Below are 559,108 nucleotides of genomic sequence, written 5' to 3' on the forward strand. Positions count from 1 at the left end.
AGTAAGAACCTGCTTGTGAGGCTGAGTATGTCAGAATAGGCAATCATTACAGGTGTGCTTCCTGGCTGGACTACCTCACCAGGCTGACACCAATCCACTCAAACTGCCCAGTTCGTTAGCTCACAGACCAGGTTCATACATTACGCTAAGCTGCAGTGGGCACTGTTAAATTTGGGCTTAGCATCTGTGAACTAAATCTGCTGTTCTTCAACAAACTCATGAAGCAAACCATGGCTTAATGCAGTGTGTGAACTTGGACCCAGGGTCAGGAAGGGCCTTCAAGGCCAACACATCCACCTTCTCCTCAGACCAGGAATTCAGAGGCAAGCACCCCCGAGGGACAGATGACCAGCCCCTGCTTGACTGCGTCCAGCCCCAGGGAGCCCACCGCCCCTCTGCAGCCCGTTGGCAAATTGCGGTTCCTTGACATTCTCTGGAATCTGCCGCCTGCTACCCTGAGACCATTACTTGGAGTCCTGCGTTCACGGTCAGTAGAGAGTGCCAAATACCTTTGTGATCCAATTGTTACCACCATAACTATGCAGCTCCAGAGAGAGAGAGAGGCCGAGATTGATTCTCAACCGCTCGCTGTTTTTTATGCCGTGTATTTGCTCGAAGGTAGGCGTGGAAAGGGTACGGAGGATGAAGCCTCCCTCAAGGCAATAAAGAAAAGGGCTTGTTCTGGAAGATTTCAGCTTAGGCAGCAGGTGGGAAAACGCCCGGGTGAAGACTGCTAACGCTGCCACAAAAGGTGGTCCTAAGAACAAGCAATTGTTCCCACATGAAATGGCGCTGGAAGGGGAAGGTGCCAGGAAGCATGAGAAAAGTACCTGGCTGAGGCTGGCCAGACCTTGCTGCGAGCGATCAGGGAGGGTGGGAGCCCACTCGGAACGGGTCCCACGCTCTCGATTCTTGTGAAACTCCCCCAGGCCAGGAAGGGGGGCTGAGGTGGGAAGAGACGCTCCGGCGGACGAGGGCCTGAGCGGAGCTTTCTCTTCGAAAGGCAACTGATGAAAGTTGCATGTCTGCATCCACGCGGCCCGTCTCTGGGTAACGAAGATCAAGTAGCACCAAATGCCCCACAGAGATGCTTCTTCATAAGCCGCTGCGTGGCCACAGCTTTGCAGGTATCTGAAGAGCACTGCTGCATCTCCTGCTGGATTGGGGCAGTGGATAAGCCCCAGCCAGCGAATAAAATGAACCGATTTCCCCTTGGCCTACAAAGGCCATGGAGGTGCTCAGCCCCAAGATCTTGCAGGGCTTTGTTTCAAATCCCGCCACCTCCTTCACTGTCCTTCCTCCCCTGAGCCTCCATCCTCAGAGTGCAGTGACCAAAACAGGGTGGAGCAGCCCCCTCACAAGAAGGGCCCCCACAACTGGGCTCTGGAACAGAGGTGGGGCAGGGAGGGAGGAAGCAAGGCAGGGGAGCCAAATCACGCCTGGCATAGGGGCGCAGAGGGGGTTTCTCCTCCTCACCCTGTAGGAACTTGGAGTCATCCATGGAAGCCAAAAGTGGGGGGGAGGGGAGAGAGCTGGATCAAAGGATTCTCTCTCCGCACAGCTCAACAGAGGCATTCACCACCAGCAGTTGTGAGACTGGCAGCCAGCTAGAGGGTTTAAAGGCGGGGGGGGGGGGGGTGGAGGGGTTCATGGAGGACTGGGGCTGTTTTCCACCTCCTGAATCCCAGGCAACAGCGACAGCCCTCAATCCATGGTTTCTGGGAGGGGGCAGAAGGTCTCCCTCGCCCTCCAATCAAGGCTCACAGGCTCCCCAGATGCCTGCAGCTGACCACTGAGGGACCAGCGGCTGGAGAAGATGGGCAAGGGCCTGATCCGGCCCCAGAACTCAGATAGGATCCAAGGAGATGTGAATGGGGACCCTCCAGGAAGAAGGCTTTCCTTCCTTCAGTGGGGAAAATTTAATAGGGGCAGGGGAGGACGTGCCTTGGGCCCCACAAGCATGGGGCCTGCTCAGTTCTCCCTGGCTGCCCAGCCCTTGCCCTGCACCTTCGACAAGTGGGACTCAGCAGGGCAGGGTTGGTGGACCAGGCAGCCTCTAGAGCGGTGTTTCTCAACTTTGGCAGCTTTTAAGGTATGTGGACTTCAACTCCCAGAATTTGGGGGATTCTGGGAGTTGAAGTCTGAGGAATTCTGGGAGTTGAAGTCCATGCATCTTAAAGTTCCCAAGCTTGAAAAACATTGGTCTAGATGCAGCCAGAGCAACAGAGGAGCCTGCACCGACCCACCCAACCCCACCAGCACTGGGCAACAGCCCTCCACCAGCCCTCCACCCCCCAGCTCTCAGCCACATCATGCCAGCAGCAAGGACCCCACCTCGCCCAATTCCTTCCGAGGAATTTATTCTGATTACAAAAAGAAGTCAAGAAAATACATCAGCCAAAAAAGACGGCACCTGTCCCCTTTTCACAGCACCCAAGTAAAGATGGGCTTTCTGTCCCTGTCCATCCAGAGGAGGGGACAGAGAGAAGCTCCCCCACCCCCCCAGCAGTCTTCTTCCCCTGCATCTCGGGACCGCTGGGCCTGAGCCAGCCATGCTGCTCTCCGCGTCTCCTTCCTCCAGGTGGTTCCAGGTGGGCAACTGCTGGCAAGAGGCCCCAGGCAGCAGAAGACAGCTTGGGGGGGCAGGGGGCAACAGCAACTGGTCTTGGCCAGTCCCCCTGCCGGAAGCCACTTCCCTCCTCCTGCTACTGGTGCCCCACGGAAGGGCTTCACGGGCTCAGAAAGTGAGAAAAAGGGGCAGGCACTGAAAGTTTGGGCATGGGCAGCAGGCCCCTCTGAGTCACCACAAGCTCCCCGCTGAGGGGACAGAGAAAGGAGGCCTCCATGATCTTCCTCCCCGCTCAGCTCGGTCTGCTGGGGAAGCCCAGGAGGTCCTCTTCCGCCCGGAAGGTTCTCGTCTCCAGCAAAAGTTCAAGTGACTGGTAAAACCCAGACTATGCGAGCCAGCTCAGCATCCTTTCTACCAAGCGTCCACGAGCAGTGGCAGAAGGGCAGGGGCGGTCTCGGGGCAGCTTTTGGGGGGGAACAAAGCCCCCAGAAGGCAGAGTCCAGGCTGCAGGTGAGGAAGCTGGCCAACCATGGCCGGAGGCCCCGCTCGCTCCCGGCACAGAAGTGGCCCCGCCGGCTTCGACACCCTGCCCCAGGCCCAGGGCTCATGGCGTGTGTCATGCCCGCTGCCCTTGGTCTTCCGGGGACGCCCAAGGGGTTGTCTGGAGTCTGGGCATCCCTCCCTCCCCACCCTGCCGGACCAGCCCAGGCCTTCATTTTCTGGACTCCCTTTCCAGTTCCGGTCCTCCGTTGCCCAACCTGCAGACGAAAGAGAGGGAGCTGGGGTGGGGAGGAACTCAGGGTAAGGGCAGCATCCTGGGGACTCTTGGGCCCTGCCACCCACAGCTGAAGTGGATCTGGGTGATGACCACAGGGGGCGGTCGGCCTCCTTTCAAATGAATTTCAGCCGAGCCCAGTGTGAGGGGACAAAGCGGGCTTCCCCAGTGTCCGCCCACCCAGCCACAGGGCGAATGGCCCTGACCTCCGCAGGACCGCTGGCCTATTTACCTGGTGAGCCGCTGCTGGATTCACACGTCCCGAAGGAGCTGGAGGGAGAAGGAGGCAAGGTCAGAAGACAGCCAGGGGCTTCGGGCGGTGTGTCCTCAGGACCAAGCTCCCTGGACATGCAGAGGAGAGCCAACACCTGCCTGGGCCTTTGGGAAAAGCCACCCGGGGCCCCAGCCCAGCCAGGCCTCAGCAGCTGGGAGGGGAGGGGAGGGAAAGAGGAAGGAAGGAGGGAAAGAGAGAGGGAGGGGAGGGGAGAGAAAGAGGGAGGGAGGGAGGGGAGGGAAAGAGGGAGGGAGGGAGGGGAAGGGAGGGAGGGAGGGAGGGGAGGGGAGGGAAAGGGGGGAGGGGGGAGGAAGGGGAGAGCATCAGGCTCACCGTCAAGGGGTCAGCTGCAAAAGCAGCCACACTGTTCCGCATCTCGTTCTCGCTGCCTCGCAGGGGAATCAGCGAGACGTTACCCAGCCGGGAGCCTGGCTGGGTCTGGAGCGCCCGGATCTTGGAGGACTCCGAAGGCCAGATGTTGCCTCCGTGCTGGGGAAGGCGAGGGAAGAGAGAGGTTAAGAGCAACGCACCCTTCTTCCTGGGGCAGCACAAGCCGTCAGTGGCACAAAGAGCGAGCCCCTCCGTCGTGGCCACCATCCGCCCCTCCTTGGCAGGGCCGACCTCTCGGCCCCAGCCAGGCCAGGCACGGGACTACAGGCAGCTGGGGTTGTGGGGCAGGGGTACAGAACTTTATGTGACCCAGGGCCACACTCCAAAACTGGGCAGGGCCGTAACCAAAGGGGGCGTGACTGGGAGGGGGGCTTCAAGGATGTAATGGCTCCCATACGCCACACTGCCCCTTGAAGACCCCCAACCCAATGCAAAGAAATGGACAATGGGGGAGCCACTCATGGCGTTGATGGGCTGAAGGCCACAAAAGCCCCCTGCTGGGGTTGCCTTAGGGAGGGTGCCAATAGACCATGGGCCCACTCTGAGGGGCAAAAGGGAAGGAAGTTCCTAGCCCTCATGGCCGTGAAGCTCAAATGCCTGGGACATTTCTCAAAAACTGCAGAAGCTCGGGAAAAGGTTCCTGCACTCCGGCAGAGCTTCTTGCTTCCAAACAGCGAGTGGGCGATGCATTTTGCAACGCAAGGGACTGTGGCAATACAGGTAGTCCTCGCTTAATGACCATGCATTTAGTGAAAGTTTGGACTTATGACAGTGTTGAAAAACCAACTTGTGACGGTCCTCATGCTTACAACTGTCACAGCATCCTGCGGTCACATGATCGCCATTTTCGACATTCCCAGCCAGCTTCCAGCAAGCAAAATCAATGGGGAACCATGTGATTCATTGAACCACCATGTGGCACACTTAATGACCACTGTGATTTGCTTAACAACCACCACAAAAAAGGTCATAAAATCAGGTCAGATTTGTTTAATGACCACTTTGCTTAGCAACTGAAATTCCAGTCCCAACTGTGGTTAAGCAAGGACTACCTGTATGCCACACCGCATCACCAAAGCAGGTCCTTTCTGCTGGCTCAAAGCTGCCCAACCCCAAACAGGGGGCCCAGGCTTGCAGCCAAGTCCAGAGGAGGAACCTCACACGCTGACCCCCGGGATGCAGACGTGGGGAGACCAAGGGAAGAGACACTTCCTGGAACGCCCCCCCTCCCCGCCAGGCTGATGCTGCCCTGCCTTACCTGCACAGACAGGAAGGTAGCAAACCATGCCCGCATGTCCATCTGGGTGTCGCAGCAGAGGTACCTGCCAGAGGAGGGAGAGGAGTGAGGCGGACAAGGGACCCCCCCACATCCTGCCCTGCCAAAAGGGTGCTGGTGCAGGAACTGCCAGGCCTGAGAACAGTCAGCCCTGCTGCCTCGCTGGACGCTGCGTCGTGTTAGCTGACTAGCAGCAAGGAGGTTGCAAACAAGGCCACACATCACATTTGCCTGCCTGATCAAGGAGGTTGCAGGCTGCCAGCCAGACTCCAGGCGTCCACTGGGTCCAGCTTTACTGTGCATGGGGTGGGGGGAAGGGGGTTTGGGGAAGGAAGGTGGAAACCCCACGCTGATCACAGGGGGACCTGTGCACATCGGATGGGAAGAGGTTCAGCTGGAACCAGCCTTCCTTAAGCTGTCCTGGCCAGGTGGGGGGGACTCCAGTCCCCATCAGTCAGGAAGCACAAAGCCTCACTGGCTGTGCACAATGGAAACTGCAGTCCAACATGCCTAGCCGGTACAAACGCCTGCACAGCTGGTCTAAAGGGATGAGCAAGTCGTGTTTCCCAAATCTGAAATTGTTGGAATGGGCTGAGGAGAGAGGCCAGGCGGGGCTGAGCCCCATTAATTTTCAGCAGGAAACCATCTTCCCTCCTGGCTTTCCCTGGGCTGTTAGGCGTGGGACGGGACAGGTGTAAAACGAAGAACCCTCCCGCCAGCTGCCAGCCCCAGGGCCCTTACCACTGCTGTTTCTCCTGCTTCTCGTTCTCAAAGAAGACGGTGAAGCCCCAGCTGCCAGACAGAAACAAGGAGACACGGTGGGTCTGTGTGGGTGTGCGCGAAAATTCCCAAACCGTCTCCACGGGCCCAACCTGCTTCCCGGTGCCCCCTTCGACGGCCTGCCAGGAGGCCCAGAGAGAAAGCGAGTCGCCCTTCCTGGCCACTGTTGCATGGGGCACGGGGGGAGCAGCTACCACCACCCGCAAGGGGGTAGTTCATGCAACAGGTTGAAGAGGCAGTGGGGCAGAAGAGGCTTCCATGCAATCCCCCAAGCGTGGCAGGAGGCCAGGAACATGCCCAAACCATGCCAGCCAGGAAGCTGCCCAAGATCTGAGTCTTGTAAAGAGCAGCCAGCCAGCCGGAGACCTGGCTGGGGAGAGAGACTGTCTGTCCTGGGTTAAGGTCTGACGCAGGACAGCCCATCCTGTGCACAACTGGGGCTGGCCCCCCATCCCTGCCTGGCAAATCGAGGTCTCCTTTTCCACCGCAGCCCAGACCCGTGTCCAGGTCATCAGCCGTCACAGTTTGTGTCTGCAGCCAAAGGGGACCCCTTCTCCAGCCACCCGTCCTGGGCCTTTACAGGAAGGCAGTCTTGCACTTTGGGGTGGGGTGGGGGGCATCCCTTGCTGGTGGACATGGAGCAATGCTGCCCCCTGCTGGCCCAAAGCAGGTATGGCTGCATTTGGTCTTTCCTCCACTGACCACACAGGCTGCAAGATGGCAGGCCTTCCTTTCAAGTGGTGCCTCCTCCACTGGGGGAGGGGGCCATCTTCTTGGCTCCCACTCTGCCCCAGCGCTGCTCTACCCAAGGGGCAAGCCTCCAAAGGTGGACGTGGACACACCAGCCCCTGAGCTTTGCTGGCAAAGGGTGGGGCCCAGGAAGCCGCTCTGGCATTCCTGCCTGCAGGTGCCACGGGCACCCTGTGGCAAAGAACATAACCCCATGGATGTGACTGGGGAGCTTGGGGGCTGGGGGGAGGTCTCCACTCCAGGAGCCCAGGAAGAACACTGGAGGCAGATCTGCAGGGGGCTTGAGCACTTTCCGGCATTTCAGGGCATTTGGACCAGCCTTCCCCTGGCATCCTGCATCTCCTCTGGGGGTCCATATATCACTCAAAGGAGCAAATGGGGGAGAAACCATCTCAGGGCTGTAAGAAAAGCCAGCTGGGGGACTGCAGGAAGACAAGAGCCAAGCAAAGCCCGTTGTTTCTCCACGCTGGTGCCCTCCCAGCTGCAGAGAATTTGGGAGGTTTCAGTCCCATCGTGTCTGGAAGCACTGAGCTTCTGTTTCACCAGCTGAGGAACAGCAGACGTTGCCTTGCCCAGAGCGTGGTGCCAGCCCATCACAGCTGGCCCATCAAAGAGGCTGCCCACGGTGGCTCTGCCAGATATGCTTCTCTGGATTGGCTGTCTTCCCACCAGCAATGCGATCCTGGCATCAGGTCTGCTGGAGCACTTCTGCCATGCCCAGGTTGGTATGTGCTACCAGCAATGCTTTGAGGCATGTGATCCTTCTCCTTCTCCTTCATTCATTCATTCATTCATTCATTCATTCATTGTATGCTGCCTGATTCCCAAATGTTTCCTTCCAGTTAGGAATTCTCCCCAGAACAAAACATGGCAAAAGGGGCACGTGCCAGGCAGTGACTCCTTCTCCTTCTGCCATGTTCTGCCAGGATGAGCTACAGGTGCCCCCGGATGCACCATCTGTGGCTCTCCAGCACCCCAAGATCACAGCAACAAAGTTTGGTGGTATAATGGCCCATTTTCAGCAGTAAAATTCAAATAGTTTACTTCTGCAAAATGTAAGGGAGGAAATGGAAGCTGGGAGGAAGCCAAGTGCCCCCACCACCACTGAACCTCTGAAAAACAGCACAAAACTGATCTGCTGAAGTTGGATTCCTTAGCCGGGGGGCTTCTTAAGGGGGGGGGAATGGGGAGAATGGAAGAGGGATGCTTCCAAGAGGCCATGCTGCTTTCTTTCCCAAAATTTAGCTCAAAAAGGCACACACACACACACACACACACACACACACACACGCCCCTGAAGTACTGCTCATGGCTTCCTGCAGCTTTTCGGGGGGCTGGGAGGGGGGGTGCCCTGAGAGTGTGGTCCTAAAATTCAAGATGGGTGATGATGATGGTTGCAACACACCTCAGAAACCAGCAGAGCTTCAACTGCACCTTGGTTTTCAGAATGACGCTCTGCAAAGACTCCTTGTCGGGAAAGTGAGTGGCTCACCTTTGCAGGGCCGCTCTAAGGCTTGTCCAAAAGACAGGTATCTGCCCACTTACCATGTCGGCGGACGGACTTTCTTTTTAATTCCCATGTAGATCTTTAGGTTCTTCACCAGCCACTCTTTTTCCGGTTTATGGCTCTGCGCAACAGGAGGAGGACCGAGTGAGCACAAAAGGGGAGCCCCCCTGCAGAGCCAGCGAAGAAGGGCCAGCTCAAGTCCCCACAAGCTGAGAAAGGCGCCATGCCCGATACCAGGGTGGCCGTCCCATCCGAACCCACGCCTGCCACCAAGGGGGACAGAGGCGGCCTCGCTCAGACCCCCAGCCAAACGCCAACAGAGGGAAACTGTGCTTCCCAGCCATCCGCTCACGCTTAATACCCACAAAAAGGTACGCAACAGGGGGTGGATTCTGAACCAAGCCAAGTGCCAGGGAAATGGGGCAGCATGGCATTGGTTTGGGGGCAGAACCACGCGAGAAAGCATAGGAAGAGAACGTACCCGGACTTCTTTGTAAAGGCGGAGATTCTGGGTGTTGAGGATGAAGTACCGGTCGTGGAAGCCGGTGCTCAGCCCCACCCCGAGCACGTTCTTCTCCTCCCTGAATTTCATCATGCCGTGCTTGCTGTCGCCCACCTTGCTGGCTGGGGGGGGACAGAAGGATGGGCACAGAGAAGGCGTTGTGCCATTTCAGGGCATCTGGGGCGGGGCGGGGAGGGGGGGCAGGAGCAAGGGCCAGAGGAGACGCGGCTGAGCAGACGCACGTCTGGCAAAGCAAGGGAGAAGCGTCTTTTGGGATGGCCCCGTTACGCGCCCATCCTGTTCCTCCCCAGGAACAAAACCCAGAGCCGAAATTGGTCTGCTCCAGCAACAGGAAAATGCAGCAATCAAGGTCCACGTGCAGGATAGCAAGAAGTGGGGCAGCCCCTCTGCCTCCCAACGTTTGAAGGTACACTGCTCCTACACCCAGAAGTTCCACCAGGCGGACAGACCTCTCTTCCTAAGCCCCAATCGTCCCCATATGTGACCCCCCCAAAGCCACTGTCACCAACCGCTCTTGTGGCGGTGCCAGTCACTGCCGGGAGGGGGGGGGCTTTTTCTCCCCAGCCCTGAAACTGCTCGCCAAGTGCCCTCCCTGGACGGTCCCAAGCCGCGCAGAAAGCTGCTCCTGTGCCAGGGCGACGGGGTGAGCTCCATGGCTGGGTGGGGACGGGTCCCCGAGCCGCTGCTCCCCGGCCGAACCGGCCCCCGAGACGAGGGTCTGCGGGGCCTGCTCCTGCTGCTCACGACTCACCCAAATATAGCAGCATGCTCTCCATCGAGAGCTGCTTCTTCACCACCAGGTAACTCTCCCTTCCCAGGGTGTGCAAGATGGGGAGGACCTTCTCGCTGTAGTGCAAGGGGCGCTCTGCACGAGAAAGCACAAGGGAGACCCCAGACGCATGGAGGGAGCGCCAGGCTGGACCAAAGCCTGGGGAGCTGGGTCTGGGACAGGCTCCCGAGCAGGACTTGCAGTGCCCGGCAGCCTTCCTGCCCCGGACTCTGATCACGTTTTTCCACCTGCCGCTGCAGAGTTTCGCCAAGGTCACCCCTGGGGTTCTCTACACCTGGACTGTCCTCTCCAGCCCTGGATGGGAGTCCAGGATCCCTCCACCTAGTGTGGAGGAAGTCTGACCACCCACTACCCCGTCAGGGTTCCTTCCCTTCCCTTCCCTTTCCCCCTCCCTCCTTCCTCACTTCCTCACTTTCTTTTCTTTCTCCCTCCCCTCCCCTCCCCTCCCCTCCACTGGGTCTGCATGCCACTCCGATGGCCGCCGATCCCAAGAAGCTTCCTGGCCCTCCGGCCACCGACCTGCCTCTTCCCGCTCGCTGACTTCAAAGCAGCTCCAGAAGTCCTTCTCCTTCGTGGCGATTTTCCTCCGTTCCAGGATGGTGAAGGTCAGCTCCTCCGCCGTCATTGTGGCGGGAATCTGGGGGGAGAGGAGGCCGCGCGGAGGATGAGGCTCATCCACGGGGCACCTCAGAGGAGGCAGGACCCAAACTTTAGGGACAGGATTGCCAATCATGCATCACCATCCGCCCCCCCCCCTTGGAGAAACAGACATGTCCGAAAGAGAGGGAAGCGGGCTCTCCCTTCTCACTCCCCAGTGCCTGGTGCAACGGGGCTCCACCGGCCATTTCCACCTTCAGCTGGGCTTAACCTCAGTGGGCACCATTTCCAGATGCCCTTGCCTCTGCCGCCACTCTTCTCCCTCCGGGCACCCCGGCTTGAGGAAGAATTCCTCCGGAGCGTTTAGGTAGGTCCTACCCAAAGGAACTGCCCTGAGAGGTGCTAGGCTCTTTTCCCTCGCTTTGTACAGGCCTTGGAAAAGAGCACGTCTGGGACCGAGGACGGCTCTTCCCTTCACAGGCGGTCACCCAGAAGAAGGCTTTGACCTCACGGAAGCCCAGCCCGCAGCCTCCCAAACTCTAGTCCTGTTGCGCAACCGGGCTGAAGTGATTTGTCCTTCCACAGATCTACGGATTACCACGTAGAATTGCAGGTGCCGCTTTTCTCCCCCTTGGCCTTGCCCCATAAACTGGGGGGGAAGACTTTCAGTCCACGTGGAAACAGGCAGTGGCAACTAAAATCGCGTCCCTGGGCTTCTCTCCAGCTGTCCCACTCAGCGTGGGGCAGGATCAGGCGAAATTACTCATTCAACAGCGTGTAGCAGACACAGAGCGCCAGCTGGGCTTAGCCGGTCCCCAGTCTGCATTGCCGGTGAATCCAGCAGGTATCCTGCCTCCCCTATGGCATAAGTCGAGGCACCCAACCCTTGGAGGGCTTCACCCTGGCACGATGCCACACCCTCCCTGCAGCGGGCCCTGAGGCCGATACAGGAAGCCCCCTCACCTGCAGAGACAATGCCCCTGCGACGCCAGTCACACGGAAACCACAGACCACGTGCCCCTCCAGGGCTGGCATTGCAGAGACGCTCATACCAGCCTCGTCCCACCATTACTGTCTGAACACCCCGGGCACTCAGGACAACGTTACGCCTCCCTGCTGCTGTCAGGTGCCAACCCTGCTACAGCATAGGTTGCCAGGTTCTGCGCAGCCGCGCTTCAAATTCGCCAGAGGACAACCGGTGCCATAAACCAAATGTAATGAGCATCTCGTGCGCCACACTAGTGTTCTGTCCTGGCAGATACATGAACCTTTATGCTCCACTGTGCCCATCTAATGCTCCTAGCCCTCCCTTTAGACTTTTTTTCCTTTTCTTTTAGACTTCTGAGAGATATAGATGTGCGTGCGTGTGTGTGTATAAAATATATATATTAAAATCTTTTATATTAGATTTTAACGTGTTTTCTAGGCTTTTAACTGACTGCACCCCACCCTCCTCATGCTGATCTTGGACTGTAATAAAGATTTGATTTGATTTGGGGTTGCCACTTCCAAAGGGAAGGAAGAGGAAGGGAGAAATTGCAGAGCTGGAAGAGGTGAAGAAGAATCCAATGGTTCAATGCCTTCCATTTTGGGTACACCGGCTGGGACTTCTGGGAAGTGTAGTCCCAACCCGTTTGATTGCAAGGGGCTGGGGAAGACCAGGCAGCCTTCAAGGGCTGGTCCAAAATGCAGGCAGCTCAGTTCTGCTTCTCTGCGGAGAGCCACACCGTCAGCACGGTCTCCACAAATCTGGATTACAGGTAATCCTCACTTAACAATCACGATTGGGAACGGAATTTCAGTTGCTAAGCAAAGCAGTCATTAAGTGACTCCAATCCAATTTCACTTTTTTTGCGGCTGTCATTAAGCAAATCACCATGGGCGTTAAGAGAACCATGTGGTTGTTAAGTGAATCACACAGTTCCCCATCGATTTTGCTTGCCAGAAGCCGGCCAGGAACGCCAAAACAGCAATCACGTAATCACGGGACTCTGCAATGCTCATTATGTAAACTGGTTATCAAGAGCCCAGACTGTGATCATGTGACCGCAAGGACGCTTTAACAGTCATAACTGTGAGGACCGGTTGTAAGTCATCTTTTTCAGCACTGTCGTAAGTCTGAACTGTCACTAAACGAATGGTGGTCAAGCGAGGATTACCTGCACTGATATGCAGCCTGACCCCTTTCCCCCGGCCTGTCCTGTCTCCCCCAGCCAAGCCCTCCACCCCATTCATCCCCCAGTCCCATCACTGGCCACGCAGGACCCCCTGCCAGCCCCCACTTCCCACCCCGGACACCCAATTCTGCTCCGTCTGGATTGGGCAGCCTCACCTTCACGTGCTGCTCTGCGTCCATCTTCTTCTCCTCCAGGTACACCGTGCAGATGAAGTCACCAGCTTGCTGGAGAGGGGGAAAAAACACGGAGAAGGACCAAAACTAGTTTGAAAAAGCAGCTCTCTCCTGGGGGTGGGGAGCTTCGAGAGAAATCTCCAGACCGAAGCCAGGCTGGAATCAGCACAGAGCTAAGCTGGAGGTGCTGTTAGAACCATTCTTGCAGCTGCATTTTTTTTTTTAATTACATGAAGGACAGTTCAACCCAGGCTTGTTTCAAAATAGAACCTCCATGTTCAAGAGGACACTGCAACTGGTCATAAATGCAAGCTGGTTGTCAAGTGTCCAAATTGCAATCATGTGACCATAGGGGTGGTACAACGGTTGTAAGTGCGAGTATAGGTCATAAAGCACTTTTTCCGTTGTAACTTTGAATCGTCGTTAAACAAATGGTCGTAAGTCAAGGACTACCTCTAACCACAGCCTAATCAAAGACTATTGGCTGCAATTATGCTCAGTCTTCCTAGCATTTCACTGCAGTTGAGGATGACCATGGCCACAGAGTCCTGCAGCAGTCTGCATCTACTATACAACTGTGCATTTCCTCCTGAGCAATCAAATCCTTTTGGGATCTGCTCAAAGTGATGGGCTCTGAGAGCTCTCTCCAGCTGCTTGGACCCTGAATTATGTTGGGCCTTCAGCCCATCCACATTCAGACAACCAGCCGTCACACCCCTGCCTGGCCTGTTATCTCTGACAACTCATCTGACCCAGTTCTCTGACACAAAGGGTGCATTCACAGAACATGATTAACCCAGTTACTGATTAACCCATGTTCTGTGTTTGTACAACACCCCAAATAATTTTCAACAGCCCAAACAAGTTCGGCACTAAACCAGCTTGATGCTTTCGAAGGCACCTGCCAGGTTGCTGCCTGCGCTGGTTAAATGGGTTGTTTGAACACAGCCACAGAAGCGCAACAAGAGTACGGCCGTGACACAGCCACACACACCTCGGGGGACGCAAGCAGCCAACCCACCTGCGTCCCACTGGAGGAGCCCGCAATGCGCATCTTCAGGATGGCCCGGATCTCCTCTTGCTGCTTCCTCATCTCTTCCTCGTCCACCTGCCAGGGAGAGGAGGAGGGGAAGAAAGAACGAGAAGGGATCAAGCTGGCCCACCAACTCATGCCAGAGCACCCACTAGTCAAGCATGGGAAGGTGGATCCACCCAGGATTTCCTTCAGCCCAAGACATTCGGAGCACAACTCCTTTCTGACAAAGTAAAAGACAATTATGTCCCCCTTCCTACCTCCATCACCCATGGTCAACAAACTTCTTGAGATCCAAGAGGACCTTCCCCAACCTGAGGCCCTCCAGATGGGTTGGACCACAAGACCATCCCACCAACCAAAGGCCACCTGGCTGGGGTGGCTGGGCCACGTAGTCCAGTACGGGTGGAGGGCCCCCGGGTTAGGAAGGCCAGCAAGGTGAGACCCTGCTGTGACACGCTTCAGACGGGGGAATGGCCGGGGGGTTGAGAACGGACCTTGGAAGAGCCCAGCTGCTGGTGGGACCACGTGGCCCCAAGATCCAACCTTCCCCACTTCTTACATCTGGGTACTGCAGTGGCGTTTACTCGTAAGTCATACAAAACCCTTGGACGTTTATAAGAGCACGTGGACGCTGCAGGCTGGTCTGCCGAGGCCCGGCCCAGCATCAGCTGAGCAAGGGCATCCGGAAAGCCCACAAACAGGAAGGGGGAACTGAACCCCTTCGCTCGAAGACTATGTCCCCAGAGAAGAAGTTCTGCTTGTAAGGGACAGGAATTAGAAGACCCCTTTAAAACACACACCAGCTGCGGAGCTCTGCCCCCCATCCTGTCCTTCAGAGTCTTGGGCTCTGCCTTCTAACCTTGCCCTATGCAAAGCCTTAGGGATATTGGCATGCCGAGCCTGGGCAGAGCGTTCTTCCATTTCCCCCAGCTCTCCGCCGCAAGGGGCAAAGTCAGTGGCCCCTTCGGCAGCCTTCCCCACCCCCCACCCCCACCCCCCAGCAGGGTCCCTGAGGGCGATGTCATACTGACATGACCCTGCACGTGGCACAATCACATTACTTGCCCAAGCAAAAGTGCAAGGGTGCCCGGTTTGGTACCCACAGACAAGCATCCGTCCCCTCGGGGCCCCTGGTTGGAGGCAGCCTCCTGCAGCTCTGATTCTGCGGGGCCGTTAAGCAGAGGCCCGATCCAGGGATGCCCACCGGCTGCCGCCCCGCCTCGTCCCTCTCTTGGCCAGACTTACACTGAAGATCTCCATGTAGCATCTGATTAGATCTTCCACCACTTGCCCAGCCTTGTAGTCCTTGCCGTCCGTCTGGAAGAGTGTTGGCCCAAAGACAATGGCCAGGTTGTGGGTGGTCATCTGGTTCTCGTCAGAAAAGCACTGGATGCTGCAGGGGAGCCAACACGCAGCTGTGGAACATGGGCCCCATCCTTCTGCCTGCCCAAGGAAGGGCCTACGGAGAAGGTGCGGGAAGGAGGACACCACTCCCCTCATCCCAGACACAGAACCAATACCAAGGATGGTTGTAAGGACGGGTCTGTTCAGCCTAAAGAAGAGAAGGCTGAGGGAGGCAGGATAGCAGTCTTCCAATCCTTGAAGGGCTGTCCCAGGGAAGAGGACATGGGTTTATTATGCAAGTGCCCAAGGGTAGGACAAGAACCAACAGGTGAAAGCTTTATAGAAGGAGATCCAAACTCGAAATAAGGAGGAATTTTCAAGAGCTACGAAGCAGTGGCCTTCCTCCTGAATTTGTGAGCACTCCATCAGGAGGTTTCCAAGAAAATATTGGACAGCCATTTGTCCAGGATGGTCTGAGGATTCCTGCCCTAGACAGGGGTTGGAGTAGAAGACCGCTAGGGCCTTCCAGCTCTGGGATTCCCGCCCTCTGAGCCCCAGAGGCAGGAGCCAAGCAGCGAACATCAAGGGCTGTCCAGCCCTTGCCACCCAGGAGAGACTGACTCTGCAGCTGCCCACCCCACGCAACCACTAACCGGTAGAGATGGTTGATCAGTGCCTTCACTGTGGCTTTGTTGACGGCCGGGAGGCTGCTGAGGAGCCTACGATAGCGGCTGATCCTTTCGGTGGTGTCCTCCAGGGCTGCCAGGGCAAGAGAAGCACAAGGCAGTGAACAAGGGGGCCACATCAAATGGCGTTGTAAGGTTCCTCCCACAGAGATACATTTTTGGAGCCCACCTTCTCACAAAAGGCCACTTGGTCCTGGATCAGAAGTGCCCAGCACTTCCAGGCATGGGACCGGCTCTCCCCTGCTAAAGCAGGACGGCCGAGATGCCAAGGTGGACTGCTGCAGCTGTAATGACGGATGGAGACTGGATGCCCACCTTCATCCCGTGCGAAGGGGTTCCTTCCACAAAGGAACAGGGAGCAGGATGCCAGAGCCTTGCTAAAGATCAGTGAACTCTGTGGGCCCTCTCCTTGCTGGGAAGGAACACCAGGGCAGGGTCTTTAGCAGCGCTGGGCATAAAGTCTGAATTTTTCTGAAAATTCTGAATTTTTCAGTTGCAGGATGCTGAACAGTAAACCAGCAGGTGGCGCAAGGGGGACCTGGACATGACCATGTTTCACGCCAGGCTCCTGCACTTTTCAGATGCGACACCACCGTTTTCAAGGAAGGCATTTCTGAATGCTTTCACAAGGGTGGGTGGGTGAGGAAAGTCTGCTTACTCAGATCCTCCTAACCAAATCTGCCAGGAATGGAACCAGGGGTCACCCAGCGGCCATTCTACAAGCAGAACAGGAGACCTAACAGGATGAGACCACCTTATTTTTTAAGGGAACCCAGAGTTCTAGCATGGAGCAGATCCTTTCCAAAATCTTGCGATAAATGCATGTTTGAATTGCAAAGGGAGCTGGAGGCTGGGGAACCCACCCCACCACCCACCGCCCTGGCCAAGGCAGTAACCAAAATGATAGCTTCCTGCATAAATGGTTTTGCTTGAACAATCTAGGGCACGGTTTCTCAACCTGGGCAATTGGGCAAAGCTCCCTTCTGCTGCAGGCATGGTTGTCTGAACGGGAGCTGAAGTCCACACATCTTAAAATTGCCAGGGTTCTAGGGCAGTGTTTTTCAAACTTGGCAACTTTTTAAAGTTGTATGAGATGCAACGGGGGAGAGGTGATCTGCGGAGTCCTTGGTGCTCTCTGAGCCTGGTTGTTGGCTGGCAGACCTTTCATGACCTGACTAGGTAACATCTTCAGTGTGCACTGCAAGGTCTGCCAGCCAACAACCAGGCTCAGAGAGCACCAAGGACTCCACAGGTCAACCCTGAGCTCCAGAGATTCTCTTCTGCTGGAATGTGATGATCCTTGTACTCATCAGCTTAGCCTTTCAAGGAAAAGAGGGCTCAGCGGCGCATGATGTCAACGTGCAAGAAGGCTGAGGAGGCCAAAAGCTCGAACTGTGAGGGATCTGGAATTGCCACTCCACACGCACCCCCTTTACCCGGGACTTTCAGCCAGGCCTTGGCACAGTCTTTGGTGAAGAGCCCATCTTCAATCTCCCGGAAGAACCGCTTGAGGGCGTTGGCAACATCATCCACCTGGTGATCTTCCTCTTTGAGCCGGACCTTGCGGGCATCTTTCCGGAGCATTTCCAGCAGGCTGGTGGTCTTGGAGTTCTGCCCGCTCTTCCGATAGATGCCTTGCGAGGTCAGTCCTGGGAAGGGGGGAGAGGAGGGGATGAAGACCTTGGAAAAGGCTGAGCGAGAGAGCTGAACGGGGTCCACCCTCATGGGAAAAAACCAGGAGCCAGAAAGCTGAGAAACAGGAATAGCTGAGTTAGATGGATTCTCTCTTTCTACCCCAGACTTGTTCGTAAGAAAAGGAAGGCCCACTCAGGTCTAAAGGAGAAGGCTGCCCTTCCCGTATTACAGCACTCTGCACAATTCCTGAAAATCTACTCAAACTTTTCTAAAAAGCCCAGCTGACACATGCGGAAGGATTCATGTCTTTCCTCGGCTTAGCACTTTCAGATTGCAGGTCAGGCCACCACAAATGTGCCCTGCCCATCATACCCCTTGCCTGCAGCAATGTAGCTGGTCAGGGTTCGGCCTGGGCACGGGGCATTTTTGTGGAACAGCGCCAAAGCCTGCAGCATTCGACTCCTGGAATTAAACCTGTTTAATGCTGCTCCGTGCACAGACAGGGACCTCACTTCGAAAAAAGCCTTCTTCCGCACATGGTCAGGAATGTATCTAGGAGCAAGGGGCCCGACCGTCCCGTCCTGCTGCAGAGCAAGCCCTTCCGGCTTCAGCAGAGGGCATTCAAATGAGTAACTGGGGCTGCTCCCCCTCCTTCCATCACGCAGAGGCCGGGAAGCGGACTGAGGTGAGCTGCTCAGGAGGCCGGAATTCTTACGAGTTGCAAATCATCATCGGGTGCAAACCGCTGGGCGGCCCCCTCCCTCTCTCCCGAGGCGGGCCACCCCCTGCTTACCGCACTGTGTGATGTAATCAATGCACCTGTCCACGATGATGGGAATATCCATCTCGGTGAGCTGCTGCTCCGACAAGGTGTCTCCGGAGCTGCCGGCTGCTTTCTGGATGGCCCCGAACCAAGCCAGAAAGTCCAGCCGTCTCTCGCCTTGGATGTACAGGGTCCTGGAAGAAGGAAGCAGGACGTGCCAACGTGGGTTGGGCTGGGTTTGGGACACACGGGACCCTCCCTGCTCCTTCCCCAAGGTTTTCTCCTTGCCTTCCCCTTCCACAGAGCTAAGGAGAGGAAGAGCCCACCCCCATTTGCAAGGCTGGAGAAGTAATTTCCCCCCCCCCGCATCTGTGGTCCCTCTCCTAGCAGCCTTCATCAGCCCCCACCCAGTGCAAAAACTAAAGCCCCTCCTGCTCCAGTCCAGCTTGGAATCCTGGCGAGGTCATACTCCTACAGCGGGAAGGGTCCTCAAAGGTCTTCTAGTGCAACCCGCTGCCCAAAGCAAGAATCCTCCTACCGTCCTCAGCTCGCCATTCTACGGACACATGCCTGTGATAACCTTTCCGGCAGTATTACGAAAGCGCTTTGTACTACGTTACAATATGCTTTGCCACTGCCTTCCTTCACTACCCATCTGGCACTCTGCAGCTGGGTTTTGGCCATGGGATTTTGTGGAGAGGCCCAAGAAAGGGGGGGGTGCATTTGCAGGAAACGGTCATTTCTCTAGGGCTGGGTTCCTCAACCTTGGGAACTCTAAGCTGTGCGGACTTCAACTCCCAGAATTCCCCAGCCAGCTCTGGGGAATTCTGGGAGTTGAAGTCTGCACAGCTTAGAGTTCCCAAGGTTGAGGAACCCTGCTCTGGGGAGAGACTTCCACCGTCATTTAATCTTCAATTCTCTGTATACAGAGAGGCAGCCTGGAAACATTTGAAAAAAGTAAATGAAACTTGTAAAGGGACAGGAAAGGCAAAATTAAACCCTGGAGATAGGGTTAAGGAAAGAGGAAGACTTCTTTCCTTTTGTTTTTTTAAGGAAACTTCTTGTGGCCTCCATGTGGCCTCTACTGCCCCTGAAAACATCTTACCTTCTCCGTTCTACCAGGACGAGGACATCATTTTCGAGAGCTGCAGGGCAAATGTAAGCATTAACTGAGAGCGGGACCTCTGAACATCAGTGTTTAGAGCGCAAGGACCCACACAGATCTACTCAGATGCAGATCCCATCGAGTTCAATGGGACTTATTCCCAGCTCTGTTTATAGCAGCCTCCAATTCTGGGTCTCCCGGATGGTTTTGACTACAACGTCCATCCTCCCCAGGCAGAGAGGCAATGGCCCTATTGCTTGGGGAGGACTGGAATTGCAATCTAGCCCATCTGGAAGGGGTCAAGCTGGGGAAGACAGAGGTCCACAGCTGCCGTCACAACTGCAGTCCCGTCAACTCGCATAAGTGGATTAATTGGTTGCGGGGGGGTTAATCCAGGGCCAAAGAGCGACAGGCAGATTTGTACTGGCACCTTAGTGTCAAAGAACATAGGAAGGACAGATTCGGCAACCACGCTTTGGGTTCCCAAACGCTTCTTTGGAATCCCAGAAAGGGAATGGCATCCACGCCGTGACAACTCCTAAATTCGCGTTATGGGTGTGACTGCACGTCATTCAGCAGAGCAGCGGCGGGGCATGCCCGAACCACCCAACGAGGGGGACCGCCCGCCCACCAGGCCATCGGGGGGGCTGTCCACCAAGGAGCCAGTCCGTCAGTGACCTCCACATGGTTTGATGGACTGGCGGTCCCGCTGGCGAAGCTGTGGACTTTGGCAGGGTCAGGGGTCCTGGCTGAGTGGAAATACTGGTCTCAAAATTTGGGATTTGGGCCTGTTTGCCCACTCTGTCTCGGATCGGTTAAGGTGCCTGTGACCCCACACATCTGCCCTTGGGAGAGAAGGCAGACCGGCCGGGCTGATGGTGTTATACGGGTGTGGACGAGAGAGTGAGAGAGGGGATCCCTAGAGGGAGTGGGGATCTGCACCCAAGGACCCTGCAGGAGCAAGCAGGATCAGTCAGGGAGATCTGGGCAGCGGACCGGCTGTTGCAAAGGACCGAAGCTGCAGTTGGAAAGGACAGACCAGGAGTCAGCGAGGAAAAGCATTCCAAGAAGCACAAAAGAGTTATTTTCTTCCTCTTGTCTAGACTGAGCATGAAAGTACTTTTAAGCTGCAGTGAATTAACGCAGCAAAACGGTGACACCTTTGTAAGTAAGGGAGTGAGCAGGTGAGTTCAGAAACTGTAAAAAACTCCAAGTAGAATATAGAGGTTGTCCTCGACTTACGACCACAATTGAGACCAGAACTTCCGTTCACAGCAGTTGTTAAGTGAGTCACGCCCAATTTTACAACCTTTTTTGCTGTGGTCACTAAGCGAATCACCATGGTTTTTAAGCAAATCCGGCTTCCCTCTTTGACTTTGCTTGTTGGGAGCCAGCTGGGAAGGTTGCAAATGGTGATCACGTGACCCCGGGACATCGCAAGTGTTGTAAATACACGCTGGTAGCCAAGCACCCGAATTTTGATCACACGACTGCAGGGATGCTGCGACAGTCATAAGTGCGAGCACCAGTCATAAGTCACTTCCGCCCCCCAGCACGACCGAATCAAAAGCCTTCTCGGGCAAGGGGAGCGAGACCTGGGCCCGGCAGCGGAGAGGCAGCAGCCCACCCTGCCGGACGCCCCCGCTCCCAACCCCCGCCGGGCGTCCCCGCAGAGCCGGGGCTCTCCCAGCAGCAGAGGCAGCCTGCCCAGGGGTGGGGCGGGGTGGGAGTCCGGTCCGGGGTCCCAGGCTGCTGCCGGAGAGCTTCCTACTCACAGAGCTCCTGCAGCTTCCGCAGCTGGATGGCCTCCTCCTTCTCGCTGCCCTCCAGGAAGGCGTAGAGGGTGGACTGCCCCAGGGCGAACCAGCCCTGCTTGGCCCGCTCCAGGCTCAGGCCGTCCTTGTAGCGCAGCCGCCCCAGCCGCTCAAACTCCTGGTTCAGCAGACCTTCAGCGGCAGGGGGGATGAAGGACTGCGGGGAGACAGCAGGGCTTGGTCCGGAGGGGCCTCCCAGGAAGCAGGAGGCAGCGGGAGGCTGCTTCCCACAGGGAGCCCCTCCTGGGGCGACCTGCCGCCTGGCTCCCCACCAGCTCTGCATGCTGCCCCCTTTCTCCTGCTTTGTAAAGGGAACCACCCCTTCCCTTCTCCTTCCTTTCTTTCTCTCTCCCCTTCCCTTTCCCTTTTTCCCTTCCCTTCTCCCTCCTTTCTTTCTCTCTCCCTTTCCCTTTTTCCCTTCCCTTCTCCCTCCTTTCTTTCTCTCTCGCTTTCCCTTTTTCCCTTTTTCCCTTCCCTTCTCCTTCCTTTCTTTCTCTCTCCCCTTCCCTTTCCCTTTCCCTTTTTCCCTTCCCTTCTCCCTCCTTTCTTTCTCTCTCGCTTTCCCTTTCCCTTTTCCCTTCCCTTCTCCTTCCTTTCTTTCTCTCTCCCCTTCCCTTTCCCTTTCCCTTTTTCCCTTCCCTTCTCCCTCCTTTCTTTCTCTCTCGCTTTCCCTTTTTCCCTTTTCCCCCCCTCCCCTTCCCTTCTTCCCTTCCCTCCTTCACCCATTCACTAATTTTGCTTTCCCTCCCCAGCATCCCCTGCTTCCATCTCTCCTTCCACCCCCCAACCCACCAGATCCCCACCTCCTCTTTTGCATCACTGCCTTCCTCCCGGTTCTCAAGGATCTGGCCCCAGCTTGCTCTTTCCCGCTTCCAACCATCTACAGCATGCTTCCCTGTGCCCAACAGGGAGTTAGCCCCACTGGCCCAGGGATGCCAGAGGTCCTGCTCCATGTATTTAGGGGACCCCAGCTAAGGGCAGCCACTGTATGGTTAACTCAACTTGAAGGCACTCAGGATCTCTTTCCTGCAAAGTCTAGCCACCTGGTCCTGGCCAAAAAATAGGCTGAACTTTGATTGCACTCTTGTGGCTGCCGTCTCAAGGTTTCTGACCCTACTCTGGTGTCTGGTGTCCTCCAAACCAGGAGCCAGACCTTGGGGGAGGGGGGCATCCCTTCTAAACTCCAAAGGAAATCAAATTTGGTGAGCCCCTCCCCATCTCTTTCCAACCGCAGGGGTTCCCCAAAGAGGGCATTCGCTCACCTTTGCAAGGCATTTGACCCACTCCCTGATGGCCTTGGGGTTGTCCAGGCCAAAGAGGTAGAGTCTCTCCGTCTCGGTGTACATCTCAAAAGTGTTTGCAAACCTGGAGGGAGATACAGGAAGAGTCAGGAAGGAGAAGACCAAGGCAAGGGTGAGAACTAGTTCCTGGGCAGAGATGGGGTGCCCAACACGGCACAGGTCAAGGGGCAGCCGTGCTGGTCAAAGCATCCCAACGGTGAGGTCAAAAGTTCCCTTAGCAAGGGAAGGAACCCTCCCTGGCTTCTGACCTCCAGCCCCGGCCCTCAGCTTTCCTCCAGAGCAAGCCATCCCCAAGGGCCAGGAGTGGGGGGAGCAGCCATGGGCCCCAATGGGCTGCCTCTCCTTCTCCTGCTCTGCCTGGGCCTGCCATCCTAAGTCTGCTCCATCTCCAAAGTCCATTCCGATTGAGGGCCTAGCTTCCTACTTCCACTCTGAATTGGCTTTGCAATGTGATGTTGCTAAATTCAACTTTGCATCTTCAGGAAGGCTTGGCTGAAATTCTGGGACCCTGTTTTCATGGGGGGGGGGAGCTTTCAGGGGCCAAACCTGCACTTTACCCATCTGTCCCTTTTAACAAGAAAATCAGCACCCTAGTTTCGGAGGACTGTTTTTTCTCACCGGGCAAGAGGTGCTGCAAGACTTGCCAAGGGCTCAGGCGCCCTTTTTGCCCTCCAAAACAAACAGGCACTCAAGAGCATTGGTCCTGCCCACTCACCTCCTCCTCTTCGGACAACCCCATGAGTTTCCCTTTCTTTCATTGGTCATGCAACACCCAAACCCTTTTCTATTCAAATAGCAAAGAAAGCAGCCCACTTCCCGGTCACAAGGCCGCCTGCTTACCCGTGTGTGTCCGGCGGGTTCATTGCAAGACACACAATTTCCTGCATCCTGATCTCTCCGTTGGGGACGGTGTTGGTGTTGCTTTCGTAGTAGCTGAAGATGCCCTCGTGCAACTGGCACCAGCGGCGGCTGAATTCTGAACAGCAAAAATCAACAGGGAACAGTGAAGGAGTAGGCAGGGCCAAGGTAGTGCGGAGAGAGATTGAGCATTTGCCTCTGGGATAAACTTTGGCGCCACAGAAGGAATGGCCTCTTTTTAAATTAAGCTAAAATGTCTATGAGTTTCTGGACTTGGAAAGGAGCTTCTTTTGCAGATGTTTTCAGGGGAGCACAAAGTATTGACCCAGGAGAACACAGACCTTGACAGCAGTAGGTCTGCTCCATCTCCAAAGCCCATTCCGATCGAGGGCCAAGCTTCCTCCCTTCATTCTGAACTGGCTTTGCAACATGATGTTGCTAAATTCAACTTTGCACTCACGACAAATGGGGCAGTTGGAGGAACAGATGCAACATGCTTCTCAGTTGACTGGGATCCCTCTCCTACGCAATCAAGGTAGGCAAAGGCATGTTTTAGGAAGGGAGGGAGGGAGAGAGGGAGGGAGGGAGATGGCCCCAGAAAGTAAATGGGAGAACGTGAATCAAGAAGGTGAATGGCAGACATAGGGGAACCTTCAGGGAACATTTCCCTTCAAAATATTTTCAAGAACATCCCACATAGCCTTTGTTCCAAATCCTCCTGCTAGCTAACTCAGAATATGGTTGTCAACTTGTGGTGGGGAATCTCTATGGTGCCGACCTCTGCAGCATTTCCTGCAATGAGCTAAAGGCCCTGATCTGGACTCTCAGACCGGCTGGAGATTTAGTAAAATGCAGGAGACCAGAATTCTCGGTGATCTTCCATCTCAGTTGCCTGGGGAGCTCTCATGGGAAAGAATTAAACGTTGTGCCCATCCGACATTTCTTCCCATGCCACCTGTTTGACCAACCCCCCCCCCCACAACACCCCCCCCCCACTTCTTCTCTTTCTTCTAGTTCCCTGTTGCAGGCATCCACGTGCATGACTGACACCATGTTTCTTAGCCCGTCCTGCAGTCTCTCAACACCCCACTTCTGGGAACCAAGTTGGAGTGTGGAAGCCCTGGGGGTTTTACGTCTTCTCCTTCACTTCATTTAAGTTACCCTGGGTTTTGTTCATGCAGACATCCCCCCCAGGCCTAGAAAAGCCCCTGCCTCCACACACACACACACACACACACGCACACACACACACACCAAGTGCTTCGCCTCACCTTCCCGGGATTTCCGTTCGTGAACCAGCTTGGCCATGGACGGGGCCTTGTACAAGAAGCCATTGTGAGCGACGGAGGGCAAGATGACCGAATAGCACTTCTCCGAATTGGTGCCAGCGTCCAGCTGAGGGGTCTCTGAAAACACGGGAGACAGGCAAGAGTGGCACATGGACGTCACGCAGGGGCTGATGCTCCGGAAGACAGGGCCAGCTCTTTCAGAAAGGAGCCTATCGCATCTCAGACCATAAGCTGCCCAGGGAAAGGTGGGTGGAGCCAGGACAAAAGCTAAATTGGGTTTAGTTTAACTTAAATGGAGTGAAATAACCACAAATGGAGCGACTCCTCAGTTGTTTTGCAGTTGGTGGTCTAGAAATTGATAAATACAGGTAGTCCTTGACTTATGACCACAATTGGGACTGGAATTTCCATCCTTAATTCGCTGCGGTCATAAGTCGAGTCACTACATGACCAGACCCAATTTTACGACCATTTTTACGGCAGTCGTTAAGCGAATCACCACAGTCTTTAAGTGAATCCAGCTTCCCCAATGGGCGTTTTTTGCCAGAAAATGGAAAAAAACATTGCAAAACGTGATCACATGACTGCAGGATGCTGCAACCGGTCGTAAATGCGAGCCGGTTGCCAAGTGTCCAAAATGCAATCACGTGATCGCGGGGGGGGGGGGGGCGACACTTTGTGACACTCCGAAGTGCTTTACAGGCCGTGAAGCACCCCTTCCAAGGCCATTGTAACTTCTGACCCTTGTAAAACAAGTGGTTGTAAGTCGAGGACTACCTGTAAATAACCGGCAGTGATCTCCCCCTTCCAACACTTAAAAAATACAATTTGGTGCCAACTGGAACTTCAGTGTTTGGGGTGAAGGTCTATGTGACCACCGAAAAAAAGGCAGGGAAACGGCCTGGGAATACCATAACCAGTAGAACAAGTCCAAAATCTTTGACTATGTTGGTTTAGAGTCTTTTTCCTTGCCTGTTTGATGAAAAAAGGACTAACTCCGATGCTGACAAACTGCACACGTCCGCCACCCATTGCCACAAGTCAGTCGCATCTTTCTCCTTTTGGTATTGTACGATAATTCTTTTAGCCAACCCCTTTGCCTGAAAAGTTCATGATGTCTTGATAGATACCAAGCACTGGGGACAGAGCCAGGAAGAAGATGCGTGTCCTTAACATACACCAGAATTACGTTAGCTATCCCTCCAGTGCCAGCCCCCGAGACAACAACAACGGGCCAGGATCAAGCCCATTGATTAATGGTCCAGCTCCTGAGTCCTATCTCCAACACCGGCACGGTTGCAGCCAAGCCTCATTAGAAACTCTCGAGGCATCCGAAGCACATAAAGCATTTCTTAAAATCGCATTAGCCTCAATTTAAGAATACGAGACATTAGTTTCCCGTTCTTTAATGCAGCCCTCAGTTGGTTCACCAGGGTAGAGCCTTCAAGGCTGTAATTCAAAGGGTCATGTACTGTACGTAACTAACGCCAATTTCATCCACCTCGCGGAATGACAGGCTCCTGGACAGGAGCGTCCAGGACATTTAACTGCTGTGGAAAACCAGAAGCAAGGCTTGGATCCGGGCAAAATGAACCAAGTAAGACGTGGTTACGGAATATTCCCCCAGAATCTCTCCAAGCTGAAGCAGACCCGCTTTCTAATTCTGCAAAAGCTATTTATTTGAAATTTGCAATAAGGTAAACGATCGTCATCAGAAAACGGTCAGTAACTAAACAAGCCAGGAAGCCACTGAATTCAGGAAACAAGGTGATGCCCTCAAAACCAAAACAAACAAAAAAAGGAGAAAAAATAAATTAAAAAACACCATATAAAAAAGGCAACGCCCACCTACAGCAACAACCTAATGTTCTTCGACATCGCCCCCAACTTAAAAGGGGACATGCTAACTCAGGTTTTAAGGATCGCCTGAAGATGGACAAGGTGGGGCTGGACAAATCTCCCGCGTCAACCCCCTGCTTCCACCCAGAAAAGATTTCCATCACGAACGCAGTTGCAAAGCCAGAGGTCCAAGCTTGGCTTCCTCTAGTCCAATCCCCACTCCAGAGCGACCCCCACGGGCTAGAATCTGGTCCCCAGATGCCTTCTGGCCCAGGCACATTTTAAAACAGAAAGCACATCCCACTCTAAAATCCGCACGTTAAATTTTTTTACTTCGTGCATCCCATTAAGCCGTCTTCTTTGATCACAGTTTACTGAACACACTACAACCGGCTGGGTTCACACACAAATGTTCAAGCCACAAACCATGATTTGCACTAATGAACGACATCACGGCTTAGGACAACGTCTGAGCCTGCCTTTTGAGTGGAGCAAAAGATGGAGCCAGGCAAAATCTGGCCTGGGGGGGAAGGTCTCATCTGGACCCCCCACTGTTGTTCAACAGGCAAGAGAGTAACAGGCCCTGCCACAGAAACATGGAGTGGGAGAGCGTACATAAAACTAGTAGCCTAACTAAGGTTCTTAGAACCACTTACTGGCTGAGTTTATACCATATACTAAAACCAGGTTAATAAAGATAACTGACCTGTGGAATTCACTGCTACAAGATGTGATGATAAACTATTACTTCGGAGGGCTTTCAAAGGGGATGGGATACATTCACGGAGGACAGGTGCACTTGAGGATTACCAGTCTTGAAAACTCCGCATTATCTCCTCATTCAATGCTAGTTTAGTGGCCAAAGAACACAGGCAAAAGAGAAGCATATCTTTCATGCCTTGCTTCTGAGCATCCCAGAGGCATCTGGGGGACCACTGTGACATAACAAAATGCTGGAGCAAGATGGGCCTCGGGATAATCCAGCAGGGCTGTCCTGGAGAGGTGGTGATGGCCCCAAACTCAGATGTCTTTCAAAGGGGCCTGGAGAAATCCACAGAGGACAAGTCTGTGGAGGGCTATTACAGTACCCTCGAAGACTCCATGTGACCTCTGAGCTGGGGTCAGCATGTCTCCAAATGCCAATTGCAGGGGATCAGAGGTGGAAGGAAGCACGGCCCCCTCCCCTTCTTGTGAACATCAGATGATTCAGATGGATGAGATGCAGATGGCAGGTGGCTTCCCAGTCCACTAACAAGGCTGTTCCTGCTTTTATATCTTGCTAAGGCTGGGCAGCCAAATTAAACAACCATAAGGGCTGGAGGGAGGGGAGGGGAGACAATGAAAACCAGATGTTTGCTAACAAAATACCCCTCCAAGTTTTGCTCATTCAAAGGCATGTCTGGCTTTTCAGTCAGCCTGTCTCTCTCTCTGATCAAGGGTTGCTGGCCCTCTGTTGGCAAGGCAGAGTTTGGCCACTCGGTCCTTCAGCTATCTCCAAAAATAAAAGGGGTGGGGGGATTTTGATCAGGCTCAGGGGACAGGGGTTGGTCTCATGCAGGATCTGAGGCCAGCTAGGAAGGATCAACCCAGGAGTTCACCAGCTTCTCAATGGATCACAATTCCTGCTTCCGACATGAAAGTAGATTTGTGAACAGAGAAGCTAAGAAGCTGGGGGGCGCTCTTATTTGGGGGGGGGGGTCTGCTTCATAAGGAGCCCAGGCCCTTCCTTGCCACACTCTTGCACAAAGTACAAGACTTCCGGGTGGAACATATTCCTTGCCAGGCTGACAAAGCTTAAGGAACAGCTGTTAGTGACTCACGAAACACCCAACTATTACTGCTGGAAATCTCTCCTAAAATGCTGGGAAACGCCTACGCACTCTGAATTCTCTCCTTTCCCCATTTCTGTTGTCAGATTCAGGCTGGAAAAGAGAGAAGGAGTTGCTTCTCAGAATGAAGAGATAACGCTGCCCTCACGTCAAGCTGGACCCCAGGCACAGAGACGGGATTTCCCACTGCCTTTTTCTGGCAGGATTTTTCAACTTCGCCGTCTGGTCTGCAGCCCTAGGATCTTGTGGTGGTCTCCCATCCCACTATTAAGCAGGGTCAAGCTGCTTCCCCATCAGCCAAAGTCAGATAAAAATTGTCAAGAAATATGAAAGTCTCCCTTGCCCAGCTCAGCTCCTGGGGCTGCGTGGACAGTTTTTGACCCAGCACTTGCCGTTCCAGATCTGCTGCTTCTCTTGGGGACACACACACAGGAGCAGATCAGCAACATCAATGTCCTTGGGCACATTCCTGCGTGTGCATCTAAACTGCTGGGGCCAGTAAAGTCACTCCTGGATTTCCAGGCTGTTTCAACAGCACCTGTTTTGATGTTCGCCCTTCACATCTTTTGCACTTACAAGCTGGTGCCCCCCAATCATTCCCCCCCATGCACCTGCCCCCTTGATTCACTGCTTAGAAAAGCTGGGGGCCACCTTCTCCAGACCCCCTGCCTGTCCCACAACAGGCGGACAGCCAGAGCGCAAACGCATCGCTTTCCCCAGCTTCAGCTGGTCCCCTCCCTTCCGGGGAGCCCAGAGAGGGGACGGCTGATCAAAGCAACCCCCTTGGGGAGCAGAACTGCCAAAGGAACCGAGGCACAAGCTTCCGCAGGAACAGCCCACCTCCTCAGCAATCACAAAGGAAAGAGCAGGGAGGCGTCTGAGCACAGAGCAAAACAAGAGCTGGCGTCAAGCGTTGCGTTGTGGCGCGGCTGAGAGGCTGAGCTTCCAGTTCAAGGACATTGAAGGCCCCTGCCTGTCTCTCTCAGCTGCCCTCTTCACCATGCGGCCCAATCTGGCAGTGATCGTAACACTGGTTTGCCCAACAGGGCTGTTAGGTGGATTACAGGTAGTCCTCGACTTACGACCATTCATTTAGTGACCATTCAAAGTTACGACAGCGCTGAAAAAAAGTGACTTGCGACAGGTCCTCACACTTATGGCCATCGCAGTGTCCCTGCGGTCATGTGATCAAAATTCAGGTGCTTGGCTACCGGCTTGCACTTAGTTGCAATGTTCTGGGTCACGTGATCACCATTTACAACCTTCCCAGCCTGCTTCTAACAAGCAAAGTCAATGGGGGAAGCCAGATTCACTTAACAACTGTAGTGATTCGTTTAACAGCCATGGCAAAAAAAGGTCCTAAAATCGAGCATGACTCACTTAACTGCCTCGCTTAACAACAGAAGTTCCAGTCCCAATTGTGGTCATAAGTTGAGGACTACCTGTATGTCATCAAGGACGTCAGTGATTCTAAGCATTCCAGAATGGTGCAAAGCAGCCCCAGGCCCCTCCAGCTGAAAGACACAGAACCCCAAAGCATGAAAGGGGGAACAGCAATTGGATCGCCTCTCCCCAAGGCCCCAGACTATTCCCACCTACATGCAGATTCTGCCGATGTGAATGGTGGGAAGCTCTTGCCATGGCTGGGTGGAGCTGATAGAAGGATAGATTCCGCTGCTGAGCGTGATTATTTTTGTTTTTAAAAGGTTATTGATGGTTTTTATATGTCTGTATATTGGCTTTTTTAACCTGTTTTTATTGGATTGGTGTTTTACCTGTTGCGAGCCACCCAGAGTCGCTTGGATGAGATGGGTGGCCATACGAATTGAAATAATAATAATAATAACAATAATAATAATAATAATAATAATACGACACCCTAGGTTCTTGGGAAGAACTCGATGCAAATGAAGGCCAACAGCAGCTGAAGAACTGGCAGCTATGATTTCACTTTGTTGTATATAATAATAATTACTATTATTATTCATAATATTATTATTAAGCACAGAAGATTTGAGACTTGCTCTGTTCTTTTCCCTCCTCCCTGCCCCCCTATTCTGCTAAGAGAAAGCCTTGGAAAGACCATCCAACAGAGAGCAAATCGCTCCTTGACCACGGAAAAGCTCACCGTTGGGTACCCCACCTTCCCACCCCCTTCTGGGGCCAAAGAGGCCATCCAGAGCTCCAGAACGCCCCAGCCAGGTTTGATCATCGGCTGCAACATCTGGGCTCCAGCATTCCAGGACGCGGAGTCTTTGCCGGCCCTGCAGCTGGAGAGCCCCTGGTGGGCGGAGGAGGGCTTTTCCCCCCTCCTCCCTTCAGCCCCCCCTGCCTTTCGGTTTGCATGCCCCCCCATCCCCGGTGTCCCTTACCTGAGGTCCTGTTGTGCAGCAGGAACTCCATCTGCAGCTTCTGGCCGGCCTGTTCCGCCAAGGCCAAAGGGGAGGGGTAATTGGGGTCCCCGGAATAGCAATTCACTTCGGCCCCGCAGAAGAGGAGGGAGAGTGTCTCGGCCAGGTCGCTCGTGGTCACCGCCGTGCACAGGGCCTGTGGGGAGCCGTGGGGAGAGGTGCAGGTGTGGGGGAAGGAAGAGAGCAGAATCAGACTGGGAAAGGCGGGAGATCCGGAGACACACGCCTGAGATGCGAGGGAAGGGGGCACGCACATCTGAGCCCAGCATCCATGCAAGCTGAGCAAAACGGGACCGGGCAGCGCCAGGGGAGAGGCCCAGGAGCTTGGGTGAAGCCAGGCGCTGGAGGAGACCCGGCGGACGGAGACACAGCGGCTCCTGGATGGGCGTCCGGTGTCTCTGCAGCGGCCAAGCCCCGGCCAGAAGAGCAGAGGGTGGGGATCTGCGTTCTGTGCTAGACCACAGAAGAGCCAAAGGGAGAGAGAGGATCTTGCCAGGCCGGTCCCAGCATTTTGGCTCTGCTGGAACGCAGATGCTCACAGCAACGGGGGGGGGGGGGGGGCGCTCCCTCCCCCAACTGTGCCTGGAGTCCTGCAGGAGGAGGAAAGCACAGAGCAAAAGCATCTGGCTGCAGCCGCCTTCGCCCTCCGGACCAGAGGCTGCTGTTCGGGAGGGTCCGGTGAGGTACCCGCTGGAGGGGGACACGCAGCCGGTGGAATTCTGCCCTTCTGGCCCGGCTCCTGCTGGGCCTGCCCCGGGACACCCCAGTGGCAAAGCAGCGTCCGTCCGCCCGCCGCAAGCAAGCCCCCTCTTCTCGCCCCTTCTGCAGCTCCGGTCCTCCCACCAAGACGGGGGCAGACGTTGTGCATCGCAAGCTCCCTATCGCTTTCCAAGTTCTTGTTGCTCTGCATATCCTCAGCAAATCCCTCCCACATTCAAGCTTCTAGTCCTCACGTTTGCGGCTGCTTTCTCTGCCACTGCAGCCTCCTCCCTCACCTGGCCATTTTGGCCCTTCCTAACAGCCTCTGGTCCCCCAGGGCTGCTGGACCCTCCCCACCCCTCTCAGGGCTCTGCTCCCCAGGGGAACGTTCCCCTGCTTGGGGCTCCAAATTCAATCTTTCAGCTGGGACCTTCCTGAAAATTGCCAGGTTTGGTCCACTAACCTGACCGGTTCCCTATTTGAACCTCAAAAATCCTCTTCTAAGCCAAAGATATTGACGCCTGTCTGCGATTTCCCCCTTTCGGAGTGGCTGGAAGGGAATCGCAGGAGTTTAACCCACTGCGTACGGAGGAACCGGGTTAAGGAGGAGGGGGGAGAACGCCCACCATTCCGGTTGATTGAACTGCGGGGGGGTGGGGCGTGTTTGGTTACAGTGGGTTAATATTTACTAACACCAATCCAAGTCATTTTTGGAATGGTTTTTGGAATGCTGAACAAAGGCTCTCCCATCTGGGGCCGGCCCATGTTCAAAAATGGGATTTTCTTCCAATTTCCTGCTAAACTGGTTTTGTCAACAAAAAAGGTGGAGTAAGAATTTGAGAAAAGGATGTTTTCACTCTGCAAGGGCCCAGGGGAGAAATTTCTTCTGCCCACCCCCTTCAGCCGTGCCTTGCTTCCTCTTTCGCTAAGAGAAGCATAAGGCCTCCCTCGTTTATGGAAATCCATTTTTAACAACCAGGTGACGAGAATTTCTGGCCAGATAAACCAAAACCCTAAAAAGCTTCCTTAGGCCATAATTTTATGCTCTTTCTTTTAAAATCTTCTTCCTCTGTTAACTTTCCAAACAGCAAGCTCTGATTTCCAATTGTCAAGTTTACTTCTTTATTACTATTTAAGTTTTTAAAAAAGCCTTAACAGCTTACTTACCTTTTACTTACCTACTTCCATCAGAAGAAAAACAAAAAAGATCGCTCTGCAGTTCCTAACTGTAGTTTTGCCCTTCCTAATTATTGCGGATGTTCTCAGTTCTTTAGAGAATCTTGATGGAGCAAGAGACACTCTTTGCCTCCTATTCAATTTTGGGGATGTAGCAGATGGACCACCCCTACTTTTTCTCTCTCTCTTTTCCACCATCCTATGGCCAGGTGGGCAACCCATAAGGGTCAGAGCAGAGCTGCAAAATGAGTAGCCCACCAGCATCCTTCTGGGGCAGTAAACAGAGTTAAACATTTGGGGGAAAAGAGATGTTTTAAGCTTGCAGATGCTCCTTCCTTACAGCAGAGTTCCTCAACCTTGGCAACTCTAAGCTGTGCGGACTTCAACTCCCAGAATTCCCCAGGCTGGGGAATTCTGGGAGTTGAAGTCCGCACAGCTTAGAGTTGTCAAGGTTGAGGAACCCTGCCTTACAGAATGGCCCCTTGGCACCTTTGGGGCACAGCCATCCAGGTGCCCTACAAAGCCTGAGCGGGCCCTGGGTTCAAGTGCATATTGGATCCTTAATAGCATTCCCAGCTTAGTACCTTCTAAAGCAGTGTTTTTCAAACTTGACAAGTGTAAGATGTGTGGACTTCAACTCCCACAATTCTGCCTGGGGAATTCTGGGAGTTGAAGTCCACACATCTTACACTTGTCAATATGCTCAAAGGTGGAAGCGTTTGTGGACACAAACTTGAATTGAAGGTTCTGCTGAGAACGCTCCAGCCAACGGTGTCCCCATGCAGAAAAGCCATATTCTAGGGGTGGAGAAATATTGGGGGGCCACTTCTGTTTCTAAAACATTTTATTCTTTGGTCTTGTGGTGGCAAAATGGTTGTGGGGCGGAGCTGAAATTGTCAGCCACTTTCCAGCAAACTTGGGGGAGGCAGTTAACGCAAAATAGGAATATTACATCAAGTCAAGGCTCAACAGAGGCCTTTGCACCCCATCTTCCAGAATCCATGCTACTGCCCCAAAAAGGGTATTTTGCTGTAGAATTCTTTTGGCATGATCTTGGAGGCCAATGAAGGATTCAAAAATGTCACAGGTTTTCTGTTTTTTCTCTAGGCCAGCTAGATTATTATGCTGTTTTAAGCCTCCAGGTTTCAAAGAAAGATTTGCAGACTTTTTAGTGGAAAAACCTTGCCAAGAAAACTGCGGGGACTTGTCCAGGCAGTCGCCAGGAGTCAAGACTGACTTGAAGATGCCAAATCTCTCCCCCTCTCAGATAATGGCTTGCTTTCTTTACAGGTAGTCCTTGCTTAACGACGGTTCGTTTAACGACGGTCCAAAGTTATGATAGCCTCGGAAAAAGTGCTTTATGACCTGTACTTACATTTACGACTGTCACAAACGGTTGCACCACCCCCACAGTCACGTGATCACAATTTGGGCACTTGGCAGCTGGCTCACATTTACAACCAGTTGCCAAGGGTCCTGCAGTCACGTGATTGCGATTTGCAACCTTTTTTGCCAGTTTCCAGCAAAAAACGTCCATTGGGGAAGCAGGATTTGTTTAAAAACCCATGATTAGCTTCGCAACCATCATAAAAATGGTTGTATAATTGGGTCTGGTCAGGTGGTGATTCACTTAATGACCACACTGCTTAACAACCAATTTTCAGGTCCCTATTGTGGTTGTTAAGTGAGGATTACCCATACAGGCAACTATTTAAGCTAGAGACCCAAGGGAAAAACACTCTGTGCATGTTTAGAGGCCTTAAGCCAAGGCAAAAGGCCAATCCGTTTCAACCAATGGAGGCAAAATTATCGAGCTGGCTCTATCTATGCCACGGCTCTGCTTGAGACAACCTTTTGCCACTCCCCCGGGGCCCCAAACCAAACCCGACCGGCTTGCGCGCAGAGGCCCGGGCAGGCGGGCTGCAGCCCAGGGGCCATCCATCCACCAACCTTGTTGAGCTCATCCTGATTGCCAAAAAGCGGGTGGTACCGGCGGTATTTGCCCTCCTTGTATTTGGCCACCAGGAAATGCCGCCGCTCCTGGCTCTCGCTCAGGGGGTCGATGGCTTCACTGGGGGGAACGTTGGCAGCCCAGAACTGGTTGGCCACCGCGTTGCCGATCCGGAGGAAGAGCTGGGAAGGCAAGAAGGACAGCCCTGCTGAGACCGACCGAGGACAGAGCCCCATTTCCCCCCCAAGGCCATCCGACTGCCCGGCTCCTCATTCCTCGAGATTCAGATTCCAACCCAAAGCCCAAACCTATTCCTCTCTGTTAAGACAAACTGCAGGTAGTCCTCACTTAACAAGCACAATTGGGACTGGAATTTTGGTTGCTAAGCAAAGCAGTCGTTAAGTGAATCTGACCAATTTTACAACCTTTTTTGGGCAGTCATTACGCGAATCACCGCAGGCATTAAGCAAACCACATGATCATTAAGTTAATCACATGGTCCCCCATTGCTTTTGCTTGCCAGAAGCTGGCCAGGAAGGTCGAAAATGGAGATCACATGACCCCTGGACGCTGCAATGGTCATAAATGCAAACCAGTTGACAAGCACCCAAATTGTGATCACGTGACTGCGTGGATGCTGTGATGGTCGTAAATGTGAGGACCGGTCATGGTCAATTTTTTCAGCACCATCTTAAGTCTGAACCATCACTAAACAAATGGTTGTTAAGCGAGGACTACCTGTAGCCTCAACATACTAATGTTTTGGGGACCCAACATTCCTGCAGCACAATCTGCTTCCCCCCACCTGGGCTGGGCTGCAAGTTCCAACTTCCCAGCAAGGGCTCTGCATCAAAGCCTCGCCCCCTCCCTGCCTCTGGTCCACCAACTGCAGGCTGCAACGGTTCTCATCTTTGGAAACACTTTCCTGGAACAAGCTCTCCCGTCCTCTTCCAGGGTGTCTCTGAGTCAGGAGCACCTCCCATCCCCTTGCTAGCCAAGTCCAACCCTGCTTAGCTTTTTGAGATCGGCCAAGGTTGGCTCACGCCTGCCTCTTCACTTCGGAACCCGACTTGCCTCCCCCTTGGCACCCTGCAAAAACGTCGGGATATTTGCAAGCTTTAAACAGGCCTTCCCAACGTGCTGCCCTCAGCTCAGCTGGGAAGCACCTCACATTCCCATTCCTGAAGCTGCCCTTCCCCACGGAGGGTTGGGTTAAGACTGAGGATTGTTGTCTGATTACGATTCAAACTGAATTTCTGGAAATGAGAATCAGTCGCAGATTCTGAAGAGAGCCAGTTCGGTGCAGTGGTGAAGGCACCGGGCTAGAAGACCGGAGACCGAGAGTTCTAGTCCTGCCTTGGGCGCTAAGCCGGCTGGGTGACCTTGGGCCAGTCCCTCCCTCTCAGCCCCAGGAAGGAGGCAAGGGCAAACTACTTCCAAAAAACCTTGCCGAGAAAACTGCAGGGATTTGTCCAGGCAGTCTCTGAGAATCAGACACAATTGAATGAATAAACAAAAAAAAGGTTCTGAAGGGGCCTAAAATTCCAGGTGAGTAAGTAAATGACAGGAGTGTCACATCCAGTGACATCCACAAGGGGCGGGGGGAGGCCAAAATCAGCAAGAGGACAGACAGAACGCTGCCGTGCAAGCCCGACCTCTTTGGCCCACGGGAGACATGCTGAAAAGGGTTTGCACTGCATCATTCCATCAGCTATCTGGTCAGTTTTGGCCTCCCCGCCCCCACTGCCACAGGCACCCCTGCCCACATTCCTGCCACCAAGCAGCTGCCAAATTCCGGAACTGTAGCAGAACCAGGAAAATCCAGGCCCTGAAGGTTGCCTCTCCAAAAGCGTAATGGGCTGTGAGAATACAGGCAGTCCTTGCTTAACGACCATTTCTTTAACAACAGTCTGAAGTTACAATGGCCTTGGGAAAAGTGCAAGCAAAGCTAATTTCATAAAAGAAAACTGAGCAAGGGATAAACAAAAGCAGGCCCACGGGGTCGGGGAGAGGAAGCGGATGACGAGGAGCAGAGGAGGGTGTGGCAGTGAAACCTGGAAGCTGATGACAGAGGTCTAACTCGGGGGGCGGGGAGCGCAAGCCAGCTCTGGCTTCCTGGCTGAGAACTTTGGCATTATCTCCCTGGCAGATGTTCACAAACCGGACTTGAAAGCAAGAGAAAGGGCCATGGCTCAGCGGAGAGCTGATCCCGCCAGGCGGTGGAACTTGCCCAAAGGTCTCTGCGTTTCGGCTGCAGCCAGGCAAGGCAGGCCAGCCCTGCAGCCACCCGGAGGAATTGCTCATCTGTACCCCACTCAAGGACTGCTTTGCCGCCCTGGCCTGGGTGTGCCAAGCCCCCCGGAATCCTGCCAAGTGGGCTGGAAACCCAAAACCTCCCCACAGAGGCTGGGAAAAGGTCTCTCCTGGGCACGTGGTGAGAGGCGATGGTCCTCCCTTTCCCTTAGCCTCAGTCCCGGATGCAAAATGGGAATAAAAATATCACGCCTGCCTGCCTGCCTGCCTCCCAAGATAATGCACAGGAATATTTGACCATGCTCTGCATGCCTGCCAGGGCTACTACAGCCACAAGAATGGATCCTAATGCCAGAAGTACATATGGGACCTGATTGGCTTAAAGGCAGTTCACAGCATGATATCTGCATAAAAATATGCATAGTTAAAAAGGAACAGTTGGCATAAATCCAGAGCTGCCTGTTGTGAACTTAAGTGACACGGGCAGCCAATCAAATCAAATCAAATCAAATCAAATAATAGGATTCTCCTTTCAACTCAACAGGCGTTACCCAAGAATGGAGGCAGGGGCTAATGGGAGTTGTAATCCAACCCCCCTCCTTGGAGAAAGCAGAACCAGCAGGACCCCCATGGCAGGGGTGACACATTCATAAAGGGAGGGGGCAGCGTCTTGATTTCTGCCCATGGAAAGCCCTCCTCCCCCACCCCAGCTCACCATCTACAATTGCATGGCTCCATGTTTTTCATTTAAGGCAGGAAAATTAATTATTAAAATAGAATCATGAGTGATTTCAATGGACCGCATTCCTCTTTTCAGAGCCTTTAATGCAAGAGGCCTTGAGAAGCAGCCCAGTGACTGCAAGGCTTCCTTCGAGTCCAGCTTGGCTCCTAGGCAAGCGAGCCCACCCCTGCTTAGCTCTGTTGAGCAGCCAGCCACCTGCTGAAGCCAGAAGTGCAAGGTTGCACACCAGGGAATGTGCATTTCAAAGAGGGCCTTTGATGCCAGAAGAGCAAAGAACAAAGGAATCCTCTGCCTTCCGCACCACCAGGAACAGCCGGCTCTTTGCTGACCGACTGAGCCTATGTCTGCACATCTGGCACTTCCTGGACTGGCCAAAACTTTCAGAAACCTCACCAGCCCAGTCTTAAAGGCTCCCCCCCCGCCCCCCGGATCCATTGGCTGACGCCAGCTGCTATTTCCATCAATCCTGCTGTTTTTCAGAGCAGCCGTTTTGGGAAAATGCTGCCCCCACGCGGCGGCTTTGGTCCATGGCAGGGAATAAAAGCAGCCCCATTTCTCAAAGAAACGGAGACCGCAGTTTGCAGAGACAGGAAGCTGCAGGAAAGCGATAGCTGCCCCGTGAGAAGCCAGCCAGCAACCTCTTATGCCAAGCCAAGTCGAGGGGATTAAGAGGGGAAGGAAAATGAGGAATAAAAGCAAGTTTGGGTCCAAACAGTGGCAGGGTATTTCCCCCACTAATGTTCCATGGGACTCTAGAAACACTTCCTGCAGTCACTGCCACCATTTTCACAATCTTACTTGGGTCCTGGTCAACCCTGCAGAGAACTGCAGATTAATGCCAAGAGCTTGGCTGCCAACAGCAGCTTCTCCAGGCTACGCCTTGCCTCTGTCTAACCCCTTCTTGCCTCTGCAGCTTTCAGGACAGGCAGGGTCAAGGTCTTAGACACAGCCACCCACTGCATCTGGCTTTTCCCAGAAGCCCCCTTGCCACAAGGAAGAACATCTGTCCGGGGCACCGGAGAGAAGACCACCCTGCACATTGCTCATCACCAGTACCTCAATCAGCTCCTCCGTCCAGACTTTCTTGTCCATCTTGAGGCTCCGCACTTTGGTGACGCTGGGTCCCAGCCCTCGATGTTCCCCTAGGTTGGGAGGGGGGAGGAAAGAAACCTGGTCACAGGGGGAGAGGGCAGGAATGTGTCGGGCAGACTGGGTTCCCCCTTAACAAGCTTGCATTCCTCTTTTCACACTGGCTAGATCAGTGTTTCTCAACCTCGGCGACTTTCAGATGTGTGGACTTCAACTCCCAGAATTCCCCAGCCAGCATGGCTGGCTGGGGAATTCTGGGAGTTGAAGTCCACACATCTGAAAGTCGCCGAGGTTGAGAAACACTGGGCTAGATTTTCACAGGGAGCTTAGCCCTAGCTTGATTGGAAACCCCACATTGCAAGAAACAAACTGGCATGTGAGGCAGCCTAGCTAAAAAGATGGGCTAACTACAACTCCCATCAAACTTTCAGAAGGTCCGGGAATCCCTGGAGGAGAAAGATGGGTACTGTACTTTAAGAGTTGAAGGAGGCGGCCAGGTGTATTCAACCCAATAAGATGATCTTTCTGCTGCAGGGTTTCTGGATCTCAGTAGTTTAAGATGGGTGGACTTCAACTCCCAGAAATCTGGGTGTTGAAGTCCACCCATCTTAAAGTTCCTGAGGTTGAGAAACACTGTTTTACCTGATTAATTAATGTGGAATACAAGATTAGGGTGCCTTAGACAAGGCTGGACCAACAGGGTACTCCTGGCAGATGCTGAAAAATTCAACTTGTCCCTCTTTCTTGATAATCTTGGCCCCCGCCAAGGTGGCTTCGCCCGTCCTTCCATCCACCTGGTGCCCCTACCTGCACAGCGCTTGCAGATGACCACGCAGAGGTTGATGGAGCCCCAGTCTGGCTTGGGGGCCCTGCAGTCGGCGCAGAAGCAGTTGTCCTCCACGGCCCAGATCCTCTCGGCCACCTCAAAGTGGGAGAGGGCCTCGGCGACAGACTGCTGCATCGCTTCTACCCACTCCTCTTTCTCCTGGTCGGATTCAGCGACAAAGCTGGAAGGGAGGAGGGGAAGCAGGAAGGATGGCTGAGGGGAGGGGACAAGGAGGGGCTTTCCCGGCGAGATCATGCCGAGGACTGGGCGGACAGGTTTCAGAAGGCCCGTGAGTCCTTCTCACCATGAGGGGCAGAGAGACAAAGGCAGGAGTATAAGAGCTAAATTATATCAGCAAAGAAAATTCATAAGCTTCCCTTCCCAGCAAGCCATATATCCATGACAGCGGAGTTCCACCTCCTCTGCAGGCCCTGGGCCCCCCGAAGTAGTGAAGGGCGGCCATTTGTGGGCCAGCAAAAGGATGCCAGGCACTGACTCAGGGCAACCTAAGACCCTGCATGGCTTCTAGTGGGCAGGACACCCTGGTCCCCACCCTCGTTGCCCTGAGGAGAGGACTCGTCTCTTGGCCAAGCTTTTGTTCTCCATGGTTGAGCTGTGTGGGGGTCCACTTCGACTCACAGCTCCTGGTGTGCCAGTTACACCCTTTCCTGGACTGGAAGCTACTTATGCCCAGGTCACCTCTCAACAGCAAGGGCACCGCCTTATTTTATCGTGACAGCATGCATGTCACACCATTCTTCCCCATTCAAGATGGGTGTGCAACTCGGGGCCCATCCTGGAACCCTTGATCAGGAGGCAGCTGTGGCCAGGAGGGTCTTTGCACAGATACACTTAGTGTGCCAGCCGCTGCCTTTCCTGGACCGGGAGACCCGTCAGACAGCCACTCACGCCCAGGTCACCCACAAATGCAGCACTGTTACACGCTCCACGCGGGCTGCCCTTGACGTCCACTCAGAAGCAACGGCTGGTCCAGAATGCAGTAGGGTGGGCAGGGATGGGCGTGCCTCGATATGCTGATGTGACCGCGTGACCTCCGTGGGCCACACCGGTTGCCAGCTGGATTCCGGGTACAGTTCGAGGTTCTGGCTGCCACCTCTGCAGCCCTTCACGGCATCGGGCCCAGCTCCCTGAGAGACCCCCCCGTCTCCGGGACCCACTGGTTAGGCAGCGTCACCTTGTGGGACCCAGGAAGCATGCCTTCGTCAGGAAGCGTGCCCCTGCTCCCTGGGATGATACCCTCCCAGGCCCTGGGGCAGAGTGAAGGCCGAGCCCCTGCCGGGTGGGGTTTCTCTGGCATACGTTGTTTCGAGGGCCTTCGTCATTCTTTTTTCTGGTTTGCCTTTTTTATTTTTAATTGTAAGCCACCCAGGGTCATTGGGAGTGGGGTGCCCTATAAATTGCTTGAATATTTATTTATTTAATTTTTATCCCACTTTTATTATTTTTATAAATAACTCAAGGCGGCAAACACATCTAATACTCCTTCCTCCTCCTCTTTTCCCCACAACAACAGCCCTGTAAGGTGGGTTGGGCTGAGACAGAGGGATGGGCCCGAAGTCACCCAGCTGGCTTCCGTGCCTGAGGCAGGACTAGAACTCATGGTCTCCTGGTTTCTAGCCCAGCGCCTTAACCACTAGACCAAACTGGCTCTCATAATCATATTTATTCATAAATACAATAAAAAAATCTATATATATTTATGAATAAATAAATATTTGTGCCCTAATTATCTGGGTTTTAAAATATACTTTATATTTTTATGTGTGCACATTGTTCTAAGTCGCTCTATTTTGCTTTTGAACAACAACAAAAAAGCGATTCAACCAGGAGGAAAAATGTAAATTTGTTAGGAAGGAAGATTCAAGGAGCATCCTCAGCAGGGCGTGGAGGATGCCAAGTGACGTCCGAAGTCCACCACGCAAATGATGCAAATGGCCTAGCTGCAAGTGAACCAAGGGTGCCGCCTGCCTCATAGCGTGGCATTATTTTTACATCAGCACAGCTTGCAGGGGGCATCGCTTGGCCAGGATTTTCCGCACTTAACAGGTGTAAGTGGGAGGGAACTTAGTGGCCCTTCGCCTTTGCCATTCCGACTTGGGTCAAGCCTATTCAAGGGTTTCCTAGCTCAGTCGAGTTTGGGGGACCATGAAAGCCTCGGGGGTTCCTGCCCACCCCAGACTTGGGGAATGGGGACCATTTGGAGCCGAAAGTCTGGAGGGAGAACCTCAACAGAGCAGGTTTTTATTCTTGCTTCGGTCTTTTTTACGTGAAGCTGGATAAAGCACTGTGCCAGGAATTATCCTACGTTGACTACTTAAATAATAATAAACAAGCACATTGGAGGTAGCGGAGGAAGAGAAGGAAAGGAAAAGAGGAAGAAAAGAGGAAATCACAGGACTCCTCTGGCCACGGAGGCAGAAGACCCTGACTACACCCCACAGCAAGCGGGGCGTGAGACCCAAAGGCCGAGGAGAGAGAAGCGGCACCACCTGTTGCGTGGGGCTCCTGGCCCGCACACCCAAGCGGGGAGCCAGGCGGTTCGCCAGATTGCCCAGGACCAAGCACAGAAAGCCTCCTGGATCTGCCCGTGCGCTACCTGAAGATCCGGTAGGGTGTCGTCAGATCAAAGCACCGTCTGTCCACATCCTTCACGTTCCCCACGTTCATCTCGATGTAGGTGATCCCGATCCCCAGCCGGAACTCCTGCACCAAGGCACCAGCGTTACAACAGAGAAGCAGGTAGGAGGGAGAAGCGAACGCAGGTGTGCAAAGCGCGCCACACGGTCTCTAAAACACACATCTTAAGTCTGAGTGCAGAACAGCTCCCTGGCCCCCGAGACCAACCGCTCGGATGGTTTCAGGAGTTCCAAACACCATTTCAACTTCAAAGCACTTCCAATCCAATGGAACCAAACAGCTGCAGGTAGTCCTCGCTTAACAACCACAATTGGACCGGAATTTCAGTTGCTAAGCAAAGCGGTCATTAAGCGAATCCGACCCAATTTTATGACCTTTTTTGCCGCAGTCGTTAAGCGAATCACCATGGGTGCTAAGTGAACCACATGGCTGTTAAGCGGTTCCCCGCTGAGTTTGCTTGCCAGAAGTGGGAAGGTCGAAAATGGTGATCTAAGATGCTGTGACTGTCTTAAATGCAAACCGGTTGCCAAGTGCCCAAATCGTGATCATGTGACTGTGGGGACAGTGCAATGGTCAGTGTGAGGACCAGTTGTAAGTCAGTTTTTCAGCACCGTCATAAGTCCAAACCGTCACTAAACAAATGGTTAAGTGAGGACTGCCTGTAGTTTCAAACACAAAAGAGCAGTTTCAAGCTCAAACCGCAGCATTATGAATGCAAATGGTTTGCATCGGAAATATTCTGCACGCCCCCAGAAGGGGTCCTGTAGGTCATCTAGTCCAACCCCAACCTAGCTGCACACAATTTCTTTTTTGCAGGACAATCCACGTTGGCCAGCAGACGCACCTCTGCATTCTTGTAGAGGAAAACCTTCTCCCCAGCCACAACCACATACAGCTTGCTTTTAAAGCCCCGCAGCTCCAGGAGGCCACCCTTGTCCACGGAGTCAAAACTGCCGCCGGCCAGCTGGAAACGGGATGCTCTGTGCGAGCGCTTGGACTTCTTTTCATCCGCCGTCTTCTGCACAGCCTTCATCCACTCGTTGCGTTCAGCTGCAAGAGAGAAGGCGGGGGGGGGGGTCAGGGGGCCTCCAGGCAGAATATTTAGGGTGAGACCCCAAAGCAAAGGCTCAGATGAATCTCGGAGTATACCGGCCCAATCTGCAAAGCGGAATTTTACAGATTTCAAGGGGAGGACCCCACGTACGGGATGCAGAACAGGAATTCTTTGGGGGGGGATTTAGGGCAGGCCCCCACTCTCCTGGCCTCCAGAAGGGGGTTAAGACCTGGTTGTGCCACCTTGCTTGGGGCGGGAGGGGGGGAAGCCACTCTCGGGGGTGGTTGGCACCCTGATGGGGCCAATAATAACATTGTTATTCCCCATCTTGAATTTTATATTTTATATTTTGCACTTTATATATATTTGTAGGTATATTTGTATTATTTTACTTTAACAATATGCTGCTTGTAAACCGCCCAGAGTCGTTATTACGAGATGGGCAGTAAAGAAACATGACAAATAAATAAATGAATAAATAAATACTTAGTCAATAATAATCTCTTTGCAGCCTAAAGTAGTACAGACCCCCATGTAACCGCCCCCCGGCTTTTTTTTTCTAAATTAGGCCTCATTCCCATATAAAAGCTGAGGAGGCTGAGTTTCCAAAAATCAGCCACACTTGCAGTGGCCACAATGCAAAGCCAGACATCCCCCATTTCGCCCCCTCCCTCACCAGCTCTGGTAATCCTTGGCTCTTTTTTCCCCCCTGCACCCTGCCTCCCTCCGCGGCCTGGCTGGACCAGGCTGACCCAGAGCATAAGTCCTTCCAAGGAGCTGCAACACAATTTCCAAAGGAACAGGAAATAACAGGGAGGTACAAATCATTACATGCGCCGAACAGCTACCACGCATCGAGAGCAAAATGCATGTGTTTGGTCTGAGCCTGGGGACAGAACCTGTCTGTTCTTTTGAGCAAAAATGTTTTGGGGAGAGCAGGAAACAGGCAAAGCCACCAGCAGCTTCAACAAGTTGCAGACAAGTGTGCCTTTGTGCCTTTGCACATTCTGAAGCATCTCTTCTGAAGTGGACCCGAAGCATCAGGCAGCCTGATTCCGTAAGTTGGAAGAACCATTAAAAAAAGTGATACGGTGAATAAGGAGTTTGGACCACCAAGAACGGATTTGAAAACAGTCTGAATATAGTCTCGTAACTGGTGTTTGCCTTTCTGAGCAAATCAGAATAAGGCCAAAACATTTTGGTCAGTGATCCACAGGATGCCGGTGAAAATAATAGGAATCCATTTTCAGAGGAAATCAGAACTGTACTTATTAGGGTTTCTAGGAGAAGAACTGAGTAAAAAGCAAAGTGTCTTATTGCTCTACACGATTGCTGTGGAAAGGGTTATTATATGTGCCGAAATGGAAAAATTAAAAAGCTCCAAATCTTGAAGACTGGATATTTAAAGTTCTGGACTTGGCAGAGATGGCAGAACTGACATGTCTAATGAGAGAGAAATCCACAGAGGCTTTTATTAAAGACTGGAGTCCATTTATGGACTATATGATAGAAGTAGAGAAAACAGCTTGATAATAAAGAGATTAAATAACGGGAGAAAACAGAAACGTTGAACAGTGATTACCACTGAATAAGACATGGTTAATGGATCCGTGAGGAAAGTGAAGGGCGGAAGTGGGCTATATGTTTTTTAAGCTAGATGTTTAGATTTGTATTTGCAGGTTTATGTTTGTGTATATGTTTATGAATTGTGGGTTTTTTTTAAGTTCGTTTATGTGTAGAATTTTAATAAAGTTTATATTAAATAGCACAGAGATTCTCAGTGCTCATATCCAGTTAAGCAACTCCATTCTTTAATGGCCGTAATTCTTTAATTGTATTTTATTCTTATACTATACTTACCAACTGCTGTAATTGACAAGGACTCCCAACAGGGTAGAACAATAAAAAACAGTAAAAGCAGATTTGAAACTAAAGGAATAACTCCAATTAAAACCTGTAATACCAGAAAACATGTGGGGGCAGCTCAGCATTCCCCTAACGTCCTCCAGAACAACTCTGTTCTGGCCAATTTCAAGGTGGCTCTTAGAGTGGGCACTGGCCGGGCCTCAGGGGGACGGGCTCTGCAATGGAAGAACATTTGAGCTCCCTTCATCTCCCATTGAAGGGGGGGGTACTAACAGTTTTTGCCCGGGACCAAATGGGGTGACACTTGACTTACGACAGGAAGTGCTTGACTTACGACTGTTCGTTTAACAACGATCCAAAGTTACAACGGCCTTGGAATGGGTGCTTCAGAGCGTCACAAAATGTTGCACCCCCCCATGATCACATGATCACATTTCAGGCACTTAGCAACCAGCTCATATTTACAACCAGTTGCAACGTCCTGTGGTCACGTGATCGCATTTTGAGATTTTTTTGCCATTTTCTGGCAAAAAATGTCATTGGGGAAGCTGGATTCGTTTAATGACCTGTGATTTGCTTAACAACCATCATAAAAAGGTCATAAAATCTAAAGGTCTATCTTGTGGTGACTCGACTTACAACCGCAATGACTTATGATGGAAATTCCGGTCCCAGTTGTGGTTGTAAGTCAAGCACCACCTGTATGCAGAGCAGGTTGGAAAAGGCTAGGGATATCTAGAGGTCAAGCATTATAAAACCAGTGCTTTGAATTGCCCCTTGGACCCTACTGGCAACCAACGCAGAGTCCACAATTGATCGATGGGCCATCACGTTGGCGTCAACTCCTAGTGACCACGTAGATTTTCTCCAGGACAATCTGGCCCCAACTTGGCCCCCCATGGAGCACCCATCCCCACTATAATTGAGACCATAGAGCCTACAACAGCAGCAGAATGGCTGTGGTGACTCTCGTTCACCAAGTCATGGGCTGAGGCATTTGAGGCCAATCGTGGCTTCCTCTAGCACTGCAGAATTCCAGCTGAGTGGTGGTAAGAGCAGAAGTCACTGTTGCCAGGGCTTCCCACTCCAGATACAGCCATAACTGTCGATGCACTAGCCAACCTGGGGACAGGCCTCCACGGGTCTATCTGGAAGTAGCTGTGAGTCCAGGAAGGCACACAAGTGGCAGATCTGCTCCTTCAAGGACTTATGCTAAGCCAGGATTACAACCAGACCTGGCAGAGAACCCCTCTGAACAAGATCGGAATTCTGTCTTGATCGGGTTCAACTTCAATCCAGCCCAGTCCCAACAGCCTCCAGGCACCAGGCCAAGACCTCCACAGCATCTCCTGCTCAGCCCAAGGTAGAGATGGAAAGCTGCATGTTATCAGCATATTGACAGTGAAAGAAAGAGAATATGCTTTCTATCAGCATATTGATGGTACCTCATCCCAAACTGACAGATTACCTCTCCCAGCAGTTTCAGGTGGATGCTGAGGAGTGCTGAGAGGGAATCGCACGCTAGGACACTCCAAGAGAGTTCCCACTGGGCCGACTTCTCCTCACCCTCCACCCAGCAGGGGTGCCAGGCTCCAGGTTCCATGGTTTAATGATGGAACCATCTCACGGGGCCCCGGAAACAAGCCTTCTCCTGGCCATCCCTGCCTTTTGTCTACAGTCTGCATGGCTGTGACCTCGAAGGAGGATCTGAAGACCTCCTTGGTCTAACCCTAACCCTGGGGTAGGGGACTTCTGAGACTGACTGAGCTTTTGTAAAGGTGTTCTTGACATTACTGATCTGTTCACTCCTTTTTATTATTTCTTTCCATTAGGTTTCCATCTCACCTTTAACTTTTACCATTTAAGGCAGCACACGTAATGCACTCTCCTGGGCTGGGGGAAGAGGACTGGCCCAGGATTAGTATCCATTGATTTCCTGGGCACTAAGTAGCCCAGCACCCAAACCACTGCAGCAATGGATCTATGCTGTTCATATGTGGCCCGGAGTCACTACAGCAACTGGGGCAGCCAATCAATGGATTTAATTAATTAATTAATTAATTAAACTCGGCCTGCGGGCACGCCAATGGCCCTTACTCCACCTGAGCCCCAATCCCACAGCTGCAAGAAGACCATCAACACGTCTCCTGCTTCTCCCACCGGAAGAAGCCAGACCACAGAGTTGACCTGGAGTGGGCAGACGTGGATATTTACCGTCACTCTCCGCCCGGAAAGCAAACGTCCGGTTGTTGGTGACAACTTCAAACTTCTGGTCCCCGATGCTGTCCACCCGGGAGATGGAGGCTACTGGGATGAAACGTTTGGAGTAAACGTCCTGCAACGCAGAGGAGAGAGGGGCAAAGGATGGGGCAACACAGAGATGCTGGTTCTGCCCCCCATTTCTCCAAGCTAGGCCAGAAGAGGAGACACTGCCCGATGCCAGATCAGACCACTGGCCGCTCTACCTCTGGGGCAACCTTTTGGAGCCTCAAGGCCACCCCCAGCACCTACTGCTTGGCCCAAAGACCATATCAGCCAAGTGAAATTGCAAGGAAGGCTGTGATTTTCACCTCTTCTCCTTTTGAGAACCTGTTTTCCAGACCATACTGTGGTCTGTGTGTTTGGCCCACCACGTCGCTGATTCTCAGCATTTACGCCCCAGAATTCCACCGGCATATTCAGTGGTTCAGGGGCCGCACCCAGGACCTGGAATGGATAATGGCCTGCTTCTGATTTAGCCCAATATTGTCTGGTAGCAGGTCTTCCATCAGGAGAGATCCAATCTCCCCCTGGGACTTCTGTGCACTTTTTCCAGGAGAAGCAGTGTGCCCCCTCAGCTGCAAGTATGTGGGCTGGGTTCACACAGCCTGAGTTTAAACTGGCTGCCTTTACAGAACGGGAAATCCCCAAATGAATAAACTCTATTTTGGCTTGACAAGAGAGCCTGGTTTATGTACAGAATATGTCAAAATAAGCTAGACTTACTTTTCCTTAGTCTTCTGTGCTGTATGAAGACCCTCATTCAGTTGCAAAATATGGGGCGAGCAACATACGTATTTATTGGTTAGCCTAATAATCTGCCATTCCTGTCCAACGGGACAGGTGTAGCATTCTCTCCTCCGACATATCAGCAACAAATCCATGCAAGGTAGGACGGGCTAAAAGGTTATCCCACGTTTGAGATAGCCACTGAATCTCCCTGGCTAAGAGTGGACTTGAAAGCAGCTTCCCCTGCTCATAAGTTTGGCTCATTGGGCAGAGGGTGGGAAGGAAGGAGAAGAAGGAGGAGGAGAAGGAGGAGGAGAAGGAGAAGGAGAAGGAGAAGGAGAAGGAGAAGGAGAAGGAGAAGGAGAAGGAGAAGGAGGGAGGGAGGGAAGGAAGGGAGGGAGAGGAGGGAGGGAGAGGAGGGAGGGAGAGGAGGGAGGGAGAGGGGAGGGAGTCAGGAAGGAAGGAAGGAAGGAAGGAAGGAAGGGGAAGGGGAAGGAGAGAGAGAGAGAGAGAGGAGAAGGAGAAGGAGAAGGAGAAGGAGAAGGAGAAGGAGAAGGAGAAGGAGAAGGAGAAGGAGAAGGAGAAGGAGAAGGAGGAGGAAAGAAAAAGAGAAAGAAAGAAAGGAGAGAAGGGAGAGAGGGAAGGGAGAGGAGGGAGAGGGAAGGAAGGGAGTCTGGAGGAGGAAGAAAAGAAGGAAGGAGAAGGAGAAGGAGAAGGAGAAGAAGGAGAAGGAGAAAGAAAGAAAGGAGAGAAGGAGGGAGAGAGGGAAGGAAGGGAGAGGAGGGAGGAAGGAAGGAAGGAGAGAAGGAGGAGAAGGAGAAGGAGGAAAGAGAAAGAGAAAGAGAAAGAGAAAGAGAAAGAGAAAGAGAAAGAAAGGAGAGAAGGAGGGAGAGAGGGAGGGAGGGAGGAAGGAAAGAAGGAGAGAAGGAGAAGGAGAAGGAGAAAGAAAGAAAAAGAGAAAGAGAAAGAGAAAGAAAGGAGAGAAGGAGGGAGAGAGGGAGGGAGGGAGGGAAGGAGGAAGGAAGGAAGGAGAGAAGGAGGAGAAGGAGAAGAAGGAGAAAGAGAAAGAGAAAGAGAGGAGAGAAGGAGGGAGAGAGGGAAGGAAGGGAGAGGAGGGAGAGGGAAGGGAGGGAGTCTGGAGGAGGAAGGAAAGAAGGAAGGAGGAGAAGGAGAAGGAGAAGGAGAAAGAAAGGAGAGAAGGAGGGAGAGAGGGAAGGAAGGGAGAGGAGGGAGAGGGAAGGGAGGGAGTCTGGAGGAGGAAGGAAAGAAGGAAGGAGAAGGAGAAGGAGAAGGAGAGGAGAGAAGGAGGGAGAGAGGGAAGGAAGGGAGAGGAGGGAGGGGGAGGGAGCCTGGAGGAGGACGGACAGGAAGAGGGCCCTGCAGCCCTCCCCATCTGGAGCTTTCTTCCCAGCTCACCTTCTCACTATCAAAGTACTGGAGGAAGTCACCGTCCAACTTCACCCAACGCTTCTGGTAGATGTAGGACCTGCAGCCAGGAAACAAGGTTAGCTGCAAACCCTGGAGAACCCACGGGGCAGGATGGTTCTCCCTGCCTGGAAGAGCAGCTGGAGTTCACGTTTCCTCCGCCCGCCCACCCGGCAGGCAGGCAGGGAGGAATGCCAGCTCTGCCCTCAGAGGGCCACGGTCCTTGGGACGAAGGGACAACGGGAACATTGGGCTGGAGGTGGAGAAGAAGGCCTGCTCACCCTTGTGGGGGGTTCTTGTCCAGCCATCCTGCTTTGACGACGGGGGAGATCGGAGAGGAGGACCCTGCCTTGTGCATGCTGCTGTCCCCATGGAGGCCCGACAGGGTGCCAAAGGGCACAGCGCTGGTGGGATAGGAGGAGTTCAGCCCGTCATCCCAGTGGCTGCTGTGGAGGGAGGGGAGGGGAGGGGAGAAAACAGGGCACAGTCGCCGTCAGCAAGGGCTTTGAAACGAAACGGAGCGCCCAATCCCTGCCCAAGGGGGCAGGCTGGGGGTCTACGCAAGCAGCCCAAAGCTGACCCACCAACTGCAAGTCTTCCCTGGAGCCGAACAGAATGGAGAATTAAGAACACTCCAACACCGGCAGAGAGATCTTGTTTTCTGGCAGAACTAATTTAAGCCAGTCTGGCCTGGTGGTTAAAGTGCCGGGCTAGAGACCAGGAAGCTGTGAGTTCTAGTCCTGCCTTGGGCATGAAAGCCGGCTGGGTGGCCTTGGGCCAGTCGCTCTCTCTCAGCCCAACCCACCTCCCAGGGTTGTTGTTGTGGGGAAAAGAGGAGGAGGAAGGAGCATTAGGCATGTTCACACCTTGAGTTATTTATAAAAATAATAAAGGTGGGATAAAATTAAATTTAAATAAATAAATAATAAACTTAATGCCAGGACTCTTAACTGCATTGGCAATTCTTGTCTCTTAGTCCATTTTTTTTTTAATTTAGACCAGTGTTTTTCAAACTTGGTCGCTTTAAGATGTGTGGACTTCAACTCCCAGAATTCCCCAGCCAGCTGGGAGTTGAAGTCCACACATCTTAAAGCAGCCAAGTTTGAAAAACAGATTTAGACTGCGTGGGCTCCAATGGCAGGGGGGCTCATGCAGGTGAAAACCAGGAAAGCAAAACGCAGAGGATTCCTTCTGTGCAGATCCCACTGCAGATTGTCCTGAACTTGAGCTGGCTGTTTGCCCCACTCACTCAGTTGCAGGGAATCTCCACAGTAAGGGGGCAGGGGGCCTTGCTGACCTCCAGATGCCAAACTACAGTGCCCAGGGGTTCATCAAGATCGGAGAGCTGCATCTTCTCCACTCCTGCATTGCACTTCCTGCTAAATCCTTTCAAAAACTTTTTATTACTGAATTTTTACACTCCCAGCCATCCTCATACTAAACCCATCAGCTTTCCTTCAAAATCCAGCTCAGCCCCTGCTCACTTCGGGGCACCTCTGATAAAGAGAAGCCCTGGAGGTTTCGGGAAGGTGTGGAGGACGTGACTCTTTGGCAAACATAAAAGCAAAGGAGCGGTAAATCGACCACATTCCTAAAAGTCAACAGAGCAGCAAAGGAGGTTGTTTCTACAAAAAATCCTGGAATTGATGTAAGGGAGAGTAGCTGGGCTGGGGATGCTGGGAGCTGTAGTCCACAACCGGGGGTCTGTGGTTTGGATGATGATGGTGACTTTTCCCAATCTTTCTCATTCAAAGAGGGGGGGAGAGAGAGAGATGCCCAGCTTTATTCCTTTAGCTCAGTTCCAAAGGCAGAACGCTCCCCAGGACCACCTCATTCCAGGGAGGAACCAGCAGTTTTTAGAGATCGGTGGGCGGGGAAGGACCACATCCAGGACATCACATATTGCTTCGGATTCAGAATAGGAACTTCTGGGAAACTACTGGACCACCCTGGTATGGCGGAATTGGCACGGTATGACTTAAAAAAGGACACTGTATTCATTCTTGAAACAGGCAGTTTTGCACATCCTATCAAAGCATTCTGCGGACTTGGAAAGAGTGTGGAGTATCCCTGACTCTCGAGAGGGCGCAACACTGCCTCCTAAGGCATCTGATAAAGTGTTTTAGGAAACATACAGAACGCACCACCTTGTGTTTCTTCCGTATCACTGTTTTACCCAAAGAAATAATGGCTGAACGCTAGTCAGCCTCTCTATCATGCAGCCAAAGGTCTTCAGGAAGGATGGTTTCCCCACTAGATGCATTTCTGCTTTGATGGCTAGAACTAGGACTCAGAACGAGTGTTTTTGGTTTACTGGGCAAAGCAACCACCCTTTGCCTAAAAGAAGCAGGCTTTCCTTTATCCTCTGCGTTCCACCAAGCTGAAGGCAGAGCCCAAGAACCAAGGAGGGCCTGCCTGACAACATCCAAGCAGGAAGCTCTCCCCACACAAAGGCAGCAAGCAGATGGTGTGACTCTCACTTGGTGGCTGATTCCTCTTTGAAATAATCTTCAATCAGCTCGTCTTCACTGAACAGGCTGTTGAGCCGGACTGAGCGCCGTGTCCCTGGTGTGGCCTCCTGCAGATGGAAGAGCACAGAACGGGCTGGATTTTAAAAGCCTGAGACCATCGCCCTATGCCAGACATGGGGCTGGCCCTGCCCCAGAACCAAGTTCTTGCAAAGGAAATCTAGGTCTCACAAAGACATACAAGTAGGCACCACCTCAACTCAGAGCCCTTCATCCATGCTGAGCCACAGCTGGTTCCCTGCCCACTGGCCTGCTGGCTGGGAAGTGTGTGTTAGCAGATGCTGGGAAAGCCTTTAGCCCAGGAGAGGTCAAAAAAGTCACACACCAAGCATTTCTATAAAAATAATTTATTTACAGAAAGCAAAACAAAAGCAAAACATACTTAAAGGACTTAGCTCCCCTTTTGAAGCAAGCCTTGCTTGGCTACATGGCCGGCAGAGAAAAAAGAGGAAGTAAGAAACAAGTCCAGGCAGATTTTCTTCCCCCAGGCTATTTTGCATGAAGCACGTGAAAGGAGACAATCAAATATAACCTCTTCACCCCGCCAAAATGATGAGGTACAATAGCAGTCTTAATCGTTAGTAGGAAAACCTCAACAGTGTGGGCTTTGTAGTCTGATCTATCTGGAGGGCTGCAGCTTGGGAAGAGCTTTCTCTGAAACGGGACTTTCTCACAGCCCACATGCACCCTCCCTGTCCCATGGATCCCCATTTTGATGCCACAGCATCATCTCCAAGCAAGGCTGTGAAGTGAAGCCCCAGGCCCATGCTCCAAGGCTCTTACCCTGAGATAGACCGTGCCCCACAAATCAGATTCTCCCAAGCATCAAAACCTGGAAGGGGTGGTCTCACTCAGCAAGGAGCTACCTCCAAAGCTTGACCGTTCTGGTCATGTTCTCTGGAGCTGAGGGCCTTGCTCTCATGGCCTCATCACCACCCAGCTAGATGTCTGCAATGAGGGTTCCTCAAAGAACGTGGCTCATTGGTTGGCTGGTGCTAGTCGCTGCACTCGTATTACACCTACTCTGCAAACAGTAACAAAACTCCTCCAGGCCCAGATAGCTTGAGCCCTGAGAACCAGCCACTTCAACCAGCGTGAACCCATCTGAGAAGATCCTCCTGAGAGAAGCTCAGCTTTATGAGGGGAGAGGGGCTGAAGCCAAGAAATGCTGTTTTTCAGTCATGACGTTTACCCCAGAACGTCTACAGGAATGAGACTGGGCCCCTTAGCGAGGGCCACCCAGAATGTAGTGAAGACTGAATTCTACTTGGGGGTCTTTGAGGAATGACTACGCACCACCTGGAATGGGGCTTTATTATCCATTTATTTCTGTTTTTATTTATTATGTACCATCAAATGGGTGTCAACTCTTAGGGACCACAAGGATGGATTTTCTCCATGATCTGTCCCCAACCTGGTCCTTCAGGTCTTCCAACGACGACCCCATCGCTACTGTAACTGAGACCTTCCCCCTTGCTGCTGTCGTCCTCTTCTTCTCTTTCCTTCCACCTTTCCCAGCAGCAGAGCCTTCTCCAGAGAGTCTTCACATCATGTGTCTGAAGTAAGATAATTTGAGCGTGGTCATTCATGCCTCAAGCGAGAACTCTGGGTTGACTTGTGTGATGATTGATCCATTTGTTTGCTTTCTTGCCTGTCCATGGTCTTCCCAGGAGTCTTCTCCAACACCACAGATCAAAGGCATCAATACTCTTCCTGTCTTCCTTCTTCAAAGTCCAACTTTTGCTTCCATGGAGTGTCACAGGGAATACCATGACTTGCAGAATTCTAATCCCTTTTTGCTATTATGTTTATTATGTTTATTATGTTTATTATTATTATATAATAGTATAATTATATTATTATTATTAATTTATTATATTATTATGTTTTGTAATTCATGATTTTGTTTATGAAATTCTGCTGTGTTATGTTATCATTGGGATTAAGGCTATCTTACTTAGTGGGAATGTTTTTTAGTATTTCACGTTGTTGTAAGTGGCTGGGATTCAGCAGCATACAAATGGAGTACATAAATAAAAATAATACGCCAGACTGTAAAGGTAAGGATAAGGCAGGGGGAGGCTGCTGCGTGTTTAAGCAAGAATTGGTACAAGCTGGACATCCTCTTTGTCTGCTCTTGGACCACCAGTGTCCACGACAGATAACTCCACCCTGTACTCTGGGCTGCACATTCTCGAAGACTCTGTTGCCTGGAGGAGGGAGAAACCAGCCAGGGCCCCCTACACTCCATTTGACACCCAGACACTGTGCTTCTCTTCTTACAAATCAAGGGTGTAGAAGCAATTCCAAAAACAGCCCCTGAATAGAAGACCCTTTCTCTGACACTCTCTTTTCAGAGAAGGACGTTTGCGGACTTTCCCATCCCATCACACGTTTGGGTCTCCTGAATGGATCAGAAGGCCCTTATCTGCTGGGATTTGCCCTCAGCACAGCTGGCCAGGCAAAATCTGGGCCAAAGTATTTTCTAAATACAGGTAATCCTCACTTAACAACCACAATGGGGACTGGAATTTCAGTCGCTAAGGGATGCGGTCATTAAGCAAATCCAACCTGATTTTATGACCATTTTTGTGGCGGTCGTTAAGCGAATCATGCAATTCCCCATTGATTTTGCTTGCCGGAAGCTGGCTGGGAAGGTCGAAAATGGCGATCACGTGACCGCAGGACGCTGCAATGGCCATAAGTGTGAGGATCAGTAGTAAGTCAGTTTTTCAGCATCGTCATTCCGAGCCATCGCTAAACTCCCAGACCAAACTGTCGCTAAACAAATGGTCATTAAGCAAGGGCTACCTGTCTATACTGTACATCACATCTTCAGGAGGTTGTAACATTGGGGCACAGAGATTAGAGACAGCAACGGAGAGATATGCAGGAGGTCTGAGGCTCCCCACGGAGATCTGGTGAATATCCACATTGCTTATGCTTTGGTCTACCATAACTTGCTTTACGCTGTGGCAAGTAACGAAAGCCACTCCCTTCAGGAAGTCTTTGACAACCAATCATTTGCATTTTAACCAATTATGCTAATTAAATCTGCATGCATTGGCATGGAAGTAAAACCAAAGTTCTGAAGGAAATGCAAATTTTCTTTTGGAACGAATCTCAAGATTTCCTTTTACTGAATTGCTTCACTATCTCAGCAGCCCTGTAAAACAGCACCAGGGCAATGCAAGTCAGTGGAAAAGAGGAAATGTCTCCTTCCTTCCGATACTGGCACTGGCAGCGCCTGGCAAATCACATCACCCTCTGCAGGAATGCCCCAACGAAAAGGCAGCGCAGCTCCTTTTCCTGAGCTCTATCCCAGGCAGCTTCTAGTGCTCAGCACAACAGGATGTTGCAGAAAGCAGACCCTTCTATTTATAGTAGTAGGAACCACCTCTGTGGCCTTTCTCAGAAGCCACTCAGCAGTTTCCCCTCAGGCCACGTTAGCAGAAAGAGAGAAACCTGCCTGCTCCCCATGGCTGGAAGAATTTACTGCAGAGATCTCAAACTTGAGGAGAGTCTGCGGCCCCGTGGATGGGGTCGCAGGAAGAAGCCACAGGGAGCATCCGTTGCGTTGCTGAGTAGGGAGGGCATGGGGGGCCACACTTCCAGTCTCTTCCGCAACAGCAAGGAAAAAGGGCTGGGATCTGCTGGACTGGATCCCCTCCTCCCCCAGCACTAGCTGGGGACGCCAGAGGCGCTGAACCACGGACTTTCTGCATCCCCAATTCTCCCCTGTGCAGGGCGGTTCAAGCAAGCCGCCAAAGGTTTCAAAAGCATCTGACAGCAAAGACCAGAAGCAGAAGAAAATAAAAAACGCAGGAGATCTTAAGGAAAACGATCCTGCAAACAGGAGAGCCGCAGCAGCCTTCTCCCTTCTCTTTGGGGCATTTTCTCCTAAATCCGTCGCTTGGAAGCAAGTCGCACCTCTTTGAATGGGTGCCCTCTTGGTATCAGGACTGGCTGGCTGATGGCGGTAGGTCTGCGGAGGGCAGAGGGGCTCGGGAGAGGGTCCTGGCCAATGCTGGGAGCACTGCCCACGGACCCCAAGCTGGCCGATATGGGGGCTGCGGGGCAGGAGGGGCAAAGTGGGCCTCCCTCTCCTTTGCCAAGGCACAGACAGGCATTTTGCCAGAGACTTACAGACACACCTTGTCAGTCATTTCGTCCATAAAAGTTTCTCTCTCCTCCTCCAGTGGGGGGTCTTCATAATCGGAATCATCTGAGGGCAAGAAAGCAAAATCTCCATGAACGTTGGCAAGAGACTTCCATCAAGTTGGACCTCCAGGCCCTTCTCTGACTAGCAAAGCCCCCCCACCCCCCCGCCCCAGCTCTGTTTCCAGAGTTCCTGCCAAGGGGAAACCTTGGATCATGGGACTCACACCCCTCGGCTGCCCTGAGCAAGAGCTGATGGTTCAAAGGGATCCGAGGAAGGTAAGAAGGGGCTGGCCAGAGACGCCTGATTAATTGCAAGAACGATCATCCAACGATAGGACCCTTTAATCCGGTGGATTTCAATGGATCGTGTTGGTTGAAGACTGGTGCTTGCACTGGTCACCTTTGAGCGTGACAACACACCAATCTGCTTTTCTCGTTAATTTGGTGGGTTTGCTTGGTACACACACAGCAGCCAGGCTGGTCTCCAGTAAAACTCAGCATCCACACCACACCGACGCTAAGAGCTTTTCGCTGGCAGCCACCAGTTCCTGGGGAACGTGCAAAGTGTTGGGTATCACCTTCAAAACGCTCACAGCTCGATTCCAAGCTTCTTGAGAGAACGCCCCTTTCGTGTCATTTCTCCCCCCCCCCACCCCCCGCCCCCAGTTCTGCTCACTGAGAGCATCTGCAGCAGCACCGCTTGGGATGAGCAAGATTCTGGGGGGGGTGGGGGGGTGGACTTCCCTGCAACCATCCCCTTTCTTGGGAAGGCACGCCGTGCTGTGGTGAGGGGTTGGACCCCTTTGTCAGACTTCAGAAAGAACACATTTCATGGCTGAGCAGTTTAATTTATTCTGAGTATTTTTGGTTTGGGCTGGGTTTCAAGGGAAAAAAACCCCAATTCAAGCAAGAAAACAATGTTAGAGCTCCACAGAAGGGTTGCCAATTGTTTCTCGGCACAGTTTAAGGCCTCTGACCTTCCTTTCAGAGCCACAGAGGGTCTCAACCCCTCCTGCTTTTGAAAAGGGAGGCCAGGCCGCTTCTCTCCCACCAGGCTGGAACGAACCTTGAGAGGTCTGTCTGATAATCCCAACTACGGATCACTCTCACCCACAGGAGATTAGCCCAAGGCACCCCCGCATCTTCCCTCCTCATGCATGGCATCCGCTCTTCAGTCCCATCTTCCCACTTACGGTTGCCAACCTTCTAAAAAGCTTCCCTTAGCATCATCTGCGGCAGGGACAGATCTGAATTTTCCACATTATGTATTTTATACACGGGTCAACTGAATGGCCGTAGAGCAGAAGTCCGCATGAGGCGTCAAAACCTCTTGAGCTGGCCTTCATGCCTGACGTGATTCCTGAGCAGTAGCCACCACCATGTCCAGTAGCGCTGAGTTCCAGAGGTTATACCTTGTATAAAAGGAAGGGCCCCCCCTCCCTTAGAACTGCAGTGTATCTTCTTCCTCAAAACTCTCCTGTGCAGATGTTAAAGTTCTTCTGTATATCTAAATATCTGCTGGATTTTCAGCAGAATGGTTGTTCGTTTGTTCCATTCATATCCCCCCACAATCTAACTGACTCTCAGTGGTATACAAATGGAATATAGGTAGTCCTCGTTCAGCAACCACAACTGGGACTGGCAACTCAGTTGTTAACTGAAGCAGTTACGAAGTGAAACCGTGATTGTGCTTATGATTTCACTTTAGCTTTCCTTTGCTTTACAGACCTGCAAAGGTCGTAAATGTGAGGATTGGTTGCAAAGTTACTTTTTCATCGCTGTTGTAACTGCAAATGGTTGCTAAACACGGCAGTCGCTAAACAAGGACTACTAGTACACACATATTTCTATAATAAATACATGTTTTATATGTAGACTTTCCAGTCTGGAATGTTCCTCTCCAATCCTTGTATAAAATGGAATTTATGCAGAGTATGAGATTTTATATTTGGTGGCAAACCAATAGTAAAAAATTCCAGAAAGTTTCATATTCCAAATCTGTAGAACTGGGATTGGGCAAATTAAAAAAAAAAAAGGAAATATTCGCTTCAGCTCTATTTGGGCCTTAAAATCTTTAGTGTTGCACCAGGTGGAGACTTACCAAACTCTGGATGCAAAAGAAGAGGTGGCTTTGGAGGGATCTCAGGGCCACTATTCTGTTCTGGTAACTTGGGTCGTGGAAAAACGGTGGGGGGTATGACGTGCAGGTCCTCAGATTCTGGAGGTTTCTCTTTTGCAGGAGAACTGGAAAGAGAAAGCAGAGTTGTCAACCAAGACAATAGGGTAGCAAGAAAAGAAGAAGAAAAAAACACCACTTTCTAGAACCTATAGGCCACCTAACTCAGCCTGGTTAGGGAGAACATTGCTATGGGACAAACTTTGAATGACAGTAGATTTAACCAGTTGTGGGCACTGCCCAAAGGAGCCGTGGATTTGAACTGCTGTGGACGTGCAGTTTTGCATTCTCAGAGAAACAGGTCATGGCAGTGAGGCCCATTGATGACTGTCAGCCAAGGGAGGCAAATTGAACCACCACAGTCAGAAGCAGGGTAGTGCTAAACACGTTGCTTTGGGGGAAACTACAGGGGTGCCCCATACCTTTCCTGTTGGCTTAAAAGCTTCCCAGAGGGCCTAATTCAGCAGCCAAATTCAACCTGGCACAGGTTGGGAATGGGACGGGATATAAGCCACTTTAAACTTCTACTGGAGGATCCTTCTCCACTGTCAAGTTGAAGGGCCCTTTGCCCCTCTTTGAGTTGGCATAAAACTTCACTGGCATGAAGTTTGGCTGTCCCCACTGCCAATCTTCCACCTGCCTCCATTCTCCATCACACCAGTCTCCAACTTCCCATAGTTAACATATTTTACACCCCCTAAGGCTGCCTTTAGATGGTGTTAGAAGAAGCGGGCAACCGTTATCTTCGCACCAAAATAGCTAAGGGGTGTCTTAAGCCTGTCTCATCCTCATCTCACTCAAGATGAAGGCCACATCCCAGGGACACAACAGAAGACAGAGGTTTCCGGGGCATGTCTGTGCCCTGGTTAGGCAGGAGTGGGGAAAGACCCATCAACAACTTCAATGCCTTAATAAGAGGAGCTTTCAAGGAGCAAGCAAGCATGAATGAATGGGGAAAAGTTCACTGAGAGGTAAAGCCAGGGGAAAATAATGCCAAACTTCTGAAAGAGAAGTTGGCACCTAGATCAAGTATGCGCGCACACACACTGCCCTGATGCTTTCAACAGGGTCCTACCCATGGCAGAGAATCTCCCTGCCAGCAAACATTCCCTCCTTTCTCACATCTCAGGTTATGTACAGCCAGAACGATCAGCAAAATTTGGCCTTTTTTCCCAAGCCATTTCCTCACTTCCACTTCCTTGTAGCCTCAGTGACTTAGGCAACCCACTCATTCTCCAGATTTGCCTACACTCAGGAAGTCCTCGTGGGGCAACAGGAAGCAAACAGGGGTTTCCCCGTGCAGCATCAAATTGTTTGTTAGGAAATATAGGCGACAAATCCTCCTGCTAAAATGAGGGTACAGAGAAGGCGGGGAGGGGGGCTAACTTAATTCTGGACCGAACCCTCCTCTTGACCGCAATTCCACGCTCATCTCCCTCTGCAGCCCACACCCCATTTTTGCTTGCGAGATGGCAAAAGCAGGGCTAAATTCAAATCTTCCTGCAGGTTAATTTTTAGAGGAGGTTTTGCTGTGGCTGAAACTTGTGACTGGGCATTGTTAAAATGTAATGAATGAGTAAGCAAGTGAGGGAATTAGTTCTTATAAGTCCAGGTTTTACACAGGATGTGACGACAGAGTATCAGAAAACACGTGAGATTCATTTGGGACACCACAAAATAAAGAGCATCAGCCAAATTTCAGAGTCCTTTTTTCCTGTTCAGCTGCTTTCTACAGCCGAATTTTTTTTCCTGATTGAACCTCTAACCCCGTAGCCAGCTCAGGCAGGGATGTATATGCAAAACCGGTTTTCTGCTGCAGCCTTTCACGTGTTTTCCAGGACAGCCTGTAATCTGAACCATTCACAACCGAAACCCTTTGCCACCACGAAGCCCGTTTCTTATGCGTGGCTCTGAACCCCCGTTTTCCGTTTCATCCTCTTCAACGCATCACCTGCCGTGTGGACGGAAACAAGACCGTGATTGTAAAAGGGCGAAGGAGAATCCAGCTTGGAAAGCGATTCTCCCCCACACAATGCATCCTTCCAAAGCACCGAATCCCCAATCTGCTCCCTACAGACGCTTGGGATTCTAACCCCCAGCATCCTCAGCCACTAAAAAGAATATAATTGGAAACAAAAGGGATTGCAACCGTTCCTGGCACCGACTCTTTAGAAAACCAGGGACTGCAGACATAGACGCCCCCCCCCATGTGGATCTGGGCTCCATGAACCCCTCACTCAGCAGGGAAAGAGGGAGGGGGGAATCAGAAACCAGCAGGCATGCCTGGGCTCGGTTCCAAATTGCAAGGCGGTGGGAGCTTTACTTTCACATCTGCACCCTTCCTGACAACTGTTCTGGTCACCCGGAGGTTCGTGAGCACGGTGGCAGGTGAAGGCAGGCAAACCCACATGGCCAGAGCTCAAATTCTCTCTGGGTCGGGATGACCTCACAGCATGTTCTCCGCCACGCCTCTACAGAAACCAACTCCTTCCATCATCCCTCCTGTGCCACGGAACCAAGGACTCCTGCCCAGCGTGCGGTGGGATGCCCAGGCCCAAAGCCCCGGCTTGTTCCTTGGCACACCGGTTGGAGACCTGGTCAACCCATGTCCACTTTCAGGGTCCCTCCAGCATGGCTCACTGCTGCTGCTGCTGCTGCTGGAAAGGTATCCACGGAACATCCCCTGCTGCGCAGGCCACAGCGAGGCGAACACCTGGCTCTGGGTGGCGCATCGCACACACACACACACACACACAGACATTTCCTTTGGTCTGTTCTGAAACTGCTAAAGACAAATGGGCCAGAGTGAAAACTGAACGAAGGAAAGCAAAGAGAAAGCGAAAAAGAGAAGTGGAAAAGGAAAGGAAGTGAGCAATAAACAGCCAGGGTGTTTATTCATCCCAGGCGCACCTAGGGCAGCCTCTCTCCCCATCCAGACAGCGACGTCTCCTGAGGAGGGTCCTGAGGAAGGGAGCCAAACTCTACGATTAAAGTCCCTGAGAAGGTTTCTGAGTGGCCTCAGGGGTGTGAGAAGTGTCCACTTTATCCAGGGTCAAGGAACGCTCTACATCAGTGTTTCTCAACCTCAGCAACTTTAAGAGGTGTGGACTCCAACTCCCAGAATTCCCCATGCTGGCTGGGGAATTCTGGGAGTTGGAGTCCACACCTCTTAAAGTTGCTGAGGTTGAGAAACACTGCTCTACATCCTTGGCTTCACTCTCAAAAATCCCTGTTCACGCCTTGATAAGACCAAGAGAAGAGCAGAAGTGGAGGAGAGCCCACATTCACCTACATCACCCTTCTGGAGAGCCAGAAGTTGAGAGCTTCCCCTTCCAAGCAAAAGGCATTTGTTCCATTTCCGGGTGTATCGCTGGGGTAAAACTATGCCTGTGCCCTCTTCCGTCTTATATGAGAAGACTGTGGTTAAAATTTAAAAGAGGGGGTGTGGAAAAGGAACACCTGAACATTTATAGAATCAGTAAAACAGTCGCAAACCTCTTGACTGAATTCCATGGAACTTTCTCTTCCTGGTCCCTCTGCTGACAAAAAGGTAAATTCGAACGGGGAAAAGCAACAGCCATCAGCAGTCCCTGTTGCAAATCAGCATTTGATTTCCAGTGTTCTTTAAGGATTATTTTGGCTTCTGCCGCAGCAGCCAAAAAGGTTTCTTGAGTCTTAATAACTGTGGCAATGCAGTCCCAATTCTCCTTCAAGCCACTAATAAGCAGATGGGACACCCTGGAAGTGAAGCATCCAGAGGACAGATCCTGACCAGCAATTTAGGGGGTGATTAATGTCACTGGTTATTGCTAAATGTTTGATTTACGACTGGGGATCCAGGCACCAAAAGTGACTTTGGCTCTCTGGGACCTTGGAAATGCTTTTTACTTCCACCTGCAATTCTGGATTTCCTGCTTTAGTGATCAGTTGCAACAACAGAAGCAACCAATAACACCTCAAGTGGAGGGTCTCCGGGGTCCCTGGGAGCTCCCAGAGGAGAACTGGCCCTTCTGGACCTTTTCTTAGCCCTCATTGCTGTAGGTAAAAACAGTGTGCTGACCTTGGGAATTAGCAACGCAGTGGGGGTGAAACCTTTGATCGTGGTTGAGACTCACTGATGACATTGTCATCATCCAGACCATGGAAAAGAACCCTTCACCAAATTCCATCACAGCTCAGCAGCTTCCACCCCATCATCAACCTATGCTTGGAGATATCTGCAGAACCAGTTCCCTCCCTTGATGCCATGACACAGCCTCGTAACGGACACACATTATATCCGAAGCCTGCTACTCACCATGCGTACCTCCAGCTTCCTCCAGCGCACGCCATCAAATCTACCATCTATAGCCAAGCTCTACGCTACAGCTTCATTTGTTCTGACCCACTTGACAGGAATGCTCAACAGATGGAATTGAAGCAGGAATTCAGGAGACCGAATCCCTCTTCGAGTGAGATCAATAAATGAATCAATAGAGCCAGATCAATTGCCAGGAAGGGCCCATTAAACGGCAGGTGACAGAAGCAGAACAACAGAAGACCTCTGGCTGTCACCTGCAGCTCTCAGCTCAAACCATTAAAAGACATCATTAATAAGCCACAGCCCACAGCCGACACTGAGACTGTATTTTCTCTCAGGCACTGTGTGGCAGGCCCAGACATGCACACAGACAACCGTTAACCTGAAGCAATTTCTCACAAGCAACAAGAAACAACAGGACAATGATGCGAACATGGCAACCAACAAACTCAGATGTCTACTTTGCCCCCACATCTATACCGACAGCACCACCACAGCCCCCAAGAACTTCTCACACAGGCTTAGATGCTCTTCCTCTACGGTGACAGCAACACCCTCCTGGATTCCATGTAGGACAAACGGGACAACTTTGCGCAAAAAAAATGAATGGACCTAAGTTTGACATCAGGGTTCAAAAGAAGGGCAAAGTAAGACCAGAGCATTATTGCAGACCTCCAAGTAATCACTTTGGGATAAAGAAACTTCAGCAGCACCTTTGCACGAGAGACAGCTGAACTCACATAGAGTACATCAAAAGGTCCCAGGCCATCTCAGAAGGCCTGAACAAACACAATGTTTTTTTTTAACACATCACAATTAAACTGATAACGTACCTGCAAACTGTCTCACGTCTGCATCGGCATAACCCACCTCTCTTCCCCTTCCTCCCCCCCCCCCTTTGTCCGAATGTAATTCCTAGTCAGTCTAGCCACGCTACGCACCTGGTGCAGGCTGATGCCTTTTGTGAGTCTGAGAAGGCGCTGGGAGACGTGTCTCATGTTGCATGTGCCTATGTGTCTCACCTCGACCACCTTGTCTGGGATCAGAAGCGAAGCAGGAAGGCCCAGGCAACCCTCGTCTGAACTTGGCCATGAAAACCTCATAGATATGTCCAAAGTCAACAGTCAAGCTGCTGAGGCCACCACAGAAGACACAGCTACACGTGGGTTTCTAAGGCAGGGTTTCTCAACCCTGGCAACTTCAAGCCGTGCGTGGACTTCCACGTGGCTGGCTGGGGAATTCTGGGTGTTGAAGTCCACACAGCTTCGAGTTGCCAAGGTTGAGAAGCCCTGCTCTAAGGCTTGGACCTTTTGTTCACAGAAACAGCAGCACTGGGAGGCAACCTTTTCAAATCATTTTAAAAGCCACAAATTTGGTATATATGTACCTCCAGATCCCTTGAAATGCCTGGACAGGTTTTTTACTCCTTGTCTAAAACAGAGGTGCTGTTGCTAAGCCCACCCATCCCAAAAGAACCCTACTGTTGCACAGGATTGTTCTCCCCCACCTTAAATTTCCTCCACTTGGAAACAACCCTTGATCATAGAATTTGGGGGCTGGGAACTTCTTTTTGCTTGGAAAATGCAAAGTCTGTTTACAAGTCCTGCCCCATAAACATCTGCCTTGCAAGACACCCAGCTTGCAACCCCTGGGCTGCCCCACGGCAGAGAGGGTCAAAACTGGGGGCGTCTAAGCTAAATCCTCCCTTGTTTCTCGAGGCAAGATGAAAAGATTCAGCCTCTCCACCCTAATTAGAGTGTCTGGGGAAGCTCTAAATATAGGTCTCACCAGGGGCAAGAGAGAAGCCACAAGCTGGTGGGACGGAGCAGCTGGGGAAAATCCTGTTTCTGCTGGGCAGGACAAGAGAGTCCTTGTTTTTCATCGGCTTGGCACCGAAAAAGGGCTGACTCCTTCACAGGATGGGCTTCCAGCAGACTTTTCCAACATGGAGTCCTCCGGAGATATGACCCCCACCATTCACACCTTGCAGGTTTACGGAGAATTCTGGGAATTGTAGTTCCACTACATGTTGGGGAGGCTGCCTCATAGCTCCACGGTAAAACTCATAGAAGGATGTGCCTGAGAAAGCTTTGCATGTAAAAGATCCCAATTCCTTGTCCCAGGAGGAAAGTTTGAGGCTGATAAATGGAAAATCCAGCAGCTGGCTGGATTTCTCAGAGATCTTTTAGCAACACACATAAGCTTCTGGCCCGTGGGGCAATACAGGAACCAGGATTGGTCAAAAAAGCAAGCTGATGTCCCGAACATTTTGCTTTAATCAAAGAGAAGCAAAGCTAGAGGAAACGATAATCAGTATCTCTTTCCCACAAGACTGATTGGGAAGCAAGTTGACCCTTTTGGCAGCATTCTGCAAGATGGAGTCTTCCACATCTATGGAAACCATGAGAAAGTAGGACCAGAGTGCAGTCACAGAATGTTAAGAGTCGGAAGGGATCTTAGAACATCCAGACTGGTGTTTCCCAACCTCGGCAACTGTAAGATGGGTGGACTTCAACTCCAGAATTCCCCAGCCGGCATGTAATCAGCGCCTTCATCTTTAAGCCATTGCAGGTCTCCTGGCTGGTTCACTGCTACAGGGAGAAGCATTCTGTGGAGGTTCGTCTCTTGCGTATGTCCAACCCTAAATCAAGGTTTAGCTCAGAGGCCATCTAGTGAAATGTGTCCATCTGGTCACCAAGAGCCAGGAGAGGCTGAGCAAACACAACAGACCCAGGCCAAGGAAACACAACAGCTGTGTTCACACAACACTTATGCAAATAAGCCTTGTCATGTCTAATGGCCTGGTTCACACCACACTACGACAAACAGCTGTGTTCCCACACCATTAGAACACATTGCTTGTACTTGAGTTGTCAGTTCCTATCTGGACCAAAATATGCAGGGAACTCTACCCTACTCTGCCCCCTCCCCATGTGTTGGGAACAGAACTCCCAGAATTCCCCAGATAGTACTGCTAGGAATTGTGGGAGTTGCAGTCTCAACGCATCTAGGACAGGGTTCCTCAACCGTGGCAACTTAAAGATGTGCGGACTTCAACTCCCAGAATTCCCCAGCCACTGCCTTAGAAACTCACATGTGGCACATGCAACATGCTGGCTGGAGAATTCTGGGAGTTGAAGTCCGCACATCTTCAAGTTGCCAAGGCTGAGAAACACTGATCTAGGAGGAAGGGGAGGACACAGCCAAAAAACTCTGCTGGACAGGCCACCAAACTCTCTCCTCCTGTTCTTAGCCAGGTCTCTTCCAAAGGGCTGGGAAGGGGCTGCTCTGTTAGAAGCAGCTCTGCTAATTAAAAGCTGCTTAGAATTATCCAGCCTCTCTCCACACGAGACTCATTCCTACGACAGGCACCACTGTGCAGAGGCCGGAATGATGGTGGACGTCCCTGACATTTTGCCCACACCAGCCTGGTGCCCACTGATCCCCTCCCTGGTCTAGGAGAAAAAGGAGATCAGCTTTCCTTGGGTGGCACTTTTCGATCATTAATGCTATTTCCAGCCTCCGGGGACCACAGGGTGCAAAGGTGCAGGGTCCTCACAGCAGCAGGAGGGCCCGAAATGTCCACCCTCTTTTTCTTCTCATTTTTTTGCACTTAAAAAAAAAATCACATAGCTTCGTGAAAAATGCTGGAGTTTAATGTTACTCTTTTTTTCTTTTTAAGCAGGCCACCAAATCTCTATGATTTGCATGCGCACGTGTGCACGTGCGCACACACACACACACACACACCATTTTTGGAGCTCCAGTGCACTGCCAGGCTGGCTGAGAAGGGCAGGAGCTGGTCAGGGCATCAGGGGCATTGGCTGAGGGAGGCAGAGCCAGAATCGCCTTGCCAAGTGAAAGCTCTGCTTCTCCAACCAGGAGCAGGTTTTGCTTCTCTCCAATTTAAAAATTATCCATATTACTAAATTAGGTTAAAACATCCAGCATGTCAGGAGCCTTCCAAAAATGTGCCCCTCCGAAGTCCTGATCCGACCCATAAGCTGACAGTTGCTCAACCCTCAGGCAAATCCTCAGACTGAGACACCTGAATTACAGTCCTGCATCTTAGTGTAAACGGAGCTGCCTTTTTTACCTAGCATGTAACCAACACACATGAATTTTGAGACTGCAGCACAAAGGAGGCCGTTTCAGCTTCGTCCAAGTGCAGGAACCCAACTGAAAGCAAGGAAAAAAGCTCAGATTCCAACTAGGAAGGTATCCTCAGCAAAATCCTATCTGATGAAGAGTCCGTGAACTGTGGCGTCCTTGGTGCTCTCCGAGCTTGGATGCTGGCTTGCAGACGGTCTTCTGGTGCACTGAAGACGTTCCCTGGTCGGGCAGCGAAACGTCTGCAAGCCACCAGCCAGGCTCAGAGAGACCCAAGGACGCCACCATTCAGCCCTGAGCTCCAGAGATCCTCTTCTGTTGCTAGCCCGTGAATCTCCAGAAAGTTCCCTTTCCTCTTGCAACCTCCAACTGCCAAGCGTGTTCCCAAAGGACCGCGGGAAGGTTTTAAAAGCCTTTGGGTCGGAGGAGGGAAGACAAAAGACTTGAAAGCAGAGCCAGGCAGTTCAAAAAAACAGACAATGGGGAAGAACCCAGCTGAAACAAAAGGACACTTCGCCCACCATTCGTTCATCCATCCGCTGACCTTCCCCATTCCCCTCCTTCAGCAGCTTCTCCTGCAAATCTACCCCCTTCAAAACAGTGAAGCTTTTTCAGTTACCTGGGAAAAGGCGGGGGGAGGCAAGCAGCCACATTCACCGGGCAGGCCAGCCGCTTCCCCACGGTGGGCAGGGCCAGGGCAAGGAGCAGACCCCCTCTGGAACCAGCTGCCCCCTCCCAGTTTGCTCTCGGCGGTGTCCTCCAGGCCAAAAACAGAAAGCCCGCACATCTGGGGTGGGAGGGAGCAGAAAGGGGGCCAGCCAGGAGAGCTTCTCCAGGGACACCGCTGCTGGGTGACGAAGGCGCATGCGCGCTGCTCTCTTTCTCTGGCGCTCCTGGGCACTTCCTGGTTCAAGGCTTCCTGAAAAGAGCTCAGCTGAACTGTGAAAGGGGTAAAAAGGGAAGCTGAAGTCTCTTCCCTTCCCTGCTAAGCTTTGTTTTGTTTCGGGGTGGGGGGGCAGGGGTTGCAAAGCCTTGGGAGGAAGGACTAGCCGACAGCCAGGTGCAACCAGGGAAGGCGTGGCCGAATCTAAGCAACTGGAACATTAATGAAGGTTTTCGCCTGCAGTTCCCATAATAAAGGGTTTAAAACACAGCTGGCTGGGGAATTCTGGGGGTTGAAGTCTGCACATCTTAAAGCGGCTGAGGTTGAGAAACACTGGTTTGGGGACTGAATTCCCCTTGTGTCAAAATGAAACTCATCTTGAGAAGGGCGAGAACAGTAGCAAGCCAAGAAACAAGATTTTCCTCCAACGCAGGGCAGCTCTGAGTGGGACCAGGCCAGACCCTCCAGGCCGGCATTTGGCGGCCGATCCGCAGCCTGGGGAAGCTCACAAGCAGGGCAGAAGACCCACCGACCCTTTCCCCCCAAAACCACCACCACGGCTCTGCAGCAGCGGCTCTTAAGGGACCCTGCCTGGGGTGCCAGAGGTGGTCCACGGCACCGTCACAGCTGGCAGCCTCCCACCACTGCTTTGCCTTTGGAGGCCCACCAGAAGTGGTGGCCAGGCCCGCTGGTGGGAGCATCGTCAATGGAGGAGCCCAAATTCTGACAATTCTGAGTCAGGGAGGAGTCACCTCTCTGGCCCGTGCAAGACCGAACCCGGGCCTCTCGGCTGCCTGCAGTGCTGCTAAGGGGGGCGGTGCTGACTCATGGGGCAGGTGTCTGATTTTAACCAACCGTGCAGTGTCTGCTCTCCTCTACCACCAATGGGGAGAAAGGGGCAATACTTTTATTAGGTACAGGTAGCCCTCAACTTACAACTGTTCGTTTAGTGACCGTTCGAAGGTACGACGGCACTGGGAAAAGTGACTTGCGACCGGTCCTCGCACTAATGGCCAACCCAACATTCCCACAGTCACATGACCAAAACTCAAGCATTTGGCAGTCAGCATGTATTTACGATGGTTGCAGCATCCCAGGGTCACGTGATCACCATTTGCAACCTTCCCAGCCGGCTCCCAGCAAGCAAAATCAAGGGGGAACCACGTGATTCGCTTAATGGCCGCTGCAAAATATATTGTAAAATTAGATGCGGTCTCATGCCTCACTCAACGACCACACCGCTTAACAACAAATTTTCCAGTCCTTATTGCGGTCATAAGTCAAAAACTACCTGTATTACATTTCTATTCTGCCTTCCCACCATCCGCAATGCTTAAGCCACTAAACTAGAAAAAGCAGCTAATTTAGAACAAGCATTCAAACTCCTGAGCAAAGGCCACCAGTTGAAATGGAATAACCACATCTATCAGGCGGACTCCAAATTCAGCAAAACGGTTTCTGCAAATGAACAGCAACGTTCAAGTTGGCTTGGCCTCCCTTGGCAGGGAGTTCCACAGGCCCAGGTCCCAGAATCCTGGAATTGTTGAGTGGGAAGGGATCCCAAAGGCCATCTAGTCCAACTCTTCAAAAAACAAGCTCTGCGGGAGAACTGGCTGCCTCCCTGGCTCAGACACACACAAATTCAGGAGCTGCAGGGAGTCATAACGTGCTTGGCTGAGGTTGAGCTCAACACATTCTGTGAACCCACAGATTGTGGTTCATTAACTACAGCTTACTGTTAAGTGGAAACCTCGTTAACTATGGTTCCTTCAACAACCCTGGTTAAGCAAACCAGGACTTGTGAACTGGGACAATCTCCCAGCAGAGGAGACGGCCTTCATTGTTGCTATGGGAGAGGAGGCAGCAATGAGCAAGAGGTCAAGAATGGCATGGGGGGGTGTGGGGGCTGCAATTCTCCTCCCCTGCATCTCTCCCTGTGAGAAGCTCAGACACGCCTCCAGGTCAGCATTTCTGAAGACACAACACGGTTGTTTCATGCCAGATTTTCTCTGTGTGGTTTATGTCCTACCACTATGTTTACTGTTCCCGGGTCTGAAAAGATAATAAAACGGGCCAGTAAAAAATAAAATAATAAAATAAAATAAAATAAAATAATAAAACCACTGCATGTCACTTAATCTATGGCCTGACACCCCTCCTTGGCTCTGCCTGCCCCCCCTCCCCTCAGTCCTTTGCCCCAAAGACCCAAACCTTATTCCGGGCAAAAGTTCATCCCCTTCTTATATTTCAGAAGATTATTAAAACCTTCCTATTCCTCATGACATACCTTTAGAGAGAGAGGTTAAAATATAATTGCACTTACAACTGCTGTGAAGAATATCGGAAGCCACCGCTTTACACCTTTATATCTTGTTCTCTTTTTTCCTATTTTCTTCTCTTATTGCACTTTTAGCTTTTTCTATTATTTCTTCCTCTTTTCTACTATTTCTATGCTACCTTAGTTTGTAGTTGTTGTTCTTACTATTGTTCTTAAAACTTTTAAATATAGAGATAGAGATAGAGAAATATATAAAAACCTTCCTATTCCTCATGCTTTTAGCAAAGTTTGATAGCTTGAGAGGGCATCCCAATTGGATCTTTTTCTTAGTATGGGTTCTGTTCCTGTTCCTTGCCCCCTGAATCATATTCCAGGGACAGTTCACAAATACAGTAAACTCTCAGTTAACCGGAATTCAAGCAACCGGCACAAAAGTCTGTATCTCTCTGCTGCCATCTAGTGGGCATTAGGGTTTAATAGTAGTAACTCTCAAGCAACCAGAAACGACATTTATCCACCATCTGCCAATCCCCAGGGGTGCCGGTTAACTGAGAGTCTACTGAATTGTGATTCAGCAGACTCAGCTCTCAACACCCCCTAATAGTACAGCCAGATATCAAAGATGAGATAAACACCCCCCAATTATGTAGCTTTTATTGGACTATCATTCATCCCACAATCCCCGCAAAGCTTCTCCAAATTTGGTCCCAGGCAGGATTCATTACTTATTCATCAGCTTATATTTACTGCCCCAGTCTGAAAGACTCCGGGTGGTACGTACACAACATGGAAAAACTTTAAAAATCCAAATAAGCCGAGTCCTACAGCGTAAAGGTGGCTTGCCAACAGAAACACCCGGGGGCAAAGATTCACTGAAGCAAAACAGATTTTAGCATCTTGGGAAACGTCAAGAGCAATGTTTCTCAACCTTGGCAATTCGAAGTTGTGTGGACCTCAACTCCCAGAATTCCCCAGCCAGAATTCCCCAGCATGCTGGCTGGGGAATTCTGGGAGTTGAAGTCCACACACCTTCAAGTTGCCAAGGTTGAGGAACACTGGTCAAGAGGATGCAGCCAAATCATGAAAGACACTCTTTGACGGTTCGCATCTGTGAAGTGGAGCTGCCTAAAGCTCAGTGACAACAGCCAGGCAGCTGGTAGCCAGAGCAGGACACCTGCCCGCCCACCTGTCCTCTACTCAAACATTTCCAGCATCAAAGCCAAATCCATTCCTTCCTTCGTATCTCGTTATGTATTTTACGTGACCGATTGAGTATGAGCCACCGTCAAGAAGGGGCCGACTCTCAGCAACCACACAGAGAGATGTCCCCCGTGATGATCTGTCCCTCACCTGGTCCTTCACGTATGCATCCTACCTACTCCAGCTTATTTGCCACTCTGTCCAATAAGGGTAAAAGCAGCTGCCAAGGAAAAAATGCAACATAAATTTAAGCAGCCCACGGAACAGCCACAACACGGAAACCCACAGAAGGAGGGTCCCCTCTCGTCCCCCGTCTGTTTCCAAGGCTCTCCGGAAAAGCCTTAATAGCTTTCCATTAATGGCTTTACAGATGGATGGACGGATGGATGCATGCATGCATGGTGGGAGCCAAGGATTTCTTAACAGGGTTTCTGTAATTATATTATTACGCATTTTCTGCTGTTCACTGCCGACTCTTGTTGTTTTATGGATTCTGTAGCCTTTCGTTTTAGAACGGATTAACATGGCATTATCTTCATTTTTATCAAGAAGCTGTAATGTGATTGGGGGCTGCAAATTAAAAGGAGGGATATAAAATGAAATGGAATGGAATGAAATTACTCCTGAAGACTCCGTGGAAACATCCATGTAATTTTCTTGGCAGCAGAACAAAAAGGCGTTGTTCTTCCTTTCTTCCGGCATTTTTTTAAGTTCACAGTCTAGCCGGTCGTACTGGGATCTCCTGGTGGTCTCCCATCCAAGTACTATCAAAGTCCACCCTTGCTTAGCTTCCAGACAAAGTTGGCCAGGTGACATGGCCTGGGCAGGCATTCATCTTTCTAAAGGTTAAACATCATTCGCCGACACTTATCAAGCACTGCCAATTATTGGGGACACAGCAGTCTAAAGGACTAGGCCACAATTGGGTGATGTCCCTAGTTCAAATCCCACTTTAGCCCAGAAGTTTGCTGGCGGATTTTGAGTCACTGGCCATCATCTCTCAGTGTGGCCTACCTCACAGGGCTGTTTTAAGACAAAAAGGGAGGGGGATAGTCTTACACAGTGCCTTGGCTTCCTGGAAAGACAGATGGGCAGAGGAGCAAATCCAATGTATTTAACTAATAACATTTAAAAAAAAACCAGGCATAACAGCTGAATATTCAGGATTCCCAATCAGAGAGGAGATGCCACAGAAGCCATTTAATTCCACCTCCACCCACTACGTCAGTGTTTCCTAACCTTGGCCCCGTTAAGATGTGTGGACTTCAACTCCCAGAATTCCCCAGCGAGCCATGCTGGGAGTTGAAGTCCACACATCTTAACGGGGCCAAGGATGGGAAATGCTGCTCTAGGTGTCTGGTTTGCAGACAATTCACAACTTTGTGGAAGAGAATGCATGTTCCTTGAGGGTGGGTGGGTAAGACGCCTGCATTGCCACCCCCGTCAGGACAATGCCCAGAGCCCCGCCCAACTTTTCTGCATTCCTTGGGGCATCTGGCCGTGACAAAAAAGCACAGCCAATCCATTTCAGCAGCCACAGCTCTTTCTGATCTTTGTAAATAGAAGAGAAGGTGTGTAGCTCAGGGTTGAACTGTTTACATTCCATTCAAAAGAGACAACAAAAAAGCTAAGAAGGAAAGAAAAAGACCAAAACACGTCCTCGCCAGCAGCCAGCACCAGTTAAGCGAGGATTAACACCAGACAAACCATCAAACAGAAATAATACAGGTAGTCCTCTCTTAACAACCATTTGTTTAGTGATGGTCCAGACTTACGACAGTGCTGTAAAAACTGACTTGTGACCGGTCCTTGCACTTACAACCATCGCCACCTCCTGCAGTCACGTGATCATCATTTTCTACCTTCCCAGCCAGCTTCCAGCAAGCAAAATCAATGGGGAACTCCATGATTCACTTAACAACCACATGCTTCGTTTAACGACTGCAATGATTTGCTTAATGGCCACCACAAACAAGGTCATAAAACCAGGTAGGTTTCACTTAATGACCACTTTGCTTAGCAACCAAAATTCTGGTCCCAATTGTGGTTGTTAAGCGAGGACTACCTGTACCCAAATCAAGGAACCACCACGGAGAAAACCACACCCCACCAACACTGGCAGGGCAAGCTGCTGTATATAAGCAGGGAGCAAACGCCACACTCACCAGCACTGGTGATTTTATTTATTTATCTATTTGTTTTTCTATCCCGCCTTTATTATTGTTATAAATAACTCAAGGCGGGGAACATGCCTAACACTCCTTCCTCCTCCTCTTTTCCCCACAACCGCCACCCTGTGAGGTGGGTTGCGCTAAGCGAAGAGAGCGCGACTGGCCCACGGGCACCCAACCGGCTTTCGTGCCCAAGGCGGCACCAGTCTGCCAGCAAACAGCCAAGCTCAGAGCGCACCAAGGACCCCCCCGTCGTTGTCAAGGCAGCCCTCTCCGCTTTGGGGCAGCAGAACACGGTGCGCCATGCACGACTCCCCAGGCGCAACTGCGGACAGTCTCAAGGCCCCCACAGTGGGGCACAATCGCAGAAGCCAGAACCAGGCCCACGCCACTCAGCAAGAACCAGGAGTCAAGTGTGGAAATCTTGGAATCTCTGGCCCTTCCTGAAGGCGGAGTCGCTCCAAGCGCTTTGAATCACTTCTTTCGGCAACCCAGGCTGAGCTGCCGCCGATGAGGTGCACCATAACCAACTCCCCCGTTTTCCCCCAGTCGCTCAGACAGACGCCCTCCAGGCGGAGCCGGAAAGGGCCCTGGAGAGCAGGGGGCCCGGGCCCGACTCTGGCAAGGGGGTGACCGTGCCTAAAACCCCAGCAGAGGCCAGATGGTGAGTGGCGGCACCCTGGACCACTCCCTCCCTCTGAATCTTACCAGGAGCAACGACGCAATCACAGGGGCTGGAGGGACGGGGGGACAGGGGGGCACCCCAGCTCGTAAGCCCGTATTTGGGGTGATGCTGCCGCCCAGTCCTGAAGAGGCCGAGGTGCACCCCGTCATCCGATGACAGCCAGAGATGCTACGGAGCTCCGGAGGAATAAGAATTTTTCCACGCTGGCCCCGGTGAACAGGGAGGCCAATGCGGGGATCCCTGGTTGCCATGGAAAATGTCCCTAACTGCAGAGGGTAAGGAAGATGACCCTGAGGGAGACACGCAAGATCTGCTACTAGGTCAACGAGGGTAAAACTATTTTAATTCCCCAACAGACAGACAGCATTCAGAAGCGGCTACAACAGACATGTCCCTAATTCACAGACGTTTAAGGCGGAGGCACAGCACAGTCCGACTTGCACAATCCTGTTACGGGTAGTCCACCACTTATGACCATTCGTTCAGCGACCATTCAAAGTTACGACAGCACTGAAAAAAGTTACTTGTGACTGGTCCTCACAGTTACAACCTTTCCAACGTCCCTGCAGTGATGTGATCAAAATTCAGGTGCTTGGCATGTATTTGTGACAGCTGCAGCATCCCAGGGTCACATGATCACCGTTCGCGACCTTCCCAGCCAGCTTCCAAACAGCGAAGTCAATGGGGGAAGCCAGATTTGCTTGACAACGGCAGTGATTCGCTTGAAGACCATGACAAAAAGGTCGTAAAATTGGGTGTGACTCACTTAATGACCGCTTAGTGATGGAAGTTTCGGTCCCAATTGTTGTCATAAGTCAAGGACCATCTGTATTAAAGCCAATCTGAATAAAAGTAGTTTTAGCCTTCCTGTGGGTGGATTTCTTGGTTTGGTCTTCTTAGTGGGACTGACACTAATTCACTGGCACCCATAAGGGTAGACCTATCATCCCCAGCCTGATGCCCTCTAGACTTGATGAATTACCATTCCCCCACTCTCTACATTCGCCAGAAAGGTGTTTCCTTCGCCTTTCTTACATTTGCACGATAATCTCACTAGATTCTCTCTAAAGCACGCATGGAAAACACGTTCCTTTTTATTTCACTCTTGAGCAGACTCATGAATACAGCCTGCGTTTTGGTGTTACATCATGACATGCCAGCAGGTGGCAGCACCTGCCTGATTCTATCTGGGCTTGGAAGCTAAGCAGGGACAGGGCCGGTTAGAACTTGGATGGGAGATATAAGGAATACCAAGCTATAGGTGGAGTTGGGAAACCATCCCAGAAGAATGCCACATGCCATACACCAAAATCTGTATTTATCCTACTATCAGACCCAGATCTGTAATAAATCATCTCCCTATTCCTGGTGTTTGTTTGGTGATGTGCCACCAAGTCAGTGTGACACTTAGTGACCACAGAAATAGATTTTCTCCAGGAGGATCCGTCCCCAGCCTGGCCCTTCAGGCCTCCCAGCAGTGCCCGCACCGCCACTGTGACTGAGTCCCTCCCCCTTGCTGCTGGTCGCCCTCTTCTTCCCTTCCACCTTTCCTAGCCTTATGGACTACTCAAGACAGCTGGATCTCTGCATCACGTGTCCGAAATAGGATAATTTGAGCCTGGTCACTTGTGCCTTGAGTGAGAACTCTGGATTTATTTGTTCGATAAAACCTTAAAAAATGCTCCCTGCTTATTTCACTCACAACCCCTTCCAAAATAAGATGCAAAAGTCTGGAACTCAGCTCCTGGCAACTTCAGGGTCATGTTCATGTCATTTTCTGCTTTCTTTTGGGATGTGTTTCTGACTTTGCCTCCAAGCCGCCATCCCTGGGATCCCCTGGTGGTCTCCCATCCAAGTGCTGGCTTGGATTGCCCCTGCTTAGCATTCCAGGATGAGTTCCTTCCATCCTGAACAATGAAGCCAACTACTTTTTTATGCCTTCTACGGCTCTGCTAAAATCACTGGACAGTCAGAGGAGGAAATCCGGGAGTTGTAATCCCAACCCACTGGAACGGTGCCAACGGGGGGAGTGAACGGACAGGCATCCCCCCCCGCCCCATTCACTCACTCTGTGCACCTCAGCCACAACGACAGCCAAGTCCCAGACACGAAACAAACGCCTCCGTGCGAGCATTTGTGCAACAGCCAGGAGTGGGGGATGGGGGATGGAGGGGACCCCCACCCATCCCATCACTAAAAAAAGATGGGCAACTCAACCACCCAGTCCTCAAGATGAAGGGGCCGGAGAGACAGTTGAAAGAAGGGGGCCTCTGGCCCCCCCGAGCCCCGAAACGAAAGCTCAGATGGTCCACAAAACAAGCCATGTCTACACTGAATCAGGGATTGTCGGAGGAGAGGGACGTTAGCCCGTGGCAGGAAAAAAAGCAGGAGGCGGCTGGTGGCCCTTTTTCCGACGAACCAAATTTATTCAAAGGCATCAGCTTTCGTGAGCTACAGATCCCTTCATCCGATGCATGGAGGGGCTAAACTGATGGAGGATTTAAATAGGGATGGCGGGGGGGGGGGAAGATAGGCTGGCTAGGCAGACGCAGGATCCACGTAAGACAGATTCTAAGCACCTTATTCCTTAACAACTGTACGGTATCCAAAACCTATTGTGTATGTTCAGGCCTTCTGAGATGGCCTGGAACCTTCGGAGATATGTGAGTTCAGCACTCAGGAAGGGTGCCTGATTCAAGGCACCACTGTTGGGGTAGGCGGGCATCCAGAACCACGTTCATCCAGAACCCTTCGTCCAGATGCCACTGTTTGATGGTAACAAGAGTTGCTCGTTGAGGCTAGAAGATCTCTGAGACCTAAGTCAGGGTTCATGGTCTGCAGTTTCCGATTCTCTGCCCACGCGCGGTGATTGGTGCCGATCTTCCCTTTTTATGCATCCTGACCCACGTTACCGCGGAGCTCTTCCAGAGAGGACAAGGCAGGAAACCATCCGTTCTGCAACGTGACTTCTCCTTTGCACCGTTTGAGGGAGACTACATGAAGCACGCAGGGCTGTGGAAGCCCTGGAGGACCGTTCCGCATTTTCTCTCCTCATCTTTAATAAAGCTTAATTTACAATTAAGGCTTGTTCTATTGTTTTGACTCCCACAGTGGGGGCAGCTTTCCCCCCAGCCCAAGCCTCCAGCACATACTCCAGTTGCAAGAGGGGGCACCATGGTTTTTAGTTCCTTTTTATCATGCTGGGATTTCTGTGGTCTGTTGGGGCAGGTTGTGGGATCTTCTGTCCCACTCAAGGGATTAAGGACAAGTGTACTCCCTTCACTGTCTGGCACTACAAAGCCCCTGTGCCAAGGCAGGCAGGCAGGCAGGCAGGGGATGTAAACACCAGAGGACTTCAGGGAGAGGGTGGAGACCCTTCACCTCGCACCCTACAGGCCCAGCCCTGGCCATTACAGCGAGAAGGTACGAAGCCACCCTTCACCTGGAGAGGTGAACGTAGCTGGAGATCCAGGTCAAAGGAGGATGTGTTTGTCCTCCAATGGATTCCTAGTGATTTGGAGATACTGGAAAATGCAGAGTTCAGCTCAGGTGCTCAACTGGGCAAACAAAGATTTCCCCACGGCCCACAGTGCTCGCCCTGGGAAGATGGGCCATTCCTCCAAAGCAAAGCAGGACCGAGGGCTGCTCCATCGAGCCAACTTCCACCAGGACAGCCCGATTCACAAAGGATCACAAGAACCTTTCCCCACAGCCCAAAAGGGTTGGCTTCCATTGTGAAGCATGTTGAGACATGAGACCCTCGGGGGGCTCCAGTGGAAAAGGGTCTTTGGCAAATTCTCTAGGAAATTCCAAGGCCAGAGCAACCTCCCTTGGGAAGTCCAGGTGGGACTAAAGGGCTGGACCAGGAGGAGATGACTCAGACCGAAGGTGATGAAACCAGGTGCTCCACCAGCTCTGATCTTACTCCAGCTAAAATCACCCCCTCCTTCACTCCCAGGAATCACACCTGGACTTGGCTACGAATCCAAGCAGACATTGAAGAATCCTTCCATCTTCCCATCTTCTCCTTACCCCAAAGAGAGATGAAACCTATCTAAGGAACCCACCTCTCCTCCACTCTATGCCTAGGGCCATCTAACAGCCTTTGCAGCCTGTTTTCATTTTTTCATATCACTGCCAAACATTTCCAAAAGGCTTAACTATTGGACAGCCAGCTGAACGCCAGCTGAATGAGCTTGCTCCCCAGCCTAGCCCTTTGCCCAGACCTCAGTTAGTTGCAAATTGGAGACCATAAAAGACCTGATCTGCACCTTGATCTCCCTTCCGTCTTGCACTGAGATGTCCACAGCCCACATCACCAGGAACGCCTAACACAAGATCTCCCCACCTGTTCACAAGGTGTACAGTGGTGCAGCAGAAAATTGCACACAGAACTCGGGCTTGGGAGAGTAAAGCTGCCCTCCCTCACCTCCGAACCCTTCCAGAATTTTTCACAACATAATAAAGAGTACATTACTTATTTGTTATTTTATTAGATTTAAAGAAAGCCCGACTCCAAGCAACTCTGGACGATTAATATTATTAAAAAATGGAGCGATAAAACAGAGAGACGGATGATATGCGTCCAATGGGGAAAAAAATAAGCCCTTCAGAACAACACAGCATCTTACAGGGGCTCACCAGCGACACTCCCCCAGAACAGCCACGTTTTCAGTGCCTACTAAAATATCCTCCCAAGCCACGAAGTTCCGTCCTACCATCTGCACGATACGCCACACCATTACTTAGGTTTAGAATTTCTTAAAATAGTATTTTATTTTGATTTATTTTAGGGTTTTTATTCTTAATTATTTTTAGATCCTCTCATACTTATTCCTTTTCTGATATTTACTGTTGTTACTAGATATGTTGATTGCATCCGTCCTTAGGGCTGTAATAAACTTGATTTGATTTGTGCCTCTTAGAACAACATCAAGGTGGGATCCATGTGGATCGCAATCAACGTGGTCAACCTCCTATTAGACACGAAACAGGCCATGTTCCCCGTCTTATCCAGGCAACTGAGGAGTTCCAAAAAAGACCAGGGCAGGAGGACTGCCAGCTTCATGACAAGCCCTGAAATGCCGCTCAAAGGACCAAAACTGCCTGCCGCTCTTTTCTGATAGGCCTTGAAACTCATTTGCAAAATTCACAAAGCTAAACCAAAGCTCTTCAGCAAAGGATCGTTACCTTGTCGTGGTGCTGGAGCTTGAGCACCTCAGTGATGCCATGAGCTAAACCGTGAAGGGCCACCCAAGGCGGGAAGGTCGTGACAGAGAGGTCAGACTAAATGCGATCCCTGGGGAAGGTAATGGCAACCCACCCCAGTATTCTTGCCATGAAAACTAAATGGATCAGCACAACCAGAGATATGTCGGTATACCATCGGAAGATGAGACCCCCAGGCCGGAAGATGGTCAAAATGCTACTGGGGAGGAACAGAGGATGAGCTCAACTAGCCCCAGACGTGATGACGCAGCTAGCTCAAAGCCGAAAGGACGGCTAGCGGCCGACGGTGCTGGTGGTGAACGGCAAATCCGATGTTCGAAGGATCAACACACCATTGGAACCTGGAATGTAAGATCTATGAGCCAGGGCAAACTGGATGTGGCTATTGGTGAGATGTCAAGATTAAAGATAGACATTTTGGACGTCAGTGAACTGAAATGGACTGGAATGGGCCACTTCACATCAAATGACCACCAGATCTACTACTGTGGACAAGAGGACCACAGAAGAAATGGAGTAGCCTTCGTAATTTAATAGTCAAGTGGCTAAAGCAGTGCTTGGATACAACCCAAAAAACGATAGAATGATCTCAATTCGAATTCAGGGCAAGCCATCTAACATCACAGTGATCCAAATATACGCCCCAACCACAGATGCTGAAGAAGCTGAAGTAGAGCAGTTCTATGAGGATCTGCAGCACCTACTGGACAACACGCCTAAAAGAGATGTTATTTTCATCACGGGAGACTGGAATGCTAAGTTGGGCAGTCAAATGACACCTGGAATTACAGTTAAGCATGGCCTGGGAGGACAAAACGAAGCAGGACATAGGCTGGTAGAATTTTGCCAAGACAACTCACTCTGCATAACAAACACTCTCTTCCAGCAACCTAAGAGGCGGCTTTATACATGGACTTCACCAGATGGACAACACCGAAACCAGATTGACTACATCCTTTGCAGCCGAAGGTGGCGGACATCTATACAGTCGGTAAAAACAAGACCTGGAGCTGACTGTAGTTCCGATCACGAACTTCTTCTTGCACAATTTAGGATCAGACTCAAGAGATTAGGGAAGACCCACAGATCAGCTAGATATGAGCTCACTGATATTCCTAAGGAATATGCAGTGGAGGTGAAGAACAGATTTAAGGGACTGGACTTAGTAGGTAGGGTCCCAGAAGAACTATGGACAGAAGTCCGCAACATTGTTCAAGAGGCGGCAACAAAATACATCCCAAAGAAAGAGAAAACCAAGAAGGCAAAATGGCTGTCTGCTGAGACACTAGAAGTAGCCCAAGAAAGAAGGAAAGCAAAAGGCAACAGTGATAGGGGGAGATATGCCCAATTAAATGCAAAATTCCAGAGGTTAGCCAGAAGAGATAAGGAATTATTTTTAAACAAGCAATGCACAGAAGTGGAAGAAGACAATAGAATAGGAAGGACAAGAGACCTCTTCCAGAAAATTAGAAACATCGGAGGTAAATTCCAGGCCAAAATGGGTATGATCAAAAACAAAGATGGCAAGGACCTAACAGAAGAAGAAGAGATCAAGAAAAGGTGGCAAGGATATACAGAAGACCTGTATAGGAAGGATAACAATATCGGGGATAGCTTTGACGGTGTGGTCAGTGAGCTAGAGCCAGACATCCTGAAGAGTGAGGTTGAGTGGGCCTTAAGAAGCATTGCTAATAACAAGGCAGCAGGAGATGACGGCATCCCAGCTGAACTGTTCGAAATCTTGCAAGATGATGCTGTCAAGGTAATGCATGCTATATGCCAGCAAATTTGGAAAACACAAGAATGGCCATCAGATTGGAAAAAATCAACTTATATCCCCATACCAAAAAAGGGAAACACTAAAGAATGTTCAAACTATTGAACAGTGGCACTCATTTCACATGCCAGTAAGGTAATGTTCAAGGTCCTGCAAGGTAGACTTCAGCAATTCATGGAGCGAGAATTGCCAGATGTACAAGCTGGGTTTAGAAAAGGCAGAGGAACTAGGGACCAAATTGCCAATATCCGCTGGATAATGGAAAAAGCCGGGGAGTTTCAGAAAAACATCTATTTCTGTTTTATTGACTATTCTAAAACCTTTGACTGTGTGGACCATAACAAATTGTGGCAAGTTCTTAGCGGTATGGGGATACCAAGTCATCTTGTCTGCCTCCTGAAGAATCTGTATAACGACCAAGTAGCAACAGTAAGAACAGACCACGGAACAACGGACTGGTTTAAGATTGGGAAAGGAGTACGGCAGGGCTGTCTACTCTCACCCTACCTATTCAACTTGTACGCAGAACACATCATGCAACATGCTGGGCTTGAGGAATCCAAGGCTGGAGTTAAAATCACTGGAAGAAACATTAAGAATCTCAGATATGCAGATGATACCACTTGGATGGCTGAAAGCGAAGAGGAACTGAGGAGCCTTATGATGAAGGTGAAAGAAGAAAGTGCAAACGCTGGCTTGCAGCCAAACCTCAAAAAAAAAAACAAGATTATGGCAACCAGCTTGATTGATAACTGGCAAATAGAGGGAGAAAACATAGAAGCAGTGAAAGACTTTGTATTTCTAGGTGCAAAGATTACTGCAGATGCTGACTGCAGTCAGGAAATCAGAAGACGCTTAATCCTTGGAAGAAGAGCAATGACCAATCTCGATAAAATAGTTAAGAGCAGAGACATCACACTGACAACAAAGGTCCGCATAGGTAAAGCAATGGTGTTCCCCGTAGTAACATATGGCTGCGAGAGCTGGACCATAAGGAAGGCTGAGCAAAGGAAGGTAGATGCTTTTGAACTGTGGTGTTGGAGGAAAACTCTGAGAGTGCCTTGGACTGCAAGAAGATCAAACCAGTCCATCCTCCAGGAAATAAAGCCAGACTGCTCACTTGATGGAACAATCTTAAAGGCAAAACTGAGGTACTTTGGCCACATAATGAGAAGACAGGACACCCTGGAGAAGGTGCTGATGCTGGGGAGAGTGGAGGGCAAAAGGAAGAGGGGCCAACCAAGGGCAAGGTGGGTGGATGACATTCTGGAGGTGACGGACTCGTCCCTGGGGGAGCTGGGGGTGTCGACGACCGACAGGAAGCTCTGGCGTGGGCTGGTCCGTGAAGCCACGAAGAGTCGGAAGCGACTGGACGAATAAACAACAACAAACCACAGCTGCCGCCACCCTCCCTGCCTTTCAGTTGGTGGTATCAGGCTCCACGCAGCTGGGTAAGAGCAAGGAAGCAGGAATTACAGGAATTTCAGGAAGGCCTCATCTCCTTAAGGCCTGCCCTGGGGCGGGCGCAGCATCGGAACCCGCAGGAGGAATTTCCAGCCCCTTTATGGGGGTCTCCTGAACGCTGAGCCTCTCGGGGGGCCTCGAAACGCTTCTTCCCGGCTTCCTCCCCACCCGGGCCGAGCTGCCATTTGTGAGGTCGGCTGGCAACAGACTCGACTCCCGCCCCTCGATCGGATCATTGTTATCCACTCTCCCTTCCTTCCCTTCTCCAGCTTCCCCAGAATCTCTTGCAGGAAGCTCTGGAAAGCTGTCTTAAACCAGTGCTTCCCAAACCTGGGCAAATTTCTCAAAATCAGGTGAAAGTGGTTGCTCTTTGGGGAACAACTCACGAGCCCATTGCCCAATCACAACAGGGACGTTTAAACCGACTTAAAGCGCTTCACCTACGTTGGTTAAAAAGGACTTTCGGAGAAGCGGCTTTGGGTAATGAAGGAAAAGGTTTGGGAAGCGCTGTTTAAAAGCCCTCCTTGGCTTCCTCCCTCAAAGCCCCCCCACTGGTCTGAAGTCCCAAGAGAGCATTTTTCCTCTCCCTTGTTAAGGACGTGGCAGACGCCTCCTGCAGGAAAAAGGGAAGTCACCTCCTTTTTGGCACTTGTGATCGGCTGCAGCACGGCAGCAGGTCCCCCAGCTGCTGAGGCGAGCCCCCTGGCCAGATGCTCCCCACTGACTGCCCTGTGCTGCTGTCCTGGGGCAGCTGAAAGGTCTCAGCGGCACCACTGTGTCCGAAGCCAGAAGGCAGGCAGGCAAACCACTCTTCGGCCAGTGCTCCTGCGCCCTCTGTGCACTTCTGGCGCACCGTCCTGAAAAGCTCTGAATCACCCAGAGCCCCTTCTTGCCATACAAGCTGCTTTTTTGGCCTCTGACTTCAAGGTCCTGCCCTTTTTCCTCACAAGGGCTGGCCGACCTTTCCCCCATCCTGTTACTACAACACAAGAAGGCGCATTCGTTCCAGAGAACAAGGAACTTCTGCAAATACTTCAGGCCGAGGAAAAGGGGGGTTTGCAAAGCTTGCCGTTGTGACAGCCGGGGTGGATCGAAGGTCAGGCCAAGGAGGAATAAGGAGCCAGAAGGACTGGCTGACGCACTTAGGTGACAAGTGACCGCCTCTTTTACCGGAAGAAGTCCAGGCACGGTCCAGACCGGCTACGGAAACCGTCGCAGAGGACATGGCTGGAGATCTCTCCTGGGGTCCCTGGATTCACTGCACCAGCTATGGAAGGCGCAGGCATCCTTCCAGGGCTCAGGGGCACCAACGCCATCACCCCCAGTCAGCATGGCGAATGGGATTGTGGGAGTCGAGGCCCTAAGCCCCTGGAAGCCCTGCCTCCGGGCGAGGCTGCCCGTCTTCAGCTGCCAGGCCAGGGCTCGCCAGCGCCCACAACATTCCCCAACCAGCCGCCCTCCGATCGTGCGGGGGGAGGATGGGGACGGCAAGGCTGCAGAGGGCGATTCGTCCCTCCCCAGCTTTCTTCCCCAAGACCGCAAGAGAACAATCATCCACAACTCCGCACAACAGCTGCACAGACAAGTTGCAAGTAAAAACCGTGGCATCTAGAAGATAAGCACAGACCTTGTGAACCACCTTGCACTGTACTACAATAATCAAGGTGTCACCTTTCTTTTTCTCACCTTCCGTGAGAAACCAAAGCCTATCTTGGGTGAATTCTTGTTGCTTAGAGACGTGAGGGGGAAGAGTCTCTCGTGGCACATGCGCCACGCACACTCCCACATTCCCACCGCTGCATCCCACGGGCATTTGGGCCCCTCTGCAAGCATCTGGCTTACCTCAGAGCTCCTTTTGGGTGTGCGACTCGGGGGGGCAAGGTGGGTGGGCGCACAGGAACTGGCGGGGCCTTCTGGGCAGAGGGCTTGCTTTCCAGCTGGTGGCGCTTGGCAGGCAGAGGGGGCAGGGGGGGGTTGGCCCCCTCCTCCGGAAAGGTGGGGCTGAGTCTCTTGCCAGCCGGCTGCGGAGAAGGGCAACGCAGAGCGAAAGGCGGATCCAGGCCAAAGTCCCCAGGAAGCTCTGGGAGAGAAGAGGAGAACTTCACCGGCGGGTGGCAGCTTGTCCTCGGAGGGATGGGGGGTGGAACAAGGGCAGGGCTGGCAGAGACTTCCAACTCCCTGTCTGGGGGGGACTCCTGGCCGCTTGGCACTGCCAAGTCACACCCAGCCTCCTGCTGTGACCCGGAAGCGGCTGCCCCCGAGCAAGAACGGAAGATGTTGCGCTTCATGGGGATCGGCCTCCTCGGGGGCAGCCGGGGGCCTTCCGTGGCGGACGGAGACTCCGCGAAGGCCTTCGCCAGCCCCAAGAGGATGCGCTTGCGATGGCCTGGCAGCAGGACCCCGAGGCGGGTAAGACCCTCGTCGGTCAGGCGCTGGCAATCCAGGAGCTGCCTCAGCTCGTTCTGCTCAAAGATCTTGACGTACTGGTCCAGGTGGAGACCTTGGAGCCACTCAGCCACAGGAACAGAAGGCCCTTCTGCCATGGCTCTGGAGGGGCTCGGGGACTTCCTGGCGAGCGGGTCAGACCATTCCTCTCACCTCTGCTGGCTCCCAGGGTCCACGGGGTCAGCCGTGCCTGCGGAAGGAAGCACAGCACTCTCATCAGTGGCCAAGCCTTGCACCGCCAACCCCGAAGGGCAGAACCCTAACAAAACCTAAACCCTCCAGGATCAGCTAAAGCAAGTTTTAAAACAGTCACATTCCGTTCTTTTAGAAAATAACCACAGAAAAATGCAACTAAAATCTGAGCAGAATATCGTATGGTTAAAGCTGAAAGAGGACCAAGCTTACCCATCGAGGACCTCCCTGAACATTAGCCACTAAAGTCAACATGGCTGGTTTAATTTGGGATTGGGCCACCATGGAGAAGGTCCTAAGCCTCTGGAAGTCCCTTAAGATAGACCTGAGTCTTGCTCCCTTTATGCTACAACTTAAGCATTATATGCATAATACAGCCAACAGTGTGGCCCCTCTTGACTTCTATCCCCCACTGTTAGTAAGGAAAATGACTCCCATACTTGAACGTGTGAATGATGAAGCTATTATCCCAGGTAGGCCTTAAAAGAGCATTGATATCACTAACGACGTATTGAAAAGAACACAGACTGGTTATTAATTTTCAACGAAGTGATGATGTCTGCAAACAGAACTAAGAAGTGTAACCGGAGAATAGAAGGTGACACGAAAGGTCAGGCTGATCATTACAAATACCCAGAAGCGGCATTCTGCCATACGGAGATCTGGAAATCTCATGGAACACCCAGTGCAAACAGCATCTAAATCCACTGCCCACAAACAAGAGATTTTGCTTTTGAAGAAACAGAGAGTTCATTTCAGCAGGTCTCAAGGTTTTGAAGACCAAATCTTTGGCCCAAATTCAACATTCACATTAGTTGGAATACACCACAAGCAGGAGGCGCCTGTAACAATCCAAATGAAACTTCTGAAGGTGATGCTCACCGCTCTCAAAAACGGTACATGGGAGAGAGTTTGGAAGAGCCTAATTATTGACTTCAGCAGCCTGTCAGATCCCTCCGATCAAAAGGTTCCCAGAACCCCTTATCGGAGCAGCTTCGATCACTGCCTTATCACTGGGTCAGACTCTCTGTCTCCGGATGGGAGGGGGCGTTGGGACGGAGTGTGAACTGCATTATTACGGCTACAGATTTATGGTGGTTCACGTCAAGGCCAGTCAGTAGAGATACACCAGCAACACCACCTGGATGGGAAGGGGGGTGGCATACTTCCGTGGGAAAGGAGGGCAATGAAGGGAATGTAGTTTCAAATGTATGTTTTAGTGGGAATTCTCCATTCGCACCTTAACTTCATTTCGCTTCATTAAAACAGTTTAAGGACCCAGGTCTCCTGACTGTCATTGTGGGAATGCTTGAATGAGCCAGGGCTGACAAAGCCGTTCTTTCCCTTGAGACTAAGCTCATCAGTTCTAACAGATGAATATTTATTTATTTGAATTTATGAGCCACCCAGTCCAGTGGACTCCAACGGGTCACCAGTCTGCTTGGGAGACAGAGGCAGTGAAGAGTCTCCACACATTAAGCCACAAAGGATGGCAGACGTGGAACACCACAATGAAATTTGCAGGATATCCAGGAATATGAAGCGGCAACCTGTGCATTATTTCCCATCACCACCCCTCCCCAAGCTCCACAAACAATTTTCCGAATTCTTCCTTCGGTAACTTGGGGGCACGGATGCCTTGAGATTCCTCCGTATAGGCAACAGACCTGGGCTACCATTATCCCAGGAAATCCTTAAACTGAGTGAGGTTGAAATGATTCAGTCTATATCGTTCCATGAAACTCTCTGCAAAGACCTCCACACGATGCTCACAGTAAGGAAATGCCCAGGGCCATCCAACGGGTCTTATGCCGAACTTCTCTTTCCGTATACAAATCAGCAGCTTGCAAAGTCTGGCGGGGCTGCTGTGAGAATCCGCCAACAGATAAGACAAATGCTTGTGTTGGTTTTTATTTTATGTTTTAACTGCATCTGATCGGCCACATAAATGGGGGGAGAAATGGAATAGGCCAGGAGCGAGCCACATTATGCCATTTGTACCGGCCGAGCCAAGCGACAAAGTAATTCTGACGCGAACAGCATTTCTGTTTCTCCGTTTCTGAAGCCCCAAGCAGAAATCTCAGAGGCCAGGTACATGGATGTCACCGCCGGGACATTCCATTATCGTTCAGAGGTGGCTTATTGTGCAAATTATTGTGGGTACCACGCCTTGACTCCTTTTATGGATACCGTGCCTTGACCCCTTTGACTCTGGAGTCAGGCCTCAGGGTTTCACGTTGCGGTCCCTTTGAACCCGAGTTAGGACTCCGGTTCTCCCAGCGAACCCAGCAACCCCTCCGCCCCAGATGACGCTCAGCCGCTTTTCTGCGCAGATGAAGCCGTCTCGGCCGGTCTGCACAGAACTGAACGCTAAGCCTGGAGAATTCAGGCAGAGAGCAACGGGCAAAGGACCCAGCCCAGGGAGGGGGGACTTGATGACCTCTCAGGTCCCTCCCAACTCTGGAATTCTGACTCTGTGGAAGTCTACCAAGGCCGGATCTCTCTCCTGAGAATTCTGGGAGTTGAAGTCCACAGGGCTTGAAGTGGCCAAGGTTGAGAGACCCTGCTCTAGCCCCCCCCTGCCCCCAGCCCTGTTTTCGCAAGAGGACCCTGCAACATTTCCAAGGAAGAATGCCATGGATTCTTCTGAGTGCCATCTCCTCTGTCTGGTGACGTGGTGCCTTCAGTGCCCATCATCCCCAGCCGCGCAGGCTATTTTAGCCCGGCTGACATCCAGCCCGTCGAAAGAGCCGATATTAGGGAAGGCCCACAAGTTTTTGAAAGGAAAAGGCATTTCTCGCCTCGCCAGCGTGACCTTTCGATGTGAAACTGTTTTATGCACAAAGCAACTTTCTTTTTTAGTTTTGTTGTTTACAAAGAGGAACAGCTCGAAATATCAGCCCGCCCGTCACCAAAATGGGAATGAGGGTTGAGAAGCAAGCCTGCGTATTTTACAGGGCCGGATAGATCCCAGTTTGATCTTGCCCCTGGAGACCGCTTTCCAGCCCTTTTCACTGCAAAGTTAAGTTTTCCTAAGATTTCTCAGGAACCCGGCTTCCTGGGATCCAGGGCAGAATGCACATCCCAGGAAGTGCTGCTCAAGTCCAGCCGCAAAATGGCCAGCTTCCAGCAACATTTTTTTTTCCAAAATTAAAAGTGGGAGTGGGAGCAGGAAGCCTTGAGAAGTGAAAACACTTCTGTTCCCAGCCTTAATGCCACCCAGCCACACCCCGAAATTCCCAAAAGGCTCAGACAAAATTGCACAGCCAAACTTTGGCTATTTGGCCCTAAAAACCAGCAGCACGATTTACTAATTTTTCAGAAGAGATTAAGAGGCGTCTGCCTCCCCATTCCCCTGCTGGCCTTGAAATCTCCCCATACAGGTAGCCCTCATTTAACGACCACGATAGGGACCGGAAGATTGGTTAAGTGGTGTGGTTGTTAAGCGAGTCACCACGTGACCAGACCTGATTTTACAACCATTTTTACGAGTTGTTAAACAAATCATGGGTCATTAAGCGAAACCAGCTTCCCCAATGGATTTTTTTTGCCAGAAACCGGCAAAAAAGGTCGCAAATAGTGATCACGTGACTGCAGGATGCTGCAGCTGTTCATAAATGCAAGCTGGCTGCCAAGTGCCCAAATTGCGATCACCTGACCACAGGGGTGGTGCAACAGTTTGCAATGGTCATGTGAGTACAGGTTGTGAAGCACTTTTTCCAAGGCTGTTGTAACTTCGGACCATCGTTAAATGGTTGTTAAGCGAGGACTTCCTGTATTTTTAAAAAAATCATCCAACGAATTTCAGCCCCGCCCCACACAGGGGAGGAGAGCTGCCCAGCCCTGCCCTGCCTGACCTTGGCTCCCTCTCTCCTTCCATTGTAGGATGAGCACATCAGACCTTTTGCTGGGCACCTGCTGCTCAGCGGCTCTCAGCTCTCCCCCTGGCCATCTTTGCCATCCTTCTTCCAGATGTGCCCAGCGACTTCAGCCTCTCTTCATAGGGTTAGTTCCCTTTGCCCCATCACCCTCACCACCCTTCTTTGTTCCTCCCACAGCATCACAGAACTACAGAACTGAGGTGATCCCGGAGGTCACAGGATCCAACCACCTGCTCAGGTCAGGATCTAACACAGCATCTCCGATGGGTGATCCTCTGTTTGCTTCTGTTCAAAGTCCTCCAGCAAAGGAGAACCCACCACATCAAGTGGCAGCCTGTTCCGCTGGAGGGCAGCTTACACAATCAGACAGCTCCTCCTAATCTTCAGCCTGAACCTCCTGCCTTATTGTTTTCATTCACTGGTTCTGGTCCTAACTTCTGGGGCAACAGAGAATACAGGTAGTCCTTGCTTAACGACCACAATTGAGACCAGAATTTTGGTTGCTAAGCAAAGCAGTCATTAAGCGAATCTGACCCGATTTTACAACCTTTTGGGGCGGTCATTAAGCAAATCACCACAGGCATTAACAAACCACATAGTCGTTAAGCGAATCACATGGTTCCCCATTGATTTTGCTTCCCAGAAGCCAGCCAGGAAGGTCAAAAATGACAATCATGTGACCACGGGATGCTGCGACGGTCATAAATGCAAACTGGTTGCCAAGCGCCCAAATCATGATCACGTGACTGTGGGAACGCTGTGATGGCCGTAAGTGTGAGAACCGGTTGTAAGTCAGTTTTTTCAGCACCATCTTAAGTCTGAACCGTCACTAAACAAACGGCTGTTAAGTGAGGACTATCTGTAAGTCCACTCCTCCTCCTGCATGAGATCACCAAAGCAGTTTGAAGACTGTATGCTTATCTCCCCTCCCTCATCTCCTTTGTAGACTAAGCATCCCAGACCTTTCCCCTGTTCCTCCCAGGGCTTGGTTTCCAGACCCTTCCCCATCCTGGGAGCCCCCCTCCAAAGCATCACTCTCCTTTTTGAACCACAGGGCCCAGAACTGGACTTTGCAGGGCCCCGAGTGGGGCAGGGCAGAGGTGAGCAATTCTTTCCCGTGATCTGGACTCGGTACTTCTGTTCAGGCACCCCAAGACAGCAGTTGCTTTTTAAAAACTTTTTGCTACCTCATGCTTAAATTGTGGTTGACGAGGACACCCCAATCCCTTTCATACTACCACCAAGCCGGGTCCCCCATCCTTCCAGCTTCTCTGACTCTTTTCCAAAGGGTGGTGCCCAAAAGCTTCCTCTGGAAATACAGATAACCCCTGAAGCTGCAGAGTTGCTTGGCAGCATGCTACCCTCCCATGTATTCATTAAGGACACCCTGGCACCCTTGGGTCCCATGCTGGGGCCCCAAACAGGTCAAAATTAGAAAAACGGATGGCACCATCTGGCCAGATAAAAGGCTGCCTTTTCCTCCGCATTTTTGCTGAATGCAGGATAAAAATAGCATAACTGAACTTATTTTAGTTTCCTGGAACACTCACATTTCAAGATGTCATCCTAGCACGTGGTCACCTACTCTTTCCCAACGCTGAAGCCTTCTCCTTTGACCCGCTCTGTCATGCTCCACAAATTCCACCGGTCTCAGCATTGCTAGTTGATCCGCCGTGGTAGTCAGAGTGTTGACTGCTACGTGTTGTCACTTTCCGTTCAATATGCCATAAGTGAACTTAAGGACTTCCCTTTTTCTCAGCCTAATCTATCTCATGCTATTGCTCTGAGGATAAAAGGGTCTGTGGGTGCACCATTTCTAAAAGGCTAGTTCGATCAACAGCGCCACCACCAATTAACTCCATGCCCTTAAATTTCATTTTTACATGTACGTCAGCAATTGCATTCCATTACTGCGATAGCTGTGGTTCTCCTGGGGGATTTTTCCTCTGGAGGAGGAGAAGCACACAACTTGGAAGATGCCTGCAGATTTACAATTTTCAAAAGAACAGAGTGCTGGGATACTGATGATTGAGTTTGTATGCTGCTGAATCTATTAAACGGCGTACTGTTGCTGGGCTGTGAAGAAGCAAAGAGGAAGGGTGTTGATGCCTCTCCATTGGTGTTGGAGAAGACTCCTGGGAAGGCCGTGGACAGCCAAGGAAACAAGCCAATGGATCATTGAGCACATCAGCCCAGAGTTGTGTCACTCAGGACACAAATGGCAGGCTCAATTTATCCTATTTTGGACGCATGATGCGAAGACCCAGCTCTCTGGAGAAGGCTCTGATGCTGGGAAGGGTGGAAGGAAGGAGGAGAAGAGGGCAACCAGCAGCAAGGGGGACGGACTCAGTCACAGTGGCGATGGGGGCACCGTTGGGAGACCAGGTTGGGGACAGAACATCCTGGAAAAGGTCTATCCATGCAGTCTCCAATTAATGGGACATCTAATCTCTATCTAGTTATCTATCTATCTATCTATCTATCTATCTATCTATCTATCTATCTATCTATCTAGTTTAAACACATAATACAAAGACCCAGGTTTCTGGAGAAGGCTCTGAAAGGTGGCAGGAAAGAGAAGAGGAGGACGGCCAGCAGCAAGGGGGATGGGCTTGGTTATGGGGGCAATGAGGGCACCGTTGGAAGACCTGAAGGACCAGGTTGGGGACAGATGGTCATGGAGAGCCAGTTCGGTCTAGTGGTTAAGGTGCTGGGCTAGAAACCAGGAGGCTGTGAGTTCTAGTCCCACCTAAGGCATGAAAGCTGGCTGGGTGACCTTGGGCCAGTCCCTCTCTCTCTCTCTCAGCCCAGCTCACCTCACAGGGTTGTTGTTGTGGGGGAAATAGGAGGAGGAAGGAGTATTAGGTATGTTCGCCACCTTGAGTTATTTATAAAAATAATAGTAATAAAGGCAGGATAAAAATAAAATTAAAATAAAATAAAAATTATGTGGTTGTTAAGAGTCAAGAACAAAATGTTGCATAATCAGTCACATACTATTGCAAGGAATACAGCAGCTGACCTGAATGAACAGGATGAAACTCCCCCTCCCCTGAATCCTAAAATGAATATAAGCTCAGAGACACCCCATGTACTTCCCACAGAGGTCTCACTGAACCCGAGATGCTTACACCAGCACAGGGACTCCTCCCTCAATGATCACGATTGAGACTGGAATTTTGGTCGCTAAGCAATGCAGTTGTTAAGCAAATCCGACCTGATTTTACAACCATTTTTGCGGCAGTTGTTAAGTGAATCATACTGTCGTTAAGAGAGCCATGTGGTCATTAAGTGAATCATACGGCTCCCCATTGGTTTTGCTTGCCAGAATATGGCTGCAAAGGTCGAAAATGGTGGTCACGTGACCGTGGAATGCTGCAATGGTCATAAATGCAAACTGTTTGCCAAGTGTCTGAATCATGATCACATGACCAGGGGGATGCTGTGATGGTTGTAAGGGTGAGGACCAGTCGTAAGTCAGGTTTAGCATCATCGTAAGTCTGAACAATCACTAAACAAATGGTTGTTAAGCGAGGACTACCTACAGTAACTAGAGATTCCTCCACAGTGCTCACCCCTGTGTCAAGAAGAGAGCGGGCATAACATTCAATATTATCTAAGGACTGCTTTTCCAGCACTGCAGAGTGATGCGCCAGCCCAGTTGTTCAGCCCCCACCTCCCCCCTCGCTTTACCATCAACCGATTCTTTCATCCTCTCTTGCAACTCTGTCTGCCATACATATCCCCAAGTGGATACAGCTCTTTGGCGTGGAGATCGGCTTTGCTTCACCAAACTGTGAAAACAGCTCTCTTTCCATGTTTTAAAAACATAATTGAACTCCTTCTTGGAAGGGCTTCATTGCCAGTTTTAGACGATGAAACAAGCGAATTATTTTAGTTCATTCATGCAGCCTGATGGTCGTGTGCAGCCGTGGTTTATTCAGCAGCCTGGGCCACCTAGCAAGCCACACCTTCCCCCGGGTGGGCAGCATCTGGAGGACTGGGGGCTGCAACTGACCTCCTGACCTTCCAGGTGGCTTCGGCCGGCCGGCCAGCCAGGGAGCCTGGGCTCAATTTTCAGGATTTGGGGTGGGGGGTGGGGATCAGGATGGGAATGGAAAGAGGAGGCCTCTGGGAGACCAACCACTCCCGTCTCCACCTATACAAGTCCTTCCCCAAAATCCCACTAAAATTTAGTCATTGGCCACTGAATTTAAATCGCAGCTAAGCCACAACCCAACCCCACATGATTTGTGAATCCCATCACTGTGCAAACACACACACACTCACATGCATGTGAGGGGCAGCTGTTTGGAGAAAAGAGCCAGCAGAGAAAGAAGACAGACCCAAATGCCAGGGCTTTCCATTTTCGGAAAAGCCTGGTGAAGAGCAATGGCTGAGTGGGCAGGGAGAAACCTCCTTTCTTCCTTTCTCCCATTTCAAACCTCACCCATGAACCCAGTGGCTCGCACCTCCGGCTGCTGCAGGTAGGCTGGCCCCTCTCTTCCTTGTAGCGGCTTGCAGGCCCCCCGGCCACCCACAGCCTTGGGAGGAAGGCAGGAAGCCCAGGTGGGGCTGGAGCCGTGCCAGGCTGAGCTGAGCCCCAGCCCACTGCCTGTGGCCTTTGCCCTCACCAGTGCCACCCGACCCTTGGCCCTGAGGCACCTCCACATGACTCACGTTGACAACGCGCCCTTCTTTTCCGCTTCTCCGGTGACTTCCAAGATTTGCCAAGCCCACAACGGTCTTGCTCATGTTGTGGAAGTGTAATGTTTTCAAAGTCAGCATCTGGTCACACGACCCAAGGTTCACCGCTCGCGTTGCACAGCAAGAGAGGAAGCATTAGCTCGGACATCCGTTTCTACTGCAACCAGGGCTCAAATGCCCTGGATGTGACTCATGCACAAAGCACCGTCCCACACAGGGTGTCTGCAGAGGAGGGCAAAAAAGTCAAGATAGTGGTTTCAACTGCACCATCACCACCTTGAACTTTTTGACACCCCCCCCCCAGTCCCTTGTAGGTCTACAGGTAGTCCTTGCTTACCAACCACAACTTGGACCAGAATTTTGGTTGCTAAGCAAAGCGGTCATTAAGTGAATCCCACCCAATTTTATGACCTTTTTGCAGTGGCCATTAAGCGAATCACCATGGGCGTTAAGAAAACCACACGGGCGTCAAGCGAATCACATTGTTTTTGCTTGCCAGAAGCCAGCTGGGAAGGTTGAAAATGGCAATCACATGACCATGGGACATTGCAACAGTCATAAATGTGAATCAGCTGCCAAGGGCCCAAACCGTGACCATGTGACCGTGGGGATGCCGCAATGGTCCTAAGTGTGAGAACTGGTCATAAGTCGTTTTTTGTTAAGTGAGGACCGCCTGTACTCAGAAGCACATACCATGCAGTTTAACAGGTGAAGCGCGGCTATGATTTCAGCCATCAGGCACTTGTTGGCAATGGTCAAATCAGCTGCCCTCTAACCCTTTTTGACCTCCCACCGTTGCAATGAATGTTCCAGCAAAACCTTGCCTTCGTAGACTCATTGGGGAAGGGGTGTCCCTTCTTCACAAAAATCCATCGAATCAAAGGTTACGTCCTTGCAGCAATTCTCATAATGGCCCCATCGCACAAAGGATGAAGAATGCCTCATTTCCATAAACATGCCATTACACAAAAGTCGTAAATCACACCTGCGTCCAGTCCATTCCACTGAGGGATCTCTTAGGTGGCCTGAGACGTACTGAAACATCAGTACGGGCTCCCTAGCAGGTGCAAGTTTTTCAATGTCTGCATAACAATCAGTCACCGCACTAAAGGACCTATTGAGAAGATTTTAGGCAAGTTCCCCAGTTATGAGTTTGCAATGCCCAGCACATCTAGAGGGCATCACGCTTAAGAAGTGTGCAGCTGGGTTGGTACTAGGCCACTGCTTGCTTTAACCATGATTTGTTGACTAAGCCACACTGGATGGATTCACAGATCATGCTCAGCCACGAGCATAGTTTACGAACCGCAAGGGCCTGGTTTGCACAACTTGCTAAGCCAGAACGAACCACATTAGGCTTATCCAATGGGGGACCCAGAACAGTAACAGAATGAATCCTAGACTGTAAGGGCTGGAAGGAACCCTAGAGATCATCTAGTCCAACCCCCGGCCAGTGCCAGAATTCCCTAAGAGACATCATTAAAGCCAGACGCAACCTACCAGCTATAGCTAAACTTCTCCCATCCTTGGGGAATGTTTCCAGGACTCGTCACCTGATTAGAAAACTCACATTATGATGGTGTTCGGTGTTCGGTTCACAATGGTCTAAGGATGGAGTCCAGTGCTTTGACTTCATTAGAAGCAGCAGCAGCTGAATTTTGCTAAGCAGCAAACATAAAAAATCCTTGGTGGGGGGCAGTCAAATTTAATGTCCCTGACTTCTCAGGGATAGGATTATGGGTAAGTGGAGTAAGCTGGGATGTCCACAGCCAGCCAGCCATACATACATGCATATACAGGAAGGCCTTTTCAGTTGTGATTGATGGGATGCCCTCCCACCATTGACCCTGGAGGTTTTCCTGCACCAAGTGAAGGCGTTTAGCGCAATTTAGAGGGATATCCTATTTCACTGGGATTTTACTGCTCTTTTTATGATAGAAAAAGACCATTTAAAAAAAAATCTATTTTATGGGCTAGCCAAGAATCAACACCGGCTTCGTGGCATACCATCCTCATTATTTTATGCTGGATGATTGTTTTATGCTGTATCTTTTAATAAACCTTTTTTGTCACAGAGAGCAGTGTTTCTCAACCTCAGCGACTTTAAGCTCAGTGGACCTCAACTCCCAGAATTCTGCTGGCTGGCTGGGGAATTCTGGGAGTTGAGGTCCACCCAGTTTAAAGTCGCTGAGGTTGAGAAACAGTGCCTAGAGAACGGAAGCTTAGGCAATTAACTGTCAGACAACTTCAGATGCAAGAATGGAAGAAAATACAATTATGCAATAAAGAAACAACGCAAATGATTATGCCTTGGTTCTTAAGCATCCAAAATGTTTTGGTAAGGAGTAAAGCTCAGGTGTACTTTTTTTTAAGACGAAAAGGCTTACCAATTCTGCAGAAAGGGGCTTTTTAGCAGGCACAGCAGGTGTTGCCAAGCAGAAGAAAATACCGCCCCCCCCCCCGCAGCTGCTGCAAATACCAAAGGGTGGCTGTTCTCAAGGCCATTTACATTCCATGGGGCACAAGGGTCAGGAGGAATTTCGGACTTCCTTCTGTCTGCTTTGAACGGAGAGCAGTGTTTATGCCCAGCCACTAATCTGCACCAGAAATCTTGCAAAACACTTGCCTACCCAAGATTGGGTAATAGTTTTTGTAAGCGGCTTCAAGAAAGAAGCTGTAAGAATGTCCAAGGAAGGAGGGCCTCGGAGGCAAAAGAGGATAAAAGGCAGTGAATCAACAGGTCGGGTTACAAGGAGGGAACAGATGCAAGTTGAGGCTGAAAGCGGGGGACAGAGGGGGTCTCAGCAACAGTGCCCTCAATTTAGGCTCCCTGGACCGCATCCACCACCTTAGGTCAAAGAGCAGCTTCTGTCCACGGCCTGAGCGGTCAATCTGGCTCGCGGGGCAGACGTCAGGCCCCCTCTTCCCCCCATCCCCTGGCACGAAAACCTGGGCTCCCTGATGATCCGTTGTCCCCTTGGCCCACAGGAAGCCACTTGGCAAGAAAGCCTTTGCTCGACTTGCTGAAGGTGTTCTAAAAATATTGCACCTAAACATGAAGAGAAAGCTTGCAGTCAAATTCTTGAGCCTCTCATTTCCTACGCATCTGTTAAAAATATTGCACCTAAACATGAAGAGAAAGCTTGCAGTCAAATTCTTGAGCCTCTCTCAAGAAGCTGCATTTCCTGCGCATCTCTTACACCAGCCTTTGCCAACTTGGCACCCTCCGAGGCCACTGGGACTGCAACACCCACAATCCCCAGGCAGCAGGGCCCAAGACTGACCAGGAAGGTTTGGACCTGCAGCGCCGTGAAGATTCGCAGGCTGCAAAATGGTCAACAACACTGGAGATTAAACCATGAAACAGCCCGGTCTAAACCAGACTAAACCAAGGGCTGAAGAAAGTTTATTGCTTCTAATACTGGTGGCTTTTGCTTTTATGTTGTTTCTTTTCTCACTGGTGCAAACACCTTAATGAGATTTAACACTGTGCTGGCATGCAAGGTAGCATATTAAAGAGAGCTGATCAAGCTTAATTTGTTTATATGTAGGTCAATCAACCATCCTCTGCTATAATGCATTCAGTTTCTGGTTGTTTTTTATTTTGCCAGATGTCTGTCTCATTTTAGCCAAACCTCCCTCCCTGCAGATGCCACCTTCCAGATGTGCTAACACTCCCCTCCCAAGCAGCCAGATTGCAGAGAACGCCAGGAGTGAAAGCATCTGGAGGGCACCCGGTTGAGGAAGGGAAAACTTTTAGGATTGCACTTGGCACCGGAGACTTGAGAAGGCCCCAGCCATTTTTCGTGTGGGAACCACTTGCCTGCTGGTGAGCCAACCAAGTAAAAGGGAGACTCGTGTCTTGATCTTCAGAAATCAGAATTTATACTGTATGATGTGCCTAGAACTTGAAGCATGCAGAACCTGCAAGCTGTCCTTGAAAAACTGTTTATATTCTTCTTTTAAACTGGAAGACCCAGTTTAAACTCAATACTGTAACTCAATATTGTACTAAGAGTGGTTAAGGAATTCCTGTATTCAGTTCTTTGGCTTCACGAAGCCCATTAAATGCCCTTCTGAAAATGAAAAAAAGAAAAAGGGATACTACAGAAGGATCAGAGAGGAAGAGGTGAATTCCAGAGTTTGCATAGCAACCGCACACCTCAGTGGGGCTGAAACTCTGGGATGCTGCAACCCCTTAAAAATTATAAACAAATCTATGTGAACCCACCAATCTACCCACCCCGAGCAAAAGTAATGATTTCATTGCTGCTGGGGTGGGCAAGAAATAAAGTTACTACTGACCTGTAAAACTTCAGTGCTCATCTAAAAACCCCAGGAGTTCTCAAACTTTGCAGTACCACTGCTGCCCAGGGTGAGCTTGGGCAGGCAAAAAGGGGAGCAGAATCAGAGGGAATTTTTATGGCACTTTGTGTGCCGGCCTGGCTGGGTTTTAAAAAACACGTGAGCCCGCTCCAGCCGCTCACAATTCCCCAGGAGGTCCTGATCCACCATTTGAGAAGCCCCAGAGTCCATCAGGAATCACCAGCCATCTCTGGTTCTTGACTGCAACAAGACCAGCATATTGAAAAGGCAAAGCTGAAGGCCTGTAAGACTTCACAGGGGAGCAACACCACCTCCTGAGTTGTGTATTCTTACGCGAGGTTTGGTGATAGGGAAGACACCTCTGGGGAAGCCTGCCAGGCCCCAGGCCCTGTGGGCATCAAGCTGCTGACCTGTATGGGAAGGATGCAGCCCTGTCATTTTTTAACAAAGTGGTGCTCCGCTGCTCAGCGTTTCAGTGACTTCTCCTAAGCCTGAGAGTAAGCCCAGTGTGGGGTCCTGCCTTTGTGCACACCCAGAGGCGTTATTTCTCCTTCCCCCTGGAATGAATTCTGGCACTGAAGTTCCTCAGACACGGAGATGATCTTGGAGGAACTATGCAATGAATGTTACAAATCCGTGCTTTAAGCCCAGGAAATGAACGAAAGGTTAGGAAGAAATTCAAACTGGCTCCGTTTTAGCTCCCTGGGATAAGAGGCAGGGAAGGGGGAAGACAGGCTTCCAAGCCTCTGTTACAATACCCTGTAATGGGGTGTCTCAAGCTGTGCAGACTTCGACTCCCAGAATTCCCCCAGCACAGCTTAAAGCTGCCGAGATTGAGAAACACGGCCCCGTGACGAGAAAGGAGGGTTCCAGTCATTCTTGACCTGGCCCATCTCGAAGTGCTGCCAAAATTAAACCCAGCTGGGGACAGGGACGCACCGAACTCTGCTGTCCCCCGTCTCCAGGGTAGTTGCCTTTTCTAGCCTTTGCTCCACAATGCAAACAAGAGGGAGGTGGGGAGGGTGCCTTTCCTATGCCACATCGTGCCCCCCATCAGACCTGAAGGCCCGTCCTTAAGAGCTGCACCCCATCGGTCCAGTCCAGGGAGGGCCAAGCCCCCTCCACAGGAAAAGGCACCAGCACCACCCCGCAGTTCCCTTGGCAGAGGACTTAGAATCACAGAATCCGAGGGTTGGGAGGGACCCTGGAGGTCTTCTGGTCCAACCCCTGCCCAAGCCCAAGGCAGGAGTCCTCATACCATCTCAGACAAACGGTTGTCCAATCTTTTCCTGAAAACCTCCAGCGATGGAGCACCCTCAGCTCCAGGAGGCCAGCCGTTCCACCGCTTAGTAGCCCTCTCTGTCGGGAAATTCCTCCTTGCTTCCAGGTCGGACCTCCCTCTGAGGAGCTTCTGCCCACGGCTTCTTGTCCCACCCTCGGGTAACTTCTTGTGCCTTTTACCAGCTGCCCCACCGGCAGAGATCCAACAGGACTAGAGTCTCCCCCAAGAGGCTCAGGGAATTTCAGTTGGCCAACCGTGTCGCCATTTAATGGAAGCAACCCTAAAAAAAAAACCTGCCGTTGCTCTGCATGCGTTCACTTCCTGAGGTATACATGCACACACATGCTAATTTAAAAGCGGGGACAACAGCAAAAAAAGACTTTTTAAGTGGCTGGGGGGATTTGGGGCCCAGCTTCCTGCCTGGTGGGTATTGCTGCCAAGGCCACATAGGGTTAAAAGCACCTTTCCCAGCTTGGCACCGAAGTCCTAGGCTGCGTGCCACACAAAGCCATAGTGCCAATGGTTTGCCACACTGAACCAGCCTGGTCAATTGTGGGTTATTCAATAAACCATGCTTAAACCATGGCTTAGTGAATAGGTGAAGTCAGAGGGTGGGATTAGGAGTCCACATTTGGTCAGGAATCTCCCCAGGGAAATTTGACCCTTAGCTTCCTCGTCTTCCTTAGGTTCCAGCCCACCCTCAGCCCCAGAGGATTGGTGGTTTTGGGGAAAAGGCAATACAAGGAGTCCTCATTTAGCGACCACAACAGGACTGGCAACTTGGTCATTAAGTGAAGTGGTCGCTAAGTGAAACCACGACTGCACTTAACTTCAGCTTTCCTTTGCTTTATAGACCTGTGAAGGTTGTAAATGTGAGGATTGGTCGTAAAGGTACTTCTCCATCACCGTCCTAACTGCAAACAGTTGCTAAACGAAGCAGTCACTAAATGTGGACTCCCTCTGCTAAGCATATAGCCTCGACTTCCTGGTGAGATAGAAATCTAACACACACATGATAAAAAGAAACGCCAGGAAGATTTAGCCTGGCTCATTTGTACCAGCCAACAGGGTCTCCCAAAGGGGCACAAAACTATCTTTATTTGGGGGCAAAAGGAGACGTCAAAATGAACCGCAGCCTACTCAACCTGTTTCTCCATCAACCTATTCATTTAATGTCATTTAAGGTCATTATATCCCTGCCAACAGGGAGCTCAAGCGTTGGCTGCATCGTGTCTCATATTCTGATGTGTTCCTTTTTGTCACTTTGTTTTTTATTTATATTTAATCGGCTTTTGTATAACGTTTTAACGGTTAGTTTTCTTGTATGCCGCCCAGAGTCACCTTGTGTGAGATGGGCAGCCATATCAAGTCAACGTCAAATAAATAAATAAACAAATAAATAAATAAATATCTGCCCCTTGCCTTAAAGTAGAAAACATGGGATAAAAAATATTTTCAATAAAGAAAACACTAAATAATTCCCAGGGTTCGGTGGACATTCTTGCATTGTTCCCAGCCACTACAAGCAAGCAAGATGCCTTCTTTCTGCAATAGCTGGCAACCCATGGCTGGCACGCAGGAGGTCCCAGAAGGGTGAAAGGCACCAACCAATAGCCCTCCAAGCATTGAGAGCAGTGTGTCTCGACCTTGGCAAGTTTAAGATGAGTGGACTTCAACTCCCAGAATTCCCCAGCCAGCCAAGCTGGCTGGGGAATTCTGGGAGTTGAAGTCCACTCATCTTAAACTTGCCAAGGTCGAGACACACTGCTCTAGAGGCAGCTTCCAAACTACCAAATTTATGACTACAATCAATCTTCCAAGACACCCAAAGGCTCCTGGCTGTTGAAAATAGGCAGCATGAATTTTGCCACAGAGATCCATAAAACGCCCATCGCGTCCCACCCTCTCCTCTGCTAATCCCTAACTTATGATGTGATTCTCACACCCCTTCCAGGGGGCACAACCTGTTGACGCCGAAGCACGGCAGGGCAGAAGAGACATTTCTGCCCCCCGCTGTCAGAGCAACCAGACCCAGGTGCACGGAGGCCAAAAACGAAGGGGGGTTTCCCAGCCCGACATCACTTCTGCATCTTCACCCAATATGGGCAATCAGCAAAGATGCCCGGCCCCACCCTGGGATTGACAAACATTGGGGTTTGCCCATGAATAGACGCTTTTAAGCAATTCTCTGGGTTCAAATCTGCAGCGTGAGAACACAGTTTTTCAGAAAACTCCCGCGTTGCTCCCTTGAAAGTTTTGCATCAGCCTCTCCCAGACTGGACGGGGAACTTCAGCTCCAGAGTCCCAAGTGCTGAAAGAGTTAAGGCAAAACAGCCAACTTTGCTCAATGTATCTGCAACTAACCAAGGGAGGCCTTTCAAAGGAGGGGGAGAGATTAAGAAATCATGATTCCCTTTCCTTTACAAAAGGTGAAACTGAGCTCCAGAAGGGGAAGTGTTCTAGCATCCCATCAAGGACAAATCCAATGACCCATCGAAGGGTCCTCCCAAATTCCTTGTGTCTTCCGTACGCATCGCTCTGCCTTCTCTCTGCAGCCCAAGCCAGCATCTAATTCCTTTTTCCTATCGACAGCATCCTTCTCCACCCATAAGGTTTCGCTCTCTGATTGAAACATCACTCAGAAAAGGACTAGATCAGACAGGACTACTAACCCCCCACCCCCACACCTCAAATAAAGAAATAAAGCAGAAGCTTTCTGCTGAGCCCCTTGCAGGCACGAAGATTAGTGACAGGGCCATGGGAAGTATTTGCAAGCCGAAATCGGTTTTGTAAGCGTTGAAGACCCAAGTGACTTTGCATCGGAGTTTTGCACAAACCAGGTCCAGCAGTCTAGGGAAGTGAAAGGTGTTTAAAGATGCCATGCAGCAGCCAGGCAAGAAATCTGAAGCGGCAGAAAGCAAAACAACACCTCTGTAATTAGACACGAAGAGGAAAAACTCACAATTCTGTGAGAATCAATTGCCAAACTTAAAAACCGGGAAAAGCATCCAAAATCACCGAGGGGAAGTGGGGGGGTCTCTTGGTCTCACAGACCAAACTAAGATATACTGGAGACGTCATCCAGCCCAGGTTCAGGAGGACAATCCGTCATGCAACCCAGAAGCTAGTTCAGAAATTCCTGCTGAGATGAACCAAGGAATCTCAAGGCCAAGGACACCCATTCCTGCAATAAGGCTTCTCACCTGAAGGGTGGAAAGTGCTCCATTAAACCTGCTCGGAAGTTGTAAAGCCCCAGAACACGGCTTGTGACTTTGGGTCCTGCTTTCCAGCTTTTGAAAAACTCCTACTTCTCATCCATTCAGCGTTTTATTTTCAGGATTAGTCGAATCTGAATCCCCCGAGGCCAATCCATTGAACGGAAGTGGCTAAAAGTCCCCCTCCTTGAACCCATTAAAAAAAAACCAACCCAAATATACTACAAAAATCTGTTCCGTACCAAAGGGGGGGGAAAAAAGGTGAAAAGTTGGGGCACCCACCTCTCAACGCTGTGTCCTGCCTCTGCAACTCAGCAATCCTCAAGCCTGCTGTTGCGTGTCCTGCTTTCTCAAGGGCGCCGAATAGCAGCAAGTCCTCGGAAGGATTTTCTGCTTGCAAGACCTCTAATTGCTGAAACCACAGATGAGGAACTGAGCTAGAGAGAACCACCCTGAAACCCCTGCAGAGAGTGTTTTGCTGTTTATAGAGGGACGGTCAGGCGTCACAACCGCCACTCACGGCCCCTGAATCACAGGAAGACCAGGCCCATTGGGTCCGTGCGGGTTAAGCGGGCTGCGGAAATAAGAGACGCTCGAGGAGCTGAAAACGTCACTTCCAAGGAACCGGCATGAATCCCTAACCCAGGAGTTCCCTTTGGCCCTAGTTGGCCATCTGAGCTGGATCCAGTGGGACGTCCTTCTGCACGAGTCTGTGTGGAAGGGACGGGAATGGAGGCAGAGGTCAGCCACACCTTCCCTCAACACGGCCCGGAGTCGTCCTTTGAGTGAGATGGGTGGTGGCTAAATTTGAAATGTAAATAAATAAAATAAATTTTAAAACTCCCCTTCGTTTCAATGGGGCCAGGGCTGGTGCCTTCCCAGCTGAACGCCCCCCACACTCAGCTACTTCTCTCTCTGCCTCTTCACACCTTCAAGCAGCCCAGACTGAGGATGATGGGAACCGGACTCTAAACATCTGGAAGGCACCTGCTTGGGGAAGGCTATTATGGGGCCCTCCCATGTGCATGTGTGGCCTTGCGCAATAACAGCATCACCCAACTACAGGAAACTCAGCTCAACCCAGGTGCCATTTCTGAGATTCCACCCAGCCTACCCTCACAGCCAAAATGTCTACAGCCTTTTTTTAAAGGGAAGCAGAGGCTCCAAGGAAGCCACAGAGATCCAGGGTAAAGCAGGAAGATGCTGGCTGGGGAATTCTGGGAGTTGAAGTCCACCCATCTTCCAATGGCCGAGGTTGAGAAACTCTGAGCTGGAGACTTGCTGTTCTTAAGCATCTACAGAGAGCCCTTCCTGCAAGCGACTGACACCCAAGGCTTAATGCACCATGGACAAAGGGAGACTATTTAAGCCTGACGAGTCTCAGTACAGACAAAACTGGTGGCATAGTGCCTCCTACTGGACCATAACAATTAGGACATCCGTAAGATGAAAACACAGGGAAGTACCTGCAGAGAGAGCACCCTACTCAGGGACCTCTCAGAAGATAGAAAAAAGCCAGGCATGGGGGACAGGGAGCCGGAGGAGCCAAGTGTTGGCACAAAGCTCTTTTCCTCATGGCAGCAGTTTATGGAGAAAGGATCTGGGTGTCTTTGGGGAGCACAAGCTGAATTTGAGCCAATAGTGTGATGCCGCTGCAAAAAAAGCCAATGTGATCCTACGCAGCATCAGCAGACATACAGTGTAACAGTTAAGAGAAAGGCCTGGGAGGGACACAATTTAAATTAGACGGTGCCAGCTAGATCTTCAGTCCCCCGCAATGCTTCTCTGTAGCCCCAGAAATAGCACCATTTAACTAGAATTGGACTGCAGCAAAGTTGCCTCTGTCCCTCTTGAGTTCCCCCCTCCATCTTGAGTGCGGAGAACGTTTCCCTTCATGGTGCCAATTGCAAAAGGCCTTCCTAGATTGGTGCCAAATGGTCCTGCGGAAGCTGATGACAGCCCAGAGCTCCAAAGCCTGCAATTTCCTCTGATAATCATTACTTGTTTATTTCAAGTATTTATTTTCTGCTGATCTCGGCTATTCAAATGCTAATAAAGGCAGTTTGCCAGCCCAGCAGAAAACTAAAGAAACCATTCAAAGCTGTGCCAAAATAGCAACACCTCAAATGCTTCCTTGGCCTTCCCCTGGGTATCTTCAGTGGTCCCCAGGCAGCACCCCATTCCAGTCCCATGCGATGCCTCCCTGTGACCTTCACCCCTCCGGCCTTTCACATCCTTTAATGACCCCCTCATCCTTCTCCTGGGGTGCCACGTGCTCCTACTTCCTTCTCCACAACTCCCTGCAATGCCCCTTATCTTGCCAACCCTCTGAACATGCCCACAGGCAACTCCAGAGGTTCATCCTTCCCCAGTAATTTCACAAGCAGGAGGAAGGTGCACTTGGGCACATACCAAGTGCCTTGACTTTACCCTTAGGGAGGTGCAGCTGTGGTCCACGGCATATATTTAGAATTAAGAAGCAGAGGTGAGAGTTTCGACAAGAAGCAGTCCAGTGTGTTTCCTGAAGCACAAACCAGAGTTTTGCAGCCGCTTAAAGGCCTCGCACCAGGCTGGGGAAAAGGCTCTATGAAGGACCCGCCACCAAACGTGGCAGCCATCCACACACAGTTCACTTCGAGCAACTGTCATCCCGTCTGTCCTCCTACCTGGATTTCCAGACTTCCACCCCAAAAGACCCTTGGCAACCTGTGAGCATCAAACACACTCGGTCCCCATCCGAAGGCTCTTCCCGTGGGCAGATGGCCCCTCCACCTTTAGGGTGTCTTTGTCCTTCCGCAAACTGCTGTGCACACCTCCCTCTTGGGAGCAGGCCCAGCCGCCGTGACGGCCTTGAGGCCATCCCTCAGACCACATCTGGCATTTGCTCCCGAGGAGGCACAAAGGAGGGAGCGGCCCTTCAGCGCTGCCCTGCTGGGCTCTTTGGAGGAGCTGCAGACCAGCTTCTCAGCCAACGGTGCAAAGGGTCACAGGGAGCAGCAGAGACCGGGGGTCCAAAGGGTGGGGCTTTGATCACACAAGTGATCAAGAAGCTATCCCTTTTGGCTTTTTTGACACACCCACCCTGTGGACAGCCCTGAGCAGGAGCATGCTAAATCTCAGCCAAAGCAGCTCAGAAGTTCTCCTCCAGTCCTGAGCAGATCTCTAAAATACGTCTTCCAGCACACTCTCTCTTTAGTTTTTCCCCAATTTTAAAAAATCTTTTAGTTCTCTTTCAATTGGTTGTTCATTTTAGCCCAGTTTTTCTCAACCTTGGCCGCTTGAAGATGTGTGGACTTCAACTCCCAGAATTCCCCAGCCTAAGTATGAATAGATTTATGCTTAAAACATGTATTTAAAAAAGCAGATCTTTTTCTAAGCAGTTACTCATCAGCCCCCATTCTCATTCATTCTTTGGCCTCTGCATGGCCCAGCCAGTTTTTCTGTATTAGTTCATCTCATTCCATCCATCCATCCATGTCACCAAACTGAATATTCCTCCCACCCCACCCTGGATCACATAACTTCACAGTATTTCACAAATCTACTGAAGTATAAGATGCAACTACTACCATTTTATAGACTCCTCCTTTTACAAACACCTACAGAAGTCTCAGTGACACCAATTCACACTTTCCAAGACAGATTTTAGCCACTTCATTCATAATTAAACCTACATGGGAAAACAAGTCTGTCAGTTACACTTTAACCTAGAAATCATTTATGGAGTCCAATTCTGCACATGGCTTGCTGCCACATCTGGGTTCTATTAAAATAAGAATTCTAAACTCTTTAATTATGATTATTTTTATTATATGGATCCCTTAATCTAAAATTTGATTTGTGTTAAAGATGTTAAACCACCATGAAATATTTTATATATTTTATATACATATATTTTATAAATTATATTTATCCAGGTTGATGTATATAATTACAAAAATGAGCTGTTCCTTCCAATGGAATAGCTTGTGTTTTCTTTAAATTTTATCTTATATTACTCTGTATTTCTGCGTAGCTTTCTTTCTCCTCTTACTTTCTCTTTTAAAATAATAAACCTAACCCTTCGCTTCCCTGCGTGTATTCATCAGCTTCATTTCACAAGAACACCTTTCCATAACAGAACAGGGGGACCACGGCAGCGACGCAGGTCCATGAGCAAAGCTGCTCATCAAGAGTATTCTGGGGTTCTTCCTGTGTACCTGGGCATAGGGGGTCACCTTAAGCCAATTTATAAATGGGTCAGAGGAGCAAAATTTTCAGAAAGGGCGGCGAGTCCTCTTTATTCCAGGACAAAGCATTCTGTTCTGAGTGCCAGCAATATAAATCACGCTAAATCTGACCTGAAGTTGATTAATCTTCTGAGATGTTTGCAGGTATTCTTGGTTGCAACAGGAGGCCCAAACTTCTGCAGGATCCTCATCTCCTTCTAGTAAATGGGCCCCAAGCTTCAAAGGCTACCTTAACAGCCAAGAGCTCCTCATTCCAAACGTCTGGTGGGATGAACTCTCCTGAGTAATAGGCACAGAGAAGCAAGGTCTGTATTTTCGCTGCACCATGCAGAAAAATAGACCTGACTGTGACATTAGAAGCATCAATGGTCAAGCACAGTCAGGATGCTGGAGCAGAGGCTGGGTGGAAAAAGCCACCTCGTTTTTTTAAAGCTTTCTGGACTGGGGCATCACGTAAGAATGGCGTACCTTTCCAGAACAGGTTGTTTAAAGGAGCTAGTAAGTTTGGTAAAGTTTGGGATGAAAATGGGGATTGCAAAACCCATTAATTTCTGCACGTCTTTGACTCCCTTTGGAGATTGCCAAGACAGGACAGCTTCTACTCGGGCAGAGTCCACCTACATCCCTTTCACAAAGATGCAAACTCACATTTTTTAAGATCTGAGGCATTGCAGGATGTGGTTTTCACGTTCCTGAAGGGAGGATGAATAAATCAGGATCTCGATTAAGTAGATGGTGACATGTCAAAAATCCCCAAAATTATTTATTTAAAAAGTACTTAAATACGGCGGAAGCGTTGCAGAACCCAAACAGCATTACCAGATACTCAAAATAGCCACACCAGCTGTGAAAAACAATCTTCCCCTTTGGATCTGTACCAGTTTATAGGCCTCCCTGAAATCCAGTTTTCTAAAAGCCAAACCTCCTTCAGATACTCCAGAAGTTCTAAGATCAGGGGCCGGGACTACCAGTTTCAGACCATGATGCGGTTGAGGCCCAATTGCTGTTGCAAAGCCTCAATTCTCCTGGCTTTTCCTTGAGAAACAGCACAGGAGCACTGCAGCTGAAGCACGAACAACCCTTTTTTGAGTTTTTTTCCCGTGAAATCTTGCAGGGTTGCATCTTCAGGTTCTGAGAGTGGGCAGATCTGCCCCCCTCAGATCTTAGCTCAAAGGGATCAACAGAGCAGTTAGAGGGAGGGGGATAGCCAATCAGCTTTCAGTTCAGCAAAAATGTTGCTGAGGTCCACAACAATTTGCCCGAAAGGTGGATAATGCTCTCATTTTCTACTTTTGCTGCTAGAACCTCAAGAGATATGTCTCGTAAGTGCCTCTCACACCTGGATTAGTTGAAATGTACAATTCCTTTCAACCAGATGGTCTTAGGATTATGGTCACAGAGCCATGCAACGCCCAGAAATTGAGGGGCAGAGGTCAGGCAAAATTCTCATTGCTCTACACACCTCTATGCTCCATCACTATCGCGGGTCAGTAGCCATGGCCACCGGTTCAGAGGCAGGAGTCTCCCATGGATTGCTCCCATGAAAGAGGGAGGAGGCCGAACAGCTTGCCTCAGAATATCAGGTCCACGGAACTAACGGTAGCTCCAGAATGACCACGGCCTGGGCTTACAGAGCTGGGCGACCAGGGATCTGAACCTTTGCAGGGAGTTCAAGTTCTGGGTAGGCCCTACAGCTGAGGTTGGGACTGTCTCAAGGAATGCGGAGATGACCTTGGAGAAGGAATGGATGAACCGTTAAGGGAGGTGTAATGAGAACTCAGCCCTGGGAAAGTCTGAGAAAGAAACTCAAAATAATCCTGCCTTTCTTCTGTTCGGCATAAGGTGGAATAGAAATAAACTTGCAGACTCTTATGATACCCTTCAACCATAAAGTCGCATTCGTGGATTCCTTGCAGGGTCTGCTTCCTGAGCTGGCCTAGCTCGGAGGGCTGACAAGCTAGGAGTGCAGCCATCGTTCCCGTGTCTGAGAGCCCCTCTAGACAGGGGAAAGCATGGGGGAGTATGATATTGTTGTGGCAACCCAGGGTCTTGCGTGCATTTGGGCTCCTGCATGCATTTGGTCTTCTCTCCCAGAGATAAACTAAGTCTGCTTCCACCTATTTGCATGGGCTCTACGGGGGGGGGGGGGCAGTGGTCTATGTTGACTCTGCAAATTTAGGCCGCTTTTTCTGCCCTCTGTTTTGGCCTCCTTCTGCCTGCATTACCCACCCTGTGCCCTCGCCCCACCCCCCAAAAATCACAGCCCAGGTCTGCCTGCCAACCCATCCAGCAGAGAGAGAACCGCCCCCTTTCCCCTCCTTTCAGACCCACCTTTGTTCATGCCATCCCAGACACACACATTTTTGCCTATCACAAATTAGTGCTCAGAAAGGCCCCCATTTCTCTATATTCAGTTCCCCTTGCTTGTCCCAAGGGGGAAAAGGGGGGGGGAGTCTTCAGTACAGATATCCACCACCAGCATTCAGACAGCCCTGTGGGTATTTTAGGACACCTTTCATAGTCAAGTTTTTCTAATTCCCACCTACCCCCCATCCAAGTTTCACACGGGGAAGGGCAATGCCGGCCCCCCCAGCCCATTCCAGCGTCCCTTCTTTTTCCACCCCGTAAGATACAAGTGGCATCGTGTCAACTAAATAATTCTCCTTTTCTGTCTGCCCCATTTACTTCTTGGCACCCAGCCTCCCAGAGAATTCCCACAGTAAATTGCCACTGATGATGCTGATCCTTCTGCAGAGGGAATCGCGTGTCCCAGACAGGGGCACCAATCCTACATGTTGACTTCTGCCTTCTTCCTGAGAAACTACTTTTCTAGGTGCAGGGAGATGTTTCTGAGGGAGACAACTTTCAAAAACTGCACTCTTCTCTCCTCAGCAAGAGCTTGAGACAAAGTGGATCAGGGGCCTTTTCTCTCTCTCTCCCGCCCTCCCCCTCCCTCTTTCATCCCAACCAGGGCTGTTTTTCTGCAGAACCAACAAAGATAAGCTCTGCATGGCAGCTGCTGGGCTGGAAATTTTATTTATTGCAGAGATTCAGAGTCTGGACTTCCTTCTTTCACCTTAAACTCACATCCTGGAGTCTGAGTTGAAAGGGAAAGACTGCCAGGACTGCTCAGCAGGCCTCCCCGCAAACTTCAGTTTATGCTTCCCTATCACAGTTTCTTTGACAGCCAAGGGGCGTGCCAGGCTTTCCTGGCAGGTCAACGGTGCCAGGGCCCGGCTCCCTGCAGGGAGATGGATGCCGCTCCTCACACAAGGGAAGAACGTGGAGGCCCCAGGGTGGGCAGCGATCACGGACCCTGAAGCTCGGGACCAATTGCACAAACTCTCTCCCTTGAAAAACACCAGAAAAATGGAGCTCCTTTGCCTGCAAGGTTTTTTTCCCTTATGGATTCCTTGAACAGAGGGAGCCCTGGTTTGCTCTGCATACTTAATAGTTGGTTTTTCCAGAACAGCACACACCGCAGGTTTTCTGCAGATGTTTCTTCCTTGCAGAAAATGTCTGTCTAAACAACTTATAGAGCTGCCCATATCGTAACCACCACCCCAGGAGGTGCACAACACAGTATAAAACAACAGAACACTCCCCCACCAACCAAGAATAAAATCACTAAAAGCTTTGTAAGAACTCACGGTACCCCAGGGCCGCTCTCTCCTGTATACCCGCACACCCCCTTGCTGGGCTCCGGCCTCACCCTACCCAATGCTTGGGGAAGAGCCCCCTCTTCGAGGCCTTCCTGGAGGCTAAGAGGGTGGGGGTCTGCCGGATTCTGGGGGAAGGGGGTTCACGGGGCGGGGCAGCTACAGAGAAGGCACCCTTCCGAGGTCCCACTAGAGGTCAACAGTGAAGGGAAGGGGCAGGAGTGTGTCCACCCATCTGACCTGGTGGGACAGGCAGATGCCATCAGGGAGAGGTGGATCTGCAAGTGCCCTGGTCCTGTGCCATTTCGGGCTTTATCTCTTTGACTTATTGGCCACCCAGCTCCAGTGGACTCCAGTGGTAACAGCACCTTTAAATTCACGGGACTCGCACCTGCCATTTGAATGGACACCTTCGCGTGCCTTGCTCTTTGCTATAAATATCCCACGGCCTGGGGTGGTGGTGGTTAGGAATTCCCTGGCTTGGGGCCCCTTCTCTTCCAGGCGCTGCAGAGTGCAGCCTTCTAGCTTCCTCTGAACCGGCCCTGGCCAGCACGCTCAGAAAAAGCTGCTTTGGCGCTTCCTGTCTTCAAGGAACCAACCTCCACTCTTGGCATCCAGAGGCACTTGCTTCGTTCGCTGGCTGCCTTCGCACAACACGCCTAACCCAGATAACGAACCTAGGCCCGTTTCCTAGGTTTGCAGAATGCAACGATCCATCAGCTAGCCAGGCTGGATTTGCACAACCCCCCCCCCCCACCAAGTCTAGCATGTTTGGTAATTGCAGCTGCTTGACTTTCATTGGCCTGGTTAAACGTTTGTAGGAACACAGCCGTGGGAAGCAGAAGGGTGCCACATTTATTTCTGGGGATGGTTCCCTCCTAACTCTTTGGAGAGTGGGAGAAAGCAGGCTCCCCCACCATCCCCAGCCAGCACACCCAAGGTGCTGAGAAGCGTGGCTTGCTGCAGCAGAGAAGAGCAGGCAAGACTCACCAGCGTCCTGCTGAAATCAGGTCACGAGACATTCTGCAGGCCACCGAAGCAGAACTGGGTGGCACCTGCCTGCCACGCACAGTGGTCTGTGCTGAGGGTGGGGGGAGAAGAGGGAAATCCAACTCAGAAGCAGGACTTCATTGCAGCCAAGCCGGCTGGCCAGAAACTGAATGGAAACCGGTTGAGGGCGCTCTTCTACGGAGACCCCCAGGCCTTTGGGGCTGGCAGGCACATCTGGAATTCTAAGGAAATGCTGTGGGGGCTCTCACAAAATGGCTGCCAAGAGGAGCTATCCAGTGACAGAGCGCCAACTGGCCCGAATGCTACCTACCACCACCTCCAGCTTGACCTCGGCCCCTTTCAGGTGGAAAGCACTGAGTGGAGTGGTGGGGGGGTGGTCTTATGGGCTACATCAGGTTAGCAGAGCTGGGGGGGGACTAGTAAAAACTCAGATGGGGCAGAGACCCAACGACAGCCCAGGGAACCATCTTCCCCCTCTGCACAGGGCCAGGGAAATAACCCCAAACGTGCCCCTCAGCTCAAGGCTGCTAATGTAATCTTCATGCTTCTGGCACCCACCTGTGGAATGGACTACATCTTCCATCATCCTCAGCCAGCAGTCACCGCCACCCATGCCAGCTGAAAGGTTATGGGAGGTGTGACCCAGGAGATCCAGAGGGCAGTAGAGGAGGGAGGGGGGATACTCCCGCGATTCTCCCACTGAACCGGCCTGCCCAACTAAATGGCTTCCGCTATTCAATGCCGGCAATCGTGGCTTTCCCGGAGCGAAAAAAGGTCAGGAATGGAGCAAAGCCGGATGAGAAAGAGGCTCTATTCTACGGTCCTCCCTTTCTGGCAAGGGGAACAGGCTCCCATTCTTCCGGAGTCATAAAAGAACAGGCCAGCACGGCCACGGAGAGAGAAGCAGCAAGCCCCAAACTCTGCTAGAGGGAAATGTGGTCTAGGGGTCCTTTCAACGGGCCCATACAGAAAACCACCTCCCGCGTGAAGGACGGCCAGCCAAGGCCCCCCGAGCCCAGGGCCGTCTCCTGGCCTTCACGAGGTGCCCCCGGGCGAGGTGACCCTCGCCTTTGGGTCCAGGGACCTGCAGAGGACTGAGGGGTGGAGAGGGGTGGAGAGGGGTGGGGGGCCCAGCTTGACCTCCGTTTTCACCTTCTCACCTGACTGGAAGAGAGAAGGGAGCCTGGAGCCTCAGCATTCGGTCCAACTCGGCTTCCCAACTCCGGGTGGCCGCAAAGTCGCCGGAGAGAGACTGGTGGGCCGACCTTGACCGCAAGGGGATGGGGGACCCATTCTTCTTGGGCACAAAGAGCCTTTCTTCCCCTCTGGGCTGGAGGGGGGAAGCCAGGGGCTGCCTCCTCTCCCAAAGCTATTTTCCAACAGCAAGGAGAAACGCCAGAATCTTGCACTGCTTTAGAAACGGCACCCATCTGACCGGCAGGGGCCTCTAGTTTTCGAAAGCCACGACCGATCTCTGCAAGGCTTTGCAATTGTTTCAGGAGAGCACCATTGTCAGTACAGTGCTCCAGACCCAGGCAGACATCACCCACCAGCAAAAGGAACTGGAACCAACTTCCCTCCCTGCACAGGGCCAAGCCACCTCTGGCAGAGGCCTCTGTTTCCAGCCTGGTCTCGAAAAGTTTGCATTTCGTCCCAGGTATGCAGAAGGCAAACTCAGGAGGGAGATTTTACAAAGGTATCCTGGGCTGACTTTTTCAGCTGTGAGGGAAGGTAGAGGGCACTCCTCAGTTGGGGGCCTGGTGAGAGTCCATGACCAGCATCTTCTGCTTTGCCAGGGGGTCAGTACTAAATAAATAATAAACAAACAAACAGGCCACAGCATGGATCCTGGGATCAGTGGAGGGAGCTCAGCGTCTGCTGCAGGGGTCCACTCCAGCAGCCTTTGCAACTTTGGCATCCTGGCTCCCTTGGGCACCACCCTTGCCAAGGTGTTGATACACCGGCCCCCGAGGCACTCAGGGATGGTGCCAGCCCAGCGCGTCAAAAGGAAGTGGCACCCCCATCCCGCCACATAATTCTGCTCTGGATTCAGCCAGCAGGCCTCTTTGGAAACGCCGAAGGGAATCCAGAAAAGAAAGCGGAAAATCTGAACTCCTGATCGTTCCACATCTGGGGCGGGGAGGGAGATGACAGCCGAACTGTTCCCTGTTGTGAGATTGATTGATTAGTCACATTTCTACACCGCCCAACTGCAGAATGACTCTGGGCAGCCTGACAAGACTGAAACACAATTGAACAACCTGTGAAGGGCAGATTTTACTCTTACCACCAAAGGGCAGAAGCAGCTTTTACAAGCCGAGATGTGTCACTTCCGGTCCAGAAGGGGCATCTGGAGAGCCTCCGTCTCGCTGCCTCCCTTTTAAAGACCAGAGAGAACACTGACCCTTCTGACTGCAAAAACAGCTCTGAAGGGCAGGGTCTGCGTTGGGGACCCCGGGGTACTCTAGAAAGGCAAATGGACAAACGACGGGTACCAAGAAATGGGGGGGGGGGTGCAGGCAGAGGCTAAATGACCACCAAAATCAACAGAAGCACTCCAAGGATGCTGCCCATGGATTGCCCTAACCATCTCAAGGCACCAACCAGTCTTTTCTTCAGCTCAAAGCGGAGGGAGACCCAGCCACTTTCTCCATCCTGCAAATTCCCATCAGCTGCCCGTTTTGTGCCTGCACACACTTGCCCAAGCCTGTTTTTCCTGCCCAGGCGTCCTTCCAGCAGGCCGGACTATACTTCTCATCACTGCCTTTGCTTGGGGAAGGTGCAGCCTGACGCTACCAGAGGAAGGCATCTGAGGAAGCGCAGAGGTCACACTTAGGATCTCAGGGGTGCAAAAGACACACGGTGCACAGGTAGGAGGCAAAGCAGAGGGGGAAGGAAGCGGGGTGAGACAGTGCTGGGGTCTGGGGACACCCCGGAGGCTGCCTTTCCTGGCCCTGACACCTGTGTGGGCTGACCCCATGTTTTTCAACGGGGGAGGGCAGGGTTTACCTGGCAGGCAGCCCAGCAGCCCGGCTAAGGGCCCTGGGGAAAAGCCCTTCCGCGGCAAAAGGTGGGGGAGCGACGGGGCGGGAAGCCGGGAAGCACGGGAAGCGGGCGGGGGGCTTCTGCGCAGCGGCGCCTCCTGGAAACAGCAGCCTCGGCCGGGTTTTCCGCGCGACCCGTCCGGGTTTAAAGCGGGGGGGTGGAGGTGGCCCCCGGGCCCCACACCCGTTCCGCCCTGCGCGCCCGCCTCCCGCCGAAGCCCGCCCGCAGCGGCCCCTCCGGGGAAAGCCGGGCGCCCCGGCCGGAGCCTCAGCAGGTGAGCCCTCCCCGGCGCGGGCACGGAGGGCGTCCGCCCGCTTCCCCTCCCGCCCCTGCTTACATCCAGCCGCCTCGCGGGGCTTCCAGCCGAGCCGGGCGCGCCGCCCCGTCGGGGCCTCCCCGCGTGGCTGCGCTGCGCTGCGCGGGGCCGCTGCCGAGGCCGGGCGGGCCGGGGGCGTCTCCTGGCCGGCGGGCGGGAAGGGGCGGTTCGCTGAGCCGCGGGCGGGCGGGGCGCTCGAGCCACCCGGGGGGGCGGTCGCTGGCTGCTTCGCGGGGCGGCAGGGCTCCGGAGCGCGCCGCCGCCTCCCCCGGAGCAGCCGGAGCCCGCCCGCCGGCCCGGAGGGGAGCGGCGGAGGCGCCAGCCGTCGCGCCGGGGACGGACGGCGGGAGCCCCGCCTTCGGCCGCCGGCCCACGGGGCCGGGCGAGGCTGCGCCGGCTGCGGGTGGGCACCCTCCGGGGCGGCGGGGCCTCCAGGTCCGGCTTCTCGGCCCCTGCCCCCCCGCCGTCCCCTCCCCGCCGGACTCCCATCCCGCCTTCCGCCGACGCGCGGTGGATAATGGGGTTTGTAATCCCCTGCCGCGTCCCCGCCCGAGTGGGACGGCCTTCCCGAGCCCGCCGCCGCTGCGCTTGCAAAGCGGGCAGGCGTTCAGACGAGCAGCCGCCGCCAGACGGGATGCACTGCGCTCGCAGGGCACGCGACGGCCCGGGCGGCAGCGCTGGCCCCCTCGCCTGGGTTTGCGGGGCAGACCACCCTTCCGCGAACCCGGTTCCCACGGCAGGTTAATGACTCAGCGTGACCGTCGCTCTCGGCAATACACGCGATAGGGAAAGTGTTTTCCGGGACCTGCAGAGCAGGCCTGATAAAGAGAGAGTCCGTCGGGGCGGTTCTTGCTGGCTTGCCTTCCTGCTTCAAATCCAGGATCCCCGCAAGAGAGGGAGGGGTACTGAAGCAGCGCTGCCCCCCTTGGGGCTGCTACCTGCCTTAACCAGGGACCTGGTTCACATCCCAGGTGGCAGCAAAGGGGCCCCTCCGATCTGGAGGCCCTGCCACTTTAACACCAGGTCATTCCCTGGTAAAACATCTATTAGCAAGGATTTAACCTGGATGAAAATGCTGACCTGGCATGTATCACAGAGCCCTTGGGGGGAAAGGGAATGAGGCAGTCTCTTCCGGCTTTGTCCCCTGGGTGCTCTGTAGTCCTCTGCAAGGCTGGAGGGCAGGAAGGTGGCCTTGCCGTGGTCCAGGGGAACTCCATCTCACAGATCAGAAGCCCCACTCAACCACCTGCTGCAGCGTTTGGGTGACGGGGAAACTGTTAGGGCCCCATCCACCCATTTTGCACCGCTGCCTCTCTTTCTGAGCTAGCCGAGGTCATCCTTGGCCTGGCACTGGACCACCCTTGATTTCTTGCCTCGGTGGATTTGAGACCGTCCAGTCAGGAGTGGCTCAGGGTCTCCTGTCGTGGACCTGTCCCAGCCGGGAGATGGCCCCATGCACACAGCAGGACATATGCTGGATCTGGAATGCGCTGCAGCGGGTGCTGGAGTTCTGAACATGGAGGAACTTTCCGTAACTCCACCTAAGCAGGGAACACTGTTCTGTTTCGGACTGGCAGCTGTGGGGGTGGAGGAAAGGACAACCTGGTCAGACCTGGGCTCCTGATGGATCCTGATGATTCTGACTTTCTCAAGGAATTCCTTGCTTTCTGGGCATCTTCCTACCTCTTGCAGAGCCAGTGGACCCCTGGGTTTACCAGGGGGCTGAAAGTGATGAGGCAGATGCCAAGGAGGAGTGGCGGGGATCTCACAGTGCACCAGATCAAAGACAGTGTCACGTCCACCATTCCGGTGTCGCTACATCATAACGGTTCGCTTGCCATGGTGCTGATACGTGTACTGGCTGGGAGGGTGCTGCTGGGAACCTTGTACAGTAAACGGGCTGGATTGTGCCAGGGAGGAATGTGTTTCGGCTATCTCTGAAATGTCAAGGTCTTTTTGCCCGTTGATCAGCGGAGCTCGTTAGGAGCACCTGGGTATGTGGGGAGGGCTGCTTGTGAGGGAGGGGGTGGGGTGAGGTTTGCAAAGACGCTATTTAGTTTGAGTTTAGGCGCGCTTTCCTCATTCTCAGCTTTTTACCTGTTTGCACTCTTTTCTAAATAAACCACGATCCTGAATCAAGATTCTGAGTCTGGGAGTTTTATTGGAATTCAGGCAATCATCACAGACAGAGCGGGACCTGTTGAACTAACGAGTGGCAGCGATAGAGCTAGGCGGGCTTTCTTCTGCTGTGTCCACACGGAGACGGTCAGGCTGTCTGGCAGCTCCTCCGCTGAGAGGCTGAGGAGGAGCAGCAGCCAGAGCCTGCAGGTGGGCAGGCTTCATTGTCCTGGGAAGTCAGCTGGATTTGCCTAAATTGGGACACCAGCACTGGGGCAGTGTCATCTTGGTGACCACTTCTCAGGCTCGTGTGGATCTTTTTTCAGCTGCTAGACCTCACCGATCAGGGTATGGGGAAGGATAAGGTCCACTGCTTGCTGGCTCGACCTTTGCCCTTCCTGGCTTATTGAATCATCTGGGACAAATTGATCCGATACAAGAGGTAAACTATCTCCGTGCTTAAAGGAGGCATTTACTGAAAAGCCTTTTTTGACTTGGAAGATCTTCCTTGGTGTCGGCCATTCTCAAATATTCCATTCTTGGAAAAATGATTGAGAAACTCGGCCTCGCAGCCCCATATGCATCGGCGTGGAACTGATTTTCTGGACCCTTTTTAACTGCGGTTTTGTCCACAATATTTCATTTATTTATATGGCCACTCACCTCACTTCTATGAGGCTGGGCAGCTAACAGTAAATTGAAGCTGCAACAATGAAACAGACAAAAATCATGAGATCATTAAGACAAAGGAGCTGAGGTCCTCAAAGGTCCTCTCATCCAGCAGCCAAACTGTTGGGTTCCCCTACTGTCCTATTGCTGAGGGAATCGTATTTTCTAAACCTCGTGCCAACAAGATCCGGACCATCTGATTCTTAGCGGGACAGTGTTCCATGGGGCAGGCACTCTGACAGAGAAGGCATCTCTCCTGGATCCGACTGTACGACCCTGCTTCAGGGAAGGGCCATGGCTCATGCTGGTGGAGCTGGTGGAACAAGCAGGAAAAAAAATTAGGCGATCCTGTAAGTAGCCTGGCCCTGGGCTGTGTAGGACTTTTTCAGTGACAGCCAGCACTGAGAATTGCACCCAGAATGCAACTGGAAGCCAGTGCAGCTCAGAGAGAAGAGGAGGTACGCGGGCACACCGTGGAATGCTCCAAACCACCTGCGCCACTGGATTCTGGAGCAGATGCAGCTTCTGAATGCTCTTCCAGGAGAGCCTCACACAGAGCACGTTGCAGTGGTCCAACCAGGAGGTGACTAAGGCATAAATGATTGGGAGCACAGCCTCCCGATCCAGGAATGGATGCAGTTGGCACACAAGTTGGATTTGTGTGAAGGCCTTCCTAGCTACAGTTGTCACCTGCTTGAATAGGAGCCATGGGTCCAAGAGAGCCCCCAAATTTCACACCAACTCTGCCTGTGGGAGTGCTACCCCATAAAGGTGGAAAATCTCTGGATTCAAGAGGCCTCCAAGCCTATAAGTGCTCAGTCCTGCTAGGGTTGACTCGCAACCTATTCTTCCCCACAACCTCCAAACACTGGGATAGAACCTCAGTGGCATCACTTGGTCACCCAGGACAGAGATACTGATGATACTTCATGCCATGCCACCAAATGATCTTGCCCAGCAGAGTCATGTAAATGTTGTAAAGGAGTGGGGTGAGAATATAGCCCTGGGTCACCCTGCAAAGGAGGGTCCTAAGGCTAGACTGTTCCCCATCACCACCATGTACAGCCAATCTTGAGGAAAGGAGGTTGCCCCCCACTCCAAATCTCCTAAGCCAGTCCAGAAGAAAAATATGATTGGTAGTAGTGAAAGCTGCTGAGAGATCAAGGAGGGCCAGGATGGATGCACCATCCCATCCTGGTCCCACCAGACATCACAAGTGCAACAGTGCCGTCTCGGTACTATAACCAGGCCTAAAACCTGACTGAAAAGGGTCCAAATAATCTATTTCTTCCAGAGTCCTCTGGGGTTGCAAGCTGACCAACATCTCAACAACCTTCCCTAGAAAGGGGAGGTTGGAGACCAGATGAAAATTGTCTAAATCTGTTGGATCCAGTGATGGCTTCTTGAGGAAGGAATGGACCACTGCTTCCTTCAGAGTTGGTGGAACTACCCCCTTCCTACCTCAGCATTCACCACTGCATGGATCCAACCACATGTCATCTCCCAGGAACCCTTGACAAACTGGGGGAGCATGGATGTACAACCCAAGTAGGTGCACCTACAACACCAAGGACCTGTCCACTTCTTCAGAACCAGCCACACCAGTCCCTCCACATCCCCATCAAAACCTTCCAAGTCCCAAGTCTGTCTATGTAATGGCTTGCGGGATAATAAGTACACAAAATTTGGAGCAGCAGTAGAACCAGCAAAAGAAGCTTAGATTTTTAGCTTAGAGTCCTGTCACCAGAAGAGCCAGGCAAGATGGATGAAACAAGCAAAACGGCCACTACTCCATACAGTCTGTCTCAGGTGGCCTCAGGACACAAGTTGGGTCATGCAACCCCTGACCTGCTTCAGCTGCTGCTGCTGCTCCATGCCAGATCCTGGGCATCCATATCTTCCTGCACCCCACGGTCCAACTTCATTGGACTGCAGCTCAGAAGAGACCCCCGCAACCAGTCCAGGACAAAGACCTTCCCACAATTGCCAGCCTTGCTGCCGGGGCCACAAACGAGTCTACCACTGAATCCATAACAGCTGAGGGTGGTGCTTTATATGCAGAACCCTGTGCTGCCCAACAGCTGATCAGTGGTGCTGCTGTAGCCCCTGCCCTGCCACTCACTCCACCCAAACCGTATGATTTTTGAGCAAACATATCTGGGAGTGAGCAACTTAACTGCCCTAAATACGGGGGCTGCATTGGGGCACTGATGCCCAGATGGGTCCGTGGTAGACTGAACAGGTGAGATGGAGAACGGGGCTCTTCTGGCTTCAGGAGGCCTTGCGCTAATGGATATTTCTGGGTACAAGAATTCCTTCTTTTGTAAATTGTGCCCGAGAACAAGGGAGGTTTCTGCTTGTGCGCTCAGCTCATTTCTGCCGTTTTCCCTGCTGTTCTGTTTCTTGCCTTTTGCGTTGGTCCAGGTGGATCTCCTGTTTTTTAAGGAAGGAGAGGCCGTAGGAGGGCAGGGTAGCGATAACTTTGTAATAAAGGATCTTTTCAAAAGCTGCTTCAAAAGCCAGGGAGATACTGCAACTGACTGCAGGAGCCAGATGAAGACTTTTTAATTTGCACAGGCATTTCCCCGATAGGTCTGGAATGGGTCCATGTTTTTAAGCCCAGCTATAAAGCACAAAATGTTTTTAATTGCCGTGTTTAAAGGCAACCACCTAGCCTGAAATGAATTGGCCGTTTGGATATTATATTTTTTGAATGGTGCATGCCTTTGAATAAGAGTTTGGGTTGTCTTTTTTGAACTTTAAATAAATCTATTTCTTTACTCTTTGGGGTTAAAAAAGGCATTTTACTATTAGCACATGTCTCGCCATGAGGCTTAGACTCCAGGTTTATCCGTCACATCAAGGCATACTTTCAATTCAGCCGTAGGTTGGCCTTAAGAAAGGCAGACGACGAAACCAGCATCTAATTTCTTGTGAGTGCCTCATGGATAACCTTGCAGGCAGGTTTTTGTTTCTGTTCTTATGCATCGTCATCCAGAATATCCGCTTCTTTGAAATTCACTGAATTCATTTCGGTAAAGCAAGTTGCAAACTAAATTCACAGCTCAGGGTAAAAGTGTCTGCCATTAAATGTTGACAAACATTGCACCTGTTGTCAAGGAACTGAAACTGGGTTTGCTAAAAGGAAGTGTCTTGTCCAGGACCTTACTGCAAATTCTTGTGGGTGGAAAGCAGAGATGGTGGAGAGAGAAAAGGAAGGGAGGAAGCACATGGCACAGACAGAAGGCAGCCGAGGAGGAGAGGCAGTAGGAATGCCTTTCCCAGCCAGATGTCTTCCAGAGGTAGTGGATAACCATTGTGACCACCTTTGGGGTGGGGGGGAATCAACTTGGCCAGAGATAATGGCACTGATCATCAAGGCAGGGGCCACCAGGTAGAGGAAGGCTGCGTTACCAGCTGGCGGGCCGGAAGGAAAACGGAAAGGCTGGCCGTCAGGGCCGTGACGTTTTAAAAAGGGCCTACCAGCAAATAAACCGGACTTTCTGAACCCTTTGCCCCTGGAGGAACCCTTGAAATATTTTCCAGGCCTCGGGGAACCCCTGCACATTCGGGCTCAAATAAAGGCCAGAAATTACACAATTATTCATTTCATGGGTAGCCCTGTGTGTGCGCGCACGCGTGTGTGTGTGTATTGTGTGTGTGTGTGTGTGTGTGTAGCTTTGTTGTAAACCGCCCAGAGTCGCTCTCTTGGGGGGAGATGGGCGGTGGCGAAATTTGATAAATAAATAAATATGCATTAACAGTGTTCTTAAACTGAAAATAAAGAATGAAATGTGCCTCTCTAATGTGAACTTGCCCGAATTTGAAATAATTTTTTATAATAAATTGTGATCTCCCAGGGAACCCCTAGGGACCTCTCGCGGAACCCGAGGGTGCCACGGAACCCTGGTTGAGGAACCCTAGAATAAACCCTCACACAGATTGGCATCTTGAACTCATAGAAAGAGGGTAGTGGAGGCCAGGGAACTTTCTGGCCAGGGAATCAAGAAGATCTAGCAAGGTAGAAGGGGTCGTGAGCTAGAGAAGGAGGGACTTGTCAGACTCCGATCAAAGATTCCCAGAACCCCCTTATCGGAGCATCTTCCATCCTTCTCTTATCAGTGTGAGCAGACTTTGGGTCTCCAGATGGGAGGGGGCGCTGGATCGGAGTGCGAACTGAATTGTTATGGCTAGGGGCTTATTGCATCGGCTACCCCAAGGCCATGCAAGCAGGAAACATCAGAGGAGCCACCTGGAATGGGAAGGGGGGTGGCGTGCTTTAGTGGGAAGAGGGGCAGAGGGCAATTTAGAGAATGTAGTTTTAAATGTAGGTTTGAGCAGGGACGGGGCATTGGCAGCTTTCTTCTTGTGCTGGTCATTTCGCTTCATTAAAACAGTAAAAAGAGCCCGGTCTCCTGATTGTCATTGAATGAATGCTTGAATGTGCCAGTGCTTACAGGAATATCAAGGCGAATCAGGCAGAAAACAGTGCCCTAATGGAGGAACTACCAAGGAGAAAACCACACCCCACCAACACTGGCAGGGCAGGCTGCTGTATATAAGCAGGGAGCAAACCCTAGTCGGGCAATGAAACGTCTGCAAGAAAATGACCAAGCTCAGAGCGCATCAAGGACTCCACAGCTCAACCCTGAGCTCCAGAGATTCTCTTCTATTGGAAGAAGGGAATAATGTTGTGCTTTTATATCAGTTTAGGTTTCAATCTTTCATTTTGGCTTTAATTCTTTGCAGAGTACCCAGGCAACCTTGTTTCTTGCAAGACGTATAAACTGTGTGCAAAGGAATGGCTGCCCTGTCTCCAGGGTGAGTCCTAACCAAGACAGCAGAAGGATGACTCAGTTGCAGCTGCCCCCAGAGGTATGAGTCACTGGGAGGCAACCACCCATCGCTCCCTCGCTTGCTCTCGGCCTGGTCTCCACTGCAGCCACGGTCCGCAGTGGCTGCGCACAGCCTGGGGTCAAGATAGCTTGCCACTGAGTCACCGTCCCTCTGCCTAGGCAGGGAGGTGGTGGATGGGGCGGGAAACAGAGTTACAAGTTTATATATTACTACGCAGGGGAGGCATTGCAAGCACATTGATTTGCTATAAGGCTTGCGTGGGAGTTAAAACTGGAAGACTGGTTTAGGAGCGGGGGCCTCTCTTGGATTTCCAGCTCTGCGGCTTTGCACACCTGTCCAGGGGTGAGGGAGGGGCTTCCCAGAAACTGGTTCCAGATGCTCCGGTAACCGGATGAGAGCGATGAATTGGCTCGTTGTCTCAAGGAATAGAGCGACCGAGGCTCATTCTTTCCGCACACTTTTCCATGCACGAGGACGTCCAAGCCTTATATCAGGGGCAAGGAGGAGATATTTCACTGGCATGTCTGCCAAGTCGGGGTGTACGTACCATTTGATTCAGATTCTCTGTACTGTACATCCTGGATGCACACACTGCTTGGCCTCCAGTCTTCTCTAGCTCCAAGGTGTGTTTTTTTAATTGCATATAATGCTTGAAACTGTTGCGGCAACAGTATTGGAATACTTCTGGTAGCGGCACCCTGGTTTGCCACGACTAGCAATACTTTTAAATACTTAAAGATACTCGTAAGGGACAGTTTAAAATGTTGCAGGATCAGACTACGCCTGTTGAGGTTATTTCTGTGCTTATATTTCAGATTTCCAGGTGGCCTAATTCCAACAACTCTGGCAGCATAAAGTATAAAAACAAGTTGAAACTCCCCCAAAGCATCATCTGGAGGGAGTGCCAGCCAATTCTCTCCCTGCCCAGAGAGAGAGTGGAGCAGACCGAAGCCCCGTTGCCACCCTAGCCCTGGGGAAGGACCAGTTTTTCACCTCCTTCTAAGTGGGCGAGGTGTGAATTTATGGGGGCCTGCTCCAGAGGGCGGTTGTTGCGACAGAGGCGGCCTGGGTCCGCTGAATGATATTGATGGCTTAGCTGGCGGAACCAGAAGCGGGGCCCCCTTGGCCAGGTCTTCCAGGGCGGGCAGAAGCCAGGGGGAGAGGTGGTGCCAGCCTGCCCGCCTGCCCTGTTCTTTCCCCAAATTCTCCACCCCATTTCCCCACCACTCCCCCCAAATAAAGACCAGCCTTTCACTGCCAGCGAGCACAGCTTTCTGCCGCCCCACCCACCCCTAACACGCATGCAGGGACCCACCGTTTCACCAGCTTGCTGCTCACTCAAGAAAGAGCTGGAAAACGAGTGTGCCGCTGACACACTGACACGTGGGTCCTGCCAGACTGAGGCACTGTGCTCCTCTCTGAAGGCCTGATAATGGCCTTTTAAGGGCTTCTTCCCCAGGCCCCATGTTCTCACACCCTAGCTGGAAAACTGCCGCCATCAAAGGAGACGGCAGAGGACGCTGTTTCACAACCTCCGCAGTGTCTGCGCTTTGAATTGGGCCAGAAGTCTTTGGCTAGAAATCTGCATTCTTGGATGCAGGAATTACTTACTTACTGGACTGCATAAACCAGTTTCTCAACCTTGGGAACCTTAAGATGGGCGGACTTCACCTCCCAGAATTCCATGGCCAGCATGCTGGTTCCACACGTTGATGGATTTTCCTATAGGTTTTGCATTAGTTTGTCACTGCTGAGACATCCTTCCCATCTGCAACGTCCATACATAACGAGGTGCCAACTCCCCCCATTCCCAACTTTTAGGATGGGAAAGGTGGATATACTTCTTACTGGTTATCTGGGACACTCCATCTACAAGGCACGGCTTATTGTCTGCTTTTGCACAGACCGTGGTTGGGGCCTAGCCATCTTGCAAAGGGCTCACACTGAAAGAGGAGCCCAAGGGGAATCCTGCACAGAGAGTGGCTTGTTGAGCACTTGCACAGCCTAAAAATGATTTGAGGTGGGAGTGGGATGTCAGAAAACATTCATGGAAGAAAGACAATTCATGAATACTGGTCTCTTTGGGAAGATGGAATCCCCAGCACCAGAGGCAAAGCCCTGGACAGCACGGCCGGTGCCTGGCCTTCGCTCTCGCCTTGCGGCTCAATTCTTTTAGGCCACCCACTCGGATCCGGTCCTGGTTGTGGGTTTTGTGTGCCTGACCTCCCAGGACAGCATCTTCTGTCCACCTCTTTGCGAGCAGGACACGCCAAGAATTTGAACTCCTTTTATTTTGAAACAAATGGCTCCAGTAACAAGATATGAAATTCCCCCCCTTTTTTTTGCCCCCCTGGAAATGCAAATGGGGTTTTAGGGAAACAAACCCCTGAAAGCTACAGTAACAACCCCACAATTTAAGGCCAGTCACATCTCAGCCGAGAAAGATCTTTTCTTGCTTCACTAGCCTTTCAGACTAGGAGGGGGGCACAGAGAGAGAGAGAGAGAAAGGGGGGGCCCATGGAAAGCATCACCCCACATCTCCCGCTGCTAAGACTCCACCAGGCAGTGGCTCCCCCACCAGGCAAGGCTTTCCCCAGCACAGAAAGCATGCTAATAACCCTGGAAACAACGAGGGAAGGTGGAGAGGCCCCTTGGTCGCGCCCGGCGGCCCCTCCGGCTGGGGGGGCCCAAGACCATCTGGCAGGGAAGGGGCCCCCTTGCTTTGCAGGCAGCTCGTCCAGAGAAGCCCCCTCCCCCAGAGCTCAATTTAATGGGGGGCAGGAGGAGCAGAGCAGGGAGCGCGCCTCGTTCAGCGGCAACCAATTTGGGGTGGGAATGTTATTCTGCAGCCGGGGGTGGCACGCCTGGAAGCAGCACGGGCTGGGGGCACGTTCTGCTGGGTCAGGACCACAAGAACCGCTTGCCTCCCTCTCTTGCGCTTCAGCTGCCGGTTGGCCCAGAGCCCCCAGAGATCAATTACTGCTGCTGCGGCAGGAGCCAGCCTGGAGATGTCCGCAGAGGGTGGGTTTGCCTCCTCCCTATGTACTCGAGCACGCACAGAAGGCCCTTGGCTCCTTCGTGCCCCCAGTCCTCATCACTCTCACCTGCGGCCCAGCTGAAACTGACTGGGTCACAGCAGGGAGCGGATTACTGCAGGAGCAGGCAGAAGGTCTGCCCTGCCCTCCAAGCTCCCCCCTTAGGAGGTCTCTGCTGGTGGGCCTTCCCAGCACAAGGAAGCGAGGCAAAACTCGCAGCAGCTGGGCAGAACACAGCCAGATGCTTGCAGACTCCTTCCCTGCCAATGAAGCCCCACAGCCTACAGGTAGTCCTCACTTAATGACCACAATAGGGAGCGGAATATTGGTTAAGCGATGTGGTCAGTAAGTGAGTCACCACGTGACCAGACCCAATTTTATGACCATTTTATGATGGTCATTAAGCGAATCATGGGTCGTTAAGTGAATCCAGGATGTTTTTTTACTGGAAACCAGCAAAAAAGGTTGCAAATTGCAATCACGTGACTGCAGGACCCTGCAACTGGTCATAAATGCAAGCCGCTTGCCAAGTGCCCAAACTGCAATCACGTGACCACAGGGGTGGTGCGACGGTTTGCAATGGTCATAAGTGCGAGTACAGGTCATAAAGCACTTTTTCCAAGGCCGTCATAATTTCAGACCGTTGCTAAACGGATGTATGTTAAGCAAGGAGTACCTGTAGAGGTTTGGACTTCAGACGTCTCCTTCAATAGGCACATAGAATTTCATGCCTGCCTTTGTAACGTGGGAAAGCAAGCCAACCGGCCGCGCTGGAATCACGCCTGCGGTTTGCAGTGACCCTGCCCTACAGCCGGTGCTTTCCATGAGACCAGAGGTACCCACCGGGCACAGTCAAAAAGACGGTAGCCGTGCTAGTGTGATCAAAGCTCCGGTTGTTTTTTGGGCATGTTGCGTGTGTGATGCCCATGAAAGACAGGCAGAGCTCTGGCAGCACCGTCATGACTGCCATCTTGACCCTCCCCCGAAGACACCCCTGCATAAGCCAGCAAGTTGTTGCGGGGGAGGCCTCTGCCTGATCATGCCCCACAGACACACACACCCAGGCGCCCTGCTGCCAGGGTGCCAAGCGATTTGCACGGGTGACTCTCCCTGCCAAGGGCGTCCTCGACCCCCTCAGGGAGTAGCAGATGCCTTCATGGGGAGAAGAGCCCTCCTTCCTCCGGATCATCTGCCACCCTGCAAAGCTTTGATTTGCAGGGCTTGATTCGATTGGGGAGGGGAGGGGACCCACCGAGGGATCCTGGCTCTGCCTCCCCCTGGCGGTGAAAGGAAGTCAGGGCTGCAGGAAGAGTTCCTGCCAGAGAAGCGAAGAGCCGGGGGCGTCTGGGCCGCCTGTCATGGAAAGTGAAGCGGGAGCTGCCAAAGTGACTTCGAACGTGGCACCTTCCTCCGAAAACTCCCTCACTGCGTCATCCCACCCCCGCCAGGCCAGAACTAACTGACCAGTGATGGAGAATCCTGTCCTGGGAGGGAAGCCCGCCCAGCCGCCCAGCCGCCCCCGCTCTTCCCCAAACACGCCAGTGACACGGCCAAGAAGCAGCCCGGGTGGCAGGGGCGTCAGGGAGGGCAGGCGGCACAGGCCCCGGCCAGCAGCCCTCCCTCAGTTGACGCTGTCCTCGTCGCTGCCCTCGCCCCGCTCTTCCCTGGTCTCGGGAAGACTGCTCTCGTCGATGTTCTCCAGGGAGTCGGCGTGCTGGATGGAGAGGTCCGAGAGCGCCAGGCTGGCCAGGCAGTTCTGCTCGGGGTACAGCCAGGGCTTGAAATGGGGGTTGTGCTTCTGCTTCCAGTCGGGATACTTCATGCACGCCTTGTACATCTTCTTCATGGCCTGCAGCAGCAGCAGCAGCAGGAGGAGGAGAAACAGAGTTAGCTGAGGGAGAGGGAGGAGGAGGAGAGGAAGAGGAGAAGGGGAGGAAGAGGAAAAAGAGAGGAGGAGGAGAAGAAACAAAAGAGGAGGGAGATAAACAAAGCCAAGGGAGAGGAAGGAGGAGGAGGAGGAGGAAAGGAAGAGGAGGAAGAAAAGAAGAAGAAACAAAAGAGGAGGAGGAGGAGGAGGAGGTCTTTGCCCAGCAAAGGGAGGGGGGATTCAGAAGGGTCCTCAGCTTCACAAGCCACTTCCTCCAGGGAGGCCTTCAGAAGTGGAGGCACAGCCACTCAGTCCCAAGGACCAGCTTTTCTGGGTAGAAGCTGCCTGGAAGCCTCCTCAGTTGAGGAAGTCAGCAAAACCTTTTCCTCTCAGGCAATATCTTAACATTCTCGCCCCTAAAAAGAAGCAAGCCGGGCAAGCTACAGGAGCCTTCCTCTGGGCCGAGGGCTGCCTAGCAAGCTGACCAGCCCGTGGGGCATCCCCAGGAGAAGTCCAAGCCTGCTAAACCTGCAGCACCACCCGGGAGCATCCTCCTCAATGCCAGAGGGAGCCAAAGACGTTTTGAACCAGGCTTCCAGGTTCTAAGGAAGGTCGCTTGGTTTAAAATCTCTTCGGCTTCCTCTGGCATTGAAAAGGATGCTCCCGGGTGGCGCCCGGGTTTTTCTTCCTACGCCTTCCACATGCTTGGGGGCGTTGCATCCCTGCTGCGTCCAAGAGGAGGGTAGCACGTCTGATCCCGTGAAAGAGTCCCTGCCCCCCACACTGAAGAGGCCCCCTCCCCACCATCTCTGAACCCACAGGGAGTAGAGTCCCCCTCTCCCTGGGCCCCCCCAAGATTTAAAATTCTCTGCGAGTCTGGAGGCCACGTTCTTGGTCCTCTGAACTGGCCAAACCAGCTTACACATCTCCTTTCCAGCCCAACCAGCTCACGGCCAGTGCTTGTCTTTCAGGAGAAATACAAAAACCACTTCGGAAACAGACCCCTGTTGCTGGGGAACAAAGCCACCCTTGAAACCGAAATGCTTTCCGCCTCTGGAAAGCTGATACACTTCAGGCCAGCCGCAAAGGTAGCCTCACTCTTTGTCTGAGCTGCTTGTGCGGCTCGGCCGTTTTTCTAATTAAAGGGGGTATCATTGCATCTGCTGACGCGGTTCCTTTCCATCGCCATCGAGAGTGGAACGTGTCACGGGATCTCTCAGCAACAGAGCTCATTAATCGCGGGATGGAAAACGAACATTATACGGCAATGGAGCTGATCCAAGAGCGCCAGCTGAGACAGGCACCTTCGTTAATCTCTGCCGCTCTTGATCCTGGAGGACGCTGGACAAAACGCTTCTGCGCAACCCAGGAATACAACAACCCCTCTTACTCAGAAGCAATTGGCAAACTTACTCCCTTTCAAGGCCATTTCTCTGCAGGCTTTACTTTACAGGTAGTCCTCACTTAACAACCATTAGGTTAATGATGGTTCAGACTTACGGCGGTGCTGGAAAGAAACCGACTTACAACCGGTCCTCATGCTTACAACCGTCACAGCATCCCCCAGTCATGTGATCACAATTTGGGCACTTGGCAATCAGTTTGCATTTATGACCATCACAGCGTCCCATGGTCATGTGATCACCATTTTTGACCTTCCTGGATGGCTTCTGGCAAGCACAGTCAATGGGGAACTGTGTGATTCGCTTAACAACCACCTGGTTTGCTTAATGCCTGCAGTGATTTGGTTAATGACAGCTGCAAAAAAGGTCGTAAAATCGAGTTGGATTTGCTTAATGATTGCTTTGCTTAGCAACCAAAATTCTGGTCTCAACTGTGGTCATTAAGTGAGGATTACCTGTACCAAAACAAACTAATTGGCAGGATATACAGATATACAGTCTTAGTCTTGTACTGTAACATCAAAATTAACTACTATATAAATAATAGCGGGAAGAGCTTGGAAAATTCTATCAGGAACTGAATAATTTTGGTCAAAAGTTGACCAAGAGTGCTCAAAAATCATCTCCCAGCTGTTGAAAAAAATAATAATAAATTCAAGTGGGGACCAAAAACAATCCATTCCTGTAAATCAGGTGTAGATTTTTCCTTCCATAAAGTTGTATAATGTTACATTCTAGCAGTGTTTCTCAAACTTGACAACATTAAGATGTCTGGACTTCAACCCCCAGAATTCCCTTCAACTCCCAGAATTCCCTTCAACCCCCCGAATTCTGGGAGGGGAATTCTGGGAATTGAAGTCCAGACACCTTAACACTGCCAAGGCTGAGAAACACTGCATTGCAGGGGTGTATAATCATTAATTTGGACATCCCATGCATGAGAAATGTAACACTTTGACAGACTGAAAATGTGGGGATAGGAGCAACAAAAACATATGCAACCTTGATAAGCAACAAGCAGTCTAAAATTATGCTATCTCCTGTCAATTTCATTCCCCAAACAGGACGAGTCCAGATCATGTGAGTTTATATTCTAAGTTCAGATCTGCATCTCTGACAGCAAGGTGATTGCAACCGAGCTTTACTAAACATTCTTTGAAGAGTCTCATATACTTGAAATAATTTTTTTGTTCCACTAACCTCATTTTAAGATCAAAGCAACCTCCAGCAGTATAGGAGCAGAGGACATGCAAACTCTTCATTCCATATGGGGTGTAAATAATTAAAGTCCATTTCACCACTGCCAAGTCTTAATTGGTTCCTCCAAAATACCTAACCCAGTGTTTCTCAACCTCGGCCACCTGAAGATGCGTGGACTTCAACTCCCAGAATTCCCCAGTCCACACATCTTCAAGTGGCCGAGGTTCAGAAACGCTGGTCTAACCTCGGTATTCTTTCGGAAGCTAAGACCAATTTCTCGTATGAACAAGTACCAGGTTACCAAGGTTACCAGAGATACAACCTTTTTAAGTCTACAAAAGTTTTAAAACAGCTTCTTTAGAACTGAGGCGATCCAAAATTGTACGAGATGCCCAGTTTATCCAGAAAATGGACTGACTCACTATTTTCAACCTTGGATATTCCATAAAGAAAGCTCTGAATGGATAAAACAGAAAAAATTATCTGTAACCGTAACCTTTTCATATTTGTCTTCTATCTTTCAGTTCAAACCTTGAAAATGATGCTTGCCCAAACAAGGATTTTGACATTTGTCAAGATTTCAGTCCTAGAATAACTTGAGTCCAATTGAGTTTAATTCCGTACGCTGCCCAGAGTCACTGTTTGTGAGTTGGGCAGCCATATAAATGTATTAAATAAATAAATTTAAAAAAAAAAAAACTTCAACAGTTCCTTATTTCAGCCAGTAACCACTTATAAGCCTAACCACGTGGAGAATTAAATCCACTCTAATTTACAAAATTAAAATCTTATGGGACGTTCCAGACAATGAAATGCATTTACTATCCGAAGAATTGCTTAAATACTATGGTAAAATAAAAATCGGAGTATTTTTTCAAAATTTAAATCAACTCTGAAGTTAAATTTATCTTAACCTCACAATCTCATCCCAGAAACCCAAAAGAATGTTATATAGGTTTATTTCTAAACGTATATACTCTCCATTCCAATAGCTCTGGGTGGCTTACCAGAATGAATATAACGCATACAATTCTAAAACCATTTAAAATTTAGAACCATAGTTAAAAAGGAATGCTAAAACCGCTAAAACACTAACAGTCTTTAAGGCCTGGGTAAACAAATAGGATTAAGTCCTCTCCTCAGTTGTGATTAGGAGCCTTCCGCAGCATGAAAGACGTTGGAGTAGAAAAAGCAGAGGTCCCAAAGAAGGTCACTGAAGACCTAACACAGTAGGGTGGGCTCTGCAAGGGTAGATGGTCATGCAGATAATCTGGTCCCAATTCCTGGCTAGGTTTCTAAACCTCCTTTCACCTGTATCCAACAGGACAAATTCAGATTAACCAGCTGAAAAAACTTCCCAGGAATCTTTATATCAAGATGAAGAAAAGAATGAAGAAAAGAAAAGAAGCCAACATTCCCACGTTCTACCCAGAATCGTTGCCATGCCTCAAAGTCCCAAGGCTGGATTTATTATTTATTTGTGTGTTGGACTTACACACCCACCCATCTTAAGAAACACAACTCTTGGGTGGCTCACAACAACACTAGAAGCCAAAAAAGCATTAAAACCAAAATCTGGTGCCTTGACCATCCTTCTCCGAGGCATGCAGCGAAACCATCCAGGGGCTCCAACCTCATCCTGCCCCAATGCTTGTGGGAAGCACTGAGGCCTTCTGGAAGGCAAGGAGGGTGAAGGTGTGCCAGATCCCGGGGGAAAGGGTGTTCCACAGGGCAGAGGCTGCCATGGAGAAGATGCATTTCCTAGGTCCCTTGAGATGGCAACATTTAAGGGAAAGGACCTGGAGCGTGCCCACCCATCTGACCTGGTGGAATGGGCAGATCCCTCCAGGAGAGGCAGCCCTGCAAAAATAACCTGGTCCCGTGCCATTTAGGGCTCGAAAGGTGATAACCACCTCCTTGAACTGCACCCAGTAGCCAAACATTGTGCGTGGGGAAAAGCCCAGCGGATAACCTGTTGAATTGTATGGATCTTACACAAAGATCAAGGTGGTTGTTCTTTAAAATGGAACAAAGGAGGAGCAGCACAGGGGGTATCTGCCGTGTGGGTGTGCCCGGTCAAAAAAAGAAAGATGGCATGATGGTGGCTGCCATCTTGGCTTTTTTGACTCCTCTGGATGCCTGGGCTTTGCCCTTTTCCATCTTTCCTTGCAATCTGCAGTCTTTCCTTGTAGCCAAGGACATGGAGGTAGAACAAGAAAATGCTTAATTAGAAATTACAGACCACAAAAGCCTAAACGTGGGAATGTACAAGAGCAGACTATGCACAATTATGACACGTGCTCCAAGTGCCACTCGATCATCTCAGAATTAAGATGCTGGAATCCTCACCAGTCTTCTCTTCCGTAGCCCCTTTTTCTGCATTAAGCATTTTCTACATCACTGACCTTCCTTGGCGCAACTGAACTGATGCATAACGAGAGAGGCTTATTGTCTCTCGGTCCAGTTATTCAAAAGGATTGCTTTTTCTTTCCTTCCTAGCATTTTTCCTGCAGGTCCCACGGGGCCAATTGGAGAAAAAAAGGCTAAGGCTGCCCAGCTCTGTGCAAAAAGGATGCAGAAGGGCAGAGGGACCCTCTCCATGCCTTGTTAAGCACCTTCAGAGAAAGCAGAGAAAGACCTTGGATGTTAGAGATCCAGCCAGCCCTTCCCGGCTGCTGCTTCTCAGATGCAAATCCCACGTAAATTGATGCAGCAAAAGTGAGATTCCAGGGATATTATTTTGCCCTGAAGGACCTTACCAGCCCTCCATAGCTCAGTAATGTATTAATTCAGTACTTCAGTAAATCAGTTATATAATCTCCATGATTCCCCACCTATTCAGAGTCAAGTCATCTGGTTGCAGTGTGTCTTTCTACATCTTTCTTCAGCTCCAGAGTCGCCGGCCACCACCTCTTTCTCTTGTTGCCAGAGGGCCAGGAGAGTTGATGGTGGAACTTTCTTTGGCGCCCACAAATAGGTTGGCAAAACGAAACCTAATTATGCTTTTCTGGTTCCAACAGTAGCAATTAGTGGGCTTTAAACCACAATCAGGATGTAAATACTGCTGGGGGTGCTGAAGAAAGAGGATACCCATCTGCGCCGTCTTTTCTTTCTTTTCTTTTTTTAAAAGACTTTATTAAAGTTTCAAAGTATAGATAAAATACAACACATGGAAAAGGTTGAAAAAAAGACTGAAAGAAAAAAGACAAACTGAAAAGTGCAGAAATAGAAAGAAATATAGAAGGAATGGCTTCCAACCTTCTCCAGCACAGATACAAATACATAAAGGATTAACTCTTACCCTAAGTCCAACTATAATAAAGATTATTTCTATAAACTAGATATCCATCTGCACCGTCCTGACATGAAGCCCCCATCCTTCCATCGGATGGAAGGATACGTGTGCTAAGTGCGGGGAAGAACTGGATCAGCTACCCTGGGTCATGCGAATCCCAGTCCCAGTGAAATGCTATTTATTCCTAAATAGCAACTGCCGAGAAGACAGCCCTCATGGCAAGGGACCACTGCTGGAAGAAACACACAGGCCAGAAATAAATGGCCAGGAGGCCAAGATTCCCCAAGGACTACCGTCCCCAGGGTTCTCCTGTCAACCTGAGGAGGTCCTCCTCTAGGTGCCCCGGGCCAGGACAAGCAGCAGCTGCAAGAGACAGCTGTACAATGCCCTTCCTGGATAGACCCGCCTGGTGCCCACACTGACGTCATTTCAGTATTGAGCTAAGCCATCCTTCTTCTCCTAGGAACATGTCTAGTGTGCATCTTTATTTTAACTCCTGAACTAGATAGTCTGATTTTATATTATATTAACATTGTGGAGTCCTTGGTGCTCCCTGGCCCTTGTTGTTTTCTTGCAGACGTTTCATTGGGCCTTTTCTTTTCGCCCTGAAGATGTTGCCTAGTCTGGCAATGAAACATCTGCCAGAAAACAACCAGGCCCAGAGAGCACCAGGGACTCCACCGTTCAACCGAGCTACAAATATTCGCTATGCTTGGCATACTAACATTTTCTATTATTTTCCTTGTGTTTAATGCTTTAAGTTTGTTTGTTTGTTTGTTTATTTAAATCATTTCTAGAGTCACAGAAATGACTTTGGGAGGCATACAAAGATTAAAACCATCGTAACAGTACAAACTCATGACAGCCCAGTTAAATAACAACCCCCACGACAGAACAACATCACCAACAGTGATTGCCTAACTGCTGGCTCCCAAGTTTGAAGGAACAGCTGGTCTTCAGAGCCTTATGGGGCCCTCTGGGTCTCTGGAGGATGCCATTCCACAGAGCAGGCACTGCCACTGAGGAGGCACAAGGGCAGGGTCCCACAAGATGGCATTGTCCATGGTGTGGAGCCTGCTAGACCCGGTGGGGCAGGCAGAAACAATGGGGGACATGTGGTCCCGCAAATAAGTGATTTTAATCTGCCTAGAGAACTCCTATTACTGAATGATTTGAAACAGAATAAACAATGAATAATGATAAAGATGACTTTGGGGCATTTTCCTACCCATGCGGTTCTGAAGGCCTTTGGAAAGGATTTCCCTGCCAAAGCACATTCTCCACCCATTACCAGCAGCAGATAACGAACCTCCAGCTCGTCCTGGCCACCAAGTAATGGTGAAACAAGGTGGCACAGGTGGCTGGAGAAAGAAGAGAAAAAGAGATCCCAGCTTACCTTTGGAGCCAGGAACTGAGAAGACTTATTCACCACCCACTTTGGCAAAGAACCTGCAATAGGGAAAAATCAAGGTAATTGTGGCATGGCCCTCACACCGCAGAGCACACCGTTCAAGATGATGCGCGAAATGGAAATGCAAGAGGAAATCTGCACCTGGGGATTTTGTGCATGCACACATACACCCCCACCTTTCAACACCTGAGTCACCCAACCCAGATCGTAACATTCAAGAAAAAAGCTTTGCTCAACCACTTCCGAGCTACTGCAGGATGGTTTGCACTTGGCCAGCTAAAAAAATTAAGATATTATCTCATTTCATTCTTCCACTGTGACTGCCCTAGAAACTCCTTGGGGGATGTGGGGATCTCTCTCAACCTACCCCCAGGGGAAAAATGAGAGAAGGGGGGCTACGTACACCATCTTGAGCTCCTGGAGGAAAGGTGGGGCAGAAATTTAAACTTATTAAATAATATAACAAGGGACTAAGCAAAAGGGGATTTTTCTGGTTGGCCAACTCTCCAAGGAAGTTGACCTCTCCTCCTTTTCATTCCCCCAAATCATCTGAATTCTGCAACCATAAATGCAACATTTGCAGGTATTTTGTCTCGTGTTTCTCTACAATTTTACCAACTGCAGCAGAATTCCATATTTTTGTTTAAATGTTTTAGGCCAGTGTTTCTCAAACTTGGCAACTTTAAGATGGGTGGACTTCAACTCCCAGAATTCTTAAAGTTGCTGAGTTTGAGAAACACTGTAGACAATAAAGAAGAAAATGTTTGTTTGAATGGATAATTCTTTTTTATACACTCTGTTCTTCCTCTCCTTTGAGAAAATGTTTGGGGCATGACTTGCCAGCGCCTACAGCTCAGATTACAAGCCAACCCCGAGACACCCAGGAGACACTGGTCAGTTCAACCACCCGCGTGTGCTGATTCTATTAATGACACCCACTGTTTGGGCAAGACATCAACCCCAACGATTGTTAGTGCTGCTGCAGAAGAAGTGCCAGATGAGTTTGGAAGCCTCAGAAGTTATGAACATTGCGAGAGAGTGATTCTGTATCGGCCTCGACCGGAGCGTAGTGGACATATTAACAGCTATCTATTTATACAACTGGAAATGCACTGCGTGTATTAAAAATACAGATGTTTCCCTTGCAGGAATGAGTCAAGTCAGTTGGCATCATGGATTACGAACGTTTGCCCCAGCAGCAACAAGGGAAGAAGGGATCTGCAGAAGCAGAGCCCAAAGCAGGCGCCTTTGACAGAATGTGCGTAATGGCTTCCTTCATGGGGGGGGGGCAAAACCTCACCTTTGGGGTCTACCTGAGCTAGGTAGATGAGGCTGCAGTTCTTGGCTCCTTTGCCCTGGATTAGGTAGCCCGTCTGGATGGAGATGGCCCTCACCATGTCTTTCCTTGGGGGGTATTTCTAAAAAGAGGCAAGTAGAAACTGTTCACCGGAGAGAGCAAAATCTGGCACGCTGGTCCTCACATTATTTATTTATTTGCCATTAATATTCAATGCTTTTTTTTTGTCGTTTCTAAAAGCAACAGTACCTGTGGAAACAATCTAAAGTCAAACAGCATAACCGTTAAGGCAGTCACGGTAAGAATGGCACTTTTCAAAAGAAAGGAAAACAGGAACATCAAACTTCTTAAAAGCTGAAGTTGGCTAATCTCAGCTTCGCTATGATTTTCCACTCGGGGCAGGAGAAATGGGCTGAAATTTGCCCTCCCAGGTCCCCCAACTTTTCTTCCTTTGCCAATATTTTTGTAGTGTGTTCTCAGGGGCCTGAATGTTGATTTTGGGTTTCTCTCGGGGATGATTTGGTGCTGATTTCCCCAACGGAAGAATCTGATTGCTGTGCAGTCTCTGCCTGCTTCGCCTCTTTCCTTTGCTTGGGAGCCTCCTGGAAAAAGCCCCCAGGTGGGCGGGCAGCTGATGCTGTCTTGTCCAGGGGGTTGAACAGAAGCTGGGGAAGCCACAAGAGAGGACTAGACCATAGTCACGCAGTTACTAAACAAGTAAATCTGAATGTACTTCCGCCCTCTCCCCCTTTGTCTTTGTGTGAACTAGGGAGGGGCCTGTCTGAGACGTTTTCTCGAGTTACTTTCTCAGCCGGGGCTCAAGCCCCTCTTATCTGACTGTTGCCTTGTTGCGGCCCTTCCTCCTGTCCTTCAAGGCCATTCCCTCTGCCTTCTCCAGGTTTTTCCCAGGTTTTCCCTAAACCAGGGTTGGGGCAGAAGCAACACATCCAGAAACAGAGTGGGTGTCCAGACAGGAAGCCAAAAACATGAACAACAACACTACCCTTATTGCAGTGTTGCACTTAGAGAACCTTGCAAGCCTGGCAGTGCTTCCCCCCCACTTGCCTTTACTTTCCAGAGAACCAGGGAGGGTCCCTTCCGGGAGGCTTCCCTCGCCCCCACGCCTTCTGGGCACCGAGACATCTCCTGCCCGACCATCGCCTGGCTTCCTCCGGTCTCCAAGGTGATTCCCATTACAGCAAAGCTTCAGTAGCACGGTTGTGGCACCATCTTGATTTTTCTGACCTCCCCGAGACAGCCCAGCAAATGCCCTGGCCCCCCTCCCCAGCCCCGCTCCCCCCAGGAAGCCCGGTTACCTACGGGATGCTTGACGGAATAATTCATGATGATGAAGTCGCTGCCCATTGGCAGCCACGAACGCAGCGTGATGACATCACGGTTCTTTAAGGGTTTCGGGCACTTCCCTGCCGGAGAGGGGAGAAGACAAGAGGGCTCAGCAGGGGGGATTTTAATGATTCCACCAGCAGGAAAAGGCTAGGGGGAAGGGACCTGGGGATCAGGACCCTCCCTGAGCCAGGAATAAAGGCTGGTGCTCATTTGAGAGAGGTTAATTCTTCTACAGGTAGTCCTCGACTTACGACCACGATTGGGACCGGAATTTCCATTGTAAGCTGTTGCAGTTGTAAGTTGAGTCACCATGTGCCTGAACCTGATTTTATGACCATTTTTACAGCAGTCCTTAAGCAAATCCAGCTTCCCCAATGGGCACTTTTTGCCGTAAAATGGCAAAAAACGTCACAAAACACAATCACGTGACCACGGGACACTGCAACTGGTCATAAATGCAAGCCGGTTGCCAAGCGCCCAAAATACGATCATGTGACCACAGGGGGGGTGCGACATTTTGGGATGCTCAGAAGTGCTTTACAGGCTATAAAGCTTCCATTCTGAGGCTGTCGTAACTTCGGACCATCATTAAATGAACAGTCGTAAGTCGAGGACTATGTGTACCTTCAAAGAAATTAACATACTATAAACAAAGAAACACCTGAGCTGACCAGCAAGCAGACCAAGGATGCTTTAGGTGAGGGAGGCTCCAGTGTCCTAACAGCCAGGAACCACGCTGAGACAAGGAACAGGTCTCTAGTGTTTTATTGCTGCTACATAACAGGAAATCCTAACAAACTGAAGAAGCGTGGGAAAACCCAGACATATAAACCCGAAAGACTAAGGCAGGCCCGATCTGTGTCTCTTTGAATGGCCGCCTAATTCCTCAGTGCTACGCATGCGCTTTACAGCCTGGATGGGAGCCCCCTGCTCGCCATCCTCACTCATGACATCCAGTGCAAGTTAACAGCAGCAGATTTGGAGGACCACTGAATGAACGAGGTCCTGAAGAAGTGGCAGCATCTTGCAGAGCTCAGTTGAGCTCAAAAAACTAAGCAGGGTCTTGGAGAGGAAGCCACCCAGAGATGATAGCGGGGAGGCTAACCTGGGGAGTCAGAACAAATATATCTATCCCAGAAGCTGCTCATGGCAAACCACTTCCAGGATGTTTCCAGGAAAACACCACGGGGCTGTCCGTGAAGTCACCAAGAGCCACACTCAACGTAAGGAAGACGTTACCGCTGAAAAGTCCTGGGGGGGGGGCACTGAGAGCTCCCGGTTGGGGTTTTAGAGATAGGATCTCATTGGGGTTTCTAATTAATCAATTGTATAAAAGGTTGGTCTCTTTATTTAGTGCCCCCACCCCACCCAGGACTTTCCCTGGGTTGGAAATGGATCAAGGATTCTCCCCCATCACACTGCAACCGAAATGCTTTACTCATTTTAATTGTAAGTCTATATCATCTTACGGAATGATATTTTTAGTTGATTTCAAGGCTTGCAGCTTTAAATTAAAATGCAAAAAGATGACCAGACGCCCCAGGGTGAGTCCCCACTGCTGGGGCCTCCTCTGGGGATTATCTTGGCCAGCCGCCCCCCCGCCCCAGTTTCTCACAGGCATAGTATCCCACATCTGCGTTGACAGTCAGCTTGCCGATGTCAAAGGTCTCAATGACATTCGTATCCCATTTTTTCCTGTATTCGATATCATGAAGCACATCGTACAGCATTTCCGCGGAGATATCTTTGCAATCCATTCTGCACTGGAGAGAAACAGGAAATCAGAAACCCAGTAATCTCAATTTTCAATTACCTGCCCAAAGCACTGTACCCCGAGGAGCTTGAGAAAAACTCCCCCTTTTTGATTAAGCACATTGGTCAACTGTCAAACTCCTATTTCATGAATGGCAACCTGCCAAACGATTTAATTATGTGCTCTTAACCTAATTACTAATTAAACTAATTAAAATAACCCTGTGTCCCAAAAACTCTGCAAAATAACCTCCTTTCAAAGACACCACAGAAGGAAGGAAGGAAGGAAGGAAGGAAGGAAGGAAGGAAGGAAGGAAGGAAGGAAGGAAGGAAGGAAGGAAGGAAGGAAGGAAGGGCTTATATGCAAATTCTGAGATTTTTTTAATGCTAAAAATGCTTTAGGAAAATATGCATTAGTATCTTCACCTTACAGCGCAACCCTCCATCTAGAAGAAAGCCCCACTGAATCCAGTAGAATTTATTGCTAGATAAGTGAATATAAAATTTCAGTTTTAATCATTACATCTACAGATAACTACAAGAATATGTTTGTGTTTTCTCAGCTAGAATAAATATCAGTGTTAAGCCAAGGAGATTAAAGAATTCAACTTGATGCTAATAATATTTACATCTTGTTTGCTATAATTACTTTATAGGTCAATGTCATTTTTCACAATAACAAATTACCCTGTTGTTCCATTTCCTCCATTCTTACAAAAGTTACCCATAATTGCCTAGGCCTATTCATTTATTCTTCCATTCCTCTGTTTCTTTTTCCCTTCAGTGCCTTTGTGTAGCCCAAATTCACTCTTTGGCTTAATCTATACAAAATAAAAAGCTTTAATGTGGTTTGATCTGGTCTTAGGACAGCTTTTTCCAATGTCTTGGATTACTGTTCCCCATCATCCCCAGCTGTTGACCACAAATTCCTGGGCGTTGTGGGCCAGCTCCTCCAAGAGGCATGAGGAAAAGAAAGGCTAGGCTGGAGCTTCATCCTGCTCGCGTGTCCCAGCAGAAAATGCTCAGCATCACACCTGAAGCTATGCAGACCTGGAAATGTTATGCCACACCTCTGGGGATGGTGGGAGTTACAGTTCAACCAAGACATCTGGAACATCAGGCTGAGCAAGGCAGGATGTTAGTCCTGCCCCTTGACGTCCATCCTCCTCTGCCCTGGCACGCTAAGGAAGGACGCTAAGGAACCAGGGAGAGGGCAGAGAAGAGCAACGAAGATGGTGAGGGGCTTGGAGTCCCCATCCTATGAGGAAGGGTGGAAGGAAGGGGGTCTGTTTAGCCTAGAGAAGAGAAGGCCGAGGGGAGACAGGATAGCAGACTCCCAGGGCGTGAAGCGATGTCCCAGGGAAGAGGCGTGGAGCATGATCATTAAGGAAAAGGGGGAAGGAGATAATCTTTCAGGAATTAAACCAAGCACCCAAGGACACCCACACCCATGATCCCATCAACACCTGAAAGGAGGGACGTCAGAGGAGTGAAGATAAGGAGCACATGGTGCCCCGGAGAACTCAACCGTTGCAGGAAGACAAAGAGGACACCGGGGAAAACGCCCACGCAGCCATCAAGGATCCCATCAAGAGGGATCGGGGCATTGAGGGGTGGGGAAGCCCGGGGCAATACAGGAGGGTATAAAAGGGGCACCCCCACCTACCTACCCCGTTCCCGTTTTTCGTTCTGTCAGCTATCATTCCAATAAACCAGAAATCCTTAATACCCATTAAGTGAGTCTGTGTCTTATTGCGAAGCGAGGCTGGCCCTGACATAAAAACGGGAACCCCAAAAAATTTTTTTTTCCACCTGGTACCTATCCAACTCGTTTGTGAGGGACCCAGCCAGGCATGGAGAACCAGGAACCGAGGAGGCGCAACCCTTCGGCGCCGGGCGACGAAGCCCCGCTCTCGCAGGGCGGGATGCAGCTGAGGTCCGGGCGATGCAACGCCCCGGTAAGTATGGGACCCAGCTGGGGGGAAGCAGCGGGGGAGGGACCCACCCCGGCGCCCCGGAGCCCGCGAGGCACCGGGGGCGAGACGGGGGGACCCCCTCCAAACCTACAGGCAACCCCGACGGAGGCGCGAGACGAACCGCCACCCTGGGCGCTCGAAGGCGAGGGCGCGCCTGGCACCGCGGCGGGATCGAGGGACGACCCGTCCTCTACCACGGCCAACGGCGAGGGCGAGCGGAGCGGCGAAAACCCCGGCGGGACGCCAGGGATGGCGGAGAGGCTCGGCGCGTTGGAGGAAGGGATGCAGGCGGTGCGGCAGATGCTCCAACAGCTGACGGTGGCACAGGGACCCCGCGACGGAGGAGGCGCAGAGGCAACCCCGGTCGAAAGGCGGCAGGGCGAGTGGGACGGCGGCGACGGCGGCACCCGACCCAAGGAGCCCAACCGACGACCTGAGGCGCACCGGGAGGCGAGGCGGGGTGGAGACCCAGCGGACGGCGGCGACCACGGCGGGACCCGACCCCAGGAGGCCATACAACGAGCGGAGGCGCGCCCGGACGTGAGACGGCGGGACAACCTCGGCGGCGGCGGCGTCCGGCCCCAGGAGCCCACCCCACGACGGGAGATACGCCAGGCTGAGAGGCGGAGGGACGACCAAGCGGGCGGCAACGGCGACGGCGGAGCCTGGATCCAGGAGCCCGACCGAGGGAGAACCCCCCGCCCTCCCCCCCGAGCGACGGGACGAGTACCTTGCGAGGAGACCCAGAGAGAGGCACCAATGCCGCAAGAGAACCGGAGACACCCCGACCCGCAGCAGCTCCGGCAAAACCCGAGGCACGACGCAGAGGGGGCCAGGAGCCAGACCAGGACACCCGCCAAAGACTTTGGCATAAAGTTCGATGGGGACCCCTCGAAACTTTCCTTCTTTTTAACTAACGCGAGGTACTACCTCGAAGAATGGGGTCCCTGCTTCAGAACTGAGCGGGGCAAAATCAATGCCCTGGCTATAAAACTAAAAGGGCGGGCCGCCGATTGGTACGTCCAATTGTGCCAATCCGGCGCCCGGGCGCTGCAGGACAGCACTGAATTCCTGCAGGCACTAGAAAGGCACTTCAGGGACCCCCTGGAGCAAGAAAAGGCAAAAAGGGCGCTAGAGACACTTAGACAAAGCCCGCGCTCCGTGGCTGAGTATGCCATGGAGTTCCAAGCCCTAGCCGGAAAAGTAGACACGTGGTCTCAATCGACATTGATTGAGAAGTTCAAACATGGACTCAATTTAAACGTCCTCCGGTGGGCACTTGGCCGCGACAACCCCAGCTCCCTCACGGGGTGGATCCAGCTGGCAGCGGAAGCGGAGAACGCCCACGACACGTTCCTCCACGCAAGGAGGGAAACGCAACAGATGGCGACAGCGAGACCCCCACGCACCAGCGCAAGGCAGGTGAGGGCGAGACCCCAACCCTGGAGGGAGGAACGGGACAGACGCTTCGCAAAAGGGCAATGTTTTACGTGCGGCAGGGAAGACCACAAAGCAGCCGCATGCCCCAAAGCGACGCCCAGAGAGAGCCCAAGGAGGGCACAAACAGCACCAACCCCAGCGCCGAGAAAGCGACCAGCAGCAAAGGGGGAGTACCGACGCAGACACGACCCCTACAGTTCGGAGGGGGAGGACAGCAACCCAGAAGAGGCGGCGGGAAACGACAACCACCTGGCCTAAGGGGCGCCGAAGGACAGGTGGAGAACACTGACAGGCGCTTCGACAAAGGGGTGAGTGAGGAATGCCCCACCCTCTACGTCCGTGTCACCCTCACCCATCGAAATAAAACCGAAAAGGTCTGGGCACTCATTGATTCAGGTTGCTCCAAAAGCCTCATGCACCCTGACCTAGCAGCCGCCCTCGACCTCCGCTGCTATCCACTTCAGCACCATTTGGTGTTCTCGCAGCTAGATGGATCTGCAGCGGGAGGGGGCCCGGTCACCCAATACACCGGAAAAACCGCGCTACGGCTCGGCAGCCACGAGGAAAAATTGGCTTTCATCGTGGCACCGGTGGGGCAACCCCGACTCATACTGGGGATCCCATGGCTCGTGCAGCAAAACCCAGTCATCAATTGGAGAACCAGAGAGATTAAGTTTGCTGACGGGTGCTACCAAGCACCGTCAGGGGACAAGGTTCCCCGAGCAGCCATGGGGGGGGCGACGACGACTGCAGAACACACAGAGACAGCTCTGCCAGAGGGACTGCCAACCAAATACGGGGAGTTCGCCGATGTTTTCGGTGAGAAAGAGGCGGACAAACTCCCCCCCCACAGAAAGACGGACTGTACCATTGAACTGGTCCCGGGGGTACCCCTACCCAAACCAAAAATATATGCTATGACCCAGCGAGAGCTAGCTACGTTAAGGGACTTCATAGACAAAAATCTGGCGAGAGGTTTCATTGAGCCAGCGAACTCTCCAGTGGGAGCGCCAGTCCTCTTTCGCGAGAAAAAGGATGGGACATTGCGGCTCTGTACAGACTACCGCGGGTTAAACGCAGCAAGCATTTCAAATAAATACCCCTTACCCTTAATAAAGGACATTTTGTCCCACTTGGTGAAGGGTAAGGTATTCTCCAAACTGGACATAAGGGAAGCCTACTACCGCATACGGATAAGGGAGGGGGATGAGTGGAAGACTGCTTTCAATTGCCCATTGGGGGCGTTTCAATATAAAGTACTCCCTTTCGGATTGGCGGGGGCACCGGGGGTATTCATGCAGTTAATTAATGAGGTCCTGCGTGACCACCTTTTTAAGGGGGTTTTGGTTTATCTGGATGATGTATTGATCTACACAGAAACAGAACGTGAGCACGAACGCTTGGTAAAGGACGTGCTCAAGAAACTTCGCAAGGCAGAGCTGTTTATAAAGCTCTCCAAGTGCGAGTTTCACAAAAAACAAATTGACTACCTAGGGTATAGGATTTCTGCTAAAGGGATAGAAATGGACCCCAGCAAGGTCCAAGCCATCCTGGCGTGGGAACGCCCACGCACAAGGAGACAGCTGCAAAGCCTCCTGGGATTCACTAATTTCTACAGGGGGTTCACGCCCAGGCTGGCAGAGACTATATTGCCCCTAACTAACCTGCTAAAAACTAAGGGCTTGGGGGACACGCGCAAATCGAGGAACCCGGGGGCGCTACTGAATTGGACAGCTGACTGTCAAACGGCTTTCGAGAGACTGAAAACCCTTTTCACAGCTGAGCCAGTGCTACAGCACCCCGACCCCACCAAGCCTTTTGTGGTGCAAGCAGATGCCTCCGATTTCGCCATCGGAGCCATCCTGCTCCAAAAGGACTCCGACAACCACCTAAAGCCCTGCGCCTACCTTTCCCGCAAATTCTCCGAGACGGAGCGGAGATGGCACGTATGGGAAAAGGAGGCGTTTGCAGTAAAAACAGCCTTGGAAACGTGGCGACACCTGCTGGAGGGGGCCTCCTGCCCTTTCGAGGTGTGGACGGACCACAAGAACCTGGAGGCACTCAGCACGCCAAAACGGCTCAGCCCGAAGCAGGTGCGATGGGCTCAGTTTTTCAGCCGGTTTAATTTCACGCTGAAATTCATACCGGGCAAGAAAAACTTCTTGGCAGACGCCCTCTCCCGACGACCACAAGACGACACGCAAGCCTCCGACATCGTAGGAACAGTATGGACCGAGAAACAGCTCGGCTGCCCAGCTGTCACGCGGAGCCAGACAAGGAATCAGCGCACGCCAGCACGAACGGCGGGGAGCGATCGGAGGGGACGCTCAATTTCACCGAACTGGCAACAAAGACTCACACAAGCACTACAGCAAGATACATGGTTGCAGAATAACCAACAACATGTATCTTTCAAAGACAATCTCGCCTGGAAGGAGAAAGCTTTGTACGTGCCCGAATCACTGCGGGGAGAAATTTTACACAGAGCACACGATGACAAATCTGCAGGGCATTTTGGGTTTGTAAAAACCCTCCACCTAACAAGGAGGCAATTTTGGTGGCCAAATCTTAGAAAGGACGTAAAAGACTACGTAAGCAACTGCCCCATATGTGCTACCACCAAACGTAAAGGAGGGAAACCCCACGGGCTGTTACAGGCGGTAGCCAGCCCCTCCCGGCCATGGGAAGAAATTTCCATGGATTTCATTGTGGACCTCCCACCCAGCCAAAGAAAAACTGTGATATGGGTGGTAAAAGACTATTTTTCGAAACAGGCACACTTCATCCCGTGCGCGACTATCCCCTCCGCACAACAGCTGGCACGTTTATTCCTAACACACATATACAGGATTCACGGCGCCCCCTACAGGTTGGTGACCGACAGAGGCACACAATTCACGTCAAAGTTTTGGCGGGAATTTTTAAAACTAATCGGAACCAAGCAAGCACTGTCCACTGCGTGGCATCCAAACACGGACGGATCAACAGAGATCCTTAACTCAACACTTGAACAGTTCCTAAGGGCATTCATAAATTATCAACAGGACAACTGGGTAGACCTACTACCTTTTGCAGAGGTGGCCTATAATAACGCAGTACACCAGAGTACTGGCCACACCCCTTTTAAGGTGGTCTATGGAAGAGATTTTGTACCGATACCAGAATTGCCGCAACCTGAAACCCTGCCCTGCTCACCAGACGATTGGGCGGCACAGCTGGCAACAACCTGGCCAGTCATCCAGACGGCTTTAGCAGACGCACAAACAACGTACAAAAAATATGCGGACAACCACAGGGCGGAGGCACCGAACTACAAAGTGGGAGATAGGGTCTACCTCTCCACTAAGTTCATAAAGACCTCACAACCATCGAAGAAATTGGCACCGAAATTCATTGGACCTTTTAAAATCATACAGGTAATCAACCCAGTTACGTTCAAACTGGAACTGCCTTACAATTTGAGACGGGTCCACCCAGTGTTTCATTGTGCACTACTGAAACCAACGAGCACATCCAAATGGCATGCGGAAGAACCTCCACCCCCACCCATAATGATAGACAATCAACAACATTTTGAAGTGAAAGAAATACTGGACTCAAGAAAACAAAGAGGAACACTACAATACCTCGTGAGATGGAAACATTTCTCACATCCAGAGTGGGTCCAGGCACGACACGTCATGGCTAGACACCTAACAAGACAGTTCCATGAGGCATACCCAGAGAAACCAGCACCATAGAACATCTTTGGGGGGGCAGTATGTCATGACCTCGTTGCAAGGCACAAAGAGCCTCACAACGTGGAGCATGATCATTAAGGAAAAGGGGGAAGGAGATAATCTTTCAGGAATTAAACCAAGCACCCAAGGACACCCACACCCATGATCCCATCAACACCTGAAAGGAGGGACGTCAGAGGAGTGAAGATAAGGAGCACATGGTGCCCCGGAGAACTCAACCGTTGCAGGAAGACAAAGAGGACACCGGGGAAAACGCCCACGCAGCCATCAAGGATCCCATCAAGAGGGATCGGGGCATTGAGGGGTGGGGAAGCCCGGGGCAATACAGGAGGGTATAAAAGGGGCACCCCCACCTACCTACCCCGTTCCCGTTTTTCGTTCTGTCAGCTATCATTCCAATAAACCAGAAATCCTTAATACCCATTAAGTGAGTCTGTGTCTTATTGCGAAGCGAGGCTGGCCCTGACAGGGGGTCTGTTTAGCCTAGAGAAGAGAAGGCCGAGGGGAGACAGGATAGCAGACTCCCAGGGCGTGAAGCGATGTCCCAGGGAAGAGGGTCTGGATTTGTTCTCCAGAGTGCCCGAGGGTAGGACAAGAACCAACCAGCCGAAGCTTTGCAGGGGAGACCCAAACTTGAAATGAGGAGGAATTTCCTGACTCTGGGAGCTACAGCAGTGGAAATAGTCTGCCTCCTCCCTCATCACTGGAGGTTTTCAAGAAAAGATGGGACAGCCATTTTTCTGGAATGGTTGGAGGATTCCTGACCTGGGCAAGGGGTGGACTAGAAGACCTCCAAGGTCCCTTCCAAGCTTTTGATTCTATGTGTTGATGACTGTTTAACTGGAAACACTCAGGGCTGAACATGAGCCTTAGTGCATACTAAGAGCTTGTTCTATTTCTGAGCAACGACCCGGCTTACGGGTCTAAAAGCTGGCTCTGGAAAGGGACTTGTCCTAAGTACCAGAATTTACTGCCCCTTCACTACATGCTTGCTCCAACATCTGGGACCTCAGCCAGTACCCGCAGCATCCTCCCCTCACTCTGCCTTCCCTTTCTCAGTTATGCTGCCGCCGTCATTTGCTGTGAATTTGCCACAGTAAGAGAAAATGCCAGCTCAGCAGCCACAGAGATTAAAGTCTAATTTGAGGAAAGACCTGGCAAGCCCCACCACAGCTGTTGGGCAGGACTGCCCTTCCTCACCCTCCCCAGCTGTCCCTGGGCCCTCCCTGCTCCCTGGTCCTGCAAGCAGGGGATTGCAGCAAGAACACGCCGTGTCCCTACATGATCTCGGCTGTGGGCATCCCACCTCAGAACATTAAACCTAAAACTCAGCCTTCCCCATCCTTCATCCCCAGCCTGCTCACCCAAAGGCTGTGGAAGGATGATGCATGCCAAGGGCAGCCATCTTGGAAATGCCTTGGAGGTCTCCAGAAGGGGGTGTTGTTGTTGTTAGTTGCCACTGAGTCATTTACAACTCATGGCAACCCTACGTATAACAACAAAATGCTGTTCGGTCTTGGGCCATATGCCTGACTGTTCCAATGTTTGCATCAACAACTTCAAAAAATGACTGTCATGAAGGGCCTGGTTAAACAGCAGCCACCAATGGAGATGGTGGCCAACGGCGTAGATGGTTTCAAGAGGGATGGGGCAAATTCTTGGAGAATGTGGCTATTCATCGCTTCTGGTCTTGATGGCCACCAACAACCTCCAGAATCTTTGAGGACCATCTCCTGAGTATGGAGCATGGAAGGAGGCCCCAAGCCCTGCGAGGGCCAGGCAGATCCTTGGACTGATGCAGCAGCTAGTTCAGTGTTTCTCAACGTCAGCAACTTTAAGTTGTGTGGACTTCAACTCCCAGAATTCCCCAGCCAGCATGGCTGGATAGGGAATTGTGGGCGTTGAAGTCCACACATCTAAAAGTTATATTAACGTCCACACATTGCTTACTAGGCAGCCGTGTATATTATTTTGTATTTTAATTGTTTTAATTGTAATTGTTTTAACTGTTTTCTAGTTCTATTGTTGTAAGCCTCCCAGAGTCACTTGCTGAGATGGGCGGCTATAGAAATCGAATGAATGAATGAATGAATGAATGAATGAATGAATGAATGAATGAATGAATGAATAAATCTTGAAGTTGCTGCTGTTGAGAAACACTGATCTAGACTGTTCCTTTGTTCTGGAATCTGCAGAGTTCTTATTCTGCGTATTGCCCAACTCTCTACCACATACGTGTGTGTGTGTGTCTGTCTGTACACGTGGGCAGGCACACACCAGTTCCTTGTACAATTAGCAGACCGGCATGTGACAGCCTTGCTTTCACGGCAAAGTGGGGCTCAGGATTCATTTCCAAGCTCTCTCATTATTAATCAAGCTATCATCAATGCTGGCTCTCAGCCAGGCCACTAAATATTTCATTTGCCCCCATGAAGTCATTCTTCCCCGCCACCCTGCCAGCCGAGCGCATGCCGAACAAAGGCAGAAGGGTCCCTACTCAACAGAAAGGTCGGGACCCTGACACCTGACGCCCACCCTGAGACCTGCGGCAGCCGCGAGCTTCCTCTGCAGAGCGTCAGGTGGGGAGGAACGCACAACCGAGCCCTTGGCCACCAGCCCGGGCCTTTTGTCGGCGGCCGTATTGCATAACCCTGCCGTGGGGCCAGTTTCAAAGGCTCGGGCTGGTTTTTCCAGTCTCGCTCCAGGTGGTGGATGACACCGGAGATGCTTCTCACAAATGAGGGAGTCACCCTGAGAAGGGGAGTGGGGGGCCACCAGAGCAGAGATGTTAAGGAAGGAAGACTTCAGAGCAGCCCGAGCAGGACTTGTGGCCTCGATGGTGAGAGCATGGTGCCCTCTGGAGATGCCCCTGCCCCAGTGCAGGCCAACCCTGGCCCTCACCCCCATGCATTCAACCCTCCTACTCACTGGTCCAAATATCACTCTAAGGCAGTGTTTCTCGACCTTGGCAACTTTAAGATGTGTGGACTTCAGCTCCCAGAATTCCCCAGCCAAACACTGCTTTAAGCTGCAGCCTTCAAGCAAAACAGGAGCAAGACACCCCCCCTCGCCCCACCTGCAGGATCCCTCCTGGACCAGCAGGAGCCCAGGAGCCCAACCGTCGGCTGAGGCCAGCAGGGCCCTGAATGTGCGGCTTTGGCTCCCATCTCTTGCTTGGCACCACGAGGAGAGTGTGTGTGTGTGTGTGTGTGTGTGTGTTTCTGGGTCTACCTGTTGCGAGTCTAGGTGTCAGGGAGTGAAAAGATAAAGCCCAAGGTTCAGCAAGCAAGTTTGCCTAACAAGCAGCACCAGCAAAGCAGCCGCAGGAGATGCAGAGAGAAGTCACACTTTCTGGCAGAGGAAATGGAGCAGAGGGGAGGAGGAGGCCTTTAGAGCGGAATTTCTCAACCTTGGCCATTTTAAGATGCGTGGACTTCAACTCCCAGGATTCCCCAGCCAGCCAGCCGAGAACCTCAAAAGCCCCATCAGCGGAGAGCACAAAGTAGTTCCCTGAAGAAGTTGTTCCAGGGTGCGACCTAGGCACAGCGGGATCAGCGGGATCACTCGTGAAGTCAGGCTGCAGGGATGAGCTCTGGGTTAGGTGGCACCACTTGCGGACTGTGCGTTCCCGCCGCACACTCAGCCAGGCTGCTCACCGGCCCAGCAGCTGCATCTACACAACCCAGCACCCAGGTTAGGTTTTCGGGCTTAGCGTGTCGTGCAACCGGATCCCATTCGATTCACCCATGGTCCGAAATACCGGTCAAAGCTGGGCCCTTCCCGGCAGGGCAATGTCACACATGCCGTGGCATCATTAAGCTGAGGACGCAAACTGTGCGGTTTGTGTTATTTGCACAGTGAGATCATGCCTCGGGTGACACTGCTGTGGCTTCCACCCACAGGCTACGTGTGCAAAAGCAGAAAATGGAGCAATTCAGGGAAAAGAAAAATTTTCTACTCATTAGTCGAGGGACTTTTAATTAGCAGAAACCACTCTCTCCCTTGCTCTGATTCTCTTCCACATGTGTGGGGCACTCCCATGCACACACACACACGCCACGTGTCCAGGGACTCCCACCCTGCCTGCCTTTCTGGGGGCCTCTCCAAGGACGGACCGGCGTGGATTCCTCCCCCTGCGTGGGCACACTTGAAGCCGCCCTCGGCTGCTCTCTCCCTGCTAGGCCGCTGAGTGAGCAGAACACAGTTCCATCGATTTCCATTTTGCGCTTTGATCTCGCTCGCCAAGACCTCCTTTCGCTCCGGCCATTCCCTCGGTGAGCTGCGCCAGAGGCCGTGCGAGCAGCAGCTCCATTTTCTGGCTGGCTCCTGGAATTCACGCGCCTTGGGTTTCGCGCCATGCAGGCAGGTCAGAGATGCATCTCCACCCCCCACGGATTGCCCAGTGGCTCTCTGGGGAACAGGCATCAGCTTGGCTTCCCGGGGAGACAGGAAGCAGCTGACCGACTCCTCAAAAGCACAGATTTCTCACCTTCGGCAGCAGCCCATTGCTCTCTGGAGTTGTGACTAAGCTCACCTAACACTTGCGCTCTAAATAGACATCGAGACAGCGGGAGGGATGTTGAGACGCCGAGTCTCACCCCCCCCGCCAACATGGCTACATTGGGGGGGTGACTAACTCCTCTTGTCACTGAACCTGCATTTAGCTGCCTAAATTACACACACCTCACATGAGCAAAGTCTTCTTAAGATCTTATGAAAATTGGAGCCATGCCCAGAGAGAGAGAGAGGTCAAGCGGATCACGGGGGGAGCAAGAGGCTGTGAGGAGGAGGTTTGCTCCTGCTTGACGGTGGCAGCCGGGCCTTGGGCTGCGTGGGTCCTGCCCAAAGGTGGGACGCATTAAAGATGAGGGCGTGTCCGACCCCACCCACCCCGATTCTTCTGAAGAACAAGCAGCTCCTGCTAAGAACAGGGCTTGGGGAAACAGCGTGGCTGTGCGGAGGGAGGGGCGAGGCAAGGGTGCCCGTTGCCCCCACACCTGCTCAGGGCCTACGGCAACGGCAGGAAAGGCAGGAGCAGAACAAGCAACGGTCAAAATGCCGGCAGTTTGAGACGCAGGGGTGACACCCCTTAGCTGACAGTAAGGGAGGCCTTGAGCTCCGCACGGAAGTACAAGTGGAACTGGAGCGAGCTGCCTCCATACGAACTAAGCGGGCAAAGTTAGCGTCAACACGCCTGCTGGGCCAGCTCGTAGCTGAGGCAAAGAAGCGAAAGTGCTGGACAGCTTCGTTGTTTTCTCGCACTCAAGAACAGATAATGAACCGTGTGCCGAAGGAGTAAAGAGGGGATTGATCCCAGGGATCAATGAAGGGTTTAGGGGAGGAGGGAGGGAGGGAGGAAGAGGAAAAGGAGAAGAAAGGGGATGAAGAAAGAAGGAAGGGGGGAGGAGGAGGAGGAGGAGGAGGAGGAGGAGGAGGAGGAGATTTCAGTGCCAACGAAGACCAGAATAGTTAAAGCAACTGTTTTCCGCATGGTTATGTCACCTTAAGAGCAAGATCCCTTTGAATTATGCCTCTGGTAGAGCCATCAAGAGTCCTGAGGACTGCAAGAAGAACGAAATCCACCCTGGACCAACTAAAGGTTGGCTGCCTCTTGAGCAGCAGAACACCAAGCACAAGCCCAGAGAGTCTGGGCCCGTGACGTGAGTGGATGATGGAGTATAAAGAGCACGGCGCTCAACAAGGTTGGGAGACGCAGAAGGAGGAGGGGAAGTAATGCAGGGCATTGGAGAGATTATAGGAAGGTTCTCGGCAGAGCCCCAGTGGGCTACTGGGAGCCAAACAAGCTGGCTAGAGTTTCTCCGTGCAGTCGCCAGGAGGCCAGCCCGACTTGATGGTGCCTAACTAACTTCTTTACACATTTCTCCTTCAGTACTGATTGAGGATAATAAAGGCAGAGCACACCCTGCATTTGTGAAAAGCACTTTTCCTTGCCATTATCAGAAGCCTTGCCAGGTGAAGGAGGTGAGCGACTCATCTGCTGGGGGAGTCACCTTGCCCCCATCTCTGATGCCACCTGCACTTACTCCAAGTGGCCAAAAGGAAGCTGTGTTTCCTGAACCCAAGGTTCCTCAACCTTGGCCTCTTGAAGATGTGTGGACTTCAACTCTCAGCATTCCCCAGCCAGCATGGCTGGCTGAGGAATGCTGGGAGTTGAAGTCCACACATCTTCAAGGGGCCAAGGTTGAGGAACACAACCCCTGGATCTATCCTGAGATCATTTCCTGCCTCGCTCTGTTATGGGTACAAGGAGAATTCACACCACATCAGGAAGACTGGCTTTTCTTGGACTTTCTCTGGATTCTGTTTTGACAAGTTCACTATGCCACCTACTGTACGTAAGGAATGTTCCTGTGCTCTTTGGTCTGCTCCACATTGTATGCCAAAACTACAGTGGACAGCAATGGGCATGGTCGACACGTCCCCTTGCCCTTCCAAGCAGGTCTTCACAGAGAGGTGCCAACCACCAGCTCTTCCGCAGGGCCACGATAAGCACAATGTACAGGTCCTCACTTAATGACCACAATTGGGACCCAAATTTCAGTTGCTAAGCGAAGTGGTCATTAAGCAAATCCAACCTGATTTTACAACCTTTTTTGCGACAGTCATTAAGCAAATCACCATGGGCATTAAGTGAACCACATGGTCATTAAGTGAATCATGTGGTTTCCCCATTGATTTTGCTTGTCAGAAGCCGGCCAGGAAGGCTGAAAACAGCAATCTCATGACCACGGGACACTGCGACGGTCATAAATGCAAACTGGCTGCTAAGCACCCAAATCATGATCATGTGACTGCGGAGACACTGCAATGGTCGTTAAGTGTGAGGACTGCTTGTGCGTTGGTTTTTTCAGCACCGTTGTAAGTCTGAACTGTCACTAAAGGAATGGTTGTTAAGTGAGGACTACCTGTATGTAGTCACTCTGGGCTCGCATGAAGCCCCTTGGAATTATTATCATAAAGGCTTGGAGAAGGGGTGAAATGAAATTATTGATGGCCATAAAAAAGCCACTATCTTACAATTCTGGAGCAGCAAAGAACGTTTTTTCCAGCCTACCAGCCAGCTTCATATCAACTCTCTTAAAACGCACGCTGTCTAAATAAACCTCTTCCCCCCTGCAGATAATCCTAAGTGATTTTGGAGCCCTGCCTAAGCAGAGTTATCCCCACCCTCCCACCTACCCCATACTTCCAAACCGCCCAGTGTCCTTGGACCTGGGGGGGGGGCTCCGCCGCGCTCACCCCCTTCCCAAAGTCAGTCAGAAAGATCTTGCTGGCGCTCAGCAACTTAAGGAACGAAGAGACCCCCTGTCCTCCCCGTTCTCTGTCCCCTTCCCGACAGGCAACTCCCCTTCCGAAGCCACAGCTAAACCGGCTTCCAGGAAGCACTGTAGGGAACGGGGACCAGACTCAAGCGCGCCTCCTTGCACGAGGCCACGCTGGAGGAAAGTCGGGCATATGGCCGTGGTAGCCAACTCAGCGAAGCTTTCACTCTCCAAACCCATCGTGGGTCACAGGGCAGAATTAAAGGGCCATTTTTAGCTTCTGACGTAACACCCCGGACTCCTGACTGCACTTCAGTGCAATTATGAGGCTTTGGATTGAAATGGGAGCCAGCTGACGCCTCCCAATCCCACAGAGAGGCGGTATCTGGAACAAGAGGAAGCCACAGACCCAGGGATGTGTAGGGAGAACTGGCCGCTGTGGGCAAGGGATTCGGGTAGAGACCCCTTCCAGCCCCTTCCACCTCAAACTCACAACACCCTTTCCTGCACAAGCAAAACTCCATAAAGCGATGGAGTTGAAATGCCTTCACAATTCTCCAGAACTTTTCAGCCAAGCAAATACTGAGTTCCAAAAGGGGAGGAGGCCGACAGTATATTAAGTACTATTGAACCACGATTAGCATTTCAGTTCCATTATTATACACCTCAAAGCAGCCGATGACAGAAGAATTAAAAATACAGGATTGCAAGCAAGGTTCAAAACAACCCCAAAATAGCAATTGTTGAAAAGTTGGCCACATTTTAGACAACAGTGCCCAAAAGCAGCTCCAGGAGGCTCCTGGCACATTTCAGGGGACATGTGCGCGGTGATAACTTGGGAAGAATTCCAAGCACATTCATCAGAGAAGAGAAGCAGTGGTGCAGTTAACTAATTTGGGACTCGGCCCTCATCGTCTTATAGCCACGTGCCTCTTTCTCCACAAAGAAGTGAAGTTTCCCATTTCCCCTCACTTAAAACAGGACCATGTCATTTTTTTTGGCCATCATCTGTGCTTTGTCCCTGCCTTCCCCTGGGATGTTTTTCAACTTCCTTTTCCAGCCTAGAGCACTGGGACTTCCAGGTGGTCTCCCATCCAAGGACTAACTGGGTCTGGCTTATTTATTCTAAATCAGCTAAGACTGGCTAGGTGCTGTTGACCTCTTTCCCAATGACTTCCAAATATGGCCCACCCCCTTCTGCATTTGGAGACCCTGGGCTCCCCCAGGGACGGCCACAGCGTGGCAGAGTTGTGCAGTCTTAATTAGGATAGAACACTTTCCCCCAACCTAGCCAGATGCAACCTGATGTAATAGTATGTGAGAAAGACCTTGGGAGAGGGGCCAAGAGATGCTGCCTCGGGATCGGCCAGATAAGAGAGGGCTGAGCCCGCAGCTGCATAATGGGCGGAGAAAGAGGCTCAGGAGGGACCCTCCCTGGTTCCTCGGGCTGTAAAGGAGACGGGGTGTGTGTGTGTGAGAGATTTGTACTGCAAGTTCCCGTTAATGTAGCCTTACAATAAAGTTCAGTTGGCTCATCTGGTTGCATTTCCTGTCTGGCCCACCTGGGAAGGCTGACACCTGGGAAGGGTGGACACTGTTGCTGCTAGATCTGCAGATGCGGGGAGGGGCTGAGGCGAGGCTGGCAGGCCCCATCCCTCCAGCTGCACAGACTTTCCTGAAAGAAAGAGAGAAGAGGGGCCCTCCTGGCCCAGGGTGGCTTGGCTCCCCTGCAGGTGCTGATCGCAGGCCAAGCAGAGTGTCCCGTGCACGGCCGAGAGCAGAAGCTCGGAAGAGGAACCCCGCCCTTTCTTTGCAACGTGGGGGATGCCTCTTCAGGGATGCCTCTTCTCCACAGCCCTTTGGGACACCCATCTTCAGAAAAGCCCCCTTTGGAGCCAACAGCCCACCAAAATGGACAACCGGGGCTTTCCAGCTGGCTTGGTAGGCACAGACAGCCGGGAAGACGTCCTTCTGTGCTGCCGAAAGGGAAGGGGGGCACTGCCACAGAGCCCTCGGGCAGCTCCGAATTCCAGGAGGAAAGGCGGATCATTGCTTGAACAAGCAAGAATCATTCTAACAGCTTCCTCCAATTCTGCTCACAGAAATCAGGCCAAAAGCAGGACATCCTGGCCGTGCCCATGTGGGTGTGGCCTGCCTGTGGGCCACACCCCCTTTGCATCATTCTCCCACTCATTTGCATCCTTGCCCTATCCAAGAATGCCAGGTGCAGCCTCCGGGCATCCAGAGCCAGTTCAGGTTTTGATTAGATAGAAGCAGGGCCAGTTCACAGAAGGCTGGAATCCAAGACATAATAAAATGGAAGGGTTCTTTGAGGTCATCCAGTCCAACCCCGTCAGCACAGGAGTCCCCTAAGCCACCCAGCCCCCCTTTGAAAGCCTCCAGGGAGGCGGTTCTGCCCTGGTTTTGCAGATGCAACAGAAGCCAGCTCTGCAGGAGCACTAAAAGAGGCCGCAGCTGTCCCCAGGAATCCTCCCAGCTGACCAAATGCCACGGTGAGATGGGCCAGGAGGCGGATGGGCCGGGCCAGCCCGACCACTGAGCAAACTCAGCAAATGGCTCCCCCCCTAGTGACGGAGGACAGGGGTCCTGCTGCCGACTCTCGAGGAGGACCTTCTGTTTCGTCACAACTTCGCCACACCAGGTCAAAAACCACCACAAAAAGGGCTCAGGATTGCAGCAGCATCAGGCTAAGTGGGCCAAGCGGAGCCTGATGGTGGATAGAGTTCTCTCAAAGCTTGGCAAGCAGGCCAGAGGGGTGCCCAACCCCACCCCCTCGGAACAGCACCCACTTGGGCCACTGCTTTCATGCTTCAGAGAGGCAACAACGTTGGCACCTCAAGCAGATCTCGGCACAGGTAACTGCAGCTCGCCTCCCAAGCCAGAAGGCTGCAGAAACAGCACCTCTGCTCTGCTTGAGAAAAGATGTAAAACCCATCACGACTCTTCTTCTCTTTCCCCTAAAAAAAATAGAGGACCCCCAGCGCTGAGAGGGTGGTTTCTGACTCTTTCCTTTTAAGATCCTTTCTTTCTCCACCAGGGTTGCGTGGCACCCTGGGGTTCCGCGAGAGGTCCCTAGGGTTCCCTGGGAGATCACGCTTTATTTAAAACATTATTTCAAATTCAGGCAACTTCACATTCAAGAGGCAAGTTTCATTCTTTAGTTTAAGAACACTGTTCCTGCATCTGTACAGGCCCACCCATGAAACAAATAAAATAGTTTTGTAACGTCTGGGCTATGTCTGGGCCTGAATGGGCAGGGGTTCCCTGAGGCCTGAGAAACATTTCAGGGGTTCCTCCAGGGTCAAAAGGTTGAGCAAGGCTGTTCAGCTGCTTCCTTCCGGGAGTTCAGGGTAAGATACAAAGAGTACCAGCGCTTGAGAAGGGGGGCAAAGAGGGAGTCAGAGGATTTCTCTCCCTGCTGTGATTCCAGGGCCATCTGCGCAGCGAAGGAAGCTGGCAGAGACTGCACCATTTGGGCTCCATTTCCCCCTTTAAAATAAAAGTAATAGCAACAACAGTCACCAGCAGCCCTCCAATCCTGCAAATATTGACTTGGAAGTGTGTCAAAACCTCCCCAGGATGATCCCCAGAGGAGGAGGCAGATCTGAGTTGGATCAGGGACAGGTTCCTGCAGGAGACCATCCCAGCCTTTGCAGACCGCCCTTCCCTGCTGCTGCAGAAGCAAAAGCCATTATGCAAACGGGGCAATTAGACAAATTGATTTGAAGGCACCTCAGCCCTAGGGCTGGCCAAGGAACCTGCTTCTCAGGAGATACTCCAAAGCTCTTTCTTTTTTCTTTCTTTTATTTGAACGCCACAAGTCTGTGGGGCAGGATAGACTGACAGATAGCGACTGGTCTATGACTATCTAAGGAGCTTCCCCTAAGTAAATCCCTGAGACCAGTTTGCACCAGTCTGGGCTGGTGGACCAAGCAGGATCTCAGCAGGCTTTCTTCTGCATCCATCCCGTTGGCCTGCGTGGAACCCAGTGCAATGCCCTCAGAGGGAGAGGTCCCCCTGAATGCATGGGATATAACTCTGTCCCATCCTGTTTGGGCTCAAAGTCTTGGGAAAAGACATGGGAGGTCCAAGCCAGGATCCTACCCCTCTTTGGGATCTGGAATCCTAACCCTAACCCTGCAACCAGCATCCTCTGTGGACCAAGGGTCCACGTTGTCTTCTGAACCAAAGGGTCTCCGGCACACCCCTGTCCTGGGAAGAGCAGGCAAGCAGGTGCCCAGCCCCACAGCACCTGGGCAGGGGGCCCCATCCTATGGATTGGCCTCCTCCCTCAAGGTGGCAAAGGAAGCAGCTGAGCAGGAAGAACCCTTCTGCACATCAGGCTCAGCTGCAGAAGAGCATTTTTAAACTCTTCATGCTTCAAGAGCTAAGCCAAGCTTGGGGGAGCAAGCCAAAAGGAGGTTCGGCACAGCTCAGCACCTCCTCGCCTTAAGGAAGACCCAATGAAGCTCCAAGGCTTCCTCTCTCAGAAGGCTGCAGTGCTTGGCACAGTTAGGATTTGCACGCATTCAGTGTCTCCAGGCCGCCCAGGACGCTGGCCACCCAAAATAAGAGCTCAAGACCATCACTCCAATACAAACAATCAATGCTTTGATTGCCCATCAAAGGAGACCATGGTCTGTCTGTAACTCTGATGCAGGAAACTTCCCCTGGGAAACCACGTCAGCTCCTATCCAACATGGCTGGTCATGATGTCTGGGAAATCAGAGAGCTGAAGGCTTCTTAAGCTATTAAGCTGGGGATGGCAGATGCACCCTGATTATACCACGTTAGGGGACCCTCCGTTTCTTTCAAGCGCAGTGTCCTTCACAAAATACTTGCAGATCGGAGACCAGCCCATTCACGAGAGAGATGGACACGGCCTGTTGCTGAGCACCCAGCAACCATCAGGGAGTCGTGGCGAGGATGCTCTGCCGCTTCTCCTCTGGCCCATCCCCTGAGATGCTCCCTGTTCCCCCAGCTTCTTCCAATCATCAGCCTCCCCCCACTTGGGGAGAAAAAGTTATTTTGCAAGACAAGAGAATCTTAGAGGCAGCATTTTGCTCTGCAGCTTCCTAGCCCTTAGAATTAAAAAAAACAAACATCCTTTGACGTCAAGGTGCCAGGCTGGGTCTCCAGTGAGTCCCCGAGTTTCTGGTTTCTCTTATACATGCTCCCAGCTCAGAAGAGACCCCTGCACCCTGCAAAGATACCATCAGCAGTCCAGAAACTTTTACTACAGATATCCAAAGGACGTGAGGCTCTGCTCAGGTCTGAATATTCAGCCTTCTCCTTGGAAACCGGTTTGCAATGGAGAGGAAACGTCATCGACTCAATGCGCTGCAAACTGCGACACACGGCCAGAGCAGGGTTTCCCCCACAGGGAAAACCTCCACACCGAAGCCATTCACAAGTCTGGAAAAACAAGAAAAGGGTCACGCGAGTCACGGTGCAGAGGAGAAACTGGGGAACCGGTCCTGAGCACCATGACATGACGTGGCACTTCTTGGTGCATGACAGGAATGTGTTCAGGAACCACCCACCTTCAGCTTTCCTCCTGGGACGGGAAGGCAATAAATTGTGAAAAGGGCCCGTCAAATGGAACTGTGGGAGGAGGGCTGTGCTAGTCCAGGGTAGGTCTAACCGTCCGGAGGAATCTGGTAGCCCCAGTTCTGACTTAACCGTCTTCTTAAAAGGCAGGCGCTCTCGTGACTTCCCTTCTGCCTAAGAGTCTTCAGGGCCGGGGAAGCCGTGAGATTTTCCCTGAACCTTCTTTGGGCCGGGCCAAAGGGGGCCCGTTCTTTCTCCTGCTGGTTTCCAAAGCCGGCTGCTCCACAGGACCGTGCAAAGGGTTCAACAGCCCTCCTGCATTCCCTTCTCCAAAATCCAGCCAGGCTTACGCTGAGCACTTGTCAAACCAGGCAGCCTCATCCCTGACGCGCTCTGCACTGGCTTTGCGTGGTCATTTGTTCGGAGGGGTGAATGTGTTAGACAGGCAACCCAACAGGCTGAAACATACACGTCCCTTCAGCCACAGAAGCTTTCCAATGACTTTGGGCCAGTCGCTCTCTCTTTCCACCTAACTACCTCACAGGGTTGTTGTTGCTGGGGGGAATGGGAGGTTAAAGTACTATATACAGGTAGTCCTCAACGTACAACCATTGATTTAACGACCGTTTGAAGTTATGATGGCGCTGAAAAAAAGTTACTTACGACCAGTCCTCACACTTACAACGGTTGCAGCATCCCACAGTGATCGCCATTTGCGACCTTCCAAGCCATCTTCCCACAAGCAAAGTCAGTGAGGAAGCTGGCAGGAAAGGTCACAAGTCACAGTCACGTGATGTCTCGCTTAATGACCGTGGCAAAACAAGTTGTAAAATTGGGTGCAGTCATGTGATGCCTCACTTAACAACCACACCACTTAATGATGAATTTTCTGGTCCCTATTGTGGCGTAAGTCAAGGACTACCTGTATTCCATCTTGAGCACCTGGAGAAAAGGCAGGATAGAAATCTCACCAAGAAATAAATCGCTTGCATGCCGCTGCTCTGTCAATCTCTGGGTTGCTCACAGCAGCAAACATTAAAGAATAAAAACGATAAAAACTCAAACTGTCCAACCACATGGTCATCGAGATGTCGAAGCATACAACAAGCACCCCAGGGACAAATGCTGTCCACCTGCCCCCCAAACGACTAGGAAAGCTGGGGTCTCCACCTCCATCAGCAGATTCCACAAGGTTGCAGCAGCTCTGCAGTGGGGCTGCCTCCCCCACTGTCTGGGAAGGAGGACTCCAACAGACCTCCCCACCGATCACCTGGGTTCTCCTTGGAGACAGGGGTCCCATAAAGCCCAGGAGCTGAGCCATGGGGGGCCACCCAGGAGATCACCAGCACCCCAAATGCACGCAGAAACCGGCCAGCAGCCAAGACAGATCCTGCAAGATGGGCCGGGCTCTGCGGAACCCAGGCCGGCCGACACACACCAGCGCAGCCGCTGTCTTTGGGGCCAATGGGGGGTTCCAGGTAGTCTCCAAATAAAACGCTTCAGAGGAAGACGGTGGCCTGCCCTTGTTTTAAGCGGTGATGATTTGTATTCTAGACAGCAGCCGTGCACACCGCGTTCCCCACACGAGACACAGAAAGGGAAAATGATCAACTAATGAGGAGTTTGAAAAGCTCCCAGCCCTTAGCATTGCAAGAACAGCAATGGAAAAAACCAAAACCAACTGACTGTAAAGAGAAGGGTTATTTCGCAGCCTACATGGGTGATTCGCTCCTTCTGCTTTGATAGCCACCCACCCAGGGAATTTCTCAGATTAATCCAATGTCAGTCGGGGATCCTTAGCAGGCTGTGATCCTCCATCAGAAGCCCACCCTGAGGAACCTCTCGACCGTCACAGCTTGTCCAAGAAGGCGGTTTTGCTTTATGGCTGAACCGAAATCCTTCTTCTAAGTGCAAAGCCTGGCTGGAAAAAACATGCATCTCAGCTATCTAGCAGCACCACTGTGGCACATCATTAGCTTAATTGATTTTCAATGGAGCTGCGTGCTGAGATCAAAATGAGACACTTGCTTACAGATGTGCAGGTATCTGCGTGGACATTAACCTTACGGTGCTCAGAATGTCTTTCTCTCTGCTTATGACTCTGCCAACTGGGCATTCATCCAGCTCTGTTCGGGCTGCAAGTTCTGGTTGGAAACGGTCCTTCACGACCCCTGCAGAAGGACATTTCCCAGGCTGGAGAAGGCCACCCAAGGACGTGTTTGGGACTGCCACCGCGATCAGCCGGCCAGTTTCATAGATCTACAACAGGGAAGGCCATTGGGCTAATGGGCATTCAGGGCCTAGCAAAGCTGAGAGGTCACTTCATAACGTTAACTCATGCCAGAGCTTCCATCTGAAGCACGCCCCTTGCGGTCAGCGTATCATCAGACCCCGATTTTTAAAGATATGCATACTGTACTGAATTCTATCCCAACGGATTGGAATTTCACAGGTTCAGAACAAAGATGGGTTTTTCCTGCTGTGACAATAGCAGAAAGAATAACCCTTAGCGGATGGGAAATACTGTAATTCCAGATATAAAGGATTTCAGAGATGTGTTTGAGAAAATGTTTGAGAAAATTATATATTCTAGCCATCAGAAGCTGCCACATTATCTCTGCCTTTGGAAAGAATTCTTGGACAGGCTTGGTTAACACCGAATGCTTAGTTTTCCCTTTTAAAGGCTTACAGAATGAGGTGCACGGGATATAATTGTAATTACGGGGGGGCGGGGGAGTTATGCATTTACCTGTTTCGTAATTTTTTTCTCTTGTTTTGTGTATGGTGAATTGTTCATTTTTATGTTATGCCTGTCTCTTTGAAAATGGATTAATAAAAACTATTTGGTGACTTAAAGAAAAAAGAAACAACCATATCATCACACTCCAGAACTAACTTCTTGGCAAAACAGTTAAAGTTTTCAAACAACTCCACCCCCCCACCACCTCCAGCTTCATCAAGAATATACTAAGGAGGAAATAGATTGGGTGGAGTAGTCACTTTTCAATACACACACACACACACCCTCTTTTGTCAGGTCCTTCTATTTTTTCATTTTGTCCTTCCCGCTTCTAAAATTCCCAGTGATCCCCACTTGGTATTCATGTTCTTTCATCAGCCAATTTTTCCCCCAGATCTTTCCACCTCCGAGATCATCTTCCCAAACCCTTCCCCACCATATTCTTGGAGCGATAAGCCCAAGAAAACCATTTCATTAGCAATGGAGTACACTTAATACATTGAACCAGGATTCACAACAGAGAGCGGCGGGCTCCCACAATTCACACAAAGCCAGAACTGAACTAACAACCTTAATTGCTCAGCGTAACAGAAGAACCGGGGCCAGAGAGGAATTCACGCTGAACGGTGTTTGACTCTGGCTTGACTTGTTTGTTGCAGATAAATTCCTGCATTTTGTTCTCATGCTGAAATGGGGGGGGGGAGTGGGAAGGGTCCTTGAAGTGCCAAAAGGGGGACAAGCAGTCCCAGGCTGCCCTGGGAGAGATGCATGTTTGGGCCAAAAGAGGGTCCTGTGGGTGCTGCTTGAAGCCGGGACGTTATCCGGGTGCCCGATAACCGGATTCAGCCCCAACAGTCCTCTGCTTTAAAGAAAGGCGAGATGTCGTGCCCTGAACCCAGGACTCCGGCGTGCCTGTCCCGGGCCAGCCCAAGCTGAAAGGGCTGTTCCTTCTCTTTGCCGTCAACTAAATCTCCTCTGCCTGCACCCCCACCCCCCCACCCCCACAGGGAAAAGCAGGCTGGGTGCGTAAGCTGGCACAGCAGGGAAAAACAAGCTGTTAATTCCACACCGTGGGGAAAAAGAGGCCGGTTTCCCCATGAAAAGCCACTTTCCTTTTCCAGCCACCTCCCAGTTTACAGCAACCGCAAACTTTAGCAGTGCCGTATCATCCAGCAACAGTACAAAGAAGCCACGCTGGGGAAGCAGGACCGGTTGAATGTCTGCCTGCTGGAGGATATTCTGTGGGAGAAAATCTTGAGAAGAAACAGGGCACTTTGACCCAACAGCAATGGAGACATTCCAGCAACTGCTGTTATGTATGGATAAGTTCAGGGTCAGCCAAATCTGATTTGCTTCTAATAATTACCGGTAGTTCCTAATGGCTGCATTTACACAACTAACCAAATCAAGGCTAACCAAAGCTAAGACTAACCAAGCTGAGCATGTTGTGTGAATGAAGCTTCTAGACCTTCCCCTAACTCAGAGGAACATGTGAACCAGCCAGCGTGTTTGGGGGTCCTGCTGCCTTTGCAGTGAGTGGGACACCAGACGGCTGCCCTAAAGTCCTGCTTTGCTGGTACCACACAGAGATAGAGTATTCCAGGTCTGGAACTCTTGGACAGGAGATCACCTCCCAACATCCATATGGAAACGTTTCCTAAAAGTCAAAAGGGAACGCTGTGAAAAACACAGCTTTGTACAATAGTGCAAATGGGTTTCATACTTATTTATTTTCTATCCTGCCTTTATTATTTTTATAAATAACTCAAGGCTGCAAACATACCTAATACTCCTTCCTCCTCCTATTTTCCCCACAACAGCTACCCTGTGAGGTGGGCTGGGCTGAGCGGGAGGGACTGGCCCAAGGGCACCCAGCCGGCTTTTGTGCCTAAGGCGGGACTAGAACTCTCAAACCACGCCTGATTGGCTCTTGGGCTGAGAGAGAGGGACTGGCCCAAGGGCACCCAGCCAGCTTTTGTGCCTAAGGCGGGACTAGAACTCTCCTGCCACGTCTGATTGGCTCTTGCACTGAGAGAGAGGGACTGGCCCAAGGGCACCCAGCCAGCTCTCATGCCTAAGGCGGGACTAGAACTCTCCTACCACGCCTGATTGGCTCTTGGGCTGAGCGGGAGGGGCTGGCCCAAGGGCACCCAGCCGGCTTTCGTGCCTCAGGCGGGACTAGAACTCTCCTACCACGCCTGATTGGCTCTTGGGCTGAGCGGGAGGGACTGGCCCAAGGGCACCCAGCCGGCTTTCAGGACTCTGGCAGGACTAGAACTCACAGCCTCCTGGTTTCTAGCCCGGTGCCTTAACCACTAGACCAAACTGGCTCTCTGCTTCAGTGTTATTCAGTGTTCAGTGGCTGGGGACAAACCGGGTACTTAGTGCTTCATGGTGGGGGGGTGCAGTCCAATTCAGAAACATGGCAATCACAGCTGACAGGTGTTCACTAAGTGCAAACTTCTTTTTATTTTTTGTATATGTATATGTAGTTGTTCTGCGCTGGTTCACCTCCTTCCTCCAGGGCCGGTCCCAGTCGGTGGTGATAGGAGAGGAGAGATCCAGCCCTCGACCCCTCCTTTGTGGGGTGCCGCAGGGCTCGCTTCTCTCCCCTCTCCTTTTTAACATCTACATGAAACCACTGGGCGAGATCATCCGTCCCCTTGGGGTGAGGTATCATCAGTATGCTGATGATACCCAATTATACATCTCTATCCCGGGTGAGGCAAGTGATGCCGTGACTGCCCTTTCTCGGTGCCTGGGGGCTTTGGGGGCCTGGATGGGGAACAACAGGCTTCAACTGAACCCTGGTAAGACGGAGTGGCTGTGGGTTGATGGGGCTTCATCTTCTGGGAAACTGTCATCCTTAGTTCTGGATGGGGTGGTGCTGCTCCAGACAGACTCAGCGCGTAATCTGGGGGTTCTCCTGGACTCACGACTCCTGCTCGAAGAGCAGGTGGCAGTCGTGGCCAGGAGGGCCTTTGCGCAACTTCAGGTTGTGCGCCAGTTACGCCCGTTCCTGGATCATGAAGCCCTCCGAACAGTCACTCATGCCCTGGTTATCTCCTATATAGACTACTGCAATGCACCCTACATGGGGCTACCCCTGAAGAGTATCCAGAAGCTTCAGCTGGTCCAAAATGCAGCCATGCAGGCTATTTTTGGTGCACCTAGGTGGGCACATATAACACCGTTGCTGCGCGAGCTGCACTGGGTGCCAGTTTGCTTCCGGGTCCAATTCAAGGTGTTGGTTATCACCTTTAAAGCCCTACATGGCACGGGGCCAGGTTACCCGAGGGACCGTCTCATCCCCATTACATCGGCCCGCCCCACCCGATCATCCAGAGAGGGCATGTTACGGACCCCGTCCATAAGAGAATTTCATCTGACGGGGTCCAGGAAGCGGGCCTTCTCTGTGGTGGCCCCCGCTCTCTGGAATGTCTTGCCCCTGGAGGTGAGGCAGGCCCCTTCTCTCCTGACCTTCCGGAAGGCCCTGAAGACGTGGTTTTGCCGTCTCGCCTGGGGTGGGAAAGGGAATAACCATTCTTGGGGATGGCTCGCACCCTAGAGTCCCTCCCACCAGCCTGGATTTTACATTTCTCTTGGATTTTATTTATTTATTGGGTTTTATTATAATGGTTTTATGTGATTTTAATGTTTATGTTTTATGGGGAATTTTATTGTAAACCGCCCAGAGTCCCTCTTCTGGGGGAGATGGGCGGTGGCTAAATATGAGTAATAATAATAATAATAATATGTACAGTATATGTATAGGTAAGCCAGTCTGGTGTAGTGGTCAAGGCGCTGGGCTAGAAACAGGGAAACTACGAGTTCTAGTCCTGCCTGATGCACAAAGCCAGCTGGGAGACCTTGGGCCAGTCACCTTCTCTCAGCCCTGGGAAGCAGGCAATGCCAACCACTTCTGAAAAACCTTGCAGAGAAAACTGCAGGGGCTTGTCCAGGCAGTCTCCGAGAACCAGATACGATGGAGCAAATTAAAAAAAAAATTTAACCCAAATGCTGATGTTGCTGTATCCCCAACCATAAACCACGCCAGCTGCCAAAGGAAAGACAGTTTATTGTTGGCCATTCGGCCTCCACCTATAATTTAAGCCCAGCTAGAGATGCTGAGGAGATAACCCTGAAAACCTTCATCAGCTCTCACACCTGTAGCATAAACTGCCGATAAAACCATAAAAACACACCTCATCTGTTAGCAGGTCTATGAATGAAGAGGAAAAGCTCAAGGCAGATTGATCCGGAGGGAGGGCACAGGACAGGATGAGCTGCGTTACAACTCTTTCCCAGATGTCCTATTCAGGAACTCGAGGTCCTTTGGCCTCCAATGTCTCTCCCCTGCACTCCTGGTTTTCACGTTAATGACTCAAGACTGACTCACCTGCTCAGCAGCTCCATCTCAGTGTTTTTTCCTATCTTCACTTTACAGTGCTTTGGAAACGGGGCTCAAAATGGGAGAACCGTCCAACAACAGAGCTTGTAAAGCAAGACTAATTTAGAGCTGAGGCCCCACCTCTCTTTACACCAGTGTTTCTCAACCCTGGCTGCTTTAAGATGCGTGGACTTCAACTCCCAGAATTCCCCAGAGTTGAAGTCCACGCATCTTAAAGCGGCCAGGGTTGAGAAACACTGCTTTACACCAATGGGTCTTACTCGGGGGAAAAATGGAAAACAGAAAACTACAGGCAAGAAGCCCTTCCTGATGTCACAGAAACAGTCCAGCTGCCCTGTTGCAAATATACTTCACTTCGCTGCTTTAAATTAATTAATGGGAATAAGCATCTACAACAACCCCCTGCAGATAAGATTTCTGGAGGCCAGCAATGCCTCTTAACTGGGCCAGAACAACGTGCTAGATGTCCCAGAGTTGTCAACACACCCACCTGTGCCTGACCTGCTTTGCACAAGAGCTCCATCTCCGTAGGTTTCCCAAACGAAGGCCCGCCACCCCAACATTGCTTAAAAGTTTATTTCTGTGCTATGAAAAGATTTAGCTGCAGATTAACCCGCTGTTGAAAAGGCAAAAGGACATCCCCCCCCCCCCGGTTTGGCTAACAACTTTAGGTTCACCATCCACATGTTAAAACCAGGCCAAACAAATCCATTGCTTTTCACAGATGGTTTTAGCCCGAGTTGTGTATGGATGCATGGAAAAAAAATGCCACCAGGCCTTCGATCCTCCTGCTCTGAGACGGATTCCTGGAGGCAAAAGCTGATCCTGGCCCTCCAAAGCTCCAGGCCATTCATGGGGAAGGAGAAAGCTGGGAAGATGGATTGTTTCACATTATCTTTTGATGTGATTAAGGAAGGAGGGTCCTTGCTAGAAAGCTAAGATGCCTGATATGGAAAGAGAGAAATGGCACAGGGAATGTGGGGAGGGGAGAGGGCAATAAGGCCCCAAACATCTTCATGCTTCGGTAAGAGAAAACCTCCCGGTCACGTCCCACGAACAGATTTCATTCTGGGCAACGATGTGACACGCGAGCATGCAATTCTGTTCCGTTTGGTTTACTTTAGCTTTGCTGTGCTTTTCTGAGCCTTGCAAACAGATCTAAATCCAAAAACAACAATCCAGTAAGGTTTGAGCCAAGAGACGTGTTAACGGTAATCGGATGGGTGGATTGTACTTGTGGTGCCCTAGAAGCAAAGTTCTTCGGTGGCTTGCAGGCCAATTCAAAGTGTAAAACAGAAGATAAAGGATGAAAATCACAGTGAAAAGCAGTAATACTAGAGGCAGAGGCCAAACCTCCCTGGGAAAGCAGGCTGGCCTTCAACAAAAGACCTTCATGTAAGCCAGGCAAGCTCCTTTGGGAAGGCCGTACGACTGAAGGGGTCCTTCCTCCCTGGCGAGCCCCACCTGCCTGGCCTCCCTGGGTGGCTGTGGCCCTTGCTCCCCAAACAGATAACTGGGGAGGATCTGATCCTTTGGGTAACTTGGTCCCAAATCCCTCAGAGCTACAAAGGTGAAAAGCAGGCCTTTGAACAGATCCCTGAGAGGGCATAGTCTCATCCCACCAGCCATGCTTCACGGACCATTTAGCCATCTGAGCTGGACAAGCCAAAATTTACACACCTTTCACAATGCGGTGCGATGACACTGTTGCTGCAAAATTTCAGGTAGGGCAGTAGGTGGTGCCTCCCCCTCCCCCCCTGCACCCACAGCCTCTTGTGCCTTTTGGGACCAGGACGCAGCCAACAGGACCTCCGGGTTCCTTGTCTGATCCTCCCTCTGCATCCCACCCCACACCAGGGATCACCAGTTAGTAAAACAGACCGACTCCCCGCCAGCAGGATTCCCATCTCAGCCTGGCCCAGTCTCAGCCCATGTCCTCCATCCGGCCCAAGACCTCCCGGATCACACCGGCCTGCCCCCTAATCACAATTGCCTCCCTTAAGGCACAGCTGAAGGAGAAAGGTGGCACTGACACCCAGTCAGAGAAAGGGCCGGTTGCCCATCCTGTGGGCATGAGCCAACGAAGCACAGCATCTGCCACTGGCGGGGGGTGGGCCTGGGTCCTGCAGCTCTCTGAAACTTCAAGGCAGTGTTTTTCAACCTTGGCCACTTTTAGATGTTGCTGGCATTGCTGGCCGGGGAATTCTGGGAGTTGGTGTCCACGCATCTGAAAGTAGCCAAGGTTGAGGAACGCTGCTTCAGGGAGCGGGTCAATGGCCCAGTTGTTGAAACAAACTCACGTCTGGCACAACCACAACTCTCTCAAAGGCCAAAACCGGGGCGTGCTGCAAAGGCTGGGTTTGCGTTACAGGCCAAACTTGGCTAAAAAGGGGTTGGATAGTTTGTGGCCGGCCATGCTGTGAGAATCCAACAGTCGGCTGAGTGCGGGACGTGAGGCAGGCCATTGCATTAAGCACAGTACAGTTTTCTGTGTGGGCCCTGCATGAGACGAAAACCAAGCTATCTGGTTAACCTAGTTTTATGGTGACATGGGTGATGTGTGTCCAAGGATTGAACTTCCACAATTGTCCCGGTCAGTTTCCATCCAAGAAGGAATCCTGAGGAAACCATCACACTTGTACCAACCAGGTTCTGGCTCAAATTGTCTTTTCCCAGCCCATGTGCAAACACACACACACACACACACACACACATCCCATATCTGCTATCTTTGGAAGCTGCTCAGGGCAATTATGATATTGAATCTGGCCTTCAAAGAAGATGAATTATTATGGATTTTAATCTGGCAAGTTCTTTCTCTTGCAGTCCAACAACATCATCTGCAGAGGCCTCCAGAGAGCCATCCTACCCAGAGGCTTCTGGGGCTCGGGGTGCCCTGAAAATCCAGAAGGCCACCCCAAGCACAAATACCGCCTTGCCCGCTTCCTCATCCTGTCACAGAGGCCCCAGCCAGCTGACCCCAGGGCCCTCCCATGCCGCCTAGGCTGCCTCCGAAGGGCACCTCCGGTGTCCTCTGCCCAGAATCCTCAGGGTCTGCGCAACGCAGAAGGCGCAGGGAGAGTCAGAGGGGAGAGGGGGTTTGATCCCACTCAGGCGCTCTGCTCCAGGGCCAGCAGACCCAGTTGCCCACCGGTGGCTGCTTCACCAACCTGCTCCCTTACAAACTAGCACTGCATTTGCCAGCTCAGCCCGGTCGGCCTGAAGCTTCCCCGGCAAACGAGCAGCTTGCTCGGGCGGGTCAGTGCCTGGTGCCAACCCAGGGAAGGGGCCGAGGCAGGGCAGGTTACCTGCTGGCGGGGAGGGGGCCGGGGCCGGGGCTGGGGCAGGCTCGAGGAGGCCTCGCTTACCTTGATCTTGTGCAGCGACTTCTCTGCCTCCAGCATCTGAATCCAGACGGCGATCCCGGATCTGTTGTACTTCAGGTGCCAGCCCACTTCCGAGTTGCACTCCGCTCGGAAGTGGTCGAAATCGCGGTCGTCCGGGATCTGCACGCTCTCCCGCGCGGACATGCCGCCGCCGCCGCCGCCGCCGCCGCTCGCGGGAGCCCCCGGCCCGAGGGACCGAGCGCGCCCGCTGCGCCGGGGAGGCGGGGGCGGGTTCCGCGCCCGGGCGAGGCGGCGGCAGGAGGGCAGGAGGGCTCGGCTCGGCTGGGCGAGGGCTCGGGCGAGGCGGGCAGCCGGAGCCGAGCGGAGCCGGGCGCCCCGGGATGCGCGTCTGGGCGCTCTCGCCGAGTTGGGCGCGACTGGCGGGGAGGCGGGCGGGGCTGGCGGAGCGCGGCGTGGCTTTGGCGGCCGGCCAAGCAGGACAGGTGAGTCACCGGCGGGCGGGCGGGCCGGCGGGCGGGCGCAGGTGAGCCGCGGCCCCCCTCCGCCGCCGCCGCCGCCGCCGCCGCCCCCGCCCTCGGGCTGCTCCGCGCTTCTGCCCCGCCCGCTCCCCGGCCAGCAGCGAGCGCGGCTGCGGGTCGTGGCGGGCCGCCCCTCCGCGAAGTTCGCTCCTGCCCGCGGCGGCGCCTCCTCCGGGCTGCGGGGCCGGGGCGGCGCGCGCTGCTCCCGGGGAGGAGGCCCCCGGGGAAGAGCTGCAGGCCGGCGGGCGGGCGGGCGAGCTCCGCTCCGTCGCCGCTGCGCCTCCTTCCCGGGATGCGGCCGGGCGGCGGGGGAGCAGCGGCAAGCCGGCGCCCCCTCCTGCCTCCCCTGGCGCCGGCGGTGTCTGCTGGGTCCTACCTTCCCTCTCCGGGGCAGCGGCCTTCCCCAAGCCGGCGCCCGTGCGGCTGGAGCGGGCGGGGGAACGGGGCGCGCCGCCGGGTCGGGCCGGGCGGGGCCGGGATGCTTGCTGCGTAACGGGCTGCCGGGCCACACGCCCATCCTCCACAGCCCGGGAAGAAGGGGCGCGCGGCCACCTGGGCTTTCCCACTGGCAGAGAGGGCGCTCTGCGGGCAGGGTTCAGACAATACGCCAAGCTGCGTTCATGTTAAACTGGGTTGTTTGATGGCTTCCTGTGGGCTTGTCTCCAGTTGCCCAGAAAATAATCCCAGCGGCTTGTTCCCTGCTGTAGTCATTTATTTGCAAAACATGCGCGTGCCCCCTCGTTTTAGTTGTTTATCGACAAATTTACACCCACCCACCCCGCTCTGGCAGGTAAATACATTGGGCAACAGTGGTTAACCTCAGTCCAAACTGCATCAAATAAAGCAATAAAGCAATAAATAATGATAAAATCGTACTTATCATCCACACCTGCCATTTCAGAAAAGTGTGGAAGAATTAGGAGGACGTGTTGCCTTTTCTCTTCATGCCACAGTGGGAAGCATTTAGGAAGGCGAGCATTTTGTATTTTGCTTTTATTATGTTTGTTTTTAATTGTATTTTTCGTTGTCGTTTTATACTGGTTTTGTATGGTTTGCCACCCAGAGTTCTTTGCATAAGATGGGCGGCCATACCAATTTTCAATCAATCAGTCCAACTCTTGCCTTACGTTCCTCTTAGGCAGAAAACGGTGGAGCAAGATGGAGAACCTGCTCTCCCAAACCGTTCCAGCCTTGCCTCTGTCCCATCCCAGCGGTGTGGTTACGCTGGCAGGTTCCTCGGTGGTAAACTTCAATGCAGTCGCGTTTGAGGGTTTTCTGGCATGAACAGAGCTGGCATAACCTTCCCGGGGATTAGATCTGGATGAGGACTTGGCCATCTCAGACCACTGAGCTGGTGGTCCTCCATCCATTCTCTTGCTTCTAAGTTTGGAATTGTCCTTTTGCCGTGTGACCCGCTTTGACTTCAACTCACAGAAAGGTGGACTGATGCTCTCTGGCTAAATCCCGATGCAAAGCAGAACTCCGCTCCCTTCCACGGCATCAAGTCATCCAGGCCCTAAGGCAGCAGAGCGTCCCCAAAGCCTGATGCTGCCACCTCCATGCTTGAGAACTGTGCAATAAAGTCCTCGGCTTCTTCAGACAGAATTACAGCCACACAGACTAAATGTTCCTCTGCAGACTCGTCAGACCATAGAAGATTCCTCCAGAAATGCTTCCTGGCGAACTTCAGAGGAGCATCAGTGTTCTTCTGTGTGAACCATGGCTTCTCTCTGGCTGCTCCTCACCCACAGCCCATCACATGTTGCGTGACTCTCTGTATGAAATATGCACCAAAACGGTGTGCAGTTTCTTCACGGAAACCTTTGAAGCTGAAAACCTCCATCTTCCCAGCGTCTTCATCCCTGGGACCAGCGTGAAGCTTGGATGACCTTCGGAAGCAGAGCCCATGCAGAAGTTCAGAAGCTCTGAAATACTTTTTAGCAGAACAGGGAATCAAGGCAGCTCATAAGCAGATCAAGCAAAGGGAGGCGTGGAAGGAAAAAGCCATTCCTGGATGGGGGCTGGCCCAGACTTCTAAAGGCAAAGGGATTCATCGTGGCATGAATGTAGGTTGCAGCCGTTGACCTCCTGTGGTCCGGAAAAGCAGATAGATGTCACTGGACATCCACTGGTCTTGATGAGGCTCTTTCTGCTGTGCAAGGGATACGTGGCCAACCTGCTGGAATAAATAACATGGCAGCTGCTGGAATATTTGCCCAGGGAAAACAAGCAGGCCTCCTTGTAGGAGAGGAAAGAGGAAGAGAAACCAGCCAGTCAGGAGAGTCTACTAAACCTTGTTCGCCTCGGTTGAGCAAGAAAGGAGGGCATTTCCTTCCTCCTGGTAAAATGTGCAGCGGAGCCCTGACCCCGGCTTTGATCCCGGGGCTTTGTGGACAACAAGGACCAAAGTGACTCAGCAGAGGGCCAGCAGATAGCAAACAAGGAAGAAGCGTTCCCAACTGACGTTGCCCACTGCGGTCCTGCTGCATCAGAGCTCTCCGTGTGAGTCTGTCTGTGCATTATTACAAGCTTTGCAGCTGGAGCATGAATGCATGTCTCCTGCAAGTTGTGAGAATGGCAGGCAGCCAAAGACAACATGGCAGAAGTTCGGATCTTACCAAAAAGGGTAGGAAGGACTTAGAAGTGAGTTGTTTCCTCCATGCACACACACGGCCATCCTATTCTTGCCTTTTTCTTTTAAGCCTTCAGTTTGGCTTAGATCAGTGTTTCTCAACCTTGGCCATTTTAAGATGTGTGGACCAACTCCCAGAATTCCCCAGCCAGCTGTGCTGGCTGGGGAATTCTGGGAGATGAAGTCCACACATCTTAAAATGGCCAAGGTTGAGAAACACTGGCTTAGATGTTTGGACATTCAGGACGCTCTTTGAACTAGGTCACACAGTGCCCTAAACCAGGATTATTTATTTATTTAAAAATTAACTATGACTTACTGAATAACCATGATTGTCTGGACTTGGACAACCTGCTAAGCCATAAACCATGAGTTAGGCAGCACAGTAGCCGCGCCCACACAATATGGTCAGTCACGCTAGACATGCTTTGTATGTTGCGCAATCAGAGCCCGTTATGGGCTACTTGCAAACAGGTCTGCTCCCTTCCAAGGTGATGGGCAGAAGAGGCCTCTGGTGGTGGTACTTTTTATACTCTGCCAATCTTCGGGAGTCCTAAAGTTGATTCTTTTTTATGTAACAACAGAGAGGAATATTCAAAGGTGTCAGGAAGTGGGATGCAGAATATTGGCCCTGAATTCTGAAAAAGCAGCTCCTGAGAGGATCTTGGAAAGTGACTGTGGTGAAAACATCCCAGAGAGGTGGTTGACTCTGCGGGGCTGGGCAGTGTCATGTCAAGGATGCTGTAATTGGATTTCTGCACTAAGCAAGGGGTTGGGCTAGATGACCTCAGTATATTCTAGGATTCTAGAGTGTTTGTACTTATAGGTAGTCCTCGCTTAACAACCATTCATCTAGTGATGGCTCAGACTTACGATGGTGCTGAAATAACGACTTGCAACCGGTCCTCACACTTACGACCATCACAGCGGCCCCACGGTCATGTGATCACAATTTGGGCACTTGGCAACTGGTTCACATTTATGACCATTGCAGCATCCCATAATCACATGATCACCATTTTCAACCTTCCTGGCCAGCTTCTGGCAAGCGAAATCAGTGGGGAACCACGTGATTCGCTTAATGACCATGTAGTTTGCTTAATGCCTGCAGTGATTCACTTAACAGCCACCTCAAAAAAGATCATAAAATCGGGTTGGATTTGCTTAATGACCACTTTGCTTAGCAACTGAAATTCCAGTCCCCATTGTGGTCGTTAAGCAAGGACAACCTGTATATTTTTCTGTTCAAAGAAAAAAAATCTGTTTTTTTCCACTGTTTTGGGTGCGTTCAGACACATGGGAAGAGGTTGAGAAAAAAGCAGTGAGAATGATCCAGTGACTAGAAATGTAAGCCTTGAGGGGAGACAAGACGGTGGTCGTAGCCTGGGATTCAGACCCAAGTCAAGCTTAACGTGAGGACGTTTAACCTCTTCCCCTCCACGGACACAGAGATCCAGGGGCCCCCAGTGCCGATGCTGAGATTCCCAGGCAGCGTCCGTTCCACTCCTGCAGTCGGATCCTCTTGGCACCCAGGGGCGGGGAGGCCCTCCTGCACCCACTTGCTGTGGTGTGGGCTTGCGAGCGGCCCTGGGCCCCGGGCACCTGGTCCTGGCAACACAGACCCTTGACTCTGGTGGCAGACATTACCTGGGAGGAGTGGGGGGAGGCAGGATTAGTCTTGCCCTGGTTCAGGGGTGTGCCTTTCAGCTGCAGATAAATCCTGCCTAAAGGATTTAGAGGGATGTTTTGCAGAATTTACAGAAGATCATAAGGGGCGGCAGCAAGCTTAATCTTGTGCAGTACAAACAAGGAGGTTTTATAGTGCCTTAAAGGCCAACTCATTAATTCAGCACTTGCCCAGAAATCTGGGGAATCACAATCAGGGTACCCTTACTCTTCATTTTTATCATGCATTACTTTCGGGTGTTTTTCTGAGAACTCTCCCTGCATCTTCCATGCCTCCAAAGTCGATGTTACGTACTGGAATTGCTTTGGTTTCTTGGCAACGCTGTCTGGGGAATTCTGGGAGCTGAAGTCCACACATTTCAAGGTTGCCGAGGTTCAGCAACACTGCTCCAGGGAAATGCGTGCCAAAAATGGCCTGAATGCGATGCAGCCAATTGTCATGGTCCTGTTTGGACTAAATATACCACCGTTTATTTCCATAGAAAACCAGGTTCAGGGGAACAGCCAGGATGCCACTGGCGGACCCCCCTCCACTCTTATTTTATTTTATTTTATTTTATTTATGTGTTTTTAGTCCAATTATATATATTTTAGCATGTTTTATTGCAAACTGTCCAGGGAGCTTCAACTACTGGGTGCTTTACTGTTTTTAATAAATGAATATAGGTGAGGGAACCATCCGTGAGGACCACCGAAGGCAGGCAGTAAGGTACAGCAAGCAGGGCTGCCTCCTGCAGGGGGTGGAGGTGGGATGTTCAGTTTCCCCCTCCTAATTTTGGGGTGGGGTTAAACCTGTGTCAAGTCTACTTTAGACATCGATCCAGCGGTATGTTCGCAGCCTCCTCCTTGGCCGTTGCTCTGTTCCGCCAAGCTGACAGGCCTCCCATCTTGCTTTCCGTGGAGATGTGAGAAAGGGGGAATAGCGATGTTGTTTTTGCAAGGCCTACAATAGAACATGACTTGCTTTCTCAGTAACTTGCTAACTGAAGCTTGCTTTCTAGTAGCTAGAATTGCTTGACCGTATATTAAGGATGTGGAATATGTGGTCAAGGGAACGGAAGATAATATCTCTATGCTGACAGGTGTTAAGGAAAGAAGCTGCCTAACTGGTGCTGAAAATATGCTCAACACCAGTTCTAGCGAACTTTGTGATCAGACACGACCCCGACCCACTTGCTCCAAGGGGGCTAGCGGCCTTAAGAGGAAAAGAATAAATAGGGGACCGGGGGAGGTAAAAAGTGAGGAATGGGAGATATAGACAAAGGCGGGACTTCCTGCAAACTCTAAGGCGTCTCGGATAGGCTGTGAACTCCCAAGTACCTGTCCAGTGGGGAACAGGAGGAGGGATTCCACCAGCCGGGGGTAGGGAATAAAACTGCATGCTTTGTGTGAAGGGGTGCGCCTAGTTTGGCTGGGCACCCGTCCTTGCAAGAACGTTAATAAAACCTTTTTGCTGTTTCTCAAGACTTTGTCAAATTTGTTCCGTGAGGGACTTTTCCCACAGAGAGAAACCATGAAGTCGAGGGAAACCCCTTGCAGGTCTGTGTTGGGTTTCTCCAGGGAGGGGGAGAAGAACCCTAGATCAGAAGAGAGCCTAAATTCAGAGCAACAAACAAGATCGTTTCCATATAGGGAAAAAATGGCCTAGAATTAGCAGGCAAAGTTTGACGTCCGTTTCTGGGGAGGCTCGAGAGGGCAGCCGGCTGGCGATCCCGAGCTTCTCCTTAGCCTGGCCGGTGTCTGCAGCCTGGTGCGGAGGAGACATTCAAGTGAGCCATGGAGCGCCGTTGGAAGCCATGGAGGAAAGTCACAGGTTGGACCTTGGAAAGGAACCCGGGATCCCGAGCTGGGCAGGCCTATCTCCCACAGGCCGGCTAGGGAGCGCCAGCTGGCCTGCAAGACTGCGGGAGCCCCCGCCATGGACCCAGATGCCTCTTCTGGGTGCAGGAGGCGACGAGGCCAAGCTCCAGGGCTGATTTCTGTGGTGGACACTTAACAGAGGCTATGGACTCCTGAGCATATGCAGAGAGCCTTTGCCCCTCTGCACCAACTGTTGGGCTCAGTGTCCTGGAATCTGCATGCTCGTTCTTGGGATGCCCAAGGAGGATTTCATTTCGGGAATGTGCTTTGGAATCCCTTCAGAAAGCAAACTTCTGGCCCAGCTTGGTCTCCCAGGTCTCCAGCATCTCCTTCCTCCTGTGCGCTTCCTGATGGAGTAAGGTAGGAAGCCACTGACATCCCAGATGTTGCTAAACTACAACTCCCAGCAGCCCCAGTTGGTACAGCTGCAGCAAGGCATGCTGGGAGCTGTGGTTCGGGAAGCATTGGCAGGCGGGTGGTGAAAGGCAGACCAGGAGGGGCCTGCAGAAGGAACCCTGCTGGAGGAAAGGCTGCCCCACACAGGCAGTGACTCTTGGGGGGCTGCGGTGGGGAGCCTCAGCATCTCTTTGCAGCCGTGCCCAGGAGCAAGGACTGGCCCTACGGCTGCACTGGCTGGTGCTCTACTCCCGAGCAAGACGGGGGCTAGATTCGAGGGAGATGCCCTCCACTGGGGGACAGCAGCTATCCAGGATGGGGAGGGGGGTTTTCTGGCCTGAAGGCCTTCTGGGTCCTTGGCCAGGGACCCTCTGCTTGGGGGCTGGCAGAGGGGAAGGGGGAGCGAGTTGCAGAGGCCGGGCATGTCTAGGGGCCCAAGGGGGGTCCCACAGCAGCTTCTTTGCCGGGCACCATGCACCAGCTGCACCAACCAGGCCCATCCCTCCCTGCCAATATTTGTTTCCCTGGTGGGGAGCGTGGGGGGGAGGAGGAGGAGAAACACTGTCTGGATGGCAACCTGCCCCTGCAAACACAAGCAGATGGGAAGAAATAAACAGAGAGCCTGCAGGGATGAGTCATGCTGGGGCGGAAGCCGGCACTCCGGCAGAGCAAAGGTGCCAAGCACATGTCTGCCTGCGTGCGTGCGTGTGTGCGTGGCTGCCGAGTGCTGTGCACACATGTGCAACACCCTTCGCCCGCTGTTCACAAGGCTCTTGCTGGACTGCAAAGGCATCTGCTTTAGGGAACGCTTTGCACAACGGCTGTTTTCATACTGAGACGGCTTGGGGGCAAAGGCGGATTTGAACTACCACATCGCTGTTTCGAGCTCTCTCCCCACCCGACACCTCTCCAGACGAGCAGGGCTGGCTGGGCATGATGGGAGTTGGAGGCCCAAACATCTGGAGGTCTGGAGGTTCCGAAAGTTCACTGCATCAGAGCAGCCCTCCCCTTGAGGCAGTATCCCAGGGGGCTTCCTGCCAGTGAGGGGGCTGGCCACCTCCCTCATCCTTCATACCAGTGTTTCTCCGCCTTGGCCACTTTGAGATGGGTGGACTTCAACTTCTTGCTGGCTGGGGAATTCTGGGAGTTGAAGTCCACCCATCTTCAAGTGGCCATAGTGGAGAAACACTGTTCCATACAGTTGAAGAAATTGCAAATCACTTCCTGGACCCAAAAACCCTTTTTTGCTCTCGGGGCTTGTTCTTGGTGGTCTCTTGTTACCCCCTGCAGTTATCCCAATTAAATGAAGCTTCTTCCCCCAGCCAAGCCCTCCCCCCTTCCTTGAGAGCAACTGGGATGGGTGCAGCAGTGAGTCACCGTCAGCCACCGGGAGCCATGCAGAAAAAGGGGGGCGCAGTAAGAGGAGGGGTGTGCACAATGTCCTGGTGCTGCTTTCCGCCTCATAAATCTGAGATTTTGCAATCTCAAATTCAAAATGGAGCCGTTAAAAATGAAACGGGGGAAGCAGGGACGTGGAGAGAAGACGCCGTTTGAGGGAGCCTCTTGCTCTCCGGTCTCGGCTCATCCAGAGCAGAGGTCAGGCAGAGTCGGTGTGCGGTGGGTCCCCTGGGTCAAACAAGGCCATCTATCAGGACCCGCGAGGTGCACCTTTTCCGTCATGGCACAGCTGTGAGATCCCCCCAGAGATCCACATGGCTCCCACCCTGACCATGTTCTGAAAGGGCGTAAGAACTTGGCGTTTCTCCCAGGCCTGGGGTAGGGGAGGTGTTGGACCCTGGCTGGTTGGTGTGCGGTTTATCCAAACGCATGCGTTCTTCTCCTATTCTTTTGTTCTTTTTTAAGTGTAAACTACCCAGAGTCATTTTAAGATATGTTATTTTCAGCCTTGGCACCTAGAATTGTAGTGGGCAATAGGAGTGATACATTGTTTGTTTGTTTGTTTGTTTGTTTGTTTGTTTATTCATTCATTCATTCATTCATTCTTCAAATTTCTAACATCGCCCATCTCTCCCAAAAAGGGGACTCTGGGCGGTTTACAATACAATCAGAATTAAAACATATAAATTACAATATAAATAGACCAATAATAATAAATAGATATAAAATCCAAGCGGTGAAGATCTCACTGGTTGGGGAGAGATCTATGATACTAGCCACCCCCAGGAAGAGCTGTTGCCCCTCCCACCCCAAGTGCGGCGGCAGAACCAGGTCTCCAAACTCTTCCAGAAGGCCGGAAGTGAAGGGGCCTGCCTCATCTCCGGGGGCAGAATGTTCCAGAGGGCGGGGGCCACTGCAGAGAAGGCCCGCCTCCTGGACCCCGCCAGACAGAATTCTCTTACTGACGGGGTCCTTAGCACGCCCTCTCTGCATGACCAGGTGGGACGGGTCGATGTGATGGGGAAGAGGCGGTCCCTCAGGTAGCCTGGTCCCGTGCCATGTACGGCTTTAAAGGTGATAACCAACACCTTGAATTGGACCCGGAAGCAAACCGGCACCCAGTGCAGCTCGCGCAGGAGTGGTGTCACATGTGCTGATCTTGGGGTACCAATAACTGCCCACGCGGCCGCATTCTGGACCAGTTGAAGCTTCTGAATACTCTTCAAGGGTAGCCACATGTAGAGTGCATTGCAATAGTCTACATTAGTCCCAAAGGCTCCCCAGAGCAGTCTTCTCAGCTCCAGGGCACTCTTGGACTACAACTCCCATCTTCCCCAGGCTGCAGGGCCATTGACTGGGGATGAGGGAAGCAGCTGTCCAACTTCTCTGGAGGGCAGCAGAACTGAGAGAGCTGCCCGGCATTCCAGGCTTTGTCAGGCCGGATGATCAATTGTGGTGGGCACAACAGTAGAAACTGACCTACTGACCTTCCCAGTTGTCCAGCTTGCAAGGCCAGACGGTGAGCAGCTGAAGGAGGGTGCAGCGCCTCACTGGCCTGCTGCAAGGGAGAGCCACACAAGGACCAGCACCCCCAAGGGGAGCAAAGGGCAGGTGATGATGTGGGGCAAACAAGCTGGGCTTGGACCCTGATTGCCAGCAGAGGAACCCAGCAGGGTTTGTGATCCTCCCTCGATCCCTCCCTCCCCTCTCCCTCCTCCCTCCCTCCCTCCCTTCTCTCCTTCCATCCTCCCTCCCTCCTTCCTCTCTTTCTCTCCTTCCTTCCTCCCTCCCTCCTTCCTCCCTCCCTCCTTCCTCTCTTTCTCTCCTCCCTCCCTCCCTCACTCTTTCTCTCCTTCTCCCTCCTTCCATCCCCATAGAGGGATTTTTGGACCATCTTCGCACGCTCAGGATGTTGCCCTGATGTAGTTACCCTTTCCATCTGAGGGCTCTCCTGGCCGGGTGAGTTGGGCTGCCCTTGGAGTGCCACCTTCTCAGGGGGAAAAGGGACAGGCAAATGAACCTCGTTGGAGCTCATCGTCCCTGTTCACCCAGTCAGGGGAAGGCTGGCACTTACTCGAGTCCTGTGCCCATGCACGGCAGACTGGAGCAGGAGGGTCTCCCGGGCCCTCCCCTGGGAGGGAGGGAAGGGGAGCTGCGGGGTGGTGGTGGTGCGGGAGAAGAGCAGGTGGCATTTGGCTGGCAAGCTCTACAGGGAAGGTGGGGCTTTCCCTCCCTGGCAATGCTTGCCTGCCCTGGGAAGGTGCTTTGAAAACCAGGGGGGAAATGCTCGGTAGAAGGTGTGGGAAATGGCCTTGGAGGACAGGAGGGAGAGCCGCTACCAAGGCAACGGTCAGATAAGAGGGGCTTGAGCCCAGGCCGAGAAAGTAACGTGAGAAAATGTCTCGGACAGGCCCCTCCTTCATTCACACACAGAGGAAAGGGGAAGCACGTTCAGACCTGCAAGATTCTCTTGACCTGCTTTACGATAAAAGTAGTCCTGAGCTGCCTGGCATTGGTTTCCGAGTCTGGTCCACCTTGCAGAGCTGACCTGTTCGCACTGCCATAATTAATCTGAAGTTGCAGGGCCAGTTCGGAAGAATTAAAGCCGTTGTCAATCAGGCAGGCCAGCCAATCTACCCCATGACCCCATCCTCCTTCCTGCCCCGGTTCGCTTTCATCCGTGTTGGGCATTGCCCAGATGAGTCAGCCCTGCAAGGAGGTTCCCCTGAAATCAGGGCAACTGCCGACGCCCTCTCCCCTTTCCCACAGAGGCTCGTGGTGCTGCTCTGTGAATTTCGCTGGCTTCCCAGGCCTGCTGCCACCAGCACCACCAGGAGCAGGGTGCTTCAAATGAACTTTGCCCCTCATTAGCATGTCAGTCTGTCTGTCTATTTCTATTTTAATTTGCATCTGCAAGAAAGCCGGAAGAAATACAAGAAGATTATATTTAAACCCCAGTTAGATGCAAGTAGTCACACAGTGCTGGAGCTTATGCCAACAGACCTTTCCATGGGTAGTTAACTATAATGTCCATCATACCACAGCCAGCAATCTGGGTTTGCAAACCACATGATGCTAAAATCTGGTGAGCTTCTGATCCAGCGTGTTGTGTGAACACAGCCCAAAAGAAACAAAATGGAGGTGTGGTGAAGCAGGGATGAAGAATGTGAAAGGCCATGTCCTCTGTTCAGAACTCGCCCCTCCAACGTTCTGTGGAGCTGACATGTGATTTCGGTGGCTTGACTTGGGTTTTGTAAACCTGGCCAACTCTGGCTGAGTCAGCAATCAATCAGTAAAGCCAAGTGTGTGTACCTCTTCCCGAGGTGAAAGCCTCAGGGGCCTTTTGGTGATATACCAGGAGCCAGGATAAAAACTACATTTTATGTCACATAATTTAAATGCAGATAGCAAATACTGCTTATGTTACAACTGTGCAAAGGATTTTAAAAAGGCATTTGGCAGGATGCATACGGCAACACAGTAGCCCTCTGTGGATCATTAAAGCAGCTGCCTCTTTTGCAAAGCTCAGGCAGCTGTTTCCCACAAGCAGAGGTATACACAGCCAGCTGCTTGCTTCCCTGGCCATCCCAGGGGAAAGACTGCTCATTACATGTGAAGACAACCAGGGACCTCTTTCAAAGCAATTGCATGAGCCTTGCAAAAGAGGCAGCTGCTTTAACGATCCAGAGAAAGGTCCTTTGTCCTTACTCCCATTTACTACAAAATATCTCCAATGGGCAGTTTCAAATCAGTGTGGAATAAAGCCCCAACACCCATCAACCCAGTTCCGTGATTGAGCATGTACATGTTGTCAAAATACAGAAGTAAAAACTACAATGGAAAAATGGATGGCGAAGTTAATGGAATTGGCCAAGATGGCGAAATTTACTACTTCGATTAAAGAAAAGACTTCGTCTAGCTACATGTTTCTACTTGGAAACCTCTTTTGGACTTTTTGCTTGAAACTGAAAGAAATGAAACTTTAATTTTGGGATTTGATGGTTAGAACTGTTTATGAGTATAGAAATATTGTGTACGATTGTTAATTTTAGAGGAAGGGGATAATGTATTTTGTATTTGTACCAAAAAAAGTCAGAAGCTATTCTTTTTCTATTTTTTTTCCTCTTTTCTGCACTCTTAATTTTGCTCTTTTTCTGATCTTTTCTTCTTAATTCTTTTTTTCTGTTTCTTTATATTTTATACCTTGTTGAAAATAAAGTTTGTAGTAAAAACAATACAGAAGTAAAGACAAACAGGACAAAAGTAACAAATCCCAACAATTAGGCGGTCCACTCCAAAGCACCTCCCCAAAGCCCACCTGAATAAGCGTCTAGGAAATCCAGTGATGAAGGGGATAAGGGAACCTCTGAAGACTGTTGCTGCACAACACCAGGGCCATTGGAGGAGCAACCCCAGGCCTACGTCCCCCTTTCTCAGGGCCCTTGAGACCCCCACACCCAGAAGCACCACAGGCTTCCCATGAGCATTGCCCGAAACTGCTCCTTAGGTAGGAGTAGAACCCCCACAAAATGGTTCCTCGAACCCTCATCTGTTCTAGCTGGAAGTGCTGCCTCCCTCGTCCTGCCAGCATCACCGCCGCCATCTCCCCCATCTCAGGAAGGATGAAAGCCCTTCCGTCTGGACTTCCAACATCCTGAAGGAGTGAGTCCCTTCTCCCCTACAGATCTACCTGGTCCTTAGATCATCTCGGGAGCCCATCCGCCAGGTCCCCCGACCAAATAGGGCGAGGGGGCCTCTACTGGGGGAGGGCACCCCATTGACAGAACGCCCCCCCTCCCTGCATTAGCATCATCGTGGCACCAAGTGAAGACCTTCCTATCTTCCCAGGCTTTTTCACTGGCTTTTACTTGTATTTTAATTTGTACGGTTTTAGATCTGAATGCTGCTGCCTCGTTGGTGTGGTGTCTTTATTCTGCACTTTATTTCGTTTTACTGTACACGTTTCTTATTCACGTTGCATTTCTTAGTGTGCTTTATTGTAAGCTGCCCAGAGGGCTTCAGCAGTTGGGCGGTTTAAAAATTGTAATGAATAATTAAAAATAAATCCATAAGCACGATTCTCATCGTGTAAAGTAGCCCTTTAAGGACACCCAGTGGCCACTTTTCCACAACAGGCTTAACTCGCTCCTGGATTAACTCCTTTTCTGGGGAGGGTGCAGAAGGCTGTGGATGATAAACAAAGCAATCTGGGTGGGCTCGCACAAGCCACTATCCCCACACACTCACACAGACACACCCAGCTGAGCGCATTCTGCTAATGCATCTCCCTGGTTGTGCGTGGTGCCAGGGTGGCACCAGCTCACAGCTGGAAGGGTTAAGGTGGACTGGGCTAGCTCTCTGCTATTACCTCCTTTCCCACAACCAAACGCAGGGGCACCCGAGAAGCAGAAGCCCCCATCCAGCCAACAGTGGCTTCCCCGCGGTCCGCATCCCCGTCTCCACTCGGGGCTCGAACTCGCGGAGTTCGGAGCGCCGCCGCGCTGCTCCGGAGCGGCCGCCACTATCCACCCCCTACTCGACTACGTTTCCCGTCTGGCGGTGACGCCAATAAAGCGCCTCTTTGTTTACGCATGCGCTCCCGCAAATCCACGGGAGTCGTAGTTTCCCATCGCCGGACGCCGCAGAGGAGGGAGAGGTGGACCAGCCCGAGGACTACAGCTCCCATGAGCGCCTTCTCGCGTCTCCTGGCGTAGCGCACGTCCCCTTCGCAGCGGCGCCCTCGGTCCCGCCATCTTGGTTTCCCGGGTGATTGTAGGAGCTGGCCGGCAGTGGCCTGCCCGGAGAGGACCGAGATGCTGGCCTGCCTGATGAGCAGGCCCGTGCCGCCCGGTCTCACGCGACTCCTGGGGGCCACAACGAGGCGCCCGTTCGCGGTACGCGGGGCCTCGGCGCGGGAGTTGGGCCGCCGAGAAGACGCGGCCCGCTCGGTCGAGCGCGAGGAGCTGCACTTCCCCGCAGACGCCGCTAGAGGTCGCCCGGTGCCCGCCTTGCCATCCCAGGCCGCGGAGGAGAGAGGGGCCAAGCTGCAGCGGCGGCCCGTGGCCCCCAGGGGGCGCGCGCTGGCCGGCGGCGAGCTGGACTGGCAGGGGCGCAGGGGGGGCCCGGAGCCCTGTGCGGCCTCGGGGGGGCCCGGCCTGGCCCCCGAAGGCTGCTGGCTGCCCAGGCTCCGTCCCCCGGAAGAGGAGCCCCCCGCGGACCGCCAGCAGGCGCCCCCGCTGGCCAAAGCGTCCAGCAGGCTGCGCCTGTGGCCCAACCCGGAGCACGCGGGCCGCCACCGGCGCAGGGAGAGCCACGGCCGCCGGTTCAGGATGCCCGCCTTCTCCGCCACCGCCGTCGCGGCTGCCGGGCTGGCCCTGTGCTACAGCAGGGGCCACATGTCGAAAGGTGACTAGGGCGCCGCCTCGCCCCCCAGACGCTCGGCCCATCGGGCTGAAGGGTGCACGGGGGGGAAGGGGGGGAGGCCGGGGGGAAGGGGTGCCCCCACGCCCTCTCAGGGCCTGGGCCCAGGCAGCCCCTGTGGCCGTGCCGGGGCAGCTGCCCCCTTCTGCAGAGGCATCGCAGGGTCACTCTGGCTTTGACCCCAGAGCCAGAGCCACCCTGCGATGCTTCTGCAGAAGGCGGCAGCTGCCCCGGCAGGGCCACAGGGGCTGCCTGGACCTTAGAGGCCCTGCCCTCAACCCCAAGATTCCGCCTCCTCTCCTGGAATTCTGCCAGGCGATACTTGGGCATAGATCCTCTCCTCCGGGAGAGGAGCAAATTTTATTTCATTTATTGATTAAACAGATTTATTAGGCCGCCCAACTTACACGTGGTGACTCCAGAATCCTTCTGAAATTGGACTTCAGCTCCCGCATCTCTTGCCAGTAGATTTCCTGCATTTCCGTCCAGAGAGTTCCAGGATGGCGGGATATTAGAGTTTTTGGAGGGTTTGTGGGTTAGGGCTGGGAGGAACAGAGGTGTGTGTGTGTTTCAAGGAGTAGGAGGAATTGCTCCTGAGTGTGAGTAACTATGGATCCTTCAAACCAGGGAGAGACATGGAGGCTGCTCTCTTCAGAGTAGGACCCAGCGGCCCCATAAAGTGCGAAAATGATACCGCAAAGTCTTCTTTCTCTCAAGCTTGACTCCCAGTGACCTTGTGGATATTTTCATGAACTTTTGGTTCATTGTTGTCTTCTTCAAGAACATTGTTTTCACTTTTCAGACTAGGCAGCAGCTTTGGGATTTCTTGCTGGTCTCCTTTCCAAACCCGACTTTGCTTAATGTTTTGAGATAACCAAGATTGGTTACATGTTGCCACCCGCTTTCTCGAACACATTTATGATGTTTTCTTTGGAAAAGTATAGAAGTGGTTCAAATATTTTCCTTTGCAGTTTAAGCTACAACCCCAGCATTTCCTGGTAGTCTCCCATTCAAGCCCCAAGCAGTAAGGATTATGCCTTGCTTTGGGAATAAGTCAGAAAAAAGCACTTGGCAGCATGCATGAGTACAGCTGTAGTATCATCTACAGCTCTTTGAAGCAGCCGCATCTTTTCCTGATACTGCATAGGTGTCCTCATCTCCCTGTCACGAGATCAGGGGAAAGACACAGCTGCTTTTAAAAACAGCACGCGTCCTCATCCTCTGAAGCACTGCACAGCACTACTGACCAGGTCTGATCCTGCTTAGCTTCTTGAGGTCAGCCAAGGTTGACTAGGGGCAGCCGCAGGCAGGGCAGCGCCACTGCCAGTTCTTTTCCAGCTCTTTATTTTCCTCTTTCCTCAGTTTTTGCCCACTTTCACGGTCAAAGGCCTCTGCATCACTTCATCTTCTTTCAGGTGGTGGTTGGGAAAGAATTTGGAATGCTGCTGCCTGTAAGGGGCCACAGTATTGGGTGGATATAATACTGTACATTTCCGAGCACTTGACCTGAAAACACACAGAAGTTGCGTATCACTGGGGAAGTTATCACAGTAGGCACGCTTCAGGAGGCTTGGCCAGAGATTCCCAAATTTTAGTGTGTGCGCTCAGTGTATTTTTCCAGATTAAAACTGGAGACTTCCTTACCCTTACAAGTGACTAGACAGTAATGCTTTTTTGACTGGCTCTGAAAAACAGGCAGGCACTGCCTTGCAAGTTGGGGTTGATAACACCGTTCATCCTTCTCGCTGCTGGCGTTCTGTCCTAACCCCGGCTCCTCAGCCACAGCGTGTCTTAATTCTCCTTCTCAGCACTGAGATGTTGGAGCCCATGAGGCAAAATCAGAAATACTTAGTTCTTCTCTTGATAGGTACTCACTCCCCTCTCGCGGCATGCAGCAGGCTGCATTTGGGGATAGTACAAGCCACACTGGGAAAAGTAAAACTGACCTTGATCTTCTCTTGTGTTCCTATTCTCCGCCCCGTTCTAAACAGTTGCTAGACAGTCCTTTACTGTTAACAGTGGCAGTAAAGTTGTCAGGGGTTCAGATGTGCTGCTTCTCTGGGAGGCGGGTGTCCTTGTAAAGACTGCTTTCAAATCGTTCTCGTGGCTTCAGCAGCCTGTGACCAGCCACGTGCAGATTTAGAAGCAGTGACGTAATATTGTCTTTCATGGCCCTTAAGGCGCCCAGTTCCTCACCCCGTCCCCAACTGGTGGCTCTTAGTCAGGCCTTCTCTTTCCCAAGGTTCCCTTAAGGAGGCAGCAGCACCAGGCCTTTTCTCCTCCAGACGGGAATCTGCCTTCCTTGGCTTTGGTGTGCCAATCTCTTCCTCACTCCATCCAAATTCCGACTAGCCTGGGTAGGCTGCCTCTGCCTCTCTCTGCACCCAAGGGAGCAGCAGAACTCTTAGGCCTTGCGCACTGAAGCCATCTTGCTCCTGGGTTGTCCCAAGGGTATGTTTTACAAGTCAAAGGAGGGCTGTCTCCCCAAAATAGCCATCGGCAAACAGTGACTGGGGATGGTGTCTGCCCTTCAGACAGCTGCTGGGGCCAGATCTTAGCAAGACCGCTCACAAAAGGTTCTACTTCTAAACCGCCGTGGCATGTTGCCACCAAACAGGCAAAGCGGTTAAGGTGTGGGATCTCTGTGGTGCGTTCTTGAGGAGACAATTTGTAAATAACCGGATGGGCCGTTCTAGGAGGCCCACAAGCCAATGTTTCTGGGCTTCAAACACGCCTTCCCCAGCTGAGGAGCTGGAATTGCAGCTTCTAACGTCCCCAGCCTGCAGGATCGTTGCCCAGGCGGGTGGGTGGGAGGGACTGAGGAGTCTCCTTTGCAGCACATCTGAAGGTTGGCTGTAAAGCAGGACTCCTGTCTGTTTGGCCAGGGCTGATACGTTATTGCTATAGTTTCCCAAACTGTGAAAGAAAGAAAAAACTGTTGTGAGATATATGGCTTTTGCCTTTTGACCATACCTGCGGCTAAGCGTGAGCGCCAGTTTGGTAGAGTGGTTAGAAACTGGGCTAGAAACCAGGAGGTGGTTAGTTCTAGTCCTGCCTTAGGCAGGAAGCCAGACGTTTGCATCACCCTGCGAATCCTCCATTCCCAAAATCTTATCCTGGGGAAGGCCATATTTTAGTTTTGTTTGGCAAAACAACCAATCAGTTAACTTTGAAAACAAACTGAAAAGAAGCATTTCCATTTCTTTTTCATGAATGCCGCATGGGGAGTGGGAGAAGAAGCTGCTAAACTAAGAACATTAGCAGGGGTCTTGTCTCCAAGGCCCCACTTGTTTGTTTTATTTGTTTTTTATAAGCCATACTTCAGGATAAGAATCCCTGGGCGGTATATGCATCAAAATAATAATCTTTTGCCTCCTGGTATTCAGCAGGTATATTTAAAGACGAACAGTGCTTGTTCTGTTGATTAACTGCTGGAGGAGACTTGCAATTTTGTCTTTCTGGGCGCACCAGTTGATTCAAGGTTGGGGGCTGGGGGAGGTGCCAGCCATTTTACCCCAAGTCGGCTGGGTGCAGCATCCCTTTTGTGGCTGTGGTACAGACTCAGCCCCTCTGATGGGCAGAGAGGGCTCTCGGGACCCAGGATTGCAGTAGGCAGGACCGCCAGCTCATCCTCTGCCTTAGGAGGATTTCAGCACAGATTCGCCTCCTGCTCCTCACGATTCCTTGTCTCTCTCTTTTTCAGAAGAGTCCCTGCTGGAAGCTGTGCGACTCAACAGTATTCCTGAAGTGGAAAGGTGAGACAGCGCTGAGGTGTTTGGTGAGCAGGATGCCCAGCAGAGCAGAGCCTCTCTGGGAACTGCTGCCAGCTCTGCGCACCTCTCTTGCTGGTGCTGAACGTTGATTATGGGGCTCCTGCTTTCCCCTGAAACGTGTGGCTGGGCTCACTTGCTAGAGATATGCAGAGCTGATGGAAAATGTGACAGTCTGAGTTTGCTTTACTTTGGATGCATCGATGGGGCATCCCAGTGCCCAGATGGAGAAACACTTCTGCCCAGCGGATCTTTAGCTGTCCTTTTCTCCCACATTGCCCGTTTCTTCCTCATATGTGGCTCCTTCTGGTTCCTTTGCTCTGGCTTGTCCTGTGGCACTGCCGTGATGTGCCTGGGTCATTTTGGGAGAGGAGTTCACAGGGGCCCACGCTGCATGGAATGTGTTTTCATTTTTTGCCTGCATGTGACCATTTGACAGGTCCTGTGATTCAGTTCCTAGCAGCCTATGCACTGATGTGGCATCCCATGGCCAGGCAGAGAAAGGCTTCTGCCCAGCAGATCTTTACCTCCTGTGCTCTGCAGAGAATGCACCTGTATTTTCCTCCAGTGTGTCATAGTTTAAAAGAAGCGTTTCAGCCCTGCACTTGTGCCTGAGCCTGATTTTCTGCCATGGAGCTTCTTTAGACCTGGACGCCTTGATTTTGCTTAGTTACTCCCAGGTGGGGAGAAGGACGCTTCATGCGTGTCCACGTTTGCACGGCGGTTTCTCTGCTTCCCTGACTGCAGTTCCTTCTGTTGCCAGCTGAGTCCTGGCCTCAGAGTGTCCAGAGCCAGGCCAGCATTGCGTCCGTAGCTGGAGTAGGCAGGAAGCAGCAGCCCCCCCCCGCGTCTTACACCGTCTCCTTTTTTTTATTTTAAGGAGATTCCGTGTGGTCCTAGAGAAAATCTGTCTATGTAGTCGCAAAGAGTTGACACCCACTTGATGGCGGCGGCTGCTGCTGCTGCTCCTCCTCCTCCTCCTCCTCCTCCTCATGGTCCTTGCTGTACTGAGAATTTCCCGGCAAGTCAGGGCTGAGATCTTTGCCAGCAGGCTGTACAGGTAGTCCTCAACTTTGTTTAACGACGGTTCAAAGTTAAAACAGCCTTGGGAAAAGTGCTTTGTGACCTGTACTTGCACTTAGGACCGCCGTATCAGCCCTGCAGTCATGTGATCGCACTTCGGGTGTTTGGCAACTGGCTTGCATTCAGGACTAGTCGCAGCATCCTGCGGTCATGTGATCATGATTTGTGACCTTTTCTGCCAGTTTCTGGCAAAAAACGTCCATTGGGGAAGCTGGATTTGCTTAACAACCATCGTAAAAGTGGTTGTAGAATCAGGCCCGGTCACGTGGTCACTCAACTTATGACCGCAATGGCTTACAACGGAAATTGCAGTCCCAATTATGGTTGTAAGTGGAGAACTACCTTTATATTACTCCCAAAACTGGTAGGATCTAACTTGGTGATTTTCAACCTTGGCAATTTAAAGATGTGTGGCTTTCAACTCCCAGAATTCCCCAGCCAGCAGGGGTGGATTTCAGCCGCCAGAATTTCCTAGCCAGCATGCTAGCTGGGGAATTCTGGAGGTTTTTTTGTTTTTTTTAAATTAGCAAATTAATATAGCCACCCATCTCACAAAATGTGACTCTGGGTGGCATACAATACATAAAAACAATAAACATAATAAAGCCCTAAGAAAAATACTGGAAAAAAAGATAAAACACTCAAGATTATGGCAGAGAGAACCACCACTTAACGTCACGCAACCATCTTGCCAGCTCCCCATGGGACCCCCAAGGTGGATGGAAAAAGCACGTCTTGAGGGCTTTCCGGAAGGTGAGCAGGGAGGGGGCCAGTCTCACCTTGGGGGGAACGATGTTTCATAGGGCAGAGGCCGCAGCAGAGAAGGCACACTGCCTGGGTCTTGCCAGATGGAGCTCCTTTGGGGACGGGGCCCGCAGCATGTCCCCCCTGCGCGACAAGTCCACACATCTTAAAGTTGCCAAAGTTGAAAAACACCGATCTGACTTTGGCTGGTCCCATTGCACGATTGGAAGCTGGTGGCAAACCCTTATGCGTCCACATAGGCAAACGCCTCAGTGCTCTGCCAAGAACAGCCTTTGCGCTCTTGTGTCCGTCGCTCATCCACCAGCTGTTTCCCCTTCGTTTTCTGTGCCTCTTGGGAAATAGGCCCTTGTGCCCCGCAAAGCCCGGCCTCCATCAGGGCTGCTGAGAGACAGCAAGCTGGCCCTCGGCAGTAATGGCAGGATGGCGCAAATGGATGCCAGCCCAGGTCTCTTCCCTCCCACCACTGGCTGTGCTCAACTTTCCTGGATGACCTTGGGTGGACATGGAAAAAATTGGAGACAGTGAGGAGACAGTGAATTATTCTGAGACAGCATTGTTAAAGAATTGAATGAAACTTCTTGGAGAGATGGCTTATTGGATTAGGTGTGATTTTTTTCTCTCCTCTTGGACACCGACCCCATCAGCTGGAGGGAGTGCCTGATGCCTTGTTGTTCTTTCCAGGCCTGAAATGATGCTGGTGCCACCTGAGACTTGAAAATACACCCCAGACCTCTACAGTGGTGCTTAAAAGTTTGTGAACCCTTTTGAATGTTCAATATTTCTGCATAACTATGAGCTAAAACATGATCTGTTCCCCACACAAGTCCTAAAACTAGATAAAAAGAACCCGATTAAACAAATGAGTCGAAAATATTATATTTGTTCATTTACTTAATTCAAAAGGGTTCACAAACTTTTATGCAGCACAGTAACGCGTGACTTGCTGATTTGTTACCCGCTGTCCCATGTTCCCTCACAAGCATGGCTCCTCTGGTGCTTGGAAAAAAGCCTGTTTGGTATTTCTAGCAACATGAAAATGGGCGTGTTTTGACACTGTCAATTTTATCTAAGAAACCCAGATTTAATTTTATTAGCCTCTGTAAAAGCTGTCTTAGCATTGGCGCTCAGGAGAATAATGGGATGTGAAATACAGAGGCTCGGCTTAGTGGTCCTGGAGGTGCTGGCACGAGGCCAGCCCCAATGGTGGCTTGATGAGACACATGCCATGTTCTTGCAGACGCACTGCAGGGAGTTTTGCAGAGGCATCCTCGGCCAGCCTGGCTGTTAAACAGCAACCTATCGGAAGAAGCAGGGTGTATCTGCCTGCCCAGAACAGAGGCTTTGTTATGGCCCAAAGTTCAAGTTTCCAGCTCCCTCTTCCTTCACCTGCCAGGAGGGTGAAGCGGTTGGCTTGCAGCACTGAGCACAAAATCAAACATGCCCTTTGGGCTTCAGCTACCCGGAGTCACTCAGCCAGAACTCTGAATAGAAGCTCCATATGTCTTGGGCTGGGGGCAGGCGGGGGTGGGGAGCACGGGGCCTGTGTTGCAAGAGGAGATGCCCAGGGAGGTCTCGGGGTCATCCGCCTTTGCTGGGTTGGGGGTGGGCTGCTTAGAAGCAGAAACGGGTCCTGGCAGCTCCGCCAGGACGTGGCCACAGTGGAGGGCCTTTGGTCCAGACTGGTGCTGGTGCAGGTGGGGGAATGGCTAGATTCTTCGTGGTTTAGCCTGTTGTGTGAACCTTCCCCTTTCGGTTACTTTATTGCACAAGCTTAAAAACTGGCAAAATTCAGTCATCAGGTCAAGTGCGATGTACAAATGTGGCCGGTGTTCCTTGTGTGGCTGCGCTGTTAATCCGTACAAAGGCATTGTGATCATCTCTTTCTTAAGAATCCTAGCATGGAATTTATCTTTTTAAAAATAATGCTGCCCCCCACTGTATCCCTGTTATTTTGCTCACCAGCATCTCTTGAGAGTCTCTTTTTCTAGAAGACACCCCCAGTTCAGAGCTTACCGGGGGGGGTGTTGAATGAGAGAAGTGCATCCTGTAATCACTCCGGGCAGGCCCCTGCACCCTGCCTGCTTCCTCTGCTGCCCCACTCAGCCCTTCATCAGCCCTCTTGGGCTTCTCTGAGGCTTCCCTGATTTTCGCCTGTCATCAGTCACAGGGCATACGTGAAACAAGCTGTGGTTTAATGTAGTTCTGCTTCATTTACGAGCAGCTTGCCATTCTGTTTGAGCATTATCTGTCTGGGATTTTTATCATTTGCTTAGCGTTAGCCAGCATTCACGTGAAAACACTGGGTTGGAGGAAGCAGCTTTGCAGGAGTGAAGGGTTTGCAGTCAGAAAATCGGCTTGCTGCTTTCCAGGCTGGGCGGCCTGAGATCCTCCAGGTGCTGCTTGCTCCCTCTGAGGTGCACTCTCAGCCCTGCCAGTTGGGGCTGATGGGAAATTAAGTTCAGTTACATCAGCAAGGCTGAGCCAGAAAGATTTTCAAACACGTCCGCTTGTTCCCTCAGAGGAATTCATCCAGCGGCTGAGCATTTGTGCAAGTAGAATACAAATTCAGTCTTCCTGCAAGTTTGCAATGTCTTTTGTTGCGTTAAAGAAGTTCCTAAACGGCAGTAGATGCTAACCAAGTCATTAACTGGATGTCTGTAGCTGGATGTTCTTGAGGTGTTTGGGGAGTGCGGTTCATAGGATTTGCAGACAACTCGGGCAGTTTTAGCTGGCAATTCGGTTATCCTCGTTCATTTGGGGGGGTGCCAAGTTGCGGAAAGCTGGGCTGGAGTTTGTCCAGAATATGTGGGAAGGTGCCTCTTCAGAAGCGATTCTGCCAAATTCCTTGGGCATTATTTAGTTAAAATGTGGATAAACATCCGTGAAGGTTGGTCAGAGAATTTTATTTAATTAGCAATAAAATGCCCTTGCTGGTAAATACGTTTGGTTGTCTAGGAGCTGAGCAGTGGCCATCACTTTATTGATTTGTTGTGATTCAATCAGACAGGGAATATATTGATGATGATCATGAGTCCCCCAAACATAAAGTTCAGCCATTTCACGGAGCTGCTAAGTTGCTCGGCATCAGCGTGCTAATTTTTTAAAAACGCCTTTAATTGAACCATCAGCACACATTACGCTGCTCACTGGTGCTGTAGTTTTTCAGTTCATCTTTTTAGAGCAGGGTTTCTCAAGCAGGGTTCCGCGAGCGGTCCCTAGGGGTTCCCTGGGAGATCACGATTTATTTAAAAAATTGTTTCAAATTCAGGCAACTTCACATTCAAGGGGTAAGTTTATTCTTTGTTTTTCGTTCAAGAACGCTGTTCATGCATCTACACAGGCCTGCCCATGAAAAAAAGTACAATAATTTTGTAACTGCTGACCTGTATTGGAGCCTGAATTTGCTAGGGGTTCCCCGAGGCCTGTGAAATATTTCAGGGGTTCCTCCGGGGTCAAAAGGTTGAGAAAGGCTGTTCTAGAGAGCCTGAAGCTGTAATGAATAGCCATGATAAAGCAACCTTCCCCAACCTGCTGCCCTCCAGAAAAGTTGGACTTTGGCTCCCATGAACATGCTAGTTGACCTGTAGGAACCCCCAGAGAGCAGCCAGTTGAGAATGTATTGCTGGGTGAGCACCCCCAAGTTGGTGTGCTCTTAGCGACTAGTGGGTAGATTCTGTTCAAGATGATCTGACCTCAACCTGGCCTTTTAAGAATCTCAGTGGTGCATTTCTTGCTGTTGTGACGGAAGCCCTTGGTTGTCCTTGTCCTCTTTTTCTGTCAACTTTTCCAAGAAGGTCGAGGGACATTGCCGTAAAACCCAATTGTCCCTATCTCAGCTTTGGCTGTCCCAGACTGGGGTGCCTCTTCCTTCCACATTTTGCTATCTTTTTAGGTTTAGTTGGCTGCCATAAGCGATTTGCTGGCTGGGGGAACTTTTTGGCATGCTAGCAACTGGTTTATTCACTTAGGATAGACAAGTTTGAAAAGAATAAACCATACCAGGTCCCATTCTGTAGTTCTTAGGATTATGCGAAACATTTAGACTTCTAAGCCTGTCAGGCTCAAAAATGGGCTCTTCCGCCCTACCAGAAATGATTCAACCATTCCAGAAATACTCTGTTTGAAAAGGCCCTGTTCTGAATTTAAAATAGCTATTTCATTCTCAAAATGGTGGTGTTACCAGCTCAGCCCTGCTCAGAGAACTTGGAACAAGGTTGGAATCCTTCCATTATGTTGGACCGGCCCCTTTCAGGCTTAGAACATTTTGAATTCAAAAATGTTTTCACACTGTTTATTTCCATTAACTGCTTTTCTCAGTAGCTCAGTTCAAGCAGTTCGTGGGAATAGGAACACGGGAACTATCCTTATAAATCTTAGGGCACCCATTAGGTTTTGTTAGTAATCTTGCAACGTGTCCTTCCTGGAAAAAGTATGTCCAGTTACTTTTAGGGTCTCAGATTCACCCGTAGATAACCTGAAAGTTGCAGTCTGTGGCGGGTGGAAGGCACAGAGTGAATATACGGATGAAAAGTCTGGGTAATAAAGCCTAAAATGGGGTGGGGGTTAGGGTTTGTTTGCAGGAATTCCCAGGATCAGTCCCTAGCATTTTGGTTCTCAAGGCCAGGAAGACCTCACTGGACTAGTTGAATCAGTCCGTGATAAATGCAGCCCTATAATACTAGGCAGTTGCCTGAGCAAGGCGTTTGAACAAGGTGTCCTGCAGCATGTGAATGCATGAAGAAAGCACCTTTTGGCACACCATTAAGGCAGCTCCACCTTTTCTGTGGCAGCTACTTCAAAAACCATCTCCCGTGCATGCACACTCATAGCGGCTTTGCTCTGCGTTCTTTCCAGCCGTGGCGGGCGTGCACAGGCAGACACTCACAGTCTCAGGAGCCACTCTGAAAGCCGTGGGAGCTTTGCAAGAGGTGCAGCTGCTTTAACAATTGGAAGAGAAGTGTCCTAACAGCCAGGAACCACGCTGAGACAAGGAACTGGTCTCTAATGCTTTATTGCTAGTACATAACAGGAATCCTAACAAACTGAAGAAGCGTGGGAAAAACCCAGACATCTAAAACCCAAAGGTTAAGGCGGTCCTGATCTGTGTCTCTTTGAATGGCTGCCCAATTCCTCAGTGCTACGCATGCGCTTTACAGCCTGGATGGGAGCCCCCTGCTCGCCATCCTCACTCATGACAAGAAGTTCCACTTCCTCCACACTGTAGCCCAGCCTTTCTCAACCTTCTGACCCCGGAGGAACCCTTGAAGTATTCTTCAGGCCTCGGGGAACCCCTGCCCGTTCAGGCTCAAATAGAGGCCAGACGTTACAAAACTATTCTGTTCGTTTCACAGGTAGGCCAGTGTAGATGCATCGACAGTGTTCCTAGACAGAAAATAAAGGATGAAACTTACCTCTTTAATGTGAAGTGGCCGGAATTTGAAATAGTTTTTCAAATAAATCGTGATCTCCCAGGGAACCCTTAGGGACCTCTCGCAGAACCCGAGGGTGCCACGGAGCCCTGGCTGAGAAACCTTGGAGTAGCACCTCATTCGAGTGCTTTGCAGAGCCCTGTTTGGTAGCTTTTTTTTTGTTTTGAAGGTGCTTTTTCCAACTTGGGTGGGAGCTATAGTTTTCTAGCTTTTTCCAGCCATCTCAAAAATCTACTTTGGCCTTGGATTATGCTGCTTCTGGAATTGCACATCCCTGTACACGCAGCACACTTAACTGGATCAGGGGGGCTTCTGTGTCATGCAAACACTTAACCAAATTATTTAAGCCCCACAACTAATTCGGGGGGCGGGGTTAAGGTTAGGGTTGGCTGTAAAGAGTTCCAGGCTCATCAGGCCCAAACCGATCCCCCCAGTCTGCTGGGGAGTCATAGGAAAAGAAAGGAATGGGTGAATAAAACCCCTGACTCTGCAAGAGTACTGGTTCCAATCTCACCACTCCTGATTATTTTCCTTACTTGTTCTGTCTTGATCAAAGGCAGGAAGTTAAAGCTTCCGGTATCCTTTTGCCACAGCTGGGAGGGCCGAGGACACGGCCAGTGCGCGTCTGACTCGGTTATCCCTGATTGGACCTGCCAGCAGATGGAGTGGGGGGAGTTGACGGGGGAGAGAAGCTGGGTCAGCCTGGTGACACCACAGAGTGGTCTGGATCCCCAAATGGCTGAAGAGGTTTCTGTGCTTGGCGCTCAAGGCTCAGATAAGTAATTGGACCGAGTTGTGGGTTATAGCTTTGGGTCCAGCCTGATCCCGTCCTGGAAGGGCCGTGACTGGGGAAGCAGCTGGAGCAGCAGATAGACATTCCTAGCTTTTGTGGCCATCTGGCTTCTGGAGTACCCAGGATGTGCCTTGCAGAGCTACCCAGAACAGGCCACCTTCCTCTTTCAAGATCCAAAGCTGCCTTCCAGCAGCGCCTGTACCTAACCACAGTTCAATCTCTATTTATTGCCCTTCAGTCCACCTATTCCTGCCTTCAGACACTGGTGCAGCCCCTGCCCTGGCTCTCATGGGAGAGGGCGAGAGGGTGGAATTACAGATCCCCCCCCCCCCGTGGCTTGGTTCTCTGGCATCGTTCCTCTTCTGCAGGAGTGAGGAAGGCATCCGTTTGCATTGTGAGCTGCCCAGAGTTACTTGCTTAGGACGGGTGGCCATATAAATGTCCCAAATAAATTGGTTCTCCAGTGTTCTGGTTGTGTTGCAAAAGCTAGAATAGGTGCTCCCCGGTTGGGGGAAGGAGAAACGCAGCGGGCCGTTGACATAATTGTCCCTGAGTGCCCTCTGTGGCACAGTGGAAACCAGGGTTCTCCCTGGCACTCTGGGGCTCCAGGCGACGCAACACACTGGGAGATGGCTAGAACACAAGAGATGCCAGACTTAGCCCAGAACCTGGTAGAAAGATAGGAATCCACACTGCTTTGCCTATTGAGCGATGCGGTTTTTATTTCTGTTTTCCTTCCCTAGGTCCCAACCTTCTACTGTAATTAAATAATCCTTTGGAAAAATACTGTTTTAATATATAGCGGCATCTCATCCGAGATACCAGCGGGTCCTTTCCCAGCAACCCGCCATCCCATTCCCAAGGGGAGAAGAGGAAGAACCTGCTTTGCACCCCAACCAAGCTGACCCCTTGGGCTCTCCATACTGCTGCAATTCCCGCAGAACAGCCCCGCAACAGCAATCTTCTATCAGGGGGCTGTTCTGCGGGAATTGCAGCAGTATGGAGAGCCCAAGGGGTCAGCTTGGTCGGGGTGCAAAGCAGGTTCTTCCTCTTCTCCCCTTGGGAATGGGATGGCGGGGGCTTGAGATGAAACACTGTTAAAAGGAGGAAGCTGGCAAAGCAGGAACTCAGGAAGGTTTCTTTTGGAGGACCTCGGTATAGTGAGATGTGGCTGTGGGATTGCCAGTAGGTGTGGGGCGGGGGGAGGACTGTGCTGTATGTCAGCAGTCCTTCCCCTCTCTCAATCTGTACACATCTTCTCTGTATCTCTTCATTATATGGCGCTGCACTGCAAAGCTAAATTTTGCAAGCCGGAAAAAAAAAATGAAAACTTGCTCCTTTGGTAAGCTTTATGGAAGGGAGAGAAATGTGTTTATGAATAATTTCGAACAGAAGATGCTTTCAAAATATTTCAAGGCCCCTCATTGAAATATTAAGCATCCTGTTTATAAGAGCAATGAAGTTGCTAGTTTTCACATTTTGTATATTCCAAATGTGATTTATTTTTTGTGATATTATTATTCAGATTCATTTTGTTTACATCTTCGTAATGATAAGAAATAAAACAAATGTTTTTAAAACAAAAGCAAAAAGAGCTTTTTTTTTTACACCAGAATACATGCTGAAGCTTTGAGAGTGAGAGAGCAGGGCCGCAACTGGGGGGGGGCAAGCGGGGCATGTGCCCCGGGCACTGTGCTACGGGGCCGCCAAAATGACAAAATAATATATTTTTGCTCCTCACTAACCCATGGGACTTCAGCAAAGGATCGTTACCTTGTCGTGGTGCTGGAGATTGAGCACCTCAATGATGCCATGAGCTAAACCGTGAAGGGCCACCCAAGACGGGAAGGTCATGACAGAGAGGTCAGACTAAATGCGATCCCTGGGGAAGGTAATGGCAACCCACCCCAGTATTCTTGCCGTGAAAACTAAATGGATCAGTAGGTAAAGGTAAAGGTTTCCCTTGACGTAAAGTCCAGTCGCGTCCGACTCTAGGGGGCGGTGCTCATCTCCGTTTCTAAGCCTTGGAGCCGGCGTTGTCCATAGGACACTTCCGGGTCATGTGGCCAGCATGACTCACGGAACGCCGTTACCTTCCCGCCGAAGCGGTACCAATTAATCTACTCACATTTGCATGTAAATGGATCAGTACAACCAGAGATATGTCGGTATACCATCGGAAGATGAGACCCCCAGGTCGGAAGATGGTCAAAATGCTACTGGGGAGGAACAGAGGATGAGCTCAACTAGCCCCAGACGTGATGACGCAGCTAGCTCAAAGCCGAAAGGACGGCTAGCGGCCGACGGTGCTGGTGGTGAACGGCGAATCCGATGTTCTAAGGATCAACACACCATCGGAACCTGGAATGTAAGATCTATGAGCCAGGGCAAATTGGATGTGGTTATTGGTGAGATGTCAAGATTAAAGATAGACATTCTGGGCGTCAGTGAACTGAAATGGACTGGAATGGGCCACTTCACATCAAATGACCACCAGATCTACTACTGTGGACAAGAGGACCACAGAAGAAATGGAGTAGCCTTCATAATTAATAGTAAAGTGGCTAAAGCAGTGCTTGGATACAACCCAAAAAATGATAGAATGATCTCAATTCGAATTCAGGGCAAGCCATCTAACATCACAGTGATCCAAATATACGCCCCAACCACAAATGCTGAAGAAGCTGAAGTAGAGCAGTTCTATGAGGATCTGCAGCACCTACTGGACAACACGCCTAAAAGAGATGTTATTTTCATCACAGGAGACTGGAATGCTAAGGTGGGCAGTCAAATGACACCTCGAATTACAGGTAAGTATGGCCTGGGAGAACAAAACGAAGCAGGACACAGGCTGATAGAATTTTGCCAAGACAATTCACTCTGCATAACAAACACTCTCTTCCAACAACCTAAGAGACGGCTTTATACATGGACTTCACCAGATGGACAACACCGAAATCAGATTGATTACATCCTTTGCAGCCAAAGGTGGCGGACATCTGTACAGTCGGTAAAAACAAGGCCTGGAGCTGACTGTAGTTCAGATCACGAACTTCTTCTTGCACAATTTAGGATCAGACTAAAGAGATTAGGGAAGACCCACAGATCAGCTAGATATGAGCTCACTAATATTCCTAAGGAATATGCAGTGGAGGTGAAGAATAGATTTAAGGGACTGGACTTAGTAGATAGGGTCCCGGAAGAACTCTGGACAGAAGTTGGCAGCATTGTTCAGGAGGCGGCAACAAAATACATCCCAAAGAAAGAGAAAACCAAGAAGGCAAAATGGCTGTCTGCTGAGACACTAGAAGTAGCCCAAGAAAGAAGGAAAGCAAAAGGCAACAGTGATAGGGGGAGATATGCCCAATTAAATGCAAAATTCCAGAGGTTAGCCAGAAGAGATAAGGAATTATTTTTAAACAAGCAATGCGCGGAAGTGGAAGAAGACAATAGAATAGGAAGGACAAGCGACCTCTTCCAGAAAATTAGAAACATCGGAGGTAAATTCCAGGCAAAAATGGGTATGATCAAAAACAAAGATGGCAAGGACCTAACAGAAGAAGAAGAGATCAAGAAAAGGTGGCAAGAATATACAGAAGACCTGTATAGGAAGGATAACAATATCGGGGATAGCTTTGACAGTGTGGTCGGTGAGCTAGAGCCAGACATCCTGAAGAGTGAGGTTGAGTGGGCCTTAAGAAGCATTGCTAATAACAAGGCAACAGGAGACGACGGCATCCCAGCTGAACTGTTCAAAATCTTGCAAGATGATGCTGTCAAGGTAATGCGTGCTATATGCCAGCAAATTTGGAAAACACAAGAATGGCCATCAGACTGGAAAAAATCAACTTATATCCCCATACCAAAAAAGGGAAACACTAAAGAATGTTCAAACTATCGAACAGTGGCACTCATTTCACATGCCAGTAAGGTAATGCTCAAGATCCTGCAAGGTAGACTTCAGCAGTTCATGGAGCGAGAATTGCCAGACGTACAAGCTGGGTTTAGAAAAGGCAGAGGAACTAGAGACCAAATTGCCAATATCCGCTGGATAATGGAAAAAGCCAGGGAGTTTCAGAAAAACATCTATTTCTGTTTTATTGACTATTCTAAAGCCTTTGACTGTGTGGACCATAACAAATTGTGGCAAGTTCTTAGCGGTATGGGGATACCAAATCATCTTGTATGCCTCCTGAAGAATCTGTATAACGACCAAGTAGCAACAGTAAAAACAGACCATGGAACAACAGACTGGTTTAAGATTGGGAAAGGAGTACGGCAGGGCTGTCTACTCTCACCCTACCTATTCAACTTGTACGCAGAGCACATCATGCGACATGCTGGGCTTGAGGAATCCAAGGCTGGAGTTAAATCGCTGGAGGAAACATTAACAATCTCAGATATGCAGATGATACCACTTTGATGGCTGAAAGTGAAGAGGAACTGAGGAGCCTTATGATGAAGGTGAAAGAAGAAAGTGCAAAAGCTGGTTTGCAGCTAAACCTCAAAAAAACCAAGATTATGGCAACCAGCTTGATTGATAACTGGCAAATAGAGGGAGAAAATGTAGAAGCAGTGAAAGACTTTGTATTCCTAGGTGCAAAGATTACTGCAGATGCTGACTGCAGTCAGGAAATCAGAAGACGCTTAATCCTTGGAAGAAGAGCAATGACCAATCTCGATAAAATAGTTAAGAGCAGAGACATCACACTGACAACAAAGGTCCGCATAGTTAAAGCAATGGTGTTCCCCGTAGTGACATATGGCTGCGAGAGCTGGACCATAAGGAAGGCTGAGCGAAGGAAGATCGATGCTTTTGAACTGTGGTGTTGGAGGAAAATTCTGAGAGTGCCTTGGACTGCAAGAAGATCCAACCAGTCCATCCTCCAGGAAATAAAGCCAGACTGCTCACTTGAGGGAATGATATTAAAGGCAAAACTGAAATACTTTGGCCACATCATGAGAAGACAGGACACCCTGGAGAAGAAGATGATGCTGGGGAGAGTGGAGGGCAGAAGGAAGAGGGGCCGACCAAGGGCAAGGTGGATGGATGATATTCTGGAGGTGACGGACTCGTCCCTGGGGGAGCTGGGGGTGTTGACGACCGACAGGAAGCTCTGGCGTGGGCTGGTCCATGAAGTCACGAAGAGTCTGAAGCGACTAAACGAATAAACAACAACAAACCCATGGGAGGAGCATAGAATCCATGTTTGCCCCGGGTGACATAGACTCTAGTTGTGATCCTGTGTAAGAGTGTTGCAAATGCATAGCATAAGATTAAACTCAAACGATTATTTTTGAATTAAGCATTGTTAAAATTATCTAATGCACAAGAATTGCTGTTATAGTAGCACATGAGTGAAATACATGCTGAGAATTTGTGTTAGTTCTTTTACACTGCCTATGTGCAAGTATAGAAATTTATAGAAATCATATATAGCGATTCAGACATAAAGGTATTGACCCAGCCCAGACACACTGATTTCAGGAAACCCCTGGAAATAGGGTGGAAATCTGTTAAAAATAAAGATATGGTTGCTTTCTTGAAATAAGTATTTCCATAAGACCTAGGAAGTTGAAACATGGTGCACCTGGAGCTTAAAACTCTCTTTCATTTGGACATGGCTAGAAGGGACGCATAGTTGATGGTGGGAACTTGGGTTATCCACTCCCATTTCCCTGAGAGTCTGGCCAAGAGGAAGCCAGGTTGAAGACAAGAGATGGTGTTGACTTGTTCCATTGCCTCTCTGGTCCCTTGAACTGAGCTCTGACCTTATAAGACGGGACCTTCTGGAACCGCAAAGAATAATGCAGAACACAGGCTTTATCTGTTTGGAAAAGGGGCGATTTGAGTTATTGCATTGTGAAGGACTGGAACTGATGACTTACTTCCAAAGGGAACTAGATCTTTGTGTCTTTTTCATACGTTTGGGGTCGTGACGTCTGTGGTTCTCAGGTGGAGTAATGCATACTTGTTGCCTTAAGGGAAAAAAACCAGCCAGGCTATCAGTGCAGCCTGGAAGCAGCTCTCCAGCGTCTGAAGGGGTCTTTTTTAGCCCCGGCGGAGGCTCTCTAGACTCTTGAGCTACTGGAATTGCAATCCCTACTTTGGAGTAAGCCCCGTTGGCCTCAAGGAGAGTAACCCTGCAGATGATACAGTGTGATAAGGGCCGGTTAGCTGCAGATGCTGTTAGTCCGGGGCATGTAGGTGGGGGTCTTGGGAGCTTCCAAATGCAGCTGTTGCTGTTGATTCCTCCTATAGGCATTCCTGCTTGGAATAGCATATCCAATCACAAAGGGGTCTCTTGTTGCTGCTGTAAATACAGCCATCTGCCTCATCGACATCCTGTCTTGTCTTCCAGAAGGCGGATGCAGCTCCTTGGATAACTGGCCAGAACTTCTTCCTTGCCTGTTTTTGGTGGGCAGAGAAAAATGTGTTTAATTCTAGCCGCGATCAGTGTCTAACAACAGAGGCGCAGAGATCTGTGGGGAAGAAGGCCTGTAGCTTGCGATACATGAGTGCCCTGGCATAGGTTGTGCTACCTGCATCAGCCTAGTTTCAGGGAAGTTTGCCCCTTGGTCTTGAGCAGTGGCATCCGATGGTTCCGATCCCCTTGTATGGTCCCAGCAAAACAGTAGCTGATGTGAAGGGCGTGGGAGACCGGTTCCACATCAGGAAGACTTGTGTTGCAGTGTTGCATGGCTAAGTTTCGGGCATGTGGTTGCAACGCGCTCTACATGGGGCTGCCCTTGAGGAGCATTTGGAAGCTTCAGCTGGCGCAGAATGCAGCTGCCCGGGTTGTAAACAGTGTTGGCTACTTGGCACATGCAACACCACTGCTTCAGGAGCTGCATTGGTTGCCGATGTGCTTCCGGGTGCAATCCATGTGTGGTTGTCACCTTTAAAGCCCTTCATGGCTTGGGACCGGGTTACCTGAGGGACCGTCCTTTCCCAGTTGTCTCCACCCGTCCAATCCAGTCCAGCAGGATGGGCGTGCTCTGGGTCCCATCAGCCAAGGAATGTTGGCTGGCGGGGACCAGGAGACGTGCCTTTTCTGCTGTGGCACCTGCCCTCTGGAACATCCTCCCTCCTGAGATTAGGATGGCCCCGGCCCTTTTGGCTTTTCGGAAGGCCTTGAAGACCTGTCTTTGAGCCCGGGCCTGGGGCCCCAAGTGTGCGAAGGGCCCCGTTTCCTGGTTGTGCTGACACCGACGGATTTTAATATCTCTTGGCTGTATTTATATTTAATTTCTTTTGTATTGTTTTAATTGTTTGACTGTTTTTTATGATTGTTAGCTGCCCAGAGTCACTGGTCTGAGATGGGTGGCTATATAAATTCAATCAGTCAATCAGTCTCAGGCTTCCCCTCTGCAACATTGGAACAAAGGGTTTATTGAACAGTGGGGGGGGGCTGCACCATCCTGTTCACCAGATTGTTTCAATCCCCCAAGTGCTTTATGCTGTTTTTTACCACTTGAACTGTGTATAGCGGAGGTTTACACAACAAGTGTAAACTGGCATGGGACCAGGCTACCTGAGGGACCGCCTCTTCCCCACTACATCAGCCCGCCTGACCTGACCGTGCAGAGAGGGCATGCTGCGGACCCTGTCTGTGAGAGAACTCCGTCTGGCAGTGTCCAGGAGGCAGGCCTTCTCTGCAGTGGCCCCCGCCCTCTGGAACATTCTGCCCCCGGAGGTGAGGCTGGCCCCATCGCTCCTGGCCTTCCGGAGGAGCCTGAAGAGCTGGCTCTGCCGCCTTGCCTGGGGCGGAGAGGGGAGTAGCTCCACAGGGCATGGCTGGTATCTTAGACCACTCCTCCCACATACAAGCTGTATCGGATTCTTCTGCCATCTGGACTTAATTTTTATTCTTATTTTTACTCTTATTTTTATATTTATTTATTAGGAGTAATGTTATATTTATGTATCATATTTTTACTGTATGTTTGTCATTTTAATCGATCACTATATTGTAAACCACCCGGAATCCCCTGATGGGAGGAGATGGGCAGGGACAAATTAAATAAATAAATAAGTGCCAGCTCATTTCTTTGTATGGTGCCATTCAGTGGTAGCCATTCAGCCTGTTAAGCACAGCCAGTGATGCACCGGCCCTCGCTACAGCCGCTGGAAGGCAGGGAGGTCACAGCATAAACCACTGACGAGAACTCCTGCTCATCCGTGGCTCGGTGGAAGAGAAGGACTGAACGGGGCCTGGGCATTCTTTTTCTGCTCTGGCTAAAGGGATGCTGCTATGCAGGCCACAGTTAGGATATAATGCTTGTAGCAACCACCCTCTGTTCTTTCCAAGCCATGGCCTAGGACTAAACACACAAACTCGCAGCTAGACTAATGGATGTGTTGTGTATTTGTCTCTTTCTATTCAGGTTGTTGCAAGAAGGAGTTAGTGTGAATACCCAACATAAACTTGGCTGGACTGCTCTGATGGTAGCAGCGATAAACAGAAATTCAAGGTAAGTAATTGAAAATACTAGAACTAAACGAACAGTCCCAAAAATTCATGCAGATGGCAGCAAATTGAAATTAAGTTTATAGGCCAAAAACATTCTGGTGAAAAGTATCTCGTTGGGCCTTAATGAACACCCTGGGCTCGGAACTGAAATTGTGGTCAAAAGAAACTGTCTGGCTTTCCCTGGCAAGAATTCCAGAACAGCCGAATGGAACTATTTCAAGGTTTCAATATCCTGGTATCAGAGGATGGTGACCAATAATGTCATTAATGGGTGGTTGATGAATACTGACAATAATGAATAAAGTATTATAAAGCGGCCTCTACTTACAAAAAGTTATGGCATGATCATTTTAAAGGCCATGGTTTGTGTTTTTTTTAGGACTGTGTTTTTCAAACTTGGCAACTTTAGGATGTGTGGACTTCAACTCCCAGAATCCCCCAGCCAGCATGTGGACCCTGTGGATGCTGCGGTCCCTGCCTCTGCTGCTCTGGTGGTTATGGGTCACTGAAGCCCATATTTTTGTCAGTGTTACCCACTGGCCTTTAAGCTTTTTCTCTTGGATCTCTCCTGCTTAGAGACATGGGATGGATTGGCTCGCTGTGAGTGGAAGCCCAGCAGTGGTGGCAGCGGGGGCCCTCAAGTGAGGTCACGGAGGGGGGCATCTCCGGCCACTGAGGTTCTAGTGAGAGGCGTCTACATGGGAATGAGGACAGCTCAGTCATTTGTGCTGGGTGGGTCTGGGCAGGTGGGATTAGGGAAGGGAGCAGGAGAGCATGTGGCAGGGGTGGCGATGGATGGAGTGGGGTCCTCAAGCACTGTGGTGGAGGGAGGGTCTGGAATGCCACTGGGGAGCAGAAGTGCAAAAGTGGCCCCACAGCAGGAGCTGCGGCAGCCTTTGAGTGACCTGGCCCTGGTCCCAGGCCTGGTGTTAACGTGCCGGTGGGGCCCCTGCCGTGGCTTATTGTTACTGTCTTGGTTGTTTTTATTCCGGGCTGTCTGTGCTGTTTTATGTTTTTAACTGTTTTTACTGTTACTTTAGGTTTTGTAACCCGCCCAGAGTCCTCTGGAGGGGGCGGCCCTAACAAATTTAAGAGATGATGATGATGATGATGATGATGATGATGATATGTTGGGACTTGTACTGCAAAGGAGGTGGCCACGTCACAAATATAAAGTGATGTCAGGGTGAAAATTAAATTAATGAAATACTCCGCAGGGAAATAGCCTACCCCTGATTTAGCCAAAGCAGTCTTTGTACTCAGTGGCCCAGACTGTCCCGGGTTTGAGAAAACGGCCTCTTTCAGTCCTACCTGGAGGTGCCATGCCTGCTGCCCTTACGCAGGGCAGGGCCTCTTCTGGGAAGTCTGGATGCCAGGCTGCAGCTGCCAGCCCCTTCTCTCCTCCACTGGCATGGAGACTGGCCACTACAAAACGTCCTGCCTTGAAAAGGAAATTTACCACCTCTGGGGGTTATAAAGAGGGTTGAGCAATAATCTGATCATCAGAGCGATTGCTACTTGCTGGTAAACTGTCAGGATTTAGTGGCCATTCTGCAAACTCTGTGCCAGAGAGTGATCTGCTTTTGTTTTTGTTCCCTGTTACCCTGGACTGGAAAAGCTGCAAGGGCAGTGCCCTAAGACCCCTTAGGTTCCCAGGACAATCATTCTGCCTCTAAAGGCAGCTCTTCAATGCGTTTGGTCCACAACTAAATTCAATTAGTTTTTATTTAAAGATGAAGCAAAAGGGGGAGAAAGAAATCCAATTTTGGGAAACGTGGGACAGCCAGTTGGACTGGGCTTTGATGTTACAACCTCTCCGAGGCGCTTTACTTAGTCACAAGTTCATAAGCCAAAAAAGCTTAATGATTTGGGAAAACACAGGATTAAACCGGCAGACAAAGACCGAATATCCGCTCTCGGGCGACACGATACGAATCCATGTGCCGAGTTCGTGTGTGGTGAAAACTTTGATGTGTGCTATGACAAGCTGAAAGTCATGACCCCTTTGGGGAACTCCTTAGGAAGGGCCATGAGGCGGGAGCCTTGAATCTGTTTGTTTAACTTTGATGTCCAAACAGCAACAGGTTCTCTTATTTACATGGCTGTGGAAGGATGGGTTTAGCACCCCCCTCTGCACTTTTTACCAATGGACAATGGTCAGCAATGGAGTGTGACAACTGTTGACCATTCCAGGTGATCGGTGGAGCAGAACCAGATTTTTTGAGGTGCAAAGACTCAGAAAAGACAAGGAGAAAGGCTGTTCATGCTGCAGTAGTTGCCCCAGATGGTCCTTCATCCCAGCCTTTTCCCAGTTTCTCTGTGGAAGAAACATTCCCTCGGCATTCCTAATTCTGCCTGATTCAACCAACGTGGTTATGATCTGCACCAAATGTTTGTGTCGGGGGCTATTTAATCTAATTACCTTTTAGCTTTTCTTTTTCTAAAAAACAATGTCCTTGAATAAGTGGTACTTGAGAGTATACTAATAGGGTTATTTAATACGTCACCCCATGAAATGGGAGAAAAGGGCATTCTTCTGTCAGTGTCCCCAGGATTATGATGAAGGCTGACCGGGCCCAGTGTTTCGTTTCTGTTCTGGCTGGATCCCTTGGCCTTGAACGGTTCCTGTGCCAGGCACCTTGAGGATGCTGTGGGGCACTCTTAGACTCAGGGAAGGCCACAGGCTGGCTGCTTCGTTGCTTGCTTCTTGCGTAGTCTTTGTTCCTGAAGAATGTGCGGTCTTTTGTTGCTGGCTGTCAGCTGAAAGCAAGATGATCTGGGGAATTTCTGTTGTGCCAGAGTTGAAGTCTTGGGACTGCAGTTTCCAAACTTCCCAGCCAGCATTGCCTCCCTCCATTCCCAGAAAATTTCAGGTTGGGGAAAGGTCTCCTAACCACTAGACTTCGTCAGACTGCCTAAAGCTATACTGTGAGGGTACCGGATTGAGAAGAAAATCCCATTTGGTTACCAGACTTCTTCTGCTTTGTCCTTGTCACTCAAGACACAGTGCCAGCCGCTCCCCACCTTCCAGGCGCCCTTTTTCCTTGAGATTCTGGCTTTCTGGTTCTGTTTCCTACCCTGCCCCCATCACCCTCTGCTTCTCGTAGAGGCGGCTGGTGCCTCTGCCTTTGCTGGCATATGCAATTACAGTTAGAAAAACCAGAGCCCGCGATCTGGGCACCCATTACAGGCAGCAGGGACACAAGATAAGCCACAGCTTTTCTTGAGTAAGCAGGGCAGAGGACTGCCTAGGCAGCTTGCCCACCTGGCAACTGAACAGAGAGGCATTAGCTTTCCTGCCCCTCTGGCACACTATACCCACATATGGTCGGTTATAAGGTAGCCTGAACTGCTGCCTTGCTCTGACAGCAGGGATCAGTTAGGAGAGGATGTGTTAGGTTAGGCTGAGAGGGTGTGTAGCATAGGGGCAAAGGAGATGGGCTAGGAGTGGGGAGCCCCGGGTTCAAGTGCATCGTCAGCCACGGAAGCTCCCCCAGTGACTCGAATCCTGGTGCTCCTTCCAGGCCATCTGAGACCAGGGGCTCGGGGCTTGGGCAGCAGGCGAAGAGGGACAGCTTCAAATTCTGCCCAGGGTGGAAGGGGACATGGGGTCCTGGGATGGGTCTTCCCCCATCCTGCTGAGGACTGTGGAGCCATCATGGCTCCCCACTGCTTTCCACTTAGCCCTGGCCATGGAGAGTGAGCAGATGATGGGGATTCTCACAGGTTGGGGGAGCGGGGGGCAGGAGCGCAAGATGGGGGAAGGTTGGCTTGAAGTCAATATATAATTAATATGTAATTATCTGCCTCCTTTGGTTAGCCTTGTCCACTGGGGTTCACCTTTGCCAGGGGCTCCCTCGGCTCAGCCTTCCGGGCAGCTGGCGCGCCATCCGCAACACACACACACCAAGCTTCCTTGCAAGCAGCCCGCCGCCCCAGCTTATCCAGCCCCCACTGGCAGCAGAAAGCACTTACTGTCATTGATTTAACTGCCTGGTGAACTTTAGTTAAAGGCTGCCCTCTGGGGTCAACGCAGATTTATATGTGTGCAGATGAGCAGCATTGCTGCTAATGCAATTAAGGCCTGATCAGCAAATTAAAGGCCTAGTTGGGTGAGGCGATGGAGCACCGGCTCAGTCACGCATTATTGAAGCTGGCGAGGCTGCCTGCTTAATATTGCCTCTAGTAGGGCCCCATCATACAAGTTGAATAGGTAGGGTGAGAGGATACAGCCCTGCCGCACTCCTTTCCCAATCTTACACCAGTCCGTTGTTCCGTGGTCTGTTCTTACTGTTGCTACTTGGTCGTTATACAGATTCTTCAGGAGGCAGACAAGATGACTTGGTATCCCCATACCACTAAGAACTTGCCACAATTTGTTATGGTCCACACAGTCAAAGGTTTTAGAATAGTCAATAAGACAGAAATAGATGTTTTTCTGAAACTCCCCGGCTTTTTCCATTATCCAGCGGATATTGGCAATTTGCTCCCGAGTTCCTCTGCCTTTTCTAAACCCAGCTTGTACATCTGGCAATTCTCGCTCCATGAATTGCTGAAGTCTACCTTGCAGGATCTTGAGCATTACCTTACTGGCATGTGAAATGGGTGCCACTGTTCGATAGTTTGAACATTCTTTAGTGTTTCCCTTTTTTGGTATGGGGATATAAGTTGATTTTTTCCAGTCTGATGGCCATTCTTGTGTTTTCCAAATTTGCTGGCATATAGCATGCATTACCTTGACAGCATCATCTTGCAAGATTTTGAACAGTTCAGCTGGGATGCCGTCGTCTCCTGCTGCCTTGTTATTAGCAATGCTTCTTAAGGCCCACTCAACCTCACTCTTCAGGATGTCTGGCTCTAGCTCACTGACCACACCGTCAAAGCTATCCCCGATATTGTTATCCTCCCTATACAGGTCTTCCGTATATTCTTGCCACCTTTTCTTGATCTCTTCTTCTTCTGTTAGGTCCTTGCCATCTTTGTTTTTGATCATACCCATTTTTGCCTGGAATTTACCTCCGATGTTTCTAATTTTCTGGAAGAGGTCTCTTGTCCTTCCTATTCTATTGTCATCTTCCACTTCCACGCATTGCTTGTTTAAAAATAATTCCTTATCTCTTCTGGCTAACCTCTGGAATTTTGCATTTAATTGGGCATATCTCCCCCCTATTGCTGTTGCCTTTTGCTTTCCTTCTTTCTTGGGCTACTTCTAGTGTCTCAGCACTAGAACACATAATGCAACGTGCTGGGCTTGATGAATCCAAAGCTGGGGTTAAAATCACTGGAAGAAACATTAACAATCTCAGATATGCAGCTGATACCACTTTGATGGCTGAAAGCGAGGAGGAACTGAGGAGCCTTATGACTAAGGTGAAAGAAGAAAGTGCAAAAGCTGGGTTGCACTTAAACCTCAGAAAAACCAAGATTATGGCAACCAGCTTGATTGATAACTGGCAAACAGAGGGAGAAAACGTAGAGGCAGTGAAAGACTTTGTATTTCTAGGTGCAAAGATTACTGCAGATGCTGACTGCAGCCAGGAAATCAGAAGACGTTTAATCCTTGGGAGGAGAGCAATGAGAAATCTCAATAAAATAGTTAAGAGCAGAGACATCACACTGACAACAAAGGTCCTCATAGTTAAAGTAATGGTGTTCCCCATAGTGACAACTTCAGCAAAGGATCGTGACCTTGTCGTGGTGCTGGAGCTTGAGCACCTCAGTGATGCCATGAGCTAAACCGTGAAGGGCCACCCAAGACGGGAAGGTCATGACAGAGAGGTCAGACTAAATGCGATCCCTGGGGAAGGTCATGGCAACCCACCCCAGTATTCTTGCCGTGAAAGCTCAATGGATCAGCACAACCAGAGATATGTCGGTATACCATCGGAAGATGAGACCCCCAGGTCGGAAGATGGTCAAAATGCTACTGGGGAGGAACAGAGGATGAGTTCAACGAGCCCCAGACATGATGACGCAGCTAGCTCAAAGCCGAAAGGACGGCTAGCGGCCGACGGTGCTGGTGGTGAGCGGCGAATCCGATGTTCGAAGGATCAACACACCATTGGAACCTGGAATGCAAGATCTTTGAGCCAGGGCAAATTGGATGTGGTTATTGGTGAGATGTCAAGATTAAAGATAGACATTCTGGGTGTCAGTGAACTGAAATGGACTGGAATGGGCCACTTCACGTCAAATGACCACCAGATCTACTACTGTGGACAAGAGGACCACAGAAGAAATGGAGTAGCCTTCATAATTAATAGTAAAGTGGCTAAAGCAGTGCTTGGATACAACCCAAAAAACGATCGAATGATCTCAATTCGAATTCAGGGCAAGCCATCTAACATCACAGTGATCCAAATATACGCCCCAACCACAGATGCTGAAGAAGCTGAAGTAGAGCAGTTCTGTGAGGATCTGCAGCACCTACTGGACAACACGCCTAAAAGAGATGTTATTTTCATCACGGGAGACTGGAATGCTAAGGTGGGCAGTCAAATGACACCTGGAATTACAGGTAAGTATGGCCTGGGGAACAAAACGAAGCAGGACATAGGCTGATAGAATTTTGCCAAGACAACTCACTCTGCATAACAAACACTCTCTTCCAACAACCTAAGAGACAGCTTTATACATGGACTTCACCAGATGGACAACACCGAAACCAGATTGACTACATCCTTTGCAGCCAAAGGTAGCGGACATCTATACAGTCGGTAAAAACAAGACCTGGAGCTGACTGTAGTTCAGATCACGAACTTCTTCTTGCACAATTTAGGATCAGACTCAAGAGATTAGGGAAGATCCACAGATCAGCTAGATATGAGCTCACTAATATTCCTGAGGAATATGCAGTGGAGGTGAAGAATAGATTTAAGGGACTGGACTTAGTAGGTAGGGTCCCGGAAGAACTATGAACAGAAGTCCGCAACATTGTTCAGGAGGCGGCAACAAAATACATCCCAAAGAAAGAGAAAACCAAGAAGGCAAAATGGCTGTCTGCTGAGACACTAGAAGTAGCCCAAGAAGGAAGGCTGAGAGAAGGAAAATCGATGCTTTGGAACTGTGGTGTTGGAGGAAAATCCTGAGAGTGCCTTGGACTGCAAGAAGGTCAAACCAGTCCATCCTCCAGGAAATAAAGCCAGACTGCTCACTTGAGGGAATGATCTTAAAGGCAAAACTGAAATACTTTGGCCACATCATGAGAAGACAGAAGATGCTGATGCTGGGGAGAGTGGAGGGCAAAAGGAAGAAGGGCAAGGTGGATGGATGATATTCTGGAGGTGACAGACTCGTCCCTGGGGGAGCTGGGGGTGCTGACGACTGACAGGAAGCTCTGGCGTGGGCTGGTCCATGGAGTCACGAAGAGTCGGAAGCGACTGGACGAATAAACAACAATAGGGCCCCATCACTGCAGGACTTCAGTTTGGGGATGCACCTGTCCAGGCTGTGTCCCCCTTCTTCCATTCCCACACAGAGTGTCTCAGAGTCCCCACAGGGCTTAGAGCCATGAACATACTGCACAGGAACGTGAGAAAAGCTGGGGGGGGCTTTCCCCCTTGCTTAACATGTGCATGCATCTCTGTATTTTCATTTTCATGCTATGAAATTGGTTCAGTTCACAGTTCAGTGCAAAAGTTTTTGTGACTTTCTCTCCAACTGTGATAAAAATTAACCTTACCTGTGGTGGGGGGAACAAAATCCATTATATCTTTATTAGGGCTAAATAACTTGATGCGAAAAATGTTCAGGCTTCTCAGTCCCAGAGAACTCTTCTTAGAACCCTCCATTATACTCCCCATTCAAAGGAGACTGTACATGGTAACCTGAATTTTCTGGAAAACTGACCAGAAATTCCCTTATGGGCAGCCATTTGGTTCGTGTTCGTCCTTGTCAGCTGAATACTCATTTTCTGTGGTTGGACCTTTCTTCTCTCCTAAGCAGTGGAAGGTGACCTCAGTTTTAGAGATGGAGAAACAAAAGACCTGGCTTATATGACTTGTCCTTCTTCTTACTGTTTGCTTAAAATAACTAAATCCAACGCATGCCTGCGGACTTCTTTTTTTCCCTTCAAGCATTCTGTGTTTTTAATTGTTTAGTTACCATCGTACTCTTACGAACCCTTCCAGGTGCCCACTGGGCTCTGTGGCCGGATGTAAATGCCATAAACAAACAAGAATGGCCTTTTAATGGCTGCGCTGCTCCTCATCCAGCTTTGCAAAAGCTAATTTCACTTGGAAGCTGGGTTATGTTTTGTTACCTGCAAATTGGACAGGGGCAATCAATATCTGCGATCACTCAAATGTCACACTGGCTCCAAAGGAGGGGAAGGCGGTGGTGCAGGCTGCCTGAAGGATACGGCTTGGCATTTTGTCGGGACATTCGGCTGAAGGGCAGCTGGGTGGGGTTGAAGGGCCATTCCCAGATCCTCTGCCTGTAAGCCAGCCTGTTCCGGCCACCTGCGTGGAAGTGGGCCGGGCCCACGTGGCAGGAGCCAGTTTGCATCTGAGAGAAGCCGTGGGTGCCTGTCAGGCCCAGCCCAAGAACAGCCCAGTCCAGCCAAACCCCAGTTCTTCATCTGCTCACACCACGTAGGCAGAGTCTTGCCAGACTCAAGCTCCTCTGCCTCACCTGAGGGGAAGCAACCTGGGAGGCTCCCGGGCGGGGCAGTTCTGAACCTCTCGGTTTTCCCCCAGCTGCCCCTGACGACGTTCCCTCTTACCTTGCAATGTGCTCCCTCCTTCCTGAGAACCAGCAGCATTACCGAAAGCCACCACATCACCAGAGTCTCTCACCTTCGTTAGAGCACAATGCGGGAATTACCTCCCTCTTGAATAAATTAAGACACCTTTAAAAAAATAGCATTGATTTTTTAAATTATATTTATCAGGAATAATTTATTAAAAATACTGAGGCATCTTTCAAGGTTATTGTATGAAGCAATTTTAAAATACACCAAACCAGTGTAGTGTGTTTAAAAGACTTCCTTATGTATTTTTTTTTCTTCAGATTATAGGGCTTCAATTGAAAATGGCTGTATACTTTATCATTTTTCCTTGGGGGTAGGTCCACGCTCCCTCTCTCTCCCCCAGAAGGGCCCTGCTCTTCCCCCTTGGGCTCCCCTCTGCAGGAGCTGGTGGGGTGTCCTGGCTCTCAGGCAGCTTCCCTGGCCACACCACGTGGGCAGATTCTCTCCTGCGTTTCCCTGGGCCGCAGAGGAGAATTCCCATTTTGCTTTCTTGGGGCCAGCCTGCTGGTGCTGCTGGATTCCCTCCAGAGACGTGGAACTGCAGCTCACGTAATTCCCAGCCGTGACCACATCCACGCTTTGGAAATTACTGGCCTTGGCAACTTATTGTTGCTCTTACCTGGAGGGAATCCGGACTGGTGGACTGGAAAGTTGCAGAGCTGCAAAGCTGGTGGCTGTGGGCGATCTCCGTGGCTGCGTAGTTGGTGTCCATGAAAGCAGATCCCAGGTCAGTTAACTTCCAAGTCTGAGAATGACACCCTTAGAAAAGTGTGTGCGTGCGTGCGATGTTCCATCTTTCCAGGGTCTCGTTCTTCAGGGCTCCCAAGTCCTTCACTTTCAGTGTTACCTGTGGGGAGGCCAACTGCCTACCTTCATACCTTCGCAGTTCTGCCAGAGCAAGATCTCACTCCCTGATGTCTCAGAAATTGGGTGCTGATGGTCGTGGAGACATTTTTGACCCTGTGTTTTCCTCCGGCAGGTTTTGCTGGGCAGAGCCTAACCTTTTGATTTGGGGTTGCCATTTTCCCTCTCCCCCTTCTAATAGATCTTTTCTTCCCTTTTCCAGCCTCTGCGAGGGCTTCCTGGACCTGACATAAGCATCTTTCCTTACTGTTCTTTCTCGACAGCGTGGTGAAGCTTCTGCTTGCAGGTGGAGCCGATCCAAACTTGGGAGATGAGTTCAGCAGCGTCTATCAAACTGCCAAAGAGAAGGGGATCCATTCTTTGGAAGGTAACAAGATTCCCATCACACTCAGTTTTTTTTTTCCTGTCAGGATCCCTGGGACAATGTGAATTTTTTCTTCTCTGCCTTCCTTTGAAACAATGCAGTTAAAAGCATTTGTTCAAATTCTAGCTTTACCTGAGGCCTCCACAATGCCCTTAGGGGTGTCTGTCTGTCTGTCTTTCGCAATCACAGATCAAGGCTTGAGGATCCAAATCTTGCAAATAGAGATCCATTTCCCAGATTGTTTAAATTACACTGTAGATTTTGTGAAGGAGCTACTCAGCCTGTTGCTTCTCACAGCCAGCTTCCTCTTGGCACACAACAGAATGTTGGCCAGTTTTCTCTAGGCCTCTGGTGAAGCCCCCCAAAGCCGGCTCAATCCAGAAAATAGCCAGAGCAGAGGCAGACGGCTCAAACAGCGTTTCCATATCCTGCCTGGTCAGAAGCACCGCTCCACCGCCCTGGCCACTGGGGGGTAATGATATGGAGGGGAACCCAGCAGCACAGCAGATTCTCATTAAAGCAGTTTTCTGCAACCCAGGATCCTGCGGACACTTTGGGATTTCAGGTCCTATCATCCCCAGCCAGTGGGAAGAAAGAGAACTTTGAAAGTTGTGCTGCAGCCCATCTGGAGGACCCCAGGCTGGATATAACTACATTAATTTTTTTTTTCTTGAGCTGGTTTCTTCCTTTCCAATAATTGTTTTGCAAATGTTGGAGCTTTAAAGTTTACCTAAAAACATCAGGCTTTGGTTGAATTTACCTGTGTGAGCCTTTGCCTGCAGACTGGATAGGCATTTCCTCTGGATTTAATTTACCTGCCAGTGCATCTAATCTTCATGAAAACATCCGAGACAGAATAAGAATTTTCAGTCTTGAAGAGCAAAAGGGATTTAAGAAATGCTCCTTTTTATTATGTAGCAGCAGCGAAACTGAAATTCTGCACAGCTTCACTCCAGAAGCGGCAGTTCTTCGAAAACAGACATTTATTTAGGAAACACCAACAAAGGCTAAAGTCAAGGTCAGGAGATCAGATTTGCAGGGAGAAGGAAATTCCCTGAGTCACAAGAGCTGCCATGTGTGCACACGCCCGCACACACACACGTGGACAAGTGGCCTCTTACAGCACATACAGCGCCATTAAGCACAGACAACAGGATGTCGATATATCTTGCTAGACTTTATTTAAGCCAAAAATACATCAAGCAATAAAGTTAATATTTTTGTGTGCAATCCATGCCCTTTCAGCCTGTATATATTATATTACTTTCTGGTTCAGGAGGGGCAGAGAGGAAGAGCTGGAGTGTAGGAAAATAAGGCCACTCCAAAGGAAGCTGCATTAATTTGTTTGGTTGACATGTTTTATTAAAAAGAATAAATTCACTTGCATTAAAAAAAGAGAGAAAGAGAGAGAGGGAGATGGGCGTAAGAGAGAAAGAAAAACTGCCTTTGTTTTCCCGAGCTATTTTTAACGATTTGCATATTTTGTGTATAAATATTTTTTTTCATAAAAGCCTCCAAATCGGGGGGAGGTGTGTGCGCTCCGCTGCCACCATGCCTGCTGCACAAAATATATTACAGACATTTATATGGATGGCAGGGAGGGGAGATGGAGAGCTGAAAATTTCCAGGCTCCCCATGATGGATGGCGGACGAGGCTTCCCTTGACGCTTTATTGAGTTTCCGATGATTATCTCTCGTGGAGACATTTTTTATGGATGACGGTTGAGCTGTCATGGTGGACCACGGGGGAAAGCTACCTAACAATAATAACGCTTTAATCTTTTTACTGCACTGCTCCCTAGTATCTCAGATTCATCTTCCCTGACACCAGCCACTTGATTATCTGGCCCCTCCCTGGATAGGCAAAGGAGGGAAATAAATAAGGATACAGACTCCCCCCCCCAAAAAAAAAGAAACATACAAAAGTGAAAAAATGCAGCCCAGGAAAAAAAAGGTCCAGCCTGTCACTCCGATTGCTCCTTCTGTAGGTGTTGAGATCTATTAGCATTAATGCCAGCTGGGAGAGGTCCTGGCTATTAATTACAATATTTTAGATTTGTTTCCTCTCGTCGTTTCCTTGTGTTTGGAATCCAGCAGCCCCCCAAAAAGGAGCGGGGGCTGCCTCCTGCTGCTCAGGAGCCGCCCTGGAAGGAGTGGGGCTCAGCTTCAGGGGCATCCGTGCTTGCTGGCTAACTAGCTATTTATTTATTTTATTGCATAGTTTATGTGGATGCCCATCTCATGTGCATGACTCCAGGGTGGCTAACCTCTAAAAAGGGACTTGAGACAGTAAAAAACCAAAATGAAAAACAACAGGAATAACATAAAATAACATAGCAACCCAGAGCACTCCTTCGACACAGTCATGACCAAGAAAGCACCCACCTGCGTGTCATGACCTGTGCGAGGTTTGGGGTGCCGAATGTCCTTCACCACAGCCGCTGGTGACCCTGCTGAGAGACCAGTGGCCCAGTGGGAGGGCAGAGAAGTGAAGTCCAGACTAGTCCTCAGGATGTCACAAGGACTGGCAGTGGGCCGAGCCACCAGCGAGTGGCAGGGATCTTGAGTGCCCACAGGGGGATGCCCATCGGCTGGCTCTCCTGTCTCTGCCCTCTCACCAGTGGGAAACACTGCGGCATCGAAATTTTGTAGACCCGTTTAGATAAAGTGGGTGGTTACATTTCTTTTATGCCTTGAGGACTAGGATCATTGATTTAATTCCAGTAGATTTTCAAAGCACAGCAGCTGCATTCTAGGTGGAAAGCCCATGTCTGCCAGGCAGGCCTTAGCCATCCTCCTCAGGTGGTTGCCTTTCAAATGGGCTGGCCTGCAACTTCCGTCACCCCCAGCGGTCTGGTGCAGCGCATCTGCAGGGAACTGGTTGCCGAGAGACCGGAGAAGGAAAAGCAGCGCAAACGAGTCGGATCGCTGCCTGGCCCTTCAGAAAAGCACCCTGCGCGTGGAAGCCTCCGTCACCCGTGGCCCGAGACTGAGCACCCCTGGCCAAACGGCCGGTAGCGGAAGGGCCTTCTTTGTGCGGGCCTGTGGCCGGAGGAGGAGATGACGGTCCCTGTTGGGCGAAGGCAGGGGAGATACGCCATGGAGACCATTAACAGTGTGGCCCCATGAAGCCTGTGTATCTGGGGGCAACCCGCAGCAACGGGGAAGGGCACTTGCCCCTTGCGGCGTCTTTGTGGCTCTCTAGGAGGCGCATGGTTGGCCTCTCTCGGGCCTCAGTGGCAGAAGCTCCTGGGGTGACTTCGGGCCACTCCCTCTCTCTCAGCCAGCCTACCTTGCAGGGGGGAAATAAAAGGAGGAATATTATGTATACTCCCTTGAGCTTCTCAAAGAAAGGGAGAGGTAAATAAAACAAATACATTAAAAAATGAAAACTGAGCCAATGGTCTGATCAAGCAGGGCTGCCCTTACCTTCTGAAGCACAGCTGGTGTTTCTATTCTTTTCTTGAAAAATCTGTAAGGCGTCGTGTTCCAGGGTGGGAAAGAAATTGGTCATGTTCTTTTTTTTAACAGGAACTTAACAAATTTCCCACTGAAACTCTTCTAGTCTTTAAATATTGTGCTTGACATTTCACAGTGTAGTTGTACCCTTGAAAAGCACATCCAGGAATGTGTCTTAGGGGAAACTTTGCCCACAAATGTGTACCTTAGTGAAAATAATTTTTCAAATTGTTTGTTTGTTTGTTTGTTTGGTCACTACATTATTTATATACTGATCTATTCCAAATGACTCCCTATATTATATTAGGAAAATTATATTTGTTTATTCATTAGTTTTACATCTAATGAATTTACATCTCACCCCTCCTCCAGGATTGCAGGTCATAGCCTTGTGCGTGTTAGAACTGTGCAGAGCAATGCCGCTGCCCGTTTATGCAGAGCTGACAAAAACAGAGAAACAAAACTGATCTGGCAGCAGAACAACCCAGAGTTGGTCCAGTGGAATTGGCAGGTTCATCTACTGTTGGATATCTGGAAGCTCCTGTTTTGGCGTTCAGAATGGGTTTTCTGACGCAGCTTTCATCACTTGGCAGAATTGTTTACATATCACTTGCCGCCCCCGCCCCCCCCCCGAGTGTCACTTTGTCCCTGACCAGCCGTTCTTCTCCCCCCGTCCCCTGCAGTGCTGGTCACCCGGGAAGACGACTTCAACAACCGCCTGAACAACCGGGCCAGCTTCAAGGGCTGCACGGCACTGCATTACGGGGTGTTGGCTGATGACTACACCACAGTCAAGTTGCTCCTCGAAGGAGGTAAGGGTGGCACGGGGGTGGGGGTGGGCTTTTTCTCCCCGAGGAATTGCCCAGGAAGTTCTAGAGTTCTTCTCCCGGTGGAGTTGGAAGCTAGCTTGCCACCTCTCCAGCAAATTGTGGGCTGTGGTTTTGGGATTAAAAGAGAGGGGAAGGAAGGCACCTCAGCAGTTCCAGGGTAGAAGCTCTCCAGAGGTGGAGGGGCTGAGCCTCCCGGCCCATCTCTGCCTTTTCTCCCTGAGTTTGTCCCCGTTCCGTTTCATTTGCTTCCTTCTGTCTTTTCAGAAGGGACCCCCTGAAACAGTAATGTTCTCTGGCTACTTGCGTTCTTTCGGGGGAAATGCCTTTTTGGGCCTAGCTTTCGGATTTACCCTATTCCTTGCGGTTCAACACATTTTAGCACAGACTCCCCCAAAATGGTGTCCACCGAATGTGTTGGCTTGCCGTTTCCCAGCCAGTGTTTGGAGGAAAGCCGAGTTAGGAAACAGTGCCTTCAGAAATGAACGCTTGCGTTGGTCTGCTAGAAAGAAGAGCAGCAAGAAGGCTGCCCAGGATTCCCGGTTAATCACTGTGAAACTGGATGGCTCTGAGACAGCATTTCTCAACCTCGGCAGCTTGAAGAGGTGTGGACTTCAACTCCCAGAATTCCCCAGCCAGCCGTGCTGGCTGGGGAATTCTGGGAGTTGAAGTCCACACCTCTTCAAGCTGCCAGGGTTCAGAAACACTGCTGTAAGGTATACAAAGAGCTGTCATCACTCACAGAAAGCTCCTCCGCTGCAGGACCAGCCACCAAACTCCTGCTTGTGAGAGTGGCTAAGCTGGCCGTCACAAGGGACAGATCCTTCTTGGTGGTGGCCCCCTTAGCAGAACAGCGTGCCAACACGTGAGCAGCTAGTCCCAACTTGTGGCCTTCTAGATATTACTAAAATTCAATTCCTAGCCTCTCTCCCCTCTTCCCATCCCGTTTCCCATGGCCTGAATTGAGTGACCGCGTGACCTACCTGGCCTCCTGTGGTTGCAACGATTAATTCTGAGCTGCTTCTTGTTCTTACTGCGCTTGGGATTTGCCGTTGTGGGCGCTTTTAAATTTTGTGGAGCGCCTCTTTAGGAGGGTTTGCCTCAACGGGTGGTCTGTGAAACTTTTGAATAAGGTTTGGAACTTTCAGATAAAACACTTAGCTGCCAAGAAGGAACTAGGTCAGCTCTGGTGAGTTTCTGGCTGACTGGCTGCCTCGTCTGCTGGGATTCGGCAGAGGCTGGTGGGTGGGCAGGCAGTGGGGCGTTTGGTGTAGGGAAGGGCCCCCTTCCGCAGCCCAAAGCCTGTCCGAGGGGCTTGGATCCCGAGTGTAAGAACGAAGCAAAGCATTCTGGAGCAGAGCAGCTTGGGGGCTCTTTTAATACACCCGATAAGTTAGCTCGTAGATAAATGCACTTTATCCTGCTTGCACCTCTTTCAGGGGTGTCTGCCAGTCTTTGTGTGGTTATTGCCCCGTTTCTCCAACAGAACATTCCCTTGTCCAGAGTTTGGGTTCCCCGCCCCGGTGCCACCTCGACCCTGGCTGGGCACACATTCCTGTGACTTTGTTGGGAGCCCGAATCTTCGAGCCTCCAAGGCCCCGTCGGCTGGGTGGCTTTTTCAACAGCCTGCAGCCCCTCTTGGCTTGCCCTTTGACATCCGAGAGGTGGGCGCTTCCTCTCTGCCTTCTCCCTTTTACACCCCCCACCCCCCTTTTCACAAAGCGCCCCCTTGTCCGGCCAGGCGTCCTGGGCTGGCTGTTTTGCCTTTGGGGCCAAAGCCATTAACCCCGCCCAGCACCACCCTCCCCTCCACCGTGCTTAAACACAGAGCCCCCTTTCCGCCCTCTTCCTGGCTGGAGGCAACCTCCTCTTCACCCTTCACCCCCCTGTTGGCCTTCGATGGCCTTTCTGCTGAATCACTTGACCCTTCCTTGTGGCCAGTCTGTGTGTGCCCAGCAGACCGCGAGAGGCCAGCCCCTTCTCGCCTGCTTGTGCTCCGCAGTCTCCTGACCCGAGCTGACACCCGGGAAGGCCGGTGCATGGGAGGCCGAGCGTCCTCCTTGCCAGGCCTTTATTTGGCTACTTCCACACTTAATCGATCCTCAGGTTTTGTCTCCTTTTGATTGAGAAAAAGGGCCTAGAGCGCCAATGCATGCAGGTTGCTGTAGATTAATTGCACACGCCTGCCTGCCTTTTGAAGCAAGACTTTTATTATTATGGCATTTCCATGGTTAGAAATGGGAAGTTTTGTTGCCCTTCTGGCTCTGGGGCATTTCTCCGCTGAGAAACAACAGTCCTTGGAAATGGAAGGCACCCTGAGAGGAAGGAGAATGTGTTCCAACTTCTGGAACCAAGTCACTACAGCTGGATGAGGTGGGGCAGGATTTATGCGCAGCAGGCTTAGCCTGAGGCTGGAAGCATTGGGAGCATTTGACCACCTTGCAAAGCACACCCGTGTCCTGTATCGTGTTTGCCTTTCTCTCACTGCTGGTAGTGGTGGTGCAGTGTCCTGCAAAATGCTCTGTTGCCCTTGCATTCAGAGGTGACTTCTTTCTTTAGTTATTTATTCAATCTTAGCCCACTGCAGTCATCGACTCCTGGTAGGTTTCAATCAGTAATTTGCAAAAAAAACACATCTCCAGTCTAATCAAACAGGTCAAAAATTAAAATGACAAAATAAGATTAAAAAATAGACATTCTAGATTAGGCAACAACTAAGGAGGGACGTGACTGAGGTGTGTATTTCGAAGTATGACCAAAGACCAGGGACTCTGGGGCCAAAACAATTGCCCAGCCCTGGGCATGAGAGGGGACCAGGTGAGCAGCTCCAGCAGTGAAGCCTCTCCACCATGTGGCCAAACCTGACAGGCAAGGCACTCAACCAGCGTAGCTTGAGTAAACCAGGTGGTACCAGCCCTGGCAACCCGTTGGCAGACATGAGAGTACCCTGAGGTGCCAGCAGCAGTGACTCTCTGGTCCATCGACACAGAACGTGGGAGTTGCAGCCCTGTCCCCACAAGGGAGGCGGTCTCCAGGGTTGAGTGATACACGTTGCTGAACCAACTCGTGAGGAACAGACGACCTCCAGAGTGAGTGAGGCGAGGGGGGAACCAGTCCCCCTTATTCCCAGTAGTCCACCAGGTAGATCCTGCTCTTTCCCAGCTCTACCTATTCCCTGTCCACTTTGCACTCATGCAAAAAAGGGGGGAAAGAAGAAAGACACTGAAAGAAGGAGAAAAGGTGTGGAAAGAAGACTGCCATCTGCCCTGGTAGTGTCAGAGAGAGGTACCGACAGGACAGCTCACATATCAGAGGTGCCTGGATGCTAAATACACTTCAGACACACTTGGGGGAGGGTAGACGGCCCGTAACCTGTTTTGTCCCACAGAACTAGAAACTTGGGGAGGTTTGACATCAACAGGTGGGCTAGAAATAGTCACCCCCAGTGCCACCGTTCGTTCTGTCGGGGATGCAACCTCAGCAGCAGCAGCATCACCCATGAGGGCCCTGCTAAGAAACACTTGCAGGGCAGCAGTCTGGGCGGAACGACCTCTGTTCATTAAGCATCGTCAACAAGCTGGCTTGGGCAGGTGCGGCTTTCCGGTCCCCAGAGCTGCAGAGGACGGTTGAGCCCCTGGCGACGCTCCCTCTGCTATAGCGAATCCCTTTCTGGTGGGCCCCAACCAGAGGGACCAAGAACAGTAGACCGAAGGTGTGTGTGGTCACTGAAAGATGGACCTGGCAGTCCCGCCCCACTGAAGGATTCAGACAGATCGCTGGGTGTTCTTCCTGGAGGTGAGGTTTTTTTGTAGTTAACAGTGAAGATGCTGAACCACGCTTAGCTGAAGGGAGGGTTCCTCCCCTGGGAAAGAAAAAAAACCTTACGGCCTGCCTTTGAGGCACAAGTGGGAGATTAACCCTTCTCTGGCTGATCGAGGAAATATTGCGTGGCAAGTCCAGCTAATGCTACTTGCCCTCTTTTCATGTGACTATTAATTGCGTCTTTCTTTTCTTCACATGTTCTTCCAAGTTCACTTGCCATTCTGTGTTGCCTTCCAAGTAAGTATCCAGTTAGCCCTTTATTTACTTCAGTGTTTCTCAACCTTGGCCACGTCAAGCTGTGTGGACTTCATCTCCCAGAATTCCCCAGCCAGCCATGCTGGCTGGGGAATTCTGGGAGATGAAGTCCACACAGCTTGACGTGGCCAAGGTTGAGAAACACTGATTTACTTAGTAGAACATTCACGCTGATGATGTCACCTAGTTGGGTAGCAAAACATCTGCACGCAATCAACCAAGCTCAGAGAGTACCAAGAGCCCCACAGGCAACCCAGCGTTTCCCTGTTGCAGATACAGAACAGACTAAAAAGTCCTTCATGCGGCACAGCACTAGCCAGTTGAATTCATTACAGCCAGATCTGGTGACGGTTGCTAAATGGGATGGTTTTAAAAAGAGACCGAATAAATCCATGTAGGACAGGATCGTCGAGGGCTATCACTCGTGAAGCGGCACTGTGCCTCCAAATTCCAGTTGTAGAGAAGCAGTGGTGGAAAAGGATGAGGTCTCCATTTTCTGCTTGCAAGCACCACACAGCTGGCCCGTCTCAGGAAAGCATGGGCTGCACTGAGATGTGCCTGGGCCAGGTCCAGCAGGGCTGTTACCAAATTGCAGAGCTTATATATTCCATGTCCTGGTTTCCTGTTCTTATTGCTGGCTAGCATGGTCTTGCCTAACTTTAATCCTGGTTCATACAGATGTGGACTAGGGCTGAGTGTATATATTGTACGGTGTGCTAAATTATAATGTGGTTTCTTTCATTTTGGCTTAGTGTAGTGTGTGAACCCAGCTTTTGCAGCTCATGCAGAATGAATTCAAAGGATTGATTTCTTAAGATTTGGGCTGGGAACAGGGTGTCTTCCATGCCCCTTGGACAGTTGCCAGCATGAGTCCCAGAAGATGAGGGCGGGGGGGCTGCCACGGCGTCCTTAAGAATGGAGGCACCTGCGAAGGTACTTCTGCAGAGGGTAGCGTGCATTCCCCATGCTGCACCCTAATCTCTCCTTGTGCTCATATTTACAAGAGAATGTGATAAATTCCATATTGATTCCTTCGGTTGCACTGTAAATTTTGCAAAAGATGATTAAATAGCGCAATAGTGCCTGCCAGTGCCAGGGCTCAATATGTTGCAGGCCGGCAATATCGACCTCCTGCGTTTGAAGGCCGCGAGCTCCAACTCGGAAGCCCCAGATCAGTAATTAAACTCCGGTGAGACCAGGATGTAAAAGCCAATCATGTCACGGCACCGAGAGCTTTGGCATCCCGACACCGGCAGCGCAATAAGCGCCTGGCCAGCCGCAGGTTTATGTCTGTGTCGAAGCTTTTAAGAATAGTTTCCCCACCGGGCAGGGAACAAATGGAGCCCTCAAAAGCCTTCCTGGGCATGGAGGTTTTCAACTAATAGAACCATTTGTAAGGCATTTAATAGCATGAAATAGCAAAGCAGGGTGGACCCTGTGTGTTTGTGCGCAGGCAGGCGCACTTGTGTGCCATGATCAGCAAAAGTAGACAGCTGTTTAGTTTGTCTTCCCTCCCCACACAAGAGTGGAAGCATGTGGACGGGTAGGTCGGAAAGATCCCAGGGATCTGCTCTTCTGCCTGTGGAGGGGGCAGAATACTCGCATTCCCCCCCCCCCCACGGGCATTCTACTGAGTTGAGAATCTTCCCCCATTGGTCAGGTTGAATGCAACCACTTTGTTCAAAGACAGAATGCCAAGTGCTGGGGAGCATGGAATTCAGGGCCACCTTGGGTCGTTTCCAAAGCCCTTGCAAGTTTACAGAGCAGGAGGTGCCTCGGTTGTCCCCTGTTCCAGGTGGTCATCAAGCCGTGTCATCCCAAGGATGGCAAGCATCATACTCCGGCCCTCTGCTGAGCCCTGCCTGTTGTTTATTTCACAGCCCTTGCACACCACCATCCCTGGAAATGCCCATCCCACCTCCCTTGCAGCAGAACTCCCCCTCTCCTGAAGGGCAGGTCTTCACGTGCTGCCAATAGAGGGGGCATTGTGTGTGATGCTTGTGTCCGTTCCCTGGTGTTTCAGCTACAGCCTTCGTGCCCAATGGCAGCCTTGTGGTGGTGCTGGGATTCTGATGGGCACGGCCAATGCTGGTTTCAGCTGAGACCAGTCCTCTGGGGCAGTTGAAGACAGATCACAGAACTGTCGGTGATGAAGGACCGTTTTGGAAGGAAAGGCGGGATATAAATTAATGAAGAAAGAGACATTTTACTCGGCTTCCTTCGGTGATGTACTGCTGCATGCCTAGCTTCCAGCCCACCTCTAGGCGCTGTTCTTTAAGTAGCAAGCAAGGGATTTGTGTATCATTATAAAAACGTTATTTGCAAGACGTGAGGAAAACATGAGCATCAAAACCTGCCCTAAGAGAGGAGAGGCCCAAGCAGAAGGGAGAAGAAGGAAATAAAACTTTGCAACTTTTTGAAAGTTCAGAAACTCCCCCAAATTTACTTTAAGAAAGTTTGGTTGAAAATACGACCAGCTTCCTTGGGTAGACAGTCGCACGACTTTCCAGCAGTTGCACCCAGAACCTGGCTTTGAGAATTGTGTTTTTTGGGAGGCAGCGCTGTCGCTCGTTGGCTGAAAGTAGGAGAAAAGAGGAGCAAGGTTTTCTACCACAATGGACAGGACGATAATCACATGTTTTGCCCTCTGCATTGACTGCTGAAATGGCTGGGGACTCGCTCTTTTTAAGAAAGAAGGCGAGAAGGCTAGGGATCAGGGAAATTAGGGCTCGGGGGGAGCCGCCCCACCTTTGGGGACACCCATGCTGAGGTGAAGCTCCCCCTTTGGTCTTGGGCAACCAGCCCCTTAGCATGGTGGGGGGACAGGCAATTATAGCTAAAGACGACCAGTGTTCCTTGGTGAAGCAGGCATGAATGTGAGGCCTGGAGGCCTGCAGCCCTGGCAGTGTAGGCGAGGGGGCTGGTTTTAATGGGGAGGGCAAATGTGAACTGTTTTCAAGCTTTGGGTATGTTACTATAACTGAAAAAAAAAGTTGCAGCTTTCGCTTATTAGATAGTAAGTGGTTTCATGTTTCCTTCAAGATTTCAAAAAGGAACGCGTAGAGCAGCCTTTCTCAATCTTTTGATCCTGGAGGAACCCTTGGAATATTTTCCAGGCCTCGGGGAACCCCTGCCCGTTCAGGCTCAAATATAGGCCAGACGTTGCAAAATTATTACTTTCGTTTGATAGGTAGGCCTGTGTAGATGCATTAACAGTGTCCTTAAACTGAAAATAAAGAATGAAACTTGCCTTTTTCATGTGAAGTTGCCCGAATTTGAAACAGTTTTTTAAAATAAATTCTGATCTCCCAGGGAACCCCTAGGGACCTCTCTCAGAACCCTGGTGTAGAGACTTGTTAGGTAAGAACCCTTGAATAGGATGTTAAGAAAAACACCCTGCCCTGTATATGAAAAAGAAAAGCCCCAGGTCTAAATGTCAGACTGCAAGAACAGGAGTCCATCGGACCAAAGGCCTCGCTGCTCCTGTAGCCAACTGAGTGCCCCTGGGGTTAAGCCTACCAGCAGGTAGACCTGCAGCCACCAAGTCTACCAGTCGCCTGTTGTGCGTGTTCCACTCCTCCGAGATCTCGGTCTCCGCTCTGGGAACTCCCCTACCTGCCTGCCTGCCTAGCTGTTCAGAAGCTGCTGAAAGAAAGGAAACACCAAAAATGCTTTGGCCTCAGCCTGTTACAACCACATGGTGCAGAAAGTCGTAGAACAGTGGCTGGTTTGTGAAGACCAGTCGGTCTCCCACGGTCTGTAGTCTAGGAATTGCAGTCTGTGGTCTGCTCCTTCTCAGGCTCCTGGCCCTGAATCCAGACCTTCCTTCCACGGTGGTTGTGATACTATAAAGGAACATGTGCGTGGCGCGATAGAAGTCGGTATAACTACAGAACAGCTGTCCAAGGTTTGCGACATTTCAGCCTGGCTTTAAAATGTCCAGAGGGTTAGCTCAAGAGTTGAAGGGAGAAGATTGAGAGTCTGGTCTTTTGTGGCTGGTTTTGGGGTCCTTGAGACTTCGCCCTTTTGAGAACAGACGTGTGCAAATAGCCTGGGAGTTTACGCCCATCACCTCAGTTGAAGGAGGCAGCCTGTTGTGTGCGCAGGAGTGATTAGAGCCATCCACTGTTGGCAAGGAGAATGGCATTGCTCGTGGGCTGACACCCTCCCTCCCTCCCTCTCTTTCCCTCCGCTTTCAAAAGCTACCTGCGAAGTATTGGTGCCGCCCCATATTGGAAGTGCGTTTATTTTACTGGAAAAAGGGTGATCATGTTAATTCAATCACGGAGAGGCTCTGGAGGACAGGAGTCTCTTTCTATTACTTTAACTAGCCATGCAGAGCAATAAGGATGTCGAGACTTGTCAGAGATGATGGCTGATGACACGGCATCATCTCCTGGATAGCTACAAGCTCCGCTTCCTCCTGGCAGGCTCTGGTGCTGGAAACAGCTCTTGGTGGTGGTGGCTGACCTCTCCCACGCGCGTGGGTAAACACGGGTGCGCACCCACACCCACACACAGACACACACACACAGACACACACACGTGAATCACTACTACAAAGAGAATAAGGTAGTGGTCCTTTGGAATCTGATGAATACAACTGTGGCCTTAGGTATTCCATTCCTGTAGGCATTTCTTTCATGAACATGGAGAGATGTGGGGTTACTTTTAGGATAATGGAACCGGAAAGTTTGGCAGGGCGTCTGATCCCGACCTCTGGCTGGAAGGGGCATTGGTCACCCATCGGAACACTGCGCTCGTCTTGACTTGTACCCATTGTACAGTTTGCAAAAGGTGCTCTATCCTGTCAGCTGAGTTCAGCGAAATGCTGCTGTGCATCAGTATTACTCCCTGCATCTCGCAGGTGCATGGGCAGGAGAGCTACAGTTGTAATCGAAATTATTCAACTCCCATTGCAAATCAGGTTGTCAAAAGGTATGGACTTTCAGCTGTTTGCAATGAAGAAATAAAATGCAATTGAAATAGCTCAACACAACAAACGATTCAAGTGGTGTCCCCAAAGTCAACTGAAAATGCAACTCATAATGACTTCTCCAGTCTCAAAATTATTCAACCCCCTGAGTAGAATCCGTCACAACAGCACACATACAGTATGCAAAACAGGTGTTGTCTCAAGCACCCCTGATGCAACTAATCAGGGGCTTCATAAGTTGCACCAGGTGTGCTTGAGCAGGAACACTTGAAATACCTGAACTGGCTAGGGGTTTGTTGAGTGTCACGTTTGACTACATGTTAGAAATACAGTCTGGCTAAGTCAAGAGAATGGTCCAGAAAGGTAAGAGAAGAGATCATCGCCCTTCACAAACAAGGAACAGGATACAAAATGATAGCGAAGGCACTGAATGTTCCTAGAGACACCTATGGAAGCATAGTTTGCAAGTTCAAAGTTAAAGGAACAGTGGTGACACTGCCTGGATGGGGCGGAAGAAGGAAGCTGTCAATGGCTGCAAGCAGATTTCTGAGAAGGCAGATGGAGAGAAACCCTCTAGTGACTGCAGAAGACCTGCAGCAAGACTTGGTGGCAACAGGCACTGAGGTTTCAGCGAGCACAGTGAGGCGCTCACTAAACACAGAAGGTTCCCATGCCAGAACTCCAAGACGTATACCGCTACTGACCCAAAAGCACAAGAAAAGTCGGCTCCAATATGCTCAAAATCATATAAATAACCCACAGAAGTTTGGGGATTTTGTTCTGTGGAACAATGAAACAAAACTGGAATTTTTCTGCCCGATGGATCCGCGGTATGTCTGGAGGAAGAAGAATGAAGCATACGCTGAAAAGAACACTCTGCCTACAGTTAAGCATGGTGGTGGCTCGGTGGTGGTCCGGGGCTGCTTTGCATCCTCTGGCACTGGAAACCTGCAGCGTGTGGACGGCAAGATGGATTCATTGCAGTATCAGGAAATCCTAGGAGAAAACGTCATGCCATCTGTAAGGAAGCTGAAGCTTGGGCGTCATTGGACCTTCCAACAGGACAATGATCCCAAGCATACCTCAAATTCCACTAAGGCTTGGATGCAGAAGAAGTCCTGGAAGAGTCTACAGTGGCCACCACAGTCACCTGACTTGAACCCCATAGAAAATCTCTGGTGGGATTTGAAGAAGGCGGTTGCAGCACGCAAACCCAAGAATATGACTGAACTGGAGGCCATTGCTCATGAGGAATGGGCTAAGATTCCTCAGGAACGCTGCCAGAAGCTGATGTCTGGCTATGCATCTCATTTGCAGCAGGTCTTAACAGCAAAAGGGTGCGCCAATAAGTACTGAAGGTGCTTGCCATGAAGGGGTTGAATAGTTTTGAGAGTGGGGGAGTCATTATAAGTTGCACTTTCAGTTGACTTTGGGGACACCACTTGAAGCATTTGTTGTGTTGAGCTATTTCAATGGCTTTTGTTTGATTTGTTCATTGCAAACAGCTGAAAGTCTATACATTTTTATAATCAACCTGATTTGCAAAGGGGGTTGAATAATTTCGATTACAACTGTGAACTGGTGGGCAAGTGATTTGCCCAAATCTCAGGAGTTCGAGGCACAACATCCTGCGCCCGTTGGGGCTCAGTCATCTATGACATATCCCTGTGGTTTTTTGAGAGCTACTCTTAATTTGGGTTTTCCAGAAATTGGGGCCTTTTCCATAAATATGATTCCAATTAGCGTATTTGTCTCAATATCTATAGTATTTGGGCTACATTATTGAATGTTAAAAAAATCTACTTTATTTTATGAGATTTGAGCTATATATTCAAAGAAACTAAAGTGGAGGGAAAAATATTTTATTGGACTGTTGGAAACAGTGTTGGGCTGTAGGAAATAAAATGTGCCTACGGTGGGAAATGTTCTGTGGAAAATACTGACCCTGGAATCTTTTTCCAACCTACATATCTGGTTTCTCCTGGGCTTCTTTTTCTCTTAACCTGAATGGCTGTTCTTGAGGTGCTGAATTAGATGTTGTTTTATTACACCGAGTGAAACTTCTGTCTCCTGAACACACACACACACACACGCTTGCTTGGCAGGTTGACAGAGAAGCACCAGAGCGGAGCCCCACCTCACTTCAGGTGGGCTGCTCAGTCTCCTGCCCGCTTGGCTTCTGTCCCCCCGCCCCATGCCCTGGAGTTATTAACTAACTCAAACCTCCCAGCAGGTCCTCTCCATCCATAATCCCTTCCCCGAGCCCCTATATTGACAGTTATCTGGAATCTGGAGGAATTCAAGACAAATGATTAAGAGGATGGAGTTAATAAAATTTGAAAAATTGAGACCTGTCACTCTGCTAAACTTTTTTCAATACCTCTGATGGAAACATATTTCCCCAATGAGTGACCTTATGCAGCTGCGCTGGCTGTGTGTTGCTGCAGTGATGCTGTGGGTGAGCCAGCCTGCTATTTATCAAATATTATAAGTCAGGGCCTACTGATAGGAGCCAGGATTCGGGGGTGGGGGTGGGCAGGTGCCCTGCAGAGCCCCAGGCATTGCCCAGGTGTCGATGCTTTGCCAGAGACAGCTAGTGGGAGGTGACAAATTGCGTCCCAGCAAGATCCCTAAAGGTTGGAGCCCCCTCGGCAGGCGCACAGTGGCCAGCCAAGGCCTGGCTAACTCTAGGAGAGCACTTGCTGCTGGAGGGCAGCTGCCCCGCTGCTACAAAGGGCCGGGGTCAGGCCAGGGCTCTTAGGGAAGCCAGCAGCCCCCTCTGCACTGGGTTAGCAAGTGGCTGACACCAAGTTATTTATGAACGCATAATATTTTATTGCCATTGGTATCGGAGGTAAAGATCGACCGGTAGCCTGAGTCTGGTTCTATCAATTATTGCAGCAATTAGTCAAGTCGTCAAAGCCATTAACAGGGGGATTAGACCAATATTGGTTAGCTGTTATTAATAGATTGACGGCAGGAAATCCAGATCTTCCAAGACAAGGCAAAGGCCAGCTCGAGGGCCCCAGAAAACTTTCTCCCCTTCCATGGAGACCTCGGCCATTGTCGTGCAACAAAAGAGCTGTGTTGTGTGCTGGTCACTGTCTCTTTAAAAGATATTGAGTGGCCGTGGCAGGCCGTATATAATTTCACCTGTTCCGATCAGCTTTATGGGATGCGACAAGGGCTCGCAACAGAAATTACTCTGTGTCAGATGTTTATGGGGTGCATTTTTTCATTCTGTAAGCAAATGTAGATCTCTCTCTGCAGCATCTTGGAAACAGCTAATTTCGGCCTCTCCCCCCTTGCTCTTTCTTATCTGCCTTGGGTTCGCAGTAGTAGAAAACCCAGCACTAGTGTGCTTTAGGGAAGAAACAGGTAGAGCTGTCTTACAGAAAAGGGTTGTGATGTGCCCAGGAAGCAGCATCTTTCTGCAAAAAAAGGTCATCCCCATGGCACCAGTTGCCACTCTACCCTTTTGGATGATGGAGGAAACGGCCCTTGCCCTCCTTCCTGGAGGGGAGGGAGCTTCTGCAGCCAGCCTTTTAACGGGGGACGCCAGAGAACAGGAAGCCCTGGGCTAGGCAGCAGGAGCCGCCCTCTCTGCATCTCAAAAGACCCCATCTCTGGGATCATTTCTTTCTCCCCATGCAAGGCTGAGAGAGAAATAGAAAGCGTGCCCATGTTTACTGTGGTGGTGGTGAGCCTGGTGTGAATGTGTGCAACAAACTTCGCCCATCAAACACATCCTGTCCTTGAAGCAGGGATCGTGCACCTCCCAGTAGGGCCAGTTGCCCTTTGTGTGTTTGCGTGTGTGCTGGAGAGGAGCAGAGGAGTTCAGCTCTTGCGATGTGGCTGTGCACGGAAGAGGTAGAAGTACATTCTCCAGTTGCTCTTTTCTAAGAAAGCCCCCCTTTTGATAAAGTCCCAGTATTTACTAAGGGATAAATGGCAATAAAAAACTTAGGCTCCTCCCCATAAACTTTGATCTTAAAGAAAGAGGAAAGAAAAGAAGGGAGAGAGCACTGTTTGGACAAGTTGAGACGAGGTACAAAAAGAGGGAAGGTGTAAAAGAAAACAGTAAGCAGTCTTAGAATTAATACAGCAGTCAAAGTGATTTTTAAAGCCAGTACAGGTAGTCCTCGCTTAACAGCCATTCATTTAGTGATGTTTCGGACTTATGACGGTGCTGGAAAAAACCAACTAGCGATTGGTCCTCACGCTTAGGACTGTCGCAGCATCCCTGTGGTCACATGATCACAATTTGGGCACTTGGTAACCAGTTCACATTTATGACCATCGCAGCATCCCATGGCCACGTGATCACCATTTTCAACCTTCATGGCTGGCTTCTGGCAAGCAAAATCAATGGGGAACCATGTGATTTGCTTAACGACCACATGGTTTGCTTAACGACCACCATGAAATTGGGTCAGATTCACTTAATGACCACTTTGCTTAGCAAACAAAATTCTGGTCCCAATTGTCATTAAGGGAAGATTATCTGTATAGACCAATTACAAAAGGGTGTTTTTCAATGGATTGTTAGTGAAAAGTAAATGGGAAACAGTTGAATCAAAAGTCACTTGAGTTTGGTCAAGAAAGATGTGTCTTTGTGACCAGCGATGCTTTCAGAACTTGCTACAGATCATCTGTCACACATACTTTTCCAATTTTCTTGGATCCTAAGAAATATTTTTTAAAAAAATAAGTATTTTTTAAAGAATATAATAAATGTGAAAAATAACGAAGTAAAAAAGAGAAATACCTTTCCTTAAATCATCATAACATTACCTTCATCACAAACATACTTGTTGCTGAGAAAAACAGCAGAAGACGAAATCTGAACTCTAACCATGATATTAATATTGCACTGAATGACAAATGGAAAGATGTACAGCTCCTGCTTAAACCATCTGGGTGACCCTGTTAGAGTTTTTCAGCATCCTCACAAATTTTTCATTCAGAGCCCACTGGAAAAAATACATAGATTAAGGTTTTGTTTCACTGCATCAATATAGTGGTTGTACCAAATAAGGGAGAAATGACCAAAAGGACTATATAGACATTGGGAGGGGAAAGTAGACAAAAAAGATGACTTTTTAAAAATAATTTCTGAAAATGAAGTAAAGAGGAGACCCTGTGAATATCTAAAGGAAGAGCAATGCAACCTTGTAGAGGTGTAACATAAAATGTGAGAGAAGAAATTCCATGAGGGGATGAAAGCTTAAGCAGAAGTAGAGAACACAGAGAACGCAGCTCTGGGCTCCTGACAGGGGACAAAATCACATTCTTCCTTCTACTTTTTTTGCGGGGGAGGCATTCAGTTGTGTCCGATCTTCGACGACTGCCTGGACTAGTCCCTGCAGTTTCCTTGGCCAGGTTTTTCAGAAGTGGTTTGCCATTGCCTCCTTCCTAGGGCTGAGAGAGAGTGACTGGCCCAAGGTCACCCAGCTGGCTTTGTGCCCCAGGCGGGACTAGAACTCACAGCCTCCCGGTTTCTAGCCCGGTGCCTTAACCACTAGACCAATCTGGGTCTCTATATAAATACAAATTCAAGGAAATAAGTAAATACTTACTTCCAGCCAGCTTTTGACGTTCTGTTGGAGGTTGTAAGCCTCTTGGAGTCTGGGAAGCTGGATGGGGGGGGTGTCTACCTCCTTCAGTAGACCAGTGCTAGGGTTAAAGCCAGGAATCCCGAGCCTCTGCCCCAGCATAGCCATCCCAGGCTGTAGGCCCTGAAGAATGTGCTTCAAGGGCTGCTTGGTTCCTTCCTCCTTCCACCAAGCTCTCTTATTCCCCGTGACATTCGGTTGTTTCCTCTGGCCTCCGTGCAGGTTGCCACAGTCCCTTTCTCTTTCATGCCTTGCTCAGAACAAGGATGAACGAGGAGTCCAGAACATCCAGGGTCTATCAGCAGATTGTCCTCAGAGTCCTTCCCAGACGTTGAGTGGCATTTCTTCCTTTTCAGGTGCCAACCCCCTGCAGAGAAATGAAATGGGGCACACGCCCTTGGATTATGCCCGCGAGGGAGAAGTCATGAAACTCTTGAAAGCTTCAGCAACCAAGGTGAGGATTCGTCTTTCGTGAGTTTCTCTTTCTTTCTAGCCCTGAAACATAAGTGAAATGTTTTTATTAATTACCTGAATGAAGAGTTAGAAGAGTGCTTACTAAATGTTCTGGCAACACAAAATTAGATGGTATAATGATACCCTAGAAGTTCAAAGAACAATTCAAAATAGTCTTCAGAGGTTGTAGAAATTAAAGCAATGGAATGACATTTAAAGTTCTTAGGAGAAGAAATTAGATGCACAGATGAAGATGAAAAGTGTTATGTGAAAGCCTGAATTGACCAAAGCCACAAAGGGCAGCAGAGGTCACTATTTATGAGTTCATCTGCCGAGGAGGTGGGACTCCAAAGACTGATTTGGAATGTAAGACAGCATGAATTAATGAAATGAAAGAAGGGAAAATAGGGACACCGTGTGTCAGCATAACTGGCAAAAAGAGGAAGGATGTAATACATCTGAAGGAAGATAGCCTGATTTGAATACATGCAGCGGAGTGAAGAGGTGTGTTTAATTATGAACGAAAGGACTGAAACGAACGTCAGAAAGTGTGAATAGATTGCTGTGAGTACATACGGGAGTTCGGACCCTTAGGCTGGTGGTAGTTGTGCTCCCATTAGTGGTGATAACAGAAGAATCAGGTGCAAGTTTGGGGAAGACGATACAGAAGAAGTGATGGGGTCATTCAGAGACCCAACAGTCAATGCGAGTGGTGAACGATGGCTGCTTTAAGAAACCCATTTATCTATCTATCTATCTATTTCTCAGATTTGTGCTACTGCCCATCTCCCCCCAAAGAGGGACTCTGAGCTGTTTGTTCCAAATATATGGTTTACGCGTGAGCCTGTGGATGCCCATGGCAACGGAGTGAATATTAATCTAGAAGTGTAATTGGTTTGATTGTTTATGATGGAATATTGAGAGAATTAGTGAAGGATACAGGAGTGATGAGAGGGGTAGACCTTTTTCTATATAATACCAAGATGGATTTAGGGACAAATAGACACGGAAGAAAAGGAAAGAAGGGGAATGAAGGTGAAAACAGAAAGTCTGCAGGAGGAGAAATACGAAGAAAAATTGGAAGATACAAGTAGTCCTTGGTTAACTACAGTAATTGGGACCAGAATTCCGTCACTAAGCAGTGTGGTCGTAAAGAGCTCAACGTCATGTGGCCACGCCACTTAGTGACGTCAGTTTCAGCAGTCCCCCATTACCATCGTTAAGTGAGGACCGCACAGGATGTTAAGGGAGGACCTCACATGATCACAACTTCAGACTTCCTGCCGGCTTCCCCATTGGCCTTGCTTGTGGGAAGCTGGCAGGGAAGGTCAGAAATCACAATCACTTGGTTGCAGGATGCTGTGATGGTCGGAAAACTGGGCCAGTTGCCAGGCACCTGGATCGCAGTCACGTGACTGCGGGAGCGTTGTACCGGCTGGAACTTTGAGGACTGGTCATAACTACCGCTCATTCAGTGCCGTCACAAGTTCAAATGGTCGCTGAATGAGTGGTCATTAAACAAGGACCATTTTCCATTCATTAATTAATGAATGGAAAGTTTACATGGGAAAAGATTATGTTGAAGCTGCTTGGAATAATATGGAAAGTATTATGTGACAGGGTGCCACGGAAGCATTTGGAGATGAGGGTTTAAAGTATGAAAAAGGAACCTTCAGAAATGGGTGGTATAAATAAATAAATAGAATAAGAATTCTTGGTGGGAAGATGAACAAATGGTGATGATGAGGAAAATACATAGAAGAGAAGGAATACTGCAAGAAATGAGATGAAGAAAAGATACAGGTAGACCTTGCTTACCAGTTGCCTTGTGCAGTGACAGTTGCAAGTTACAATGGTGCCAAACAAAGTAACTGTGGCCAAGGTGCACATTTACGACCTCCACAGCATCCCTCAGTCACGTGATTGCCATTACAGTCAGTACGCGTTGTCCTGCGCCTAACCCGTTGTTTTTCTTTTCCCCCCACCTCACAGAGCGGAGAGATTGGAGAGGAAGGGATTACAAAACAGTAAGCAGGCCAACAGTGGGGAATACACATTGAAAGCAATGCTGGTACTGGCAGCCCTAAGCTCACTAAACAAACAGCCAGCATATTTATTTATTTTATTTATTAATCAAATTTATCACCGCCCATCTCCCAAAAGGGACTCTGGGCAGTTTACAATAAAAGATAGATAAAAATATAAAACTGTAAAACCCTATAATACAGATACAATAAATATAATAAAAACCTCGATGGTTAAAAGTTCTTTATGATTTGCAGGCAGAACTGGGTCCTTCTAAGAAACTAACCATCCCCAGAAATGGCTACTCTCCCTCCCGCCCCAGGCATAATTACAGAACCAGGTCTTTAGCTGTTTCCTAAAGTCCAGGAGGGAGGGAGCTAATCTCACTTCCAGGGGAAGGATATTCCAAAGGGCAGGGCTATTGCAGAGAAGGCCCACTTCCTGGACCCCACCAGATGGAATTCTCTTGCAGACGGGGTCCGTAGCATGCCCTCTCTACACGACTGGGTGGGACGGGCTGATGTAATGGGGAGGAGATGGTCCCTTAAGCAACCTGGACCCGTGCCATGCAGGGCTTTAAAGGTGATAACCAACACCTTGAATTGGACCCGGAAGCATACTGGCAACCAATGCAGCTCGCAGAGCAAAGGAGTGACATGTGCTGATCTTGGGAAACCCAAGATCACCTGCGCAACTGCATTTTGCACCAGCTGTAGCTTCCGGATACTCTTCAAGGGTAGCCCCATGTAGAGCCCCAATGCAGTAGTCTATATGGGAGATAACCAGGGCATGAGTGACCGTTCAAAGGGACTCTCACTCCAGGAAGGGGCATAACTGGCGCACAACACGAAGTTGCACAAAGGCCCTCCTAGCCACAGCTGCCACCTGCTCTTCGAGCAGGAGCCGTGAGTCCAGGAGGACTCCCAAGTTACGCATCGGGTCTGTCTGGGGCAGTGCAACCCCATCCAGAATTAAAGATGACAATTTCCCAGAAATCGAGGAGCCATTAATCCACAGCCACTCCGTCTTCCCCGGGTTCAGCTGCAACCTGTTGTCCCCCATCCAGGCCCCCACAGCCCTCAGGCACTCGGAAAGGGTGGCCACAGCATCACTTACTTCACCCGGGATGGAGATGTATAATTGGGTATCATCTGCATATTGATGATATCTCACCCCGTAGTGACGGATGATCTCGGCCAATGGTTTCATGTAGATGTTAAAAAGGAGCGGAGAGAGTACCAAACCCTGCGGCACCCCACAAAGAAGGGGCTGCGGGCTGGATCTCTCGCTCCCTATCAACACCAACTGGGACCAACCCTGGAGGAAGGAGGTGAACCAGCGCAGAACTACGCCGCCCACCCCCAACTCCCTAAGTCGGTCCAGAAGGATACCATGGTCGATGGTATCGAAAGCCGCTGAGAGGTCAAGAAGAGCAAGGATGGATGCGCTGCCTCCATCTCGCTCCCGCCAGAGGTCATCCATAAGTGCAACCAATGCCGTTCCATCCCATAACCGGGCCTGAAACCTGACAGAAAGGGGTCTAGATAATCCGTTTCATCCAGAATCCTCTGGAGCTGCAAAGCCACCACTTTCTCAACCACCTTCCCCAAAAAGGGGAGGTGGGAGACTGGGCGAAAATTGTCCAATGTAGTAGGGTCCAGCGACAGTTTCTTGAGGAGGGGGCACACCAGCGCTTAAAGGCTGCTGGGAACACCCCCTCTCTCAAGAATGTGTTTACCATTGCCTGGACCCAGCCACATGTCACCTCCCATGCTGCTTTCACCAGCCAGGAGGGGCATGGATCTAGTTGGCACATGGTAGCATTTGTAGTCCAAAGGTTCCTGTCCACTTTCTCGGGTTCAACAGGATCGAACTGGTCCCAGATAACCTGGTAAGTACGTTCCCTGGGTACCTCCTCCGACTCTGTCTCACGCTTGGAGTCTAGCTCAGTCCGGATCCGAGCGATTTTATCCTGCAGGTGCCACAAAAATTCCTCCGCACGGCCCTGTAGATGGAAGTCTGACTCCACTTTCCCTAAAAGGGATCGGGTAATCTTAAACAGGGCGCCAGGCGGCATTCTGCGGATGCAATAAGAGAGGAGAAGTACTGGCTCTTCGCCGCTCTTACCGCCACAAGGTAGGCCTTAATCGCGGCTCTAGCTTGTGTTTGGTCGGGTTCAGCTTTTGTCTTCCTCCAGTGGCGCTCTTGGTGTCTCTTAACCCTCTTCAAAACCCTGAGCTCCTCCGTAAACCACGGGGAGTACCGGGTTTGAGTGGGCAAGAGAGGCCGCACAGGCGCGATCCTGTCCAAGGCTCTGGCTGCCTCCCTATTCCAGGCAGCAGCCAGGGCCTCCGCTGGACCGTGCAGGAGAGACTCGGGTATAACCCCCAGCTCCCTCTGAAACCTCACTGGGTCCATCAGTCGCTGGGGGCGGACCAATCGAATGGGTCCTGCCTCCCTGCGAAGGGGGGCGGCACAAGAGAATCTCAAGGCCACCAGGGCATGATCCAACCATGACAAAGGGGAAAGCTGTAATTCTCCCCTCAGATCATCTTGCCACTGCTCCGACAAGAAAACTAGGTCCGGGGTGAGGCCACTGTCTCTAGTCGGGTCCTGAATAATCTGGAACAGGCCCATGGCTGTCATGGTAGCCATGAACTCCTGGGCTGCTTCTGAGGCCTGCCCCAAGGAAGGCAGATTGAAGTCCCCCAACACCATAAGCCTGGAGAACTCCACTGCCAGCCCTGAGACGGCCTCCAGCAGCTCAGGCAGGGAGGTCGCTATACAGCAGGGAGGCTGGTACAGTAGCAGAACTCCCAACTGTTCTCGAGAACCCAGCTTGAAGAACAGGGTCTCACACCCAGCCACTTGTGGAGCAGGGCCCCTGATGGCCACTAGGGATTCTCGGATGACAACAGCCACCCCTCCTCCCCTGCCCTGAGGTCGCGGCTGATGCCAGACTTGAAACCCAGCCGGGCATATCTCCGAAAGAGCAACGCCTCCTTCAACGCCCAGCCAGGTTTCAGTAATACACGCCAGGTCTGCCCCCTCTTCTGTGATCAGGTCACATATGAGGGGGGCCTTGTTGTTTATTGACCTGGCGTTACAGAGCAGCAGCCAAAAGTCAGGACAACCACGAGTCTGCTGTCCAGGACCCGGGTTCGAGCACAGAGGGCCGGAATACACCACAGGTAACAAGCACCGGGGGCGTCTTCCTCTATGATGACCTGCCCTCTGGCTCCCGTCATATCGTCCCCTACCACAATATTCCCCATTGTGTGCCTGCTTACTCTCTTGTAATCCTTTCCAGTGAATGTAATTGGAACATTTAACAATTAAACATTAATTCCCTTCTTGCTAATTATCCCAGCACTGGGGTGAGCATTCCAAAGGGCAGGTGAGTGGGGAAAAGGAAAACACAGTTATAGTTACATGATTTCCCACAGCGATCACTTTACTTGATGACAGAGCTGCTGATCCCAATTGTGGTAGCTAAACGAGGATTATCTGTATTGTATAATGTGTACACAGAGAAAAAATAGTTGCAAAGAATGTAGTCAAGGAACAGTTAAATATAAAAGAGGCAGAGAAAATGCAGACTGTCTTTGATGGAAATCAAAAATTGTTTTGGGAGTGGTGAAAAGGGCTAAACAAGGAGCCTCCAGGAGAGTGAATGGAATTGAAGTAAAAGATCTGGGATGAAACTGAAGTGAGGGAGTATTTGAGAATTTGTATGGGGATGGTGATAATATGCTAAAGAATGGAATGGAAACAAATGCTTTGTTAATCCCCAATGAGAAAGTGATGAAAGGAAGTAATGCATGCTGTGAGAAAAGATAAGGCTGCAGATATAGATGATATAACTAGAGAAAGGTTAAAATATAGATGCAGTTTACTTATGTATGTTTTGTTTGATGTGTGTGTGAAGGTGGCATCTGTGCCTGATAATTGCAGTATTGATGTCACTGTTCCCCTATACAAAGAGAATCCACATGCCGGAGTGGATGCAAAACCTACAGAAGGATTAGCTTGTTAATTGTGCCTGGGAACATGGATGGCAGAATTCTGATCAAAATGGTATAAGAGGTGAAAATGAGCAATGTTTGGGAAGAGCACTGTGGCTTTATGCTGGCCAGGGAGAGTGCAGACCATAAGTTTGCTCTTGAGTAGCACACTAAAAGATATATAAATGACAAAGACAGTTTATGATATATTTCTTAATTTAGAGAAAACATATGATAGAGTGAATCAGCTTGAATTATGGAATGCTTTGTGTAAGTATCAAGTAGAAGATTGGTTGCTGAATGCAGTAAGAGAGAGAAAGAGTGATTGATTGATTATGGTATTTATATGTTTACATTATCTTTATGTAAAGGTAATAAGAATAACCACTTAAAAGATGTTTTCCCTGTCATACCTCCATATGATGGAAATAAAGCCAGTGGGATGGAATGCTTAGCAAATAATTCACTATTGAGCAGAGAGTAAGTTAAAGATGTCCCATTGGTTGTTAAGTGTATTTATGGATAAATGTGTAGGGAATGCTTGCGGTGACATTAAAGGTATGTTGCTTCAAGACGTGAATGTACATGTGCTTTGTATGTAAATGATGCCATGTCGTTGGTTGAGAACCCAACACAGACTTGAAGGCACCAAAACAAATGGTTAGATTGTATGATGGAGTCAGAAGTACAGTAATGTATCAAAAACTAAGGTAGATGTGTTTGACATTAAAAAAATTGAATAAGCTTTAAGTCAAACATAAATGGTGGGAAATTAGAGAAAATAAATATCTTAGTGTATCCTGGTAAAATGTTTATTAAAGATAGAAAAATGGGTGGGTAAATGTTAAGAAGTACAAACGCTGGTAGAAAGGCAGTAGTATGTGGTCTTTTGTGAGGAATGAGTGTATGTTGAAAGAGGGAAATAGGAATATGTTTCTCACCCCTTTGTTACGTGGAAGTGAGAGTTGGGTATGAAAGAAGACACACATAAAAGTAAGTTGAATGCAATGGAAAGTGGGTACTTAAGAATTATGTGTGGTAAAACAGGAAGAGGTAGGATCAAGGATAAATAGGTGCTGAAAGAATGTGGATTAAATACAAAAGCAACAAGTAAGATAGAAGTACCTTGAGGTGGCTTTGTCACATAGAGGGAATGGATGTGGGTTGAACTGCAAAAGGAATATATGACGGGAGAGTGAATGGGTCAAGAGGAAGCGGAACACTGAAGACACCATAGTTGGATGGAGTTAATGAAATCCTGAAAAACAGAGAGGAGAGAAGTTTGAAGAACAACAGACAAAGTGTGAAGGGGTGCATGGCCATGCTGGAAAAAACTGAGAATGTTTAAGCTCAGAAGGGAAAGGCTGAGGGGCATGTAATAGCTTCTGATATTAAAACAATGTCATCTGTAGGACATCAGGCTGCAGTGTGCTGGCATGAAGGAATAGGCACAAATTCGATGAAGTTTAGGGAATCTGGGATTACAGACGTCTATTCTGTAGCACTTTGGAGTCTGGACTCAGGAGTATAGGCCAGCCTTACTCCACCTTTTGACCCCGGAGGAACCCTTGAAATATTTTTCAGGCCTCAGGGAACCCCTGCCCATTCAGGCTCAAATATAGGCCAGAAGTTACAAAATTATTACTTTCGTTTCACAAGTGGGTGTCCTAACAGCCAGGATCCACGCTGAGACGAGTAGGTCTCTAGTGTTTATTGCTGCTACATAAGACAGAAAATCCTAACAAACTGAAGAAGCGTGGGAAAAACCCAGACAGATAAACCCCAAAGTCAAGGCGGGTCTGTTCTGGGTTTCTTTGATTGACAGCTCAAAGTCTCTAAACTATGCATACGTTTTCCCCCCTGGATAGAGGCCCCCTCCTGCTCGCCATCAGTACTCATGACGTTAGGCCTGTATAGATGCATTAACTGTTCCTAGGCTGAAAATCAAGAATGAAACTTACACCTTTAATGTGAAGTTGCCTGAATTTGAAATAATTTTTTAAATAAATCATGATCTCCCAGGGAACCCCTAGGGACCGCTCATGGAACCCTAGGGTTCCATGGAACCCTGGTTGAGAAACCCTGGTACAGGCTGTTCTCTGTCTTTATTTTTCCTGGTGTGGTGTCTTTCTTGTTCAGAGTTCCTTTATACTAATTTGTGACAACCTTTGAGGTGACTGAGAAGAAATACATATTGACTTCTTTTGTGCTGGTTCTCTACCAAGATCTGGACCAGCGGGCCATTACAGATATGAATAGACATTCTCTGTCTCTCCAGTCAGAGGAACTCTATCGTTTTGGGAAGTGCTGCTTCATATTTGTATGCTGGCGAATAAGAATTTTTTTATCTCCACATAAATTGAGGTATCAACCCAAAGGTGATGTTGGCTGCAAAATCCAGAGGCCATTGGTTTGGGGAAAGGAAGATGGGATGGGATGGGATAAAGTTGTCATGGGGCCATAATTTCAGTTTGTATAAAAGAAATGTTGGGAGTTGCATTCTTACATCTCTGCGAGAAGGAAAGAGGGAAACGATGTCTTGCTAAGTTTAATGAGTCCTTGGGGTCTTCTCCTGTGAGTCAGAGCTGTTCATTACTTACAGATGGTTAGAACAGAGTATTCATGTCTCTCGTGCAGACCTTTCAGACCTTGAAGATGTTGGAAGTCCTGGCAAATCCAGCATGCTCATTAGCCTATGGATGGTTGCTCTAGGATGCAAACTCTCCCTGCTATTGAGGAAGCTGTTTGTTGCCACTCCCACTTCCTCTCGCTCTCTCTTCCTCCTCCTTCCATCGACGGAGCAGGCAGCATGGATGCTGCTCTCTTCATCAGGGCCACGTGCTTGGGCCTTGATGAAGAATTCTGCCCCTTTTCTACCACGCAGCCCTTGGCAGCTATAGGGCTGCGAGTTTAGGGTGAATTAACTTTAGAAAGAACAGAAGATACAAGGAACTTCATTTTCCACCGAAGATGGATGTAACAACCAAGAATAAAAATAAGTAAGATATTCTTTTACTTTACTTTTAAACCTACTATGTCTAAGTGCGTAATTCTTTATGCTTGGGAGGGCTGAATGTGTAAGATCGGTAACCTGTGTTTCTCTGACATGCTCATTTAAGCTATTTAAGATAATATTCTTTTTCTGTGCACAGCTTCCTCTGCTGTGTTAAGCTCTGCTCCATTACAGGACACTAATGGCTTCAGAAGAGAGATGCTCTGATTTGTGCATGGATGGGCATTGCTGAAGGAAATGGGATTGCGTGCACATAAAATCTTAAACTCTTCCTGCCCGTTTGGTGATGAATTTACCGCTGAGGGGGATACTGTGGTCGAGGTGGTGGTGGTGATGAGAGCAGAGCTGCTGGTGCCACTTCCCAGCCTGCTGAGAGTCTTTGGGAATTTATTGCCCATTTTAATCACTGCTGGAGAATGCATTGGTGCTGCTATTAAAAGGATAGGCATATCCCGTCAGTTGTGTTCACACGCTAGTGACAGAGCAACAGGGTATTTTCACTGATGGATTTAATTTGTTTTTAGGAAGGGTCCCCTTCTTACTGGTGCTGGCACCTCTTTCTCTTTCTTATGCATAGTCGGATTAACGACCGAAGCACGTGGCCATGGCTGGAATGGGCCACGGATGAGAAGACGAGCTGATCCTGGGCACAGAACTGCTGTGAGCAGCCACGGACCTTTCCCTGTCCCAGGCCCCACTCCCTGTGCAGATGAGGGAGGCTGAAAGGCTGTGCTTGCCTGCCTGGCCTTGGAGAACACGGAGCTGTGGGGTAGCGCAGATGGGTGTTTTCTGTGACTCCAGGGTCACTCAAGGCTTCCAGTGTGACAGAGGGGGAGCTTGTCAGGAGCAGGCTAGAATCCAGTTTTTACCGGAGATACCTTAGAATTAAGGAAGTGGGTCTTGCAGCCTTGCCCGAGATTGGGTCTGCACAGAGGACTTCAGAGGACTTTCTGGATGGTAAAAACGCTCTCCCCCCGCCCGCCCCCCCACTACTCTTGGCTCTTTGCAGCTTATGCATCAGGAAAAAAATCTACCTCACATCTTCTCTGCAGCCATTCTTGAAGCAGAAGTGAGCCTTCTTCAATACCAGGGACCCCAACTATGGTTGTGCCATGTAGACATTTTATTTATTTATTCATACATACATACATCCATATATATACACAAGCAATTTATAGGGCACCCCACTTCCAATGACCCTGGGTGGCTTACAATTAAAAATAAAAAAGGCAAACCAGAAAAAAGAATGACGAAGGCCCTCGAAACAACGTATGCCAGAGAAACCCCACCCGGCAGGGGCTCGGCCTTCACTCTGCCCCAGGGCCTGGGAGGGTACCATCCCAGGGAGCAGGGGCACGCTTCCTGACGAAGGCATGCTTCCTGGGTCCCACAAGGTGACGCTGCCTAACCAGTGGGTCCCGGAGACGGGGGGTCTCTCAGGGAGCTGGGCCCGATGCCGTGAAGGGCTGCAGAGGTGGCAGCCAGAACCTCGAACTGTACCCGGAATCCAGCTGGCAACCGGTGCGGCCCACGGAGGTCACGCGGTCACATCAGCATATCAAGGCACGCCCATCCCTGCCCACCCCACTGCATTCTGGACCAGCCGTCGCTTCTGAGTGGACGTCAAGGGCACACCCCCTCAAGACTTCAACGCTTCCATCCCACCATCAACTTAACGTCTGTATGTCTGTATCTGTATCTATATGTAGTCCACTTCCTTGATATCTACACAAGAAACACCACATTGAACTGGGCACCTACCAATGGCCGTGCATATTTCATGCCTCAAGCTTCCATCTAGAACACACCGTGAAATTGTTACCTTTATCCAGGCCCTACATTATAATCCCGCTTCTTCTGACCCCCTGGAGAGAGATGCTCAGCGGATGCCTCCTGAACCAGGCATTCAGGAGACTGGACTGCCAACCCAGCAAGACCAGCAGACAGATCAGTTGAGCCAGACCGTTCCGGAAAGGACCTACTAAAAGACCGGTCACAGAAACAGAACGCCACTGGTTGTTGCCTGCAGCTCACAGCTCAAATGCATTATTAGTAAGCTACAGCCCACACTGGGTAATGACACCACACTCTCTCAGTAGTGACAGGTGATAGGTCTGGAGGTTCATAGGGACAGCGTTTGCATGCCGACAACCATTAACCTGAAGCAATTTCTCACAAACGACAAGAAACAACAGAGCAACGTTCGGAGCAACAGAAACAACAACAGGAGAACAGAGTCCCATTTTGTGAGATGGATAAGGAAGTAAGTATATAAAAACATGGGAACCAGAGCTTGCAACAAGCCCAGACGTCCACTTTGCGGTCACATTTATACCGACGACATCATCCCGGGCCCCAACGACTTCACACGAGAGATTAGAGGCGCGTTCACAGGCTCTTCCCCTAACGTGGCATAAACCATCTGCCAGCACGGCCCCTCTGGATTCCGCATAGGCCAAACAGGCCAGACTGCACAAAAGAATTAATGGAGGGAAATTCAACATCAGGACTCAAAACGAGGACAAAATAATAGCAGAGCATTTTAACCTCCCAGGACACTCCATTACAGAGGAAAGTAGCAGTTTTGGAAAAAAAGAAACTTTACCAGTACAACTCAGTGAGAGATTGCTGAACATCAAAATATTTCAGGCCATCTCAGAATGTCACACTGGATTTTTAACCCGTTACAATTACACTTGATCTTAGCCAAAAGGCTGAGAATCCATTACAATTGTTAATTGATAATGTACAGGTAGTCCTCGCTTAACAGCCATTCATTTAGTGACATTTTGGACTTACGATGGTGCTGAAAAAACCACCTTGTGGCTGGTCCTCACCCTTACGACTCTTGCAGCAGCCCCCCCAGTCACATGATGTGATATGGGTGCTTGGCAACTGGTTCGCATTTATGACCATCGCAGTGTCACGTGGTCAAGAGATCACCATTTTTGACCTTCCCAGCCAGCTTCTGGCAAGCTAAATCAATTAGAAACTGCATGATTCACCTAACAACCACGTGGTTTGCTTAACACCCGCCACAAGAAAGGTTGTGAAATCAGGTTGGATTCGCTTAATGACCACTTCACTTAGCAAGTGAAATTCTGGTCCCAGTTGTTTGTTTGATTGATTGATTGATTGATTTCTATAGCCGCCCATCTCAGCGAGTGATTCTGGGCGGCTTACAACAATAAAACTATAAAACAATTAAAACAATTACAATTAGAACAGTTAAAATGTAAAATAAATACAAAATAAGTATACATGGCTGCCAAGCGAGCAATGCATGGATGTTAATACAGCCAAGAGACGGGACCATCCACACGCACAAAGCCGGGTCTTCACGGCCTTACGAAAGGCCAGCAGGGTCGGGGACCTGTTGTTAAGCGAGGACTACCTGTGCTTGCAATCTGTCTCACATGGAAACTGCATCTGCATAACCAAACTGTCTTCCCTCCCCTGCCTTATCCCAATTTAAATCACGCATCAGCTTAGGCATACCATGGGTCGAGGTCTTTCTGATTTTTGGCTGCCATAAACTGACGTGGTTCTGCTCTTTCAGTGCTTACATAGTAACGGTGACAGTTCCAACATAAAACTTCACCCTGGCCACATTTTCACCCAGCCAAACAATTAATTTATGGTTGCAATATTTATGGATGGTCTGCAAGCCCTGGTGGGTTGAATTCTAGGTTCTCTCCTGTTCCTAACACCCACTGTGTTAGCCTGCTGCAAGAGAATCGACAAAAATTCCACTGAGGGCATTTTTAAAACCAAAGACGCTTATTGTAGCAGAAACGGTCATGAACTAGGATCCGGTCCCCCAGTTGTGCAGACAAACTCAACTCAGACCAGACTTGAACAGTCTACTTTGTTCCGTAGCAGAATCTTGCTGCTTGAGGGGAACGCCATACCATTCAGATGTTAAGGAGAGCGTCTCTCTTCATAAAGGCACGTTGGAAAGAAAGCGTGGGTTTGAATTACAGAGAAATTGAATAAGGATATGGACCATCCAGAGCTGGTCCCAGTAGATTGTCTTCTGAATGCCCGATGCTTCACCAGGCCTGCGCTAGTATGTGAGCGGCAGTGAGGACGTTTTTTAGCCCCCCTTCATGGCTAAAGGCACTGTAATCGGGGCCGCTCTCTCTCCAGATCCTTGACCAAAAGATTTTTTTTGCTCCTGATCTGCTGCCCTTGCCCTCCGTGGAACCTTCGCCCAAACAGCTGTGACCGGGAGGGGTGCCAGCATTCCTACTGCGTCATAAAAGGCGGAGGACACGATCACCTGACTTGAGATGAGCTGCTGTGGCTCTCTGCAAACGAACTCTTCCAGCGGCGTGATTGGAGTTTGCTCCCCAGCACTTCAGAAGACAGACCGGCTGTCACAGGACGGCTCCCAAGTCAGACCAGACTCAGCACTGCTTCGCGTTGCCCACGCTCAAATCCTCCAGGACGTCAGACAAGACTTTCTCACAAGTAGCTGCTGGGATTGAGCCGGAGCTCTTTCTCCTGGCCAGGCAGGTGCTTTGTGGTGAGCCATGACTGACCCCTCTGTGGATCATCAGCAGAAGTCAGCTGTGGGACACAGCAGCTGGGTCCGCTCTTCCTTTGTTCCCAGTGAGCTGGAGAACCCTCTCTGGGCTCTGAACATCTGCTTAGAGGGAAGGTCCTTGAAGGGGCGGTGCGCTGGACCCTGTTCTGGTCGTTCTGGACAATGTGGATTACTAGACGTTTTTCTGCTTGGTTTAACCACCTGGCAGACAGTCCTGTTACTTGTAGTAGGACTCTCAGGAGCTTCAGATACACTAAGTCATCAGATGCTCTGTTGGGACAACTATGGGGTCTCTGCTCTAAATTATTCTTTGGTTCTTCATCAAAAAAAACTTAAGTGACTTCCATTACAGTTCTGCACTTTTTAGTGTTTATGTAGCACTGCTCGGAGATACAATTTGTTCATTTGGATGAAGTGTCCTCAAACTGCCCAGAGTACACCTTTTTTTACCCTGGCATCCCCAAATATCCACTCAGGGGCTTCCTGGTATTGTAGGAGAAGGGGAAGCAAATTCAGATTAAACCCTAACGAAACAGAACTGTTGGTCTGAAGGAGATGAAATCAAGAGCTGACAGTGCTTCTTGAAGGCTCATGTGCTGGGGAGCGACATGAACCCCATTTTGGCCTGTAAAACATTGATTGTGCCATTTTCTGGAATTCGGGGGCATTGCTTGTCTTTTATCTTATGTGGAGAGCTGCGTTCTGAGAATGGTTAGGAACTTTGGCTTACAAAAAAATTGGTTTGCAGAGTAGAAGTGCCAATGTTGCTTCTTCTGTGGTTGCTCTGCACCAGCTACCAGTTTGCTTCTGGGCTCAGATCAGAACTGGTGATGGCCTTAAGGCGTCTTAGAAGACAGCTTTTAGAGCCAACTGAGAATTTGAGACCTCTGCACAAATTACTTTTTGTGCCTGCTCTCTGGTGGGCTCTCAGCACCCCGTCGTCTTTGTGATATCCAATTACGGAATTCTCCCTGTCCTGGAGTGGTGGTCAAAATAGCCGTCTTTCACCTAACCATTTATTTTTGTTTAATCTTGGGAAGAAAGTCTTTCTAAAGACTCTTGTGAATTTGTACTGGTGACAGAAGTTGGTGGTTTTAGCTCTTTGTTTTTTATTTTGAAAAGTGTCTACTCTGCATTGCTTTACGCACTCTGGATCAAAAAGATGGAGGCGAGCATAAATAACCTGGTTCCAAGCATGCTTGCTGACGAGGGTCTACTCTCAGGTGAGCATAGGACCACCAGCCGCATTAATCCTGCTTCGTATCAGGATAGCAACGAATTCCCTAAGTATCCAAATATCCAATAAGCCTCTTTCCCTCGGAAGCCCACCATTTTATCTGCCAGTCGGTTTCAGCACTAAATCTCAGAATTTTGAATGAGAGAGAGAGAGAGAGACTGATCTGATATCTTGGCAGTTCTGAAGGCTCATGGAAAGCGGAGAACACAGAGCAGACCTGTTTCTCGCCAGGCCCCAGGAGTTCGCCTGTCAGTCATCCTGGATAATATATCTGACAAGAACCACTTTTATGTGTTATGCTCTTTTCCAAACATAAAAAAGCAAGGGAGAAAAGAATTGGCCTATATATTTAGAGAGACATAGATGTATAGACGGGGCCGGAGTACTTTGAGGCTGGTGATATATGCAGAGCCTGGGGGAGCCGTGACAGCCTTGGTGCTCCGGATGCAGCCAGGCAAGGCGCTCCTCTGGGATCAGCCAAGAAGTTATTGCTCCATATTGAAACATCAGGACGGATGGGGTGTCTTCAGTTATACAGTCGGCTGATAGCACCAGCCAGAATTGGATTGGTTGCTTTTTTTCCCTTCCTTTCTTTTTTTTTTAAACTTCTGTCACAGTCACTCCCACAACAGGAAACCTCCTGTGCCCTGACCGGTGGATTTTGCTATCGGTTTTGAAGCTGAAGAAGCATTTCTGATGTCTCCGTTATGGCGAGAACAGTTGGCGTTGATTAAATCACCGGAAAGGAAGAACCGCCTTGCTGGATCAGGCCAAGAGGCGCATGCCTTGGTTCTGCTTCAGCCAGCCAGTCAGCCTTCCCAGCCTTTTCCGTTCTGAGCAGTGGGCTCTGTCATCATCAGGCAGGACCGGGCTTGGAGCAGAAGCTTCCCCTTAGCAGTCATTCCTTAGACACCTCGCTTCCTAGACCCCTGGGCTCAGTCCAGTGGGAAATATGCCGTTGTGCAAAAGCATCCTTTTAATTCCTTCCCTTGTTCCCCTGGAAGTAAGATCTGAACTAAATAATGAGATCCCCGGGTCAGGCTTTCACATACCTTCCAGATCGACTGGGACTTCAGTGGGTTGGGAGGATGGCCATGACTTATACCAAACAAGCGCACTGCGTTGTTGGAGAAGAAAGGAGACTGAGATGACTGGTATCTCACCCTGAGCTGTTAGGATGGGGATCCACAATCTTTAAATTCCTCCTCCCCTGCAGTCATTATGTGCAGGGATTTGGACACCCCATTCTGTCGTTGCTAAACTCTGGTGTGATTTTGGTGAGTCCCTTTATGTTTTCAGTATTCTCATGGAAGATCTTGACCATCTTACAGGATTCTCAGGCCCTCCCTCAGACCCGCCCGCTCCCCACACAGCCAGGGTGGGCAGGGGCCCGAAAGAGGGCCGGCAGGCAGGGTGTCACCAGCGTGTCTTTTCCTTTCCACAGTTCCAGGAGGAGAAGCGCAGGAGAGAAATAGAGGAGCGTCGGCGGTTCCCCCTCGAGCAGCGGCTCCGAGAACACATCATTGGCCAGGAGAGCGCCATCGCGACCGTCGGAGCCGGTGAGACCCTACCCATTAGCCCAAGTCCTGCTCAGGAGCCGGAGGGCCAGACCCGACCAGGCGGTCTGCCCGATGAATCCTGGCATCCCGTATGTAAGCCTTGGGTTAGAAACCGGGAGGCGGTGGGTTCTAGCCCCGCCTTGGGCACAAAGCCGGCTGGGGTACTCAGCCTGAGAAGAGGCTGGCACGGGCTGGCCAGCTCCAAACGATGCGGGGGCTTGTCCAGGCAGTCGCCCAGAGTCAAGGCTGACTCGAAGGCCACCCCACTCCACTCCAGATAAAACCAGTCCTTAGACAGCTGCAGCATCCAGCATTTCTTAATAAAGATAAAGAAATAAAGACCCCAGAGCAAAGAAAATAGAGATAAATCTAATTCTTGGAGTTAAAACGTGAGAATAAAAGTCAGTGTTAACAGTCCTTTTAAAAATACTCAGAACTGGTGCCACATCTAGGGTAGAGAAACCCAGAGCTCAGGGGCCATCCCTGGAGGCCCTCTTCCTCCCTCCTGCCTGTCAGACAGGCTGCGCAGGCGGGCATCCCCGGAGCGAGGGCCTCTGAGGCAGGTGGACCCCTGGCGATGCTCTTAGGAATCCTCCTTCAGGCAACCGGATTCCAAGCCAGTAAAAATGTGCTCTGTTGAAGAGAGCCCCCTGATTTGAGCCTGGGAGTGAGTCGGGGTACCAGCCACCTTCTTCCCCAAGCTCCTCTGAGTAAGCTCCTCCACTGGAGAGAGGTTGTTTCCTAAGCAGGAATCCAGGATCAGCTAATCCATCTCCTCTCAGGCTACCTGGAGTTGAGAAGCCGTCATCTCCTCTGTCCCTCAGGAATGGAAGGCGAGGACCAAAGGGGACCATCAGTGCAGAATTCCTTGGATCCATGCCTGATTTCTGTCATGCTCATGTGACTGCTTTCATCAGTCTGGTCAAAAGGCAGAATGTGCATGGCTGTTTTGATTATAAATGCATCTCCTCATCTCGCAGTACAGCAAAGCTGAGGAGTTCGGCTTTCAAAAGATCGGCTTTGTGGAAAGTCATTTTTTTGGCCTGCTAGTATTAGCCAAATGAAATCTGGACCAGCAATGGAGACGTCTGCCCCAGCAAAAACTGTTGCATTGGGTAGTGAGATCTATACGAAAAGGTGAAAAATGAGAAAAACGGAGGGCAAGATAGGAACCGCATGATGGTGGTGCCAGGTCTTGAGCCAGGGAGACTGGCTTAGAGCCCAAAGCTAAAACAGTTGTATTTAAACTTTTGGAGCTTCTCCATGACGTGTCTTTCCTCGTCTGTTAAATTTTCTATGGTGTTATATATTGGTACAAGTATATTTTATTTTATTGCACCAGAGTAATGTTTTTAGATTGCATTGGGTTTGTTATTTTTAATCTCTTTGGGGTCATTTGATAATATCACAATAGAGTCCCTTTCTTTGGAGGATAACCAGGATAAGGGGTTAATGTATTAATAAAGAGCCATGCCCATTAATATTACGTATCTGATCTGTTTCCAAAATTGGCCTTCAGAGATTGTTAGCGCTGAGAACTCACCATGCCAGGGAACAGGAACGGGAGACGACTGGGCTCCTGGAGGAGATTTGTTTTTCCCCCTCACCGTGTTAGATCTTGGAGCTACACAGAGAAGCTAAATCTGGGAAGGCTCAGAACTGATAAAAGAAAACTTCTTTGGATAGCCTAAACTGTGGGAGCGGCTGACCCCAGAACGGTGGATGGGCACCGGTTTTAGGGGGTTGCAAAGGGGGCTGCGCAAATCCTCTGAGAACGGCGCCTCTGGCGGCGGCGGTCTTGATGACCGTTCAGCGCATCCAGCAGCCCAGGTGGTGTGTGTTCAGCGGCAGCTGCTGCAGAGCAAGTGTGGAAGGGGGTTCTCTTACCCACACCCAGGGCCCCCCCCCTCCCTCTGGTCTGTGCTTGAGAGCACTCTGAACGCGCTCAGAGGCAGAGGGCGTGGTGCCCTCGGCTCAATCCACCCTCAGTGTTCTAATAAAATCAGTCTGACTTCTGATTTTAAAAAAATACCCCTACTTTTGGAACCTCCTTTCCTGGAAAGAGGAGAAATGGATCCTATACTTTGGTAGGACAAAACCCTTTAAACGATCACCGAGGGTTTCCGCGTGCTTTAGTTGCCCCTGTCCAATTTCCCCAAGTTTTCTCTGAATGAGGCTTTGAAGCAAGACTGGGAAACGTTTGCCTTGGACAAAACGTAATTCCACCATTCACCATGAAAGCGAAGGGTGTAGACTAGAAAATGACCTGCTTTTTCCCTCCTTGAGTTATACGAGCATTATATGAAGGTTCCGGCCCTTGTTCCCATGGCTTCCATCCTCTTGACCACTTCCTTTGGGTTTTCTCCAGAGTCTTTCTCAACTCAGCAGCCTTCTCCAACACCTGTCCTTTTCCCAAAGCCCTTAGCCCTGGGAAGAAGGGCAGTTCTGTTGTGACCCAAAGGCCACGTCTGTTTTTGCCCCTTCATAGGCCACCGCAGCCATCGCAGGAGTGACTTGCCTCTGTCACTCCCTTCTCACTCTCACTGAAACCCTAAAGCAGGGTTTCTCAACCTCAGCAGTTTTAAGATCTGTGGACTTCAACTCCCAGAATCTCCCAGCCAGCCCAGTTACAAAGCTGTCTGTGGGACTGCATTGGCATGTGGCTAAAGAGCAAGAATGAGTACCTGGATTGGACAGGTATCAGGAAGAAGGACCCTTCTTCCAGGAATAACCAAAAACACCTTCCTGACACGCTGGTTCTCTGCGCATTGGGTTTTGCCGGTTGCTTGTAGTGTGGAAGGTGAGGGAAGACTCTTGAGGGTCTTCCAGCTTAATGTTTGCTACATCCCTGAAGGTGATGGGATATATTGTCCTTTCCAAAGAGCAGAGATGTGTGAGAAATCTGGACACGCCTGGAACTTGTAGGCAGCATCCACAGGCAAATGCCTTGATCCTTGTCTTCTGTTTACAAAGCCCTTCCATAAAACAAAGCCCTCTGATGCCATTTTTCCCACATAGGCCCTGAGAGTTTGCGGCAAGGTTTTTGTGAATAAAGTTTGGGAGGTCTGTGCGTCTCTTCCATGCGTGTCTGTCTCAGCCTTTGTTGAGTGCCTTGGGATCCAGAGGGAGACCCTCCCCTCTGGGTCACAGGATACAAATCCTGGAGCCTGGCAGAGGAGATGGATTCCTCTCTGAACTAGAGGGGTTGCTGAAACCTAGGGCTGTGCCACGGGGCAACCACAGCGGAATGATTTCAGCATCTAGCTCTTTCTCCGAGAGTGTAGTAAATAAAGAATATTAAAACCCTTTGTCAGCTTCCTGCTCCTGAATTTCCCCCTGCTGTGTTCAGGGGACCATTACAAGGCGGAGATGAATGGATGCAAGGGGTTAGGGGTTTGCTTTGCTTTGTTTTCCCCGGCCAAAGGGCACACTTTCGTTTGGTCTCCAACCCAGTTTACACATTGCCTCACCCTTGCCCTTCTAACCATCGGGACCGTCGGCCTCTAACATTGGGCGGGGGGGAGACAATTCTAAGAAGGCGCTGATTGGCTTTGCCTCTGGTGGACGTTGCTGCAGACATAGCCGTTGCCCGGCCTCATCCGTGCGCCGGCTGCATGCGGCTCATTTCTTCACCTCTCTACGGTGATTATATACCACTGACGCCACTTGGACTCCAGCAGTTTACAAGAATGCATGCGAAACCTGCCGCCACTAAAAACAAGAGCCCCGAACCAGTTTATCCCAATAAGCGAGCCTCTGCGCTTAACGTGCGCAAAGGTAACCTGTCGGCTAGCGATTTGTTGCTCTGGAGAAAGATGAAGTTGGTCAGAAGAGAGATGAGCAGCTGTTTGATGCCCCACTTAGCGATTAAAGAAAAAAAGTTTTCTGACCCTCCTGAGATGAGCTTGAAGGCCGGCGGGGCCTGTGCTGGACTTCTCTGCAGCAGTTTGTACACCACTGCAGCTCAGAGGAGGAGAAAGGTCAGGTGCCAATCTGTCGCTCTGGTGAATTTGCGTGATGCATTATAATCACATTTGTCACGTGCTGAGTGGCTGGGCCATCCTAGAGGCAGATCAGAGACCCGATGGAGGAATTTTTGCCTGCAGGCAGGAGCTGCTGTTTCTTGGGTAAAAATCTGCATGTTGGGGTGGCAGGGACAGAGATTGCAGAGGCCATAAGTAGATGAAGTGCGCTGTTGTGCACTTTTTTGCGGCGCCCAGCCTGCAGTTTGGAGAAGGGAAAGGGGAAGGGGACCAAGAGGATGCTGGCAGCAGGGTGCATCGTTAACCTGAGGAACTCATCAGCTGCTAACCTAGTGTCTTGAAGGGTTTGCGGGGAGCACTCCTCCAAAATCAGCCGCAGGAGAGGAGTGTGTCTCCCGTCTCCTGCTGAGAAGCATCTGGTGGACCACTGTGAGAAACGGAATGCCGGGCTAAGATGGGCCTTGCTCTGATCCTGCAGGGCTCTGCTTTAGCTCTGAGACCTAGGAAAATGCAGCCTGAGAGCAAGGGCACGCAGAAATTGCTCCAGGCCTCAGCTTGGTCCCTTCTTAAGAGGCGAGAAACATCAGATGGGCTCTGCTAGGAAAGGAATTCCAGCTGCGTGGGTGAAAGAAGGGCCCTGGTGGGAGGATGTACCTCTGCCTTGCACACCCACAGCCAGGCATCCTGGCCAGCCGGAGGCCATGCCTGCAGGCAGCTGTGCCAGCGGATTCAGAGGCCGTGATTGACGGAGAGGCCCCTCTGACATTGGGGGTGCCTTGGGCACACGAGCGAGAGCTGCCTTCACAAGAGTCTCTTGACTGAATTACTTGGGACCGGGCGCCCTGCCCCGGCTGCCTTAGGTGTTGCACCGAGAACCAGCTGCGCTCGGCCACCATCTTCCCAGAGCTGGTGGGTGTTCCTGGCTCCTCCCACTGAGGTTGGCTTGCCTTTGGCCTTCTGGTGAGCAGTTGCAGGCCCGTGTTCTGGGTAGCCTGTCAGCCTCTGAGCACCCCGGGCACACGTCTTCTGTCAGGGAGGGATGCTGAAAGATTGCACAGAGGGAGCAGCCAGTTAGCAGCCCGTAACTGGGGTGCAGGCTTGGGGTTCTCTGTAGCTCCCTTTGTGCTTTCAAGTTCTTTTGCTTGCCTCAGGAGTGTATTTGGGTTGCACCGAAGGACCTGCTCTTCTTGGAAAAGAGGTTCGACCAGTGCTGCTGAAAGCCCACAAAAGGGATGTTTAACCCTATCGGTGTCGGTTTCACATCATCTGCCTGGTCAATCTGTGGCATTTTGCATTTTTTAATGGGGGTGTTTTGATATGGTCCCTGTATTATCCGTACCGCCTTTGCCTTGCTGACAGTAATCCCAGTGGCGCCGTGACATAGACCTGCAGACCCCTTCCCCACTGCTCTGCCTAACTGCTCGGGAGTGCGTGTTGGCATAGGTTGGATGGAGCAGACAGCAGGCCTCCCCCTCTCTCTGCTTGACCCAGGAGCCCCTAAGACACGGGACTGGGACCCACCCGCTGGGGCACAGTTGGCTGGGGTGCCCACCTGGAGGACATCGTCCTTCTGGTATCACAGACCCAACCAGTATCACATACAGTCCCACAAAATGAATTGATTTGATAAATGGACATTTATTACACTCACAAATTGGCTGAAACCAATTTTGGTCACGTCAGCCCCTGATAACTGCTGGGGTATTGATTTGTGTAAAGTAATACAGTGAATTTATCAGTTCAATAGCAGGCTGAAAGGCCTCCCAGAGACCCAGCACTCTGGCACCGCTGTTGCAGATGGCAGAATAAACCTGCCTTTAGAAAAATCTCTCAACCTGGGGCCAGCGGGACCCTCTCCTTCCTGCCCTTATGGAGCCCCTTGCAGCTGCTGAGCCGGAGTGGCCCTGGGGCCCTTGCTTCTGCTGGAGCCAGTAGAGCCTGCCTGGCAAGAGGGCATCGTCGACCTGAAGGATGACTTGGAGTCCCTGAATGTCCGTGGATGAAAAATTAATGAAGTGGCAATACAAATGGAAGTTAAGCCTCCAGTATTGTTAATGCCTCGTCGGCCGGGGTTTGCTATGCTGCTAAGTGACTCTTTCGCCCTCCAGGCCCAGCAGTGAGGGTGGCTTTAGCCATTGAGGGCATTTCCACTTCCCTTGACCCCCCTCCCCGAAGCTTGTCCTCATTGGAGAGGAGAGCGATTTCCAGGGGGCACCACAGGATTTGGTCTCTGCCCTGGTGGCCTTCCACATTTTCATTCATGATTTGGGCGGTGCAGTGGAGGGAAGCCTTTCTCAGGTTTGCAGATGGCACGGAGCAAATGCCCAAGAAAGCAGAAACAGCATTCAGAGTGATGTGAGGGTCCAGAGAAGGGCTGTCAACCTCAGTGAAACTGAACAGAGACAAAGGCCTGGTTCTCTCCCCAGGGGAATGGCATCAAAGATAATGAAGCAGGATAGGAGAGATTCGGCTTGTTAATAGTTTATGTACAAAGGATCTTGGCTGCAAGTTGAACAGGAGCCAGCCCTGTGATGTGGCTGCCTGCTAAAAAGGCAAATCAACAAAAGCAGTTTCCAAATCATGGGCTGGACTGAATTGTTTTGCTTTGTTCTGCCTTAGTGAGACACACACACCCCTTGAATACTGTCCCCCATTCTGGGCACCACATTTTAAGAAAGGTTCAGATAAGCCTTGAGAAGAAGAGGAAGGACACTGCCATAACATTTTCCTAGTTATCCAAAGGAGTGTGTTAAAGACAAGAAAGAATGCACTGAATCACCATCCAAATCCTACAGCAAAATGACGCCGTTTTGCTGTCCTGAGTCAGACACACAAATAAGAAAGTGTGTGTGGCCTGCTTATCGCCTGATGTGTGTCTCTCCCACCCCTGTGGAGAAGGTTAGACAGCTGAGGTGGAAGTCCTCTCTGTTGGCTGCTGGAAGTGCAGGTCAACTCCACTTTGACAAGCTGAGATTTTGCCAAGCCCTCCAAATATCTGCGGGCCCTGTGTCTGTAAGACACGTTGTGAGCATATGCCCATACTCAGTCCCTGGAGAAGAGTTAGTTTTAATCCCCCTTTAGCTGACCATGTCATGGGGACCGGTATGACAAAAGCTTGTCATTGCCTGTCAAGCTTCTCCCCCAGTGAAGAATTCTCCCACGTGAGGGATTGGCACGGGGCAGGAAGAGGAGGGTGAAATCCCCCCACTTCACAGTGGCCCTAAGTCCAGTTGGGTTATGGAGGGATCAAAGAAGAGTCCCTGTTCTCAGGTTCACAGTCTAAGGAGGAGGAGGAAGGTAGCAAAGGAAAGCATGTCCCTCACTCCAGCCATGTTGTCCTGCTCCAGTGACTGAGAGCAAGCAGCAGTGGCTCAACTTGCCACAACCGTCTGAAATGGAAACCTTTTGATGACCAGATAGCCAAAATCTGCCAGTCTCTTGTTGAGCCAGTGGAGCCACCCCCACCACCTTGTTCTCTCAGGTCCAGGGCTGTCTCTGTGGGTAACAGAAAGAAGCAGTGCTCCACCCTTTTCCATGTTGAGTCCAAGATGTGCATCCCTCTCTTGCCAGACCGGTGGAGGAGGCCATGTTGCAAAGGTCCCGGGTTCCTCTCCTCTAGAGCTCCTCAATCTCTGGGAGATGCTAAACACACCCTTTTATCCTAAGAGCACAGGAGGACTGTCAAGCACCCTCAGTTGTCATTCCCCAACCCACCCATCGTCCTGCTCTCTTACCACAAGAAACCTCTGCTCATCCTTCCGTTACAGCTTGGCATTTTGCCTGTTTTAAGCAGGGCTTCTCTCAGGCATGATGCCCGCATCACTGGTCTCTCTAGTGCATCTGGGTGGAATTTTAAAAGCAGGCCATACAGATGAGCGCCATCATTTACAACACAGCGCGTTCCATTGTTGTCCGTAGATGGTCTTTTTCTTTCCTTTTACCACCAAATGCTTCTTCCATCAATATAGCAAGCACTCTCCTTTGAGAAATTTAGGAGATAAATTTATTGATATATGTGGTTTTGTTTTGTTTTGTTTTGTTCTGTTTTGTTTTGTTTTGTTTTGTTTTATTTTATATTTTACCACTCAGAGTCCCACTGTTTAAGCTGGGTGTCCATATAATGAAGTATCCTTGTTTCAAAAAGGGCTGAGTACCTGGGCAGTCCTTTGGCAGGTGAGGCATGGCTGCCTTACTGACATACTGCTACCCAAACAATTTAGGAAGCTTCCCACAAGCCCTGTGCCAGTTCAGCACCACTTCACACAGGTGGCCAGGTTTCTCCAGGTTCTTAAACCAAGTTCAACTACCTGAGGTTTGAAGAAAAGCTGCTGAGATTGTGCCCAGGGACTTCTGTGTACAAAGCTTGTGTTCTGTTTGTGTGCCTCACCGGACAGGTGTTACCTCCTCAGATGTGCTGGGCTTCAAGCTGCCTGTGTCCCATCACCTACATCACAGCTGTGTTGGGCAACCCAGCATTTCTCAACAATTGTTTTCAGAACCTCTGACTTATATCCCAGTCCTGTCATTTAAAATGTATTATTCTGTTTCTGCACCTTGATTCAAATTAATTCCATTCTCTGCTTGATTTGATTCTGGTCATGGTTATATTAAATAAAGGTAGATTCCAGTTGAACCTCAGGAAGCTTCAAACTGTACAAGTTCTTGGGCAGTTGTCTAAGGAAATGGTGGGCGTCTGTGACAGAGCGGCCATGTTCACATTAGGCATTTAACTCTGTTGCAGAATTAGCCAATTTTGAACTTTGTCCAGTCTCCCCTTGAACACATCAGCTATGTTCAAACAAGATGTTTCCCTGGATGCATTTCTGCATCATTTCAACTTTGTTATTTGTTGTGTTTTAACTAAATGAAATGGCTTGCATTCATACAACATTAACCATAGTTGAAACAATGCAAAAATGTGGTACAGATGCAGCCAATGAGGATCTTGTATGAACATAGTTGATGTCTTCAAGAGAAGACTAGGCAGGGTTGCCTTAAGTGGGGCCTCATAAACTGAGCCCTAGATTTCGGCTTGAGTGTCCAAATGAATCATCCCAACTGAAGGATTTCCTTGAGATTTGATTGGTTGCATTTTGAATGAATGCAATGTGTGAGTGAATGAAACCTTTTTCATCAACATGTATATTTATCTTCTATTACAATAGGTAGGGTAGACTATTTGCAAGTATAAAATAATAAATATTTTTAGTACCTAAATCTTTAGATTTTGTTGTGCTGATAATATATTACCAAAAATATCTCTCAAACAATATCACAAAATTATCTTGTGACATCTAATGAATATTCATTTTACTGTGAAATGAATGTTTACAGACTATAGATTACATCAGGTGCATAGCAACTTTTGAAGAAACCCGTGATGGACCAGAATGAATAAGGGCAGGAGAGAAAATGTTCTGAGCGCCCAGGATAGCCTGGAGTCAAAGCTCAGATATTGAAAAGGTCACTTTCTGAGCTGCTGACTAGATGAACTTACGTCTTTCTCCAGACATGCAGGAAGCTAAAAGTATTGCATGCCTTCGGAAGTTCTTGAGGCCTTGATGCTCAGAGCTCACTTGCCAGCCGGCCACCAACTTGCCAGTTTGCACCTTCTTGCCCAGACTCTTGGCGGCAGAAATATTGCCAAATGTAACTGACCAAAAAACATTTCTCTTAAAGGAAAATGTTTAGAAACCAGATGGTATGTAGTTTTCATGCAGATAATTTTAGCATGTAAAACCAGGAAAAAGCCAAAAAGCCAAATGAATTTTCTGATGCCAACCAAATTGAAAAAAAGCCAAATTTCTGGAATTTGGCGTTAAAAAAGCCAATCCGGCAAGCCTGACTCAGAGCAGAAATCCAGTGAAGATGGTGGATTCTATTCTCAGATGTTCCATGTTGTTTGGTATTTTCCAGTGAGTGCAGGGCCATTCAGAGTGCATTCATTTGGCTCTGCCCCATCTGGACTCAGATTTAAAATCCTTGGGAAATGAGGGAGCAAAACAGGTGGTGAGCCAGAATGAGTACCCTCACTTGCATCCCAGGAAAGACAATTTAAGCATGGTTTGTTGGCTGGGAGCAACCAAGTGAATCCCAGCAGGGTTGGCCGACTGGGAATCTGAGATGAAGGGGCAGATCCTTTGCCCAGACCCCTGCATGTGCCACAGGTTTCCTTGGGAGGTCAAGACAGACAATTGCAGGCTGCACTTCCCTTTCAGAAAGTGGGTCTTGAAGTGTTTTCTTGCACTTGTGTTTAGCATTGCCCATGTCAAAGTTGCATTATGGAAAAAAATAAGCCAGAATGGCTCCTCTAGCATTGAAAAATTTATGGTGGAAACAACAGTGAAGGAAAGTTGATGATAATACTGTAGTGCCTCCTCCCCCAAGCTTCAAAGCCTTCCCAAATGTCTTGGCTTTGGTTCCATTCTTCAGCCTCCTGTCTGGTGGTGGCCAGCCCTGGATGGGGCTGGCAAGAACTGTAGTCTACACCCGAAGAAGCCCAGATACAGAAGGCTGCACTGGCGGAATATGGCACAGGATGGACACGGACCTGGTAGAGGTCCCGCTGAAAATAGCACCATCTCTAGGTTAAAATCTGGTTGTTTGGGTATGGATAGCAGCCAACCTGTCCCTTTGGCTTTGGCTAGAAAAGATGGCTGCTGGTCTGTTGATCTCCCAACTGAGCTGCCCAAGTAGTGGCCAGAACCCTTTCTGGCGTTCCTTGGAGACTGGCAGCAGCATCGGGGGGACTGCCCTTCTTTAGTGTCTTCATTAAAATTGACCCTCTGTGCCAAGGAAGAAAATAGTTGGGCTTTCCCTAGGTCCAGTATATAAAAGCCTTTTCCGTACAGCGTGCTGACTTCTGGTGGACTTTGGCGTCTCGAAGAGGTCCCCTGAATATGCTGCAGTGCCTGCCGAAATGGTGGTTGGCCCCTCCTGACTGAAAACTGCTTCTTGGACATTTTCCAGGACGTGTGGTGTCACGGTCAGGGTGGGCTGGCGCATTCAGGCGATGGCTCCGCCATGCTGGAACGGCCCTGAAAAGTCACTTTGGGGTGAGTGTGCTTTCTAACAGGAACCGGGGAACGGCGGGGGGAGGGGGCACGAGATCAGTTCCAGGCTTGAGTTTGGCCGATCGTTGTCAGTTTTGGCCCAGAAAGGAAACCGGAGTTGCACGCGAGCGTTGGGCAGAAAGCATAGCGCTGGGAAGCAGAACAGGCAGCAGCTTTGTGAACATGTGCAGATGCAGACACATCCCGTTATCAGTTAACAACCATGAAGTGTCATGAAACGGTTGTGTGTGTTCAGGTCTTCTGAGATGGCCCAAGACCTTTTGATGTTTGTGTGTGCGGCAGTCCCTTGCTCAGCAGTCCTGCTAACGTTTCCCAGAGTCGCTGGGAGTGAGGCAGCACATGAGTTTAATAAATTATTACCTATTATTATTTATCCCAAAATGATTGCTTTATCTGCAGTAGGGTGTCTTGGGAGGCTGAAATGCTCTGGTCTTACTTGGTCCTTTTGAATCCCGATGTCAGGCTTTCGTCCATTCATCCTTTTGCGCAAAGTTGTCCCGTTTGTCCTGTGTAAATCCAGGGGGGTGTTGCTGGCAGGTGATAGCACCGTAGAGGAAGAGCATCTAAGCCTGTGTGTGAAGTTGTTGGGGGCTGTGGTGGTGCTGTTGGTATAGATGTGGGGGCAAAGTAGACATCTGAGTTTGTAGCAGGCTCGCTTTCCATGTTAGCAGCGTTACCCTGTGGTTCCTTCCGCTGGGAAGAATGTGCCCCCAGACTCCTCCTGCAGTGCCACAGACCCACACGGGTCTCCTGCGAAGCTGTGGAAGCAGCAGAGTCACAGATAAGGGGCCAGCCCCCCACTGGCTGCTGCAGCCTCCCCCAGACCGCTCTTTCCTTGGTGTTTCAGGCTTCAGTTCTCCTCATCCCTGCAGGAAGGGACTTTCTCTGGTGGGCTTGGCGCCTTCTCCGCCTCCACCCTTATTGATGACACCCACGTGCTGTTCTGTTATGTGACCTTGAATGCGAGTCTGCCTGCCTGCCTGCCTGCCTGCCTTCCCCTCAGCATGAGAGAAGTTGCAGGCCTCTCCTTGCCAGCCCTTTATGAACAAAGGTGCTGCTCGCAGACTGGGGGGCCCTTCAGCCCCCCGCATCTCCCTCCCCCTTTTCCCTCCCAGTCCACCCTTTGGGTCCCTTTCTGGTTCATTCGGCCTCCATCCTCCTGTTCTGTTTCCTTGGCAACCCTAAGTGCACATCCTGGAAAACTTTATCCGAAATCTGCTCTGGGCAGCTTTCCAAATCCATGCTAACCTGATTAGGTACCTCTGGGGGCCTTGCTGGCTAATCAAATTAGGTAGCTCTAATGGCAGTGAGGACTTTTGAGTGGGCAGAGAGCAGTAAAACATAGTGTATACTTAGTGATAATTATACTTGCTGTTGTGTCATTGATTTATATGCCATTCCCTTTTTTATGTGCCCAGATATATAACCCCTTTCTTTGTTTTTGTTTCAATTGCAGCCATCCGGAGAAAGGAAAATGGATGGTATGATGAGGAACATCCACTGGTCTTCCTGTTCCTGGGATCATCAGGAATCGGTAATGTCGTTTTCCTTCTCCATCTTAAGGAGACAGAGCCGAGAAGCCCCGTTGCAGCTGCCCGTGGCTTTTTCTGTATTGTGCTTCAGAGGGATAAATGGGGAAAATTGAGGAAAAGATGCCGCTAAGATTTGAAATGCTCTTCTGCCATCTTTCCTCAACTTGATGGCCTCCACATCTGTTGAGCTTCAACTCCCTTGGCCAGGCTAGTTGGAAAATTATGGGAGTTAGTCCCGTTTTCCCAGAATGGGAACGCACCAGGTGGCTGAAAGATCCTCTACCCCAAGTCAGAAGCGGGTGCGTAGGCCATTTACATTGAACGTCACCACACGATAGGAATCGTTGGATCTGGATCCCGGCAAGCCACCTTTGGCGGGATGGAAAGGCTTCATAATAGAAGTCATTCCAATTCAGCATACAGGTGGGGAAACCAGAATGTTAGAAAATTGTCCAAGGGTTAGTACTGATATTATTACCAGCTTTTGAGCATTATTATGTTTCAAACAGTTTCAGTTTGAAAAGTGTTTAAAAGTCGTGGTACTGCATTGGACGCCTTAGTTTTGCACGGCCAGATTCATGTCCTGAAATCTGTTTACAATAAGCACGAAGAAAGTTTGTATTCCTTGCAGCTGTAGAATCCAGCTGTAAGAACGTGCATTAGTCCCCAGCAAGAATCAGGAAACTTGGATGGCTCAAGAAGAATGTCCTTGCCTATGTTTTTTGAAAAACGGATGGATTTCTGTTCCAGGGCTCTGTCATCCTTTAGCTTGCATTCCTAGGCCAAGGCAGGCATCTGTAAATGTATCTGAAGATCGGAGCAGGAATGTCCGGTTTTGATTTATTTTATTGCAACCAAACCCCACCTTTCCTTCATTACCCACAGAAAGATGGCAGTCTCACCTTGGCAGCTCTCTCCTCCGAATCCAACCCAGCAATGTGGCCTTTTCATTACAGCCTCTCTCAGGGTGATAGGCCCGTTCAGTGGGTAGTTGGCAGATGCCTGTTCACGCACAGAGAGAGAGAGAGAGAGACACACACACACACACACATACACACACACAGTTTCCATACCTAGTAGAACATTGCCACTCACTGGCTGCTTCCGACAGCGTGTGTCTCTGTGTGTGTGTGTCTGCCTGTGTGTGCGAAGGAGCAGGGGGATGAGGACGCCTGATTGCATCAAAGGAAGGGGCCAAGCAGAAGGGCCAGCTCCACTGACTCCGGTCCTTCCCACACGGCCCTCTTGTCCGTTTCGTCCAGTCCCCGGGTGAGAGCCAGCTCTAGCTCCCGCTGCTTTCCTCTCCCCACCACTCCCTCGTCTTTGTGGCTAAGACATCTTGAAGGGGACAAAACATCAGGAGGAGTCTGGGAGCCCCTTTTCTGAGGAACATGTTGTATTCAAAGGTGTATGCTTTCAGGAGCTGCACGGACTTCCCAGAATGGTTTGACCATGCATCCAAGGAGTCTTACACCTTTGCATAAAACGTGTGCCTCGGCAAAGGGGCGACCGTGGACCGACGTGGCTCTCCTCCTGCAAAGCCTGCTCTGAAGGGGACAGTTATGGCCCCAAGTCCACAAACAGATTCCTGCACTGAGCAAAGGGCTGGACTTGATGTCCCCAAGGGCTCCTTCCAGCGCCAGGACGCTCTGTCAGAGGAGGAGAGAGAAGGGCTGCTTGGCAAAGTCTCCTTTCTGCTTGTTCGTGTGCTAAATTACATTTTAGGGTTACATGGAAAAGTTGCCTTTGGCTCAGTTCAGACAGTACATTAAATAAGGAAGCTTAACTAATGTTTCAGGTGATAATGCATGGTTTTTACTCAGCCAGCAAACCAAATTCAGAAACTGTATTTGTGCCAACTAATGTCGTGTCTGAATGGATACACCAGAGTTGCAGCCATCCTGCTCTCTCCAGAGGATTTTAGGCCTGGGGAGATGAGGCCGGACTTGTGAAGTGGGCCAACGAAACCAAAAATGGAAGCGAACAAGCAACTCCGAATTCTAGCGTCCTGGCTTGAAAACTGCCTTCTGAGTTGTGTTTCGGCCACTGCCATGTTGTGCCTTGGGTTGTAAACTGAATCATCTTCCGAACTTGGGAACTGAGCTCAAGTCGGGCCTGGCAAGGAAGAATCCCAACAGTTTAAGTAGCCGATGCCCAGGGTGGACAAAGGCCCAGAACAGTGTTTCCCAACCCTGGCCACTTTAAGATGGGTGGACTTCAACTCCCAGAATTCCCCAGCCAGCATGGGTGGACTTCAGCTAGGAATTCTCCAGCCAGCATGCTGGCTGGGGAATCCTGGGAGTTGAAGGCCACCCATCTTAAAGTGGCCAGGGTTGGGAAACCCTGGCCTAAAAGCTAGGGTGGCTTTTGAAGGTGCTGAAAAAACGGTAATGTCAGAGAAGTATCAAGAGAAAAGTCTTTGCTCTGATGTTGCCCTGTGGTGCTGGCAGAATATATTTTTGATAGATTGATGATTTCTGGGGGGGTGTTTCTGAATTACTGTATTATTACACATTTGTACATTGTTGCTTATGGTTAGAGTCAAATAAATAAAGCAGCATAAAAGCCCTCATAATCAATACATAGTAAATAAATCTCAAAGGTGCTTTCACTTTTGGGGCATCAGATACCTTGTCCTGCAGGAACACACCTGGCCAGGAACAGCTCTCCAACTCTTGTGGGATGCCCTGCCTGTTGATACATACCTATATAGATTTATTCTGCAATATACATTTTGAATTACTAATTGCCCTCATGCCTAGACTTTTATGACCAATGTTGTATACAAATCCAGTAAACGCAGAGTGTCACTTTTCCCAGCATTAACTGCTCCTTGTCTCAAGATCAAGGTCGTCGCAGTAGGGAAAGCTGGTCCTGACTACTCTAAGCAGCCTTCCTGGCCTGATCCTGTAAAGCAGTTCTGCTGAGCCAGGCCTTCTGACTCTCTGATAAAGCTCCCCTTTAGGCGGGGAGATCACCCAGACCTTAACCAAGTGTATAAAGCAAAGTTCAGAGCAGAAAGCCCTTCTGATTTGCATGGGAAGAATTTGGATGCCAGGCTGTGCATTGGCTTTGTGGATAAGCATTAGTTCTCTCTCTCTTCACACACACACACACACACACGCACGCACGCACGTGTTATCCTTTTCCCTCTCATTAAGTCTTTCACTAACAATAGCAATCATGGAACTAGTTTATTACTATCTCTTGGGCACAGATTTAGAACAATCTGACATTGTAGAAAGTCCTGCCACCTGGGTTGGGCCCAGTGCTTACCCTCCTCCAGCAGCACTGGGAGCCTGTCGCACGGCCGTCCCACCTCGGACACCTGGGTCTGCAGGGCCCCTGCAGTAGCCGCGCTCCACGTGGGCCTCCCTCCCCGGAGGAGCAGAAAGCCCAGCCTGGCTGCCAGCTCAGCAGCGCTGGTCTTCTCCCATTACTTGGGGCAGTGACTATTTTGTACAGTTGTGCTCATGGAAGCCTTTCTCCTTCAACCTCTCCTGTTCCGCTCTTGCCACCTGAACAGGCAAAACTGAGCTGGCCAAGCAGACTGCCAAGTACCTGCACAAAGATGTCAAAAAGGTAAGCTCTCTCACCATTGTTACCTAACAGCCCAGGTAGGCACGCTGCGCAGGCCTTGACTAGGAAGGCCCGCAAGCGTAAGCATCGATGGGAGCGACCGCTCTGGGTGGCACCACCGGCAGACAGGATCCGGGTGCCTCGGGGGCTCCAGGGAGCCAGTGGTGTGGGGCAGGTGCAGAAGAAGCAGGTGCAATCCCAGGCTGCATCAACAGCAGTAGAGGCAGGCTTCAGAGAAGTCGTCCTTCCTCTCAAGACTGCGTGGGTCAGACTGCCCCTCGGGCTCTGCGTTTTCGGAAGCGAGGTGACAAACTGGAGTAGGCACGCTCAGAAGATCAGCCAGAGCCTGGAAGGAAAAGCCTGTGAGGAACGGTTGGAAGTGTGAGTGTGCTTAACCTAGAGGAGATCGCAGGAAGACCCGAGCTGTCTTCAAGTCCCCGAAGGGCCGTCGTGTAGAAGACGGGGCAGAAACTGTTCAGAGTTGTTCCAGAAGCCAGGACAAGAAATCAGGGGCTTAAGTTAGGAAGAAATTAATTTCAGATCGCCACTAGGAAAAACTTCCGAATGGCTATTCGGCAGTAGAACAAACCACCTCCGGAGATTGCTTTGAAGATCTTCCGACAGGCCAGTAGTCGTGGATTCCTGCACTGGTCTGGTGGTAGATCAGGTGATCTCTGAGGTATCCTCCAACCTGTATCTGCTGTGATTCTGTGACCTGCTCGCCCCCCACCACTGCCATTAGAATGACAAGTAGGGAAACGGTGAGTGCCTTGACTTCCTGAAAGAGCCGGGGTCTGTACTCATGCCCTTTATGCACCTTTTACCAGGCTGCTGCACCAGTTATAGACCTGCTTGGACAGAGATAGCCTTGCAGTGATAATCTATGCTAAGGGACTGTCCTCGGGTGTGTACTCCTGAAATCTAGCTAGGTGCCTCTGACCAAGATGCCCCCATCAGGGTTTCAGGCGTCACATCAGCCCTGACCCTACTGGTGGGAGAAGAGGGGTAGTACTTGCCTACTGGGGGACCCGAATCTTGATGGTTACTTGAGGATTTGGTGTTTCTCCCTCTGGCCACACTGAAAACCCCCCAAAAAGTGAGCTGAGCTTTTCATCTTTGCAAGTAAACCGGACCTTTTCCCAGGAGTAATAACCTACACACCCACAAAAGCATTATTTCACTTCCACAGACCTCTGCAGATTTAATTTAGCTTTTTGTTGGCTGGTATTTTATTCTGTTCATAATTAAAATTTTGCTTGTAGAGGGATACTACAGTATATATTTCTTGGTATAAGCATTCAGATAAATACTCTGCTGTTCTCTTTCACGAATTACTTTTGAATTTCCTATTTGTTTATCACCCAAAAAGAAGGTAACCTTTATGACAACTCCTGGCAGACGTTTCCAAGAAATGCAACTAACTTTCCACTCTCGGTGTTAAAACTGTCTTTCACATTGGCTTCGTTTATTGAATACCCTGCCTTAATTTTGTATTTGTCTGGGTGGGATGCCTCCTCCTGTTTCCCCCAAAACAACAGCTTTATCTGGTGGGCTGGTTCGAGAGAACGGGACTGGCTCCCAGAAAGTCACCCAGCCTGCTTCTGTGCCTCAGGGCTAAGGACTGGAACGCGCCGTTTCCCGGGGTGCAGCCCAGCACCGGAACCACTCCAGCAACTGGGTTCATACGGGCTGTTTCGTTGGGTTGATTCTCTTGAGAGTGAACGGACAGGCACCTGCTGGGTTTTACACGTAGTCCTCATTTAGTGACCACAGTTGGGACTGGCAACTCTTGTTAAGCGAAGCGGTCACTAAGTTAAACTGCAGTTGTGCTTGTGATCTTACTTCAATTTTCCTTTGTTTCACAGACCTGCGAAGGTCGTAAATGCAAGGATAGGTCACAAAGTTACTTTTTCATCCCCGTTATAACTGTGAATGGTCGCTAAATGGGGCATTCGCTAATGAGGACTGCCTGTATCATCTGATCAGAAACCACTCGGTTCTAGGACAGACTCAAGGCATTTTGGCACCTGAGCCAGCTCAGCTTCCCTTCATTTCAGCGGAGCTGGCTTAGGAGAACTTCGGGGGACTGAATCTCGTGAACTGCATCGGTTCCTGTCTCAAATGCCTAAACATGCCGGTCTGCATGTTTAGTGTCGGAGGGCGTGAGTCACGGATCCCTCAGGGAGGCAGGCCTTGACTCCCACTCTTGCCAATGGAGCCCCCGTTTGGTCTTCGGAAGGGATGAAGTGGCACTCCCGGCTGTGAGCGGAGGCTGCTCCCCTTTAGCAAATGGTGTGAGCTTTTCCAGCCGCACTTTCTAATTCTCCTCCGCTTCTTTCTCCTGCAGGGTTTCATCCGCTTGGACATGTCAGAGTTTCAGGAACGACACGAGGTGAGGAAGAGAGGTGCCATTTCTGCCAGACCGTTCCAGCCTGGTGCCCTCTCAGCCCACTGCCACCTCTTGCAGAGGCCCAGATTCCCTCCTCACTGCCCCAGAGGTTGAATCTCCCCCGGGGTTCGGCTTCGTTCTGCTAGGCCTCAACAGAGCAGGACCTGCTGTTTCTTGGTTCTCTCTCCATATCGTCCTCTTGATTCTTCCGTGGCAGAATGTCAGCCCCACCTGGTAGACCAGACCAGGTAGAGCATCAGCTCCACAGGAAGGCTAAGACTACTTTTATCAAGAGTAGCTATAGCAACAGAATTTTGAAAGCCTGATTGTGCCGTACCTCTTCCCCTTCTAATACCCATGTGAATTAGGGTGGTGTCTGTCTGAGCTGCTTCCGTATACTTTCTGCTGGATTTGGACTTCAGCCATGTATTTATTTATTTATATTTCAAATTTCGTCACCGCCCATCTCACTCAAAGAGCGACTCTGGGCGGTTTTCTCCTCATTACTTTGGCAACTGATCTGGCATATCTCCGTCAAGGTCATCTTCCTTACTCTCTGTATCAAGGCTCCATCCAGGAGGATGGAGATCCAAAGTAGGAAGTCGGATTTTGAAAGAAAGGAAGAGCGAAGATCTGGCCCCTGAAAAGATGTGGGCAGTGTGCCTGGTCAGGCCTAAGATAGTCAGATACGAAGCTGGGGCAAAGGGGGGCTTCCAGTGTTCTTGGGGGCACCTCCCTTCCCTGGCCCCTGCCTCTCCCCAACTCTTGCCAGATCCAAAAAGCTGGTGTGTAGATTGAGCAGCAGAATATATTCCTCAGCATGAACTGCCAAGGACAAATATGGTGTAATTGCCGGTGTGACTGGATTCTCTCCATTCGGAGTGCAGCCGGCTCCTCTTCAGGCTGTGCCGCAGGAGCAGCGCCCTCTTTCACAGGGGGCCAGGCTTGCTTTGAATCCCAGCAGGCTGGGTGATGTAGCTGTGGTGGTCTCTTCCAGGTGGCCAAGTTTATTGGCTCTCCCCCGGGCTACATTGGCCATGACGAAGGGGGGCAGCTCACAAAGAAGCTGAAGCAGTGCCCGAATGCCGTGGTCCTCTTTGATGAAGTGGACAAGGCCCACCCAGATGTCCTGACCATCATGCTGCAGCTGTTTGATGAAGTAAGATGGCCTCCTTGGGGTCGTTCTGGGTTCCAGGTCATCCATTCACTGGCTGCCTGTCTCACTGCAGTGGCTCTGGGCAGCGTTCAGAGTTAAAGCCCACAAGCTTTTTATGCAAGGCTCCATCTGCTGGATTCAGCCCTACCTCCGCTCTGACTTCGAATGTGGCTGGTTCAGGCCGGGTGTGGATGATCTTCCTGCCGTTCGTTCATTGGACCTGCAGGGGAAGCACTAGGAAGACTCTTCCTGGCTTGGCCCCCGAAGTTGCTCCCATCCCTGATGCTTGTTTTGGCCTTCTTTTCCTGCATTGAACGTTCAGATGGCTGGGCCCACAGAAGCTTCCCGTAGGCAGTCAGAAACCAGGGTTGTAGATCTCCTGGCCCTGTGGGAGCCTCTCCACGTGGAATCACCCTTCCGACATAATTGGTGGGTGGAGGCTGCAAGACCCCTTCCTGCAGCCCTCCACACGTGGAGGTGCACGCACGGGCCAGGTTTCGTTGCAATCTTCCCAGTGACACAGGTCCATCAGTGTTTCTCTGGGGACTCCCTTGCCCACCCACCTGCCTCTTTGAATGAGCTCCACCTGCCACGGTTGACGTGGCAAAGGGATAGCTGAATACCCCCGATGAGAACAAGCACGCTTTTGCCTGCATTTTTATCCATTTACATTTCAAATGTAGTTACCGCCCATCTCACTCAGAGCGACTCTGGGCAGTTTACAATAAAACATTTGCATTCTGGGGCTGGGGCAAAGGAGTTCTGGGGGGAGGGGGGTCCTTAATTCAGGGCTGAATTAGGCCTTGCCTTTCTTAGGCAAGGAGGGGGTCCTTTGGGTGGCATACTGGAAGGCCTCACTCCCCCAAAGCAAGTGGGTCCAGGATAAAAAAGCGGGGAGACAGGTCAGGAGCTACATCTGAATTGGTTATGTTTTGATTTGATTTAATTTGATTTGATTGCTTTAGTATTTAGTAATGTCTTCTTACTGTCAGGTTAGAAATTATGATTCAGTGAGAACTTTGGGGTGGGCTCCAGCACCACAGCCCAAGGTGGCAGCTGGGGTACCGTGGCCTGCCTTGTGCAAAATAAAGGGGGCGAGGGAGGTAAGAGGGTGTAGGCACTTCGGACCGCTGCTTGTTAACAGCAGCTACTCCTCAAGTTAAGCTACTGAACTGAATAATGGGGCAAAAAGCAGCAGATTTTTAATGACCCAATGCTGAAAACTGTTTCCTGATCTGGGCTGCGAGCTCCCAGGTGTCTCTTGCCCTGAATCATCCTGTTGCCCTTTGGGTTGGATAAAGGCCAAAGTGCGTGTCCGGTGCCCTCCCTGCACCAGTCAAGCACCAAGGGGGCTGTGGGGAAATCCGCCTTCCATCGGGAGGAGGAGAGCGACACCCGGGTTACATTTTGCCCAGTCTCAGTGCTCGAGGGAGGACCCAGACGTGCCGCCTTCCGCGTGGCATACCCCATGTTTATCCCACCCGTCTTTCCCTAAAAGCCCACCCAGATGCAGGAGCAGAGTCCAAAGATGTGGCTCCCTGCAATTTAACATGACTCCCTCCTTGGGCAGACCCCTTCCATGAGCCAGGAAAGGCAGGTTTTCAAGACAGGCTCTGCCCCCTTTGTCTGCTCTGGCGCTGTTTTTGCTTGCCATGGGAGGATGTCTCATCCCTCCTCCTCTGGCACAGAGCACTTTTTTATAGGGCACAGCAGGCAGACCTGCCCTGCCTGTGAACTTGCGTGTCCTCATGCCCCACCTCGTTTTGCTGCAGGGGTCGCAGGTTTGCCGCCTGATCAGAAGGGGCCGGCGTGCCCGGCTGTTATCGTCGAGTGTCAGACGGCCTCTGCGCCCAGCTGAGTCGGGAGGCAGCTCCCCACCCCTGAATCCGTTGGCCTCCTTGGGGTTTCACAACCCTCTGCCTTGCCAACCTCAGTCCTTGCATTTAGTTAGGAAAAATGGCTGAGTTTTGGGGTTGTGTTTTTTTTTTCCCAAGGATTAATAACCCTGGTATTTTTCTTGCATAGATCATGATGGCAGCCGCTAAATGCGAAATCAATTCCTGAACTGCTAGTCTGACAGAGCAATAACCGAAATGTTAATCCCCAGCCCTGACACAAATGTGTGCCATTCGGCTGGACAGGACCGCTCCTGGCGACACTTAGAAAGTGGCAGGGGGGCAGACCTTCAGCTTTGGTTTCCTTGCTCCTCTTCATCCTCCTCCCCCCTTACCAGCCGTCCGCATTTTTAAAAGATTCTTAGTTCGGCATTCTTGGAGAGAGAGGGGAGAACTGGATGTCCTCAGAGGGTCCAGGGGCTCTCCTGTCCCGCCCCAAGAGTCAGGGCCCATCTCCGTTCTGGGTAGGAGGCTTTTCGATCCCAGGTCAGGCCCTGTCGCCCACAGTGCTGCTGGGAGACTTTTAAACTGCTTTGTTTCATTTATGGTGAGCAAAAGCTCTACCCTGCCCCTACCCCTAGTGACACTGGGCGGCACAGACAGCAGTCCCAGCATAAGAACAGTCCTCCAAGAAACAGCTTTGGTGCCACCAATACAACAAGCGCTGCTGTCATCCATAAGATGGGAGGGTTGCCCCGTTCCCTTCAACTAGGCCTCAGGCCTACCCAGGTCCTGTTTCAAGGGGTCTGAGCATATGCCCAGTTCAGGGCCACCCCTTCCACCGTGTCAGGAAAGGCCTGCCTCTCTTACTTTTCACAGGGCAGGCCCCCTCTAGATCCCACTAGACAGGGTGGTTCCTGAAGAGCGAACCTGAGCCTGCCTTCATGCAGTTGTAAGATTGTTATTGCACGTGTTGGACTAGAGGCCATTGGTGGTGTTGAAAAAGGCCCTGGAAATGCTTGAGCAGTGTAGGTCAGAGAGTTAGAATCCAGAAGAGGTTGGAATGTTCTCCCAAAGGCCGCTGTCCTGCTGAAATGGAGAAACAAGGACTCCAGGCCCAACAGTGTCCACCCTGTTGGCTTAACTGAGAACTTTTGGGCCTTGCCTTATGGTGTGGGCTGTCCGGGGTCTTTCTGAAGCAGGGGCTTCTCTGCTGGAAGTGCCCTCAAAGCAGAATGCCCTGTGGTCCATAAAATTAAGGTGGAGCTTACAGTCCAAATATTAATGAGAGAAGCTGAGGCAGCGAGAATCGGTGTGGGAGGACGAAGTGGAAAGGAAGTGTTGGGTTGTGGATCAGATCTAGGTTCACTATAATAGATGGTTTTTATTTTGTGGCAGAAGGTTGGCATGACTCCCTCCTCCCAGGAAGAGGGTGTTAAATCAAAACCCCAAATCCTGCCCCTTTGCAAGCAAGTCCCACTCAAGTGACCAAGTCCTGGTGGACTTCTCTTCTGAGCAGCTCCTGCCACTCCTTCCTCCCAGCCAGTCCCCAGCATGTCCCTCGCTAAGAGAAGGGTTAGGGGAAGGCCCCGGGGGCTTCTCTTCAGCTCAGCAGTGCTTAGTCGGTTTCCCTTTGTCTCGTGAAGGGCAGGCTGACCGACGGGAAGGGAAAGACCATTGACTGCAAGGATGCCATCTTCATCATGACATCCAATGTGGCCAGTGACGAGATTGCCCAGCACGCTTTGCAGCTGAGGGAAGAGACGGCAGAGCTGAGTCGGAAGAGGATTGCCGAAAAGCTGGGTACCTGTTCTTTCCCTGCAAACCTTCTTGCTCTGGCCAGACCCCGGGACGCCTGGAGACTTCATGGGGTCCTTTGGGGATAGCCCTCTCCTTCTTCTTTGACCCCAGAGAGAGACTGCTCTTGACTGGATGGCTTCCAATTCATTACGAACCTTTTGCCCACAGAGGACACCCACCACTTCTTTTCACACAGAGCATTAATTGCTCACAAGGCCAGCAGTTGTGGAGTTTACACTAGCCGTTTGTGACAAAGTGCACCAAAGCTTGTTCCCTTCACTGGGCCACTGTCTGGGTGAAAAAATACACACTGAGCCAATCTGAGACAGCTCAGATTGGGAGGGAGCGACATCCCTTCTATAGCGCGCGCGCACACTCGCATCGGCAAAGCCAAGCAGGGTCAACAAGTGTGAAATGTGGCCAAAGTGGAAAATGAATATGCTTTAATTGTCATTTGACTTGGGTGCTGATCAAATCAAATCGGGGGGGGGGAGTGTGTGCTCTGACATGCTGCTCCAAGGCCTAGTTATAGAATTGTAGAGTGGGGAGGGACCCCAGTCCAACCCTTGGCATGTGCAGGAAAAGCAGTTCAACCATCCCTGGGAGGCAGCTGTCCAGCCTCTTTTCCAGAACCTCCAAAGACCAGAAAGTGTTGTATATCTCTGCGCTAGATTTGAATAAACAGTGTTTCTCATCCTTGGCAACGTTAAGACGTGCAGACTTCAACTCCCAGAATTCCCCAGCCAGCAAAGCTTTGCTGGCTGGGGAATTCTGGGAGTTGAAGTCCGCACGTCTTAACGTTGCCAAGAATGAGAAACACTGGAATAAGCTTTTTAGCTGCTCACACAATGTTGGTTGAATGCAGCTGCCGGAATGTAACCCAACCATTTACTCTTTCAGGTTGTCTGAAAGTAGACTTTGCCTCCCCCAAGGTTCTGTTGTAGCGCAGCTCCCATCACCCTCGCCCGGCCATGGGTGGCCATGGGGAAGCCTGATGTCAGCCCTTGGCTGCTGCTCTCAAGCAATGGAGGGGGTTTCCCAGCCCTGACATAAGAAGGCGTTGGGAGTGTTGCCACCGATGGAGGACGTGGGCCAGCCCGTCCTCCTCCAGAAGGCCGAGCAGGAAGGGCCCCCTCTGTGTTTCTTAAGCGCTGTGTTTTGGGTGCCCCCTGAGCCAGAGGCGGCTTTGTCTTTCAGATGATGTCCAGGCGACAGACAAGATAACCATCTCCAAGCAGTTCAAGGAGAACGTGATTCGCCCCATCCTGAAGGTACAGATGGTGCTGTTTACAGCCCTCGGCCTGGCTTGGGGCTGTCTGGGGTTTCAGAAGGGGGAGCTGGGTGTTTGTTTTCTTTCACCCTCTGCTTGAAGATACCCTAATAAACCTCCAGCTGGATCCAGAGGCCTTGTCGGAGTTGGTCCGCATGTTTGCCTCTGGAACAAACTCAATGGCACTTCCCTTGTAGCCCCGAATCCCGGGGCTGCATCCTTTGCTCAGGCCACTGTGCTTGCTTGCCTGCAAGGTTAGTGACACTCAGCAAGCCTCACTCTTCCAAGCCAGAAGGGCTTCCCCCACCCCTCCTGTGGAAATCTCAGAAGCCCCCCGAGCTTCACAAGGCCCCCTTGTCTGTTTAATAAACAGCAAGGCCATAATTTGGTGGGCATCATGACCTGATTTCATCCCCCTCAACAGCGACTTCCAAAAGTGAGATGGCGTGGCTGATCGGACTGGGCCAGCCCACCCCGCTGCTCTCTGCTTCTCTCTCCACAGGCTCACTTTCGAAGAGACGAGTTCCTTGGGAGGATCAACGAAATTGTCTACTTCCTTCCCTTTTGTCAGTCGGAGCTGATCCAGCTCGTCAACAAGGAGCTGAGTTTCTGGGCCAAGCGGGTAAGGACTGCCAGTGTTGCCCCAAGTTAGCTTCCCTTTTTTCCCATTTCTCCACCCTTCCTAATAGAACACCATTCCTTTTTCTTAAGTACAGGAGTGAGATAGAAACATCAGGGTACAGCCATATTAAACAGGGGGAAGGGCAAAGGAATGTAATAAGGGGATTTAGTTGTTGTTGTTTTTTAAAAATATTTATTTATTTATTTAATCAAACTTTATCACCACCCATCTCCCCCACACGGGGGGACTCTGAGCAGTTTACAATAAAACAGGATTAAAATTCAGAATGATTACAAATACAATAATACAATAAAAATAGCTTGAGCACCTCAATGATGCCATGAGCTAAACTGCGAAGGGCCACCCAAGACGGGAAGGTCATGACAGAGCGGTCAGACTAAATGCGATCCCTGGGGAAGGTCATGGCAACCCACCCCAGTATTCTTGCCGTGAAAACTAAATGGATCAGCACAACCAGAGATATGTCGGTATACCATCGGAAGATGAGACCCCCAGGTCAGAAGATGGTCAAAATGCTACTGGGGAGGAACAGAGGATGAGCTCAACTAGCCCCAGACGTGATGACGCAGCTAGCTCAAAGCCGAAAGGACGGCTAGCGGCCGACGGTGCTGGTGGTGAACGGCGAATCCAATGTTCTAAGGATCAACACACCACTGGAACCTGGAATGTCAGATCTATGAGCCAGGGCAGATTGGATGTGGTTATTGGTGAGATGTCAAGATTAAAGATAGACATTCTGGGCGTCAGTGAACTGAAATGGACTGGAATGGGCCACTTCACATCAAATGACCACCAGATCTACTGTGGACAAGAGGACCACAGAAGAAATGGAGCAGCCTTCATAATTAATAGTCAAGTGGCTAAAGCAGTGCTTGGATACAACCCAAAAAATGATTGAATGATCTCAATTCGAATTCAGGGCAAGCCATCTAACATCACAGTGATCCAAATATACGCCCCAACCACAGATGCTGAAGAAGCTGAAGTAGAGCAGTTCTATGGGGATCTGCAGCACCTACTGGACAACACGCCTAAAAGAGATGTTATTTTCATCACGGGAGACTGGAATGCTAAGGTGGGCAGTCAAATGACACCTGGAATTACAGGTAAGCATGGCCTGGGAGAACAAAATGAAGCAGGACATAGGCTGATAGAATTCTGCCAAGACAACTCACTCTGCATAACAAACACTCTCTTCTAACAACCTAAAAGATGGCTTTATACATGGACTTCACCAGATGGACCACATCGAAATCAGATTTACATCCTTTGCAGCCAAAGGTGGCGGACATCTATACAGTCGGTAAAAACAAGACCCGGAGCTGACTGTAGTTCAGATCACGAACTACTTCTTGCACAATTTAGGATCAGACTCAAGAGATTAGGGAAGATCCACAGATCAGCTAGATATGAGCTCACTAATATTCCTAAGGAATATGCAGTGGAGGTGAAGAATAGATTTAAGGGACTGGACTTAGTAGATAGGGTCCCGGAAGAACTATGGACAGAAGTCTGCAACATTGTTCAGGAGGCAGCAACAAAATACATCCCAAAGAAAGAGAAAACCAAGAAGGCAAAGTGGCTGTCTGCTGAGACACTAGAAGTAGCCCAAGAAGGAAGGAAAGCAAAAGGCAACAGTGATAGGGGGAGATATGCCCAATTAAATGCAAAATTCCAGAGGTTAGCCAGAAGAGATAAGGAATTATTTTTAAACAAGCAATGCGCGGAAGTGGAAGAAGACAAGGACAAGAGACCTCTTCCAGAAAATTAGAAACATCGGAGGTAAATTCTAGGCCAAAATGGGTATGATCAAAAACAAAGATGGCAAGGACCTAACAGAAGAAGAAGAGATCAAGAAAAGGTGGCAAGAATATATGGAAGACCTGTATAGGGAGGATAACAATATCGGGGATAGCTTTGACGGTGTGGTCAGTGAGCTAGAGCCAGACATCCTGAAGAGTGAGGTTGAGTGGGCCTTAAGAAGCATTGCTAATAACAAGGCAGCAGGAGACGATGGCATCCCAGCTGAACTGTTCAAAATCTTGCAAGATGATGCTGTCAAGGTAATGCATGCTATATGCCAGCAAATTTGGAAAACACAAGAATGGCCATCAGACTGGAAAAAATCAACTTATATCCCCATACCAAAAAAGGGGAACACTAAAGAATGTTCAAACTATCGAACAGTGGCACTCATTTCACATGCCAGTAAGGTAATGCTCAAGATCCTGCAAGGTAGACTTCAGCAATTCATGGAGCGAGAATTGCCAGATGTACAAGCTGGGTTTAGAAAAGGCAGAGGAACTAGGGACCAAATTGCCAATATCCGCTGGATAATGGAAAAAGCCAGGGAGTTTCAGAAAAACATCTATTTCTGTTTTATTGACTCTTCTAAAGCCTTTGACTGTGTGGACCATAACAAATTGTGGCAAGTTCTTAGTGGTATGGGGATACCAAGTCATCTTGTATGCCTCCTGAAGAATCTCTATAACGACCAAGTAGCAACAGTAAGAACAGACCACGGAACAACGGACTGGTTTAAGATTGGGAAAGGAGTACGGCAGGGCTGTATACTCTCACCCTACCTATTCAATTTGTACGCAGAACACATCATGCGACATGCTGGGCTTGAGGAGTCCAAGGCTGGAGTTAAAATCTCTGGAAGAAACATTAACAATCTCAGATATGCAGATGATACCACTTTGATGGCTGAAAGCGAAGAGGAACTGAGGAGCCTTATGATGAAGGTGAAAGAAGAAAGTGCAAAAGCTGGCTTGCAGCTAAACCTCAAAAAAACCAAGATTATGGCAACCAGCTTGATTGATAACTGGCAAATAGAGGGAGAAAATGTAGAAGCAGTGACAGACTTTGTATTTCTAGGTGCGGAGATTACTGCAGATGCTGACTGCAGTCAGGAAATCAGAAGACGCTTAATCCTTGGGAGAAGAGCAATGACCAATCTCGATAAAATAGTCAAGAGCAGAGACATCACACTGACAACAAAGGTCCGCATAGTCAAAGCAATGGTGTTCCCCGTAGTAACACATGGCTGCGAGAGCCGGACCATAAGGAAGGCTGAGAGAAGGAGGATCGATGCTTTTGAACTGTGATGTTGGAGGAAAATCCTGAGAGTGCCTCGGACTGCAAGAAGATCAAACCAGTCCATCCTCCAGGAAATAAAGCCAGACTGCTCACTGGAGGGAATGATATTGAAGGCCAAACTGAAATACTTTGGCCACATAATGAGAAGACAGGACACCCTGGAGAAGATGCTGATGCTAGGGAGAGTGGAAGGCAAAAGGAAGAGGGGCCGACCAAGGGCAGGGTGGATGGATGATATTCCAGAGGTGACGGACTCGTCCCTGGGGGAGCTGGGGGTGTTGACGACCGACAGGAAGCTCTGGCGTGGGCTGGTCCATGAAGCCACGAAGAGTCGGAAGCGACTAAACAAATAAACAACAAAAATGGCTAAGAGATTTTAATCAGTCCGTGAGTGTAATAGGTCCATCAAAATCACTATAGGGCGCTAGCCATGAATTAAGAGACAGTTATCAAGGCAAATATTACCCAATTCTTCCTTCATAATGAAGGTTCCTCTTTCTGGGTTCCTGAAATGTTATCCTGAGACAAACTGAATCAGTCCTGAGGCCCTCACCTTTCCTTCTAAGGTAAAATGCAAGCAAGCTTCTAGCTCTCATCATTGGAAAGAGAAACCAGGTTGCAAAAGGGGGTCTACCCCACTCCCTTCCTGGCTCTGATGGTCTGGTTACCTTTTCTGATCACAGATGACTCTGGCCTCTCCACAGAGGCAAGGCACTGGCTTGGCCCATTTTAAGCTCCGCAGTTCTCCTTAAAGCTCGGAAAGGAGGCCATTTGAAGGCCCGGCCACAGGCCACAGCAGGGCAAGTTGCGCTGGGCCAGAGGGAGCCACCACTCAGGTTGGTCCCAGGGGCAGCCTCGCCACCGGTAAGTGGCAAAGCCAGCTTTAGGGAAAGCAAAGCCAGTGGACTAAGGGGCTCGATACCACAGAGACCAAAGACTCCGGAATGATACGTTGCAGAAATTTGGTTAAAGCTTCCTGGAAGAAGCTTCCTCCATTTTGGTGTGGAAAAGGAAAACACAGAAAAGCAGCCAAGTAGAACATTTCTGGGACCTGCTGGTTTTATCCATCTGTGCAAAGAAAAGACAACTTTAGCCACTTCAGATTGCCCCCAGCAATTTGAAATGTTTTTTCAAATTGTGAAGGCCGGAGATTGCAGAAGTCAAGAAGAGAAAAACCTAGAGAACATTGTTTTGATGGAGGGGGCTGGGTAGGTGAGCATCTTCCCCTTTTCAGCACCGGGTTCTGTCTGCTCCACTAGGTTTTGTCTCACGGGGTGGGCATTGCTGGACTGCTCCTCTATGTCCCCTCCTCCCAAACATGGCCAAAGTATGTCTTCTCCAGGAGATTTGGTGAGCAGAACCTTCTCGCCGAGAGAGGACCGCTCCTCTTGCCCCTAGGATTGTGAGGGAGGGGGTCTCGGGAAGCGAGACCAGGAAGTTCCTCATCCCCGGTGAAAACTGCTAATTCGGAAAGCAGATTCCTAATTGCTGCTCCTTCCTCCCCCTGCAGGCCAAGGCGAGGCACAACATCACGCTGGTGTGGGACAGGGAGGTCATGGACGTTCTGGCGGACGGCTACAACCTGCACTACGGGGCCCGCTCCATCAAGCACGAGGTGAGCCCTGCTATCTCTCCACGCCCCAGTGGAGCCAAGAAGGAAGGCCCCTCCGGCTCCCCTTACTGTTTCCTTTTTGTTTCTTCACTGAGCAATTTGTTTACTTTTTCCCAAAGCTTCTGCGTCAGTTGCAGTGAGTTAAGAAGCAAAAGGGTCCCTCTGTCAAATAAATTTGCCTTGAAACACGAGAGTGTTCTGCCAGCTTCCTGCCAGTCTGGGTACTGCTGCGCCCCAGACATAAATCAGTGCATCCTCCTGTAGGTCTCTGAATAGGAACTGCAGCTCGAGGTCCCTTTCGCTTGGCTCTTTTTCTGAACTCTGAGGTTTGGGGTTCTGCTGGCTGATGTTCTGCTGGAAAACTCCTCCAGTGGCAGCCTTTAGGGGCCCCGAGCTCCAGCCTGCAGTGCCTGATTTTCCTCTTGCCGGCCAGGTTGAGCGTCGGGTGGTGAACCAGCTTGCTGCGGCCTACGAGCAGGACCTTCTCCCCCACGGGTGCACCTTGAGGATCACGGTGGACGACTCGGACAAGCAGCTCCTGAAGGCCAAGGACAACCCCCTGTCCAAGGAGGGCCTACGGAAGGGGCCGACGCTGCGGCTGGAGATACTGGAGGACAGCAAAAGCCGGAAACTGGACATCCAGGCCCCCCTGATGCCCGACGGAGCCTCCTACCCCTCATAGGCCCGGGGGCGGCCCCGAGCCGTCCTCTAGCTGAGCCCCTGGTGCCCGGGGGCAGTACCAGAACAAACAGTTGGTAATAAAGCAATCATGAGAGAGGGAAGTCACGTGGGAATGCAGTTTTCTCTGGAGGGGAGCAGGAAGGGCAGCAATTCTGTAGCTCTGGCACCCTCCAGACACTGCCTGGGTGGATGGGGGGGGTCGTAGTCCAGGGCTTCTGGAGGGGGTCACCTTAGGGAGGAAGAGGGTTGCCGAACTAGGGTGCCTCCCCAGAGAGTACCTGGAAGATTCAGTTCAGAGTCTCTTCCTGTCTCTGGTGGTGGGTGCTTCCTCGCCCCACTCTCCCAGCAACCTGGCTAGTGTACTGAGTGCGAATCCTTTGCTCTGGAAGGAGCTCTGCCTGATGTGCCTCTCAACTGTGAACGGAGGGGTGGCAGGCGGGGAAGCTGTTTCCAGCCACAATGGCAGTGGGGAGCGGTATAAGTTATTGTAATAAATGCAATGTGCACCTCAAGCGATGCCTGTCTTCCTGTTCCTCTCGGTCCTCTGCAAGCCACAGCAGGCTCCCCAACGAAGGGGGGCTTTTTTGCCTTTTGATCTATGCTTCCTTGTCCGGCGATACGCTCTCTTCTGGAAGTCCCCAAATGTGGAATGTGGGGTGGCTCGTCAGTTGGTTTCAGTTTTAGGAAATACCGCCTTCCTGGGGCAAGAAAAGAAACCCAAGCTGTGAAGAGGAGGAGGAGGGGGTCCTGGCCAGGAACCGATGTGGCTGAAGTTTGGCCAACAGGCCAAGCAAGGTGGCAGAGCCGCCGGTGACCCTTTGCTGAAGGTCCCGGACATTTGCAGAGATGCCCAGAAGGGGCACAAGAAGCGCCTGGCGCACGTGTGCTTCAAGGGAGATGGATCGATCGGTCGCCAGCAAGCACAGCCAGCTCCGACCAGCTTGTGCAGCTTCTGCCTGTTGACTGAGCGTGCCCGGAGGCTTGGCTCCTAATCCAATTAGGGACGCAGGATTGAGGACAAGGAGGAAGCAGGATACGAATACCTGGGGGGGGCGTGTCAGTTTCAGCTCTTTTGTGGCATTTGCATTTTTTCTTTGTGGGCAGGAGCCACCGTAGCTTGCGGGGCTGAGAATCGTGGAGGGCCCCCAGGTCCAAGGGCTGGTTCCTGGCAGAAGAAAGTGTCAGGAGAAGAGGGGCTGCTGCTGGCGGGCTCAGCGGCTTTCCCAGGCGAGCTCTGTGGACACGTTCACTTCCAGTCAGGATGGGAAAATCTGCTCCCCCTCGCTGTGGGGCCTTGCTACCCTCCTCTCCGCACCCCCTCCTTCCTTCGGGGTGTCGGAAACAAGTGCAACGTTGCAGGCAGCAGGCCCGGCTCCTTGGAGTAGCCGGGGGTGGTAATTGGCCCTGGTGGGGACCCTGTAGCATGCTGGGGGGTTGCTGGGGACCTCGCCTGCCCCCGCAGCCTGTTGTCTCTTCCTGGTGGCTCGGGGGGAGAACAGGAGCAGGTGGGTTTTCAGAGTCTTTCTCTTGTGGAATCAGCCGTTCCTTTGAGCAGAATTTGCAGTCCTCTTCCCCAACCTGGAGAACAAACAGCTAGCAGGGGATGATGGGTTTAGTGCACCAGGTCTGGAGAGCGGCTGGTTGAAGGGGAGAGAGGAGCATCTGTGCACATGCCGTCCTGGAAGAAGGTCTGCGTCCCTGTCGCTAGACAGGAGTTGGGCCGTGCTGTTGAATCTCAAGGAAAGCATGTTTACTCGAGCCACAAGACTTAGCAGAGTCCACCGTCTCTCATCCGAACCTTCCCAAAAGGAGGCGTAAACCGTCCTGATAAAATGGCATCTTGCAGGCCCCGCCAGTGTTCTTGCTCTTTCCCCACGTTGCAGGCGGATTCCATGTAGGCAGGACGCGCCCGGCCCCGCATTTAACCGGCTCAGAGCAGAAGGTCTTTCCAGAAGCCGGAGCTGCTTCCGTTCTCCACACAGCCGGGCCAGGACCCGAACTCCCCATCGCTTCACCCATGGTGGAAAGGCGTGCTTGTTGCAAGGTGGGATGGAACGGGAGGGCGGCCTTGGAGGTCAGAGGGAAGAGACGCTGCCTGGGGAACAAGCGGACAAACGGGGAGGGCGTCCATGAGGGTGGGGCGGTCTAAAGCAGCTTAGGAAAGGCCTGCCCTGACCAGTCAAGCGATAAAGAGGGAGGGCGGGAGGTGGTACCTTCAGACTTGCCAGATTCGGTCAATGTAGCCTTCCAATAAAGTAGAGTTAGCTCATCTGGGCGGGTTTCCGGTCTGGTCTGCCTGGAAGATCTCAAAATGTCATGGCACCCTCCCCTCGTTACCCTCATAATAATCCTGCGAGGCAGGTTCGACTGGGGGAGGGCCCCCCCCCGAGTGAGGATTTGAACCCGAGCCTCTCCTGCCCAAGGTTTTCACTTTCTGTTTTCTCAGGAGAGAAAGGGCTCCCTTTTCAGAAGGGTTTCTCCCTGGGAAGGCAGGGGGGCAATCCTCTGTCCACCCGGGAGGTGCAGGTACAACGCGTGGCCTGTTCCCACATGAGACCCACCCTGTGGAGAGAGGGCCCCAGGCTGGGTGCGGGGCTGCCTTTCCCCGGCCTTGTTGGGTGTCCCTCGGAAGCATCCGGGTAACCTTCATGCCCTGAGTGAGAAACGGTTTCCCCCTTGAGACGCAGCCCCACGTCTGTTCTGCCTCCTCCAGAAGGGTATCCCGGCCCCAAGCAGCTGGAAAGGTGTGGAACGCCGACCGACTGTGCAAACAAGAGAGGCCTGGCTTCCAAACTCTCCGGCCGGCCTTCAGAGTTGCGGGGCTGTTGGGAATCCGTCCAGGGCGGTGGGGAGCAAGCGTGCAAATGCCTTGCTTTCAGCCTGCCCCTCTCCCTGCTTCGCATCTAAAGAATGCTTGCGGCAGCTGACAGTTGCAGGGACTGCGGGAACTGCGCAGGGAGAGGAGGATTGAAGTTGGGGAGGGGAGGGGATCAGATACCAGCACAAATCAAGCAGAGAAGTTAAGCACCTGCCGGAATAAGTCAGCTTTAAGAAACCCATGAAACGTCAGTGATGACCAAGCGCAGAGCCTGGACACTGTGCAGTCAGAGGAGAAAGGAGTGGAAAGATTGGCGACTACTTGGGGTAAACTGGTGTAGGGTGGTTGTGTCCAAGGAGGGAAGAGCCAGGCCGCTTCTCAGGATAACCTCTGCAGACCAAAGAGAAGCAGCAGAGCAAGTGCCAGGGAGGTGCCCCAACGCCCACTGGCCATCCAGAGCCCTGCTCCGAGGAGCTTCAGTGCGCTTAACTTTTGTCCTGGCCTAAAGCAGATCTGCCCCGCAGTCCTTTGCCCAGCCAGCTCTTTCCGCTGGCACCTTCTTGGAAGAAGGGCCCAGTCCATAAGCAAAAGCAATCTCTTGGAGGTCTTTCTTGGGTGCCCTCCCCAATCTAAGGCGGGGGGAGTGAAGATGACGGGCATGGGCTTCCCTGAGGGCACCACAGGCATGGCGATCCTCTGCAGAGCAGTTCCGCTCACTCCTTCCTTGCTGCATTCTTGCGTGGCCCTGGTTCTTTCGCCCCCTTCCGCTGTTCTAGTTGATTGTGTCCAACGCCTGGTGCGGACCCAGAAAATGGGTAACAGGGTTAAGTATGTTGAGGAAGACCACTGTCCTTCCGGGGAGGCAGAGGATGGAAGAAGGGACAAGAAGATGTCCTCCATGAACGACTTTAAGATAATTTTAAGATAACTTTAAGATAACGACTTTAAGATAACTTGATAACTTAAGATAATTCAGATGGTATGTTTTGATGTGATGAAGTATACCATTCGCTGCCTTGAGCCCGCATAGAAAGCTTTTTGCCATTCCAAGTCGGCCCACTTGGTTATTTAATGGTTCGATGTATTGTGTGAATCTGGAAGAAGAGTGAATTCGGTAACTAGATTAAACGTGTTGTGCAAAGGGGGTCATCGTGTTTATTGAAATCTATTTTGTTTATTGAAATTTCTCCAGCTGTAGACCTCAGGGCACTTACCAGGGTTGTGAGAGTTGAGTATACGAGGCAGATGACGTGGCTCTCTACGGCACGTGGTTGTATCCCTTGAGCAAGTGGCAAGTGCTGCCCACTTCTTCCAAATGGACACGGCCTTTAACTCACCAGGTGCCGCCTCAGTGTGCATGTGTGAAGGAGAGAACCACCACCCAGCCAGTCTAGCATCCTGGCTGTCCTTGGGCAAATTGTATTTCCATTACATGGAAACTTCCAAGTCCTACCTGGAGACCTGGCAAACATCAAGCCAGGCATAAACATCTGAGAATGAGCAAGCCTGGGGCCAGCTGGTCCTTGAGCTGGAAAGTTGTTCTCCTTCAGACGTTAGTCTTCATGGGACAGAAACTCGGTGCCCCCCTGCTTGCAGAAGGAACGTCCTGCCAAGGCAGGCCGCATGGTCTGGCTGGCCTGCATCTCTGGCCTCCTAGCCTTGGGTGGAAATCAAGCCCATCTCAGCTGTGCGACCCACCCACCCCCATCCCCCGAGTGGGGAAGACCATCGTGGCTTCCTCCGCCTGGGAACTTTTGGGCAAGCCAAGCAGCTCAGCTGGGAAGCAACCTGCATGCGCCTCTTTCCATGGGGAGGAAGGTGGTGGCCCAGCACACGCACCGATTTGTTTGATTGGTTTCCCATCGTATGTATGTGGGGCAGTGAAACAGGCAGCAGCGTGCCTTTAAGCAAACTGGCAAGGGTGAAAGGGCTCCCTCTGACAGATCAAATAAATGTGCCATTGCAGCCGAACAAGAAACAATAAAAACCAGGCAGAGGCTGGAGGAGAGAAACAGCAGCCTGTGACGGCAGAAATTCAATTACTGGCAGCCTCAGCCCCATGCCGGGACGGTAATTCAATTAGGGCCGAGCAGGTTCCCACTAGCAGAAGGGGCTGCTGAGCAGAGGGGTAGGGCAGCCCCTTGGCGGGCCTGCTTCAGCTGCGCACTGAGCAAACAATGCTACCAAGTGGGCTGGGGCTGGGGGGAGACTGGCGAGGGCTGGGGGACCTACGGGGTCCCTCCACCAGGCCTGCAGCCGCGTCTCCCGTGGCCTTGGGCCCATCCTATCCCCGACTGGGAAGCTGAAGGCCACGGGAGAACGGCCAAGGGGGACCTTGCTCAGTCCAGCCTCGTGCCCCTTGGCGGTCAGAATGGAAAGTTTCCATGTAACGGAAATACAATTTGCCTCCAGTCCTCAGAGCCCTTCGCCAAACCTTTGAAAGCGGTGGCATCATCACCACATCCTGGGCAGTGGAATGCCAGAGGCCTTGCCACTGTGCCTCTTGCGAAAACAGGCTCCTCGGATGTTGTCAGGAAGTCCTGAATGTCTGGTCAGTAAATCTCATTGGGGTCCCCAAGCTTTAGCCTTCTAGTGTGTTTATTCCTTTTGGTTGACCAAGCTACCCAAGGACAGGTCACGATCACGTTAAGCCAAAGAAGGTCATCAATAAAGCCGGCAACTCATGGGAAACCACGCCACAGATCGCGCCACGTGGTCGATCAAAATCCTAAGGGCTTGTAACCCAGAGAAGGTCCTGTTTTGCCCCCTGTCCTCCCCACCTCCCCACTGACAGGCACCGGAGAAGGGGAGGTGTTTCCAATAGAAGAGAAGATCTGTGGCTCAGGGTTGAACTGTGGAGTCCTCATAAACAGGGAGCAAACCAGATGATGTTCCCTAGTCGGGTCATGAGATCTCTGCGAGCCACCCACCCAGCTCAGGACTGCGCAGGGAGAGGGGTTTTGAGCTACCACCTGGATGCCAAGAGGCTTGGGCCCTCGTGGGTGAGCAGCTTCCCTTGGCCCCAGCAAGCCACTGTTCCAGATGAGTCAGTTTGGGGCCCGATCCCGGCAGCTGCCCTCAAAGCCCGTTGCCACAGGCCCTCCCTCCAGGCTGGGCACCGGGATTCCTCTGCCTGGCAGCTCCTGACTGAATCCGCCAGTCTTGGGAGAAGCCCATTTGGCATCCCTCCCAGCCGCTGAGATGGGGCTCCATCCTGACGCAGAGGGGAAGGAACTCTCCCTCTTTCTGCCAAGGCATCTCTGGCGCCATTTCTTTTTAACGTTTTATTCATTTTTATTGTAATGCCTTTGATTAATATGAGCCGCCCAGAGTCGTAGAGAGTTGGGCTGCATACAGGTTTAATATAAAATGATGATGATGATGATGATGATGATGATGATGATGATGATGATGATGATGATAATATCATCTTCCTTGCCGTTCCCATGCAGTGCCTGCCGTCTCTTGGAGTTCTAGCCACCTTTCTTCCAGGGGCTGTGCGTGGTGCTCCTCCAATGTTTCCCCACAACAACAGTCCTGTGTGGCAGGTTGGGCTGAGAGGAAGTGCCCCAGGGAACTTGGCTGAGGCTGGGCTGGAACTGGGTCTCCCTGACTGTACATGCAGCACCTCCACCGGGACACCCCTCTGGCTCCCAGCGGGCCCGGGAGAGGCCAATGCCACTTCCCCGGCCATCACAAAACTGCCCAGAAGGAAGGGCCAGCTCAGCGGGACCAGAGGTGACGCCTTCTCCTGCCACTTGAGCCCCAGGCCTGGGGTGAGGGGCTCATCCTGGCCCCGGGCCCCTTGCCAAAGACAGGCAAGAGCAAAGTCCATCCCAAGGGATAGTCCGGCTGTCCTTGTCTTTGAAGGGAGATGTCGCTGCCTGCCCCCAGATCCAGCAATTCCAGTTGATGGGCTTCCTGCTTTCTGAGGGAGGTGGGACCCAGGAATGCTTTCTGAGGGGCCCGGCCCAGAGGAAAAGCAGAGCCCAAGAGCAGACGAAGGAAAGGGACCCACAAAGCCCGTGGGTTGTGGTGGGGCAAGGCCACCTTTTCCTCTCAGAGGAGAGGGGGCTAAAGAGAGGGGCTGCCCCACCAGAGCTGGGCCAGGAGGACAGGACCCGGGTGCCTGGCCAGCCCTGGGCCCATGCCCTGAAGAGGGTCCACTTTCCTCCCTGCTCAGTGGGTAATGTCTCTGCCATGGGGGCCACCGCTGGCACATCCCAGCAGCAGCCCCTTTCAGCTGGGCATGTGGGTCCTCCTTGGCTGGGGGATCTCTTCCTTTGGGCCCCGTGTTTCCCCTCCCCACACCCTTTCCTTCCTCAGGCCTTGTGTTCTGTTTCACTCCCTTTTCCTCCTCTTCCTCCCACTTCTTCAGCGGCAGCATCGATTTCGTCACATCTCCCCAGCTGGCGTTTCTTTTCCTCTTGCTCCTCCTCCTCCTGATCCCCGAGATGGATTATCCTAACGTGCTTAATCAAGTTAAAGACCCCCAGTTGGTTAGAGTTCACCCTGGCTGGTTGCTGCTATGGCTGCGCCTGTGGTGCCAGCTCAGCCAAGGGGCGTACAGTGTGTATTTCTATCCCTCGCTTCCCTTGCTGTGACTTCTCTGCTGCGCAAACCCTTCTGAATAATTCAATTTCAAATACTGAGGCCCTTTGAGGATATTTTTGAAAATGCATCAATGCCACGCATGTACCAAAATAAGCAAAATACAGCTATGCCTGCATAGACGTGAGTTGGTTGTTCAGCCACACCGGTGTGGTTGTAATCGGACTGTCCCCCAAGCCAGCCTCAGCCCCTGCTACATTCCCTTCCCGCTGCTGCCATCTCCGGACAGCCATTGTGCACCTAACCAGTTGCCTCTGCTCTCTCCAGTGAGAGCTGGCGAGCCAGGTGGATGGGGAGGGGAAGGCGCAGGACTGTGAACCAGGAGATCTAGGAACCCCCCTCCTTTGGCTGACCCTGGGCTCGTGGATTCACTGCCCCAGAATTTGTAATTTCCACGGATCAGCGTTTCTCAACCTCAGCAACCGTAAGGTGTGTGGACTTCAACTCCCAGAATTCCCTAGCCAGAATTGCTGGGAGTTGAAGTCCACACATCTTACAGTTGCTGAGGTTGCGAAACGCTGCCATAGATTATGTGAGTTTTGTTGTAACTGGGAGTTACTTCAAGAACTAATTGTGGTTGAAAAGTAAGGTGAAAATGAAATGGATTTATGGAACGAACAGCCAGGAGGTGGTCTAGCTCCCTGGAATTTGCCCTCCCCACTTCATGCCTTCCAGAATAGCAAGCTGATCTGGGACATCATCTGGGTCATCTCTTCCTATGGCCCCTAGTGGCTCTGGGTTGAGGCTGACCTGGTCAGATCTCTTGCTGTGTCCTCCAGAGGCCCCAGCTGGACATGACCAGAGGGGTGGGCCATAAACAGGGGTCCTTTGGAGCTGCTTCTGCCTCTCTCCAGAAGACTTAGGGACTGGCTGGGAGGCTTTGATGAGGGTGTCAAGCCAAGCTTAGGTGTGGCAGGGCTGGACCTCCAGAGGTTTCAGCCTTCCTTCTAGAAGCCCTCTTGGTCTTCACACCCAGGTCTCCTGCACTGGGGTGGTGCTTAGTGGTTCCTACAGCCATCACCTGCCTTCTCGGGGGCACCTCACCTGGTGTCCACCTTCCAACCCTGGTGTGGGGAGGAGGGCGCCCACCCCCTGCGCTGCCTTTTTGGCAGTTGGGGAACCAAGCACCACCTTGAAGAGAAGACGAGAACCTTCCTCTCCTCTTTCTTTGAAATCTTGCAGCAGAAACACGTCCAGGTTTAGTTCACCATTTCTTTCCCTGTCCTGCCAGGAACAGCAATTTCTGAGCCCACAGAAAAGGCAGACCTCAGTTGTGACATTTGCACATTAGCACATGATATGTGGCTTCTCACAGACACCAAAGTAAACCATGGTTTACTCAACTAAGCACATTCCTGGGTCCACATGACACCCAGGCTGCATTTGCACAGCTGGTCCTCAAATTAACCCATTTTCAGGATTTGCACAGTACACTCAGTCACAAACTAGTCCCAGGGCTGGGTTCACATGGCACTCTGTTCTAAAATGTGCCTGGCTAAGTCTGTGGCGTGAGTGCCACTCAAACGTCTGCAGCTGGTGGGAAGTTGGCTTTCACGCTCACCTTTTGTCTAAAGGCGTTGGGCCTGTTAGGGAAAGATGCTCCTGCTTGGGTCAAGAGCAGCACCAGTGCGCCCTTGCATCTGTCCACACGGAGGGCAAGTGGCTCCCCGTGCATCATGAAGCCATTGTGTCAGTAGGGGGAGCAAATCACATAATTGGCATCGTGCACAGTGATATCACAATGGACATGGCACCATTGTAGCTTTGACCGGATAGCTGCCCTCCAGCACAAAAAGGCTCAGCTTTTGGGGTGGGGGCAGGCTTTTTCTGGGGCAGCCCCTTCCTCGGCAATGGAATTCCTTCCTGGACAACGGGAGGCAGTTCATTTTTAATAATGCTTTGGTGGGCTACGAAAGAAGCCAGAAAAACAGCAGACTAGATAGACCAGGGTTTCTCAACCAGGGTTCCGTGGCACCTGAGGGTTCCACAGGAGGTCCCTAGGCGTTCCCTGGGGAATTGTGATTTATTTATAAAATTATTTCAAATTCGGGCAACTTCACATTAAAGAGGTAAGTTTCATGCTTTATTTTCAGTTTAAGAATACTGTTAATGCATAGCTACAGGCCCACCCATGAAACAAATAGAATAATGTTGTAACTTCTGGCCTGTATTTGAGCCTGAACGGGCAGGGGTTCCCTGAGGCCTGGAAAATATTCCAAGGGTTCCTCTGGCATCAAAAGGTTGAGAAAGGCTGCGATACAGACTTCCATGCCATGCCTGTAATGAAAGGTGGGCAGCCACCAACACTCAGGTCTGCAAAAGGTGATCAGACTGAATCAGGGCAGGGAGGAATATCTGGAACTAGCAGAGCCTCCAGTGACAGAGGCAGTAATCCTTACAGCACCAGGCCCCAGGGAACCCAGCCAGCAGCTGCCATTGTCCTTTGGTCCCATTTCCAGTATCTCCTCGGCTGGGCTGGGGAGTGACTGCCCGACCAGAGAAGGCAGGGAGGTAGACATTCCCCGCCCCCAACACAGCTGCTGAGAACCAAATGTGCCCTTTCTGGACATGTTGAGGTGGAAAACCAAGGTGTGCCCCCTAAACCGGGCATCTCACAGTGCCCCTCAACTTCTTCCCCTTGTGCGATGAGGACCCGTCCATCCACCTAGTATTTTCAGCCACCCCAAAAACGCAGCGAGGCCCTTGGCCGCCAAAAGGCCGCCCACCTCCAGGGGTGTCTGCAGGGTATGGCCCAAAAAGTCAAAATGGCAGCCACAATGGTGTAATACAAAACGCTCAAGGCTTCAGTCGCACCACCTTGACTGTTTTGCCCGTACCCTGCGGACCCCCCACTACCTCCGAGAGAAGCCTGGGGCCCACGACCGCTGGAGACCGGCTGGCCTCTGTCTAGCCCTGGCACCCTTCGTTCTTCCACAATGGCTGGGTTTGTTCCTGGGGCACAAAAGCGGCAGAAGAATCTTCCGGAAAGAAACCCCAGCATCCGATAAAGACATTTGCTCCCCGCAGAACGCTCGGTCCACCCAGGGCATCTTCTCCACGTCCACTTCGTCACTGGCTCTCCAGCAGAGGGGGATGACCCCGGGGGGGGGGAAGAACCCCCGTCCCCTGCCCCCCCACCTGCTTGCAACAGACTCAACCTGGGACTTCCGACATGCGGAGCAGGTGCTCCGCTGCCCCCTGGCTCCCCAGTCCGGCCCCTCCCCTCCCGTCTCCCCCTCCCATCTTTTCTCTTTGTCAGATTTCTCCCCCCCCCCCGTGCCCAATTCTGCCCCCGGCTTCGGGGCAGGCAGGGAAGCGCGCCTCTCCTCCTCTCGCGTGGCAGCCTCCTGCCTAATTAGTTTAGAGGGAAAACTTAATTGAATTAACTTTTTCACAACTCCGGCAGCCTGACAGTTGGGACTCTCTTTCACCAGCCCCTTGATCTAATTAGCTTGTTTAGCAACCTGTCCGCCTCCCCAGCCCGCTCCGCTCTCCCGGCCAGCCAGCGGCAGCCGCGGCAGCTGTGGGGGGGAGAGGGGGAAGCCTCCGCGGGATGGGGCGGGGGGGGGCGGGGGTCGCTGCCATCTTGCTGGGGTCCCTCTGCCAAGGGGAAGCGCCCTCGGGGGCCGGGGACAAAGGTCCCGGATCCACGTCCGCTGGCCGGACAACCCGAGACAGAAAGGCCCCTTTGGCCAGGGGGACCCGCGGCGTAGCTTCGTCCGCTGCGGATCGCGCCGGGGGGCCCCGGAGCACGGCGGTTCCGCGTTGGGGTGCCAAGGCGGCATTAGCAGGACCGAGCTGGGGGAGAATCACCCCCAACGGCTGCAAGGGCACCACTGAACGGCTGTTGGTAAGAGCTCGGCCGGCTCCACAAGGCCCGTTTTCCTACCTTACGCGGCTGGGAAGGAAAGGCCGAGAGAGCGCAGCTCGCTGTGGACCGGCCGGGAAGTCGGGCAAGAGCTGGAGCTGAATATGGGGCCACGACCAAGCGCAGGCTTTGCCCTCGGAAGGTCCCTGGCACCTCCTGCCTGAATCTCACTGAGCCACCCACGACTTCTCAGTCAGGGCTGAGCTAGTTAGCCGGACGTCCCCGCAAGCCCTCTCGTCCCTCCCCGGACAGCTACCGCCGAGCCGCAACACCACACCGGCCAGCGCAGCCCGGGACCAAGGCTTGGGCCTCCGTTCCACAGCCACAGAAGAGCGCTTCTCCAAAACTTCAGAGGTGGCTCATACACTGGAATTCGGGGATGCTCTGCAAGGCCCCCAAAACCAAATCGTGCAGCTTAAATATCATCCAAAGGCTAAAAGTCAGTGAACCAGCCTTAGAAATACCCATTTCTACACTTTTGTTTTAAGAATGCCTCCGGGCCATCAAGACTGGCGAGTCCTGAATCAGGCCCTCGCAGCAGAAGAGGCCTCCTCCCTCGCGTTTATTTTTCAGGGAAGGTGGTGAGTCCGGGCCCTCTGGATGAGCTAAAGGCTCGGAGGGGCTTGTTAACGTCCCTCCCTGGAAGCAAACTGGACAGGAGATTCCCACCTGTAAGATCTGGTTCACGCAGCATTTCCTGGTCGCTTTGCAAGACTGGCTTAACCCGATCAAATAAAGACCTGGCAGCTCCATTCACACATGCTAGGTTTGGTTAGTAGCAACCTTGGTTAGTTTTTTGTGGTTTAATGTGTTCTGCAAACCCAGCCAGCTTGCAGAACACGTTAAAGCAAGATAGTGGTTTATTCAGGGTATGGGAAATGCATCCCATCCCTCGCTTGTTATCTGACTCCACTGGAAAGAACAGCAAAGATATTTTTTTCCCAGCCTTTTTTTCCATCTTCCCCAAAGAAGATGGAGTCCTTGAGAACATCAAAGGTGGCCAACAATGCTGGAAGCCTTGGCTTGGCCTAATGAAAGGATAGCTTCTATATGGAGTGGTTGCCCTTTTTCTTTTCCATGACAAACCTTGCTACTTTTGTTTATAAGGGGCAACTAAAGTAAGTCCTGGAGTGCTGGATTGTGAGTGGCTCATGCAAGGGATTCAAAATGGGGTTTTCTGAGGGCAGAAGGAGGAGAGTTTTGAACATCCAGCTTTTACGCTCGCTCGAGGGCAGTTGCTCTGCCAGGCAAGGAGGTGGCTGAGAGGCTCTGATAGCAGAAAAAAACTCCCTTCTCTGTACACGGTTCCTCCAGAAGACCTTTCCCCAACCTGATGCCCTCCAGAAGCATTGATCTATTGGCTGGGGATGATGGGAGGCTGTAGTCCCATGCACCTGAGAGCACCAGGTTGGAGAAGTTGGTTGTAGACCAAAAATCTTCAGAGCTTAGGAGATGTCACCACCAAAAAGACCCTGCTCTGCACCTTCTTTTCTGATAACTTCAAACCATGGCCTCAACCTGGTGACCTTACTAAGATTAGAGATGATAGATAGATAGATAGATAGATAGATAGATAGATAGATAGATAGATAGACAGACAGACAAACAGACAGACAGACAGACAGACAGACAGACAGACAGACAGACAGACAGATAATAGAGATGGAGATAATGGAGATGGAGAGAGAGAGAGAGATGTTGATATCAACACTGTAGGAGATGGAGGTCGGAATGGACAATCTCTCTTTCCTTTCGCAAGGGCCCCTAGAGTTAATGTTCCACAAGGCTGTAAAAAGTTGAGATCCTCAAGTTAAGAAGGAGCATTACATTCCTTATTTAGACTTCTTTAAAAAAAACAACTGCCAAATCATTAGTGTTCTCTGGGTACAATCCAAAGTTATTTTAAGCAGGGGAAACATTTTTTTTAAATGAGCATCCATTAATGAATATTGTTGGCCCTGTGATTAACAGTGTGGGAATAAGAGTAGGGCTTGCAGATTTCTTCCTGGGGCCCCTTCGCTTTCCCCACACCCTAAATGGAGCCCTCCTTCAGCCTTTCTCAGCCCAAACTTGATTTCAGACAACCAACTGGATGAAAGTTGCTCCAAGGTCAGGGAAAGAGTCAGTGGCCCCCATTTGCTGCTGAATTTTGCTCAGACCCTCGACTTGTCCGGGGACGGAGCTTGCGCAGAAGAGCTTCGCCCGGCCTGTATCGCCGTCTTCCTTGTTTGGGAGAAATTGCCCCCAGCTTGCGCACACGCGCGTGCAGACGGGCCACCCGCTTCTATATCGCCTTCCTCGCGCAGCCGTCGCTCCAGGGTTTTCGAGCCCGGCTCCTGCGCTCAGCCAGATCGTGCCGCGATGCTCCCGCTTCATTGCTTTCCGGGGCGCGTTCGTGTTTCCTTCTGTGCCCGTTGGGAATTAGCAGGGAAGGCAAGCGCTCTGCCCTCCTCTGGAGTCGCTAACCTCCCTCCCAAATTCTCCGAGAGAGGCTTCCTACGGAAAAATTGCCCCCTTGAAGCGGCTGACAAAGGGCTCAGTGCTGATTGGACTTTTAAATCCTCCTTAGTGAAAGTGTTTATCTTGAAAATGTCCTTAATCCTTCTGCCTTACCCCCCTTTCAGATGTCCCTGGAAAGCAAGCTGAGGGGGGAGGACCTGGTCTTTAAAATTAATTAGTATCCAGTAGGGCTTTTACCCTAATGGGGGTGGGCTATATAAATAAAGGTCAGAGGCAAACGGAGCCCAGCTGACTACAATAGGGAGGGGGGCTGGATTGTTAAACATTTTAAATTTTTAATCCGGAAAGGCCTAGAAGCGTCTTCCCCCAAAAGGTGCCCTTCAGAAGGATGGACTATGGTGTCCATCTTCCCCAGCCAGCGTGGTCTTCAACCAGCAGTTTGGGGAGGCGGGCTCCACAGGTGGGGAATTGGGTCTGGATTGTCTCACCACCAACCAACCCGCCCCCCCCCGGAAACTCCCAATCCCTCAGAATGATAAAGGGAAGTATTTAATTCTAAGGAATAGAATGTCAACACCCCAAATGCCTACTTCTATCATGGTATCCACTGGCCGGGGGGGTGGGGGGCACAGGGGAATCATTGTGCAAGGGGTTCACAATGAAATTACATCAGTGGGCAAGGGGTGTGAGTTCTGTAGCTCCTGCATGCATGGTGTCCTCACGGCTCCTACCAGAGTCCCGTGGTCCTTAAGCCAGCCAGAGGGCCACCCCAAACGTTAACAGAAATCGCCTCCAAGAAGGAGATGTGGATACTGGCTGTGCCTGTGAATTACAGGGGTGGAAACCCATCCCTGACATCCGCGCACTACCAGGATGGGGGAGGTTGGTCTAGACCAGTGTTTCTCAGCCGTGGCAACTTTAAGATATGTGGACTTCAACTCCCAGAACTCCCCAGCTGGCTGGGGAATTCTGGGAGTTGGAGTCCACACATCTTAAAGTTGCCACGGTTGAGAAACACTGGTCTAGAAAATAGATTTCAGCATTTTGCAGGATTTTGAACTGGGGAAGTCAGGTATGAAGTTCTCTTTTACATGAGGCTGGATAACCCTTTGGGGACAGGCACCCCACTTCTTGTGAACAAGGAATCTGCCACGAGGACCGACCTCCTGCTCTTGAAGGTGCCATTTTGTCACTTGGTTTCTCTCTGACCCACCAACTGCAAAACCCTTCTTGAAAGTAAATCAGGGGGCCACCTTCGGATCCATTCTTCTACAGTCCCTAAGATTTGGGAAAGGGTAGGAGGGTTTGGGTAAAATCCCTTCGCCAGCCAGCAGACGTACCTGCATTAACATTAATAGTGGGAGCGTGTTAATCAGCCCCCTTCCAATCTGGATCATAGATTTAACTGATGACTTGAACTGAATCAGAAAATTAATTCAATTTGATTTGGGTATCAGGTTGATTCAGTTCGGATTTTCAAATCAGTCGGGGGAGGGGGGGAGAGAGACTGCTTCTGCACATGCACAAAAGCATCTGAATACATTTCAGAGGGCTTCCAATTTAATCTGATGATTTAATTCAACTTTCCAGTCGGAAGCAGAGAGCAGATGCAGTGCGAAGATTCAAGCGAATCGCCACTGAGTCTCTGATCTCAATTTCCCACCGTGCCTTTTCCGGGGCTCAGCCCCAACATCGCCAGGAAGCCTGGAAGCACCAGGGTCTCCCCACAATCTCTGCAGCGACACCGAGGCCAGGCGGCTGACTTGGAAGGGCCCTCCAGGAATGCGAGATAAATGGAGGTCACCGGGACAATGGAGGAAAAGGCTGGTGGGAAGAGATGCTTCAAAGCAGGAGGCCGAAATGCAGATGTCTGCTTGACAGGAACCAAGACGGATTTCTAGGGCAGTCCTGAATAGAGACGGGGGTTCAGGAAGACAGGCAGAGTGATGTATGGAGAGGCAGATGAGAGAGCGGAATCGGGCTGAATCGAGTGGCCGGGACGGGGACAATCCAGCCGCCCCTCCCTTCGATCGAGCATTCGTTCCATCGGCCTTGAAAAAGGCATTCAGGACGAGAGCGAAGGTGGGCAAGATTGGCCCCCGACGGCCAGCAAGCCTAAAGCAGCTTTTCTCAACGGGGATCCCTCTGCAAGCATTGGACGTCGAGTCTCACAATCCCCACGGGCTGGCCAAGGAATTCTGGGAGTCTTCAGCTACGTTAAGAGGGGCGGATTAACAGGCAGTTCTCCGAGACTCCTACACTGTAGAAGAGAAGAGTCCTGTTAGTCTGTGGCAGTGTTCCTCAACCTCAGCAGCTTTAAGATGTGCGGCAAAAGGAGGCATCTGGCAGCCCTTTTTCCGACTAACCCATTTTATTCAAAAGCATCAGCTTCCAGGCGTGCGCTGTAGCTTCTGCCTCTGAATAAAAGGGCTTAGCCAGAAAAGGGGCTAGCAGGCTCCTCCTGATCTTTTTGCCATTTCCACATGCCGACACACGCTCAGAGGGCGTCTTGTGCGTAAAACGTAATTTAAGTCCTCGAGGTCCTTGTAGCAAAGCATCCGGCGGAGCGGCAGCCCCAGCTGTCCCGATCTCCCAAACTTAAGCTGTCTCAGTCCGGATTAGCCCTGGGGGAGAAGACTTCCAAGAAATCCAAGGAAGACCAGGAAGCTGACGAGGTGTCCCCAGAGAGGGCAGGAAAAGGAGGAAGAAACGCCAAGGAAGTTCAAGACAGAGATAAGAGAAAGGCGAGGCGGCTGAATCTGGTTCACGCCGCCCACCGCCTCTCTCCTTCCGGACCCTCCTTGCGTCCACCCCATCAGTCCCATTTCCCGCTTTGCCTTTTGTTCTGCAAACTTCTCCCTTGCAGGATCTCATCAGCTGCATCCAACCACAGCGTCCTCCACCCGCTCTCTCCCCACTCCCCCCCCCCCGTGGCTTCTTCCCTCTCCCTTCAGGCGAACGCCTTGCGCAAGGGGGACGCCCGGCTTGCGGCGGGTGCTAGGTCGAGTCCGTGTTACTTAGTCTAATCCACGGGTGGATTTAACTACACCGCCCCCCCCAGAGGGCTTCAAAGGATCCTCTCAGATTCCCTGAACCCCCATCCTTGGGACAGTAAGTTAATAAATGTGTTTTCTCTTTGCCCCGAGTTTGCCTGACTTCCCTCCCGCCTCTGCTACAGTTGGCCTGGGGCCAACTTGGTGTCCCCCAGAATTGCATCCTGAGCCAACCCCTGGGTAGCATGGAGCAAATCTAAAAAAACAGGAGGGGATTTGCTCCGGCCCCACTTGGTTGCGAATTTCTCTCTCCTTGATGAATGGCAGGAACTGGACATTCAGATGTCTGTCCAGGGATGCCCTTGTTAAACAGAAGAACCAAAGGCGATGTGTGTGTGTGTGTGTGTGTGTGCAGGCACAAGACAGAGAAATGCCGGAGTCACTTTTTTTTCTCTGGTATTATTTCCTCCCATTTATTTTAAAAGAGCATTATTCAGTAACCAAGCCCTGGCCACGCATTTCCAGACAACATAAAGACAGTAGCCGACGACACCACGCTCCCGCTAAGCATCACCCCAATGGCAGGTGCTCGGTGAGGGTACAACGGGAGATACCGGCCCCCTCCTTGTGGGTGCACCCCCAAGTGAAGCAACCCTCCCACAAAAGAGTCCTGTGGTTCAGTCCGGCTCGCTGCAGGGCAGTGGGAGGCAGTGGAATTGGGGAGAGGGCCCGGCCGGCTCAGGGCGAAATTTGCCTCTCAGAGGACTTGGTTTAACCAGTGAAGGAGCAGGAAGAGGGAGCAGGAAAGCCGTTGGATCTCTTCCCAATCCTCAGAAAATGTCCCCTTTGAAATTTGTGAAGAGACCGGGAGTGTTCTAATGCGGGCTAATTCTCCAGAGGCCAGCAGGCTAGGCTCTGGTGCCTCCACACACCAACTAGACAAGGTAGGCCCCTCTCCAAGGAGGAAGTGAGGGAAGACGCAGGGCAGGTAGGCAAGCAGGAATCACCTTTTCTTGGAGGGGGGGGTGAGGGCCAGGGAGAGAACCCTGCGGAGAGAGGCAGGAACGCTGCTGCCCTCTTAGAGTCTCTTTTCCCAGCGACTCCCTTCCAGGTGCCTGTTCCCCCCACCCCACCCCCAAACGGCAAAGCGGGGAAGGTTGAGGCGCTGCCGTCGGGGCAGGGGCGCGCGCGGGGCCCCGAAAGGGTTAAGGGAGGGGGCGGGGCGGGGCGGGGCGGGGCGGGGCGGGCTTGGCCGCCGAGCCTCCTGCCGCCGCCGCCGCCGCCGCCGCCGCGTCCCTGCCGGCCAAGTATATCTCGCCCGCCCCGTCGCTGCGCCGCCACTTGGCGGGCGCGGAACCGGAGCCAGAGCGGCGGCGCGGCGGGCGCGATGGATTACTCCTACCTGAATTCGTACGACTCGTGCATGGCGGCCATGGAGGCCTCGGCGTACGCGGACTTCAGCTCGTGCAGCCAGGCCGGCTCCTTCCAGTACAGCCCCATCCGCAGCTCCTTCGCCGCCAGTCCGGCCTGCCCGCCGCTCGCCTCCGCCAGCTGCGCCCTCGGCGCCCTGCGCGACCACCAGCCCTCGCCCTACGCCGCAGGTAGGGCCGCCGGGGCAGGGAGGGCCGGGGATGATGGGCGCGGGGTTCGACCCGCCCGGAGTGGAGGCTGCGCCGCGCCGGCTGGCCGGAACTGGACGCGGAGCCGCTGCACCCGGGCACGGAGGGGAGGGCCCCAGACCGTCCCGACCCTCTCGCTGGAAGGGAGAACCGGATTTGGCGGGGACCTTCCTCGCCGCCTCCGGGGAGCCTTCGCTCCTTCCAAGCAGGGCCCGCGGGGCGGAGAGGGGGACGGACGATCCGCTTCCTCCCGGTCAGCCCGGGGAACGAAGGGGGACCGGGGAGCCGCCGAGACGCGCTTCCCGGGCAGGTGGGATCGCCTGTGGGGCTGCTCTCCGGGAGTCCGAGGGTCGTGAAGCCCCGCAAAGGGCCCGAGTAACGCCGCTCCCGCCCCGTCCCGGCTTGGCTTCGGGGGCGCGGCTGGGCGGCCCCCGCCCGTCGGAAGAGTCGCGCCAGAAGTTGCTGGACGGCACCTTCCGCGGACCTCCCCGTGGGAAGGGGGAGAGACGGGCGACCCTTCGCCTCAGCCGCGCCGGCACCCAAGCGCCGCCGCTGGGTTCGCTCTCGGGTCTGGCGGCTCGCGGCGCCTCCCAGCAGAAGGAATTTCCTCCGCTGGGGAGGGAAGTAAGACGGCCGGTCGGGAATAACAACGCAGCAATGATGCCCCAAGCCAGGCGAGTCTGGCGGGAGCGCAGCCGGCCAGCCGCCACCTTCGCGGGCGACTGGGACCCGCGGGCTGTTCCGAGAGTCGGCGAAGGGCGCCTTCTCCGCCGCCGCCCAGGACCCGCGTCCGGGCAGAGCCGTGGCCTCGCCCCGAAGGGCCCGATCCAGCGGAGGCGCTTGGGTGCCGGCGCGGCTGAGGCGAAGGGTCGCCCGTCTCTCCCCCTTCCCACGGGGAGGTCCGCGGAAGGTGCCGTCCAGCTTTCTTCAGCCTGGGATGCCCTCCCCGCTCAGGAGGGGAATGATGGGAGTTGTACTACACCGCCGTGCTGGAAGGGAGGCTCCCGCGCGCCGAGCAACGAGTCAGCGCCACACCGTCGTTTTGGCCCAGCCGGTCCAGGCTTCGGAAGCCGGCCGCCGCCCCGCCCAAACGGTGCGCTTCCCTTCGGGCAGATCGGTGCTGCTATCCTGGCCCGCCGACTCTGAGCATGGGCCCCCTCCCCGATGGCTGAGCTCATAGGAATAAAAGCTGGGCGGCCGCGTTCTCACGACCTCGGGAACCCACGACCGGCGCAGCCGTTTGCGGTTTCGCGGGTCGTGTGAAGCCGCCGCTCGGGCCGGGTCAGTGCCAGAGCCGGAAAGGAAGCGGCACCTCGTCCCAGGGGCAGCCCTCCCGGTTCGCCTCCAGCTACGTGGGGCCACAGCCGGGAAGGATCCATGCGATCCGGAAGAAGGGGCGCGCAGCTGAGTGGCACGGAGCGGCACCTTGCGCAGCCTCAGCCGGGGCGCGGAGAGGTCGTGAAGTCTCGCTAACTTCGTTTGGCGCGATGGTAAAAGAGCTCCGTAAGTTGCGGGAAGCTGGTTGGAGAAGGGCCTCCTTCGGGCATTAAAACGGATCTTCCCCGGAAATTGATTTACTTTAGTTTATTTGTTATTATTTCGTTAGGATCCCCCTCTCCCTTTCCACCCTCCAGGCCAGCAAATTAACGTCCAGACACAAGCAGGAAAAGACACGCGCGCGCCCTGCTCGCTCAGCGCTCCCCGGGCCTCGGGGCACGTTTGGATCCGAAGCGAGTCCGGCTGCACAGAAAGGAAGCGGGACTCGCCTCCCTCGGAAGGGAAGCCGGCTCCGGGAGCCGGGACAGGGGGCGGGAAGGGACGCGCGTCCCACCTGCAGCCGGGGACAGTCGCTCTGCTGCGCCCGGGGGGAAGCCCTTCTGGCCGGGCCGCTTTCCCCGACAGCCAGCAGCGTCCGGTTTAGCGGCGCGGGCCTGCCTTCGCTTCGGCTCCGGGATTAATCCGAAGAGGCGGCGTCGGACAAATGAGCAGAATCGGCAGGAAGGAACAGGGCGCCCTCGGACCGACAGGGAGCCCGGGGCCTGCCTGCCGCTCATTTTCTGTCGTCTTCCCGGCCGGAGGCGCGCAATTCCGGGGCCGGCAGGTCCACGGCCGAGGCCGAGCAGGAACCTGCGATGGGGCTTGGAGCGGGGAGAAAAACCGCCCCGCCGCTCGTTGGGCGCTGCTAGCTGCCTTCGCGGAGGCGCTTATCCGGCTTGGGGAGTGACACGTTTTCCCGTTAATGTCCGGAAAAGCGGAGCCGGAGAACCGCTGTAGGTAGCTCCCCCTTTCTCTCTTCCACTCAGCCTTTATTTTTGCTCCATTTTTATGTCTCGTGTGGTCTAACTGGAAGAGAGAAAGGCGCGGCGTATAAGCGTACCCGTGGAATGGGTTCACACAACCCGCTAATACAAACACGACCCCCTCCCCAAGCTAGCCAATTGTGCGAATGCGATCGCAAGGGTCTTTCCCTAAGCTGAGGTATCTAGAGTCCCCGCCCAGCCGCGGGACTGTTCACACGAGACAGCCTGCCTGCCTTCCGTCCGTCCTCCAAAGACAGCTGACCAATTTCAAAGGCTAAAACCGCATGTCGAGCGGGAAAGGGGGGGCACGGTGTCCCTCGGCCACTCCGGCCGCAGAGCCTTGGAAGTCCGGGCCTCCAGCGCGGCCCGGGCGCCCGGGCTCGTTCTGCGGAGAAGCGCCGCGCCGCGCCGCCCTCCCAACAGCGGCACCCGACATTCGTGGCACTCGGCGGCCGGGGCGCGTTGGAAACGGCTCTCCCGTCTCTGCGGCTTGTCTCATCTCCCGCAGCCGCGAGGAATCTTGCAACGCACCCGAGGAACGAACACCGGGCGACGGCGGCCGCGGGAGCACGTTCTCCTTCGGGAAGAGCGGCTCCGACGCCGCGACGCAGAGCCGGCCCTTCAGCGCCCTGTCCGCGCGAACCCTTCCCCTTGGGGAGGTCGGGGGGGCGTGGATCCGTTCGCAGCAAGCCGGGGTCGGATGGGATCCCCTGCTTCCGAGCTGGGGCTAAGAACGCGCTCCTTGAGCTGCCGTAGTTCGCCTATTCCCACCTAATGGCTTCTGTAATGTTGTGTTTCGGCGCTTCGCGGGAGAAACCCCAGCCAGGTTCGGCTCCGATTTCACGCCGCGCGTTCAGGGACAGGGGCGAGCCTTGCAGGGGGTCTTGCGTCCGTCTCCTTCATTGAGGCCAACGTGGTTCGGCACCGGGAGAGTGCGCTGGACTACAATTCCCGTACAACACTTGTAGTCCCACATAACTGCGGGGAGCCAGGATGGGTTACTGCACCGGGACCCCCGAACTAGCTCACCCCAAGAGACGTGGGGCAAGGGGGCCTCCCTTCAGCGCCCCCTGCTCCGGGTCCGAAGCCCTAAGCCGCGGCCTCTCCTCTCTCCGCCGCCTCCGCAGTCCCCTACAAGTTCTTCTCGGACCCCTCCGCCATCAACGAGAAAAGGAAGCAGCGCAGGATCCGCACCACGTTCACCAGCTCGCAGCTGAAGGAGTTGGAGAGGGTCTTTGCCGAGACTCACTATCCGGACATCTACACCCGGGAGGAGCTGGCCCTTAAAATCGACCTCACCGAGGCCCGAGTGCAGGTGAGTCCCGGCAACTCCCCCACTCCCCCGCAACGCCCACCTTGAAGCGCCTGGTGCTCAGAGAGCGACCCGGGCTGGCAGGTTCTGGCAACTCCCGTTCCTTCTGCCCGCCCCCCCTTGTGCCCCACCATGGTGCTCCCAGGGGCAGGGGCCGGCCAGGTGTAGGGGGGAGCTTTCTCTGCCTCGCAGGGGGGCTCAACTTCCTTCCCACACCTGGTTGCCCCTCATCTGAGCTGCAGCCGTGAACCAAGGGCTCACCTCTGCGGCCTCTGAACCCCGGAGGAAGGCAGGTGGGTGCCTCCTGCAGCTGATCTCGCCTGGTGCCAAGGCTGAATTGATGGGGTTGCTCTGTTCCAATTGCATCCGTGGCAGGAACGTCTCTCCCTATCCACAAATTAAAACTGGAAAACTAGATTTCAGATTCCTTAACAGAATCCTCCAGTTCCTGGCATTCATTTCCATTTCCATTTCCATTTTTTAATTTTTCTATTTTCCATTTTTTCACTTCACTTCATTATTATTTTATGGTTTTTAGAGCCCATTCAATTCAAATTTGACTTTTTAAAAAATGTTTAATGTCTATATTTCAGTTGGATTTCTAGTGTTGCTTTAATTCATTGCAGGATATAATTCCAGTTAGTACTGGAATTACGTACTGTTAGTACTGTGTTAAACAGGTACTCTTAGCTTAATAGTAATTTAATTTTTCCTTTCAAGGTTAGGTTTCATAACTCAGTAAGTAGTTTTAGGTCCCATGTTTACTTACCGACATTTTACTAACTGTATTTTACTAATTTATACTTTTGATATGTGTGTCACTTTCATGGCTTATATTCTTCTAAAAAATTATTAATTAAAAAAAGCAACAACTCAGACTTGGAGGATCACAACCTATTAAAACTGTGGACACAACAACAGAATAAATCAAAATGATAAAAGCAATAGTAACCATAAATCAACGGTAACTTGAAGTGCCCCTCCTATGCAATGACTGAATGAGACCATAGCCGTCTGGATTTTAGTATATTTGGTAGCTCTGTGAAATTGTTTTATAATGTGTTTTATATTGGAATTTTATTATATATTTATTGTTTTATATTGTAAATTGCCCAGAGTCCCTCTGCTCCTAGGAGATGGGCGGTGACAAATTTGATAGATAGATAAATAAATAAAAGATAAATAAATAAATCAAGGTAGAGGCCAGTAAAACTTAGCTCCCGTTGAAAGGCCAGTCTCTGTAAAGAGCTCCTGAAAACCAAGAGGAGGAGGCTTTACAGACCTGGGGGCTAAGGGGCCACAAAGTGGGGGGGCACTAGGGAGCATTGCCCAGTTTTCATTTTCGAATTCCGGGGCTGCTGGATGAAACCCAGGGAGCAGTATTTGATTTCATGGCGCACAAAGTTCTCTTCAGCAGCCCCTTGGCTATAGGCTGGGGAGAGGCAGAGCAGCAAAAATCAAGTTCATAGATTATAAAGCTGAGAGCCCTTTTTAGAGCAGGAGAGATGGGATGAGATGAGAGGCCTTTCCTGGGCTTTCCCCATTTGCTCCCCCACCTCCCAGAATGATTTCTGTTTTAGCAGGTTTTTCTAAGGTTAATTATTGGGGGATTGGTCCCCAAATGTCATTTATTTTCCTCTCCCTTTTGACAACCCCCACCCTCCTTCTGTGCTGTATTATAGAGATTGCAAATAATAATTTTGTTTACTGTTTTTATTTTGTTTTTAATTGTTAGCCACCCAGAGACCAGTACTTGAGAGGGGTGGCCCTGTAAATTTGATAAATAAATAAATCTGCTGAAGGGAAGGATTGGGACATTTTTACTAATCAGATAACATTGGGGTAAAAATGATTTAAGTAAGTCAAACTGTTAGGGTGATACGAATTGTCTCTGCGCAAGTTAGAATGCCTGCCAATTTCAAACTAATCTTGTCTCATTTAGGTAAAAATTATAAAACCAAAATGCTGTTGTGCCAAATAATAATAATAATAATAATAATAATAATAATAATAATAATAATAATAATAATAATAGCTTAAGTGTTTACTTTCAAATTGTTGGAAAAGAAATTGCTTTCTATTTTTTTCTCTCAGAGAAGCAACAAATCTTGCTGATATTTCCAGAAAAGTGGGGGTGGGGTGCGAAGTTGTGAGTTTTGTCTTCTTTGTGAGTCCTCTTTCTTCAAGCCGTTTGCAGCCTCTTTGGCTTTCGTTACAGCTAAAGAGAAAATTTCATGAAGATTTCTTCTAATCAGGAAAAAGCCAGAGATGGAAAGATAGGACCCCCTTCCCCAAATAATATAAGCTTTGCAAAAATAAAATACGCTTTAAAAACCCACCCAAAGAAAACTGAAATTCTCCTGAGATTGAGAGGGAAAAAACCCTGGTTCTTGTTTGCAGAATTTTTATTATATATAAAATATAAAAGATATAAGATATATTAAGATAGACAGATAATTGATAGATAGAGATAATAGATAGGTAGACAGATAGATGATAGAGATAGATAGAACAGTATTTGTAAAAATACACTGGATTTGTAAGAGGTCCATTTACATTCCAAATATTGGCAGCTGTGGGGCGAATACACATCGCTGCATATTTAAAGCCCACGGGAAGAGCTGGGAAACTGAGGCAGGGAAAAGACAAAAAACCGTGCTGAGGATGGGAGGGGGGCCGGGAGGCTGGTCCCAAGGCTGTGGCCGTCCTGGTCGTATCCGGGGGGAGTAAATCCGGCCTCTCCCGGTTTAGGTGTGGTTCCAGAACCGCCGGGCCAAGTTCCGGAAGCAGGAGCGCGCCTCCAACGCCAAAGGGCAGAACGGCGGCAACGGCGGCAGCTCCGCGGCCAGCAAGAAGCCGGAGCCCCGGTCCTCCTCCGAGGACGACGAGTCCAAGGAGTCCAACTGCAGCGCCACGCCGGACAGCACGGCCTCCCTGCCCGCCGCCGGGGGCCTGAACAGTCCCGCCGACAGCCTGAGCCCCAGCCCCGGCACCGGGCAGCCCGGCCTGGGCGCCGCCCACGCCGCCCCCGCCCTCAAGTCCCCGCTCTGGGCGGGCGTGAGCACCAGCAACGGCGGCGGCACCAACACGGCCGACCTCCTGAAGGCCTGGCAGCCCTCGGAAGCCGTGCCCGGACCTTTCTCCGGCGTCCTGTCCTCTTTCCACAGGAAGCCGACTCCGCTCAAGGCGAACCTCTTCTAACAGACGCACAGCCGCCTGCCGCGGGCCCCCGAAGCCCCCCGCCCACCGCTGCCAGGGGCCCTGCCCTGCTGCCCGGAGCGCTGGGGGTCCCCCGTGAAGCCCCGGCCCCGTCCTCAAGAGCAGCCGCAGCCGCAGCCGCAGCGCTTGGCTTCCTGGGCAAGCCGGCTCAGAAAGGGCTGCTGGCACGCTGAACAATGACCCCCTCCCTTGTTCGTGTTGAGCCCTCTTGCCATCTCCTCCAAGAATCCTGCCCCAGGGGGGGACCAAGAAAGACCACCCAGTCCTCCTGTCTGCGTGAAGGAGAGCCAGGGCTTCAAAAGGGGCATCCTGGGTAGTGGATCTGCCCTTTCTACTTCACCGAGGTCAACCTCTGGGTGAACAGCTGAGCCTTCTCCCCTGCTTCAGTAGGGTCCTCGGTGGGCTTATATTGCTGCATGAGGAAGAGTACCCTGGTGCCCCCCAGATTGGCTGGACTACAACTCCTCTCATCCCTGGCCCAAAAGCTCACTAGGTTGTGGATGAGGGGAGGTGAAGTCCAGCACCCGAGCTTGGTGAAGAGAGTCATACAGCTACAGCTGGTTTGGGCTCAGCAATATCAGCAAAGGTCTGCTGAGTCATGTGGCCACCAGGCATTCAGAAAGCTTTCCAGGGAAGTCGCAGCTGTGAGGAATAGACGGGATCAGGACTGGGGGGTGGGGTCAGGTGAAAAGAGCCAACTGCTTACTTCCAGAGAGCCCATTGGCAGCAGGAGACTGGGTGGAGGGGATGAGCTCATATCTGCAAATGGAAGAGACTCTACTGTACATCCTTCGCCAAGGAGGCAGGAAGTTTCCTTCTCCTTCCATCCCCCTGTTTTCCTCCCTACAGACTTTGGGGCTTCCTTTTGTCTTAGCAATGAAATGAAGTCCTGTTCCACCAACCTGCAGCTCCAACAGTCAGAGATGGGAAAGGAAGCGAGCCAAAGCTGCTGTCTTTTATTTATATCCCCAGAACCTTCCTGGCTTCACCATTCCCCCAATTCCGAAGCTTCCAAAGAGGTGGGAAGTGATATTTAAGGAGCAAGGGCTTCCTGGCTAGAACTTGACTATTTTTCTGGTGGAGAAGATGACATCTCCCCTAGTGGGCTCAGAGGGGACAGCTCTGAAGCAGCCTGGAGAAGAGAAGGGCCTTCTGGATGAGGGTAACATGTAGCTCCTCCTTGCCACTCCCTTTGATTTTCTGGTGTTAATTCATTTTAGGGGCCTCACAATAAGAGAGGGAAGAAGTCCTTCTTGAAGTTGGAACTCCATAGTGCAAAGATGGCTGAAATCTGAACAGGGGTCTTGCTAAATCATTTTCTTCCTCAACTTTAATGGATTTCTGCCCCATTTACAGACTGGACTGGGAATGACCACAATGTGGTAGTCCAGCTGGGGTACTTTGCTTTAGAACAGGGCCTTGGGGTGTTGCCCCCAAATCCTGCCTTGAGGGCACCAATGAAGATTAATCAGTGAAGCAGGGCCAGAGATGTGAAGAGTTGCCCAGGCTTCTGGAAATGGTTGATCTATGGCTGCCCGGAGCTGACACTGCTGAACTTCAAAAATAACACCAAGTTCCAGGGGGAGAATGGTACACTGAGCATTCACCATGAGTCCTGCATCCCACAGACTGTGTCCATAGAACTGTGCCAAACTCTCCAGGTACGTGAAAGCTGCTTCCCCAACATGGTACCTTGATATGCAAATGAAACTCTTGGAGAACCTGAGCAGGTCCTGCTGCCTCCATAGCTGATGGTTGTTGAAGATTCAGTTGGGTTGGCCTTCAACTCCCACAGTCCCTGGAAGGCACCAGGAGAGGGAAGGCCATGCTGGCCAGAAGGACTTGTACAGAATGCAGAGCACAACATCTGCTTCCATTGGTTGCTTTCTGAGAGAGGTGGGAATATGGCAGGAGATCCACAGGCTCCATTTGCGGGGTTCTAGCACTCCAGTAAGCCACAACACCCCAACCCCAGGAGAAATCTAACCAATGATGTGCAAATGCAGCCACTTGGTATCCAGCTTGCCTCTTTGAGGATGTTGTGGGAACATGGCCACCCTCCTCTACTGGCCTGGGACTCAGCACCCCATCGCTTTGCCAGGAATGATGCCAGCTCCCAGAAGGAACTAGGCTGCTGCTCTGGAAGCCCAGAACTCAGCTCTTGAAGAGATCTTGGCCAGCAGTGCCATTCCAGCTCCTTGTGAAGACCAAGGCAGCAGGGGCCTTTTGCACAGGCAGTGAGCTCTCCTGTTTGGAGCCATCAACATCAACACTGCCATGATGCAAAAATCCTAGAAACAGCAGGCAGGTGAACGCACACCTGGACACACACACACCCACCCATCCTGCAAAGATGCTGCTGCTGGTCCCTTATGGGCAACTACCCTCTCAAAACAGTGGGCTCTGTTCCCCATTGCTGCCAACTTGGGTGCCATGGTGGAGATGCAGACCCATGAGTCACATTGTTAAGATGGGCAGCAGCAGCTAGGCTTGGCTGCCTCCTGACGGTCTGTAATCTTGCTGCTGCTGCTGCTGCTGCTGGGTGTAGAGAAGGTGGGGAGGGCTCTTGAAAGTCCTCCTGTCCTCAGAAAGACTTCTGGGAAGGGAAGAACAGCCACCTGGACAAGGGGTCAAGAAATCCCAGCACTTGTCCCTGGACAGGACCGTAAGCCATCCACTCTCTGGGCTGGCACTTCTCTTGTGGACGGGAGTGCTTGCCTTTCAGCCAAAGTGGGGCTGAAAACAGGCCTGCCTCTGCCTAGCTCCAGCCAAGGTTGGAGGGCTTCAGGGCTGCCCTGCCTGGTGGAGGCCAAGAGGGAGAGCCCAGCGCAGCAGATGGTCTTATCCCCTCCCTCCCAAGAACATGGAGGGCCCAAGCCTTGAAGCCTCTGACTCCTACGGCAGCTGAGCAGAGAGGACCCTTTGCAGAAGCTTCTCTCCTCTGCTGAGTGAGATGGGGAGATGGTCCTGCAGCTCTCTTCCAGGCTGCTGCCTTGGCAGACAAACACCGCATTTGGTCCACAGAACTGGGAGCTCAGGAGTTCGACCCTGGCTTGATGATGAAATGAGGGTACCACACATTTAAGCAAGTTGGTTAAACATCAGATCACATTTCCCCTGCCTGCAAAGCTCAGTGGTGTTACTCTTGGGTAGCCTTGTGTGTCTGCATGCATGCAGTTTTGTGGGTGTGGGTGCCGGACAGGTTGTGCGAACTCTGCACACTTGGTTCCTGGATGGGTTTGCACAACAATGCTTAATCAGGCTATCGACAACCTGGTAGCTGTATTTGGCTAGGACTAACCTTGTTCCTTGCCTGCTCTGTAATTTACTATCTGGTGTAGCATGTTGTACAAACCTGGCTGTTTGGGTTAGGTTGGGCACAGTCTCCTCTGTGAGGCCAGAAAAAGGGTTAACCCAGGAACCAAGTTCAAGCATGCTGTGTGAATACTGTTTTGGAGGTTTTGCGACTCTTCTGACAGCTGGTGGCCTCATCTTGGAGAAGCCGAAATACAGGCAGGAGCAGGGCGCAGCATCCCTTCAGAAGAGGCAGGGTGCAAAGCCTTGGTGGGCAGAGCACCTGCCTGGGTCCTAGTCACTCCCCAGGGTCTTCTGCAGCAGGACATGGCATCATTTGGGACAGATGGCATGAAGGAAGCCTTTCTCTAAGGCCTGGAGAAACCACCTTGTATTTTCATTGTGGGAAAAGCATTTCATGCCATGGTGACCTTCCCCTTTGTTCTGAGCTTTGAGACTGCATTTTGCAGGAGGGACAAAAAGAAGAAACGGGCAGACTTCTTCCAAAAAGCTGGCCCCACCCACTTCCTTCCTCTCAGCCGGCCAGTTCAGCTTTGCTCCCATTTTTCCCCCGTTGGGGATCTACAGCTTCTTGTTCCATGACCAGTTTCTTCATTTCTGTGAAGCGTGTCCTGCTTATGCCTATTTATTGATGGAACTGAGTTTAATCCAGAGAAATCCAAGCAGCCTTTGTGAAGAGGAGGGGTGAAAGCAAGCTGCGAGAGTTCCCACCTTCCCCACACTGGTGGCCCTCCATCTTGGTACAGTGCAGGGTAGAGAGAAGCCTGGGTTAAAACCGGGGTTCCTGTTCTGTGCAGCTTCACCTTTCCTTTGGCCTCTTAACCAGGTTCCTGACAGTTAACCTTTCTTGGCGATGCCCAGGATGTGGTTCTAATCCCAGCCAACCTGACATGGTCACAGAGGAACTAGACCGGGACCCTCCTGCTAGTTTAAGTACCAGCTTCTCCAGAAGCATCACCCTGGTGAGGGGGCTCTCCGTCCTATGCCCTGGACTTGGCACGTTTCAAGAAATCAGGGGTACCAACAGAAGCAACTGAAACTTCCCCAAGCTGTGAAAATAGGGGTCTAACCTGGCTTGGAGAGGAGAGGCCTTTGAATGATCATTTGAGATCCAGAGTGGGAGGCCAGCACAAGCGATTGGGGAAGGGGCGAAGCCAGCCCACCGTAGCAGAGACAATTCCCAAGGGGGCGCCTACCAGAAGTGTTGGATTGCAGCCCCAGGTTTTCCAAGCCAGTGCGGCATTACTGTCCAGCGCACCCAGAGGGCACCAACTGGGAAAGGCTGATAGGCATCAGTGTGGCTACAAGCAAGTCAGATGTTGCTTCCCAGCGAGGCCAGAAGAGCCCCCCCTTAAAAGCCAGTGCCTGCCTCTCCCCCCAGTACAGAGCCAAGCCCCCCACCATATCCTTGGGTGCTGGTCAGCTGTTCTGCGTGGCTTTGCTTGGTTTTGTTTCTTACCTGCTCTGTAATTTATTGAATTCATTTGCAAAATATGCTAATCCAAATAAACTTAATTTATTGAAGAACGCAATGGAGGCTCCCTTTAGACTTCCTTGGAAGGGAGATGGGTCAGAGGAGAAATTTGGTGAGAACAAATCCAATTGCAGAGTCTAAAGAGTGATACAGGTAGTCCTCACTGAACAACCATTCATTTAGCGATGGTTCAGACTTATGACGGTGCTGGAAAAAGACTTGCAACTGGTCCTCGCGCTTACGACTGTCAGTGTCCCCAGTCATGTGATCACGATTCAGGTGCTTGGCAACCGGTTCACATTTACAACCATTGCAGCTTCCTAGTCATGTGATCGCCATTTTCAACCTTCCCAGCCAGCTTCCAGCAAGTAAAATCAACGGGGAACTGTGTGATTCACTTAACAACCACGTGGTTCACTTAAGAGCCACAGCAATTCACGTCACCACCACCACAAAAAAGTCCGTAAAATTGGGTGATTCGCTTAACAACTGCTTCACTTAGCAATCGAAATGCTGGTACCAGTTGTGGTCATTAAGCAAGGACTACCTGTACTGACTCCAAAGTGGGTTGAAGTAAGAGCCACAGAGATTACCCATGTGCCCCACCTCTCGGGCAGACAAGTGCTCTCTGTTCTGGCACGGAAACAGAAACTCGGATTAAAGGGGCTGTTTAAAATGAATGCTCAGGAGACGAAGCATCTTTCAAACCAACTTCTTTAAAAACTAACGCATAGCGGTGGGTGCAAGTTTCCAGCTCCTGATGCCTTTCTGGTCTAGCGTGAGCTTTAAAACGTCTGCAGGAGGGCAAATGCTACTCTGGACGCCTGTTGTCGAACAAAGCCGGGGGTTCCCCAACTTGAGCACAGGAGTAGGCGGCTTCCTTGGAGCCCACCCCCCCTTCCCCCGAGCTTTTTATATTGATCAAAAAAGGAGGGAAGCTTGCATGAAGCGCTGACCTCCAGCACCCTCTTTATTTCCAAGAATGCCCCCAAGACCCAAGTCGGTCTCCTAATCTTGCTTCGGAAATAAAAATCTGCAGCTGCCCGTTTGCAGGGAAGGACAAGGATTGACAGCAAGCCTACGGATGCCACCATCCTTCACAACGGCCTTGTTCCCACAACCTGTTTTAAACCCAGACGGATCTCCTTCTGGTGGTTCAGCTAGTCCACAATCTCATTAAAGGGTCAAAGGCTGCCCTGGTGGGACAGAGGGGTCCCTGTCCACTCTGTCCAGAGAGAGCCTCGTGACAGCAGGGCACTAGCAACATTTCATGGCATCTCTTGTCCCTAACCTGTGAGGCAGTAGGTGTGGCTTGGCCCCTCTGGTGCATCGTGGTTGAAGCAGCAGCTTGTTGCTTGTTGCCGCTTATTCGTTTAGTCGCTTCCGACTCGCTACCAGGCCTATAATAGAGAGGCTTGCTTTTTCAGCTGCTGTCTCCCTCCAGATGTTTCCTGGAGGATTAAATAGGCAAAACAAGGCAACTGGCTCCATCTAGATCAGTGTTTTTCAAACTTGGCCACTTTAAGATGCGTGGACTTCAACTCCCAGAATTCCCCAGCCAGCATGGCTGGCTGGGGAATTCTGGGAGTTGAAGTCCACGCATCCTAAAGTGGCCATGTTTGAAAAACACTGATGTTCCTGTAACACACCTGACAGCAAAAAATAGTTTAGTGGTGTGCATGGCTTGGTCTGTTTTGTATTAAATTTACTTTCACAATGCACTCCCCCTCCACAAAAACCATTCTGCAGGAGCACCCACAACACGCACAAAATTCCAGATGCGCTCAATGACCCCAAAAGAGTTTGAGCTGGTTTGTGATATTATCAACTTTGGGCTACAACCCAGAAAACCACTAAAAGAAGAAAACTTCTGTAAGCAAACAAGCCCTTTTATTGTATCATGATGTATTAATCTAAGGCATGAAATGTGAACGGGGGGGAAGAAAGTTGCGGTTGTTTCTTCAACCCCTAAAATATTAAGCATACAAAGAGTTTCAAATAGAAATTAAATTAAACATTTAAAAAGCACACACACACACACAGAGAATAGAATCTAGTAAGGTTAAACTCACACCAAACGTTAATAATAACTGAAGAAGGAAGATCAAAAGCAGCACAAATCATTGGCTTCTCCCCACAGTGGCAAAAGAAACAAAATAAAGTACAATAAACACAGAACATCCTTCATTTCTGTCTCAGAGAACTGTGTTGAGGTGGAAAGGTCCAAGGAGTGTAGCTCAGCCTTCCTCATTTCACACTTTCTGGATTGTGGGGAGGACCACAATTCCCGGCTTCCCCAGATCCCATTTCCGTGAGCCGGAAATCCCGGGAGTTCTCGGCAGGATCCCCACGAGGGACTTCTAGTGTCTTCTCAAGTCATCCAACCATCACTGCGCCAATGAAACTGCAAGGACAGTCTCGACGCTCTCAACAAGGGCTAGGTGATGCAAGAAGATGCTCTAAGTCACTAGCAGGGATTTGAACCGAGCTGAAAGACCTCAAAAAAACCCCATTGGGTTGGGTGTACCTTGAAATCTCTTGCAAGTGGGGGAAGCCCTTCCCCCTCCCTATCTTCCTATTGTAAAATAAGGCACAGAGCAAAGGGGGAATTCCCCCAGAACGAGAACAGAACCAAAGAAATTGCCTAACTTCTAGCCTTTTACTGCTCTGGACCAGGTCCCCGCCCTGGACCAGATCTAAATGCGCTCTGCAGGCACCGTGGTTTGCACGGGTAAGGGAAGCAGTCCCCTCCCCCCGACTGCTCCCAAGGCCAGATGAAAAATAGCTGGCCAGATGTGGAACCTGCTGGATGAAGGCCCTGATGGAAATGGCAGGGCCAGGTGACTCGAAGGAAAGAAGTGGTCAGGACAAGCATGACCTTACAGTTGGTGGACCTCCAGCAAAAGGTGGTGGGTTGGGAAAGAGAAGAGAGGGGGCCTATTCAGTCAGGCTCCAGCACCAGGCACCCCAACCAGGTCCATCTAATCAAGATGTGGCTTCAATCCTTGGCCAAGATCCAAGCTGTACAGCTTGGACGTGCCCAAGAGAGCTAGAAAGCTCTCTTCAAGAGGCCGGCCTTGCTCAGTGTGTGGCCCATCCTCCAATGGGCGACCCACGCTCCTTCCTGATGGGCTGTTCTGGGGAACCAGGCAGCTTCTGGGAGACAGGAAGCAGGACATCATGGAGAAGGTGGCCCAGGGCTCCAACAGCTTGACCCTCTGGTGTCCCAGAGCATTCCTGCACGATTGGCATTGCAACTCAAGGGGCCCCTTCTTTCCCTGGGGCTACCTGAGCATATTCTGGAGATTGTCGTCCACGGGACGGTTAAAACCCTGGGGTGAAGAGATGTATGTCGGTTTAAGGCTTAAAATGCTCTGAAAACAAGACACCTTAGGAAAACAATTGATTTCTGGCTGGGTGGCAGAGCCCTGAAAATGTGCATAAAAGCATCCAGGAAAGGTGAAATGGTGGGACAGCGGAGGAGAAATCCCACACAGCAAGCGGGTTGCAGAAGGAAAGCCAGCTGTTGGCAGCAACATGGCGCGATGTGCGGAACGCGGCAATTCAAACTGAACCCGGAACGTCCTTTCGGCTACCTGTCCAAATTCTTGCCTGGGCCTGTGAAATCCAACCGCTCAGCAGTTTACCCTGGCTGCATCCAATCCCTGAATTGGGGGGAGGCGACGCAGCTGTTCTTGGACCCCGAACGGAGCTGCCCGAGGGAGGACTGCTGGCATCCAGGCCTGAAGGCCGCCGGTCCCCCCGTAGCTGACACAGTTCTGTGGGGTGGTCTCCCCTCTGGGAATCTCCCCTGGACAGTCGGAGGCCACGGAGGCAGGGTTGGGGAACGTGGTTCTCCGAAATGAAGAGGGGGGAACAAGAGGGTCCTTCTGGCATTGCAATAAATAAGAATAACTTAACCAAGAGCAGCCATGTAGGGCAGACCCACGCACGTCAATGCCATTTCACCTTCCAGCTGCTCAGCCCCCGATTTCTCCAGGAGCATTTCTGCCCCGCCAGGAAGCGGTCGCTCCAGGCAGCAGTTTGGCTGTCCATCCTCCCCTCCAGGAGGGGATGCTCAGAAAAAAAGGCAGACGGACCCTTGGTTGGCACCTGTAGGGAATGGGGGGGGGGCGAGGGTGAAATCACAAGGCGGAAGGCACATCCTGGGGTGGGGGTCAACGTCACCCCCAGCAGCACTGGCTACTCCCTGAGCCTGAGTTTCTCCAGGAGAAGCTGCTTGTGGCCGGCGTCCATCACCCCCGCCTCTTCCAAGTCCTCCTCGGTGATGTCACTGGGGGGGCAAGAAAGAGGGGGAAAGATGTTAAGCTGTTGCTTATTTCTTTATTTGATTCTGACTCATCTTTTCATTTGGTTTTCACTCTGGAATCTTTTTATGGTGTATTCCTCTACTTATGACCATTTAACAGTCCAAAGTTACAACGGCTTCGGATGGCACCGCAGACAGCAGCCTCGGTGAAATGCTCTCTATTCTATTTACGGCCTGTAAAGCACTCCCGAGCGTCGGAAAATGTTGCACCCCCCCCCCCGTGGTCACATGATTGCATTTCGGGCTCTTGGCAACTGTCTCACATTTATGACTGGTTGTAGCATCCCACAGTCACGTGATTGCTTTTAATGACTTTTTTGCCATTTTCTGGCAAAAAACGACCATTGGGGAAGAAGGATTTGCCTAATGACCACCATAAAAATGGTTGTAAAATCGGGTCTGGTCACATGGTGACTCGACTTATGACCTCAAGGACTTACGATGGAAATTCCAGTCCAATTGTGATTGTAAGTTGAGGACTAATCATATCAGGGTTTTCTATCATGAGCAGTAGCACAGAAAGACATCAAGTAAGTTGAGATAAATTTACTAATTATAAAACATTTAGTGCCTGGATTCAGTTAGTTTACCCCTGAAAGCAAACCCAAACTCAGGTTTCATTTGTAATTTACACTGTTTTGAATTTTGCCAGATAATCAGCTCCTCGTTAAAAAATATACTGTATATGTATTAAAGTCTTTTTACAAAAATGTAGTCATGAAAATAATGTACAAAATGTATTACATTAGGCAAAATTGCAGGCCAGATGCACATGACTGGAAAGAACAGACACGAAAATTTTCCTTGCAAAAATGAGGCACCCCATTCTGAAGTGGAGACAGTTGCCAGTCCCTATCTCGAAAAGGCAAGGGTCAATTCACTGGCTGCCCCAGAGAAAGGCACGGAGGCCTCGCTGGGGTGGGAGCCCTCAGCAGCCAGCTCAGGCCGGACCCTTGACCAGGGCTGCAACTGGGGGGGGGGGGGGCAAGCAGGGCATGTGCCCCAGGTGCCGTGCTGGGTGGGGGGTGCCAAAATGGGCGTGGAACCCACGTTTGCTCCAGATGGCACAGACCCTAGTTGCGGGCCTGCCCTTGACCCTAAGGGTGTGGGTGCAGACCTGTACAAGTTCTGCTGCTGGGCAAAGCCTCCCGGGGGTCTGACCTTGGGGCCCTGGCCCGCACAGGAAAGGTCCCCCAGGAAATTCCCAGGTTTCCTACGCAAGCCTGGCCCTCCTGCCCGGGACAGTCGTCCAGCATACCTGTCCTACAGCTGCTGGGGAAGGACGCCCCCCGGTGGCCAAAGGGATGCCCACAGGGTGTGGTCCAAAAAGTCAAGATGGTGCCGCAAGGGTGCGATTGAAGCTCCGCTGTTTTTTGGGTGCCTTGTGTTGCATTCCGCTGTTCCACTGCACTGACCACAAAGAACAGTGGAGCTTCAATCACACCCCGGCAACATCTTGATTTTTTGGACCACACCATGTGCACACCCCGGCGCAGTACACAGTGTTCCTCGGCTCCTGCACCAACACAACAACTGCTGTGCCACTTGCTGCCCTCTCCCCGCCCATCCTGGCGCTTGAGGTTCTTGGAGGCAAAGTCCGTGGGATTACTTCCTTGTGTCCCGCTTCCCTGGAGCCTCTCTAGTCCCACCAGGGTGCCTCCTCGCTGCACACCCATCTCCAATTCCCAGCCTCCCCTCTGCTGGTGAGAAGGCAGGCACTCAGGCTGTCTGACTCAGCTCTGCAGGTGGGTTTCCACCGGAGACTCACCTGAGGAACTCCAGGTCATCCCAGCCGTTATGGACGAGGCCTTCCTCATATCGCTCCATGCCGATTGCCTGCAGCCATTCCCCCACGCTGGACTTGCTGCGCCTGGGGCCCCCACTCTGGCCCTCCTGGGCCAGGGTCTGCGAAGGAGCAGCATGAGAAAGTCAGAGAGGCTGGGCTGGGCAGCACCCAGCAAGAGCGCCACCCTTCTCTGCAAATGCAGTCGGCAGGGGGAAGGGTGTCTAGCCTGCCCCCTCTCCAGTTTGACACCACCTCTGCAGAAAGCAGATGGGTTCTGCCATAGAATGGGTTAGACTGCAAGGCCCATCTGTAGAGAGTCAGGTAGATGACCTCGACAGAGATAGGCAAGATCTATTCCAAAGTGAAAAGGGGTGAAACGTCTCTTAAGTCCACAACAGACAGAAAATATTCAGAAGAGGCTCAGACAGTCACCTCCCTCATTCACTGGAGTATAAGAAGGGGAGGAAGTCCAGCACAGTCAGACTTGCAAGGTTCTTGCCAGCCCCACCAGGTAGACCAAACCAAGAAGCCAACCTCACAGGAAGACTAAAACTACTTTTACTGACAGGGGCTATAACAACAAAATCCTGCAAGCTAGTTTGAATTGTGAGAGATAAAATTGGAGGAAGGATGCTACCTGAACTCGGATGGAAATCTAACAAAAAAAAATTAAAAACAAAAGGCTTTGCCTGAGAGCACAGAATTGGACGGGTGGGGTGGGGTGGGGATGGCCTCTCTTCCGCTACTAGTCCTGTTGGGGGCCCTCCACAGTTGCTCGCCGGGGCGTACCTCCTCCAAGTCCTCTTCGATGCTCTCCCGAATGGAGCGGGCAGGGAAGGCCACAGGGCGGCTGTAGTCAGGTGGCAGGCAGCGGTGGGCAAGGTCCAGCCTCACTTTGGTCAGGGGGTGGGATGGGGGGTGGCCAGGCTGCTCCCTCCCCAGGCCGCCCCCGCTGGAGTACTCCACCTCGCTGAGGGTCTTGGCCATCTGAAGCACGGAGCAGGAGCGGTCGTCCAGGATGCCCGGGGCAACCTGGGGCCCACCGGGGGACTCGAGGAGGTATCCTGTCCCCAAGGACGGGGCCAGCCTGGGGTGCAGCTTGGGGGGCTTGGTCTTGAGGGGTTCGCTGAAGACCACGGTGGTCCGTGGCTTGCTGGCTGCACGATCCTCTCCTCGGACACCCACCGAGGTGTAGAAGGCCCCCTCTGCCATCTCCAGCGCCACTGATTTGGGCAAGGGAGGGGGTGGGAAGTCCGGGGGCGGCAGGTTGAGGACCCCTGGCTCTTCCTCTTCCGTGTTTTCCTCGGCCCGGGAGGGTGGCTGCGTGGGCCGCCAGGACTCAGGCTGGATGGGCACCGTGATCTGGACTTTGTTCCGGGGGGCGGGGGGCTTGGCCAGGCTCCCTGGCGGCACCTCTGAGAGCAGGAGCTGGTGAGGGACCCCTTCCAGCACGTAATAGGCAGGGTTGTTGAAGCTGTTCTTTAGGGGGGGCCCGTCGAGATCCACAGCCACCTCCTGCTTCGACCTGCAGAAAAGGAGCGGGTGACAGCTCAGTCCTGCAGTAGCCCTGGCTGAAGAAGCTGGGCAGCACCACCAGGCCCTTCCAAGGCAACATGCTCCCCCCATCTGACCAATGGCATAACCCCAGAATGAGAGCGCCACCCTCCTGGAGGACACCCCTACCACAGTGGTCAAGCAGATGTGCCTCAGACATGGCACCCTATTCTGGGCACTAGAGTTTAGGAAGAGCATGGCACGGAGCAACCATGAGGGGGCCTGGAAGGAAAAACTTATGAGGAATGTTGGAGGCTTTGGAGGAGAGATCTCACAGAAGTATGATGGGATCCGAAGGGCTGTCCTGCGGAAGATGGGGCAGAAGCATTCCAGAAGAGAGGACCAGAAGGGGTTTAAATTAGAAGGCAGGAGATCTCAGTGGACATCAGCACAAGTTTTCTAAGAGCAAAATGTTCTTCCATGATGGAGCAGACTGTCTCTGGAGGTGGGGGACTCTCCTTCGGTAGAGAATCCCCCACCTGGATGGCCGTTTCTTGGGGATGCTGTAGTGGTGGATTCCTGCACTGGGCAAGGGGTTGGATTAGATGATCTCCAAGGTCCCTTCCAACCCTCACATTCTACAATTCTATGTCTCCAGGGAGTCAAACTCATTTCCTGCTGTTGCTCCCCTACAGCTGGCATTTGAAGGCATGCTGACTCCAACCCAGAGCTCATATGACATCTTAAGGCTGAAAGTCCTCACAGAGCCCCCTCCATGATTTTTTTCAATCCCTTTTACTAAAATGTAAGGTAGCCCCACAAGGTGAGGCCATCCTAGTCCATCATTTTGTTTTGCACAGCAACCAGCCAGATGTTCCTGGGATGATCACAAGCAGGAGATGGTGGAGACCAACCGTTGTTCCCCTGCAGTGGAGATTTGGAGGCATGGAGCCCTTGACTTGGAGATAACATGGAGTCCAAGAATTTATCCACCCTTCCCTCTTTGGAAAGCCATCCTGGTCAGTGACCATCACGTGTTTTGGTGGTGATGGTTTCTGGGGTTAATTATATGCTATGTGAAGAAGACCCTCTCTTTTATCTGTTCTAACCCTCAGCTGCCTTGGAGGACTCCTGGTCCAAGCATCCGGAGAGAGGGAGAAAACTCCTAATTTTCCACACCCAATTTCACACCGCTTGATCACATCCCCTCTCGGTGGCCTTTTTTCCAAGCTAAAGGGTCCCAAACATTCCGGTCTGTTCTCATTGGGAAGACACTAAACAGCCTGGTCGCTCTGGCTGCCCTCCGCACCACTTCCTCCATAGGCAGGGATGTGGAAGAAATGACCAGAAATGGTCCCCACAAATAAATCCTGTGGATGATCTACCACAGCCACAGACTGGTAGATTCATTCATTCCTCAGACATGAATCCGCTGAGCCCAATCCTTATTTCTATGTAATTTGCACAAAAAAGTGAAACCGGAAGGAAGAGGCTGACGGGCAGAGGCTGGACAGCTATCTATCTGGCATGTCCTCATTTGGATTCCCGTAGGGGGCGGGGCTGGACTAGATGGCCTCTCAACTTCAGATTCTTTGAACAGGAGACTGCCCAGCAATTTCTAAGAGAAGCCCTCACCGGGATTTCAAACCTATTCTGCCAGGCAGGGGACAGGATAAAATCCAGAAAGTGAAATGGGATGTCAGGCCTCCCAGGTTCACCCAAGGCTGCCTTCATTATTTTGCCCTAAGCAGCCCGTGCAAGAGCAAGATCAGGCACGTGGCTGCAGGAACGTCAGGAGTAAAGGGAGGAAGGAAAAGGGACGGTCAACTGGAGTGGGCCGGCAGTAGGATCAGAAGCTCCAAAGTGGGTGTTAAGAATGACCAGACTGTTGAGGTTTTCCTACTAACGATTAAGACTGCTATTGTACCTAATCATTTTGGCCCGGTGAAGAGGTTGTATTTGATTGTCTCCTCGCACATGCTTCATGCAAATTGCCTGGGGGAGGAAACCTGCCCGGACTTGTTTCTTACTTCCTCTTTTTTTCTCTCTGCCGGCATGTAGCAAGCCATGAGAGCTAAGTCCTTTAAATATGTTTTGCTTTTTGTTTTGCTTTCTGTAAATAAATTATTTTTATAGAAAAGCTTGGTGTGTGACTTTTCTGATCTCTCCTGGGCTAAAGGCTTTCCCAGCATTCTGCTAACACAGACAACCAGATCTCCAGGAACGGAATAACAAGAGCCCTAAGCCTCGCTGTGGCTGATGGGCCACCTGGTCCTTCTGGCTGTGGCGTGCTCACCTGCCCTGGGAGGTCTCCTCCTTGGAGGTACCACGATGTGGAGCAGGCGGGCGGCTGGCCGTCAGGATGCTGAGCTTCTCCTGTTCCTCTGAGAGCTTCCCAACCGGACAGGTGGTACCTTCCCCTGAGGAATGTTTTCGCCCAACGGATCTGGCGAGAGAGAGGTGGGGGGGGTCGGCCGGGGGGGCAGGTGCTTTCCTGCCCTACGAAGGTCCAGCCCCCAAAGAAAGGGAGGCTGAGGAGCTTCTTCCTTAAGGCCCTCTTAAGAAAGGGTGGGGGGGGGTTGAGTCCACCTTCCCCAACCAGGTGCCCTCCAGGAACAATTAGAGATCTGGTCTAAGGGTGTGTGAGAGCAACTGAGGATGTTTAAGATATTTTTAGGTCAATGGGTGGAAAAAATCCAACTACAACTATAAAGAGTCACTTTTATAGTGAGATGGTATAAATTTAATAAACAAACAAACAGCCTGACTTGCTGTAACACAAACATGGATGCAGAAAAGGGTTTTCCCAGTGGATCCCAGGGTGGGTAGCCTCCTTTCCTGACCAGCTTTTCTTAGCAAAATTCAAGAAAAACACTTCCGAGTGTTTTAAAATAAACTCTGCCCAGTATCCACTTTTCCCCAAAGTCCACCTTTCGCCCGATTTCCCAAGCCTTACTTGGCGTGCTCCAGGTTGGTCCGTGATGCTGGAAGCGGCTGCTTCCCCTTGGCAGCTCCAGTCTCGTCTTTGTCGATGCTGATCCATTCTGGAGGGGGAAGAACAATCTCAGGGGGGGTGAAAGGGTGCCCCCACTGCCATCCCAACTGGCCCCAATGGCTACTTGGGGATTTCTGTCTTCACGCCCAGACATGGAAACAAGCAACTGCCTTAGGAATCTGCAGACAGGGGGCCTTGGAAGGCCCTGGACTCCCATCTGCTCAACCCCCCTGCCCTAAATCTGTCTTCCATGCCGATCCAAATGTCAGCTACTGAGACCGCCTCGCATCCACCTGAGTAGCCCCCCCACGCCCAGGAAGCTCGCCCCTCTTCTGCAAACTCACCGTACAGCCTCTCACGGGTTCCCACCCGCTCTGCTGGGACCCTAACCCTCATGGAGCCCCGAATGTTGCCTGTCTCCTCCCCCCGGTGGGAGAGGTAGGTGAGGAACTGCTGTGCGGTGCTCCCGATCATGGACTTGAGGGCAATGACACTCTCTCCTGTGGAGGGAAAAGACGGAGCGCGTGGGCCGGGAGGCACAGGGAGCCGGGTCTTGTGACGGGCGGCCCCACCGCCAAAGAGTTGGCCTTGACGCTGGAAGCGCAGCTCGCCAGAAGGCTCAAGGAATGGATCTGGATAAGTCACCCCCTTCTAGGCTGGCCTGCCTCACAACCGCACAGCTGTTGCGAAGTTAAACACCTCAGTTCAGTTGGCCAACTTATGAACCGCTGGTTCTGCCACTGATGAACGGCCTCTCAGCTGACTGAGTGAGTGCTGAGTCCCCCTTGGCTTATCGAGGTGCATGAACAGACCGACCAAGTCTGCAAGTATCTTCTCACGAGTAGTTCCGCAACAACCCACAGTCCCTTGTGCCCTTGCAAAGCGGGTGGTGGGGAGGCAAGGGGGGCTTCTACACAAAGGATGAGGCTCTGGCACACAGGTCACAGGCTGGAGAGACACCCCGGGTGGCTTCAGCAACTCACCATAGGATTCGTAGCCATCCAGAGACTTGACGGTCAACAGGATGTGCTGGTCTTGCAAGTATTCGATGTCAGAGAGGATCGGTTTGAGCTGCAGGCAAGAAATCAGAGAGGGTGGAAGAGCTGCCTCGGAGCATCTCCCAGTGTGGTGAAGCTCTGATGCTCTTCTCTGCCAGAAGGTCCCTTCCTGCCCTCCTCCCAGGCAAGCTGTCCTTGTCCCTGAGCTTCCCTCCTCTACCACTCAAGAGGACCCTTGCAGCAACGCTGACCTTCTGGTGGATGGGGAAGGGAGGGCTCACCGTGGGCAGCTGTCTGGAGGACCACTGGACCTTCAAGAAATTGATGTTGTCGCTGCTCTGGGAATCGTTCTCAAAGCTCTTTTTAAATTCTAGGGGAAAAGGGAGGGAGAAAGTAAGTTGTGGAGAGCCATGGAGGCAACCTTGGGGAAGCTATGCAGAGATGTGGAATTGCTGGTGTTCTCTGAGCTTGGTGGTTGGCTTGCAGACGTTTCATGACCCAACTAGGGAACATCATCAGTCCTGGTGAGGGTGGGGTTTGCTCCCTGTTTATATTCAGTAGCTTTCCCTGCCCATGTTGCTGGGGGTGTGGGTTTCTCCATGGTAGCTCCTTGATTGGGCTATTGCTTTCTGCAAGCAAAGTTTACCAAGCATGATAAAATGACCCTTCACGTTTTCCATATTACAACAGTATCTTTAACGATCTTAGATGCTTGGGAAAGATCCAATAGTCAAAATGATCAAATCCAGTCAGAACTATCTGGTAGACTGTGTGTCAATAGTACTAGTAGTAATATTATTAACAATAACAGTAATAAAAATAATACTTCCCCCCTCCCCATGAGGGGACCCATAACTAAGAAGAATTCAGCTTTTGGGTATCTGCAACGACTGTTGAGTGCAAAACCACCCACAGTGTGCAATATCCCAGGAGAGAGTCCTCTCTCCCCAAAGTCCACCTTGGCTTATCAAATGCTGGGAAGGAATGTCTGGGTGAAGGTCCTCCATACGTGACAGGGGGAGCTCCTCCTTGGCGTTCACACGTTATACGCACACACACCTTCCAGGCACGTGGAGTAGAATTCAATGAAGAACTTGGTCCTGCTGGCTGTCTTCACAATGGCTTCGATGCTCTCAAACTCGATGTAGGCCTGGTCTGAGGATTTGGAGAGTCCTGGAGACAGAGAAGAAGGAACAGCAGGCTTGGGAAGCAACCCACTTCCTCCTGCTGAGATCGGCAAAGTCAACCTCCCCCTCCCTACATGGTGCCCAGATAGGTTGGGCCAAAACATCCATCACCCCCCTCACCCCCTGGAATGTAGGGAGGGATGTTGTCCAAGACATCTGGAGGCAAGAGCACCAGGAAGAAGAAGAATGCAGCCAAATACCTCTGGAGCTATGAGATTGCTCAGGGTACCCTCCCTCTGCTAGACTGAAGGCCAGAGTCGTAGTTTTTAAGCATAGCAAAGGGAAAGGTGGCATCAGTTAAGCGACCAACGCAAATCCTGCGCACTGCATGCCCACCATCTCAGGGACTTCTGCCTCTGGTGTCTGGTCTCCTGTCCTGCAACACGAACCAACTGCCAAAGGCCTTCGGCCTCTGGTTGCATCCAAAGCCGCCCGCCTCGTTACAGATCCCCCTCCCAGGACACTCCCCACTCAGTCCACAGAGAAGGATGCAGACTGACCAGCCCCACAAGGACAAGAGGGAAGTGGGGATGGGACTGAGCTCCTTCTCTTGCTATATAAGAACAGCCCTGCTGGGCCAGGCCAAGGGCCATCTCAGTCCAGCCCTGGCCTTTCCTGGCAGCCAACCAGATGCCTCCAGGAAGCTCACAAGACCTTTCCTTCTCTCACCCTGCAGACCGATACGCAGAGGCAGGCAGGCAGCCCCCAACCTGGAGCTGACATTAATTATTTACTACACTTGTCTCCTACTGCGATGACTCTTAGCAGTTCAGAAGCACAAAGCAGCCATGGGACAATTAATGTATAAAAACCCCCACTACAGTGGCAAACAGCACAAGTCTAAAGCCATGATTATAATAAACAATTCCTATGGAGCTGAATTAACTAAGATGAAAAACCCTCTGGAAGAATTCCATCTTCGCGGTTCTGGTAAGGTCAACCATGTTGAGATAATCCAATTTCCCAGGGAAAGTTCTTCTGCAGCTCACCTCAGCCCCCACATGTCACACAGTGGAGAATTAAGAGCAGCTTTCCCCAAAAAGTTTGTTCTGGATGGGTGGATTCTAGTGGAAGGAGACAGTCCTGGTGGTAGGTAGGTAGGTAATTTATTTATTTATATTTTGAATTTCGTCACCGCCCATCTCACTCAAAGAATGACTCTGGGAGGTTTACAATAAAACTAAAAACTAAAACTAAGTACAGATTAAAGTACAGTAAAAACAGTACTTCTTAAATGTAAATGTAAATGTAAATTCCAAGATGGAGCTATTAAAAGTTCTTAATTTAAATTCATGTGATTCACAGGGGCCTCTTCAGGGCGCTAACCACCCCCAGGACTGATTATTCCTCCTTCCTCCCGAAGTGAGATGCCAGAATCAGGTCTTCACCCCTTTCCGGAAGGCCGGGAGAGAGGGGGCCTGTCTTACCCCCGGGGGTAGCTTGTTCCAGAGGGTGGGGGCCACGGCAGAGAAGGCCCGCCTCCTGCACCCTGCCAATCGGCAATCTCTTGTGGACAGTGTCCGCAACATGCCCTCCCTGCCTGACTGGGTGGGATGGGTTGGTGTAGCGGGGAAGAGGCAGTCCCTCAGGTAGCCTGGCCCCATGCCATGCAGGGCTTTAAAGGTGATAACCAACACCTTGAATTGGACCCGGAAGCAGACTGGCACCTAGTGCAGCTCACGTAGCAAATGTGTTGTGTGCGCCATCCTTGGGACACCCGACACTGCTCATGCGGCCGCATTCTGAACCAGCTGTAGCTTCCGGATGCTCTTCAAGGGCAACCCCGGGTACTTGAGTGCAAAGCCATACAGAGCTTTAGAGGTTAAAAGCGGCACTTTAAACTGCACCTGGAAACCTACTGGCAGCCAAGGCAAAGCTCACAGCACAAATGCTATATGCAGAGGGGCATACTCCCCTCGCACCCTGGTTCCCCTGCAAGTATTAGGAGACTGGCTGCCCCCATCCCGGAGGTAATACGGAGTCTTCAAGACAGAAACCCTGGATAGACCCTGAATGGTAGCCCTGCTGAACCAGGCCAAGGCCCACCTTAACTCCAGCTTAGTTTCACCCAGTGGCCAAACAGAAGTCCCTGGGATGTTCGCATGCAGGAAACGGAGGCATCTCCCTCTCCCCCATAGATCCCTGTAACCAGTACCCTGGAGGTACTACGGAGTTTTCAAGACTGATGGGCCTCAGTGGACCCGTCCTCCATGGACTTATACAATCCCCCTTGAAGGCAGTCCAAGTTAATGGACCCAACCATGCCTTGAAGAAACAGCTTCCACAGGTTAACAATGTGCTTGTGAAAAAGCACTTCCCACGGTCTGTTTCAATCTTCCTTCCCATCAGATTCCTTAGGAGACCCCTGTTCCTACTGTCTGCACAGAAGTGGAAAACTTTTCCCTGGCCACTTGCTCCTGGACAAGCTCCATATCAGAGCACGTATTCACACACACACACAGCCCAACCCTCTTCCCTGCAAATACCTTTTTTGGAAACAAACTGGGACGTGACTCCAACTTCAAAGGCTGCGAAGACCGGCGAGTGGTCACTGCTCGTAATATCATCTGTACAGCCTGGCCAAGAAATCAAGAGATGCCCTCAACTGCGACAGGACCTATCCCCTCCCGGAAGGAGGAGGGGCCTGCAGGCGCACCAAGGACTCCGGGGAACTGGGGTGGGCAGGAGGTTGGCCAAGGGCCTGTCACTCCCCCCACAAAGCCTGAAGTAACTCATGGTTGCATGGGAGATAGGAGGAGGAGGAGACGCCTTTAGATGCAGAGGTCAATGGTCCAGCTATGAGCACATCCAGGGAAGCTGCAAAGCGCCACCACGGCGTGGAACTCACCGTAGGAGTTGCTGTTGATATGGGTCTCTGGGTAGGACTTCCAGAGGATGCGGTCACACCAGGAGGGGACATTGGTCCTTACCTGGGAGCAGGGTAAAGAAGAGAACTTTTGAATGTTGGATCAAGAGCACTCTACCAGGTTGGCTGCACCAGCTGCTTTTTCCTACATTCCAGGCTCTGAACTTGGAGGAAAACTCAGTGGCCTCTGCAGCCAAGCAGTCCTCAGTGAGGCCACGTCAGATCCACAAAGCTCAGAGGTGTCTGGCGTCCTCCACCATTGCTGCTACCCAGCCCAAGGTAGGAGGGTGTCCTGCTTTCAGCCAAGACCACAAGAGCCTAGGAGAGCAGAACAGGTGGCGGAGGCTTTCCTGTCCATTCCTAGGCCACACTGAGGGGCTACTCCAGGGTTTCTCAACCAGGGTTGCGTGGCACCCTGGGGTTCCGCGAGAGGTCCCTAGGGGTTCCCTGGGAGATCACAATTTATTTAAAAATTATTTCAAATTCTGGCAACTTCACATTCAAGAGGTAAGTTTCCTTCTTTATTTTCAGTTTAAGAACACTGATGATGCATCTAGACAGGCCTACCCTTGAAACGAATAGAATAATTTTGTAACTTCCAGCCTACATTTGAGCCTGAACGTGCAGGGGTTCCCCGAGGCCTGAAGAATATTTCAAGGGCTCCTCCAGGGTCAAAAGGTTGAGAAAACTGGCTTAGAGGATGGGGAACGTGGTCACAAGTGAAGCAGCTGGAGTAAGGGGGGGATGAAGGAACTTGGACCGCAGAAGTGCCAGTGGTGTGCCTGGATTTTGGAACCAAGCTGGCTGCTGTGACCGCGGTTCAGGCCAGACAACCTGCAAACAGAGGGTGCCCCCAGAGTTCCCACCACTCCTCCTCCCCAGCCAGCCCCACCCAGGCCCCCAATCACTTACCCCCGTGGGCTTCTGTTTATGCCACACATAGGTGTCGCGGGACCCCCTTTCGTAGCGGTAGGTGGGAGGGAAGGTGATTTCCTCCTCGCCTGGAAAGAGAGGAAGAGGCAATCCAGAGATCAGGAGCTGATAAGCCCCAAAGCCTAGTGAAGCCTACCTGGCCCTGGTTTTATTATGGGGGGGCTTCAAATCGGGGGGACAGCCTCTCCTTGGAAGGGAAAGGGGTGGGAGAGCAGGCCTCCTAAGAGCAGTGCTTCTCAACCGTGGCGACTTGAAGAGGTGTGGACTTCAACTCCCAGAATTCTGGCTGGGGAATTCGGGGAGTTGAAGTCCACACCTCTTCAAGTCGCCACGGTTGAGAAGCACTGCCTTAGAGAGAGCCTTGAGCCACAGAAGTCCCATGTTCCTTTCAGGGAAGGGGGTGTAGTTTCACACCGGGGTGCAGGAAGAACTGCCCATCGCAGCCATCTCTGCACCTGGACTTGGCCCTTCCCTGAAGAATTGGGGCCCCTAGATTCCCCACCTGCAGCATGCCAGGCCTGACCAGCCTTGTGCAGAGGCTCAGGGAGATGACCCTGTGGGAAATATGCAAGAGCTGTTACATAAGCAAAGAGGGCTGAAACATTCCTTAAGTCCTGGGAAACAAGGTAACCTTTGGAAGAAGCTCAGACAGACACCTTCCTGATTCACTGGGGTATAAGAGGGAGGGGAAGCAAAGCACCATCAGGCCTGCAAGATTCTGTTATCAGAGCCTCCCTCAACAGACCAGAGTTCCAATCATCCACGGAGTTGGTTTCCTGAGCTGGTCTCCTGCGTAAGGCTGAAACTTTTACCCATCTGGCCCAGAGGCCTTGCATTAGCCGAGGATCAAACATTTTAGGAATCTTCTGCTTTATGGCTGCTGCCCTGTCTGGGTTTGGCAGCGGCTGATTTCCTTTGCTATTTATTCAGACAGAAATCTTGGGGATCCTGCGTCGATATTCAGATGAGGATCCAGATCTCACCCTTGGGTGGTGCCACTTCACAACGGCTGGGAAGGGCATGTTCTCCAGGGGCCCAACCACCCCCAAGCCTGACCCTCTCAAAGGGCAGTGCCCACAAGGGCACCCTGCCTGCCCTGGCATCTGGGTTTTGAAACATTCCCACAGGGTGGCTTGTGTGGTTCGGATGCTTTTCCTTCTATCCACTTTGAGCTTCACCACCGGGACACGCCCTCCTCTCCTGATGTGGCTTTCCAACTCTACACTAATGTGAATTGCCCTGAGGAGGGCAGGTCTGCAGATCAGGACCAGCCTTTTTTAGGGAAATAGCAGGGCTGTGCAGCACCTTGCATTCCGTCTCCGAAAGGTGCTTCCAAATTTGCAAGTGTGCAAATGTAGCGTGCATTGTGCATGGGCGTCATGTTTACTGGCTATCCCCCTTTGGGGCGGTATTGCACAATTTCATTGATCAAATATGAGCCTTCTCCAACCTGGAGCCCTTCACATCTTTGTAGGTTGTCTTTCAAGCTATCAAGGCTCTTAGGAACCCCAACTGGAAGGAGCCCTTGAGGCCATCCAGTCCAACCTCTGCTGAATGCAGAAACCCACGTGAAAGGATCTCAGGCAGGTGGCTATCTAGCCTCTGGGGAACACATCCAGTGAAGGGGAGACCCCCACTTCTCTGGGTCATGGACACCTCTGCCATGTTGCTCTTACAGTTGGGAAGTTTTCCTTTCTTAAAGTTCGAGTGGAATCTGCCTTCCTGTGACTTCAGTTGTTTATTCTGTGTCCTGCCCGTTGGAACGGGAAAGGAGAGATCTAGGTGAGGGATCCTTTCAGATATTTGAAGAGGATGGTAAGATTCCTCATCAGTTTTCTCCTTGGGAGGCTGAATAATCCTTCCCCCATCCCTTGTCCAAAGACTTCATTTCATGACCCTTCTCCCTCGTCAACCTCGGACCCACCTGCTGTGTTCCTGATACTTTAGGCTTCAGAAGAAGCCGCTTCGGTGTTACACCAAGCCTCCTGTTGCCTTCGCTTGGCCATGTTTATCAGAGGGCTCCCCCCCACCCCATGGACTGCAAAAGAGGGGCTGGGAGCAGCAAGAGGTGCCCCCCCAAGGTGGGACGGGGTGGCTTGTCTGCTCACTGAATCGTAGGAAGATCTTGTGCTTCTCCTTCTCCAGGTTGAGCTGATCCACCTTGAGGAGAGGTTCAAATTCCTTGCGGTTAATGTAGTTGAGGATTTCCTGGAGGGGAAGAAAGGACACCGTCACGTCGTTTTAAACCCGTGGATCAAGCTCTCCTCATCAGCCAGCCTCGTTCTCCCAATCTGAGGGCCAGCCTGGATTCCCACATTTGGCTCCCAGGTGAGCAGAGCCAATCTGTGATAATGGAGTGGCCCTCCGCCCATGCTCAGGTGCATGACTACCTCTTCAGTTATGTCCCCACCAATCGCCTTCCTCACCTGGATGTCCATGTCCAGGCGGTAGTTGAGGTCCCCAAACCAGAAGAGGTGGGTGAAGCGGAGGGAGATGTCAAAAGAGCTCAGCTGCTTGTCACCCAGGGCCAGGAGACGCAAGATATCCAGGTAATTCTGGTTTCTCCTGGAGAGCAGAGGGGAAAATGGAAGGCCAGGGGCCTGGTTAATGGGCTCCTGAAGAGCAAGACAGAATCTCTCTCGCTCCCATTACCACTTCCCCAACCATGCATCGCCCTCCATCCCAAAAGACCCTCTGCCTTTCAGCGACCAATATGGGGATGAATGAAGCATTTAAAGTTCTACCCCCTACTTTCTACCCATGGGCAGCGGGGTACATTTAAAGAGCTGGGCAGTCAAAAAAAGCATCCAGTTTACATAACATAAAAAGCCCCTGCTTTTAGAGTCTCCTGTTCGTTTTTCACATTTTTGCCCCAACCTGTTATGTGTCCTGCATTTGAAACTCAGTTTCTTGTCCCAGGGACAAACCTCCAGTTCACACCAGCTAAATTACAAGTGTCAGTTCCCAAGACTAGGTCACATCACCACAGAAAACAAAAAGTCTTGTGACACCTTAAGGACCAAGGATGTTTCTACATAAAGGGCATCCTATTATTGTCAATCAAATTACAGTAACTAACTAGATCATTCTGCCTGCTTAACAGATGTTTTATGGTATGGAAGCAAAGTCTGGAAAACATACAGAGGTTACAAATGCAACACAATAATATCCTAGACAGAAATTATTTTCTGTGAAAAAGGTGGACAACTGCATGATAATTCCAAGCTTGGATAGAACAAATGGATGACTGTAGAAATCCATGAAGGACACCCACTTCATCAAAAATGCAAAATGTTGCAGTGAGTTTCAGGGATCTCCCAGCCCTGGCTGATGCAGACATTTGTGTCATACACATCACTAAGCCAGAAAGACACACAACATGCTTGAAAAGGTCAATACCCAACAGATGAACACGCACAAGATATGAAAGCTCAGGTTTTTTTTTCCTGTGTGTGGCCGAGTTGTACCAATTCACTCCATTTGGCGAGCTTATGATTCAATCTGTTGAGTGAGCTCACTCAATTTAATGAGTTACAGGTAGTCCTTGGTTAATGACTCGGGGAGACCCAAACTCAGCAACCTGCCCTAAGACTTGGGTGGGTGGCTGGGCGGGTGGACTCACCTGGCGGTCTTCTCGCTGCCAGAGGTGAGGTGGCAGTTGACGAAGCCAAAGGAGGTGCCGTTGAACATAAAGGAGACGCCTACGGCCCCCTTGTTGCCTGAGGAGCAAATCGGAGAGGGTGCGTGTTGCACACAGGGAAAAGCCAAGCCACCCCACACCAGGAATTCAATACTTAACAGTAACGTAACAGGCCTGGCACGAAGATGGACCGTAAGGCTTCTGCTCCCAGGACACTAAGCCAGTCCACCTGGTGCAGGACAGGGTCTGATATATTCAGCCTGGCACCTCTCTGCCCATGGTCCTGAGGAGGGAGTGCGGCAGAGCCCCTTCCCTGCCCCAACAGGCCCCTTCTTACCCAGAGTGTTGGCAATCCCAGTTTTCACGCTGGAGGTCCCAACGTGGCTGATCCGATTCTCATGCTCCAGCTTCACCAGGACAGCTATTTTGATGTTCCAGAGGGACTGCATGGCTATCTGCAGGGACACCCAGGAGAGGGGAGGGGAGCTTTAACAGGGGGACAGAAGGCAATCAAGAAGAGGTCCACGGGCTGGGTTGGAAGCCGCCGCTTCCCGTCCAAAGACGTCGTCAGGGATGCTCCGTCTCAGACCTGCCTCCATCTGCCGCTTCCAGCCGGACCCCGTTCAGACCCCCACCGCTTGGTAACTCAGGGAGGATGGGGCACTGTCTGTCCCAAGGGCTGACTTCACTCCCCGAGTCTCCCCGCAACAGCAAAGATGGCACCAGGAGCCTCCTTTATTTAGCTGTCTTTGTGGGTTTCCAGGATTTGCCTCCTGCCCCATAGCAGGGAGCTCTCCAGGTGACAAAGACCTTGCTGGTTTTGAGGGAGCGAAACGAATCCCTGAGCCAAGACCTCTGAAAAACCAAGGCCCCTGAACTCAAGGAAGCCTCTTTAACAGCACGCTTAGGCAACTGCAGATGCCAGCTCACAAGGGTTCTTAAAACCAGGAAGTAACTAACCACAAAAACTGGCTCGTGCCGACCTCTGCTTTATTATTCTGCTTATCTCACTTTAAGCAAAAAATCTAACCCATGTTATGAGCAGCATTTGATGTCATTACTGGTCGCATTTATTATACAATTATGTAAAGGTTGTTTGTACCCGCCTTCAGGGGGAAGAACCTTGTATTCTGTCCCAGGCGATGTTCAGGTAAACGTGGCCCAAGCAGATTCTGTGGTCACCACTCGTCAATTGGATCCTGGGGATTTTTTTCTCCTTCAACTGGGGGCTTGTCCAGGATCAAGTGGAAGTACTTTGACACTATCTCCTTGAAGCCAAGAGGTGTTAAGTGGGGGTCCATGTTTCTGGTCCCTCTTCCCTTGCGTGTCTCAGGTCTGGAGGGACGCTTCCAGCCCTGTTGTTAGTCCTCATTTAGCAACTGTTTGCAGTTACAGGTAGTCCTCGCTTAACAACCACTTGTTTAGTGATGGTTCAGACTTAAGATGTTGCTGGAAAAACTGACTTACGACTGGTCCTCACACTTAAAACCATCACAGCAACCCCACGGTGACGTGATCACGATTTGGGTGCTTGGCAACCGGTTCGCATTTATCACTGTCACAGTGTCCCATGGTCATGTGATCACCATTTTTGACCTTCCCAGCTGGTTTCTGGCAAGCAAAATCAGTGGGGAACCATGTGGTTCGCTTAACAACCATGTGTTTCGCTTAAAAACAGCCACAAGAAAGGTCATAAAATTGGGTTGGATTTGCTTAATGATCACTTCGCTTAGCAATCTAAATTCTGGTCTCAGTTGTGGTTAAGTGAGGACTACACGCACGACAGTGATGAAAAAGTAACGTTGTGACCAATCCTTGCATTTATGACCTTTGTGGGTCTGTAAAGCAAAGGAAAGCTGAAGTAAAATCGCAAGCACAGAGTTTCACTTAGCAACCGCTTTCCTTAATGACCAAGTTGCCAATACTAACTGTGGTTGCTAAATGAGGACTACCTGTATAATGTTTCTGGATTGTTTGTTTCAGGTAGGCCCAGGATTAAGGACCAGGGTACTAGGGATCAGGTTTTGGGCAAAGGGTCAGGTTAAAAAAGGGGCTGGGCTGTTGAGTGAATGTGTGGAAGATTCCCTTTCAGGGTTCCCCGTGGTGCCCCAGGGCCGTGCGTTGACTCTCACTTAGCTGCCCCTGCTCTCAGGCAAGGCAAAAGCGGTGAGCCTGAGGTGCCAGAATGCAAGGGAGCGGGAGTGGGCAGGGGTGCCCCCACCGGTTGCAAAAGATTGTGCTTGGATGCATAAGCGGGCTTAGCATCTGGCTCCGAGTGCCAATAAGCAGACCCCGTCATAATGGGGTGTGATGGACAGGGTGACGCAACGGGGATCTGTCGTCTGACTCTGCAGGGAGGTAAGTAACTGGGTTCGAGTTCTGACGGCTGGCTCTCGCACGAGTGAGTAGTGGGCGGTTTCCGAGTCTAAATGAATATTAGAACCAATGCTTTTTTGGTTGTTTATAAACATTTATTTGTGTATGTGTTTGCCAAGAGATATGGGTGATGCGCAGGTTGTTTCACCTTGCTCTCAGCAATCTTGTGTTTACACCTGTACGTGCGTGTAAATTACGTGGCTGAGGATCTGTTGGCTCTGCTCTCCAGCCACAGGAGTCAAAAAAAAGAAGGGCGGGTGGGTGGAATGGGGTTAGATCTGCAACATCTAAGGAAGAGATAATGCCCCCATCAAAGCTGGCAAGACAAGCTACCATGTACGAACAGCCAGCAAACTTCACTCCACCCTGCAGTGATGATGCTACCTATTTTATTTTATTTGTCATATTTTTATTACCGCCCATCTCCCCCACTCGGGGGACCCTGGGCGGTTCACAATAAAACAGTATAAAATACAATAAAATCAGAATAATATCAATAAATATTACCCAGCTGGGCCATGAAACGTCTGCTGGAAAACAACCCAGCTCAGAGAACACCAGGGCCCCGAGAGTTCAGCCCTGAGCTGCCCATACTCCCCACGACAACTGCAACTTTTATTGCATTTGTTTGAGAAGGACAGAAAAAGGCAACAGGAACCGACGCAAACCATCAAAACGAGATGCATCAGCTTCGCTTGGTTGGGGAAGGTGAAGATGGCGAGAAGGAACAGCTGAGAGGCCCTGGGGGGAGAGGGAAGCTGGACTCCGCAGCCCAGCGCCCCAGCCTGCTCCCAGCGCTCCTGCGCACCTACCAGCCGGTACTCAATCTCTGTGAAGTCCTTGAGGACGCTGCGCATGAAGTCGACCCACTCCTTGTCCCCCGTGGAATTCTCCTGGGTGCCGAAGACGTAGATATCGTGCGGGATGGAGACGGTCATCTCGTCCAGGGTCTTGCCAAGCCCCTTGGAGGCAAACCAGGAGGTGATGTTCTTGGATGGGGGAACGCTGCCTGTGGGTAGAAGGAGTAGCTCGTTAGGAAGACACGGGGCTGAGCATCAGAACGACCGCTTCCACACTTCTTCAGGACAAGGAACTTGTTGCTAAAATTCCCAGAACCTGGATCAAGAGGGGTGGGTGTTTGAATGTCAGCTGACAAGCCCTACCCTTTCCTCTGTAACTTAGTCAGTAAAGGAAAAAAAATCTCTTCAAAGGACTAGGGCAGTGTTTCTCAACCTTGGCAACATGCTGGCTGGGGAATTCTGGGAGTTGAAGTCCACACATCTTAGAGTTGCCAAGGTCGAGAAAACTGGACTAGGAAAAAGAACACCTCCCTAAGGACTAAGCCTCTTTTTCTCCCTTAGTCCGCCAAACCCATGCAAGTTCTCACAGACCTGTTTGAAGAATCCCATGATAACGGATGTGCTGTTTCCAGGCAGACATCCATGCAGTTTTCCTGGGAGCGATGCTGAAGTGGTTTCTGACTTTCCAGTCTAGCTTAAGCTCTGGATTGCTGGGAAGTCTCCCATCCAAGTCCACCCCAGGCCTGACCCTACTTAGCTTCTGAGCCCAGACAAACTCCAGCAGCGTTTAAAGAAGATGGAAATGCCCCCCCAACACTGTTGCAACGGCACCACGCATGGCTTTTGTGATGACAACACAAGGCAGCTTTGCAAAGGAGGAAAGAAGCAGATCAAGAAAATGAGATACTGGGAAATGTTTTGCAGTAAGGGTTAAATGGCAGGAGGGTGCCCAAAAGAAAAGAGCATATAACTCAAGGAACAGGGCTTACTCCTCACTCCAAGGAAACCAGACAGCAGGCCTGGAGTGGCCCACTCTGCCTGTCAGAGTTGAAAGCAACAGACTGGAGGGCCGCTGCACCTATTTTCTATGAAGTAAATGGATGCTGACTCCCTTGCTCCTCACACACTGAAAACTCCAGAAGAGACCCTCTTTCCCCCTTCCTCCAGACCAGCCTTTCTCAACCTTTTGACCCTGGAGGAACCCTTGAAATATTTTCCAGGCCTCAGAGAACTCCTGCACGTTCAGGCTCAAATGTAGGCTGGAAGTTACAAAATTATTCTATTCAAGTGTAGGCCTGTATATATGCAATAACAGTGTTCTTAAACTGAAAACTAAGAATGAAACTTACCTCTAATGTGAAGTTGCCCAAATCTGAAACAATTTTTTAAATAAATTGTGATCTCCCAGGGAACCCCTAGGGACCTCTTGCGGAACCTGAGGGTGCCACGGAGCCCTGGTCAAGGAACCCTGCTCTAGACTCACCCATGTTCCATGTGCCAATGAAGATGGAAATCATGTCTGGCTCATCCTGGTTGGAATGTCTATTCTTCATCAACTGCAAGAGCTGGCAGAAGGCTTCTCGCTTCTGGAGGGAGGGGGACAAAGAAGCCCCCGTGAGTCAGAGGGAGTGGCAAAGCCCACTCAGAGTCCCCCAACTTTCAGGCAAAGGGGTTTTCCTTCAGCACTGAACGCATGCCCCAAATGCCTGTTCCCCCTTTGTGCATTAAAAAGAAAAGGAAGGCAGGACTAAAAATCAAATAGCTATTCATATTTTTTCAGTGGCAGAGTTTAGCTAGAGAGAGGCTATCACTGTCCAGCAGGAAGTGTCTTTGTAGTAAAAATTAGCCGCATTTGCACCTGCTCACCATGTGTTGTGGGCAATCAGCACCTTACATCAAGGTCCTCCAAACTCACCCTGGCACTGACGAAGACAAAGTCCTTCCGCTGAGTCTTGTCCTTCTCTTTCTCAAAGACGATCCCCAGTTTATTTTGCACCCGCTGGGATTTTATCAGCTGACGGACTGGGAGGAGGTGAAGGAGGAGCGATGGGTGATCAAGAAATACACAAATCCTTCTTTCCCATTAACCCAGTGTTTCTCAACCTTAGTAACTTAAGATTTGTGGACTTCAACTTCCAGAATTCCCCAGCCAGCATGTCTGGCTGGGGAATTCTGGGAGTTGAACTCTTCACATCTTTAAAGCTGCTAAGGTTGAGAAACTCTGCATTAACCCATCCTCAGGAATTCACTGTCGTTGTGAATTACTAGTGTCCCCAGGGTCGTCGTAAATCACTAGCGTTATGAATCACTCGTGTCCCCAGGGTCATCACTATCGTTGTGAATCACTAGCGTCTCCAGGGTCAGAAAATCTGGCCCTGACCGAAACTAGAAAGATGGAAGCCGGGCCTCCCACACAAAAGAGAAAGGGCCATCCAGACCATTGTATTGCTCAAGAAGGAGAATAAAATGTAAGAAAGTACACGTTAATTTCACTATAAACGGAGCTTGCGTTTGGTACACAGCAGCCACTGGAATTCTTTCATTATGGCTTCTTTGTTTCTCTAAAGGAAATTCCTCATCAGAAATTCTGGACTCTTCTGCACCTGTTAGTTATTTCTAGCCTAGCCTGCTGGGGAGAAGCCTGGCTAATCACCTCATCCATCCTGCATTTGTTTCCTTTCAGAAGTCAGCAACCCTTGGAAACATAAAACAGGAATTTCAGAATGTGGGAGGTGAGCCATGCTGTCTGTTGAAGGACCAGGTCATGCTTCCTGAGTGAAGTGGGTGGGAGACATGAAAAAACAGGGTTTCTTCCACATGTTGCCTAGATAGGAAAGAGAGGTCCCAGCTTCACAGAGATGGCTGAGAGGAAGAGGATTGGGACCCCATCCCTGAGACGGCACAAAATTACCCTGCGAACAAGAGCCGAGTTTCCCTTACTCTTGTCATGGGTGAAGGTGTTCCAGTCCTCCTGGGAGTCCTTCTGCTTCTTTAGGACCACCAGCTTCCCACCTTCCACATCCACACTCAGGGTGTACTTTTGTGACTTCCCGATTTTGGTGAGATCGCCCAAGGTCAGGTCCAGCTTCACCTGAAAAGATGCATTGCCATGAGACACTCTCCGACCCACAAGGCTGTACCTGTTGAGTGGAGCAGAGGACAGCAACAGCAAGGACCGGGAGATGGTTGGATGGACAGAAGGAAACTGGGCAGCCACCCTCCAGCACGAGGCAGAGCTGCAGTCATCTCCTCCTTTGCGTAACGCTTGAGGAGCAGATATACATAACTACAGAAACAGGAGCATTACAAAGAGATCCGTTTCATCTGCCTTCCTATGATGGGGCCCTGCTGGGACTACCACACCCAGAATTCTCAGACAGCAGGGAAGACTGAACACCTGCAGAGAAGATTTTAAACATTACCATCTCTTTTGTGAGCCCACAAAAGGAGACCTAATTTCCACCCAGATGAGAAATGGCTGTCCTTTGAGCCTCTGGGCTTCTCAGGAAGAATTGCTTAAATCAGTGCTTCTCAACCTTGGCCACTTTAAGACGTGTGGACTTCAACTCCCAGAATTCCTCAGCCAGCCCAGCACAGAATTCTGGGAGTTGAAGTCCACACGTCTTAAAGTGGCCAAGGTTGAGAAACACTGGCTTAAATACTGCCCAATACTTTGCAGGCTTCAGGGTTTAAAAAATCAGATTCCCACCCAGCCCTACGGTCATCTTTGTAATGGCTTACCTCGAACGTTTGAACAGGGATGCTCTTTGCTTTGCGAAAACATGGCTGAGCCAGTCCAGGCTGGGCAGCGGAGCTCATGTCCTGGAGCGCTTTCAGGGCCTACAACAGATGGAATGGCAACTCAGAACAGGCCCTTCGCATCAGCATCCTCGCGCCACTAACTTGCCCCCGTTTTTCAGCAACACGTGAAATTGTTCAGTCCCTTTTTTCACCCCTAAATGTGTCCCAAGGAATTCAAATATTGGAGAGCCTGCCATCCTTCCAAATGTCCACCTACTTTGTGTGTCCATTTATCAGCCTTGGTAGGAAGTGCTAAGTCTCTCTGCCCCACCATCACTTGGTCCTTGAAATTCTAGTAAGTCTTGCCCAATGGCTAGGAGGGCCTTTGCACACCTTCGGGTTCTGCGCCAGCTGCGTCCATTCCGAGACCGAGAGGCTTTGCTCACAGTCACTCATGCCCTCGTGACCTCCCGTCTAGACTACTGTAATGCGCTGTACGTGGGGCTGCCCTTGAAGAGCATTCGGAAGCTTCAACCGGTGCAGAATGCAGCAGCACGGATAGTAAATAGTGTTGGCTCCTCAGCACATGTAACACCACTGCTACAGGAGCTGCACTGGTTGCCGGTGTGCTTCCAGGTGCAATTCAAGGTGCTGGTTGTCACCTTTAAAGCCCTCCATGGCCTGGGACTGAGTTACCTGAGGGACCGCCTTCTCCCAGTTGTTTCTGCCCATCCAATTCCATCTAGTAGGTTGGGAATGCTGCGGGTCCCGTCAGCCAGGGAGTGTCGGCTGGCGGGAACTAGAAGGCGTGCCTTCTCCTCCGTAGCGCCTGCCCTCTGGAACATCCTCCCTCCAGAAATTAGGATGTCCCCGACCCTGTTGGCCTTTCGTAAGGCCGTGAAGACCCGGCTTTGTGCCCAGGCCTGGGGCCTCGAGCGTGTGGATGGTCCCATCTCTTGGCCATCCATGCATTGCTCGCTTGGCAGCCATGTATATTTATTTTGTATTTATTTTACATTTTACCTGTTCTAATTGTAATTGTTTTAATTGTTTTATAGTTTTATTGTTGTAAGCCGCCCAGAATCACTCGCTGAGATGGGCGGCTAAAGAAATCAAACAAACAAACAAACAAATCTGGTGCCCACCAGAAGCTGGCTATGGATGATGGACTTGCAGTCTAATTCTAACCCTAACCCTAATCCCAGATGGCTGGTCTAACTGCTCAGGCTAAAAACCTCTCCCTTACATACCAATGACTCCCAATCTGTTAGCAAAGCCTCAGCTCCAGGGTGGTCCTTGCCTCACGCACATAACGCCACCTTCCTCGTGCGGTTAAGTGAAATAGACGCTGTTTGCCGTACAGGTCAGACTGAACTACCCAGCGGAAGTGTAGTATCTCAGAAGTATGACACGCAATTCATCCTTGTGCAACGCCGCTGGCCCTTTCTGTCTTGCCCCAATTGTATTTTCTGGTGCCAACGTCCCTGGCAGCTTCCCCGGGCCTCCTGCCCTCCCTCATGGAAACAAAACCGTAATCCGTCAAAAGCAAGCGGAGAGCTACGTTTTGCTGTCTGACAGGCCTGTGATTTGTTCCCACCCAAATTAGCAGGCAACTTGAAGCCCCAGTCCATGGATTGTGCCAGCTGGAGAAAGTTCTGAAGCCCTTGGAGAGCAGATCCTGCCTGCTCCTTGGGGTAAGAGCAATGCCTGAGAGGACACAACGGCTGCCCGAAGAGGCGCTTGGGAGCAACTTGGATTCTTTATTTTTTCCTCTATTTATATTATTTATTACTGTATTTTATTCTCTGTATTTATGGTTATGGTTTTTAATCGATTGTTGTAAACCGCCCAAAGTCCCCCGACGGGAGGAGATGGGCGGGGATAAATTGGACAAATAAATAAACAAACAAATAAACAAACAAACTAAGCCAGAGACAGAGATGGATGAGGCCAGGAGAGCACTCACCTTCTTCTCAATACTGGAGAGGAAGTCCTTCAAGATGGACAGCTTCAGGACCAAACTGTCCAATTCCTGCTCTCCTGTTTGTCCGGCAGTCTGGAAGCCACAAGGTGGAGTTTTGAAAAACAAAGATTCAAGATGGAGGCTTAGAGGACCCTGAGAGCCCCAGGGTGCCGGAATCAAAGTCCACCCTCACACTGTGCCCCAGTGCTCCAGGTCACCCTCTAAAGCCCCTGAGCTGATCCTCACAGGCCACAAGAGACTTCTGCCCAGGGTTGTCTGCTGGGGGGCACAGAGGGAGTCCAGATGGCTGGTCCCAGCTGCCCCAAGCCATACAAGTTATAGTCGCCTTAGTTTGGGGAAGGGGAGGCCAAGGAAATAGAAAAACCAGCCCTCTATCCCATTAATTGATGGGTCTTATAGCCTTCGCACCAACACAGACAATTAAATCAAAGCACAAAATCATACTAAGAACGCAGCCATAACAAAAGATCTCAAATAATCCTAACACTGCTTACGAAAAACTTTTGTACTACGAGTTGATGGATTGCCCAGATAAAAATGTCTCCCCTGCCCTCCCACCAGCAGAAGAAGGCCCTTGATGGGGACTCTCAAGGAGGAGGGGGCCACGTCCCCACCTTGCCGCTGGCCTCCTCTTTAGTCTTCTGAACTGCTGGGGCAGAAAGGACGCAGCAGCTCAGAGGATTTCAGAGAAACGCACAGTGTGTTTTTCAAGTGATTTGCAGATAGACTCACCCCAAATCCTCCCCAAAGGAAGCTGCCATTCTAAGGATATATTTGGGCAGTGTTACACATGACAGTATTTCATTGAATCCCAGAATCCTAGGGTTGGAAAATCCCTTGGAGGTCTTCTAGTCCACCCCCTTGTACAGGGCAGGGACCCTCAGATCACCCCAGAGAAACAACTGCCAGAACGCCACTTGAAACCCCTAGGGACGGAGCCCCCCAACTCCAGGCGGCCAGCTGTTCTGTTTCTTCACGGCCTACATTAAGGGAAGTGGGGTTTCTCCACCCTACGCTGGGGAGGGAAAGGGGCTTGCGCCAAGGCAGCCCTCCAAAGACGAAGACCAGAGCTAAGGAAATGCTGTCATTCCCCCCTGGCCCCTCGAGTCTAGAAGCCTGGGCATTGACTGGACCTGGAAAAATCCCCCTTCCCCGGGTCCTCTAGGTAGTTATTTTCATCTCAAGCCAGCAACATTTACCTGCTGCAGGATCCGAGAGACCATCGGGGAGCTCTGCTGGTCGAACACCTTGGACAAGATCTCCAGGCCTGATAAGACTTTGTCCACCTCACTGGAAGGAGAAGAACAGTGGCACAGATCAGTTGGGCTCCCGCTGCACCACGCACCCTGTGCTGGGTTCCAATCCGGGCCCCTCTGTAGAAGACCCCATTTCCCCCTGCCCTGATTTCCCCCCATTTCCTGGCATTCCACAACCACCAACCACGTTCATCTGCTGTCTTAGTGGGGGCCTCTGTAGGCTTTTCTCCTAAGAAACAGTGAGCTTTCCCTGGTTCTACAGATGCCCTCCCCAACTGGGTACCTTCCAGATCTACTGGGATCAAAGGACCAGGATGTCCCACTGGTACAGCTTGGAATTCTGGGAATTGCAGTCCAACCCATCTGGAGGGATCTTCAGCGGAGGAAGGCTAAGACACGCAATGCATTTACGCTTCCCTTCTGGGAAATGACTTTGCATGGATGGGGTAACCAATGAACTACCCTGAACTTCCACTGCTGTGCTCCATAGTAAGAAGAAGCACTTCACGTCCATCTACCCAGACCCTGGTTCAGCCCTTGAAGAGCTCTCCGGTGAAGGCTGATGTTGGTCCGAAGAGAGAGAGCGAGCCTGTAATTTTCTCTCCAACCCCAGATAACTGCTCTAAAACATCACACCCCAATTTCTAACTGAAACAATCCTAAAGTAAAAATGCAAAACAGCATTGAAATATACCATCCAGCATATTGTGCTATACAAGCAAATTCCAGCTTAGCCTCAGAAATGGTAAGTCTGGCCACACCATTATTTCAGTGGGGCCACTAGCAGCTCAATCTCGCTGCGGCGAATCGCCAGAGAAGCCCCCTTCTGGGGCTTGGAAAGACGCCCCATTTCCCCGTTTCAGGGATCCCTCCGGCTGCCCCGACTGGGTTTTCTGTCTCACCTGTGCAGGCGCCTGCAGGACGTGACGAGAGTTTTGTTGAGGTGGGGCAGGTTGCTGGCCCCCCCCTTCACCGCCTCCAAGTCCAGGGAGTAGCTCCCTTTCAGGTATTCGTGGGAGATGGTGCTGAGCCCGTTGGTGGTACTGGAAGACAGGACAGCTGAGCTGGGTCACACTCAAGCGCCTTGCGCTGCCCCGTGACAGGAAGGGAAAGTTTCCACCCAGGGCCCCTGCAGACCTCAGGCTACCTTGAGTGAACAAAGGGAGGCCAGGCTCCCCCCAGGAAAAATTCCCTTCACTGGTAATAAGCAAGTAAGTCCAGATCCAGAGGACTGAATGCCTAAGGGGTGCAGTCCAGAGAGAGTGGACAGCCCACAATCCAGGAGGATTTAATCTGGATTTCTGCTTGAGCAAGGGGTTGGAATGGATGGTCTCAAGGGATCCTTCCAACTCTAGAAAGCAGTGAGGGGTCCATGATGGACTGCACTGGCTCCTGCCTGTCCAGTGTCTGTCTAACTGCCCAAGTTGGTACCTATCAACACTCAATAGTGATGCCCACCTCATAAAGCCCTTTTATAAGTCAGTGGTGCAACTGCATCTGGGATATTGTGTGCAGTTCTGGTCGCTGCACCTCAACAGAGACACAGTGGAGCTCGAGAAGGTTCAGAGGAGGGCCCCTAAGGCGGCTGAGGAAAGCTGGCAACATTGGGGGGGTTTAATCTAGAAGGGAGGCGAATGAGAGGGACCAGGATGGAGGTGTACAAAATTATGAATGGACAAGGGGAGACACCCTTTTCCCCTTCCCAAAATACTAGAGGTCCTTCGATGGAATTGAATCCTAGAAGAATCAGGCAGGACAAAAGGGTTTTTTTTTTTACACAAGGCATAATTAAACTTTGGAATTCACTGCCGTGAGATGTGGGGCTGGCTGGCTTCAAAAACAAGACGCGGGGCTGGCTGGCTTCAAAAACGGGTTGGAGCGATTCAAGGAGTCCTGGAGATGGATGGCTCTACTTAGCCTGGATGGCAGTGGGGCAGCCTCTGCAGGGTCCCTGCTGGGACCGAGGGTGGGGGTCCCACCCCACCCAGCCGGACTGGGCTTCTGTTCTTATCCTTCCCTCTTCAGCTCGTGACTCTGTGTTACCTTTCGAGAGCTCGGTCCTGCACTGCAGGGGTGTTGGTCATCAAGATGGAAGTGCTGCTACCAACCGGAATGCTGGTAGAGCCCGAGCGAGGTGGCAAGGGAGGCTTCTCATCCTCGCCATCTGAGAGACAAAAAACAATCCGCTGAAAACAGCCTCCCAAGTGCAACAAGGAACAGGAGTGACCGCAGGGAAGGGTCATGAGCTGGAAAGGACCACCCTGGCCGGCTAGCCCAGTGTTTCTCAACCCTGGCCGCTTTAGGATGTGTGAACTTCAATTCATTGGATTCAGTTGAATTCATTGCTGGCTGGGGAATTCTGGGAATCAAAGTTCACACCTCTTTAATTGGCCAAGGTTGAGAAACTGGGCTAGTGGCAACAGCAGCTTTGCAGCCACACCTCCAAAGAGTTCTCTGTGTGTGTGTGCACGCACAGGTGTGTTGCAAACTCCAGGAGTTTCATTAGCGAACGGAGAATGACTCCAGCCCCACCTCCCCCCCCAGCCCTCAGCCGTCCCTTGCTGAGAGAGAGGGGAAGACAGCTGCCCAACAGCTCCTTTTAAGTCCTGGCATTTCAGGCCCGAGGGACCGGGACCAGGGGCATGCGATTCCCCCCTCCCCCAGCGCAAGGTGCCAAGGCATGGATTCAGCGGGGCACTTGCTGCCCCCTCTGCCCCCAGCTGCAAACGGAAGCTCGCTGCATCCCGGTTTGATCCCAAGAGCGGAACTGGGACACAGCATGGGCAGGGCAGGGCCGGGCCAGGCAGGGCAGGGCAGGGCGGACTGGTACCCGAGTAGTCCCTCTCCTCCGCATTCTCCTTCTCCTTCTCCCGTTCCACGGGGAAGAGCAGGGCGCAGGCCAGGCCCTGGTTTGGCTGCAGATAGAGGGCAATGAGGTCGCTCAAGGTCTTGAAGCGCCGCACCGGGACTCCCTGGGATGTCTGCGGGAAGAAAAGGAGACCGTCCAGCAGGCAGAGGAACCTGAGGCCGCTGGACTCGGCCTCGTGGAGGACAGCCTGCCTGTTGAAAACAGTGGACGCCAGGATCCCACCTGTGATGGGTTGGCGGGGATGGCAGATCAGGGGTGCTGGGTTGGAAAAGGGCAAACTAAGCAGAGACCCAGCAGGTTATGGCTTACAAGTAGTCCTCGCTTAATGACCACAATTGGGACTGGAATTTAGGTTCCTAAGCACTGTAGTCGTTAAGCAAGTCCAGACCAAATTTTATAACCATTTTTGTGGCAGACGTTAAGTGAACCATGTGGCTGTTAAGCAAACCACATGGTTCCCTATTGATTTTGCTTATTGGAAGCTGGCTGGGAAGGTTGAAAATGGTGATTGCTTGACCGGAGGATGCTGCGACCATTGTAAATGTGCCACGGTTGCTAAGTGCCCGAATCACAATCATGTGACTGCAGGGACACCGTGATGGTCGTAACTGCAAGGAACGGTTGTAAGTCGTTTTTTTCAGCACTGTTGCTAACTCCAGACGGTTGCTAAATGAATGGTCATTAAGCAAGGACTACTTATATTCAGCAAACCACAGCTTTGTTCTGAATTTAGCTGCTGAGTGGCAAGGCTTGAAAATCAATTCTCTTCTACCATTGCCATCAAGACACTTTTGGACAGACCGCTTGGGAGTTCTGGGAGTTGTAGTCCTGCCGCCTGGATTCTATCTGGATGAAGTCCCACCTTCTGCCCACTCGGGGGAGCCAAAACCCCACATTCAGGCTTTGCTTGGCACAAGCTAAGTTGTTTCCATACTCAGGGCGGGGACAGAAATGCAGGTTGGCTTCGTGGGTCTCCAAAACACAGGAAGCCGCACTAACTGGGCTTCCCAAGAGGTGGGCAAATTCTCCATCAAGAATTTCGTAACAGAAAAAGTGGTTCTAAGTCTGGGAGTCCAGGAATGGGGCAACCTCCCACTGGGGGCACCTACTTCTTTCTTTGGCATTCAACCCCACCCCCAAAGGGACCCTGAAGAAAAAGACCCCTGCCCAACAAACAAAAGGACTCTGGGAATGAAAGTCATCCCCCACCCACCCCCCGCAGGCAAAGGGCCCCTGGCCAACCTCATCTCGAGCTTCCTTCGGTTCAGCCGCAAAACGCAGGCCAGGGGAGGTCTCCCTTTCCTCTTTCAATACTTCTGAGCCTGAAATCTTTGCTGATTTATTGCAAATGGCTCAGGGCAGCATAAGTGGGGTGCTCAGGAAGGTCAGTCAGTCTCTCATTGAGAGTCAACAGCAGGAACTCTTTTAAGAGGATGGACGTTATGCCCGATCTTCCAACACTGAATGAAGTTCTACAGGTCAGAACTGGGGGGGTGGCTGAGGAACCTGTTGTTGTTTATTCGTTTAGTCGCTTCCGACTCTTCGTGGCTTCATGGACCAGCCCACGCCAGAGCCTCCTGTCGGTCGTCAACACCCCCAGCTCCCCCAGGGACGAGTCCATCACCTCTAGAATATCATCCACCCACCTTGCCTTTGGTTGGCCCCTCTTCCTTTTGCCCTCCACTCTCCCCAGCATCAGCATCTTCTCCAGGGTGTCCTGTCTTCTCATTGTGTGGCCAAAGTATTTCAGTTTGGCCTTTAATATCATTCCCTCAAGTGAGCAGTCTGGCTTTATTTCCTGGAGTACGGACTGGTTTGATCTTCTTGCAATCCAAGGCACTCTCAGGATTTTCCTCCCACACCACAGTTCAAAAGCATCGATCCTCCTTCTCTCAGCCTTCCTTATGGTCCGGCTCTCGCAGCCATGTGTTACTACGGGGAACACCATTGCTTTGACTATGCGGACCTTTGTTGTCAGTGTGATGTCTCTGCTCTTGACTATTTTATCGAGATTGGTCATTGCTCTTCTCCCAAGGATTAAGCATCTTCTGATTTCCTGACTGCAGTCAGCATCTGCAGTAATCTTTGCACCTAGAAATACAAGGTCTTTCATTGCCTCTATGTTTTCTCCCTCTATTTGCCAGTTATCAATCAAGCTGGTTGCCATAATCTTGGTTTTTTTGAGGTTTAGCTGCAAGCCAGCTTTTGCACTTTCTTCTTTCACCTTCATCATAAGGCTCCTCAGTTCCTCTTCGCTTTCAGCCATCCAAGTGGTATCATCTGCATATCTGAGATTGTTAATGTTTCTTCCAGCGATTTTAACTCCAGCCTTGGACTCCTCAAGCCCAGCATGTCGCATGATGTGTTCTGCGTACAAGTTGAATAGGTAGGGTGAGAGTAGACAGCCCTGCCATACTCCTTTCCCAATCTTAAACCAGTCCGTTGTTCCGTGGTCTGTTCTTACTGTTGCTACTTGGTCGTTATACAGATTCTTCAGGAGGCAGACAAGATGACTTGGTATCCCCATACCACTAAGAACTTGCCACAATTTGTTATGGTCCACACAGTCAAAGGCTTTAGAAGAGTCAATAAAACAGAAATAGATGTTTTTCTGAAACTCCCTGGCTTTTTCCATTATCCAGCGGATATTGGCAATTTGGTCCCTAGATCCTCTGCCTTTTCTAAACCCAGCTTGTACATCTGGCAATTCTCGCTCCATGAATTGCTGAAGTCTACCTTGCAGGATCTTGAGCATTACCTTACTGGCATGTGAAATGAGTGCCACTGTTCGATAGTTTGAACATTCTTTAGTGTTCCCCTTTTTTGGTATGGGGATATAAGTTGATTTTTTCCAGTCTGATGGCCATTCTTGTGTTTTCCAAATTTGCTGGCATATAGCATGCATTACCTTGACAGCATCATCTTGCAAGATTTTGAACAGTTCAGCTGGGATGCCATCGTCTCCTACTGCCTTGTTATTAGCAATGCTTCTTAAGGCCCACTCAACCTCACTCTTCAGGATGTCTGGCTCTAGCTCACTGACCACACCGTCAAAGCTATCCCCGATATTGTTATCCTTCCTATACAGGTCTTCCGTATATTCTTGCCACCTTTTCTTGATCTCTTCTTCTTCTGTTAGGTCCTTGCCGTCTTTGTTTTTGATCATACCCATTTTGGCCTGGAATTTACCTCCGATGTTTCTAATTTTCTGGAAGAGGTCTCTTGTCCTTCCTATTCTATTGTCTTCTTCCACTTCCGCGCATTGCTTGTTTAAAAATAATTCCTTATCTCTTCTGGCTAACCTCTGGAATTTTGCATTTAATTGGGCATATCTCCCCCTATCACTGTTGCCTTTTGCTTTCCTTCTTTCTTGGGCTACTTCTAGTGTCTCAGCAGACAGCCATTTTGCCTTCTTGGTTTTCTCTTTCTTTGGGATGTATTTTGTTGCCGCCTCTTGAACAATACTGCCAACTTCTGTCCAGAGTTCTTCTGGGACCCTATCTACTAAGTCCAGTCCCTTATTCTATTCACCTCCACTGCATATTCCTTAGGAATATTAGTGAGCTCATATCTAGCTGATCTGTGGGTCTTCCCTAATCTCTTGAGTCTGATCCTAAATTGTGCAAAAAGAAGTTCGTGATCTGAACTACAGTCAGCTCCAGGTCTTGTTTTTACCGACTGTATAGATGTCCACCACCTTTGGCTGTAAAGGATGTAGTCAATCTGATTTCGGTGTTGTCCATCTGGTGAAGTCCATGTATAAAGCCGTCTCTTAGGTTGTTGGAAGAGAGTGTTTGTTACGCAGAGTGAGTTGTCTTGGCAAAATTCTATCAGCCTATGTCCTGCTTCGTTTTGTTCTCCCAGGCCATGCTTACCTGTAATTCCAGGTGTCATTTGACTGCCCACCTTAGCATTCCAGTCTCCCGTGATGAAAATAACATCTCTTTTAGGCGTGTTGTCCAGTAGGTGCTGCAGATCCTCATAGAACTGCTCTACTTCAGCTTCTTCAGCATCTGTGGTTGGGGCGTATATTTGGATCACTGTGATGTTAGTTGGCTTGCCCTGAATTCAAATTGAGATCATGCTATCGTTTTTTGGATGGTATCCAAGCACTGCTTTAGCCACTTGACTATTAATTATGAAGGCTACTCCATTTCTTCTGTGGTCCTCTTGTCCGCAGGAGTAGATCTGGTGGTCATTTGCTGTGAAGTGGCCCATTCCAGTCCATTCCAGTTCACTGACGCCCAGAATGTCTATCTTTAATCTTGACGTCTCACCAATAACCACATCCAATTTGCCCTGGCTCATAGATCTTACATTCCAGGTTCCAATGGTGTGTTGATCCTTAGAACATCGGATTCGCTGTTCACCACCAGCACCGTCGGCCGCTAGCCGTCCTTTCGGCTTTGAGCTAGCTGCGTCATCACGTCTGGGGCTAGTTGAGCTCATCCTCTGTTCCTCCCCTGTAGCATTTTGACCATCTTCCGACCTGGGGGTCTCACCTTCCGATGGTATACCGACATATCTCTGGTTGTGCTGATCCATTGAGTTTTCACGGCAAGAATACTGGGGTGGGTTGTAATTTACAGTAGGCCTCGTTAGCTCACAATTAGCTTTTCCACAAATATTGCATGGGCAGCCCCCTGAAATTTACCTGATTTTTAAAACATTCGCATCTACTACAGATATTGGGGACCGTTCAGCCCCTGATGTCTCCTCGTGGGGATCAGAAAAGAATCCTAGAGTTGGGAGTGTCCCTTGAGGATGTCTAGTCCAACCCTTTGCTCAGTCCAAATGAAACCTCTGCGACCAATGGCAGTCTAGCTTCTGCCTGAGCACAGCCAGGGAATGGGGTCCTGTGGCCTCCCTGGAGTTACTGCCAGGGAGATTTTCAACTCACCGCCCCTGGGCTGGAGGGACCAAGGCTTGACATGGAACAAACCCTCTCCTAACATGGGCAGAGACAGGATTGAGGGGGATTAAGGCTGCTGCACCTGAAAGCATCGCTTTAGATGCCACGAATTGGCCATTTTCCCCTCAACTGAGCTCCATGTGGTCCCCTTTCCTCGCTGCTTGGTGGGAAAGAGAGGAAGGCAGGACACAACTGCCAAGGCTCAGCCAGCCCCCAGCCTTGATTTTAACTTTGGAGGTATCAACTTCACAGGCAAGCTACTCTGCCCCACCCAACAGAAGCTCATCCGGAGGTACCTGGGGAAGAGCAAGGACAGGTGCGAAAGAGCGCTCGGGAATACCTTTGGGGCCATGTTCAGAGGCGAACCGAAGGGACGCCCCGACCCAAATATTTTTGGCAAAGCTCACCCCGCCTTCCTGGACAGAGGAAACCCAGGGAGAAGTTTTTGCAGCTCAGGGGTCGAGAAGATGCTCTGCAAGCAGTTGCACCCAACCTTCCCTGTTCTGCAAAGGGGCCTCTGCCAGAACCCCAGAGAGCCAACCAATGTACTGGCTGGGGGTTATGGGAGCTGTAGTGCAACACCCCTAGAGGGCATGAAACTGGGGAAGAGGATCCCAAACTAGAAACCCCAGGGATTTGACCCACGCGAAGCTCCTGGCTCATTGCAAAGCTTAGCCCTCTCAGAACACTCCCGCTTTTGTGAATGTAAACACCCAAGTGGCCCCATCCCGTCCTGAGTGCCTGGGATAAATGAAAATATGGCGCAGAAGCCATCTGCCCCAGAATGAAGCACCACCAGACATTCTTGCATGTGGCTGCTTCTCTCCCAGCGCCACCCCAACCTGGCCCTCCTTCCAGATGTGCTGCGGCTGCAACTCTCAGCTGACCTGGCAGCAGAAAGCAGCCACCCTTCACAGCCCAGGGGTGCCCCTCATCCACAGTGGCTCTCACATGTCAAGCCTGCACTAATCCCTGAGCCCAAGCCCATTTTGGCAGCTGCTGTGTTGAACGGCTCTCCTTGGGCTCCTTCTATCGGGAACTGGGAATATCACGCAATCCTGGGGTGGAAACAGCCTCCTTTCCCATTCGATCCTTCCTTACTCCCATGTAAACTTTGGCTGATGTGAGGGAGAAGTCCAGACTTTCCAGCCTTAGCAACTTCACTGCGTTTTGACCTGCTGTGGTAAAGGGATAGCTGCCGAGTCCCTGCAAGCGTGACGCTCGCAGGATCAGATGGCACCCAAGAGACCCGGTGAGCTTGGCTTCAGGTACAGAGCTGGTTTCTGGAGCAGGAGGGGTGCATATGCTCTAGATCCCCTTGACTGAACAATGTCATCTATTGGGACTAGGACATGTGCCTTTTTTGTCACAACACCTTGCCCTGTGGAATCACGTTCCCCAGAGATCTACGTGGCTCCCACCCTATTGATGTTCTGGCAGTCTCCGAAAACCTGGCTGTTCTCCCAGGGCTTGGGGTGGGGTGATCATGAAACTCACAGGTTTCTTTTTCGCTTGGAGTGTATGGTTTCCTTTTCTTCTAGACATACATTATCTGTTTCCTATTGTATCGTTTCCTCTGTTTTAAAGTGAAAGCTGCCCAGAGTTGTCTGGAATCAGGTGGCCTCTAAATTGTACAAATTAAGCAATCTGAAAAGAATCTTCCCTAAACCTGGCTGTGAATGCCTGGGCTCAGAAGCTGAGCAGGGTCTAGCTTGGTTCATACTTGGATGGGAGACTCTTATGCAATTGCAAGGCTCTAGGCTAAACTGGGAGTTGGAAAAACATCCTAAAGGCAGAGACAAACCAGCTCTACATTCAAAGAGTCCAGATAGTGATTTATCAGGGATCCTGTAGTGGATCCTGAAGTGGGCAGGCAGTTGGATTTGATGCCCTCAGAGGGCTCTTCCAACTCTATGATTCTGCTATTGCCAGAAAACTGCATGGTGTTCCTGGGAATTCAGCTCAGCTTGAAGGAGGCTGGATTCTTGAAAAGGCAGAAGCCACCGAGGTTAAGGTCAGGCCCACAAAGAGCAACGAGGGACAATTCCTCTTCTTCAAAAAAACAAGGCTTGAAGATCTCCAGGATCAGAGAGACTGATCCCAGAAAGGAAGGTGTGGAACCCACCACAGGCCAGTTGCTGGGCAATCCATACCCGCCCTCAAGCCTCAACTTCCCTTCTTCCAAAGTGGAGACAGCCGGCCCTTCAGGCTGCCATGGGAAGCTCAGGTCAGCAGCACCCGCCCTCCCTGCAGCTTCCAGATGGGCTGGCCTGGCACTGCCCAGGAGTTCCAGCCATCAGGAGGGGGCAGGCTGGTCAAGGCCATTCTGGTCCCAATACAGAGAAATGTCTTGTTCACACCAGCTTCTCGTGAAGCAGACTGACACAGGCAGGCTCTTCTCCCAATCTGCTTGAAGGGCATCAAGTTCAGGAAGACTCAAGCTTTCCAGGTGGGGCAGGACTGGAAACCGAGCAGGACTTTCTCTTTGGGACAGCCCAGGACATATGGGCAAAGCCTCACCAACCAGCCGCCCGGACCTGGCGAACAGGCTACAGGCAACAATCCAAGGGCGCTGAGGAGCCTAAGACGGAGCAGGGACCTTGATGGCCCGCAAGAGTTGCATTCCTTAAAAAAGAAACCAGTCAGCCTCCGGAGCGTAAACAGGAAAGGGCAATGGTGGCTCTGGCTTAGCCAGGACGAAGCAGGGCTTTGGGGTGGACGCTTCCAGGAAGAGGTGCTTGCTGGCCCAGCCTGGCCCGGCTGCCCCCTCACCGCACAGGCCAGGGGCAGGCAGCAGGGCTGGCTTGGGACCCCCCTCGGCCCACTAGCTTCCTTTCTGCAGCCAGTGCACCCTTTGCCCGCCCTCCTCGCTTCTTCCTGCCTGGCGGGGAGCACAATGAAGTTACTGTTGCCCTATAAACGGGCTGGGCTGGCCTCTCCCCAAGATCAGCTGTGTGTGGGCATCTGCGGGGCTCTCACCAGCTGGGGCTGCCCAAGAGAAGCAGCTGGACCGATTCTGCCCACAGCGAGGGAGGAGCGTGACCTAATTTTCTCGGAATGGCTCCCTCTCTCACGCGGCACCCGGGCCCATCCCCCGGACCCCGCGAGGGCTCTCCCTTTATTCCTCTCGGTCCGTTTCAATGCCAGGGGGAGTAACCGTCAGACAAAGCCCAGGGTTTGGGGGTGGCGCAAACAGGGACCCAGCAGGGAAGCCAGAAAGCAGGAGGTGAAGGCAGTGGCTTCTCCCCCTTCCAGAAGTGAAAAAGAAGGAGTAACACCTCTCCAATGCACTTCTTCTACACCACTTCGAAAACTGAAACTATTTGGCACGCCACTTGCTTGAGCTGAAGGTTAAACAGGCTCCTTTACAGGGCGGGTTGTTAGGACACCGTAATCCTCTAAGAGTCTACCCAGAAATCAGTCACACCCCAATTTCCAACTTTTCGGCTGCTGTCGTAAACACGCCTCCTAGACGCTGTCTCCACTGAATGCCATGGCAGCAGACAAACCAGGGGCGTGCAACATTTTTTACCCCCAAGGCGGGCAGGCCCGGGAAATAGGCCAGGCCTGGGCAAAGGTTAAATTTGACTGGCTTTAATCTACATACGAGAGCCAGTGTGGTGTAGCGGTTAAGGCATCGGCTAGAAACCGGGAGGCTGTGAGTTCTAGTCCCGCCTTAGGCCCAAAGCCAGCTGGGTGACCTTGGGCCAGTCACTCTCTCTCAGCCCCAGGAAGGAGGCAATGGCAAACCCCTTCCGAAAAACCTTGCCCTGTAGGGACTTGTCCAGGCAGCCTCCAAGAATCGGATGCAACTGAACGGATTAAAAAAAAAATTACCTCCGAAACACAATCAAACCTAAATGCAGTCAAGGTGACTATTTCTTGCGTGCCACAAGATGGGTGGCCACATAAATCTTTTAAATAAATGAAGTTTGTTTGTTTGTTTGTTTGTTTATTACTCATATTTAGCCACCGCCCATCTCCCCCAGAAGAGGGACTCTGGGTGGTTTACAATAAAATTCCCCGTAAAACATAAACATTAAAATCACATAAAACCATTATAATAAAACCCAATAAATAAATAAAATCCAAGAGAAATGTAAAATCCAGGCTGGTGGGAGGGACTCTAGGGTGCGAGCCATCCCCAAGAATGGTTATTCCCTTTCCCACCCCAGGCGAGACGGCAAAACCACGTCTTCAGGGCCTTCCGGAAGGTCAGGAGAGAAGGGGCCTGCCTCACCTCCAGGGGCAAGACATTCCAGAGAGCAGGGGCCACCACAGAAAAGGCCCGCTTCCTGGACCCCGTCAGATGAAATTCTCTTATGGACGGGGTCCGTAACATGCCCTCTCTGGATGATCGGGTGGGGCGGGCCGATGTAATGGGGATGAGACGGTCCCTCAGGTAACCTGGCCCCATGCCATGTAGGGCTTTAAAGGTGATAACCAACACCTTGAATTGGACCCGGAAGCAAACTGGCACCCAGTGCAGCTCGCGCAGCAACGGTGTTATATGTGCCCACCTAGGTGCACCAAAAATAGCCTGCGTGGCTTCATTTTGGACCAGTGAAGCTTCTGGATACTCTTCAGGGGTAGCCCCATGTAGAGTGCATTGCAGTAGTCTATATAGGAGATAACCAGGGCATGAGTGACTGTTCGGAGGGCTTCATGATCCAGGAACGGGCGTAACTGGCACACAACCTGAAGTTGCGCAAAGGCCCTCCTGGCCACGACTGCCACCTGCTCTTCGAGCAGGAGTCGTGAGTCCAGGAGAACCCCCAGATTACGCACTGAGTCTGTCTGGAGCAGAACCACCCCATCCAGAACTAAGGATGACAGTTTCCCAGAAGATGAAGCCCCATCAACCCACAGCCACTCCGTCTTACCAGGGTTCAGTTGAAGCCTGTTGTTCCCCATCCAGGCCCCCAAAGCCCCCAGGCACCGAGAAAGGGCAGTCACTGCATCCCTTACCTCACCTGGGATAGAGATGTATAATTGGGTATCATCAGCATACTGATGATACCTCACCCCGTGGTGACGGATGGTCTTGCCCAGTGGTTTCATGTAGATGTTAAAAAGGAGAGGGGAGAGAAGCGAACCCTGCGGCACCCCACAAAGGAGGGGTCGAGGGCTGGATCTCTCCTCTCCTATCACCACCGACTGGGACCGGCCCTGGAGGAAGGAGGTGAACCAGCTCAGAACTACACCGCCCACCCAAAACTCCCTGAGCTGTCCCAAAAGGATACCATGGTCGATGGTATCGAAAGCCGCTGAGAGGTCAAGGAGAGCAAGGATGGATGCACTGCCTCCATCCCGCTCCCGCCAGAGATCATCCATCAGTGCGACCAATGCCATTTCTGTCCCATATCCTGGCCTGAAACCTGACTGAAAGGGGTCCAGATAATCCGTTTCCTCCAGGACCCTCTGGAGTTGTAACGCCACCACCTTCTCAACCACCTTCCCGAAAAAAGGGAGGTGGGAGACTGGACGAAAATTGTCCAGCACAGTTGGGTCCAGAGATGGCTTCTTGAGGAGGGGGTGCACCAGTGCCTCCTTACAGGCGACCAGGAACACCCCCTCCCTCAAGGATGGATTTACCATTGCTTGGACCCAACCACACGTCACCTCCTGAGCTGCCTTCACCAGCCAGGAGGGGCATGGATCTAAATAACAGGTGGCGGCATTCACAATCCGGAGGATCCTGTCCACTTCCTCGGGTCCAACCGGATCAAACTGCTCCCAGATAACAAGGCTAAAACGTTCCCTCGGTATCTCCACAGACGCTGCTTCACGCATGGAGTCCAACTTAGACCGGATCTGAGTGATTTTATCCTGCAGATGCTCAGAAAACTCTTCCGCATGGCCCTGTAGGTGGGTCACTGGGCCCACATTCCCCAAAAGGGTACGTGTGATCTTAAACAGGACCGTTGGACGGCAATCTGCGGACGCAATAAGAGCGGAGAAATACCGCCATTTCGTCGCTCTTACCGCCACCAGGTAGGCCTTAATAGCGGCCCTAGCTTGTGTTCAGTCGGGTTCGGTCTTTGTCTTCCACCAGTGGCGCTCTTGGCGTCTCTTAGTCCTCTTCAAAACTCTCAGCTCCTCCGTGAACCACAGGGAGCGTCGGGTTGGATGAGGCAGGAGAGGTCGCACAGGCGCGATCCTGTCCAAGGCCCCGGCCGCTTCCCTGCTCCAGGAGCAGCCAGGGCCTCCGCTGGACCGTGCAGCAGATCCTCGGGTATAACCCCCAGCTCCCTCTGAAACCTCACTGGGTCCATCAGTTGCCGGGGGCGGACCAACCGAATGGGTCCTGCCTCCCTGCGGAGGGGAGCAGCATAAGAGAATCTCAGGGCCACCAGGGCGTGATCTGACCACGACAATGGGGATAGATGCGGCTCTCCCCTCAGATCACTATGCCACTGCTCCAAGAAGAAGACCAAGTCTGGGGTGAGGTCACTGTCTCGAGTCGGGTCCTGAATAATATGAGCCAGGCCCACGGCTGCCATGGTAGCCCTGAACTCCCGAGCTGCCTCCGAGGCACGGCCCAGGGAAGGCAGATTGAAGTCCCCCAGAACCATAAGTTTGGGGAGCTCCACCAACCCTGAGACGGCCTCCAGCAGATCAGGCAGGGAGGTTGCCACGCAGCAGGGGGGCTGGTACAGCAGCAACACTCCCAGCTGTTCTCAGGAACCCAACTTGAAGAACAGGGTCTCACACCCAGCAACTTGTGGGGCAGGGCCCCTGAAGGCCACAAGAGACTCTCGGATGACAACAGCCACCCCTCCTCCCCTACCCTGGTGTCTCGGCTGGTGCCACACCCGAAACCCAGCTGGGCACATTTCCGAGAGGGCTACCCCCCCTTCTGAGCCCAGCCAGGTTTCAGTGATACACGCCAGGTCTGCCCCCTCCTCTGCGATCAAATCGCAGGTGAGGGGGCCTTTGTTGTTGACTGACCTGGCGTTAAGCAGCAGCAGCCGGAGACCAGGGCCCTCAAGGATCTGCTGTCCTTGTATAAGTTCTTGTATAACTCCTTCTTTAGGGACATCAAACATTGGAAATTGGGGGCAACTTTTGGAAAGGGGCTGGGGGTCCCAGCAAAGCTTTCCAAGGACCCGAAGCATGCAAGAATTACACTGAGGCCTTCACCATCCAGGATACAGTGCCCAGAAATGTGTAGTCCAGAAATGCTGGGATTACAGCTCCCAGAATTCCCACCAGTAGATTCCTCCACTGCTATGTGTCCACCACCATCACCACCAGCCTGTTCGGTCCTGTGCTTGTAAAGGGGAGAGCAACTGTGGTGGGAAAATCCAGATGGGCAATGCGGAAAGGCAGAACTGCTGTAGGATGACAGCTCTGTCTAACGCAGTGTTTCTCAGCAACTTTAAGATATGTGGACTTCAACTCCCAGAATTCCCCAGCCAGCATGGGTTTTAATTTAATTTAATTTTAATTTAACACTGGTCTAAACAACAATAGGTGGAAAAGATCACAGCTGGGGAAACAGGACCAACGGAAAGGCTCACCTGGACCGCCAGAAACTCCTCTTCATCTGGCAAAATTCGATAGGTATGGACGTGTTTTTGGAACCTGGGGGAGACAGAAAGACAGAAAGACATTAAGGATGGCGAAAGCACCAAGTATACCATTCAGAGCCAGGTTCTCCCCCTCTAAACCAACGTGTCTCAACCCTGGCCACTTTAAGATGTGTGGACTTCAACTCCCAGAATTCCCCAGCCAGCTGGGGAATTCTGGGAGTTGAAGTCCACACATCTTACAGGTTGAGAAACCCTGCTCTAAAGAAAGGGAGGCAGGGCTGAACTCCACTTGCTGCCATGTCTTCAAAACCGAAGAAAACGGGAGGGGGTTGCCATCACGTGGGGGTCAGGAACCGTGTCCAGACAAGCCTCCTTCATCCAGGCACATGCCAAATATGTGGGATTATCCCCAGCCAGTAGGTGAGGACGCAGGATTAGTACTCAACACATCTGGAGGTGCCAGGCTGGAGAGAGGTGCCTTGCCAGGGTGTGCCAGCCGGTGTGGAATGCATCTTCGGCCTCAGCACCAACTTTGAGCAGTTCAGATGAAGCTTTGCCCTTAAAAAAGGGAGTATCCAGATCTGGGTGGTGAATATACAAAGCAGGCCTCCTGGCACTGGCCGGGAGCGTTTGCAAATAGGTGTCAAATGAGTAACTTCAGGCGGAACGTGAGGCCAAGCTCTGCGGCAAGCATGAAATTCATCCTCCTCCCCACCTTCCCCAGCACAGCCGAGGGGATTCTCCCAGCTGTCTCAAGCGGGGGGGGGGGGGGCACAGAGCAAAGCAGGCACCTGGAACTTTTCTGCAAAGTTTGTCCCAAGCTCCAAAAAGCTAAGAGGCTTCAGGGCAGGCTAGAGAAGTCAGGCAGGAGCCAGACAGGTTCAGCTGCGACCAAACCAAAGCTCAGACGGCAGAGAGGGACTGTGCGATCATGCGCCGTTCCTCCAGCCAGCAGGGACGTGCCAGGCTGGCCCGCCACCCTGCGCGGCAGCACAGGCGCTGCTTCGGAAGCAGGACGAGGAGACGATGGGGAGGCGGCTCGAGTCGTGCCCCGGCAGAGCTCGGAGGCGGCCGCCCAGGGACGCTGCGAGGGTTCCCAGAGGCCTGGCCAGGGTGGCTTGCCCCCTGCAGCAGGCCAGGTCTTCTCCCAGTGGCAGGGAAAGGCAAGGGCGCCATCCAGCACAGGCCCCCTGGCTGGGCAAAACCTCGCTCGGCTGGAAGGCATGCAGGGAAAGGGCCCGCGCCTGGCTGCTCCCTCTCTTCTCAGCCCCAGGCTTGCAGCCCCTCAACCTTTGGGATTTAGCTGCCTCAAACATCAAGGGGGGGCCTGCTTTCCCCAGATGGGGCCCGCAGCCTCTGACAATCCTTCGGAAGTGTAGGCGGGCCCCCACAAAAATAACGTCGGTTTCATTGCATTTCAATTACCGCAGTTAAATCTCGTTAGCACACTTGCATGCCACGGTTTTATGACAGCCAACACACACCTCGAACCCCAAATACCTTTGGGGTTATTTTCCCCCAGACATTTTGTTGCCGGGCTGGGCAATGTCCTCAGCGCAGGGGAGAGAGGCGTTGCCCCGGCAGTTGATCTTCACGGCCTAATTAAGGGCCCGTCAAAGAAGAAACGGTGCCCCACCGAGACTGGCAGGGCAAGAGACCAGATCCGAACAGCCAGCCAGCCACCCCCGCTGGCAGAGCGGAAAAGGGGAGGGAGGGGCCGCGGAGGTCCCAATCCCAGCAAACGGAGAAGAAAGGAGGGGTGGGAGGCATCCGCTGGACCACCCTTCTGATTCCCCCTCCGGCTAGAAGGCGTCCTTCCTGGCAGCCCCCGCCAACGACGCCAGGCCCCTCACGTCCCAAGCTGGTCTCTCTGGGGGCCAGGCTGCTTTTGCAGGCACTAACCCACCCCCCCACCAAGGCCAGGAGGAAAAAGGGCCCTCTCGGTTTCCGAGATATGAGGCTCACAGAAAGTGACTCAGCAAGGGAGGGATTCTGAGTCAGCGGCGGCAAAAGGAAGACGCTTTCTCGGCTGCCCCTTAAATGTCTTAGCCATCTACCCGTGCTGGTGGATTTTATTTATTTTTCTTTTATATCAATTTATACAGCTGCCCATCTCCCCAATGCAACCCTGCAACCAAAATCAACGTACAACTTGGTGCCCTCCAGATGTGCAGACCTACGAATCCTACGGCCTCTGGCCATGCTGGATGGGGAAGATGGCTCTTGAATGGATCTGGAGAAGACCCGTTGGGGAAGGGGCTACAGGCACTACCCAGACTTAAGACCACCTTTCCCGGGACTCGATTCAGCAGCACTTGCCTAGGCTCTAGGCTCACACTCAGCTCAAGGCCCTCCCACAGACAACACCCACCCAGAAAAAATCTTTAGTACATACAGGTAGTCCTCACTTAACAACCATTCGTTTAGGGATGGTTCAGCCTTATGGCTGTGCTGAAAAAACTGACTTGTGACTGGTCCTCACACTTACGACCATCGCAGTGTCCCCCCTGGTCACGTGATCATGATTTGGGTGCTTGGCAACCAGTTCACATTTATGACCATCAGAGCATCCTGTGCTGATGTGATCATCATTTTTGACCTTCCCAGATGGCTTCTGGCAAGCAAAATCAAAGGGGAACTGCGTGATTCGATTAATGACCATGTGGTTCACTTAATGCCCCTGTAATTCACTTAACAACTGCCACACAAAAGGTCGTAAAATCAGGTCAGATTCGCTTAATGGCCGCTTCGCTTAGCAACTGAAATTCTAGTCCCAACTATGGTCGTTAAGTGAGGACTACCTGTATAAGAAGACACTCTGTGAACGGGACAGTACAATCCCTTCTTTATAGCCATGATGGTTTCTTTCCAACGCTTCTTTCTCCCAACTATGGGTGGTTGACCGCATGGACATCTCAGGCCTGAGAGATGCTGGCTCTCAGCTGAACCCCCACCCGGGGCTGCTCTGGGCAAAGTGCCTCCCTGCTGCCACGAAGCCAGAGATGAGAACAGGCCCCCCCCCGGGGGATCCTGTTCAGGGCTCAGAAAGGCCTTTTGAAACACCATTTCGTTCTGCTTCTCTCTACACTTCCTGCACAGCCACATCTTAGGAACTCAGTAATTGGGGTCTCAGGATATTTTTTTCCAGTTGGCCTGAGAAATACCAGAAGGTAGTTTTTTTTTCTTTTTCTGTATTTGTAAGAGGGAGATATTCTTACAAACTCAATGTTCTGTTCTGGGTTGGAATCCAGAGAAGGGCTTTGCAGAGCAGTGTAGGCCTGCTTCCTGGGGACACTGAGGACTAGGCGCTTGTTACACTATCACCCCAATAAAAGGATCCCCCAAGTACACCCCACCCTACAGACTGCCTTCCCTCCCTGCAGGGCACCACCGGCTCTCCAGGCTCAGAGGTAAAGCAGCACTGCCTGCCACCTTCTGACGCGAAAACGTCAGCAACTGAACTTCCGCCTGCAGTCTTTGCCTCGAGTTGCACGGTGGTAGCCAGGAGCCCTCTTCCTTTGCCCAGGAGCCACGGAAGGACGACCACGCGCTTGACCCATGGTGACTGCCCCCCAAGCACCTTGTGGCCCTCTGCCACCCTCCACCTGCAGAGCACCACCAAGCCGACGCCAGCCTTACGCCCCTGCAAAGCCAGCCCTCTGATCCTGAGGGGGCCAGGGCTTGCAAACGCAGGGTCTGCACGATGGGGGCACTCCCTCTCCAAGGCCCTCAGACCTGGCTCTCTGGTTACTGGGCACCCAGGGGCATAATCCCCAGCAGACAGCCATGCTCCAGGGACAGCCCAGTCAAGCAGCTGAAGAGCAGGCAGACAAAGACCTGTTGTGCTGATCGGGCTGACCCCGGCCAGCTGCCGACTTCAAGGAGGCCAGACTGCCTGTCTGTGCCCCCTTCTTTCCCCTCCAAGCTCAAGCACGGGGAGGCAGGAGGGGAATGCGCCCCTGGCATGCGCCAGGGAGGCCAGACCCGGCCTCTCCCCTTCCTTGCTTTCAAGAGGGCTGCTGGTCAGGTGCCCCTTCCCAGGGTGACAGGGAGGGGGGAGGCAAGGCTCAACTTCCCGTAGGGAAGAGGTGTGCCTCAAAGGGGATCCTGGGGGAAAGCGGGGGGGCTGCCTCCTTGTCATTCCTGGGGCCAACTTTGTCCTTTATGGGTGATGGCTGGATTAGGGCGAGGACCTGAGGTGCTCCTGACCATCTTTTTAAGCCCCCCCAGGTGCTCAGGGGGACGCCCTGCCCGCTGAATCCCACTGCAGGAAGCGGCACTAAAAAGCCCACTGTGAAAAACAATCCAAGACTAAACACCTCCTGGAGAAAAGCAATTAAACACCTCAGTTGAGGGATGCCTGGAGCCCCAAAGCCTTTGAAGATGGCTTCCCTAAACCCCCCTCAAATTTTGCCTTCTGGGTCAAAGGAAAGAAAGCATTTTCGATAAATTCCAGCCACGGGGTTCCTCCTGGCCAAACACGCAGCTCAGGACCAGGGATTAAAATAAATAGGGCAACCTTCAGGAGCCGAAAGAGTGAAGGACCATTTTGGTTTCTGGGGCTGCTGCTGCAGCAAAGGGGAGAAACACCCACTGCCATCACCACCACCTGGAACCGGGACCCTCAAACATCATGGGCTGTCCAGAATCAGAAGGCCCCTCAGCAGTCATCTAGTCCAACTCCTGCTCCATGCAGGACCTGCAGAAGCACTTTGGACAGGCGACAGTGCAAAAGACCTGGGGCCACCGCTTTTTCCCAACCTCTAAAATGGGAAGTCCTTGAGTCTACTCTCTTTAGGAGCCCACCTTCGGGGCAACTACTCCAAGGAGTGAGCAAAGCACTGCCTCACCCATGTGCCAGAGCCACACGGATCCTGGCTGAGGTTGCACTTCAAGGGCATGACCCCTCTCTCAGTAGGAAGGGAAGGGCACGCGGGAAGGTGCAGCCGGGTGCATCTGTGGGCCGACAGCCAGAAGGGTGAAATATTTAAGCTGCCTGACTTGGGGAGACCCACCCTCAGCCACAGAAGCCCCCTGAAGAACGCTGGGCCAGCTGCACTCTCCCTGCCCAGCCTACCCTGTCAGCTTGTTGGGGGGAAGCAGCAGTGTTACAGATGCCACCTTGAGCTCCTGAGGGGCCAGCGGGCAGACCCCTTCAATGAAACACCCCCCCATGTTGGCCTTGCAAAGGGTTAATGCCCGGGCAGCGAGTGAATCCGTCTCTTCCTGCCGCAGCCCGGATTATTTATAGCTGGCTCATGGCAGTGGTGACTTGTTTCCCCATCTGTGCCCGAGGCTCAGTGCCACAGTTGCGTCAGGCATCAACGCAGCCCGTGACTCAGGGAAAAGCACACAGCGGAGGGGCCGGGAGGGTTCCCTGCAGCAGGAGGGGGAGAGGGGGCAGCCTATCTTTAGACAGCAGCAGGAGGGAGCCCCAGCAGCCGAGAGGAGAGGGGGAACCATCTTCCCTGTGCCCGGGGAAACCAGGCCGAGCTGGCCAGTCTTGCACAAGACAGACGTGCCAGGCAGACCCGTGCCCGAAGCATTCACCAAGGATCAAAGGGCCCCGCCAAACCCCAGAGAGCCCTCGCCAAAGTGCCTGCAATGCGGTCAGACCAGAATGAGACTCTGGTTTGGTCCCGGTTCCGGTGCAGGTGGTGGCTTCGTGCCAGGGACGCGGGGCCAAATCAGGAGGATCTAAGGGTGCCGAAGCCTGGAAGGTTGAACGACTAAAAGGGCCCCCCGTGGGGAAGACCTTGCCAGCTTTTTATTTCTGGGACTCATCTAACTGAAAGAGGCCCCTGGGAACATTTTTCTCAGCGACTTTTGTCCCTGGTGCCACTGGCTGGCCTTTTCTGGCTGATAGATCTCGACGCCTCTTTGCAGACGAACAAAAGTGGGCAAGGAACAGGCTCTGTTTGAAAGGAAGTGGTTGCCGAGGTGAAGGGAGAACAGCAGCTGAAACCAACCACCAGCCAGCCAAGCCGAGGGGATGCCTACCTACCCATCACCACAGCCCTGGTCCCTAGGCCCAAGCACCTCCTTCCCATCCAGCCCACTCCTGGCTGCCAGTCTCCATTGTCCTTGGCAGCACAGCCCACCCCAGGCTGACCCAGGTTGCCACATGACCAGGACACGTCACCAGCTGGTTTTGCGCCACTCTGTGCCAAATGGCAGATTGCAAGATGCCACAGCGAGGGCTTCTCCTTCCAAGCTGGCCAAGCCTCAGGCTTGCGGCTGGACCTCACCACCATTACATGGGCCCTGAGGCCACAGCTTCTTCGCCAGGAACAATCCTTGGCAGAAATGAACTTCGTCCCTTCTTAAACTGCCCAATGGCCTCGCTTCCTTGGGTGCTGTCTAAAGACCCCCAAAACAACAGCACGAAGGCCAATCAGACTCACCAGCAGCAGACGGGGAAATCGGACTACTGACTACTGCCACTATGAAACCGAGAAGTCCACACAGCTTAAAAGTTGCCAGGTTTGAAAAACAGTGGTCTATAGCTATAGTTACCAAAAAAAAAAAAAAAAATCCAAATTTCAAAGACACGGAGGGCCACATCTTTAAGTTCTTTCACTTAAACCTATTACCCATGCCTTGCCCTAGAGAAGGGCTGCTGGCTTTCCTCTTTAGAGGTATAGCCTTTGGGATCCTAAAAAAGTACCCCCCAGGCCTCACTTGATGGCTTCAACATCCATGTGCAGAGTTTCCAGCCCCCTGGCTGCTCTGACTGCCTTTCTTCGCATTTACAGGTAGTCCTTGACTTACGTCCACAATTAGGACCAGAACCTCTGTCACTAAGTGAGGTTAACGACAGAGGTCACGAAGTGAGTCACACCCGATTTTACAACCTTTTTTGACATGGTTGTTAAGCAAATCATCAATGTCGTTAAGTGAACCATATGGTCATCTGGTAGTGTATCTGGCTTCCCCCATTGTCTTTGCAGGTTGGAAGCCCCTTGGGAAGGTTGCATGTGGTGATCACATGTCCCTGCAACCATTGTAAATACATGCTGGTTTGCCAAGTGCCTGAATTTTGATCATGTGACTGCGGGATGCTGTGACGGTTGCAAGTGCGAGGATCAGACGCAAGTCACATTTTCCAGCGCTGTCATAACTTTGAATGCTTGCTAAATGAATGGTTGTAAGTTGAGGACTACCTGTATTCCACTTTCAATGAGCCCTTCTAAAAATGGGATGCCCCAAACAGGATGCAGTATTGGGGGGTGTGCACAGCAATGACTTTCTGTGATTTGGAAACTTTATGTCTGTGGGCAAAGCTGAAAACTGATTTGCCTTCCTAAGGGGCAATGTCAAACTGCTAACTCATATTCAGCCCCTGATCAACTAAAGTTTCACAAGGCCCCCCCCAACTGAGCCCCCCCCCCCAACTGAGCCCATTCTACGCTGTTAAACCCCACACCGCAGGCAGGACCAAGGAAGAAAGAATTACACAAGGTTTCAGGACGGCCTTCTTCAGTGCCAGTTTTGGGCAAATGCCGAACCTAGGGGACTTCGGACCTCCTTTATCGCAAGCTTTGAAACGCTTCTTAGATCTCTCCCCACCTGGACCGTGCTGCTTGTTATGAGCTAAGCTGCCAATAGACTCACCTTCTTACTCTTCCATTTCTTCCCCTCTGACAATACCTCAGCATTAACTTATTTTTTCCTAATATGTAACTTTGCACAGATCTCTATGTTGCTGCCTAGCAGCTGTTACTTTACAGAACCAAACATTCCCGCCCCCCCAACAAAAGATGCACTTGGGAAAAGATGTTCAGACTTTGCATTTACGCAGGACGGCCAAGCGCTGGGGAGCCTCATGTCTGAGAGGGGCCACCACAGTTGCTGGGAACAGGCTGGGCTTTAGCACACCTGAACCCCCCAGGCGCCCTCTGGCTTCATTAAGTTGAGCAAAAATACACCCCATTTTCCATCTTCAGACAATGAAAATCTTCTTGTGGCCCTGAGCTGTAGGGATGTTAAAACGTGAGCCAATCTCTTTTCCTGCACTAACCGGCGAAGGGCTGCAGGGGTTAAGCCCTTCTGCTTACTGCCAGGCTGTCCTCAAAACCACAAGTCGCCCATCCTTTTTCTCAGCCCAGAGAAGGGCCCTGTGTGGCTCCAGAGCTTGCACTTCTGGTTTCTGGAGACATGCTCCCCAAGAAAGCTGGTTTCCCCCGAACCACAAACCATGGTTTACTACGCCGAAACCAAACAACCTCCGTCCTGTGAACCAGGCCATCAAAATACGGGAGGCAGGGTTGCTGGTTTTCACACACAGTGTGACTTCAGCCACTTTTAGTGTTGGTGCAGGCATGACAAGAGATGCCAGTGCAGGGATGCTGAATCCCCCAGAGGCCCTGAACTACCCAGCCCATAAGCCTGTTTAAAGGCTCTGGTATGACGCCCCAAACTCTATCCTGGATTTAAAAGCAGTTTCTGTAGGTCAGGCTTCATTAACTTGTTTTAAGTGTAATTGTTAACAACTAACTGGTCCCCATTAAGAGGTGATGTAACATTTACTTGACTCTTCCTTTATTAAGCCTTCAACATTCCAGTTCCCCCACTTATGAGTGACCTCTAATTGACTATTACCTTCTGAAACCACTTTGAAACCACCTCTACCAGATCAAGCTGTAGATCACTACCACTTGACCTGAGGACAGCCAAGAACAAGATGGCTTTGAATTGAGAGTAAACTCATGGTTAGATGGGAAGCAGAAGTCAACCAACCAACAGCTCTTCCCAGTGAGGCAACTTGCAACCCCAAAGTACTCAGAGAAGATACTGGGTTGCCAGGTCCTTATTGGAAGATGTCCTGTACTGCGGTGAATAATCCAGATGTTGCACCCTGGCACACAGTGCGATGTTGCAACAGGCACCTCTGGGCTACCCTATTGCCAAGGGAGCTCTGCCAGCCCCACAGGACAGAGAAGGTGCTCCAAGGGGGCTGGAAAGGACTTGCCTGGGCCTGGGCCTGCCCCATCCTGGAGCTCAGAAGGCTGCTGTTGGGAGAGGCGTGGGTGAAATCCCAGCAGCTCAGAAACAGACTAGCTGCTTCTTCTGTTGGGGACGAAGGTGCTTCTGAGGGCCAAGGTCTCCAGAACAGCAAGCAGGCGGGAGGCAAGAAGGAAACAGCTGGGTTGGCTGCCGAGGCTGAGGTGGAGTGGGTCCACACCCCGAAGGGCGGGCAGGCGAGCTGCTGTGGCAGGAAGCAAAACAGAAGCTCGGCCGGGAACTCAGGGCTCCTGACGCCTTGGGATGTCCTGGACTGCAAAGCCCATCCTTCTCATCCAGCAGATGCCAGGGTTGGCAGGGATGACCGTCCAACCCCATCTAGGTTGAGGAAGGGGGCTAAAGGGACTTCAGTGCCTCTTTCCCGCCAGCCCCCTCTCCCCAGTTAGCAAGGACAGACCGGAAAAAACACTGTGACGTTCTGGGAGCAGAGCGGATGTCCCACATGCTGCTTTGGGGCTGGCAGCCTTGGGGTGTCCCTGCAACATTCCCAGGCTTGCTCAGAAGTCCAGAAAAACCCATACGTGTCCAGCAAGGAAGGCAATGACAAATCAAAGGCGGCAGGGCCAGAATACCAACCTTTCAGCCCTTCTTGACCAAATCCACCCCCCCCCGCAACTTTTACCAGAAGCAGCTTGATGTTTCCAAGGAGTCTGCACAAGGGAGGCTGGCTCCTGGCTGAAAAACATTTTTTTTAAAGCCCAATTTGCAGAGCCCTGAAAATCCAGAGGAAGCTAAACCTCGCACTATAATTACACCCCTCCGCAGCAAGCTGGCATTTAGCTCCTGCCACTAAATGGGTGTTTTAAATAGAATGGGCCTGGACCAGTTGGTGTTCGGTTGTCCAGGGCTGGACTTTGGCAGAACTTCAAACTTGAACCAGGCACAAACGGCAACAGGACACGCATCCTGCCCCCACCCCCGAGTCCTCTTAAAATGGGGCACCTCCCACGCCGGACCAGGATGAAATGGGCTTGGTTGCGGACAGCCCTGTGTGCTGGGAAGCCTGCCGGTGCCTTCCCAAGCGGTGTGAATCGGGCCGGCATGCAGCCGTAACGTGGTTTATTTATCTGGCCACAGCGTGTTCCGTGAGTCCAGCCATGAAGCACCTGTTTTGGCCAGGGAACTCCAGAGTGCCTGACCCTGAGAAAGTTTATTTTATTTAGCAATTGGGATTGAAACTGACACCCCACCTTACATGGAAAGAGCCAGGCACGTGCTTGACTGCCATTTGGTTGTCCAATTTAGGGGTGCAGATGAAGCTCTGCCAGGTGCTTTGCCTCCTCCTAAAATGCACTGCAGGGGCTTCTGGGGACAAGAAGGGAGGGGCAGCAAGGCCAGATGTCCATTGCCCCAAAGGCCTGGCTGAGTTGCATCGCAAATCCCATCTCCCTCTTGACCCTGGAAAATGAACATCTCCCCAGACCACTTCCTCTTCCCTTGCAGGCCAGCGAGAGCAAAGGAAATGTCCAGCTTGAAGAGAAGAAATCCCCAGTGGGGGGGGGGGGGCTGCGGAGTGGAGTTCCTCAGTTCTAGCCCCATTTAAAACACTTACCATCTGCCGCCCACACTCATTGTCCGGAATAGACTCTCCCATACGTGCTCACCCCATATTTCTAATATTTACGATTTACTCATAAATTGATACTACAGGTAGTCCTAGCTTAATGACCATAATTGAGACCAGAATTTTGATTGCTAAGCGAAGCAGTCATTAAGCGAATCTCACCCAATTTTACGACCTTTTTGCAACAGTCATTAAGCAAATCACCACAGGTGTTAAGCGAACCATGTGGTTGTTAAGCAAATCATGTGGTTCCCCATTGCTTTTGCTTGCCAGAAGCTGGCCAGGAAGGTCAAAAATGGCGATCACGTGACCATGTGACACTGTGACGGTCATAAATGCGAACCTGTTGCCAAGCACCCAAATTGTGTTCACATGACTGGGGGATGCTGTGACGGTTGTAAGAGTGAGGACCAGTCGCAAGTTTTTTCCAACACCGTCATAAGTCTGAACTGTCCCTAAACGAATGGTTGTTAAATGAGGACTACCTGTATTGCCTGTTGGGAAACTGCAAAAAAAAAAAAAAAAAAGGAAACCTTAAAAAAAAAGGCCCCATCAGCAGAAAAAAATTCTTAAAGGCCTATGTAAAAAGCACTGAGACTGAAATATGGGGAGGGGGCTGCTTCTGCTCCAGAGCCACTTTGTCCTTCAGCAGAACCCCCCTCCCAAGAAAAAGCAGACGTTAAACATATCCATGGTGGGACGTGCAAAGGGGTTGGTGAAAAGCTCCATCCTGAACCATGAAACCCACAAACGACATCAGCTTCTTATCATTACATTATCAGGGTAGGAAATTTCTGCTGAAGCGTCGAGCTCGCCTGCAAGCTTCTGAAGGCCTGCCCGGCAGCAGCTGGGCTCGACACAACTCCCGACACCCGCCGCGATGGTAGGTGAGAGAGACCTTGGGAGACGGGCCAAGAGACGCTGCCCAGGAATCGGTCAGAGGAGAGAGGGCAGGGCCTGCAGCTGCGTAACGGGGAAAGAGAGACCCAGAAGGGACCCTCCCAACTTATCAGGCTGCAAAGGGAGACGGCAGGAGGTCTGCACTTTCAGACTTGCAAGATGGATGCAGCCTTCCAATAAAGCAGAGTTAGCTCATCTGGTCGTGTTTCCTGTCTGGTCTACCTGGAAGGGCTGACACCCACGGGAGACGGAGAGCCTCTCTCGCAAAGGAGCACCGCAACAAAGCGAAAGGAAGTGGGGAGTCTTCCCTGCTTCACCAAATTCTTCTGTGCTGAGCTGTCGCAAGCCACAAGAGGACTTGAAAGCCAAGTTATCGCCTCACCCACCTATAATTCACCTACAGAAATCCCAAAATTCTGTTCCCCAAAAGCATCAACCCCCCCCCCCCCTGCATTATACCACTCTTTGGCTTCAGCAATGCACGAAAAGAGCTGCTGTGAACCAATGAAGTAGCATTACCTTTACATACAGGAAGTCCTCGTTTAACGACCACAACTGGGACTGGCCACTCAATCATTAAGTGAAGCAGCTGCTAAGTGAAATCGTGACTGTGCTTATGATCTGACTTCAACTTTCCTTTGCCTTACAGACCTGTGCAGGTCATAAATGCGAGGACTGGTCGCAAAATTACTTTTTCATCACTGTTCTAACTGTGAACAGTTGTTAAATGAGGACTATCTGTCATTTAAAATCTGCGGAGTCTGGTCACAGCTTTTTAACCTAACAAACTTTATTAAAAGGCATCAGCTTTTGTGAGCTACAGCCTTTTTTCAAACTCCTAAATATCCTTCTCTCTTCCCCATCAATCTCTAAACCAGTATGGTCTTTAAGCAGGCAAGATCAAGGAGATCTTGCAAACATCCATCTGCCAATAGCTTTATTGAACCTCCATGTTCAGTAGCAGTGCACCTCCAAATAATCCCCCCCCCCGAAGCAAAGAGCAAGGAAATTGCCATCTGGCTAAAAAGCTGAGAAAGGCTTTTACTCTGGTCAAAGAAGAATTCCTACCTGCACATCCACTACTTTTAACTCAAGCGAAGAGTCCTTAAAAAAAAAACAAGGAAAAAAACCCATATAAAACTACCCTAAATATAACTGCCTCTGCCAACACGTTAGTTAAAACAAAAACAACAGTCTCCTGGGAAAGAAAGTGTGATAAAAAATGAACACAACAGTTGTCTGTTCAGGATTACTAATAGCCACCATAAAAAAGTTACAGGCGAAAGATTTTCAGCTCTGGGTTCAAAGAACTGTTGTGCACGTCCAGCCCAGGTGATGCACAGTCCAACTTTTTAAAAAACACATCCCTGTAATTTTTGTATATATACAAATAGGCACAGTAACAAAGGCTGCAAACTAGGATTCTCGCTAAGGACAAAGTCCAGGTTGGAATAAACAAGGCGTACGTCACAGCCTTTAGGACTGGCAGAAAGAGAGAAGCTAATTTTGTATTTGCAGGGGATTGGTCTGACTGTTCATTCGCTAGCCAAACACACTCTAGCACAGGGATATTTTTTTTAACAAGCAGCACAACTGGTCAGAGGACCAACAGGTTTCCCTCATTCTGGCACCTACTGGCCATTTGAAAAGTCCTCCATTACAGGCAGTCCTTGCTTAATGGCCACAATTGGGACCAGAATTTTGGTTGCTAAGCGAAGCAGTCATGAAGCTGATCTGACCTGATTTTATGACCTTTTAAAGTGGAGGTCGTTAAGTGAATCACTGCAGTCATTAAGCGAGCCACATGGTCATTAAGCAAATCACACGGTTCCCCATTGATTTTGTTTGCTGGAAGCCGGCCAAGAAGGTCGAAAATGGCAATCACATGACCATGTGGACACTGCAGCAGTTGTGGGAGGACCAGCCGCAAGTCAGTTTTTCATAAGTCCAAACCGTCGCTCAACGAATGGTTGTTAAGCGAGGACTGCCTGCACCTCATTTTAATCTCTGATTCTTCCTGGCAACAAATGTAGATTGAAAAATGGCAGGTCTTGTTCAGGGCCCTGGGATGTCTGAAATTGCGGTCTCTATTGCACAAGCCGCCCAGGATCAAACTGATTATGAGATGAAAATCTAATACAGAAATAAATAAAATTGGAGAATTGGGGGGCGGGGTGGCAACATTCTTTCGCTCGCTCAGCCCAAGCTTGTGCAGAAAACAGCAGGGCTCACACTGCACTCTTGAGCCACAGACAAATTGACTGTGCTTTAGTTTAAGGTGCTGTGGGGCAGCAAAAGGGATTTGTTTATGGTTCTGCCAACCTAGAAAACTGGGTTGAGTCCACCACGAGTCAATTAACCTTACCCAATCTTGCCAACGCAGCCAGTATGACTCTAGTGTGCAGGTCCGCCCTTGTGCCTGGCAGAGTTAGAATGCTGATGGCGGTTCTGTGCCATCCCACAGCTCCACTGAGCTTCATGCTCCAAAGCAGTGTTTCTCAACCTTGGCCACTTTTAGATGGGTGGACTTCAACTCCCAGAATTCCCCAGCCAGCAAGGCTGGCTGGGGAATTCTGGGAGTTGAAGTCCACCCATCTGAAAGTCGCCATGGTTGAGAAACACTGCTTTGGAGCATGAAAGCCACAGAAGCCGAGGAAAGGAAGGTGTTTGCAGGATGAGGGGGTCTTTTCAGGCCCAGTAAGTCTAACTGGCTCAGTTCACACAGCACACAAACCCTGTTTAACTCCATTTCTGCATTCATATAACAGAGACCCGGTCAACTGAATTCCAGTTGAACCCAGGTTCAAATCCATCCCTGGGGGACTTTGGGCCAGTCCCTCTCTCTCAGCCTACCTCACAGGGTTGTTACTGTGGAAGAAAAAAAACACAGAATCCTATATATGTCATCTTGTGCTTCTAAAGCAAATCTATCCAATATAAATAACATTTTAGACCATGCAAAGTAAGTCATATGATAGCAGGAGAGCCTAGCTCACCCAACACGGGTAATCCATGGACTCCAGGACATCATGTGAGACACAGCCTTTCTACCCCATTTTAGCCAAGCTAGCACACTTTGCAAACCCAGCCCTGAACACACCCCAAATTTGCACAGTTCACCCCAATTACACAACAGCAGGGAAGGAGAGGTCCACAAGTGCCTAACTGCAGCTCAGCGGCTTTTCAAGGACAGAGTGCCAGTTAGAAAAGTTCCTTTTTATCAGTTTATTCCAGAGGATGTTCTTCATTTTACCCTGCCTCCCCCAGAAAGGGAGTGAAGGATCTGGAGGGCTCCTGCCCACACCTCCTGGGAATTTCAGAGAAAGAGATCCCGGTTCATAAAACCACCTCTTTTTTATGAGGCTGCATTGAGCCACAGCTATAACTTGTTCCAGACAGAAGGTTAGATTTCAAAAAGCAGAACCGGGGATCATCCCATGTAAAACAAACTACCGGCAAATCTAGGTAAAATATCTTGGTAACTAACATCCACAATATACACAACCATACACCCTCAGCTAAACAGCTACAGCATGGGACTGCTGGAGCCAGCAGAGATGCGTGGAGAACAAGGCAGCTGGCACATGCAGCCCTGCCAGCGTTTTCCTTGAGGTTTTCACCAAGGGCTATCGCCAGCTCTGGGAGGGTGCCAGGCGGTGGCTTTAATGAGGGGTATGAAAAAATTGTTTTCATATTTTCTCTGCCAGGGTTTCTTGATCGGCTCGGCAGAATTGCTGATGTCCAGCGGCCTTTCAGCTGCCACACAGACAGAATGTGATGTGCCCAGTCAGAGGGAGAAAAAGAGTTGTAGAACAAGGAAAAACTAGCTAACACCAGACCTGGCACTGCCCCCTCTTCTCTCCACCTGTTGTGCCCACCCACTATTCAGCCACCGCTAGCACTTGAAGGCTGGGGGGAGGCAAGAATGGGGCTTGTCACCAGACACGCAGGAATGGACACATTGCCAGGTGCAGCAGGTGCAAAGGATCCCAGACCTGGGCTTTTCTGTGCCTGTGCAAATTCACCTGGGGGATGGTCTGTATCATCTACCCAGCTAATGCAAAATTCCCTTCCGGCCACTTTCCTTTCCCACTTGGCAGCTGCTGCCAGCGCTGTTCCCTCCACCCTTCCAGCAGGAGGGGCTGAGCCCAGGATCTGCTGCATGCAAGCACACCAAGGATGCTCAAGGCCAGTGGCACTTACTAACTCCACAGGCAACAGCACCAGCGGAAATCCTGCAGGGTTTTCCTCTGTGTGTGTGAGAGAGACACACACACATACACACAAACACACAAAGACTCTTGCAAGGCTTATCTGGAATTCCAACCCAGCACCAGAAGTAAGTTTCCTCTGCCTTCTCCAACGAGATACACAGCCTCACACAATAAATATTTGACAATCCACTCCAGCTGCTGAGCTGTGTGCCCTTTGGAGTGGTAAGTTAAACCAAAATTGTCTCTGTAGGCCTGACTCCTACGGAAACCTGCAGCAAGTAAGTGAGAAACATTCCTCCTCCAGGTTACAGTTGGTATCCTTCCATTTTATTTTATTTGTTCTCAGGCCATTTTATTATTTTTATTTTGTTTTATTTCTCTTGCGTACTGTTTGATAAATACTGCAGTTAGCTTGATTACGTGCTTTGAGTCCTGTGTTTTGATTCCATGACTTCTATTTATTGTTCTATTTATTTATTTCTGTTTATATTAATTTGCTTTAATTCTCCATTTTATTTTATCTGCTCTCAGGCCACTTTCCACCCACACAACGTGTGATGGTCCTATCCAGCTTGGGATCCAGGGAGGACCGAGAAAGGTTGGCAGCTGAACAGAGGGAGCCACCCACTGATCTATTCTGGGCAGGAGGAAGGTTTTCAAAGACAGCGCTGTGCCCTCCCCTGGGAGGAATCCCAGGAACTTCACTGCCCCTCCGAGGAAGCCAAGGGGGACTCTGATGGGAAGGGCTGGGTTGGGCTGGTGGGGCAGACGTGGCCCAGGCAAGAGTTGAGCCCCCCCACCCGGCCTCTGGCAAAGGGAAACGGCCCCCAGCAAATGAGGCCGGGAGAGCCTCAACACCGCACAAAGACCCAAGCTGGGTTCCCAAGTCAGGGGAAGCCCAACCTGCTAGCCAGGATCCCGGGATGAAGACACCCAGGGCCGCCTTGGCGCACCAGGCCGCAACCCACCCCCAGGGCTGTGGCCCTCAAGGGTTGGACTGGCCAGCCCCCGGAGACAAAGGCTGTGCTCAGGGAGATGCGGGAGGGCAGCCCAGGGCCGCTCAGCCAGCCACATTTTTGGACTGCAATTCCCCGCCCCTACCCTGGCCAAAAAACACTTCCTCAAACTACCACCAGCTTCGATTTTTTTTTTTTTGGGTTGCCTTAGAGTTAAAATCAAAAGGCCGCGTCCTAAAACTCAGAAACGCTTCCCTCGAAAGGTCCTTCCCGCAGGCTGGAGCGGAGCGCGCCGAAAGCTCTCCCGGCCTCCCGCCGCACGGAGACTCCGGGGGCGGCGCAGGAAACGCGGGCGCCCCCCCCCGGCGACGGGGCGGCCGTTGCCCCGCGCTGCCGCCCGCCGGACCGCCGCCGCCGCCGGCGGGGGGAGCGGGCGGGGTCTGCGCCCCTCTGCCGGGGGGCGCCCGGAGCGCCGCAGCAGCCCCGGCCCGGCGGCCGTTCTTCTCCGGCGGAAACGCGCGTCCCGGACCGCGCGGCGGGAAGGTCACCTCGGAGCGCGAGGCGCCGGGCCGAAGCCGCTCCGGGCGTTCGCGGCTCCGGGCAGCCCCGCTCGGCCGCGGCCCGGCAGGGCGCTTCGGACGGCCTCCCCGCGCGTGGCGCCCGCCCCGCCGGACTCCCCGCGGCGCTCGGGGGCGCAGAACAGGGGCGCGCGCGGAGCCGGCCGTGGCAGGCAGGGGCGCGCGGCCCGCTGCGCAGGAAGGCGCGCACAGGCGCGACCCCGGGGCGCCCGCGGGGCCCCCACCACCCGCGGCCCCCGGGCCCGGCCCCCCCGGCGCGGCGCGGCTCACTCACAGCACGCAGAGGGCGAAGGCTCCGGCCACGCTCTCGCTGTCGCGCACCAAGAAGCTGCCGTCCCGCCCGGCCCGCGCCAGCAGCTCTTCGGCCGCCGCCCGGCTGAGGTCCTTGTGGTACCAGAGCGGGGCCGGAGGGGCCGCCCCGGCGCCCGCCGGGCCCGCCGCCGCCGCCGCCATCCGAGCGCCGGGCGGGCCGGGCAGCGGGCGAGCCGTGGCGCCGGCCAGCGGAGCGCGGCGGCCGCCTCAACACCGGCCGGCGGGCCGAGGGCCGCGCGAGCGTCCGCCGGCTGGCCCCCGGGGCCGCATGGGGCGCCGCGAGGCTGCTTCCCGCTCAGGTCATGCCGCACGCCCCGAGGACCGGCGCCCCGCTGCTCCCCGGCCGGCCGCGCTCGGCGCCTCTTCGCGGGCAACCGCCGCACCGGCGGCCCAAGCGGGAACTGCGGCTTCCGCTCGCCCCGGAGCTGCCGGGACCTTCCCCGCCGCCTCTGCAGCCGCCGAGCCGAGCCGAGCCGAGCGCGGCGCAGGGTCCCGCTCCGGCCGCCGGACTGCAGCGCCCGCCCGCCCGCCTGCCTCCTGCCTGCGCGGGCTCAGAGCCGCTCTTCCTGCGCAATGGAGGCCCCCGGCGGGCGACTGAGCATGCTTGGCGGAGGCGGAGGAGGCGGAGGCAGGAGCGGCGGTGCCCAGAAGCGTCGCCGGGGGCCGCTCGGGGCCGCCTCCGCTTCCCAGGGCAGCCCTCGGCGGGGGCGGCGGCGGCGGGCGGCCCTTGAAGGGGCGGCCCTCCTCGAGGCGGGGGCGCTCCAGCGCGGCGCCGGAGCGAATGCCGAGCCCGCCGGGCGTGCGGGGGTGGGCGCGCCGGGGAAGCCCGCCGCGAGCGGGTTGCTCTGGGTGGGCCCCGCGGGGCGGTGCTGCGTGGGGTGCATCGCCCGGGAAGGAAGGGAACGGGGCGCGGGGGCCTCGAAAGAGCAGGGCCTGGCGCGAGGGCGCCCCCCCGCCGCCGCTTTTGCCGCGGACCTTCGTCGTCCGCCCGAGCGCCGCGGTCAAGCGGCGAGCCCGGGCGGGGGGCACGGGGAATTGGGGCGGAGCGCTGCCAGCTTGGGGGCGGAGTTTAGTGAATCCGGGCAAACGCCTGGCGTTCAGACGTTGGCGCTCGCTGATCTTGCCTGGCTTGCAAACGGTTCATTACCGAACCGGGTGCTTCGTTCGGTGATGAAACCTTTGCGAGAAGAAAACGAAGCCCCGCAGACACCGAGATACCGACTTTCCAACCGGAGCTTCGCACCAAATCCTCTCCCCCAGCGTTTGTCGACCTTGGGAGCTTGAAGATGGGTGGACTTCAACTCCCAGGATTCCCCAGCCAGCAAGGGCTGGCTGCTCTCCAGCATTGCAATGTCTCGCTTCACTGGGTCAACAGTAAGACACAAATCCTGGGTTTGCAGGACAGAGCCCTGTAGGCCGAGAAGGGACCTTGGCGGTGGGGGGCTTCTAGTCCAACCTTCTGCCTGGGAAATTCCTCCTTATTTCGAGTCTGGATCCTTCTCTCTTTCCCTGAAGCTTCTGCCTGTTGATTCTTGTCCCACCCTTGGGCCCTATGGAGAATCAACCCACCCCTGTTCCCTAGGGCAGGCCTTCAAGGATTGCTCTCATGTCTCCCCTGCACCCAAACGATGACACCATGGCCTGGCTCACCCAGCGTGCGGAGCCAGCGCCTGGGTTTCCAGGACACAGCAAACCTTAAGACCCTGAGGGTGGGCAGGTGGGTGACCCCAGCCCAGGTGAGGGCAATGTTCACCCGGAGTCCTGCCCACTCTGCCTACGCCTGCCGTCATTCTCTTTTCTGTTGCCTTGGGATTCCTACCTCCAAATGGGGCTCTTCCAGCTGTAAGGAAGACTTGCCTGTCATCTCCTGTGATGGAATGTGAGAATAACCTTGGAAAGCGGGAGGGGGAGAGACGCTGTCTAAGGAACTGTCAGATAAGAGAGGGCATAGCCCACAGTTGCATAATGGAAAGAGAAAGAAGCTCAGAAAGGATCCACCAAAACTTATCAGGCTGTAAAAGAGATGGGAGACTTGTACTTTCAGACTTGCAAGATTCCGTTAATGTAGCCTTACAATAATGTAGAATTAGCTCATCTGGTCGTGTTTCCTGTCTGGTCCACTCGGGAAGGCTCACACCTCCTGCCTGAAGTACCATCCGCCTTCCTGCTGGACATCATAGGAGTTAAACTCCGGCCCCTTAGAGGAAGCTGGGGGACCCGCCTGAAGCCCTTGGGGGTTGAAATGTCCATCTGGCTTTGAGAAAGGAAGTTGCAGAGCGAATCTGTCACTGTGTGTATCATGCAAAAGAAGGAGAATTCTCAAGAAAGGGTCTCCCCTGAAAATCTAGGAGGAAGATCACGAGGAAAGCTTCAAGGGGCCTTTGGATCCTGTTCGGAATGGGCAAAAGAGTTCCATCTGTTCCAAGATGGCTGAATGCCGATGGAAGTCCAGTCCTAACCCTCTTCTGAGGAGGAGGAAATGTCAGTCCCAGCTCGGACCTGCAACCGCAGTGTCCACAGGAGCCCATAGGGAGGATGTGGCCTATTGTTGGCCTCCCGCTGTGGGTCCCCAGAGGCTGATACTGACCTCCCAGCCTGGGGGAAGGAAGCAGGGCAGCAACTGGGGGAGGCAAGCAGGGCATGTGCCCTGGGTGCTGCGCTGGGGGGGGTGCCAAAATGGGCGTGGAATCCATGTTTGCCCCGGGTGACACACACCCTAGTTGCGGCCCTGGAAGGAAGGACCATCTTGGCCAGGAGGTCTTCTCAGTCCCTTTCACCCTTCCAAGCCCTCTGAATCAAGGGTCGCATCCAATGCTGGCAAAGTGGCAGGACTGATGTGGCCTGCAGCATTCAGATCCAAGATAGGCAGAGGCACCCTGGATCCAGATCAGGCACCCGGCCTGTGCCTGTCAGGGCAGACGAGGTATCGTTAACATGCCATACAATATGTGGCGGACTTGTGAAAAGGCCGCGCCTTGTTGGAAGACAATATTCCAAGCTAGACTAATAACTGAACAGAAAGTAGCGTGTTTCCAGAGCTGAGACCATTACACGTTTTTGAGGGAGATAACTCTAAACCAGGGTTTCTCAACCTCGGCTGCTTGAAGATGTGTGGACTTCAACTCCCAGAATTCTGGGAGTTGAAGTCCACAAATGAAAAGGAGCTTATTGTATTCTTACTCCTGGCTGCAAAATTAAGAGTGCCCAAAACTGGAAATTTCTAAGTAACTTATCATGGAATATTTGCGTGCTAAAGTATTGTATGGTCAGTTCCTCTTACGGAAAAAGTGACCGATCAAATCTGAATACTGACTTCTCAGAGGGATGAATCACATTTTTATCGGATCTGGAAAGATTATATAAGTTATGTTAATAATGATCACTTTTATTGATAATTAAGTGTTGTATGTAACCTGTGATTAAATGTAAGGTAAGGTAAAGGTTTCCCTTGACGTAAAGTCCAGTCGTGTCCGACTCTAGGGGGCGGTGCTCATCTCCGTTTCAAAGCCTTGGAGCCGACGTTGTCATAGACACTTCCGGGTCATGTGGCCAGCACGACTCACGGAACGCCGTTACCTTCCCGCCGAAGCGGTACCAATTAATCTACTCACATTTGCATGTTTTCGAACTGCTTGGTGTGCAGGAGCTGGGACGAGCAACGGGCGCTCACCCCGCCGCGCGGTTTCGAACCGCCGACCTTCCGATCGACAGCTCAGCGGTTTAACCCGCAGCGCCACTGCGTCCCTGATTAAATGTAGAGCTATATTATTTTGGGCTGTTATCTTGTATTCTTGTTTCTTCTTGCCTTACTGAAAATAAAAGTGGGGGGGGAGTTTTTAAAAAATGCCACACCACATAGCCTTGTACCCAGCTGATCATCTCCACCCATGATGGAGGTGGGAGATGCGGTAGAAGTCCTGATCAGCTTCCGGAGGCTGTCAGGATGGGGAGAAACAAGGTGGACCCCCAATTTCTTTGGAAGCCCAGTGATCTGGGGTTCCTGCCGACTTTGATTCTTGAAGGGGCCATGCAATTTGGGAGTCCAGGAGGATGTGGAGAAGTGGGTGGAGCTTGTGCTGCTGGAGAAGCAGGTAGAGGCTGGGCACAGGAGGGCCTTTGCCCAGCTTCATCTGGTGTGCCAGTTGCGGCCTTACTTGGAACAGGATGCCCTGGTAATCTCTCACCTGGATTACCACTCACTTTACATTGGGCTGCCCTTGAAGACTACTTGGAAACTTTAACTGGTGTGAAACTCAGCGACCTCTGTGCCTACTGGGCACTCTTCAGAGTATGAGGCTGTTGCTGGGTGGGCTGCACTGGCTCCTGATGTTTCTGAGTGCTGCTAAAGCTGCTGGTTAGCAATGGCAAACCACCCCGCTATCGTCTGCCAAGAAAACGTCATGAAAGCGGCGTCCCCCAAAGGGTCAGACAGGACTTGGTGCTTGCACAGGGGACCTTTCGCCTTTCCTCACATTACCTGTAAAGCCCCTACATGGCTCAGGACTTTGGGGGGGGTCCATGTTTCTACCCACCCATTCCAAGGCACAGAGAATATCTGCTCTCAGTCCCCCACTGTCGAGTGCCAAGAGGGAAGAAGGGCTGAAAATGGGCTGTTCCCAAGATCTGTGGGGTTTGATGGTTATATGATGATCACCGGGGATCAATGTTATTTTAGCGGGGGTGGGGGCGGCTTTGGTGGCTTAGCTCTGCTCCAAGGGGAGGCATCCCCAGCAGAACCAGAAAACTACTCCCTTAGGACCCCAACTTTCCTCCCTGAAGAACTGTGTGTGAAGCATCCTTGCAGAGGGCAAGGGCTTTGGGGCGGTGAGTTTCCACTGATGTGCACAAGATGCACCTCCACCCCCGCTTTGTTCCTGTGGTTGGAAACTACACCCTGTCTGAAAAAAGGTGCCTCCCACCAGACCGGCCCCTTGTGTGTGGCCAGCCAGCTGTGGGCTGGCATGCAGAGCGAGTGCCCCCTGCTGGCCACCAGCAGAACCTCAGATGGGGAAGAAAAGGGCAGAAGCTGGTGCTTGGTTCTGACGGCTATCAGAACTAAGGGAACTGAGATCTTGATAGGGTGCCCTACATTGACCTGTTTAGCCTGTTCTGCTGACATTTGTGGCTAAACATCATGTGGTCTCTTTGGTCTGGGCTTGGTGCAGCGTATGAAACCAAGCCTGCCTTCAAGGCTTATTGAAGAGATCATGGTGAAAACCAACCATAGTTTAGCCTGTTAAGAAAATGGGATTTTTGTTTGCAAGGAGGCCACGGTGGCAACAGGAAAGTCAGTCCTTTTGCAAATCAGAACATTGTGCCTTTTCTTCTTTTTGAGAAAGATCTCTTCGGGGACCTATCAAATGTCTCAAGCCACCTCATGAAGCTCGGGGGGCAAGCCTGCTTCTCCTGGGACATTTTCCTACAGGGTTACAGATTAAACCCAAGTCTGGCAGCCTTTCAAACCAGCTCTAAGCCTGTGTGAGACCCACACCAGGCAGTTTGGAAAATGCCAGCCTGCCGTTTTGCAGGAAAATGCCCCTGCAGATGCCAGGTCCCTATGCCCCCCAGCTTCCCAAGCCCAAGTGGGCACGGAGGGCAGTGCCCAGCAACAGGAGGGGGGAGGGGACTTGTCTGCTGCAGCCCAAAGCCTCCAGCAGGAGCTGGACAGATCCCACCCCCTGCACACATTGTTAACCTTTGGGCATATAATACCCAGTTTATCTCTGATCTTTGGATACAGTATTAGTCCTTGTCCAGGATGGAATTTGGAGTTGGACGAGTTCCAGGAGATTGGCTCCAGCACCAGCAAACTGGCCAGTGGCATCCAGCACAAAAGCACCCAGATTTCCCAGCAGCACTTCCCGAGTGGGGATCCCCCACTGCACGCTACCGTGGTCGGGGGCGCCACCAGCAGGTCCTGCACATTGTTAACCACGTTGTCAATGAAGCGTCTGGTTGAGGTCCATGGCAAAAATTGTGTTGTGAAAAGAAGGGAAATGCCTGAAGAGGATGCTAAGTTGCCTTGGCTGTGGGCTGGGGACACAATGGAGGCAGCGGCATGAAAGCCCGCCATAAAAGGGTTATTGGGGCTGTTTGTGCTCCAGTTAAAGGGAATGTGAGGATCAGCCCAGACTGTTCCACCACGGGTCCAACCCTGTCATCTCCCACTTCGGAAGCGGGACCTGGGAGTTGACTTCTGCTTGGGCACTGTCCCTCACCTGAACAGGTAAGGGACACAGATCAGCGACACAACCACAACTGGTGCTAGACCTGGTGTTTATTCCTGCACCTCTTCATGTGGCGACCTTGTGCGTTGGAGAGTCAATGGCATCTTCCCATCCAAAGGAGAACAGGCGAGCCCTCAAACCGCCTGCAGACATCCCTGGATGAGAGGCCTTGAGGAACAGCCATATCTTCTGGCGCCCCAAAGCCCCCTAGACTCCTGCCACGGTGGGGGAGGAAGGAGGACCGCCCCCTGCAAAGCTGATGCTGCCCGGGGGTCTCAGGAGCTGAGTCTCCCTGCCATCTTCAGAGCAGGCCCGGCAGGGCGGAGAAGAGCAGCAGCGCCAAGGCTGCGCAGGAGGCCAAGGGCGTTCCTGCCGATGCGTAATACCTCGCCACTGCATCGTTGGGGTTGCCGTTGGCAGGATCAAACCACATCCGAATGCAGCGCCCGCTTCCCCGGGAGTGGGTGGTGTATTTGTAGGAGTTGCTCCAGATCGTCTCACACAGATCTTTTGGAGAGGGGAACACATGCCTCAGCTTCTGGCACATTGAGCCCACTGGACACCGATTGCGCCCTGGGACGAAAGGAAGGAAGAACAGTTGGGGGAAACGTGTTGCCAAGCGGATTCCCAGCTGCCAGGTGGGAAAGGAGCCCCTTCAAGCCAGCCTGGGCAGCTGGCATTAGAGAGGGCAGGCACACCAGCCTATAGCTGGGCAAAAGTCCCCCTGGTGGGAGGAGAAGGGCGGTGACAAATTTGATACATAAAATAAATAAAAAGGGACCCCACACACATGGCATGTGGAAGCAAACCCTTTCCACAGGGTCTCTATCCCTACACACCCACACACACACACACGCTCTTCAAAATTCAGTGGCACCATTACGTCCCAGCTATTATTCCAGAGCAGCCTTCCAGGGAAGGGGCTCACCCAGCTACGTGGCTGCTCGCCCCCACTCCCCCCAGCGCAGTGGCCTGGGGCAGGGGGAGGGAGAGGAGCAAGAACAGGCTATGGAGCCCCCTGACCTGTGGACCAGTCCCAGCCTTTGTGCCAATTCTCTTTGCAGGTCATCTCGTCCTGGCAGTCCTCCCACCAGGCCTCACAGTCTTCCTTGCACAGTGGCACATCCAGGATCCTCTCCTTCCGCCAGCTCTGATCCACCTGTGTGCGGAGAGAAAAGACGGGGACCCTGCTCTGAGGAGGAGAGCCACCAGCTCCTCTTCTGATGGCTCCCTAACGCCTATCCCATCCCGGGTCCCCCGGATCTGTGGGACCATCTCCCAGCAGACCACGCAGGCTCTAGCCCGCCTCACCCCAAGGAAACCTGGAGGGGCTCCAACTGATTCCCTGGGAGCCAAGGAACCCAAGGTGCAAATCACCACTGATCCCACCTGACAGGTCTCTGGCTGGGGGTCTGGGGGCATGAAGACCAAGGCCAGCCTGGCTGCTCACCTTGCTAATCCAGGGCCCCAAGTTGGGCGAGCATTCGTAGAGGCAGGTGTCCTGGATGAAGTGCTTCTTACATTTATCGGACATGGTCCCACAGTGGTTCCAGTCGAAGTTGTACAGGTAAGAGACATCTTGGTGGGCCTCTTGAGTTGTGTTGAGGGTGCAGCAGGCGTTGTCTTTCCAGGGGTAGCACTGGGGGAAGAGAGAGCCAGGTTGGTCTAGTGGTGAAGGCTCCAGGCTAGAAACCAGGAGACTCAGTTCTAGTCCCGCCTGAGGCACGGAAGCCGGCTGGGCGACCTTCGGCCAGTCCCTCCCTCTCAGCCCAGCTCGGTGCAATGTAGACTAGCTTCTTCATGGTGCACGCCGGGCAACGTGACTCGTCACAGCTAAACAGTCCGCTCATCTGGCTGCTGGACCTCACAAGGATTTCCCAGCAAGAAAAAAAGCAGCATGAACACCCAAATGCTATGCCAAAGGATTAAAAAAAAAACAACAACTGGGGGAAGAGAGGCAGAGAGAGAGGCCGGTTTGGGCTGAGAGGGGGCTGATGTCCTCTTTGGGGCAGAAGCACTTCTAGGAGGAGATGCCCCGCCAGCAGTGTTCAGAGCCCAACCGGTGACTTGGGGAGACGGGATCGGGGGACATCTGCAACGCTGGCTCCACTGCTCTTGCTGAAGGTTTCTACAGAAGAAAGATCGCAGCTCTTATCATGGCGCTGACTCTCAAGGAGCATCCCTTGGGGTGTGGGGGGATCCTGCAGAACATCTTCCATCTGCTAAGCTGATAGCAAGATATCCCTGAATAGTTCTCCCCAGAAGAAAATGTCTTCCTTGTCCCTAGTCAATCAAGTCCCATTTTTTCCAAAACATCCTTCCCATCATGTCACGTGCTCAGTTCTGCTTCTTCAGCCTTAGCTTCTGCGGCGGCAGCTGGCAGGCCTCTCAGTCCAAAACCATCCCCACCAGGGGCGCCTCCCACTCCCGTGGCCAACTCCGAAGCGCACAGAATCCCAGCGTTGGAAGACACCTGGGAGCACCCAGGCCACCCCGCTGCCCAGGGCAGGATCCACCAAAGCACCTGGGGCAGAAGGCTCCCCGGCCTCTGCCCCTTCATGAGGCAGCCTGTCCCCGTGGTAGACAGCAGCTGCTCCTGAGAGTGGCAGTCCCCTGAGCACCGAGGAGGACCAGACCCAGCCTTCATTCTGCCCAAAGTGCAGAAGGGGGCTGGGGGAGGGTCTTCTAGGCGGCTGGCTCTCTGGGACAGCACGAGGCTTCTTGAGTTGACCCCCGGGTGGGGTGGGATTCCGGGCCAAACGCAACTCGGAGTCTTCAAGCACCCTTCCAGCCCCGCTTCCAAAGAGATTCGGAAACCAGGCTGTGCTCAGGTGGGTCCCAAGGCAACTTCTACCCCGAGCAGCCTGGCCTCGCTACCTGTTTGTGCAACTGATCCTCTGGACCTGGCTTGGTCTTCTGATGCTTGGCATCCATGCACACGTTCAGCAGAGATTCCTGGGCAGCTGCCATTGCCAGGATCAACAGCAGCAGCTGCCCCATGGCAAGCATTCCCCTACAGGCAGAGAGAGAGAGGGAGAAGGAGAGCAGGATGTGGATGGGAGGAATGCCCTCTCTTCCACTCGGGGGCTGCTGTCAGAAACCAGCATCCCTGGCAATCCTCTGGCCATGCTCAGAGGAGATTGCAGCAGGCGCTCAGCTCAGCTCAGCTCAGCTCAGCTCAGCTCCTTCCTGCCCGCCCCAGTCCCTCCCTCCACAGAGCAGGCAGCTGAAAACAAAACTGCCCCTTTAAAGCCCAGCCCAAGTCAAGGGCAGGGACACGCAAGGCTGCCCCAGCTGCAACTTGGCGGGTTTCCTCCCTTCCTCAGCTTTTGTTGACCTTGGCAAAATCAATAATTTGAAGTTCTTTGAAGCCCCAACTTATAGACAGAGGGCACCCACAATGTGACTCCACCATGTCTCCATAGGGCCCCCCTTCCCCAGTTTGGGTGTGGCTGGGTTTTGTCCCCCCCCCCCACCAATTTACTGACTACACGCATCCCATTCTTCATTCAGAGTGCATCAGGCTGAGACACTATCAGAGGCTGGAAAAGGGAAACTGCTTGACCTGAACTTCTTGTCAAGGCCAGAGAAGAAATCAATGGCTTTAGGTGACTTTACCGTATCTCAACAATATCCAGTTCTTTTCCAAAATCTGTGTTAGTCCACAAGCAAGGCATTGGTAATTAAAAAACAATTTAAAACTACATAGGAGCAATTTTTTTAAAATGCTTTGTATGAGCATAGTGTAACCCAGTTTCTCAACCTTGGTGACTTTAAGATGATGGGTGGACTTCAACTCCCAGAATTACCCAGCCAGTCCGCAAAGCCAAGACCCCCACCTGCCCCAACAGCCTCACCGTCCCAGGGCTGTTCCAGGGAAAGCCAGCCACTCCCACAGGAAAAAAGGCTGCCCCCAGGCCCCTACCTGTGCATTGCAGCTGCTGGCCAGCAGCGCCTTCCCTCCTGCCCACTTTAGTAGCTGGGCCTGGTCAGCCACAGGTGCGGTCACTTTCCCTGGGAAGGGTCAGCACGGGTCAAGGGTTGGCTCCCAAGCCAGAGAGCAGAGGCTCCAGGGCTCCTTGGCCAACGAAGGGAAGAGCTGCTGTTGCTGCCTCTTAGCCAAGGGATCGGTCCAAAGATCAGGCGACAAGTACATCTTTGGGCAATGATTGGACAGAGATCCAGCCTCCCGTCCTGGACTTTTTCCTTTGTTCTGCCAGATGAGTGCCATAAAGAGGGCATGGCGCAATCTCCAAGATGCTCCGGAGCCTTCTTCTCAGCAGCCCGTAAAGCTGAGACCCAATTATAGTAAATATTGATCATTTTACAAATATTAATAATATTAATCATTTAGAAAAACTTTGATTCCTATAAAATATTAGAGATATTGTTAAGTGCCACTTTTCACCCAAAAGAGTGACTTAGGTTGAATCAGTTGTGCAAAGATGGCAGTTGTGTTCGCCCCACATGGTTAACCAGGTCATTTAAAGATCCACAGGCTGCATTCACACAGCATGTTATATTTGATTAGTGCTCTTCTTGGTTTCTTTGTGTCATACCCAACCTCTTTGATTGGTTTATGCTTCAATATATTGTGTGACTGCAGAAATGTATTAATTTAATAAATAGGTTAAGGATGTTGTATGAACACAAACCATCTTTGCCCAAGGCCTTACATCTAAAAGATTTGATACAAAAAAGGGAAAATGTTTGGAAAGGGAGAGGAAAAAACACTCCCACCCATTTTTAAACAGCAAGGTTATGTTCGCCTAACATGCTAAGCTAAAAAGTAGTTAACGTCTGCCCCAAATTTCCATTTTACCTCCCATCCTTTGTCTCGGTCTCAACGTGTCAGCTGAACTCTGAACAAGCCTTGGTTACAAATGCTAGTTTCTTGAAATTGCTTTTCTCCTTGGTTACCAGCTTCAGATTCCAACCACAATATTGTTCAGGAAACCTTATAAAGTCAAGCATTTAGTTAAAGAGTGCATGCAAAAGAGGGCAAAATGGTGGTGAGTTGAACTCCACGTGTCTTTAAGTTGCCAAGTTTGAAAAACACTGCTTTACACTGTCAAAAGGCAATGTTGCTCTCCTGTAACCATTTCTGGGTCCCACTCAAGTAAAAGCAGCAGCAGAAAAAGCTGACAGTTTAATTGGTCCTCCTTCCATCCCATCTTTCTTTGATAACATAGCAGGTGGCCCTGGACTTTAGGGACAGAATATTCAGAGTTATGGAAGGGTCTTTTTCTCCATCTGGCAGAAAACAGCAAGCACATTATTGTTACTATTAGTAGTATAGGTAGTCCTTGCTTTTGTTGTTTATTTGTTCAGTCGCTTCTGACTCTTCGTGACTTCACGGACCAGCCCAAGCCAGAGCCTCCAGTCGGTCGTCAACACCCCCAGCTCCCCCAGGGACAAGTCCGTCACCTCCAGAATATCATCCATCCACCTTGCCCTTCTTCCTTTTGCCCTCCACTCTCCCTAGCATCAGCATCTTCTCCAGGGTGTCCTGTCTTCTCATGATGTGGCCAAAGTATTTCAGTTTGGCCTTTAATATCATTCTCTCAAGTGAGCAGTCTGGCTTTATTTCCTGGAGGATGGACTGGTTTGATCTTCTTGCAGTCCAAGGCACTCTCAGAGTTTTCCTCCAACACCACAGCTCAAAAGCATCCATCTTCCTTCTCTCAGCCTTCCTTATGGTCCAGCTCTCGCAGCCATATGTTACTATGGGGAACACCATTGCTTTAACTATGTGGACCTTTGTTGTCAGTGTGATGTCTCTGCTCTTGACTATTTTATTGCGATTTGTCATTGCTCTTCTCCCAAGGATTAAATGTCTTCTGATTTCCTGACTGCAGTCAGCGTCGGCAGTAATCTTTGCACCTAGAAATACAAAGTCTTTCACTGCTTCTACGTTTTCTCCCTCTGTTTGCCAGTTATCAATCAAGCTGGTTGCCATAATCTTGTTTTTTTTTTTGAGGTTTGGCTGCAAGCCAGCGTTTGCACTTTCTTCTTTCACCTTCATCATAAGGCTCCTCAGTTCCTCTTCGCTTTCAGCCATCAAAGTGGTATCATCTGCATATCTGAGATTCTTAATGTTTCTTCCAGCGATTTTTACTCCAGCCTTGGATTCCTCAAGCCCAGCATGTCGCATGATGTGTTCTGTGTACAAGTTGAATAGGTAGGGTGAGAGTAGACAGCCCTGCCGTACTCCTTTCCCAATCTTAAACCAGTCCGTTCTTCCGTGGGCTGTTCTTACTGTTGCTACTTGGTCGTTATACAGATTCTTCAGGAGGCATACAAGATGACTTGGTATCCCCATACCACTAAGAACTTGCCACAATTTGTTATGGTCCACACAGTCAAAGGCTTTAGAAGAGTCAATAAAACAGAAATAGATGTTTTTCTGAAACTCCCCGGCTTTTTCCATTATCCAGCGGATATTGGCAATTTGGTCCCTAGATCCTCTGCCTTTTCTAAACCCAGCTTGTACATCTGGCAATTCTCGCTCCATGAATTGCTGAAGTCTACCTTGCAGGATCTTGAGCATTACCTTCCTGGCATGTGAAATGAGTGCCACTGTTCAATAGTTTGAAGATTCTTTAGTGTTTCCCTTTTTTGGTATGGGGATATAAGTTGATTTTTTCCAGTCTGATGGCCATTCTTGTGTTTTCCAAATTTGCTGGCATATAGCATGCATTACCTTGACAGCATCATCTTGCAAGATTTTGAACAGTTCAGCTGGGATGCTGTCGTCTCCTGCTGCCTTGTTATTAGCAATGCTTCTTAAGGCCCATTCAACCTCACTCTTCAGGATGTCTGGCTCTAGCTCACTGACCACACCGTCAAAGCTATCCCCAATATTGTTATCCTTCCTATACAGGTCTTCTGTATATTCTTGCCACCTTTTCTTGATCTCTTCTTCTTCTGTTAGGTCCTTGCCCTCTTTGTTTTTGATCATACCCATTTTTGCCTGGAATGCACCTCCGATATTTCTAATTTTCTGGAAGAGGTCTCTTGTCCTTCCTATTCTATTGTCTTCTTCCACTTCCGCGCATTGCTTGTTTAAAAATAATTCCTTATCTCTTCTGGCTAACCTCTGGAATTTTGCATTTAATTGGGCATATCTCCCCCTATCACTGTTGCCTTTTGCTTTCCTTCTTTCTTGGGCTGCTTCTAGTGTCTCAGCAGACAGCCATTTTGCCTTCTTGGTTTTCTCTTTCTTTGGGATGTATTTTGTTGCCGCCTCCTGAACAATGTTGCGAACTTCTGTCCATAGTTCTTCCGGGACCCTATCTACTAAGTCCAGTCCTATAAATCTATTCTTCACCTCCACTGCATATTCCTTAGGAATATTAGTGAGCTCATATCTAGCTGATCTGTGGGTCTTCCCTAATCTCTTGAGTCTGATCCTAAATTGTGCAAGAAGTAGTTTGTGATCTGAACTACAGTCAGCTCCAGGTCTTGTTTTTACCGACTGTATAGATGTCCGCCACCTTTGGCTGCAAAGGATGTAGTCAATCTGGTTTCGGTGTTGTCCATCTGGTGAAGTCCATGTATAAAGCCGTCTCTTAGGTTGTTGGAAGAGAGTGTTTGTTATGCAGAGTGAGTTGTCTTGGCAAAATTCTATCAGCCTATGTCCCGCTTCGTTTTGTTCTCCCAGGCCATGCTTACCTGTAATTCCAGGTGTCATTTGACTGCCCACCTTAGCATTCCAGTCTCCCGTGATGAAAATAACATCTCTTTTAGGCGTGTTGTCCAGTAGGTGCTGCAGATCCTCACAGAACTGCTCTACTTCAGCTTCTTCAGCATCTGTGGTTGGGGCGTATATTTGGATCACTGTGATGTTAGATGGCTTGCCCTGAATTCGAATTGAGATCATTCTATCGTTTTTTGGGTTGTATCCAAGCACTGCTTTAGCCACTTGACTATTAATTATGAAGGCTACTCCATTTCTTCTGTGGCCCTCTTGTCCACAGTAGTAGATCTGGTGGTCATTTGATGTGAAGTGGCCCATTCCAGTCCATTTCAGTTCACTGACGCCCAAAATGTCTGTCTTTAATCTAGTCCTTGCTTAACAACCACAATTGGGATCAGAATTTCAGCTGCTAAGCAAAGCAGTCATTAAGTGAATCCCACATTTTACAACTTTTGTGGCAGACGTTAAGTGAATCACATTTGTAAAGTGAACCACATGGTTGTTAAGCAAATCACACAGTTCTCCATTGATTTTGCTTGCTGGAAGCCGGCTGGGAAAATGTTGTTCACATGACTGTCAGATGCTGCAAATGGTCGTAAAAGCAAACCTTTGTCAAGTGCCTGAATCACAATTATGTGACTGCGGGGATGCTGCGACGGTTATAAGTGCAAGGACTGGTCACAAGTTGGTTTTCCAGCACCATCTTAATGAGTCTGAGAGTTCTAGTCCTGCCTTAAGCATGAAAGCTGGCTGGGTGACCTTGGGCCAGTCACACTGTCTCAGCCCAACTCTCCTCACAGGGTTGTTGTGGGGAAAATAGGAGGAGGAAGGAGTGTTAGCTACATTCCCCACCTTGTGTTTTTTTTTTTATAAATAAGGCGGAAAAAAATAAAAAAATTATTGTTCCTCCTTCCAAGGGAGCTATTGGTCAAGCTTAAGAAGTCCACCTATCCATAAAGGAAAGGTATATTTCGGATAGCGTTCAACGGTTGTTGTGTTTGGGTCAGTTATTGACTGCTAGTTAAATCAAGCGATCCCATTTGATCATTTCTAAACCAAGAGCTTTGATACCTTCTTTGATCTTTCCTTTAACTGTGCCGTATCCCTAAATGTTTTCATCAGAAACCAAGCACATTTCTTCCTCCCCAAGTCCTTTCCAGCCCTTAAATGAAAAAAAGTTGTCTGGGTTTACACACTGCAGAGAAAAATGTTTTATAGCTTCCTGTTGTGTATGAAGATCATACAGGAATGCACTAATGAGCACATCCCAAGCATTTTAGGCACTGAAGGCTGAAATAAGAATCTTATCCATCGGTGTAAAATGTATCTGAGTGCAGAAGAGGGTGGAAAAATAACAGTAATTGCATGCAAAAGGAAGTACAGTTTGCTTCTCTGTTAGAATCCTGGTACAGCAGTGATCCGAGAAAGTAATGCACGGCGCAAAGTGGATCCTCAGCACCAAAGCAGGATAGCTTCTATGCAGCAACACAGGACCAGATTTAGGTGGTTTAATGGGGTGGTCCTGGTGGACCGCAAGGAACCCCCTGGGCACTGCTGGAGGATCTGCATGGGGATTCCGGAGAAGAGGAAAGAAACTTCTGGGCCATGCTGAGGAACTGTAATGGTACGCAGGAACGATGTTGGGAGACTGGAAGGAAAGCATGGTCCGACAAGCTGCAGCTGAGTCTGCAGAAGGAATGGGGAGGAGGCAAACATCTCAGAAGGGGCCCTCCCCAGTTTCTTGGCCTGTAAAGGCGAGGGGGTGTCATAAGCACTGATGGTGAGCAGGAGGGGGCCCCCATCCAAGGGGGAAAATGCATGCGTAGTACTGACGAGTTGAGCAGTCATTCAAAGAGACACAGAACAGACCCGCCTTGACTTTTGCAGTTTATCTGTATGGGTTTTCTCACGCTTCTTCAGTTTGGTAGGATTTTCTGTCTAATGTAGCAATAATGAAACACTAGAGACTTATTCCTCGTCTCAGCATGGTTCCTGTTAGGACAGGGGGGAGAGATGTACTTTCAGACTTGCAAGGTTCTGTTAACCTATGACAAGGCTGTATCTTGTCACCCTGCTTATTTAACTTATATGCAGAGCACATCAAGAGAAATGCCAGGCTGAATGAATCACAAGCCAGAATTAAGATTGCCGGAAGAAATACCAACAACCTCAGATATGCGGATGATACCAGCCTAATGGCAGAAAGTGAAGAGGAACTAAACAGCCTCTTGATGAGGGTGAAAAGAGGAGAGTGCAAAAGCTGGCTTGAAACTCAACATTAAAAAAACTAAGATCTTGGCATCTGGCCCCATCACTTCCTGGCAAATAGAAGGGGAAGAAATGGAAGCAGTGACAGATTTTATTTTCTTGGGCTCCAAGATCACCGCAGATGGTGACTGCAGCCATGAAATTAAAAGGCGCCTGCTCCTTGGGAGGAAAGCTATGGCAAACCTAGACAACGTATTAAAAAGCAGAGACATCACCTTGCTGACGAAGGTCTGTATAATCAAAGCTATGGTTTTCCCAGTGGTGATGTATGGCTGTGAGAGTTGGACCATAAGGAAGGCTGAGCACTGAAGAATTGAGGCTTTCGAACTGTGGTGCTGGAGAAGAATCTTGAGAGTCCCTTGGACTGCAAGGAGGTCAAATCAGTCAATCCTACAGGAAATTAACCCTGCCTGTTCACCGGAAGGACAGACACTGAAGCTGAAGCTCAAATACTTTGGCCACCTAATGCTCACTGGAATGCACCTAATGCTCACTGGGGACTCACTGGAAAAGACCTGGATGCTGGGAAAGACTGAAGGCAGAAGGAGAAGGGGACAGCAGAGGATGAGCTGGTGAGATAGCATCACCAAAGCAATGAACATGAATCTGAGCAAACTCCTGGAGACGGTGGCGGACAGGGAGGCCCGGCGTGCTGTGGCCCACGGGGTCACGAAGGGTCGGACATGACTTAACGACTCAACCTCTTCAGAAAGTTAGAGCTAGTCCTTCTGGGCCGGCTTCTCGTCTGGATCGCTTTGCAGGGCTTGGCGGGTGGCCGTGGTCAGAGCTGGACGAAGGCCACGGACGCCCGCAGCCCATCCGGGCGCCCCTCGGCCATCCGGCTGCCCTGGCAGCGAAAGCGGAAGGGCCTGAGAGCGGGGGGGGGGGAGGTCCGCGGCGCCCACTCTCTTGGTGCCCGACGCAGGGGCTCCTCCGCTGAATGCGAACCCCGGGCTGGCCAGGAGCAGGGGCGGGGGGACGGGGCGGCTCTTCCCGGCCGCTCCCTCCACGCCCGTCCCGCTCCGAGCGGCCCGGCGGCCCTTTCCTGGCGGAGCATCGTCGTGGCGCCCAAAGGCCGTCGGCGAGCGCTCATGCACGTCGGAAGGCAGGGGGGGACTCCAGTGCACATCATCCCCCTCCCGTCTGCGGACGATGGGCACCGATGCCCCGCAAAGCCGGAGGGCGCCAGGTTGCAGAGCCTCTTAATTAAAGTTTCAAACACGGCGAGCTTCCTTAGCACCCCCTCACTGGAAGAAGCACGTGCTCCCGCGCAAGCGCACCACACGCTGCCCGGGTGGGGCGTGGCCAGGAGCCCTTCTTCCCTTCGCTCGCATGCGCAGTGAGCCCTTTGAAAGCCCAGCAAGAAACGCCGAGCGGGACGCGCCTGAAAAGCACACGTGATGGGAGGCCAGTGGCGTTGCTCTAGGAGGTGTCGTCTTTGTGATAGCTCTTCGCGCGGGAAACCAGGGACCGGAAGTGCATCTCCAACCGGCCGCTTAGAGCGACCCCCGAAGGAAAGAAGGAAGGCCGCTTCCGGGTCGCGGCGGGCGCACTTCCGGCGCGGTTCTCCCGGCCTCCGGCCTCAGCCGGCGGCAGGTGAGGCTCCCGCGGCGCCCGAGAACGCCCAGTGCGGGAGGCGACGGGGGAGGAGCTGGACTGAGGCCGGGAGGTCCGCGCCCGAGTCCCGGAAGCGCCCGGGGTGACTTCTCTCTTGGGCCGGCCTACCTCGCAGGGTTGTTGTTGCGGGGCAAATGAAGGGAGAGCCCCGGGAAAGGCGCGGGAGGACCTGGAAGGGGCGCCCGGACAGCCTGGGGAGCCTCGCCGCCCGCGGCCGTTTTTAGTCCGAAGGGATTTGCCCGCTTGGCGGCGTCTTTACCCGGGCCTGGTCGGACGCGCTTTACCTCCCGTGGCAGGGTCCGTTGTGGACCCCGCGCCTGTGGGGCGGCCCGCAAAATAGTTCTGAACGTGAAGTAGAAGATGCCCGTCTTGGAGGACCGGGGAGAGGCGGCGTCGCCTCTCGCAGGCAAGCAATTTTCGCGGAGAGGCCTCTTTCTAAAAGGGAGGCCTTGCAGGTGGCTTCTGCGCGGCCGCCTTCTGCCAGCACAAGATAAAAGCGCAGGACCGTAAATGGGCTGGTGACGTGCCATCCCGCGGGCGTCGAATCTGAGCACCCCCACGGGCAGATTTCCTCCAGGGCGCTCCGTCCCCAGCCCGGTCCTCCGGCTCGCCCAGCGGTGCCCCATCGCCTCTGCAGCCGAGCCCACCCGCCGCCTCCCCTTCTTCTTCCTTCCAGCAGAACCATGAATTGACCACCGAGAGTGACAAGCGATGCGCAACCTGCAGCTCCTGGCTCCTCCTGTGAGGGGGGCGCAGGGAGGCGTGATTTGCACTTCCTCTGGCCGTCGGTCTGAATGGTGGGGGTCCCTTCCTGCTCACCCCCCTCCTCCTGCCTCTCATCAGCCCCTCTCTCTGACCCCCAGGGAGCCATGTCCACGCTCTTCCCTTCTCTGTTCCCGCGCATCACCGAGGCTCTGTGGTTCAACCTGGACCGGCCTTGCGTGGATGAGAACGAGCTGCAGCAGCAGGAGCAGCAGCACCAGGCCTGGGTGAGCAGCGTGGGGGCTGGAGCTGCTCTTGGAGGTGTCCTCCCCTTTGCTTTCTCCCCCAGAGTTGCCCCCTGCCCAGCCTTCCGGAAGCCTCGGGAAGCTTGACTCAGGCTTCGGCCTTCCCTTCAGATCAATGTCTCTCTGGCTGGCTGGGGAATCCTGGGAGTTGAAGTCCACCCATCTCAAAGTGGCTAAGGTTGAGAAACCCTGTCCTAGAGAAACCCGTGGGCTTCTGTCCAGCCCACAAGGAGGGGAAAAAGCACAGTGGCCCAACCTCGTTGATCTTGCTGTCATCGGGAGACTCATTGTACTAGTTCATCTTGTCCATGTCTTGCATGTTCTCATCGTCTTCCTTGGCTGGCTGGGGAATTCTGGGAGTTGAAGTCCACACCCACCTTAAAGTGGCTACGGTTGAGAAATGCTGCTTCAGAGCCTCATTACTTGCTGTTCTCCTCTCTCCTAGCTGCAGAGCATAGCTGAGAAAGACAATAATTTGGTCCCAATTGGGAAACCTGCTTCGGAGGTAAGAGCCACTTTACCACCTGGCACCCGCTGAAGATTTGGGGGGCATCTGTACCTTGATGAATGAGAGAAGGAAGGGTGGAAAGGCCAATCTGGAATATCAGAGTTTTTTGTATACACATTTACAGCATTTGCAACCATAGGTTTTAGCAAAATTCATATAAAATTGCAATAATCCGTATAAGTTCAGTATATCCCCTCTAATATTAACAGCGCTGTTTGTCAACATCTGCTTCCATATCTTCCTTGCGGCCATTGCAAACAATGCAGCTTGTTTAGTTACATGTTGCGACATCTGCCTACAGAAAATAGATTTTTTTTCTTCTAAACTAGAATTATTCAGTTGAATTATCAAAGGCACGATGATGAGTCTAGTTCGAGGTTCTTGATATAATTTGCAAAATAGTAAGCAGTGGCTCAGATTTTCCACCTGTGAGTTATTACAAATGCGTAATCAGTGTGTCGTTGGTAATCCTTTATCTCTCCCACCCAAATCGGCTGTTGGCAGATCAGAGCTTTTAAGATCATCTGTTGCCTAAATTGCAGGAAGAGAACCATGCTAGTGAAGCATCATCCGTCTGGTAGTGTTTTTCCCCACTGACAAATGTTATTAAAAGGCACAAGCTGCAGCTTTGAGAAGCTTGTAAAATTTGTGGGGAAAAGGTGCTTCTAGGCTCCGCATGATTCTCCGTTACCTAAGGAAGCTGTGCACAGAGGTTTTGTGCTCAGTGAGTCCCCACAACAGCGGGCTCCCCTCTGCTGGATGCGTCCTGGCAGAGGCTGAATAAACACTAACTGAGGATGTTTTGATTGGGACCCTTGTGCGCTAGCACTGACCAGATTTTGACCCCTGCTGTTAAGTCTTTGAGTCTTTCTCCCTTGTGGGTTTATGGGGTGGAGATGAAGGTAAATTGTGAATTCTGAGAAGGTTGGAACACTTTTTTTTTTTTTAACAAAAAGAGAAAAGGAACTGAGAGAGATTTGCAAAATCTCTTTGGGCTAGAAACGCACTTCCCTTGTTTTTTTTTAAAAGTGATCATCTTTCTGAGCTGTCACGGTAGTTCAGGGGTAAATGCACTAATGTACCAGTGAATTCATCCGGGACTGCCTGGAAGGCTCTCAATAGATAAGATGACCTGGTGGGGTGGTGGGGGGAGAGTTTCAAGGGAGAAGGAGGAAGAGGAACCCCTTGGAAAGGGAAGGAGGGAGTGGGAAAGGGAAGGAGGGAGTGGGAACGTTGGTGAACAGGACTTTTGTTTCCTGGAGTCGCCAGGTTGCCATGGCAACGAGGTGATGGCTGCCTTTCTGCTTTGCTTTAGCAGACTTATGATGAGGAGGAAGAAGAGGACGATGAGGACGACGAGGACAGCGAGGAGGACTCTGAAGACGATGAGGACATGCATGACATGGACGAGATGAACGATTATAACGAGTCTCCTGATGACGGCGAGATCAACGAGGTTGGGCCGCTGTGCTTTTTCCCCTGCTTGTGGTCTGGACAAAAGCCCATGGGTTTTGTCTAGGACAGGGTTTCTCAACCTTAGCCACTTTGAGATGGGTGGACTTCAACTCCCAGGATTCCCCAGCCAGCATAGCGTAGCTGGCTGGGGAATTCTGGGAGTTGAAGTCCACCCATCTTAAAGTGGCTAAGGTTGAGAAGCCCTGCTCTAGGACAAGGCCTGCCTGGGGCTTCAAGGAAGCACGACTGGCCCTTCTTTCCCCAGGTGCCAGATGGCAGAGGTCTGTGGGCAAGATTCGGGCCCATTTCCGTTGCAGGTTCTTGTAGCGCTTGGTTTTGCCAGGTGGGGCCCTTGCCTTAAAAGGAAGATGGGCTGGAATGTGCTGAGCCACAGGAGCCCTAAATCACTGTCCGAGCATGTTGTTTGTTTGTTTTTCAAATGTTATCACCTCCCATCTCCCCCCAAAGGGGGACCCTGGGCAGTTTACAATTATCAGAGGAGATCCTGCTGGAGTGCCCTGTTACAGGCCTTTTTGCTCTCTTTGCCTCTTAAACTGACCTCTGTAATGGCAGGCGGGACTTCTGAGTTGCAGGTTCTCTTAAAAGAACGGTGTTTCCCTCCTGCTGCTGCTGCATTTTCTTCCTGCTTGTCTCTAGATTTATATGGCCAAGTGACTGGGCGACTAACTCAATTAGAGCATCAGTTTAATAGCAAATAGCAGAAACAATTAAGAAAGCATCTGACAAAAAGCAAAAATGGCAACCAAGGGTCAATCAGAAGGAAACTCACAGATTCAACTCCAAGTCTGGGAAAGTGGCCGAGTCTTAAGGGCTTCCCCCAAAGCTAGCAGGAGCGGGGGCCGTTGAATCTCAGGAGATGGGCACTGCAACAAAGAAGGCCTGCTTCCCAGGTCCCCCCCACTCTTTAATCAAGGGGACCCAGAGCATGGCCCTCCTGCCAGATTATGGGCAGCCCCACCTGCCCATAATCCCAAACATACATGAGATTGCACTTCTTCCTGGCACTTAATGCAGTAAGTGCCAGGAAATTAGAATTAGGAAGTGGGGCTGTACAGTTTCCCCTTTTCTAGAGGGCAGGCCTGGTGGCATACAGAGTCGCCTTCCAGCAGCAATTCCCTTCTCGTAAGAGTCTGTCCACTCTCTCCCCCGCAGGTGGACATGGAAGGAGCTGAGCAAGACCAAGATCAGTGGATGATCTAGATGTTGGAGAAGCAGCAGCCGCAGCGGCAAATTGCAGTCTGTGTACACAGGAGAGGCTCCTGAGCCCGGATGCTTGCTGAGCAGACAAACATGGGTGTTCCCCGCCTGCTGCGACTCCATGCCAGAAGGGGGGACTGAATACCTGCCACTGTCCATACCAGCTGCCCCAGTGAGCTGGCCACCTGCGTTGCTCTGCTGATCCGTTTTGAGGGAGCCGAGCAATCAGCCAGAGGGGAAGACTTGGGTATTATGTCTGTCTCTGGCAGCAGTCCCAGTCCTGCTCCCTTATTCCTCTTTCTGTCTGTCCATGGGCTTCCTACTCTCAGTCAGAGCTATTTGTAAATAAAACTGTTTTTACTTGACCTGTGTTGTTCTTATTCTCCCTGCAGTCTATTTCAGATTCCCTCCCTATAGTAGCACTGGGAATGACCTTCAGGCTGACAGCCTAACCCCACGTTGGCTGGAGAGCGCAGTCCTTCACGGGGGTGTTGCGTCCTGCAGGGATGGTGGGGCGAGGTGGAAGCAGAGGGCCGTGAGGATGGCCACCGGAGAGGATATCTGGGTCTGAAGAGTGGGAACGTGAGGATGCCTGTGGATTTGGCTGTGTTTCTGTGTTTACCCACCCCTGAGGAATGTTTAGTAATACTGGATTATGAAAATGAGGGACAATGCTAGGCAGTGGGTGTGTCACCAGTGTTGCTTCCTGATGCAGAGTTTGGTCTGCAATTTGAGGAAATCATTTCAAGCTAACTCTTTCCCTGTTTCCCTTTTATTCAGAGGATTTATTTCCACTAGTGAAAGGGTGGGAGTGGGGCTGAGGGTAGGATACTGCAGGGAAATATAATGCATAGGAGAATTGGTGCTCTGTAGATGTTTGATTGAAGTGCTTTTTAGTATGTTTCTCTGTGTGATTTAACAATACATTTCAAAGCATAACATGGTAAAGCTATAAGCAGAAATCACAGTATGAAACAAGGCCGAACCAGCGTTAAAAAAGACAAATGTGCACACTCAACGTGCCATAATGTCTGAGAGCTGACACCTCGGCCTGTGAAGGGAAGTTGTTCTCGTGAGCGCCAGTTCTTGTACTTTCGGACTTCCAGCAAGCGTGACGGCACAAATGTGGCTTTTGAAGCCAGCTCTGTGTAGCGTGCGGGGCACCAGCGGTAACATCACAGCTTCTGCAAGCATCGATTGGTGGCTTTGCTTTCCCAGAAAGGTCTCGGGCGTGAGCAGGTCAGAGCAGGGGCGCTTTGCCAATTCTCCACTAACTGGCTAAGCATCCTGTCTCGAGTGGGGCAGGGGACCTCCAACTTGGGGGGGACTCTTCTGCTGTGGAAGCAGCATCAAGGGACGCCACATGGAACTTCTTTGGGGCAGGCACGCACGTTGACTTCATGGCTTCAGCTGAAGCTGCTGATCGTGGTGTGTGTAAGAAGAGTCCTGAAATTAAAGATTCCTTTCCATCTCTCCTAGCTGGAAACTCAACCTACTTTCTGAAGCTTGTGATCTAAACATTGACAGAGGATTAAGGAACGAGCATATGGTTAACCCTTTGTTTTCAAGGTTTTTTTTTTATATATATTATTTCGCCTTCAGGAATGGCTGTGTTCTTGCACCTTTATGTGACCATTTGGCCCTGACTTGTGGCAAGGGGAAGCTGGCCAACAAGATTTTGGACTATATGCCCATGTGGTATTTTCCAGGGGCTTCAAGAGAGCCTCCAGCCACCCCCAGTGCCTTGCACAGTTTTCTTGTCTGCTGGGCAATTATTCTGCCCTCTTTTCCCAGGGCAGACGGGTTTGCTCCCCTCTTACCTGGAGGCTGCTCTGCCCCTCATTCCAGACCCATGTAGGTCAGCTGGGCCATGCCATCAGGAATGCTCCGGAAGTACTGCAGGCTGGTCCGGTGCACCCGCCATTGGTACTTCCCGCAGGCCTTGACGTACTGGAGGAAGCGGGGGGCCCCCGGGAAGATGACATTGTCCGCCAGGATGGTGGCCCCCGGCTGGAGGAGGCCCTGAGCTTCCAGCTGCTGCAGATCTGGCAGGTAGCAGCGTTTCCAGTGGTGCATGACGACCAAGTCGACCTGGGGCAGCAGAAAGGTCTCCCTGAGCAGCGGAATGACCTCCTCGGAAGGGCCCACGATCAGCTCGACCTGCATGGGGGGAAGAGTGGCGAGTTCGTCAGAGCGCTGCAGGGGGAGAGGCTCCGGGGTCTGCAGCCCCATTCTTGGAAACGAGGTGGAGGGGCTGAGGATCTGGTTGAGGGAGGCATCTCCAGGGGGTCATAATAAAAGGGTTGGGCCTGGGGTAGGAGACCCAGGTCCAGGTGCCTTAGCCACAGGAACCCATTGGGTGTCATGTTCATCGTTCCAATGGTTTGAATACATCGTAACATTTCACATGTCACTCTCCTGTTCCGTGTCTGTCATTTGCGGGGAGGGGAATTTCAGCCGTGCCAGGCTGTAATCTCCTTGCTGTTCTGCAGGAATGTATGTTTGGGTTATGACATGTATTCAAGGTTGCTTTCCCAGGCCGATGTGTGACGGTTGCCAACACCTGGGAGGGGGTGGTTACTATGGTGGGGTGAGGGGCGGGATTGGGTTTGAAGCGAGGGTATTTAGTTTGTATTTGGCGCGCTTTTGCTCATTCTCAGCTCTCTCTGTATTTGCCTCAGTTTCCTTAATAAATCAGATTTCATTTAGCAACCTCTTGTGAGTCTGAGTATTTGGGCTAGGTAACCATTACATAAAGCTGAGAATCCCAAGACTCAAAATTCCCCTGGCCCCTTTCCAGGAAAAGACCGGCTTGTCCAACCCTGTGAGGGAGAGTGCTGGCGATGACCGATCCTGACATACTGCTAGTGGAAAGTGAGGAGTCGAGTGAAGGGGAACCGGACTCTACCGTGATGCGCCCCGACCAGCCTCCCCACCTGGGGGAGCTCTCAGCAATTCGAGAGGAGGCGAGTTCAGGGTCGGAAGGCGCAGCGGGCATGAAAACCGCGCCGGAGACCACAGTAACCACCCCGGGCGAATTGGTCACCTGGGATGAAAGCCGGGGGGACGTCTTGGTGGTGGGGGGCCCATCCTGGAGGCAGAGGTACCCGCGGTCCCCTACAGTAATCCAAGTGCCGGCAAAAGGGGACTCTCCCACTCCGGACCGTATCCGGGTGCTGGAGTCGAAAATGGACTCGTTAGAACTTATCCTGAAAAAGATGAGTCTGGACCTGAGTTCGCTGAAGGAAACGCAGGAGGGGTCAAGCCAACGGCATTCGACCCCTTTGTCCCATGGGCAATCCCCTGAGCGGAGAAGGGCAGCACGTCAGAAAGAAGGGGACCAGGCTGTCCGAGTGGAATTAGCGTCGCCGCCCGTAGCGTCGCCGCCCATCCCTGAGCGGCGGCAGGCAAGAGCTGTCGGAACAACCGAAACCCCAGTGGGGGGGCGCAGCCCGTCGGGCGGTTTGAGGGACTTCTCCGTCAAGTTCGATGGGGACCCGACAAAACTCTCATTCTTCCTAACAAATGCAAAGGCATACATGGAGGAGTGGGGGTCGCTCTTTCGCTCAGAAAAAGCGAAAATTATCACCATTGCTACCAAACTTAAAGGGAGGGCAGCAGACTGGTATGTACAGATGTGCCAGTCGGAAGCACCCGAACTGGAAAAATTCAACGAATTCCTCTGGGCTCTACAGCAGCACTTCGAGGATCCCTTAGCTAAAGAACGGGCGAAGCGTGCCTTGAGAGAACTTAAGCAGGGATCGAGATCGGTGGCTGATTATGCGCTGGAGTTTAAGGCGCTGGCGGGGAAGGTGGACGACTGGTCACAAGCAACCATCATCGAGCTGTTCAAGGATGGCCTAAATATCGAAGTGCTACGCTGGTCATTAGGACGGGATGACCCGTACAGTTTGTACGAGTGGATCCAGCTCGCTGGAAGGGCTGAGCATGCACACGAGGTGTTCGCCCAGAGGAGAACAGCGAAGTCGGGGCGAGATGGAAAACCCAGTCGCCCGCTGGGCTCCGGGGGAAGAACCGGCCAAAGATCCTGGGAAGAGGAGAAGGAGCGGCGTTATGCGAAGGGGCAGCGCCTGCGTCAGCGCCAAGAAGGGTGCGGCCTCGAGGGGCCTGGGCTGCGTGGAGAGCAGCGGCGGCCAGGCGGGATGCAGCGGAGAGGTCGAGGTGAGACAGCCCGCCTTGGGGCCCCGAGGAAGAAGGCGACGCATTCATCGCACTGAGGGCGGAGGAGGTGGACCCACCAGGCGAGGCTGACGATCAGCGAGAAATCCTGGATTTCGGGCGAGATAGGGGTGGGCTTCAGGGCTTTGTTTGCTGGAAGCATGTCCCTCCGGACTGAGTGGAGGAGCGGGGCTTTGTGGTTTGCTTTAGCATTATCATGCTGTTTAGCCTTTTGCATTTATATGCTGTTTAACCTCTGTAACCTGTTCCTTGCGTTTTGTCATGATCGTAGTTTTCAGTGCTAATATATGTATCGCAAATAGTTTCATGCCAATGCTTAGATTTTATGTAGAGATGAATTGGAGCGTTTCATATGTGAATTCTTTGATGCGCGTCTTCCTATGTATAGTTGCTGATGCGTATCCCACACTGTAAAATCACTTCGCCCGTCTTTATTCTGCCTAGCCGCATGAACCTGCTGCTTAGTTTAGTTTCTTTAAGGGGGGCGATATGTCATGTTCATCGTTCCAATGGTTTGAATACATCGTAACGTTTCACATGTCACTCTCCTGTTCCGTGTCTGTCATTTGCGGGGAGGGGAATTTCAGCCGTGCCAGGCTGTAATCTCCTTGCTGTTCTGCAGGAATGTATGTTTGGGTTATGACATGTATTCAAGGTTGCTTTCCCAGGCCGATGTGTGACGGTTGCCAACACCTGGGAGGGGGTGGTTACTATGGTGGGGTGAGGGGCGGGATTGGGTTTGAAGCGAGGGTATTTAGTTTGTATTTGGCGCGCTTTTGCTCATTCTCAGCTCTCTCTGTATTTGCCTCAGTTTCCTTAATAAATCAGATTTCATTTAGCAACCTCTTGTGAGTCTGAGTATTTGGGCTAGGTAACCATTACATTGGGTGCCTTTGGACAAGTCTTGGCCTCCTTCCCAGGGTGGCCGTGGGAGAAGAAGGTATTATCCGTTCACCGTTCCTGGGTGGGTGGTGGCTTACTTGCCTGCCTTTTAGCAAAGACAGCGCATTCACCCTGCCCGCTTCCCTGCTTCCCAGAAGGGTTTCATCTTGACAGTCCCTGCCTGGCTCTGCTTGATTGATTATGGCTCCCGCCCAGCAACAGACGCTACCCTGTGCACTCTGCCCGGGGAGAGCTGCAGCAGAGCCCAGGGTTGCTCACCGTGTCGTCGTCAAAGCCAGCCAGCCGAATCACCTTCTCAGCCACAGACACCTTGCACGCATCCATTTCCACGGTGTACAACCGGGCGCCCAGCGGTAACGATTGTGCAATGAGGATGGAGGCATAGCCACAGTATGTGCCCAGCTCCAAAACGGTGAGGGGGGCTTTGTCACTGATCAGTTGCTCGAGGATCTTTGCTACAAGCATCACAAATGCCAAATGAGAAGGGTGGGATGGTGAATGAAAGCCGGAGGGAGATTAGGTTTGTACCTTGCGCCAGTGTTTCTCAACCTCAGCTGCTTTAAGATGCGTGGACTTCAACGTGCTGGCTGGGGGAATTCTGGGAGTTGAAGTCTATGCATCTTAAAGCAGCTGAGGTTGAGAAACACTGCCTTACGCTAATCTATGGTCTGCTCAACCACACCATGGGGAACCATATACAGGTAGTCCTCGCTTAATGACCACAATTGAGACGAATTTCAGTTGCTAAGCAAAGTGGTCATTAAGTGAATCCAACCCAATTTTATGACCTTTTTTGCAGCAGTCATTAAGCAAATCAAAGGGGCATTAAGTGAACCACCTGGTTGTTAAGCGAATCACACAGTTCCCCATTGATTTTGCTTGCCAGAAGCTGGCCAGGTAGGTCAAAAATGGTGGTCATGTGAGCCCAAGATGCTGCAACGGTCATAAATGCAAACTTGTTGCCAAGCACCCAAATTGTGATCACGTGACCAGGGGGATGCTGCAATGGTCTTAAGTGTGACATCGTAAATCAGGTTTTAATACTATTGTTAAGTCCGAACTGTCATTAAACAAATGGTTGTTAAGCAAGGACTACCTGTACCAGCCAACCACCTTTCATCCTAGTATGCAGGATGAAAGCTATCTATGTGGACAATTTATTTCAACTCAGAAAATTGGTATCATGGTTCAGGTGCACATGGCTAAATATTAAGTCATTTCACAGTCATAAGAGGCTAAGTTCTCATGTCATACTCAGCTTTTATGGATCAAACATTTGGTGCATAACATTCTAGGCCATAAACCATAATTTACAGATCACACTGGGCTGGGTTCATACAACTCAAAGCTATGATTTGTCATTGTTTATTGAAAAACATACAATTGGTTGGATTCCCATGTTAAGCCATAAATCATTGTTTACAAGTAACAACAACTGGTCAATGCCACACACTAAAGATAAAAGCAATCCCCATTTTGGCACAGCAGGTTGTGGGAACCCACATATGATTGTTTAGCCCACTTAAGGATCTAATTCTTAAATCTGGATGAAAAACAGCCGATGTAAACAGTAACTGTGTTTATACAGTACATCCCAGTAAGAAAACCTTGACCACCATTTAACCATGAATTTGTCAGGGAGTCATGCTGGCTTTAGTATGTTGTGTGAACACGGCCAATGTCTCTGGGGCCCTATCAGTGGAGTCCTCTCCAGAACTCTTTGGGAACTGAAGGAGAAGATGGACTGGACCTCAGCTGCAATACCCTTTCTGCCTAAATTGCTAGATGCCCCAATCTGGACAGGTGGGTAGGAGGGAGGGAGGGAGGGAGGGAGGGGTCTCCCAAGGGCCCACCTTTCTGGGGTCCCAGGTTGCTGAGATACTCGCAGTGGTAGCTCCACTGGTCGAAGGTCTCCAGGATGTGCAGAGGATCTCCAGGGATGGCGTGGGTCAGAACGTAGCGGAAGGCCCTCTCCTCCCGGGGGAGGCCAGTCAGGTGGTCCCGCAGCTTCCGAAGCAGCACCGCGCGGTAGAAGAGCAGGAAGTAATGGCGGTAGCGGATGAGCAGGGTGACCACAAAGGGCACGAAGGCCAACGCAATGGCTGGAGAGACCATGGTGGCGCTCAAGAGGGCTGGCTGAGGCGAGAAGACCCATCAGACAAGGACAGATGGACAGGAGGTGGCCTGCAGAGCCTCTCCCCTCTCCCCCCACCTTGCTTTAAGTTGCAACCCATCACTTCCTCGGAACAGATGGTCCTTTTTATCGAAAACTGGTCGGCTCGGACAATCGCATTCTGCTTCCCTGAAGGCCTGAGCACAGGCCTGCTTTCCACGCATTGAATGTCCTGTGGGGATTTGGACTTAGCTTCACAGCCATCCTGAAGGGTAGGTCAGGCTTAGAGACGGAGCTCTGGACAAACACGTGGCACCCCTGGGCCCCAGCCCGAGACAGGTGACCCTTAATGTTCGGTGGTCTCTTCCCCTTCACCCCACCCCGGGGGGTGGAAAGCCCATGAGATTTGCTCCCTGGGACCTTGGAGGGAAAGTCGGGCCATGGCAGGTGGGCGGGGAATCACAAACAAGGGCAGCCATTTCGGGCCAGTCGCTTCTGTCACCCGGAATGCGGGGAGACCAGGCCAGCTGGGCGTGGGGAAAAGCCCTCAGCAGGGGAGGCTGCGATGGGGCAGCCCTTGGGCTGCCTTACCTGCTGGGAGCTGCAGCGAGACCGGTCCCTTGTGTCTGGAGGATGAGCCGCTGCTGGGCCTCTCTCACAACAGTGGGCTGCATGAATGATTGATGGCAACACCGAAGCTGCTTCCTGAGTTACCTGCCCGTACCTATCCTCCTGGGGCAGGTGGCAGATAAGAAGAGAACAGCAGAGAGACTGCGCTGGGTCTTAACCCCAGATGGACCAAACCTTGAGAGGCAAGCGTTGGTGACTCCGCTGGAGGGATAGACCAACCTCCCCCTTCATCTCAAGGTTTTGATTCTGCCCAGTTTGATGGAGGGCAGAGGGGCCCATGCCCAGTCCAAGGCCAGGCAGGTCTTTTCTGCCTCCCAGCGATGCCCTCAGCCCCTCCTGCTTTGGGAGGTTCTGAGCATCTTTAAGATGAAGACCCTTCAAAGGTGCTACTCTGGAGCAATGAGGGGATTTGACCGGAGGGTCCAAGGGAGAGGGCGAGCTGTGGCTGCTTCTGCACCCTTATAGTAAGGGACCCTCAACATCAGTGAAGGCACACAACACAGCAAGCCAGGGTTAACGGAGTTCGCCCAATCCTCTGCTTTGCATGATGCACTGAACCGTGAGCTAACTCGGTTGGGTTTGCATGAGACACTGAACCACAAACCAGCCAGCCCCATTTCATCCTGACCTGAGTCCATGTGGGCAGCTCCCAGTGTAGCACATGGCACAAACTGAGTGGCCAGAGGTCATAACCAGGGACAGCTAAGCATGTGCATGAACAACAGGGCAACAGAGAACCTGCCGCAGCCCGGCCCTGGCAGTGGAAGATTTTGGATCCAGCGCCACTGGGGGAAAGGACCACCAGGCTGCCCCCATGGATTGGATCCTTCTGGCTCTGCAAAGCAGGCCCCGCAGTCCTTGTGAATGGAGCCGTGGACTCTTTTGCAGGGAGGCCCAAAAGAGTGGCTGCAGTTGTCGAGCGCCCCCTGCCCTGTTGCTTCGAAAGACCCCCGCCCCAGCCACGTGCCCAAAGACCAGCCATGCTGGATTCCTCAACTGCCAACGCCCACCACAGCCCACAGCCAAAGGGGCAGCAATCTGGGGAGGGGGCTGTCCGCCAGAGGGGCACACAACAACCCTCTTGCAGAGCTGGACAGCACAGGAGTTGCTTCTGGGAAAGCGCTGGTTGCCTTGCTGTGTGAGACTAGGCTGAAGGCGCCATGACTAAAGGTGAAGCGGGCACGTAAGCAGAGAGGGCCAAAAGCCAGGAATCTTGCCTAAAAGATCCCTTCGGATAAGAAGGAAGCAGGTCCTTAAGGAAACAAAGGAAAAATGTTGCCTGAACCAGACAAAGGAAGCTGGGCCTGAGCACATGGGGAAAAAACCCAATCCCAGTTAATCACTGGGGGGTAAAAAGGGGTCTGCCCACCCCTCGAGTCATCTTTGGATCCAGACTTGGCAGCTTCCGTCCCTCCAGCTAGTGCCTGGCAGCCTAGCTGAGAAGGGTGTGTGTGCGTGTGCAAAAGAGCAAATGTACCTTGCAACCAGTAAAGTTTTGCTGCTACTTTAAATTCAGTGGGTCTCCGTGTATTCCAAAGAGCCTGTTGTGCCTCAGTGGTCAGTTGGAAGTGACTTGTGTGTGTCCCTAATTACTTCCCGGCTGTTGACCAGGGCTGTGGGTGTTGTCTGCTCAAGCCGCACCTCTCCAGAAAACCCAGCGGGGTTTACAAGTTCTGCGTGGCTCAACAGGCTGTGAGTGTGTGAGCGACCTTAATTGGAGTGGGTGTAATGGCTGCACCTTGCCATGGAGTCAGCCCAAGGGAGCTTGCCCATCTCCCACCTCTCAGTCCCCCCACCCCAGAAGGGACCAAGATATTTCTCCTTTTTCCCTTGGGACTGGCCCCTCGTCATACAATTTCCACAATTTGCTTCCCCCCTACTGAAATCAAACCCACAGGCCAGGCATGTGGGCTTCTTTTAATTACAGCAAACTATTTAGCTAAGCAATAACAAAGAGCCGCAGAACAGAAATAGAGATCGCCTTTCAGGGGCACTTTCTGATGGCTGGCCGGGAGGGCATTTTGGCTAGAGCAAGGCGGTGGTGTTGTCAGAGCCATAAAGCACAGCCCCTACCTGCAGATGGACCTTCTGGAACATGGGATGATTCCACCTTTACCAACATGGATTAATTAGAAGGCAGGCAGACCCTTCTTGCATTAGGAGGCTCTCTGCGCAGTATATAAAACACACGGAAGTTTGAGCGGCCAACGGTCTAAGACAGGGTTTCTCAACCTTGGCAACTTTAAGATGTGTGGACTTTAACTCCCAGAATTCCCCAGCCAGCATGTGCCCCAAGCCCCTCAGTGACTCGGTGGACTCAGTTCAGGCACTGTGCTCTGCCTGGCCACCAGACCCACCCGTTTTCTGGGTTTCCACCCGGGGCCGCAGACTCACCCGACAGTCTGGTGTGGCTGGAGGACAAACCACCACAAACCTGCCACCAGTTGCTCTTGTGCCATGGTGGGCAGGCGGCCTTCTGCCGGCTGGCAAATATTTAGTGTTGCCGAAACTGCTGGAGCCTCCTGGGGCAGTTGGTGGGCCACCGGAGAAGAGACTGCGGGACTAGACAGGCCAGGGGTCCCACCCAGCAGGGCCCGGCTTCTGCCTTTTCGTGGGCTTTACATTCGTAAGCCAGGGTTCCTCCCTGACAATGCAATTCAGGCAACAAGTTTGTTTAATATTGCTGCTTTAAAAAAACAGAATTACTCCCTGCCCACTCCCAGCCTTCATGATTGTCTAGAAAAAGGTGCTCCCTCACTCTGTTTGTTTTTCATTCCATCATTTTATTATTGCCCCCCCAACTCCTTCCTTCTCCACAGCCCCACAGGACAACCGGTTGACCATTTCTGTTCCTCTGAGTTTGCTAGCTATCCCTTTTATCTACCTTTATCTACCTTTAACAACCACTTGTTTAGTGATGGTTTGGACTTAGACAGTGCTGAAAAAAAGACTTGCAACCGGTCCTCACACTTACGGCTGTTGCAGGGCTCCTCCCGATCACGTGATCACAATTTGGATGCTTGGCAACCGATTCACATTTATGACCGTTGCAGCATCCTGTGCCCACGTGATCGCCAGTTTTGACCTTCCCGGCTGGCTTCTGGCAAGCAAAATCAATGGGGAACTGTGTGATTTGCTTAATGACCACCACAAAAAAGGTCATAAAATTGAGTTGGATTCACTTAATGACTGCTTTGCTTAGCAACCAAAATTCTGGTCTCGATTGTGGTTGTTAAGTGAGGACTACCTGTAGTACCATTCAATTCTTCTGTGATACGGAGGAACAGTTGCACGCGAGGTTCAGCACAGGCCCTGGCTTCAATCACAATGGTCCATATTTGGCAGAAGGCACGGAGGGCGGTGGGCAGCGAGGACCCACCGCTAACACTGCAGCTTCCGCACCACCCTGGAGAACCTCTTCAGCTCCTTCTCTCCGTGCTTCCACCTCCTGACCCAGGAGAGGATGAGCCGGTTGCCAAGACGGTGCCCCATGGCGAGGACCACGGTCCCCGGCCCCCCTGCCAGCTCTTCACAGGAGCAGGCCTCGCCGTCCGCCAGCCACAGAACCAGCCTCCTTCGCTCCTCTTCGGACCAGCCGTCCTGCTTGTACAACGTCCGGCCCCGGACCTCTGGGATCACTTTTAGGTCCCCCCCAACGCCAGATAAGGATTTGACGGTCATTTTCAGAGCTGCGGGAGGCAGAAGGAGGGAAGAGGGCAACCAAACGTCACGGCTCTGGCCCGACTGATGGTCCCCTTTGCTTTGCTGCTGCCTTCCTTGTCCCACCCTCACCCTGGGCCAGCACCCAAAGGTGGGCAGCTCAGAGTGTGGGGCACCCAGAACCTGATGCACCCCCAGGCTCACCAAAATCCTGGCTGCAGACCTTCCCCAGGAAGTCCTTCTCGCGCGGACCGGATTCAAGACAGGCTGCGCACACGGCATCTGGAGGGGAACAGGGGGAGAGCGGAGCAGGAGAGGTAGGGAGGGAAAAGCACTGGGGGGACCCCCAGGAGAGGCAGAAGACACAGCCCCGCCCCCAGAGGTGGCCGGTAGGAGCCGCAGGGCCTTCCTGCCTCACCAAAATCAGACAAAGGTCCGGCAGCACTTTTCCCAACAGACTCCTCTGATTGATTTGTTACAGGTTATTATTATTCCTCATTATTATTTTATCCTTTCAGGTCGGTCGGAAAAGGTGCTCCCAGACTCCTCCTGATGTTGGGCCCCCAGGTCAACAAGTCTCTTCTCCCGGAGTGTCCCAACGTCACGTCCTCCTCCTGCGAACGCCCAGGCCTCTTCCCAGGTTTGGTGGCTCAGAACGTTCACCGAGACCTTTGGCTGGAGATTGGTGGCCCTGCAGGGTCAACCAGGCTGGCCTCAGCTTGTCCTCAGACGGATCAGGGACTCCAGCCGGGGGCCACCCTGTTAGGAGAACAGCCACTAAGGAGGGAGGGGGGACAGTGATGGGAGAAGGGGACGCCTGGTGAGACTGGGGGTGCACCGCTGGATGGCGCTGCTTGGACAGGCCCGGCTGGGCAGAGATGCTCAGATGCCAGGGGCCCTTGGCCCAATTCAGCTCCCCGTCTCTGGCAAACAACCATTTACAGCTGGTTTGCAAAGTACTTTCACACAGCGGCTGAAGTGTATCTGCAGTGCTAGCGGGCTCTCTGTTCCCCGCCCCCCGCCCCCCGCAGGCTGTTAACCTCCCTGATCTGCCAGGATGTGTGCAGGCTTCGACTGACGGGATGTTGCAAGGGAGCCCCCCCCAATCCTGCCCCCAGGAGACTGAGGAAATGGTTGTAGAGGGAGGGGAGGGGAGGGGCAGGGCTATGCATCCCTCCTGAGCAGAGAGTCCCTGGGTCCCAGCTGGTGGGAAAAAAGAATCTCGCCCCCCACCCACACACACACACACACACACCTCAGTTCTATCCTCTGAAAAACTCCCCAGTTGCCATCGGGCTGCCAGGCAGACGTGAGACCTTCCTCAACTGGATTTGCATCCCCCCTTTGTGTTGGTCTGGGCAAACATTGGGCAATGCTGTCCTTCCAGCCCAGGCCTCACCCCCTCCCTTAACCCCTCTGTACACAGGCTCAGCAGCTATTTCCCTCCACAGACAATTCTCTCACTCCCCCACAGAGGCCGAGGCTGAAGAATTGCCGGGGCCAGAAGTGTCATTGTTCTGGCTGTTAAGATTGTTAGAAGAATCCTGGGGGTGGGTCCAAGCCGACTTTCTGGGACACCCCGTGGCTGAGACCAGATGAGGGTCCATAACTCTCCAGTATGGGTGGGCAGCAAGAGCTCCCCTGGCCCCCTTGTTATTTAAGGTGACCGTGGGTCCTTCCAGGGAGGTTCTGGTGGACAGCCAGCCCCTCCAGCCCTTTCTGAGGACTGTCTAAGGGCGGCCTTCCTCACTTGTCTTCAGAGTGAATTCCACAGCAACTCTGCATTGGGCAGCGAAGCCATCGTTTAATGCCTGCCTCGAATCTCCCAGCATTTTGCTTCAGTTCTAACCCTGTGAGAAATGCCCACAATTCCTTTACAAGGAGCAGTTTTATACACTCCATTAGGTCTCCCACTTCAGCCTTGGCACCAAGCTAAAAAAACCAAGATCCTGTTGCCTTTCTTTCTGAAAACGACAAATTAGAACAAACTAGGTTCTGCACTTGAATGGGCTCCCATGTGTCCTGGATAAGGAGCATGGCGCACGGTGCCCTTATGCATCAAGGGGGAACCCCTCAAAGGGGCAGCTTGCTCAAAGCCGTGCCCAGGCCTGGGAGTCTCACTCCTGCCCCACTGGCCCCTTTCCCCCACCCGCTCACCTTCTTGGAGGAGTGGCTCTCGGTCCTCGGGGCCCACTGGCGGAATGCAGAGCTCATTCCCTAGAGGAAACCGGCTGCAGTTGAGCATTTCTGGCCAGGGGAAGCCGAAGGCAGCCATGACGGGCACGCAGCTGTCCTGGACGGCCTCGCAGAGGGAACGGCAGGGGAAGATGGGCTCTTCCATCTGGCTGATGCACACAGGGGCGAAGAGGGAGCACAGGAACTTCTTGGTCTCCCGGTGGCACTGCTTGGTCAAGAGGGGCACCCACGAGGCGGCCTGCTGCAGGACCTCTTTCATGGTGTCGTGGCCCAGAAGGTTGGGCAGACGCATCTCGTTGTAGCCCACGCCATGGCACAGGCTCATGCTGCTGGGCACGGGCTTGCAGGTGCTGCGCCGGGAGCTCGGCTGGACCAGGTGATGCGGGAAAGCCGAGGAGGAGGAGGAGGAGGAGGAGCCACAGCAGCAGGCACAGATGGCCAGCAGGAGCAGGAGCGGGCCCCAGACAGCCATGAGGACCCTGGAGGAGAGGGATGTAGCCAGTAGCTCTGGGAACCCAGTGGAGGCTATTCTGTGGAGGAGAACGGCTTGGAAGGGGCCACCCAGCCTGTCCTGCACGAATTTAGAGGCTGATTCCTCAGTCCTAGGCTGGCTGGCAGGGCCCTTTCGCCCCCACCCCCAGAGCAGGCACTTTGCCCTCCAAACGTGGCTGCTTCAGCCTTCTACTCCCAAACTCAGCCTGAAAGAAGTTTACACTTCCCGCTGGGCTACGGGTCCCTTCACTTGCTCGTTGAATTAGGCAGTGGAGAGGAAGAAAACCGGGATCGGCCGAGGGCCCGGACGCTCCCCTCCTCTGGCTGCACGGGACAGGGGCCCTCCCTCCCGCGGCTCCTCTGCCAGGCACCCCACAAGCCCACGCGGGGAGAGGAAGCCCCGGACCCCTGTAGGGGCTTTGCGGGGCCGGGAGCCCGGGTGAACAGGGGCGGCTCGGATCGGGAGAGGAACCGCCGGGCTCCAGCGGGGCGCCCCCAGGGAATGCCCGGTCTCTGCTTCCGCTGAGCGAGCCCGCGGCTGAGCGCTAAGCGGCCGGAGCGGAGGGACCCGAAAGGGAAGCGGGGTCCCCGGGGAGCGCCGCCTCCGCCGCTTGGAGCTGCTACGCCCCCTCCCACGGCTTGTCCCCCCACCCGGCAAGGGCAAGGGCAAGAGCCGCCGCAGCCTCTCCCCCAGCAGCCCCGCGAACGCGCACCTGCCCGGCTGGAAGCCTCTTCACGTGGAAGCCGCGAGGGCTGCGTCCGCTCGGCAGGAAGGCGGCCGGGGGGACTGCGGGGCGGCGCTCCTGGCCGGGAGAAGCCCCCGCCCGCCTGCCCCCGCCCGCCCCCGCCCTGCCTCGCCTTGCCTTGCCTTGGACGGCGGCCAGGGGACGCAGGCCCGCGGGCGAGGACCGCTATCGCGGCCAGGCATCAGCCGCCACCCCCGCGGGGAGATAAGCCGAGGAGGAGTTGGGGGCGCGGGTTGGGGGGGCGGGTTGGCTTCACGGCGCCCGGCTTGGCCGAGCGCAGCCGGGATCTCGGGGCCCCTGAAGGCGGGCTAGCATGGGGCGCGGGGAGGGTCTTAGTTGGGGGCCGCGCGCGCTCCCCGGCGGCAAAGCGTCGTCGGGGTCGGCGCAGAGGCCCTGCATCGCGGGGAGGGGAGCCGGGGAGCGCCCGGCAGCGAGAGAGGCTGCTTTGGTGAGACCCGGTTTAGTGCACCAGACACAGCGGAAGAGATGTGCCACAGAAGGGCTGGGTCCCCACCAAATGCGGCATCTCAACCAAACCGCCCCCCTCGGGGCTCGGTACAGGAGCGACCTCGGGGGCGCGCCGCCCGGGCGGGTCCGTGCAATTTAGGCAGATCAGAGGGTTCTCCAGGGCCTAGCACAGACAAACACGCTCACCGACCCACCGGGAACAGGCCCAGAATCTGGGTGCCCCTTCGAGACCCCCCAGCTTGGGTGGCGCATGAGCCTTGTGCGCTGCTAGAGGCGGTCCCTTGGCAGGGCTTTAAATACAACGAGTTGAAGGCGGGAGCGGGCCGGGGGAAACACACAGGGCGAGGCTGGGCGGGTTACACAGTAGCGCTACCCAACGCCCAGTCCCCTCCTTCCTCCTCCGCGAGAGCTTCCTCCCGATCCCCGCTATTGTGGACACCGCGACCTTGCCCCCCTCGCCTTCTCACCCCCTCCTCTTGACGTCCTGCAAGGGCGACCCCCGCCTGTGCCCGGGAAGACTCCTAGCTGCTCTTGCACATCGGCGCGCCCTAAAGCCGCTTGGCCTGGCAGAGGGTCCCAGGCTCCGGGGTGTCTGTGGCCCCCCAGGGGGCCCCCGAGAATGGATTCCTTTAGGAAATAGTGGCAAAAGCCCAAGGATCAAAGTGAGGCACCCCTTTCGAGTTCTTTTAGAGAGGACTAGATGGTCTGATACCTATCAGGACCAGCTTTTGCACCTTCCTTCATGCTGAACTTAAGCTTTTTCAGGATGCACAAGTTTGCCCGCTGCCTTTAGCTCCACGGAAGTTTTGGCAGGGAAGATGTCCAGCAGGGGTACAGATCCCATAGCCGTTGTCGGCAGGGAAGGGGGAGTGCCATAATATGGATTCCTGTGCTGAGTGGAGGATGGGCTTGATGTCCTCAAGGGGCCCTTCCAACTCTATGATGCATTGCATCCTTGTGGGAGGGGGGTCCACAAGGGTCAAAAAGGTCCAGGTGGTGTCCACAGTGGTGCCACTGAAGCCCCACCTGTTTTCTGCGATACTCATAAAAAGACAAGGAGGGCTCTGACGGACCCTTTTGAGTGTAGCCTGTGGACAGCCCTGGCTTGTGGACAGTGTACCCCTGAGGTGGGCATTGGTTCAAGACTTGGGAAAGGGGATTGTTCCAATAGAGGAGAATCTCTGGAGCTCAGGGTTGAACTGTGGAGTCCTTGGTGCTCTCTGGGCTTGGCGCTTGGCTTGCAGACCTTTTATTATCTGACTAGGCCGCATCATCAATGCGAGGGAGGGAGCAAACCCCACCCTCCCTCGCACTGACGATGTTCCCTAGTCATCGGAAGGTCTGCAAGCAAAGTGCCAAGCTCCAAAGGGGATTGTAGTCCACAAAACCAGGGGATCCCTCAATATTCCAGCATGGTTTTGTGGATGGCGGGCTACTGAAAGAGCATCTGCTTGATGTGCTTGATGCCATGAGGGATGGAGGACCGGCAAGCCAAGGTCTGCTTAGAAAACCTGGCTCGAGTCCCAGGAAGGAATGATCGAATGGAAAAGCGTGGAAAGCCAAATCTAATTTCCCGGCTCTACCGGAGGGGGAAGGAAATTGAATCAAGGGCATGAGGCCAGTGGCGAGACAGTAGCTGATAAGATCCATTCCTCTGACGGCGCCTCACCCACCAGCCAGTTGCGCTGGAGCTGTGATGGCCCAGTGAACCCCCCAGGAAGCAAGTCTCTCTTCTGAGCCCGGCTCACCTTCTAAAAGGTTCAGACCTGTTTCCCAAGGTTGGGTCCACTGGGGCTTAGGACCAGCCTTAAGGCTGGGGCCAAATCTTAGGAGGGTGGAGAAGGTCTCTGTCACTGGGTTGCTCTGGAGGGAAAGGCAGGCCCACGACCAGAGGGGGTGGTGTCAGCTGTGGTCCCCCCCCCACGGCATATTTGCATTTGTGCTTTTGTTCCCCAGATATAAAACAACGTGCTTCGAATTCTTGGCCAACACAGTGTCTTCGATGCAAACGACAGCTCTGAAGGGGAACAGCAGGAGTTTATTTGCTGCCTGGGAAGCCAGTGACATTCCCTGAGTTCCCCCAGCAAGTTTATCCCCAAACCTGAATTCAGAAAACAGAATGGCCAAGTTCGCATAACATACAAGGTGAACACAAATCATTATACAAGGGCTTATAGGATGGTCTGCTTCATACAACACGTTAAGACACAAAATGTTGAATCATAAACAACCAGGTGTATTCTGATGACGCTGTTGCTTCACAGTCTTTATATTGTTATCTCATGTTTTTAATTTGCATTGTGCTAAGTTATTTTCCGCACAAAATTGGGGGGGGGGTTACAAATACTGTTAAACAAACACACACACAAATAAGAATTTTAGTTTGGACTATGGAGTTATGCAAGCCCAGCTGTTGAGTTCCCACATGTGGGTGAGGAGTAACAAAATGTGCACCACCCCATCACAATACAAACTCTTGCATTTTATGTACTTGTCTGATATTGGGATTCAGGTATGAAAGAGTGAGGTTAGTTCCAATAGAAGAGAATCTCTGGAGCTCAGAGTCGAACTGTGGAGTCCTTGATGCTCTCCGAGCCTGGCTGTTCATTTGCACGTGTTTTGTTACCCAACTAGTTAACATCATCAGTGCTGATGATGTTACCTAGTTGGGTAATGAAACGTCTGCGAGCAAATGACCAAGCTCAGAAAGCACCAAGGACTCCACAGTGGGGGTAGTGTTGTGACATCAACGCTTGCACATTTTCATTATCATGCTTAGTGTAGTAACTGTGTTCACACAGTGCATTAAACCATGATTTACTGAATAAACATGGCTGGCTTGGTGTGCACAGCCTGCTAAGCCGTAAAAGAGGCAAACCAGGTTTTGTCTGTGTTGTGTGAACCTACTCTCTGGATTTTTATCTGTATTTTGTTTATTTTAATGACACAAGGGCTTGTTGCACCTTAAAAACTCTGCAATTTGATATTGCGTAAGCATTTTATGTGCCTGTTCATCAGACACAGGAAACAGAATCCTGACCAAGGGAGATGCTTTGGCATATACGTGCAAGAGAAAGAGGACTGTTGGTGGGGAAGAGGGGCAGAACCAGGTGAGAAGATGGTAAACTAGAGATGGTTGTTGGCAGATTGCTAGGAAAGCCTTTGGCCCAGGAGAGATCAGAAAAGTCACACACCAGGCATTTCTATAAAAATAATTTTATTTACAGAAAGCAAAACATATTTAAAAGCTTCTGCATTCTTACAGGCTCTCAGTGAGAGCTGCTTAACTCTCTACATGCCTATACAGAAGGGAAACTGAAACTAAAACAAGTCCAGGCAAGTTCTTCCCCCCAGGAGCAAAAATTAACATCAGAAAAGGAGACAATTAAATTCAACCTCTTCACCGGGCCAAAATGTTTAGTTACCATAGTAACCTTAATCTGTAGTAGAAAACATTAACAATGGTGACTTTAACAAAGCAGCAGCAACAGCTAGATGGGACCCAGAGATTCTTGCAGTGATGGCCTGGTTAATGCCTACATTAAAACATGACCTAATCTTCCGTCTGTTGCATCCCAGAAAGGGGCATGAGAGCTTGCAGGGAGCCCACACCTGTCCTTCCTTTCCCCAGGGACAGCCAGCGTGAAGGCACAGGTAGGATGGCAGTCTCTTTCAGCATCAGATTCCTGCCCTGCGGCGGCCCAACACACAGGACCATGGTGGAATTGACAAGCATGGCTCTGCTGGAGTGCCTGCCACGCAGGACTCATTGAGCCAGACTGGTGAAAGACCAGCTGCCACCGGACCGTTGGTTAGTTCTAACCTTGGCTTGGCGTCTCACACCAGCAGAGCCTGTTGAGTGAATCTGGGCTCTCCCGCGTTATGCAAACCTAGAAACAGTTGTTGCCCTTGGCTTGGCATCTTGCAGGAATGCAGCCTGGGGGTGGATCCAAGTTCTCCTTTATTATGCAAGCCCAGAAATCAGCTTACATGTTTCCTCCCTTGGAAGCTCTCCCAGGCATTGCTGTTTAATGATGACCAAGGCTGCATTTTCCTTTATCGGATTATAGCTGTTTTCCCAACTTGGCCACTTTCAGATGCTGGCTGGGGAATTCTGGGAGTTGAAGTCCACGCATCTGAATGGCCGAGTTGGAAAAACACTGAATTACATTAATCATACCCTGGAGAAGATGCTGATGCTGGGGAGAGTGGAGGGCAAAAGGAAGAGGGGCCGACCAAGGGCAAGGTGGGTGGATGATATTCTAGAGGTGACGGACTCGTCCCTGGGGGAGCTGGGGGAGCTGATGACCGACTGGAGGCTCTGGCGTGGGCGGGTCCACGAAGCCACGAAGAGTCGGAAGCGACCGCACGAGTCAACAACGCAACAATCGGTCGTGCCCGTCTCCATCGTAGCCGCGGGGTAAAAGCCACAACCGAGACCCGCGCACGCGCAGTAGCGGCCGCCTGGGGGCGGAGCCTGAAAGAGCGAGAGGAAGGACATTGGAACGCCCGCGCGAGCCAGGCGAGGGCACGTGACTGGAGGAAAGGCCCGTCAAACCCCGCCCCGGCGTCTCGTGCCACCGCCCCACCCAGCTCCCGGAAGTTGCCGCCGCGTGACCGGAAGCCGGAAGGCGGCGAGGCGCCAGCTGAGGGGCTCGGCAGGGACCCCCGGAGCAGCAGCAGCAGCAGCAGCAGGCGACCCGCGGCCGCCCCGGCCCCGCCGCCCCGCGCCGCCATGGGTTGCTGCTACAGCAGCGAGAACGAGGACCCCAACCAGGTCTCCGCCGCCGCGCCGCCCGGGGCCCCGCCCAGGAAGGCGGGATCCCGGGTCTGCGGGCCTCGGTGGGGGGGCCGGGCCGGGCGGGGCCGTGGGCGCCGCGCGGGCCCACGCGGGAGGCAGGCGGGGCCTCGGCGGCCGGTTGCTGTTCTCGGGAGCCCCCTGCTTGGGGGCGGCACAAGGGCAGCTGCCCGCCCGGCCAGTCTCCTCCCGCCGCTGCTCTTATTCCGGGGGCATCTCTGCCAGGGCGCCTGGAAGGAGTCTCCCTCGGGCGCCGCCCTCTCTCGCGGGGCGGGGCGGGGCGGGGCGGGGCCGTCCCTCGGGGGAGGTCGTCTTGTGGCACCCCCCGCGCTCCCGGGCGTTTGTTCGCTTGCTTATGCTTCATGTTTCGTCGCCGCTCCTCTCGCTAAAGGGCGACTCGGGGCGGTTTGAAGTTCGGGAGGGCTTTCGAGGTAGCACGGCCTCGCCACAGACGTTCCAGCGCAAAATAACCCTTATTTTTTCTGCCTGCCGTTTCCCTGGCAAGACTTATTTACTCATTTATTTATTTATCAATCAGTCAAATTTATTTACTGCCCATCTCACTCAGAGAGCGACTCTGGGCGGTTTACGAAACAAGATTTCTGGAGGGGGTTTGCCCTGGCCTGGCCGCTTCCTTCCTGGGCTGAGCGGGAGGGGCTGGCCCGAAGTCGCCCAGCAGGCGTTCTCACCTAAGGGAGGACCACAAAACCCACAGCCCGGTTTCCAGCCTGGTGCCTTGAGTCCTTACATCAAACTGGCTCTCTCAAGCTTGAGTCTGTCTTGGCATCTGGGGACTACAAGGATGAATCCCTGCAGGTTTCTTGGCAGCATTTTTGGAAGTGGCTTTGTCACTGTCTCCTTCCTAGGGTTGAGAAAGGGGCTGGTTGAAAGTCACCCTGTTGGCTTCATGTCCAAGGCAGGACTAGAACTCAGAGTCTCTGTGTCTAGCCCAGTGCCTTACCCACCACACTGGCAGGCTCTCTCCCTGTACTTGATAGACAGTCAGCTTTAGAGGGCCAGTTTGGTGTAGAGGTGAAGGGGCTGGCCTAGAAACCAGGAGACTGAGTTCTAGGCCGGATGGGTGACTTTGGGCCGGTCGCTCTTTCTCAGCCCAACCCACCTCACAGGGTTGTTGTTGTGGGGAAAAGAGACAGGAGTATTAGTTTACTGCCTTGAGTTATATATAAAAAAGGCAGGATAAAAATCTAATAGTAACACACACACACACACACACACACACAATCTGTTTAATTGTGTCCAATTCTTGGAGACTGCCTGGACAAGTCCCTGCAGTTTTCTTGGCCACGTTTTTCAGAACTGGTTTGCCATTGCCTCCTTCTTAGGGCTGGGAGAGAGTGACTGGCCCAAGGTCACCCAGCTGGCTTCATGCCCAAAGTGGGACTAGAACTCACTGTTTCTAGCCTTGTGCCTTAACCCAAACTGGCTCTCAGTAATTTTAAAAAATGTCTGAATTGCTCATCCTTGAAAAAGATGTGCACAGTAAGTAACAGCATGCTAACAAAGGCTGAGCTGGCTTCTTGGGGGGGATTTGAAAGCAACCTGCCAGGCAGTTGTTGGGGGTTGCTGTTCCTTCTGCCTTATAGCATAGATGAGGCTTATGAAGCAGCTCCCAGGGGAGCAAGTTTTCTTGATATTCTGTAAACCATTTTGTGGGTGCTTGAATGGGCTGAAAGCTGTAAATGAATTGCTGCAACCTGACACCTACCCACAGTTTTTGCAGCTCCTTGAATTTAGGGCATGCCCCTGGAGGGCTTGCTTCTAGCTAGGCTGGGTGATGGACGGCATCCTGGAGATACAGGGCTCGGGATCCTATATTTTGGCCCTAACAGTAGTAAACACAAAGTCCTATCTCTCATTAGGGGGTTTGCTGTCTGGAGTTGCTTGGAGGGAGCCACTCCCTCTGGGGAATTCTGGGGGTTGAAGTCCACGCATCTTGAAGTCGCCATGGTTGAAACACTGCTCCAGGGCATAAGGCTGGCTTTGAGTTTCCTTCTGTACGGAAAGAGGGCATGGTCAAGATGCTTAACTTATCTGGAGGGAGTAACGTGCACTGCGTTCTGCATGCACTGGAGCCTGAGATTTCAGTAGGGCCTCGGCATAAGAAAGGCCTGCTTGCTCTTACTACTACTGCTAGGCCACGCTTAGAGCAGCTGGGTGGACTCTTGTTAAGGCCATGGAGGCCTGGAAGTAAAGAGCCGGTCTCAGACTCCTGGCTTTATTACTGCTTTGCTGTGTTTATTCACAGCAAGCTCTTGCGGCGAGCAGAAAGCTGGGGAAGGTCAGCAGGGAAGCCAACACCAAGTTTCAAACTATTTTTTTACTGCTTGTAAAAAAAACCCGAGAGTCCCAGATACAGTAAAGTTCACATCTATGGTTATCCTGTAAATAACAAATAGTGGTCAGCATGAAACGCAGAATTTATTTATTTATTTATTTAATCAAATTTATACACCGCCCATCTCACTATGCAAGTGACTCTGGGCGGCTTACAAATAAAAGGTCATAAAAAACAATTATAAAAAGTACAAAACATACAAAGTTAAAAGAGAAAAGCTAAAAGGTGGAGAGAGCATCCTCACCCCCCCCCCACCAGGGCTGTCTATTGCTCTAGGGCCCCCACGCTAGTTGGCAGAGCCGGGTCTTGACGCTCTTCCGGAAGACCAGGAGGGGGGGCGACCTCGCCTCCGGGGGCAAGATGGTGCACGGGGCGGGGGCCACAGCAGAAAAGGCTCTCCTCCGGGACCTGCCAATCAGAATTCTGTAGCCGGCGGGGTCCGTAACGTGCCCTTCCTGCCGGACCGGGTGGGATGGGTCGATGTGATTGGGGCGAGGCAGTCCCACGGGTGACCTGGGCCCATACCACAAAGGGCCTTAAAGGTCATAACCAACACCTTGAATTAGAATGCTGACTTTTCCATAGGCCAGTGGAAAACATTTTTTCTCCCGGGAGGCAAGTTGGCAGAGGGGAGGAATAGAAGAATGACGTCTAGAAAGAGGATGGTGAACCCTCCTACTGCGGAAGGGATTTTGGTGCTCCTGGGACCCCTCTCTCCTGGTGCATCGCTTGCAACTCCCCAGCCTGACTTCCTCCTTCTTGCTCCCTTGGTTGCAGGGGGAGGAGTCCAAGCCGCTGCTGCCCCCCGCCTCCAGCCCCCCCAACAAGTCCATCAACGGGATGGAGTCCTGCTGCAGCCTGCCTTCAGCTCGGACGGACGAGCACGCGCTGCTCTCCTCTATCCTTGCCAAGACAGCCATGTAAGTCTTTGGTCTTGTGCGGCTGGGGAAGAAAGCCGGGGTGCTCGGGGGTGGGCTCGTGTTCCCATGAAGCAGGGCGTGGGAGAAGTGAAGCAGCTCTGCTGGGGAGCCTGCTTCTTCTCTGGGGCCCGGGAGAGTGGCAGGAACTCCCTTGCGTATCTCCAAACACTGCCTGTCATACCCAGAGGGCCCTTTTTCCTTCATCTTCTGTTAGTACACTAATGCCTTGCCTTGCTGGTCCCGTGGAAAATTCAGTTCCTTGCTGAGAGCCTTGCGCTCTTGGTCCCGCCTGGTCCCACTTCCGTGGTAGCCTTGCCAGCCCTGAATACTGGCCTGCTTCCGGCCACGGCTTTGGCTTGGGGCCGTGGGCTGACTGCTCCAGAACCCCCAGCTGCAGGACCACATGTGTGATCCCCAGGGAGCCAGGTGGAGAGCTTTTGCTAACCCCCAGATGCTTCTGGCTTTTTGCAGCAACATCATTGATGTTTCGGCCGCCGATCAGCAGCCGATGGAACAGCATGAGTACATGGACCGAGCGCGACAGTACAGGTATGCTGAGCCCTGGGCAGGATGGGGAAGACTGGTCCTGCTGGGGATCTCCTGCTCTTCTTGCTAGGCTTCCTTAACCTCTCTCAGGCCGTCTTGCTCTGGGATCTCAATTAGATCTCTTCGCTAGCACAGCCTTCCCACACCTGTGCCCTCCCAAAGGGCCAGGCCAGGCAGTTGCTGCCTGTCGGTCTCAGATGGCCATGCTGGAGGCATATACAGATGTGTCCTGGGCCATGGGACAGCCCTCCTCACCTTGAGCACCCTCCAAACGTGGGGTTCAGCTCCCAGACTTCTGAGAGTCAAGAGCGCCCACTCTGGAAAAGCTGCTGTGGCAAATGTCATTTCTGGCTCCTTTATTTTGGAACCACTTCCAGCCACACCTTAGTTTTGGGCCCAGCCCAGCCTCCTGAGTACTTGAACCACCTGCCTGACCTGAAAAAGATGCCCAATCCTCAAACTTGGAATTTCAGATTGCCGTTAAGACCAAGCACATGTCGGCCATGGTAGGGAAGGGGCGGCTCTCCAGGGTCAGAGTGCTTGAAGCTGCAGTCCAGCAACATCTGGAGGGCACCTGGCTCAATTGGCCATTGTTGCAAGTGGAGAGTTTTGCATGTCCTGGAGCCCACTGGGACTGCCCCTGTTCTCCCTCTGGCTTACCCCTTGTGTCTCTTCCCCCCCTTCCCCCCCAGTACCAGGCTTGCCATGCTGAGCAGCAGCCTCATGCACTGGAAGAAGCTTCCTCTGCTCCCCTCGCTGACGAGTCAGCCGCACCAAGTACTTGCCAGTGACCCCGTGCCCTTCGCAGACTTGCAACAGGTAGGTACCTTGGCTGGTGGAATTAGCCGCGCTGTGCTTCTCTGCCTCTGTGAGGCAGAGGGGTTCGCTCTCCCCTTCCTGTCTCAGGCAGGAGCAGGCCACAGGCCCCTTGTGACCCAGCCAGCCTGGCACCCTGACCCCCGTCTGGTTCCCTTGCTCTTGCCTTTCAGCTGTAGGGGCTGTGGGGCTCCATCACTCAGCTGACCGAAGGAGCAGTAAGGCCCCAACGTCATCTGCACTTTGGCCCTGTCCTTCTGTTCTGATCATTGGGATTCTTCCATGAGATTATAAGCAGGCTGCCCTCCGTGCTAAGAGAGTTGCCCCAGGGAGTGTTTGGCCAGAAGGTCGCTGAGTGTGGTGAGTCTCGGCCTGCCCGTGGACTCCTCCCAGGTGGCTGTCGGCCAGGCCTTCCCCTCAGCCCGTCCTTTCCATACTGCCACATGAGTCTGCCGGAGGGTGGAACCAACCCCTGGAAACAGTGGGGTGGCATTGAACAGGGTGGCAGCTTTGGGGAATCAAGAGCAAGGACAGGTTAATGCACAGTGGGAAGCAACCTTGCTGCCTGAGCCACAGAGAACCAAGTGATTTTCAGAGTGGCATCGCTGGCCCTGTGGCACATCGCCTGGAGGAACAGCGATTGGTGGGTGGGGATTGAAGAAGGTGTGTCTTAAAAGCTGGTTTATCTCAGTGCTCTTGTTCCTCCAAAAATGTAAGATGATTCTGGGCTAGCTTGGCTCCAGGGCTGGCATAGGCACCACTTGAAACTCTCCAAAACCCCCAGGCAACAACGCAGCTACATCTTCCTGAATAACTCCCCAGGAAAGCTGATCAAAGTGATGTTGCAAACACGACCCTCCCTTGTCCTCAAAACCACAATTTCCCTCCCCCTGAAAGTCACAGGTTGCAGCGCAAGGACCTCCCTGACTGGGAAAAAATAAAAGCTGTACCTGGAAGCCTTTCCCAAGAAAGTTGAGAAAAGGCGCTGCAAACAGCGGGCCTCCCCTTGGGCTGTTTGCTGCTCTCCAGGGGGGATGCTTGGCTGCGGGCACCAGAAACGGGAAATGGGCTAGGCTGGGGCATTGCAAAGTCCTGCTCCCCGAGACATCAGACTTTGGAAGGCTGTGCTGGGCAACTCAGCTGAGTGAGGTGGGAGAAATCGCGGTAATTCCCACGGTCCTCCTGGCGTGGTTTCCACTGGGGGTTCTGTGGTTTGAGCTGAGCCACCCTCAGGCGTGTGGCTGCCTGCTGGGGAAGTTGCAGCCCGCACCTCCTGGTAGGGCTGGCAGGGCAAGGCCAGGCAGGCTGCTTCCTCAGAGCTGTGGGAGCAGGAGAGTGCAGCGCCCTGGCAGGCTTTGGAGGTCTGTGCGCTGCCCGCCCCTGCGAGAAGACCCTCCGCTGCAGCTGAGGCAGAGGGAGGCCTCTCCCTTCCCAGCACTCCTTGTGGAGCCGTCCCATCTCCCTTTCTGCTTCCTCCAGGTCTCCCGGATAGCTGCCTACGCCTACAGCGCCCTCTCCCAGATCCGTGTGGATGCGAAAGAAGAACTGGTGGTACAATTTGGAATCCCGTGATGCCAGCCCTCACTCGTTCCTTTTCGTTTTTCTCCTCCACTTTTTATTTTTCTCCTCTCCGCCACTGGCTTGTCACTGCAGTGGAACTCGTATGGAAAAGAGACACTGAATTTATTACCTGGCCACAGAGACAGTAACTTGGGGACAGCCAAGGCTGACGAGACCCACGACTTTTCACCCCCCCCCTAGTTTGGCAAGGCAGCGCACAGCAGGGCTGGGCCAGGAGGCGGGGCGCTTGCTCAGCCCAGCGGTGGGGAGGGCGGCTCCGGGACTCACGCCGGGGGGGGGGGCATCGGCTTTCTTTACCGTGGTGGTTGTGCCTCTGGAACATTGACTTTTGTGGGGTGGGGGGAATGGGGAGGAGGGAGGCTGGTAGGAAGGAGGCGCTCCTTTTCACTTCCCACGTGGCTTGGCTGGATTGTCCCCCTCCATCACCCGTGTCTGGCTGTTTTAGGATGGGGAAGGAGCACGGGTGAATTAGAGCTTGCCTTTTAAGGGGAAAAAAGCAGCACAAGCCGCCGCAGAGAAACTTTTTGATCTGCACCCCTCCCCTGTTTTACGTAGCTGAGCTGTCATTTTAATTTTTTTGTTTTTGCTAAAGTAGGTAAAAAGTATAAATATATTCATCTGAGCAATGGGCTGCTCTTTATTTTACTAGCGTCGGAAGGGTGGGCTCCCCTAAGACAGGAGGCGGCGTCCCCTGGAGAGGTGGCCGTGGGGGGATTGCCTGAACCCAGTCTTCCGGACAGGCTTCCCAGGGAGAACAAAAGGAGGTCAGCAGTTGTGATGTGTCCCTCCCAGCAAGGAGCACAAAGGGGCCCCTGCGGTGCAAAATCAGGTGGGTTGGTTGAGACCCAAACGTGCCCAAGCCGACGGCGTCTTCCGGCCAGATCTCTTCCCCCTCCAGGGCGTTTATTCAGAAGCAAGTCCGGCGGAACCAATTTCCAAATTACTGTTGATTTAAAGAGTCGTAGCTTCATTTCAGGAGTGGGAAGGACAATTTCACCTCCAGCCTCAAGATTCTAGAACTTGGGGAACATTTGCTCGGCCCCAGCTTTGTCGGAGGTGGCTGATGAATGCCAGCTAGCCAAAGGGGCTGACAGCACGATGGGTTTGGTGACCCCCACCATCGGGAGCGGAGGGACGATCTCCCAGGCTGCTCTAACGTAAGGCCACTCCTGCCACTGGGGAAGGTGTGTGTGGGGGTCCCTGGTGTGATGAGGGCAAGCAGAAACTTTGGTCTGCTGACAGTGCAAGGGTCAATAACAGCATCTGAGTTCCTGCGTGCTGGGGAAGGTGGGCTACCCTTTTCTGTCAAGTGTTGCTTGGGCTCCATGACAGGGCTGAAGCAAGAGGGAGGTAGTGGGCAGAATCAGCATTCGTTGAAGAATCCCAGTGTCGGGTGGGTCCCTTGAGGCCACCAAGCCTGAACACACCTTCCCCCTCAAGCGGAGCTGAATATCTCTGATGCTGGGGTTGGGGTTGGGGCGGCTTCTGGTCTACCCGTCCCATGCCGTTTCCCTATTCTGCAGGGTTGGGGCAGAGCAAGGAGCCGAAGAACACAGCAGGAAGGTGTGTCTTTCTCTGCCTGCTTTGACCTGGCTGTCCAGACATTTCCCCCTCTCCTCCTCCATTCCCAGCTCCAGATTCATCTGGAACTATGAACGTTTCCTTGCGTACAGAAGCAGCCTCTTCCCCAGTTTGGCACCCTCCAGATGGATTGGGCTGCAGAACCCCAGCTCCCCAGCTGTGGGAGGTTGCAGCCCAGCATGTCTGGGGAGTGACAGCTTGGAGAGGCTCTTTGACTGCCCACCTGCGTTCCTGGGAGAAGCCAAGGCTTCCGCTGTATCCCCTCGCCCTCCCGCCTCTGTGCACCCTCGACTCTTGGGGGCCCCATGATTCACCCGGTGAAGCTGCTCTAAAGCTTTATTCCTCAGGAAGGAGGTGGCCCTCAGTAGTTGTCCCTTTTCCTCCGGATCACCTTTGGCTTGATGTTCATGCGCCTCCAGACGGCTGCGGTGGCACGGTCTAGCTTGGTGACGCCACTGAAATCGAAGGACTTCAACTGGGGCAAGGTGGACAGGACGTAGCTCCTAGGAAGGAGGGGGCACAGAGAGGTAGTCAGCTCTTTCCTGCCCGGGAAGACCCCCTTCTCCGTACTCTTCAACTGGAGGAGGACAGGCAGTGCTGCCATGGTGTGTAGAAAGCGCAAAGGCGGGGAGGGAGGCTGTCCCTCGGCCTCTAGGGGAGGCAAAAGGGATAACCAAGGAGAAGGTAGCCTCCCAGGCGAGCTACCCCCAGCCTTGGGGGCATTCCTACAGGGCTGCAGCTCCCGTCATCCCCTTTCTGCATGGCTACTAGCCACGGTGGGGTGGCGGTCCAACCTGTATGAAGAGCAGGGACTGTACAGACTAGGAGGAAATGCATCCTCTGACTTCCCTTGAAGGTCTGCTTTCCGGAGGGTCTCTGGCCAGGTGGTTCCCCCCACTGGCTTCAGCGGGCAGGTCCCACTCTTTGGGGAATGTTGGGGGAGGAAGCACCTCCCCGCTTTCAAGGTCACCCTCCAGAGGTGCCCAGTGGCGGCAGCAGGTGACAAACAGCTTAGCTAAGATGACGATGCCTGTGACCCCTTTCAGTGGGGAGGGAAATGCCCTCCCACCCCCACAGGAAATGGACCCTCCCTTATTCATCCAGCAGTCCATTCCCAGTGATAGAGGGGGGGCTTCTAACCACGCAGCATTCCAGGATGGCCCCCCTTGGAAGGGAAGACCAGAATAGGCAGAGTGGCCTTCTGAAGAACGTGTCAACCGAAGGAAGTTTCATCAGAAGGGAAAAGGCTGAACTGAAAACCCTTCGCAAATGAGGAAACAGGAGAAGTAATGTTTCCTGCTGAAAGGCGGAGAAGAAGGGGTTGTGTTTCTCTGAAGCAGACCATTGCGTGCCTGGATCCGTCTGGAAAAGGTTGCCCCTGAAAACGCCTCCTAAGGTAGGCTGTTAACTCATGGAAAGGAAGTCGGACATGGAGCAGAACAAGGGTAGCATGAATAGCCTCATTCGGATGAAAAACAACCTTTTGGACAAGTGTGGAGTCTGGCCTTAAAACTGCACTGTTTAGGCCGATGTTTCTCGACCCCAGGGACTTTAAGATGTGTAGACTTCACCAGCCCACCAGAATTCTGGGAGCTGAGGTCCACACACCGTAAAAGTCGCTAAGGTTGAGTTTAGGCAAATGGTGCCCAGCTTTCCTCAGTGACAAAGCCTGCATCTCCGGAACTTCCTAGTAGTAGTGATAAAATCCAGAAAGGCCCCCTTCCTTGAAAGGAATTTAAGAGACCCAGCTCACAAAGGCTCAAAGAGATGGTGAAGGGGGACTCGAACCAAGAGTGAGCCCCAGAATGGGTACTGGTGAACAGTGGGCAATTTCACAAGAAAAGCTCCATTTAAGAAATGGATGGTGTGGAAGCCAGGAGATGGGCTCTTCTTCGCTGGATGCTTTCAAGGGAGATGGACAATCACCTGTCTGGGATGCCTTAATCTCGATTCCTGCTCCGAGCAGGCAGTTGGACTGGATGCCTCAAGGAACTTTTCCAACCACCGTATATGCGGATGCAAGCTCAGAGGTCTTTCTCCTCCCCCTCGTAAAAGAGATGAAAGATCGGGTGCAAGTTTTTGTAAAGTTGCAAGAAAAGCAGAAAATAAGTTGAACAAGCTGGCCCGCTCAGCTGCACGGACGTGGGACCACTTCACTCCATGTGGCTGATGGTCTTTTGGGACAAGAGATGGAAGATGGAACGTGTGGCGTAGGGGGACCAATAGATAATTGAACTAGGGGCACAATCCAGGATCTCCTGGCCAGTTTAGGATTAATTCTGCCTGCATCCATCAGAGATAGTAGTAGAAGTTGTGATTTATGAGAACAAGTCATTGCCCGTACTGTATATGTCACAGTGTCTATGTAGGGTGTGGGGTAACCTTGTGTTCTTGCAAGGCTTACGAAATTTGAGCAGTCTCTTTCCATGAGTCAGGCCATGCCTTTTATATACCCAGTACTGAATTCATTTGCTGACAACGAGAGGGGGCGAGCTTTTGTCTATGTTTACTAGAAACCCACATGGTGCTGCCAATCTGAAGTGGCATTCTTATCTTGCGTAACCTGCTGCAAAGAATGAAAGTGGATCAGTAAATCAGCCAAGGAAGACCAAATGATTCCACAGGGGAACAACTAGAGTTACCGTGATTTTGGTGTTGTGGACTGGAGTCAACCCAACCAAAAGGAAGGGTTAGCACTCAGTCCCCAGAGATTTCCAGTGAGAGGGATGTGTTGAATCATTGAAGCAGACTGCTTGGAGATGTAAAGAGAATAGGACATTCCTCTTACTGGACAGATTCAAGAATGGAATTTAACTGTTTTAATGTAAAGTCTGTGGGGTCCGGAAAACACTCCTTTTAAGTCCAACGTGGCCCTCCGGTCTCTGTTCTTCTAGGAAACAATCAAAATGATTGAACAAGAGCTGAGATTTTTCTCCTGCAGATGGGACTGCTTTGACTGCCTTTACTTGAATCAGGCACTCTATTGGTTACGACATGAAAGCATGATTTTATGCCTCTCTGGATCTGGGGAGAAAATAAACATTGCATGGTAACTGACGAAAATCCAAAGAGACGCCCTCCGAGGGCTGAGAAGTCCCATCCCAGCAGTGGTTTGTCTCCAAAGCTTGGTGTGATGTGCTGGTCTGCAGGGATGCAAGAATTGCTATTACTGCTTTTGTCCCCCTGAAGTTTTGTAGACGGAGGTCCTCTGCCCTGGAACGGTATCTGTTGCTGTTGGAAGGGCTACCTAACGGCTGGGTGTAACGTTGTGATGAAGGAAAGAACGGTGGGAGCACAAAACACCCTGCTCCGGAGGTTATAATGTGTTTTGTCTCATCTAGTGACTCTGCAAGTGACTTGCACTTTGGGTACATATTCCAATGCAGCAGAACCTTCCAAAATGTTGCGGAATTTGCATTTTGCATATCCCTTGTTTTCTCCTAGTTCTGCTTCCCCCCACCTGGTGCTGCCCAGATGGCGGAGTCTGCATCTCCTGGAATTCCTTCCTTGATCCATGCTGGATTTATGGCGTTTATTCTGTGGCATTACATTAGCCACGTGTGATTTAAAATTTTTTTAATCCATTCAATCGTGTCCAATTCTCAGAGACTGCCTGGACAAGCCCCTGCAGTTTCCTTGGCCAGGTTTCTCAGAAGGGGTTTGCCATTGCCTCCTTCCCAGGGCTGAGAGGGAGAGACTGGCCCAAGGTCACGCAGCTGGCTTTGGGCCTAAGGCGGAACTGGAACTCACAGCCTCCCGGTTTCTAGCCGATGCCTTAACCGCTACACCACACTGGCTCTCACATGATTTAATTACAGTCATCCAATCTTTTGGGAAATGTTTGGGATGGGCATTCATCATACTTAACGTTTGTTCTGAAGTTCCTTTCCTCCATCTCTTCTCAAGAAGGCCTATCCTTGCCTGTGTTTGCAAACCTGCAAATCCTAATTCCTTGCACCACAAAGTTTGCTTGACAAATCAAATCAAGCCATTAGAAACAGGCTTTCATTCAGCCCTCTAGCTCCTTCAGCAGAAGGAACCATCTGCTAGAATCCCCGGCAGGAAAGCAGAGGAAACTGCTAATCCATAATGAAGGTGCCCTGACTGAATTGGGCAAATCCTGGTTACAAAACAGGCCATTTCAGAACCCGAAAATGAGGCGTGATCCTGAGAGGCTTCCCTGTGTTCCCTCTGAGAGCAGAAATGCCCCACTGAAGCTGCTGCTGCTGCTGCTTTGGACCTTCAGCACCGACTCAAGGGCAAGGCAAGCTTCTCACTCCGGCTTCTCCTCAGATCGTATAAAGCTTTTGCTTCTTACTATAGCACAAACACGTTTATTCTCTTCTTGAAGGGAGGAACCTCTCACCTGCCCCTGGGCTGCCGCCTCTGAGCCTCTTTCCCGAAAGAAGGGTTTTTTTCTTTCTCGGGGACTTAACTAGGCCACGCTCTGGCTGACCCTTCTGCAAGCGAGGCCTCTGGGACCGAAGCCCTTGGCCGGGGGGCCGGGCTCCGGGGCGGGGGCAGCCGGGCAGCTTCCGGCGGTTACCTGTATCCCTTCTCCTCCTCGATGGGGTTGCCGTGCAGGGTCAGGCTGCGCAGGTGGGGCAGCACAGCCAGCTTGTCCACTTCGGAGAGCTGCTGGATGCTATTCCCGTGAAGGTTCAGATTCCGGAGGTTGTAGTAGGTGGTCAGCACCTGGAAGAAGGGTGAGAATCACAGGGAGGCCGCGGTTTCCTCCCCCCCCCTTTTTCTTTCGACCTGGCTCTTGCTGGCCTCTCTGAGCCCCGGTTGTGCCCTTCAGGCCGGTTGCCCAGGCTGCAGAGCTAAGGGTGGTATTTATGATGGGTGAGAACCAGCCCTGGCATCTGGTCCCTCTGCCCCCCCCGGGAGGGTTTATGAGCCCGCTCTGCGGAGGGAGGGACCCTCAACTGTGGGGGAGGTCCCGGGAGTGGCACAGCGCACCGGGTCGATGTTGGGCAGGTCGTTAAAGGAGAGGTCGATCCAGTAGATCTCCCGGGGAAACTCCAGCAGCTTTTCCATGATGTCTGGGAAGCCCGTCAGGTCGCTCAGCGTGTTGTTGCTCAGCCGAATGGCCTGGGTCAGCAGGCGGCCCCCACGCGCCTGCTGGATGGCCCGGAGGCCGGGACGTGGCTCCTCGCTCAGCAGCTCTGGGGGGGAGCAGACAGGGCAGAGGGGAGGGGCGCTGCCGCCAGGCCTCTGCTGTGCCAGGAGTGGCTGGGCCTGGGGCCTGTGTTGGCAGGAGATGCCCGCTGTGCGGGACTCACAGCTCCACAGCACACGCAGAGTGCATTTCCCTGGCCCCTGCAGGTCGGTAGCGGGATCCCAGCCGCCTCATGCCACCAAAAGTCATCAGGGTTGTGGCTGGAGGTCACCATTTCTTGCAAAGGCGTCCCAGCTTAACCCTTGCGCTCCACAAATATGGACAGATCCCAAGGATGTGGGGCGTCATTCTCAGGAAGTGGGTCCAAAAAGTCAAGATGGGTGTTGTGGCTGCCATCCTGACTTTTCAGGCCCCCTCCCCGAAGACGACACCCTGCAGGTATGCAGTCAGATGTCGCAGAGGGAAAAGGTGGCTGAAGCCACTAATTGGTGGACCATGTTTTGGCCAATGGTTTAAGTGGAGTGCGTTGGCTAAAGCCAGCTACTTAGTTGAGGTGATGCTTAGAAAGGCGGGCAACCGTTTGTCTCACTAAAAGGTGCTTGGCTTGAAAAACAGCCGAGAGATGAAGCAGGTATGGCATCAGAAAGGCCTCAGCCCTCCATGGCTTCCCCCAGCTGTACAGGTAGTCCTTGCTTAATGCCCACAATTGGGACCAGATTTTTCGGTTGCTAACTGGTCATTAAGTGAATCTGACCCGATTTCATGACCTTTCTGTGGCAGCTATTAAGCGAATCACCATGGGTGTGGTTGCTAAGTGAATCACATGGTTCCCCATTGATTTTGCTTGCCAGAAGACGGCTGGAAAGGTCGCAAATGGCGATCACGGACCATGGGATGCTGTGATGGTCATAAATTAATTTATTTTTATTTATTACTCAAATTTAGCCACCGCCCATCTCCCCCAGAAGAGGGACTCTGGGTGGTTTACAATAAAATTCCCCGTAAAACATAAAAATCACATAAAGCCATTATAATAAAACCCAATAAATAAATAAAATCCAAGAGAAATGTAAAATCCAGGCTGGTGGGAGGGACTCTAGGGTGCGAGCCATCCCCAAGAATGGTTATTCCCTTTCCCACCCCAGGCGAGACGGCAAAACCACGTCTTCAGGGCCTTCTGGAAGGTCAGGAGAGAAGGGACCTCCAGGGGCAAGACATTCCAGAGAGCAGGGGCCACCACAGAAAAGGCCCGCTTCCTGGACCCCGCCAGATGAAATTCTCTTATGGACGGGGTCCGTAACATGCCCTCTCTGGATGATCGGGTGGTGCGGGCCGATGTAATGGGGATGAGACGGTCCCTCAGGTAACCTGGCCCCGTGCCATGTAGAGCTTTAAAGGTGATAACCAACACCTTGAATTGGACCCGGAAGCAAACTGGCACCCAGTGCAGTTTGTGCAGCAATGGTGTTATATGTGCCCACCTAGGTGCACCAAAAATAGCCCGCGCAGCTGCATTTTGGACCAGCTGAAGCTTCTGGATACTCTTCAGGGGTAGCCCCATGTAGGGTGCATTGCAGTAGTCTATGTGGGAGATGACCAGGGCATGAGTGACTGTTCAGAGGGCTTCACGATCCAGGAACATGGTTGATATGTTATTGATATAAGTATGGACTGGTTGCCAAGCGCCCAAATTGTGATCATGTGACCGCAGGGGCACTGTGACAGTTGTGTGAGGACCGGTCATAAGTCGGTTTCCAACACCGTTGTAAGTCCAAACTGTCACTTAACAAATGGTAATTAAGTGAGGACTACTTGTATTTCTTCCACTTTGATTGACTTAAGCCACTTTGCTGTCACTTACTTCAAGAGAGGCCCTGAAGCGGAGGGCTTCCCTTTCGACAAAGTGGAAGTAGACAAACCGCCCAGAAACTGAACAGCAGCAACAGCACGTTCATTTTCTTTCAAAGTGACCACCATCTGCAGCACTGGAGGCAGCTTACAGCATCCCCCAATACCAACGCCAAAACATAAAAATAAAAACAGCCCCACACGAGGGGGTTCAGTTCTACCTTGCATGAAGCTGATGCCCCGGAAGGAGTAATCCAATGGCGGCGCCTGGACGGAGGCCTTGCTGTAATTCCAGTGCGTGAACGTCTTCCCAGCTGTGCTAGCAAAACACAATGGCACGCGCCGAGAATTGAGACTTTCGTACCAGGCTGAGCTGGTGCGGCTGCCTGGCTCGCTCAAGGGCCCAGAAGCCCTGTCCGGACGTTCTCCTCCAGGGAAAGGGTTCTGGCAGGAGGGAGGTTCCTTGGCTAAAGAGAGAAGGATCCCGCTCCCAGGGGAAGGGGTTCTCCCAGGACACGGGTCTCCACAGCAATGCAATCGAGGCTCCATCTTTTTTAAAATGTGTATTGCATAAAACCTGCCGTGGCCCTCTTGACTTTTCTGACTAGGCCCTGTGGACACCCGTTGCAGCATGACTCTATAACCCACGATTCATAGATCACCGCGGCTAAGCCCAAAGCAAGCCACAGTATCTCAGCGTGTTCCATGCAACGGGTAATCCTACTGAGCCATAATATGCTGGCTTGTGTGGTATGGACATAACCTGTATAGTGTGTAAATCACGTTTGCCAGGTTGAGTCAACATTCAGGAGCAGCTGGGGTCTTGGCAGTGCCAGGAATTGAACCTATGTGTCTGACTGATGATGCCAAGGGCATTGTGGTAAATCCATTAAAGGGTTGGATCAGATCCTGGGCACGTCTCAAGAGGCCTGGCCTGGCGTTTTATTGAGGAAGGGCAAGGAGGAGATGGTGGGGTTAACGTTGGCCCCAGGAAATGACAGGAGTCAGAATTCTGAGCTTCAGCCTTGAAGGCAAGATAGTCTCCTTCAAGCTAGCTTGACTTCCCAGGTCACAATGTGGAAGCCGTTTGCTGCCATTTCCTCCTCGGTTGGGATTCCTCGTGGTCTCCCATCCAAGCACTAGCCAGGCCTGCTTAGCTTTTGGAGGGCAGCCAAGGTCAGCTGGATCCAGTCACCTAGTGGCACAGCATCCCAAAACCTCTGAGGATCTATTATCCCCCAGCCGCCTCATTTTCCCCTTGCTCAGGGGATGATGTGGGTGGAGATAAAACAGATCAGGGCTGATGCTCAGCCACATGTGGGGAAGCTACCTTTTAGCCGGGGGGCGGCCGGGTGGGGGGATTGCCTGAACCTGGCCTGTCTGGTTAGTCTATGGCAGTGTTTTTCAAACTTGGCAGCTTTTAAATGTGTGGACTTGAACTCCCAGAACAAGCTCAGACAAGTTGCTAAGTTTGAAAAACACTGGTCTATGGATTAGTATAACCTAGACCTTGGCTCTCCTCAGATAAAGGTCCTTGGCAGCTTCCAGACCTTGGCTAGGAGTGGTGATGGGCCTCCTGGGGAGGGGCAGCCCTCCCATTTTCCAGGACGCAGTCAGCACCCCGGATCAGCCGAGCCTGGATGGGCCACACAATGCCAGTTCCCTTGGTGAGGCTGCAAGAGCTGCAGCCTTGTTACCCCGCCAAAGAGGGGCGCATTGTCCTCGCCTCCAGAAGGGGCTTGGGGAGATGAGAGACCCAGCAGAGATTCCACCCCTGCAGCAGCTAGAATCACCAGGTGTTACACGACTCCTGCTGGCAAGGACCCTCGAGGCCATCAAGCCCAGCCTGCTGCTCTGTGCCGGAATCCCAGTGGAAGAGTCCCAACCCCCACGTGAACCCATTCGGTGAAGGGAGTCCCACTTCTCTGCACGATTTCTTCCCTGCTGAGCTGTTGTTACGGTTAACACTGATTAAGTGCCTTCCTGGCACTTCCGCCCATCATTCTCTGCCCTGCCCTACAGAAGGAGAGGGTGAACAAGCAGGTCTTGATATGCTTTCTAGTATTTGGAAAGAGGTACCCCCCACCATCTTTTCTCAAAAATAAATATCCTGTTCCTCCAGCTTTTCTTTCTTCACTGGTTAGTCATTCTCACTGCCCTTCTCGGCTAGTTCTGGTTTTTCTCCATCCATCTCATAGAATCATAAGGTTGAAAGGGACCTTGGAGATCTTCTAGTCCAACCCCCTGCCCAAGGCAGGAATCCACCAGTCTTGATGTGTGGGTTAAGAGCAGGACTCCTTACCTGAGATGAGGTCTCACCGATGCCAAATAAATTGGAACAAATACTTCTTGCAGTCTGGAAACTTTGGGTCTGTTGATGTAATCTAACTGCCTTTTCTGCAGCCACGTCACATTCCTGGCTTATATTCGCTTTACGATCAGCAGTTATTCCAACACCTTTCTTACAATTACTACCGCTGAGCCCTTTCCGTGTCCCTCTGCCCTGCAGGTTTGTTTCCTAAGCAAGAACTTTGCACTCTGTTAAATGTCATGTTGTTTTCCTGCATATTTCTCTAACCTATCAAGACTATTTTGAATGTCATTCCAGTCTTTTAGGTTATTAGCTTCTGCACCCAATTTTGCACTAGCCACAAAAGTGGCAGGCGTTCTGTCCATCAATTCATCCAATATGCTCCAGCCTCAATCCACCAGAGAAAGCCAAGCTGCAAAGGAGCGGTCCTGTGGCTGGTTGTGTTTTCACGTGTCTTCGCTATTTTCCTTGTGTTTTATTTGCAAGTATGTTTTTTTTTAATTGCTTTTTGGGGAGGAAAAATAAACTGTAACGCCCGCCTCTCCATCTAGTGAAGCCAGCAGTTTGGGCATTAGGAGTTGCAGAGCTATAAGGCAGCAAGTTGGAAACGGTTGCTATGGACATTAGTAGGTAAATAGATGAGCATTTTGCCCATAAATGCTCAGTGAGGAACACAGAATCCCTCACAGGTCATCTAATTCAGCTGCAAAGTGCAGGAATCTACTAAACCAACCCCAATTAGTTTAAAGCAGTGTTTTTCAAGCTTGGCGACTTTAAGATGGGTGGACTTCAACTCCCAGAATTCCACAGCCAGCATGGCTGGCTGTGGAATTCTGGGAGTTGAAGTCCACCCATCTTAAAGTCGCCAAGCTTGAAAAACACTGCTTCAAAAGGCTTCCAATGAGACGGATGTTGTTTCAGTTCATCCTTCCACACCCCACAAGTCCCTACAGACTGATCTGGGCTGCAGAATTTTAGCCACTTGCTTAAGTAGCAACCAATCCTCCGCAGGTAGAATTTGGTGCGGGGGGGGGGAACGCCTTTCTCTAGGATGCCACTCTGTTGTGGTGGATCATCCTTCAAACCACACAAATGTAATTGTATTGAGTGGGGTGGAGATCTGAATCTAGCCAGGACGTGTCAGCGCCTGGCACAGCTGCTGTCACGGAATTCTCCAGGTGGCCCCCGGGAGGCAACAGACCCTTTCGTTCCCTCACGTTTCGTCTGTTCAGCTTAAGTCGCAATAACATTTTTAAGGTACAGGTTCTTGGAACTCGCTCCTCGTTCCCCCCTCGTTCCTCGCTCTCACCCACAAGCTGGCACTGATTCTACCCTGGGAAAGAGACATTGTTGGAAAGGCCCCGGGCCCCGTTTGCAACGAGCACAGAAGCCCAGGGGGTGACGGAAGCAGATCTGGGGTAAGACAAAACAGGCACGGAGCAGAGGTTAAAACCATTCATGCCATTTCTTGCAGCTCTGCAAACCTCTGGTGAGGTTTGGTGAAGAAACTACCAACCTGGGAAAGGAAAGAGCAGAGCTGGCCTGGAGAAGAAACAAAAAACGGAATTAACACCCGGAAACCCAGGGGTTCAGTCAGGGTCCCCGCCGGATGCCTCCTGGAGCAAGTGGACCCCAACTTCCATCATTCCCAGCCAGCATTCCCGGGAGATCCCATAGCATCTCCTGGCCCTGCTGACTGGGATTCTGGGCATCCTGCCCTCTCTACAAGGGCTGCCCCCCCTTCTCTTCCATTTGCCAGCCAAAGGCAAACACCTGAAAGTGGGGCGGGGGGGGACACGGATTCGAGAGGTTCTGCCAGGTTCAATCAATCTCTCTGTTCTTTGTGAGCCTGAGTCGCTGGAAGCATATAAAGCTAATACATCATCATCATCATCATCATCATCATCATCATCATCGGGGTTGGACATCTGCTGCTAGCCCAAAGCAGGACCCGCATCCATCCAGGCTGCCCCTTTCAGAGCCCGGGAGGGGTCCCCCCAACAGGTCCCAAAGGCAGAAGGCTGGCGGAGCCAAAGCTGGGGGATTCGCACCCCGGCTGGATGTGGATGCTGGGAGTCGTGATCCAGCTCTTCCAGAGGCTCCCGCTTGGGGAAGCTTATGCTGCCCTCTCCCCGCACCCTTATGCTCAGATCAGGCGCGTCCCCGACGGGGCGGGCGGCGAGGCTGGGAACGGGCCAGTTCCCGCTCTTCATCTTGCGGGGGATCGCGGCGCCCCGCGAACACGGAGAAGCGTGCAAAACACGAGCGGGCTTGCACGGATGCAATCAGGGGCTGCTTCGCGGCCGGGAGGCTCCAGCAGAGCGGCGCGCCCCTCCCTCAAACCCGGACCGCTCGGTCCTGCGGAGCGCGCCCTCCTCCCTTCGCGCTGGCTGGGGATGATGGGAGCAGGAGTGCAATCCGCAGCGGGGCGCTGACCTTTCCAGCCCGCCCGGGCCGGGCCCCCTGCCGCCCCCCTGCCGCGCCCCACCATGCACGCGCCCCCGAGCCGCGCGCGCAGACCCACCATCCTCGCCCGCCTCCCGGCTTCTCCGCCGCACATTGGAACGCGGGGGCGGGGCGTCGCCCGGGCAACAGCAGCAAAACAGCTGGGTCTCGAAGCGGGGAGCGCTCGCCGCCCGAGGGCCGCCGGGAAGTGTAGTCTTGCGCTCCGCAGAGCGGAAGCCGCACTCCTCGGTGCGCGGGGCCTGCCGGGAGGCGTAGTTTTGGGCCGTGTTCGCCGCCTCCGCCTCAGCCTCCGGCCGTGGCCCAACGAGAGGCCCGGCTCGTTCTCGGTGGGCCGCGGGGGACCCTCCCTCGACCACGTGCCGCGTCCTCACGACGCTCGGGACCCCGCGGGTTGGGACGGCCCCCTCGGCGCCCCTCCGAGCGGCCGGCCTTGCCCTCTCACGACGGCCCCGCGAGGTGGGACGGCCTCGGCAGCCGCCTTCGCGGAGCAGGTGAGCCGCTGCTTGGGCCGTCCCGGGGGACGGGGCTGCGCGGAGACCCGGGTTGGGGGCGGGCCGCGTCGCGGGCCGGGGCGCTGCGCGAGCCCCGAAGGGGCCGTCCCGGTCCGGGCTGAGCGCGCGCTGCGGGGCGGCGGAGGGAAGCGCGGGGGCCCGGGGGTCCTGCGGGCAGCGCCGGCCCTCCCGGGGGGCTTCCGCGTCGCGGGGCGCTGCTTGACGGCGGAGGGGGCTCCGCTTTGGGCGGCCGCGGCCTCCCCGCTGCGGCGCAGTCCCGCGCCCGGGGCCGGAGAGCCGCCCGGTCCTCTGCCCTTCGGGGCCCGGCGCTCGCCCGCTCTGCCCGCCTGCGGGAGCGCCGGTGCCCGGGCCCCGGGGGCTCTTCCGCCGCTGCCGAACTGCGTGTCCCTCGGAAGACCCAGGGCCGTCACTAAGCAGAGAGGCACAGCTGTGCGGTGCGCGTGTGTGTGATGGTTGTGAGATGTGTGACCCGGAGGCAGCGGCTGCCTCCTCCTCCCTTGCTCGGCCTTTGGACTCCCTTCCCTGACGGCCCTCCGGCGAAGCTCCTGGCGCAAAACACTGGCTTGGTTTCTGCTGTCGGGTCCGGGCGGGCTGGTTGCCAGTGTGGGGTCGCGTTCGCACAGCATGCTAAGCGGGACACTTAGTTCGCGAGACCTGCCATTGCCGTTTGGTCCCCTGCTGCTTCCTGGTGAGGCTCGAGGCGGCTGCCCACTGTGGGCACTTTGGTTGGGTGCTGTGGCTTCCAGCGCGCCTCCGGCCATCTGCTGTGTGTGCACGGCATCAAATGACGGAAGGAGAAAACTATGCACAGTATAATAATATAACACCAATTTCCCAAGAGTAACAGCAATTCCAACCAAAAATACTAGATTGCTGGATAGCCCTTTGTTGGGAACCCCCCCAAACCCTAATTCAAATTTTAATAGATTCCTCCTTTCAGCTACTGTGGCTGCAAGTGGTAGAGAAAGGATAGGATAGGATAGGATACTTGATTGGCCAAGTATGATTAGACATACAAGGAATTTGACTCTGGTGGAAGAGCACTCAATATATTTACATAACCTCAAAAATAAACAATAGTGAAGTAATAAGGTTATTTACTAAAACCAAGAAAGAAAAAAAATGAAGGAAATAACACTACAGCTATTAACTAACACACACCCATATTTAAGGGGAGAATTAGGCCTTGAAGACCCCCTGGGAGCTTCGGCTGGTCCAGAATGCAGTGGTTCGGGCAGTGATGGGCGTGCCTCGGTACGTCCATGCAACACCTCTGCCATTGCAAGCTGCGCTGGTTGCCAGCTTGCTTCTGGGTGGGATTCAGAGTGGTGGTCACTACCTATAAAGCCCTACGTGGGAGGGGGCCTGGATTCTTGAGGGACAGCCTCTCCCCCACTGTATCTGCCTGGCCGATTCAGCCCTGCAGAGTTGGCGCGCCCCGGATTCCCTCAATCGAAGAATGCCACCTATCAGGACCCCGTGGTGTCTTTTCTGTAGCAGCGCCTGCGCTCTGGAATGAGGTTCCCTCCAAGATCTGGATGCCCTCCACACTGGTGTTTTGAAGGGCCTTGAAAAGGTGGCTCTTTGCCCGGGCCTTTGTGGGGATGGTGGAAGCCCCCTTTTAACTTAGGTTGTTTTCGTTTGTTTCCACCTGGTTGTTATCCTGCCATCTCTACCCTTTTTGTGTTTCTTGTTGCTTTTATTTCACGTTTTAAATGTTTCATGTTTTAAATCATTTGTGGGCTGCCGCGAGCAGTGTTCCTCGACCCTGACCACTTGAAGATGTGTGGATTTCAGCTGGGAGTCGAAGTCCACACATCTTCAAGTGGCCAAGTTTGAAAAACACCGTTCTATACCAAACATTTGACGTTGGGTATCCGTGGTCGAGAAACACTGGCCCAGGGTCTCTAGGAGTCGGGCAGCATATGGATTTAATTAATAATAATAATAATAATAATAATAATAATAATAATGCCCCTATGCTGGATCTGTTTGCCCAGTGCTGGCGTTTACACTGCCGCATGCTGTTCTCAAGCTTTCCATGTTGTCAAAAGCCGGAATGGCCGCCATGCTAGTTCAGCGGTGTTAGCCCTGGGTGTAGACGTTTAGCCATTTCAGGGTCGGTGAACCCAAGAGCTGGTGAAGGAGACTCGCTTGCAGGGGCCATGCAGTCCGACGCAGGCAGGAATGCTGCCTGCGTCTGCTTCTTAACCGGCCTCTTGGCTGGCTGGCGGGCTTGTTTTCTCAGTTGTATGCCACCAGAGTTAACAAGTCCAGCTTGCCGTTTGAAAAACCACCGCCTTGGCCCAAGTTGGTGCCTCCCTTCTTTTGCCTGCGGAAGCTTGCAGAGACCGCGACTGTTAGAATTCAGCGACGCAAGCTCAGGCGCTGGACATGTCCGCACAAGCCACCGCTCACAGGGGTTTGTGAGATTTGTGGTCTTGCTTTCAGGTCAGGAAGTGTGAAATCTTTCCGTAGCTTTCCACATCGCCCGGCTTAGGCACGTTTTCATCCTGGTGTGGCTGGGACGCTGACCCCGAGGCTTTTGGGGCTACAGATCCAGCGTGAAACAGTTGCTCCTCTCCTCCCAGCCCGCTTGGGCTTCCCAGTGACCTCCTCCTCTGAGACCGGACTTTTGTTGCTGCCCTCTGCCTGAAGAATTCGGGATCGTCCTCCTTGAAACCTCCGTCCAAACCTTCTGCTTTTGTGAAATTTTTGGCTTGGACTCTTGAGCTGGGCCCCAACCGAGAGGCAGCTGAACATGGATAAACACGTGCCTGGGAATACTGTTGTTTCTCCTCTTTCTCCCCGCCCCGCCATGATGTGCTCTGGAAGGCACTGGCCAATCTTTCTGCTTTTTTTCCCTAGAAAGTCTGGTGTTGATGTTCTTCTGCAAATGTTGATCTGCTATTTCTTCATGGACATACTCTCTGGCCTTTATAGAGTGGCCAGAGGGACTGTGTAGTTGGTGGCCATTGTAGAAAGAAAGCTGTTAGTTTATGGTGGCAAAAAATCAGGAGTCATCTAGTAGCGCCTTTTCTGCCTGTTACTAAAAGGCATAAGCATTTACCGGACTCCTCTGTAGCTGATAGACTGGAATTTTTTCACATGTTGTCATTTGTAAAGTGTGAAGTTTTGTGTTTTGTAAAACTGATCTATTTTTGTCTCTTCAGTCCAAAATTTAGTGTAGAGTATCTCCTTGGTTTGTATATAAGCAGTTTGAATTTCAGAGAAATCATATCGAAGTGGATTTCCCATACTGCGGGAAACTCATACTGTGATCCCTCGTCTGTCTGGCTGGAGACTGGCTGGAGGCGTAAGCATTGTCTGAATGTTCAGACCCAGTGATAAGTATTCTGCTGGGATGTGCCCTTTTTTGGCTGCAATCACACATTTAATTGGCTACTGGGGGCGCTGGAGGAGATGGGGGGGGGAGTCTGTATTCCCCAGCATAGGTGTTCTTGATCCAGTTAGTGTGACCGTCTGCTGCCGGACCTCCTGCTGGGAGCTTGCTTAGTGGCTGACAGGGTTAAGGGTGCAGCGAGAACAGGGCCCTCAGGTATGTGTAGGTGAAAATGATGGGGGCAGTGGGCAGATATTCTCTGAAATGCTTGTGCTCCAGATCTAGATAAATTGATTTAGCATTGCTTGTTTGCTTCCAGCCAGATTCTACACTGAAATATATGCAAGTACGGTATATTATGGTATATAAATTAGTAACTCTGAACCGAGGCTAGCAGCTCAAGTGTCAAATGCCGGGTGGAAGAGAAATAGTTGCAACCTCTGTCTGAATTGTTGTAAGATAGATCCATTGTCTAGTCCTCTCTCGGCTCTGTAGGCGCTGCTACCGCTGAGTCACGGCCTGCGCTCGAGGGATGCAAGGGATTTTGGCCATCCGTCCTTTCAACTGTTTACTGAACTGTGCCTTTTGCCGCTTAAGTTCTTCTTTTGTATGAAATGACACTGGGATGAGCTTAGCTGGGTTCTGCCTGTCTTTGTAATGTTCGCCGTCTGCTTGCGACAGGACTGTGTTGGGCGGAAGCCTTGTGGCCTGACCCTGTGTGATAGAAGAGACTAGCGCAGGGCTCTAGCTGTGCACCGTGCGTGCAAGCTTTGCTTTGTTGCTCTGGCATATGGTACCATGGCATCATGCAAGGCCCACCTGGTGTGTGTCTGCATCTGTTGCTGTGCTGGGGGAGCTCCATTTCCCTAATGGGTGGGCTGAGCCTGATCATTAGCCATGTTTGCTCTTAGCAGTTTGGAAAACTGTCCTTAGGAACTTCTGCCTGGTTAGTTAGATTACATGTTTGGGCAAGGCCTATGGGAAAGCCTGCTGTAGCAGTTCCCCGTCTTAGTTTGCATTCTCTGGAAAAGAAGAAATAGGCTGACAGCCCTCTCTTTCTCCTCCCCATTTTTTTTTCTGTACTCATAACCTGACCCAGTTAGGGACGCGGTGGCGCTGCGGGTTAAACTGCTGAGCTGCCGATCGGAAGGTCGGCGGTTTGAAACCGCGCGGCGGGGTGAGCTCCCGTTGCTAGTTCCAGCTCCTGCTCACCTAGCAGTTCGAAAACATGCCAATGTGAGTAGATCAATAGGTACCGCTTCGGCGGGCAGGTAACGGCGTTCCGTGTCGTCATGCTGGCCACATGACCCGGAAGTGTCTCTGGACAACGCCGGCTCTAAGGCTTAGAAACAGAGATGAGCACCGCCCCCTAGAGTCGGACACGACTGGACTTTACGTCAAGGGAAACCCCTAACCTGACCCAGTAGGAAAGAACTTTGGGTGACATGCAACCATCATCATCATAAAGTTGGTGTAGTGGTTAAGGTGCTGGGCTAAAAACCAGGAGTCTGTGAGTTCTAGTCCCACCTTAGGCACGAAATCGGCTGGGTGACCTTGGGCCCGTCACTCCCTCTCAGCCCAAGAACCAATCAGGCGTGGTATGAGAGTTCTAGTCCCACCTTAGGCACGAAATCGGCTGGGTGACCTTGGGCCCGTCACTCCCTCTCAGCCCAAGAACCAATCAGGCGTGGTATGAAAGTTCTAGTCCCGCCTTAGGCACGAAAACCAGCTGGGTGACCTTGGGCCAGTCCCTCCCTCTCAGCCCAAGAGCCAATCAGGCGTGGTATGAGAGTTCTAGTCCCACCTTAGGCACGAAATCGGCTGGGTGACCTTGGGCCCGTCACTCCCTCTCAGCCCAAGAACCAATCAGGCGTGGTATGAAAGTTCTAGTCCCGCCTTAGGCACGAAAACCAGCTGGGTGACCTTGGGCCAGTCCCTCCTGCTCAGCCCAAGAGCCAATCAGGCGTGGTATGAGAGTTCTAGTCCTGCCTTAGGCACGAAAACCAGCTGGGTGACCTTGGGCCAGTCCCTCCCTCTCAGCCCAAGAGCCAATCAGGCGTGGTATGAGAGTTCTAGTCCCGCCTTAGGCACGAAAACCAGCTGGGTGACCTTGGGCCAGTCCCTCCCTCTCAGCCCAAGAGCCAATCAGGCGTGGTATGAGAGTTCTAGTCCCGCCTTAGGCATGAAAACCAGCTGGGTGACCTTGGGCCAGTCCCTCCTGCTCAGCCCAACTCGGTGCAACGTAGTCCAGCCTCCTCCTGGTGCACCCTGGGCAACGTGGCTTGTCATGGCTAAATAGTCCACACATCCGGCTGCTGGACCTCACAAGGATTTCCCAGCAAGGAAAAGCAGCACGAACACCGAACTGCGATGCCATACGATAAAAACAAAAAACAAAACTAAATCCGTATCCATACCAAAATAAAAATTAACCACGAGAGAAAAGCAAAGATAAAACCCATCAACTGCGATTAAAAACACATTGGAACAAGCCTGCTTTTTATGAAGTTCTTGGCTGAATGGAGAAAGAGCCCAAAGATAATGGACAGTGGGAATGACCGTGATTGAAGCCGAGTTTATGTGAAGAGGGTCTTTTTGTGGGTCGTGTAAAGGGAAAGATCAGTGAGGCAGAAAATGGGATTTGAGCCCAATTTTGGGAACCTGAGGGTTTCAAACGCTCCCCCAGTTCTAATTCTGCCCCTCTGTGGTTAGGGGGCAGCGCCTGGCTGATGTTGAGGACTCAGAACCCAAGAGGGTCCCACTTGGTTAGTGCTTGGGTAGGAGAAAACCAGGCATCCCCAAAGGAGACACAGGCAAACCCTTTCCACACAGTACCGTTGCCCAGAAAAGTCCAGGAATGTGTCCAATGAAGTCACCAGGAGGCGAGCTCATCTCAGAAGCCTGTTGCCTTTCTGTACTGGAACCTGGGGGAAAAGCTTGTGGTCTCAGCGCGCAGGTGGGGCCTCCCAAGTCCAGGCCCTGGAAGATTTAACGGAAAGATCCTCCGGGGAGCAGAAACCAAGTGGGGGTAGGATTTACAAAACCTGAGGGATGTGCAGTAGAGCCTGTCAGAGTCAAGCCTGCCTCTGACTCAGAAAGCAAAACTCCTGCATCAGAGGAGGAAATGGAGACTTACCGGGCTGAAATCGGGAAAACGAAACCAGTGGATGAGCCAGCAGCGCGGGAAGAGTCCAAAGCACTGATTGGCCAGGATTCGGGGGAGGATTCAAATCCTCCAATCAGCATGTACCAATGATGGGCAGAAAAGTGCACAAAAGAGAAGGCAGCCCGATTGGCTGCAGAAGGGTCCAGGCACGCAAAGGACGGGATAAAAGGCAGCCGCGCGGAGAGCAAGCTGCCGGAGACAACCGATCCTGCAAGCCTGCAGCTTCAGCAGAAGAGTCCCTACCTGCATCGGAGACAGCGTCTGTTGCTGAAGAGGAACCAGCGCCTTTGCTCTGCTCCGAAGAGGACTTGAATCCTGCCTCTGCTGCCATCAGGGATTCTGTATCCACCATGCCCAGCAATCTCAGCCTTGCATCCAGCCTTGCGACTCCGCCATCTTCCACACAGCTTCGTCATGCCTTTGATTCTCAGTCCCGCAGTGTGTCTTCCGTTCCATCCAACTGTGCTCTGGGTGCTCAGCCTTGCTCAGGAACTTCACACCTATCTTGTTGTGAAACCATTTCTCAGTCTAGTCTTGCTCCGAGTTTCCAATCTTGCTCCAAGTTTCTAGTCCAGAGGATCCAGTCTAGTCCGGGGCTACCAGCTGAGTCTAGCCTTGCCCCAAGTTCCCCAGTCCTGCTCCAAGTCTCCAGTTCAGGGGGTCTAGTCTAGCTCGGAGCTTCCACTTGTTCCCAGTCCTTAGTCTTGCTTCAAGACTCCAGTTACCAGCTTCCAGTCCAACTTGAGTCTTCAGCCACCCAGTGTTCCAGTGTCAGAGCAGCTCAAGTACTGTTCTGGTTTGAGACCTGTTGCCCTCAGCTTCATCAGCACCTGGTGTTCCAGTTTTCCAGTCATCCAGCTCCCATTGGGGAATCCTGTTCCGCAGTCTTGTGGTTGCCCAGTTGGGCTTGATTGAATCCATTTTTTTGTGCTTCAAGGACTTAATTCTTCTAAATAGTTATTTAATAAAAGAGTATTTTTGATATTACTCTGCCTGGTTGCATAGTCTGAACAGGACAGAGCCAGAAACCAGGCTCTCTTGTTCTTCCTGATGGGGCCTGTCATGAGTAAGGATGGCGAGCAGGGGGCTCTCACCCAGACTGTCAAGCGCATGCGTAGCACTGAGGAACTGTTCAGCCATTCAAAGAGACACAGATCGGGACCGCCTTAACCTTTGGGGTTTATATGGCTGGGTTTTCCCACGCTTTCTCAGTTTGTTAGGATTCTTGTTAAGTACTACTAATAAATATTAGAGACCAAGTCCTCGCCTCAGTGTGTTTCCTGGTAATCAGGACAGGGCCTCTTTTCAAACAGGTTTTCAAATAGACCCTGGATAGTTCTCTGTTGGGGTGTGTGTGTGTGCAGCAAATCCTGCAGGGTGCAGAACTTGGTGACCACTTAGGTCCCTTCCAGCTCGATGATGCTGTGCATCACCAACTTTGGCAACCTGCTCGTAGGCTCCACCTGGTGTGATTAAAAGGTGTCATGTGTTCTTTGACTGTGGTCAGAAATAAGGCCATCTTTCTGAAGGCTCTAATTGTTTCCTTATTATCGCAAAAAAAAAAAAATGATCCTGTAAAGCAGGGAGACTGAAAATCAGGACTGTTTACATCTCAAGGTCAGGCTGTCTTTCTGTGAAACATACTGAAAATGAACATGCTTCTTACAGTGCAATCAATTTCATATTAATGTGCGTAACGGCATGTGGCCTACATGTAATCTCTCCACTTCAATCATTTCTCAATCCTCTCTCCAGAATGAATATTTTCACTCTCCTGCCAAGCCCAGGCATTTCATCTGTACCTGTTGGAGAAAACTGGCCGTCTGCTCCGCTGGCATCATTCCTTGCTAGCATCAGACCAATTGACCCCTCGCCAGCTCTGTTGCCGGTTGCCCGACTGGCAGGGTTGAGAGGCCCTCCAGGGAATGGCAGAAATAGGCCTTGTGCTATCAGCTGTTTCTAATGAGGTGTTGCAGAAGATCTGCCAAGAGCGCGGTTGAAAGACACAACTGCCCGCCTTAGCTCCTAAATGATATTTTCCCTCATTATTTTAGCATTAGGAGCCATCCAGTTGGACTTTATGGTCAGGTCCTGCCAGTTCAGTCTCTCCCTAGTGGTGATCTGCAGCTCTCCCAAGGATACTCCAGTGATCTCCTGGATCCCACCCTTCTACTCTATACGGTCTCTTCCTTTGTCCCCTCTGGGAGATGATCTGCGTTGAGGAACGGACGGGAGAAGTGTAAGGTTTTTTGGACCTCTCGGCTGCTTCTGAAATGGCCGAACATGGCACCTTCTGGACTGTTTTTTCAGATTGGGGAAGGAGCCCCTGATGCCCCAGTGGCTCTGACCCTTCCTGGGTGAACCGTTTTGGGGGAGGTGGCCCTTTGCACCTTCTGCTCCCCCCCCCTGTAGATTCTGTTTGGTCTCCGCTGCTCTTTAGGATTCTCTGGAAGCTGCCAGGCGAACCACTGGGGCTGAGGCGCCATCAGTATGAGGCGACGCTCAGCTTGAGCTTCTGGTCGCCATCCAACAGGGTGAGGGTGTCTGTAGGCAGGTGAGGATGGGCTGGATGGCAAAGAGCTTGGAACTGACCCAGACAAGGGGGAGGCACTGTGGGGAAGGAACTCAGCCAGCGTGCGTGGAGAAATTTGGTGGTGGTGGCACTTCCCCCTGGACCAAGAGCTCTGGTGCATCTAGGCTGGACTCCTGTAATGCAGTCTCGGTGTTGCTGGCTGCAAAGGCAGGGTGGCAGTTAAGCGGGTGTAAAATGGTGGCCCTGATCACCCACACGTGACAAACCTCTTGAGCGGATGATGGTGTAGCATGAGGGCCCCCAAAGCCTCTGGTGAGTTCAGTGACCCTGCACACCAGTGCATTTTCCAGCCCCATTGGAAATGCTGGCTTTATTTTAAACGATGTTATGTTTAAATTATCTCTACCTTTAAGCTAACTATGTTTAAATCTATCTATGTGGTCACTAAGAGTCCACAATGACTTGATAGCACGTAATCAAGTTACTTTAAACTCCCTCCAAATCAAGCTCGGCTGAATGCTGGGACTACAATTACCAGAACTCCAGGCCACTGTGGCCCTGTGAGGCGGGAATTCTGGGAGCGGCAGGCATCCGGAGGGTGGCCCTTGCAGAAGGGTGTTCCTCGCGGTGTGTCTGCACCCACCTGAGCAGCCAAGGGTCGGTTAATCCTTCACCGGAGGTTTTCTCTCTCGTTTGGAAATAATGAGGGGGAATGCTAACTGTAAGCCCACCCGAGCTTTCTCTGCAGGGGAGCCGTTTGTTCATTCCCTAAAAAGTCGCCCAGCCTCTTCCCAGGATTCCGGGAGCGATCCAAACACGGATTCCCAATGCCCTGCGGGAGTGAACGATCCGGGGCTGCGGCTCTCCGCTGCAGGGCCTCCGGGGAGGGGCGGCGAGAGTGGGGCGCATGGGCCGCTGCTTCCCGGGGACGGGGCTGCCCAGGAAAGGGCCGAAGGGATTTGGGGGGGGGGGGCTTCTTTTCCGGCAGCGGGAGAGCTGGAGCTCCGTTTCGTTTGCCCGGAAGGAGCCGAGCGGCGCGGGTCTGGTAGCACCGCCGGGACTGCACAGCCGGCCTCGGGGGGGCGCGGGCGAGGTCCGGAAAAGGGGGGAGGGGGGAGAGCCCTTGGCCGGGGCGGCGCAGGACCCCTGCCTGGAGCCTCCCGGGTCCGTTCCGAGGCCCTTCCGAAAGCGCGAGAGCAGCGAGGTCGGGTCGAGCACGGGGCCAGCCTGCCGGCTCTCTCCGGCCGCCGGGGGTCGGGGCCCGCGGGGCGCCTCCTGCCGCGGGATCCTCCGGCGGCGAGAGGGGAGCGGCGGGCGGGACGGGCCCGGTCCGGCGCCGGGCAGGGCGGCGGCCGGCTGGCTGGCTGGCTTCTGCGCGGCTGCCCGGGCGCCTTTAAAGGCCCGACCGCTGGCGGTGACGTCCGCCTGGCTCCCGGCCCGGCCAGGGAGGCGGAGCGCAGCGCCCTCCTCCCGGCCCGTCCGCCCCGGGCCAGCCCGCCCCGCCTAGCGCCGCGCCGCGCCGCGCGAGGGAACTTTTCCGCCTTTGCACGTCCGCATGGCGGACTGAGGGCCCGGCGCCCCGGAAGCGCCCTGCACGCCCGGTAAGGCCAAACGGGGAGGCGCGGGGCCCCCTTCGCGGCCTGGCCCCCCCGGCGGGGGCCCTTCCCCGCCTCCTCCGGGGGCCGGGCGGGGGGGCCGGGCGGGGGCGCCGCCGCGGACCCGTGGCGGGAGGGGCGGCTGCCGAGCAGCCTGGGGCGGCGGCGGCACGATGGCCTGCGCCCAGGCTTTCCGCGCGCGGGGCGGGCCTCTCCGGCGCTGCCTTTCTCCGGGCGGGAGCGGGGCGCGAGTGGTGCGCCTCCCCGCCACCCGGGGGACTAGGCCCGGCTTTGTTCCCGCGGGCCAGGGCCAGGCTCAGGCTCCTCGCCCCCGAGGGAAGGCGCCCGGCCGCCCCCTCGCGGAAAGAACTGCGCCGACCGACCGACCGCGGCGGGCATCCCCGCCGAGGAGCCGCTGCTGTAGGCCGGGGCTGGTCGGCGGTGCCCGAAGGGGCTCTGCTGGGCGCACGGGCGGCGCGGGCCGCCTTGCCCGGGGAAAATACTCGGGACGGAAGGCCAGGCGCCCCATTTGCCTCTTCGCCCCCCGTTTCCCCCTTCTCGGCCGGCGTTTCCTTTCGATGGCTTTCGGCCGCTGACTTAGCGGGGCTGAGTTCACGCGTTGGTCAGGGCCGTAACGCCAGTTCGTTTATTTGGGGCTTAATGTAAGCTACGAACCAAGCTTGGCGTTAGTGCAAACCAGGCCCTGCTGTTTCTCAGCGGACCCTACTTGGATGGAGGCGATGCCTGGATGCAGCCACAAACGCCGTTCATACCTTACGGTTTCTCACACGTGGTGGCTGGGTTCAGATGTTGCCACCAGGTCATATGCTGCTTGGTTTGGGCTGAATTCTGGTTGGAGGCCTCTGGCCTGCTTCCTCCTGCCTCCCAGGACCTCCAGAACTTGTTACTGAAATTACTGTAACAAAGGGAGGAAATTACTAAATATATTATTGGAGAGTAGTCCTGCTGATTATATTTCATGTTAATTATATTTACCTGTAAATCTGATCAAGTTTAGTTTTGGCCTCTTCTAACCTGTTCCTGTTTGGGCTCTCACACACCACTGCAAACGGAGTTCAGCTGGTGGTCCAGATAGTCATGTCCCCTCTTGGAGATGCATTTTCTTCCTCCAGGGCTGACAGGACAGCTGCCTATAATCACTCTAGTGTTGATTTATTCCTTTGATGTTGGTGCCCTTGAGGCCATCAAGTCCAACCCCTGATCAGTGCAGGAATCCAGATTAAATCATCCTTGACAGGTGACTGCCTAGCCTCGGAAATTAGATTCTTGGAAAGCTCTTGGCCATTTGAGGTTTGATTTATCAAGGTGTGCAAAGTACTTTGAATTCAAAACACACTGTTTTGAATGTGAGACAAGATTGATTGATCATTTTGGAAGCGTTCTTAAATTAGTTTAAGACAGCCTGTTTCCGAAACGATTTCAAAAACAGTTCGGATTTGAAACTTTTTGCGTGCTTGTATTTTCATACTTGGATGCTTTGGTATGCTTATGAATTTTATCTAGATCCGCAGAAACCACTGTATTGTTTTTGGATGTGCTGTTGAACTTCCACTCAGCCACTCACATATGCTGCTAGATAGGGTGACACTAGCTATCCGTACCTTCATTTGAATTTTCCACTGCATCTGTACTTACTGTTCAAGCTGTGCCTTAAATATTGGGAAAAAAAAAAAGTAAGGCTGAAAATGGCTTCAGTCCAGCAGGGCTCAGTAAGGCAGTAACTCTGTGTTCAAAATTCTAAACTTCAATATTTAGAAATGTATCTGCCCTTCTTTTTGAGTGGTACATGGAATTATTATTATTATTACTAATTGAAGTGAGTATCTGTAGCTCAGCGTTGAACTGTGGAGTCCCGGGTGCTCCCTGAGCCTGGTTGTTTTCCTGCAGACGTTTCATGGCCAGACCAGGCAACGTCTTCAGTGCGAAGAGGGAGTGGGCCTTGCTCTCGGTTTACATACCGTGGCTTGCCCTGCCAGAGTTGGTGGGGGTGTTGTTCTCTCCTTGGGAGTTCCTTGATTGGGCTGTTGTTTGCTGCTGCTGTTTGGGCTGTTGTATTATTATTATTATTATTACTATTATTATTATTAATTATTGTTACTATTAAAATGGAAATAGCTGTAAAGACCAAAGTAAATGAGTGGAGATTGTTGGGTGTATTCACATGTTCCCTTTTGCTGGGTTTTGCAGGTCAGCCTCTGTGTTAATGTCAATATGTGGGCAGCCACTTGAAAAGTTACAGGTTGTCCTCGCTTAGTGACCACAACTGGGACCAGAATTTTGGTTAAGGTTAAGCAAAGCAGTCATTAAGTGAATCTAACCCGATTTTAAGACATTTTTTGCAGTGGTCATTAAGTGAATCACCACAGGCATTAAGTGAACCATGTGGTCGTTAAGTGAATCACGCAGCTCCCCATTGACATTGCTTGCGAGAAGCCAGCCGGGAAGGTCAAAAATGGTGATCACATGACCACGGGACGCTGCAGTGGTCATAAATGCGAACTGGTTGCCAAACGCCCAAATTGTGATCTTGTGACCGTGGGAACACTGCAATGGTTGTGAGTGTGAGTACCATTCTTAAGCTGGTTTTTCCAGCACCGTCGTAAGTCTGAGCCATCACTAAACGAGTGGTTCTCAAGCGAGGACTACCCGTATACATAGATAGCAGCTGCTCCAAGTGATTATAACCTGTGCATCGCCTTGGACTCTGGCTGGGAGCCCAGGTGGAGCAGCTTGTCGTAAATCCTAACTGCTCTGTGAACTATTAACTCCCCACGTGGAAACCTTTCACAGGCCTTCCCACGCGGCTCCCCTTGGCTGACAGACGGCTGGCCTTGTGGGGTTGCTCCTCGTGGCAGAGCCAGCCCTGAATGCCCATTGCCTTCTGTCTGCACCCCAGTTGCCTGTTGTGGCTGCACTGGATGCAGAAATGGGTAGTAACAACCCCCCCCTGATCCCCCCTCCCCCCAGTCCCAGCAACAGACTAATCAGGCAGCGTATCCCGGTGAAGAACCCCGGGAAAGATAACTTGCCTAAACATCTGCATTTGCAGTTCTGTTTGCCGGCAACAACCCATTCTCCAAGTCTGGAAGCCGCTCTTTCCATTGGCAATCTGGCTGGCGAGTGATTATTTTCCAATATGGGTTGAAAAGATTTTCCATGAGGAAAGTTTGAAAGAGAGCTGTGATGCTTGTATATCGGTTTGGGTTTTGCAAATAAGCCTCTGGCTCAGTGTTTCTCAACCTCAGCAACTTCAAGAGGCACAGACTTCAGCTCCCAGAATTCCCCAGCCAGAATTCTGGGAGTTGAAGCCCATGCCTCTTAAAGTTGCTGAGGTTGAGGAACACTGCCCTAGCTGTTGTGTTGACCCTGGCATTTGCCTTAGCTTTCTTTAAATGGCCTCCCTCCGGGCAGAGCAGGAAGTAGTTCATGGAAGCGGTTTATCCCTCCTCCTTTGGATTGCAGCATTGCTTCCTTTTCGTTGGAGTTGTCAAATGATAACTCACCGGTGCATGCTGCATTTTCTTAAGCAGAAGCTTTCAAAAACGGCTAGCCTGCAAGAAAAACGTACTTGCCTCCTGGGATCTGGGATTCTCCGTCTCTCCTGGGCTGGTTCCCTCATCTCGGCTTCTTTGCCTGCACGCCCCTTCTGAGCATCTCCAGCTGTCAGAGTGGAAGCTCATTTTGAGGCGAGGGAGCCCCACTTCTGGCCTAGTGACTTACTTACAGGGTAGAGCATTCCCACTGGGCCTCAGTTATGCTTGAGGGGTTAATTTGAGTGGCTTCCCTGCGAGAGGGGATCCTGGGGAAATCCATTTTTCTTCCTTTTGAGCGGTGGGTGTTGCTGGCCAGTCGTTGCAGGCCAAACCTTGTCTGATTTTTTCTGAAGCTCTATAGGACATGGATAGTTTATGTTTTTATTATGCTAATTATCGAAAGAGGTGCACATATTGAAGGCAGGATAGTATCTGCAGAAAATACAGGCTGAACACAGAAACAAACTCAAGGAATGCTAGGGGCTCATGCAAAATTTAGACAAAGCTAGGTCTTTGAATGGCGCAGCATTTGAGATTATTTTTCCGTCCATCCCTGTCTTCCCCTCCCTCCCCCCTTGTGCAGTGCATCTTGTTAGTTACCATCTGCGCTGCTGCACTCTTAAAGACAATTACTATGTGCCATCTTTCTGCCCCATAAAAGAGCCAGCATCAGTCCATTTTAACCTTCCTTGTGCTTGAAATAGCCAACTTTTACAAACCTGGTTTCCAAGGATGTAATAAGACAAGGTTGAAAAAATAATTGATTTGAAAGGTTTGTTTGAGAGATAAAAGTTTTTGTGGGTTTTTTTTTTTTTTTGTTACCAGCCAGCCTAGTAATCTCTCCTCCCATTTCTTTTAGTTAACTTGTCCCCAGGGCAAGAAAGAAGGGTATATCTGAATTCAAAGAAGGCAGCATAGGAGGAGGAGGAAACAAATGCTTCCATAATGGGAATTTTCAAAAATATTCAGTTTTTGCAAGCTCGCTGGCTAGTAGCAGTCAGTGAGAACTGCTCTTGCTGAGGGCGAGATGGTGCGACCTAGACGGGCACAGGAGAAACGTCTGCAAGCGAACGGCCAAGCTCAGAGCGCACCAAGGACTCCACCATTCAACCCCGGGCTCCAGAGACTCTCTTCTGTTGGAGTTTAACTTTCGTTCATGGTTTCCTTTATGGAACATAGCCAACGTAAGGTTAAGCATATGAGATGAACTCAGAAAATGGGGAAGCAGCGACCAAGTAAATGCTCTGGATAGATGCAGCCTTAGTTGTGTACCGATTGACGTGTAAGCTAAATGACATGCAGGCCCATTTCTTAAGTTCAAGTGTCGCAGAAGGAGGGGCTCCCCCTGCTCTGGAGGAACTTGATGGCATTCCCAAGCTGGCCCTTGGAGGGAGGGAGGGAGGGAGGGAGGGAGAGGGCATGCTGGCCCAGCAATCCCCTCCCCTGGTGAATCTCTGCATTCTTGTGAGCGGGGGGGGGGGGGATCTCTGTGGGATGACCAGTGGCCCTTAGGTTAGTTCCCCCAAATTATGGAAACCTGGCTGGGGGGGTTCTCACCTCCCTTCCTGTTTCTCCCTTTTCCCGTTCTAGGTTTTTCTCTAGAGGGAGGAAAAATGAGAAATGGTCAGTGGCCCCTCTGGACAGAGTGAGGGGCCCCGCCCCCTTGCGTTTGCCCTGTGCTCGCCCCCCCACGTGGCTGGGGGCTGAGACCTCAAAGGAGCAGCGAGAGGCGTGCCTAGAGTGGCCTGCTTAGGTTCCTGCAGGGCAGAAGCTTTGAAGACAGACCTTTCCTACAGGATTTTGAGGCTTCATGGTGGTTCTAGAAGTTGGGTTGGTTCCTGGGGTTGCATATTGTTTTGCTTTTCATTTGTACTGTATGCCTGGTATTTTAATTGACCCACTGGGAATTAATTTTGATTACAGTGGTAGATGAACTTCATACGCTTAAATGTATAAAGGAATAGACGCAGGCGTAGCTGTTCATGCCTTATAACTGACCGAGGGAGGGGGAGGATCAGTTTAATGCCAAACAGGTTTAGGATTTCTTGATTTGGCTTTACTACCAATGTTCAGATTGCAGCTATAGCTGGGTGTATGATTGCTCAACTTTGTGCTGCACCAACTGTTCCTCTTCCTGGAAAGAGCAGATCTAGACACGGGAAACAACATGCCTAAGAATGGGTTATTGTGAGATGCTGGCTGTGTTCACACAAGACACTTAACCAAGTCAGTTGAAGGCCTGGTGGCTGCTTGCTTAATATTAACCTTAGCTAGGATTTATGTCTTTGTTTGATTCCATAGGGTGTGAAACCAGTTTAAACATTTTTGTGTGAATGCAGCTGTTGTGTATGGAATTGCTTTTGAAAAACGTTCAGGCATGGTGAAAAGGTGATGTAGTAAAAACTCAGGATGGATCTTCTGGAGTACATGATTGTTTTTGTAGTACAACTGACTGTTGATCAGGTTTCAGAAACCCCTCCTATTATAGGACTGATATTTCCAGGCTAGGGCCATCCAGATGGGTAGAATTTCAACTCCTGCAATCCTGAACATGCCAGGGAGCTGCAGCCGGACTCGCTGGCAAAGGCCAGGTTGGGGGGGCTTGCCGGTCAGCTTAACTCTGCTCCTTGTGCTCAGCTAGGAGCATGTGAGAATGCTTTCTTCGTACTACACCCAGGTGAAGTGAAGTCCCCTCTCTGGAGAATCACTCTGCATTTGTTCCTGTTCTTTTCACGGTCTCACTGTAATCTTCATTCTAGCAGCCATGCTGTCCGATCGGTGTATAATGAACAATTCACTGTGCCAAATTAAACCCACACGTGCACACTCTGAGTCTTAAGAAAAGCACTTCCAAACTTTTCAGTACGTTTTTAATTCTTCACTTTCTTTCTCCTGACCTCTGTTGTTCTTCCCATAGTGCAATATTTTGATATTCTTCTCCCTAATCACTCTGTAATGTTGCTTCCTAAAAGGAATCAGAATCCAATTGGGTCCACCTGGGATTTACCTTTCTAGCTTTAGGGCAAAGGTGCTTTTGGGTAACTCCCATTTGGGATGTGCATGGAGGACCCTGACTTCAGTTTGACGTATTACATGACTTTCTTGGTGATGTGCTCCTCAGTAGCCTCTTTTCTTTCACAAAAGCAGGTCCCCTGCTTTAGCAAATGCTGGGAGTAAGTAGAAGGGCTGGCGCTCAGGCACTAGCAGAGGAAATGCCTGGAATCAGAAGAAACGTAGGCTGATCCACGCTGGCTGTTTCCGAACTGCACGGCCACTTGTTGGGACGCCTGCAGGAGCTGCTGGCAATGCCGCGGTCACCGGCTGTGCCCAGGTTCCCTAATTCTTTCTAGATGGTCAGCCAGATCCACTTCAACTTAGATTCCAGGAGGAGATGGGGGTGGTGTAACCTGAACAGTTGCTTGCTCTGCTCTGGATTCTTTCAGCTAGTAGATTTCAAGAATGCAGACAGGAGTTTCGGGGAGGCAAGTGAGCACTTCCTGTTCACACCTCTTGCCCTTCCTGTCTGATTAATGAGGCGGGGCTGGAACCATCATTAAAGGAAGTGATTAGTCTTGGTTGGCACAGGACATGTTCCCTCCTGCTTGAGGAAATCACCCAGTAACCCAGAAGAGCCAGGCAAGCAGCCACGCTGAGCTGCTCGCCAGTGAAATCAAGAAGCGCAGATGGATCCTTATATAGAGGATTCTGGTGATTTGAATCTGTTTCAGTTGGGTCTGTGACCGGGATACAGACCCGGAACTGCTTTGCTTGCCTTGGTGGGTGATCTAGACCAGGATGTCGATGGGGGGAATGCAGAGTACTCGTCCTGGGCGTTGCCGGTTTAGGCCTCGGGGGCTAACGGGGGTTCCAGTCCTTCCAGTTGGGTGTTGCTCAATTGTACTTCAGCACCTCGGACTCAGTTTCCCGCATGCGGCTCAGTGCCCACAGAAATGCTGGGAGGGAGGGGCCATCCGTGCTTTGGCACTGGAAGCCCCCAGGGCGTTGTTTGCCCTGAGATCAGTAAAGGGTTGAATGAGAGGGAGTAAGGCACGTGGAAGCCGGATGAGGCACAAATCTTGCCTTTAAGATTGCTGTTTAGTCCAGTCTGGACATAGTTTATTCTCTTCCTGAAAGACAGGGCCTGCCTGTCGGTTCTTTAATCCGTGTCAGTGAAGTATTTGTTTGGTTCCATTTGGGGCACCAGCTGCAGGTGTTCCAGAGCACGTTAGAGCCGGTGGTGCTTATCCACGCCTCGGGTGTTTAACTGTTGGACTGCTGCAGTGGCTGGCACAGGAGCCATTCTCAGCGTAGGCTTGGCAGTGTTTGTTGGTGCACCATGGTAGCCACAGTGCTGCTGATTGGCGTGTGAGCTGGGATTACATCTAGATAGAGGTTAGGTTGGAAGAACTGCCCTGATTGCTGGTGGCTTAGTGTAATGTGGGAACTCTGCCTCTGCCTCTTTATTCGAACGGGGGGGGGTCCTTCTCCTAAGCCTTTTGGTTTTGCCTGCTATGTCAAAATCCAGCTGTTTATAGAACTGGGTCCAAGTAGGGTGGGGCTTTTCTCTCTGCCGGATCAGCCGTGCCAGAAGGAATCTGCTGGACCTGAGTGCTTGGATGGAGCACTATCCAGGCGTGTTGGAAAGCTCTTCCTTTTTTTTTTTTTTTTTGCTTCCCCCAGAGGCCTCCACAGTCTTTAATCTTCTTGACTTGTCTCTGGCCTCCAGAAAGTGGTGTGGCGGGGGAGCAGCTGCTCCAGAGTCTTGGTTAATGGAGATACTCTGAACCAAGCAGTGTGAAGCTACTCCGGAAGACTCAACTTGAGACGAAGCCGCTCGTTGCTTTTATGATGATGAGGCATTCTGGGAAGGAGCGGGGAAGACTGGCCAATGGGCATGTTCAGATAAAGTCAGATTAAAGATGTGGTCAGTGACTCTTTTGATACTCATCACTCTCTCTAAGCTTGGAACAAAAATAGAAACTACAATAAGTATTTTTAGAGACCCGGTACTTGTGTGACTAAGTCCCCATCTAGCAAGAATCATGTTTTTATTTTGTGACTATCCTACTTCTAGCTACTGCCTGAGCTTGAGGGGCCTTTGTGGACATCACCACCCTGCTCCAAGCAAGAGTCCAAATTTGGGAATCCCAAGCAGATGGTTGCCGCAAAGGGAAACCTACTGCCTCTCTGGGCCATGGATTACATTGTCAGACTTTCTGTACTGCTTGGAATTTTTTTGCAACATCTGTCTGGAATCTGCCTTCCTGCCCTTAAATCCATAATTCGGTGTCTTGCAGTCTGGAACAAGGAAGAAGAGGTTTTGACAATGGACTGGATCATAGGAATGTCTTGCTCATCACTGCTGTTGTTTTGTCTCCTCTTAACACCAGTGCTTGGACCATTTATAGGAAACCAAAGATTGGTATAGCTGAGGTGCTGGGATGAGATCCTGGCTAGCTGTGGCTGTTTGTGTATAAACACATGGGTGGAATGGTTGTTGACTGTTGCATTTTGCCATGCTTTGCCAAGGGCTGGAAATCCGACAAGGAAGTTTTGTCTTGAGTTGACAGGAGAGGCTCCCTGCATCTAGGTGGGAAGGGTTGATGCTTTCCTTGGTGCTGAGACCCTCAAAATGGTATACACATCAGCATCTTCAACTTGATGCTCTCCAGAAGTGTTGGAGTGATGTTGTTGTTGTTGTTTATTCGTTTAGTCGCTTCCGACTCTTCGTGACTTCATGGACCAGCCCACGCCAGAGCTTCCTGTCGGTCGTCAACACCCCCAGCTCCCCCAGGGACGAGTCCGTCACCTCTAGAATATCATCCATCCACCTTGCCCTTGGTCGGCCCCTCTTCCTTTTGCCTTCCACTCTCCCTAGCATCAACATCTTCTCCAGGGTGTCCTGTCTTCTCCTTATGTGGACAAAGTATTTCAGTTTGGCCTTTAATATCATTCCCTGAAGTGAGCAGTCTGGCTTAATTTCCTGGAGGATGGACTGGTTTGATCTATTTGCAGTCCAAGGCACTCTCAGAATTTTCCTCCAACACCACAGTTCAAAAGCATCGATCTTCCTTCTCTCAGCCTTCCTTATGGTCCAGCTCTCGCAGCCATATGTCACTACGGGGAACGCCATTGCTTTAACTATGCGGACCTTTGTTGTCAGTGTGATGTCTCTGCTCTTGACTATTTGATCGAGATTTCTCATTGCTCCTCTCCCAAGGATGAAGCGTCTTCTGATTTCCTGACTGCAGCATCTGCAGTAATCTTTGCACCTAGAAATACAAAGTCTTTCACTGCTTCTACATTTTCTCCCTCTATTTGCCAGTTATCAATCAAGCTGGAGTGATACAATTTCTTAATTTACATTGTCAAAATGAACAGATTAATAGGTTTGAGATTGATTTTGTTTTCGTATTAGTAATCACACTATTCATAAACCATGGAGCAGCATGGGATTGCACTATGAACTGGTATCCTTTAAAAAATAAATGTAGAGTCACTTGCTGGGATGGGCGGCTATAGAAATTGAATATAAAGAAAGAAAGAAAGAATGAATTTTGTGGGTACATTTTCATACACAAATTGAAGAATGGCTGGCCAAGACTTTCAGTGGAGTATATGGTTGCTTTTAAGTTAAAGTTCTGAATTTTGGACATACTTTTATTTATTCATTCTTTATTCTTGTGACTGGTTGTCATAGCACGCATTTCCAGGTGGCATGCTTGTTGGCAGAGTGCTAGAAAGCCTTTGGCCCAGGAGAGATCAGAAAAGTCACACACCAGGCATTTTTATAAAAATAAATTTATTTACAGAAAGCACAAAAACGTATTTACAGGCTTGTGCATTTTCACAGGATCAGAGAGGAGAGATTTCTCTCAGCTGCATACTCTCTGCAAGCCTAAAGAGAAGGAACTAAGTAACAAGCAAACTGTCCTCGCTTCAGGCTATGCAACTATTAACACCTAAAAAGAGGACAATTAAATTCAGCCTCTTGCCAAAATGATTAGTTACCATAGTAACCTTAATCTGTAGCAGAAAACAGTATACCAATAATGCTGTGCTGCTTTTCAATCGTAAATAGGTTTTAAGATCTGTTTTGTTTGGGGGTGGGGTCTTGAGCTTCACTAGCTGCAGCTTATTAGCTTTTATAGCATGCTGGCTGGGGGATTCTGGGAGTGCCTCAAAGTTGCCACGGTTGAGAAACCCTGAAACAGAGTTGTGGTAGATGCTAAAATGGGCAGGAGCTTGGAACAGGTGGTCCCTTCCAGCCCCTGCCTTTTAGGATTCTGTGAAATTATAAGGAAGCAGACTTTGGTTAGTCATGCTGGTGAGTTCCGGGTGAGGCTTTGCAGAGGAGCGCTCTTCCCTGGAAACCTGGGGATTGTGGCCAGTGCTGATGGAAGTCAGAGTTCACGGGGGCTGGCTGGTGACAGAGGGTCTCATGCCGTGATCCCTGATGAGGAAAGACGGTGTAAGGTTACGCTGGCAGGGTGAGCTGCCTTCGGAGGAGCCTTTGGGGAGTCCTGTTGTGTCAGCATGCAGGACACGAGTGTGGTGCCAGCAGAGAAGCCTGTCAACATTTCACATGCCTGTGCTTTGAAAAGAAAAGGATTTACATATAATAATTAACCAGAAGGCCGTAGCGTTAATCCCACATGTGCAAGTTCCATCTTGCATGATGCGTTTTGGCATCTCATCCTTAAACTGCTTGGCTTGATCTCTGAAAATCTGAGCCAGGCAAACCCTACAGGTATGATTTTTATATTTTATTTGGACATCTGACTTTTCCAGAAAAGCAAAAAGATCTTTGACTGAATGTAAGGGTTAATATTTTGATTCTTAACAGGTTTTTTTTTGCATCAGGGTGGTGGAACACATCTAAGATCCTTGACCAGATCAAAGGGGAAGGCTGAGCAAGCAGTGCAGATGCCTCCTAATTTGGAGTTAAGTTTTGTGTGGCTTTTCGCAAACTGAGTTGTGATTTGGTAGACTGTGATACATTGGAGAAGTTTGTTTTCTAATCTGCTGCTACTTATTTGCATGGAGGGGTAAAGTTTCAGTTGCCTCTTTTTCTTCCCAAGTTGGATAAAGATTTTCCTTAGTTGAAAACAGTGGCTACTTTCTTGTGACACGTACCATAACATTTAAAAGGTGAACTATTGTTCAAATGTGGAACATGGGACAAAAGGTGGTTAAGGCAGAGCACCTTAACCATAGTTTATACCAGTGCTTTTCAAACTTGGCCACATGAAGATGTGTGGACTTCAACTCCCAGAATTCCCCAGCCAGCCAAGCTGGCTGGGGAATTCTGGGAATTGAAGTCCACACATCTTCAAGTGGCCAAGTTTGAAAAGCACTGTTTCATACCAAATGTTTGATGTTGGCTACCTTTTGTTATCTTGCTTTTCATGTCATTCAGCCTTAGAATGAGAGCTGGGGGGTCAGAGCCCCTGTAAAAGGAAGCCTCCAGCCATGCCATCTTTGTTTCCTCCCCTTGTGGGTGCGTGTGTGGGGGAGAAGAGTCAAAGCCTTCCCCATCTTATTTGCAGTGGCTTTGCTGGTTTTACAGCTACAATATGAGCCTGAACAAATACATAAATCTGTTCCTGAATGGGGTGCAGGAGGGAGCCAATATTGCCTGCTTCAGGGAGGTCCGTAGGATTGGAATGAGCATCTTTGCCTTTTTAAATGGTAGAAAATCAGTGTTCAGGTAAAAAAGATCTTTTTAGACCCCGTTCTCAACCAAAGGGCAAAAAGCATTCTACATTTTTGAAGAATCAGCATAAAAATTTTAGGCACTCTTAATGTAGAAATCAGATGGATTCAGTTGCAGTACTGTTCTGGCTTCTGCTGACATTTGAGATGGATGTTAAACTTTATTACTTCTTTTCCCTTTGGGCCAAGGGGGGGGAAAGGATGCTCAGGGTGCACGCTTATAGTCTCCACGTGGCCTTTCATGGAATGAGGAGAAGATTCTGCAAAGGAAATTCTGCCTGTTTCTGCTTACTTGTTACATCTGCTTCCAGATTTCCCACACCGTTTCTTGCAAAATGTCTGGGGAAACAGAGCTAAAAGAGGAGCTGGTCTCGTAGTGCTATTTGTAACCCCAAACTCCCTTTCCCTTTTTGAACTGAGTCTTGAAAGAAGTGATGATATCTGGAGGCCACTTGCCGGCTGCTGCTTGCTCGGCTGATGGTAGGAGCGGAAGAGGCATTCCATGCGACTGATGCTCTTCTTCCTGTTGGTGATGGGCGGAGAATGAACACTGGTGTCCTGCATGTTTTCTGATGCCGCTGGAGACACAGCTGCACTGCCTGCACGTGAATTCTAACTTCCTTCTCTCTCTCGTTGGCCGCAAGTCGTGGTTTGTCCATCCGCCCGGTACGATTAGCAATGACCACACGGGGGGAGAATCCAGCTCGTTCATTCCAGACGTCTAGAAGGAAGGGCGCTCCCTGTGCAAGGGGGGGACGTGCCAAATCACACAGCACGCGGCAGTTTTATACAGTTCTCCAGTGGTTTATCAATAAACAAAATTCCTCGTTGGCTACTTCTTTCGGCTTCTGCGGAGCCCCTTTACTTGCTGCATGCTATCCCATAATATTCCTTAGCATGTTCTGTGTTTCCTATAAAAGCTACTCTAGGGGTGTGGTTTTTAGGATGCTGATTAGCTGGGGTCATAGCCCCCTGTTTAGGGATGCTTGGTCTGCCTTTGATCTCACCCCACCCTTGGCACTTTACTGACAGCACAGGCAATTAGGGCCCCATAGTTCAGCTCCTTGTCCTCTTCCTCTTGACACTACCCTGATGGCACAGACATGCTGAGTTTGTGGCTTCGCATCTGGGGTCCAGTTACTGATAGCACAGGCAATTAGGGCCCCATAGTTCAAGCCCCTGTCCAGTCTCTGGTGTTTTTCCATTGTCTCTCATCCTGCGCCCCTCGCTCTCTCCTCCAGCCTGGTTTCCTCCAGACGTGTTGGACTTCAGTTCCTGTCATTCTCAGCAGACGTGACCTTATGTGAATGGAAGCCCAGCATATCTGGGAGACAGTAGTTTAAGGGAATGGGGAATGTATCAAGGCTGTTTTTGGGTCTGGAGACCACCACAGTCCAGGAGTTGCGTCTTGGGTGAACTGTATGATTTTCCCTGTGATTATTATTTGTATACTCTTAGACCCTAATATGGATTATTAATTAGCTTTATTTATTAATGGCTTGATTACCCAAATGCTGTCTTGTAATTAGTACTGATAGGGAAATCATCTTGAAACGTTTTTTTACTAGGTGACCCCTTCTGGTGCTATCAGCGGCCTAGAGTGAAGTCTTCCTTCACCCAGTAGGAGGTGGTGGTTTTGTAAGGTGCCCTTAAACACTACCTGGAATTTGAGATGGAATCTGTTGGCCCCTTTTCTGACTGACAGATTTCATTCAAAGGCAGAAGCTTTTGTGAATCTGGTAACACCTTAAAAGGCATGTAATGTTGTAATGCTTGAGGTAGCTAATTTAGCAAAACAATTAGAAATAAAGATTTAGAGGGATAAATAGCACAGTAACAGATTGCTGCCTTATTGTCCTGTTTTAAATAAAACTAACATTTTGCATAAAGTTTTTGTTCCTGTCATTTGATATGTGGTGGTCCCCACCCTCCAATTTCTAGCCCTGTTTTAATTTTGTGCAAATGCTCTATGATCCCTACAACTTTTAAGACAGCAGGATTAGCTTAAAGCAGCCTCTGTAGACTTGCATCTTTCTGTCATGAATGGGGTCCCCCTAAATGGCACTAAAGGGCTCTCTGGGTTCTTTCAGCTTTACCAGCGTGCAGGGAAATTCAAGCAAACGCAGATCGGAAACTCTCCTTCAGATCTGTTGCAGGTTTGTTTATGATACATCCAGAAGGAAGCGGTGGACAGCTGTTTCTGAGCTGTGCAAAGAGCTGGCAGCTTCCCCTTGCCCATATCCCTGTCCTTTCCCCTCCCTCCCCCCAACTTACACATACTTTGGAGCTGTGAAGATTTGGGCTGGAACTGCTTAAAACTCGATTGGCGAATAGCAAGAATTGGCCACAAAATTCAGCCTTTAATGAAACACATGTCTCCAAATCTTGTGGGTGTTCTCAAGCAGCTGTGTGTGGGGTGTGTGTGCATGTGTGTGTGTGTTTACACACAATTCTGCGGTGCTAGCAAGTCTGTGTCCCTCTTCATGGCCTCTGATTATATATCCTGCTGTGCTGCGTAGAAATTCTGTAGAATTGGGAATCGCCCAGAGCTGAGCTGCTGCTGTTCCACGAAGTGTCTTCTTCCGTGGCTGGAAAAGAAACCCTTGGTAGCGACAGGCAAAATGTTGACGAACGCTTTGACGCTAAAGAGGCGTGCTCCCCCGCGGCAGCACTTAATTTTGCTGGTGTTTCTAATGCTTCCTGGTGGACTTGGAACATTCCCTAAGAGCGAATTAGGAGGCCTGTTGGTTGTGAGCCACATGGGGACATTTCAGAAGAAAGTGGAAGCTATGTGCATTTGTGCATTTTAAAATTACAAGGGAAATAGCCCGAAGGAACACGTGAGCTTCTACAGGGTTTAGTCATTGGAAGTGGGGTCAGCGAGGTCAAAGGCCTGAGCCTGGCAGCATCAGTTGGAAAATGTGTGTGTGTGTGTGTGTACTTGGTGACTTATACTCAATTGCTGTGAGGAACCCATCAGAAATACTACAAGTGCATCCGATGATCAAAGTGACTGCTATTCATCAGCGACTGCTATGCGGGCGAACCTGTTCCGCTTGCTTTGGTGTCAGCTGCGTAATTTGATTTCTGTTAGGCTAGAATTCCAAATAGCCACCCGTGTTTTCCAGCCCAGGCGCTGTTTCCCCTGTTGACCGTTGGCACTTTCCCAGCCTGGTGTCCTTGGACTTCAGCTCCCGTAGCACACACCACCCCCCACCCCCCACCAGCCAGGCGAGATGGCTGACAAGGTGAGGCTTGGCAGTCTGGGGGAGCAGGGTCAAGCAGCGGTCAGACTGAATAGACCAGGGAAACGTCAAAAGGGCGCAGCCTCTGGGAAGCTCTGATGGATGGAGCAGAGCTTAAGGCTTTCTTGTTGTCTGATTATTTGGCCCCAAAGTTCCTGAAACTGGACTAGATAACTGCGGGGGGGGGCAGCTACAGTGGCTTGCAAGCACCTCAAGCTATATCTCCCCACATCCCACAGACCTCTTCTGGAGGAGAAGGCTCCGAACCCCTTAAGCCAGACTAGGCGACCCGGGGTCAGATATACTGATTTTGGGACGCGCCCAGTCAGTCCCTCCGAAGCACGAAGGAGTCTTCGGGAGGGTTTGGATTTGTTGAAGTGGGTCCTCAGTCCAAAAGTCAGCCTTGGGTTTCGAAGCCGTTCCCTTGGGCTCTCCATTCCCACAGAGACTGGCAAACCCAACACACTAGATTTGGCTAAACCAGATCCTGTTCCTTCCTCTCTGGCCCGGCAAAGCAAATGGAGCGCTCTTGCTTGGGGCATCCTAACCTTGGTTGGGTGGGGGTGATAAGTCTCTTCCTGGCAGAGTTTTCCACCAGTGCTTTCTAGTTCCTGAAAAGTCCCTTCTCTGCAGAAATGTCTTCACTTTCCAAAGGTGAGAGCCTGAACCCCCCCCCCCCTTTCTGGGACAGGGATGGCCTGCTTGGGGACCGTTCCAGGGTCCACAGGTCACGTGGTGCAGTGTGTTCCGCCTTTTTAGACGACTACCAGCTGGGTGTGTCTGTAGCACCCTTTCTCCAGAGGAGCGTTGAAGTGGCAGAGCCTTCAAACCTAACCATTCTCCTAACCAATAATAGAGATAATACAAATGCAAATAACAGATTCAGTTGCTTTCACAGAGTACTATTTTGGACTGAATCGTACCGGAGAAGAACTTTTGTGCCTTTTGTGAAGAGGGTTGGTAGTTGAGAGGAGGGAGCGGCACGGGCGGCTGGTTTATCTTGCAGAGAAAACGCAGGTCTCAGTTCAGCTTCCCAGGGGTGTCCTTTCCCCAGAAAAACACACAGGGCTGATACAATGCTGCTGCTGGTGGTGGTGTTAGTTGCCGTCGAGTCGTTTACGCCCCATGGCGACCCTCTGTATAACAGAGCGAAATGCTGTTCGGTCTTGCGCCACGTGCCTGGCTGTTCCAATGTCGGCATCCATAGTTGCGGTAATTGTATAATGTTGGTAGGACACAGCAAATAGGAATTTTGCACATACAGGCTACCAGATTAGTCTTTTGCGTCTGCAGGCAGGCCCTTCACCGGCCTCTGTGCGTGCCCACTGGTACCTGCGGGAACAGCGATCGAGGCCCTTTGCTAGCGTATTAAGCGCCCAGAACCGTTCGAAGCAAGGCCTGGTTGTAAAGCATTAGCCTCCCTTCTTCATTTTGATAAAAGTCTTGTGGTTTCCCTGCCTTTCCTATCTTCCCCTGGGCAGTTTCATACATGGGGTAAAGAATCCTTTTTATCTCATCTTAATGGGGTGCCTTCTTTCTCTTGCTTCTTTAGGTTTGAATGTGACCTGAGAAAACACGAAGATGGCCCTTCACAGCACAAGAGCCTCGGCTCTCCTGGCCTGGGTAAAGTACCCCTCCCTTATGGTGGATAACCACTTGGGTTGTTGTGACCCTTCAAGCTGGAGGGTCTCTTTGCAGAGTGTGGCAGACGCTGAGGAAGGCCTAGGTCAGGGGTTGGCAGTCTATGGCCCATGGGCTGGATCTGGCCTGCTATCCACAATTGCTTGGCCCATAGTCCAAAAAGAGAGATCATATCCACCCAACCCTGAGTGGTCCTAAAAAAGAACTCACCTTTGTAATTCTATCTCAGTCTTGATGTGGAACCGCACTATTTTAATAAATTGTAATGATTTGAACGGTGTTATGAGCCCATATATGTTTATAGCATACCTTTGGTTACTGAGGCGTCTTCCTCCTCCTCCCGGAAGCATTTCTTTCCCCACCACACGGGGCGCTCTGACACTGTGGAGCACACCCTCATTTTCCCCTGAGGCTGTGCCTCCCTTTCTTTCCCCTAAGAAGAACACGTGTCTATGGTTCACCCTGAAAAATCGTCCCAAGTGCCAGTGTATTTGCTGGAGAGAGGGGGAGGAAACCGCCTGCCATCCACTCACAGATACGGCCTCTGGGCCCTATGCAGAAGGGTGCCAATCCCTGATTAGGTCAGTGTTGGCAACTTTAAGATGCGTGGACTTCAGCTCCCAGAAATCGGCTGGGGAATCCTGGGAGTTGAAGTCCACACGACTTAAGTTGCCAATTTTGAGAAACACTGGTTTAGGTGATGGGTGAAATGCTGGAGAAGAAAATGAAGCAAGCGTCCTGTGATTCTTAAGCACTAAAAACAATGGCATGTGTTGGAAAGAAATTATGCAAGTTAATTTTGTGTAATTTTGGACCAGTTTTGTGCAGTGTGCTTGATTTGGAGCAGGGAAGGCCGCAGTATGCAATAAAAGTTAGGAAAACTGTTATTTTCACTCTACACCATAGATTGTAGATCTGGAAAGAGAGACTTAGAAATCATTTATTGGCCTAACTCTGTTACTGAAGTCTGTGTGGGTGCCACAATTCCACCCAATCAAAGAAAAAAACACCATTTGGCATCCGGAAAATCTCAGCTTGGGCTCTTTTGTATCCGAAGATAAACTCGAGAGCTGGTGCCAGCAAAGGAAGGGGTGGGAGTTGATGGGTATTCCAGATCTGGGCTTTAACAGCCCCTGTGGTTTGTGGCCCTGGCCCTCAGCTGGCCGGAGTGAGGGAAATAGCCCAGGCTCCATCGTGCAGATTCCTCAGGTTCACAACGGTAGTTTCTCTGGCATTCAGCACATTGCGTGCCCAGCCCCGGGACGTAACGTCAGGTGCCATTCAGAATGCCCAGAGGAAGCATTTTAAAGAAAACTTAGACACGTAGTCCCTTTGCTGCCCAAATTCTAGAGCTGGAACTTGAGAAGAGCAGCAAGAATTGTATGCTCTGATATCCCTCATTCTTGTGTAGAGCTTGCGTGGTTTTGTTTTGAGCTGTACTGTGGCGCTGAGAATTAGATTTCCACCCTTCCGGTTAAAAGTTGTTTTTTCTTCTGAGCTGGCCTGACAATTGGAGCATGTGATTGGTTGCAGGAAGCTTCTGCATCTACCAGAACAGGCAGCTCATAATGTTGATGGTTTTAGTGTTTATTGGACCATATTTAGCTTGAAGAAATAGTGTGTTATCGTTGTATCATCAGATAATTGCAACCATGAACAAGAAATAGAAATTACTGCATTCTTTTTGTATTAAAGGATACCTACTGTATGTTTGAAAGCGAGGAACTGGTAAAAATGGCTTAAACCCTAAAGTTTCTTTCTGGGGATGGGCTAGAATTTATGGAATAGGGCTTCCGTTATTCCCCCTTATTCTTTTAAGCCCCCTGTGAAGCCACTCCTGTAGAAGGTTTTCCAGCAGTGCAGGAGAGTTGGTTTAGAATGATTTGGGTGGCGGACCTTCTCCTCATCCTTTGCTGAGGCCAGAAAGAAGCTGTTGAAGATCCAGGCCAGTAGACTCCTTGGCATTCTGACTCCTTGCTATCTGCTGCAGCCTTGACCACTGGAGATAGGTGTTTTGGTCAGCAAGAGAAGCTGAGTGGCAAGGGAAGAGTGCAAAAAAATGCCTGCTCTCTTTGAGAATCAGGTGGATCTCTCTTGCTGGGCAATCGGATGATCCTCTGCCTTTCCATTGTAGATTGCCACATCTTCAGTGTAGTCCTTGTTTAGTGACCACAATTGGGACTGGCAACTTGGTTGTTAAGCAAAGTGGTTGCTAAGTGAAACCATGACTGGGCTTGCAATCTTACTTCAGTATTCCTTTGCTTTAAAGACCTGTGACTGGTTGCAAAGTTACTCTTTCATTACCGTCGTAACTGTGGACAGTTGCTAAACAAGAACTACCTGTACAGGCATCCTTGACCTCATGGAAGAGCTGGCAGAGGTTGATCATGATTGAATAGGAAGATGGCTGGCTGGTGTCCCAGTCCTGTGGATGCTGTTTCTCATAGCATTATGCTAGAAACTTCTTGTTCTTTCAGTGTTGGGGTGGAAGAGACAAACAGCACAGCTGCTGCCAGCATTTGAAAAGGTAGCTGTAAGGAATAGTAAGATTTATCACAAAAGCTAATAAAATCTTTATTTAAAAGTTAAGCAGCCTGTTATGGTAACGAACGGACTTGTAGTTAGTTGCTGTCTGCGATGAGTAAGAGAATTCCTTTTGAGCAATGAGCTTTCCACCCAGTGTGAAAAAGGTCCTGTGATGCACATCTGGACAGGCGGTGGGTCGTGGTGCTGCCTTGCTGGGCTTGGTTGTCTTTCTGGTGTTTGTTTCCAGCCTTCAGGGCTGTGAGCGATATTTGGAAGATGTTAGAGAAGTTTAAGTCTGACCCTTATTCACATGATAAGTGTACACTTTGGGGTAACTGTGGGTTGAAAATTGCAGATACATTTCTTTTAAACCATGGACTAATAGGTAATGCTTTAGATCAGCTAATTGCTGATCAAGTTTTGAATTTATTGGAGTTCTTGGAGACTCTGGAATTGAAACACTTTTGATTACCCAATTAGTTCTACATGCACTTGCAAACTCTTGAGTTCCTGTTAACTTGTTTCTAATTCTACAGGTTTTTTAATAGATAACTAATATCTGCCTTAGTAATATTCTTTAATCATCCGCAAGAGTTTCAGAATAAATAATAATCTTTTAAACTTGTATGCCACCAGCTCTAAACCACTCTGGATGGCGAAAGGGCTAAAGCACCCCATATTAAAAATCACTGGTTAAGAACCTTAGAAACATTAAACATGTTTCTTCTGATCTTGAGAAAAAGTTAATTCAGCCTTTTCTTTTCACTGATTGGATACCTCAGAAGACACTTAAAAAGGGCTGGTGGTCAGCCTTAGTATGTTGGACATGTAAAATGATGGAGAGGACACTTATATACATAATTGCAGCTTGAAACCCTATCACCACATTTTGGTTTAATGTCCATAGCCTTGTTAATATGGTTTGGGAAAAGGTAATGTGGCTTAAAGGTGCCAATGTAATTTTGAATCATGTATCCCAGATTTGTAATGTATCATTATATGAATAACTATAAACTTATTACCTGGCAAAAATGACAATTGTTTTATAATGAAAGAGAGGCCCCCGTTCTCCCCCCCCCCCAGTTTATAACTGTTGACATGTGTTCGCTCCCTGCTTATGACTGGCTTTTATCGATACAGCAGAAAGACTGAGATTATTCCACCTGATTGAGTTTCAATGCTATGTTTAAAAACTGAGCTTTTTGTAAGTATTTGTGGTGGGGGGTTGTACCTTTTTTCCTTTTTCCCTGTGTACTAAAGTAATAAAAATAAAAATGCCTGTAATGCGAACTGTAGAAAGAGATGATTAGGTTTGGTTAATGTTTTCTGAGTATTTTTGCCTTCGGCTGCTCCAAGCGCTGCTTCCCTTGCCTTCTCGGGTTGCAGCTTTCCCTTTTGCAGGCCCTCTCCAGGGTCCCCCGAGACTGTAGATGACTCAGTCTCCCTCTTTTAAGGGCTCCTGGCTCTTTTCAGAAAAAGTTTCTCTGCGGTGTGTGTGGGTCATGTACGGGTTGGAAAGCGGCCAGCCCTTCCATGCAGCAGTCGGCTCTCCTGAGGGGGAGAGACCTCGAGGGTCTTCCTTCTGCCCGCAAGGTTGAGTTAGCCGGGGGTTGTGCCTGGTCTGCCAGGGGTTGTCCTGAGGACAGGTATGAGGGCACTGCAGGTGCTGCAGGTGGAAAGGAAATGCGTGGCTGGAGGGAGGAGGAGAGAAAGCTGCTCAGGGCCCCTAGTCGAAGATGCAGTGAAAGCCCTCGTCCTCCCGGTTTTCAAGCTGAAACATTTCATTGGGGAAGGAGGAGGAGAAGATCTTAAAAGCAGCCCCAGCCCCGATGAAGCCCTTCAGAAAGGCTTTGCTTGACCCTTGGTGAGGATGATCCCAGAGCAGAGGGGCTGGGCAGGCTTTCCAGCCACTGGACATTCCCATTGCGCATTGGACTTGGCGTTGTTTCTTCGGTGCTTCTGCTGCCTCAGGCGCCTGGAAGATTTTGGTGCGCATTTAAGTGCGTTTGGAAGGACTTTATGTCCGTGGTGAACAGAGGTGCTACTTAAATTTAATAGGAGAAGACACGCTGAAGAGGTAAGAGTTTGTGTTCTTTGGAGGCAGAGGGCCTTTAGACTCGTCACTGAGGGGGGGGGCGTGCCCCACTGGGGAGGTCTCAGTCTGAGGGCCCTGCCAGAGCGTAACCCGGAGGTGCTCGGGGGCTTCCCTGGGGCATCTCCCTGGGGCTTCCCTGAGGCGGCCCTGGCTGCGCTAGAAGCGCCCGCTGCTGTTTTTCACCCTGACAGCTGTTTCTGTCTTGAAGGGGGCATGTCAGCCTCCTGATAGCGCTCGTATCACATAGGGCGGGAAGACTGTTGTTTATGCTTCATCCCAGAGCTTTGGGACCCCTTTGCACAAATACTGGTTTAATTTTCTTCTGCAACACACAGCGCCTGTTAAGTTGGAGCAGGGGACTATCCCGATCCACATCGCTAGAGATTTAGAGTGGATTCGGCATCGGAACTGAAACTTTCTGCCTCTGCTCCATATTTAATGCATGTGACCAGCCCCTGCGTGTGATCGCTATTCCCTTCCCACGTGTTTCTCGGGCGTGTTTTTCTATCCAGCACATGTCCTGGCAAGCGGCAGCCGTCCTCGTTGACTAGCATTTCAGAGCGACACCGGGCAGAACGGTCGCACGGGGCTCTGCTCCTCGACTGGCGTGCGGCTGGACCTCTGGCCTGTGACACGGCTCTTCTCTTCCGCAGGTGAACAGCCTGAAGCTGGATGATGCCGTCAGTTCGTTGTCTCAGCTCCAGGACTGCAGCGTCTTCCTCAGGATCATCAGCAAAATGTAAGAGGGCCTTAGGACACTCGTGCTTTCTTCCTGCAGCCTGTAGTAGATCAGCAGGTGCATAATTCTGCTGGCTATGGGCACTACGAAGGATCTAAGAGACAAGCATACAGGTAGTCCTCGCTTAACAGCCATTCGTTTAGTGACTGTTCGGGCTTACGACATTGTGGGAAAAAACCGAGTTGCAGCTGGTCCTCGCACTTATGGCCATTGCAGCGTCCCCGTGGTCACGTGATCACAATTTGGATGCTTGGCAACCAGCTTGCGTTTATGACTGTCTCATTCTCCCGTGGTCACATGATCGCCATTTTCTACCTTCCTGGCCAGCTTCTGGCAAGCAAAATCAATGGGGAACCGTGTGATTTGCTTAATAACCACGTGATTCACTTAACGACTGCTGCAAAAAGATGGTAAAATTGGATCGGATTCACTTAATGACCATTTCACTTAGCAACCAAAATTCCTGTCCCAATTGTGGTCATTAAGCGAGCACTACCTGTATTTATTGATTTGTTAAATTTGTATTCTGGCTTTCTTGCAGGAGCTCAAGGCAGCATATGTAGTGTCCCTGTTTTTCCCCCACAGCAACCACCCTGTGGGGTAGTTTAGGCTGAGAGAGTGCCACCCAGTGAGTCTCCACGGCAGAGGGTGGAACTAAGTGCCCAGCTCCCACCGCTGCACCTTCCGTGCTATGCCACACTGTTATCCACGCCGTTACTACTTCAGCACCAGGTCCAGTTTGCAGTGAGAAGGGTGGAAGTCGGCCACTAAAAATACAAACACAGACACTGCAGGGGTCCAGAGGATTCACTCGGTTATATATTCCCATTTCCCCATAGCCTTGAGAGGCTTACTCTTTTATTGGCATCCAGATGTATGAACTGAGATTGTGCATCACTGTTAGACCCTTGAGAAGCCTCTGGACCTCAGGGCTTCTGAGGAAGTGAAGCCATGGCTTGTTCTGATGAGGTTTGGGGAACTGCAATTGAAGCACCTTGATCAGGTCAAAAATCAGCATTCAGTTATCTTCCAACGACCTGCCCTCTTTGTCCGTGTGAGGAAATTGCTGGCATAATGCCGATGTATTTAGGAGTTGGGTTTCTAGCTGCCATGCCTAGTAACCATGGAGTAGGATAAGATCTGTTTCAACTTAATGAGACGTATCTTTTCATCCACTGTGATCTCTGTACAGTTGCTTTAATTCATTGATGCCAAGGTCTGTTGGCACTGAAAGTGGACCTTGCCTGTTCACTTTCAGCGTTGTTCATAACATGGGGGTGTGAGGATTGCTTAGAAGCTGCAGCTGGTGAAAAATGCAAGAAGTAGATTGTTGTTGGACCTAGAGAAACCATCACCTCGGTTTTCAGGCCAAGTTCATAATTTTATAATCTTGTTTAAATGCTAAATTGCTTATGATGTTAGTATTTAGAAGATGGAGCAGGAAGTAGATTTTGGTTGGACATCAGGAAGAATCCTTAATGGCAAGAGTGTTCCACAAACAGATTTCCCCAGGAGTCAGTGGGCTCGCTCATGCTGTAGTGGTGGAGTCCTGCCCTTGGCAGGGGTTTGGACTAGACATTCCCTTTTTTTTAGATTTTTTTTTATCCCAACACTCCTTCCTATTTTCCCCACAACAACCACCCTGTGAGGTGGGTTGGGCTGAGAGAGAGCGACTGATGCAAGGTCACCCAGCTGGCTTTCGTGCTTAAGGCGGGACTAGAACTCTCCTACCACGCCTGATTGGCTCTTGGGCTGAGAGAGAGGGACTGGCCCAAGGACACCCAGCCGGCTCTCATGCCTGAGGCGGGACTAGAACTCTCCTACCACACCTGACTGGCTCTTGGGCTGAGAGAGAGGGACTGGCCCAAGGGCACCCAGCCAGCTCTCATGCCTAAGGCGGGACTAGAACTCTCAGTCGCCTGATTTCTAGCCTGGTGCCTTCACCACAAGACCATAGTGGCTCTCTCTTCCAACCCTTGTGTTCTACGATCACTCAAGAATGGATTACTTTTGCTGCTCTTCGGAGCATACTGGAATGCAGACACAGCCCTTGTCAGCAGCTGCTTGGCCTGATATGGCTGCTTTAATGAGTTGCTGACTCATTGGCTGTTGATTGCTGCCTGGATACTCCCCATACCCACCCCTTAGAAATGCGAAGGACAGCCTTCTCGCCTGTGAGGCCCTGCTTGTTGAATGCCATCTCTGAGTCTGGCTTTATTTTGGTGTTCAGTTACTACAGTATTTATAGCGTTGTTTCCTAGTTTATTATGGCTTTTCTGTATTAATGATCTGATTACTTGCAGATTATGGTGGTGTCTTTTATTCTTGCTATTCACTTGTTGAATTAATTATAAACATTAGAACTCCTTAAGATTTTCCCCGTGGGCTTTAGAGATAATAAAATTCTTCCTGACCAAACCCTGAATTCAAGGCAAAATATGTCCCAAGGTAGTGATCCTTCACTTTGCCCTATTTTAAACTGGGAGTCTCTTCTGCAGGCCTCTCTCACTGTAGTGTGGCTGCAGTTTGGCACCTTTAAAAAGAATTGCATGGGGGGGAATGCTGGGCATGGTTGCTCTGTGTCCCTTCCAGCATTGCAGGCAGGATGCTCATTCCTGGAGCGCTGAGTATGCTGTGTAGTCGGGTAGCTGGGAGCCACGAGAACTCATGTGATAATAAATGTGTCAGCATGTAAGAGTCCACAAGCTTTCTGCAGCTTGTGCCAAAAAAGGTTTAGCCAGGAGCTTCTGGGGAAGCTGGACTTGGATGTCCAGGCTGCCGCCCTCATGCACAAAGCCGGCTTCACAAGCGTCATGGGCAGCTCCTCCTCTTGGGGACTTACTGGCTTGGCAGGCCTACTCCAGGAAGTAAACAGAGCTGTCATCCTTGGTAATTGAGCCTGGGGAGTTTGGTGTTTGTGAGCAGAGAAGCAGCATGGAGAGGCATCTGTTCCCCAACTCCTCCTGTGGGTTCTCTTCCTGGGTAGGTGGGGGTGTCTGTCCAGGAAGGCTGTTTCTTAAGGTAGAACCGTGCCATCTGTCTTCAAGATGAGTGTCCTAACAGTCAGAAATCACGCTGAGACAAGGAGTAGGTCTCTAGTGTTTATTACTGCTACATAAACAGAATCCTAACAAACTGAAGAAGCGTGGGAAAAACCCAGACAGATAAACCCCAAAAGCTAAGGCGGGTCTGATCTGTGTCTCTTCGAATGGCTGCTTAATTCCTCAGTTCTACGCATGCGTTTTCCACCCTGGATGGGGGCCCCCTCCTGCTCGCCATCAGTACTCATGACAATGAGTGTGACAACTAAAAGACCCAGACTCTTTTTTCCCTCGCTACGATTAACCCCTCTGCCCAGCCTCCTTGGTTGATTTTGGCCCGATCACTTCCTCGCAGCCCAGCCTACCTCACAGAGTTGCTGCTCTGGGGGAAAACAGGAGGAAGAAGCCCCGTGGAAACTCCTGAATCAAAGGTGAAATATAAATCAGAGAAACAAACTGTCTGGAATCCAATTGCCCGGTTCCATAATAGCGGCATCAGCGTGTCTGCCTGCCACGCTAGCTTCATGTCTGGCAGCTCCATCGCCTGGGTAGATGCAAATGGTTTCACGTTTAGGCCGTTTCCCTGCTTGCTCCTGATGCTTTGCCTCCCTTTGCCCAGTTAAGAATAAGTTTGAATCTGCTTTTCTGGAGTGAAATGACCCCTTTCTCTCTTTCAGCCATGGCACAGAAGAGGGGCAGGCTGCCCTGCAGCAGAGTGTCCCTGAGCGGGTGGCCCATGTCATTGGCTTCCTCGAAAGTAAGTGATTCCGTTAGATCTTGGGGGGAACTCTGTTCTGGCAGTCCCCCCCACAAGCTTTATCAGTCAGAGGCTCTTGACTGTTCACCTGCCTGAGCCTCCCTCTCACATCTTCTGTTGTTGTTGTCGTCGTCCATACACCTTTACCAAGATCACCTTGGCATGATCTGGAGGATGAAATGGTCCGTAGAGCCCTATCTTCTAAAGTTCCTGTTCCTTCCCTGTCCCAACCAGTCCCTTTCCCTTTTCACGGCCAGGAGGACGGGGACACACACACACACACACACACACACACAGTAGGGCTTTCTAGATTGGGGGCATCCTCCTGCCCACCCCTCAAGAGAGAGATGGGGAGAACCCAGCCAGAGGGGTCACCTAGTTGCCTGAAGCTGGTTCCTGTTTCTCCCAGGTAATCAGATTCAGTGCTCTGAGCAGTGTTTCTCAACCGTGGCAGCTTGAAGATGGGTGGACTTCAACTCCCAGAATTCCCCAGCCAGCCTTGCAGGCACTCAGAGTGGCTTGTCTGTGTGCAAAATCACTCTGGATGACACTTCATCCTTGCTGGCTGGGGAATTCTGGGAGTTGAAGTCCACTCATCTTCAAGCTGCCACGGTTGAGAAACACTACTTTGAAGTGTCACCCAAAGTGGTTTTGCAGATAGACAAGCCACTCTGGGTGTCTTTCAACTAAGGACTAGAAGAGGTGCCCTGTGAAAGCTGCTGTTGGCGCAGTGCTCCTATTCTGATTGAACCTCTGACTAGCTTAAATTCTATCCTGGTCAAAAGGTGCCCGATGCGTAAAAAGAGACAGCATACACGGAAGAAATATATCTCGAAAGAACAAAAATGTAACCGCTGCACGGTACAGTATGTCTTAGCAGCTCAGGCTGTGCCTGGATTCCAAGAGTAGCAGCATTGAAGCAAAAGAGGGCCAGCTCCCTGCAGTCTGGCTCAGTTCAGAAGACTTCGGGCTGGGTCAAAATGTGGGGGAGACGCTGTCCCTGGAGATGATGTGACGTGACGGAATTCAAGGCCCACTCACACTTTGCCCGCCTGTCTCCTTCCAGAACTTTGCAAGCACAAATCCGCCTCACAGAGCCTGGTGTCTGAGGAGAAGCTTTTAGCAGCCAAAGAGCTGGAATTAGCCAAGGTATTGCCACGCTGTTGGTATTCGCTGCTTTCTCTGTTGGGGGCCTGGGCTGGGTCAGGGCAGGTTGAAGGAACGGGGAGGTTCAGTCTGGAGGACGGAGGCCTGAGGGGAGGTCATTGTCCAGGTGCCATGAAGGAAGATGGCCAGGAACGATGGTTCATGGCCACAGAAATGTAAAGATACCTTGCCCGGTGGTTTCTGTAGATCACTGATTCCCAACCTTGGCCACTTTAAGAGGTGTGGACTTCAACTCCCAGGATTCCCCAGCCTGGCTGGGAATCCTGGGAGTTGAAGTCCACACCTCTTAAAGTGGCCAAGGTTGAGAAACACTGCTGTAGATAGTGGCTCTGCCACCGTGCTTGGGGGTCTGGCGATGGTGGGGAGCTCTTACAATGGCTGCCTTGAGCTGATGCAGAATGAATTCTGCTGCTGATTGTGATTTTATGTTTTTTAAATTGATGATGGGCAGATTTTATATGCTTGTATATTGGTTTTTAACTTGTTTTTTTTATTGTTTTTACCTGTTGTGAGCTGCCCAGGGTCGCTTAGATGAAACGGGTGGCCATACAAATTGGAAAAATAGATAGATAGATAGATAGATAGATAGATAGATAGATAGATAGATAGATAGATAGATAGATCTGAGACTAGGCCTCCCTCCCTCCCAACACTCACTAGAGGTAACCATGGAGGAAGGAGGGGAACCATTGCAAAACAGCGCCCCCCATTCCCAACCCCCCAAGTTGGTCCAGAGATATCAAAGGCCACTGAGAGATTCAAGAAGCCAGGACGGCTGCATCACCCCCCTCCCCGAGGTCATCCACAAGTGTGACCGTTGCCGTCTCAGGCCTATAGCTTGGCCTGAACCCTGCTTGAAAAGGGTCCAGATAACCCCCTTCATCCAGGGTCCTCTGGAGCTGAGCGCCTATCGCCTGTTCAACAACAGTCCCCCAAAAAGGGAAAGTTGGAGACGGGACAAAAGTCCAAGGGTGCACCATCCCCTCCTTTAAGGTAGGCGGAACTGCCCTCTCCCTCCATGAGGCATTAGCCACGGCTTGGACCCACCCCAGGCCACCTCCCGGGAGGCCTTGACCAGCCAGGAGGAGCCTGGGCTCAGAACACAGAGCTCCCAGCCACGAGGCCTTGCCCGCTTCCTCAGGATGGACCGGCTCAAACGCTTCCCAGCCATCTTTGGCCAGAAGCCTTCTGCAGCTGGGTGACCATCACATGGAGCTTCTGGCAGAGAACCTCCATTGCTGGAGCCAGCGTCGTCGTCCTCTTGTAGATGTGGTCTGGTGACTGTTCTTCTCTGCTCTGCTCTCCCGAGGTGCTTATGTTGCTGCTTTACTATGCTTCCATGAGTGATAAGATTCCTCGGGAGTGGACCACGCTCGAATACGACCTCCAGGTAACCGGGATCATCTTCTGTGTTCCATCTGGAATCCAGCCAGCCAGGTGGCTCTTAGTCAGCATCTAAGTTGCTCTGCTGCTTTTTGCCTTTGGAGTGTTCTCATTTGCTTGCATAATGCAAATTCAGTAATATTGATGAGTAAGAGGCTAGACTGAGGCATCGTTTGCAGAATGGCACGGTGCGCATGCTCAGCCGATACTTCCACAAAGTGGAGAACGACTATTTGAGAATGGTGGAGCAGTCGTTCAGATTTTAAAAATGCTTGTTTAATGTACACATGCTTTGTGGGATAACTTTCATCCTTTAGAAACAGCCAGGTCAGGTCAATTTCTCCGATTTTTACATGTTTTTAAAGCTCCTTTAAGACTTAAATCTCAAATTTTTGCCCACTGCCAATGAAAACAGCCTGGAAATGTTTGTTGCCCTCTCCAGTGATATCCTGACCACACCAGCCTCTCACCCCACGCATCTCTCAGTATGGCCAAAGAAGGAGCAAAAAGATGCCCTTAGAAGGGCATGGGTTGGTGTTTGCCAGGCAGCAGGGACAGGAAGTGGGTCTGGTATTGCTTGAGAGGAGTGATACGCAGCAGGGGGGCAAGAACACCAGCCTCCTGCTTCTTTAACGTGGCTGGGCACGGTTAGGAAGAAGTACTCCAGTCATTGCCCAACTGCAGCACCTCTCTGCGGTTCGTTAAAGAAGCCAGACCTTTTTCCAGGCTCGAGGTGCCAGGCTGTAAGAAATTGGCATACGTGTTTACTTACTACAAATCCTTTTATGCCTCTTCTGTCATTTTGGCTGAGTGGCTTATGAGGAAAAATGCAGTGCCAATAGAGTAGAAGCGTACCAGGAACCCCCACCACTGCAGTATACCTTAAAAGTCTGTCATGACAAACTTGGAAGAATATAATTCATAATTCCAGTGCCTTCGTTCCTTCCAGTTGTTTAGCGACGATTCAGACTTACGACAGCGCTGGGGAAGACCAACTTGCAACCGATCCTCTCACTTATGACTGTTGCAGCATCCCCATGTTCACGTGATCATGATTTGGGCACTTGGCAACTGGTTTGCATTTATGACCGTTGCAGTGTCCTGTGGTCACCATTTTTGACCTCCCTGGCCAGCTTCCGGCAAGCAAAATCAATGGGGAACTGTGTGATTCACTTAACAGCTATGTGGGTTGCTTAATGCCTGTGGTGATTTGCTTAACGACCACCACAAAAAAGGTCGTAAAATCAGGTTGGATTCCCTTAATGACCACTTAGCTTAGCAACCGAAATTCCAGTCTCAGTTGTGGTCGCTAAGCGAAGACTACCTGTACATTCATCTGCTTGGTCTTAACTGGCCTTCTGAACATCTCCACTGAGGGGGCAGATCTTACTTCCAGGAGTAAGTTATCCCACGGGGAGGGCCTCCGGCAGAGATGCACGCCTCTGGGTTCCCTCGCACCGCACCAGACAGGAGGCAAGGGTTCTCAGCAGCCCTCTGCAGACGTGCTTTGGCCAGGCCGATTGTGTTTGGGCAAGTGGTCTTGTAGGTGACCCCCCCCCAAGCCATGCAGGACTTTTGAGAAATACAACCAGCCCCTTGGATTTCACCTGGAAACAGACCGGCGACCCGGGCAGGCCCCACAGGACTGGTTTCTGTGGAGTTTGTTCCGTTGGTGTGCCGGCCGCAGCGTTCTGCATCGGCTGTGGCCTCGCAGGGCGGCCCCCGGTAGAACAAAGTGCAGCAGCCCAGCCAGGGTTAATGTGACTCTTAGAGCAGCGGTCCTTCCCTTCCCGCGATGTGCAGAAGCAACGGGTGAGCTCTTACGCGGGCGTGAGACCCGCACGAGCCGGGAGGCGCTGATTCCTCCGTTGTTCTCGGGGGCGTCGTTTCTGTACTTCGCGCTTCCCCGGGCCTCTGGCCGGGCTGCTCTTCCTGCCGGGAACGCCTCCTGGGCTGCCTGTCCTCAGGCGGCTCTCCAGGGCTGGGGGAAAGTTCAGTGGAAAAGGCAGTGCTGTCAAACTGGGTGGGGGTCCGGCCGGGGAGCAGCAGGCCCGGTCCATCTCCCTTGGCAACCCTTCCCTGGATAACGCGGGCGCTGCCCGTCTCCTCTCCCCACCCCAGGCGGAGATCGCCAAGTTCCTGGACTTCATGCTCTACAACGAGGATTGTCTCAGCGAGGACCTGGAGAACTTTCTCCAAAATAAGAGTGAGTGCTGCGTGAACAGGGGCCCACGGCACCCAGGGGGGCTCCGCCTGGGGTGGGCATGGCCTCGGCCTGCGGGGGGCTCCGGCGGGGGGGGCAGCGTCCTCTGCCTGCGTCTGCTTTCTGACCCGGAGAGGCTGAGGCCCGGCACCCCCAGCAGGAGACCCGTTGGCGCAGCCGCAGCCGTTGAGAGGGAGGGGGCGGCCTCAACCCGGAGCGGGGGGGGGCTCCGCTTTGGCCTCGGCTCCTCTTTCAGCCGGCGTTAAGCAGGGCAGGTGTGCGAGGTGGGCCAGCGTGGGCAGGGAAGGCGGAGCGAGGGGGGAACGCTCTTCGACAGAAATTGGCTGGAGGTGAGGCGTGGCCCCCGTTGGGGAGCAGGCGAGAAACCTTTGTGTTGGTTGCGCCGTCGGCTGTGGTTTACGGGCAGATGGCGTCACCCACCTCCGGTGCAGAGGGCAGCAGTCAGGGCTCACACAACATGCCGGCCTGATTTAAAGTGGGCTTGGTAGGTTGCGGTTGAGTGTGTTGCGGGAACCTGGCTGGGGTGGGCCACCATCGTGACTCTCTTGACATCCCTCTCCCTGCGGATGCCCCTGAACTGAGCCGTTGCCTAAGGGTCTTGTGGGTGCTGCGTGCACAGATGTGAATACAGCAGTCTGTTGGGCTGATCTTGCTTCTCAGTTCAGCCTGTTGTGGGAATGCAACCTCTGCGACTGTAAATACGGCCATCCTATGGAAAGCTCACAGAGGCTTCCCCAACCCGGCTGATGCTCCCAATCTGCATTCAGCAGGTGCCCCACTTTCCGCTCAGTGAGATGTTATATCAAGACTGGAATTTACAATTTACAATTCAAGGAGCAGCTGCCGGGTTGGAATTTCCTTCAGTAAGCAAGGTGGTTTGAAGGCACCACCCCTGTCTGATCAAAATGGCTTTGTCTGCAGGCAGAAGGTGGGCAGAAGCATCCTCTGCCAGCTGCGCCCTCAATAGCAGCAGGGCAGAACTCAGGCCTCTGGGGCCGGCTTGCACAAGAAAATGTGGTCTTCCGATCTGAGAGCTCCCTTCAGCCCCAGCTAGCTCAGGCAGTGTCTGGGGAGAATGGGAGTTGTGGTCCAGAGTCTCTGGAGGCCACCAAGTTGAGAAGGTTGGGATTACTTGACAGCTATAGGTGGAAGATGCTACAGCCGAGAAGTCCATTATGGGTTTCCATGCCAAGTTTATCTCTGGTTCCATGTTTAGACTCCCAGTCTGATAATGTTGCTGGCTGACCTTTTATATTTGGCAAATTCTCTGTTTTTCCTCTTCTTTCTTCCTGGGCCTATAAAGCGCTCAGAACCACGCTTGCTGGTCACTTTCTCCAAAATAAAGAAGCTCCGAATGGTGAGGTCTTCTCTTCTGGAGTAAGGTGGTCCCTCTGGCTGAAAAACTGAGTTGTCTTCTTTTGGAACTTCTTAGCAGAGCAAATTGGGTTGAATTCAAGGCCGTGCATCTTCTTAGCCCTGTGACGTTTGTTTGTTTGTTTGTTTGTTTGTTTGTTTATCGAATTTTGCCACCGTCCATCTCCCCCCAAAGGGGGGACTCTGGGCGGTTGAGCCTCATGTCCCGCCTGTTCTCCTTTTCCTCCAGTGCCCCCATCATCAAGTACCTCCAGTGCCAGCTCAGAAGAGAGCACCCCACCAAAACAAGGGGTCCCCTTCTTGAAATTACACAAGATTGCGTCTTCTTCCAGCATGAATAAGTAAGTGGTAGTTTCCTTCACAGGCCTGGTGGGGAGGCTCCTGGGGTGTGGCGTCTGTCAGGCAGACAGTTAAAGAGGGACAGGAGGCGGTGCGTCCTGACACCGAGGTCAGGTCCAGTGCTGAGAAGTCACCCGATCATTGTTAGGAGTCTCAAACATTACATGGTGCCAAATGAGAGAAAGCCATGAAGGCTGAAGAAGGTGTTTCCTTTGCAGCTTTCTGAACAACCCCTGGGAGGAGGGGTGGGTAGCGTTGCAGAAGGCCTGATGAGTTCCCCCCTCTTGTGGCAACCCAGACATCAGCCGCTCAGGATGGAGTTAGCGAATATCACAGAGAGGGTGAATCAAGAGACCTGTGCTGGTGGGATCCAAAAAACATTGGCTGGCAGAAGTTTAAAGCAATTGACAGAAAGTTTTAGAACCGAAGCTGCTGTTCTAAAATTCAGGATAGGTAACATGGTGCCTGTGGCCTCCTTTGATGCTCGGCAGGTTCTTTGTCCCGCCTGACTATTTAAAAAAAATACCATTTTTATTAAAAGCCCCTAAATGGTAAGCTGCTCTTCCAAAAAGCAGTGCCAGGCTCTACCATCGTGGTTATTCGAAGGGCTGCCTTTGGCCCTCTCAGTTCTCCTTCCAGTCGGTGGAAGCTTTGTGCCTGGCCACGTCCACCATGGTGTTTTTGCGAGTTAGGCAGGCTCCCGTGGAAACCATTTTGTGAATGTGACTGCCACAGAGCTCCAGGCGTGTCCCCAGTCCAGAAAGGTTGCCTACCCCAGATTGAATTAATCTTGTCCAATCTGCAGCATGGGCTGTACTGTTTTTAGACAGAAGAAATCCCGCTCAGTTGATGCACCTTTCTGTTGTCTCAGGCAGCTGCTGTTGTGTGCTTAATAGAGGGCACTATTAAGGGGCAAAGGCTTGGCTGGCTTTTGAACAAATTCCCTTGAAGGAAAAGACCCAATTTGCAGCTATGGCACTGCCTACTGGAGGGTCCCAGGCGTCACTTGAGATTGGGCGATCGCTTTTTAAAAGCCCTTTATGGCCTCCAACTCGCATTTTCTCAGGAATGTCTTCCTTTGCTCGGCCTGCTCCTGCGTGGGCTGCGGTCACTGGTCAGTCCCTGCCCAGAAAGGGAGACCCGCGGTTTAAGAGCAAGATTTCACTGTAGCCACCCTGAGCCGTGGAAATCAGAGCCTAGCACTCATAGAAATCTGTAGCTCCCATGAATGGAAAAGACATCTGCTACTTAGGAGAGAGGCCGGGTGAGTTTAGACAAAATACTAAAATGTGGAGACGTCACTCTGACCACAAAGCTATTGTCAAGCCTGAGGGTTGCCCCCTTGCAACCTGTGGCTGTGAAGGCTGGGCTAGAGGAAGGAAAATAGGTGCCTTTGAATTAGGGTGCCGGAGAGGATGGTCGGGAAGAGCTTTGACTGCAAGAAGAATCCTTTGCCGCTGGGTGAAGGAGAGCCAGACTGCTCCCTGGAAGGAAAGTTTGTGGCAGATTGTAAAGCAGGAGTCACAAGAGAAAACTTTGATGTTGTAGGTTTGACTGAGAGATGGTACCATCGGAGGCAGGAAGAGAGACAATTCCCTTGGAAAGTTTTCTTTATAACAAAAGAATGTGTTTCTTTTTCTTACTTTAGATAAGAATTTATTTGTTTATTTATTTTCTATCCCGCCTTTATTATTTTTATGAATAAATTACTCAAGGCAGGGAACATCCCTAACACTCCTTCCTCCTCCTCTTTTCCCCACAACAACCACCCTGTGAGGTGGGTTGGGCTGAGAGAGAGTTTTTTTTTTTAGCCGGCTTTCGTGCCTAAGGCGGGACTAGAACTCACAGCCTCCTGGTTTCTGGCCCATTGCCTTCACCACTAGATCAAACTGGCTCTTTTTGAAGACAATTTTTTACTATTTTGTCTTCCACATCCTGTCTTCTATTATCTAGCTCAGCTGTCAAGTTATTTTGTATTGCGCATCTGTGGTCTCTTTCACTTATTTACAATTCTGTGCTTCTGTGTTTGGCCTCTGTATTTTATTCTCTTTCCCCTTTTTCCCTTCTTCCAGCCTGTGTTTTGTTTTGAACTTCTCCGTAACCGGCCTTGCCGCTCCAGGCCTATCCCTGGCCCTTCCCGCCCCCACAGTTGCTTATCTGTCTCCCAGCCTCTGCCTCCCCATAGGCAGCCTGGAGGGTGGCAGCTGTAGGAACCCAGCATTGGCATGGTGGAATGCCCACGGTTCAGGCATTCCTCGGACAGTGACAGCAGCAGGGCTGGAGAGAGAAGACCAAAAATTAAATTTTCTATCAGGAAATTACTAATAGAAGAGCAAGGGTGTTTGGGCAAGGCAGCATCCCACGGTGTGAGATGGTGGGGGCAGAAACCTTGGAGGAAGTGAGCGGAATCTCTCCGTAGGTAGCCTGGGGGCTGGCAGCTGACGGAAGCCAACACTGGCGTGGCGGAACGCCCCATGTTCAGGCGTTGGGAGGAAGGCCAGGGAAGCCCGACTGAGTACATGGGCCCCATAAGGGCAGCTGCCGTCTCCCAAGGGAAGGCCCAAATGATGGAGAGGCGCCTTCAGGGAGTGGCACACGGTGCCCTCAGCTCTCCCGCAGCCACACGAGGGGCTGGAAGAGACAGGGGCAGCTTCAGATGGCTGGGCAGGGTCAGGGAGAAGTTTAAACAAAACCTAGGTAGAAGGAGAGAGGAAGGGGTCAGAGAAGAAACATGGGGTCTCCCTTTGTCTGACTGGTGGTACCTCACAGTTGAACCTGTGGCACTGAGGCTTGGGAAATCTGGAGGCCATGAAGAAGAGGCTGACAGAGGCGAGGCAGCCCCGAGAGGAGCCGACGAGAACTTTAGGAAGCGGCTGCTGACTGTCTGTCCTGGCGAGACGATGTCCGTCAGGTCATGGGGGGAGAGAAGCAGCTGAAGGGCCGAACAGTTTTTTCATCTAAGGCGCTGCAGAATCCCTCCTCTGCCTTGTTTCAGGCAGTTAGGTCAAAGTGAGAGTTGTGGGGGCTTTTCTTGGTAGGCTGTGGATTTTTTTTTCCACAGAATCTCAGGATTGGGACAAGCAGTTTAGGCTGTCAATTTTGACATTCTGCTCAGGGTGGGAATCCAAACGATGAACCGACCTCTGCTTGAAGGTATCCCGGGAAGCGGGGCTCACCGCCCCTCTGGGCTGTGGTGTCCCCTGTTCTGGATGTTAGGAAGCCTTTTCCGAGTTGGAATCTGCCCTCCTGCAGTTTAAATCCATTGTTCTGTGCTTTTTTGTTGATTAGACCTACATCCTACCTTTCATCCAATTGCTCAGGGTGGGGAGCACAGTGCCCCCCTCTCCTATTTTCCCCCACCACAACAACCCTGAGAGGTAGGTGGGGCTGATAGGAGTTCACTGGTCCAAAGTCAACCCGGTGCTGCTGTGGCTGGGGCGGGGTAGAACTGGATCTCCCTGTTCCTATTCCAGTGCCTTTAACTGCTACTCTGCACTGACTCTCTGTTCTCTGTGTTTTGCACTCAGGTGATAGAGAAAGATGTATTTGTTTCCCTTTAAGCATAGTACAGGTAGTCCTCGACTTAGGACCATTCGTTTAGCAACCGTTCAAAGTTTCGACAGTGCTGAAAAAAGTGATTTGCAACCTGTCCTCACACTTAACGACCATTGCTGTGTCCCTGCACTCATGTGATCAAAATTCAGGCGCTTGGCAACCAGTTCGGATTCACAATGGCTGCAGTGTTCCGGGGTCACCTGATCACCATTTACAATCTTCCCAGCTGGCTTCCCACAAGAAAAGGCAAGGGGGGGAGTTGGATTCGCTTAGCGACCCTGGCAAAAAAGGTTGTAAAATTGGGTGTGACTCACTTAACTGCGTCGCTTAGCATCGGAAGTTCCAGTCCCAATTGTGGTCATAAGTCAAGGACTACCTGTAAAGTACTTTTGAGTGTAGAAAAATGTTACACAAACACCCTTAGATTTAGTGCTAGACTAAAACGTGTCTCCTCTTGGCTGGAACGTCTTTGCAGGTTGCTCCCTGGCTCCTCCACTTCCCCCATAGGGGAGATCATGCAGACCCCCCAGTTTCAGATGAGGAGGCTGAAGAAGCTGCTGGAAGCTGAGCGAGAGAACCGTGACGAGCTGGAGCATGAACTGGCAGAGAATCGAAAGCTCATCGATGAGAAAGGTGGGGGGGGATACCTGCCGGGCTGCATTCAGGGGACGACGGAGCCTTGCTTCTCTCTCCGAATGGGGCTTGAGGACTGGGGGGGAGAGCAGGATGGGACGTGGCCTGAGCCAGACACCCCGGCCGTTCCTGGCATCAGTTTTTGCCTTTTTTGCCCTTTCGTGCATCTGTTTACATGCTGCCTGCTTGAAAGCTCTAAAGTGGTTCTGTCAGTCGTCCAAGGTAGACCAGACTAGGGAACCAGGGCCGTGTGGGCCGGTGCTACTTTTATTATAAATCTGTAGGTCCAGAATCTGCAAGTCTTATCTGAGACGTTCCCAAGATGTTCCTTTCCTGGCCTGGGCTCGGGCCCCTTTGATCTGACCGGAGCCGCCTTGGTGGCTGGGGAGTTAGGCTGGCTGTGGAGTTCTGGGAGTTTAAGTCCACGTATCTTAACGTGGCCCAGGTTGAGAAGCCCTGTCCCAGAGGTTCACCCCTTGGGTCATCCTATGGGGATAGGACTGGCCAGATTGGGCCATCCCAGAATAGTTTTACCCAGCAGGTCGGCTGTAGGGGAGCTGCCCAGATCAACGTGTCTGAGGCTTTGAAGAGCGCCTGTGCTCCTTTTTTGCAGACACGCGCATCCTGATGATGAAGCAGCGGATTGACCGCCTAACTCTGCTCCAGGAGCGACAGGCGGCTGATCAGCGGGAGCCCAAGGAGGTGGAAGAGCTCCGAGAAAAGAACGAAAGGTACCTCCGTGGGCCCTTTGGACACTCGTGGCTCCAGTTCTCAGCCATACTTGGTCGCTTCCGAGGGCCTGTTTTTGCAGCTCACGGCACTCTAATGGGATCGGTTTATCAGAGCCCTGCGGGGGGTGCCGTCCCCCCCACGGTCAGCAGGAGAAGCAGCCAGCGAGCATCTTTCAGCCTTGGCAGGTGGAGAGGGGTTTGACCCGGTCTCCAGCCTCCCTGGCATGGAGACTTGGCCATCCCAGAGAAGAAGAATGCTGTTCTCCTGGCCTTCTGAGTTTCAGCACGAGCTGGGGAAGAAAGCCTCAGCTGCAGCCACTGCAGGCGCCCGGACCCCTTTCCCATGGAGGAGCAGAGTATCGGACCTAGGTGGTTAAGAGTGCAAAGACTTTCTCCGAAAGGAAAGCGATGGGGAAGCTGCCCCGCAAGGGCCTTCAGGAAAGAAGGAAGGAGCACTGCGTATCTCCCCAAATGGCCTGAGGCAATGAAACTTCCCCTTCCTCAGGACCAGAGAGCCTGATTCGGCTCAGGCAGGGAGACTATAGACCTCTGCTCCTCTGCCTTTCTGCTTCTGGGAAGCTCGGACAGCTGAAAGGTGCCATTTACACAATAAGTCCAACCCCTGTTTTGGGCAGGAGTCAGAGCGTTTTAGACAGATACCCATTGACGTCTGCCACCTCTCTCCATAACTGGTTCAGCTGGGTTAGGATTAGGGTTAGGGTTAAGCCCAGTTAGATCTACTCTAAAATCTGCCGGGTTATTGATGAGAGACTAACCGCCAGATCTTCCTTCCCTGCTCTCCTCCTGTCATCTGGCCCTATGTTAGCTCCTGAGGATTTCCTTCAGAATTTTCTAGGATGTAGTTCCTCTGGTTTGGAGGCTTTAACTCATTCAGATACAGATTGACAGATGTTTCCATCAGTCTCAGGCTTTAATCCTGCCCCTTTGTGGTCCTCTGGACAATTTTCTGATGGGTATGTAATTTTTTGGGGGGGAGGACTGAAGCAAACAGGAATTTTTCTTTGTTCCTTCTAGCATTCTGCCATTTTCACTGAGCATCTGATGTGCTGATTCTTTTTTTACTTCCACTTTGAACTTAAAGAAGCGGTTTTGATTACTCCTGGCATCCTTCTCTAACTTCAGGTCATTCTGAATTTTTGCTTTCCTGACACCTGCCCTGGACTGTCCTTCTGTCCTCTCCTGTTGTGACCTGGCCCTCTTTCCATTTTTGTTCGTGACTTTTTGTGTTTCCAGATACACCTTTTGTGTTTAGCCACTTCAGCATTTTTTGCTTTCAGTTTCTCCATTTTCCTCCTTGCTCTTAGAATATCATTCTTTAGGAACATGCACTCATCTTGAGCACCTTTCTCCATCAGCTTCTCCTGCCATGGAAGCTTGCTGGTCCTTCCTCAGGGTTTATGAAAACCTGCTCTTTTGGCATACCAGATATGCAGGCTCCAACATTATGTGGCCTTTCCTATGGATTAGCATGGAGTTGAGGCTCTGCTTTGCAGCCTGAGTTGGGGAAGGGGAACCCCTAAGTGCTGGGCGCACAAGCGGGTACTGCCTTTGTCATCAGGGCCCAGGTGACATGATTTGCCTGGGGTGTAATACCTTGTGTGGCCCATTTGAGCGAGGAAAGCCCTCCCAGGCAGGCATTTTCGGAGAGCACCTGCGGCTGGCTCAGGGAGTCCCCCGTGCGGCTGCCAGCCCTCCGTTTGGCCCCGGAGCAGAGGCGCTCGGTCCTGTGGCCAAAGGCAGCTGTGCCCCACCTCCTCCCTCTGACAGCTGCCTCCTCTCTTTCCCTGGCAGCCTCCTCATGCGCCTGCACGAGACGCTGAAGCAGTGCCAAGATCTGAAAACAGAAAAGGGGCAGATGGACCGGAAGATCAGCCAGCTCTCTGAGGAGAACGGGGACCTCGCCTTCCGAGTATGGGAGCGCCGGCTTTTTGCTGCAGGGCTTTGATCTTAGACGGGGAGGTAGCAGGATGAGGTGCTCCTGCGCTGGAGCCGGGGTGGGGACAGGAGCCTGTTTCCTCTGCTTCACTTGTGGGATTCTGTGTCCCCTGGGCAGAGGAGCTGGCACCATTGCCAAAGAAAAGGGGGAACGGATCAAACCAAAGCTGTCCCTGCACTTTATTGTAGCTCCGGGAATTTGCTCGCACCTTGACAGAGATGCAAGAAGCCACGAACGAGATGTGTGAAGAGCACAGTGCGGCCCTGAAGGAATGGGAGGAGCAGAGGAGCCGCCTGGATGCAGATCTGCACAGTGCCCTTAGTGAAAAGGTCAGCAAGAGAGAAACAGGCCTGCTTAGGTGGGAAACCGAGGGCTCTGCTCTGCCCCCAGGCCACCCGTAGTGGGAAGGAGATGCCCAGCAGCGTGCCAGAGCTTGCTTCTGGTCAGGAGCAGTGCAGGTTGATCCTTGGGACACGGCAGTTGGAAGTTAGAGCACAGCTCTGAGAACACACAGAAAGGAGGTTGCACCATATTTTATCTATTTATTTATATCATTTATATAGCCACCCATCTCACTCAAGTGACTCTGGGTAGCTTACAGGATTAAGGACAAATGACCCCACCCCCGCAAACTCCCTCTCCGACAGCACTTGCTTCTAATAAGGCTTTGAAACCCACCCACCCCCAGTTATCAGCACACACGAGGAGGGATAGAGTGCCAGGTGAAGCTGGAGGCTGCCCTGTGGAAGGACCAAGCCCAGGGGGAGGGGTGGGAGTAGTTGCAGGGGAGCGGCGTTGGGCTTCCCTTGAGGGGTGACGCTTGCAGGCAAGAGGGAGGGGGTGGTGACACATGGGGCCTGTATGGGCTGTCTTCCTCCGCCCCTCCCCCCCGGGATGGCAGCCAAGGCTAACCCTCTTTTGTGGGGAAGAGGAGAGGGGCGCTTGGGCTTCCATTGCTTGTCTCTGTGTGGTTCTCCAGAGATGCCTGGAAGAGAGAGCGGAGATTCTGCAGGGGAAAATCTCTCTGCTGGAGGATCAGCTGGCTAAGCTGACCGAGACCAGTTCCCTGCCGGTGAAAGGAGAGGTCATGGGCGACGTCTTAAAGGTAGGAGCCTGGCGGCCCCAGGACCAGCTCCACAAGGAGACCGCTCGGGTCCGATGAACGGCCACTGATCCTCCCTGGGTGCCGCTTCAGATCCATCTGTAAGAGATAAAGCGCTCTCAGTCCCTTTTGGGCACACCCGAAGAGCCTTCCCAGGGTCTGCCTTGTCTGGGCAATCTCCTTTGCTTCTGGATACGCTTCTTACTGTAGCGTAATTCTGAAGGACTAATTCCAAACTCAGCCCAGGGAACAAAGTAATGCGTCAGGTAATGCTTTTTCAAAACTTTAAAACAGTGGCCTTCTTCTAAAACTGCTTTTTAAATTTCTTACGTTTACCTTTGGCTTCTCTAAGATATTCAAGGCTGCTGCAGTCGGGGCAAAAGGGCGAATAGTAAAGCTAACGAAAGCAGGAATAGAGCCTAACAGAGAGACAAACTCCTTAGCAACCCAGAACCGTTTTGGAATGCTCAGCAAAAGCTTTTTAGAAGGAAATTCTGCATTTGGGATCTCCCTTGGCAGAAGGTTCCAGGTGGTCTTAGGCCAGTTGCATCTTCCCAAAAGGAACTTTAAAAAGTTGGCGCAACGTCATAGCAATCGAGAGAGAGAGAGAGAGAGGGATGAGCCATCCATGAATGCAGTTCTTACAGCATTAGTTGTTCAAAATATGAAGTGATTTTGCATCGTGCAAATTGAGGTTGCAAGAGGTACTGTGACGGTCTGCATCCCTGAGCATCGTAGCCAACATTGGCTCGCTGTTTCCAACAGAAAGTCAGAATATATGCCCCACCGGCCCCTTCCTTTCTCTCCTTGTGTGGTGATCTCCGTTGCTGTCAGGAGGTGCTTTTGGCCACGTTAGGGTAGAGGTGGGCTGAAAGTACCACCTGCTGACAGACCAGCACAGAAGTGAAAGGCATGGTCGCTTTGCGGGATCCATGTGTGGATGTGCCGACACGCTCCCGTGTCCCCGTGCTCCCCGTGGTGCGCCCAAACCTACAGCTGGAGAGAGGTTTCCCTTGGACGTTGCGGTGCTTTCACTCTGCAGCTTCATAGAGCAGGTCTTTGGAGGAATCCCCCAGGGCGACACTTCGGGGCGTCCTCCGTATATTTTAACCTAAATTATCAGCCCCAGGTGGTGTGGCCAGTGGAAAGGGATTGTGGAAGGACATCAGGTCGCCTCCCTTTGGGATCCTCGGCCTTCGTCACCCCTCTCCCAAAGGCCTGTCTTTAAAAGGAAAAGGAAATGAAAGTTTGTTTATTTGTGTATTGATATTTATGGATTAAGGATATTATTTATGATTGTATTGAATTTTAAACTGTTTTATTGTGAACCGCCCAGAGTCCCCCGTTTGTGGGAGGTGGGCGGTGATAAAAATATGATTGATAGATAGATAGATAGATAGATAGATAGATAAAAATAAACCGCCACATTTCATTTATTGAAGCATTTGTATAAAGGCCAGAATGTATTTTTTAAAACTAGAAATTCTCCTGGAAAGGTCAGTAAGAGAAATTGCCGTGATTTGGTCATCCAGTTTGGGTTCTAGAGGGAATGGGGAGAAATCTTCCCCGAGTTCATGCTGGAGACGGGAATAGTCCCAGGTACTAATGACAATCCGATGGTTCACACATTGCATTAAGCTGCGGTTTGTCTGTTGAATAAGCATGGCTGACTGGGATTCACACAACATGCTAATTTTTAAACCATTGTTTTCTGAGCGGGATGACTAGGTTCACACAATGACCTATGCCCAAACCAGACAACCACACCTTAGCATCTTGGGTGAACCAGGCCTAAAGGGGGTATGTCCTTGTGCTCTCCATTTGATCAGTGAATGTCCGTGTCACTGAAAAGTGATGTTCACGCAGCAGTGGAGGAGAAGGGAGTCACGTGACTCTCTTGGTTAATAAGCTTGTTTGTGCTTGCTTGTCCCACAGCTCGAAGGCCTGAATCAGCAAGTGGCGAGCCTCAGCAGCAAGCAGGCCGAACTGCAGGCAACTGTCCTTCGTCTTGAGGAAGAGAAGCGCCTTCTCGAGGCCAACCTCCAGGCAGAAAGGAGCAGCTTTGAAGCTGAGAAACTCCAGCTGACAGGCCTCCTGTCGGAGCTGCAGAATTCCAGTGCTGAAATTTCCCGAGCCAAGGAGAAACTGGAGCAGGACTGCCGGGCCCAAGAGGAATGCTTGGTGGCTCAAGCCAACACCCTCACAGCAGAAATTGCAAAGCTGACGGGCTTCCTTCGCCAGAGGGACGAGGAGCTGCTGGCTTTGCATCAGCGGGCGGAAGCGGAGCGGAACCAGAGCAGCCAGTTGGCTGAAGACTGGCAGAAGAAGGAGCAGATGTCCCGGGCGGCGGTCGAAGAACTGAGCCGCCAGGTGGATCAGCTGAGCCACTCCCTGAAGCAGAGCAACGAGAAGGTGGCCCAGGTGGAAGCAGCCAGTCAGGAAGAGTACAACAGGATAGCCCAGGAGAAGGAGCTGGCCGTGAGGCAGCTCCAGGAGAAGGAGGTAGAAGCGTCTTCCCTGGCAGAACGGCTGCAGGCTCTGGAGCAGGCCCGGAGCACTTTTGCTCTGGAGACCCAGCAGGAGAAAGCCGAGATGAGTCAGAAGATCCAGGCGCTGGAGGCTCGGGCTCTGGCCCTCGCCGCCCAGTGCCAGCAGAGCGAGGCCCACGTGGGAGCCATTCCGGCCCTGAAAAGCCAGTTGCGAGAAGCTCAGCAGAAGCTGGCAGAGAAGGAGAAGCTGGCCAAGGAAAACACCCGCCTCCAGGAGCGGCTGATGGTCCTCGAGGAGTCCGTCCGCAACACGGAAGGCATCCTGGAGGACGAGAAGAGGCGGGCGGCGGAGTCTCTGGAGGGCAATCTCCGGCAAATAGCGGAGCTGGAGGAGCAGATCCAGAAGCTGGCCAAGCACAAGGACCAGGCTGTGCAGGAAATGGCCGAGGAGAAGGCCAAGAGGCAGGCTTTGGAGGGCCAAATGCAGCGCCTGGAGGATGAATCCAGGAACAGGCTGGGAGAGCTCCAGCATCAGCTGGCTGAGTTGTCTGCTGCCAAAAGGGAGCTGACCGAACCTGCTGGGCTAGAGCAGACCACCAGAGTCCTTGGCGTGGGCCAGGAGCAGGCGGGCCAGAAGAAGCTGGAGCTGGAAGCCCAGCTGAAAAGTCTCACTGCCCAGCACCAAGAAGCCCTGGCTGCTCTCCATGCCAGGCTGTCTCGTGCTGTGACCCAGGCCAAGGAGAAGGCCGACTCGGAAGAGAAGCTCCAAGCTGAGGTGGCCGCTCTGCAAGAGAAGATGGCTGCGGCACGCCAGGAGGCAGCCAGGGATGTGGCCCAGGTGAAGAAAGACGGGCACAAGGCAGCCCAGGCCCTGGAAGCGGCCACTCGAAGCCTGGCTGAAGAGAGACTCAGGAGAGATGAGCTGGAAGCCAGAGTGAAGCAGCTGGGGGAGCAGAGCAGCAGAGACCTGACCGCTGCAGAGTCCGGCTTGTCCAGCCTCCGGTCCGCTCTGGGGGAGAAAGAGCAGGAGGTGGACCGGTTCGCTGCCCAGGTGAAGGCGCTGAAGGCCACGCTGGAGCAGGCCGTGCAGCAGCAGAAACGTGAGCTGGCCCGGCGGGAGGAGGAGGCCCGGCGGCTGGCCGGGGAGGAGGAACGGGCCAGGGCCGAGCTGGCGACAGAGAAGGCCCAGAAGGCGGCCCTTGAGGTGCAGCTGCAGAACGCCACGAACGAGCACCGGGTGGAGGTCTCGGGCCTGCAGGAGGAGGTGGCCAGGGCCCAGGATTTGGTGGGGGAGAAGGAGAGGGAGCTGGAGGAACTGCGGCTGAAGAACGTCTCCCGCTGCGAGGAGCTGCGGGACCTGCAGAAGACAGTGAGCAAGCTGAAAGGGGAACTGGCCTCGGTGGAGGCCCTGAAGGAGAGGGAAGCCAAGATGGAGGGCGAGCTGCAGGGGTTCCTGGAGGTGGCCAGGACCCGGGAAGCAGAGATCGACGGCATGAAGGCCGCGATCCTCTCCAAGGACGCATCGCTCAGAGGCCTGGAGGAGCAGAGGCGCCGCTGGGACGAGGAGCGTGCCTCCCTCCGGCAGCTGCGTGAGAAGCAGCTGCAGGACGGCGAAGTGCTCCGCAGGCAGGTCGGCAAGCTGGAGAAGCAATGCAGGGAGCAGCAGAGCACCGTCGCCAAGCTGGAGAGGGTGGCGGCGGCCTCCAAGGAGCAGCAGCAGGCGGAGGCGGAAGTGCTGAAGCGGGAGGCGGGGCAGCAGAAGCAGAGGGCCTCCGAGCTGGAGAGGCTCCTGGAGGCCTCCACGGCCACCCTGGAGACCTTGAAGAGGGAGCTCCTCGACGCCAGGGAGGAGCTGGCCCGGAGCAGGGAGGCCATGTCGGGAGCGGAGGAAGAGCTGGCGTCCCTGCGTGCCTCGGCTCAGGAGAAGGACCGATTGGAGGAGAGCTGGAAGGAGCAAGTGTCCCGGTACCGCCAGGAGGCCGAGAGGAAGGCCAGCCACATCGGCAGCTTAGAGCAGGACCGGTCCATTCTGCGCAGGCAGCTGCTGGAGAAGGAGGCCGAGGGCAAGGACCTGCGGCGCCTGGTCATGGCGGAGTCCGAGAAGAGCAAGAAGCTGGAGGAGAGGCTGAGGCTGCTCCAGTCCGAGATGGCCACTGCGGCGGCCCGAGCGGTGGAGAGGTGCTCGGCTATGAAGGCAGAGGCCCAGGGCTCCCAGGAGCAGGCCGAGAAGCTGAGGCTGTCCGTGGAGGCCCTGAAGAAGGAGCTGAATGTGCTCTCCAGGCGGGAGGAGGACCTCTGCAAAGAGCTCAAGTCCTGGCAGGAGAAGACTTTCCAGAAGGAGCAGCTGCTCACAGGTCAGCAACAGGAGCTGGCAGGCGCCCAGGCCCTGATGGGAGAGCTGATGCCCATCAAGCGCTTGTACCAGCAGCTCCAGGCTGAGCAGGCCTCCCAGGCGGACAAGCATCGAGCAGAGGTGGAGCAGCTGCAGAAGACCGCCGGGGCCCTGCAGGCGGAACTGAGCAGAGCCAAGCTGGAGCTGGCGGAGCTGCTCTCCGTAAAGGAGAGGGTCCTCAAACAGGAGCACATTCTCCAGCAGCTTCAGGTGGAGAACAGCAGCTACGTGGAGCGCCTGGCCACCCTCCAGCAGGCTCACACGCAGCTGGCCGAGGAGAACAGGGAGCTGACGGAGAGAGCCAGTCGTGGGCGGCAGTGCCTGGATCTGGAGCTGGCCCAGGCCAAGCAGAGGCACATTCTGGAGTTGGAGGCTGCCAGGTTGGACTCTGAGAAGCTGGTGGCTGGGAGCAAGCGGGAGGCTGAGGAGGCCCAGAAGAAGCTGGAGGTGGTGGCTAAGATGTACGAGGACACCAAGCACCAGCTGGTGGTTCAGGTAAGCCCTTTTCCCAGCCAGGTACTCTTCAAGATGGGAAGAAAGGGAAGCAGGGGAAATGCCACTGCTCTTTCTGTCTGGGGAGGGGTGGCAGATTTTTCTGCCGTGTAGAGTGACACCTCCTCCTCTGATCATCTCACCTTGTCTGAATCAGAACGTCTCACGGGATCTCCTCTGGATTTAGCAGCCTGATGAGCATCTGATCCCGATTTAGAGGTGCGCGGTGGACATGAAGTCTTCCCCTCCCAGAGGTGCTGACTTCAGTTACCACCAGAGTTGAGGTTCACACAGCTGGAGGACGTGCAGGATGGAGAACACAGCTGGGGTCTAGAGATCTGTCCCCTCCCCATCCTATTGCTTCAGTGGCTGTTCTTAATGGCTACTTAATGCCTAGCCTTTCTCTCAGTATGTTGCCAGGGGGTGGGGGGGGGTGGCCATGTTTCTTAGGAAGAGTGTATGGAGCAGACCCAGCTGGTTGGAATAGCTCAGGGGATTCCCAGATTCAGTTCACGAGTTTGACACTGAAGGTCTGGCTGTCAGGAGAGACCTCCTCCCGCCTTGGGGCAGTTCATTAAACGAGCAATGCCAATTGTGGCATGAAGGGGTGGGCCCAGCAGGGTCCTATTTCTGCTCTCTCAGGGGGAGCTGGGAGGGGGAAGAGTGGCACTGACTGCTCAGCACCGCCACAAGCTCTCTGGGTTGCTTTGAGTGGTGGGTCCTGACATCCACGGTCCTTGCTTCCCCCCTACCCTGCAGGCAGAGAAGCTGGAGGCACATCAGCGAGAGCAAGCTAAGCAGGTAAGGCGTGCCAGGTACTGGCTGCTCAGAGGGTGCCCGCATGCAGCTGGAGCTGCTGCCTCAGCCTCTCCCTCCATGGTGGGTGCCACCTTCCCTTAGGACTCTTGCGGTGGGGGACTGTTGAGGACAAACGTGGAGTGGTGGTTTGCTCCTGGAAGGGAGGCCTCTTTAATCTCCTGCTAAACTCTTGCCTTGCAATGCTGCGTCTTTTGCCCCGCTGTCTCTGTGTGCCAGTCAGCCAGACTTAACTTCCCTTGAGAAAAAGAGTGAAGGCTCCCTGCCACCTGGACTCTGCCCAAATTCTCCTCCCAGCAGTCCGTTTTGTGGCCCTGGAGCTCCCCATGAGCTGTTCCAGGTCACCGTCTCTGTGGAGTGGCTCCCCTATGTATACAGTATCTTTTTCCCTTTCCAGGAAGCTAGTGAATTTCTTCCCTGGCAGCCATGGATGACATCCCTCCCTTAAAAAGTTCCCCTTGAGGAGGGGTCTGCCTTCACCCCCTCCCCAGCTTTCTGCCCCCTCCCAAGCCTGATAGCACACTGAGCGAAGCTGCCTTACGGCTGCCTTGAGGGGCATCTGAGCCGACACATTGACGCAGGCGGTGACTGGCCCATGTGCCAGAACCTTCAGGCCAGCCTTTCTCAGCTTCCTGCCTTGAGCTCTCCTGGAGGGCAGCACCCATCTTCCCCAGCCCCTTGAGTTGAGCCAAGCCCCTCTAGAGAGTTGTGGTAGACTCCCCCATCTCCCATTGGTAATTTCCACCCCGGGGAGTCGCAGAGCCCTGTAGGCAGCTTGGCAGGCCCCAGAATCTGCTGCTTGGCATGGGGGAGGCCCCAGGGTGTGGCAAGAGCAGGGACGCCCCGCTGCCCTCCAGCAATGTCCCTGCCTTCTGCGGGCGAGAACACCCCTTCCGCCCTGAGAAGAGCGAGCCAGCTTTGGCCAGCGTCTTCTGGATCCTTTCCCTTCGGCTGCCCAGATGCGCCCGAGGCCAGCGGCTAACAAAGGAGACGTGCTTTGCCTCCTGTGCCACTGGCAGGGATTCCTGCTTGGCTCAAGCTGCTCTTCTCCTGGGGAGATGCCAACTCCCTTGCCTGGCTTCTGCCTCTGGGACCGCTGACCTGCCCTGATCTTGGCAGGCATTGCGTGGTGGGTCCTTTTGATGCTGTTGGGGCTGTTTCAGGAAGGAGGACGAGGGAGGAAAACCAGGGAGAGGTGCAGCCGCAGCTACCCTTCTTCTGAGGGTGGTATCACCTGCATCCCTTTTGTTTTCCTATGGTAATTCTGAATGTGTGGCATTCAGTCTCTGATGCCCGGTTCAGAATCTCAGGTTTCTAGCCCCTGTGACGGAAGAAGGAAGCTGAATTTCTGCGAAATCACAGAAGTCGAAAGGAAACCTGTTCAGGACTTGCAGGCACCTTATTGCTGGGGGTGGCCTCCGGCTTCCTAACGCAGGTTGATCGCAGGCGTCTGCAAGCTAGATTCCTCTAGGGGCAGAACAAGCTGGCTGCTCCATTTCAGCAAGGGGCTTAGCCTCATAGGCAGTGGCTTCCTACTCTGAAGGGGGAGTAATTCAGGCTGCAGCAACGGAGTTCTTTGGCCCACCCTTGGCCCCCGGATTGGGCTTTGAGGACAAAGAAGGAGGTCACTGCCTGGGCTGTGCCAGCCTTACATCTGGTACGCTTTGGCTGATGGTTTTGCACCAAGAAACCCTGCCTGGCCGTTCGGCAGGAAGGAGGGGCCCCAGGATGCTTCTCTGTGCAGCGCGGGGGGGCTGGAGGCTGGGGGGCCTTGAAGGGGGCCACACTGCTCTTCAGGCGGAGGGGGGAGGCCTGGAATAATTCCTCCTCCTCCTCTTCCTCCTCAGGTGGATGAGCTGAAAGAAAAGCTGGCTCAACAAGAGAAGGCTGGCCAGGCCCATCAGCAGAAAGCCCAGGTAAGCCGCGGGCGCGAGAGCTTGCCTATCGCTTTGCTCACACCCCCAGGCCTCAGCCTCTGGCCCTCCAACCAGAGGTTCCCAGTCAAGTCCCATTTAGTCACAAACCCCACTGACTGGCTTGCACCAATTTATTAGTTTGTTTGCATTTAGTTCTGTTCCGCCCATTGCCAAGACTGGGTGGTTTGCAGACAAGAATTCCAAAGAAAATCCAAGACGAAGCAGCCCAGTGCAAGAACACAGCAGCAGGGTGTTCAGCCACCACAAGTAGCATCGGAATACAAAAGCCAGCAGAAACGGGGCAGCCCAGCTCCTCCATAGAAGTGAAATAAAATACAGCTGGCCCCCGACAGTCCATCTAGATCGAGTCGCTTCCCCAGAGTCAGCTTGAACAAATCCCTCTGGACATTCTTCCCAAAAGCCGGCGGGGGGGCGGGGAACAGGTGAAGCTCTGGAGGCCAGGCGAGGTTTCTGCCACATTGGGGCCACCGGAGGGAAGGACTGACCCTCGGCCACCCTCTCCCTCAGGGGCAGGACCCTGGGCATCCTCTCCCTGGAAGCCCACGCTGATGGGCTGAATTGCTTCGGAGGACGTGATCCCTAAAGGGAGGTGTTGAGCTCTGCCCTGAGTGCAGAATTGGCCCCTGCTCTGGGGTTGCACAGGAGAGTGAATCATAAACTGCCAGACTGGCTACGAATGCAAACCCAGAAAAACTAACCAGAGTTCAGGAGGCACGCACGTGGAGTGCTTCTCCGGCTGCATCTCAGCTGTGTCTCAGCCAGGGCTCAGTTACGACTGCCGGGTGAAGGATTGCCTTCAACAGATTTGGGGGGGCAGATCCCTAGCCCAGCTGGTTCTGGCAGGCAGACGCCAGTCGTCCTGGAAGAAGCAAATGATAGGTGAGCTGGCTGTACCCCTGCCCGGCTTGGAGGAAGCCTGGCGAGAGCTTTGGCAGAGAATTTAGATTGTGCTTTGCAGAGAGGTGGAACCAGCCCTTCTCATCTCTGCTGCGATGACCTTGTGCGCTCCCCTTTTGCGTTTCCCCAATACCGGTATCGTTTATTAGTCCCACCTCACTGAAGGGCCTTCACAGCAGCATGTTTGGATGCCTGCTCAGCAGCAGCAACTGCTGCTGGGTAGTTACAAGGGTGTCCCCTACTAAGTGCACTCATGTGCCTGCCCAGACTTCGGAATTGAGGCGGTGGCGCATGTGTTTCCAAAACGTCCCGTCTATCAGTTTTGCAGGGCAGAGTTGATCTCCCTCTAATTACCAACAATTTCGGACCACTCTCATGTGGCAATCATGTACTTCCTATTAAACAACCAGGATCTAGAAGTCTCTAGAGTTGAGCCATATCTTGTGCCATTCCTATGACAATTAGAAGTTTCTGGACACGATTGTTTCCCCAGGTGTGTCTAGTGCAGGCGTGAATAATTCATTACATGAATAATGCAGCGCAATGGATTTTATAGCTCCTGTGTGTTTTGTTTATGATTGTATATTTTAATGAATTAAACTACCCGCACCAAATTGAGCACGTTGCAGCCACTTGATCTCTAACGCGGGCCAGCCGTGCCCTCGTTGTGAGGCTGAAAGGGGGAGCAAGCGCCCTGTGGGTCCTTCTGAGCCCCTGCAAAATGAGGCTGAGATCCAGAGGTAGGAGGCAACCCCTTTGGCACCCTGCCAGGTGTTAAGTTAAAGCCTTAAATCCTGGAGGGGAAGAAACGCAAAAGGAAACGGTGCCCAGGGCTGGGGCTAATAGCCACACGGGGCCACCTGGCCTGAGGGGGCTCAGGAGGAGGTGATGCATTTCCCCTCTGAGAGGGTGAGGAAGCCACGTCTCTCCCTCTCCCTAGGCGCACAAAGAGGAGCTCCTGTCAGAGACGAGGCGGCTGAAGCAGGAGACGGCGGACCTTCAGGCTCAGCTGGCGCAGAAGGAGCAGGCCGCCGAGCACTACAAGGCTCAGGTAGCGGCCTGGCACGTCTGCCGCCTCTGGGCCCAGGGGAGGGAAGGGCTCCCCTCTGCAGCCCAGGGCGTGGAGGCCTGACTGGGGCCTCCTTCCTTCCCCACAGATGGAGAAGGCCAAGACGCACTACGATGCCAAGAAGCAGCAGAACCAGGAGCTCTTGGAGAAGCTGAAAGGCCTGGAGCAGCTGGAGAAGGAGAACACCGAGCTGAGGGCAGAATCGGAGCGCCTTGCCCAGGAGCTGCAGCGCACGGCTCGGCAGGCCACGGAGTCGGAGCTGGGCCTGAAGAGCCTCACCAGCCAGGTCCGGGTCCTGCAGGCGCAGGTATGCGGGGCGGGGTGCTGGGCGTCTGCCAGGCTCTGCGGGCAAGGGGCTCGGAGCGCCCCGTTCGGTCCGAGGGAACGCTGCAGCAGGATCTGAAAGGGGCTGTTGACGCAGCCATCCCCGCGCGACCAGGAAGGCCGCTGGACGCAGCCTGGGAGAAGGCCACTTCAGAGCTGTCGGAGGGAGAGAGAGTGCCGGCGTTAAGAGAAGCCCGGGGTGTTCTGCCACCCTGGACTTTGCCAGCCTGAAGAAGGAAAGGGGTGGTAGCAGTGGTGGGATGGACGTATCGGGCTTCCTGTAGTGGAGCTTGGAAACCCGCTCTTCTGTTCTTGCTCAGTGAGGGCGTCGGTGCTGGAACTCCGCTGAGATCATGTGCGTGATCCAGCGCTGAAAGGTTGGCCTGCAGGGCCAGATTTGTGTTGCCATGGGAGGGAGGGAGGGCAGGGCAGGGCTGCATTTCAGGCAGGCAGAGCCGCTTACCCGTGCCGTTAGCGGCACAGTTTCTGTGGCAAAACAAGCACAAACTGCAGCCTGTAGAAAACGTGCCCGTGGACATGTGGACTTTGTTTTCTGGACGGGCTCCTTGAGTGCCCCTCTCCCGCCACTTTGCACCGATCAGGCATTGCCCGTGGACGTGGAAGGCCACTCGTGGCAGTGGCCGCTCTGTGCTTAGAATAGAAGCGGAGGCTTAATTTGCACGTCTCTAAAGCCTTGTTTCTCTGACAAGGGCCTTCTGCTGAACCGCTCTCCTTCACTAATGCAGTGGTAATCATATTGATAAGAGAAGTAAGCTGTTCTTCTGTTATGCCAGCAGCTGTAAAGGAGATCAGCACTGGCAGAACAAATATTTCCTGTTTAAAACAGAAAAACAAAGGATGTTGGGGACTTTGCACCTTTTAGTCCACGCAGATTGGCGAAAGATTCTTTTACCTGTAAATGAACTGAGGCAGGCTCAGTTCAGGTATGGTTACGTAGGCAGGAGAGTTTAATTAAGACCCCCAAAATGGGCTTTGGGTTGGCATGTCGGTCCCTCCATCTTCTCAGGCTGACTGCCTCTGGCCTGCCTCGTGGCTTCTGTTTCTGATTATGTACACACCCCAATGCAGCTGGACTTTGCAGACCGCCAGCTTCGAGAGCGGGGCAAGGTCCACGCGGCCCTGGAGACCTTCAGGCAGAGCTCAGCCGACATCAGCACGGACAGCCTGGACCTGAGCACCAGTGACGAAGGGCAGCCACTTAACTCCACCAGGTACTGGCCTTCGGAGGCTTCATTGCGCACTCCGCTGGCTCTAGTGGGCAGCCCAGGAGTGGGGCTTCTGTGCCACAACTCCTGCCCGGTTGCTTTGCGCCGTGCCTTTGCTCCAGGAGGGTGGTGCTGGGTGGCCACAGAGCAGAGGCCAACACTTTTGGTGTCCTTAGGCTGAACTGGGCAACCCGTGACCCGTTGGTCCCCAGCCAGCATGCTTTAAGATGGGTGGACTTCAACTCCCAGATGTGTAGACCAACTGTGAGTTGAAACTGGTCACGCCGTGACCCGTTGGGTCATCGTTTCAGAGATACTTCCTTACCAGATTCCTCAATGCTTTCAACAATGGCAGAGTGTCTGATGGACTGCCTTCACTGGGAAAGTCCTTAAAAATTCAGGGAGATATTCAGAGCTGTATCTGCCTTGAAAGTAGCCCATGTCATATTGAACTGTATAGATAGCCCAGTCAAACATCAGAAAATGTTTTATAAAATTTGCCAAATTTCTATGCCATGGGAGTCATGGGTCCCAGATTTTAGACGCATTCTGTAAGTTAGCCCATTTGAGGTACCTTGGTTCAAAAATTGTTGCCCTGCGATGCACCGTTTCGCCCGGTTGAAGGTTACACACACACAGGCGTGGGGGTTTTAGTAGGATATTGATTGCAGCAGTAAAAGGGTTGCCTTTTCTGAAGACCACAGTTGGGAGAGGCTGGCAGTGAAAGATGGAGCTGCCGACAAGGGTGTGGATGCTTCTACCTGGCAATGGTCTCTGTTCAAGACAGCCCTCCGGCCCACCTTCCAGCTTCAAGGGCTGCTGTTGGCGTTTCTCCCCAGCAGGAAGACCCGCCGTTCTCTGTCGGAATCTGGGGCGGCGGAGTCGTCTAAGGCATCGCAGCAGCTTCCCCGCAAGATAGAGTCCTTGGAGAGCCTCTATTTCACGCCAATCCCCACCCGGGCACGGTCCAAGCTGGAGAACAGCATTGGCTCCATGGGCGACTCTGCCTTGGATTCGGGACAGAAAGCTCTCTCTGGCCGCCGGCGCACCACACAGCTGATCAACATCACCATGATCAAAGTAAGGGGGGCTGTGGCTGCCCCTGCCTGGGCATGTCGGCCCTGAAGGGAACCAGGGGGCGAGACCATTCCAGTTCCTTCTGGGAATGCCTGTGTCATACAGCCAGGCATGGGATGGAGCTGCACGTCTCCGGATCTTCTTCCTGTGGGAGTTCCCTTTCAGGTTGAGGGCCCCACATATCTGTGACCCCATCCTGCTGCCCCCAGAGAGGTGGTCAGCCTGCCCAGGATCGGCAGAGTTCAGCCTAGCTGCTGTTCCTTTGACTCCCCTGTTCTGGCTGAAGCTGGCATACAGGTAGTCCTTGCTTAACAACCATTTGTTTAGTGACGGCTTGGACTTACGACAGTGCTGGAAAAACCAACTTACAGCTGGTACTCACACAACTGTCGTAGTGTCCCCATGGGCATGTGATCACAATTTGGGTGCTTGGCAACTGGTTCACATTTATGACCATCGCAGCGTCCCATGGTCATGTGATTGCCATTTTCAACCTTCCCAGCCGGCTTCTGTCAAGCAAAATTAGTGGGGAACTGTATGATTCACTTAATGACCATGTGGTTCACTTAATGACTGCCACAAAAAATGGTCATAAAATTGGGTCAGATGTGACCGCTTCACTTAGCAACTGAAATTCTGGTCCCAATTGTGACTGTAGGTTGAGTCATGGCAACCAGATTTCTTTCTTTTTGGTAGAAACATTTCACTGCTCCCAGACTGAAGAAACGCTTCTACCAAAAAGAGAGAAATCTGGTTGCCATGACTCAACCTACAGACATTTCCACCTGGATGACTGAGAATCTTCATCAACGGTCCTAATTGTGATTGTTAAGCGAGGACTACCTGTATAAGCCCAATTGTGATTGTTAAGCGAGGACTACCTGTATAAGCCCAATTGTGATTGTTAAGCGAGGACTACCTGTATAAGCCCAATTGTGATTGTTAAGCGAGGACTACCTGTATAAGCCCAATTGTGATTGTTAAGCGAGGACTACCTATATAAGCCCACAGAGCAGAGACCGTACAGCCACAGAAGACTGCCGCTGGGACTGATTGCTGTGTGGTGCAGTGGGCGCATCTTCCACGCACACGTGGCTGCTGTCTGGTCTGCAGTAAAACTCTCCCGTGCTGAGCAGTTCCTGAGTCCAGATTCCGTGCCAGGTTGGGTGCAAAGCTGGCATCACTCCACTTGTGTTGCTTCACAGAAACACCCCAAGCCGGAAGCTCCAGACAGCACAAATGAGTCCTTCGTCAGCCTGCAGTCCTCGGGGTCGGGGGACAGTGGCTGGAGCCAGGAGTCGGTCAAGACCCGCCTGCGCTCGGCGGCCGCAGCCTCCTCCACCCGCTCACTGGCGAGCCTCCCCTCCCAGGAGTCCCTCAGCAGGCTGAACGCCTCTCCCCCTGACGGCACGGCCGGCAACGCCGCACTGAAGAGCCTGCCTGGCTACCGTCCTGCAACCCGCAGTTCTCTGAGAAGCTCCCAAGCTGGGGGTGCCAGCACTGGTGAGGAGGGGGGGCATTGGGGGGAGGGACCCTGGCCTCTGCAGCAGGCCATGAGAGATCAGGCTCCCTGGCTGCAAAAGAGCAGGGCCTTTGCTCTGCTTCGGGAGCCCTTGACCGCAGGGAGCCTCGGGGGGCTTCAACTCCTGCAGTAGCTTTCAGATGGACACACACAGAGAGTTGCAGAAAGCTGCCTGGGTGAGGCCCCCCCCCCGCTCCTAATTCCTCCCTCTGGCTGGGTGGCACTGGGTGCTCCAACCGGGTCTTTTGGCCTTTGGGAGCCCCTTAGGAACAGCTGCCGATCCCAGCTGCGCCTGCTGTCCCCTCCCCCTCCGCAGGCCGCAGCAGCTTCTACGCCGGCTCCTGCGATGACGAGCCCGAGCAGCTGGAGGGCTGGAACCGCATCGCCGAGCTCCAGCAGCGCAACCGGGTGTGTCCGCCTCACCTGAAGACTTGCTACCCCCTGGAGTCCCGGGTGAGCCACCGCCCGGCCCGTTATGGCCGATGAGAATGGGGCGGTTCCGGTCCCCGTTGTCTGGAGCCGGGCCCCTCGGTGGGTCAATCCCCCAATGCGCCCCCCGTGCCCTTGGAGAAAAACGGGTCTGGGGGCAACAAGGAAGTAGATTCTGCAAGAGGCGTCCCATGCGGGAGACTTTGGCCGAGCTTGGGAAAAATACCGAATCCCATGTAATTAAAAAAGCAGTCGTGGTGAAAAGCCTTGGTGGGTCCTAGCCAGAAGTGGGGGCTGAGCCTGTTCTGGCTGTCGCTGACGTGGAGTGGAATTTGCCGTTTTGAGCCGGAAGTCGACGTTTGCCGGGGGTGGCTCTTTGTGCTTCTCCCCCGCCCCATCTTGCTTTGTGCGGTGAAGGTAGTGGAAGGATAGCTTCCAAAAGTTAAAGGCCCCAGAATCCGGGAGGGCTTGGGCAGAGGGGTACAGCCGGTAACTCCCCAAAACCTGGGATACGATCTCCAAGCTCCTCCAAAGGTGGCTGTCAGATTTCTAGTTTGATCTGGCAGATCAGCATCATGCTTTGAATTCTGCTCCAGTTAAGTTAAAATTTTAAATTTAAAGCAAACTCATTTTTCCCTTGGCCTGCCCATCTCTTCCTTTTTGTCCCTCAATGCTCTGCTCACAAGCCAAGCGTGGCTTTAGAGAATTAACCTCTAATTCGTTTGCAGAGTTCATAAAAGGGATTCCAGGCGCTTGCAAATGTTTGCTAGAGCAGGCCTTGAATACAAGGGAGCGTCTGTCTCTCCTTTGGTGCTCAGTGGTCCGGTGCTGGCCTCCAGCTCAGTCAGGGCTGGAGACACCGCGTGGCTCCTGCGTGCAAATATGTCAGGCCCAGCCCAAGAACAGCCCAGTCCGGCCAAACCCCAGTTCTTCATCTGCTCACACCACGTAGGCAGAGTCTTGCCAGACTCAAGCTCCTCTGCCTCACCTGAGGGGAAGCAACCTGGGAGGCTCCCGGGCGGGGCAATTCTGAACCTCTCGGTTTTCCCCCAGCTGCCCCTAGACGACGTTCCCTCTTACCTTGCAATGTGCTCCCTCCTTCCTGAGAACCAGCAGCATTACCGAAAGCCACCACAGGCGGGTGATGCTCCCTGCCCCGCGGAAGGGCAGTAGGTGGACCCCAGTGGCCAGGATTGCACAGCTGTGCCTGAACAGCTTTCCTTCGGGGCTGGGTGGCTGCTCACGCTTGGTTGCGTGGCACGTCTTCCATCTGCCTGACGAGCTGCTCTCTCTCCTGCTCCCAAGCCCTCTCAGCTGCTGACGGCCATCACGGACGAAGAGATGATGATGGGGGACCCCAAGGAGACGCTCCGGCGGGCCAGCATGCTGCCCTCTCAGGTTGCCGAGGGCCCCAACACCCGCCGCAGCACACTGAGCGCCACTTGGGCCACAGGAGGGGTTGCCACGCGGCAGCAGCGGAAGCGCCTTTCAGACGAACCCCAGACAGGGCCAGGGACTCCTGAGGTGAGCAGCTCTGGGGTAGGCTTAGCTCTCAAGAAGGTCTGGGCCCTGCTCTGCCCCTTCTGTGCGGGCGGTCTGGGCCCCCGAACCTTGTGATGCAGAGAGCCGAAATCTCACAGGCTCTCGAAGCCGAGTGCTGCTGCCCCTGAACTTGGGAGTTCCCAGATGTCTGATGGGGGAGTCTGGACCTCCCACTCCGCTGCTGAGGAAGGCTTTGTGGGCCAGGTGCCCTCCCAGTCGCCCACGCCAGCCTGTTGGGCTCAAAGGAGGCCCTGTGGTGGTTCCTTTCCCTGTTTCTTCCTTGGCTGTTTCTCAGCTGTCCAGGCAGGAGGGCCAGGTTGTCTCCTCTGTCCACAAAGCTGTTGAAATCCCACCCCACCCCCCAATCTTTCTGCAGCCCAAGAAATCGGCTAGTTGCTTCCCCCGGCCGCAGACTCCCAAAGGGCGGACCGAGGATCGCAAGCATGGGGCCCTCCTGGGAGGCAAGAAGCGCAAAGCCCAGCCGGCAGACAAGCAGGTGAGGGCCTTGGGGGCTGGCGGGAGCATGGCCAGAGTGGGAGCGGAGGGGCCTCCTCGGGTCTCCAGGGGGACCCCAGACTCATAAAAGTGGTCCCTCCTCCCCCATTTCCTATGTGTCCCCTGATGCTTAGAGCATGCTTGAAGTCTGTGCAGGAGCCCAGAGTGTCTCGGGAGGGGAAGGTGGCCATTTTAGTTGTAAAAGCTTTTCTAACTTACCTTTTGGCCCACAAGTGCCTCCCAGAGAACAGATTGATTATTTGCCATCAAGTTGTTGTTGACGCCTAGTGACCACACAGGTAGATTTTCTCCGTGATGCTGTGTCCCTAAGTAGTCCTTCAGGTCTTCCAGAGGATGGAGCCCAAATCCAGTTCTCGTACGTGGGAATCTGGTTTTGATCTGGGTCCCACAATTGGGTGCTGTTCCATTTATTCATTTAATTGTTTGGAGGTGTGGGCAGCCAACTCTGTCAAATCCGTGGTCTCCACAGGAGACCTGGATTTGGCAAAGCCACTTGTGTTCTTCTGTGAACAGATTTCTGGCTTTTTTTTTCCCCCCCCCGTGTCAGAAGCACCTACCAAGGTGCTTCTGTGTTGAAAGAATTTGCCGGTGACGTCACCGTTGCCCGGGGGATGCCCGAGGGGGCTCCTTCCATGTCCCTGTTATTTTCCCACCAAAGTGGTACCTATTTATCTACTTGCATTTGCATGCTTTTGAACTGCTTGGTTAGCAGGAGCTGGGATAAGTTGACGGGAGCTCACTCCGTCACGCGGCTCGCACTCTCCTGTCCCGAGCTGCCGACTTTAGTGGTCCTCTGACTCAGCGTCTTAACCACTGAGCCACTGCAGCCCCTCAATCAAAATTCAATTTCTGGCTAATTGAATTCCACTTGCGTTCAGGAAGAATTCACAGTGAGGGTGAGGAAGAGGCTTCTGGTGGGCAGGGTTAGGTTTCCTTTGAACTTAAGCTTTTTTCTCTGTAAGACAAGGAAGCAAAGGTGGAGGGGGATTGTGGGAACAAGCTTATGAAAATGGCGGAAGCAGCTCTGGGTGACGGCTGAGACTGGCCATGTGGGACACAGTGCTCCTTGGAGGAGGGTGCTGTCTTGGAGAGGCAGCATTCAACCTCCTCCCAGTGGGTTTACTTTGCAGGGACTACAATCCCTTTGGGGGGATGGCCCCCTGCCCCCCAGGTTTTGGAGGCAGACGTGCAGGACCAGATTTGGGCCCATGTACTGTTTTGCGCAGAGATTCCCTGGTTGGTTTGGCATGAAGCCCAGTGGGGCATTCCTGACAAAGGGGCCACCAAGCAGGCCTTCCCTTGGTGTAGGGCAGCATTTCTCTACCTTGGCAACTTTAAACCGTGTGGACTTCAACTTCCAGAATTCCCCAGCCAGCATGGAGTCCACACGGTTTAAAGTTGCCACGGTGGAGAAATGCTGGCATAGGGGCTGGCATCACTGGGCCCTGCAGGGCGGTTGCCCAAGGAGATCCCCGCCTGGCCAAGAGGCTTGGCTCCTTGCCTCCATCCCCACAGTCTGTTCTTGATGTGGGGTTGATCTTCTGGGTCTGTGACGCTCTGCTGGTCTCTGTAGCTGCTTCAACAGGATGGTTGTAACTGAGAAATACCTGGGGAAAAGTCCCCTAGGATGAACCTTGATGGCTCTGAGCAAGATTGATTGATTGATTGATTGATTGATTGATTGATTGATCATGTGCCATCAAGGTGGTGTTGGCTCATAGCAACTGTGTAGATTTCTCCAGGAGGCTCTATCCTCAGCCTGGTCCTTCAGATCTTCCAACGGTGTGGCCAACACATCTGTACAGGTAGTCCTTGCTTAACTATCACAATTGGGACTGGAATTTTGGTTGCTAAGCGAAGCAGTCATTAAGCGAATCCAACTCAATTTTACAACCTTTTTTGAAGCAATTGTTAAGCGGATCACCACAGGCATTAAGTGAACCACACAGTTCCCCATTGATTTTGTTTGCCAAAACCCAGCCAGGAAGGTTGAAAATGGCAGTCGTGTGACTATGGGACACTGCCATGGTCATAAATACGACCAAGCACCCAAAATCACAATCACAATGCTGAGGGGATGTAAGTGTGAGGTTGCAAGTGTGAGGACACGTTGTTTATTCGTTCAGTCGCTTCCGACTCTTCGTGACTTCATGGACCAGCCCACGCCAGAGCTTCCTGTCAGTCGTCAACACCCCCAGCTCCCCCAGGGACGAGTCCGTCACCTCTGGAATATCATCCATCCACCCTGCCCTTGGTCGGCCCCTCTTCCTTTTGCCCTCCACTCTCCCCAGCATCAGCACCTTCTCCAGGGTGTCCTGTCTTCTCATTATGTGGCCAAAGTACCTCAGTTTTGCCTTTAATATCATTCCCTCAAGTGAGCAGTCTGGCTTTATTTCCTGGAGGATGGACTGGTTGGATCTTCTTGCAGTCCAAGGCACTCTCAGAATTTTCCTCCAACACCACAGTTCAAAAGCATCGATCTTCCTTCGCTCAGCCTTCCTTATGGTCCAGCTCTCGCAGCCATATGTCACTACGGGGAACACCATTGCTTTGACTATGCGGACCTTTGTTGTCAGTGTGATGTCTCTGCTCTTCACTATTTTATCGAGATTTATCATTGCTCTTCTCCCAAGGATTAAGCGTCTTCTGATTTCCTGGCTGCAGTCAGCATCTGCAGTAATCTTTGCACCTAGGAATACAAAGTCTTTCACTGCTTCTACATTTTCTCCCTCTATTTGCCAGTTATCAATCAAGCTGGTTGCCATAATCTTGGTTTTTTTGAGGTTTAGCTGCAAACCAGCTTTTGCACTTTCTTCTTTCACCTTCATCATAAGGCTCCTCAGTTCCTTACACGTTGTAAGTTGTTTTTTTCCCAGCACCGTTCTAAGTCCAAACCATCACTAAACGAATGGTTGTTAAGTGAGGACTACCTGTAATTGAGTGCATCCATCTGCTGCTGGCCATCTTCTCTTTCCTTCCACACGTGGCCTAACGATAAAGAATAATGTGCTGTCCCCCCTCTCCCCAGCCTGAGAGGCGTCAGTCGCTGGCGTTCAGCATTCTGAACACACCGAAGAAACTGGGGAACAGCCTCTTGCGCCGTGGGGCCAATCGGAAGGTGACTCCTAAAAGCTCCCCCCGAGGTGGCAGCCGGAGGTCTCCCAGGACAGCTGCGACTTCGAAGGGCAAGGTAAGGGGGGGGGGGCGGAGCCCCATGTTGCCCTGCTTGGTGCGTTTCCCGTTGTAGCCCTCCATGGCCCACCCTCCCCGCCACATCCTAGCTCCAGATCTGAGCCGAAGGTGCATTTTGCTGGATGTTCTGCCGAGCCACGTTTGGGTGTGTGTGTGTGTGTTTAATCAACATTCTAACAAAACACGCAAGTATAGAGTTAATCGGGCAAGAAAAGAACATGGTCTTTCTCCTTCCTCTTGATGGAGAGCAGCCTCTCAACAGGGGCTTGGCCATTTGGTGGGGGAGGGGAAACTCCAGCTCAGCAGACGGAGGAGGAGGGGGCCCAGTGCCAGGGTGACAGAGAAGGGGGGGAGCAGTGGATTCAGCCTCTGCCAGACGGCAAGAGAAGGTGTTGCGGGAGGCTCCTCGTTCTCCTCCCCCAAGACAAACCCGGGTTTCCGAGCTGGGCTGGGTTCTTTTTCTCCTCCTCCTCCTGCTCTCAGCTGCCCAATTTGGGCCTGTGGACCAGGGATGTCCCCCGCCCCCCAAAATCAGGCCCTCCTGAACATCACTTGCTTCCACAGGTCTCAGGGGCGGCCACAGCAGGCAAGTGCGCGCCTGCCCGGCCCTGCAGTGTTGCATGCACCTTTCCTGTCGGGGCGCAGCAGAGGCGCACGCACTGGTCCTCTCCTTTCTCTCCCACGTGGTGTGCTGGTGTCTGGATTTAAGCACCAGAGCACTGGGGGTCATAGGGGGTGTCTGTGTGCGTGAGAGACGGTTCTCTTCTGATACACGCTTGCTGATTTGCCGCAGTCCGTTGTGGCTGTGGGTTTCCCGAGGTTCCCTCGCCAGGCTGGTCTGTGGCTGGGCCTTTGCGCTGCCCCCCTCCACTTCTTGGGGGGGGGTGGGCAGCAGAATTTGCCCGAGGCTTGCCCTGCCCTGCTGCCGGGCTCCCCCACTCCTCCCCCCACCCCAGCAGCCCAGATGGGCGGCCCACCCCCACCAGTGCCTCCTCCTCTCCTGCAGGCCAGCTCCAAGTCGCCGAATTAACGCCCTGGTCTCCGGCTGCCGACTCCGCCACGCACCATCCCTCCCTGGAGGAAGGGGAGCGAGGGGCCGATGCTTCTCTGCCGCTGCCACCACCCGCGTCCCCCTGCAGCCTGTCTCCTGCCTGGAGGAGGCCCAGGAGCAGCACCTTCTCGCCCGGAGGCCCCTTCCGCCCCCACCCCGTCCCCGCATGGGTGGAGAAGGGGTGGCCTCCTGTTCACAGCCTTCGTGAGCATGTGTGCCTTCCTCTCCTTGCCCCTCTTGCCCTGGGGAATTGGGGCACTCCCCAGACTATGGCAGGCCCCGTCCCTGTGCCAGCCTTTGCCCCCGGAATCGAGGTATGATTGGCCCACGGCCGGAAGCCCCGAAGTGCGTCCCAAAGAAATCTCACCGGCCTTTTCTGCCAGCGGCCTCCTCGCACGAAGCTCGGCCTTTCCTACTGGCCGAGGAAGAGCCCCTTGTGCCAGGGGTTGGTGTCTCAAGGCCTTGGGGGGGCTCCTCCCTTGTGTTAATGCTCCCCTTGCAGCGTTTCTCTTTCCTCTCGGCTCCCTGCGCTTCCGGGAAGGCTCAGCTGCCGGGCAAGAGATGGGGCAGGGAGTGAAGGGGGTCCCTCTGCCGCGCCTGCTTCCTAGCAGTGCCAGCCTTGCCTGGGCGCTGGGAGATCGTGCCCTCGCAGGGGAAGGGGGCCCTGCCACCATTCCTTAGAGGAGGGGTGGGAAGGGCTTGGGCACACACCTCTCTTTCTCTGGCAGCTTTACTTAGCCACGTTGCTTTGTGTTGCGCTCTGCAGAGCCTGGGTTGGGGCTGGGGGGGTTCCAGGTCGGGGAGCCATGGGGGCGCTGCCAGAAGCTCACCCAGAGCAGGTGGGTGGTGAGCCTTTCGCTGTCGGGGTCAGGAGTGACCCTGGGTGGGACATCTGATGGGGCGTGCTTCTGCGCCAGCCCCGTGGTCACAGCTGAGCATCACCCAGAAGCCGCGGGGCTGCCCTCTTTGGGTCCGGGGGCTGGCGAAGGAGTGTTGCTAGCTGGGTGGGGGGTGGGCCCCAGGCCTGGAGGGAGGGCTTCTGCTGCTGCTCCTCCGCAGGAGAGCTCCCTGGCCCAGGCTGACGTGCTCTCCCCACACAGGGGCTGCCCGAGGGGCCCTGCCCTCCCTATGGTGCCGGGGAGGCCCTGGCAGAGGAAGGCTCCCGGGCCGGGGTGGGGGGCACTGCCCAAGGGCCTCCCCTGCTTGCAACCCTCTACTACTCGCCTTCGTAGAGACTTTAGCAATCAAATGTGTCATTTTAAATAATGTTTCTACTTGTAAATAAACGGTATTTTTCTCCCAGTAGCGGTCTGGTGGCGGCTCTCCGTGATTCTCTTCCCGCCTCCTTAGAAGCCCGACCCGTTGGGGTCTGTGGGGCTGGGACTTGGTGGCCTCAGTTGTGGTGTTCGAGGACCAGGCAGAGGGGTGCAAGGAGCAGGTCTGACCTGCAGCGCAAGGCCGGTGGCCCGGCCAGCAAGAAAGGTCTCTTGCGCTTATGCAGAGCGCAGCTGCGAGCAAGTTCCCTCTCAGGAACCTTTCTCAGGCCTTGAATGGAAGGAGAGGAGTGTCTGTGGATGGCACCGCAGCTGTGGCAACAGACATTTGCCTCTACGCGCTAAGGGTCCGGAGAGGCTCTTTCAATCAGGCAGAGCTAGGACAAAGCATAGAAAAACGGCTTCTCCATTTGCAGGCTCTGAAGGGTATACAGGAGCCTCGTATGAGATATTTAAGGAATGGCTTTCATAATCTTCAGCTGGCGAAGTCACGTGAGCAAAGCTGAATGTTCTTGCTCAAGGTCTGGTCCAGGGTTTCCCAACCGGGGCAACTTCAAGATGGGTGGACTTCCAACTCCCAGAATTCTCGGAGTTGAAGTCCACACATCTTAAAAGTTGCTAAGGTTGAGGAACTCTGGTCTAGTCTGACCAGCTTTAGATGTCTCGTTTGTGGTCTTGGCAAGGTGACAAACCTTCTCAATTGTTGACCTCCCCTGGGCCTGGCCCAAGACCCGAGGGAAACCGCCTGGCTGGTTTGTGCAAGCAGACCGTGTTTCATGCCGACGACAAAAGGGTTGGCTAAAAGGACCTCCAGAGGTCATCAGGGGCAACTTAGGAAAACGGCTTTTCCAAAGAGGGGAGAGAATACTAGAAAAAGTTTTGATGGGAATATTGTGAAGCTTTACACAATAAAGATTTCTTCAGCAAGCGGAGCTCCTGAGCCGGGGGGACAGGGCTGCCCTGGACCCGCCATCGGGGAGAATCCGGAGGGCGGAGGAGCGTGGAGCCCCAGGGGTTCTCTCCCGGGGGAAGGGGGCACAGGGAAACACACACACACACCCCGTTCCGGAGCTGCCGTCCCAGAGGGGCTCCAGAACATGGCTGCTCAAAGGGGTGCAGGTGTGAACAGGAGAGCTGGGGAAGGGCCACAAAGAAACCCCTGCTCAGGGCATCGCTAAAGCTGCTGGGAGGGAGGTGGTTTACCCCTGCTTGTTGCCAATTTTGAACCATCATTTGGGAAAACTAGCTTCACCCCCCTCTTAGCTAGCATTAAAACAAAGAACATCATGGCCCTTAGATTTCCGTTTTTTAATCTGAATGATATGAACGTGGCAAGGAGGAGATGAAACATTTTACAGAAACAGAGAACTTCTGGAGCGACATCCTTTTGCAACCTGGGCTTTTCAAGCATTTGTAACTTTCCTTCTTTGCACCAAAATGGGATGCAAGTCAAAGGAAAGCCAGACCCTCTGGGGAGGGGGATTAAGCCATAGACCTCCGATTGTGTCTCTGACCACTTTTGCAGTCTTTCCAGGAATCTCTTGCCAGCTCCCCAGTTTTTCCAGTGATGCTGCAAAATACACTGGTACAAATGCACAAGTCAGTGGGGGGAAATGGAATGGGGGACTCTGGATATGCGGGGAACAGCTGTTTAAAATCCTCAAAATAACTTTTGCTCATCGGGTTGTCTTTTTTTTTTTCCCCTTCCCTTTTGGGGGACTTTATTCCCCAGTCTTCCAGTGAAATCACTCTATTAGACCAGCGTATTCCCCCATCTTGGCAAGGCCTTCAGCTGATGGAGCAATTGGGGACGGGGGAGAAAGAAGGTTGCTGAAAGGACCCAGCGAAGCCAAAGTGACTGTCCTCCTGCGTCCACTCCTGTCCTGTAGCCTCTTGTCCCTTGGGAGCCACGAAATGGGGGGGGGGGTTGGTGCCATCAATCATCATACTTGAATGCAGCTGGTTTTCCCTTTCCAGGGCTTGCTAGTTCTCTGGGGCACGAAGACAGTCTGGACTGCTCTGTTCTGGTAGAAGGAATAAAGTAGCACCAAGATGGACTTCAGGCGGTCTGAAAGGTCAAGGCCACCAAGACTGCCATCCCTATGGAGCCACCGCAGCAGCAGCCCAGAGCCGACCAATGCTGGTCTGCCAAAGCGGGGGGAAGGCTGCCAGAGGTGGTGGGGAAGGGGGCAGTGGGCTGCCCTGCGTGCGCCGCCTCTTGGGTGAAGCTCCTTTCTTGGAGTGGTGGGCCCAGGGGTCAAATTGCCACCTGGGTTGCCAGCTTGGCTGCAGATGGGAAAGGCCCGTTCCATTTTCAGGCAGCGATCCCTGAAAATGGATTTTGCCCTCTTGAATTCTTGTTGGAGGGTTTAACCTTACAATGTCCTTTTGGGAGAAAAGACCTGGTCCCCAGGCCCTAAAAGGGGTGCTGGAATGCAAGAGTAAGGGTGGGGTGGGGTGGGGTGGGGTTAGCATATAAAAAAGATAAATGAGTGGTGGTGGTGGGGCAAGAAATCAAGGACTGCGGAAAAGGGGGAGAGGAAGATGCTTTTCACTGTTGCAATATTACATGGGAACCTGGCTTGTCCAAGGAACCAAGGGTGCGTGTGTGTGAGATTTGGGATGGCTGAAAGAGCCGTCCTCAACAAAACAAGTGAAGGGAAATGCTGGCCCCAGACGGCCCCTGCCAACTTGGGTGGCTTTTAAAAGGGGAGCAGAAAGCTGTCATGAGGACCATCTGTTACATCCAGCAGGATGAGAGGCTGGGGGGGTGTGCATACGTGCAGTTGGGGGGAGACATTATATAAACGTGCTGTTCCACTGTTGTAACTGTGAAATTAGAGGTTGCCTTCCCCCCTCCAGTGCTGGGAAGCCTGGATCTCACATGCCACCTGTGGGCTTCTCAGAGGAGCGTGTTGGGTCCACAGCCCTGTTCTTTGGTCTCTTGCCTTATTTTAATTGAAAGGGCAAAGTGGGACCCCTGCTCTTGAGGGCACCGCTGGTCAGGGAGTCTAGGTATTCAGAGGACTTGCATTGATGCCCTTGCTTGGCAAGGGCAACCACCTTTTCCAGACCCAGGGTACTGAGCGATGGATCCATCCTCAGGGATACTGAGTGGGATTGGTGTTTACTAGTGGTTAAGGCGCCAGGCTAGAAACAAGGAGGCTGTGAGTTCTAATCCTGCCTTGGGCACAAAAGCTGGCTGGGTGCCCTTGGGCCAGTCCCCCTCTCTCAGCCCAACTCACCTCACAGGGTTGCTGTTGTGGGGAAAAGAGGAGGAGGAAGGAGTGTTAGGGATGTTTGCCGCCTTGAGTTATTTATAAAGATAATAAAGGTGGGATAGAAAATCAAATAAATAACTTTTGCCCGGTCCACCAAAGCCAGGTTCCAATGGAATTCTCAGCACTTCAGCTTCTATGTGATCCTTATGTGGGCCATGAAATTTGCACGATCAACACCTCTCTGAGGTGGAAGGGTGTTGGCACCTTGGAGACCGAGCATTCCCTCACCTTGCGCTCTCCCGCTAGTCTCGTGGTGCTCGGCCTCCGCCCCCTTTTGCATCCTGATAGTCCCACTTGATGACCTTCCGAACTACGCCTGAGGGATCAAGGACGATGCACTCGAATTTCGTGTGGAAGTCCTGCTCCTTGAAGGAGTTGAAGATCAGCTCCCGGGTCAGATCTCGGTCTTTCTCTCTGTGGGAAATGAGCACAAAAGGAGCTGAGGAAGAACAAAGGCAACTAGCACAACCATCATGGGGATTAGAGGTCGGGCATCTGAGAGTCCTGAGAATGTCACGGGGGTCTTTGGAAGAATGGCGGGGAATTTAGGTCTCTCTGGGTTAAAAGCTTCAGCATTTACTCACATGGTGGCCTCTTCCTTCACTGATCCATCCGGGTACAGCTTGTCCACAAAAGTACTATTAGCTAGCCAGTACATGATGCCACTCTCTGGGAAAATGGTATAGCCCTTGCAGGGGACATGAAACTTCTGCCCTGAGAGCAAGAAGGAAAAGCATTGCGTTTGTTCATCCATGGAGGAGTCAAAAGAAACACAGATGCCACTTAGCCTCCTCCCTGAGACCCCACCCAGTTGATCAGGAGAGGGTATCACGGCCGTCGCACAGTAGACCTGCCACCCTGCAATCCCTCCCCCAGAAGTGGAGCGTCCTCCCAACCACACCACTAAGCTGCTTCCTGTGGATTTAAGTGTGTGCAATGGAAAAGCACAGACGGGGGTCCAAGGTGGGGCTACCTGAGATTCCTTAATGATCCAGCCCCTGCTTGCCCAACACATGGAGGCATTTGCCTCTGAACGTGGAAACTCTGCTTGGATTCACAGGGAATCTGTCGCTACTGTCTTCTCCCACCCTCTCAAGGGTCTAAGGTGGGTCCGGCAAGGGCCAAAGAGGCATTTGTTGGCTTCCCCAACGTGCATCAAGCAGGAGGGGGCTCACCTAGCTGCATCAGAAGGAATCAAGAGGCACCAGGAGGACCAGTAGGTCTGCGACCAGCAGCCCTTCCTTGGAGCGGGGCTCCAGGTCACTGAAGTCCACCTCACCAGGCTGATGCTCTTTAAAGGGCACCAGGCTGCCCCCTCATTCATAAAGACAGAGCCCCTCTCCCTCAGGCTGCAGCTGGGCCCCCTTCTTGGGGGTGAACTTCTAATGCTTTCTCAGGACCACGCAAAGGGCCAGACCTCTCTGCACATGTGCTGAGCTTTGGGGCAATTTTCCTTGGACAAATAGATCTTCCTGGAAGCTTCACAGAGGTGGAAGGTTCCTGCCTGTTGCTATCCAGCCTTTGGGGGTGCCTCTATGTGCAAGGGAGAGGCTGATGTTGGGTGCTGGGCAACCCCAAAGGGTGGGGAAGGAAGCCTTGCTGGTACTGGAGCAGCCCCCCCCCCGCCCTCCTTCAACCAGACCCAGCTTGCTCGGATTGAGCCCCCCCCCCCCGCACCCAACCCTCCCTCTCTGCCTGCAGACCCTGGCGGGGCTCACCGATGGAAGGCCTGTGCTGGAGAGCGGAGGAGATGTGCGACCTCGTTTTTGCTGCTGGAGCTGAAAAGAGAGCAGGGTTGATTGGGGCTCGGTGATGTGACAACCCACGTCCCCCCCAGGCTCCCCCCTCTAGGACTCCTGCAGGAGAAGGGCTGTGTCAAGTCTTTGTGTCTGAAGTCTGTGGGACAGCAGAAACCAGGAGGGGCCTGGGAGCCCCTTTTCCGACACCCCTCTTATGAAAAGGCAGGCGCTTGTGTGAGCGGTAAAGCACTTTATCCAGTGCGTGGAGGGGCTGGACTGACGGAGGATCTGGATTGCCGTCTGTCCTGGAGCCTGCCCCTGTGGTGCATAACCGCCCTGTCCCTCCCTCCCTCCCTCGTCCCTATTTAAACCCTAGAAGAGCCTCGCTCCTCTCAGCACCTGATGCCTTGTAGCTACTTTGGTTGGTGGGAAAGGGGCTCCCAGGCACTGACTGCAGAGCTTGGCTTCGTGCCTTGCCAAGGACTGGGTGGGGGTCGGGTCCAGATTCACCCCGGTGTCCGGCTCGGCAGGGGGCAATCCCTCCGGGCGACCCCGTGGCCCTACCTTGGGTGGAGGTGGACACGCAAAGCAGAGTCAGCAGGAGGCAGCCAGCGAGGGGCCGGGCATCTGGAAAGAGAAGGGGGAGATCAGTGGGGCCTGCAGCCGCTGCCTCCAGGCTGCTTTTTGGAGGAGAGCGAGGGGCTTCTTCCCCAGGGGGCATGGAGGGGCTGTGCCTGCACACGGCCTGCTGCCTTTGACCCCCGGAAGTGCTTGTGATGGCTTGTCCAAAATGGGGTGATGAAATGGGACCACCCCCACAAGAAGGGAAGATTGGAGCCAGCCTGGTTTCAGAGCCCCAGGTCAGTTTAAAAGCTCTGCCCCAGCTCCCTCCTGATGGGTCTCAGGGTGCTGGCCCCTCTTAGGGCAGGAAGGCCCCGCCGGCTGCCTGGCATCAGGGATCGAGCCTGCTATGTGGGGGGCCAGAGACCTCCAGAGACAGGGCCCACAGAGTGTGCCCAGAGTCACTTTCCCTCTCCTCCGAACAGGAGGGCAGGAGAATCTGTCCCTCCATGGACTCAGCTGCAACACTGACAGAGAAGTCAGTCTCTGGGAACTCGCATGGTTAGGATTCCACCCTCTGCCCATCAAAATGCAATGTCTCCAGGGGAAGAAGGCTGCCCAGCATCACAGCCAATTCTTGCAACGTCTGCTGCGCTCCAGGTTGGCTCCATTTTTGCAGACCAGGTCTGCCTGGTTGCAGCCCCTGCCCTCTGGAACAGCATCTTCCCTCCGAGAGACATCTGGTCCCTGTCCTGGCCACGTTTAAGGGAGTCCTGAACGCGTGGCTCTTCCCCCAGGCATTGGGTAGGTGAGTGGTGGGTCCTGTGTGTTTGGTTGTTTTCAAAGGGCCGCTCGTCTTCCGGACCAGTGTTCCCCAACCGTGGCAACTTTCAGATGTGTGGACTTCAACTCCCAGAATTCTCAGCAATGGCAATGATGGCTGGGTGATTCTGGAGATCGAAAGTCACAAGCCTGGGAAATATTATTCTGGATGCTTGGATTTTTCGCGGTATTCTTGGATTGTTTTTACCTTACACCACCCACTGTTGTTTAGAATTGGATGGCCTTATATATGTTCTAAAATAATACATAAGCAAAATAATAAAATCCCCAGTCAAGCCTCACCAGATGCCCTTTTATCTTTTTCAAAAGAGACAATAAAAAGCTAGGAAGGGAACAAAAACAGCAGAACACATCTCACAAACCATGGACAGACTCCACCAGAGTTTTGACTGGGAAACTCTGAGCATCCTAGGTAAAGGTAAAGGTTTCCCTTGACATTAAGTCCAGCCGTGTCCGACTCTAGGGGGCAGTGCTCATCTCCGTTTCAAAGCCGAAGAGCCGGCGTTTGTCTGTAGACACTTCCTCCGTGGTCATGTGGCCGGCATGACTAAACAGAACGCCGTTAGCTGCCCGCCGAAGCGGTACCTATTAATCTACTCACATTGGCATGTTTTCGACTGCTAGGTTGGCAGGAGCTGGGACTAGCAATGGGAGCTCACCCCCATCACACGGATTCGAACCACCGACCTTCCAATCGGCAAGCTCAGCAGCTCAGCGGTTTAACCCGCAGCACCACTGCGTCCCTATCTGAGCATCCTAGACCAAGCCAAATCCAAAAACACTAGGGAATTCCTGGAAGCCTGGCACTCAGACACATCTAGACACATGGAGATAAACCACATTTACACACCAATCAAGAGAGACAATAAAACATAAACAGGCAGCAAACCCCACCCTCCCTCGCACTGATGATGTTACCTAATTGGGTAAAGAAACGTCTGCAAGCAAAGCACCAAGCTCAGAGAGCACCAAGGACTCCACACTATCAGATGTCCTTCAGTGTCCTAGGGCAGCTTGCATAACAATTTAATTGAAGAGGACAGTAATTAAATTCAACCTATAACTGAATTAATTAAAACGTATAACACATAAACAATAAAAGATACGCATTTTAAAAACAATTGCGGCAAGCACATTTAAAAGATTGACTTATTACTGTACTGAGTGTTATTTCTGGCCTTTCTGTTTATTTGGACTCTTAAAGTGGCTTTACCACAGTAAAAAAAAAATGGACGGTATAAAATGGGACCAAATCAATATGAGTAAACCAGCATTAAAATGATGGAAACAGTTAAAAGCTTGTGGAAAGAGAAATTGTAATAATTTAGGATATGAAGATGCCTGGTTGAATTTTAAAAAATCCTGGCTTTGTGTGAGAGAGGGGGCTGGAACCAAGCCAAACCTCTCCCCTTCTCCATCCCTACAATTTGGCAGGAATCCCACCACAAATGCACACAATGGGGAAATCAAGGGCCAGCAGCTTCATGTTCTTCCGTGGCCGGTCAGGCGTCTGCCTCCCTCCCACTGAAAGGACGGCTGGCCTTGCCTAGCAGGGCTGAAATGCCGGCTCCGGCCAGCGTCCCCACGAAGGCTTCAGTTGCATGGCGGGGAGCGCCAGCGGATCGGGACCCTGGAGAATCCTTTGCCAGCTTGTGCCAAGGCTTGAGGCCGGGGGGTCGCCACCTTGGCAACTTCAAGGCGTGTGAACTTCAAGTCCTCAACCCTTGCTGGCTGGGGAGTTCTGGGAGTGGAAATCCACAGCCTTAAAGTTGCCCAGGAGGAGAAACCCTGGGCTGGGGGTTGCTCGAGATCCCCTGCTGGAAACTGCCTGGCGGGCTCGGTCGCTGCGGTCCGCGGACCCGCCCGAGCCTGGCTTCCCGTGCCGCTGCGCCCGGGCGGTCGGGGCGCGGTCCGGTTGCCCCTCTCTCGGCGCCGGGGCGGGGGACGGGCGCCGCAGGGCCCCGGCCGGCTGCCCCGATCCTCTCCCGCGGCGGGACCAGACCTCCGCGGCCGCCCCGCGGGCGGGCCAGGCGAGGCGGGGCCCGTCCGGTGGAGCCCCGCCTCCGCGCCCGGCCCAGGTGTGCGCCCCTCGGAGCGGCTGTTCCTTACCGGGGGCCGAAGGCGGCATCGCTCCCTGGTTCGCTCGGGGCCAGGCTGGGCGACGGAGCGGGCGGCGCGCGGGGGCGCTTTATAGCCATGCCTTCGAGGGAATTCTGCAACTCGCCGGTTTCGGGGTGACTCACCGGGGAAGCCCCTCCCGCCGCCGGCCGCAGCCGGAAGAGCCCGCGCGCGAATCCGCGCCCGACCACCTTCCCGGCCGGGCGGCGGGCGAGGCGAGGCGACCCGCGCGTCGCACCGGGCCCCGCCCGAGAAGCCGCGACCTGGCCCGCCGCTCTGCCGCGTGGCCGGGCTTCTCTAACCCGCAGGGATTGCTCCCCGCCGCCCGCCAAAATCCGCCGCTCTCGCCGCCTGCCTTCCCAAGCAACTCTGCCCGTCTTCTACGGCTCCGGGAAGAGCGTTTCACTGCGTGGCTCCTCCGGACGCTGGTCTTCCCGGGACTGATTTATTCCTTTCATTCGCTTCTGGCTGCCTCTTGCCCAAGATCTCAAGGTGGCGCGTGTCATTCGTCTTCCAATTTTTCCCCACAACAACCTCTGTGGCTGTGGGGACTTGAATCTGGCCCTCCCTGTTCCTCAACCAGCACCTTCACTACACCCCACTGTGGCTGTTTCCACCCCATGAGTGACTTCCTAACTTAGCCCGCTTCCTGATAATTTTTTTATTTATTCGTTTTCCATCCTACCTTTATTATTCTTATAAATAACTCAAGGCGCGAACATCCCTAACACTCCTTCCTCCTCCTCTTTTCCCCACAACAACAACCCTGGGAGGTAGGTTGGGCTGAGAGAGAGGGACCGGCCCAAGGGCACCCAGCCGGCTTCCGTGTCTCAGGCGGGACTAGAACTCTCCTACTACGCCCAATTGGCTCGTGGGCTGAGAGAGCGTGACTGGCGCAAGGTCACCCAACCAGCTTTCAGGCCTGTCTCCTGGTTTCTCACCCAGTGCCTTAACCACTAGACCAATGTCCCCAATATTGCAACTTCTCCAATGAAAGGAGTTTTTCCAGCCCCTCAGTTATTGGGGTTGTGCCCAGATTTAACCTGGGTTTCCCTGTCATTTAGCCACAGCTTGTTTTAACCATAGTTTTACAAATAAATTTTGACTGGAGAGGACAGTGTGGTCATGTAGGGTGAGCCAATAGACTCAGAGAATTTTTCTTTTTGTTTCAAATACCGGGAGCTACTTTCCCCCCAATGATCCTTAGTGGGGGCTGGCCTGAGATCCAGTTTGTGTCTCCTTACTGCCCCGACCCCCTTTGCCTCCCCCAACAGGTGGCTGGCAAACAGCTGGACAAGTCTTCTTAGCCATGAGACAAGCACAAGGTCCTGGGGACATAAGTTAGAAAAAAGGATGCCTCGAATTCAGCTTGACCCCAAGGACATTTGAGCTACAATGCAGGACTGGTGTGCTTTTTTCTGGTATGTTTTTCAGTCTCCTGTCAACTCAAGGATTTCCTTGTGGTCTCTCATCCAAGTGCTAACCAGGCCTGACCCTGCTTTCCTTTTGGAGCTGGCCAGGTGCCACACTCACTGTAGATAAAAAAGCAAAGTCTCCCTCAAGCCCTGGTAACCCCAGGGCCACCAACGTATAATCTTAGGGCAGGGGTTAGGCGCTGCCTTCTCCCAGTCTAGCCCAGTGCCGTAGGATTTCCTGATGGTTCCCCATCCAAGTTCTGACCAGGCTTGACTCTCCCTTGCTCTGTGAGGTTTGCCAAGGTCCATCTGGCGCCACTGTCCAGTCATGGGAACGGGGTATCGCAGGTTCTGCCAGGCCATGCCAGGGAAAACCAGAGGGGACCTGGGTTAAGGGCAGGTGCCTGCCCCAGCCACCCGAATTCCATCTGGGCCCAAGGTGGGGAAAGGCGGATGCTGGGAGGTGTGAGCCCCCCAGGGTGGGAGTTCCTGGAGCCCTTGGAGCAGATGCAGGGGATGAAGACCATCCCGGGGACCTTTTTCTTGCCCTCCAGTGAGCCAGCACGGCAACAGCCAGTTGCTCTTAACCAGGGCACCAACCAGATCATGGAATTACACTCTGGAGGAGCTCCGGCTGGTCCGGTTGAAGTCATCGCTCAGTCACAGCTCACAAACCCTGATGCGGAAAGGCCCTGTGCACATTCATTTTCAGTTCCCCAGTGAAGCTGAAAGTCACAGTTCCAAGTGAAGTGGCAGTTCCATGAACCTTCCTTACACAACCCCAGACAGCGTTCTCCTCCTCCGAGCTTCCTGGATTTCTGGAAAGGTGGGCATGGCCAGGAAACGAATCGTGAGAGCCTGCCGGCTCAACTTACACCTAGAGTAAATTAAGGCTCCTTCTCTTGCTTCCCCGCCTCCCCTGGGCTGAGTTCCTGTTTTCTCAAGGGTCCTGTGTTTCCCCTGCTTTCCCAGGGTCTCTTGGACAGGCCCTCCCAGCAGGGCTGCGGGTGCAAAGTCGCTGCCCTGAGCAAAAGAAAGGTGACGTTATTGTCCCTGGAGCATGGTTATCCCCCTGGCTTCCATGGGGTGGGAGCTGTGGAGGGTCGGGCAGTGGCGAACTTACAACTACAATTGGGACAAGAACTTCAGTGACTAAACAATGTGGTCGCTAAGTGAGGCATCATGTGACCATGTCCAATTTTACCACCTTTTTGCCACTGTCGTTAAGTGAATCACATGGTCATTAAACAAATCCAGCTTCCCCCATTGAGTTTGCTTGTCAGAAGCCAGCTGAGAAGGTCGCAAATGGCGATCACGTGACCCCAGGATGCTGCAACTGTCATAAATACAAGCTGGTTGCCAAGTGCCCGAATTTTGGTTACGTGACCACAGTTGTTAAGTGTGAGGACAAATTGTAAGTCATTTTTTTCAGTGCCATCATAACAGTGAACAGTCACTAAACGAGTGGTTGTAAGTCAAGAACTACCTGTATTTTTAGAATGTGACAACCCAGGGGCTGAATTAGCCCACTTTCTGTTGAATTTTAGACTACCCAAGTGGGCTGGTTTGCAAGACCCAGTCAGGGCTAGAACTAAGGAAGCTGGGCTGCTTGTGTGAATGCAGACAACTTAGTCTTTAATCACTTAAGTTTGCTGCACAAATGAAGCCAGAGAGTGAACAGAAGCTGGGTGGGGAGGGGTAATGTGGGAAAGACCTTGGGAGAGGGGCCAAGAGATGCTGCCAAGGGAACAGGCCGATAAGGGAGGGCCTGGCCTGCAGCTGGATAGTGGGCAGGTCAAGAGGCTCAGAAGGGACCATCCCCAGTTTCTCAGGCTGGAAGAGAAATGGTGGTGTGGGGGTGGAGGAGTGTCCTTTCAGACTTGCAAGATTCTGTCAGTGTAGCCTTACATTAAAGTAGAATTAACTCATTTGGTTGTGATTCCTATCTGGTTTACCCCATGAGACCGACAAGCTGGGGGCCTTTGGTGCATGTCCTGGTGTTGCTGAAGAGTCCTGCTTTTGCCAGCTGGCCCCGTTTGACATGTTGGGACTGCAACTCCCAGGATTCCCAGCCAGCATAGAACCCTGCGGTCAGCACCCTTGGGAAGGTGGGGAGGAAGCATGATTTGGTCCCCGCTAAGCCCAGTGGGTGTTTTTGTTCTCTTCATTGCCACAGAGGGAGATGCGGGAGACGCACAGCGCACCTTCATGCATGACAAGAGTGCCAGACAGCTTCTTGGTGGTCCCAGTCCAGCCCCAGCTTGGGCCAAGGGTGCGGCTTTTGGCCTTGAGAAATGGAGCAGCTGAAGAGGAGATGTGGCCAGCGGAAGCCAGAGCAGGAAGCACCTTTTGATGGCTCAGGTATTGCTCTGTGGTATTTCTCTGAAAGCCCCATTTCTCACCCCTCGCCCTGAAAATACACCCTTCACCTTTTGCAAACAAGGCCTCCAGCGGAGCTGCCAGATCTGGGCTGCAGAGAGATGGGTGGCCACCAGATGGCACCCAAGAGGTGACACCAACTTTGCTGCCCTCTCTTGGCCATGGAGAAATCTGCAGCCCTGCTCAGGTGGTCCTTGGGAAGTCCCAGAGCTGCCTCTGACATGTAGATCATCCTCGATTAGGCCTCTGACTTCCAGCGTTCTGCTGAGTGTTATGTTCAGTCTCTCTGACTGGGTAAATCGCATACATTATGGCCATTGCAAGCAATTAGTTAAGTTGTAGCCTAGTTAAAGGTATTGCAACTATATTTTACTGCTGCAATCTATATCCTACTAAAACTCTTGTGTCTGCTTGTAACCTTCAACTGGGTGAAACGGTGCATCATAGGGCAACAATTTTTGAATTAAAGAACCTTAAACGGGCTTACAGAATGTGTCCAAAATCCAGGACCCATGGCTCCTGTGGAATAGAAATTTGGCAGACTTTATAAAACTTTTTACGACACAACGCAAAATGTCAAAAGACATTTCCTGTAGTCAGCTCCTGATGTTTGACCAGGCTGTGCAGTTCAACCTGGGCTACTTCCAAGGCAGAGACATCTCTGAAGGCCTCCCTGAATTTTTAAGAATGTTTCCAGTAGATTAGAAGCGCTGCCATTGTTGAAGGCCCTGAGGAATCTGGTAAGGAAATACTCCTGAAACGATGACCCAACAGGCCATGGCTTGTCTAATATATCTATATCTGCTACTGTGTATTTTGTTTTGGTCTGGGAACTTAAATAATGTGATTTGATGATTTTGATGCACCTCAGTTACTATGATCTGGGGTAGGGTTAGCACTGCTAGGCTGCCAAACTCCAGATGTCCATAAGATGGCAGTCAAGAGAGCATCAGCCAGATATTTGTAGCTCAGATCTGCAGGTAGAGAAGGTTTGGGACAGGAGGCTTTACGTTTCCAGGGGTTCTCCGTTGGTGGGATCTTAAAATCCTGCTCCCTGGGAGAGGCACACTGGATTCTGTGACCCTCCACGATCTATTTGCTTCAGGCAGATGCTGATGTGCCAGTTGCTTCACAAAAAGGACATTGTTTTCTTTCCAGGAACTGGCCCCTTTCCAGAGCTGTGAAACTTCTCTTTTCAGGAAAGGAGGAGCCTCCGCTCCACTTCAGCCTTTGGTTTCAGGGAACTGCCCAGACAGGGAAGAGGCGTTGCTGATTCACTGGGAACCAGCATGGCAGAAGAAAGGCCGCTTATGATGCTGAGGCCACGGAAAATGTGGTCTAGGCCTTGGCAGGCAGGCTGTGCAAGCGCAGCACATCAGAGGAAGGCCGACACGTGCTCAAAACGTCAAGTAAACCCACATTTTTTCTGAGGCACTCTCATTCTGACTGTGGATGTTTTTCAGCTTGAATTAGCCCGCTCTTAGAATTAATTTCACTCTGATATTCCAGTAAAAAGCCAACTTATAAAGAATCGATAATAGTATCAGTCATTTTGAAAATGCTTTGCACCAGAAAAGCAAGATGAAAGGCCGTAACCATCGTTTCCCCCGAGTCAATTAATACCGCCAAGAACAGGCCGGTGACTTAAGACATCTGCCTACTCTTTTCGCCTTAAATAACTCGGGCATTTCTTGAGTTTAGCTGACGGGGAAGGAATCTGAGAAGGAAAGAGAGAAAACGCCTCATCTTGCTCAGAGCAGTTCTGTTCTGGGAACCAACGGCCCGGTGCTCTTCCGCCAGAGAGAACGACGGGCGTCATCGAACGGTGGATGGTTCCACTACTGCACAGAACTTAACATCAGGAAGTTTTTCCTCCTATTTAAATGAAATCTGGGTAGCTGAAACTTAGACGCCTTGCTGAGTTTCTCGTCCTGGTCTCTGAAGCCGTGGAAAAAGCTCTCGGCAGTCTTCCTGCGTATCCCTCCCTCCCCACGATCTCTTCTTCGTGCCTTCTTTCTCCAGGAGATCTTTCTCTTCTTTTGATAGTGTCACGTCCAGTTTCGCAGGATACTAAGTTTTCCTGATTCCTGTGATTTCCTTAAATCCATCTCTTGTCCTTCCCATTCATCTGTTACTCTCAGGTTCTTTGCACTGTTGTGTCGGTGGCTCTTAAACTGCTGGACCTGATTTCCCCTTTTCCTGGTCTCAGATGTCGGAACCCCCCGTCCCCCATCCCTGTTATTTGACACCGGCATCTTCTTCGCAGCGCCAGTCCCAAACCAGATCCTCGACTCACCAACGAGCCATTACAAAGGGCTCCATCACCCCCAGGATATGCCCGCATGGCCCCAGTCGGAGAACCGCTGGCTTCCTGTATCCACATATAACTCCTCATTGCTTCTTGCTCTTCTCTGAGATTTAGGGTTTAATGGAGCACATTTTCTTCTGCCTTTGTTTTCCACATTTGTTCAGCTATTTTTAACTTTTTGGCAGACAGCGGTTTCTCCCCCAAACACACACCCTTTTTCAGACTTTGTTTCTTTGGGGATACTTTTGTTCACTTCCTCTTTAACGATTCCACTCATTTCAGTCTAGAGTCCTTCGGACACTTGGTTTGTCAGATCTCATCCAGTAAATCTACTCCTTACCTTCACGTAATTCAGTGGAGTATCATGTGGTCTAATGATTTTATTTACTTTCTTCGCTTTTAAGGTGCAATTTTACGAGAAGGCGTTTGTGGCCTCATTACCAGGGTTGCTGTTGCTGACTAATTAAGGCTTCTCCATCTTTGCTGGCAAAGCGTATAGACAGCCTGACTTCAGGTATTTGCTATGTACACTGTTCATGTGCATCCTGCTTGTTCTGTACACCAGGGGCAATCTTTCCTGTTATTCCACACGCTGCCTTACTTCCAGTCTCCGTACTTGGAACGCCTTCTTTTCTGGTGTTGGTTGACTAGTAATTGCGAGCTGCTACAGAACGGCTCGTCTTTGGTTTCCGCTGCATCCGTGGTTGGCACATAGACTTGAATCCTTACAATACTGATTGATTTCTTTGGACCAGAATATCATTGGGAGGGGGGCTTGTATCGAAGCACTTCTGTTATTAAGGATGGCTGGTCAATTTCTTCCACAGTCCTCTTGTGTTCCTGAGATGAGCTGACGCGAGGTGACCCATTTCAGTCCATCTGCATTTGCTGATCCCCAGAATCTTGACTTTTCCACCCAGGTAAAATCGGGTTCGCCGTGGTTCTGAGGCTCCAGGTACGAAGAACATGCACGCGGAATCTTTGCAGCACCGAACTTTCCTTCCGCCTCTGGGCATATCAGCCACCGGACATCCGTGCCGCTTCGGCGCAGCTACGTCGCGAGCACCGCCTTTGCCCTCAGCTCTTCACCAGGGAGCCGTCTCGTCTGTCATCTCCTCCTGACAAATAATCTTTCCTTCTAAGCTTAAACTCATGACTCTTCCTCCTTGAGAGCAGCTGCCAAAGCCCTAGAGCAGGCTGATTTCTCTTTCCTACCGCATGCCATCTCCATGTGGCCTTTTCTGAGCAGCACAATCAGAACAAAACAGAATCAAAGCTGTGGCAACAGGGAGCAATTACAGAGGTTCCTGCCCAGCCAGGAGCAGCCAAGGGGCAGGCCGTGGGCAGATCAGGGGCCTTCTGTGGGGCGCTCACGTGCCGTAAGGGGCTGAGGATCACCACCCCTCTGACTCACCCTTCCTAGAACAGGGTTCCCTTTTGCACAGTTGATACATGCCCTGGTGAGCTGTCAAGTACCACTGCCAGTTTCCAGTTGTTCCAGGCCTCATCATATGGTTGTGTGTTGTCAGTCACTCAGTTCTGGAGAAGCCATTTTCAGATGTTGTTTCAGCCCCCCCGAGTCTTTGCTTTCTGGACCGACGGAGCATCGTTGGCCAAATGGGCCACCCAGCTGATCATCCCAAAGTTCAGATCGTGAGTGCTAAAAACAAACAGTGCTGCTTCCCATTCAGACCCTCCGGACAAACTTCGGCTGCGCTTTTTGGCTCAGCCCACTAAGGCGGTCACCCGTACATGTGCATGAGAGAGAGAGAGAGAGATTGACCACCGCTGCCGGGCATGTAAACAGTTGGCCGTGCTGTCTGTCTGCCAATCTGTGCACGAAGAGCCCTTCCCTTTCCTCGTCTTTCTCCCAGGAAGTCTTTTTCTCGCAGTGCCCGACCAGCACGCGGAGCAAAGCTGCCGTGACTGGCAGCCTCTCCGTCACCTTGGGCATAAATGACATTAACTCAGCTTTGATGGGGATCATCTTCTGCTTGGACTGTGTGAAAACTTGAAACAGCCCTTCCGCCCCACCGGTCCTTCAGGGGCTGGCTAACCTGGCTGGGCGATGAGGGTAGTCTTGGCCGTCCCCTCCAGAGCCAGCCATGTGGCAGAAGGCCGGCTTGCGTCCTCTGCCAGCAGAGCGTTAGTGTGCCAGGGAGAACGTGTGACTCTCCTGAGGCCTGGGGATCAGGAGGCTCCCGAGGCACCCAATACGAGCCGTCTGGCCACGGGGGAGCCACCTTCCCCCCACCCAACTACTTAGCGACTATGTGCTGGGTGCCCCATACACAGCTGGGAGAAGGGGGCATCATTAAGGACGGGACCCTGGCCACCCCTTGAGACGCCACCTAACTTCTCACCTCTCCTGCCACCGCCTCTGGGAGGCCACGGGCCAAGCGCCTCCCTTCTGCTGAGGCTGGACGGTGGGCCCAAGAGTTCTGCACCGTGGGCAAAGGGCTTGGCCCCCTCCCGCCTGGTGGTGACTCCCCAAGGAGCATCCAGCTTGGAAAGGCCTCAAGCAGACGCTCTGTGCCAAGACTCTCTCTCCTGGGCTGGACAGCTTATCGGAGGCAGCTCCTTGCTCGGACTGGCCGGAACGGGCTGGTGTTGCTGCTCTTTGAGCCACAGCCAGAAAGAAGAGGGGTGATGAAATCCAAAGGGCAAATCTTGGCTGGTTTCTCAACCGGGAGCCCGTCCTCGTTTCCTTTGGGCTGCCTCCTCTGGGAGGGATCTGTCTGCCCCATGGGTCTGGGCGGAGAGGCACATGGCAGCTGCCCAGCACTGGGAGGTACGGAAGTTGGGGCCAGGTGGCTGATGGCTCAGCTGATATGGTGTGGTTGCTGCTTTATTACAGTTTTATTACAGAATTCATGGGGTGGGCAGTGTGTGTCCATTTGTGTTTGTGTGTGTGTGTGTGTGCGCATCCACCCATCTTTATGTATGTCCATATCAGTGTTTCTCAACCTTGGCGACTTCAAGACGCATGGACTTCAATTCCCAGAATCCCCCAGCCAGCCACATGTCTTGGCCCTTTCTTGGTCATCAGCCGCAAAGGGAAGCAAGTGACATCACTGCTGTTCTGAATTAGTGACTGCATTAACCACCCAGTGGAGTGGAATGAACCATATTTCCATACAGGGAGTCCTTGTTTAGTGACCACAATTGGGACTGGCCACTTGGTCATTAAGTGAAGTGGTTGCAAAGTGAAACCACAACTGTGCTTATGATCTGACCTCAGTTTTCCTTTGCTTTACAGGTTGTAAATGCGAGGATTGGTTGCAAAGGTACTTTTCCATCACCATCGTAGTTGCAAACGGTTGTTAAACAGGGCTCCTTGTAATGTGCGATATGACAGAGAGGGTTTGAGGTCCCCAAGCTGGTGCCTTCCAGATCTACTGGGGCTACAATTCTCTCAAATTCCCAGCCAGTCCCAGGCCCGCTGCCAGGCACCAGAGTGGAGATGCTGGGACCCCGAACAGGAGCAGGCTACATTCTGGGAAACCAAATTTTGGATCTCCACCCTGCTTAGAACTTCATGGAACAGACACTCGGACACCGGCCTACCTAGCAGGGTGGTTTTAAGGCTAAGGAAAAGAGGAAAATGCTGTCTGCCCCTTTTCCTTGTTGGAAGAACAGTTGGGCCCAAAAAATTAGTAGTAATAACAACTGGCGCCTTCAGCCACCTTCAGGATAAAGAGCACTTTGAACTAATTTTGCCGCCCTTTCTATAAATGAACAAAGATAATGGCTGCAAACAGGGTTTTTCAACCAGGGTTCCACAAGAAATCACAAGGGGTTCCCTGGGAGATCATGGTTTATTTTAAAAATTGTTTCAAATTCAGGGAACTTCACATTAAAGAGGTCAGTTTCATTCTTTATTTTCAGTTTAAGGACACCGTTAATGCATCTAGACAGGCCTACCCGTGAAACAAGTATAATAATTTTGCAAGTTCTGGCCTGTCTTGGAGCCCGAGTGTGCAGGGGTTCCCCGAGGCCTGGAAAATATTTCAAGGGCTCCTCCGGGGTCGAAAGGTTGAGAAAGGCTGGGTGCAAAGAATCTTCCCAGGATTCCTTCCTAAGTCCCAGAGTCTTCGTCTGGGAGCAGCAAGTTAAACAGAGTCGACGTTTAAAGTGCAGCAAGTTATGTGTTACCCTATAAAACACAGAAAATCCCTTTCCACAAGCTTTCTTGTGGGCCTCCAGAACAATTAAAGCACCGAAACCGAAAAACCTATGCACAACAAAGTAAAAGGAAAGCAGGGTCAAGCCTTCTGGGGTTCTGTTCCCTGAAACAAAAACCTTTCCTTGGGAAAAAAAAAAACCCATTTCTCTCAAGGCCTGCTGGAAAGCTCAGCTGCCTAGCCTCTTGTAGACAAAGATTAAGCTGGCTCTGCCATTTAAGCCAACGTTGCATTTATTCATGTATTTGATCAATCGCATGTATAGAGCCGCCCATCTCACCAAAAGCGACTCATTTCTTGCTGGCAACCCTGCCAAGCCCTGTCCCAGGCCTGACCATTTGCACAGCCGAGTGTGGATGGTGGGGGTGATGGGGGGGGGGGTCAGAATGGCGCTCGTGTGATCTGAAACCCGCAACTTGTTCTCTCAGCACATCTAGATTTTGGTTTCAAATTAAGTCAGAGGTAATGAAGTTTCCAAAAATGTACTTGCACAACCCCTTAGCTCTGCACGGGATGTTGCACAGGCAGCTTTCCACTGTCAAAGGCCAGGAAGACCAAGCCGGGGAAAATCAAACAGAGGAGCCAATAACTGGGGGTGGGGAGTGCCGTCGCAGGTGGTTCTCACGGTCTTCCACTCGGCGGGAGCTGCTGCTCTGAGGCTGAAAGGCCACGGGGCTGGGCTCAGCTCTGGGGAGCGTGGCCAGGAAGGCGGTGGAGGTCCCGTCTGGTTTCTGCATGGAGAGTCGGACTGCGCAAGTGTGTCTTGGTGGTGCGTGCATGGTGGAGCCGGAGGGGGGGGAGCAGCCAGCCGAGCTCATCCGTCCCTCTCCTCCTTCTCCCTCCCCCTCTTCATTCCGAGCTCCTCCTTGGTCTCCAGCCCTGAGCTAAGGAAGGATCTGGACCGCTTAGGCAGCAGCTCATGCCAGGAAAGGGACCCCGCTGAAGGAGGTGCATGGCCTCTCTCCTCAGGGCTGCAACTAGGGGGGGCAACCGGGGCATGTGCGGGGGGGGGCGCCAAAATGGGTGTGGAATCCATGTTTGCCCTGGGTGACACAGACCCTAGTTGTGGCCCTGCCTCTCCTCCTGCCTGGTAAGCCGGTGGCAGGGAGGCTGGGAGGATTACTCCGGAGTAAAACAGCTGGCGGCAGCCTCCCTAGCTGGTGGGCCCAGAGTGGTGTGTGTTTAGGTGTCCTTTGCAAACATGTTTCCACAGCCCCACAATCAAAATGATTCTTACAGAGAAAAAGCCTGAAGAAAACATCTCTGGTGCAAAGATTAAAAAATGACAAGATTCTATCACCACCAAACCAGGGCAAAAGAGAATAAAAATAACAATACCCAGGGGAGGGATGGTAAGGTTGAACTGAGGCAAGCTCGCCCTTCCAAAGTTTCTGGAGAGGGTTTGGAGACCCTTGTGGGAAGCCTCAGGCTCCCACGTGTGCACAGCACTCCCCCCTTGTAGGAACTGTTCCTTAGGAGAAATGCCCCCCCCCCCCGGGAGTTTCCCTCTTTACCCACTCACCCAAAGCCCTCCAGTCCTGCTTGAAAAGAGAGCAGTTGTGACTGTTCACTTATTGGGTTTTTTTTAAAAAGGTTGGTTAAATGGGAGTGAGGATTGTTTTAGAGGGGAATGCTGCAGAATGCTGAGAATCGAAATGCTTTGTAGAAATAATGTTTACCATCGTCTAAATTGGAGTAAGAGCTGGATACTGATTTAAGTAAGTCTTTGTTGCAGGAGGTTGGGAGTCCCTCCGGAACAGTTTTGTTTGTAATTTCACACCTTTTTAGTTTCCTTGCCTTTCCTTGTCGATTTTTTTGTTTCAGGATTTTTAGATTTCATTTATAGGTTTTAAAAGTTGATAAAGTTTTAATTTAAAAAAAAGAAAAGAAAAAAAAGCAGCTGGACATGAATAGAGGGCCGCTCAGAACACATTTGAGCTTCATGCTGCACTCAAGCCGCCTTCCTGGGCAGGGCTGGTCCAGGGCAGGCTGTGTCAGCGACCCCGGAAAGTCCCGCCTTGCTTAACCTGGGGCCGGCCACAGGAAGGCAGCTGTGCGATTTCCCCCTCTTAAGCCTGACCCCGAGCCAGGCCTAAGTGGCCTTTCCAGGAGGGCTCGGCAACATCCTCGCGCCAGCCAGGCGGGGGCATGCCGCGGTCCCTCCTCCGCTTTCCCGGGTGGGCGCTCGGGGTCCGGAGAGAGGGGGTGGGGGCCGCCCAAGATGCGTCTCTGCTGGGGACGTCGGGACGGCTCGTTTCGGGGCGGGGTCGCAGGGAGTCTCTTCGGAAAAAGCAGCCGCTCAACCGAAGGGGGTCGTCTGAGCACAGCCCGGGACTTAGCTGCCCGCCCCCGCGCAGCCTGCAGCAGGGCGAGGGTCCGCGCGCTTCCCCGGGCCGGCTTGTGCAGCAGAAGAGCGGGTTCCCCTGCTCCGCAGCCAAGCCGCCCGGCCGCCCGCCGCTGTGCCCCACCGGGGTGGGGGGAACAGTTTGCGCGGCAGGCTCTGAGCGCTTCAAAATCCCGCGCAGGCCGATCCCGGCGCCCGCCCTTCCTCGCGCCCAGACACCCAGGCGGTTCTGCTTCCAAGAAGCTCCACGCTCCGGCTGTTGGGCCGCAGGAGGCCCGCCGCCGCCTTCCGCCCCTCGCCGCTTCACGGGAGAGAACGCGTAGGCAGCGTCGCCGAAGGGGCCCCGGCCGGGCAGGCCCTCCGCGCAGGGCAGCCGCTGCCCGTCGGTCCCGGGGAAGCAGCGGGGGGCGAGGGAAGGGCCGGTGGGCCTCTCCTCCCGCGGCCGCCCCGCGACGAGGCCCGGGGCTGCTCCTTTCCCGGCCTCCCCGGGCGCCGACGCCGCGCGGCCCCGTCGCTCTGTCCCGCCCGGACCGGGGCGAGGCGGAAGGGCCGCGTCGCAGGGCGCCCGGTTAGGCCGCGCAGGGCTGGGGGAAGCTGCCCCGCGCTGGCGGTGGGTCTCCCGAGCACTTTTTCTTGGCTTTCGAAACAGCATAAAGCCCCCGCGAGGATCCACATGAGCGGGCTGTTGCAACTGGGGCAAAACCATCAAGCGATCGTGCTCTTGTGCAAGGAAGAAAACGTTTAACCTTTACAAGTCCGAGCCAAGCGTCAACAGAATTATTGTCCCGTGTGTTTATTTCCTTCCACGCAACCCTCAAGTATTTTTAGCCCCAAAGGACATTTGAGAAAAGATTTCTTCTGCTTTTCCCCCAACACCACTTTTTCCCTGTTCCAACATACAGTCCAGGCAGGAGGACCAGGCTGGGGGTCTAAGCAGAGGACTGTTCAAATGCAAAGACAATTTCGTTTTTCATGTGTTTATTTGCTTGGTTTTTTGGCACAAAGAGATTGGCAACCGACACTGCGGTGCCAGAGCATCATTCAGATCCTGCCATTGGTTCACCGCTGGATCTGCCCCTCTGCGTGCACAGAGCAACCCAACAGCCTGTTTTTGTTTTGTTCAACTTTTCCCTAAGCTGCGTACTTCCACATCCCCTGGGGTTCCCCCAAGTTGGTTGGTGTCATTGTCTTCTTTTATGGTAGTAGTGCTATTTTGACTAACAGAAATGATCAGCACTGATGGCTGGGATAGCTACTGCCTTGACTAAAGAGGAATTTAAACTCAACAAGCTGGTAAAGCAGCAGCACGGACAGGAAACATCTCTGTAGGCTCTGCTGAGACAGATTAATCCAGTGTTTCTCAATCCCAGCGACTTTAAGGTGTGTGGACGTCAGCTCCCAGAATTTCCCAGCCAGCATGGGCTGGCTGGGAAATTCTGGGAGCTGTCGTCCACGCACCTTAAAGTCGCTGGGATTGAGAAACACTGGATTAAACACTAGAGCCCACTGTGCCTATTTAAACCCAGCCCCTTTGCCAAAATGCCAGTTCAAAACCCACGTACACCTCCCAACTGAGGCCCAATATGAAGAACCCCCTGTAAAGGTCTCAAACTTTCCTGTGATCCACTTGCAAGGATCTTCTGTAAAAACTCCAAGGTGGATCTCCACACTTTTGCCCAGTAAGACAAATTCTCTCCCTCTGCTGTCATACGAAATGCATTTTCAAAAAGAAGAAATACACTCCTGGTGAACCCAGGACATTCCAAAAACATCAGTAAAAGCAATTTAGCAGAATTTATTACATGTTTTTTTTTTGGGGGGGGGAATCCAGCCACGCTGCCATTTTTTAAGTGTTTGTCCGTGGAATAGTCCCCTGTGGGCAGTTCCTTTCACAGGCTGCCAATGCTGCCCTTAGTGCTGAAACAGGCCACCCAAGCGTGTGCCAGAATGCATTTGGAGGGATTCAGCAGTGGCTACGGATGACAGCCAAGCCCTCTCGGGAGTGGCTTCCTCACCTTCCTGGGGCCCTGCTTTCCGGACACCCCTTACTCCACGATCCAGCGAGGGCCACCACTCCACCTTCTGCTGGCCAAGACCCCCCCACCCCATCAGGATTGGGGAGAGGCTGCTACCGTCTGCAGAGCAGGCCCACCGGCTGCTGCCCACCAGAGGCCCCCCGAGGCAAAGACCCGGCTTTGACCTCGCTCTTGGGACGGCCGTTGGGGTCCCCTGACAGGCAACACTTGCTCACCTCTCCTGCACAAGCCAGAGAGGGATCCACAACTGGACCCCTTCCCTGGGGATGCAGCCAACACTTTGGCAGCAGCACAACTGAAGGTGGGGGGCAACCTCGGCCGTCCAGCACCCACCCACCCGTTTTCCGGGCCTGTGAAGAGGATGAGGGCGCCACCTGGCGAGGTGTTTGGGAGCCTCTGTGCAGAAAGGTGCCTGCTAGCTTGGCATCTGTTGTGCCCCGTCCGGCGCTGGGAGGAGGGAGCCACCTGCCACCTTGACCGCTTCCCCAGATCTTCTGGGGTCAAAATGTGCCAGAGCAGCCCCATCCCTTGCCTCCCTTTCCCTCATTAACGCTGCCGTTCATTTTATTAAAACAAACATTGCCACGTTTATGTCAAGCCCTAAACATAAGCATACACGGGTGGGGATGGGAGGCCATCTGGCGACCCTCAGCTTTGCCAGGACCTCTCGGCATCGGAATGAACTTGGCCGGGCACTGCTTCCTTCTGGGTGAAGTGGAGAATGAGGAACCAACTCCCCCCAGCCCCACAATCTGGCACATTTTGCTCATTTGCTCGTTTGGAGGAGAAAAAGGTGGCAGGCCGCACAAGTTCCCGAGCTGCTTCTTCCAAAGCTCACCTCGCCTAATGGGCAAGCTGAGAGCAGCCCCAGGCCTGACGAGGAGCCGCTCACAAGGGAGATGCTTTAAGAGAAGAGCGCAAGAAGGCAGAGGTCCCTCTCCACCAAGACCGGGATGTGCCTCCTTCCGGTGAGGTCCAGCCAGGGCAGGAAAAACCGAGGAAGTCCAGAATCGGCGCTTGGTCTCCGTGGAAAAAGTTGAGACAACACGGCATGACCCATGCCTGGCCTCGGAGGACCGCTGCCCTCAAAAGCCGGGGGGGTGGGGCTGGGAACCGGAGGCAGGGCAGGACCCTCTCCGCCAGACGGCGGCTGCCCTGCTTGGCATCAGCCCTCAGGAGCCCTGGGCTGGCCGGCCAGAAGCGACCGAGGGGAAGAGGGCCTGCTCAAAGGTGGTGCCATGAGGCCAGGCGTGGAGGGGCAGTTCTGGAGGGTAACTGGAAGGGAAGGGAAACATCTATTTCCTTTGGCCTCAGGAATAAAAAGATGTTTCAATATGCTCATTAAAATAATTGTTTTCTTTCTTGGTAAAAAAAAAAAAATTGAAGAGGCTTCTCCCTCCCAACCTACAGGCAGCACAAGCTGACCTTGGCTGTGTTTCTCTTGCACAAAGTCCTTCGGGGTTTGCTGACGGAGCAGCGATGGGCCAAAGGCCACAATCCTGAGAGGTAAATGATCAAGAACGCTCCTCCTCTGGGTCCGAGGGCTGTCCTCCGTCGCACAGCTCGGGGGGGCCGGCTCCCCAGGGGCATTCCGGTGAGGTGGGAGGATCCGGGGGGCTATTCCAGCCCCAGGATGTAGTTAATCCCTTGCACCAGTCCGATGATGACCGGCTGCCAAGCCACCAGGTAGCGGAGCCAGTCCAGCAGCTGTCCGTACATGACGTGTGGCCTCTCCCAGCTGGCGGCAGGAGTCAAAGGAAGCCACAAGGCCGACATGGAGGCAGCAGCCTGGCTCCCCATCCTCTCCATTAGCAGGAAGGTTGCCAGACCTTGCTGGACTCTCCTCAGGCCCCACCTTTTCTCCCAGTGGTGAGCGGGTCCCTCCTGAGGTCCGGCCCCAGCCCCGGTCTGCTCCCCCTCAGAGCCTCTCCAGCCCCCTCCTCGGCCTACGACCTTCTGGCTCTCTTGAGAAGCAGGAGCTTCTCAAAACGGGAGGATGCTCAAGTTCACCCCTGCATGGCAAGTGTTTGCAAGGAGACTGCTGAGAAGCAAGCATTTGGTGCCTATCATGCTCATGGGCCCCGGCCTCTTCAATCTAGAAAAACAGAAAATAAGGGCTGGGAGGGACTCGGAGACCATCTAGCCCAGCCCTTTGGGTGATGCTGTAATAATGAGCAGACCCCGGAAAGCAAGCCCCTTCTCTAAGCAGCTGCTGGTGAAGGATACGGGTTGCTGAACATCCGCTTCAGGTCCACCTTCTCCTTGCAGTAGGGGCAGGTCTGCTTCTTCCCCACGATGCACCAGCCCCGGATGCAGAACTCATGGAAGCTGGGAGGGCAGCGAGTCAAGGAGCAAACGGGACGCGCGCAGAGCCCGGGAGCAAATGGTGGCTTTAGCCATACCAGACACCTTGGAGGTGTCCCATGGAGGCCACGGAGTGGAACCAAGGAGACCTAGCTGGGACAACCAACTTGAGGGAGAAACAAACAGCGGAACCCAGCTCAGTGTCTCTGGAGGTCCTTTAGATTTGACCACCAGGAGGCGGCGGTGGCAGAGATGCATATCCTGCCTCCAAAAGGTGTCTGGAAGTGAGCCGTGCTGGCTCCTGCATCCACGTGGGACTGCCCATGACAGTCACAGGGTGGGGGGTTCCAGCCATGACAAAGTGTTGTTGGAGGGTGAAGGGCACTGGGGCCATGCCAGGTAGCCCTTGAGCCCCACCGACTTGCTGGAGGACAGGCACTGCCCTTCTCCTGGCTGCTCCTTTGGAGGGTCCCAAGGACTGCCCGGCCGTTCCCTCTGGTTCCCCTCTCCCAGTCTGTGGCCACCATCCTGTGCACTCCTCTCATGCACTGGGGAGGGCAGCCCTGCTGCGTGTTCCCTTGGCCAAGGCTGTCCCCAAACTGCACGCCTGGGACTCCCAGCCGCACGGAAAGGGTCTTGAGCAGAGGGTCTGGCGGCCTCCCCGGGATCCTGCAGTCTTCCCTAAACCATAGTCCTATCACCTTGCCGCACCCCTCATGGGTCAGGCTGGGGACCACGACTCCCACTCTCTCCAGGCATCTGGGCATTGTGGGTCAGCAAAGGTGGGGGGGCCCTGCTTGGGGAGGGCCAGCATCTCCTTCAAAGGCCCAGCCCAGAGCCTGGCCTGGAAAGCCTCCTTTGCGCCTCCATATGAGCCGCTTTGTTTTACTGTTTTGTTTCCCTGGGATCTCCTTTGGGGCAGGGCCGGGGTTGCTCTGATGCTCCCTCCAGATGGCTGAATCACGATTACACAGACTGGCTTTCTCTTTCTCTCTGGGCCTCACACAAGGAGTTCTCTGGAAGGCGTGTGATGCCAGGCTGACAGTGAAAGGGGCCAGTGACTCACTTCTCCTTTCACACACAAGCACACAGTCAGAGGGGGATGGCCAGGAAACCCTGGGGTGATGCTGGAAAACATGGTGGACGTGGTGAGTCACCTGCCCCACCCGCCCCAGTTTCCACTTAGATGCTTCAAGGTTGACTGACTGCTCGAAGATCCCCAGCGAGTCCCCGAAAGTCTTAAAACAGGAAGCACTGATTCTCTGCATGTAAAAGTCATGCTCTGGGAGCAGAGGGAAGACCGTCATCACACATGCACGTACGCACGCACCCACCCTGGTCAGCTGGGAGACCAAAATGCCACGAAGAGGCTACCTCGTGGACACAGGTCTTTGCATGCCCCTTGGCTGGCGATTCTTGGCCACAAGCCAAGGGCAGAAAGACTGGCTCGGCATGCAGGCCATCTCAGCCATGGCTCTGAAGGGTCAGCAGCCTGGGATTTGAGCGGGGCTTGGGCCAGGCCCACAATCCAAGAGCTTAGCCTGGAAAAAGCCATCTTCGCAGCGCAGGGCCCCGCCCCAGCAGGTGAAGGGACGGGCTTCTGCAAGATGCCCAGGGTGACCTTTCCCTCGAGTGACCGAGCGTGCTGTGGATTTACTGATTTGCTTCGGCGCATGGGCCTCTCCAGTTCCACCCAGGGCCCTGTGCACCGGGGGCAGGAGGATGGCACAAAGGGCCTGCCCATTTCCTTGGGGCTAAGAGGCTCCACCCTGTCCCAGATAACCCTAGGATGAAGCCTCTGCCATCTCTATCAGGCCTGCCCAGTTGCCTCTAACTCGGAGAGAATTCAAGCAGCTTTATCCTTGTGCTGCACTGCAAACCCTTCCTGGCATCCTGCTACATGTCCTTCTGGCCCATCCTTCCCCAGCAGGTCACTCTAGAAAGGGACACCAGGCAGCAGACTGAGGATGCCGTGAGAGGAGAGGCGTGCGGCCCTTTAACCCCTCCCACTGCCTCGGTGTCGTCCTGCACCTGAGCTGCCATCCCTGTTCGGACCGACCGACTCCTCCCCTTCAGCCCGTGGCATTCCAGGCGTCTCCCCGGCCACTCCTCTCCAGGAGCTCCTTAGCAAAGCAAGGAGTTCCCCGGGATCAGCGAGCCAGAAGAGGCCGCTCCTGGCCAAGTCTTCAGCTCCGCCCACGTCCCAGCAAGCAACCCAAATCTTGGCACCCAGTTCTTGGGAGAGCACCCAAAAACGACATGGATCCAATAGACGCCCAAGGTGGGCTGGCTGAGGCGTTCACTCTCTGGTGGAGGCACCGGTCAGCTCCACAGCAACAACAGAGGGACCTGCCATGACGAGGGGCCTATGTGGATGTCCCTCACCCCCAAATCGTATTTCATTTTCTCTGGCAGAAAAGCCACGTGTAATCTGTGGCCAGCCTCACGAATCCAGCCCTTGATGGACTGAGACAGGCTTGTGGTTCCCATGGAAGACACGAATGCCCAACTGCCACTGAACCCATTCCCAGGGAAAGCAAGCTTAAGCTGCCCGGAGCCACCAGCCTGGGAACTCTGACAGCGCCCCCAAGGCAAGGACAAGGGGCTCAGGACCAAAGCGTCCCCCCGCCTGCCCTGCCAGCCAACCCTGAAGCAAAGCCTCAGAGCAGCTCTCTGGGGACAGAGCCCCTCAGGTCAACAGAGCTTCCCACATCACAGCTGCCAGGCCGCCCCGCCTGCCTCAGGCTGCCTCTTCCCATCGTCCCCCGCTGCCCATCGTGGCCCTGGCTTTCACCCTTCCTCCCACCCCACCCCAGTTCCCACCCCAACCCCTGAAAGCTCTACCCAAAGGGGGACCCTCTTCTGTCCAAGGCGTTTCCCGCTCCCCCGCCACTGAGCCACTGTCTACCAGCTACCACTTGACAGCCCTGCCAGTGACCATCTCACCATCTCCATTCCCTTATCCCTGGGCGGGGCGTTACACCAGAAGACCCCCAAGGTCCCTTCCAACAGAACCCCTTTTCCCCTGAGCACCAGCTCTCCCCTGGGACTGGCGTGCAAGATTGCCTGGCCACTCGCCTCGGGGCTCCTGTTCCAGTGGCCCTCCCTGGTGCTCACCAGAGGGGTGGCAGGGGTGGGCTGCCCTCCCATCTTCCCTGACCCAAATCCCACAATTCAACAATGAGTGCCCTTCTATCTTCTTCCTACGGTGGGAACCCAGAGAGCAGACTAAATCTCTTCTAGGTTAGACCTGTGGTACAAACACGGGCTGTGTGTCTGGGGCAGGGAGTGGGTATGAATATAGCCACACCCCTGGAAAGCAGCCCCATTCCTCCCCCCTCCATTTCTGCCAGGGGCATGAGGGGGCCACGAGGAGCTCCTGCCCTGCTGAAGGATACACGTGATTGCAAGAGAGCCTGTAGGTGTTTTCGATGATCCCTTCTTCATTCACATCAACAAAGATCTGCTGCCCGCAGACGGCGCAGACACTGTCTGAGAGGTGCTTGGTGGGCATGCCAGAGGCACTGTAAAACTGCCCAAGGCGAGAATGGCAGGGATCAAGGCACACAGAGAGAGCCAGGGTGACTGGAGGCTTCTGGAGGGCCTGCCTTACTCCAACGTCCCCTGGTCCCTCTTCCCAAGGAGAATCGCAGTGCACAGAAGGGAAAGGATTCCGGCACTGCAGATCCCATAAGCCCCAGCTTTAAGCTCTCTCCCTGTGCTTCACCCACTCTCAAAGTGCAGCCCTTGACAGGCGGACTTGCCCGAGGCCGAGTGGAAGAGTGATGGCCCACCCGCGGGCGTGAGCCAGGCCGTCTCTCTCCCCTCCAATGCGTTGGGCACAGAGGGTGCCGAGTCCCTCCATGCACTGCTCCAAACGCCCAGGGGAGGCTTTGCCCACACGGCCAGCTGACCCTCCCTCCTGTCTCTGGCAGGGCTCCGTCGGCTGGGAGGGCCGCCCCGGGAAAAGCTCTGGCAACAGCTGGTGGCCAGAGTCCCTCCGTGCTCCTTAGAAAGTGGTCAGGGAAGCCTCGCCCGCCGGCCTGCCTGCGTTGATGCCAAGCAGACTCCTCCCCCAGGAAACACCTGGCAGAGAAGTTGCCACAAGCAGCTGTTCCGGGCCAAGCCCGTCTGGAGCGATGGCAGCGTGGGATGAAAGGATGGAGAGGGGAGGTGAGTCACAGGCGGGTGGCCACAGGACTGCTCTTGCTCAGAAGGGGCCCAAGGGGCAGGGAGGCTCAGAGCCCCAGAAACACCCCCTGCCACAGCCTCCTCTTTGGAGGCACCAGGCCCTTCCCTGAACGGCTGGAACCCCAGCACGGAAGCGGCTTCCCCTCTGAGGGCCTTACCCCGATTGTGGAAGCCATGTAGTCCGCACACATTTCCGCAAAGTCGCGCTCCAGGACTCCATAATAGAGGCCGTAGAAGAGGAGGGAGATCCCAAAATCCATGCCGTCTTCTGGTTTTATTCTGCCATGGGGAAGAGCCTTTAGAACTCTCCGTCCTGGCCCTGAAGAACACCCCACCCCGGGCAGGCAGGCCTTGAGGTCCGAGCTGGGCCTGCAGCTCTTGAGCCAGGGCTACGGAGGCTTACGAGCCCTGGTCCCTGGAGAGCTGCTGGCTGGCTGGTGCTGCACTATCTGGCGAAGGGAATGCCTTCCCTGCCTGAGCTCCCCTTTGGGTCTGCCTGCTAACGAGGCTCGGGAGTCCTCCAGACCGCCACCGATGTTTCACGAGGCAAATGCCGTTATGTCAGGATTCTGACATATTGAAGGCCTCTCCAAAAGATCTGCTTTCTCCAGCCAGATGCTTCCCAGATGTGCTGGCCGAGGGTTTCTGAGTTGAGGTCCAAGAGATCTGTGGGGCGCCAGGTTGGGAAAGGCTCGGCTGGCCCCCTCTTACCAGCAAGGGAAATTCCCCAGCCTAGTATGCAACAAGGGGCGCCCTGCTCGCGCCACAGTGGGCTGGCCTGTACTGACTGACTGGTCAGGGCACACCTGGTGGGGCTCCAATCGCTTCTTTCTGGCTGGCCAGCCCTGCAAGAGGGGCCCACGGATTTCCTAACAGCTGCAGCTGAGGGAACATGGGTGGGGGAATCAATTTTTCTCACCTGAATAATAAATTAAGTCCGAAGAGTGTGAACATGACAGCCATATATCCGATGATCCCTGTGGCATAGCTGATCTTATATATTAGGAGAAACCACTTGTAAACCAATCTAGTGGAAGGGAGGGAAAAAACAAAACAAAACACACACACAGCATAAACAGTATGTGCTTCTGTTTCTACCATCCTAAAGTTCTACAGCTAAAAACGGTAGTATTATTTCAATCATAGCTAAACCTTTCCTCTATAAAATAAATCAATGGCATCCTCCCAAAGTTGGGGAAAAATGTATCCCAGAAAAGCTATATAACTATCTGGTGAAAATGAATATGCATCAACCCCAATTGCAAGCTGAAAATAATTCCAGCTGAGAACTGCCCTTTCCAGAAAACGATATAGTTACAGTAAGGCACTAGGCAATCCATGACCCGTTGGGTCATCATTTCAGAGATATTTCCTTACCAGGTTCCTCAACAACTTCAACAATGGCAGCGCTTCTAATCTACTGGAAACGTTCTTAAAAATTCAGGGAGGCCTTCAGAGATGTCTCTGCCTTGGAAGTAGCCCAGGTTGAACTGCACAGCCCGGTCAAACATCAGGAGTTGACCACAGGAAATGTCTTTTGACATTTTGTGTTATGTCATAAACTGTTTTATGATCATTTTTGTATCATAAAACGTGTTATAAAATTTGCCAGATTTCAATTTCACGGGCGTCACGGGTCCCGGGTTTTGGACGCATTCTGTAAGTTAGCCCATTTGGGGTACCTTGATTCAAAAACTGTTGCCCTTTGCACACCGTTTCATCCAGTTAAAGGTTACAGACACGAGAGTTTGGGTGGGATATAAATAGGTCAGCTTTACACAGCAGCGTAAAACACAGGATCTTATGAGACGAGTGAGTCATCTTGAGTTGGGCAGCCTCCAAATCCAATGAAATAAAACAAACGTATAAACAAACATGTGGGTTTCACTGACTCAGGGGTTTCTTATATTTACACACACAGGGCATAATTACAACTCAGACCTGTCTGCGTCCTGCCCTAGTTTCAGAGGCTGACGTTCTGCAGTACAGCCGTCTCCGTCTGGCCACGCTTCAGATGGCTGCGAGAGCAGCTGAGTGACTGCAGGATGCCCCTCCCTGCACAGACCCAGACCCAGACCCAGACCCAGACCCAGACCCAGACCCAGACCCAGACCCAGACCCAGACCCCCACTCTTTTCCAACACCAGCAGGAGGACGTCCCACCAGTTCAGCTATTGTAGAGACGGTGCTCATGTTATTCCATTACCATGTTAAACATTCAGTTGCTTTTAATCTATTCTGAGAAGCCAGTTAGCAAACAGTGTGATTAAAAATACTGAATTAGTCCAAGGCAAAATATAAAAGGTCAGCGGTAACTGGCCTCGATGGCAGAAGATGCCAGCCTCGCCAGTGTCTGAAGGCACCCACAAGCACCAACTCCAAGAAGGAAAACGATGACGGCAAGACCTTCGCAGCCTTCCTCCGAAGGCACAGGCTCACCTGGGTGTGGTCTGGAAAAGGGGCTTCCGGGTTGCTCGGAAGGTCACGAAAGCCGTGATGGCTGAGAAGAAGATCCAGATGCCCAGGAATCGCCACCAGTGAAGTTTCACAGTGAAGTAGAGGGGAACGACCCACATCTGGAAGAGGGTCACCATCTGCAACGAGAGAGGAGTTTTAGTGGGGCAGCCCTAAATCTCTGTGGGGAACTGCTGCTCAACGGGAATCCCTGTTCTGCATGACTGCAGTCCCTTTCTCCCCAGAAGCATCCAGACCAGCCTTTCTCAGCCTTCTGACCCTGGAGGAACCCTTGAAATATTTTCAGGCCTCGGGGAACCCCTGCCCATTCAGGCTCAAATACAGGCCAGAAGTCACAAAATTATTATATTCCTTTCACATGTAGGCCTGTATATATGCCTTGACAGTGTTCTTAAACTAAAAATAAAGAATGAAACTTACACCTTTAATGTGAAGTTGCCCGAATTTGAAATAATGTTTAAATCAATCATGATCTCCCAGGGAACCCTTAGTGACCTCTCGCAGAACCCGAGGGTGCCATACAACCCTGGCTGAGAAACCCTGGTCCAGACAATCCTTAACAAATTTCAGCAAAAGGAACTGGAAATCAATCCAAGCAGCTGTGTCCTAACAGCCAGGAAACACGCTGAGACAAGGAACTGGTCTCTAATGTTTATTGCTAGTACATAACAGGAATCCTAACAAACTGAAGAAGCGTGGGAAAACCCAGACATATAAATCCCAAGGGTTAAGGCGGTCCCGATCTGTGTCTCTTTGAATGGCTGACCAATTCCTCAGTGCTACGCATGCGCTTGACAGTCTGGATGGGAGCCCCCTGCTCGCCATCCTTACTCATGACAAGCTGGCAGACTATTACAGCCAGTGTCAGACAACTCTCCGGTTGGATGGGGCCAGTGGGTCAATTCAGCAAGAATCCAAATGAAAGCATTCTGGACAGAGGGCGGTCTAGCCTAGGCTTGAACAGTGAAAGGGAAATCAGCCCCACCGTCGATGGAACCTCTGTGGCCCCACCGTCGAAGTGATTCTATCGTTCGGGACTCTTTTCTAGCGTTCAATCAGCATCTGCCTTCTTGCAATTTCCTTCCATTACTCCTCATCTAAGAAGGCCCTGATGCTGGGAAAGGTGGAAGGAAAGAGAAGAGGATGACCAGCAGCCAGGCGGATGGACTCAGTTACAGTGGTGATAAATGCACCATTGGGACGCCTGAAAGCCAGGTTAGGGATAGATCGTCATGGAGAAAACGTATCTATGTAGTCACCATGAGTCAAAAGCAATTTGATGGCCATTAATCAGTCCATTAATCAATGGGAAGAAAGAGAAGAAGAGGATGACCAGCAGCCAGGGGGATGGACCTGATCATTTATTTTATTTATTAAATTTGTCCCCGCCCATCTCCTCCCATCAAAGGAGATTATAGAGGGGAGACCTGAAGGACCAGGCTGGGAACAGATTGTCATGGAGAAAATCTATCTGTGTGGCTGCTGAGGGTCAACACCAACTTGATGGCATGTAGTCAATCAATTCCACATCCAGCACTCTGCCCGTGTTTGGTGCAGTATTTTTCAAGTGCTGTCTTGTCTTGTCAAGGCTACACATTCCCAGTTCTGCCCATCTCTTCCAGGTAGGCCTTCTTTCTGGCCTCTGGATCCGCCTTTGCTTCTTAAAAACTGGACACAACATTCAAGGAGGGTTCTGACCAGCACAGCACCAAGTGGAACTTTACTTCACAGGATTTGTAAATTATGCTTCAACTGAGGCAACCTAAAATTGCATTTGCCTCCTTTGCAGCAATGTCCCGTTGCTCTCTTGTGATCAGTTTTAAGCTACTGATTATTAGAATAATGCAATATAAGATTATTACAATCGTATAAGATTCTAAGATCCTGAGGATCTTATGCCAGTGCAGCCATCAGGAGAGGCACCCATTTCAGGACCTGGGGCTGCCCTTGACCTTTACACGGAGGCAAAGACCACAGGTGGAGCCAGAAGGAACAAGTCACCCATGCAGGCAAGACTGGGATATGACATTTCCCCTGGTTTGGGGGAGAGGCTCTCGGTTAGCTCAACTAGGCTAGGCCTACTTTACAGGTTCCTCTGCAGGTTTATCTTAACAGGTGAGAAGGAAGAGAAACCAGGCAGAGTTTGCAGGAACCAATGATATCATGACCAATGACCCGAGGCGGCTCCAGGGATTGCAAGAAAGGGGTTCAGTTGTTAGATGTCAGCTGTCCATCTACCCCAAAGCAACTGGGCACCGACCGACCAATGCTGCTTAGACTCAGCCACTGGTGCTGTGTGCTGAACTTGAAAATAAAAGGAGGGCCTGACGTCTCACTGCTGAACCCCACCCCTTTCTGAAAACCAGTGTAGTCCAGTGGCTTAGATGGCTGGACCATGACTGCAGAGACCCGGGTTCAAAAGCAGGGCCAGCAACAAAGCATCCCTGGCCCATCGTGGGGTTTGCCTCTTCCCCACCATCTCATCAATTCCTGAGGGCTCTTTGCAGAGAAGGCTGGCCACCCTCAGGCGGGGAACCCCAGCGTCCATGTTGCTCAGCCAACTCCACCCGCTGGGCATAATCGCATCCTGATACGCCGAGTGCTGCTGCTGGGGAAGGATTCTGGCTGCACGGTGGGCGGGCACCACCCGCCAAGAACACCGGCGAGGCTGGCTACTGTGGTGGCCCTGAGCAGGGTGACGACAACCCTGAGGGAGCTGCCTTACGTACATTGTAGGAGCGAGGGTGCCTCTGTTTCCACTGCACCAGGAGCAGCTGGGCAACAACCAACGTGGCAATCAAGATGAGCACCATCTCGGCGTGCATGGCCTCGTGGCCCCGGTGCTTGGCGTGCATTCGGGCGTGCTCGATCCTGAAACGAGAGCAGGGCGGGTCAGCCTCACGCACAGGCGACCTGGCAGCCTCCTAGTCTCCCAAGGGGCTGGAAACAGCTTCCGGCATGCTGCGTGGCACTCACAAAGGTCTGTGAAGACACAGTACCGCTGCTACATCTCAGGACTGCCAAGATATAGTTGGGACCATGCAAGAGGGCACACTTGTCAGCGTGTCTTCAGAGCCACTTCTTTTCTTACGGATTTGGGTGGTGGGGGCATCGGATGAAGGAAAAGTCGGTTTCTCAGCTGTTCTGGACCTCAGCTTTGGTGACTTCCCACCTTTTCCCTCAGGACCCCGATGGGCGTTCTCCCCTCTTCTCTGCACTTCCCCAGGCCTCTCTAAACCTCAGTCTGTCAATGACTTCTCCTTCTCCCCTTTGGGGAAGGGGCAAATGACCAGAGAGCAGCGCAACTGCCCTGGTGCAGGGGGGGGGGCGTGCAGGAAGGGGATGAGATACAAACGCAAGATCTCTGCGCGGCATCCACCTGCTTTTCCGCATTTTTTCTTTGCTCTAGTGATCCTGCTTATAAACATGTTTATGCAGGAGTATGCCCTAGGGTGTTTTACAGAGCTCCAAATCTCAACCTTTACGTCAACACAGTGTAGCTTAATGAGACAAAGAGGAGAGTGTCGTTATCCAGTCAAGGGGGGCTCCTCTGCGTCATCACGGTTTTTCAGCTGGGAGAGTTGGGTTGCAGACCTCCTAGGGACAAAAGCCTGGCATTTGGGGAAGTAGGACGCTGGAGCATATGGTCCTTCTCAGGTTCGACACATTCTGTCTCAGTAATGGGAAGAGGGTATAATTTAAACGAGTAAAAACCTAGCCAATGAAAGCCAGTTCCCCGTGGCCCCTTCCCCACAGGCAACTGACTCTGACGATTCAGGCCCTCACACCCCCTGCTTCTCAGCCCGGCCAGGAGAGGGGATGAAGCAGGAGGATGCCTGGCCAGTCTTCCTTATCCCCAGAAAGCAGGAGGTGGAAGGCAACCCTGCCCACCCCTGAGAGTCAGCAGGCGGAGTCTTGTGGCCCCCTCGCAGGGTGGGCAATGACAAGGCCATCTATCTCAACCTGGCCAGTAAACAGAGACCTGTCAGCAGCCTGCTGGAGGCGGGCTCTGCATGATGGCATCACTCGCCCCCGCCTCCCCACGGACAGCCCTTGGCCACCAAGGCAGGTGTCCGCAAGGCAGCCGGCCAGCCTTTCACTCACCGCCATCTCTCATCCGGATCCAGGTGTGACAGGTCCACCTGTAGAAAACAAGACAAGGCAGCTGCAGCCAAGGGAAGCCTCTGACCGGAGGGAGGACACCCTGCGCTCTTAGCAAGGCGCTCTCGAACCCTCCTCGGGTCTACCGGGAGCCGGAAATAGGAGGAGTGCCCCAAACCACGAGGGTTAGATTCACATAACAAGATATGACCAGAATAGCCACAGTATGGCTGGATGGGGTGCCCTACTTCCCACAAGGCTGTCCACAGGGATGTTGTGTGCATCGTCAGGTCACAGCACAAACAACCACCCCAAGTTTGTGACACACACCCCAGCTTTGTCCCCCCGATGCCCGGGCCCCGCAAACCACCCAGCCCCATTTCAGCCTCGCCTTGCATGTTGCACAAAGCCGACTTGTCCTCCTGCCCCCCATCCAAGTGTCGAATGCGCCCTGCCCTGACCCTCTGGGCTCTGGAGGGTGGTGGGAGAAGCACCCCCCCTCCCCAGCTGGCAGAAAGGAGGCTGTGTGAGAAGGGGAGGGCCCAGATCCGGCTCCCCTTCCCCACATGCTCCATGGAACGGCAGCAGGAGACGCCCCCAGCTCCACCTGAGAGAGGATGGGCAGGCCTAGTTGGCACTTTACACTCCTGGAAGACAACCAAAGGTCTCTGATGTCACAGTTCAAGGAGAAAGAGTGGAAAACCAGGAGGGACCTCTACCTTAATTCTACCTGCATGTTACGGGAGGCCCTGAGGCCTAGCAACGTAAAGGAAGAATCCCAGGATCCCATCCGGTGGCGGGTGAGCGAAGACATCAACCCTGGCGCCACCTGGGCCAGGGCTGGCCAAGGAGCCCTGAAAGGGTTGGCCTGGGGAGAGCCGGGTTCTGTCCAGCCGCAGCTCTGGGAGCCCCTGGGGGACTCTGCACCAGCCTACCTCACAGGTTGATGTTCTGGAGGAAAAGTTGGAGGAGCACGCTACCTTGAAGAAAGGTGGGACAGAAATCTAATCGGGAAAGAAAGAAGTTGAGAAAAGCGGCTGATCTCCTGGGGCTGGCAGAGACAGGCAATGGGCCCGCTCCTCTTTTGAGCATCCTGCGGGGTTTCCAGGCGGATACGGAAGAGGGTTCTCTGCTCCAGAAGCAATTTTAGGCTGAGGAGTTCATGGAGGGATTTCCGTTTGTAATCAGCGTCTCCGTTAAGACTCACTTCTCATCTCCCCTTTTACCAACCCTGAACGTCGGGGAGTCGAGAATTTGCTTGCCCTGAAAAGTTGAAGGGCGCCCCCTGCCCCCCCAGCTCACACAAAATACCTCAGCTCCCGCCGTCTGCTTCTGGAACCAGGCCCAGAGACCCTGCCCTCACACCTAGAGAACTGATGCCAGAGTCAATCCGTGCCGGCAGCACAAAACAGCACAAGCTGCCGAGTACCTGTTGTCTCCCTGCTGTTTCAACTGTATGTCAGGATAGTGGTAAACTGCCCCTGCCCACCTGTAGGACAGCCATCACAGCTCTTCGAAACAGGCAAACATGCTCTGGCCTCTCCTCGGAGCGACGTGCTGGCCAGCCTTCCACTCCCTTCCTCCCAGGGAGACCTGAGAACTTTCCCCCGCCAGACATTCCACCCTCATTGTGACTTGGCCCTCCCGGCCTCCACAGGAATCGCTGACCAGCGAGCTCTCCTTTCTTTGAACCTAACAGCTTTTTTCCCCCCTTAATACCACATCAGGCACAGGGGAAGATCCCGGCCAGCAAAAACCTTGCCATTAGGAACCCTGGACTCAAGTCAGAAGACAGGATGTGAGCCACTAAGCCACCGAGGCCGGTAAGGCCATCTTCTTCTCCTCTACAGATTGGTCAGCACTTCGCTCCGAGAGGACAGAGCATGCTTACCGGTTCGGAAGAGCTGTGATGGCTGTCCTACAGCTGGACAAGGGGAGTTTACAACCATCCTGACACCCAGTTGAAACCCAGAGCAGACTGCCGGCAGGTAGATGTCGAGGCTCACAGAAAGGAATGACCGTTAATGTCCTTCAGTTCCCTTTCACTGCGGGAGCCAACAGCTAACATCTAGAACAAACAAACTTCTTTTTAATGAGACAGATTTGGCAGCACACACAACTCTGCTGCCCTGTCTGCCTTGAACATTACAGGCGCGCAGTGTTACAGGAGGGGACTTCCTCCCCACCCCCCGGTTTCTGTCGGCTAACCACAGCACACACAGGGCACATGCAGGTGCCACAGAGGGTGACGCTGGGTAGAAAGGAGACAGCAAATTCTTTGGGACAGAGAAGCCGGTTTGTTTACAAGTCCCCAGACCAAACTGGAAGAAAACCCTTGCCTGAAGTTGAGAAGTTTCCTCCTGCAGGTCCAAGGGTTTCCCAGAGGAAGGGAAAAACAAATACCTGTGACGTGCAACTTTACCCACCCAGCGCAAGCCCCCGCGATGCATGCTCAGAGCTGTAGCTTGCCCAGTCCTGAACAACCCAAAAAGCCAGCAAGGCCTAGCGCAGAGGTGGCTAACACAGGAGGCATGAGCAAAACTCATCTCTTCTGTTCTGTGGAGTCCCAGATCAAGGCTCAAATGTAATTTTGTATCATTTACAAAAATCAGCTCTTTTTTTAGCTGTGAGACAATTAATCAAAACATCCTTTGCTATCAGAGACTGTTTTACATCTTTAAGGGACTGCTGTTGCTGAGTATTTCATGTAAACCCTCTACGGGAGAGGTGCTGAGTGTAGGTGAGTCATCCTTTAGATAAACGTTTCCCAACCGCACTATCTTTAAGAGGTGTGGACTTCAACTCCCAGAATTCCTGGCTGGGGAATTCTGGGAGTTGAAGTCCACACCTCTTGAAGTTGCCAAGGTTGAGAAACATTGCTTCAGATGTTAAAAAGGTACAGGTAGTCATTGCTTTACAACCACAACTGGGACTGGAATTTTGGTTGCTAAGTGAAGCGGTCATTAAGCAAATCACCATGGTCAGTAAGCAAGCCATGTAGTTGTTAAGCGAATCAGGCAGTGCCCCATCGATTTTGCTTGCCAGAAGCTGGCCAGGAAGGTAGAAAATGGCGATTGCAGGACACTGCGACGGTTGTAAATGCAAATCTGTTGCCAAACACCCAAATCATGATCACCTGACCATGGGGATGCTGCAATGGTTGTAAGTGTGAGTACCGGTTGTAAGTTGTTTTTTTAGCACCATTGTAAGTCTGAACTGTCATGAAGCAAATGGTCATTAAGTGAGGACTACCTGTATGTAAAGCACACCCACAGCCAATGGCTCAGGAGGTTCTGGGTTGGCTGTGGGGAGAGGCAGCAGGACAGGGGGGAAGAATGAGAAACAGAACTGGAGTGGGGAGCAGCTTCTCCTGCTCTTAAGGTGGGATGACTGGCCAGAAAGAACCCTCACCATCACTGCCACGCAAAGGGAAAGCGTGCCGACTTCCTCAGCCTCAGCAAATGGAGAAGGCTCAGCTTCCCACGGCATTTCCCCCAGCGAAGAAACCAAGAGCTACCCCTGCACTGGGCAGGAGGAAGGAAAGGAACCTGGCGTTCTCCCAAGTCCCTCTCACCGAAGGCCAGAGGAGGTCCAGCTGCTCCTGTCCTGAAGGTGTTCCTGGACGTCAACAGCCAGCACAGCTCAACCATTCGAGACAGGCTAAGCCAGCTGCCCTACTTCCCACTTTACGGGAAGGCCACATCTCTTCCTCCAACACCACAGCTCAAAAGCATCTGAGGAAAATTCTGAGAGTGCCTTGGACTGCAAGAAGATCAAACCAGTCCATCCTCCAGGAAATAAAGCCAGACTGCTCACTTGAGGGAACGATATGAAAGGCCAAACTGAAATACTTTGGCCACATAATGAGAAGACAGGACACCCTGGAGAAGGTGCTGATGCTGGGGAGAGTGGAGGGCAAAAGGAAGAGGGGCTGATCAAGGGCAAGGTGGATGGATGATATTCTGGAGGTGATGGACTCGACCTTGGGGGAGCTGGGGGAGCTGACGACCGACTGGAGGCTCTGGCGTGGGCGGGTCCACGAAGCCACGAAGAGTCGGAAGCGGCCGCACGAGTCAGCCGCCGCCGCCGCCGCCGCCGCACCTCTTCTCAGTGCCACGGCGGAGAAAGACTGAATTGGACCTCGGCAGCCAAGGCGTCCCCGGCAGGACAGCCGAGGGGGCCGCGGAACCCACTGCTGCGAGCCCCGGCGGGTCCTGATTTGGACACCGGAGGCGCTCAGGGAGCCGCCAAAGGCCTTTTGCGGAGAGGCTCCCAGGGGAGCCCTGAGCCGAGCAGCTCGCCAATATCGCCCGGCTGAGGGTTTTGGGGGCTCTTTAAGCGAAAGCGGCCCAGTCTCCTGACTCTGGTAGACTTCCCCGGGCGCTGGAGGCTCTACCCAGCTTAGAGAGGACTGGGCTCTGCGGGAGGCCTGCCTTGCAGGGCTGTTAGGGGGAGGGGCTCCTGAGGGGAGGGGCCAGGCCCCTCCCTTCCCTTCGCGCCTCGGCTGGGGAGGACGAGCAAGCCGCTGCCCTCGCCCGCCCGCCGCCGCCGGCCCCCTCACCTCCTCGGCGCCGGGCTCCAGCGGCGCCCCCACCACCTCCACTTCCACCACCGCCATCTTGCCCCCCCTTTCCGCCAACTCGCTTCCGCTGACGCCCACCAATCACCGCCCCCGGCTCCAGCTCGGCCAATCGCCGACTCATGAGGCGGCAGCGGAGGGCGGGCGGCTGTCCGCGCGCGCCAGGGAGCGTCGAGCAAGGGCCGGCTTCGCCTCGGGCGCAACCGTAAAAGCCAAGCCGCCGCGGCGGGGCACCGAGGGCTCTGCGGCCCGGTGGCCGGTGAACACAGCGCGGCCCGGTGGGTCCGAGCTTGGAAGGAAGCGGCGTGCTTTCCACGCTGCTTCCAGGAAAGAGGTATTGTCAGACGCTCCCCGCGGTGGGGCGGGAAGGACTACTCCTCCCGGCATGCCCGGCGGCTACTACCGGGGCTGATCTATTGGCGGACGGCGCCGGGCTGGAAGTGGACGACGTCAGAGCGCGTGGGGCGCATCAGCCTATCCGGAGCGGGGCGAGGGGTCAAATCGGAGTTGGCGGGAAAAGCGGAGCTGCCGCCGCCGGGGGCGATGGGGGCTGTAGTCCAGGCGCGCGGCGGGGAGGGTGATGGCGCCGCTGAGGATCCGCTGCGTGGTCTCGTTCTCCTCGCAGGTGACGCGGCCTCGGGGCGGGCGGCGGGTCCCGGAGCCCTTCTGGGCCGGGGAAGCCTCGGGCGCACGTCCCGGTCCTGGGGGTGCGGTCGCGCCCGACCCGCGTCTGCCCGTGGCCCCGGCTGAGGAGCCCGGAAGCCTCGTGGCGCCGAACGCGGAGGGCGGCCCGGCCCCGACCGTCCGAAGGGGACCCCCCGCCTTCGGGGGTCGAAGGGGCGCGTGGCTCGCGGAACGAGGGGCCCCGAGAGCCCCCCAGCGGGTGGGACCCCGGGCGGCCTCGCCCTTGGCTGCAGCTTTTCTCGGGGACAGCTTGGGCAGGGAGAAAGTCCCCCCCCCTCCGTCCCCCCCCCTCCGTCCCCCCCCCGCGGGCTTTCCCCCTCCCTCCCGGGATCTTCGGGCCCACCGGCAGCTCCGCGAGGAGGGGGGGCGGCACAGCTGCCCTCTCGCCCCCCGCCCCCCCCCCCGTGCCAGCCCGGCCCCTAGAGCCGCCGCTGGCTGCTCCGCGAGTTTCCCGCTCAGGTAAGCGGATGGATCGGTGTTTCTCAGCCTTGGGAACCCGAAGATGCGTGGACTTCAGTTCCCAGAGTTCACGCATCTTCAAGTTCCCAAGGCTGAGAAACGCAGGGATGGATGGATGACGTGCCATTCGGCCGGAGAGTTGCCCAAAGTCGCCTTGCAGCTCCTGGTCCCGGAGAGAATTCCCAGTGCAGGAAAGGCAGCGAGAGACGCCGCTGGCGAGAGGCAAAGCAGTTGGCAGGTGGTGGTGGTGGAGGAGGACGCCCGTCGCCTTTCTGTCTGCCCTCTTGTGCCTCTGACCGTGCGAATGTCCTGGAATCTGGTTGCAGCGTAGGGGAGCATTTAGGGAGGGGTCCAGCTGCTTTTGTCCCTGGAAGTTCATGTCCGGGCTGGCTCTTGCCACTTTTATCCGTCAGTCTTCCTTTGATCTCCTGGTCTTGCACATCGCTGTTTTAATCCACGCTGTCATGCTGTGGTGCTCCCATGCCCCGGTGCCTTCCGAGGGACTCCAGGTACATAGGCTGCGCATTCAGGACAAAACTCAATCTCTGTCCTGAACACCAGAAAAGGTGGTTTGCTGGGCCAGTCTGCAGGGAGATTCCCTTCCAGTCAAACATGGAGTCTCTCTGCTGATTTTAATCCTTGGCTTTTGTATGTCCAAAGCACCCTTCCAACAAATGGGGTAGAAATATTTGCAACTGTCTAAAGCTTGGCACCAGCTCCATCTGATGTTCTCAGCTGGAGGCGTTAGAGACAGTGTAGCCTGTCCAGAGGGATACCATGATTGATGCCATTGAAAGCTGCTGAGAGATCAAGAAAAACCAGAATCTGAGGCGGACTACCTGTGTTTAGGCTGAGTATTTGTGACATAATTCATTAAGCTCAATATCAATCTCACACACTAGAAAAGGTTGCCTGGGGGACAAGTCTACAAGATTCTCTTTGGCTAAGCTATCCCTCGATTTTTGTGTGCCCAGCCCCATGTAATGTCTTTAATATCAACATTAGACATTAATCAAATGCTCTCCTCTCCCTCCCATTTTCTGGGCCAGGACCCAAAATACCCGGTGGATAACTTGTTGCTGGAAGAAAACATTCAGCCCTGGCTCTGCTGCCCGCTCGATCGCAGCCGGCAGCTGAAAGCGGAGTTGCAGCTGGAGCAAGCCAGTTGCATTGGTTACATCGACGTAGGTATGCCGGGTGGGGGTGTCATCTGAAACGGTCTTTCGGTGTGGGAATAAAAGGGATATGTTCCAACTCTTGGGGCTGCTGTAGGAGCATGGAGCAAGAGATTGCCGCAAAGGATCGGGCCCAGTTAGTGATTTGGAACCTCGTATCTGAGATGTTGTTCAAGGAGGTGTGGACATTTGCCTAAATGGAACTACAGGTAGTCCTTGTTTAATGGCCACTGTTCAAAGTTACAAAAGCGTTGAATGAGTGGTATTTATGACCAGTCCTTGAAGCTCTGGCCATCCCAGCACCTCTGTGGTCATGTGATTGTGATCCGGGTGCATGGCAATCGGCTTGTACTCTCGACGGTTGCAGTGTCCCACAGTGATGTGACTGCCATTTGTGACCGTCCCTGCCAGCTTCCCACAAGCCAAGTCAATGGGGAAGCCAGCAGGGAAGGTGGGAAGTCATTTGCATCCTCCCCCACCCAGCAGCAGCCACTGATCTGCCTGCTGGGTTGCTTGCAAGCCCCCTGGGGCTCACTTAACGACCTGCCATCCTTGCTTAATGGCAGCAGCGGGGAGTGCCGTTGCTAAGCGATGCAGTTATGTGATGTCACACTTTATGACCACATCGCTTAGCGATGGAAATCCCAGTCCCAATTACCATCATTAACCAAGGACTACCTGTAAATGAGTCAGTGGGCAGCTGCATTCTTGGCTCTCTGGTTGTGCTGCAACTCAGCCCAGCTGAAGAAGGGAGGGCTGTGTGGGCAGAAGGCGGCTTCACGTAAAGAGTAAGAGGGCTTCCTGTTTTGGGTCTCCAGGGAACTGTGGCTCCGCTTTCCTCCAGATAGACGTGGGGCGGTCCTCCTGGCCTCCAGATCAGAATTATCTCACTCTGCTGCCCACCACCACCTTGATGATGCCAGCTGACGCCAAACTGAACAACAATCGTTCTGGGGTGCGGATGTTTAAAGAAGGTAAAGGAGAGGTGGGCGCCGGTCGATGTCCGGGGCATCCCAGAGCCGCAGAGGCGGGAGCTGGGCTTGCTCAGCATCAGCTTTGCTGTGTCGCACAGGGGACTTATTGGCCTCAGCTCTGGCTGAGAAGTGGGATCGAGTCCGGCTCACCTGCAGTCAGCCCTTCAACAGGCACGCCCAGTTTGGCCTCTCCTTCATCCGCATCCGCACCCCACGGGATGCAGAGAACAGCCAAGTGGATCCAGCCGCCTCTTCCCCTTGTCAGGTACTGCTCTGGGAGATGTTTGGGTTGAGGGCAAAAGGGAGCATCTAAAGCAGTGTTTCTCAGCCTCGGCAACTTTAAGCTGTATGGACTTCAACTCCCAGAATTCCCCAGCCAGCTACGCTATGCTGGCTGGGGAATTCTGGGTGTTGAAGTCCATACAGCTTAAAGTTGCCGAGGCTGAGAAACACTGATCTAAAGACTGGGAGATGGAGAATTTTTTCCCTTTTATGTTTCAATTGGAGACCAGACACAATTATGCTGGTGTGTAAATGGATTTATTGACTGGGGTGAGGTTACAAGCCCTTTTCTGGACTTTTGGAAATCATTACCTTCATTTGACTGGTCACAGTAAAATTACAGTTCATGAGCAGCAACGGAACAGGAGGCAACGGCCAGCATGGCTGGCAAGCTTAACTTTACCGATGGGGTCAATTTACATAGCTATTAAGATATGCATTAAAGGGGTGGATGAAACGGAATCACGCTTCTCTGTCCGGCCCAGAGTAATTTGGCTGGGGCAGCGTATCCATTTTAGGTATTTCGTCCTTGTGCTTTGCCTTCGTGTTAGCGTTCCTCTGTCTGGTAAATTCCTCCCTCTGTGTTCCTCTTAGGCGTCTCCTGAGCCTAAAGCAAAGCCACGGCTCCCCAGTCCAGTCTCTGGCGGGACGTTCTTCCCAGCAGGGCTGTCGTAAGTGCCCCTCTTTGTGGGGGCTGATCTGGCTGCTTTGCCGCTGTTCTCGTGGAGGGGGAACTCGTACCTTAAGCACCTCCCCAAAATCTCGGGGAAGCAGAGCTTTGCCCACTCAGTCTGGGAAAGAACCCAGCCCGTACTTCACCCGGGCTTTATCGCTTTTCTCTCTCCAGGCCCAGCACCGAGGAGGAAGCGCTGCTCAAGAGCCAGCTGCGACGGCTCGAGGACCCGGCTTCCCACCACAAGAGGCCGCGCCCAGCTTGCCTGAGCCGCCCAGCTCGGCTGGTCCTGAAGGCTGCCGCCTCTGTCCACAGGCGAGCCCTTCTCCTGCCAACCGGCTCTCCGCCACCTGCTGCGAGGAGCAGAGCGGCTGGGTGGGCACGGAGTGGGGCCGAATGCCCCGGCACACCCGGTAAGTGCTAGGGCGAAGCTGAGCGGGGAGGAGATGCTCTGAGCAGAGGAACCCTGTGCGCTTGATCGCTCCTTCATCCGAGGATGCTGACTAGACTGGGAAGGGCTGGCGGGGGGGTGACGTGCTTTCCTGCCCAGAGTCATGGAATTAGCGGAGGTTGCTTTGCTTAGAAAGAAGGGGATGGGAGCACAGAGGGAAGAGTGGGACTTCACCAGCCTGTTTCCGATCTGGCGCTCTCGAAAGCCCTGTGAAATCCCTGAGGCTGCGGGCAAACCGGGCTAATTTGTTTTAGGAGCTCACAGGCCATTAGGTTTTAAATCTATACTTCTGCCGTTCTTTAAAATTTAACGTCACGCCTTCTACTGCAACTGTTGTTCCAGAGGGTAGTTTTTGCTAACTTGGTGCCTTCCAGAATGTCGAACTGTGGTTGCCACCATCGTTCTCTGTCAGCACGATCACCACAAATTAATACTTTTGAGGGGGTGTCCCACTGGATGCAACTGGCTTGTGGCTTAAATTTTGGGCTGCGTTGGTGGGGGAGTTTGGAGCGGCTCTCAGGGTGGCTAAATAGGGCCCAGGGCAATGCTCTACCCCAGTGTTTCTCAACCTCGGCCACTTTAAGATGGGTGGACTTCAACTCCCAGAATTCCCCAGCCAGCCATGCTGGCTGGGGAATTCTGGGAGTTGAAGTCCACCCATCTTAAAGTGGCCGAGGTTGAGAAACACTGCTTTACCCTTTCTGTGGATAGCTAAATTCCTTGCTTGGAGCCCTTCTTCATTGCGCAATCTGTCAGATCTCTGTGCATGACACAGTGGTGGGGATTCAAGGACTTGAGCTGGGGTGGATCTCTTCCTTGAGATTTATTTATTTATCAAACTTCAATCACCCCCTGCCCCAAGGGGGGACTTTGGGTGGAGATGGTGTGTTTGCCAAGATTCCCTGGAGTCAAACCCGGCAACAAGTGAAGCGTTTTGCCTTCCCTTGTTCCAAGGTGGTTTTTGACTTCCAGATTGGTCCAGCACCCTGCCTGGGGCTTCCTGTTGGTCTCGCACCCAGTTGCGAGCCAGGTCTGACCCTGCAGAGCTGTTTCAAGATCACCTGCAGTCAGTGAGGTGCTGCTACCTGTTGTGGCTTTGAGCTTGCTATATTTTTTAAATATTTGGAAAGTTGATGTGATACCTCCATCCTTATTGGCTCTGGGCAGCTCCCCAAAATACAAGGAAATGAAACGTAGTTAATGTTTTTTTAAAATAGAGTCCCGCAAACCAGAAGTACAAAAATGAAAAGGCTTGGATAAAAACATTTTGTCTCACCCCCTTGTAATAAATGTTTATAAACATTTATAGCTTCAGAAAGCACAGCTGAGTGTTGATGCCAGAGCTGTGGCTGGCAGGACCCCTGAAGTTCCCTGCTGACAATCCCTTCTGTTGTGCAATCCTGAAAATCGCCCAGATCTCCACAGGCTGCTCTTTAACTGGCAAGCCATTCCCAGGTGAATTGCATTGCCGGCGTGTTCCATCCCACAGGGCCCAAACAGGAGCAGTCGGTAAGGAGCGGTTGCCTGAAAGCGAAGAGAAGACGCGGATCATCCCACAGCAGCGGGGGGAGGTGACGTGGATATGCCTGGAATTCTGCTTCCCCTCCCGGTTTGCTTTCTGGCAGGCCTGCTGGGGCTCGCTGCGTGACGGAAAGGGTGGTCGTTGATGTGGGGAGACTTGGCGCCAGGAAGGGGGGGGACAGTTTGCATGGCTGGGGGGGGGCTGCACTCCTTCAGTTCCAGAAACTTGAGGGGCCAGAAATTGGGGCCAAACTGTCTGCTGCTCAAGGTCCTGGTCCGCCCTAGAGAAAGAGTAATGGAGCAGTGCATGGCTGGTAGGCTTCCCAACAGATTTGGTTTTGATTTTGGCTGCACAGGGAACTGGAGTGGGACTCTGGGGTTGGGGAAAGGGCTGCTTGAGCCCAAGTGGCTCTCTTGGATGTATTTTCTGGTCTCTTCGCTCCCACCCATCTGGTCTCTTCGCTCCCACTTTTTAAACTTCTAAATAGGTTTCTTCTTCAGACCTAGGAATAGTTCTCGAAGGGAGGGAGGAGCCCCCAGCCAGAGAAGACAGCCATGGACCAGCGGAGAGGGAGAAGAGGAGGAGGAGGAGGAGGAAGAAGGGAGCAGGCCCAGAGAAGGAGATGCTGTGTTGGGCACCTGCCCAATCTGTGCTGGTGAGCCAAATGCCGGAAAGAACTTCAGCAGGTGGCAAGGACAGAGGACCCCATGTGCAGACCACACCAGGGACACTTGTGTGGCGGGCTGTGGTGGGGGGCACTGTGCCTCCAGCCACCCACTTCTCTAATGCCAGGGTGGGCGGGACTGTGAGTTTGGGGTTGGCATCTCGAAAGTTGGTGTTCTTTAAGCTCTCTCTGTTGGAACGACCCCTTGCCTTTCACACAAAGGCTCAAGGCGGTGCCCGTAGGGGCCACTCTCCCTCTTCCCTTACAGCAACTTCTCTGCAAGGTCGGCTGGGCTGTGGGTGGGTGAAGGGAAGCTAGAACACAAGCCCTGAAACAGGAATCTTCTTCCCCAGACACCCCCCTCTGTTGGCCATTTGCACCGGCCTCTCGAGTGCCCTGCAAACGTTGAGGCTGGCCTGTGGGCACAGAGGTGGCTGTGCTGCCTTTGCGCCGTGGGGTTTGTCAAGTGCCAAACTGCTGCTTGTCTTTTGCTGGCCGGCATTTCTACGCTCCGAGGGTCAGCCGCTGCTTTCCTGACCTTGGATGATCTTAGTGGCCTGGCAGAGCTGGGATGCTGCTGCTCGTTAGACCGACCAAACAGCCCCAAGTCTGGCAGGGAAGCCGGGCTTGATCTCTGGTTGGCACTTGTTCCACTCTGCCTTCTTCTTCCGCTCCAGGTTCTTTCCCCGCCAGGGTCTTACCAGTCCATGCCTCTGGTTGCGGAGAAGAGGCGGACACGGCTCCTTCGCCACCCTCGTGGGAAGCCTGGGTGGGCTGCCCCATCTGCCAAGTCCGGTTTCCTGCCGCTGAGGTGGAGGGTCACGCGAGCAGCTGTGGGGAAGATGCTTGATCTTTGGCTGCTGATCCCTTCCGCAGCCCAGAGACGAGGGCGGAAGGCATCCGCTACAGCCGGTCCCTGCGTCTGAGACTTCGCCCGCCCTCTTGTTTGGCCATTAGGGAAGGGGCCGGGCTCCCCTGGCAGACAGTCTGTCACGCTCTGAGGCCTCAGGAGAGAAGGGCCGGGCCCATGTGGATTCAATGAACAGCACTGGGGAGAACGTGATCCTGGAGTGGTTGAATCAGTTCCGGATCTCGTCGGGGGAATCAGAGATGCTGAAGCTGGGCTCTGTGAGCCACAGATCGGCAGCCGTTTGTCTCTGAGGGAGGCCTCGAGCAGACTGTAGCTACCAAGAGGGGTTTTCTGAAACCTTGTCATAGGACTCCCAGTTGAACATTTCGAACTTCCAAATATTTAGGATGTTAACATGCAAGCAGGATATAATGCTTTTCTTTTGTGGTGGGGAGAAGAGGATGTGATTTGATTCAAGGGCCCTTTTCTAGGGGGG

The 559,108-nt window shown here is 52.1% G+C and overlaps 16 protein-coding genes across 27 annotated transcripts; 6 read left to right on the forward strand and 10 right to left on the reverse strand.

Moving 5' to 3' along the window:
* Positions 1-2,343: 2,343 nt before the first annotated feature.
* ARAP1 (ArfGAP with RhoGAP domain, ankyrin repeat and PH domain 1) lies at positions 2,344-84,780 on the reverse strand. Of its 5 annotated transcripts, none has more exons than XM_063306024.1 (33): positions 84,023-84,780; positions 58,009-58,151; positions 55,901-55,971; positions 51,699-51,796; positions 49,500-49,661; positions 49,210-49,279; positions 47,020-47,140; positions 42,730-42,935; positions 41,845-41,951; positions 39,209-39,408; positions 38,369-38,454; positions 34,317-34,499; positions 30,453-30,627; positions 24,395-24,529; positions 23,106-23,241; positions 22,227-22,329; positions 20,926-21,121; positions 19,151-19,190; positions 18,076-18,239; positions 17,084-17,296; positions 15,615-15,720; positions 14,863-15,010; positions 13,603-13,689; positions 12,564-12,632; positions 10,154-10,271; positions 9,596-9,709; positions 8,803-8,945; positions 8,360-8,442; positions 6,026-6,076; positions 5,267-5,330; positions 3,952-4,107; positions 3,577-3,614; positions 2,344-3,327 (listed from the first exon to the last, which is right to left on the reverse strand). In XM_063306024.1, exons 1-32 carry the CDS (start codon positions 84,721-84,723, stop codon positions 3,597-3,599), a joined length of 4,467 nt encoding a protein of 1,488 aa, XP_063162094.1. In that variant the 5' UTR covers positions 84,724-84,780; the 3' UTR covers positions 2,344-3,327; positions 3,577-3,596. The 5 variants fall into 5 exon arrangements, with proteins under 5 accessions (XP_063162094.1, XP_063162091.1, XP_063162090.1 ...); XM_063306021.1 differs by having other exon boundaries at positions 2,344-2,633; positions 49,500-49,664; XM_063306020.1 differs by having other exon boundaries at positions 49,500-49,664.
* Positions 84,781-126,765: 41,985 nt separating this feature from the next.
* Positions 126,766-169,482, reverse strand: STARD10 (StAR related lipid transfer domain containing 10). The gene is made up of 6 exons (XM_063306029.1): positions 169,269-169,482; positions 138,603-138,750; positions 136,961-137,064; positions 135,644-135,761; positions 134,329-134,381; positions 126,766-127,016 (listed from the first exon to the last, which is right to left on the reverse strand). Exons 1-6 carry the CDS (start codon positions 169,428-169,430, stop codon positions 126,789-126,791), a joined length of 813 nt encoding a protein of 270 aa, XP_063162099.1. The 5' UTR covers positions 169,431-169,482; the 3' UTR covers positions 126,766-126,788.
* A 14,009-nt stretch (positions 169,483-183,491) lies between these two features.
* Positions 183,492-280,958, forward strand: CLPB (ClpB family mitochondrial disaggregase). Of its 2 annotated transcripts, none has more exons than XM_063306026.1 (16): positions 183,492-184,142; positions 187,861-187,912; positions 204,386-204,472; positions 214,348-214,451; positions 218,591-218,719; positions 233,719-233,816; positions 250,088-250,202; positions 262,715-262,792; positions 266,317-266,372; positions 268,717-268,761; positions 269,756-269,917; positions 273,396-273,552; positions 274,747-274,820; positions 275,322-275,441; positions 280,075-280,179; positions 280,610-280,958. In XM_063306026.1, the coding sequence occupies exons 1-16, from the start codon at positions 183,551-183,553 to the stop codon at positions 280,856-280,858; spliced, it is 2,223 nt and encodes a 740-aa protein (XP_063162096.1). In that variant the 5' UTR covers positions 183,492-183,550; the 3' UTR covers positions 280,859-280,958. The 2 variants fall into 2 exon arrangements, with proteins under 2 accessions (XP_063162096.1, XP_063162097.1); XM_063306027.1 differs by having other exon boundaries at positions 183,534-183,631.
* An 18,036-nt stretch (positions 280,959-298,994) lies between these two features.
* Positions 298,995-306,061, forward strand: PHOX2A (paired like homeobox 2A). The gene is made up of 3 exons (XM_063304496.1): positions 298,995-299,208; positions 302,654-302,841; positions 305,590-306,061. Exons 1-3 carry the CDS (start codon positions 298,995-298,997, stop codon positions 306,037-306,039), a joined length of 852 nt encoding a protein of 283 aa, XP_063160566.1. The 3' UTR covers positions 306,040-306,061.
* A 6,653-nt stretch (positions 306,062-312,714) lies between these two features.
* Positions 312,715-374,387, reverse strand: INPPL1 (inositol polyphosphate phosphatase like 1). The gene is made up of 28 exons (XM_063306030.1): positions 374,059-374,387; positions 356,537-356,600; positions 344,063-344,213; positions 343,276-343,396; positions 342,135-342,275; positions 341,176-341,266; positions 339,959-340,048; positions 337,993-338,091; positions 337,192-337,342; positions 336,167-336,273; positions 335,735-335,837; positions 334,264-334,460; positions 331,413-331,530; positions 331,058-331,154; positions 329,862-330,000; positions 329,544-329,643; positions 327,415-327,503; positions 326,485-326,566; positions 326,123-326,212; positions 323,509-323,622; positions 322,731-322,819; positions 322,435-322,522; positions 321,796-321,951; positions 321,413-321,500; positions 320,753-320,902; positions 317,752-318,487; positions 316,945-317,081; positions 312,715-315,140 (listed from the first exon to the last, which is right to left on the reverse strand). The coding sequence occupies exons 1-28, from the start codon at positions 374,235-374,237 to the stop codon at positions 315,050-315,052; spliced, it is 3,858 nt and encodes a 1,285-aa protein (XP_063162100.1). The 5' UTR covers positions 374,238-374,387; the 3' UTR covers positions 312,715-315,049.
* Positions 374,388-380,473: 6,086 nt separating this feature from the next.
* Positions 380,474-384,312, reverse strand: LOC134498423 (folate receptor alpha-like). The gene is made up of 5 exons (XM_063304497.1): positions 384,249-384,312; positions 383,201-383,336; positions 381,774-381,962; positions 381,347-381,482; positions 380,474-380,896 (listed from the first exon to the last, which is right to left on the reverse strand). The coding sequence occupies exons 1-5, from the start codon at positions 384,254-384,256 to the stop codon at positions 380,625-380,627; spliced, it is 741 nt and encodes a 246-aa protein (XP_063160567.1). The 5' UTR covers positions 384,257-384,312; the 3' UTR covers positions 380,474-380,624.
* A 7,556-nt stretch (positions 384,313-391,868) lies between these two features.
* ANAPC15 (anaphase promoting complex subunit 15) lies at positions 391,869-396,460 on the forward strand. Of its 2 annotated transcripts, XM_063306015.1 has the most exons (5): positions 391,869-391,886; positions 392,771-392,896; positions 393,360-393,419; positions 394,738-394,878; positions 396,051-396,460. In XM_063306015.1, the coding sequence occupies exons 2-5, from the start codon at positions 392,777-392,779 to the stop codon at positions 396,096-396,098; spliced, it is 369 nt and encodes a 122-aa protein (XP_063162085.1). In that variant the 5' UTR covers positions 391,869-391,886; positions 392,771-392,776; the 3' UTR covers positions 396,099-396,460. The 2 variants fall into 2 exon arrangements, with proteins under 2 accessions (XP_063162085.1, XP_063162084.1); XM_063306014.1 differs by lacking the exon at positions 391,869-391,886 and having other exon boundaries at positions 392,724-392,896; positions 394,741-394,878.
* A 1,474-nt stretch (positions 396,461-397,934) lies between these two features.
* Positions 397,935-403,382, reverse strand: LOC134498424 (transmembrane O-methyltransferase homolog). The gene is made up of 3 exons (XM_063304499.1): positions 403,052-403,382; positions 401,457-401,653; positions 397,935-398,255 (listed from the first exon to the last, which is right to left on the reverse strand). Exons 1-3 carry the CDS (start codon positions 403,311-403,313, stop codon positions 397,935-397,937), a joined length of 780 nt encoding a protein of 259 aa, XP_063160569.1. The 5' UTR covers positions 403,314-403,382.
* Positions 403,383-407,224: 3,842 nt separating this feature from the next.
* LOC134498425 (secreted frizzled-related protein 2-like) lies at positions 407,225-411,092 on the reverse strand. Of its 2 annotated transcripts, XM_063304501.1 has the most exons (4): positions 411,003-411,092; positions 409,759-410,276; positions 407,806-407,883; positions 407,225-407,630 (listed from the first exon to the last, which is right to left on the reverse strand). In XM_063304501.1, exons 2-4 carry the CDS (start codon positions 410,267-410,269, stop codon positions 407,323-407,325), a joined length of 897 nt encoding a protein of 298 aa, XP_063160571.1. In that variant the 5' UTR covers positions 410,270-410,276; positions 411,003-411,092; the 3' UTR covers positions 407,225-407,322. The 2 variants fall into 2 exon arrangements, with proteins under 2 accessions (XP_063160571.1, XP_063160570.1); XM_063304500.1 differs by lacking the exon at positions 411,003-411,092 and having other exon boundaries at positions 409,759-410,428.
* Positions 411,093-416,174: 5,082 nt separating this feature from the next.
* LAMTOR1 (late endosomal/lysosomal adaptor, MAPK and MTOR activator 1) lies at positions 416,175-423,142 on the forward strand. The gene is made up of 5 exons (XM_063306016.1): positions 416,175-416,280; positions 419,435-419,577; positions 420,049-420,126; positions 420,816-420,942; positions 422,419-423,142. Exons 1-5 carry the CDS (start codon positions 416,239-416,241, stop codon positions 422,509-422,511), a joined length of 483 nt encoding a protein of 160 aa, XP_063162086.1. The 5' UTR covers positions 416,175-416,238; the 3' UTR covers positions 422,512-423,142.
* A 245-nt stretch (positions 423,143-423,387) lies between these two features.
* LRRC51 (leucine rich repeat containing 51) lies at positions 423,388-435,957 on the reverse strand. 2 transcript variants are annotated; one of them, XM_063306019.1, is made up of 7 exons: positions 435,907-435,957; positions 434,899-434,924; positions 431,293-431,390; positions 429,064-429,269; positions 428,648-428,796; positions 424,493-424,604; positions 423,388-423,463 (listed from the first exon to the last, which is right to left on the reverse strand). In XM_063306019.1, the coding sequence occupies exons 1-7, from the start codon at positions 435,940-435,942 to the stop codon at positions 423,461-423,463; spliced, it is 630 nt and encodes a 209-aa protein (XP_063162089.1). In that variant the 5' UTR covers positions 435,943-435,957; the 3' UTR covers positions 423,388-423,460. The 2 variants fall into 2 exon arrangements, with proteins under 2 accessions (XP_063162089.1, XP_063162088.1); XM_063306018.1 differs by lacking the exon at positions 423,388-423,463 and having other exon boundaries at positions 424,420-424,604.
* Positions 435,958-446,929: 10,972 nt separating this feature from the next.
* On the forward strand, positions 446,930-510,048 carry NUMA1 (nuclear mitotic apparatus protein 1). Its single transcript, XM_063306017.1, has 26 exons — positions 446,930-447,003; positions 464,064-464,134; positions 469,427-469,512; positions 473,231-473,310; positions 474,377-474,459; positions 475,787-475,867; positions 477,982-478,066; positions 479,688-479,799; positions 483,828-483,985; positions 484,599-484,716; positions 486,529-486,646; positions 486,862-487,002; positions 487,653-487,778; positions 489,711-493,151; positions 493,908-493,949; positions 495,812-495,880; positions 497,739-497,849; positions 497,956-498,174; positions 499,281-499,423; positions 500,257-500,497; positions 501,700-501,997; positions 502,333-502,469; positions 503,751-503,969; positions 504,364-504,483; positions 507,532-507,693; positions 508,702-510,048. The coding sequence occupies exons 2-26, from the start codon at positions 464,093-464,095 to the stop codon at positions 508,723-508,725; spliced, it is 6,456 nt and encodes a 2,151-aa protein (XP_063162087.1). The 5' UTR covers positions 446,930-447,003; positions 464,064-464,092; the 3' UTR covers positions 508,726-510,048.
* A 1,811-nt stretch (positions 510,049-511,859) lies between these two features.
* Positions 511,860-518,622, reverse strand: LOC134499364 (interleukin-1 receptor type 2-like). Of its 3 annotated transcripts, XM_063306059.1 has the most exons (6): positions 518,554-518,622; positions 515,605-515,667; positions 515,020-515,079; positions 513,886-514,015; positions 513,530-513,715; positions 511,861-511,919 (listed from the first exon to the last, which is right to left on the reverse strand). In XM_063306059.1, the coding sequence occupies exons 1-5, from the start codon at positions 518,570-518,572 to the stop codon at positions 513,544-513,546; spliced, it is 444 nt and encodes a 147-aa protein (XP_063162129.1). In that variant the 5' UTR covers positions 518,573-518,622; the 3' UTR covers positions 511,861-511,919; positions 513,530-513,543. The 3 variants fall into 3 exon arrangements, with proteins under 3 accessions (XP_063162128.1, XP_063162129.1, XP_063162130.1); XM_063306060.1 differs by lacking the exon at positions 518,554-518,622 and having other exon boundaries at positions 515,605-515,851; XM_063306058.1 differs by lacking the exons at positions 515,020-515,079; positions 518,554-518,622 and having other exon boundaries at positions 511,860-511,919; positions 515,605-515,851.
* A 12,295-nt stretch (positions 518,623-530,917) lies between these two features.
* LOC134498605 (collagen alpha-1(I) chain-like) lies at positions 530,918-531,898 on the reverse strand. Its single transcript, XM_063304763.1, has one exon. The coding sequence runs from the start codon at positions 531,896-531,898 to the stop codon at positions 530,918-530,920; it is 981 nt and encodes a 326-aa protein (XP_063160833.1).
* A 1,876-nt stretch (positions 531,899-533,774) lies between these two features.
* RNF121 (ring finger protein 121) lies at positions 533,775-550,943 on the reverse strand. 2 transcript variants are annotated; one of them, XM_063306048.1, is made up of 10 exons: positions 550,861-550,943; positions 546,303-546,340; positions 544,928-545,069; positions 542,163-542,317; positions 540,643-540,750; positions 539,882-540,002; positions 538,931-539,064; positions 535,455-535,556; positions 535,201-535,207; positions 533,775-534,970 (listed from the first exon to the last, which is right to left on the reverse strand). In XM_063306048.1, the coding sequence occupies exons 1-10, from the start codon at positions 550,915-550,917 to the stop codon at positions 534,743-534,745; spliced, it is 1,092 nt and encodes a 363-aa protein (XP_063162118.1). In that variant the 5' UTR covers positions 550,918-550,943; the 3' UTR covers positions 533,775-534,742. The 2 variants fall into 2 exon arrangements, with proteins under 2 accessions (XP_063162118.1, XP_063162117.1); XM_063306047.1 differs by lacking the exon at positions 535,201-535,207 and having other exon boundaries at positions 534,743-534,966.
* Positions 550,944-551,423: 480 nt separating this feature from the next.
* Positions 551,424-558,701, forward strand: XNDC1N (XRCC1 N-terminal domain containing 1, N-terminal like). Its single transcript, XM_063304764.1, has 8 exons — positions 551,424-551,503; positions 553,071-553,209; positions 554,015-554,170; positions 554,269-554,452; positions 555,047-555,538; positions 557,013-557,147; positions 557,599-557,753; positions 558,440-558,701. The coding sequence occupies exons 1-8, from the start codon at positions 551,459-551,461 to the stop codon at positions 558,610-558,612; spliced, it is 1,479 nt and encodes a 492-aa protein (XP_063160834.1). The 5' UTR covers positions 551,424-551,458; the 3' UTR covers positions 558,613-558,701.
* The last annotated feature ends 407 nt before the right edge of the window (positions 558,702-559,108 follow it).

This window comes from Candoia aspera, chromosome 5, assembly GCF_035149785.1.
Source record: "Candoia aspera isolate rCanAsp1 chromosome 5, rCanAsp1.hap2, whole genome shotgun sequence".
NCBI lineage: Eukaryota > Metazoa > Chordata > Lepidosauria > Squamata > Boidae > Candoia > Candoia aspera.

Excerpts from the sequence above, each read along its gene's own strand:
- ARAP1 (XM_063306021.1), bottom strand. The coding sequence starts at position 84,723 with ATGGCAGAAGGGCCTTCTGTTCCTGTGGCTGAGTGGCTCCAAGGTCTC. Across the intron at positions 34,500-38,368 it reads GGACGGAGGAGCTGATTGAG|CTCTTCCTCCGGATCGGCAA; the intron begins GTACTGGTGATG and ends TTGCCTTCCCAG. Across the intron at positions 9,710-10,153 it reads CAGCGAGCGGGAAGAGGCAG|AGCGCCCCTTGCACTACAGC; the intron begins GTCGGTGGCCGG and ends TTTCTCGTGCAG.
- STARD10 (XM_063306029.1), bottom strand. The coding sequence starts at position 169,430 with ATGTCCGCGCGGGAGAGCGTGCAGATCCCGGACGACCGCGATTTCGAC. Across the intron at positions 135,762-136,960 it reads ATTATTCCGTCAAGCATCCC|AAATACCCCCCAAGGAAAGA; the intron begins GTAGGTAACCGG and ends GCCTCTTTTTAG. Across the intron at positions 134,382-135,643 it reads AGCTCAGGTAGACCCCAAAG|GTTCTTTGCCAAAGTGGGTG; the intron begins GTGAGGTTTTGC and ends TCCCTATTGCAG.
- CLPB (XM_063306026.1), top strand. The coding sequence starts at position 183,551 with ATGCTGGCCTGCCTGATGAGCAGGCCCGTGCCGCCCGGTCTCACGCGA. Across the intron at positions 187,913-204,385 it reads AGTATTCCTGAAGTGGAAAG|GTTGTTGCAAGAAGGAGTTA; the intron begins GTGAGACAGCGC and ends CTTTCTATTCAG. Across the intron at positions 274,821-275,321 it reads TGATTCGCCCCATCCTGAAG|GCTCACTTTCGAAGAGACGA; the intron begins GTACAGATGGTG and ends CTCTCTCCACAG.
- PHOX2A (XM_063304496.1), top strand. The coding sequence starts at position 298,995 with ATGGATTACTCCTACCTGAATTCGTACGACTCGTGCATGGCGGCCATG. Across the intron at positions 299,209-302,653 it reads GCCCTCGCCCTACGCCGCAG|TCCCCTACAAGTTCTTCTCG; the intron begins GTAGGGCCGCCG and ends CCGCCTCCGCAG. Across the intron at positions 302,842-305,589 it reads TCACCGAGGCCCGAGTGCAG|GTGTGGTTCCAGAACCGCCG; the intron begins GTGAGTCCCGGC and ends CTCCCGGTTTAG.
- INPPL1 (XM_063306030.1), bottom strand. The coding sequence starts at position 374,237 with ATGGCGGCGGCGGCGGCGGGCCCGGCGGGCGCCGGGGCGGCCCCTCCG. Across the intron at positions 326,567-327,414 it reads ATAAACAGAAGCCCACGGGG|GTAAGGACCAATGTCCCCTC; the intron begins GTAAGTGATTGG and ends CCCTGCTCCCAG. Across the intron at positions 318,488-320,752 it reads GAGGAGACCTCCCAGGGCAG|GTCGAAGCAGGAGGTGGCTG; the intron begins GTGAGCACGCCA and ends CCTTTTCTGCAG.
- LOC134498423 (XM_063304497.1), bottom strand. Across the intron at positions 381,963-383,200 it reads AGGATCAGTTGCACAAACAG|TGCTACCCCTGGAAAGACAA; the intron begins GTAGCGAGGCCA and ends CTCTTCCCCCAG. Across the intron at positions 381,483-381,773 it reads TGGGGCCCTGGATTAGCAAG|GTGGATCAGAGCTGGCGGAA; the intron begins GTGAGCAGCCAG and ends CTCCGCACACAG.
- ANAPC15 (XM_063306015.1), top strand. The coding sequence starts at position 392,777 with ATGTCCACGCTCTTCCCTTCTCTGTTCCCGCGCATCACCGAGGCTCTG. Across the intron at positions 392,897-393,359 it reads AGCAGCAGCACCAGGCCTGG|CTGCAGAGCATAGCTGAGAA; the intron begins GTGAGCAGCGTG and ends CCTCTCTCCTAG. Across the intron at positions 394,879-396,050 it reads ATGACGGCGAGATCAACGAG|GTGGACATGGAAGGAGCTGA; the intron begins GTTGGGCCGCTG and ends TCTCCCCCGCAG.
- LOC134498424 (XM_063304499.1), bottom strand. The coding sequence starts at position 403,313 with ATGGTCTCTCCAGCCATTGCGTTGGCCTTCGTGCCCTTTGTGGTCACC. Across the intron at positions 401,654-403,051 it reads CAACCTGGGACCCCAGAAAG|CAAAGATCCTCGAGCAACTG; the intron begins GTGGGCCCTTGG and ends TGATGCTTGTAG. Across the intron at positions 398,256-401,456 it reads CTGGCTTTGACGACGACACG|GTCGAGCTGATCGTGGGCCC; the intron begins GTGAGCAACCCT and ends CCCCCCATGCAG.
- LOC134498425 (XM_063304501.1), bottom strand. The coding sequence starts at position 410,269 with ATGGCTGTCTGGGGCCCGCTCCTGCTCCTGCTGGCCATCTGTGCCTGC. Across the intron at positions 407,884-409,758 it reads AGAGCCACTCCTCCAAGAAG|ATGCCGTGTGCGCAGCCTGT; the intron begins GTGAGCGGGTGG and ends GTTCCCCTCCAG. Across the intron at positions 407,631-407,805 it reads GGTCTGCAGCCAGGATTTTG|CTCTGAAAATGACCGTCAAA; the intron begins GTGAGCCTGGGG and ends TGCCTCCCGCAG.
- LAMTOR1 (XM_063306016.1), top strand. The coding sequence starts at position 416,239 with ATGGGTTGCTGCTACAGCAGCGAGAACGAGGACCCCAACCAG. Across the intron at positions 416,281-419,434 it reads AGAACGAGGACCCCAACCAG|GGGGAGGAGTCCAAGCCGCT; the intron begins GTCTCCGCCGCC and ends CCTTGGTTGCAG. Across the intron at positions 420,127-420,815 it reads GACCGAGCGCGACAGTACAG|TACCAGGCTTGCCATGCTGA; the intron begins GTATGCTGAGCC and ends CTTCCCCCCCAG.
- LRRC51 (XM_063306018.1), bottom strand. The coding sequence starts at position 435,942 with ATGTGCGGCGGAGAAGCCGGGAGGCGGGCGAGGATG. Across the intron at positions 428,797-429,063 it reads ACCTGCCCAACATCGACCCG|GTGCTGACCACCTACTACAA; the intron begins GTGCGCTGTGCC and ends CCCTTCTTCCAG. Across the intron at positions 424,605-428,647 it reads GAGGAGGAGAAGGGATACAG|GAGCTACGTCCTGTCCACCT; the intron begins GTAACCGCCGGA and ends CCTCCTTCCTAG.
- NUMA1 (XM_063306017.1), top strand. The coding sequence starts at position 464,093 with ATGGCCCTTCACAGCACAAGAGCCTCGGCTCTCCTGGCCTGG. Across the intron at positions 479,800-483,827 it reads TCTTCTTCCAGCATGAATAA|GTTGCTCCCTGGCTCCTCCA; the intron begins GTAAGTGGTAGT and ends ACGTCTTTGCAG. Across the intron at positions 501,998-502,332 it reads AGCTGGGGGTGCCAGCACTG|GCCGCAGCAGCTTCTACGCC; the intron begins GTGAGGAGGGGG and ends CCCCCTCCGCAG.
- LOC134499364 (XM_063306060.1), bottom strand. The coding sequence starts at position 515,761 with ATGCCCCCTGGGGAAGAAGCCCCTCGCTCTCCTCCAAAAAGCAGCCTG. Across the intron at positions 515,080-515,604 it reads CGTGTCCACCTCCACCCAAG|CTCCAGCAGCAAAAACGAGG; the intron begins GTAGGGCCACGG and ends CTCTCTTTTCAG. Across the intron at positions 514,016-515,019 it reads CCAGCACAGGCCTTCCATCG|GGCAGAAGTTTCATGTCCCC; the intron begins GTGAGCCCCGCC and ends TCTTGCTCTCAG.
- LOC134498605 (XM_063304763.1), bottom strand. The coding sequence starts at position 531,898 with ATGGTTTTGCCCCAGTTGCAACAGCCCGCTCATGTGGATCCTCGCGGG.
- RNF121 (XM_063306048.1), bottom strand. The coding sequence starts at position 550,917 with ATGGCGGTGGTGGAAGTGGAGGTGGTGGGGGCGCCGCTGGAGCCCGGC. Across the intron at positions 546,341-550,860 it reads TGGAGCCCGGCGCCGAGGAG|GTGGACCTGTCACACCTGGA; the intron begins GTGAGGGGGCCG and ends TGTTTTCTACAG. Across the intron at positions 545,070-546,302 it reads GATCCGGATGAGAGATGGCG|GATCGAGCACGCCCGAATGC; the intron begins GTGAGTGAAAGG and ends CTCTCGTTTCAG.
- XNDC1N (XM_063304764.1), top strand. The coding sequence starts at position 551,459 with ATGGCGCCGCTGAGGATCCGCTGCGTGGTCTCGTTCTCCTCGCAG. Across the intron at positions 554,453-555,046 it reads CAGGTACTGCTCTGGGAGAT|GCGTCTCCTGAGCCTAAAGC; the intron begins GTTTGGGTTGAG and ends TGTTCCTCTTAG. Across the intron at positions 557,148-557,598 it reads TCCCACAGCAGCGGGGGGAG|ACCTAGGAATAGTTCTCGAA; the intron begins GTGACGTGGATA and ends TTTCTTCTTCAG.